Source organism: Budorcas taxicolor, chromosome X (genome assembly GCF_023091745.1).
Source record: "Budorcas taxicolor isolate Tak-1 chromosome X, Takin1.1, whole genome shotgun sequence".
NCBI classification, from domain to species: Eukaryota; Metazoa; Chordata; class Mammalia; order Artiodactyla; family Bovidae; genus Budorcas; species Budorcas taxicolor.
This window is the reverse complement of record NC_068935.1, coordinates 96,746,875-97,323,590: the sequence shown is the minus strand read 5'-3', so window position 1 is coordinate 97,323,590 and position 576,716 is coordinate 96,746,875. Positions and strand designations below refer to the sequence as shown.

The following is a 576,716-nucleotide window of genomic DNA, read 5'->3' as shown; positions in this document are numbered from 1 at the left end:
CAACCCCACCCAGAGCAAGGAAACTCCACAATAAATAGAACTCCACAAAATGCCAGAATACAGAAAGGACACCCAAACTCAGCAATATAAACAAGATGAAGAGACAGAGGAATACCCAGCAGGTAAAGGAACAGGATAAATGCCCACCAAACCAAACAAAAGAGGAAGAGATAGGGAATTTACCTGATAAAGAATTCTGAAAAATGATAGTGAAAATGATCCAAAATCTTGAAATCAAAATGGAATCACAGATAAATACCCTGGAGACAAGGATTGAGAAGATGCAAGAAAGGTTTAACACAGACTTAGAAGAAATAAAAAAGAGTGAATATATAATAAATAATGCAATAAATAAGATCAAAAACACTCTGGAGGCAACAAATAGAATAACAGAGGCAGAAGATAGGATTAGTGAAGTAGAAGATAGAATGGTAGAAATAAATGAATCAGAGAGGAAAAAAGAAAAACGAATTAAAAGAAATGAGGACAATCTCAGAGACCTCCAGGATAATATTAAATGTCCCAACATTCGAATCATAGGAGTCCCAGAAGATGAAGACAAAAAGAAAGACCATGAGAAAATACTTGAGGAGATAATAGTTGAAAACTTCCCTACAATGGGTAAGGAAATAATCACCCAAGTCCAAGAAACCCAGAGAGTCCCAAACAGGATAAACCCAAGGCAAAACATGCCAAGACACATATTAATCAAATTAACAAAGATCAAACGCAAAGATCAAATATGAAAAATGGCAAGGGGAAAATAACAAATAACACACAAGGGGATTCCCATAAGGATAACAACTGATCCTTCAATAGAAACTCTTCAGGCCAGGAGGGAATGGCAAGACATATTTAAAGTGATGAAAGAAAATAGCCTAGAGCCCAGATTACTGTACCCAGCAAAGATCTCATTCAAATATGAAGGAAAATCAAAAGCTTTAGAGACAAGCAAAAGCTGAGAGAATTCAGCACCAACAAACCAGCTCTCCAACAAATGCTAAAGGATATTCTCTAGAAAGGAAAAATAAAAAGGGTGTATAAAATCAAACCCAAAACAATAAATTAAATGGCAATGGGATAATACTTGTCAATAATTACCTTAAACATAAATGGATTGAATGCCCCAACCAAAAGACAAAGACTGGCTGAATGGATACAAAAATAAGACCTCTATATATGTTGTCCACAAGAGACCCACCTCAAAACAGGGGACACATACAGACTGAAAGTGAAGGGCTGGAAAAAGATATTCCATGCAAATGGAGACCAAAAGAAAGCAGGAGTAGCAATACTCATATCAGATAAAATAGACTTTAAAACAAAGGCTGTGAAAAGAGACAAAGAAGGATACTACATAATGATCAAAGGATCAATCCAAGAAGAAGATATAACAATTATAAATATAAATGCACCCAACACGGGAGCACAGCAATATGTAAGACAAATGCTAACAAGTATGAAAGGGGAAATTAACAATAACACAATAATAATGGGAGACTTTAATACTCCACTCACACCTATGGATAAATCAACTAAACAGAAAATTAACAAGGAAACACAAGCTTTAAATGACACAATAGACGAGTTAGACCTAACTGCTATCTATAGGACATTTCACCCCAAAACAATGAATTTCACCTTTTTCTCAAGTGCACACAGAACTTTCTCCAAGATAGATCACATCCCGGGCCATAAATCTAGCCTTGGTAAATTCAAACAAATTGAAATCATTTCAAGCATCTTTTCTGACCATAATGCAGTAAGATTACATCTCAATTACAGGAGAAAACTATTAAAAATTCCAACATATGGAGGCTGAACAACACGCTGCTGAATAACCAACAAATCACATAAGAAATTAAAAAGAAATCAAAATCTGCATAGAAACAAATGAAAATGAAAACACAACAACTCAAAATCTGTGGGACACTGTAAAAGCAGTGCTAAGGGGAAAGCTCATAGCAATACAGGCATACTTCAAGAAACAAGAAAAAGTCTAATAAATAACCTAACTCTACACCTACAGCAAAAAAGGAAGAAATGAAAAACCCCAGGGTTAGTGGAAGGAAAGAAATCTTAAAAATTAGGGCAGAAATAAATGCAAAAGAAACAAGAGAGACCATAGCAAAAATCAACAAAGCCAAAAGCTGGTTCTTTGAAAGGATAAATAAAATTGACAAACCATTAGCCAGACTCATCAAGAAACAAAGGGAGAAAAATCAAATCAATAAAATTAAAAATGAAAATGGAGAGATCACAACAGACAACACAGAAATATCATAAGAGACTACTATCAGCAATTATATGCCAATAAAATGGACAATGTGGAAGAAATGGACAAATTCTTAGAAAAGTATGACTTTCCAAAACTGAACCAGGAAGAAATAGAAAATCTAAACAGACCGATCACAAGCACAGAAATTGAAACTGTAATCAGAACTCTCCCAGTAAACAAAAGCCCAGGTCCAGATGGCTTCACAGCTGAATTCTATCAAAAGTTTAGAGACAGGCTAGCACCTATCCTACTCAAACTCTTCCAAAAAATTGCAGAGGAAGGTAAACTTCCAAACTCATTCTATGAGGCCACCATCACCCTAATACCAAAACCTGACAAAGATGCCACAAAAAAAAAGAAAACTACAGGCCAATATCACTGAGGAACATAGATGCAAAAATCCTTAACAAAATTATCACCATCAGAATCCAACAACACATTAAAAAGATCACACACCATGACCAAGTGGGCTTTATCCCAGGGATGCAAGGATTCTTCAATATCGACAAATCAATCAATGTAATATACCACATTAACAAATTGAAAAATAAAAGCCATATGATTATCTCAGTAGATGCAGAGAAAGCCTTTGACAAAGTTCAACATCCATTTATGATAAAAACTCTCCAGAAAGCAGGAATAGAAGGAACATACCTCAACATAATAAAAGCTATATATGACAAACCCACAGCAAACATTATCCTCAATGGTGAAAAATTGAAAGCATTTCCCCTAAAGTCAGGAACAAGACAAGGGTGCCCACTTTCACCGCTACTATTCAACATAGTTCTGGAAGTTTTAGCCACAACAATCGGAGCAGAAAAAGAAATAAAAGGAATCCAAATTGGAAAAGAAGTAAAACTCTCACTGTTTGCGGATGACTTGATCCTCTACATAGAAAACCCTAAAGACTCCACCAGAAAATTACTAGAGGTAATCAATGAATAAAGTTGCAAGATATAAAAACAACACACAGAAATCCCTTGCATTCCTATAAACTAATACTGAGAAAATAGAAAGAGAAATTAAGGAAACAATTCCATTCACCATCGCAATGAAAAGAATAAAATACTTAGGAATATATCTACCTAAAGAAACTAAAGACCTATATATAGAACACTGGTGAAAGAAATCAAAAAAGACACTAATAGATGGAGAAATATACCATGTTCATGGATCAGAAGAATCAATATAGTGAAAATGAGTATACTAGCCAAAGCAATCTACAGATTCAATGTAATCCCTATCAAGCTACCAAGGGTATTTTTCACAGAGCTAGAACAAATAATTTCACAATTTGTATGGAAATACAAAAAACCTTGAATAGCCAAAATCATCTTGAGAAAGAAGAATGGAAATGAAGGAATCAACCTTCCTGACTTCAGACTCTACTACAAAGCCACAGTCATCAAGACAGTCTGGTACTGGCACAAAGACAGAAACATAGATCAATGGAACAAAATAGAAAGCCCAGAGATAAATCCATGCACCTATGGATACCTTACCTTTAACAAAGGAGGCAAGAATATACAATGGAGAAAAGACCATCTCTTTAACATTGATGCTTGGAAAAATGCTCAACCACTTGTAAAAGAATGAAACTAGAACACTTTCTAACACCATACACAAAAATAAACTCAAAATGGATTAAAGATCTAAATGTAAGACCAGAAACTATAAAACTCCTAGAGGAGAACATAGAACAAAACACTCTCCAACATAAACCACAGCAGGGTCCTCTATGACCCACCTCCCAGAATATTGGAAATAAAAGCAAAAATAAACAAATGGGACCTAATTAAACTTAAAAGCTTCTGCACAACAAAGGAAACTATAAGTAAGGTGAAGAGACAGCCTTCAGAATGGGAGAAAATAATAGCAAATGAAGCAACTGACAAACAACTAATCTCAAAAATATACAAGCAACTCCTGCAGCTGAATTCCAGAAAAATAAATGACCCAATCAAAAAATGGGCCAAAGAACTAAATAGACATTTATCCAAAGAGGACATACCAATAGCTAACAAACACAAAAGATACTCAACATCACTCATTATCAGAGAAATGCAAATCAAAACCACAATAAGGTACCATTTCACCCCAGTCAGAAGGGCAATCCAAAAGTCTACAAGCAATAAATGCTGGAGAGGGTGTGGAGAAAAGGGAAGCCTCGTACACTGTCAGTGGGAATGCAAACTAGTACAGCCACTATGGAGAACTCTGTGGAGATTAAAAAAAAAAAAAAACTGGAAATAAAACTGCCTTATGACCCAACAATCCCACTGCTGGTCATACACACTGAGGAAATCAGAATTGAAAGAGACACAGGTACCCTAATATTCATCATAGCACTGTTTATAATAGCCAGGACATGGAAGCAACCTACATGTCCATCAGTAGATGAATGGATAAGAAAGCTGTGGTACATATACACAATGGAGTATTACTCAGCCATTAAAAAGAATACATTCGAATCAGTTCTAATGAGGTGGATGAAATTGGAGCCCGTTATACAGAGTGAAGTAAGCCAGAAAGAAAAACACCAATACAGTATACTAACACATATATATGAAATTTAGAAAGATGGTTACGATAACCCTGTATGCGAGACTGCGAAAGAGACACAGATGTATAGAACAGTTTTTTGGACTCTGTGGGAGAGGACGAGGGTCGGATGATTTGGGAAAAGGGCATTGAAACATGGATAATATCATATGTGAAATGAATCACTTGTCCAGGTTCGATGCATGATACAGGATGCTCCAGGTTGGTGCACTGGGATGACACAGAGGGTTGGTATGGGGAGGGAGGTGGGAGGGGGTTCTGGTTGGGAACACATGTATACCCATGGTGGATTCATGTTGATGTATGGCAAAACCAATATAATGTTTTAATTAGCCTCCAATTAAGATAAATAAATTTATATTAAAAAATAAAAAGAATACGGTACCTGTCAAGACTCTGGTTCAGATTTGATGGAGAAATCAAAAGCTTTCCAGACAAGCAAGAGTTAACAGACTTCAGCACCACTAATCTATCTTTAGAAAAATGCTAAAGGAACTTCTCTAGGCAGGAAACACAAGAGAAGGAAAAGAGTTACAGAAAATAAACCCAAAACAATTAAGAAAATGGTAATAGGATCATACATATTGATGATTAACTTAAATGTAAATGGATTAAATGCACCAGTCAAAAAACATAGGTTGGCTGGAAGGATGAAAACATGTGCATGTATGCACTTCCACTTACTGCATTACTCTGCTTGATTCCCCAAATTATAGGTAATTATTTTATTTTGTTAGGTTAATCATGTTTGCATTATGGCTTGCTGTTGTAATTATCTCTTTTTTCTGAATATTGATTGAGAAAACTGGTAAACATCTTTTACTATTGTGAAAAATAAATAAACTTATTGCAATAAGAAAAAGAAAAAGGAGAAAAAAAAAAACAGGGAAATTCTGAAAACTCTCAAGAGAAATTCTGAAAACTCTCAAGAGTAACTTTGTATTGTGTTATCCTAGATGGGATCTTAGAAGAGAAGATATTAGGGAAAAAGTGAAAAATCTGAAGAAAGTGTAGATTTTAGTTAATAATAACATACCAGTATTGGTTCATTAAGTGGGGCAAATGTATCATATGAATGTAAGATATTAATAACAGGGAAAACTGGGTGAAGGGCATATAGGAACTCTTTATGCTGTCTTTGTAATAATTCTATAAACATAAAACTGTTTTAAAATTTCAAGTTTATATAAAATTATAAAAAATGAATTATTGATAAAAACAAATGAAATAACAAATAATCAAACCATTCCAAGTTAAACACTGCTATCATTTTCCTTTAATTTTCTTCTTATAGGTTTTCTACCTAGAGATATACACGTTGTTGTTCAGTCACTAAGTCTTGTCTGAGTCTTTGCAGCCCCATGGAGGATATAAACATAAGGTTTTATAAAAACGGAATCAAACTGTATGCATGGTTCTGTGTAAACTTAGAAGACCTTATACACACACACACACACACACACACACACACACACACACACACACATATATATACACACATACATATACACAGGTCTTATCTTGCTGTTGTTGTTCAGATGCCCAGTTGTGTCTGACTTTTTGTGACCCCATGGACTGCAGCATGCCGGGCTGCCCTGTTTATCACCAACTCCCGGAGTTTACTCAGACTCATGTCCATTGAGTCAGTGATGCAATCCAACCATCTCATCCTATGTCATCCCATTCTCCTCCCGCCTTCAATCGTTCCCACCAGCAGGGTCTTTTCAAATGAGTCAGTTCTTCGCATTGGGTAGCAAAGTATTGGAGTTTCAGCTTCAGCATCAGTCCTTCCAATGAACATTCAGGACTGATTTCCTTTAGGAGGAAAATTGGATCTCCTTTTGGTTGGATCTTCTTGCAGTTCAAGAGTCTTCTCCAACACTACAGTTCAGAAGCATCAATTCTTTGGTGCTCAGCTTTCTTTAGAGCCCAACTGTCACATCTACATGACTACTGGAAAAAACCATAGCTTTGACTAGATGGACCTTTGTTGGCAAAGTAATGTCTCTGCTTTTTAATATGCTGTCTAGGTTGGTCATGGCTTTTCTTCCAAGGAGCAAGCATCTTTTAATTTCATGGCTGCAGTCACCATCTGCAGTGATTTTGGAACCCAAAAAAGTAAAATCTCTCACTATTTCCACTGTTTCTCCCTTCTATTTACCGTGAAAAGATGGGACCAGATGTCACTATCTTAGTTTTCTGAATGTTGAGTTTTAAGCCAACTTTTGCACCCTCTTCTTTCATTTTCATCAAGAAGCTCTTTAGTTCTTCTTCAGTTTCTGCCATAAGGGTGGTGTCATCTGCATATCTGAGGTTATTGATATTTCTCCCGGCAATCTTGATTCCAGCTTGTGCTTCATCCAGTCCAGCATTTCTCTTGATGTACTCTGCATATAAATCAAATAACCAGGGTGACAGTATATAGCTTTTAGGTACTCCTTTCCCAGTTTTGAACCAGTCTGTTGTTCCATGTCCAGTTCTTACTGTTGCTTCTTGACTTGCATAGATTTCTCAGGAGGCAGGTAAGGTGATCTGGTATTCCCTTCTGTTTAAGAATTCTCCACAGTATTTTGTGATCCACACAGTCAAAGGTTTTGACATAGTCAATAAAGCAGAAATAGATGTTTTTCTGGAACTCTCTTCCTTTTGCTATATAGATCCAACGGATGTTAGTAATTTGATCTCTGGTTCCTCTGACTTTCTTAAATCCAGCTTGAACATCTGGAAGTTCATGGTTCACATACTGTTGAAGCCTGGCTTGGATAATTTTGAGCATTACTTTACTAGCGTGTGAGATGAGTGCAGTTGTGCAGTAGTTTGAACGTTTCTTTGGGATTGGAATGAAAACTGACCTTTTTCAGTCCTGTGGCCACTGCTGGGTTTTCCAAGTTTGCTGGCATATTGAGCACAGCACTTTCACAGCATCATCTTTTAGGATTTGAAATAGCTCAACTGGAATTCCATCACCTCCACTAGCTTTGTTCATAGTGATGCTTCCTAAGGCCCACTTGACTTTCCATTCCAGGATATCTGGCTCTAGGTGAGTGATCACACTGTCATTATTATCTGGGTCGTGAAGATATTTTTTGTATAGTTGTTTGTATTTTTGCCACTTCTTAATATCTTCTGCTTTTGTTAGGTCCGTGTATAATCACTTACCTGATTATCCAGGCAGTGTTCTCATCATGGAAGCTTGGGGTCATGTTAGGCCACAGAAATGACTTTCTAAGTTGGCGTGGAAATCATCACCATTTTTAGATCCTCCAGCAATGCATCATTCCAGCTATAGGATATTCTTCATTTGTAGGCAGAGTTTTTACTGAGGGGAAAAAACAGTCTAAAATTTAATCCTTTCATGCCTAATCATGCTTTTGACTGCCTCTTCCTTTCTCTCCTTCAATAAGAGTATCTTCCCAAGATCACATACTCTAGCACTCTTATCATGGCTTGTCTTCTATCATCCCTCATTTCCCTAGACCACTTCCTCCTCAAAAGGCCACAGTGTTCATGTTGAGGTTTGACATAAAACAGCAAAGTTCTGAAAAGCAATTAGCCTTCAATTAAAAATATAAATAGTCTTTTTAAAAACAGACCACAATTTTCAAGTGAAATTAGAAATATTTGTTGAGCACAAAAATGCATCCTGTATACTGAGATGACAGTGTGATGAGGAAAAAACTCAGTGCTAGCTTCTATTGCTTTATCAGACCAGTTCATGGACTGGAAGTTAATTCATGATCATTACTCACTCAGCATTATTTTTATTCTATGGCAATAATGATAGTATTAAAAATGCTAACTCATCATTGTTTTAATTTACTTGCAAGTGAACAGCTGGTTCCATGACACTCCCACTTAAGAGTCACTCACACAAGAAGGTCTGAGAAGCAAAGTGGGGTGGGGATTAAATCACAACAAAACATGGGCAATAGCTTAACATTGAACATTTACAACCTAAACATTATCCAGTGATTCCACAAGCAACAATTTTTCACTTATCCACTTCTTCTGTAAGCTCCATTCTTGCACCTTCTTTCATGGCCCCATTTATCGCTTCTAGATGTTTTGCTTCTCCTTTTTCTAGGTACATTTGCCTCAAGCCACCCACCACACATACAACACACACTCTCACCACTACAGCTCCACATCCATTTTAAGTTAGGCTCTGCACCTTCTTCTACACAGTCTGATTAATGGGATCTGCTAAACAGTGGACAATCTATTTCAGTTCCACACTGTAGAAGCACAAAAGAAGCAGCAGAGGCCTTAAATATTTAATACCATGCTTCTCCTTTTCCCCAGTATTCTTGGAGAGAGGAAGAGATCAATAAAGATACTTATTTCCACACTGATGTGAATTATGGCACTCACTATAGAAGATAAAGCAATCATAGTATATTATTTTAACATGTTTTTCTCTCTGTATCACACAATCACATATATACTCATTAGCTACAATGAAGATATATACTTTCATATCTTAAGAAAATAACTAAATCATGTTATTGTAAAAAATAATTTTTAAAAAGATAATTCTGCACAAGCTGAACTTATGAACAGCACCAAATTAACTGATATGAAACACACACACATATATATATGCAATTGTAATCATGACACAAGGATGATCATGGTATCCTGTTGCAGAGCAATATGTTATTACCCAATCTTGTTTTTGCGTAAAAAAAAAAAAAAACAGAAACAAAAAACGTACATGTAGGTATATCCATAAAATTTATATCCAAAATTCTCATGGTTGGATCTTTTGTAACATAAGATTCCTTCCAAAATACTGTATTGTACGATCTCCTGTCTGGAATGATTTTAATTATTAATAAATATTCAGATAAATTAACACATTCTTAGAAGCTTGAGTATGTTGCCAAATTATTATTTGGCAAATACCATAAGGGCAAAGAGATCAAACCAGTCAATACTAAAGGAAATCAACCCTAAATATTCATTGGAAGGACTGATGCTAAAGCTGAAACTCCAGTACTTTGGCCACCTGATGTGAAGAGTCAACTCACTGGTAAATATCTTGATGCTGGGAAAGATTGAGGGCATGAGAAGAAAGGGGAAACAAAGGATGAGATGGTTGGATGGTATCACTGACTCAATGGTCATGAGTTTGAGAAAACTGCAGAAGATAGTGAAGGACAGGGAAGTCTGGCTGCAGTCCATGGGGTCTCAATGAGTCAAACACGAATGAGTGACTGAATAACAGCAAATGTGCCACATATTGCATTAGTGTTCCATATTATTTTCTACCCCTCCCTGTGTAAGGATTATACTTTCCTACTCTATTGATATCAAGTTTGATATTTACATATTCCATGACTATGGTTTAAGAGACATCTTTTCACAGTTCTATCATTCCTTTTCATTGTACAATAAGAACAGCTGGTATCAGATAAGGGCTTCTCCTCCAACCTAGATTTTAGAATGAAAATAATGGAGAGAGTAATCCCACAACCAACAAGTAACATGAACAATAAACAGTTCTTTGTTGTTATTGTTTTTTTTTTATTTTTAAAATCTTTAATTCTTACATGTGTTCCCAAACATGAACCCCCATCCCACCTCCCTCCCCATAACATCTCTGTGGGTCATCCCCATGCACCAGCCCCAAGCATGCTGTATCCTGCGTCAGACATAGACTAGCGATTCAATTCTTACATGATAGTATACATGATAGAATGCCATTCTCCCATATCATCCCACCCTCTCCCTCTCCCTCTGAGTCCAAAAGTCCGTTATAGACAGCTGCGTCTTTTTTCCTGTCTTGCATACAGGGTCGTCATTGCCATCTTTCTAAATTCCATATATATGTGTTAGTATACTGTATCAGTGTTTTTCTTTCTGGCTTACTTCACTCTGTATAATTGGCTCCAGTTTCGTCCATCTTATCAGAACTGATTCAAATGAATTCCTTTTAATGGCTGAGTAATACTCCATTGTGTATATGTACCACAGCTTTCTTATCCATTCATCTGCTGATGGACATCTAGGTTGTTTCCATGTCCTGGCTATTATAAACAGTGCTTCGATGAACATTGGGGTACATGTGTCTCTTTCAATTCTGGTTTCCTCGGTGTGTATGCCCAGCAGTGGGATTGCTGGGTCATAAGGGAGTTCTATTTGCAATTTTTTAAGGAATCTCCACACTGTTCTCCATAGTGGCTGTACTAGTTTGCATTCCCACCAACAGTGTAGGAGGGTTCCCTTTTCTCCACACCCTCTCCAGCATTTATTGCTTGCAGATTTTTGGATCGCAGCCATTCTGACTGGTGTGAAGTGGTACCTCATTGTAGTTTTGATTTGCATTTCTCTGATAATGAGTGATGTTGAGCATCTTTTCATGTGTTTGTTAGCCATCCGTATGTCTTCTTTGGAGAAATGTCTATTTAGTTCTTTGGCCCATTTTTTGATTGGGTCGTTTATTTTTCTGGAATTGAGCTGCATAAGTTGCTTGTATATTTTTGAGATTAGTTGTTTGTCAGTTGCTTCATTTGCTATTATTTTCTCCCATTCAGAAGGCTATCTTTTCACCTTGCTGATATTTTCCTTTGTTGTGCAGAAGCTTTTAATTTTAATTAGATCCCATTTGTTTATTTTTGCTTTTATTTCCAGAATTCTGGGAGGTGGATCATAGAGGATCCTGCTGTGATTTATGTCTGAGAGTGTTTTGCCTATGTTCTCCTCTAGGAGTTTTATAGTTTCTGGTCTTACATTTAGATCTTTAATCCATTTTGAGTTTATTTTTGTGTGCGGTGTTAGAAACTGATCTAGTTTCATTCTTTTACAAGTGGTTGACCAGTTTTCCCAGCACCACTTGTTAAAGAGATTGTCTTTACTTCATTGTATATTCTTGCCTCCTTTGTCAGAGATAAGGTATCCATATGTGTGTGGATTTATCTCTGGGCTTTCTATTTTGTTCCATTGATCTATATGTCTGTCTTTGTGCCAGTACCATACTGTTTTGATGACTGTGGCTTTGTAGTAGAGCCTGAAGTCAGGCAAGTTGATTCTTCCAGTTCCATTCTTCTTTCTCAAGATTGCTTTGGCAATTCGAGGTTTTTTGTATTTCCATACAAATCTTGAAATTATTTGTTCTAGTTCTGTGAAAAATATGGCTGGTAGCTTGATAGGGATTGTATTGAATTTGTAAATTGCTTTGAGTAGTATTCTCATTTTCACTATATTGATTCTTCCGATCCATGAACATGGTATATTTCTCCATCTATTAGTGTCCTCTTTGATTTCTTTCATCAGTGTTTTATAGTTTTCTATATATAGGTCTTTAGTTTCTTTGGGTAGAAATATTCCTAAGTATTTTATTCTTTTCGTTGCAATGGTGAATGGAATTGTTTCCTTAATTTCTTTTTCTACTTTCTCATTATTGGTGTATAGGAATGCAAGGGATTTCTGTGTGTTGATTTTATATCCTGCAACTTTACTATATTCATTGATTAGCTCTAGTAATTTTCTGGTGGAGTCTTTAGGGTTTTCTATGTAGAGGATCATGTCATCTGCAAACAGTGAGAGTTTTACTTCTTCTTTTCCAATTTGGATTCCTTTTATTTCTTTTTCTGCTCTGATTGCTGTGGCCAAAACTTCCAGAACTATGTTGAATAGTAGCGGTGAAAGTGGACACCCTTGTATTAACGCAAACTTTAAATGATACATTAGATCAATTAGACCTAATTGATATCTATAGGACATTTCACCCCAAAACAATGAATTTCACCTTTTTTTCAAGTGCTCATGGAACCTTCTCCAGGATAGATCACATCCTGGGCCATAAATCTAAACTTGATAAATTCAAAAAAATCGAAATCATTCCAAGCATCCTTTCTGACCATAATGCATTAAGATTAGATCTCAATTACAGGAGAAAAACTATTAAAAATTCCAAAATATGGAGGTTGAACAACACACTTCTGAATAACCAACAAATCACAGAAGAAATCAAAATATGCATAGAAACTAATGAAAATGAAAACACAACAACCCAAAACCTGTGGGACACTATAAAAGCAGTGCTAAGAGGAAAGTTCATAGCAATACAGGCATACCTCAAGAAACAAGAAAAAAGTCAAATAAATAACCTAACTCTACAACTAAAGCAACTAGAAAAGGAAGAATTGGAGAACCCCAGAGTTAGTAGAAGGAAAGAAATCTTAAAAATTAGGGCAGAAATAAATGCAAAAGAAACAAAAGAGACCATAGCAAAAATCAACAAAGCCAAAAGCTGGTTCTTTGAAAGGATAAATAAAATTGACAAACCACTAGCCAGACTCATCAAGAAGCAAAGAGAGAAAAATCAAATCAATAAAATTAGAAATGAAAATGGAGAGATCACAACAGACAACACAGAAATACAAAGGATCATAAGAGACTACTATCAGCAGTTGTATGCCAATAAAATGGACAACGTGGAAGAAATGGACAAATTCTTAGAAAAGTACAATTATCCAAAACTGAACCAGGAAGAAATAGAAAATCTTAACAGACCCATCACAAGCACAGAAATTGAAACTGTAATCAGAAATCTTCCAGCGAACAAAAGCCCAGGTCCAGACGGCTTCACAGCTGAATTCTACCAAAAATTTCGAGAAGAGCTAACACCTATCCTACTCAAACTCTTCCAGAAAATTGCAGACAAAGGTAAACTTCCAAACTCATTCTATGAGGCCACCATCACCCTAATACCAAAACCTGACAAAGATGCCACAAAAAAAGAAAACTACAGGCCAATATCACTGATGAACATAGATGCAAAAATCCTCAACAAAATTCTAGCAATCAGAATCCAACAACACATTAAAAAGATCATACACCATGACCAAGTGGGCTTCATCCCAGGGATGCAAGGATTCTTCAATATCCGCAAATCAATCAATGTAATTCACCACATTAACAAATTGAAAAATAAAAACCATATGATTATCTCAATAGATGCAGAGAAGGCCTTTGACAAAATTCAACATCCATTTATGATAAAAACTCTCCAGAAAGCAGGAATAGAAGGAACATACCTCAACATAATAAAAGCTATATATGACAAACCCACAGCAAACATTATCCTCAATGGTGAAAAATTGAAAGCATTTCCCCTAAAGTCAGGAACAAGACAAGGGTGTCCACTTTGTTGTTATTATAAGCTATTGAATTCTTATGGCTGCTTTCTTCTCAAAGCATAAACTAGCAGAAACTGATAGATCATAGTAACTTATTTTAGAATATATTTTGGAATTACATCTTACACTCAAATTAACTCCTGAAAGAAATTCCAAACTGTTTAAGTTGAAGTTTTAAATAATTACAAATTCTATTGATGTTGGGGGGGGGGGGGAAGAGAGTGAACTTGCAGCCAAATTACAGCTTCAGACCACTAGGAAAAGACCTTCTACCAACCTAAATTCATGAAGTGCATGCCTGTGAGGTATATTGGAGTCACTAACCTAAAGGAGTTAGAATATAGAAGCTCAAATTTCACTGTGAACTCTTTAACAAAATATTCTGTGGGTCATACTTAACTTGTAAAGCATCATGATACCCTCTAACTGGAGTGAAATTGTTCTGTATTCCAATTTAATGAGAGAAACATTAAAGATAACGTTTATTAACATCTTGTAAAAAGTCTTGCTTGAGGAAATAAGTAATTAACGGTATTAGGCTATAATAATAGTAATGTGTTGCTACAATCATAGTATACTTACATAACAGTAAGCCTTTATAAACAGGCTTAACATCTGTGAAGACTGACGATAATGTGTTGGCTATAAGAACTTCACAATTTGTAAAGGGTAGCTTTTGCAAAAATAGAGTGTTTACTCATTTCATTCTTAAGTTTCATATTACAAGCCTATGACAAGATGTTAAAAGAACAAGTCTTATTCAGAAGGAAAACTTAGTGAATAGATTTGCCTACTCTGAAAAAAATCTCAAGCTTGACTTTTTCAAAATTATATTTTAATTACAAAAGTAATACATAGTGTAAAAAGCAATACTAAGTACATACATAAAAAGCAAAAGTCTCATTTCACCTCCCCCTAGTCAGAATTCCACCCTCAGAGGCAATCACTTTTAAAAGTTTGGAATATACTACATGCTGCTGCTGCTGCTGCTGCTGCTATGTCGTTTCAGTCGTATCCGACTCTGTGTGACCCCATAGACAGCAGCCCACCAGGCTCCCGCATCCCTGGGATTCTCCAGGCAAGAACACTGGAGTGAGTTGCCGTTTCCTTCTCCAACTCATGAAAGTGAAAAGGGAAAGTGAAGTCACTCAGTCATGTCTGACTCTTTGAGACCCCATGAACTGTAGCTTACCAGGCTCCTCTGTCCATGGGATTTTCCAGGCAAGAGTACTGGAGTGGGGTGGCATCACCTTCTCCAAATATACTACACACACACACACAAATACACACACATCTATAAATAGCAAGCTTTTTCCTTCTTAAACTATGCATTTTATTCAATTATTTGCTTTCTTTACTAATCTTTTTTAACAGAGCTATCTTTCCCTATCAGTATATCCAGATCCTCCTTCATTGCTTCTCAAAATTGCATAGTATTACACTGTGAATACCTCCATAATGTATTTGACTATAACCTGTTGGTAAGCACTTAGGCTTTACAATGTTTTTCTTTTATTAATACCAACCGTGCTGCACTGAGTATTCTTATACATTATCAATTTAGAATATTACAAACAAAATTTCCAGAAGTAATGGCTATTAAATCCCAAACAAGATCAAATAATTTGGTCTCCTTGCTCAAATGGGAGAAAAATGCATGAAGACACCTACATGAGTACTTTTTGGTAGCACCATTAGCTTGGTGATGGTGATGAGGTGATAATGATAACTCATATTTAGTGAGTATCCATATGCCACACATTTTACACTTTTTAACTTATTTACTTATCACAAAACCCTGAAGTTAGCCACCATGATATCTTCTTTATTCTAAGGTTCATATCTTTTAGTGTTCTATCACCTCTGAAATCAAAACTTGCATCACTTTATTTGGAAGTGATTTTTCTGCCATTGTGGCACAAATTGTAATAGCATACCCTACTGTCGATTGGATTTGATAATATACAATATTGTCCTTATTTCATAGATGAGAAAACTGAAGCTCTGAGGACTGAAGTACCTTATTCAACATCAGACAGGTAGTAAATGGCAGAGATGGAATTCTTACCCAGGTAATCTGACTTGAATCTGTGCTTTTAAATGCTCTTCTTGGAGTGCAAGACAGTGGAACAAATGTTGAGCAACAGTCCACCACACACACACACCCCACAACTTAATACTGTTTGCAACTGTCTAGTGGATTTAGAGATGACTTTTATTTACTAATACTCTTCCATAATTTTCCAATTTTCTACCTTGAGCTAGTTTTCTTTAAATTTATGGAAAATCCTGTACAGTCATACAAAAGTAGAGAGAATAATAATAATGAACTCCTCCATGTTCCCATCATCCAGCTTCAATAATTTTCAATCCATCTTTTCCCTAATCCATTCAGTTCAGTTCAGTCGCTCAGTCGCGTCCAACTCTTTGCGACCCCATGAATCGCAGCACGCCAGGGCTCCCTGTCCATCACCAACTCACGGAGTTCACTCAGACTCACATCCATCGAGTCAGTGATGCCATCCAGCCATCTCATCCTCTGTCGTCCCCTTCTCCTCCTGCCCCTAATCCCTCCCAGTATCAGCGTCTTTTCCAATGAGTCAACTCTTCACATGAGGTGGCCAAAATACTGGGGTTTCAGCTTTAGCATCATTCCTTCCAAAGAAATCCCAGGGCTGATCTCTTTCAGAATGGACTGGTTGGATCTCCTTGCAGTCCAAGGGACTCTCAAGCGTCTTCTCCAACACCGCAGTTCAAAAGCATCAATTCTTTGGCACTCAGCCTTCTTCACAGTCCAACTCTCACATCCATACATGACTACTGGAAAAACCATTGCCTTGACTAGATGGACCTTAGTCGGCTAAGTAATGTCTCTGCTTTTGAATATACTATCTAGGTTGGTCATAACTTTTCTTCCAAGGAGCAAGAGTCTTTTAACTTCATGGCTGCAGTCACCATCTCCAGTGATTTTGGAGCCCCAAAAATAAAGTCTGACACTGTTTCCACTGTTTCCCCATCTATTTCCCATGAAGTGATGGGACCAGATGCCATGATCCTAGTTTTCTGAATGTTGAGCTTCAAGCCAACTTTTTCACTCTCCTCTTTCACTTTCATCAAGAGGCTCTTTAGTTCTTCTTCACTTTCTGCCTTAACGGTGGTGTCATCTGCATATCTGAGGTTATTGATATTTCTCCCGGCAATCCTGATTCCAGCTTGTGTTTCTTCCAGTCCAGCGTTTCTCATGACGTACTCTGCATAGAAGTTAAGTAAGCAGGGTGACAATATACAGCCTTGAAGTACTCCTTTTCCTATTTGGAACCAATCTGTTGTTCCATGTCCATTTCTAACTGTTGCTTCCTGACCTGCATACAGATTTCTCAAGAGGCAGGTCAGGTGGTCTGGTATTCCCATCTCTTGAAGAATTTTCCACAGTTTATTGCAATCCACACAGTCAAAGGTTTTGGCATAGTCAATAAAGCAGAAATAGATGTTTTTCTGGAACTCTCTTGCTTCTTCGATGATACAGCAGATGTTGACAATTTGATCTCTGGTTGGTCCCTTTTCTAAAACCAGCTTGAACATCAGGCAGTTCACGGTTCACGTATTGCTGAAGCCTGGCTTGGAGAATTTTGAGCATTACTTTACTGGCATGTGAGATGAGTGCAATTGTGTGGTAGTTTGAGCATTCTTTGGCATTGCCTTTCTTTGGGATTGGAATGAAAACTGACCTTTTCCAATCCTGTGGCCACTGCTGAGTTTTCCAAATTTGCTGGCATAGTGAGTGTAGCACTTTGACAGCATCATCTTTCAGGATTTGAAATCCATTTGTCAATACCAATTATTTTCCGGAAAATCCCAAATACCATATTATTCCATATGTAAGTATATCTGAATTAATCCTTAAGAACAAAGATTCTTCTAAAACATAGCCATGATCCTATTATTACACAGAAAAATAACAATTTCTTAAGATCATAAAGTATTCAGTGTCCAGATATCCTTAATTGCTACTACAAATAACACGGCAATGAACACATTGTATGTATGTATGTGAGTATGTTTATATTTCTATTAGTAATTATGTTACATAAATTCCTCAACTAGTATTTCTAGGCCATCAAGTAACAGTTTTCAAATTTATTACTTACACCAAATTGTGTAATGCAAAATTGTTTTACTAATTTTTACTCAACAATACTGTTGTTGAACGTGTTTTCACAAACCTGCACAATGCTAGGGAAAAACTACCTTTTTCTGTCCTTGTCAATCTTAACATGCTATCTTGCCTTATCATGTGTATTTATTACTGAAGTTAATTGACTTTTCAAATGATTACTGGCTATATGTGAATAGTTTCTTCTGATTCTTTGCCCATTTTTCCATAATTTTAATAGCTCTTTGTACCTAACAGAAAGGTTAACATTGAATTGGCTCAGGCGTCCAACGACTTACATTAGAAAGCAGGTTCTAGAGCAACGAAAATGTGTAAAAAAGAAAAAAAAAAATAGGAGGAAATAGGGAGTGGAGAGGACCAGCAAAACAGGACCCACCTGTTTCAGGGTCCTCCCACCTCACTGGCCCTGATCCTTGCTTCCATGTCTCATTTCCCCACCCTTACTACCCCTTGAGGCATTTTGGTCAAGTCAACATCCCTCTGTACGAAAGAAGATAAGGAACTGTGTCCAACCTCTTCTTCCTTTACTGACTCACACCAGGTATTCAAATACAATTTACTGCACAGTCGCTGTTATCTGGCTGTCCGCCACGCTCCACTTAGCCAAAGTCTTCAACCTTGGCCACAGAATCTAAACTTTTTTGTAGGTTCTAGCCTGCTCAGGTGGCCTGGCCAGTGTCCTTAGCAGTGCAGAGTCATCTGCTAGCCTGTCACTGGCACTTGCTCCAACAACACCCACTGGAAATGCAGACTCCAGGTCAGATCAGATTATGTGCTTGTGTCCCAGGCAATGGCTCCACACTCCCAGATGTAATCCACCCCAAGTTATGTGCAGAGTGCTTCCCAGAACTACAGCTCAAACAGCCACCGCCAGCAAAATGTAGCAGTAACCTGCTGGAAGTCTTGTCTATTTCTATGATATTAAACTGGGGATTATAAAGAAAGGAATTGGACATTTCACCAAGAGCTATGGATAGCTCTGTGTTCTTAGGATTCTTAGAATGAGTGTTATTTTGTAATTAAATCAACAAAAGGAAAATAAATCATAATGAATAAGTTAAAATGAATTATGTATATAGGAAAACCCTATGATTACTCTACCCAATGTAGCTTTAGAAATATGCAATTTTTTAAAGAGAAGTTATGACAATATACAAACTTCGGTTCAGACTTCAAACAAGAAGAATCTTCACAAGAGGGAGTTTGAAAAGTCTTCTATTACTGTCAAACGTCCTATCTGAGCACTCCTATCACAAAGACAAAGCTGCTGTGTGTTGCATGTATGTCAGAGTTAACCAAAACCAAGAACCCCTGTGATCAGTAACTATTTCAAGTCCCTAAAAAAGAAATAATGAAAGCCATGCAGATTAAAAAAAGAGAGAGAGAGAGACTCAGGTTTTTCAGGAAGATTTTGCACAGGGACTCTGAAGTCAAGCTACTTTGGTTAGAATTCGGATATACTTTTACAGTTCAGTTCAGTTCAGTTGAGTCACTCAGTGCTGTCCAGCTCTTTGTGACCCCATAAACTGCAGCACACCAGGCCTCCCTGTCCATCATCAACTCCCGGAGTTCACTCAAACTCATGTCCATCGAGTCGGTGATGCCATCCAGCCATCTCATCCTCTGTCATCCCCTTCTCCTGCCCTCAATCTTTCCCAGCATCAGGGTCTTTTCCAATGAGTCAACTCTTCACATGAGGTGGCCAAAGTATTGGAGTTTCAGCTTCAACATCAGCCCTTCCAATGAACACCCAGGACTGATCTCCTTTAGAATGGACTGGTTGGATCTCCTTGCAATCCAAGGGACTCTTAAGAGTCTTTTCTAACACCACAGTTCAAAAGCATCAATTCTTCAGCACTCAGTTTTCTTTATAGTCCAACTCTCACATCCATACCTGACCACTGGAAAAACCATAGCCTTGACTAGATGGACCTTTGTTGACAAAGTAACTTCTCTGCTTTTGAATATGCTATCTAGGTTGGTCATAACTTTCCTTTCAAGGAGTAAGCATCTGTTAATTTCATGGCTGCAATCACCATCTGCAGTGATTTGGGAGCCCAGAAAAAGAAAGTCAGACACTGTTTCCCCATCTATTTGCCATGAAGTGATGGGACCAGATGCCATGATCTTAGTTTTCTGAATGTTGAGCTTTAAGCCAACTTTTTGAGTCTCCTCTTTCACTTTCATCAGGAGGCTCTTTAGTTCTTCTTCACACTCTACCATATGGGTGGTGTCATCTGCATATCTGAAGTTATTGATATTTCTCCTGGCAATCTTGATTCCAGCTTGTGGTTCCTCCAGCCCAGCATTGCTCTTACATGACCTTTTACAAGTTACTTGATCTGTGCCTCAGTTTCTTTAACTGTTAATTGCTTGTTATAAAAATTAAACAAATTAATATTTATGAGACATTTAAAACAATGTCAGGCAAGTGAGAAGCCCTATGTTTGTTAAAATAAATAGGTAAAATGTGGAACAGAGAAAGTCAAAATGTGCCAGAATAGACCTATTAGCCATACTTAGTAAAAGGAACCACATGAGTAAACTGTTCACTGAGATCATTGTTATGGATTCAACAAATCATTTTGGCATTCACACGAAGATTAGAGATGACCAACTGTGCTAGTACCAGATGGGACCCACCTGTGTATTGAAATCAAAGTTAGGTACTGACTATGGGTTAAACCAAGTAACCAGCCTCACTTATACAGCTAAGCTGTGTGATATGTTGATATAGTTCATATTTCTCATCTCAGAAGCTTATGCTGCTCTATAAAAAAGTAACAGATATGCCATGAACATTCCTTCTTAGATGGCTGAATGGTTTTTTTCCAGCTTGCTACTCACCCTTCTTTGGGATACAGTGACAATCATTTAGCTAAAGTAAATCAGGGTAATTAATAAGAAAATGTTCTCCTAATAGAAAAAGGCTCCATCATTGGCTCAAAGGAAGTAGGGTCTCAGTTTGGTAATCACATGCTAGGAAAGAGGGTAGCCCATGAGGTCTACACTGTACAATATAGTAACCACTGGCCAGAAGTCACTATTTATTTATTTATTTTTGTTATAATTCTATTTTTTAATATTAGTTCAGTTCAGTTCAGTCACTCAGTCATGTCTGACTCTTTGCGACCCCATGAATCGCAGCACGCCACCCTCTCTGTCCTTCACCGTCTCCCGGAGTTCACTCATACTCATGTCCATCAAGTCCATGATGCCATCCAGCCATCTCATCCTTGGTCGTCCCCTTCTCCTCCTGCCCCCAATCCCTCCCAGCATCAGGGTCTTTTCCAATGAGTCAACTCTTCGCATGAGGTGGCCAAAGTACTGGAGCTTCAGCTTTAGCATCATTCCTTCCAAAGAAATCCCAGGGCTGATCTCCTTCAGAATGGACTGGTTGGATCTCCTTGCAGTCGAAGGGACTCTCAAGAGTCTTCTCCAACACCACAGTTCAAAAGCATCAATTCTTTGGCACTCAGCCTTCTTCATAGTCCAACTCTCACATCCATATATGACCACAGGAAAAACCATACCCTTAATTAGACGGACCTTAGTCGGCAAAGTAATGTCTCTGCTTTTGAATATACTATCTAGTTTGGTCATAACTTTTCTTCCAAGGAGTAAGCGTCTTTTAACTTCATGGCTGCAGTCACCATCTCCAGTGATTTTGGAGCCCCCCAAAATAAAGTCTGACACTGTTTCTACTATTTCCCCATCTATTTCCCATGAAGTGATGGGACTGGATGCCATGATCTTCGTTTTCTGAATGTTGAGCTTTAAGCCAACTTTTTCGCTCTCCTCTTTCACTTTCATCAAGAGGCCTTGTAGCTCCTCTTCATTTTCTGCCATAAGGGTGGTGTCATCTGCATATCTGAGGTTATTGATATTTCTCCCGGCAATCCTGATTCCAGCTTGTGTTTCTTCCAGTCCGGTGTTTCTCATGATGTACTCTGCATATAAGTTAAATAAGCAGGGTGACAATATACAGCCTTGACGTACTCCTGTTTCTATTTGGAACCAGTCTGTTGTTCCATGTCCAGTTCTAACTGTTGCTTCCTGACCTGCATACAGATTTCTCTAGAGGCAGGTTAGGTGGTCTGGTATTCCCATCTCTTTCAGAATTTTCCACAGTTTATTGTGATCCACACAGTCAAAGGCTTTGGCATAGTCAATAAAGGAGAAATAGATGTTTTTCTGGAACTCTCTTGCTTTTTTGATGATCCAGTGGATGCTGGCAATTTGATCTCTGGTTCCTCTGCCTTTTCTAAAACCAGCTTGACCATCAGGGAGTTCACAGTTCATGTATTTATTTTAATTGGAGGCTAATTACTTTACAATGTTGTAGTGGTTTTGCCATACATTGACATGAATCCACCACGGGTGTACATGTGTTCCTCTTCTTGAACACCCATCCCACCTCCCTCCCCATCCCATCCCTCTGGGTCATCCCAGTGCACCAGCCCTGAGCATCCTGTCTCATGCATTGAACCTGGACTGGCAATTCGTTTCACATATGATAATACACATATTTCAATGTGATTCTCCCAAATCGTCCCACCCTCGTCCTCTCCCACAGAGTCCAAAAGGCTGTTCTATACATTTGTGTCTCTTTTGCTGTCTTACATATAGGGTTATTATTCCATCTTTCTAAATTCCATGTATATGCATTAGTATACTATATTGGTGTTTTTCTTTCTGGCTTACTTCACTCTGTATAATAGGCTCCAGTTTCATCCACTGCATTAGAACTGATTCACAGGTATTCTTTTTAATGGCTGAGTAATACTACATTGTGTATATGTACCATGGCTTTCTCATACATTCATCTGTTCATAGACATCTAGGTTTCTTCCATGTCCTGGTTATTATAAACAGTGCTGTGATGAATATTGGGGTACACGTGTCTCTTTCAATTCTGGTTTCCTCAGTGTGTATGCCCAGCAGTGGGATTGCTGGGTCGTATGGCAGTTCTATTTCCAGTTTTTTAAGGAATCTCCACACTGTTCTCTACAGTGGCTGTACTAGTTTGCATTCCCACCAACAATGTAGGAGGGTTTCCTTTTCTCCACACCCTCTCCAGCATTTATTGCTTGCAGATTTTTGGATCGCAGACAGTCTGACTGGTGTGAAGTGGTACCTCATTGTTGTTTTGATTTCTCCAAAGAAGGCATACAGATGGCTAACAAACACATGAAAAGATGGTCAACATCACTCATTATCAGAAGTGACTGTTTAGCATTTGAAATATAACTAGTTCAAATTGAGATGGGATTTAAGTATGAAATATACACCAGATTTTTTAGGCTAGTTACAGAAACATTAACTATTTAATTCATAACTTGCTTTTTTATACTGATTATATGTTAGAATGATAATAATTTAGGTATAGTAGATTAAATAAAAATATCACTAAATTAAATTTATTTATTGCACTTTTAATATATGACTGTTGGAAAATTTTAAGTTGCAAATGTGGTTCATTTTATATTTTTGCTGGACAATACAGCTTTACCAACTAAGTTTATTTAAATCTGGATATTATAAACTAAACCTATACAGTCAACAAAAAAGTGATCAGGAGCTGAATTTGGCTCAGATCATGAACTCCTTATTGAAAAATGCACACTTAAATTGAAGAATGTAATGAAAATCAGTAAGCCATTCAGGTGTAACCTAAATCAAATCCCTTATGATTATACAGTGGAAGTGAAAAATAGATTCAAGGGATTAGATCTGATAGAGTTCCTGCAGAACTAAGAAGGGAGATTCATAACATTGTACAGGAGGTGGTGATTCAAACCATTTCCAAGAAAAAGAAATGCAAAAAGGCAAAATAGTTGTCTGAGGAGGACTTACAAATAGCTGAGAAAAGAAGAGAACCAAAAGGCAAAGGAGAAAAGGAAAGATATATCCATCCAAATGCAAAGTTTCAAAGAATAGCAAAGAGAGATAAGAAAGCCTTGCTAAGTAATCAATGCAAAGAAATGGAGGAAAATATCGAATGGGGAAGTCTAGTGATCTCAAGAAAATTAGAGATACTCAGGGAATATTTCATGCAAAGATGGGCACAACAAAGAACAGAAACATTACTGACCTAATGTTCGGACCTAACCTAAGCAGAAAATATTAAGAGGTGGCAAGAATACACAAAAGAACTATACAAAAGAGATCGTAATGACCCAAATAACCATGATGGTGTGATCACTCACCTAGAGCCAGATAATTTGGAATGTGAAGTTAAGTGGACCTTAGGATGTGTTACTATGGACAAAGCAAGTGGAGGTGATGGAATTCCAGCTGAGCTATTTCAAATCTTAAAATGATACTGTTAAAGTGTTGTACTCAATATGCCAGCGAATTTGGAAAACTCAGCAGTGGCCACAGGACTGGAAAAGGTCAGTTCTCATTCCAATCCCAAAGAAAGGCAATGCCAAGGAATGTTCAAACCACCACACAATTGCACTCATTTCACATGCTAGCAAAGTAATGCCCCAAATTCCCCAAGCTTGGCTTCAATAGTACATGGACCAAGAACTTTGAGATGTTCAAGCTGGATTTAGAAAAGGCAGAGGAAACAGAAATCAAATTGCCAATATCTGTTGTATCATAGAAAGCTCAAGGGAATTCCAGAAAAACATACACTTCTGCTTTATTGACTACACCAAAGCTTTTTACTGTGTGGATCACAACAAACTGTGGGAAATTCTTAACAAGATAGGAACACCAGACCACCTTACCTGACTCTCTAGAAACTTCAATTTAGGTCAAGAAGCAGCAGTTAGAACAGGACATGGAACAACGGACTGATTCCAAATTGAGAAAGGAGTGCATCAAGGCTGTATAATGTCACCCTGTTTATTTAACTTATATGCAGAGTGCATCATGTGAAATGCTGGGTTGGATGAAGCACAAGCTGGAATCAAGATTGCTGGGACAAATATCAATAACCTCAGATATGCAGATGACATCACTCTTAAGGCAGAAACTGAAGAAGAACTAAAGAGCCTTTTGATGAAAGTGAAAGAGAAGAGTGAAAAAGCTGGCTTAAATCTCATGTTCAAAAAACTAAGATCATAGCACCTGGTCCCATCACTTCATGACAAATAGATGGGGAAAAAATGAAAAGAGTAATAGACTTTATTTCCTTAGGCTCCAAAATCACTGCAGATGGGCACTGCAGCCATGAAAATAAAAGACACTTGCTCCTTGGAAGAAAAGCTATAACCAAACTAAACAGCATTTTTTCCCTTTTATTTATTTATTTTAGCAATAAAGTATTTGTATTTTTATTTAAGATAAGCACAATATTTAAGACATAGTTCTATTGTACATTTAATAGACCACAGTAGAGTGTCAGCTTAACTTTTTTAAAATAAATTTATTCATTTTAATTGTAGGCTAATTACTTTACAATATTGTACTGGTTTTGCCATACACTTCTATGAATCAACCATGAGTGTACATGTGTTCCCCATCCTGAACCCCCCTCCCACCTCCCTCCCTATATCATCCCTCTGGGTCATCACAGTGAACCAGCCCCTAGCACCCTGTCCTGTGCATCAAACCTGCACTGGTGATCCATTTCGCATATGATAATACACATGTTTCAGTGCCATTCTCACAAATCATCCCATCCTTGCCCTCTCCCACAGAGTCCAAAAGACTGTTGTATACATCTGTTTCTCTTTTGCTATCTTGCACATAGGGTCATCGTTGCTATCTTTATAATTCCACATATATGTGTTAGTATACTGTATTGATGTTTTTCTTTCTGGCCTACTTCACTCTGTTTAATAGGCTTCAGTTTCATCCACCTCATTAGAACTGATTCAAATCTATTCATTTTAATGGCTGAGTAATATTTCAGTGTGTGTATTTACCACAGATTTTTTATCCATTCATTTGCTGATGGACATCTAGGTTCCTTACATGTCCTGGCTATTATAAACAGTGCAGCAATGAACATTAGGGTACCTGAGTCTCTTTCAATTCTGGTTTCCTCGGTGTGTGTGCCCAGCAGTGGGATTGTTGGGTCATAAGGCAGTTCTATTTTCAGTTTTTTAAGGAATCTCCACACTGTTCTCCATAGGGCTGTATTAGTTTGCATTCCCACCAACAGTGTAAGAGGGTTCCGTTTTCTCCACACCCTCTCCAGCATTTATTGCTTGTAGACTTTTGGATAGTAGCCATTCTGAGCGGCATGAAATGGTACCTCATTATGGTTTTGATTTGCATTTCTCTGATAATGAGTGATGTTGAGCATCTTTTCATGTTCTTGTTAGCCGTCTGTATGTCTTCTTTGGAGAAATGTCTGTTTAGTTCTTTGGCCCATTTTTTGATTGGGTCGTTAATTTTTCTGGAATTGAGCTGCAAGAGTTGCTTGTATATTTTCTGAGATTAATTCTTTGTCAAATGCTTCATTTGCTATTATTTTCTCCCATTCTGAAGGCTGTCTTTTCACCTTGCTTATAGTTTCCTTCATTGTGCAAAAGCTTTTAAGGTTAATTAGGTCCCATTTGGGTTTTTTAAATATAAATTTATTTATTTTAATTGGAGGTTAATTACTTTACAATATTGTATTGGTTTTGCCATACATCAACATGAATATGCCCCAGGTATACACGTGTTCCCCATTCTGAACCCCCCTCCCTCCTTCCACCCCATACCATCCCTCTGGGTAGTCCCAGTGCACCAGCCCCAAGGATCCAGTATCATGCATCAGACCTGGACTGGTGATTCGTTTCATATATGATATTACACATTTTTCAATTTCATTCTCCCAAATCATCTGACCCTGTCCCTCTCCCACAGAGTCCAAAAGACTGTTCTATACATGTGTGTCTCTTTTGCTGTCTGGAATACAGGGTTATCATTACCATCTTTCTGAATTCCATATATATGCATAGTATACTGTATTGGTATTTATCTTTCTGGCTTACTTCACTCTGCATAATAGGTTCCAGTTTCATCCACCTCATTAGAACTGATTCAAATGTATTCTTTCTAATGGCTGAGTAATACTCCATTGTGTATATGTACCAGAGCTTTCTCATACATTCATCTGCTCATGGACATCTAGGTTGCTTCCATGTCGTGGCTATTATAAACAGTGCTGCGATGAACATTAGGGTACCTGTGTCTCTTTCAATTCTGATTTCCTCAGTGTGTATACCCAGCAGTGGGATTGTTGAGTCATAAGGTAGTTCTATTTCCAGCTTTTTAAGGAATCTCCACACTGTTCTCCATAGTGGCTGTACTAGTTTGCATTCCCACCAACAGTGTAAGAGGGTTCCCTTTTCTCCACACCCTCTCCAGCATTTATTGCTTATAGACTTTTGGATAGTAGCCATTCTGACTGGGGTGAAATAGTACCTTATTGTGGTTTTGATTTGCATTTCTCTGATAATGAGAGATGTTGAGTATCTTTTGTGTTTGTTAGCTATTGGCATGTCCTCTTTGGATAAATGTCTATTTAGTTCTTTGGCCCATTTTTTGATTGGGTCGTTTATTTTTCTGGAATTCAGCTGCAGGAGTTGCTTGTATATTTTTGAGATTAGTTGTTTGTCAGTTGCTTCATTTGCTATTATTTTCTCCCATTCTGAAGGCTGTCTCTTCACCTTACTTATAGTTTCCTTTGTTGTGCAGAAGCTTTTAAGTTTAATTAGGTCCCATTTGTTTATTTTTGCTTTTATTTCCAATATTCTGGGAGGTGGGTCATAGAGGATTCTGCTGTGATTTATGTCGTTGAGTGTTTTGCCTATGTTCTCCTCTAGGAGTTTTATAGTTTCTGGTCTTACATTTAGATATTTAAACCATTTTGAGTTTATTTTTGTGTATGGTGTTAGAAAGTGTTCTAGTTTCATTCTTTTACAAGTGGTTCATCAGTTTCCCCAGCACCACTTGTTAAAGAGATTGTCTTTAATCCATTGTATATTCTTGCCTCCTTTGTTAAAGATAAGGTGTCCATAGGTGCATGGATTTATCTCTGGGCTTTCTATTTTGTTCCATTGATCTATATTTCTGTCTTTGTGCCAGTACCAGACTGTCTTGATGACTGTGGCTTTGTAGTAGAGCCTGAAGTCAGGCAGGTGGATTCCTCCAGTTCCATTCTTCTTTCTCAAGATGGTTTTGGCTTTCCGAGGTTTTTTGTATTTCCATACAAATTGTGAAATTATTTGTTCTAGCTCTGTGAAAAATACCGTTGGTAGCTTGATAGGGACTGCATTGAATCTGTAGATTGCTTTGGGTAGTATACTCATTTTCACTATATTGATTCTTCCGATCCATGAACATGGTATATTTCTCCATCTATTAGTGTCTTTTTTGATTTCTTTTACCAGTGTTCTGTATATAGGTCTTTAGCTTCTTTAGGAAGATATATTACTAAGTATTTTATTCTTTTTGTTGCAATGGTGAATGGAATTGTTTCTTTAATTTCTCTTTCTATTTTCTCATTACTAGTTTATAGGAATGCAAGGGATTTCTGTGTGTTGATTTTATATCCTGCAACTTTACTATATTCATTGATTAGCTCTAGTAATTTTCTGGTGGAGTCTTTAGGGTGTTCTATGTAGAAGATCATGTCATCTGCAAACAGTGAGAGTTTTACTTCTTCTTTTCCAATTTGGATTCCTTTTATTTCTTTTTCTGCTCTGATTGCTGTGGCCAAAACTTCCAGAACTATGTTGAATAGTAGCGGTGAAAGTGGGCACCCTTGTCTTGTTCCTGACTTTAGGGGAAATGCTTTCAATTTTTCACCATTGAGGATGATGTTTGCTGTGGGTTTGTCATATATAGCTTTTATTATGTTGAGGTATGTTCCTTCTATTCTTGCTTTCTGGAGAGGTTTTTTTTTTTATCATAAATGGATGTTGAACTTTGTCAAAAGCTTTCTCTGCATCTACTGAGATAATAATATGGCTTTTATTTTTCAATTTGTTAATGTGATGTATTGCATTGATTCATTTGTGGATATTGAAGAATCCTTGCATCCCTGGGATGAAGCCCACTTGGTCATGGTGTATGATCTTTTTAATGTGTTGTTGAATTCTGATTGCTAGAATTTTGTTAAGGATTTTTACATCTATGTTCATCAGTGATATTGGCCTGTAGTTTTCTTTTTTTGTGGCATCTTTGTCAGGTTTTGGTATTAGGGTGATGGTGGCCTCATAGAACGAGTTTGGAAGTTTACCTTCCTCTGCAATTTTCTGGAAGAGTTTCAGTAGGATAGGTGTTAGCTCTTCTCGAAATTTTTGGTAGAACTCAGCTGTGAAGCCGTCTGGACCTGGGCTTTTGTTTGCTGGAAGAGTTCTGATTACAGTTCAATTTCTGTACTTGTGATGAGTCTGTTAAGATTTTCTATTTCTTCCTGGTTCAGTTTTGGAAAGTTGTACTTTTCTAAGAATTTGTCCATTTCTTCCACGTTGTCCACTTTACTGGCATATAATTGCTGATAGTAGTCTCTTATGATCCTTTGTATTTCCTTGTTGTCTGTTGTGATCTCTTCATTTTCATTTCTAATTTTATTGATTTGATTTTTCTCCCTTTGTTTCTTGATCAGTCTGGCTAATGGTTTGTCAATTTTATTTATCCTCTCAAAGAACCAGCTTTTGGCTTTGTTGATTTTTGCTATGGTCTCTTTTGTTTCTTTTGCATTTATTTCTGCCCTAATTTTTAAGATTTCTTTCCTTCCACTAACCCTGGGGTTCTTCATTTCTTCCTTTTCTAGTTGCTTTAGGTGTAGAGTTAGGTTATTTATTAGACTTTTTCTTGTTTCTTGATGTATGCCTGTATCACTATGAACTTTCTCCTTAGCACTTCTTTTACAGTGCCCCACAGATTTTGAGTTGTTGTGTTTTCATTTTCATTCGTTTCTATGCATATTTTTATTTCTTTTTTGATTTCTTCTGTAATTTGTTGGTCATTCAGCAGTGTGTTGCTCATCCTCCATATGTTGGAATTTTTAATAGTTTTCCTTCTGTAATTGAGTTCTAATCTTAATGCATTATGGTCAGAAAAGATTCTTGAAATGATTTCAATTTGTTTGAATTTACCAAGGCTAGTTTTAAGCCCAGGATGTGTTCTATCCTGGAGAAGGTTCCGTGTGTGCTTGAGAAAAAGGTGAAATTCATTGTTTTGGGGTGAAATGTCCTATAGATGTCAATTAGGTCTAACTGGTCTATTGTATCATTTAAAGTTTGTGTTTCCTTGTTAATTTTCTGTGTAGTTGATCTATCCATAGGTGTGAGTGGAGTATTAAAGTCTACCACTATTATTCTGTTATTGTTAATTTCCCCTTTCATACTTGTTAGCATTTGTCTTACATATTGCGGTGCTCCTATGTTGAGTGCATATATATTTATAATTGTTATATCTTCTTCTTGGATTGATCCTTTGATCATTATGTAGTGTCCTTCTTTGTCTCTTTTCACAGCCTTTGTTTTAAAGTCTATTTTATCTGATATGAGTTTGGCTACTCCTGCTTTCTTTTGGTCTCTATTTTCTTTCTTTTTTTTTTTTTTAAGGTGATTAAAGCTGATTTTATTTTTTTTTATTTTTATTTTTTTTAATTTTATTTTACTTTACAATACTATATTGGTTTCAACATACATTGACCTGAATCCACCACGGGTGTATATGCGATCCCAATCCCATTGCCATTTACTTTATTATTTTGGGTTTGAGTTTATACACCCTTTTTGTGTTTCCTGTCTAGAGAATATCCTTTAGGATTTGTTGGAGAGCTGTTTTCGTGGTGCTGAATACTCTCAGCTTTTGCTTGTTTGTAAAGCTTTTGATTTCTCTTTCATATTTGAATGAGATCCTTGCTGGGTACAGTAATCTGGGCTGTAGGTTGTTTTCTTTCATCACTTTAAGTATGTCTTCCCATTCCCTCCTGGCCTGAAGAGTTTCTACTGTAAGATCAGCTGCTATCCTTTTGGGAATCCCCTTGTGTGTTATTTGTTTTTTTTTTTGTTTTTTTCCCTTGCTGCTTTTACTGTTTTTTCTTTGTCTTTGATCTTTGTTAATTTGGTTAATATGTGTCTTGGGGTGTTTCGCCTTGGGTTTATCCTGTTTGGGACTCTCTGGTTTTCTTGGACTTGGGTGATTATTTCCTTCCCATTTTAGGGAAGTTTTCAACTATTATCTCCTCAAGTATTTTCTCATGGTCTTTATTTTTGTCTTCATCTTCTGGGACTCCTATTATTCGAATGTTGGAGTGTTTATAATTTCCTGGATGTCTGTGAGATTGTCCTCATTTCTTTTAATTCGTTTTTCTTTTTCTTTTTTTCTCTCTGATTCATTTATTTCTACCATTCTATTTTCTACTTCACTAATCCTATCTTCTGCCTCTGTTATTCTACTATTTGTTGCCTCTGGAGTGTTTTTGATCTCATTTATTGCATTATTCATTATATATTGACTCTTTTTTTTATTTCTTCTAGGTCCTTGTTAAACCTTTTTTGCATCTTCTCAATCCTTGTCTCCAGGGTATTTATCTATGATTCCATTTTGATTTCAAGATTTTGGATCATTTTTACTATCATTATTTGGAATTCTTTATCAGATGGATTCCCTATCTATTCCTCTTTGTTTGGTTTGGTGGGCATTTATCCTGTTCCTTTACCTGCTGGTTATTCCTCTGTCTCATCTTCTTGTTTATATTTCTGAGTTTGGGGTGTCCTTTCTGTATTCTGGCAGTTTGTGGAATTCTGTTTATTGTGGAGTTTCCTAGCTGTGGGTGGAGTTGTACAGTTGGCTTGTCAAGGTTTCTTGGTTAGGGAAGCTTGTGTCAGTGTTTTGGTGGGTGGAACTGTATTTCTTCTCTCTGGAGTGCAATGAAGTGTCCAGTAATGAGTTATGAGATGTCAGTGATTTTGGACTAACTTTGGGAAGCCTGTATATTGAAGCTCAGGGCTGTGTTCCTGTGTTGCTGGAGAATTTGTGTAGTATGTCTTGCTCTGGAACTTGTTGGCTTTTGGGTGTTGCTTGGTTTTAGTGTAGGTATGGAAGCATTGGATGAGCTCCTGTCAATAATGGTCCCTGGAGTCAGGAGTTCTCTGGTGCTCTCAAGATTTGGACTTAAGCCTCCTGCTTCTGGTTTTCAGTCTTATTTTTACAGTCGTCTCAAGACTTTTCCTTCTATACAGCACCATTGATAAAACATCTAGGTTAAAGATGAAAAGTTTCTCCACAGTGAGGGACATCCAGAGAGGTTCACAGAGTTACAAGGAGAAGAGAAGAGGGAGGAAGGAGTTGGTGGTGACCCGAATGAGATGAGATGGAGTCAAAAGAGGAGAGAGCAAGCTAGCCAGTAATCACTTCCTTATGTGCACTCCACAACTGGACCACTCAGAGATGTTCACGGAGTTATACAGAGAAGAGAAGAGGGAGGAAGGAGACAGAGGTGGCCAGGAGGATAAAAGGGGGGAATCAAAAGGAGCGAGACAGATCTAGCCAGTAATCAGTTCCCTAAGTGTTCTCCACCGTCTGGAACTCACAGAGATTCACAGAGTTGGATAGAGAAGAGAAGGGTGAGGGAGGAGACAAAGGTGACCTGGTGGAGCAAAAGGAGTGTCCAAAGGGGGAGAGAGCAGACAAGCCAGTAATCTCGCTCCCAAGTAGAAATGGGTACTGAAAAATGGGTTCTTAAAGGTACAAAATTGATAAGAAATACCAAAAAGCAAAGATTAAAAATCTAGAGTTTGGATATTCACAGTATTAAAGAAAAGAAGAAAAAAAGAAAGAAAAAAAAGTCACAAAAATTATGAAATATATATATATATATATATATATATATATATATATATATATATATATATGAAGTTTGCTTTAAAAAATAGGGTCTTTTTTTGCAAAGTAATAGTAGGTTATAAAAGTGAACATTAAAGGAGTTATAGAGGACTTAAGAATTTAAAAAAAAGAATGATCGTAGAAATAGTAAAAATATATCTAGGACTTTCTCTGGTGTTGTTGTGGGTATTGTGGGGTCAGATCATTTTTGGATAGTTCCTTGGTCTGGCTTATATTTCTCAAGATCTATAAGCCCCTTCCTATGTAATCCATACTAATGAAAGGGTTTTAATCTACTGCACCTGTCACTTCCACGGCAGTTCCCTCTGTATTATCTTCCTCTGTTTGCTGGTCTCTTCAGTGTCTGATTTCTGCCCTGACACAAAGGGGGCGGTGGTGAACACTTTTTTAAGGCTCACTTGTTCAGTCGCGCTGTGGGGAGGGAGGGACACTGCAAAAAACACTGGCACGTGCTCGCAGTGCCTCAGCCACACTGGGCCTGCCCCTGCTCATGGCGCATGTGCCCTCCCTGCCCACACTGCTCAGGCTCTAGTTTGCTCTGCCAGGGACCGTCCAAGGCTGGCCCTGGGCTGCATGCACCTCCCAGGTCTAAGTCGCTCAGCTTCAGGCACTTGGGTAGTCCCCAGAGGCGCAGACTCGGTTGGGCCTGCATTTTGTGCCTTTCCCAGGTCTGAGCAGCTCAGGTGATGAGGTGTTTGGTGAGCATGGTCACTGCGACTTATCGCCTCCCCCATCCCTGCCACTTGGTTTTCTGGGTATACAACCAGCGTTCCTTTTCTGGCAGATGTTGACTGTCCAGAACCCCAAGAAGTGTTAGCTAGCAAATAAACCTGCTTGCAGTTTTGTAGAAAATGTCTCTCTGGGGCTGCGATTGCCCCCTTCTGGCTCTGGCTGCCTGTCACCAGAGGGGGGTGGTCTGCAGCCGGCTAGTTTTGTTCAGTACTTTGTTCTGTGTGCAGGCCTGGTGGTGTCTTAGGGCTTTTCGCATGGTAGCTATCCCACAGTCTGGTTTGCTAGCCCAAGTTAGTTCACTCAGATTGCCATCAGGGCATTCAGGCCAGATCCTTACTCTAAGCAATGCAGCCCCGTGCCTCCCTGCCCAGCCCCCACTTGCTAGTGGTGGGTGCAGGCACCTGTGCTGCTTCTCTACTGGGGGATTTACTGTTGGGCACATAATCTGTGGGTTTTAAATATTTATTTATTTTTCCTCCTTCTTATGTTGCCTTCTGTGCTTCCAAGGCTCGCCACAGACTCGGCAGTGAGAGTGTTTCCTGGTGTTTGGAAACCTCTCTTTTTAAGACTCCCTTCCCGGGATGGAGCTCTGTCCCTACCTCTTTTGTCTCTTTTTCTGTCTTGTATTTTTTCCAACCTCCTTTCGAAGACAATAGGCTGCTTTTCTGGGTGCCTGATGTCCTCTGCCGGCATTCAGAAGTTGTTTTGTGGAATTTACTCAGCATTTAAATGTTCTTTTGATGAATTTGTAGGGGAGAAAGTGGCCTCCCCGTCCTATTCCTCCGCCATCTTAGGACCCCCATTTGTTTATTTTTGCTTTTATTTCCATTACTCTGGCAGGGGGCTCATAGAGGATCCTGCTGTGATTTATGTCAGAGAGTTAAACAGTATATTTAAAAGCAGAGAGATTACTTTGCTGACATAGGTCCATCTAGTCAAAGCTATGGTTTTTCCAGTAGTCATGTATGAATGTGAGAGTTGGACCGTAAAAAGCTGAGCACCAAAGAATTGATGCTTTTGAACTGTGGTGTTGGAGAAGCCTCTTGAGAGTCCCTTGGACTGCAAGGATATCAAATCAGTCAATCCTAAAGGAAATCAGTCCTGAATATTCATTGGAGGGACTGATGCTAAAGCTGAAGCTCCAATATTTCGGCCCCCTGATGTGAAGAACTGACTCATTGTAAAAGAACCTGATGCTGGGAAAGATTAAAGGCAGGAGAAGGGGACGAGAGGGGATGAAATGGTTGGATGGCATCACCGACTCAATGGACATGAATTTGAGGAAGCACCAGGCGTTGATGATAGACAGGGAGGCCTGGTGTCCATGGGGTCACAGAGAGTTGGACAGGATTGAGCGACTGAACTGTCATTTTGGTATGCTGACACTAGCCACTAGGTGGCAGTGGTGTCACAATCATCATTGTGCCTTAGCGCTGGTTAGTGGTTTATTAGTGCTGAAGCACTTGCCATTTTTGATAGCATTATTTTTAAATGTGTGTGCTGCTGAAATAGATCCCACTAATTCTCAATTTTAGTTTGATTGTGGCTGGGATGGTTTCAGTAGCTGTACTGGAAGAATCTCTAATGGTAAAATGTGGGCTGGTTGCCTGAAAATCTGAGAGGAGGGAGTTCTCAGCACATGTCCACAGATAACAAACTCAAATATGCCAAAAAGTCATGCACTTTAACCATAACTGCATTCTTCTAAATGGGACATTGACATCCTCTGGGTGCATATCTTCTAGGTGCCATGATACTCACCTGGATCTAATAGACATGGAATAGTGGCAACAGGAACTCTGACTTAAGAATTAGCACCCAATGAATGCTATTTGTCGGGCCAAGCAGGTAACTTATCTTCAACCCGCCTATGTAGCAGAATCAGGGAGCAGTATACTAATTCCACTGTCATAATGATTTAGATAGGTTGAGCAGGGAGGTAATATTCCATTCTCAATCCAGAGAAAGCAGACAAGGGCCTAATTCCCTGGCCTGAATGGCAGTATAGTGAGGTTCAGCAGTGATTTGAGTTCCTACCCCTGTTCAACAGAAGGAAGACTTAAGATGGTATGGAACTGTCTATGTGGTACTATATTCCTCCCCTTCCCTGAATAAGTAGATGCAGCAGAGAACAGAGCTTCCCACACAACCTGCAGCAATGAGAGGAGAAAAATGGTTTGAGTTAATAAGCACATCATTTCCACTACCACATCTTACCCTAGAGAAGGGCCCTGTGGGAGCTGGAACATGTATCACCAGCAGCAGCAAGACTGAACAAGATGGCATGTATCAGGTCTAATCATCAATCCGCTCCCCATTCCTGGGTGAGAGCAAGGCTTAGTAAGGAGTATAACTGCCACCCTCATCCAGGAACAGAGACTAAATCAGGTGACACAAATTAGGGCTAGTTGGCAATCCAGTTATCCTTCACACTTAGGTGTGATTAGAGTTCAACAGGGAGTTGAATCTCCACCCTCATTTAGCATCAAAGAGGTAACAGAAAGTGGTGAGAGGTAAGGCTAATGAGTCCTATGTTTCTCTCCCACCTCCTGAGATCCTTGATGCCCAATGAGGAGCTGAGCTAATGACCCCACCCTATAGCAATATGTTGATAGTAGTTTGTCTTCTGCTTCCCAATTCCCTGATGTCAATGGGCCTCCCCACTTGAAGGCAATAAGGCAATTCAAGTCACTGCTCTGTTTTCATTGGCAGGTATAAACAGGGCAGAAGGATTGACAATCTCTAAACCCATCTATCACCAATGCAATGGCATGAGTTTGAGTAAGCTTCAGGGAGTTGGTGATGGACAGGGAAGCCTGGCGTACTGCAGTCCTTGGGGTCGCAAAGAGTCGGACGTGACTGAACGACTGAACTGAACTGAAACCCATTCATCTTTAGCAAGGCAGCGTGAGTCAGCAGTTTCCATTTGCTGAGATATTGTCAGGAGAACCCATTAAGGAGCTGAACATACAAATCCACATGGAACTGTGCAACAGGAAAAATGACTGCTTAAAAAATATATTAAGTAAGATATGGATTCTCATAATATCCAAAATACCTAGAATAGAGAAAAAGTTACTGAACACACCAAGATTCAGTTTTCTCACAACTGAATGAAAAAATACATTCAGTAGACACCAATACTGAGATAATGGAGATGTTGGATATGTGGAAGAGATTTTAAAGTAGCAGTCATAAAAACAGTTCAGCAAGCAATTGCAATCTTGAAACAAAACTAGAGAAAATATATCTCCCTTGTTGTGCTGAAGCTTTTAATTTTAATTAGATCCCTTTTGCTTATTTTTGCTTTTATTTCCAGTATTCTGGGAGGTGGATCATAGAGGACCCTGCTGTGATTTATGTCGGAGAGTGTTTTGCCTATGTTCTCCTCTAGGAGTTTTATAGTTTCTGGTCTTACATTTAGATATTTAATCCATTTTGAGTTTACTTTTGTGTGTGGTGTTAGAAAGTGATCTAGTTTCATTCTTTTACAAGTGATTGACCAGTTTTCCCAGCACCACTTGTTAAAGAGATTGTCTTTACTCCGTTGTATATTCTTGCCTCCTTTGTCAAAGATAAGGTGTCCATAGGTGTGTGGATTTATCTCTGGGCTTTCTATTTTGTTCCATTGATCTACATTTTTGTCTTTGTGCCAGTACCATACTGTCTTGATGACTGTGGCTTTGTAGTAGAGCCTGAAGTCAGGCAAGTTGATTCCTCCAGTTCCATTCTTCTTTCTCAAGATTGCTTTGGCTATCCGAGGTTTTTTGTATTTCCATACAAATGGTGAAATTATTTGTTCTAGCTCTGTGAAAAATACCACTGGTAGCTTGATAGGGATTGCATTGAATCTATAGATTGCTTTGGGTAGTATACTCATTTTCACTATATTGATTCTTCCAATCCATGAACATGGTATATTTCTCCATCTATTAGTGTCCTCTTTGATTTCTTTCTTCAGTGTTTTATAGTTTTCTATAGATAGGTCTTTAGTTTCTTTAGGTAGATATATTCCTAAGTATTTTATTCTTTTCGTTGCAGTGGTGAATGGAATTGTTTCCTTAATTTCTTTTTCTACTTTCTCATTATTAGTGTATAGGAATGCAAGGGATTTTTGTGTGTTGAGCAAGGTGAAAAGACAGCCTTCGGAATGGGAGAAAATAATAGCAAGTGAAGCAACTGACAAACAACTAATCTCAAAAATATACAAGCAACTTATGCAGCTCAATTCCAGAAAAATAAACGACCCAATCAAAAAATGGGCCAAAGAACTAAATAGACATTTCTCCAAAGAAGACATATGGATGGCTAACAAACACATGAAAAGATGCTTAACAGCACTCATTATAAGAGAAATGCAAATCAAGACCACAATGAGGTACCATTTCACACCAGTCAGAATGGCTGCGATCCAAAAGTCTGCAAGCAATAAATGCTGGAGAGGGTGTGGAGAAAAGGGAAGCCTCTTTACACTGTTGGTGGGAATGCAAACTAGTACAGCCACTATGAAGAACAGTGTGGTGATTCCTTAAAATATTGCAAATAGAACTGCCATATGACCCAACAATCCCACTGCTGGGCATACACACCGAGGAAACCAGAATTGAAAGAGACACATGTACCCCAATATTCATTGCAGCACTGTTTATAATAGCCAGGACATGGAAACAACCTAGATGTCCATCAGCAGATGAATGGATAAGAAAGCTGTGGTACATATACACAATGGAGTGTTACTCAGCCATTAAAAAGAATACATTTGAATCAGTTCTAATGAGGTGGATGAAACTGGAGCCGATTATACAGAGTGAAGTAAGCCAGAAAGAAAAACACCAATACAGTATACTAACACATATATATGGAATTTAGAAAGATGGTAATGATAACCCTGTATGTGAGACAGCACAAGAGACACAGATGTATAGAACACACTTTTGGACTCTGAGGGAGAGGATGGGATGATTTGTGAGAATGGCACTGAAACATGTATACTATCATGTAAGAAACGAATCGCCAGTCTATGTTCAATACAGGATACAGGATGCTTGGGGCTGGTGCATGGGGATGTTCCAGAGAGGTGATATGGGGTGGGAGGTGGGAGAGGCATTCAGGATTGAGAACTCATGTACACCCCTGGCGGATTCATGTCAATGTATGGCAAAACAAATACAGTATTGTAAAGTAAAATAAAGTAAAAATAAAAATTAAAAAAAAAATGAAAGAAAATATCTCTCCCAAATGGAAGACTTAAAAAAAAACATAAAGAGCTATAGACCTGAAAATTTTAATAAGCAAAAATAACAACTTAATGGGTAGGCTCTAACATTTATGACATCAGAGTACCAGAAGAATAGAAGAAAGGCTGGGGCCAAAAAGCTTATAAAATAATAATGGCTGATATTTTTCTAAGTTTGAAAGATGTAATACTACAGATGAAAGAACTGAATGGACCCCTAATAAGATAAAGCTCTCCACACTAAGATACATCATAATCACACGTTAGAAAACTAAAGACCAGAGTACCATCAGCAAGATGGCAGAATAGGAGGCCCTGGACTATTCTTCCCCACCACAGACAGACAAATTCCCTTTGTGACACCCTTTACGATAAATCCAGACACTGGATGAAAGGCCCTTGTATCCAACATGATTATCAAATCAGCTGCATCAAAAATCTGTGGCACTTTTTCACCATAATCCTTCCTTGTGACATAGTGCCACACCGTTGGAAGGAAAATTCAAGCTCTCAACTTCTCCCTGGGGCTAGAAGAAGACTGGACCATATGTCTAATATTCTCATTTTCCAGGAGGCTCCCCGAGGGACTGTTTTCTGTCTTTCCTGCACCTGAGCACTGAAAGAGAGGACCTAGGTTGGAAGCCAGTGAAAACAAAAGTGAAAGTTTAAACTAGTATACCCTCATGGGTCATAGCCAGTCCCTCTTCTTAGTACAGATCAAGTAAGCAAAACCTTGAAATCCAAACTTTTCCTTTGAGAAAAAAAGAGTTAAAGTGTCTGTTCAATGTTCTGATTTTTTTGGCAGGGATGCCTAAAGGACTGGCTTGGGTATCAACTGTCTCATAGTGCTGTTGAGACCTGGCATACTTTAAATTCCTGGGGACCACTGAACACAGAGAAAATGGGTTGAACTAGTACACACTGCAAGAACCTAAAACCTGACTCAATGCAACATAACTGAGAAAATTCATAGCTTCTAGCTTCTCCCTGAGCAGAGAAAGAAAAGACTAAAACATGTCCAATGTTCAGACTTTTTGAAGAACTGCTGAAGTGCCTGTTTTACCTGTCTCAGAGAGTCTGTGAAATCATACTCGCATTCCAGGTAAAATCCCACTTGGTTATGGTTTATAATCCTTTACCATGTGCTGTTGAATTTGGTTTGTCTAGTATTTCATGATGATTTTTGCTTCTATGATAAGAAATACTGGCCTGTGGTTTTCTCTTCTTGTAGAGCCTGTGGATTTGGTAATGAAATAATGCTATTGTTATCAAATTAGTTTGAAAGTATTCCTTCCTCTTCAATTTTTGAAAGATTAAAGAAGTGTTAGAGTTAATTCTTCCTTAAATGGTAGAATTAATCAGTGAAACCATGTGTATGTGTGCTTAGTCACTCAATCATGTCTGACTCTTTGTGACCCCATGCACTGTTGCCCATCAGGCTCCTCCATCCATGGGATTATCTAGGTAAGAATACTGGAGTGGGTTGTCATTTTCTTTTCCAGGAAATCTTCCTAACCCGGAGATTGAACCTGTGTTTCCTGTGTCTCCTGCATTGGCAAGTGGATTCTTTACCACTGAGCCACCTTGGAAACCATGTAGATCAGGACTTTTCTTTGTTGGGAGGTTATTAATCACTAATTTAATCTCCTCGCTCTTTAAAAGCCAATTCAACTTTTCTGTTAATTTATGATTCAGTCTTGGTAAACTGTATGTTGGTTCAACATATGAAAATCAATTCATGTGATACATTCCAATAAAATACTAAGGATAAAATTACATAATAATCTCAGTTCAGTTCAGTTCTGCTCTTTTCTGCTAAGTAGCTTCAGTCATGTCTGACTCTTTGTGACTCTATGAACTATAGCCTGCCAGACTCCTCTGTCCATGGGATTCTCCAGGCAAGAATACTGGAGTCGGTTGACATGCCCTCCTCCTTACTCAGGGATCTAACCTGTGTCTCTTAAGTCTCTTGCATTGGCAAGCAGGGTCTTTACCACTAACTTCACAAAAAGAATTTGACAAAATTAAAACTATTTCATGATAAAAGCATTCAACAAACTAGGAATAAAAGTAAATGAACTCAATATGATAAAGGACAGATATAAAAAGTGCACAACTGACATCAGATGCAACAAAGAAAAAGTGAAAGCTTTTCCTCTAAGATCAAAAGCTACTCAAGGTACCTACTGTCACCACTTCTATTCAATATCTACACTGAATCATGATGTCATGATTGTATACATCAGTTCAGTTCAGTAGCTCAGTCAGCCATGTCCGACTCTCTGCAACCTCATGGACCGCAGCACGCCAGGCTTCCCTGTCCATCACCAACTCCCAGAGCTTACTCACACTCATGTCCATAGAGTCGGTGATGCCATCCAACCATCTAATTCTCTGTCATCCCCTTCTCCTCCTGCCTTCAGTCTTTCCCAGCATCAGGGTCTTTTCCAATGAGTCAGTTCTTTGCATCAGGTGGCCAAAGTATTGGAGTAGAAAACCCTGAAGACTACACGTGTGTGCATGCACATACACACAGACAAAACCCAAAACTATTAGAACTAATACAGGAACTCAGTAAAGATGCAGGTTATAAAAGAATAGATAATAATTAGTTATGTTTGTATACAGTAATAACAACAAAAAATCCTAAAAGGAAATTAATTTAAAAATTTTTTAAAAATGACACTCACAAAAACATAAAAACATTTAAACTAAGAATAAACTTAACCGAAGAGGCAAAAGAGTTGTATACTGAAAACTATAAAGCATTGATAAAAGAAATTAAAGACATAGCAGACTGAGTTGCCACATGTAGCAGTGCCCAGGTGAAATACTGGAACATCTACAGAGCCAAGATGGTAGTGCAGTCTAACCAGGGAACTCAGCAGGCCACAGGCCTTGGATACCAAACAAAGAGCTTTGCTGGTATTTGAGCCTGACACTCTTCACAGGCAAGTGAGCTAATTTATAATACTCACCACTACTTAGTGTGGCTCCTGATCTGATAGCCTGGTCAAAGCACCTGGGCTGCTGCTTAACCCAGCAGCACTTGAGCAGAGAGCCAATCCAGAGGGGTTGCCTGTCTCCCAAGCAAAGCCAATGCCATCTTCAAGCCAAACAAAGCACCTTCTCATTATTAGAACTGGTTCTCTTTCTCTCCTCAGGCAGAAGAGCTAATTTATAACCCTGTCTATTACTGAGTGTAGCTCTTGGCACTTCCCAACCAGGAAACCTGGCCTAAACATTCAGGAAGCTGCTTAACCCAGCAGCGCTTGAGCAGCGAGCCTTGCTAGTAGTCATGTACATCTGCAGAGCCAGGATACAGTTGTTGTTTGGCTAGAAAACTTGACATACAATTCTATTTGATTCAGGACTCCAGTTTTGCTAGCCTTGTAACTGATTTTGCTGCTTTGCTTAGGCAGGGAACCTAATTATAGCTATGCTCAGTGTAACTCCTGGCCTCTACCAACAAGGAAGCTTAGCCTAAGCACCTGAGAAGCTGCTTGGCTTAGCAATACTTGAGTGGAGAGCTTTGCACGTGGCTCTTCCCATAATCACAATATTAAATGAAAAAAGTCAATGAAGAGTACAATTCCCTCCAAAGATGCTTTCAGAAATGAAGGAAAAACTAATATTTTAACAAACAAAAACTGAGGGAATTCCTCACCACTGGACCTGTTGTACAAGAAATGCTGAAGAAATTCTTCAAGTGGAAGTAAAAAGATGTTAATTAACATAGTAAAAACATATGAAGGTAATGTAAAACTCACAGTTAGTGGGATATATATATATATATATGTATATAACACATATATATTCAAAGTCAGACTCCCTAATATGATAATGGTACATTATTCATTCCCTACTCTATTTTAAAATGTAAAAAGGATTAAAATTTGCAAAAACTATAATAAATTGGTTAAATGACAAACCTTATAAAAAATCTATGTAAATTGTAACGTTCGTGATCAAAAAACTACTTGGGAGGAGACGAAAAGGTACAAAGTCTAGGAATGCTATCAAAGTATAGTTGTTTAAAACAGTGTGCTTTGCTTATCATGTGATGCTGCAGCTGCTGATTTTCAGCACCCATGGAAGGAGTTCAGAGTGGACAGAAGAAATGAGGCACTTTGTGCTTATGGGAAAAACTGACAAGACAGGTCTTGATAGTTGGATATTTTCAGGAGCAGATTTTATGAGCCCAATTCTTGTATCTCCTCATATCTAGAAAAGCACTAAAATCCTTCATGATGATGACAGTTCCTCATGGCTAGCAGAAAACTTCATAAGACTAACAAAATCCTTGGGGGAAAAAAAATATGTGCTTGGTTGCATGTACTCTCCCTTCACCAAAATCACATATATACTGTCCTTTCCTCCTACCTCTTTGGAGCAGTTTCTCAGAGCAATCTGAGGTACTGTCTCCCAGGCTGCAGTCCTCATTTTGCCCCAAATAAAATTTACCTCATAACTCTCACACTGTACTTTTTTTTTTAAGTCAACAGTATGAAGCTAGAGATCAATAACAGAGGAAAACAAAAACTCATGTGTATGTGGAAATTGAACAACACACCTTCTGAACAAGCAGTGGGTTAAGGAAGAAAGTAAAGGGAAGATTTAAAAAGTGTCTTGAGACAAATTAAAATGGAAACAAAACAATCCAAAATTTATAGGATAAAATAAAGGCAGTTCTAATAGGAAAATGTATAGCTATAAACATATACACCAAGAAAACAGATCTAAAAACAGCCTAACTCTACACAGTAATGAACTAAAATAAAAACAAAGCCCAAATTTAGCAGAAGAAAGAAAATAATAAAGATTAGATAAAAATATTAAGAAATGTAATAGAGAACAGGAAAACAAAAAATTAACAAGAGTTTGCCTTTGAAGAAATAAAAAGGAAAAAACAAACCCACAAACCTTGAACTAATAACGGAAAAAAAGAGAGCCCAAAATAACAATAAATAAAAGATGAGCTATCAAAACTGATACCTCAAAGAAGCTACTGTGAATAACTTTACACCAAGGAACTAGACAACCCAGAAGAAATGGAAAATTCTTGAAAACATACACACTATCCAGATTTTATCAGGAAGAAACAGAAAAACCAAAATGATCATTAATAGTAAGGAGATTGAATCAGTAATCAGAAACCTCTTAACAAAGAAATTCTACTACCAGGTGGTTTCTGTAGTTAACTCTACCAAAAATTGAAAGAATTATCACTATCCCTCTCACTACTAGGTTCCAAATCTGCATTTCACAGCCTATTGTCCCAGAGTATCCTTGTCCATTCCACTCCCCGCTCCCAATCTGGCTCCCACTATGTACCAAGAGCACTTGGTCACTTTTCACATGGAGCCAATGCCTCAGGCCACTTCACTCGGGGTGGTGCTGAAATTGTGGCCCGTCTCTGTACCCCACTACCACCTGGGCACTTCAGGAAGTCCCACAGCAGCACCAGTGCATGGAGCTTTCAGGTGGGTCCCCGCCTACCATTCCTTCCACTTCTCACAGCACCAGCGACCCCTTCTGGTCCCCTCCTTTCTCCCCCTCACTGGGACTGACAATCAGCTGTGGCTGCAGGCGCCGTCAGTACACTACCTGCTGGTAATCACGGCTTAGCGGAGGGCCAGGTCACCTGGGGCAGCCAAGGTTGGCCCCTCCGTGATCCACTCATACTCCTGTGCAAGGGTTGGCCTTTTCAAGGCGGGACCCAGTTCATCCCCTGTGGTTGTCTAACTTGGCCCTAGCCTTGGAGTAAAGGCATCCTTGTAGAGCTGTGATTGAAAGTCTGCTTCAACCTGTCATTTGTGACCTCTTTAGAGATTTGTACACCCTCCTTCCTAAGCAATGTGATCTCAGATAGAAAAGTATCTGTGTATATTGTATATTCTCCTGCCTACCTCTTCTCCAACCACATACTCACTCACCTTTTTGGCTTTCTCTCTGTTCCTACAACACACAGGGTTGATTCACTTCAGAACATCGCACTTGCTGTTCCCTCTGGCTGGAACACTTTCTGTAGATTTCTTTTAACTCCTAGGTGTTCTACCTGTATTTCAGTTCCCTTCCCATATGTCGACATCAGAGGCTTCCCAGACTGTTCTAGCCAAAGTAGCACACTTGCACTGCAAACGTAATGTTTTTTCCTGCTTAAATTTCTTCATGACAGTTATCACTTCCAGACCTTATCTGTCTGTTCTCTGCCACCAAGAATGTTGGATCCTTAAAGGCAGAGACTTTATAAGTTTTGCTCTTGCTGAATCCAGAGAACCTGCATCTGGTACAAAGCAGTGTTTGGTAGTATATTAAATTGTATCAAAGAACAATCATTGGCATGCAGGAAAATAAAGGCCCAACACCAAATGATAGAGATAAACTACTTACTTTGGGTTGATAGTTTCATTGACAACCTTACTGTTTATGAGTTGTGAAAAAACTGAGCTAAATCTCCTTTCCTCTCTATAATTGAAGATTATATTCAAAAAATATCAATTGCAATAGTAGAAGCTATTTTAATTGGTGCTCTTCTGCAGTCTTCCAGTACTGCTTTATTGTTTTTGTTTACCTTGTCTTTGAGATTTTCTTTTTCAGGCAAGTAAATATGTGTTTCCTTTTATTTTGCTAAGAAAGTATGTTAAATCTTTTCTTTTAAATCAATTAATCTCTGACAGGGGAAGGCAATGGCACCCCACTCCAGTACTCTTGCCTGGGAGATCCCATGGATGGAGGAGCCTGGTAGGCTGCAGTCCATGGGGTCGCGAAGAGTCGGACACGACTGAGTGACTTCACTTTCACTTTTCACTTTCATGCACTGGGGAAGGAAATGGCAACCCACTCCAGTGTTCTTGCCTGGAGAATCCCAGGGACAGGGGAGCCTGGTGGGCTGCTGTCTATGGGGTCGCACAGAGTCGGATACGACTGAAGTGACTTAGCAGCAACTTAGCAATATCTGACAAAGGAGGCAAGGCTACACAATGTTGGAAAGACAGTTTCTTCAACAAATGGTGCTGGGAAAACTGGTCAGTGACATGTAAATTAGTAAAATTGGATCATTCTTTGATTCCCTACACAAAAACAAGCTCAGTTCAGTTGAGTTCAGTCATTCAGTCATGTCCAACTCTTTGCAACCCCATGAACCGCAGCACACCAGGCCTCCTGTACATAACCAACTCCCAGAGGTTACCCAAACTCATGTCCATTGAGTCAGTGATGCCATCTAACTATCTCATACTCTGTGGTCCCCTTCTCCTCCTGCCTTCAATCTTTCCCAGCATCAGGGTCTTTTCCAATGAGTCAGCTCTTCATATCAGCTGGCCAAAGTACTGGAGTTTCAGCTTCAACATCAGTCCTGCCAATTAACACTCAGGGCTGATTTCCTTTAGGATGGATTGGTTGGATCTCCTTGCAGTCCAAGGGACTCTCAAGTCTTCTCCAACACCACAGTTCAAAAGCATCAATTCTTCGGTACTCAGCTTTCTTTATAGTCCAACTGTCACATCCATACACAACTACTGGAAAAGTCACAGCCTTGACTAGTCTGACCTTTGTTGGCAAAGTAATGTCTGCTTTTGAATATGCTATCTAGGTTGGTCATAACTTTCCTACCAAGGAGTAAACATCTTTTAATTTCATGGTTGCAATCACCATCTGCAGTGATTTTGGAGCCCAAAAAAATAAAGTCTGACACTGTTTCCACATCTATTTCCCATGAAGTGATGGGACTAGATGCCATGATCTTAGTTTTCTGAATGTTAAGCTTTAATTCAACTTTTTCACTCTACACTTTAACTTTCATCAAGAGGCTTTTTAGTTCCTCTTCACTTTCTGCCATAAGGGTGGTGTCATTTGCATATCTGAGGTTATTGATATGCCGTCTAGGTTGGTCATAACTTTCCTTCCAAGGAGTAAGCGTCTTTTAATTTCATGGCTGCAATCACCATCTGTAGTGATTTTGGAGCCCCAAAAATAAAGTCAGTCACTGTTTCCACTGCTGTCCCATCTATTTGCCATGAAGTGATGGGACCAGATGTCATGATCTTAGTTTTCTGAATGTTGAGCTTTAAGCCAACATTTTCACTCTCCTCTTTCACTTTCATCAAGAGGCTTTTTGGTTCTTCTTCACTTCCTGCCATAAGGGTGGTGTCATCTGCATATCTGAGGTTATTGATATTTCTTCCGGGAAACTTGATTCAGCTTGTCCTTCATCCAGCCCAGCATTTCTCATGATGTAATCTGCATATAAGTTGAATAAGCAGGGTGACAATACACAGCCTTGATGTACTCCTTTTCCTATTTGGAACCAGTCTGTTGTTCCATGTCCAGTTCTAACTGTTGCTTCCTGACCTGTATACAAATTTCTCAAGAGGCAGGTCAGGTGGTCTGATATTCCCATCTCTTTCAGAATTTTCAACAGGTTTTGGTGATCCACACAGTCAAAGGTTTTGGCATAGTCAATAAAGCAGAAATAGATGTCTTTCTGGAACTGTCTTGCTTTTTCAATAATCCAGCAGGTGTTGGCAATTTGATCTCTGGTTCCTCTTCCTTTTCTAAAACTAGCTTGAACATCTGGAAGTTCACAGTTCACGTATTGCTGAAGCCTGGCTTGGAGAATTTTGAGCATTACTTTACTAGCATGTGAAATGAGTGCAATTGTGTGGTAGTTTGAGCATTCTTTGGCATTGCCTTTCCTTGGGATTGGAATGAAAATTGACATTTTCCAATCCTGTGGCCACTGCTGAGTTTTCCAAATTTGTTGACATACTGAGTGCAGAACTTTCACAGCATCATCTTCCAGGATTTGAAATAGCTCAACTGGAATCCCATCACCTCCACTAGCTTTATTCATAGTGATGTTTCCTAAGGCCCACTTGACTTCACATTCCAGGATGTCTTGCTCTAGGAGAATGATCACACCATCATGATTATCTGGGTTTGGGTCATGAAGATCTTTTTGTACAGTTCTTCCATGTATTCTTGCCACCTTTTCTTAATATCTTCTGCTTCTGTTAGGTCCAGACCATTTCTGTCCTTTATCGAGGTCATTTTTGCATGAAATGTTCTTTTGGTATCTCTAATTTTTTTGAAGAGATCTCTAGTCTTTCCCCTTCTGTTGTTTGCTTCTATTTCTTTGCATTGATCGCTGAGGAAGTCTTTCTTATCCCTCCTTGCTATTCTTTGGAATTCTGAATTCAGATGCTTATATCTTTCCTTTTCTCCTTTGTTTTTCACTTCTCTTCTTTTCACAGCTATTCATAAGGCCTCCTCAGACAGCCATTTTGCTTTTTTGCATTTCTTTTTCTTGAGGATTGTCTTGATTCCTGTCTCCTGTACAGTGTCACGAACCTCTGTTGATAGTTCATCAGGCACTCTATCAGATCTAGCCCCATAAATCTGTTTCTTACTTCCACTGTATAATCATAAAGGATTTGACTTAGATCATATCTGAATGGTCTAGTGGTTTTCCCCACTTTCTTCAATTTAAGTCTGAATTTGGCAATAAGGAGTTCATGATCTGAGCCACAGTCAGCTCCCGGTCTTGTTTTTGTTAACTCTATAGGGCTTCCCCATCTTTGGCTGCAAAGAATATAATCAATCTGATTTCGCTGTTGACCATCTGGTGATGTCCATGTGTAGAGTCTTCTCTTGTGTTGTTGGAAGAGGGTGTTTGCTCTGACCAGTGCATTCTCTTGGCAAAACTCTATTAGCCTTTGCCCTAATTCATTCTGTATTCCAAGGCAAAATTTGCCTGTTACTCGAGGTGTTTCTTGACTTCCTACTTTGCATTCCAGTCCCCTATAATGAAAAGGACATCTTTTTTGGGTATTAGTTCTAAAAGTTCTTGTAGGTATTCTTAAATCTGTTCTATTTCAGCTCCTTCAGCATTACTGGTTGGGGCATAGACTTGGATTACCACGATATTGAATGGTTTGTCTTGGAAACGAACAGAGATCATTCTGTCATTTTTGAGATTGCATTCAAGTACTGCATTTGAACTGTTTTGTTGGCTATGATGGCTATTCCATTCTTCTAAAGGATTCCTGCCCACAGGAGTAGATATAATGGTCATCTGAGTTAAATTCACCTAAAAAAATTAGCTCAATAAAATAAACTCAAAATGGATTAAATAAATATGAGACTAGACACTATAAAACTCCTAGAGTAAAACATAGAACACTTTCTGACATAAATCGCAGTAACATCTTTTTCCATCCATCTCCCAGAATAGTGGAAATAAAAACAAAAATAAACAAATGGGACCTCAGTTCACTTCAGGTCAGTTCATTCACTCAGTTGCATCCGACTCTTTGCGACCCCATTAATCACAGCATGCCAGGCCTCCCTGTTCATCACCAACTCCAGGAGTTCACTCCAACTTATGTCCATCGAATCAATGATGCCATCCAGCCATCTCATCCTCTGTCGTCCCCTTCTCCTCCTGCCCCCAATCCCTCCCAGCATCAGGGTCTTTTCCAATGAGTCAACTCTTCGCATGAGGTGGCCAGAGTACTGGAGTTTCAGCTTCAGCATCAGTCCTTCCAATGAACAACCAGAACTGATCTCCTTTAGGATGGACCTACATAAACTCAAAACCTTTTGTATAGAAAAAGAAAAAATAAACAAAACAGAAAGACAACCATAGATTGGGAGAAACTATTTGTAAGTGGTATGACTGATAAGGAATCTTCTATAAAAGTTACTAACAGTACATGTTACTTAACAACATTAAAACAAACTGCCCACTCCAAAAATGAGCAGAAGACCTGAATAGACATTTATCCAAAGAGGACATATAGATAGCCAATTTGCACACATACTAAGTTGCTTCAGTCATGTCCAACTCTTTGCAAATCTATGAACTGAAGCCTGCCCAGCTTTCCTGTCCATGGGATTCACCAGGAAAGAATACTGGAGTGGATTGGCATGCCCTCCTCCAGGGGATCTTCCCTACCCAGGAATCAAACACATGTTTCTTACGTCTTCTGTACTAGCAGGCTTGTTCTTTACCACTAGTGCTACTTGGGAAGCCCAGATGGCCAACAGGCACAAGAAAAGATGTTCAACATTGCTAATTATTAGAGAAATGCTAATGATTTCTCTACAATGAGATATCACCTCACACCAGTCAGAATGGCTATCATCAAAAGATCCATAAAGAAATGCTGGAGAGGATGTGGAGAGAAGGGTATTCTCCTACACTGTCAGTTGGAATGTAAATTAGTACAGCCACTATGGAGAACAGTATGGAAAAAACTAAAAACTATAACTGCCATATGATCCTGCAATCCCACTCCTGGGCATATATCCAGAGAAAAACATGATCCAAAAGGATACATGCACCTCAATGTTCATTGCAGTATTGTTTACAACAGTCAAGACATGGAAGCAACCTAAATGTCCATCAACAGAGCATTGGATGAAGAAGCTGTGGTATATACATACAATGGAATACTACTCGGCCATAAAAAGGAATGCATTTGAGTCAGTTCTAAGGAGGTGGACGGACCTATAGCCTATTGTACAGACTGAAGTAAGTCAGAAAGAGAAATATAAATATCGTATACTGAGGCATATATATGGAACCTAGAAAGGTGGTACTGATAAATTAATTTTCAGGACAGCAATGGAGAAACAGAAATGGAAAACAGACCAATGGACATGGGGGGAGGGGAGGAGGGAGAGGGTGAGATGTATGGAGAGAGTAACATGGAAATTTACAGTACCAAATGTAAAATACACAGCCAATGGGAATTTGCTATATGACTCAGGGAATTCAAACAGAGGCTCTGTGATAATCTTTTTTTTTTTTTTTTTTAGCTTTGACTATAAGCACCATTTTTTAAATTTATATATATATATATTTATTTGACTTTACTTTACAATATTGTATTGGTTTTGCCATATAATGACATGAATCAGCCATGGGTGTGCATGTGTTCTCCATCCTGAACCCCCCTCCCACCTCCCTCCCCATACCATCCCTCTGGGTCATCCCAGTGCACGAGCCCCGAGCATCCTGTATCATGCATCAAACCTGGACTGGAGATTCGTTTTACATATGATAATTTACATGTTTCAATGCCATTCTCCCAAATCACCCCACCATCGCCCTCTCCCACAGAGTCCAAAAGATGGTTCTATACATCTGTGTCTCTTTTGCTGTCTTGCATACAGGGTTCTTGTTACCATCTTTCTAAATTTAACATATATGCATTAGTATACTGTATTAGTGTTTTTCTTTCTGGCTTATTTCACTCTGTATAATAGGCTCCAGTTTCATGCACCTCATTAGAACTGATTTGAATGTATTCTTTTTAATGGCTGAGTAATACTCCATTGTGTATATGTACCAGAGCTTTCTCATACATTCGTCTGCTCATGGAAATCTAGGTTGCTTCCATGTCCTGGCTGTTATAAACAGTGCTGCAATGAACATTGGGGTACATGTGTCTCTTTCAGTTCTGGTTTCCTTGGTGTGTATGCCCAGCAGTGGGATTGCTGGGTCATAAGGCAGTTCAATTTCCAGTTTTTAAGGAATCTCCACACTGTTCTCTATAGTGGCTGTACTAGTTTGCATTCCCACCAACAGTGTAAGAGGGTTCCCTTTTCTCCACACCCTCTCCAGCATTTATTGCTTGTAGACTTTTGGATTGCAGCCATTCTGACTGGTGTAAAGTGGTACATTTTGGTCTTGTGGTCTTGATTTACATTTCTCTGATAATGAGTGATGTTGAGCATCTTTTCATATGTTTGTTAGCCATCTGTATGTCTTCTTTAGAGAAATGTCTATTTAGTTCTTTGGCCCATTTTTTGATTGGGTCGTTTATTTTTCTGGAATTGACCTGCAGGAGTTGCTTGTATATTTTTGAGATTAGTTGTTTGACAGTTGCTTCATTTGCTATTATTTTCTCCCATTCTGAAGGTTGTCTTTTCACCTTGCTTATAGTTTCCTTTGTTGTGCAGAAGCTTTTAAGTTTAATTAAGTCCCATTTGTTTATTTTTGTTTTTATTTCCAGTATTCTGGGAGGTGGGTCATAGAGGATCCTTCTGTGGTTTATGTCGGAGAGTGTTTTGCCTATGTTCTCCTCTAGGAGTTTTATAGTTTCTGGTCTTACATTTAGACCTTTAATCCATTTTGAGTTTATTTTTTTTTGTTTGTTTGTTTGGTTTTTTTTTTTTTCGATTTCTGTGCTTCTGATGGCTCTGTTAAGATTTTTGTTTCTTCCTGGTTCAGTATTGGAAGGTTATACTTTTCTAAGAATTTTTTCATTCCTTCCAAGTTGTCAATTTTATTGGCATATAATTGCTGATGTTTGTCTCTTATGATCCTTTGTATTTCTGTCTTATCTGTTGTGATTTCTCTATTTTGATTTTTAATGTTATTGATTTGATTCTTCTCCCTTTTTTTCTTGATGAGTCTGCCTAGTCTGCCTTTTATTTATGTTCTCAAAGAACCAGCTTTCAGTTTTGTTGATTTTTGCTATATTCTACTTCATTTCTTTTTCACTTATTTCTGTTCTGATTTTTATGATTTCTTTCATTCTACTAACTTTGGGTTCTTCTGTTCTTTTTCTAATTGCTTTAGGTGTAAAGTTAGGTTGTTTATTTGATATTTCTCTAGTTTCTTTAGATAGGCTTATATTGCTATGAGCTTCCCTCTTAGCACTGCTTTTACTGAATCCCATTGGTTTTGGGCTGTAGTGTTTTCATTTTCATTTGTTTCTGTGCATATTTTGATTTCCTTTTTGATTTCTTCCATGATCTGTTGGTTATTCAGGAGTGAGTTACCTTCCATATGTGTGTATTTTTAATAGTTTTTCTTCCTGTAGTTGACTTTTAATCTTACCACATTGTGATCAGAAAGATGCTAGGAATGATTTCAGCTTTTTAAAATTTACCAAGGCTAGACTTATGACTCAGGATGTGATCTATCCTGGGAAATGTTCTGTGTGCACTTGAGAAAAAGGTGAAATCCATTGTTTTGGGGTAAAATGCCCTAAGGATATCAATTAGGTCTAACTGGTTTATTGCATCATTTAAAGCTTGTGTTTTCTTGCTACTTTTCTGTTTAGTTGATCTATCCATAGGTGTGAGAGGGGTATTATAGTCCCCCACTATTATTGTGTTACTGCTAATTTCCCGTTCCATATTTGTTAGCATTTACCTTATGTATTGAGATGCTCCTATTTTGGGTGCATACATATTTATAATTGTTATATCTTCTTCTTGGATTGATCGTTTGATCATTATGTAGTGTCCTTCTTTGTCTCTTATCACGGTCTTTATTTCAAAGTCTATTTTATCTGATATGAGTATTGCTACTCCTGCTTTCTTATGGTCATTTGCATGCAATATCTTTTTCCAGCCCCCCACTTTCAGTCTTTATGTGTCCCTAGGTTTTAGGTGGGTCTCTTGTAGACAGCATATACATGGGTCTTGTTTTTGTATCTATTTGACCAGTTTTTGTCCTTTGGTTGGAACATTTGACCCATTTACATTTGAGGCAATTATTGATAAGTATAATCTTGTTACCATTTACTTTGTTGTTTTGGCTTTATTTTTATAAACCTTTTCTGTTTCCTGTCTAGAGAAGCTCCTTTAGTATTTGTTGAAGAGCTGGTTTATTGGTGTTGAATTCTCTCAGCTTTTGTTTGTCTGTAAAGCTTTTGACTTCTCCTTCATATCTGAATGAGATCCTTGCTGGCTAGAGTAATCTTAGTTGTAGGTTTTTCTCTTTCATTGCTTTAAGTATGTCCTGCCCTTCCCTTATAGCCTGAAGAGTTTCTATTGAAAGATCAGCTGTTATCCCATTTTGAGTTTATTTTTGTGTGTGGTGTTAGAAAGTGTTCTAGTTTCATTCTTTTACAAGTGGTTGACCAGTTTTCCCAGCACCACTTCTTAAAGAGATTTTCTTTAATTCATTGTGTACTCTTGCCTCCTTTGTTGAAGATAAGGTGTCCATAGGTGTGTGGATTTATCTCTGGGCTTTCTATTTTGTTCCATTGATCTATATTTCTGTCTTTGTGCCAGTACCATACTGTCTTGATGACTGTGGCTTTGTAGTAGAGCCTGAAGTCAGGCAGGTTGATTCCTCCAGTTCCATTCTTCTTTCACAAGATTACTTTGGCTATTTGAGGTTTTTGTATTTCCATACATATTGTGAAATTATTTGTTCTAGCTCTGTGAAAAATACCACTGGTAGCTTGATAAGGATTGCATTGAATCTGTAGATTGCTGTGGGTAGTATACTCATTTTCACTATATTGATTCTTTCGATCCATGAACATGGTATATTTCTCCATCTATTAGTGTCCTCTTTGATTTCTTTCATCAGTGTTTTATAGTTTTCTATAGATAAGTCTTTAGTTTCTTTAGGTAGATATATTCCTAAGTATTCTATTCTTTTTGTTGCAATGGTGAATGGAATTGTTTCCTTAATTTCTTTTTCTACTTTCTAATTATTAGTATATAGGAATGCAAGGGATTTCTGTGTGTTGATTTTATATCCTGCAACTTTACTGTATTCATTGATTAGCTCTCTAGCAATTTTCTGGTGGAGTCTTTAGGGTTTTCTATGTAGAGGATCATGTCATCTGCAAACAGTGAGAGTTTTACTTCTTCTTTTCCAATCTGGATTTCTTTTATTTCTTTTTCTGCTCTGATTGCTGTGGCCAAAACTTCCAGAACTATGTTGAATAGTAGCAGTGAAAGTGGGCACGCTTGTCTTGTTCCTGACTTTAGGGGAAATGCTTTCATTTTTTCACCATTGAGGATGATGTTTCCTGTGGTTTTGTCATATATGGCTTTCATTGTGTTGAGGTATATTCCTTTTATTCCTGCTTTCTGGAGAGTTTTTTTTTTTTTTATCATAAATGGATGTTCAATTTTGTCAAAGGCTTCTCTGTATCATTTAAAGTTTGTGTTTCCTTGTTAATTTTCTGTTTAGTTGACCTATCCCTAGGTGTGAGTGGGGTATTAAAGTCTCCCACTATTATTGTGTTATTGTTAATTTCCCCTTTCATACTTGTTAGCATTTGCCTTACATATTGTGGTGCTCCTATGTTGGGTGCATATATATTTATAATTGTTATATCTTCTTGGGTTGATCCACTGATCATTATGTAGTGTCCTTCTTTGTCTCTTTTCATGGCCTTTGTTTCAAAGTCTATTTTATCTTATATGAGTATTGGTACTCCTGCTTTCTTTTGGTCTCCATTTGTGTGAAATATCTTTTTCCAGCCCTTCGCTTTCAGTCTGTATGTGTCCTTTGTTTTGAGGTGCGTCTCTTGTAGCAACGTATATAAGGGTTTTGTTTTTGTATCCATTCAATCAGTCTTTGTCTTTTGGTTGGGGTATTCAACCCATTTACATTTAAGGTAATAAATATGATCCCATTGCCATTTACTTTATTGTTTTGGTTTCGAGTTTATATACCCTTTCTGTGTTTCCTGTCTAGAGAAAATCCTTTAGCATTTGTTGGAGAGCTGGTTTGGTGGTGCTGAATTCTCTCAGCTTTTGCTTGTCTTTAAAGCTTTTGATTTTTCCTTTATATTTGAATGAGAACCTTTCTGGGTATAGTAATCTGGGTTGTAGGTTATTATCTTTCATCAATTTATTTCCTGCCATTCCCTTCTGGCCTGAAGAGTTTCTATTGAAAGATCTGCTGTTATATATGTTTCAATGCCATTCTCCCAAATCATCCCAATACTGGATGCTTGGGGCTGGTGCACTGAGATGACCCAGAGGGATGGTACGGGGAGAGAGGAGGGAGGGGGATTCAGAATGGGGAACACGTGTATAGCTGTGGCAGATTCATGTTGATGTATGGCAAAACCAATACAATATTGTAAAGTAATTAGCCTCCAATTAAAATAAATAAATTTATATTTAAAAAGAAATAAAAAGAAAGATCAGCTGTTATCCTTATGAGAATCCCCTTGTGTGTTATTTGTTGTTTTTCCCTTACTGCTTTTAATATTTGTTCTTTGTGTTTGATCTTTGTTAATTTGATTAATATGTGTCTTGGGGTGTTTTGCCTTGGGTTTATCCACTTTTGGACTTTCTGGGCTTCTTGCACTTGGATCATTATTTCCTTCTCCATTTTAGGGAAGTTCTCAACTATTATCTCCTCTAGTATTTTCTCATGGTCTTTCTTTTTGTCTTCTTCTTCTGGGACTCCTATGATTCAAATGTTGGGGCATTTAACATTGTCCCAGAGGTCTCTGAGTTTATCCTCATTTCTTGTAATTCTTTTTTTCTTTTTTTCCTCTCTGTTTCATTTATTTCTACCATTCTATCTTCTACCTCACTTATCCTATCTTCTGCCTCCATTATTCTACTGTTGGTTCCCTCCAGAGTGTTTTGATCTCATTTATTTCATTATTCATTATATATTGACTCTTTTTTATTTCTTCTAGGTCCTTGTTAAACCTTTCTTGCATCTTCTCAATCTTTGTCTCCAGGCTATTTGTCTGTAACTCCAATTTGTTTTCAAGATTTTGGATCATTTTCACTATCATTATTCGGAATTCTTTATCAGGTAGATTCCCTATCTCTTCCTCTTTTGTTTGGTTTGGTGGGCATTTATCCTGTTCCTTTACCTGCTGGGTACTTCTCTGCCTTTTCGTCTTGTTCATATTGCTGTGTTTGGGTTGGCCTTTCTGTATTCTGGCAGTTTGTGGTTCCTCTTTCTTGTGGAGTTTCCTCACTGTGGGTGGGGTTGGGCCAGTGGCTTGTCAAGGTTTCCTGGTTAGGGAAGCTTGTGTCAGTGTTCTGGTAGGTGGAGCTGGATTTCTTCTCTCTGGAGTGCACTGAAGTGTCCATTAATAACTTTTGAGATGTCAGTGGGTTTGGTGTGACTTTGAGCAGTCTGTATATTGAAGCTCAGGGCTATGTTCCTGTGTTGCTGGAGAATTTGTGTGGTATATCTTGTTCTGGAACTTGTTAGCCCTTGGGTGGTGCTTGGTTTCAGTGTAGGTATGGAGGCGTTTGATGACCTCCTATCAATTAATGTTCCCTGGATTCAGGAGTTCTCTGGTGTTCTCAGGATTTGGACTTAAGCCTTCTGCCTCTGGTTTTCAGTCGTACTCTTACAGTAGCCTCAAGACTTCTACATCTATACAGCACTGATGATAAAACCTCTAGGCTAATGATGAAAAGTTTCTCCACAGTGAGGGACACCTGGAGAGGTACACAGAGATACACAGAGAAGAGAAGAAGGAGGAAGGAGACAGAGATGGCCAGGAGGAGAAAAGGGGAAATCAGAAGGAGAGAGACAGATCCAGCCAGTAATGAGTTCCCTAAGTGTTCTCCATAGCCCGGAACACACAGAGAGATTCACAGATTTTCGTAGAGAAGAAGAGGGGGAGGGGGAAGATAGAGGTGACCTGGTGGAGAAAAAGGAGAGTCAAAAGGGGGAGAGATCAGTCAGGCCAGTAGTCTCACTCCCAAGTAAAAATGAGTACTGAAGATTTGGTTCTTAATGGTACAAAGTTGATAAGAAGTACCAAAAAGCAAAGATTAAAAATCTAGAGTAGAGTTTAGAGTCTCAAAAATACAATATTAAAAAAAAACAAAGTCACAAAATTATATATATATATAAACTTCATATATATATATATGAAGTTTGCTTTAAAAATAGGGTCTTTTTTGCAAGGTCATAGTAGGTTATAAAAATGAAAATTAAAGGAGTAATAGGGGACTTAAAAATTTAAAAAAACATTAAATAATAATAGTAAAATATATCTAGGACTTTCTCTGGGGCTGTTCCGGACAGTGTGGGGTCAGTTCATTTTCAGATAGTTCCTTGGTCTGGCTTATACTTCTCAAGGTCTATAGGCCCCTTCCTATGTAATCCGTGCTAACTACAGGGTTTTAATCTATTGCACCTGTCACTTTCAAAGTGGCTCCCTCTGTTTATCTTAGCTTCTTCTGTTTGCTGGTCTCTTTAGTGTCTAATTTCTGCCCTCACACAAGGGGGGCTGTGGTGGTTACTTTTTTTAGGCTCACTTGTTCAGTCCTGCTGTGGGGAGGGAGGAACACTGCAAACAAATATCCCTGGCATGTGTGGGGAGTGCTCAAGGCCACGATTGCCCCCTTCCAGCTCTGGCTGCCCTTGCCTGCCTGTCTCCAGTGGGGTATGGGCCAGTCCGCAGCCAGCTAACTCTGCTCAGTCCTTTGTTCTATGAGCAGGCCTGGCGGTGTGTTAGGTTAGGGCTTTTCGCGGGATAGCTATCCCACAGTCTGGGTTGCTATCTCAAGCTAGTTCCCTCAGATTGTCCTTGGGTCATTCAGGCTGTCCTTACCCTAAGCAATACAGCCCGTGTGCCTTCCTGTCCAGCCACCCTTGCTAGTGGGGGATGAGAGCGTCTGGGTTGCTGCTCCACTGGGAGTTGCTGTTAGGCACATAATCTATTGGTTTTATTTATTTTCCTCCTGGTTATTTTTCCCTCTGAGATTCCAAAGCTCACCACAGACCCGCCGAAGAGAGTGCTTCCTGGTGTTTGGTAACTTCTCTCTTTTTTAAGACTCCCTTCCTGGGATGGATCTCTGTCCCTACCTCTTTTGTCTCTCTTTTTATCTTTCATATTTTTTCCTACCTCCTTTCGAAGACAATGAGCTGCCTTTCTGGGTCCCTGATGCCTCTGCCAACATTCAGAAGTTATTTTGTGGAATTTGCTCGGCGTTCAAATGTTCTTTAGATGAATTTGTGGGGAGAAAGTGGTCTCCCTGTCCTATTCCTCCACAATCTTAGGACCGCCCTGACTCTGTGACAATCTAAAAGGGTGAGATGGGAGGGAGATTAGGGAGGGAGGGGACATGGGTGTACCTGTGGCTGATTCTTGTTGATGTATGACAGAAAACCACAAAATTCTGTAAAACAATTATCTTTCAATTAAAAAATAAATTAAAAAAGGAATATGTGGTACATATATGCAATAAATACTGCTCAGCCATTAAAAAGAATGAAATAACGCCATTTGCAACAACATGAATGTCATACTGAGTGAAGTAAGTCAAACAAAGAAGGAGAAATATCCTATGACATCCCTTATATGTAGAATATAAAAAGAAATGATACAAATGAATTTACTTATGAAACTGAAAGAGACTCACAGACTTAAAAAATGAACTTATGGTTGCAAGGGGGAAGGGATAGTTAGGGAGTTTGGGAAGGTCATATGCACACTGCTATATTTAAAATGGATAACCAAGAAGGACCTATTGAATAGAACATGGAACTCTACTCAATATTATGTGCCAGCCTGGATGGGAGGGGTGTTTGGGGGAGAATGGGAGTATGGCTGAGTCCTTTCACTGTTCACCTGAGACTACCACAGCATTGTTAATTGGCTATACCCCAATAGAATATAAAAAGTTTAAAGTTTGAAAAAAAAATCTTGAAGGATGCACCAAAAATGTTAGATCTAATCAATAACTTCAGCAAAATTGAAAGATCAACACACACAAATCAGTAGCATTTTTATAAACTAATAACAAAGGATCTAGGGAAGAAACAAAGAAAATGATACCATTTGTAATACTATCAAAACAATAAATACTCAGGGGTCTATTTAGCCAAGATCTCTACACTTAAAATTAGAAGAGATTGATGGAAGAAACTGAAGAGGTCAGAAATAAATGGAAAGACATCTTATGTTCATAGATTGGATGAACCGATATTGTTAAAATGCCCAAACTAATTAAGGGTAATCCTTATTAAGCTTCCAGTGACATTTTTATAGAAGTAGAAAAATATTCTATAATTTTGACAGAACTACAAAACATCACATATAGCCAAAGCAATGCTTATAAATAAGAACAAAGCTGGAGTCATTACACTTCTTGATTTTAAACAGTAGTATAAAGTTATAGTAATGAAAACTGTGTGGTACATGTGTGAAAACACAGGAACCAATGAAAAAGATTTGAGAGCATGCAAAATAAACCCTTGCATATATGGTCAACTAGTATTTGACAAGGGAATCATGAATACTCTATGGAGAAAAGACAGTATCTTCAACAAATGGAGCTGAATAAAATGTATATTCACATGTAAAATAATAAGCAATCCCCTATCTTATACTACTCAAAAAATTATTCAAAGTGGTTCAAAAACTTAGATGTCAGGCCTGGAACTATAAAACTCCTAGAAGAAAATACAGGAAAAGTTATCTTTCACATGGTTCTTGGCAATGGTACTTTGATCATTAAGCATAAATCATAAAGCACTAGCAATAATATAAAAACAAATGAGACTACATCAAGCTTAAAATGCTTGCACAGCAAAAGAAACAATCAACAAAATGAAAAGGCAACCAAAAGTATGTGAGAAAATAAGTGTAAATCACGTATTCAAAGTATATAAAGAAATGATACAAGTCGATATCAAATAACACCAATAACATCATTAAAAATGGGCAAAAGGCTTGAATAGACATTTTCCAGAGAAGATATTTAACAGGCCACCAGGCAAGTGAAAAAGTACTCAGCATCACTAATCATCAGGAAAGGGAAAAAAATGATATACCATCACATGCACATTAGAATGGCTAAAGAGACTAGAGATAATGACTGTTGGTGAGGATATGGAGAAAAGAGAACCTATGTGCACTAGCTTGGGGAATGTGAATTGGTATAGACACTACTGAAAACATTATGAATATTTCTCAAAAGATTAAAAATGGAAGTGCCATTGTTGTTGTTCAGTCACTGAGTCATGTCTGCCTCTGTGATCCCATGAACTGCAGCACACCAGGCTTCCCTGTCCTTCACTATCTCCCAGAGTTTGCTCAAACTCACAGCCATTGAGTCAGTGATGCCATGCAACCATCTCATCCTCTGTTGCCTCCTTCTCCTCTTACCCTCAATCTTTCTCAGCATCAGGTCTTGTTCAATGGGTTGGCTCTCTGCATCAGTTGGCCAAAGTATTGGAAGTGACATCAGTTCTGTTCAGTTCAGTTGCTCAGTCCTGTCTGACTACAACATGGCTGAGCAACTGAAAAATAACAACAAAAACGACAACAACAACAAAAAGAGCATATGTAGCATCATGTCATCTGCAAACAGTGACAGTTCTACTTCTTTTCCAAATAGCATTCTTTCCACTTCTTTTTCTTCTCTTATTGCCATGACCAGAACTGGTAAAACTATGTGAATAAAAGTGGTGACAATGGATATCATTTTCTTGTTTCTAATATTAGAGGGAAGACTTTCAGTTTTCACCATTGAGAATGATGATTGTTCTGAATTTCTCAGATATGATCTTTATTATGCTGAGATGAGTTTCCCCTATTCCCACTTTGTGGAGAACTTTTATCATAAATGGGTTTTGAATTCTCTTAAATGCTTTTTCTGCATCTATTGAAATGACCATACTTTTTTCTTATTCTTCAGGTTTTTAATGTAGTATATCAACATTGATTTGCAGATATTGAAGAATCCTTGCATAGGTGGGTAAATCCCACTTTGTTATGGTATATGATCTTGTTATTATATTATTGGATTTGATTTCTTAGTATTTTGTGGAGGATTTTTGAATCTCTGTTCACCAGTGATATTGGTCTTTAATTTTCCTCTTTGTGGTATGTTTGTCTGGTTTTGGTATATGAGTGGCAGGCCACATAGAAAGAGTTTGGGAATGTTCCTATCTGCAGATTTTTGGAAGAGTTTCAGGAGGATAGGTTCTTCTTTAAATTTTTTACAGAACTTTCTTATGAAGCCATCTGGTCCTGGACTTCTGTTTGTTGGAAGCCTTTTTTAAAATTTATTTATTTATTTAAATTGACGGCTAATTACTTTGCAATATTTTGGTGGTTTTGCCATACATTGACATAAATCAGCCATGGGTGTATATATGTCTGCCATCCTGAACACCCTTCCCACCTCCCTCCCCATCCTATCCCTTAGGGTCGTCCCAATGGACTGGCCCTGAGAGCCCTGTCTCATGCATCAAACCTAGACTTGTGACCTATTTTCCATGTGGTAATATATGTTTCAATGCTATTCTTTCCAATCATCCCATCCTCACCTTCTCCCACAGAGTCCAAAAGTCTGTCCTTTACCTGTTTCCCTTTTGATGTCTCGCATATAGGGTCATCATTACCATTTCACAAATTCCATATATATGCTTTAGTATACCATATTGGTGTTTTTCTTTCTTACTTACTTCACTCTGTATAATAGGCTCCAGTTTCATCCACCTCATTAGAACTGATTCAAATGTATTCTTTTTAATGGCTGAGTAATATTCCATTGTGTATAGGTACCACAGGTTTCTTATCCATTCATCTGCCGATGGACATCTAGGTTGCTTCCATGTTCTGGCTACTGTAAAGACTGCTGTGATGAACATTGGGGTACACGTGCCTCATTCAATTCTGGTGTCCTCGGTGTGTATGCCCAGCAGTGGGATTGCTGGGTCATACAGCAGTTCTATTTCCAATTTTTTTAAGGAATCTCCACACAGTTCTCCATAGTGGCTGTACTAGTTTGCATTCCCACCAACACTGTAAGAGTGTACCCTTTTCTCCACACCCTCACCAGCATTTACTGTTTGCAGGCTTTTTGATAGCAGCTGTTCTGACTGGGGTGACATGGTACCTCATTGTGGTTTTGATTTACATTTCTCTGATAATAAGTGATGTTGAGCATCATTTCTTGTGTTTGTTAGCCATCTGTATGTCTTCTTTGGAGTAAAATCTGTTTAGTTCTTTGACCCATTTTTTGATTGGGTCATTTATTTTTCTGGTATTGAGCTGCATGAGTGATTGTGCATTTTTGAGATTAAGTCTTTGTCACTTGCTTCATTTGCTATTATTTTCTCCCATTCTGAAGGCTCTTTTCACCTTGCTTATAGTTTCCTTCGTTGTGCAAAAGCTTTTAAGTTTAATTAGGTCCTATTTGTTTATTTTTGCTTTTATTTCCATTACTCTGGGAGGTAGGTCATCAGGATCCTGTTGTGATTTATATCAAAGTCTTTTGCCTATATTTTCCTCTAGCAGTTTATAGTTTCTGGTCATACATTGAGATCTTTATCCCATTTGAGTTTACTGTTGTGTATGGTGTTGGAAATTGTTCTAGCTTCATTCTTTTACAAGTGGTTGACCAGTTTTCCCAGCACCGCTTGTTAAAGAGATTGTCTTTACTCCATTGTATATTCTTGCCTCCTTTGTTAAAGATAGGGTGTCCATAGGTGAGTGGATTTATCTCTGGGCTTTCTATTTTGTTCCATTGGTCTACATTTCTGTCTTTTTGCCAGTACCATACTGTCTTGATGATGGTAGCTTTGTAGTATAGTATGAAGTCAGGCAGGTAGATTCCTCCAGTTCCATTCTATTTTCTCAAGATTGCTTTGGCTATTGGAGGTTTTTTGTATTTCCATACACATTGTGAAATTATTTGTTCTAGTTCTGTGAAAAATACCGTTGGTAACCTGATAGGGATTGCATTAAATCTATAGATCGCTTTGGGTAGTATACTCATTTTCACTATATTGATTCTTCTAATACATGAACGTGGTACATTTCTCCATCTATTTGTGTCATTTTGATTTCTTTCATCAGTGTTTTATAGTTTTCTATATATAGGTTATTTTTTTCTATAGGTATATTTATTCTTAAGTATTTTATTCTTTTCGTTGCAATGGTGAATGGAATTGTTTCCTGAATTTCTCTTTCTGTTTCCTCATTGTTAGTGTATAGGAATGCAAGGGATTTCTGTGTGTTAACTTTATATCTTGCAACTTTACTATATTCATTGATTAGCTCTAGTAATTTTCTGGTGGTGTCTTTAAGGTTTTCTTTGTAAAGGATCCTGTCATCTCCCAACAGTGAGAGTTTTACTTCTTCTTTTCCAATCTGGATTCCTATTATTTATTTTTCTTCTCTGATTTCTGTGGCTAAAACTTGCAAAACTATGTTGAATAGTAGTGGGTAAAGTGGGCATCCTTGTCTTGTTCCTGACTTTATGGAAAATGCTTTCAATTTTACAATATTGAGGATAATGTTTGCTGTGGGTTTATAATATATAGCTTTTATTATGTTGAGGTATGTTCCTTCTATGCCTGCTTTCTGGAGAGTTTTTATTATAAATGGATTTTGAATTTTGTCAAAGGCTTTCTCTGTATCTATTGAGATGATCATATGGTTTTATCTTTCAATTTGTTAATGTGAGGTATTACATTGATTGATTTGTGAATATTGAAGAATCTTTGCATCCCTGGGATAAAGCCCACTTGGTCATGATGTGTGATCTTTTTAATATGTTATTGGATTCTGTTTGCTAGAATTTTGTTGAGGATTTTTGCATCTATGTTCATCAGTGATATTGATCTGTAGTTTTATTTTTTGTGGTATCTTTGTCTAGTTTTTGTATTATTGTGATAGTGGCCTCATAGAACTAGTTTGGAAGTTTACTTCCTCTGCAATTTTTTGGAAGAGTTTGAGTAGGATAGGTGTTAGCTCTTCTCTAAATTTCCGGTAGAATTCACCTGTGAATCCATCTGGTCCTGGGCTTCTGTTTATTAGAAGAATTTTTATTACACTTACAATTTCTGTGCTTGTGATGGCTCTATTAAGATTTTCTACTTCTTCCTGGTTCAGTTTAGAAGGTTATACTTTTCTAAGAATTTGTCCATTTCTTCCAAGTTGTCCATTTTATTGTCATGCAGTTGATGATAGTAGTCTCTTGTGATCCTTTGTATTTCTGAATCATTTGCTGTGATTTCTCCATTTTCAGTTATAACTTTGTTTATTTAATTCTTCTCCCTTCTTTTCTTGATGAGTCTGGGTAGTGGTTTGTCTATTTTATTTATCTTCTCAAAGACCCAGATTTTAGTTTTGTTGATTTTTGCTATAGTCTCTCCTTTGTTTCTTTTTCATTTACTTCTGCCCTAATTGTTATGATTTCTTTCCTTAAACTAACCTGGGATTCTTAATTTCTTATTTTTCTAGTTGCTTTAGGTGTAAAGTTAGGTGATTTATTTGATTTTTCTGTTGTTTCTTGATATTAACTTGTAATGCTAAGAACCTTCCCCTTAGCACTGTTTTTACCAAATCCCATAGGTTTTGGATTGTTGTGTTTTCATTTTCATTTGTTTCTATGCATGTTTTGATTTATTTTTGTATTTATTCTGTGATTTGCTGGTTATTCAGAAGTGTGTTATTTAGCCTCCATATGTTTGTATTTTTACTAGATTTTTTGCTTTAGTTTACATCTAATCTTATAGCATTGTGATCAGAAAATACACTTGAGAAGATTTCTTTTTTTTTTTTTTAATTTACCAAGGCTAGATTTATGGCCTAGGATGTGACATATCCTGAAAAAGATTTCACAGGCACATGAGAAAAAGGTGAAACTAATTGTTTTGGGGTGAAATGTCCTATAGATATCAATTAGGTCTAACTGGCCCATTGCACCATTTAAAGTTTGTGTTTCCTTGCTAATTTTCTGTTTGGTTGATCTATCCATAGGCGTGAGTTGGATATTAAAGTCTCCCACTATTATTATGTTATTGTTAATTTCCCCTTTCATACTTGTTAGCGTTGCATTACATATTGTGGTGCTCCTATGTTGGATGCATATATATTTATAATTGTTATATCTTCTTCTTGGGTTTATCCTTTGATCATTATTTAGTGTTTTTGTCTCTTCTCACGACCTTTATTTCAGTCTTTTTTATCTGATATGAGTATTGCTACTCCTGCTTTCTTTTGGTCTCCATTTGCATGAAATAACTTTTTCTAGCCTTTCACTTTCAGTCTGTATGTGTCCCTTGGTTTGACGTGAGTCTATTGTAGACAGCATATATAGGGATCTTGTTTTTGTATCCATTCAGCCAGTCTTGTCTTTTGGTAGAGGCATTCAACCCATCTTCATTTAAGGTAATTATTGATAAGTATGATCCTGTTGCCATTTACTTTGTTGTTTTGGGCTCGAGTTTATAAACCTTTTCTTTGTTTCATGTCTAGAGAAGATCCTTTAGCATTTGTTGAAGATATGGTTCGGTGGTGCTGAATTCTCTCAGCTTTTGCTTATCTGTAAAGCTTTTGATTTCTCCTTCATATTTGAATGAGAACCTTTCTGGGTATAGTAATCTGGGTTGTAGGTTTTTCTCTTTTTTCACTTTAATTGTGTCCTGCCATTCCCTTCTGGCCTGAAGAGTTTCTATTGAAAGATCAGCTGTTATCAGGCTACTGTATGGTCCAACTCTCACATTTGTACATAACTACTGGAAAAATCCACTAATGTTGAAGGAGCTGAAGTTGAATGGTTCTATGATGACTTATAAGATTTTATAGAATTAACACCCCAAAAAGATATCCTTTTCATCATAGGTGAATGGAATGTAAAAACAGAAAGTAAAGAGATGCCTGAAGTAACAGGCAAATTTGGCCTTGAAGTAAAAATTGAGGCAGGGCAAAAGCTAACAGAGTTTTGTCAAGAGAACACACTGGTCACAGCAAACATCCTCTTCCCAAAACACAAGAGATGACACTACACATGGACATCACTAAATGGTCAATATCAAAATCAGATTGATTATATTCTTTGCAGCTAAACATGGAGAGGCTCTTTACAGCCAGCAAAAACGAAACCAAGAACCTATCATGGCTCAGAACATGAACTATGTATTGCAAAATTCAGACATAAGTTGCAGAAAGTAGCGAAAACCACTAGGCCATTCAGGTATGACCTAAATCAAATCCCTTACTATTATAGAGTGGAAGTGACAAACAGATTCAAGAGATTACATTTGATAGAGTGCCTGAAGAACTATGGATGAAGATTCGTGACATTGTACATGAGACAGTGATCAAGACCATCTCCAAGAAAAAGAAATGCCAAAGGCAAAATGGTTGTTAAGGAGGTCTTACAAATAGCTGAGAAAACAAGAGAATCCACAGACAGAGGAAAAAAGGAAAAATATATCCATCTGGATGCAGAGTTCCAAAGAATAGCAAGGAGAGGTAAGAAAGCCTTCCTCAGTGATCAATGCAAAGAAATAGAGGACATCAATAGAAAAGGAAAGACTAGAGATCTCTTCAAGAAAATTAGAGATACCCAGGAAACATTTCATGCAAAGATCGGCACAGTAAAGGACAGAAATGGGATTGACTTAATAGAAGCAGAAGATATTAAGAAGAGGTGGCAACAATACACAGAAGAACTATACGAAAATATCTTCCTGACCCATATAACCACGATGGTGTGATCACTCACCTAGAGCCAGACATCCTGGAGTGCAAAGTCAAGTGGTCCTTAGGAAAGTGAAAGTGAAAGTGAGGTCGCTCAGTCGTGTCCGACTCTTTGCGACCCCATGGACTGTAGCCTACCAGGCTCCTCTGTCCATGGAATTTTCGAGGCAAGAGTACTGGAGTGTGTTGCCATTTCTTTCTCCAGGGGATATTCCCCATGCAGGGAGCGAACCCGGGTCTCCTGCATTGCAGGCAGACGCTTTACCATCTGAGCCATCCTTAGGAAGCATCCTACAAACAAAGCTATTGGAGGTGATGGAATTACAGCTGAGCTATTTCAAAACTTAAAAGATGATGCTATGAAGATGCATAAGACAGCGAATTTGGAAAACTCAGCAGGGGCCACAGGAGTGGAAAAGTTCATTATTCATTCTAATCTCAAAGAAAGGCAATGCCAAATAAAGTTCAAACCACTGCACAATTGCACTCATTTCACATGTTAGCAATTGGAGAAGGAAATGGCAACCCACTCCAGTGTTCTTGCCTGGAGAATCTAGGGACGGAGAAGCCTGGTGGGCTGCTGTCTATGGGGTCACACAGAGTCGAACACGGCTGAAGCAACTTACCACCGCCAGCAGCAGCAGCAGCAGCACATGCTAGCAAAGTAATGCTCAAAATTCTCCAAGTGAGGCTTTAACAGTACATGAACCAAGAACCTCCAGGTGTTCAATCTAGAGTTAGAAAAGACAGAGGAATCAGAGATCAGATTGCGAACATCTGTGGGAACATAGAAAAAGCAAGAGAATTCCAGAAAAACATCTACTTCTGATTTATTGACTATGCCAAAGCCTTTGACTGTGTGGATCACAACAAACTGTGCAAACTTCTTCAAGAGATGAGAATACCAGATCACATTACCTTCCTCCTGAGAAATCTGTATGCAGGTCAAGAAGCAATAGTTAGAACCAGACATGGAAAAATGGACTGGTTCCAAATTGGGAAAGGAGTATCTCAAGGCTGTATATTGTCACCATGCTTATTGAACCTATATGCAGTATGGTGTTGGTGGTCGAGTCCTACTATTGAGACCCCATGGACTGTAGCATGGCAGGCTCCTCTGTCCATGGGATTTTCCAGTCAAGATTACTGAAGTGGATTACCATTTCCTTCTCCAGGGGATCTTCCCTACCCAGGAATCGAACCTGGGTCTCCTGCATTGCAGGCAGATTCTTTACCAACTGAGGTATGAGGCAAGACATCATGGAAAATGCTGGGCTGCATGAAGCATAAGCTGGAATCAAGATTGCTGGGAGAAATATCAGTAACCTCAGATATGCAGATGATAGCACCCTTAGGGCAGAAAGTGAAGAGGAACTAAAAAATCACTTGAAGAAAGTGAAAGAGGAGAGGGAAAAACTATCTTAAAATTCAACACTCAGAAAACTAAGATCATGGAATCTGGTCCCATCACGTCATGGCAAATAGATGGGGAAACAATGGTAACAGTGAGAGACTTTATTTTCTTGGGCTCTAAAATCACTGCAGATGGTGACTGCAGCCATGAAATTAAAAGATGCTTGCTCCTTGGAAGAAAAGCTATGACCAACCTAGGCAGCATACTAAAAAGCAGAGACATTACTTTGCCAACAAAGGTCCATCTAGTCAAAGCTATGGTTTTTCCAGTAGTCATGTATGGATGTGACAGTTGGACCATAAAGCTGAGTGCTGAAGAATCGATGCTTTTGAACTGTGGTGCTGGAGAAAACTCTTGAGAGTCCCTTGGATTGCAAGGAAATGCAACTAGTCCATCCTAAAGGAAATCAGTGCTGAATATTCATTGGAATAACTGATGGTGAAGTTGAAGTTCCAATACTTTGTCCACCTGTTGTGAAGAACTGACTCCTTAGAAAAGACCCTGATGCTGGGAGATTGAAGGCAGGAGAAGGAGATGACAGAGGATGAGATAGTTGGATAGCATCACTGACTCAATGGACATGAATTTGAGCAAGCTCTGGGAGTTGGTGATGGACAGGGAAGCCTGGAGTGTGGCAGTCAATGGGGTTGCATATAGATGCGACTGAAATGAAATGAACTGAACTGAACTTGAAGAATCATGGCTCTGACTATACTGACTTTTGTCAGCAAAGTGATGTCACTGCTTCTTAATATGCTGCTTACATTTGTCCTAGAGTTCCTTCCAAGGAATAAAGGTGTTCGTTTAGATTGTTTATTCAAGATTTTTCTCGTTTCCTTAGCTAAGATTTTATTGCTATAAACTTCCCTGTTAGAACTGCTTGTTGCATCCCAAGTTTTTTGATCATCTTGTTTTCATGGTCATTTGTCTCTAGGTATTTTCATTTCCTCTTTGATTTATTCAGTGATCAATTGGCTTTTTATTACATATTGTTTAGCATCCACGTATTAGTGTTTATCAATTTTTTTTCCTATAATTGATATCTATTCCCATAGCATTGTGTTTGGAAAAGAAGTTTCATATGATTTCAAATTTCCTAACTTTATCGAGGCTTTTTTTGTGGCTAAACATGTGGCCTCTCCTGGAAAATATTCTGTGTGCATTTTAGAAGGAATTGTTTTCTGCTGCTTTCTAGTTGTTTCATAAATATCAGTAAAGTCCATCTGGTCTCATATGTCTTTTAATCCCTGTTTTTCTTTATTGAGTTTTGGTCTGGATGATCTGTCCATGGATGTAAGTGAAGTGTTAAAGCCCTCCACTATTATTGTGTTACTGTCAATTTCCCTTTTTTTATGGCTAGTACCATTTGACATATATTCTGAGGTGCTCTTATATTGTGGTCATACACATAGTTAACTGTTACATCTTCAGTGTAAGAATTGATCCCTTGATCATTAGGTAGGGTTCTTTGTCTCTGTTAATAGTTTTTATTTTGTATGTTCATATTGCCAAGTTGTTAATTGTTTTGGATTTGATTTGTAGGTTTTTTTCTTTGATTCTTCTTTGATTCACTTCTCTTTTCATTTGATGACTACCTTTAGAGTTATTTTTTTATTGCTTTGTGTGTGTATCTAGTGTAGATTTTTGGTTTGCAATTTCCATGAGGTTTTGTATAGTGGTCTCTATATATGAGATTGTTTCAATTTTGGCCTCAGTTTCCAATGCATTTCCAATATGCTCCATTTCTACTCTCCTCACAATTGCTGGATTTGATAGCATACTTTTGTGTGCATGATTTCCTACCTTTAGTTTTGGTTTGCCTTTCCTGGTGAGATTTCCCATTTAATACTTTTTCTCATGGTTTCCTTTCCTTTCTGCTGCTGCTACTGCTGGTAAGTCGCTTCAGTCGTGTCTGACTCTGTGTGACCCCACAGACAGCAGCCCAGGGATTCTCCAGGCAAGAACACTGGAGTGGGTTACCATTTCCTTCTCCAATGCAGGAAAGTGAAAAGTGAAAGTGAAGTCGCTCTGTTGTGTCTGACTCTGTGCGACCCCATGGACTGCAGCCTACCAGGCTCCTCCATCCATGGGATTTTCCAGGCAAGAGGACTGGAGTGGGGTGCCATTCCTTTCCTTTTCAACCTAGAAAATTTCCTTTATTATTTGCTGTAAAGCTGGTTTGATAGTCTTTAGCTTTTGCTTGTCTGTAAAACCTTTGATTTCTTCTTCAAATTTTGAAGAGTACAGTATTCTTGTACTGAATACTTGCTGAGTGCAATATTCTTGGTTGTAGCTGTTTCCCTTCACCTATGTAAATATATTGTGCCACTCCTTTTTGACCTGAAGAATTTCTGAGAAATCAGAAATTTCTGATATCTTATTAAGGGATTCCCAATAAATGAATAATCTCATGGGGATTCTCTTGTATGCTATTTGTTGCTTTTCCCTTGTTGCTTTTAATATTTTCTTTGTTTTTAATTTTTTTTGAGTTTGATCAAGGTGAATCTTGGCATGTTCTTCCTTGGATTTATCTTGTATGGGACTCTCTGAGCTTCCTGGACTTCAGTGAGTGTTTCATTTTCTATGTAAGGAACGTTTTTTAACTCTAATCTCTGGAAATATTTTCTCAGGCCATTTCCTTCTCTCTTCCGCTTCTGGGACTCCTGTAATGTGAATGTTGGTTCCCTTCTCTCTTCTGCTTCTGGGACTCCTGTAATGTAAATGTTGGTTCATTTAATGTTGTCCCAGAAGTCTCTGAGACTGTCTTTATTTCTTTTTTTTTTACCCTGTTCCATGATTGCCACTACTCTGTCTTCCAGTACACTTACTCATTATTCCACATTTTTTATTCTGCTACTGATTTTTTTTTCTAGTGTATTTTGGATTTCAGTTATTGTATTGTTAATCTCTGTTTGTCTCTTTTTTAAATCTTTTAGCTCCTTATTAAATATTTCTTGCATATTCTTGGTCTGTGTCTCCATTTTTATTCCCAAATCCTAGATCATCTTTACCCTCATATTTTAAATTCTCTTTCAGTAAGATTGCCTGTCCTGTTTTCATTTAGTTGTTCTTGTGGGTTTTTATCTTGTTCCTTCATCTGGAACATATTTCTCTGCCTTCTCATTTTGCCTAAATTTCTCTATTTGTGGCCTTCTTTTCATAGGTTGCAGGATCTTAGATCTCTGCCTTCTCATTTTGCCTAACTTTCTCTATTTGTGGCCTGCTTTTCATAGGATGCAGGATCTTAGATCTTCTTGCTTCTGGTTTCTTCCTCCTGGTGGGTGGGATTTGTCTTGGGGCTAGTGCAGGCTTCTGGGTGAGAGGGACTAGTGTCTGCCTGCTGTCAGGTGGAGGTGGGCTACATCCCTCAAGTGGGCAGGGCCATAATAAGTCTTGAGTTTAGAGGTGGCTATGAGCTTAGCATGGCTTAAGGGACCCAGTCTTCTCATGGATTGGACTGTGTTCCTTTCCTGATGGGTGCTTGGACTGTTGCACTCTGGCACTGGAGCCTGTAGGCCATTTGGTAGGTCCAGGCCTTGGAGCCAAAATGGTGGCCTGTGGTAGAACTCACTCTGCTCAATAATCTCTGGCCCTCTGCCACCATTCTTCTTGCACCCCAGTGAGCAACAACTGACCCCACCTGCCCAGGAGACTCTCCAAGACTCTCAGGTAGGTCCAGCACAGGTTCCTCTGGAGTTACTGCTGTCTCAGTATACACCAAACCTTGTGTGTATACAGAAACAGTTCAGTGTCTGTTTTCCCCTGTCCTGTGAAGCTCCTGCCCTCAAGCCCCTCTGGCCATCAAAGCCAAATGCTCTGGGCAGAGGGGTGTATTTCTTCGCCTGATGCCAGGCCTTCAGGCTGAAAAGTCTACTTTGGGACTCAGAACTCTCACTTTTGTTGGATAACTTCTGTAATATAATCATTTTCCAGTTTGTTGGTTGCATAGCTGGAAGATATGAGACTTGATTATGTTGTGAAAACACCCCTTATACATCTCACTGTGGCTTCTTTGTCTTTGAATAAAATAAATTTTGGAAGGTGCCAGTCATTTTTGTTGATGATTGTTAGCTTTGATTTTTCTGTTTTCATAAAAGGGGGTATTCTACTCAAGTCCTTCTCCTCCATCATGTTTTCCAGCATCAACGGGTTGCTTTAATTTGAATGTCTGCTGCCTATTTTCTAAGCATATGCTCACCATTATCAACTTGATATTGGGTATGCAGGTGCAGTGATGCCTTCATGCTTCCACAATGGTGATGGCAGTACTTGGTACCTGCTATCAAGTCTCCTACTGGTGGCTGCAGCCCACCCATTCCCAAGTCAGTGGAAGCAGGACTTTGCACCTGCTCAATAGTTTTGTAGGTGTGGCTGCACCCTGTGCACTCCTGGGACAGGGGTAGCAAGGCTTGGATTCTGGTACTCCTAGAGGTATCTGATGCTTGTGCACTCCTAGAACAGTGAGGGCAGTGTTTGGCATCAACTCTTGGCTTTTGTAGCAGCAACCCCAGCCTGTGCTCGCATCTCGAGCCCAGGATGGCAGTGATAACTTGTACCTGCCACTGCAGCTCCTATAGGCAGTGTCCTGTGGTCTTGGAACACTCACAGGGAAACCATCTCTCTCAAGGTGGTTCTGCCCTCTTCTCATGTTCCCTCTAATAATGCTGCCTTGCTCCTCTGGTGGGTCCATGATTCTTCTGAGTACATGCTTACTTAACAAAGCCCAGCCTCTACACAGCCAACCTCAATGATTTCCTTAGGTCTGACCTTTGAGGCCTGAACTTTAGCACCCAGCCTTCATCCAGTCATGGATGAGTGTCTCAGGATAGGGAAGGTAAGGTGGCTGTGCAGAACTTGTGTACAAATCACCTTCTGTTTTGCCTTCTGCAAACTGAATGCTTCTCTCTCATCCTAGGCTCTGAAGATCCCTTTCTGTCCTGGCTGATCTCCCCGCTGGTGAGACTTCCCAGAGTGTAGGAACACTTCCTCCTTAATAGCTTCTTCCCTGGGTTGCAGAACCCGTCCTGATTCCATGTTTTTGTTTTTGTTTTTTGTTTTTGTTTTTGTTTTTTTTTTTGGTTTGTTTGTTTTTCTTTATGTCTTACCCAGATACATGGAGGTTTCATTGCCCATTCAGAAGTCTGTCTGAGTTCTACCAGTCTTCACTAGCTATTCTGTGTGAATTGTTCCACTTGTAGACACATTTTTAATATTTTTGTGCTTGACATTGTACTCCTCTGTTATCTTGATTGTGCCCCCTACATTGAGATGTTTTAACAAGAAAGTAAAAATATAAAAGAGGACCAAACTCAAAGGTCTCACCAAAAGCCTACCAGAACTGGTAAATGAATTCAGCAAAGTTGTAGGATAAAATATTAATGCATAGACATCTGTCTGTTTTCTATATATCAATAATGAACAATCAATAAGAGAAGTTTAAAAATCTCTTTTAAAATCACAACAGAAAGAATAAAATATATACAAATAATCCTAACCAAAGAGTTACATACACTATAGCCCCAAAAGTATAAAACAGTGGTGAAAGAAATTGAAGATAATACAAAGAAATTGAAAGATAACCTGAGTATTAGAATTGGATAATTAATATTTCTAAAATGTTGATATTACCCAAATAAATTTACAGATTTAATGCAATCCTTAACAAAATACCAATGGTATTATCCTCAGAACAGAACAAATAATTAAAATTCATATTGAACTAAAAAGAGCACTGAATTGCAAAAGCAATCTTGAGATAAAAGAAAAAAAAATTACACTCCTAGACTTCAGACTATAGTATAAAGCTATGGAAATGAAAAGAATGTGGTACTGCCACAGCAACATACAAGTAAATAAATGAAACAGTAGAGAAAGCCCAGAAATAAACCCACACACCTACGGTCAGTGAATATATGACAAAGGAGACAAGACTACACAATGAAGAAAACAGTCTCTTCAATTAGTGGTGTTGGTAAAACTGGACAGCTGTATGTAAAATAATGAGATTAGAACACTTTTCCACACCATATACAAAAAATAAACTCAAAATGGCTTAAAATCTTAAAAGTACAAATAGAAATCATAAAAGTCCTAGAAGAGAACACAGGCAGAACACTGTTTAACACAAATCATACCAATATTTTTTGGCATTCTCTCAATGCAAAAGGAATAAAAGCATAAATGAATATAACCTGATTAAAATTAAAAGTCTTTGCACAGCAAAAAATAAACCGTTGACAAAACAAAAAGACCTATAAAATGGAAGAAAACATTTGCAAATGATATGACAGACAAGGGTTTATTTATCCAAATATAGAAATAGCACATACAATCCAATATCAAAGAAACAAACAAAAATTGGACAGAAGACCTGAATAGATATTCTTTGTAAAGAAGACACACACATGGTTAATAGACACATGAAAACATGCTGAACATCACTAATTATTAGAAAAATGCAAATCAGAAAACAATGTGATATTATATCAGACCTTTCAGAATGGCTATCATCAAACAGTTGACAAATAATAAATGTTGGAGAAAACATGTACCTAATGGAACAGTTTTACACTATTGGTGGGAATGAAGCTGTTGCAATCACTATAGAAAACAGTAAAGAAGTTCTTCCAAAACTGAAAAATAGAACTATCACATGATCCAGTAATTCCACTCCTGAGTATATAACAGGAAAAAAAAATGAAAATACTAATTTGAAAATATACAGGCACCTCAATGTTGATAGCAACACTAATTACAATAACCAAGATATGGAAGCTATCCAGTGTTTTTCAAAATATTAATGGGTAAAGAAGATGTGATAAAAGTCATAAAAAAAGAATGAAAATTCTGTGGTTTGCAACAATATAGATGCCCCTAGAGGGTATTATGGTTAGTGAAATATGTCAAAGATAAATGCTCATTTTTTCACATGTATGTGGAATCCACAAAATAAAACAAATGAATATACCCAAAAGTATTTAATGGACAGAAACAGACTCACAGATATGGTAAACAAACTAGTGGTTACCAATAGGAAAAGTGAAGTGGGATGAGGCAAGATACAAGCACAGAATTAAGAGACACATAAAATCTGTGTAAATTAAACAACAAAGATACACTGTAAGTAGAAGGAATTATAACCAAGATTTTGTAATAAGTTTAAATAGTGTATACCTATAAAAATATTGAATCACTATGTTGCACATGTGAAACTAATATAATATTGTAATTTTAAATAAACTTCAAATAAAGTATCAAAGAATGTCCAGGAACTCCCCAAACATGCAGATAGGTACAGCAATCAAGGTACATGAAGATTAAAAACTACCAAATAGCTTCATTCAAATGAGATTTTCAATGAGACACATTACAGTCAAGCTTTAAATGATTCTCTTTTCCAAGGGAAAAATCTTGAAACTAGGAAGGGATAAAAAGATCATCTGATACAAAGGGATCCTGATACAGCTATCAGCAGATTTCTCAGTAGAAATATGCAACCTGAGAGAGAGTACAATAACTTATTCAATGTACACCCCCCCAAAAAAAAAAAAATAACTACTCTTCACACAACAACGAAGTTCTCATTGACAGGTTCAAACAAGATAAAGGAATGTATTACCATTGGATATGTTCCAGCAGAAATGCTAGAGTCCTTTAAGTTGAAACAAAAGGGCACTAATGAGTACCACAAAAGCATATGCAAGTATAAATTGCACTGGGGAAAAGGTACTGCATAGTCAAATTCAAATTTAAAATGCTATAATACTGCAATAGTGGTAAATCAACTAATTTCAAATCTCACATAAAGGTTAAGTTCAGTTCAGGCACTCAGTCATGTCCCACTCTTTGAGATCCCATGAACTGCAGCACACCAGGAATCCCTGTTCATCACCAACCTCTGGAGCTTGCTCAAACTCATGGCCATCAAGTCGGTAATGCCACCCAACCATCTTATCCTCTGTCATCCCTTTCTCCTCCTGCCTTCAATCTTTCCCAGCATCAGGGTCTTTTTTAAGGAGTCAGTTCTTTACATCAGTATTGGAGTTTCGGCTTCAGTATCAGTCCTTCCAATGAATACTCCGGATTGATTTCCTTTAGGATTGACTGGTTTGATCTCCTTGCAGTCCAGGGGATTCTCAAGAGTCTTCTCCAACACCACCGTAAAAAACCATCAATTCTTTGGCACTTAGCTTTCTTTATGGTCAAACTCTCACATCCATACATAACTACTGGAAAAGCCATAGCTTTGACAGACCTTTGTTGGCAAGGTAATGTCTCTGGGTTTAAATATGCTGTGTAGGTTGGTCGTAGCTTTTCTTATAAGAAGCAAGTGGTTTTTAATTTCATGGCTGCAGTCAGCATCTGCAGTGGTTTTGGAGCCCCCCAAAATAAAGTTTGCCACTGTTTCCATTGAAAAATTGATGATCAACATGGAACTTATGGCACTTCCAATACTTTGGCCAACTGATGCAGAGAGTCAACTCATTGAACAAGACCTGATGCTGAGAAAGATTGAGGGTAAGAGGAGAATGGGGCAACAGAGAATGAGATGGTTGCATGGCATCACTAACTCAATGGCTGTGAGTCTGAGCAAACTCTGGGAGATAGTGAAGGACAGGGAAGCCTGGTGTTCATGGGATCACAGAGTCCGACATGACTTAGTGACTGAACAACAACAATGGCACTTCCATTTTTAATCTTTTGAGAAATATTCATAATGTTTTCAATAGTGTCTATACCAATTCACATTCCCCAAGCTAGTGCAGGGAGAAGGAAATGGCAACCCACTCCAGTGTTCTTGCCTGGAGAATCCCAGGGAAGGGGGAGCCTTGTAGGCTGCCATATACGGGGTCGCACAGAGTTGGACACGATTGAACCAACTTAGCAGCAGCAGCAAGCTAGTGCACATAGGTTCTCTTTTCTCTGTATCCTCACCAACAGTCATTATCTCTAGTCTCTTTAGCCATTCTAATGTGCATGTGATGGTATATCATTTTTTCCCTTTCTTGATGATTAGTGATGCTGAGTACTTTTTCACTTGCCTGGTGGCCTGTTAAATATCTTCTCTGGAAAATGTCTATTCAAGCCTTTTGCCCATTTTTAATGATGTTATTGGTGTTATTTGATATCGAGTTGTATCATTTCTTTATATATTTTGAATACGTGATTTACACTTATTTTGTCACATACTTTTGGTTGCCTTTTCATTTTGTTGATTGTTTCTTTCACTGTGCAAACATTTTAAGCTTGATGTAGTCTCATTTGTTTTTATATTATTGCTAGTGCTTTATGATTTATGCTTAATGATCAAAGTACCATTGCCAAGAACCATGTGAAAGATAACTTTTCCTGTATTTTCTTCTAGGAGTTTTATAGTTCCAGGTTTGACATCTAAGTTTTTGAACCACTTTGAATAATTTTTTGAGTGGTATAAGATAGGGGATTACTTATTATTTACATGTGAATATACATTTTATTCAGCTCCATTTGTTGAAGATACTGTCTTTTCTCCATTGAGTATTCATGACTCCCTTGTCAAATACTAGTTGACCATATATGCAAGGGTTTATTTTCCATGCTCTCAAATCTTTTTCATTGGTTCCTGTGTTTTCACACATGTACCACACAGTTTTCATTACTATAACTTTATACTATTGTTTAAAATCAAGAAGTGTAATGACTCCAGCTTTGTTCTTATTTATAAGCATTGCTTTGGCTATATGTGATGTTTTGTAGTTCTGTCAAAATTATAGAATATTTTTCTACTTCTATAAAAATGTCACTGGAATCTTAATAAGGATTACCCTTAATTAGTTTGGGCATTTTAACAATATCGGTTCATCCAATCTATGAACATAAGATGTCTTTCCATTTATTTCTGACCTCTTCAGTTTCTTCCATCAATCTCTTCTAATTTTAAGTGTAGAGATCTTGGTTAAATATATCCCTAAGTATTTATTGTTTTGATGGTATTACAAATAGGATCATTTTCTTTGTTTCTTCCCTAGATCCTTTGTTATTAGTTTATAAAAATGCTACTGATTTGTGTGTGTTGATCTTTCAATTTTGCCACAGCCTTGACTAGATGGACCTTTGTTGGCAAAGTAATGTCTCTGCTTTTGAATATGCTATCTAGGTTGGTCATAACTTTCCTTCCAAGGAATAAGTGTCTTTTAATTTCATGGCTGCAGTCACCATCTGCAGTGATTTTGGAACTCCAAAAAATAAAGTCTGACACTGTTTCCACTGTTTCCCCGTCTATTTCCCATGAAGTGATGGGACCAGATGTCATGATCTTCGTTTTCTGAATGTTGAGCTTTAAGCCAACGTTTTCACTCTCCTCTTTCACTTTCATCAAGAGGCTCTTTAGTTATTCTTCACTTTCTGTCATAAGGGTGGTGTCATCGGCATATCTGAGGTTATTTATATTTTTCCCAGCAATCTTGATTCCAACTTTGCTTCATCCAGCATGGCATTTCACATATAAATTAAATAAGCAGGGTGACAATACACAGCCTTGAGGTACTCCTTTCCCGATTTGGAGCCAGCTTGTTGTTCCATGTTCAGTTCTAATTGTTGCTTCTTAATCTACACACATATTTCTTAGGACGCAGGTAAGGTGGTCTAGTATTCCAATCTCTAAGAATTTTTCAAACTTTGTTGTGATTCACACAGTCAAAGGCTGTGGTATAGTCGATAATGTATAAGTAGATGTTTTTCTAGAATTCTCTTGCTTTTTTGATGATCCAACGGATATGTGCAATTTGTTGTTTGGTTCTTCTGCTTTTTCTAAATCCAGCTTTAATATCTGGAAGTTCACAGTTCACGTACTATTGAAGCCTGGCTTGGAGAATTTTGAGCATTACTTTGGTAGCATGTGAGATGAGTGCAATTGTGTGCTAGTTTGAATATTGTTTGAAATTGCCTTTCTTTGGGATTGGAATGAAAACTGACCTTTTCCAGTCCTGTGGCCACTGCTGAGTTTTCCAAATTTGCTGGCATATTGAGTCCAGCACTTTAATAGCATCACGTTTTAAGATTTGAAATAGCTCAATTGGAATTTCATCACCTCCACTAGATTTGTTCGTAGTGTTGCTTCCTAAGGCCCACTTGACTTCACATTTCAGGATGTCTGACTCTGGGTGAGTGATCACACCACCATGGTTATGTGGGTCATGAAGATCTTTTTGTGTAGTTCTTCTCTGTATTGTTGCCACCTCTTCTTAATATCTTCTGTTTCTTTTAGGTCCATACCATTTGTCCTTTATTGTGCTTATCTTTGCATGAAATGTTCCCTTGGTATCTCTAATTTTCCTGAAGAGATCTCTAGACTTTCCCATTCTATTTTTCTCCTGTTTCTTTACATTGATCACTGAAGAAGGCTTTCTTATCTCTCCTTTCTATTCTTTGGAACTCTGCCTTCAAATGGGTATATCTTTCCTTTTTTTCTTTTTCTTAAGCTTCTCTTCTTTTCTCAGCCATTTGTAAGCCTTCTTCAGACAACCATTTTGCCTTTTTGCATTTCTTTTTCTTGGAGATGGTCTTGATCATTGCCTCCTGTACAATGTCACAAACCTCCATCCACAGTTTTTCAGGCACTCTCTTTTTGAGCTCTAATTCCTTGAGTCTACTTTTCATTTCCACTGTATTATAGTAAAGGATTTGATTTAAGTCATATCTGAATGATCTAGTGGTTTTCCCTACTTTCTTCAATTCAGCAATTCTGTCTCATGGTATATCTGAAGGGAATGAAATAAATGGTCAAAGAATTATCTGTACCCTCATTTGACTGCAGCATTATTTACAATAACTGACACAAGGAAACAAGCTAAATGTCCATCAACAGATAAATGGTTAAAGAAAATGTAATATATATAGAAACAGAATGCTATTAAACTATTTTCTTGATGCAGGATACAGGATGCTTGGGGCTGGTGCACGGGGATGATTCAGAGAGATGATATGGGGTGGGAGGTGGGAGGGGGGTTCATGTTTGGGAATCCATGTACACCCATGGTGGATTCATGTCAATGTATGGCAAAACCAATACAGTTTTGTAAAGTAAAATAAAGTAAAAATAAAAATTAAAAAATATAAATCTCATCATTTGTAACAAAATGAATATAATGGATAGAACTTGAGGGTGTTTTTTAAGTGAAATAATGCAGACAGAAAAATAATAACCTCATATGTGGAATCTTAGAAAAAAAACTTCATGGAAAAAGAGATCAGATTGGTAGAGGTGGAGCTGGTGGGTGTGGAGGTTGGATGAAGGTGGTTAAAAAGTACAAACTTTCATTTATAAGATAAACAAGTACTGAAGATGGTATGTGCAACATAATACCTATAGTTGCAAAAAAAAAAAAAACCCGATATATCTGGAAATTGCTGAGAGTAGATCATTAAAGTTCTAAATACAAGGAAAAAAATACAACCATTAAAGATTATGGATGTTATCTCTAATTATTATGGTAAATATTTCATAATATATGTATGGAAATTATTATCTGGTACATCTTCAACTTATACAGATTTGTATGTCAGTTATATATCAATAAAACTGAACAAGTAAATAAATACTTAACTTTTTCTTCAAAATTAAATAACACAGCTTAAGTTCTCATATTTCATGGTTTCAAAACATATTACAAAGATAGCTTAGTCAAAAGGTATAATACTGGCATGAAGACCAGTACATATATATATATATATATATATATATATATATATATATATATATATATATCAATGAAACAGAAAACAGCCTACTTGAATCCAAGTGTATACTACCATCTGATCTCTGATAAGGGTACCAAGAATACACAATGAGGAAATGATACTCTCTTCAAATAATGGTTTTGGTAAAGCAGGATATCCACAAAAGACAGAGTGAAATTGGACTTTTATCTTGCATCATATGTAAATAGCAAAAATGGATTAAAGAGATAAATATGCCAACTAAAGCTCTAAAACTCCTAGGAAACAACATAGAGGGAAAGCCTCATGATTTTGCTGCTGTTAGTAATTTCTTGTATATGAGAGAAAAAATAAAGGTTACAAAAGCAAAAATAGAGATTAGGATTATATCTAACTATAAAGTTTCTGCATAGTAAAGGGAAAAAATAGAGTAAAAAGAGTCTACGGCATGGGAGAAATATTTGTGAATTACATAACTGGCAATGTATGAATACTAAAAATATATGAAGAATTCATTCAGTTTAGTGACCAACAAGCCCCAAATCACCCAATTAGGTAGTGGACAAAGGACTTGAACAGACATTTGTCTAAAGATGTGAAAATGGACAACAGGTATATGAAAAGATGCACAATATTGTTAATCATAAGAGAAACGGAAAACAAAACCACAAACTACCCCACACCTGTTAGAATAGCCAATATCCAAGCAAAACAAGCAAACAAAAAAACAGACAAAACCAGAAGAAATTGATGTATTTATTCCATTTTGGGAAATGAAATATGGTACGATCACTACATAAAACAGAAGTTCCTCAAATAATTTAAAATGTATGATTGAGTATATGATCAAGTAATCTCACTTCTTAGTATTTTTCCAAATATTTAAAATTTGAAACTTGAAGAGTTACATTACTTTCACCTTCCTTGAAACATTTGTCACAATAACCAAGAGGAGGCAAGCAATCTAAATGCCTTTTGATAGATGAATCAGTAAACCAAATATTACATGCATAGAATGGAATCACAATATTGTAAAATAATAATCCTCCAATTAAAATAAATTAATAAAATTTAAAAAGAAGGAAATAGTATCAAATGTGACAATATGGATAAACCTTGAGGACACTATGTTAAGTGAATAAGCCAATTACATAAAGACAAATAGTTCAATATTCACTTATGTGAGGTATCTAAGGTATCTAAGACAAATTCATGAAACAGAAAGAGTGTCATTTTCCAGCGTGTGGGGAAAGGAGGAAATAGGCAGTTGCTCTTAAATGGGAGGTCAGCCCTGGGACTTCTTTGCAAGGAATAATGCTAAAGCTGAAACTCCAGTACTTTGGCCACCTCATTTGAGGAGTTGACTCATTGGAAAAGATTCTGATGCTGGGAGGGATTGGGGGCAGGAGGAGAAGGGGACGACAGAGGATGAGATGGCTGGATGACATCACTGACTCGATGGACGTGAGTCTGAGTGAATTCTGGGAGTTGGTGATGGACAGGGAAGCCTGGCGTGCTGAGATTCATGGGGTCTCAAAGAGTCAGACACGACTGAGCAACTGAACTGAACTGAACTGAAGGTTTCAGTTATGCAAGATTCTATAACAAAAATACTCTAGACTGGGCATATTAAGCAAAATACATTTATTTCTTATAGTTCTGGAGGCTGGGAAATCCAAGATCAAGATACCAGCAGATGTCTGGTGAGCTTACTTTCTGATTCATAGATGGCCATCTTTCTCTGTGTCCTCACATGGTGGTAAAGGGGTGAGACATCTCTGAAGTATCATATAAGAGCATTAATCCCATTCTTGAGTACTCCAATCTCATGACCTCCACTATCAAAGCCCAAGATTTTAACATATAAATTATGGGGAGACAAAAACATTCATTCCATAATATTCGGTCACTATTCTGACATCAAAATAATGTCCTTCCCACCTGCAGAACACATCCATTGCATACCAACAGTTCCAAAAGTCTTTCCTCATTCCAACACTAACTCTAAAATAGAAGTTCAAAATCTCATCTAAATATCATCTAAATCAGGTATGGGTGAGACTCAAAGTATGATTTATCCTGAAGCAAATTCTCTCTAGCTGTGAACCTGCAAAACCAAACAACTTATGTGTTTGCAAAATTCAATGGTGGGATTTGAAAGGGAAAATTAGTGGAAGAAAAAAGGTACCAAGTAAGTCTAAAACCTAACAGGAACCTTAAACATTCAGGTTCAATAATAATTATCTTTGAACTCTACTGCAATAAGTAAAAAAGAAGAGCTAAATAAGAAGTAAAAGAAAGAAAGAAAATAATAGAGCAGAAATCAATAAAATTGGAAATAGGAAAACCATAGAGTAAAAGCAATTAAACCAAAAACTGTTTTTAAAAATGTTCTATTGAAGCATACTTGATTCACAGTATTACATTAGTTTCAGGTATACAATATAGTGATTCAATATTTTTTCTAGATTATGCCAAATTAAAGTTATAAAATATTGACTATATTTGCCGTGCTATACAATGCTGCTGCTGCTGCTAAGTCGCGTCAGTTGTGTCCGACTCTGTGCGACCCCATAGACGGCAGCCCACCAGGCTCCCCCATCCACGAGATTCTCCAGGCAAAAACACTGGAGTGGGTTGCCATTTCCTTCTCCAATGCTATACAATATATCCTTCTAATTTATTTGTTTTACACATAGCAGCTTCTACCTCTTAATCTCTTATCCCTATTTTGTCCTCCCACCTTCCCTTGTCCCAGTGTTAATCACTAGTTTATTCTCTATATCTGTAAGTCTGATTCTGTTTTCTTATATTCTTTTAAGTTTTATATTTTAGATTCCACTTAGAAGTGATAACATGAAGTATATGTCTTTCTCTTTCTTATTTATTCCATTAAGCATAATAAACTTCAGGTCCATCTATATTGTTGCAACTGGCACAGTTCTATTATTCTATATGAGTAACGTATACACACACACATATATAACTACAAGCACACATATGTACATGCAGAAAAGTGCATGTAAAACTTGTGAAATCTGAATAAGGTCTGAATTGTACCCCTATTTATTTCCTGACTTTGATTCTCTCCTCTAGTTCCACAAAATATTAACATTGGGGAATGCTGAGTGAAAGATGCATGGGATTTTCCTGTATATTTAGCACCTTCTTGTTAATCAATAATTATTTCAAAATAAAATGCTGAAACACACAGATATGTGTGTTATAGTGATATATGTATATATACATATAATTCAGTATTTATTTATGATTAAAACTTTTAATAATTAACAATAGAAAGGAGCATACTCAACCTGATAAAAGACATTTACAAATGATCAAGCTACGGGTAGCATATACTTAAAGATAAGAGACTGAATTGATTTCCCCCATTGATGGGTAACAGAGTAAGGGCACTTTCTTTCACCATATCTATGCAACATTTTGCTAAAGCACAAACAGTCAAGAAAAAGAGAAAAATATTTTCCAGTATTGGAAAGAAGAAGAAAAATTGTTTTTATTTATAAACAATAAGACCATCAACTTAGAAAATTCCAAATAACCTACCAAAATAATGGGAATTAATATTGCAGCAAGCACATATAATACAAAATAAATATTCACAACTGTATTTCTATAACTAGCAATAAAAACTGGAAGTTGAAAATTTACTTATTTAACATTTTTATTTTATTGGAGTATAGCTGATTTACAATGTTATGTTAGTTTTAGATGTACAGAAAAATGATTCAGTTATATATGTGCATATATTCATTTTTAGATTCTTTTCTCATATAGGTTATCACCGAATATTGAATAGATTTCCTTTTTCCTAAACAGTAGGGTCTTGTTGGTTATATATCCTATATATAGCAATATATGTGTGTTCATCCCAGACTTTTGGTTTATCTTACCTTCCACATTCCCATTTTTGTAACAATAAGTTTGTTTTCAATAACTATATGTCAATTTTTCTTTTAAAATAAGTTCATTTGGGTTTCCAGTTTAAGATGGCAAAGTAGAAGGACATGTGCTCATCAACTCCTGCAAAAGCACCAAAATTGCAACTAGCTATTGAAATACCATCGACAGGAGGACACTGGAACCCACCAAAAAAAGATATTCTACACTCTAAGGACAAAGAAGAAGCCACAGTGAGACAGTAGGAGGGGTGCACATGATAAAATCAAATCCCATATCCACCAGGTGGGTGACCCACAAACTGGAGAATAATAATAGCAAAGTTCTCCCACTGTTGTGAAAGTTCTGGACACCACATCATGCTTCCTAGCCTTGGGATATGACAAAGGGACTGAGAATCCCTAGGGCATCTGACCTTGAAGGCCAGCAGGATTTGATTATAGGACTTCAACTGGACTCGGGGAAACAGTCTGGGAGACTCCAGTCTTGGAGGGCACAAACAAAAGCTTGCACACAACAAGAAAGAGGAAAAAAGCAGTGACCCCACAGAAGACTGAACCAAATCTACCTGCTAGTGTTGGAGGGTCTCCTGTGGAGGCATGGGTCAGCAGAGGCTCACCATAGAGACAGGAGTCATGGCAGGAGCAATCCAGGAAGGTCCTCATTGGTGTAAGCCCTCTTGGAGGTCACCAATAACCCTACCTAGAGCCCATAGAGCCCAGGACTGGGTCACCTCAGGCCAAACAAATACCAGGGAGGTAGCACAACCCCAACCACAAGAAGATAATTGGATTAAAATTTTACTGAGCAAGGCTCTACCCACCAGGGCAAGACCCAGTTATTCCCACAGCCAGTCCCTCCCATCAGGAAGCATACACAAGCCTCTTAGGCTCCTCCATCAGAGGGCAGACAGAGAAGCAAGAAGAACCACAGTTCCACAGGGGCTAAAACAAAAACCACATTACAGAAAGTTAATCAGGATGAAAAAGCAGAAAATTATATCCCAGATGAAGGGACAAGGTAAATCCCCAGAGAAACAACTAAACAAAGTGGAGATAGGCAATCTTCCAGAAATAGAATTCAGAAAAATGATAGTGAACATGATCCAGGATACTGGGAAAACAATGGAGAAGATGCAAGAAATCTTTACCAAAGACCTAGAAGAACTAAAGAACAAACAGAGATGAATAATACACTAGAAAGAATCAACAGTAGAATAACTGAGGCAGAAGAATGGATAAATGACCTGGAGAACAGAATGGTGGAAATCACTGCTGCAGAAAAGAATACAGAAAAGAAATGAAATGAAGACAACATAGGAGACATCTGATACAACACTAAACACACCAACATTGGCATTATAGGGGTCTCAGAAGGAGACGGAGAAGGCAATGGCACCCCACTCCAGTACTCTTGCCTGGAAAATCCCATGGATAGAGGAGCCTGGAAGGCTGCAGTCCATGGGGTCGCTGAGGGTCAGACACGACTGAGCGACTTCACTTTCACTTTTCACTTTCCTGCATTGGAGAAGGAAATGGCAACCCACTCCAGTGTTCTTGCCTGGAGAATCCCAGGGATGGAGGAGCCTGGTGGGCTGCCATCTATGGGGTTGTGCGGAGTCGGACACGACTGAAGTGACTTAGCAGCAGAAGGAGAAGAGAAAGAGAAAGGCCCTGAGAAAATACTTGGAGATATAATAGCTGAAAAATTCTCTAACATTGGAAAGGAAATAGTCAACCAAGTCCAGGAAGCACAGAGAGTCTCAGGCAGGATAAACCAAAGGAGGGACACACTGGCACACATGGTAATCAAACTGACAAAAATTAAAGAAAAAGATAAAATATTAAAAGCAACAAGGGAAACATGACAAATAATATACAAGGGAACCCCCATCAGGCTATCAGCTGATTTATCAACAGAAACTCTACGAGCCAGAAGGGAATGGCATGAAATACTTAAAGTGATGAAATGGAAGAAGCTGCAAGCAAGAATACTTTACCCAGCAGGACTGTCATTGAGATTTAATGGAGAAATCAAAAGCTTTCCAGAGAAACAAAAGTTAAGAGAATTCAGCATCACCAAACCAGCTTTACAACTAAATGCTAAAGAAACTTCTCTAGGCAGAAAACACAAGAGAAAGAAAAGACCTATAGCAAATAAGCCCAAAACAATTAAGAAAACAGTAATAGAATCATGCATTCATGCATGCGCTCACTTGCTTTAGTCATGTCCAACTCTTTGCGACCCTATGGATTTTAGCCTGCCAGGCTCCTCTGTCCATGGGATATCCTAGGCAAGAATACTGGAGTAGGTTGCCATATCCTCTTCCAGGGTAATCTTTCCAACTCAGGGATCAAACCCACATCGCCTGCATTGCAGGCAGATTCTTTACTGCTCAGCTACTGGAGAAGCCCATAATAGGATCATACATATTTATAATTACTTTAAATGTAAATTAATTAAAGGCACTAATCAAAAGACATTGACTGGGCAGATGAGAACATGTGCATGTATGCACTTCCACTTACCACATCACTCTGCTTGAGCCCCCAAATTGTATGTGATTATTTTTATTGTTAGGTTAATCATATTCCCATTATGGCTCACAATTGTAATCATCTTTTGTTTTATTTGTCTGCTGTTGATTTTGAAAACTGATAAATATCTTTTACCTTGTGATTATGTAATTATTACTCATTTAATGCCATTGTATCATAATTGGTCAACACAAAAATAATAAAACTCTGTATTACCAAACATATCATTTAATAGAAAAATTTGTAATCACTTAAAAAAAATCAGATATATATCAGAATTACCTTGGAATTTTTTGAAAAAAAGAAATGCCCAGGTAGTGCTTTTTTTTTCTCCAGAGCTTCAGATATATTTTTAATGAGCAGCCATGTTTAAAAACAACTGGACTATATGAGGATCATTTACTTTTATCATTTGTTTCACTTTTTCTATATCATATTCAGTGCTCCCATTTCATTTAGCTTATGTTTTCCAATTTGTCCATCTCTTTTTTCCCTTGATGTTCTTTTCATCTTTATCAAACATAGTAGAACAGCTTTTGTATACATATAAATAACATGTATATAATACATATATTTCAGAAAAGATGAATTTTTTCCAAACTAAAATATTTTATTCTATTTGATGGACTTAGTATGAATAGTGTTGAGACCAGCTAGACAAGTAGGGTTTCTGAAAGTGCAATATGGTGAGAGAATGAGAAAAGAGACACAAGAATTCAGAGAGAAGCGAGAATCAGGGGACCAATATCACTCCAAGGTGAAGGTGCCAAAACTGAATTCAAGCCAGCTTTATTATACTTTCAGCCGTGAATGAAAGAATACGGGGGGGGGGGGGGGGGAGTTAAACTATAACTCATGTGGCCTTCAGGGCCAAAAAACAAAATGATCATTAACCATTGAGTAATTAGGAAACAGTAATCAATATCAAATCAGTAACTAATATTCTTATTTATAGATTTTCTACCAGATAGGTAAAACATGTGACTCTGAGACGCCAGTTGAAAAACAGTCTAGGGTTGGTTTTCTGACGCCAGGATCATATCTTGTTTTCAAGATTATGAACTGTACCTTCTGGACTTGTTCCAAGAGTCTCATGCCTTATAGCATCCAGTTTATCAATAATTATAAATTTCTTTTGCACCCCTTGCTAGGGCCTGCTTTTCTTTTATTCTTCCTGTCTCCTACAAATAGAATGCTAGATTTTTAATTTAAAAAATAGATATGTAACAAGCAACAAAGGTTTACTCTATAGCACTGGGAAATATAGTCAATATCTTATAATAAACAATAATGTAAAATAATTTCAAAAGTAATACGTGTATATCTATAACAATCATCTTGCTGTGCACCTGAAACATAGTAAGTCAACTATATTTCAATAATATACATAAAAATAAAAAAATAAGTTTGTTTATTTTATTTTTCCTTTTTAAACTAGATTCCACAGGAGTGATATCATATAATATTTAGCTTTTCCTGTATGACTGACTTAACTTACTATGATAATCTCCAAGTCCATCCATGTTGCTGCAAATGGTATTATTTAATTCCTTTTAAAGGTCAAAAGATATTTCAATGTATATATATATATATCTACAATATCTTTATCCATTCCTCTGCTGATGCACAATTAGATTGCTACTGTGACTTGGCTGCTATAAATAGTGCTGCAGCAAACATTGAGGTTCATGTATATTTGGCTGATTCATGTCAATGTATGGCTAAAAACACTACAATATTGTAAAATAATTAGCCTCCAATTAAAATAAATAAATTATTTTTTTTAAATTGTGGTTTTCTTTAAACATATATGCCCAGAGGTGGGATAGTTGGGTCACATGGTAGTTCTATTTTTAGTTGTTTTTTTAACGAAATGAACCTCCATACAAGTTGTACAAAACTTAGACTTCCACCAATGGTGTAGGAGGGCTCCCTTTCCTCCAACTTTCTCCAGCATTTGTTGTTTATAGAGATTTTGATGTTGGTCATTCTGACAGATGTGAAGTGATATCTCATTGGAGTTTTGATTTGCATTTCTCTAATAATTAATGATGTTGAGCATCTTTCCATGTGTCTCTTGGCCATCTGTATATCTTCTGTGGAAAAATGTCTATTTAGATTTTTTGCCTATTTTTTATTGTATTGTTTGTTTTTTGATACTGAGCTACATGAGCTCTTTGTATATGTATATTTTGAAGATTAATCCCATGTTGGTCTCTCAATTGCAAATGTTGTCTTCCATTCTGTGTATTGCCTTTTTGTTTTGTTTATGATTTCTTTTGCTGTGTAGAAGTTTTTATTAGGTCCTATTTGTTTATTTTTGTTTTTATTTTCATTATTCTGAAATGTGTATGAAAAAAGATCTTGTTGTGATTTATGCCAGAGAGTGTTTTGCACAAGATTTCTTCTAACCGTTTTGTAATGTCTGGCCTTACATTTAGATCTTTGATCCATTTCTAGTTTGTTTTTATGGTGTTGGAGGGTGTTCTAAATCCATTACTTTACATGTAGCTGTCCAATTTTCTCAGCACCACTTATTGCAGAGATTGTCTTTTCTCCATTGTATATCCATGCATTCTTTGAAGTAGATTAATTGAAGTTAGATGTGAGTGTTAATTTCTTGGCAGTCTATCCTGTCCCATTGATCTATATTTCAGGTTAGGTGCCAGGACTATACTATTTTGATGAGTGTGGTTTTGTAGTAGAGTCTGAAGTCTGGGAGTCTGATTCCCCCAGCTTCATTTTTCTCTCTCAGAACTGCTTTGTTATTCAAGATCTTTTTTGTTTACATAAAGATTCTGTGGATGATGACTAAAGAGATGAAATGAAAAGATGCTTTCTCCTTGGAAAGAAAGTGGTAGCAACTTAGTTGTGTCTGACTCTTTGCGACCCTGTGGACTGTAGACTACTACACTCCTTTGTCCATGGAATTCTCCAGGCAAGCATACTGGAGTGGGTTGTCACGCCCTTCTCCAGGGGATATTCCCAACCCAGGGATCAAACCTGGGCCTCCTGCATTGCTGGCAGACTCTTTACAATCTGAGCTACAAGGAAAGGTTTGACAAACTTAGACAGTGTATTAAAAAGCAGAGACATCATTTTGTTGACAAAGGTCCAAATAGTCAAAGTTATGGTTTTTTCCAGTAGTCATGTATGAATATGAGAGTTGGAACATAAAGAACGCTGAGCACTGAACAATTGATGCCTTCAAAATGTGTTGCTGGAGAAGACTCTTTAGAGTCCCTTGTACAGAAAGGAGATCAAATAAGTCAATCCTAATAGAAATCAACCCTTAATATACATTGGAAGGGCTGAGGCTAAAGCTGAAGCTCCCATACTTTCGCCACCTGATAGGAAGAGCTGAATCACTGGAAAAGACATTGGTACTGGTAAAGATTGAAGGCAAAAGAAAAAGAAGGAAACAGAGGATGAGATGGTTATATAGCACCAACTTAATGGACATGAATTTGAGTAAACTCTGTGAGATATTGAAGGACAGCAGTGCCTGGCATGCTGCAGTCCATGGGGCTGCAGAGTCAGACACGATTTAGTGACTGACCAGCAAAATTTTTTGTTGTTGTTGTTCTAGTTCAGTGAAAAATGTCGGTGGTTACCTGATAGGAATTGCATTGAATCTGTAGATTGCCTTGAGAAATATAGTCATTCTGATGATATTGATTCTTCCAAATCAAGAACATGGTATATCTTTCTATCTGTTTGTGTCACCTCTGATTTCTTTCATCAGCATGTTATAGTTTTCATAGTAGAGGTCTTTTGTACGATTGGGTATGTTTATTTCTAGGTATTTTATTAATTTGAGGTGATGGTAAATTAGTTTCCTTAAATTACCTCTTTGTTTTTCATTGTTAGAGCTTAGTGATCTCTATAAATTTTGTATGCTACAATTTACTGAATCCATTGATAAACTCTAGTAGGTTCCTGCGAGCACCTTTTGGATTTTCTGTGTAGCATACTGTTTATGGGGTTCTCAAGGCAAGAATTTGTATTCCCTTCTCCAGTGGAACAAGTTTTGTCAGAACTGTCCACCATGATCCGTCTGTCCTGGGTGACTCTACATGGCATGACTCATAGTTTCTTTGAGTTATACAAGGCTGTGATCCATGTGATCATTTTGGTTATGTTTCTGTGATTGTGGTTTTCATTTTGTCTGCCCTCTGGTGGATGAGGGTAAGAAGCCTGTGTAAGCTTCCTATGGAGAAGGTGATGGCACCCCACTCCAGTACTCTTTCCTGGAAAATCCCATGGATGGAGGAGCCTGGTGGGCTGCAGTCCATGGAGTCGCAAAGAGTTGGACATGACTGAGCGACTTCACTTTCACTTTTCACTTTCATGAATTGGAGAAAGAAATGGCCACCCACTCCAATAATGGGAGGGACTGGCTGTGGGGAACACTGGGTCTTGCTCTGGTGGGCAAGACCATGCTTAGTAAGTCTTTAATCCAATTTTCTACTAATGGGTAGGGCTGTGGGAGAGAAACTAAAGTCTCTCACTGTTTCCATTGTTTCCCCATCCAGTTGCCATTAATATGAAGGTTAAGAGACAAAAATTTTAAAAATAACTATAGCTTTCATATTATATTAATGGATACACAATAAAATATGTAAATTGGAACATAAGTAAATAAGGAGAATAATTCAGATTGGTAGAATTTTCTCATGCAAATGAAAATTAAATTATCAGGCAAAGGAGAAAAGGAAAGATATACCCATATTATGCAGTGGCTCAATGGTAAACAATCTGTCAGCAATGCAGAAGATGCAGGAGACTCAGATTTGAATCCTGAGTAGGGAAGATCCCCTGAAAGAGGGCATGGCAACCCACTCAAGTATTCTTGTCTGGAGAATCCCATGGACAGTGGAGCTTGTGGCAACCCACTCCAGTGTTCTTGCCTGGAGAATCTCAGGGGCAGGGGAGCCTGGTGGGCTGCCATCTATGGGGTCACACAGAGTCAGACACGACTGAAGTGACTTAGCAGCAGCAGCAGCAGCAGCAGCAGGGTCACAAAGAGTCAGACATGACTGAAGCTATTTAGCATGCACACACAAGATGTATTATAAAAGCACTATAATAACCACCCATCAAAAAATATGATAAACATACAAACAATAAAGAAACAGAATCAAACCATACAACAAAAAAAAAATCAAAAACTCACAATAAAAATAGTAGAGACAAAGAAATGAACAAAGGAACTACAAAACAATCAGAAAATGGTTAAAATTCCAATAGCAATTCTTTACCTATTATTAATTAATCTGAATAAAAATTGTTAAATCCTCCAATTAAAAGACATAGATTTGCTAAAGGGATGAAAAACCAAAACTCAAATATGCTCCTACAAGAGAATTGCTTAAGCTTTAAGGACACCACAAGACTGAAAGTGAAGAAATAGACAAACGTGTTTCATGCAAATGAAAACCTAAAGAGAGCATGCATAGCTATACTTACATCAGAAAAAAAATAAGCATTAGGAAAAAACTGTAGTGAGACAAAGAAGGATACTATACAATAATTAAGCAATTGATTCATCCAGAGGATATAAACAATTATAAACACTTATGTACCAAATATTGGAGTACCTAAAAATTGTAACAACTGTTAAGAAATCTTAAGGGAGAAATAGTCAGCAATGCAATAGTTGTTGGGGTTTCCAAGTCTCACTTTCAACAATGTATAGATTATCCAGACAGAGAATCAATAAGGCAAATTTGGACTTGAACTATACTTTAGAACAAATAAATATGATAGATATATGCAGGACATTGCATTCAACAGCAGCAGAGTAAACATTCAAGTGCACAAAATACATTCTCCAAAATAGATCGAATGACACATCACAAAAAATTGTCTTAGAAAATTTGAGAAGATCGAAATCACACCAATTATCTATTCAGACCACAATGAAATTAAACTAGAAATCAATAACAAGAGAAAGTTCGAAATTTTACAAACTGTGAAGATTTAACAAAAACACTTCTTAGCAAAAAATGGGTCAAAAATCAAAAGGAAAATAAGAAACCATCTTGAGACCAATGAAATCAGAAGTTCAACATATCAAAGCTTATCTATCTAATGCTACAAAAGTAGTTCTAAGAGGGAAGTTCATAGTGATAAATGCCTACATTAAAAAACATGACATATCTCAAATAAACAACTTCAATTTACATCTCAAAGAACTAGAAAAAGAAGGAACTAAGCCAGAAGATAGCAGAGGGGAGAAAATAACAAATGCAGGAATCTGGGGTGAAAATGAATTAGAAACTAGAACAATTTTTTAAAAATCAATGTATCTAAGTATTGGCTTTTTCAAAAGATAAAAATAGTTGTCAAAATGTTATCTATATTAAGAAAAAATAGGCAGGACTTACATAAATAAAATTAGAAATGAAAGAGAAGGCATTACAATCAATACCACAGCACAGAAATGCAAAGGATTATGAGAGATACTATTAACTACACATACCAACAAATTGGATAACCTTGAAGAAATAGGTAAATTCCTAGAAATATACAATCTTCCAAGATCAAATCAGGGAGAAGTAAAAAAAAAGGAGCAGATTAATAATAAGAATACAAAAATTGAATTATGAATCAAAAACTTCCCAACACAGAAAACACCAGGATCAAATGGTTTCACTGGCAAATTACAATGAGAACTTAGCAGAATCAATGTCAATTTTTCTCAAAGTCTTTTAAATATTGAAGAAGAGGAAAATTTTTCAAACTAATTTTATGATGCCAGCATTACAATGACAGCAAAGTTAGATAAAACACTATAGAAAAAAATAATTACAGATCAATATCCCTGGTGAGTATACATGCAAAAATTGCCAATACAATAACAGAAAATGGAATTCAGCGGCACATTATAAAGAACATTTACCATGATCAAGTGATATTTATCCCTGGGATATGAGGATAGTTCAACATATATGAATCAATAAATGTGATCAGTTCAGTTCAGTTACTCAGTGGTGACTGACTCTACAACCCCAGGGACTGCAGCATGCCAGGCTTCCTTGTCCATCACCAACTACCATAGCTTGCTGAAACTCATGTCCATCAAGTCGGTGATGCCACCCAGCAATCTCATCCTCTGTCATTCTCTTCTCGTCCTGCCTTTGATCTTTCCCAACATCAGGGTCTTTTCAAATGAGTCAGCTCTTCGCATCAGGTGGCCAAAGTATTGGAGATTCAGCATCAGTCCTTCCAATGAATACTCAGGACTGATTTCCTTTATGATTGACTGGTTTGATCTCTTTACAGTCCAAGGGACTCTCAAGAGTCGTCTCCAGTACTACAGTTCAAAAGCATCGATTCTTTGGCACTCAGCTTTCTTTATGGTTCAACTCTCACATCCATACATGACTACTGGAAAAACCATAGCTTTGACTAGATGGCTTTGTCAGCAAAGTAATGTCTCTGCTTTTCAATATGCTGTCTAGGTTGGTCATAGCTTTTCTTTCAAGGAGCAAGCGTCTTTTAATTTCATAGCTGCAGTCACCATCTGCAGTGATTTTGGAGCCCAAATAAATAGTCTTCCACTGTTTCCATTGTTTTCCCATCTATTTGCCATGAAAGACCAGATGCCATGATCTCTGTTTTTTGAATGTTGAGTTTTAAGCGAGCTTTTTCACTCTCCTCTTTTGATTTCATCAAGAGAGATGATATGGGGTGGGAGGTGGGAGGGGGGGTTCATGTTTGGGAACTCATGTACACTCATGGTGGATTCATGTCAATGTATGGCAAAACCAATACAGTACTGTAAAGTAAAATAAAATAAAAAGAGAGAGAGAGAGAGAGAGAGAGAGAGAGACGCTTCAATTCCTCTTCACTTTCTGCCATAAGGGTGGTGTCATCTGCATACCTCAGGTTATTGATATTTCTCCTGGCAATCTTGCTTCTAGCTTGTGCTTTATGCAGCCTGGCATTTCACATGATGTACTCTGCATACAAGATAAATAAGCAGGGTGACAATATACAGCCTTGACTTTCTCCTTTCCCAAGTTTGAACTAGTCCATTGTTCCATGTCCAGTTCTAACTGTTGCTTCTTGACCTGCATACAGATATCTCAGGAGGCAGGTAAATAAATGTGATACAACACATTTAAAATCATATATTAATAGATACACAAAAAGCACTTGACAAAATACCACTTTTTTGATAATGATATTCAACAAATTGGGTATAGAAAAATGTTCCTAACCTTAATTAAGATCATGTACAACAAGGTCACTTTTAACACCATATTCAATGCTGAAAAGTTAAAAATGTTCCTTCTAAGAATGGGGGAAAAAATGATCCCCATCCTTTCCATTCACACTTATCACAGTTCTGGAGGTCCTACCCATAGCCATGAGGTGTGAAAAATAAACAAAAGGCATTAATATACAGAAGGAAAAGGTAAAATTACATTTGCAGATAGCATGAGTTTATATTTAGCAAACTAGAAAGATGCAAAAAAAGTGTTTAAACTAAAAATCAATTCAATTAGTGAAAGAACACAAAATCAACAAAGAGAAAAATATTAAAAATTTTTAAAAATCTGAAAAAATAAGATGGTAATCTCTTTCACAATAGTGTCAAAATCAATGAAACACTTAGAAATTAATTTAACCGAAAAGATGATGAACCTGAACACTGAAAACTACATACCTTTGATGAAAGAAATTAAAGAAAACAAAAATAAATGACAATATATCCTGTTTTCTTGGATTGGTAGAATTAATATTTTTTCTAATGTCTAAAGCAATTTCCAGATTTAATGTAATCACAATCAAAATTTCAATACCATTTTTCATAAAATAAAAATTGCCATATAAAATTTATATGAAACCAAAAAACACCCACTATAGCAAAAGCAATTGTGAGATAAAACAGAAAAACATGAAAGCTTCACACTACCTGTTTTCATGTTGTATTACAAAGTTATAGTAATCAAAACATTATGGTACTGGCATGGGCACAAAGAACATAGGAGTAGAACAGAAAGTCAGACTTTGATGCAGGATACTGGATGCTTGGGGCTGGTGCACTGGGATGACCCAGAGGGATGGTACAGGGAGGGAGGTGGGAGGGGGATTCTGGGTGGGGAACACGTGTACACCTGTGCAGGTTCATGCTGATGTATGGCAAAACCAATACAATATTGTAAAGTAATTAGCCTCCAATTAAAACAAATACATTTAAATTAATAAAATAAATAAATAAACAGACATAAAGGTACACTTATGCATCAACTAATTCTTTCTTTATTAATTTTTAATTTGCCTTACAAAATTATATTAGTATCTGCTGTCTGTACAGAAGAAATATGTTGGTTTTGTTCAATAGCGTCCAACTCTGGGAATTCATGGTCTGCAGCACATCAGATTGATCTTTCCTTCATCATCTCCCAGAGCGTGCTCAAACTCATGTCCTTTGAGTTGGTGATGCCATCCAACCGTCTTATCTTCTGTTGTCACCTTCTCCTCCTGCCTTCACTCTTTTCCAGCATCAGGGTCTTTTCCAGTGCTCTTTGCATAAGATGGCCAAAGTATTGCAGCTTCTGCTTCAACATTGGTCCTTCCAATGAATATTCTGGGTTGATTCCCTTTAGGGTTGAATGGTTTGATCTCTCTGCAGTCTGATGGAATATTAAGAGTCTTTTCCAACACCACAGTTTGAAAGCATTATTTCTTTGGTGCTCAGCCTTCTCTATGGTTTAAGTCTAACATGACTACTGGAAAACACATAGTTTTGATTAGACAGACCTTTGTCAGCAAAGTAATGTCTTTGCTTTTTAATATACTATGTAGGTTTGACATAGCTTTTCTTCCAGGGAGCAAATGTCTTTTAAGTTCCTGGCTGCCATCACCTTCCACAGTGATTTTGGAGCCCAAGAAAAGATCTGTCATTGTTTCCATTGTCTCCCCATCTATTTAGCATGAGGCAATGGGACGGGATGCCATGATCTTAGTTTTTTGAATGTTGAGTTTTAAGCCAGCCTTTTCACTCTCCTTTATCTCCTTCATCAAGAGGCTTTTTAGGTCCTCTTTGCTTTCTGCCATTAGGGTGCTGTTATCTGCATATCTGAGGTTATTGATATTTGTCCTGACAATCTTGATTATAGCTTTGCTTCATCTAGCCCAGCATTTCACAAGATGCACACTGCACATAAGTTAAATAAGCAGAGTGACAGTATACAGCCTTTTTGTACTCCTTTTCCAATTTTGAACCAATCTGTTGTTCCATGTCTAGTTCTAACTTTTGCTTCTTGACCTGCATACAGGTTTGTCAGGAGGCGGGTAAAGTGGTCTGGTATTCACATCTCTTTTAAAATAGATAACTAATAAGAGCATACTGTGGAGCACAGGGGACTCTACTCAGTACTCTGTGTTGACCTTAATCTGACGAAAATCCAAGAAAAGAGGGAATATATGCATTAATATATATACTTATTGGAGACGGCAATGGCACCATACTCCACTACTCTTGCCTGGGAAATCCCATGGACAGAGGAGCCTGGTAGGCTGCAGTCCATCGGGTCGCAAAGAGTCGGACACAACTGACCAACTTCCCTTTCACTTTTCACTTTCATGCATTGGAGAAAGAAATGGCAATCCACTCCAGTGTTCTTGCCTGGGACAGGGGAGCCTGGTGGGCTGCCATTTCGGATACGACTGAAGCGAATTAGCAGTGTATATATATATATACTGCTAATTCACTTAATACAATATCCTATACAGTATGTTTTATTAGTTATCTATTTTATACATAGTCTCAATAGGGTATATAATACATACTCACATATATTCCCGCTCTTCATGGATTTCCTTCACATTTAGGTCACCACAAGGTATTGAGTAGAGTCCCCCGTGCTATACAGCATGTTCTTGTTACTTATCTATTTGATATGTAGTATCGTCAATCCCAATCTCCCAATTCATCTCAAAACCCCCTTCCTGCTTTGTATCTTTACATTTGTTCTCTACCTCTGTCTCTAATACTGCTTTGCAAATAAGATTATCTATGTCATTTGACTAGATTCCACACATATAAGATAATATATGATATTTGTTTTTCTCTTTCTGACCTACTTCACTCTGTATGACAGACCAGGTTCATAGCCATCACTAAAAGTGAAACAATTTTACTCCTTTTTATGGCTGAGTAATATTACATTGTACCTATACACCCTTTATTCATTTATCTGTTGATGGACATTTAGGTTGCTTCCAATAGTCTTGGCTATTGTAAATAGTGCTTCACTGGACATTGGAGTGCATGTGCTTTTCTGAACTATGGCTTTCTCTGGGTGTATGCTGAGTAGTGGGAGTGCTGGGTTTCATCATAGACATATTTTTAATTTTCTAACAAACTTCAAGATTGTTGTCTATAGTGGTTGTATCAATTTACATTCCAACCAGCAGAGTAAGAGGATTCTGTTTTCTTCACACCCTCTCCAGAATTTTTTATTTGTAGTTATTTTGATGATGACTGTTCCAACTGGTGTGAGGTGAAAACTCATTGTAGTTTTTACTTGAATTTCTTTAATAATTTAGGATTTGGGGTGTTTTTCACGGTTTTGTTGGCCATCTGTATGTCTTCTTTGAAAAACTTTCTATTTACCTCTTCTGCTCATTTTTGTTTGGTTGTTTGTTACTTATATTGAGCTCCATGAGCTGTTTGTACATTTGCCTGTCAGTTGCTTGCTTTGCAAATATATTTTCCCATTTTGAAGGTTGTCTTTTCATCTTGCTTATGGTTTCCTTTCTGTATAAAAGCTCTTAATTTAAATTGAGTCCATTTGTTCATTTTTGTTTTTATTTTCACTACTTTACAAGATGGATCAAAAAGATCTTGCTACAATTTATGTCAAAAAGGGTTCTGTTTATGTTTTCCTTTAAGAGTTTTATAGTTTCTGACTTTATATTTAGGTCCTCAATTCATTATAGGGGCTTCCCTGGTGACTCAGATGTAAGAGAATCCAGTTGCAATATAGGAGACATGGGCTTGATCCCTGGGTTGGGAAGATCCCCTGGAGAAGTGAATGGCTACCCACTCCAGTATTCTTGCCTGGAGAATTATATAGACAGAGGAGCCTGGTGAGCTACAGTCCATGGGCTCAGTGACAGACTTTATTTCTTGGGCTCCAAAATCACTGCAGATGGTGATTGCAGTCATTAAATTAAAAGATGTTCTCTCCTTGGAAGAAAAGCTATGACAAACCTAGACAGTGTATTAAAAAGCAGAAACATCATTTTGCCAACAAAGGTCCATATAGTCAAAGCTATGTTTTTTTCCAGTAGTTATGTAGACCATAAAGAAGGCTGAGCACCAAAGACTTAATGTTTTTGAACTGTGATTTTGGATAAGACTTTTGAGAGTCCCTTGGACTGCAAGGAGTTCAAACTAGTCAATTCTAAAGGAAATCAAGCCAGAATATCCATTGGAATGGCTGATGCTGAAGCACAAATACTTTGGACACCTGATACAAAGAGCCAGCTCATTGGAAAAAACCCTGATGCCAGGAAAGATTGAAGACACGAGGAGAAAGGGATGACAAAGGGAAAAATGATTGAATGGCATCACCATATCAATGGACATGAGTTTGAGCAAACTCTGGGAGATGGTGAAAGACAGGGCAGCCTGGCATGTCCATAGGGTTGCAAAGAGTTGGAAATGACTGAACAACAGCAATCCATTATGAGTTTATTTTTGTGTATGGTGTTAGGGAGTGTTGTAGTTTTATTCTTTTATATATGACTGTCCACCTTTCTCAGCACAACTTATTGAAAATGTTGTCTTTGTCCATTGTATATTTCAGCCTCCTTTGTCACAGATTAGGTTACCATAGATGCATAGCTTATCTCTGGGCTTTCTATCCTGTTCTATTGATGCATATGTCTGTTTTTGTGTCATTACAATACTGTCTTTATTACTGTAACTTTACACTATAGTCTGAAATCAGGGAGCTTGATTTCTCCAGCTCCATTTTTCTTTCTCAAGATTGCTTTGGCTGTTCAAGTTCTTTAGAGTTTGCACACAACTCTATTTTTTTGTTTTAATTCTGTGAAAAATGCCATTAGTAATTTGATAGGGATAGTATTACATTTCAACATAGCTTTGTGTAATATAGTATAATAATTTTCACAATACTGATTCTTACAATACAAGAACACAACATATCTTTCTATCTGCTTGTGTCATCTCTGATTTCTTTCATCAACTTCTTATACTTTTCAGAGTAGAGATCTCTTTTCTCCTTAGGTAGGTCTATTTCTACGTTTATATTTTCTTTTGTTGCATAGTAAATGGGATTGTTCCCTTAATTTCTCTTTAGTATTTTTCATTGTTAGAGTGTATTAATTTAATATTCCAATCTTTACAAAATATATTGATTAGCTCTAGTAGTTTTCTGGTGGCATCTTTAGGAATTTTTATGTATAGTTTCATGTTGTCTGCAAACAGTGACAGTTTTACTTTTTCTCTTCTAATTTGGATTCTATTTTTCTTTCTTTCTTTCTTTTCTTTTTCTATGATGATCATGGCTAGGACTTCAAAAACTATATCGAATAACACTGGGAAGAAAGGACACAATTGTGATGTTCCTGATCTTTGAGGAGACTCTTTCCTTTTTTTCACCATCGAAATAATGTTTGCTGTGGGTTTGCATTGGTTCAGTTCAGTGCAGTTGCTCAGTCATGTTCGCCTGTTTGTGACCCTATGGACTGAAGCACCCCAGGCTTCCCTGTCCTTCGCCAACACCCAGAGCTTGCTCAAACTCATGTCCATCGAGTCAATGACGCCATCCAACCATCTCATCTTCTGTCCTCCCCTTCTCTTCTCGCCTTCAATCTTTCCCAGCATCAGGGTCTTTTCAAATGACACAGCTCTTCGCATCAGGTGGACAAAGTATTGGCGCTTTCAGCTTCAACATCAGTCCTTCCAATCAACATTCAGGACTGATTTTCCTTTAGGATGGACTGGTTGGATCTCCTTGCAGTCCAAGGGACTCTCAACAGTCTTCTCCGACACCACAGTTCAAAAGTATCAATTCTTTGGTGCTCAGTTTTCTTTATAGTCCAACTCTCACATCTATACCTGACCACTGGAAAAACCATAGCCTTGACTAGGTGGACCTTTGTTGGCAAAGTAATGTCTCTGCTTTTTAATATGCTGTCTAGGTTGGTCATAGCCTTTCTTCCAAGGGGTAAGCATCTTTTTTTTTTTTTTTTTATGGCTGCAGTCACCATCTGCAGTGATTTTGGAGCCCCCCATAATAAAGTCAGCCACTGTTTCTACTGTTTCTCCATCTATTTGCCATGAAGTGATGGGACCAGATGCCATGATCTTTGTTTTCTGAATGTTGAGCTTTAAGCCAACTTGTTCACGCTCCTCTTTCACTTTTGTCAAGAGGCTCCTTAGTTCTTCATGTTCTGTCATAAGGGTGGTGTGATCTGCATATCTGAGATTATTGATATTTCTCCTGGTAATCTTTCTCCCAGCAAGTGATATTTCTCCTGGAAAATTGCATTTGCACATATGACCTTTATTATGTTGAGGTAGATTCCCTCTATGCCCACTTTCTGGACATTTTATTTTTTAAATCATAAATAGGTGTTGAATTTTGTCAAGTTTCTTCCACATCTATTGAGATTATCATATGGTCTTTATCTTTCAAGTTGCTCATATGATGTGTCACATTGATTGTTTTCTGCTTATTGAAGAATTCTCACATCCCTGGGATAAACTACATTTAATCATGCTGTATGATCCTTCAATGTATTGTTGGATTCTGTTTGATATTATTTTGTGGAGGATTTTTGCATCTATGTTCATTTGTGATTTTAGCCTGTAATTTTATTTTTGTGATAGCTTTGTCTGGTTTTGGTATCAGGGTAATGGTGGCTTTGTAGAAGGATTTGAGAATGTTCCTCCCTTTGCAATTTTTTTTTTTTTTTTTTGGAAGAGCTTGAGTAGGATGTTTTTTAACTCTTCTCTAAACACTTGACAGAATTTGACTGTGAAGACATTAAGTACTGGACTTTTGTTTGTTAGATTTTTTTAAATTTATATTTTATTGAAGGAAAATTGCTTTACAGAATTTTGTTGTTTTCTGTTAAACCTCAACATGAATCAGCCATCAGTTCAGTTCATTCGCTCAGTCGTGTCCGACTCTTTGCGACCCCATGAATCACAGCACACCAGGCCTCCCTGTCCATCACCAACTCCCTGAGTTCACTCAGACTCACATCCATCGAGTCAGTGATGCCATCCAGCCATCTCATCCTCTGTCGTCCCCTTCTCCTTCTGCCCCCAATCCCTCCCAGCATCAGAGTCTTTTCCAATGAGTCAACTCTGCACATGAGGTGGCCAAAGTACTGGAGCTTCAGCTTTAGCATCATTCCTTCCAAAGAAATCCCAGGGCTGATCTCCTTCAGAATGGACTGGTTGGATGTCCTTGCAGTCCAAGGGACTCTCAAGTGTCTTCTCCAACACCACACTTCAAAACATAAATTCTTTGGCGCTCAGCCTTCTTCACAGTCCAACTCTCACATCCATACATGACCACAGGAGAAAAACATAGCCTTGACTAGATGGACCTTAGTCGGGAAAGTAATGTCTCTGCTTTTCAATATGCTATCTCGATTGGTCATAACTTTTCTTCCAAGGAGTAAGCGTCTTTTAATTTCATGCCATAGGTATATGTATATATATCCTTCCCTTTTGAAACTCCCTCCATCTCCCTCCCCACCCCACCCCTCTAGGTTGATACAGAGCTTCTGTTTGAGTTTCCTGAGCCATATAGAAAATTCCCATTGGCTATGTATTTTACATATGGTAATAGAAGTTTCCATGTTACTCTTTCCATACATCTCACTTTCTCCTCCCCTCTCCCCATGTCCATAAGTCTATTCTCTATGTCTGTTTCTCCATTGTTGCCCTGTAAATAGATTCTTCAGAAACATTTTTCTAGATTCAGTATATTTGCATTAGAATATGATACTTATTTTTCTCTTTCTGACTCACTTCACTCTGTATAATAGGTTCTAGGTTCATCCACCTCATCAGAACTGACTCAAATGTGTTCCTTTTTATGGCTGAATAATATTCCACTGTGTATATGTACCACAACTTCTTTATCCATTCATCTGTCGATAGGCAATGTTCTAGCTATTGTAAATAGTGTTGCAATGAACAATGTTATACATGTGTCTTTTTCAACCCTGGTTTCCTCAGGGTATATGCTTAGGAGTGGGATTGCTGGGTCATATGGTGGTTTTATTCCTAGTTTTCAAGGCATCTCCATACCATCTTCCATAGTGGCTGTATCAATTTACATTCCCACCAACAGTTCAAGAGCATTCCCTTTTCTCCACACCCTCTCCAGCATTTATTGTTTGTAGATTTTTTAATGATGGAGATTCTGACTGGTGTGAGGTGATATCTCATTGTGGTTTTGATTTGTATTTCTCTAATAATGAGTAACATTGAACATCTTTACATATGTTTGTCAGCGATCTGCATGTCTTCTTTGGAGAAATGTCTGTTTAGGTCTTTTTCCCCCTTTTTGATTGGGTTGTTTTCCTGGTATTGAGCTATATGAGCTGCTGTATATTTTGGAAATTAATCTTTGTCAATTGTTTCATTTACTATTATTTTCTCCCATTCTTTTCATCTTGTTTATTGTTTCTTTTGTTGTGCAAAAGCTTTTAAGTTTAATATTGTCCCACTTGGTTACTTCTGTTTTTATTTCTGTTACTCTAGGAGGTGGGTCATAGAGGATTTTGCTTTGATTTATGTCATCGAGTGTTCTGCCTATGTTTTCCTCTAAGAGTTTTATAGTTTCTGGCCTTATATTTAGGTCTTTAATCCATTTTGAGTTTATCTTTGTGTACGGTGTTAGGAAGTGTTCTAATTTCATTCTTTTACAGGTAGCTGTCCAGTTTTCACAGCATCATTTATTGAAGAGGCTGTCTTTACCCCATTGTATATTCTTGCCTTCTTTGTCAAAAATAAGATAACCATAGGTTAATGGGTTTATTTCTGGGCTTTCTATCTTGTTCCATTGGTCTATATTCCTGTTTTTGTGCCGGTACCATACTGTCTTGATAACTGTAGCTTTGTAGTACAATCTGAAGTCATAAAGTTTGATTCCTCCAGCTCCATTCTTCTTTCTCAAGACTGCTTTGGCTATTTGGGGTCTTTTGTGTTTCCATATGAATTGTGAAATTTTTTGTTCTAGTTCTGTGAAAAGTGCCATTGGTAATTTGATAGGGATTGCACTAAATCTGTAGATTGTGTTTGGTAGTATAGTCATTTTCACAATATTGATTCTTCCTACCCAGGAACATGGACTATCTCTCCATTTGTTTATGTCATATTTGATTTCTTTCATCAGTGTCTTAGAATTTTCTCTGTACAGTTCTTTTGTCTCCTAAGGTAAGTTTATTCCTAAATATTTAATTCTTTTTGTTTCAATGGTGAATGGAATTGATTCCTTAATTTCTCTTTCTGAATTTTCATTGTTAGTATATAGAAATTCAACTGATTTCTGTGTATTGATTTTGTATCCTGCAACTTTGATAAATTCACTGATTAGCACTAATAATTTTCTGATACTATCTTTAGGGTTTTCTATGTACAGTATCATGTCATCTGCAAATAGTGATAGCTTTACTTCTTTTCTGATCTGGATTCCTTTTATCTCTTTTTCTTCACTGATTGCTGTAGCTAGGACTTCCAGACCTATGTTGAATAATAGTGGTGAAAGTGGACACCCTCCTCTTGTTCTTGATCCTAGGGGGCATGCTTCCAGTTTCTCACCATTGAGAATAATGTTTGCTGTAGGCTTATCATATATGGCCTTTACTATGTTGAGGTAGGTTCCTTCTATGCCCATTTTTTGAAGAGTTTTAATCATAAATGGGTGCTGAATTTTGTCAAAGGGTCTTTCTGCATCTATTGAGATGATTATATATACTTTTTATCTTTCAATTTGTCAATATTCAAGCAATCACATTGATTGCTTTGTAGATATTGATGGATTCTTGCATACCTGGAATAAACCCAACTTGATCATGGTGTATGAGCTTTTTGATGTGTGGCTGAATTCTGTTTGCTAAAATTTTGTTGAAGATTTTTGCATCTATGTTCATCAGTGATATCGGTCTATAGTTTTCTTTTTTAGTGTTGTCTTTGTCTGGTTTTGGTATCAGGGTGATGGTGGCCTCATAGAATGAATTTGGAAGTGTTCCTTCCTCTGTAATTTTTTGAAAGAATTTTAGGAGGATAGACATGAGCTCTTCTCTAAATGTTTGATAGAATTCTCCTGGGAAGCCTGGTCCTTGGCTGTTGCTTTTGGGGAGATTTTTTTTATCACACCTTCAATTTCAGTGCTTGTAATTGGGTTGTTCATAATTTCTATTTCTTCTTGACTCATTTTTGGAAGATTGAACTTTTCTAAGAATCTGTCCATTTCTTCCAGTTTATCCATTTTATTGGCATATAGTTGTTCATAATGATCTCTTACAATCCTTTGTATTTCTGCATTGTTTGTTGTAACCTCTCCTTTTTCATTTCTAATTTTGTTGACTTGATTATTCTCTCTTTTTTTCTTGATGAGTCTGGCTACGGGTTTGTCAATTTTTGTTATCTTCTCAAAGAACCAGCTTTTAGTTTTATTAATCTTTATTATTGTTTCTTTCATTTCTTTTTCATTTATTTCTGCTTGGATTTTTATGATTTCTTTCCTTCTACTAATTTTGTGTGTTTTTTCTTTGTTGTTGTTGTTGTTGCTCTTCTTCTTCTTCTTCTTTTTCCAGTTGTTTTAACTGTAAAGTTGGGTTGTCTATTCAATGTTTTTCTTGTTTCTTGAGATAGGAATGTATTGCTATAAACTTTCCTCTTACAACTGCCTTTGATGCATAGCGTAGGTTTTGAGTTGTGTGTTCATTATCATGTGTTTCTAGAAATAATTTTATTTCCTTTTTGCTTCTTTAGTAACCTGTTGGTTATTTAGAAACCATGTTGTTTACTCTACATGTGTTTGTGTTTCTTATTTTTTCCCTTCTAATTGATACTTAGTCTCATAGATTTGTGTTTGGAGAAGATGCTTGATATGATTTCAATTTTCTTAAATTTACTGAGGTTTGATTTGTGACCCAAGATGTGGTCTATCCTGGAGAATGTTCCATGTGCACTTGAGAAGAAGGTGTATTCTTCTGCATTTGGATTGAATGTCCTGAAGATATCTATGAGATCTATCTCATCCAATGTATCATTTAAGACTTGTGCCTCCTTATTAATTTTGTTTTGATAATCTGTCCATTGGTGTGAGTGGAGTGTTAAAGTCTCCTCCTATTATTGTGTTACTGTCAATTTCTCCTTTTATGTCTGTTAGTGTTTGTCATATGTGTTGAGATGCTCCTATGTTGGGTGCATAGATACTTACAATTGTTATGTCTTCCTCTTGGACTGATCCCTTAACCACTGTGTAGTAGCCTTCCTTATCTCTTGTAATCTCCTTTATTTAAAGATCTATTTTGTCTGATATGAGGATTGCTACTCCAGTTTTCTTTTGCTTCCTATTTGCATGGGATATATTTTTCCATCCTCCCACTTTCAGTCTATATGTGTCTTGAGGTCTGAAGTGGGTTTCTTGTAGACAACATAAATATGGATCTTGTTTTTGTATCCACTCAGCCAGTCTTTGTCTTTTGGTTGGAGCATTTAATCCATTTACTTTAAAAGTAATTATTGATATATATGTTCCTATTGCCACTTTCTTAATTATCTGGAGTTGATTTTGTAGATCTTTTTTCTTCTGTTGTATTTCTTGACTATATAAGTCCCTTTAACATTTGTTGTAAAGCTGGTTTGGTGGTACTGAATTCTCTTAACTTTTGCTAGTCTGAAAAGCTTTTGATTTCTCCATCAATTTTGAATGAGATCCTTGCTGAGTACAGTAATCTTGGTCGTAGATTTTTCCCTTTCAGTCCTTTAAATATATCCTGCCATTCCCTTCTGGCTTGCAGAGTTTCTGCTGAAAGATCAGCTGTTAAGCATATGGGGTTTCCCTTGTATGTTACTTGTTGCTTCTCCCTTGCTGCTTTTAACATTCTCTCTTTGTGTTTAGTCTTTGTTCTTTGATTAGTATGTGTCTTGGTGTGTTTCTCCTTGAGTTTATCCTGTATGGGACTCTTTGTGCCTCTTGGACTTGATTGGCTATTCCCTTTTCCATGTTGGGGGAATTTTCAACTATAATCTCTTCAGAAATTTTCTCATACCCTTTCTTTTTCTCTTTTTTTTCTGGGACCCCTATAATTTAAATGTTGGTTTATTTGATATGGTCCCATATGTATCTGAGACTCTCCTCAGGTCTTTTCATTCTTTTTACTTTATTCTGCTCTTCAGAAGTTATTTTCATCATTTTATCTTCCAGCTCACTGATTCGTTCTTCTGAAGCATGTATTCTGCTGTTGATTCCTTCTAGAGTATTTTTAATTTCAGTAATTCTGTTGTTTCCGTCTGTATGCTTATTCTTTAATTTCTCTAGGTCTTTGTTAATTGATTCTTGCATTTTCTCCATTTTGTTTTCAAGGTTTTTGATCATCCTTACTATCATTATTCTGAATTCTTTTTCATGTTGCTAGTCTATTTCCTCTTCATTTATTTGGACTTTTGTATTTCTAATTTGTTCCTTCATTTGCATAGTATTTATCTGCCTTTTTTTTTTAACTTATTGTGTTTGAGGGCTCCTTTTCCCAGGCTTCAAGGTTAAATTCTTTTCTTCCTTTTGATTTGTGCCCTCCTAAGTTTGGTCTAATGGTTTGTGTAAGCTTCATATAGGGTGAGATTTGTGCTGAGTTCCTGTTTGGTTTTCCTCTGATAGGCAAAGCTGAGGTAATCCTGACAGCAGATGCTGTCAGCAGGGCAAGGCTGAGGTAATCCTGACAACAGACAGGTAATCCTGTTTGCTGATGACTGGGTTTGTATTTTTGTTTTGTTTGTCGTTTAGATGAGGCTTCTTGCACATGTTGCTACTGGTGGTTGGATGAGGCTGGGTGTTGTATTCAAGCGGTTTCCTTTGTGGGAGTTCTATCTGATATTCCCTAGGGTTAGTTCTCTGGTAGTCTAGGGTCTTGGAATCAGTGATCCCACTCCAAATATTCAGGGCTTGATCTTGCTTCTTCCCTTCCAAGGGGCATGTTGGGCAAAGCCATGCTTGGCTAATATGGTTGGGGTTCAGAAGCCCTCAGGACCTTATATGTTCCTCTGGACTCCTCTCTACTTCTTAGAAATGGAGGCCCCTCCACCTGTTTACCTTACCCTCAAGGCAGGCCCAGCTTTTAAAGCTAAGACATTTCCTTTCTCTTCCACAGTTAAAAATTTCCAGAAAAGCCAGCTACCAGAGGCTAGTGTGTCTTGATAAACCAGCCCTGAAGTTGCTCAAGCCAAGGGCAGCTGAGCCATCCCAGGGTGTCTGGGTGACCAGCACCTCCAAGGGCACCAAGGCACATGGTCTGTTTCTTTCTTTCTTCTCTTTTTGGTATTCCCATTAGACAAATGATACTTTTTTTTTAAGTTTTTCCATAGTCCTTAAATGTTCTGTTCTCTTTTCTTTTCATTATTTCTTCTCTTTTTCAGTTTTTGAGGATTCTATTGAATCATCTGTCTCAGAGATACTTTCTTCAGTTGTATCCAATCTACTAATGAGCCCATCAAAGCCATTCTTTATTTTTGTTGCAGTGTTTGTTTATTTTTAATCTCTAGCTTGTATTTTCTGGTTCTGTCTTAAGATTTTTATCTCTCTGCTTATATTTCCTATCCTTTTAAAAAATTTTATTTGGCTATGCTGGGTCTTAGCTGCAGCTTTCAGGATATTTGATCTTTATTGCATCATGTGAATTGTTTATTTGCAGCCTGTGGAATGTTTAGTTGCAACACATGAGATCTAGTTCCCTGACCAGAGATGGAATCTGAGTCCCCTGCATTGGGAACATGGAGTCATAGCCACTAGACAACCAGGGAAGTTCCTATGTATTCTTGCATGCAGTATACTTTACCACTAGAACACTGAGTATATTTATCACTATTGTTCTATATTCCCAGACTGAAAATCCCAACATTCTTGGTGTGTCCTGATGCTTGCTCTCTTCAAATTGTGTGTGTGTGTGTTCAGAGGTGAGGGTCTTTGCCTTGATACATATTATAATTTTTTTGACTCTTTTCCAATGAGTCAACTCTTCGCATGACGTGGCCAAAGTACTGGAGCTTCAGCTTCAGCATCATTCCCTCCAAAGAAATCGCAGGGCTGATCTCCTTCAGAATGGACTGGTTGGATCTCCTTGCAGTCCAAGGGACTCTCAAGAGTCTTCTCCAACACCACAGTTCAAAAGCATCAATTCTTGGGTGCTCAGCCTTCTTCACAGTCCAACTCTCACATCCATACATGACCACAGGAGAAACCATAGGCATTGCAAAAGACTCTGATGCTGTGAGGGATTGGGGGAATGAGGAGAAGGGGACGACAGAGGATGAGATGGCTGGATGGCATCAATGACTCGATGGACGTGAGTCTGAGTGAACTCTGGGAGTTGGTGTTGGACAGGGAGGCCTGGCATGCTGTGATTCATGGGGTTGCAAAGAGTCAGAAACGACTGAGTGACTGAACTGACTGAACTGACTAGACGGACTTTTGTTGGCAAAGTAATGTCTCTGATTTTTAATATGTTATCTAGGTTGGTCATAACTTTCCTTCCAAGGAGTAAATGTCTTTTAATTTCATGGCTGCAATCACCATCTGTAGTGATTTTGGAACCCAGAAAAATAAAGTCTGACACTGTTTCCACTGTTTCCCCATCTATTTCCCCATGAAGTGATGGGACCAGATGCCATGATCTTCATTTTCTGAATGTTGAGCTTTAAGCCAACTTTTTCACTCTCCTCTTTCACTTTCATCAAGAGGCTTTTTAGTTCCTCTTCACTTTCTGCCATAAGGGTGGTGTCACCTGCATATCTGAGGTTATTGATATTTCTCCCAGAAATCTTGATTCCAGCCTTTGCTTTTTCCAGCCCATCATTTCTCATGATGTACTCTGCATATAAGTTAAATAAGCAGGGTGACAGTATACAGCCTTGACGTACTCCTTTTCCTATTTGGAACCAGTCTGTTGTTCCATGTCCAGTTCTAACTGTTGCTTCCTGACCTGCATATAGGTTTCTCAAGAGGCAGGTCAGGTGGTCTGGCATTCCCATCTCTTTCAGAATTTTCCACAGTTTATTGTGATCCACACAGTCAAAGGCTTTGGCATAGTCAATAAAGCAGAAATAGATTTTTTTTTTTTCTGGAACTCTCTTGATTTTTTGATGATCCAGCGGATGTTGGCAATTTGATTTTTGGTTCCTCTGCCTTTTCAAAAACCAACTTGAACATCTGGAAGTTCACAGTTCATGTATTGCTGAAGCCTGGCTTGGAGAATTTTAAGCATTACTTTACTAGCATGTTAAATGAGTGCAATTGCATGGTAGTTTGAACATTCTTTGGCATTGCCCTTCTTTTGGATTGGTATGAAAAATGACCTTTCCCAGTCTTGTATGCACTGCTGGATTTTCCAAATTTGCTGAAATATTGAGTGCAACACTTTAGCAGGATTGGAAATATCTCAGCTGGAATTCCATCACCTCCAGTACCTTTGCTTTTGCACTCCAGGATGGCTGGCACTAGGTGAGTGATCACACCATCATGATTATCCAGGTCACTAAGATCTCTTTTGTATAGGTCTGTGTAATCTTGCACCTCTTCTTAATATCTTCTGCTTCTGCTAGTTCCATACTATTTCTGTCCTTCATTGTGCCTATCTTTGCATTAAATGTTCCCTTGGTATCTCTAATTTTCTTGAAGTGATCTCTAGTCTTTTCATTCTATTGCTGTCTTCTATTTATTTGCATTGATCATTTATGAAGGCTTTCTTATTTCTTCTTTGAAACTCTGCATTCAGATGGGTATATCTTTCCTTTTCTCTTCTGCCTTTTTCTTCTCTTCTTTCCTCAGCTATTTGTGAGGCCTCCTCAGACAACCATGTTGCCATTTTGCATTTATTTTGTGGGGATGGTTTTGAACACTGTCTTGTGTACAGTGTTACAAACCTCCATTCATAGTTCTTCAGGCACTCCGCCTATCAGATCTAATTCCTTGAATCTATTTGTCAATTCCACTGTATAATCATAAGGAATTTGGTTTACCTGAATACCTAAAAGGCCTAGTGGTTTTCCCTACTTTTTGAATTTAAGTCTGAAATTTTCAATAAGGAGTTCCTGATCTGAGCCAGAGTCAGGTCCCATCTTGGTTTTGCTGACTGTATAGAGCTTCTCCATCTTTGGCTGCAAAGAATATAATCAATCTGATTTTGGTGTTGACCATCTGGTGAAGTTCATGTGTAGAATCATCTCTTGTGTTGTTGGAAAACAGTGTCTGCTGTGCCCAGTATGTTCTCTTGACAAAAATCTAATAGGCTTCTCCCTGTTTCATTTTGTATTCCAAGGCCAAACTTTCCTGATACTCCAAGTATCTCTTGACTTCCTACTTTTGCATTCCTGTCCCCTATGATGAAAGGATATCTTCTGTGGTGTTAGTTCTAGAAGGCCTGAAGTTCTGTTCAGTTCAGTCGCTCAGCCGTATCCAACTCTAAACCCCATAATGGCCTGGAGTCCATCATCAACTCCTGGAGCTTACTCAAACTCATGTCGATCAAATCAGTAATGCCATTCAACCATCTCATCCTCTGTCGTCCCCTTCTCCTCCTGTCTTCAGTCTTTCCCAGCATCAGGATTTTTTTCAGTGAGTCAGTTCTTTGCATCAGGTGGCCAAAGTATTGGAGTTTCAGCTTCAGCATCAACCATTCCAATGAATATTCGAGACTGATTTCCTTTAGGATGGACTGATTGGATCTCCTTCCAATCCAAGGGACTGTCAAGAGTCTTCTCCAACACCAGAGTTCAAAAGCATCCATTCTTCGGCACTCAGCTTTCTTCATATGCCAACTCTCACATTCATACATGACTACTGGAAGACACATTGCTTTGACTAGTTGGACCTTTGTTGACAAAGTAATGTCTCTGCTTTTTAACATGCTGTCTAGTTGATCATAGCTATTCTTCCAAGGAGCAAACGTCTTTTAATTTCATGGCTGAAGTCACCATCTGCACTGATTTTGGAGCCCCCCCCCCCCAAAATAAAGTTTGTCACTGTTTCCATTGTTTCCCCATCTATTTGCCATTTAAGTGATGGGACTGTATGCCATGATCTTGGATTCTTGAATGTTGAGTTTTAAACCAGTTTTTTCACTCTCCTCTTTCACTTTCATCAAGAGGCTCTTTAGTTGTTTCCTTTCTGCCATAAGGGTGGTGTCATCTGCATATCTGAGGTTACTGACATTTCTGCTGGCAATCTTGATTCTAGCTTGTGCTTCATCCAGTCTGGCATTTCTCATGATGTTATCTGCATATAAGTTAAATAAGCCAGGTGATGATATACAGCCTTTACGTACTCCTTTACAAATTTTGAACCAGTATGTTTTTCCGTGTCTGGTTCTAACTCTTCCTTCTTGACCTGCATACAGATTTCAAAGGAGACAGCTAAGGTGTGGTATTCCAATTTTGTTAAGAATTTTCCAGTTTGTTGTGACCCACATATTCAAAGCCTTTGGTGTAGTCAATAAAGCAGAAGTATATGTTTTTCTGGAATTCTCTTGCTTTTTCAATGATCCAATGAATGTTGACAGCTGATCTCTGATTCCTCTGTCTTTTCTAAATCCAGCTTGAACATCTGGAAATTCAAGGTTCATGTACTGTTGAAGCCTGACTTGGAGAATGTTGAGGATTACTTTGAAAGCGTGAGAGATGAGTGTGATTGTGCAGTAGTTTGAACATTTTGGGGCATTGCCTTTCTTTGGGATTGGAATGAAAACTGACCTTTTCCAGTTCTGTGGCACTGTTGAGTTTTTCAAATTTGCTGGCATATAACATTCCTTGTTCCTTTGCAGCATTGTTCCTACAGCATCAGACTATACTTTCACCATCAGACACATCCACAACTGGGTGTTGTTTCTACTTTGCTTTAGCCTTTTCATTCCTTCTGGAATTATTTCTTTGCTCTTCTCCAGTAGCATACTGGGCACCTACTGACCTGGGGAATTCATCTTTCAATGTCATATCTTTTTGCTTTTTCATACTGTCCATGGGGTTCTCAAAGTAGGAATGCTGAAGTGGTTTCCCATTTCCTTCTCCAGCGAACCACGTTTTGTCAGACCTCTCCACCATGACCCGTCCAAATTGAGTGGCATAACTCATAGTTTCATTGAGTTAGACAAAGCTATTATCCGTGTGATCATGTTCATTAGTTTCTTATTTCGGTGGTTTTCATTCTGTCTCCCATCTGATGGACGAAGATAGGAGGCTTGTGGAAGCTTCCTGGTGGGAAGGTGCATGCATCCTTTTGGATCATATTTTTCTCCAGATGCATGCCCAGGAGTGGGATTGGAGAATTATTTGGTAGTTCTATTTTTAGGTTTTTAAGGAACCTCCATACTCTTCTCCATAGTGCCTGTACAAATTTACATTCCCACATATGGTATAGAAGGGTTCCCTTCTCTTCACACTCGCTCCAGCATTTATTGCTTGTGGATTTTTTAATGACAGCCATTCTGGCTGGTGTGAGGAGATATGTCATTGCAGTTTTGATTTGCATTTCTCTAATAATTCACGATGTTGGACATTTTTTCGAGTCTCTTGGACATCTGTATGTTTACTTTGGAGAAATGTCTGTTTTGGTCTTCTGCCCATGTTTTTGATTGGACTGTTTGTTTTGATGTCCAAGCATCATTAGCTATTTATAAATGCAGGAGAACAATCCCTTGTCTGTCACATTACTTGCAAATATTTTCTCCCAATCTGTGTGTTGTCATTTTGTTTTGCTTATTGTTTCCTTTTCTGTGCAAAAGCTTTTGAGTTTGAGTAGGCTCCCATCTGTTTATTATTTCTTTTTTCCATTGTTCTAGGAGATAGATCAAAAAATTTTTCTGTGATTTATTAGAGAGTGTTCTGCCTATGATTTCCTCTAGGCGTTTTAAAATGTCCAGTCTCACGTTTAGGTCTTCAATCCATTTTGAGCTTATTTTTGTGTATGTTGTTAAAGATTTATCTAATTTCATTTTTTGTTACATTTAGCTGTCTGGTATTCCCAGCATCATTTGTTGAGAGACTATCAATTTGATATTGTGTAGCTTTGCCTCCTTCATCATAGATTAATGGACAGTAGGTACATGGGGTTGGAGAAGGCAATGGCATCCCACTCCAGTACTCTTGCCTGGAAAATCCCATGGATGGAGGAACCTGGTGGGCTGCAGTCCGTGGGATCGCAAAGAGTCGGACATGACTGAGCGACTTCCCTTTCACTTTTCAGTTTCATGCATTGGAGAAGGAAATGGGAACCCACTCCAGTGTTCTTGCCTGGAGAATCCCAGGGACAGGGGAGCCTGGTGGGCTGCTGTCTATGGGGTCGCACAGAGTCAGAAACGACTGAAGTGACTTAGCAGCAGCAGCAGGTGCATGGGGTAATTTCCAGGTTTTTTTAAATAATGTTCCATTCATCTATATTTCTATTTTTGTACCAGTACCACACTGCTTTGATGACTGTAGCTTTGTAGCATAGTTTGAAGTTAGGAAACCTGATTCCTCCAGCTTACTTTTTCTTTCTGATTATTGCTTTGACTATTCCAGATCTTTTTTGTCTCCATAGAAAGTTTAAGATTTTTTGTTCTAGGTCTGTGAAAAATGCCATTGGTAATTGATAGGGATTGTGTTGAATCTGAAGATTGCCTTAGGTAGTGTAGTAATTTTGACAATATTAATTCTTCCAATACATGAACATCTGTTTGGGTCTTATTTATTTGTTTGTTTGTTTTTTTTTTTTTTTACTTTATTTTACTTTACAATACTGTATTGGTTTTGCCATACATTGACATGAATCCACCACGGGTGTACATGCGATCCCAAACATGAACCCCTCTCCCACCTCCCTCCCCACAACATCCCTCTGGGTCATCCCCATGCACCAGCCCCAAGCATGCTGTATCCTGCATCGGACATAGACTGGTGATTCGATTCTTACATGACAGTATACATGTTTCAATGCCATTCTCCCAAATCATCCCACCCTCTCCCTCTCCCTCTGAGTCCAAAATCCGCTATACACATCTATGTCTTTTTTGTTGTCTTGCATACAGGGTCATCATTGCCATTTTTCTAAATTCCATATATATGTGTTAGTATACTGTATTGATGTTTTTCTTTCTGGCTTACTTCACTCTGTATAATCGGCTCCAGTTTCATCCATCTCAAAAGAACTGATTCAAATGTATTCTTTTTGACAGCTGAGTAATACTCCATTGTGTATATGTACCACAGCTTTCTTATCCATTCATCTGCTGATGGACATCTAGGTTGTTTCCATGTCCTGGCTATTATAAACAGTGCTGTGATGAACATTGGGGTACATGTGTCTCTTTCAATTCTGGTTTCCTTGGTGTGTATGCCCAGCAGTGGGATTGCTGGGTCATATGGCAGTTCTATTTGCAATTTTTTAAGGAATCTCCACACTGTTTTCCATAGTGGTTGCACTAGTTTGCATTCCCACCAACAGTGTAGGAGGGTTCCCTTTTCTCCACACCCTCTCCAGCATTTATTGCTTGCAGATTTTTGGATCGCAGACATTCTGACTGGTGTGAAGTGGTACCTCATTGTGGTTTTGATTTGCATTTCTCTAATAATGAGTGATGTTGAGCATCTTTTCATGTGTTTGTTAGCCATCCGTATGTCTTCTTTGGAGAAATGTCTATTTAGTTCTTTGGCCTATTTTTTGATTGGGTCGTTTATTTTTCTGGAATTGAGTTGCATAAGTTGCTTGTATATTTTTGAGATTAGTTGTTTGTCAGTTGTTTCATTTGCTATTATTTTCTCCCATTCAGAAGGCTGTCTTTTATTTTTTAATTGAAGGATGATTGCTTCACAGAATTGTGTTGGTATTTGCCAAACATCAACATGAATATTTGATTTCTTTCATCAGTTTCTCATAGTTTTGAGGAATACAGGCATTTTGTCTCCTTAGGTATGTTTCAGGTCAGTCGCTCAGCCATGTCTGAATCCTTGTGACCCCATGGACTGCAGCATGCCAGGCCTCCTTGTCCATCACCAACTCCAGGAGTTTACTCAAACTCATGTCCATTAGTCGATGATGCCATCCACATGTCTCATCCTCTGTTGCCCATTCTCCTCCCGCCCTCAGTCTTTCCTAGTTGAGTCCTAGGTATTTTATTTTTTTTTGAGGTGATGGTAAAAGGAAGTGTCTCTTGAATTTCTCTTTGATTTTTTCATTTGTAGTTCAGTCACTCAGTCATGTGCATCTCTTTTGGACCCCATGGACTGCAGTATGCCAGGGTTCCATCCTTTACTATCTCCCAGAGTTTGCTCAAACTCATGTCCATTAGTCAATGATGCCATCAAACTGTCTCATCCACTGCTGTCCCATTCTCCTCCTGCCCTCAGTCTTTCCCAGCATCAGGGTCTCTTCCAATGAGTTGGCTCTTAGCATCAGGTGGCCAAACTATTGGAGGTTAAGTGTTAGTCCTTCCAACGAATATTCAGGGTTTATTTCCTTTTCCTTTAGGATTGACTTGTTTGATCTCTTTGCTGTCCAAGGGACTCTCAAGAGTCTTCTCCAGCACCACAGTTCAAAAACATCAAGTTTTCAGTGATCAGCCTTTTGTATTATCCAGCTCTCACATCCCTACATAACTACTGGAAAAACCAAAGCTTTGACTATACAGACCTTTGTTGGCAAAATAATGTCTCTGCTTTTTAATACACTGTCTAGATTTGTAATAGATTTTCTTCCAAGGAGCAAGTGTCTTTTAATTTAATTGTTGCAGCCACCATCCACAGTGATTTTGGAGGCCAAGAAAATAAAATTGTCACTGTTTCCATTGTTTCCCTATCTATTTGTCATGAAGTGATGGGACCCGATATCATCATCTTAGCTTTTTGAATGTTGAGTTTATTGCCAGCTTATTCTCTCTCCTCTTTCACCTTCTTCAAGAGGCTTTTTAGTTCTTCATTTTTTTGCCATTAGGGTGGTGTCATCTGCATATCTGAGGTTATTGTTATCTCTCCCAGCAATCTTGATTCCAGCTTGAATTTCATCCAGATTGGCATTTTGCATGACATACTGTGCATGTAGGCTAAAGTAGCAGGTGACAATATACAGCCTTGACTTACTCCTTTCCCAATTTGGAACCATTTTGCTGTTCCATGTCTGGTTCTAACTGTTGCTTCTTGATCTGCATACAGGTTTGTCAGGAGGCAGATAAGTTGGTCTGGTATTTCCATTTAAGAATTTTCCACAGTTTGTTGTGATCCACACAGTTAAAGTCTTTAGCGAAGTCAATGAAGCAGAAGTATGTTTTTCTGGAATTCCCTTGTTGGTGTATAGAAATGCAATAGATTTCTGTTGCATACATGTATTAATTTTGAAACCTGCAACTTTATCTGATTCACTGATGTGTTCTAGAAATTTTCTGGTAGCATCTTCAGGATCTTCTATGTATAATACCATGTCATCTGTAAATAGTGACAATTTAATTTCTTTTTTTCCAATTTGGGTTCCCTTGACTTCTTTTTCTTCTCTGAGAGTTGACATCCTGGTCTTTTTCCTGATCTTAGAGGGAATGCTTTCAGCTTTCACCATTGAGTATGATGTTAGTTGTAAGTTTGTCATATATGGCCTTTATTATATTGAGGTATATTCCCTCTATGCCCATTTTCTGGAGGGTTTTTTTTTTTATCATAAATGTGTTCTGAATTTTGTCAAAAGCCTTTAATGTATCTATTGAGATGTATACTTTTTATTCTTCAGTTTGTTGATGTTGTGTATCACATTGGTTGATTTGCAAATATTGAAAAATCCTTGCATACCTGGGATGAATCCTGTGATCATGGTGTATGGTCTTTTTAAATGTACTGTTGGATTCAAATTGCTTGTATTTTGTTGAGGATTTTTTCACCTATGTGGATCAGTGATATTGGCCTGTAATTTTCTTTTTTAGCGGTATCTCTGTCTGGTGTTGGTATCAGGGTTATAGTGGCCCCATAGAATGAGTTTGGAAGTGTTCCTTTCTCTGCAATCTTTTGCAACAGTTTCAGAAAATAGATGTTAACCCTTCTCTAAATGTATGATAGAACTCACCTGTGAAACCATCAGGTCATGGACTTTTGTTTGCTGGGAGTTTTTAAATCACAGTTTCAATTTCAGTGTTTGTGATTGGTCTATTCATAATTTCTATTTCTTCCTGGTTCTCTTTTGGGATTTGCACTTTTCTATGAATATGTCCATTTTTCCAAGTTGTCCATTTTGTTGGCATAGAGTTGCTCATAGTAGTCTCTAATGATCCTTTATGTTTCTGCAGAGAAAATTTTAACTTCTTTTTTCATTTTTGATTTTATTGATTTCTCTCCCTTTTTTCCTTGATGAGTGTGGCTAAAGTTTTATTGGTTTTGTTTATCTTTTTGAAGAACCGGTTTTAAATTTCATTAATCTTTACAATTGTTTTCTTTGTTCCTATTTCATTTATTTCTTCTCTGATGTTATTTCTTTCTTTCTGCTAACTTTAGTTTTGTTTATTCTTACTCTAGATATTTTGCATGTAAGGTCAGGACTTTTATCTGAGTTTTTTTGTATTTCTTGAGGAAGATTGTATGCTATAAATGTCCCTCTTAGAACTGCTTTTGCTGTCTCCCATAGGTTTTGGACTGTTGTGCTTTTGGTTTTATTTGTCTCTAGGTATTTTTTTTATTTCCTCTTTGATTTCTTCAGTGATCCTTTAGATGTTTAATATCATATTGTATTTTTTTGTAATTTTTATTGTAGTTTCTTTCTAATCTTATAGCATTGTGACAAGAAAAGATGCTTGATGTGGTTTTAATTTTCTTAAATTTACTGAGACTCACCTTATGGCTCTGCATGTGGTCAATACTGGAGAATGTTCTGTGTGTGCACTTGAAAAGAATGCATAGTCTGTTGCTTTTGGATGAAATGTTCTATAAATATCAATTAAATCCATGTGATCTAAAGTTTTATTTAAGCCCTGTGTTTCCTTACTAATTTTCTGTCTGGATGGCAATGTGATTTAGGATGGGGTTTTTGTCCACACCAACAATGTGATTTATGGTGGGGGCTCTGATTTACCTGGTATCAGTTCATCTTCTGAGGGGATTGTAGACAGGGATCAGCCACAAGTGCAGTGATAAAGCAAGAACCAAATCTTAAGAAACTTGAGTGTGCTTTCCTGGCTGGCAATACTCCATGCATACTGTCACATATTTATTCTGGAAAGTAACATTGTCCTCCCTCCACAGGAATAGGAAAATTGAAGCTCTCTGTTAGGTACTTTCTTATACTCTGCCCTATGCTTCTTCCCTTGGCTGATTTTCATCTATATCCTTTAGGCTTCATAAGGCATAACCATGAGTATATCAATGAATTCTGTGAGTCTTGTAGTTAATTATCAAACCTAAGGGTGTTATTTGGGATCCCTAGACTCTCAATTGGTATCAGAAGGAAGGGTTGTCTTGTGTGAACTCTTTCCCCTAACTTCTCAATTGCTCTAACATTCACAATATGGTAGAATTTTCCATGTCTTCTGAGACTTAGTTCAAACATTTCCTTCTTTGGTAGTGATATCTAATGTTCATTCATATCTAGTTCTCTTGCCCTTCTGAGTTTGTAGGACTTTTACAGTTTTCTGTTTCCTTAAAGTTGGATGAGGCCATATGATCAGTTATGGCTAGAGAATTTAACTGTAAGTGAGAAACAATCTAGGGCTCTCTCTTCAGCTGTGGTGATTATAGAACTACATCTTGAGATGGAGGTGTAGCAAGGCAGCAGAAGCCCAGATCGTGTACTATCACATGGGTGATAGCTGCTCTGGAAAGTCACCTGGATTCAGAGTAGGATTTGTATGAGCAAGAAATAAACTCTTATATGTTAAGCCATTAAGATTCATATTGATGTATGAATACAACACAATATTATAAAGCAATTATCATTCAATTTAAAATAAATAAATTAAAAAATAAAATGGATAAACAACAAGAAAAAAAAGATTTGAGGGAATATCTCTTATTGCAGTACACTAAACTTATCCTGATGGATTACAAAGATCTTCCTCAATTAGAATTAACCACTCCATTTTCTGAGTGCCTTGAGGACTTCATCCATCCTTGTTATGGCCCATGTTTATATGTTCTCACTGAACTCTGAGACTGTAGGCAGAGATTTTATTTTAGTCATCTTGGTATCTCTTGTGTACCAACCACAAGGCCTAGCCCAGATTATATATTTAGGACATGCAAGTTGAATCTAATTCAGTTGGTTGGCAGCATGGCTGTTGAGGAGATGGACAAAGCCTCACCTAAAAAGCTGCATTGAAGGACCTATTGGTGAGTTAAATAGAAGTAATACAGGCTTCTGAAGGACAAAGGACCATACACCATTCCTTTCACTTTTCCCCAATCATATGAGGAAACACTCATGGCCTACTGGAGAAAAAAGAAAGAAATGGGAGACATGGAATCAGAATAGTGTGCTTCTAGTGAACATGAATTAACCTCCAAAAATTCCTCTCCAACCATATTGGCAAACCCAGATGGTCTAATATACCTATGACCAGGCTAAACTGTTGCACTGCAGGCAGTTGTACTTGGGGGAATGCTGAGATCTCATTTTGTTATCTTGGACCTGATAGGTAAAAGCCTGGGTGAGCAAGGTCTATCTAACCAGCATTCTATTCTATTTAGGACAGAAGCCTCTGGGAGGCAGGGGTAAGCAGGTCAATATAAATAGGGAAATTCCAAAGGGTCCAAAGGTTAAGCAGGCTAAGTAGCAGAGTGGTGGCCTCAGTGACTAAGACACTGAAGTAAGCCAAAACCCACAGCAGAGACCTTGGGCCTCCTTCTATTTTCTCTTGATGTGTGTGTTAGTCGCTCAGTCGTGCCCGACTCTTTGCGACCCCACAGACTGCAATCCACCAGGTTCCTCTGTCCATAAGATTTTCCAGGCAAGGATACTGGAGTGGGTTGCCATTTCCTTCTCTAGGGGATCTTCCCAACCCAGGGATTGAACCCGGGTCTCCTGCACTGCAGGCAAAAGGACCGGTGGTCATAGTCATCTGTTGGAAGCCTATACTAGAAAACTTAAAGAGACAGGGCTCTTGAGGAGAATATAGAGAGTGATATTCATTCATATGCTAGTATCAGCTCATTCCATATTCTTGCTTCCAACTCCCCTCAATCCATGTGGCACCCAGGAACACTCTAAGAGTAAGCAACACTGAGACCAGTTTGAAGCAGATTGGGAGATGAGTGATGAATAAGCATTTTATTAGGGTCAGTGTTTATTTCTTCTGGAAAAAGGCAGGTGAAGTAGTACCAGAGCATACAAACTATTATTGTGTCTCTGCTGGGTAACATAAGATACCACACAGGAGCCTTGTGGACAGCAAGGAGCATGTATGTGTAGGAGACACCATGAAATAAACACTTTGGGGGATGGATAAATATGTCTATTTCAGAGGAAACAGGACTGGAAGCATTAGGAAGTAGCTGGAGGTGAGGGATTCCTAAGGGATATGGATTCTGGTTAGGTTCAAAAAGCAGCTTTTAAGATCATGTGAGAGTGCACAGGGCAAGTACTGGACTTGGCAGGTGCAAGGAAAAGGAGCAAAGTCAGGAATGGGTCTTTAAGACTTGTCAAAGGGTGAAGTGACATGAATGACAGTCCTACCCATAAAGACATTTGAAGTGCCTCTGTTACAGAATCAAACATGGTTCTTGTGGCCCACTCTTTAAGAAATGACATGGAAGGCCAGATAGCCCATGGTATGCCTGGCTATAGAACAACAGGACTGGTAGGTGAGGCTGGGATAAGCTGCCCCCACCAGGCAAATTCCCTTTATTTAGCAATTGGTAAAACACACACACACAAAATAGCTTGAGAGCTATGCCTAGAGGTGCCTTTTACTTCTTTTATTGAACTCCATAAATATTTTCATAAGGCTTTGTGTCATTACAACATCATATTTTTGTTAAACATTTTTTAAACACACAACTTTGACACTTGTTTGACAGGGTCAAACAATCAGATAGAAGAAATGAAATAATAAACTGGCAAGTGCAGAGCAGCAGGGGTAATCAAAATCACTGTTGCCCATCCTTCCACCCCAGCCCACCCCATCCCCAAAGCACTAAAAGATCACTATTTGGTTTCACACTAGAATTGTTAGAACTCTCTTGTTGCTGTCCTTACACATCCTTTAGAGACATACATGTAGAATGGATGAGAGAGAGAGAGAGGGAGAAAGAGGAGTTGAGCTTCTGGATTAGGCCATTCTATGGCAGGTTCCAAGGCTTTTGGAGAGCAAATCCAGGCCTCACTGAGGTGAGGAAAGGGGATCTCTGGGCCATGCAGAAACAGAGATTTACAGATTCCTTGGGGAGAGCACTGCTGTGGGGACACAGAATATGCTTGGATTCTGAACTCAGGTAATGGGAGCTCCCCTTGAGGCTGTCCATCACTGGTCTGCTTGCTGTCATTGGTTAGGAGAATTTTCTGACCAATGGTAAACTGATTTCTTATTGAGTTATCGGCATCTGATGAGACCAGTGAATTGGGTGGGTGAGAGGTAGGTGGAAAAGAGGTGAAAATCCCTGATCCTGGAGCTCTATGCCCTGCTTCCCTGGACACAGTCCCAGGGGAGCAGGAAGGGGGTGTGGGAGGGAGCTTGGCCAAGAGAAGTTGTAGGTCTAGGGACCTGTCCAAGCATCCCCTTTTGGTGTGCCCCCAAGCTCTGGAGAAACATGTCAAGGCCAGGCCTAATGGGAAAGAATGGAAAGTGGGAAAATAATGTACACTCAAGGAAGGCCTACACAGCCAGATATTCTGTTTGACAGGGAGGTCAATTTAGCTGAGGCACTCCGTACCAGGTTCCTTGCCAACGGGGCTTAAGTAGTTGGGTCTTGTGCTGAGCAGTGGTGGCCAGTCCCGAGCTCTAGCCCTCTGCTCAATTCAGGCTTATCCTTGGCTTACTCCTCAAGTCTCATTTGGGTGTGGTGGAATGTGAGCTTAAACAGCTTGTAATTTGATTCCAAAGAGGAAAAATTCCCAGGCTGGACAGGGCCTGGTCTGAATCAGGAAGCATAAAAGCAGCAATCAAGCTAGCTATGTTAAGTGTCCCATGCAGCCACAGCTGCTGCTCATTAAGCTGAGGTCCTTTCATGATGAAGTCTTCTCCCACAGGGTCCAGGACAGACTCAATCTCCTCACTAGAATGGCTCTCCATAGTAGGCCCCATCTTTACTCCTTTGTACTACATTCTTCTTACTATTCAAGGTCTATCTACTCAAGAGGCCATGTAGAGAGGAGGAATAGGGAGTACACATAGGGAGCCTGTCTCTTTGCATGGGAAGTGAAAAGCCTGACAAAAATGAATCTGAGGGCAGCAACTCTGCCTCAGATCCTTTCTCCACAGGGAAATGTCCCCTGGGTTTCTCACTTGCTTACTTCAAATGTGATGGGATGAGAGAATGTTGGAAATAGGGCATTCTTTGAGTTCCAAAAGTGCTTTAATTATGCTCATACTAGCAATCCTCCTGTGTAGGGGAGAGCAGGAGAAAGAAGGTAAACAGGGAGGAGGATGGAAGGAGCCATGGAAGATTATCCATGCAATCTGCTAACAATGGGGGAAGTTACACCTAAGTTAGGAACTTTAAGTACATATCTTGGACTGAGGATGTCTCTTTCCATGCCCACCTTTATTCTTTTCTATAAGAGATTACTCTCAGCCCTGGATTCTGTCTAGGTCAATAATTTGAATACAGCTGATGATCTTGGTCAGGTGAACTCTGTTTTGACCTCTCACAGACTCTGAACAATGCTGCCTAAACAATCTGCAAATGTGAAGCAGGTATAACCAGGCTGCTGAACTGACTGCAGTGGGGAACCATATCCTAAACCTACCTGTTATTGGAGACAGTTGAATCCCTCCTTCAAGGGGCAGAGTCTCAGCCTCTTTGCTTCTAGTTCAGACTTTTTAAGTTAGGGGAGGAAGAAGCCTAGAAGAAACCCCATAACCAAAGTGGCATGAAGAAGAGAATAACTGACCCAAACTAAACCCCAGATACAAAACTGTCATGACCCAGCAGTGCTACAACATGGGAACCCCCAGTGCTAGAAGAAGAAACAGCCCAAATGCAGAACATTTTCTGAACAAAAGTCCCTTCTAGTATCATTATTCTGATGTTCTCTTACTTCTGTTTAGTTTCAATCCCTCCACAACACCTAAAACACAGTGAAAGCAATAGAAATATTGAGCAGTTATGTCACAGGGCACAACAGAGCATGTCCAGACTGGTATGACTAGGACAGAAGATGCAGGAAAAAGGCTATTTGGGGTAACTGCAGGGCTGCAGAAACATTCGCAGATGATCAGTCGAGGGAGAGGAGAAAGGGGATCCTTCCTTTACCCAATGAGAAGTAAAAGGAAAAAAAGAAATTCAAAACTCCCAAACGCCACCATATTAAACTAAATTCAAAAGTCATCAGCATCAGTATCATCAGGAAAGTAAAAATCAATACAACACATCTATGTTAATAATGACAAGTCAATGAATCATTCACAGGAGAGCAAAAAGATTATTTCAACAGAAGAGGAACAAATAGAAATGTAAGTTTCTGAAAGTAAAGGGGAGGGGGGCAGGATAAGAACAGAAAACTTTTTAAGGGATCACATGTTTGGAAGTCATTGGTACTTCTTCCTACCAACTACAGATTTTACTTGCCCAAAACAACAGAAAACATTTTTGGTCCTTCTGCGTGTGTGAGTGTGTGTGAGTGTGAGAGTGTGTGTGTGTGTGTGTGTGTGTGTGTGTGTGTGTGTGTGTGTGTGTAGTTGGGTGGGTGGGTGTGTGGGCGTGTACACTCAAGACTTTGTGTGTTTTTGTGTATGTGTGTGTATGCATGTGTGTGTATATGTATATATATATATAAATTTCAACAGTGCTTCTCCAAAAAAAGGTCCATCTATAAATATAATTTTATTTATTTTAAAATTATCTGCCTCCCTGTTGGTATTATTTTTTGAAGGGGGTTAACCTGCTGAAGTTTTGCCAGAATGGTGACTGGCTGCGCTTGGGTTCGGTGAACTCAAAGACCTGCGACTGAGCGATGCCATCGGGGACCAGGTATTGGCCCTGGTTTAACGGGTCCTGTGGTGGTGGGTAGGAAGGAGGAACGGAGCGGGCAGAGTTGACACCTAGAGTAGATGGGAGATCAAAGGGAAATGGTATAAATTAAGTAGCAAGGGGCTTCTCAAATCACCTAGTGCCCCACTTTTAATCCTTATCTATATTCAAAACAGAATAGGCTGAAGCACAAAGCATATGAATCAGAATGCAAGGATGATTTCTCTGTTGCTCCCAAATACCTTTTTCATTTGGTGGTCAGTGTCTGAAATTTCAACATTACAGCTTCTCTGTTTGTCTTTGTTTGATGACTTGATCCCATTACCCTGGAAGCAATGTCACATTAAGCCATCATATATCATATTAAGCCATTGGCAGGTCAGTGAGAAGGAAACACTTTTCTAAAAGTGAGTGTTTTGCTGTTTTTTATCCTTATTATCGTTTTCCAGCTTTATTGAGATATAACTGACATAATATTGTGTAAGCATAAGATGTTAAATGTGATGATACATTACATGTATATACTGTGAAATAATTATCATAATAAGGTTAGTTAACACACCCATCACCTCACACAATTACTTTTGTTTGTGGTAGGAACATTTAAGAATCTCCTAAGTATGTAATACTCTTAGCACCTCCTAAGTATACAATAGAGTACTGTTAACTATATTAACCATACTGTATATTATATCCCTAGAACTTCATCATATAACTAGAAGTTTGTGCCCTTTGACCAACAAATCCCCACTTTCCCCAATGCCAACCCCAAAATCTGGCAACCAGCAATCTATTTTCTGTTTCTACAACTTTGCATTTTTCAGCTTGCACTTAAAAGAGACATCAGATATTTGTATTTTATGACTTATTTCTCACAGCATAACTCCCTAAAGATCATTCATATTTCAATAAATGATAGGATTTCTTTCTTTTTATGGCTGAACAGTATACCATGGTATGTATGTTTATGTCTTTATTGGGTATATGGTTTATAAATAATTTCTCCCATTTCATAGGAAGCCTTTTCATTTTGTTAATAGTTTGTCTTTTGCTGAGCAGAACTCAAGTCCCACTTGCTTATTTTTGTTTCTCTGGCTTGTGCTTTAGGTGTCATATTTAAAAACTCATTGGCAAGACCAATGTCAAGGAGTATTTTCTCTATGTTTTCTTCTAGAATTTCTGCCTATGTGAGTCTTACACATAAGTCATTAATCTGCTTTGAGTTAATTTTTGTGACTGGTGTAGTATGGGGGGGTTGATACAGTCCTCTGCATGTAAATATCTAATTTCTCCAATGCCATTAATAAAAGAGTAGTTTTCCCTTGTATTTCCACCCTGGCTCAGTGGTAAAGAATCTACCTTCAATGCAGGAGATGCAGGTTCAATCCCTGGGTTGGGAAGATACCCTGGAGAAGGAAATGGCAACCCACTCCAGTGTTCTTGCCTGGGTAAGCCCATGGACAGAGGAGCCTGGTGGGCTACAGTCCATGGGGTCGCAAAGAGCTGGACATGATGAGCCACTAAAACAAAAACAACAAATTTTCCCTTTCTGAATATTCTTGGCCCCCTTACAAATAGTAGTTGAACATAAGTATGGTTTTATAATTGGGCCCTCAGTTCTGTTCCATTAATCTATATGTTGATTTTTAATGTAAGCACCATACTTTTTGGATTACTATAGTTTTGTAATATAGTTTGAAATTGGGATGTATGTTTGCCCCCAATTTTGTTCTTCTTTCTCAGAATTTCTATGGTAAATTGGGGTCTTTTCTGGTTCCATATGAATTTTAGGACTTTTTTTTTTTCTCCTTCTATGAAAAATGCCATGGAATTTGAGGTAGGGATTACATCAAATATACAGATGGCTTTGTGTAGTAAGGTCATTTCCACAATATCATCTTATAATCCATGAATATGTGATATCTTTCCATTTATTTGTTTCTTAATTTTTTTCATAAATGTCTAATAGATTTAAATGTACAGATCTTTAACTTTCTTTTTTAAACCTATTCCTAAGTATTTTATTATTTTGTTCTATTTCAAATGGGGTTATGTTGTTAATTTCTCTGTGGATGTTTGTTGTTATTGAAACAAAACTGATTTTTGTACAACTGATTTTGTATACTGAAATATTTCTGAATTCCTTTATTTGAATATTTTTATGTCTTAAGAGTCTCTACAGTTTTATACATATGAAATCATGTCATCTGCAAACAGAGATACTTGACTTCTGACTTTAATTGCTTTTTCTTTCCTGACCACTCTGGCTAGGACTTTCAGAGTTATGCCGAATAGGAGTGGTGAGAGTTGGTTTTGTTCTCTTTTCCCTGATCTTAGAGGAAATGCTTTCAAACTCTTACCATTGAATATGATGCTATTAGCAGTGAACTTGTCATAAAAAATTGAGGTGATTATGTGATTTTTACCTTTCTCTGTAAATGTGGTACATATTTATTGATTTACATATGTAGACAATGTCTGCTTCCTAGACATGAACCACACTTGATGATGGTGCATAATCTATTTACATGTTGTTGAACTTGGTTTGCTAGTATTTTGTTGAGAATTTTTGCATCTATACTCATCAAAGTTATTGACCTGTATTACCTAGTAGTATCTTTATCCAGCTTTGGTTTTGGGGTAATGCTGGCCTCATAAAATGAGTTTGAGAATGTTCCTTTCACTTCAAGTTTTTGGACTAGTTTGAGAAGGACTGGTGTTAATTCTTATTGAAAGGTTTCATGAAAATCACCAGTGAAATAACCTGTCATTGGGCATTTCTTTGTTGGGAGGTTTGACTGATTAAATCATCTCACTTGTTATTTGCCTGTTCACATTTTGTATTTTTCTCCAATTGAGACATAATAGACATATTACATTGTATAAGATTAAGGTATGCAACATAATGATTTTATATATATATATATATATATATATATATATATATATATATACACACACACACACACACACTGGAAAAAGATAAGCACATAAAGCTTACTTAACATTCATCACATCACATAGTTATAAAAGTTTTTATATTCTGATGAGAAGTTTTAAGATCTATTCTCCTAGATAATTTTAAATATATAATATAGCTTTGCTAACTATAGTATTCATGCTTTATATCACTTCCCTTGTTGTTGTTCAATCTCTCAGCTATGTCTGACTCTTTTTGACCCCATGGGCTACAGCACACCAGGCTTCCCTGTCCTTCACCATCTCACAGAATTTCCTCAAATTCATGTCCATTGAGTTGGTGATACCACCCAGTCATCTTGTCCTCTGTCTTCCCCTTCTCCTCTTGTCTTCATTCTTTCCCAGCAAGGGAGTCTTTTCCAATGAGTTGGCTCTTTGCATCAGGTGCCCAAAGTGTTGGAGTTTCAGCTTCAGCATCAGTCCTTCGAATGAGTATTCAGGATTGATTTCCTTTAGGATTGACTAATATGATGTCCTTGCAGTCCAAAGGGCTCTCAAGAGTTTTCTCCAAAACCTCAGTTAGAAAACAAATTCTTCGGTGCTCAGCCTTCTTTATGGATCAACTCTCACATCCGTACATGACTACTGGAAAAACCATAGCTTTAGGCCTCTGCTTTTTGATACACTCTCTAGGTTTGTCATAGCTTTTCTTCAAAAGAGCAAGTGTCTTTTAAGTTCATGGCTGCAGTCACCATCTGCAGTGATTTTGGAGCCCCCAAAAATAAACTCTGTCACTGTTTCCATTGTTTCCAAATCTATTTACCATGAAGTCATGTGACCAGATGCCATGATCTTCACTTTTGAATGTTTAGCTTTAAGTCAGCTTTTTCACTCTCCTCTTTCAACTTCATCAAGAGGCTCTTTAGTTCCTCTTAACTTTCTGCCATAAGGGCAGTTTCATCTGCGTATTTGAAGTTATTGATATTTCTCCTGGCAATCTTGATTCCAGGTTGTACTTCATCCAGCCTAGCATTTTGCATGATGTACTCTGCATATAAGTTAAATAAGCAAGGTGACGATATACAACCTTGATGTTCTCCTTTCCTATTTTGAACCAGTCTGCCATTTCATGTCCAGTTCTAACTGTTGCTTCTTGACCTGCATACAGGTTTCTCAGAAGGCAGATAAGGTGGTTTGGTATTCTCATCTCTTTAAGAATTTTCCATAGGTTGTTGTGATCCACACAATCAAAGACTTTAGCAGAAGTAGATTTTTTTTTCTTGAATTCTCTTGCTTTTCCTATGGTCCAACTGATGCTGGCACTTTGATCTCTGGTTCCTCTGACTTTTCTAAATTCAACTTTTAAATCTGGAATTCTCAAATCATATACTGTTGAAGCCTAGCTTGAAGTATTTTTAGCATTAACTTGCTAGTGTGTGAAATGACAGCAATTGTATGGTAGCTTGAACATACTTTGGCATTGCCCTTCTTTGGGATTGGAATAAAAACTGACCTTTTCCAGTCTTTTGGCCACTCCTAGTTTTCCAAATTTGCTGGCATATTGAGTGCAGCATTATAACAGCATCACGTTTTAGGATATGAAATAGCTCAGCTGGAATTCCATCACCTCCACTAGCTTTGTTCGTAGTGATGCTTCTCAAGGCACACTTGACTTAGCACTCCAGGATGTCTGGCTCTAGGTGAATGATCACACCATCATGGTTATCTGGGTCATTAAGTTTTTTTTTTTTTTGTATAGTTCTCCTGTGTATTCTTGCCACATCTTCTTAATATCTTCTGCTTCTGTTAGGTCCATACTGTTCCTGTCCTTTATTGTGCCCATGAAGCATGAAATGTTCGCTTGGAAGCTTCAATTTTCTTGAAGAGATCTCTACTCTTTCCCATCCTATTGTTTCCCTCTATTTCTTTCATTGTTCACTTCAGAAGGCTTTCTTATCTCTCTCCTTGTTCTTCTCTGGAATGCTGCATTCAGATGGGTATATCATTCCGTTTCTCCTTTGCCTTTAGCTTCTCTTCTTTTCTCAGCTATTTGTAAGGCCTCCTCAGACAATCATTTTGACTTTTTGTATTTCTTCTTCTTTGGGGTGGTTTTGATCACCACATCCTCTACTATGTTTAAACATATGTCCATAGTTCTTCAGGTACTCTGTCTATCATATCTCTTGAATCTATTTGTTACTTCCACTGTATAATCATAAGGGATTTGATCTAGGTCATACCTGAATGGCCTAGTGGTTTTCTAAACTTTCTTGAATTTATGTCTGAATTTTGCAATAAGCAGTTCATGATCTGAGCCACAGTCAGCTCCTGGTCTTGTTTTTGCTGACTGTATACAGCTTCTCCATCTTTGGCTGCAAAGAGTATAATCAATCTGATTTCGGTATTTGACCATCTGGTGATGTCCATGTGTAAAGTCATTTCTTGACTTCCTACTTTTGCATTCCAGTCCCATATGATGAAAAGGACATCTTTTTTTTTTTTTTCCCCATATTAGCTCTTGAATGTCTCTATATTTTGAGCACATTTACCTATTTTCCCTAACCAACACTCCTTAAATGTGACAAACACCAATCTCTTCTCTGTTTCTATGAATTCAGTTTTATTAGATTTCCCACATAAGTGAGATCATGAAATATTTGTCTTTCTTTCTCTGCAATATTTCTTTTTGCAGAATACCTTCCAGGTTAGTCCGTGATGTGGAAAACACAAAATTTCCTTCTTTATGACTGAATAATGTTTCTTTGTGTGTGTGTGTTTATCCATTCATCTGTCAAAGACACTTAGGTGGTTTCTGTGTCTTGTTTTTCAGTCACTCAGTCGTGTCTGACTTTTTGCAACCCCATGGACTGTATCCTGCCATGCTTCCCTGTCTTTCACCATCTCCTGGAGCTTGCTCAAACTCATGTCCATTGAGTTTGGACACTGAGTGATGCCATCCAATCATCTCATCTTCTGTGTTTTGGTTACTATGAATAATGCTGTAACAAACATGGGGTACAGAGATCTCTTCAAGATAGCTATTTATTGAATTATATAGTAGTTCTATTTTTAAATTTTGAGGAACCTCCATATTATTTTTCATAGCAGCTGTATCAATTTACATTCTCACCAGCAGAATACAAGGGTTCTTTTTTTTTCTACATCTTTCCCAGCACTTGTCAGCACTTTTCATTTGATAATAGCCATTCTGGAAGGTGTGAGGTAATATTTCACTGTGGTTTTTATTTGCATTTCCTGATGATTAATGATGCAGAAAAATTTTCATGTATATGGTAGCTATTGGAAAATTTTTTTGGAAAATGGGTATTTATGAATTCTACACATTTTTAAAATTAATTTTTATTGGAATATAGTTTATTTACAATGTTGCATTAGTTTCTGCTGTATAACAAAGTCAATCAGTTATACATATACATATATCCACTCTTTTTTAGATTCTTTTCTTATAAAGGTCATTCAGTTCAGTTCAGTTCAGTTACTCAGTCATGTCCGACTCTTTGCAACCCCATGAATTGCAGCACGCCAGGCCTCCCTGTCCATCATCAACTCCCGGAGTTCACTCAGATTCACGTCCATCGAGTCAGTGATGCCATCCAGCCATCTCATCCTCTGTCATCCCCTTCTCCTCCTGCTCCCAATCCCTCCCAGCATCAGAGTCTTTTCCAGTGAGTCAACTCTTCGCATAAGGTGGCCAAAGTACTGGAGTTTCAGCTTTAGCATCATTCCTTCCAAAGAAATCCCAGGGCTGATCTCCTTCAGAATGGACTGGTTGGATCTCCTTGCAGTCCAAGGGACTCTCAAGAGTCTTCTCCAACACCACAGTTCAAAAGCATCACTTCTTCAGTGCTCAGCTTTTTTCATAGGCCAACTCTCACATCCATACATGACCACAGGAAAAACCATAGCCTTGACTAGACAGACCTTTGTTGGCAAAGTAATGTCTCTGCTTTTGATATGCTATCTAGGTTGGTCATAACTTTTCTTCCAAGGAAAAAGCGTCTTTTAATTTCATGGCTGCAGTCACCATCTTACAGAGTATTAAATAGAGTTCCCTGTGCTATACAGTATGTTCTTACTAGTTGCATGTCAATCCCAATCTCCCAGTTTATCCCTCTCCCGCTTTCTGTCTTTGCAACTATAAGTTTGCTTTCTATATCTGTGACTCTATTTCTGTTTTGTAAATAAGTTCATTTGTACCTTTTTTCCATTCCACATGTAAGTGATATCATATGATATATACCTTTCTCTGCCTCACTTACTTCACTAAGCATGGCAATCTCAAATAGCATCCATGTCATCGATCCATCCATGTCACCACAAATAGCATTATTTCATTTTATGTACCACATCTTCTTTATCCACTTATCTGTCAATGGACATTTACATTGGTTCTATGTCCTAGCTATTGGAAACAGCGCTGCAATGAATATTGTAATGCAAGAGTCTTTTTGAATTATGTCTTTCTCTGGATATATGCCCAGGAGTGGGATTTCTGGATCATATGATAGCTCTATTCTTAGTTCTAAGGAGCCTCCATACTGTTCTCCACAGTGGTTGTATCAGTTTACATTCCCACCAACAGTATAAAAGCTTTCTCCACAATCTCTCTGGCATTTATTACTTGTAGATTTTTTTGATGATGGCTATTCTGAAAAGTGTAAGTTTTGTCATTGTAGTTTTGATTTGCATTTCTCTAATAATAAGCGATGTTGAACATCTTTTCATGTGATTTTTGGCCATCTGTATATCTTCTTTAGAGAAGTATCTACTAGATCTTCTGCCCATTTTTTGATTGGGTTGTTTGGTATTTTCGGTATTGAGCAGCATGAGATGTTTATATATTTGGAGATTAATCCCTTATCAGTCGCTTTGCAAATATTTTCTTCCATTCTGTAGGTTGCCTTTTCATTGTTCATGGTTCCTCTTGCTGTGCAAAAGCTTTTAAGTTTAATTAGGTCCCATTTGTTTATTTTTGTTTATATTTTCTCTAGGAGGTGGATGCAAAAATATTGCTGCAAATTTATGTCAAAGAATGTTCTGCCTATGTTTTCCTCTAAGAGTTTTACAGTATGCAATCTTACATTTAGGTCATTTATCCATTTTGAGTTTATTTTTGTGTGTGTGTGGTATTAGAGAACATTCTAGTTTCATTCTTTTACATGTAGCTGTCCAATTTTCCCAGCACCATTTATTGAAGAGACTGTCTTTTCTCCATGATATATTCTTGCTTTCTTTATTGTAGATAAACTGACCGTAGGTGTGTGGGTTTCTTTCTTGGCTTCCAATTCTATTCCACTGATCTATATTTCTGGGTTTGTCTGTGTGTGTGTGTGAGTGTGTGTGTGTGTGTGTGTGTGTGTGTGTGTGTGTGTGTGTGTGTGCCAGGTCCACTCTCTTTTTTAGTAATAACTTAAACATTTTTATTTTATATTGGAATATAGTTAACTAACAATGTTGTGTTAGTTTCAGGTGTACAGGAGAGTGATTCCATTATACATGTATCTATTCTATTTCTGATTCTTTTCCTATTAGCATATTACAGAGTATTGAGCAAATTTGCCCATGCTATACAATAGGTCCTTGTAGTAGCATACTTTTTTTTTTTTTAGCTTACTGTACCTTTGTAGTATAGTCTGAAGTCAGGGAGACTGAATCTTCTAGCTCCGTTTTTCTTTCTCAGGATGATTTTAACACCATAGAGTCATTTGTGTTTCCATGTAAATTTGATTTTTTTGTTCTAGTTCTTTGAAAAATGTCATTGGTAATTTAATAAGAATTGCATTGAATCTGTAGTTTGCCTTGGGTAGTATAGTCATTTTGACAATATTGATTCTTCCAATCCAAGAACATAGTATATAGTTTGACCTGTGTCACCTTCAATTATTTCATTGGTATCTTACAGTTTTCATAGTAAAAGTTTTTGCCTCCTTAGGTAGGTTTATTCCTAGGTACTTTATTATTTTTGATGCAGTGATAAGTGGGATTGTTCTCTTAAATCCTCTTTCTGATTTTTGTGGTTAATGTATAGAAATGTGAGTGGTTTCTGAGTATTAATTTTGTATCCTGCAACTGTACCAAATTCATGGATAAGCTCTAGTGTGTGTGTGTGTGTGTGTTGGGGGGGGGGGGGGGGCGGATAGCACCTTTGGCATTCTCTATGTACAATATCATGTCATCTGTAAACTGTGACAATTTTTCTTATTTTCCAAATTGGATTCCACTATTTGTTCTTATTTGTCTGTTGGTTTAGGTTAGATTGTATTTTTTTTCCCCCTGAAGTAAGATTGTATTGCTACAGACTTCATTCTTAGAACTGCTTTTGTAACATCCTATAGATTTTGGATCATCATGTTTTCATTTTCATCTGTCTCTGGGTATTTTTTTTTTTAATTTCCTTTTTGTCTTCTTCAGTGACCCATTGGTTGTTTAGTGACATATTGTTTAGCCTCCATGTGACTGTGTTTTTTCCACTTTTTTCTTATAGCTAATTTCTAATCTCTTAGCATTTTTGTTGGAATGCAGGCTTGATATAATTGAATTTTATTAAATATACTGAGGCTTCTTTTATGGCATAGCAATTGAGATAATGCTATCCTGGAGAATCTCTCATGTGCACTTGAGAAGAATGTGTATTCTTCTGCTTTTGAGTGAAATGTTCTATAAATATCCATTAAGTCCATCTTGTCTAATATGGCATTTAAAGGCTTGTGTTTCCTTACTGATTTTCTGTGTACATGACCACTCCATTGAAGAAGATAGGTCATTACAGTGCCCCCAATATTATTGTGTTACTATCAATTTCTCATTTTATGGCTGCTAGAATTTGCCTTATATATTGAGGTGCTCCTATGTTGGGTGCATTCATATTTACAACTGCTATATCTTCTTCTTGGATTGATCCCTTGTTCATTAGGTAGTGTCCTTCTTTGTCTCTTGTAACAGTCTTTTATTTTAAAGTCTATTTTGTCTAATATGAGTATCACTACTCCAGCTTTCATTTCCATTTGCAAGGAATACCTTTTTCCATCCTCTCATTTTCAGTCTGTAAGTGTCTCTAGATTTTAAGTATGTCTCTTGTAGACAGCATATATATGGGTCTTGTTTTTTTTATCCATTCATCCAGTCTATATCTTTTTGTTGAGTGTTTAAACAATTTCCATTTAAGGTAATCACTAATGTGTATTTTTTATTGTCATTTTGTTAATTATTTTGGATTAATTTCTGTAGTTCTTTTTCTTTCCCTTCCTCTTTTGTTCTCTACTGTTCTGATTTGATGTCTATCTTTAGTGTTTGGATTGCTTTTTCTTTCTTTTTTCTTTGTTCATATCTATTACATATTTTTGGTTTCTCTTTATCATGAGGTTTTGATATGGCAGTCTTTGTATATACAATATTGTTTAAAGTTGCTGGTTTCTTAATTTCAAATGCATTTTCAATATCCTACATTTATACTCTTCTGTTTTCAATGTTTCTGGTTTTGTTATTATATTTCGTATGGATGCTTGCCTACCTTTATTGTATGTTGCCTTCATCATTGAGCTTTCCCATTCATAATTTTCTTGTTTCCAGTTATGGCCTTTTCTTTCCCATATAGAGAAGTTCCCTTGGCATTTTTGTATAACTGATTTGGTGGTGCTGAATTATCTTAGCATTTCTTTGCCTGTAAAGCATTTGTTTTCTCTGTGGAATCTGAATGAGAACCTTGCTGGGTAGAGTATTCTTGGTTGTAGATTTTCCTTTTCAGCATTTTAAATATATCATGCCACTCTCTTCTGGCCTGCAGATCTACTGCTGAACAATCAGGAGATAAGCTTCTGGAAATTCTTTTGTATGTTATTTGTTGCTTTTCCCTTGTTGCTTTTTAATATTTTCTCTTTGTCTTTAGTTTTCATTACTTTGATTAATGTGTATCTCAGCATGTTCCTCCTTTGATTTATCCTGCATGGGACTCTCTGTGCTTCCTAGTTTTGAGTAAGTGTGTCCTTTCCCATTTTAGTGAAGAGTTTGGCTATTATCTCCTCAAACATTTTCTCAGGCCTTTTCTCTCTTCATCTTCTTCTATCACCCTTATAATACAAATGTTGGTATATTTAATATCACAGAAGTCTCTAAGGCTGTTCTCATTATTTTTCATTCTTTTTTCTTTACTCTCTTTTGCAGTAGTGATTTCCAGTAATCCATCTTCCAGCTCACTTAGCTATTCTTCTGCCTCATTTATTCTATTTATTCCTTCTAGTATATTTTTCATTGCAGTTATTGCATTGTTCATCTTTGTTCTTTTAAGCTCCTAGAAGAAAGTGAAAGTGAAGTTGCTTAGTCATGTCCGACTCTTTGCAACCCCATGGACTATAACCTATCAGGCTCCTCTGACCATGGGATTTTCCAGGCAAGAATGCTGGAGTAGGTTGCCATTTCTGTCTCCAGGTCTATAATAAACATTTATTGTATTCTCTTGATCTGTGCTTCATTATTTTTCTGACTTCTTGAATCATCTTTACTGTCATTACTCTTGAGTCTTTCTCAGGTAGATTGCCTATCTCCACTTAGTTTCTCTGTGGTTTCTATTTGGTTCCTTCTTCTTTAACATATTTCTCTGTCATCTCATTTTATCTTAATTTTTGTGTTTGTGGTCCCTTTTCCTCAGGCTGCAGGATTGTTTCTCTTGTTTCTTGTGCCAGCATCTTGTTGACTGAGGTGGATCCAGGGTCCCTGTACAGGTTTTCTGGTGGGAGGGACTGGTGCCTGCCCTCTGGTGGGCAGAGCTAGGTGTTGTCCCACTTGTGGGCAAGGCCATGTCAGGCCATGTCAAGCCATGTGTTTATAGGTGGTTGTTGGCTTAGGATGAATTCAGGTAGCCTGTCTGCAGATGGATGTGGCTGTGTTCCCACTATTTTGGTTGTTTGACGTGAGGCATCCCAGCACTGGATCCTACAGGCTGTTGAGTGGGTCGAGATCTTGATGCCAGTATGATGACTTCTGGGAGAGCTTATGTGGATAATATTCCTTGGAACTCCCACCACCAGTGTCCTTGTCCCCTCTGCTTCCCTAGGAGACTAAGATTCACAGGTAGGTCTGGCCTAGGCTCCTATGGAGTCACTGCTTTGCTCTGGGTCCCAGTGCACGTAAAATATGTGATTCCTCCAAGGGTGGAATCACTGATTTCCCCAGTCCTGTGAAACTCTTGGACACAAGCTTCATTGGCCTTCAAAGCCAAATGTTTGTGAGCTTCCCTTTCTGTGGCCAGACCCCAGGCTTTGGAGCCTAATGTTGGGCTCAGAACTCTTACTCCTGTGAGAGAACCTCTGCAACATAATAATTTTCAAGATTGTGGGCTGCCCACCTGGCAGGTATAGGATTTGATTATATTGAAAAAGCACCCCCTGCCATTGTCTTTTTTCTTCTTTGTCTTTGGTTGTAGAATACATTTTTTCATATGTTCAAGACTTTTTTGTTAATGATTGTTCAGCAGTTAGTTTTGATTTTGTTGCTTTCATGAGAGGAGGTGAGCTCAAGTCCTTCTACTCTGCTATATTGTCTGCTGCCCCTATTGTACATTCATCTTCAGGTTTTCCTGTTACTAATTAGCATTCTTTCATTTCAGCTTGAAGAACTTTCAGCATTTACTGTAAGTCAAGTCTAGTGGTGATTAACTCTTTCTGCTTTTTAAATTTTTTCTGGTCTGAAAAAGTCTTTTTCTTTCCTTTATTTTCTGGGTGCAGCATTCTTGGTTAGATGATACTTTCTTTTAGTACTTTGAACATATCTTTCCACTCTCTGTTGAGAAAGCTGCTGATAGCCTTATGCAGGTTTCCATGTATATGCGATTTTTTTTCTCTTGCTACTTTTAATCTTCTCTTTTTGTCTTTGATTTTAGATAGCTTAATTAGAATGTGTCTTAGAGAAGACCATTTTGGGTTAAATTGTTTGGACATCAGTGAGCCACATGAACTTGGATACCCAAATATCTACCCAGAATTGGGAAGTTCTAGTCATTGTTTGTTTAAACAGTCTTTGTTATCCTTTCTTCTTCTCTTATCCTTCTCAGACTCTAATATTTTGTAGATTGTTAATCTTAATTTTACCCCATAAGTCACATAGGCATACTTCATTCTTTTTCATTTTTTTCCCTAGTCTGACTAAACAATTTCAAATGACCTTTCTCTGACTTCACAGATACTTTTCTTCTGGGGGATGAAGTCTGCTATTGATGCTCTGTATTGTATTTTTTTTTTTTCATTTCATACATTGTATTTTCAGCTGTATAATTTGTTTGGTTCTTTTTATAATTTCCTCTGTTAAATTTCTTATTTTGTTCACAATGTTTCCCTGATTTTGTTGAACTGTCCCTCTTGTAGCTCTCTGGACTTCCTTAAAATAACTATAATATATTTTGACTTGTTTATCAGGCAAATCACAGATCTCCTTGTCTTTGGGTATCAGTTTCTGGAAATTATTGCATTCCATCAATGATGTCTTGTTTCCTTGACTTTTCATATTCCTTCTAGTTTTGTGTTGCTGTCTTTGTATTAAAAGGGCCAGTCACATCCTCCAGTTTTTATTGACTGGCCTCTTCTTTGCATCCACATAGATTATTCTGTTTGGAACTTCTCCACTGAGCTCTCAGACTCTCAGAATGACACTCCCAGCTGGTAGTAATTGTCAAAATCTGTGTTCTTTGGAGAGACTAAGGTAAAAAACTATTATGCCATTTTGATGATGTTGTCTAACAGTTTTCAAATGTGGTATCAAAAATATGACAGTACCAGAGGCCAACAAATGATATATAGATATTAGGGAGGGAGTTTGGGGAGTGTTCATTTTAATTTTTTAATTAAGCTTTTTATTTTGAGATCATTGTAAATTCACACACAGGAATCAAAAATATGGAAATATGCCTTGGACCCTTTATTTAATTTCTCCAATAATAGCATTTTGCAAAACTATATTGTAATGTTACAGCTAGGATATTAACATTGTTATAGGACACAGTCAAGAGACAACATTTCTACCATCAAAAGGATTATTCTTATTACTCTTTTATAATCACACTTATTTCCTTCCCTTTCCCATCTCTCCTTAACTCCTAGCAACCATTAGTATGTTCCTCATTTCCAAATTATATTATTTGAAGAACATTATATGAATGGAATCATATCATCTGTAACCTTTATGTATCAGTTTTTCTCAATCATCAAGATTCCTTAGAACTTCACGCAAGTTGTTGCATGTACCAGTAGTTGGATCCTTTTTATTGATGCATAATATTCTAAGATATAGAGTACCAATATTTGCTTAATTACTCACCCACTGAAAGAAATCTAAGTTATTTCCAGTTTGGTCTATTTTGAATGAAGCTGCTATGAACATTTGTTTAGAAGTTTTTAAGTGAAAATAAAATTCTGCTTCTCTGGGATAAATGCCCAGATGTGTAATTGCTGGATCATCTTGTAGTTGTATATTTTATGTTTTAAGAAACTGCCAAACAATTATGTAAAACAGTGGCTATACTGTTTTACACTCTCACCAGCAAAGTATGAATGATTCTGTTTCTATACACCCTTGTCAACATTAGGTGTTTTCACTATTTATTTTTCTATTGCCTTTGTAAAAGATATGTAGTGATAGCTCATTGTGATTTGCATATTTTCAATGATTAATGATGCTGAACATCTTTTCATATGTTCAGCTGATACCCAAATATCATCTTCAGTGAATTAGCTGTCTTTTGCCCATTTTCCAATTGGAATGTGTAATTTGTTTTTGTTTGTTTTCATTTATTTTTTACTATCGAGTTTTGAGAGTTCTTTATATATTCTAAATACCAATGTTTTGTCAGGTACATGGTTTGCAAATATTTTCCCTAGCATGTAGCTTGTCTTTTCATCTTCTTCACATGGTCTTACACAAAGCAAAATTTTCTACTTTGATGAGGTCCATTTTACCAATACTTGATTTTATAATTCAAGCTTTTGGTGTCAGTTCTAAGGAATTATTTTCCTAAACCTAATCCTGACGATTTTCTCCTACTGTTTTTTAAAAGTTTGTAACTTTAAATTCATTATCTATTTTGAGTTACTTTTTATAGGTTGTGAATTTAGGTTGAGATTCTTCTTTGTTTTTGCTGTTCAGTTGCTAAGTCATGTCTGACTCTCTGTGACCCAGTGGACTGCAGGATGCCAGGCTTTCCTGTCCTTCACTGTCTCCCAGAGTTTGTTCAAACTCCTGCCCATTGAGTTGGTGATGCTATCTAACCATCTCATTCTCTGCTGCCCCTTTCTCCTTTTGCCTTCAATCTTTCCAAGCATCAGGGTTTTATTCCAATGAGTTAGCTCTTCCTATCAGGTAGTCAAAGCACTGGAGCTTCAGGATCAGTAATTCCAATGAATATTCAGGCTTGATTTCCTTTAGGATTGACTGGTTTGATCCCCTGCTGTCCAAGAGATTCTCAACAGTCTTCTCCAGCACCACAATTTGAATGCATCTGTTCTTCAGCACTCAGCATTCTTTATGGTAAAACTCTCTCATCCGTACATAGCTACTGGAAGAACCATAGCTTTGACTATAAAGATCTTTGTTGGCAAAGTGATGTCTCTGTTTTTTACTATGCTGTCTAGGTTTGTCATAGCTTTTCTTCCAAGGAGCAAGCACCTTTAATTTCATGGCTGCAGTCACTGTCCACAGTGATTCTGGAGCCCAAGAAAGTAAACTCTGTCACTGTTTCCCCTTTCCCTCTTCTATTTGCCATGGAGTGATGGGACTACCCTGGGATGGGATGCTATGATCTTAGTTTTTTAATGTTGAGTTTTAAGCCAGATTCTTCACTCTCCTCTTTTATCCTCATCAATAGGTGCCTTAGCTCACTTTCTGCTGTTAGAGTGGTATCATATGCATATCTGAAGTTGTTCAGTGCCATTTGTTTAAAAAGTTATTCTTCCTTCACCGAATTGCTTTTGTACCTTTGTCAAAAAATTGGTTGGGCATATTTGTGTAGGTCTATTTTTTGGTTCTCTATTCTCTAACATAATCTACCATGTCTATTCTACCAACACCACACTGTCTTGGTTACTGTAGCTATCAGTGTTGAAATCAGGGTAGACTTATTTTTCAAACTTTATTCTATTTCACATTTATTTTAGTTATTCTCACATATTCATTTGATTTTGACCTGTCCTAAAGCCTCTGTAGATGAGGACTGTACTTGTGGCCCTAGAGAGCTCCATAATGGCTAACTGAAATGAGTTTAAGTACCAGGAATTAATCGCCAACTCTCAAGACAGTATAAAAGGCAATTTGAGCTAGGATCTGTCCTCTGTTTTTCTTCAGCCAGGCTTCCCTCCCCCAGAACAGTAGACTAAGTGGATAAGGCCCTATGACATTATGGGCTTCCATGGTGGCTCATGTGACTTGGAGAAGGAAATGGCAACCCACTCCAGTATTCTTGCCTGGAGAATTCCACGGACAGAGGAGCCTGGTGGGCTATAGTCCACAGGGTCACAAAGAGTTGGACATGACTGACTAACAGATTCATGGTGGCTCAGACAGTAAAGAATCTGCCTGCAATGCAGGAAACCTTGGTCAGGAAGATTCCCTAGAGAAGAGAATGGCTATCCACTCTAGTATTCTTACCTGAAGAATTCCATGGACAGAGGGCCATGACAAGCTACAGTCCATGGAGCTGCAAAGAGTCAGACATGATTGAGTGACTAACACTTCACTTCACATGGCATTATAGATTGTGTTGCAATCTACATTAAATCTGAATTAGAGAAATGATAACAAAAATGCTCCTTATCACTTCCAGAAAGGTGTCATTGGAAGGATTAAGAAAGCTGGCTTTCTTAGGTATCTCAGAAAACTCGCTTGATCTTCCCGTGTGTGTGTGTGTGTGTGTGTGTGTTAGTCACTCAGTTGTGTCTTAGTTTTTGCGACCCCACGGATTGTAGTGAAAATCACTTCTACTTATGTAGTGCCCATGAGTCTCAAATATATCAGTCACCACAGTCCTGGACTAAGAGGGCCTTGAAAATGGAAACAGAAATATTGGAGGAAATTTTTAGGAATTCAGTGGTTTGAAACTAGATCAAGTTTATTTGAAGACTGGATCGAAAGCTGTTCAGGTGAACAATTGTTTAGATACTGGGAGACAAGACAGGACTTGCAAGGGATAGTCTTGAGACAAGGCAGAGAAGGAACATGACACAAATGCTTGGTATGAGCGAGTAGGACTGTTTTCTAATTGGTTGCTTTGTGCATGTTCTTCTGCTTTAAGGGTTCTCAGTGGAAAAATAAGCCAGTCTCAGATAGACTTGGGAGAACTTGGGCTGAGGTAAAGGAATATCATCCCATTACGAAGGTCAATGTGGTAGGGGCAGTGGAAGGATTCAGAATGAAAGAAGTTCAGGAGGAAAGAGCCTCCAGGAGACAGAGGTGGGCCACGAGGACAGTAGCCCCTTTGTAGCCTGAAGACTGTCCAGGTAGTTGGGGCTCATATCTCTAATGAATAAGCACATTCTCTCAAAGGATTCTCCTATCCATATAGATCATAGACTTAGTGTAATTAACTCCAGATTACTTTTAAACACAGTTCTGTTTTCACCACCAAGGAGTTAGGAGTGGTTGCCTTTAATTTCCTACCTAAAATGAACCACATTTCCACGACGAGTGGAAGTGTCAGTGAGCATCTTCAAAGACTAAGAAGCAATAAGTTAAAAGGAAGGCCATGACTAGCTGGATGCCCAAGCTAGGTGCACTGGTCCACTGGAAATCAGATATCCACAGGCACTAAACCTCTTCAATAAAAAGGAACTTCATTGGAAATAATTAAGGGTGCATTATGTGACTGCTAGAATTTCAGGCAACTTGAATCTGATCACTTAAATGGTCACTCATTCTGAATCAGAGAGCCCTTTAAGAGAGCACAAGGAAGGGCCTAAGGAAAATGAAGTCTCACTAAGATTGCCTACCCTGGGGAGAATAATAATGGCTGTCAGTAATAGAAAGAGCTGTCAGTGGTTGAGGTGAGACAAAAAAAAAAAAAAAAATTGAGCTGTTCTTAACTAGCTTGAAGGATCAACAGAACCCTGAAGTGGAGAGGAGGGAGCAGTAGACTTGGAAACAAGCTGACTTAAGTTCAGAGTCAATTTATGCCAAATATCCTCAGTTTCTTCATCTGGAAAATGAGACTAATAATGTCTACCTTTTCAGGGGTATCATAAAAGTGAAATGAAGGAACTTATATAAAAGGACTGGTACTGAATAGCTTCTTGAATAAACAGAGGGTAGTTCCTTCCCTTTGTTCAATTAAGCATTTTAATGTTTTCTAGTTCATGAAAATAAGAAAATAAAGCTTCATTTCATATTCAAGTTGATTTCCAAGGTATTTTTCTTTTTAAAATACTTTAGTTTATGACTCAAAAAGAGAACAAATATCTGAATCTTCTGTCTAGGTTCAGTTTGAAGTCCTCCATTCTGATTTGGGGTTCATGATCTGGCAAATGTCCCCAATCCAAAGAAGGTTATATGCATATCCCTAATATATATATGTGTGTGTTAATAAATTCCATATATTTACTATTGTCCAACTGTTTCTTAATTGTTAATAAAGTTTAGTTTCTCACTTTAAGTGAAAATAAAAGAAATAAAGTTTCTATTTTTTTCCTGTACCAAATGAGCTATCTGTGGACATGGCTACCTTAAATTATTCACTCTTAAGCCTTAAGCCTTTTAAAGATCATTTACTACTTATCATCAGAGACACCTGGGAATCTGGACATTTCCCACGACCCTAAGTGAACTTTAGCATGGAAATAAGCATATGAATATGCAAATACATAGCTTATGGCTTTTCAGTTTCACAATGAGAGTGAGTGAGATCAGGGAGGTTGTTGTTAAAGGCAGTTTTACCTTTTTGTTTAGAGACTTTTCTCACAGTCATTGCAGCCTGCCTCTTCTGGTTTTCAGAAATCTCAAACCCTATAACATAAAAATAAATCATTTTGTTATGAGTAACATAGACCTTTTTTAAAATGTATAAATTAGCACAAGTTTTCTGGAAGAGCAATATTAACACTTACCTAAAACAATGCATTTCAATGTATAGAGGGGCAAAAAGGTGAGAACATGAGTTAAGAGGCTGTTAAATGGAGAGTGGTTGAATAAAATATGGTGAAAAGTGGAAAGACATTTCACAATCAAAAGCAAAACTACAAAGAAAAATGAGTTAAAAATGAGATTACAGCAGAAAATATACATAGACTTAAGGAAAGTTTTAAAAGAAGGAAAAAAATTGAATGGCAAAAAGTAATTAAAGAAATAATCAAAATATCTGTGGAGGTTCTTTGCCAATTTTTATCTGAGTTTTGGGTTTTAACTAATTGAGTTGTAGGAGTTCCTTATATATTTTAGAAATTATCACATGTATGGTTTGAAAATATTTTCCCCCATTTAACAGGTTGCTTATTTGTGCTGTTGTTTTTTTCTTTTGCTGTGCAAAGTCTTTTTGGTTTGATGTTTCCTATTTTTGCTTTCCTGTCCATGTTTTTGGTGTCATATCCAAAAAAATCATTGTCAAGACCAACATCAAGAAATATTTCCCAAATGTTTTTGTCTAGGATTTTTACAGTTTTGAGTCATATATTCAAGTCTTCAGGCCACTTTGAACTGATTTTCATGTATGGCATAAAGTAGGAGTTCAATTTTATTCTTTTTCATGTGGATATCCAGCTTTCACATCATTCATTGAAGACATTATCTTTCCCAATTGTGTATTTTTGGAATCCTTGTTGAAGATATGTTGAATATATACATGTAGGTGTTTTTCTGAGCTCGCTATCCTATTGCATTCATCTATGTTTGTCTTTATGCCAGCACTAAACTGTTTTAATTATTATAGCTTTGTAATATATTTTGAATCAGGAATTGTGATGTCTCCAGCTTTGTTCTTCTCTCTCATGGGTATACTATGGATCCCCATGAATTTTAGGATTTTTTTTCCTGTTTCCATAAAAAATGCTACTGGAGTTTTAAAATAGGAGCACATTGAATCTATAGATGGACTTTAGTAAAATGAACATGCTATTAACATTGCCTTCCATTCCAAGAATACAGAATGTCTATTTATTTATGTCTTCTTTTAATTTCTTTCAGTAATGTTTTGTAGTTTTCAGTGTACCAGTATTTTACCTCCTTGGTTAAGTTTATATCTAACTATTATATTCTTTTTGAAGCAATTGTAAATGAGATTGCTTGATTTCTTTTTCATATAGTTTGTTGTTAGTACATAGAAACACAATTTACTTTTGTGTGTTGATTTTGTATCCTACAAATGAATTAATTTATTAGATGTAAAAGCTGTTTGTGGAGTCTTTAGGGATTTTACATATACGATGATCTTATCTGCAACAAGAATAATTTTACTTTCTCTTTCCTGATTTGGAGGAATTAATTAGTTAAGCCTAATTGCTCTAGCTAGGACTTCCACTACTGCACTAACTAGAAGTGGTGAATGTAAATATCTCTTGTTCCTGATCTTAGAGAAAAAGCTTTCAGCTTTCCCCACTTAAGTATAATATTAGCTAAAAGCCTTTGACTGTGTGGATCACAAGACACTAGAAAATTCTGAAAGAGCCACCTGACCTGCCTCTTGAGAAATCTGTATGCAGGTCAGGAAGCAACAGTTAGAACTGGGCATGGAACAACAGACTGGTTCCAAATAGGAAAAGGAGTACGTCAAGGCTGTATATTGTCACCCTGCTTATTTAACTTATATGCAGAGTACATCATGAGAAGAGCTGGACTGGAAGAAACACAAGCTGGAATCAAGATTGCCAGGAGAAATATCAATAACCTCAATTATGCAGATGACACCACCCTTATGGCAGAAAATGAAGAGGAACTAAAAAGCCTCTTGATGAAAGTAAAAGAGGAGAGTCAAAAAGTTGGCTTAAAGCTCAACATTCAGAAAACAAAGATCATGGCATCCGGTCCCATCACTTCATGGCAAATAGATGGGGAAACAGTGGAAACAGTGTTAGACTTTATTTTGGGGGGCTCCAAAATCACTGCAGATGGTGACTGCAGCCATGAAATTAGAAGACGCTTACTCTTTGGAAGAAAAGTTATGACCAACCTAGATAGCATATTCAAAAGCAGAGACATTACTTTGCCAAAAAAGGTCTGTCTAGTCAAGACTATGGTTTTTCCTGTGGTCATGTATGGATGTGAGAGTTGGACTGTGAAGAAGGCTGAGTGCCAAAGAATTGATGCTTTTGAACTGTGGTGTTGGAGAAGACTCCTGAGAGTCCCTTGGACTGCAAGGAGATCCAACCAGTCCATTCTGAAGGAGATCAGCCCTGGGATTTCTTTGGAAGGAATGATGCTAAAGCTGAAATTCAGGTACTTGGCTACCTCATGCGAAGAGTTGACTCATTGGAAAAGACTCTGATGCTGGGAGGGATTGGGGGCAGGAGGAGAAGGGGACGACAGAGGATGAGATGGCTGGATGGCATCACTGATTCAATGGATGTGAGTCTGAGTGAATTCTGGGAGTTGGTGATGGCCAAGGAGACCTGGCGTGCTGCAATTCATGGGGCTGCAAAGAGTCGGACACGACTGAGCGACTGAACTGAACTGAACTGATTAGCCTTGTGTGCCTTCAAGATATGGTATATATGTTGAGGTAAATTCCTTCTATACCTTGTCGATAGTTTTTATCATAAGAGTATGTTAAATTTTTTCACATGACTTTCCTGTATCTATAAAGATGATCATGTGACTTTTCCCCTTCATTTTGTTAGTGTGATGTATCCAATTAATAAATTTACATATGTTAAAACATTCTTGTATCCCTGAGAAATCCCACTTGGTCATGGTGTCTGATCCTCTTACTGTACTGTTGAATTTTTTTCCCAGTGATTTACAGAGGACTTTCCCATGGATTTTGTTACAGATATTGATTTGTAGTTTACCTTTCTTGTGGTGGAAGGCTTAATATTGTTAAATATCCATTCTGACTTGAAGCTATCTATAGAGTCAATGCAATTCTTCAAAACCGCAATGGTATATTTTTTTTTTTTACAGAAACAGAAATAGCAAGCCTAAAATATATGTGGAATCATAAAAGACTCATAATAGCTAAAGCAATCTTGAGAAAGAAGGGCAAAGTTGGAGACTTCACAATTCCTGATTAAAAATATATTATGAAGTTACAGTAATTAAAACAGTATTGTATGGAATAAAGAGAGACATATAGATCAATAGAATAGGATAGAGGGCCAGAAATAAACACACACATATACAGTCAGCATATCTTTGACAAGGCTGCCAAGAATACACAATGGGGAAAGGATAGTTTGTTCAACAAATGGTTTTGTGAAAATTGGATATCCACATGCAAAAGAATGAAACTGAACTTCTATCTTATGCCATACATGAAAATCAATGCAAAGTGGACAGAAGACTTGAATGTATGACTTGGAATTGTAAAACTCCTAGAAGAAAAAAGGGGGAAAATCTTCCTGACAATGATTTCTTAAATACCAAAAGCACTGGCAACAAAGCAAAAGCAGACAAATGGGACTACATCAAACTGAAATGATTCTGCCAGCAAAGAAAAGAAACAACATATAAAAAGGCAATCTATGCCACTCCAGTATTCTTGCCTGGAAAATTCCATGGACAGAGGAGCCTGGTGGTCTATAGTCCCTGGGGTCCCAAAGAGTCAGCCATGACTGAGCATGCACACACACAAACTGAAGTTCAGTGAGCTCAGTCAAGAATTTTCTAAAAAAAAAAAAAGGCAATCTATGGAATGGGAGAAAATATTTGGAAACCATATATCTAAGGGCTTAATTTCCAAAATATATAAGAAAGTTCTCTGCTCAGTAGTAAACAAACAAACATATAGTGATTAAAAAGAATGGTCAAAGGACTTGCATAGACATGTTCTCAGAGAAGTCATACAAATGGCCAAGAGGTATATAAAAGTATTCTCCACATTACTAATTATCAGGGAAATCCAAACCTTAACCATAATAAGATATCACTTCACTCCTGTTTAGAGAGCTATTCTCGAAGAAACAAAAGATGATTAGCATTGGTAAGAATTTAGAGAAACTGGACCCACAGTAAACTGTTAGGAGTTAAAATGATTTAGTCACTATGGAAAACTACCATATGATCCAGCAATCCCACTTCTGGCTATATGTGCAAGATAATTGAAATCAGGATCTTGAAGAGATATCAGTACTCTCATATTCATTATAGCATTATTCCCAAAGGCCATGATAATTGAAACAATCTAAATGTCTGAGGATGGATAAAGGGATAAAGAAAATGTGGTATGTATCTTTTTGTATATACAAACACACACTAGAATAGTATTCAGCCCTAAAAAGAATGGGAATTCTGCCATATGTGACAACATGGATAAATCTGGAGGACACTTGCTAATTAAAATAATGTAGTCACAGAAGGACAAATTCTATATTTGCATGAATATGCAGTATCTTAACTAGTCAAACTCATAGACAGAGAGCAGAATGGTGATTCCAGAGAGAATCACCAGAGAAAACGGGCAGCTGCTTTTCTATAGCTATAAAGTTTCATTTACATAAGATATGAATAAGTCCTAGAAACTTATACAACAATAAGCCTATAGCTAAGATTAGTATATTGTGCCTTTAAATTAGCCTCCAATTAAAATAAATACATTAAAAAACAAATAAATAAAAGGAAAAAAATTAAGTACAGAGGTCATGGTGTTTTTGCCAGTTAAAAAACCAAGGTTGAGGCCTCGCCTAAAAGAAGAAATTTTGCCTTAAGAGCTTCAGACCTACAAGCCCTATCCAAAGACAGCTTAGCTTTATGCCCACGAGTTCAAGTCTACCCATGATGTTTGAACTTGAATGCCTGGAGTTGCTTAGCCAGCCTTCACAATCACATAATGCAATTCTTATAATAAATTTCTTAACAATAATTTATCTCTTACTGGTTATGCTTCTTTTATTGAACCCTGACTGATACAAGGAGTTATAGTTAGATTCTGTATTCTTCAACTGGAATGGTTCTGATGATAAATTATGTTTAAGAAAGCAAGTTGCAGAGTAATATGTATGGTATAATTGTATATTTTAGTATAATATTTATATTTTTTATAAATAAAGTCTTATGTGTATACATTTATATGAACTTGAGATAAGTATGAAAAGAAACACATCAAATTAATACTGATTATCTCACACAGCATAGGAGCAACAGAAAAGGGAACAGAATGCTAAACTTTATTATATTTCTATATGTGCTTAAATGGTTATTAAGACTATGCATTTTATAATTAAAAAGTAAAACTAAAAAACAAAAACTATAGTAAATCCACATGACAGCCATAAAAATAATGATTAAAATAGTAAATGATTTAGAGACATGTTAATGATATAATTTTAAGTGACAAAGATATAAATTTATATCTGTCATGAAGTGGCAGAGGTTGGGGGAGACAGAAATAAAGATTCAGGCACTCTATTTTTTTTTTTTTAGACACATAGGAAAAAAGATGGGAAGGAAATATACCAAAATATTTATAAAATTTATCTCTGGGTAGTATGTTCATGTGTGATTTTTAGATGTTTTTTTCCTTGTATTTTTGTGTTTTTTCCCCAAAATTGCTTTCAAAGAAAATGACTTACTGTTATAATCAGACCAAATTCTTAATATTTTTAAAAAGATGACCTGTTGGGAAGCAGTTTCTGGAAGCTTTTCTACAGTGTGGGAGATATATTGAAACCAGAGTGAATGGTATGAATCTTCTAGTTGATCTAGTATCTGCAAAAAGCACACTAAAACAATTCCTCTAATAGCACTAACAGTTTAGGTAGTGTCAGAGATTGTTGGTGTCTTTCATTAGGACAAGCAGCCAGTAGAATTTCTGTAATGATTCCACATCATGTCGTAAAGCAGTGTCCAAATGCTAAAAGCAAACTGAATTCAATGGGACTTAAAGTGAATTATCAATAAGTACTCTACCCAAAACCTGAGAATACTTAGATAAAACTAAGCAGAGTCTTTCTAATGATCCTTCCTTGCCTCTGGACCATTTCAATCCCCAATACTTCAGACAGGAGAATATATTTGTACCAGGACTCAAACGGTAGGCCCAGTTTTTTAGAGGCAGTTTTTTCCAACTTGAATACAGATGTTTTAAGGTATAATTCTCCTCCCTTAGGAGTGAGGCAACACCAGAAATTCTGGTGTCTTCTCAAGGAATTTCAAAGCCTGGCTGTATTGTATTTTTTATGCCAGAAAGGCAGGACCATGAGCAGGAGACCAGATAGTACTTTGTAAACCACAAGGTTAAATGCTAAATCCCACAGTTGGAAAGCAGTATAAAAAGTATCTCTACCAGCTATATTCCCTTTGGAAAGGAGAATAACGTATTTCAAATAAAAGAGTATGGTTTAGTGTGATTCTACATCATGCAAATGGTCCTGGTTTTAAATCATGCAAGTGGCCCTATTATATTTTCTATAATTTACTTTAAAATACTTTTATACAGAGAACATGATATATACCAGTACATTAATAGGGGCACTTAGTTAACACGTAAAGTGATCCAATCAGGAATACACACTCAAGAAGTGATTTGTTAACATATTGAAATTCAGAAGTCTTTGCTCAAGAGGCAACAACTACCAGCAGTTCAGTCGCCTTAATTCAGGAGGCCTAATTAGTCACTGATTAAAAAGAATGCTGTACAAGATATGCCTTCTCCACAAATGTCATATAGGCACTTTAGCCTTCACAAGAACTGGGTATAAGAATCCAGGGAACCCTGCTGCTGCTGCTGCTGCTGCTGCTGCTGCTGCTGCTGCTACTACTGCTGCTGCTGCTGCTGCTAAATCGCTTCAGTCGAGTCCGACTCTGTGCAACCCCATAGATGGCAGCCCATCAGGCTCCACCGTCCCTGGGATTCTCCATCCCTGGGATTCTCCAGGCAAGAACATTGGAGTGGGTTGCCATTTCCTTCTCCAATGCATGAAAGTGAAAAGGAAAGTGAAGTCGCTCAGTCGTGTCCTACTCTTTCTGACCCCATGGACTGCAGCCTACAATGCTCCTCTGTCCATGGGATTTTCCAGGCAAGAGTACTGGAGTGGGTTGCCATTGCCTTCTCCACCAGTGAACTCTATAGCCTATATATATATACTTCAGAAGGAAGTCTGAATTTTAAGATTGAAAATGGGTACTATATTTTGGCCTAATCAGAGGATTTTGTCACCAGACTTTGACTAGGAAGTTAGCTGAAAGTGAAAGTGAAAGTCTGTCAACCGCGTCCAACTCTTTGCAACCTCATGGACTCTATATAGTTCATGGAATTCTCCAGGCCAGAATACTAGAGTAGGTGCCCATTCCCTTCTCCAAAATTACCAAATCTGCCTCAACTAAACTAAACTTTTCACAGAAGATGCTGTCATGTATCTAAGGACAGAGCTGTGACTTCATTGAAATTACAGAACAGGCGGTATGACTGCTTTTGTGTTTGTTTGCTAATACACTTTTGTATGTTTGGGAGAATTGAGCTGAGGTTTAAGTGTAATAATCTCATCTAGTTGGGCTTCCCTGGTGGCTCAGAGGTTAAAGTGTCTGCCTGGAAGGTGGGAGACCTGGGTTTGATCCCTGGGCCAGGAAGATCCCCTGGAGAAGGAAAGAATCCCATGGAGGGAGGAGCCTGGTAGCCTACAGTCCATGGGGTCGCAAAGAGTTGGACACAAAGTAGTGATAATGTAGGGGAAATCAACCTCTAAGTATCACTTAACCCTGACTAGTTGAAACTATTTTTATCTGCCAAAAATAACCTAATAATAGGAAACCACCAAAGTGGATTATGTCAGTTTGCAACACAAATCTCTCTGCCTCTAGAAAAATGAAAATTAATTTAACTCTATGTTCTTCATATCCATATTCTTCTTTCTCCTCTCAGGTCACTTACCAATTTTTTCATCTTCCTGTACCATTTTCCTCTCTTCTCTGAAAGCTCTGAGCCAGCGTATCTTCTCCTCCAATTTCTTGGCAAAGAATAGATGTATCTCCTCAGTCTCCTTGTTGTGAAGCTTGAAGGCATTTTTCATGCTTACATTAAAGTCATCATCTCTGCCATCTTCAATGTCCACTACCTCATATTTATCCATATCAATGCGGCCTTTGTAGTACAGAATGTCTCTCCGGATCAGGTCCTAGACAGAAAGAAAGAGAAGGCTTTTTGTTGGAGGTATGTGGAGAGTGGGTACAAGGACAGTTGGCACATATGTACAGCAGAATGCTAACACTGCCATTGTTCTGGTGTATCAGTGAGAGGTGGTTTGGTTTAAATCTGGGCAGGTTACCTTAGCTTATGACACTACAGTTGGCTAACTAGATGCTATTAGAGAAATCCTCTGGCCTACATCCATGGATTTTGTCTCAGACCTCAGCCTCAATGCACGTATGTGTTTACAACAAGACTGCTGATGTGAAGTAGGAACCAGTAAGCCACACATGCATGACTACAAAGGGCTTTTCCTCTTCCAAAATATTTGCAAGCCTTCCAGAAGTATGAGATGAACTGACTAGTTGCCTGAAGTATACTCAGGAATCTAAGTAGGCCATCGAGACTGGCATATCAGAGAGGGGATGAGTGATAAGAGTAGCTAGGTAGTCACAGGCTGCTGGCCAGGAAGGATTATCTAGAGAAGGTTGAACACTTAGAATCCTGGGGATTTTGGAAAAGGACACATCTAGCAGGAGAAATGTAGGGAAAGTGAATAAAAAGCTTCATATGTTGACATGGATGAATCTTACAAATTTTATTGCATGAGAAAAATAAAAGTAGTAGTTGGATACAAATATATTGCCTATCCATTATGATTGTTATTTTCATTTTTGGGTATACAAAATTGAATTAAACCCAGTCCATTAGACACTCATAATTTTTCAATGTATAGTGCCCTTATATTTCTATTCATTTACTTGCTTACTTGCTTTTAATGATGTATTAAGTTTTGGTGAACCCAATCCCCATTCCAAAACCTATAACACCAAGGCAGCCCACATATTAAATCACATGCTCATAATTTCCCTGCTTTCTATTCTATAAAATTTTATCTCATCTACATGTATTCTGTTTACATAAAGTTAAAAAAACACAAAACAATGCCACATAATATTTAGGGATATATACAAAAATTATGAGAAAAATACAATGATACATGCCAAATTCAAGGGAATACAAAGAGGAGAATGGGGACAAGAGAGAAAAAGGGAAATGGATACAAGAGGGAGAGGAGGAAGACAGTAGTTATGATTTATTTCTTAACTTGAATGGTTTGCCTTGGAAACAAGCAGAGATGATTTTGTCATTTTTGAGTTTGCATCCAAATACTGCATTTCTGAATCTTTTGTTGACTATGAGGGCTTATTCCATTTCTTCTAAGGGATTCAAAATAAAGCAGGGCAAAGAGTTTTTCCAAGAGAATGTACTGGTTATAGAAAACATCCTCTTCCAACAACACAAGAGATGACTCTACACATGACTCTACACTCTACACATCACCAGATGGTCAATACTGAAATCAGATTGATTATATTCTTTGCAGTCAAAGATGGAGAAGCTATACATAGTCAGCAAAAACAAGACTAGGAGCTGATTGTGGCTCAGATGAGTCCAGTTCAGTTCAGTTGCTCAGTTGTGTCTAACTCTTTGTGACCCCATGAACTGCAGCAGGCTAGGCCTCCCTGTCCATCACCAACTCCTGGAGTTCACCCAAACCCATGTCCATCAAGTCGATGATGCCATCCAAATATCTCATCCTCTGTCATCCCCTTCTCCTCCTGCCCTCAATCTTTCCCAGCATCAGGGTCTTTTCAAATGAGTCAGCTCTTCGCATCAGGTGGCTGAAGTACTGGAGTTTCAGCTTCAACATCAGTCCTTCCAATGAACATATAGGACTTATCTCCTTTAGGATGGACTGGTTGGATCTCCTTGCAGTCCAGGGGGTTCTCAAAAGTCTTCTCCAACACCACAGTTCAAAAGCATCAATTCTTCGGTGCTCAGCTTTCTTTATAGTCCAAGTCTCATATTCATATATGACCACTGGAAAAACCATAGCCTTGACTAGACAGACCTTTGTTGGCAAAGTAATGTCTCTGCTTTTGAATATGCTATTTAGGTTGGTCATAACTTTCCTTCCAAGGAATAAGCGTCTTTTAATTTCATGGCTACAATCACCATCTGCAGTGATTTTGGAGCCCCCAAAAATAAAGTCTGACACTGTCTCCCCATCTATTTGCCATGAAATGATGGGATTGGATCCCATGGTGTTAGTTTTCTAAATGTTGAGCTTTAAGCCAACTTTTTGACTCTCCTCTTTCACTTTCATCAAGAGGCTCTTTAGTTCTTATTCACTTTCTGCCATAAGGGCAGTGTCACCTGCATATCTGAAATTATCAATATTTCTCCTGGCAATCTTGTTTCCAGTTTCTGCTTCTTCCAGCCCAGCATTTCTCATGATGTACTCTGCATAGGAGTTAAATAAGCAGGGTGACAATATACAGCCCTGACGTACTCCTTTTCCTATTTGGAACCAGTCTGTTGGTCCATGTCCAGTTTTAACTGTTGCTTCCTGACCTGCATACAGGTTTCTCAAGAAGCAGGTCGGGTGACCTGGCATTCCCATCTCTTTCAGAATTTTCCACAGTTTATTGTGATCCACACAGTCAAAGGCTTTGGCATAGTCAATAAAGCAGAAATAGATGTTTTTCTGGAACTCTCTTGCTTTTTTGATGATCCTGCAGATGTTGGCAATTTGATCTCTGGTTCCTCTGCCTTTTCTAAAACCGGCTTGAACATCTGGAAGTTCATAGTTCACATATGGCTGAAGCTTGGCTTCGAGATTTTTGAGCATTACTTTACTAGCATGTGAGATGAGTGCAATTGTGCAGTAGTTTGAGCATTCTTTGGCATTGCCTTTATTTGGGATTGGAATGAAAACTGACCTTTTCCAGTCCTGTGGCCACTGCTGAGTTTTCCAAATTTGCTGGCATATTGAGTGAAGCACTTTCACAGCATCATCTTCCAGGATTTGAAATAGCTCAACTGGGATTCCATCACTTCCACTAGCTTTGTTCGTAGTGATGCTTCCTAAGGCCCACTTAACTTCACCTTCCAGGATGTCTGACTCGAGGTGAGTGATCACACCATTGTGATGATCTGGGTCGTGAAGGTCTTTTTTGTACAGTTCTTCTGTGTATTCTTGCCACCTCTTCTTAATATCTTCTGCTTCTGTTAGGTCCCTACCATTTCTGTCCAATATTGAGCCCATTTTTGCATGAAATGTTCCCTTGGTATCTCTAATTTTCTTGAAGAGATCTCTAATCTTTCCCATTCTATTGTTTTCCTCTATTTCTTTGCATTGATCGCTGAGGGAGGCTTTCTTATGGCTCAGACCATGAATTCCTTATTGCCAAATTCAGACTTAAATTGAAGAAAGTAGGGAAAACCACTAGACCATTCAGGTATGACCTAAACCAAATGCCTTATGATTACACAGTGGAAGTGACACAGATTCAAGGGATTAGATCTGATAGTGCCTGAAGATCTATGGATGGAGGTTCATGACATTGTATAGGAGGCAGTGATCAAGACCATCCTCAAGAAAAAGAAATGCAAAAAGGCAAAATGGTTGTCTGAGGAGGCCTTAGAAATAGCTGAGAAATGGAGAGAAGCTAAAGGCCAAGGAGAAACAGAAAGATATTCCCGTTTGAATGCAGAGTTCCAAACAGCAAGGAGAATAAGAAAGACTTCCTCAGTGATCAATGCAAAGAAATACAGGGAAACAATAGGATGGGTAATACTAGAGATCTCTTTGAGAAAATTAGAGATACCAAGGGAACATTTCATGCAAAGATAGGCACAATAAAGGACAAAAATGGTATGGACCTAACAGAAACAGAAGATATTAAGAAAGGTGGTAAGAATACACAGAAGAACTATACAAATAAGATCTTAATGACCCAGATAACCGTGATAGTGTGATCATTCACCCAGAGCCAGACATCCTGGAATGCGAAGTCAAGTGGGCCTTAGGAAGCATCACTACCAACAAAGCTAGTGGAGGTGAGGGAATCCCAGTTGAGCTATTTCAAATCCTAAAAGATGATGCTGTGAAAGTGCTGTACTCAATATTCCAGCAAATCTGGAAAACTCAGCAGTGGCCACAGGACTGGAAAAGGTCAGTTTTCATTCTAGTCCCAAAGAAAGGCAAAGCCAAAAATGTTCAAACTACTGCACAATTGCCCTCATTTCACACACTAGCAAAGTAATGCTCAAAATTCTCCAAGCCAGGCTTCAACAGTACATGAACCCTGAACTTCCAGATGTTCAAGCTGGATTTAGAAAAGGCAGAGGAACCAGAGATCAAATTGCCAACATCTATTGGGTAATGGAAAAAGCATGAGCGTTCCAGAAAAAATCTACTTCTGTATTATTGACTACCCCAAAGTCTTTGTGTGGATCACAACAAACTGTGGAAAATTCTTCAAGAGATGGGAATACCAGAATACCTTACCTGCCTCCTGAGAAATCTGTATGCAGGTCAAGAAGCAACAGTTAGAGCTGGACATGGAACAACAGACTGGTTCCAAATTGGGAAAGGAGTACGTCAAGGCTGTATATTGTCAGCAATTCCTGCTTATTTAACTTACATGCAGAATCCATCAGGTTAACTGCCAGACTGGATGAAGCAAAATCTGGAATCAGGATTGCCAAGAGAAATATCAATAACCTCAGATATGCAGATGACACCACTCTTATGGCAGAAAGTGAAGAAGAACTAAAGAGCCTCTTGATGAAAGGGAAAGAGGAGAGTGAAAAAGCTTTCTTAAACTCAATATTCAAAAAAACTAAGATCATGGCATCCAGTCCCATCACATAATGGCAAATAGATGGGGAAACAATGGAAACAGAGACAGACTTTATTTTCTTGGGCTCCAAAATCACTGCAGATGGTGACTGCAGCCGTGAAATTAAGACACTTGTTCCTTGGAAGAAAAGCTATGACCAGCCTAGACAGAATATTAAAAAGCAGAGACATTACTTTGCCTACAAAGGTCCCTTTAGTCAAAGCTATGATTTTTCCAGTAGTCATATATGGATGTGAGAGTTGGACTATAAAGAAAGCTGAGTACCAAAGAATTGATGCTTTTGAACTGTGGTGTTGGAAAATACTCTTGAGAGTCCCTTGGACTGCAAAGAGATTAAACCAGTCCATCCAAAAGGAAATCAGTCCTGAAATTTCACTGGAAGTACTGATGCTGAAGCTGAAACTCCAATACTTTGGCCACCTGATGCAAAGAACTGACTCATTGGAAAAGACCCTGATGCTTGGAATCATTGAAGGCGGGAGGAGAAAGGGATGACAGAGGATGAGATGGTTGGATGGTGTCACCAACTCAATGGACATGAGTTTGAGCAAGCTCTGGGAGTTGGTGATGGACAGGGAAGCCCGGTGTGCTTCAGTCCATAGGGTCGCAAAGAGAAGGACAGGACTGAGCGACTGAACTGAACTGATCTCATATTCCCCAGTCTTCCTAGGTGGCGCTGTTGTAAAGAACCTGCCTGGCAATGTAGGAGACCTAAGAGACATGGGTTTGATCCCTGGGTCAGAAATATCCCCTCGAGGAGGGCATGGCAACCCACTCCAGTATACTTGCCTGGAGAATCCCATGAATAGAGGAGCCTGATGGGCTATAGTTCATAGGGTCTCAGAGAGTTGGACACGACAGAAGGGACTTAGCACACATATACTCAGATTCCCAATCCTAAGTCTTCACACTGCATGGTAAACAGAGCTTTTCTGTAGGGCTGGGGAAGACTATCTTTAAGGATTCTCAGCATAGCTCTGTCAATCTCAAAACCCTAGGTTGCCAAATACATCATGGTGTTCTTTTCTTTCCATAATGATTATGCATATAAATAAGCTTTTGCATAGAGATTGGTTCTAATCCATTGGGTAACCCTGATATCAAGTTTACAAGAAATATAGGTCTGCTATACAGAGTGGGACAATGTAGTTACAAGCCTGTTTCAGAGTTTGGATTCCTTTTACCATGCTCAAATTGGGCAAGTTCAGTCCTGCCAAAATAATGGGGTGGCTCCTTGATGTTTCAGCAGGTTATGAATCTATCTGTCTGCAACACAGGAGATGTGGGTTCAATCCCTGGGTCAGGAAGATTCCCTGAGTAGGAAATGGCAATCCACTCCAGTATTCTTGCCTAGAAAATTCCATGGGGAGAGGAGCCTGGTGGGCTAGAGTCCAAAGGGTCATAAAGAGTTAGACATGACTGAGCGACTAAGCATGCATGCATACTCATAAACTAACTTCTATAATCCCTAGGAACACTTTGTGAAACATATGCATAAAAAGTAGGCCCTGTCAAACTAACTACAAAAGCAAGACAAGCTGAGGAGAATGTATCAATGTAATCTACTTTGATCCTGTAAAGGCTTGAAACCTGCCTTACAATACATAATACACATGCACATAGACCTGGACCACACAGCTAATAGGTGGGTACCCACCTGGCTAGAATATAGGCAGATTCAACCCTCCCTCTATTCCTAACTTCAGCATGCTGCTTCCTTTCCCTCTGAACTGGTGTGTCATAAACATTGTTAGCCTTCAAAATCTTTAATAGTTTTCAAAAATGGAAAGGATGCACATGATCTTAGAGCTAAATTAAAAGCATCAACTGAACCTCCTATTGTTTCTTCAGGTATCTGAGGATAATAATGAATGACAGAGAATTCTGTCTTTGTGGCAGGGGAATAGGACTAGAGGGATGTGTCATTAAAATTCTCCCTTTTCCTGTTCTTTCTGGCTCCCCAGAGGGTTGAAAGTGTGCTTTCAGACATCAGATTAGTCATAAAGCTAAGTGAAGGGATGTGCTATGAATGATTAAGAATGACCCACTGTTCAGAAAACCGACCAGAAAGGGTAGCTAAGGCCACTAAGCAGAACAGAATGGTGAAAAGAACATCAGTTAGAGTCTAAAGTTCTGAGTTTGAATTTTAGCTGCTTAACCTCCTAGCTGTGTGGTAATGGGCAAATGAATTAACCTTGCTGAGCCTCAATTCCCTCAACTATAAAGCTAGGAGAGTCATATTTACCTTGTAAAATTGTTGTAAAGCTCAAATCTAAACATGCAGTATCCAGGTCATGAGGCTAGCCTTACCTGATAAACATGGTGCTCAGCTTTCTTGCTTTCAGACCAGTGTTTCATAGATCTTAAAAACTCCTTTTGATAAATGTAAAAAACCCATTGCCTCATTTAGTTCATTTGAACTTTCAAAGTAAGTTAATTAGTGTGACTGAAAAGAAATCAAAGTTAAAGCAACTCTGAATGTTTTAAAATTTACATAGCTACCCCACTGTCCCTAGAAATTCCATAAACCCTTTCAGGGTAGGGGTGGTATTAGTGGTGGGTGGCAAATACTGTTTGCTACTCACTCACCAAAATCACAGATCTATACCTGGGCTCACACTACTAATCCCCTCCCTGACCCAAAGAAGCCTTCTATTCCAGTCCTTTCAGACTTTAAGATCAAATTCACACATTCTTCTTCCTCAAAGCAGCCTTCCATGACTACACCCTCTAGATCACATCATTACAGTTTTCTTTTTCTGAATGCTAGCACTGACTATGAAGACACTTATGAAGACAACTGTAAAGACTATGAAGACAACTGGCATTCAATTACCACCCTAGTGAATTTGCATTAGTTCTGTTTTATATGTTTTATTGCTAATTTTGTCTGTCCATTCAGGTTGTGCCTCGTACTGAGCTTTCTTTGGTTTTGCCTCACTTAGGAGTTATTCAGGGAAGGAGAGCTGATAAAGGCTCAAACATTTTTTTCTGCTCAGCTTCTACACATAGCAAGGAGACAAACCTCTCCTGGGTCCTAGTTGCCTGTGGGACTATTGGGACTGGGATGCCCACATGCCAATTGTTAATGGTGATCTGAGTGCTTTCAAAGGCACATGGTTAATAGGTGCTCACTACAGATGCTATTTAGACTTCTCTGGTGGCTCAGACGGTAAAGCGTCTGTCTACAATGTGGGAGACTCGGGTTCGATCCCTGGGTGGGGAAGATCTCCTGGAGAAGGAAATGGCAACCCACACCAGTATTCTTGCCCAGAAAATCCAATGGATGGAGGAGCCTGGTAGGTTACAGTCCATGCATGACTGAGCTTTCACTTTCACTTTCACAGATGCTATTTGGGTCTTCACAATTTCTCTGTCTAAATGGGGTTGTTTCTAATAGGATGGTCACCGTCCTTTTCCTTACTACTCATCCAAGTTGGAGGAGATTAAGGGAGCTAGTGCCTCTCTAGGATAGTCCTGGCATCTGCAGCCAAGCACTCTGGCCCTGACTCTAGCCATTTCTCCAGAAAGGAGCTTATCCCCATCCCCGACATTATGTGATTGAAACAGCCTGGAGCTGTTTGAACTTGGCCTCACTGGGTATTCATGGGGTTTAATGAAACACTACAGTACATTTTGTACAAATGGCAGATGCTTCAGTCTGGTGAATGCAACTGTTCAGGATTGCAGTTTGCCTCACTTACTTGTCAGCAAGGTTCTCCCTACCTCTTTTGAGGGGGCCCTGGCTACTCACCTCTAGCCTAACAACCCTGGTTTTCTCTTCAGATCCTGGGGAAGGCACATGGTGCTAGGACTGGATTTGTCTTTATCATTATAGCATTGCAGCATCTAGAGTACATTCTTTTTTTAAATTAATTTATTTTAATTGGAGGCTAATTACTTTATAATGTTGTAGTGGTTTTTGCCAAACATTGACATAAATCAGCCATAACGACAACAGTGAACACTTAAACAACAGACATTATACAGCAGACACTACTCTAAATACTTTCCCCCCAGCTTTATGGAGGTATAAATAACAAAACTTATATATATTTAAGGTATTCAATCTGATGTTTTTATATAGTATGTATTATGTAATGATCATCACAATTAAGTTAATTAACATATCCATCATTTCACATAGTTGTCTTTTTTTGAGATGAGAAAATACTTCAGATCTATTTTCTTAGCAAATTTCAATTATACAATACAGTGTTGCTAACTATAGTCACCATATATATAATACATTAGCTATCCAGAACTCATTTATCCTACATAACTGAAAGTTTTTACCCTTTGACCAACATCTCCCCATTTTCTCCACCCAAATGAGCCACAGCAACCACCATTCTACTCTCTACCTTTATGAGTTGGACTGTTTTAAATTCCATATATAAATGAGATAGTACAGTATTTGTCTTTCTCTGCCTTATTTTACAAAGCATAATGTCTTCCAGGTTCAACCACGTTGTTGGGCACAGCAGGGTTTCTTTCTTTTTCAAATACTGAATAATATCTCATTGTGTATATGTGTGTGTGTATGATGTTACCTTTATGTGTTCATCCCTTGGCAACTACACTTTGCATTTATTGACTTAAATCATCCTCACTATCTTAGAAGTTAGGTACTGTTATAATCCCATTTTATGAGAAACTGTGGACATAGAGCAGTTAAGAAACTTGCTCAGGAATAAAAGCTATGCTATTTATGGCATAGCTGGGATTTGAGTCTAAGATATCTGGCTCTAAAAATCTGTTCTTGTTTTAACCACTGTGTATACAGCCATGAAATTAAAAGATGCTTACTCCTTGGCAGGAAAGTTATGATCAACCTAGAGAGCATATTAAAAAGCAGAGACATTACTTTCCAACAAAGGTCCATCTAGTCAAGGTTATGGTTTTTCCAGTAGTCATGTATGGATGTGAGAGTTGGACTATAAAGAAAGCTGAGCGCCGAAGAATTGATGCTTTTGAACTGTGGTGTTGGAGAAGACTCTTGAGAGTCACTGGGACTGCAAAGACCAGTCCATTCTAAAGGAAATCAGTCCTGAGTGCTCATTGGAAGGACTGATGTTGAAGCTGAAACTCCAATACTTTGGCCACCAGATGTTAAGAACTGACTCATTTGAAAAGACCCTGATGCTGGAAAGTTTGAAGGCAGGAGGAGAAGGGAATGACAGAGGATGAGATGGTTAGATGACATCACCGACTTAATGGACATGAGTTTGAGTAAACTCTGGGAGTTGGTGATGGACAAGGAGGCCTGGCATGCTGCAGTTCATGGGGTCTCAAAGAGTTGGACACGACTGAGTGACTGAACTGAACTGAACTGATACTGCCTCTGAATAAAAACTTCCTGAATGAATGATTACTAAATATTTACTGTGTGCCAGGCCCTATAACTGTATTACCTCATTTAACACTGAGGTACAACACACTTGTACATGTACATGAACTTGCATGAGGTACAACAACATGCAACACTTTCTTGCATGTAGATACTATTCAGTTCAGCTTGATGATTCCCATTTTGCAAATGAGGGGATAATGAAAGGCACCCAGGAGGTGTCCAAGATTAAATAGCTGATGGGAAAAAGGCAATTGGTGGTCTCTTGTCTGGCTCTAGAACCCATGATCTTAACATTATAGTTCACTGCATCCCATTACTTCAAGCGATTCGCCTCAAAGCCTCCTCAGGTGAATTCTATCATCAGGTTGACTTGACACTGATAAGAATAAAGACTTAAAGAACTGGTGCAAGGTTAAGCAAATTAGTAAGAGACAGTAGAGTCTTGGACTCAGGTGTTCTTGTTTTAAATCCACTGGTTTTAAAGTAGAAATCTTTTTTTTCTATTTTATTCTATCTCTGAGGCATTTTTGAGTTGTTCCAAATGCTTCAACCTCCAAGTCTGGCCCTTTAGTTCATGAAAAAAATGGTCCAAAGGCAGAAAGTTCCATGAACAGAAGAAATTCTCTCTCCAGCATCCCTACATTCAATTTAGTTCCAATTCTCCCAGAATATGATGAAAGCAACAAAAAACTAAGCAGTTATGATGCAGGGGACAACAGAGCATGTCCAGACTGGCACAATTGATGAAAGATAGGGAAAAGGCTGTTTGCAGCAACAGCAGAGTTGTAAGAATATTGGTGGATGATTGACTGAGGAGAGGGAAAAGGGGTTCTCTCTTACTCAGTAAAATATGAAAGGGAAGAAACGAAAAAAGGGTAAAATTTCCAGAAGCAACTAAATCATTTCCAATATAATTATCTCAGGAGGAAAAGAACACAAAAATATTAAACAAAATTAAATTCAGATAACAATTATATGTACTACTGTGGGCAAAAATTCCTGAGAAGAAATGGATTAGCCCTCACAGTCAACAAAAGAGTTCAAAATGCAGTACTTGAGTGAAATGAAAATGAAAGGTGCTCAGTCATGTCTGACTTTTTGCAACCCCATGGACCATACAGTCCATGGAATTCTTTAGGCCAGAATACTGGAGTGGGTAATTTTTCCCTTCTCCAGGGGATCTTCCCAATCCAGGAATCAAACTGGGGCCTCCTGCATTGCAGGCAGATTCTTTAGCAACTGAGCTATCAGGAAATCCTAGTACTTGGATACAATCTCAAAAATAACAGAATGATCTCGGTTTGTCTCCAAGGCAAACCATTCAATATCACAGTAATCCAAGTCTATGTTCCAACCACTAATGCCAAAGAAGCTGAAGTTGAACAGTTCTGTGAGGACCTACAAGACCTTCTAGAATCAACATCCAAAAAAAGATGCCCTTTTCATCATAGAGGACTAGAATGCAAAAGTAGGAAGTCAAGAGATACCTGGAGTAACAGGCAAGTTTGGCCTTGGAGGACAAAATGAAGCAGGGAAAAATTTAACAGAGTTTTGTCAAGGGAACACACCAGTCATAGCAAACACCCTCTTCCAACAACACAAGAGACAACTCTACACATGGACATCACCAGATGGTCAACATTGAAAAAGCAGATTGATTACATACTTTGAAGCCAATAATGGAGAAGCTGTATACAGTCAGCAAAAAACAAGACCTGGAGCTGAAAGTGGCTCAGATTATGAGCTCCTTATTGAAACATTCAGGCTTAAATAAAAGAAAGTAGGGAAAACCACAGGACATCAAATCCCTTATGATTATGTCACCCATGTAGGTGACAAACAGATTCAAGGGATTAGATCTGGTAGACAGAGTCCCTGAAGAACTATGGACAGAGGTTTGTAACAAGGTACAGGAGGCAGTGACCAAAACCATTCCAAAGGAAAAAAAAAAAATTCAAGAAACCAAGGTGGTTGTCTGAGGAGGCTTTACAAATAGCTGAGAAAAGGAGAAAAGCAAAAGGCAAAGGAGAAAGGTAAAGATATACCAAACTGAATGAAGAGATCCAAAGAATAACAAGAAGAGAGAAGAAAGACTTCTTAAGCAAACAATGCAAAGAAATAGAAGAAAGCAATAGAATGGGAAAGACTAGAAATCTCTTCAAAAAATTGGATATATCAGGGGAGCATTTCATGCAAGGATGGGCATGGTAAAGGGCAGAATTGGTAAGGACCTGACAAAAGCAGAAGAGATTAAGAAGAGATGGCAAGAACAGAAGAAGAACTATACAAAAAAGGTCTTAATGACTCGGATAAACACAAATATGTAGTCACTGTTCTAGAGCCAGACATCCTGGAGTGTGAAGTCAATTGGGCCTTAGGAAGTATTACTGCAAACAAAGCCAGTGGAGGTAATAGAATTCCAGCTGAACTATTTCAAATCCTAAAAGATGATGCTGTTAACAAGCTACACTCAATATGTCAGCAAATTTGGAAAACTCAACAGTGGCCAAAGGACTGGAAAAGGTCAGCTTTCATTCCAATCTCAAAGAGCAATGCCAAAGAATGTTCAAACTACTTTACAGTAGTGCTCATTTCAAAAGCTAGCAACTCAAAATCCTTCGAGCTAGGCTTCAGCAGTATATGAACTGAGAAATTCCAGATGTACAAGCAAGGTCTAGAAAAGGCAGAGGAACCAGAGGCCAAATTACCAACATTCATTGGATCATAAAGAAAGCAAAGGAATTTCATAAAAATATCTATTTCTGCTTCATTAACTATGTTAAAGTCTTTGTGTGGATGAAAACAAACTGTGGACAATTCGTAAAGAGATGGGAATGCCAGACCACCTTACCTGTCTCCTGAGAAGGCTGTACGCAGGTCAAGAAGCAACTTTTAGAACAGGACATGGAACAATGGACTGGTTCAAAATTAGCAAAGGAGTATGTCAAGGTTGTATTTGTCACCCTTTTATCTAACTTAGATGCAGAGTATATCATGAGAAATGCCAAGCTGGATGAATCACAAGCTGGAATCAAGATTGGCAGGAGACATATGAACAGCCTCAGATATGCAGATAATACCACTCTAATGGCAGAAAGTGCAGAGGAACTAAATAGCCTCTTAATGAGGGTGAAGGAGGAGAGTGAAAAAGCTGGCTTAAAACTCAACACTCAAAAAAGTAATATCATGGCATTCAGTACCATCACTTCATGACAAATAGATGGAGAAAAATTGGGAGCAGTGACACAGTTTATTTTCTTGGGCTCCAAAATCATTGCAGACAGTGACTGCAACCAGGAAATTAGAAGACACTTGCTCCTTGGAAGAAAACTATGACAAACCTAGACAGCATTTTACAAAGCAGAGATATCACTTTGCCAGCAAAGTATAGTCAAAGCTATGGTTTTCCAGTAGTCATACATGGATGTGAGATTTGGACCATAAAGAAGACTGAGCACTGAAGAATTGATTCTTTCAATCTGTGGTGCTGGAGAAGACTTTTGAGAGTCCCTTGGACTGCAAGGAGATCAAATCAGTCAATCCTAAAGGAAATCAACCCTAAATATTCATTGGAAGGACTGATGCTGTTGATGCTGAAGCTGAGGCTCCAATACTTTGGCCACCTGATGAGAAGAGCTGATTCATTGAAAAGGACCCTGATACTGGGAAAGATTGATAGCACGAGGAAAACAGGGCAATAGAGGAAGAGATAACTAGATAGCATCACCTATTTAATGGATGTTAGTTTCAGCAAACTCAGGGAGATACTGAGAGATAGAGAAGCCTGGTGTGCTGCAGTCCATGAGGTCACATAAAGTCAGATACGATTTAGTGACTGAACAACAAGATGCAGAGGAGCAGAAACATAAGTGATATCATAATGGACAAGAAAAAAAAAAGGCTTATCTAGATTTTTCAAAACAAAAGTGACAAAGAGGGAAGCAAAAAAGTTAAGGAAAGGATTACATAGTTAGAAGCCACTCGTGTCGTTTTCCACCGAGTATAATGACCCTTAGAAAGCATCTTCATATATATATTCACACACATATATGCACACCCTGAAACAAGCTACACGTTTTTCAAGCTGTTCTAAGTGGTGTACACAATCCCAACTTCCAGTTGGGGAAGTTTTAGCTTAACTTTTTGGGAATGAACAGAATCTTGAGAGCTAGATGAGAACTTGTTAATAATAACTGGGCCAAATTATCTCAGGAATCAGGTCTTTCAATCTCTCTTATACTATCCCTGGCAGGAAAACATCTAGCTCACTTGGCGGTACATCTAGTGATGGAGGGGCTTCCCTGATGGCTCAGCAGGTAAAGAATTCACTTGCAATGTAGGAGATGCAGGTTTGATCCCTGGGTTTGGAAGATCCCTTGGAGGAGGAAATGGCAACCCACACCAGTATTCTTAACTGGAGAATCTCATCAACAGAGGACTGAGCATGCATGCTAGTGATGGAGACCTTACTATCTTACAAGGCTGATTATTTCTTTATTGGGTTGGGAGAAAACTAACAAGTACCTACTAGGTGTAATGCCCTCTATCAGACATTTTATATGCACTGATTTCATTTAATCTTCACAATCCTGTAGAGTAGCTGTTATCTCCATTTTACAGACAATAAAGTAAAGATGGAGGAAGTGAAAAGTCATTTGTTTGAAATTATGTAGCTGGGAGTGCTGGAACTAAGGAGCCCAAATTCTGACCATAAATTTTATGCTTTTTCTACCATTCCACATTCCTTCTATTTCCAAGGAAACCTTAGAAAATCTGAAGCACTAGGCTAAAATCATGATATTTTCTATCTAGTGCAACCTGCCCATCAACTACTCTAGTTAATGGCAAGATAGAAACTGGATTTTATGTGACATGATCTGCTATTAGGAAACCAATGGTGAGTCCCTGTCACTGAACCTCCATTTAAATGTTCACCTCTGTTTGATAATCTATTATAGAATTCTGACAAGCTTAATGGGAATAATTACATAGAGGTTACTAATGAAAAGTCTGGAGCTAGCTTTCCTAGATTCAATTCCTGGCTCAATCACTCAATAGCTATGATATCACCTTGGGCAAATTATATTGGGTTGGTTAACAAGTTTCTTTGTTTTTTTAAGCAAAAATAAAAGATACATTTTTCATTTTCACCAAGAACTTTATTGAACAATATATTCAGGGTTTTGTTCCATTACCTTCTGTCAATTTTTAGGCAACTTCATAACCATATAACTTCTCTGTACCTCCCTTTATATATATTTAAAATGCGAAAATAATAGTACTTACTTCATATGTTTGTTGTGATGATTAAATTGAGTTAATGAAAGTAAAGGTCTTAGAACAGAATCAGAGAGGTACACAGTGAATGTTAGTCCATCATTGTCAATCTGTATTTTCGGGAATCTTTTAAATTTTGAAAACTGGTACAACGTGAACAGTGTACTTCCAGATGTTCAAGCTGGTTTTAGAAAGGCCAAGGAATCAGAGATCAAATTGCCAACATCTGCTGGATCACCAAAAAAGGAAGAGAGTTCCAGAAAAAACATCTATTTCTGCTTTATTGACTATGCCAAAGCCTTTGACTGTGTGGATCACAATCAACTGTGGAAAATTCTGAAAGAGATGGGAATACCAGACCACCTGACCTACCTTTTGAGAAACCTATATACAGGTCAGGAAGCAACAGTTAGAACTGGACATGGAACAACAGACTGGTTCCAAATAGGAAAAGGAGTACGTCAAGGCTGTATATTGTCACCCTGCTTATTTAACTTCTATGCAGAGTACATCATGAGAAACTCTGGGCTAGAAGAAGCACAAGCTGGAATCAAGATTGCTGGGAGAAATATCAGTAACCTCAGACATGCAGATGACACCACCCTTATGGCAGAAAGTGAAGAGGAACTAAAAAGCCTCTTGATGAAAGTGAAAGAGGAGAGTGAAAAGTTGACTTAAAGCTCAACATTCAGAAAACGAAGATCATGGCATCTGGTCCCACCACTTCATGGGAAATACACGGGGAAACAGTGGAAAGTGTCAGACTTTATTTTTGGGGGCTCCAAAATCACTGCAGATGGTGACTGCAGACATGAAATTAAAAGACGCTTACTCCTTTGAAGGAAAGTTATGACCAACCTAGATAGCATATTCAAAAGCAGAAACATTACTTTGCCAACAAAGGTCTGTCTAGTCAAGGCTATGGTTTTTCCAGGGGTCATGTGTGGATGTGAGAGTTGGACTGTGAAGAAGGCTGAGTGCTGAAGAATTGATGCTTTTGAACTGTGGTGTTGGAGAAGACTCTTGAGAGTCCCTTGGACTGCAAGGAGATCCAACTAGTCCATTCTGAAGGAGATCAGTCCTGGGTGTTCATTGGAGGGACTGATGCTAAAGCTGAAACTCCAATACTTTGGCCACCTCATGCGAAGAGTTGACTCATTGGAAAAGACTCTGATGCAGGGAGGGATGGGGGCAGGAGGAGAAGGGGACGACAGAGGATGAGATGGCTGGATAGCATCACCGACTTGATGGACATGAGTTTGGGTGAACTCCGGGAGTTGGTGATGGACAGGGAGGCCTGGCGTGCTGCAATTCATGGGGTCGCAAAGAGTCGGACACGACTGAGTGACTGAACTGAACTGATAGTGTTTTGATAGATCTCCTGGAACACATGATTCTGTTGCATTTATCTACAGCAATTCTGCTGGGGACATCTGAGAATTATCTTAGTGCCCAATGATGTATGTATTTTTAAATTATTTTAGATCACAAGCCTGAAGAAGGCAGAGCTGTCTGGCACAGAGCAGGGGATCAATAATTACAGTACAAAATTCAGAACGCTGAAGTGTTTTTTTACAACTACAGATACTTTGGTTTAAATTTCCCCTCAACAGGTTTATGCTCTTTTTCCATTGACAGAGAAGTTTTATGTTCCTCTGTTAATAGTAAATTATTTGTCCTTTAGCAGGGAGCTGACAGAATATCACTTTTTCTTCTTTCTTTGAACAGATCTTTTTTTTTTTTTTTACTTTATTTTACTTTACAATACTGTATTGGTTTTGCCATACATCAACATGAATCCGCCATGGGTGTACACGTATTCCCAATCCTGAACCCCCCTCCCACCTCCCTCCCCATACCATCACTCTGGGTATTACTCAGCCATTAAAAAGAATACATTTGAATCAGTTCTAATGAGGTGGATGAAACTGGAGCCGATTATACAGAATGAAGTAAGCCAGAAAGAAAAACACCAATACAGTATACTAACACATATATATGGAATTTAGAAAGATGGTAATGATAACCCTGTATGGAAGACAGCAAAAGAGACACAAATGTATAGAACAGTCTTTTGGACTCTGTGGGAGAGGGAGAGGGAGAGGGTGGGATGATTTGGGAGAATGACATTGAACAGATCTTTTAAAATCACTGATATTATCTTAAAATCTTTAAAAACTAACTTTTACTCATTCTAGGATTCATGAAACTAATCTTTGTCACTCCTATTAAACATCCTACCACATATAAAATGTTACATATTATTTATCCACTTGCTAGGGCCCCATGTTTCCTCTTCCTTTTAAAATATGAACTCTTCACAAAGCTTAGTGTAGTGACATTTATTACTTAGCTTTCTTGTCCCCTTTCTTCCTTATAAAAAGATTACTGTGTTCTGGGAGATCATTTTTAAATCTGTGCCTAAGGTGAGTGCCTTACTCACCCAGTTCTAGTCCTGACCCTTCTCCTTCTTTTCCTTTGCAGATTTCCTTTGCCAAAGGAATCTTCACCTTCAAAAGGTTCTGTCCATTTCTTCCGGCTCTACCTCATAAGGAAAGTGTTTTATAGCAATGACAAGAGGTCTCTCAACCACTCAGCAGACAAAGGACCTTGTCTCTTTCTATACCTTATTTTGGCTTCATGGTCATTTCTCAAAAGTTTATTCCCTATTTGCTGAATAGAAAGGCCTATTTTAGGTATCAAATAGAAATCCTCAACCATAGCCTCAACACAAGCATCATATATATAGCTTTAATAGCCTTTGAAAAATCAAGCTGTAGTTGCTCATGCTCTGAGAAATCAGAGTCAAGAAGGCCCAGGTATGTAGTTAGTGCCCTTTATACTCAAGAGTCTGAGTTAGCTTTGTTCTGGAAGGTGAGTCCACAGTTCTTGCTAGAAAAAGAAGCCTCTCATTGGAAGAAAGCTATGCTAGCTTCAAGGTTTCTCTTGTTTTTGTGATCCTTGTTGTCTGCTACCCCCATCCTGCCAGGTTGGCTTGCTTGAACCCCCAACCCTGCCTTGACTTCTGGTTTCTCCTTAATCACTGGCTCATACTAGCTGGCCTGGAGCTGACTCTCATTCCATTTTATTCTTCTGCTGCCCCTTGCTCATAAACTAATCCCACTGTCCATCTTGTTTCTTCCCTTTATTCCTAGCCTGTGCCTCACTATTTTGTGTCCTCGCTCCTGGCTCTATCTCTTAGTTTCTTACATCTACCTCTTTACAGAGCTGAGTTTCACATTTTACTTAAAGTAATCTCAGCCTTGGCAGACAGGCACCCAGATTAACAGGGTCTGAGCTGTGCACAACTTTAAAGTAAACCAGCTTCCTAATTGTTTTATTTGTTCTCTATGACTGGTTGTTCTGAGTGTAAAAGTGCCTTAGTGGGAAGAATGGGCAGATGCCTATGGGTAACATGGTTGATATGCTGAGAATTTCCTTGGCTACCTAAATTAACCCTCAAAAATCTGCCTCTTGATTTGATGTAAGTCTAAGGAAGAGTTGCAGGTAAATAATAAGAGGGCTGGGTGCTTAGTCAAGTTCCAGATTCCTAAAACTTATCTCTTCCAGGGTCAGGTCAAGACCGAGGCAGTAACTATCTCCATTAACTAGCCAGCTATCAATTCCAGAGCTGGTACTTAAAAGCTTATCCCCAAACACTGAGGAGGTTTCACTTGAAACTCTATTTGTTCCCTCAATGTACCATCAAAGGAAAATGCTTGGGGCTGGTGCATGGGGATGACCCACAGAGATGTTATGGGGAGGGAGGCGGGAGGGGGGTTCATGTTTGGGAACACATTGTAAGAATTAAAGATTTTAAAATTAAAAAAATTTAAAAAAAAAGGAAAATGAACAAAGATTTTATACAAGATGTGGCATACACAAAGAACAGCAGCTTAAAAACAAATGTGTGATTCTTGTTCCAGGTTGAAAAAAAAGAAAGTCACTCAGTCATATCCAACTCTTTGTGACTCCATGGACTGTAGCCCACCAGGCTCCTCTGTCCATAGAATTCTCCAGGCAAGAATATTGGAGTGGGTTGCCATTTCCTTCTCCAGGTTGGAAAACATCACAGTGTTTAACCTAATGTTTCATGATTTAGTATTCCCTTGCAAAGGTATTTGCTATGGGTGAGGAAGAGAAAAAAGGGAGTGAATTATGGAGAAAGAGCCAAGGGTAGGATGGTGAATTTAAAGCCACTCTAAGGATTTCTTTGGAAGGAATGATGCTAAAGCTGAAACTCCAGTACTTTGGCCACCTCATGCAAAGAGCTGACTCATTGGAAAAGACTCTGATGCTGGGAGGGATTGGGGGCAGGAGGAGAAGGGGACAACAGAGGATGAGATGGCTGGATGGCATCACTGACTCGATGGACGTGAGTCTGAGTGAACTCCGGGAGTTGGTAATGGACAAGGAGGCCTGGCGTGCTGCGATTCATGGGGTTACAAAGAGTCGGACATGACTGAGCGACTGAACTGAACTGAAACATTCTTTGGTTTTGCCCTCCTCTTTTACTTTCCCTGGTCCCAGATTCTTTCCACCAGTCCTTGGAGCCAAAAGTTATCTGAACTCCCTATCCAAGGGAGGAGGTAGAGGAAACAGTATCCAATCTGGAGGAATCAGGCTGAAAACATATGCCACCCGCCTACCCACCAAGGAGAAGATACTAAGAAACAAACACTCATACTGAGTTAATCATAAGAGTAAGACATTTTCTCAAATGAATTAAAGAGAAGGGAATGTAAAGGAGAGCACAGTTGAGAGTTATAGGGATGTGACTCACCTTATAGAGGAAATGGGTAGGGGAACAGGGAAACTTCCTATTACAAAGGTACCTACTTGTAAGAGTAAATTAGGATGTCCTGTATTGGTTCCTAGGGCAGTAAGAGCCAGATGGGCAAAGCTGTTAGAGAATAAACGGGAGGAGGTGCTCAGGGAAGCCACTGTTCACAAACTAGGATAGAGATATTACAATATTTTTAGGAACTGGTACAGATCAGCCGTGTAGTCTATCAGCTCTGGGTGGAAGAGAGTGAGAAAGATCACCATGAAGAGAAGGAGGGAAAAGTGTAAAAAATATGCCAACACAAAATTTACGAATTTCAGAGTTTCACAGCCAATGAGACAGCACTGCCTGTGATGTCAAGGCATACCAGTGATCATGATATGGAATTGCTGCCGATTTCCTGTCTTGTTCTTGCCTAGCAGGGTTGCCCACCTCATTTGGAGCAAGGGATGACAGTGAGAAAGGGTCTGGTGCTCCCTGAGGTGACCATCTCCCTCAGGGAAGAAAGGGGTAGGGTTACCTTCTTACAGAGGACCATCTGGTGGTCAAACAGGAAGAAGACTCGCTGCTGGTTGCGGCCATAGGGCTGGTAGATCCAGGCCATCTCCCCAGTGTAGATCAGCTCCGAGCTCCTGTCTAGGATGTCCTCGCCCTGGAAAGGACATATGATAATGAGAGGCAGCCAGGCAGGAAGCATGACATCTTCATCTGCCTGGAGACACCTAGAGTTGACTATAAGCTGGGAAATAAGCAGGACAGAAAGGGACTAGTGAGGAAGAAGGAATGGAGGGAGGGACCCCTGGGAGTCCCTGAAAGGCTCCATGAGTTACAAAGACCCATAGTCTTGTTTACCCTGAAGTCAAATGAGCCCCGCTACCCAGGACTGCTACAATCCTTCTTTACCAGTTGCTCTCTGGCCGCAGAGGCACCAGCTGCCTTGAGATGTCTGTCTGTCTGTCTCTCTCTCTCTCTCTCTCTCTCTCTCTCTCATATTCTCCCTCTCTTTTTTTTTCTATGAATCTCTCTTTCCATCCCAATCTTTCATCCCAGTTCTAGATTTTAAGTTTCTTTCTTGCACCTGAAGAGTAAAGCCTGAACAGGTGCGAGAAGTCACTTTGGTTCCCAGACAAGTAAAACAAGACTAGGAGGGATAAAGAGGAGATGATTTTTAAGGGAGAGAAAGAGAATCCATTCACCCTCTTAAAATTGTGTTTCCTTCTTTTCTCAGTTCATTAAAATATACTGATTAAGTAGGAAATTTTATCACCACATGCTACCTTGGTCTGATATCCAGAAAGTCTGAATATCTTGCTTATCTTTCTTGCTATGTAGAATCAGACACACACTAAAAGCCCCGTCAAGACACTTAACTCTTAGCTAATTCTATTTCAGTTTCCAAGGGCCTTTTATTTGTGGGAACTTGATATGTAGGGGTGTATGTCAGATGCCAAGCCATATCTGGCCCTGTTCTTAAGGAGTTTATACCTCAGCAGAGGAGTCTAATAGAGATATGCTCAGAACTTGTGGAATGCAAGGCAAACCATGGGGACAAAGAGCAGTGGCTCCATGATTCAGGAGAGTTAATACTTACTGAGCACCTACAGGGGTCAGACATTATGCTACATACTTTCACTCTGTCTCTTGAGCATCACAACAGCCCTGGGAGGTAGATAGTCTTGCTATCATCTGTATAGTCTGAGGGACAAAGGGGTCAAGTGATCAGCCATGGTCACCCAGCTAATTAGCCAAAGATCCATAATCCAAACCGAAGTCTGCAACTCCAGAAAGTGTGCTCATTTTTGTCAATACATTATATTGTCTCTAGGCCAAAAAGGCACTGAAAGGTCAGTCCCTTCCTCTCTCTGGTTCTCAGTTTTTCTAGCTGTTAAATGAGGTATGTGAGGATGATCTCTAAGGTCCTAGCCCTGATACTCTAATGCTAAGATCTCAGCCTTGCACCAAAAATGTTCAAGTCAGAGTTAGACATGGGGGCTCCTGCATTTTCCTGGAAACAATCAGAGGCAAACAACCTAGGAAAGGCAGTGGCACAACGAGAGGGGTAGCTAGAAATGGTATTCTTGAGCATACCACTTTTTTTTTTCAGTCTAAGAGATAGGAAGAAAAACAGGAGCTTGGTGGAAATATTTTCTAATAATACAATCTCAAAAAGAAAGCTCAGTGATACTAGTGTGACTCCAGACCACAGCCTAGGGGCTCCTTGGAATTTTGGTAAACACTCCTCCTTGGTGGGCCCACATACTAACCCAGAACCTCTGGAGGCCCAGGACTAGGAAAAGAATCCTTGAGAGTGTGGGGGCCATGCAAGGTTTTAGTGTTGGAGGGATGGGAAGCTGAAAGTGGTACCACTCATCCATGCCCCAACTTGAGGCAGGCCAGGAACATGTATTAAAATCCATTTTAAACATGTATGAAGTAAAATAAAGGTATAAAGGGGGCCAATGCTATACAAAGATGCCCAGGATGACTTTTAAAGGCACAATTTGCTAAGCTGAGGATGATCAGACCAAGGGTACTGTTCATTGCCATCTGGTCCACCCACTCTACCAGTGAGGAGTACCCCAATTTTATCAATTCTGTTCTAAGTACTAGCCATGAGTGCCACTTGGTGTCATTCTAACAAGAAGGAAACTTGAATAAATACACCTCTGTGCTCACCAAGCTGACTGTTGTCAGGTAACTCTCTTATGTTCTCTGTTCCTCAGTTTCCTCATTTAAAATGATGATAATAATATGACCAATCTCACCTGGCTGTTGTAAGAATTATATAACTTACAAAGTGCTTAGAAAAGTACATTCCACATAATGATAGCTATTATCTTGAATATTACTGTGTGCCCCGAATCTTGTGCCACATGCTCCTATTAATACTCATAACCCAATAAGGAATGTACTGTTCAGTTCAGTTCAGTTCAGTCACGTCTGACTCTTTGCAACCCCATGGACTGCAGCATGCCAGGCTTTCCTGTCCATCACCAAATACCGGAGCTTACTCAGACTCAAGTCCATCAAGTCGGTGATGCCATTCAACAATCCCATCTACTGCCATCCCCTTCTTCTCCTGCCTTCAATCATCAGGGTCTTTACCAATAAGACAGTTCTTCGCATCAAGTGGCCAAAGTATTGGAACTTCAGCTTCAGCATCAGTCCTTCCAATGAATATTCAGGGCTGATTTCCTTTAGGATTGACTGGTTTAATTTCCTTGCAGTCCAAGGGACTCTCAAGAGCTTTCAACGCAATACAAAAGCATCAGTATTTTGGCACTCAGCTTTCTCCATGGTCCTATTCTCACATCCATACATGACTAGTGGAAAAACCATAGCTTTGACTAGGTGGACCTCTGTTGGCAAGGTAATGTCTCTGCTTTGTAATATGCTGTCCAGGTTGGTCATAGCTTTTCTTTCCAAAGAGTCAGACATGACTGAGTGACTAAATTGAGCTGACATGGGGTTCTCAAGGCAAGAATACTGTAATGGCTTGCCACTCCCTTCTCCAGGAGACCACATTTTGTCAGAACTCCCCACCATATCCTGTCCATCTTGGGTGGCCCTACACAGCATGGCTCATAATTTCATTGAATCAGACGAGGTTGTGATCCATGTGCTGTTTGGTTAGTTTTCTGTGATTGTGGTTTTCATTCTGTCTGCCCTCTGATGAATAAGGGAGGTACTCTTATTTACTCCTAAACCAATGTCAGAGAAATTAAAAGTAATATGGCCAAAGTGGAAGAATATAGGACAGAGTCCCTCTAATTGTCATGCTTTAAACCATCAAACCACAGCAAAATAATGATCCCATAATGGAACAACCAGCTGCCTTGGAAGATTTCTAAGGTGGGAATGTCAAGTACTTAGGTTCTGGGGCCAGTGCTGCCACCAACTCACTTCCTTGGGAAGCAGCTTAATTACCATCAATCTGCTTCCTCATTTAAACATTGTGGCTAATACAAGGGTTTCTGTTTGACCCACTTTACATGGCTGTTTGAGAGCATCAAATCAGTTCATGTAAGGGAGAGAGACCTTAGAGTTTAGAGCTCTCTGCTTTGCCCTTCTGCCCCACTTGCACCACATAGTTCTTTGCCCTTCTGCCCCACTTGCACCACATAGTTCTTTGCCTTGACCCCTCAAGTGCAATCACTTCTTACCTCCTCTTCCCCTACATGCCTTCTGTTTTCTCCTATTCTTCCATGATTTTGCTCTTCCTAGGATATATTTGCCCTCACTGGATAGCCAAGGCCACATCTCATTCATCTTGATATTTCAGTATCTAGCATCTCATTCTAATTACAGGCTAATTATCTCCTGTGGGGCTGTGCCCTGAGAACATCAAGGGAGAGAAGGACAAGGGAAGTGCTATTCTTCTCATAGTTTATTTTTGATTCTTCCTGCTGGCAGGAGGGCAGGGAAGTAACAAATACATTCAGCTCCACATTTTATCTAATGGTCCAAGGAACATGCTTCATCCAGTCACTTTAGCTTGTAAGTAGATGTTTCTGCTGCCTCCATCACATTTGGCTTTTGTATTTCCTCTAAATTCTTTGGATTCAGAAATCCAATGGTAAACTAGAACATGCTCTTGAGTATTATACAACCAGGCTGTTGAGGGGAGGGGTGTTATGAACAAGTAATCACACACAATCAAGTTCCTAAACACGAGCTTCAAATTTGGGATCCTGGTAAAAATTTCCAGAAAAAAATTAAAAAGATAAAAAGAAGCTGTCACAGATATGCTCCTTCTTCCTTCCTTTCAAGTGGATCTAATGCATGTGAAGGGTACCAAAGTGACAGCTTAAACAAATATCAACATCAGAGAAATTAGAAATTTCCAAGAAATTGTAATTCTTGGGTACAGGTTCTTCTTCCTGTTGCTCCCCTAAGCTGTCCAAGGTACTTATTATTTAGAAGTATAGGTGATACTGATACTGACTTTTAGGAGCCCTAGAGGGTGAGGCAGAGCAGAGGGTACTCAAAGAATTCTAAGCCCCATAGGTTGACAGGGAACAGGGATGGTAACGGGAGGTGGGCAAAAAGACCCAAAATGTTTACAAAATAAGTTAAGGGAGGGCTAGGTGTGGATATAATACAAGATCTCCTGCTCTCTAGCCAAATGCTCTGATTTATTGAGAAGGCAACAATTTCTATTGCCTGTATACTACCAACTGTCCACCCTCTTTCCTAATTTCTCTTCAAGGGATATTAAGCTCTGAAGGTTCCTTCTATGACTGTTCTTTCTCATTTGACCAATTAAACTTGAATTATTCTGTAGATGTTTTTAACAGCTACCTTGTTTTTTTCAAACATCTGGAGGAGGTAATGGAGTAGCAAAAAGAGAAAAGCACTGCTTCATTTACTTGATGTGCAAGGCTTGTCCACAGCAGCCCCCACCAAGCTGGCAAGCTGGCAGAGCTTCTCTCTGCCTGTTCAACTGCTTGGGTAGGTGGAATATACAATGAAAGGATCCGGTGAGCTTGGGCCACCTAAGCCAAGAGCCAACCAGCCATGGAACAGACATATCCTGTTTCTTTCTGGAGGAGGCCCTGGCACTCATCCACCTTTAGCCTTACTGGGATTTGGATTCCACCCCCGCCAAGACAGTTTTACTCTTTCTTAGATATGGATACTTTACTGCAGAAACAAGTCCCTGTAAATATCATAAAGGACAGCAACTGGGCTGCAGGAAGCAGAAGGCTACAAGAGTATGTGGTGCAGCAGTGAAAAGAATACCCTCTTAATTGAATTATTCAAAATGGAAGTATTTAAACACTTTTGAATTTATATCTATCTTTTGTGTTTACTTTTTAAAACAAAGTGCTTGTATTTGTATCTCAAAAAAAAAAAAAAAGAATTTGGAGACTAGTTTCAAGTTTTAGTTTTGTCATTGATTTGCTATTTGGCCTTGCTGAGGAATAGGCTTCTCAGACTTTCACCATCATTACAAGGTGTGCATGTGTATGTATATGCACACACATGTGCATAAGCATGACCAGGATTGCTGCTCAGGGAATTCACTAAAACCCCTAGTGACACTGACATTCTAGAAGTATTTAAGACTAGATATGGTACACTTGATCAAAACTTTGGGCCTGGCTTCTGAAATGTACCCAACAGGCCTTGCTAAAGAAAAGCCTTCCTAGAGGGCAACCTCTCTGTATCTGGTAAGTTCCACAGTGACTACAGAGTCTGAAAAGTTAACCACAAAGAATTTTTCTTCTAACCAACTTAAATAAATAAGGGCTTTGTCAAGTAGGGTTGTGTGGGCTTAGAAGAGATTAGAGGACAAATCAATCATGCTTACAAAAGAGGGAGAGAGTAACTGCCTCCTATCAATCCTACCTCAGATTTGCCTTTTTGTTTCTCTCTCCCCCTCGACCTATAGACATAAACATATAAAATTCTTTCTGAGATGCTGAATCTTTAAATTATAGTTCATTGCTTTCAAGTTGGGTGTGACTGAAGCTTCCTGAGCAGGGCAAAGAATTTCAAGCTATTCTTGGTACTGTATGACCCCAGATGCAGGGGCTGGCGGCTCAGAGCACATGGAGGAATTAGAAAGTCTTCCAAGTATTGGAAAGGGAAAAAATGTTCCACGGGAGAGAAAGTCAATCGCTGCTGGGAAACTTGTATTACAGAGAATCCCATCAAGGGTAGATAAAAAGAGACCTGCTAGCCAGCCAAAGTTTCAGAGTACCTGAGACTTTATGGGCTTGCTAGAGGTCATTTGATCAGGCAACTAGTCAAAAGCAAACCAGACAAAGGGAAAGAGAATCTGTGATTTTCTAATAAATATGTGCCAGTGCTGGCTTCTTATGAGCAAGAAGGTCTCTTTAGATGTTTCCTTCCTTTCCCTGAATCTCAAAGAATCACTTCTGTTTTCTATTCTATATGGGGACACTATCCTTCAAATAAGACTCAAAAATATGCCCACTGCTCAGAACTGGACATTTCCATCCATTTACATTAAAGAGGAACAGAGGTCGCAGGACAAAGGAAAGATGATTTTTTTTCTGGATCTTGGTTAAGTAACTCTAAGGCTGATATTTAATCCCTTCAGAATGTGCTAAACTATATGAGAAGTTAGAGGAATACTACCTCTCAAATTACAGGAAATTATACCTGTGTGGAGGCCAGTGGAATGGGGAACTGACTCAATTTTACACTATGACCACGAGGCTTAAGATCGCCTCTTCCTTGCCACTCCAGTACTCTTGCCTGGAAAATCCCATGGACGAAAGAGCCTGGTAGGCTGCAGTCCATGGGGTCACTAAGAGTCGGGCATGACTTACACACCTCTCATTAGCAGTGAGTTTTGCCTTGGCTCTAATCTAAATCCTTGCTCCTGCTTTTCAAATATTATTACTCTTTTTTTATTTTTGGTTAAAATGTGAGGTTCTGGCTAAGGTATTTGAACTATCCAGTGTCCCTGCTGGTGAAAGTGTCCTACCTCCCAGTCTAGAACAGAGGCCTGCCACTGTGCAATCTTGTCAATATTCTCCAAGCGACGCTTGCGTTCATTGATCTGCTGAGTCACATTTCTCATGACAGCCAGAGCAGCTGCCACATACCTGTAGTCACTGTGAAGACACAAAATTACAAGTTGGATGAATTAATGTGCCATAGAACCAATGCGCTAGGTGTTAACCCTAACATCCATTCTCCTGTTCCTACTTAGCAACAGAGCCCTCATTTTCAGATGGAATCCATGCCATGTGGAGTAAAGCAATACATTTCCAAGAGGTGATTTATGTGATCTAGTTCAGTTAAGTGATATATAAATAGAAATGTTAGGCAGAACTTTTGAGAAATCTCCTTTAAGAAAGACAGAGGCCTTTCTTTGGTCCTTACTTCATCCTGATGCTTAGAATTTAGATGTGAAGGCTGAAGTCCTTTCAGCCATCTTGGATCATAAGGACAAGCTCCATACTCACCAAGGATCAAGAAGGGAGCTTTACACATGGCATAGTCCAGACAACTTTATCATCTGTTCTAGCACCTATTTCTAGGGAACTCTGCCCAAAGTAACTATAAAATAACATCCAAACCTTTCCCCCACAGAGATAGACTCCTTGGACACAAATCAGACTTTAGTCACTGACAAGTGGTGTGGTCTTTCACAAATCACATTTATCTTCTCAGTGACTCATATATTTTATCTGTAAAATGGGGGAGAATTACAGTAGAATTTGTTGAACTTTTATTAATCCATGACAACGGTTTTACTCTTGGCTTATAACAAATGTTAGTAGTATTATTAATACAAAGGAAACATATCTCTAGTATAGATGTTATACGGGTAGCCTCTCAAAACCTCTAACTCAGAAGTATAATCCTAATCCCATTTTCCTGGGACTTTGGATGGCCCACTTGTTAAAGGTTATATCACCCTGCCAAGTTTTCTCTGCTTGTCTGCTCTAATTCCCAATCAAATAGCTCCTGTGAAAAGCATGTTGAAAGTGAAACCCCAGATATTTGGTGTAATTACTATAAACTGAGAAGGCAGGAGGATGAGTTATGGTTCAGTCTTAACTAACTTTTCCTTAGAGAAGCTGATCATGCTTTGTGGTCACTAACCTGCTCACTGTCCCAGCACCAACTGGAAAGAAGAGAAGAGAAAGAGAAGAGCACAGCAACTGTCTTTATCTTTCCTAATATATTGAGCTGTGGAGTGGTAGATCAAACATAAGCACAGGAGAAAGGGAGTTGTAACTGCCAGGGCAGATGCCTCCTCTTATCTGGCTTCCCTGGCTCCAGTCTTTTCTCTGCATACCTTCCAGACTATAATCGTCATATGTTACTACATCTTATCACCCCCAGTAACAAGATACTCACTACATATCCTAAGCAGTCCATTCTGTCTCAAGACAACTCTGTTAACATGCGCGTGCACTCACACACACACACATGCACCAAAAACAATTTTTTATTCTGAGCCTAATGAATGTTGGCTATTACCAGTTTTTCTTATGGATCTCACTTCTGACTCATACTGAACTCACAATTAACCAACACTTCTTAAATTTCTTTATAATATGCTTTCTAGAAGCTGTTTTTCTCCCAGTTGGTCCTTGAATTGTTGACTTCTCAGACCCAACCACAAAATATTATATTTGTTCCTATTGCATTACAACATTTTACAGTTACTTGCTCCAATCTATAGTGTAACTACTGTGCTCTGTAAAACTGTCAAAGTTTTGCTCTGGCAAGACTATCTTAGCCTGTAATTTAGAAGCAGGGTAGGGTAATGACAGAAGGGGTAGTTGCAGGGCAGAAGCTCCTGACATACATAAGCACCCCATTGTTTAGGCTCATGTTATTCCACTGTCTGATTTGAGAGCATCAGGAAAATGCCTTAAGCCAACTTCTGGGAAATAAAGCGTAGAGTTACACTGTATATATGGTAGCCACTAGCCACATTTAATTAAAATTAAACAAAATTTTAAATTTTATTTAGTTGCACCAGCTATATTTCTCAGTTCTCAATATCCATATGCCAACAGTGTCTACTATATTAAACCTCACAGATATAGAATGTTTCCATCACTGTACAAAGTCTCATTGGACAGTACTGGTATGAAAATGCTCTACCTGACCCCATGTACTACTCAGCCATGAATTTATCACTGCCACTGTGCCATACTGTCAATCAATAAATAGCTGCAGTCGAGCCTGAACCCTGCTCAGAGCCCTCAGGCTTCCAGAGGGGGTCTGAGTCCAGCATCCTAGTGAGGAGACTGATTGAACCAAGATTGTCTTGTTCTAGACAGGTCAGCTAACCTCCCTCTTGCACAGAGCCTTCCTTCTTGTCAGCTTAAGCAACGTTGGGTAGGGGGCAGTGAAGACATGTCTCCCTTCTGTAAACAAAGGTAGCATTATTCTTCACTTATCATTCTCTATCCATCTAATCTTCTCCCTCATAAACTACTCTGACTGCCTACATTTCAGACTTACCTAACTGAATACCTATATTCCTAAGCCTTCAAGCTGGCAGTAGCCTCAAATTGCCTTCAAATCCAAGCTACTCTGACATGCAGTGCAGGAGCTATCACCTTGATACAGCTTCCTGAGGCTGGAAAGAAGGAACTGTCCATGGTCTAGGGATAGTGCTAGGTTCAGTGGGTCACCCCAAATGAGGACAGGGATTGATGTAGCCTGCCACTGGCTGAAACATTCTCTCAGCACGCTAGTGCCTGGGGCTGGAAGAGGAGGAGACCAGAGACAAAGAGGGAAAAAAGGCCTTGAGGCAGGGGTTCCACTCACAAGGTGAAGGATATAGGAATGGCAAATCCCAGGGAGATATTCTATCTTATTGACTCCCACTAAACCCAAAAAGGCCTTAGGATTGCTTTGGCCTAAAAGACTAACATAGTTTTTGGCTGTGCTTTAAAAATGAATCACCAGGATTCATGTTAATGTGTCGCAAAACCAACACAATTTTGTAAAGTAAAAATAATAATAATGATGCTAATAATAAAAAGAAAAAGAAAAAAAAATGAATCGCCAGTCCAGGTTTGATGCATGATACTGGATGCTTGGGGCTGGTGCACTGAGACGACCCAGAGGGATGGTATGGGGAGGGAGGAGGGAGGGGGATTCAGGATGGGGAACACATGTATACCTGTGGCGGATTCATGTTGATGTATGGCAAAACCAATACAATATTGTAAGGTAATTAACCAATTAAAATAAATAAATTTATATTAAAAAATACATTTGGAGGACTTTTAAAAGCACCTATGCAAATACATAATTTACATAATTAATATCATCAGTCCATAAGTTTGATTTTTAGAGCCTCCTGCTAGGTAGGTTCCATGGAACAGATACTTAGGAGTAGGCAGGAGATGAGCTGTGATATGAAAACATTTGAGAATCACTTTGAATATACTGATTTTAGAACCATTGGTCTGAAAGCTGCTCCACTGAGATTTGGGTACAATAGTGGCTGTTTCTGGTCACTTAGCACCTTGAAATATACCTGTGGGGGTCATTTAAATTCATCACATCATGAGCGGGCAGAACTAGAAAAGGCCTTCCAGACTGTGTAATATAATGGCTCACAAATCTTCCTGGGCACTTGGAGGACTCTGTAAAAAGCTAGGCTCCCAGACCACTGTCCATACTTTGTGTCCCTGCTATGCCACAGACTTCTTCTTTGTCATTTTCTTTCTTTGGGACTCAGTCTCTCCAGCCATAGATAGAGGAAGTCTGACTAGAAAAACTTCCTTTAAGGCCCTTCCCATTTTAGGGCCATTAATGTTTTTTCATTTTTATTTTTAATTTAGTGGGGGTTTTTCAGTATCCTATTAGCTCTCACAAGTCTTCTCCTTTGAAAAGTTGGGACTCAGTTTTGGTAATGGGCTATATTAAATCTTCTAAGTGAGATTTATTCACCTCCAAGTTTCATGTCTGAGTACTCCCATCCCCCAGCCAGTAAACAGAATCAAGGAGAGGAGAACACAGAGTCTTCTTTTGCAAAATCTTTCTATACCTACTTCCCTCATAGCCAATGGATCAAGGAAGGCAGAGTTATCACTGGTGGTGTTACTTACACAAAGGGAGAGCCCACTGTTGCCACATTTGGTTTCAAATCTAAATCTGTCCAGGGCTTCAGAAACACTGGAGCACGTGACCCATGATTTGCTAAAGAAACAATATCAACTTAAAAATGAACCTAGAGATTGACTTAGAAGCTTGACATAAAGCCAGCTGACCCCCACACATGGCCTTATGCAACTAAGTCTGGAAGTCAGCTCCAAGGAAACTAGGCAGCAGAGTTAAATGAAAGTAAGATATGAGCCTGATCAGGATGAGACAAAAACTAAAGGAAATTGGGCAAAGGCCTTCTTTATTCTTGGAGTGCTTAATCAGGAGGAGAGTTGAGAGCTGGGCCAACAAACCTAAGGTCAGATATTTACTATCAATCAAAAGCATGCTATAAATAGCCTGGGGGTTCTAGGTCATGAAGTAAATGATATGCAAAACTAGGGGATGGCTTACTGTAGGCCACTCCTATTGCTGGAGATAGCTCCCAGTACAGTGGTTTAGTCCCTCAGTCATGTCTGACTCTGTGACCACCAAGCTTCTCTGATCATGGGATTTCCTAGGCAAGAATACTAGAGTGGGTTGCCATTTCCTTCTCCAGGAAATCTTCCTGACCCAGGGATGGAACCTGCATCTCCTGCTTAGCAGGCAGATCCTTTATCATTGATCCACCTGGAAAGCCCAACTTCCAGTACATACCTTACTAATAGGGGATCAGAAGTACTATTTCAATTCAGAGAGATAAATAAAGCTCTTTCATCCTTTTGGAGTTTTCTTGAAAATACTGAAAAAATTTTTAAAAACTTCAGGGGAATTCTCAAGTCTATTTCCCCCTAATTATGCTCTGGATCTAAGGGGAGGGTACAGTTAGGATGAGGCAGAAGAGGGAGGGAAAGACTAAAGAAGTCCAGGAATGTAGCCTTTCAGAAGAATTCTAAGGTCAGTACAAGCTGAGTAGTCTGTTACCGGGATATTTGACTCTATCAAGCAGAGAATAAAAAGTTGGTTCCCTTGGCTAATTTCCCAAGGTGAGGGTGTGATAAAGAATCTATCTGCCAATGTAGGAGACACAGGGGATGCAGTTTTGCTCCCTGGGTTGGGAACATCCCCTGGAAAAGGAAATGACAACCCACTCCAGTATTCCTGCCTGGAAAATCCCATGGACAGAGGTGCTGGTGGGCTACAGTCTATGGGATTGCAAAGAGTTGGACATGACTGAACAGCCAAACACCTTCACTTGGCTGAATTCAGGACTAAGGACCAGGCTATAAGCTTCCTGAAGACAGTGTCTTAAGTGGTACAATAATGATGCACACTGATTTTGTGTATATATTTATTTACAAATTTATAAACAACTCTTATAAACACTACCTCACTTTACACACACACGAGTCTTGAGAAGTAAGCAAGAATATATCATCATCCCATTGTACATATAAGCTAACAGCTCAGAAAAGGCAAAAGAACATATACTGTCAATAAGGTCTAACATGTAGAGGAGGTTCTCTCCTTCACTACTGCCTCCCTCAATCCCTTACCTATGGTCCTGGGCGGTATACTTGAGGAGCTCGGCCAACTGTAAGGGATACTTGCAGATCTTCTGTACTGGCGTCAAAAGGAAACCATCAATAGCAATGTCGATCATTTGCTGCAAGAGGCGACAGGCCTCAAAAAAGTGTTGGTAGCGGCTGTCCTTCATCAGTTTGGAGAGCTCCATACAGGCGTCCAGGTGATTGTTACAGTACTCAGAGTATATCCAGAATCCATCTTGCTGTGAGCAGAGGAAAGACAGAGAGAAAAGGAAATGCTACTGAGGACTCCAAGAGAAATTCCGGAGATATGGAATGACAAACCGTCTTCTTATGTAGAAATATAAAAATGAAAACATCAGTCTTTTCTAAACTGATTCATAATTTAATAACAAATTATTTGGGAATTAGACAAACTGATTGCAAAAATTCATATACAAAAATAAATAAGTAGGAATAGCATGGAAATTCTATAAAAGAAGGTTAATGAGAGGAGACTGACCCTGCAAATAGTAAAACATAATATCGTAATAAAATTCGGGCATTGGATCATAGAGGTAGGTCAGAGGTCTATTTCATGTAGTGGCAGACTAAATAGTTTTAGATGAAACTTAATCACTGAGAAAAGCTAGAAAATCTGGAAAAACATAATAAATTTCTGTTTGAATGAATCACATCATCCAGAGTTTCTAATTGTCTCCAAAGAATATTCTGTAGGAAATACACCATGGAATTTTCAGGAGTAAAGAGGAGTGATGGATGCAAGTTAAACACAAATGGCTGAGGAAAACAGTGTGTGTGTGTGTGTGTGTGTACATGTAAAGAAGGGGGGAGGAGAAGGTAAGGGGAGTATATTCAAATGATATACCAAAATCTGGGTAAATGGCATTTTTCATTTCATTGCACTTCACTTTATTGCACTTCACTGATATGTTTTTCACAAATTGAAGGTTTGGGAGAAAGACTTGGTTGAGCAAGTCTATCGGCATCATTTTTCCAATAGCATTTGTTCACTTTATGCCTCTGTGCCACATTTTGGTATTTCTTACAATGTTTCAAACTTCTCCACTGTTATTATATTTGTTATGGTGACCTATGATCAGTGATCTTTGATGTTAATATTGTAATTTTTGGTGAATGCTACAAACCTATATAACAACGTGAATGCAATACATAAGTGTTGTGTGTTCTGCCTACTCCACTGTTCCCCTATCTCTCTCTTCTCTGGCCTCACTATTCCCTAAGACACAACAATACTGAAGTCAAGTCAATTTATAATTCTGCAATGATCTCTAGAGTTCAAGTGAGAGGAAGCATTATATATCTTTAACTTTAAATCAAAAGCTAGAAATAATTAAACTTAGGAAGGAAGGCATATCAAAAGCTGAGACAGGCTAAAAGCTATAACTCTTGCACCAAATAGTTATTAGCCAAGTTGTGAACGGAAGGAAAACATTCTTGAAGGAAACTAAAAGTGCTACTCCAGTGAACACACAAATGATAGAAAGTGAAAACAACCTTATTGCTGATATGGAGAAAGGTTAAATGGTCTGGATAGATCAAACTAGCCTAACTCAGAGCAAGATTCTAACTCCCTTCAATTCTGCAAAGGCTGAAAGAGATGTGAAAGCTGCAGAGAAAAGAGTGAAGCTGAGATAACAAGATGGTGGTAGAGTAGGTGGACATGGAGTACATCTCTCTCCACAGATACATCAGGAATACACCTTCAGACACAGAAGTGCATGCAGAACACCAGCTGAGAGTGGACAGGAGTACCTGACCAGTGGAAAGGAATATATAGAATCACGCAAAACTTGGTAAAATGAAGAAACTAGGGGGAAAAACAGGAGTATTAGTAGGACTGGATCTACCCTCAGCAGGTGGGGGAACTGAAGCAGGGGTCTGATCCTCACAATGGGGCAACTGTCTGAGTCACAGGAGAAACATTTAAGGCTGAGAGTAAAACAGCTGATCTGTGGCAGCCTAAATGGAATGACAATCAGACAGTCCTTGACACAGCCATACATACCCTGGACAGGGATGCCGGTCCCCTGGAAGGTGTAGCAGCTGGGAGCTGGAGTTTAGGGATTCTGGAGTAATCCCATTGCAAGGGCTGCTATTGACTGTGGAAAGACACATCGAGGGGATGTGAGGGAGGAGATCATGGGGGGAAATGTCTATGGAGGGAAGTTGGAAAGCCAGGCAGCCATGGAAGCAAGGTGATACTCCTGAGTCACGCATAGGGGGTGGAGCCTTGACCATAGCCTGTCTCTCCCCACATGCCAGCATCTGCAGCTGAACAAGAGAGAGGGTAGCCCATCAAATGCCTCATACACTGAACTACAGAGTAGGACCCCACCCAGGGTGCCCTTTTAAGTGCCTAATGCGCCAATCTACAGAGTAGACTCCAGTCAGGGGGGCCTCTCTATGTGCCTGACGTGACAAACAACAGAGAAGGACCCCAGGCAAGGGATCCCTCTAAGTGCCTGAACAGGTGGAGCTATGGAGAAAGACTGGCCAAAGAAGCCTTCTGATCACCAGCTACAAGAGGCTTGAAAAAAGACTGATAGGGCCATAACTCCTGCCATGGAGGCAGTTTGTGTACCTGAACACTTGGCGCTGCCAGGGTCCCTGCAAGCCAAGCAGCTGCACCGCCTTAATGCTCAACTCTCACTGGGGCAGAGCTGCTACAGATAAAAAAAAAAAAAAAAAAGTCTTGTGTTTACACACACAAGTTTGCTTTGGTCCTGTCTGACTCTTTGCGACCCCATAGACTGTGGCATGCCAGGCTTCTCTGTCAGAGATGGGGTTCTCCAGGCAAGAATACTGGAACTTAGTGGTCAATACTGGTTGCCATACCCATTTAGAACACTATATTACCTGCTGCCCTAGCTGCCAATCCCCGTGAGTACCTGGTGCTGCCAGAACCCCTGCAACCCAAGCAGATGCACCACTTCCACACCTGGCCCTCACAGGGGCAAACCCAAGCCCTCCAGGGCAACCTCAGGAGCTAAACCCCAGTGGATGACACATGCGTAGAGGTAGAAATAAAGCCACAATTGAAACTCAATGGCAGTGTGGCTAAGGAAGAAGACCCAAAACCTTCCCAATAGATGTACAAGCTGCAGATTAAATCCACATGATAAAATAAGTAGACTCTGTGTCTATGGAATATATAAAAGACCATTGAGAGCTCCCACAAAAGAAACTGCACTAGCTCTGATAGCTGTGGACATTGGAGGAAAGAACACACAAGAGTAGGACCAGATTAGAATCTGAGCAGCCCCCACAGCAGGTCCAGAGATCAGTACAGTGTTGGATGGCAACCTAGGGAGGTAAGGTGAACTGTGATTCCCAGAGCGGGAAAGGACTCTGACAGCAGACTCAAGAAAATCATGTGTTACTCTTATTTTTTGACTTGTTCTATAGATTCTTTTGGATTTTATTTTTTTTTCTTTTTTCTCCCCTCTGTTATAGTTGTCAATTTTATTGGCACTAAGAAACCCAATTAAGCTTTGGAGTTTTTTTTTTTTTTTTCTTTTTCCTCAGTCACATTTTTTATTATTGTCATAAAACTCTGCCTCTACGCTGGGCGTTTGCAGTTCTGTGGAGTTTTCCTTTTTTTTTTTTTCCTCTCTCTTTTTTTAATTTTAATTTTTTAAACCCATTATTATTTTTCTACATTTATTCCTTTGTTTGCTTTTCCTACTGTTCTTTTCCCCTTGCAGTTAATCTTTATTGTATAGAAATCTTCTTCATCTACCTTTATTTAACTTTGCATATCTCATTTCTTTCTCTCCTTTCCTCTCAACATATTTGTTAGTTTTACTTTCATTGCTTTATTTCCCAATTGGCACCTTGCTTTAGTTTCGTTTTCCAGTTTGTGCTTTAATTAGTTTTGTTCTTGTAGATACAATTTTTGGTTTCCTTTGTTCACCAGGTCAATACATTGCAGTTAATTTTTGTTGGATTGTTTTGATTTTTCTTATGTGTCTATCTGTATATGTGTATATTTAGCCACACTTTCTATTGTTGTTATAAACCTCTGCCTCTATATTAGGCTTTTGCAGTTGTGTGGAGTTTTCTTCTTTTTTCCCCTTTTTTCTTTCTTCTTGCATTTTTTTCTCATTTCTCTTTTTTATAAGTGTAATTTTTAAACCTATTACATTATTTCTAAATTTATTCTTTTTTTGCTTTCCCTACTGTTCTTTTCCCCTTGCAGATAATATGTAATGTATATAAATCTTCTTCATCTAACTCTATTTAACTTTGCATATCTATTCTTTCTTTGTTAAAAAAATTAATTTATTTATTTTAATGGAGGCTAATTACATTACAATGTTGTAGTGGTTTTTGCCACACATTGACATGAATCAGCCATGGGTGTAAATGTGTTCCCCATCCTGAACCCCCTCCACCTCCCTCCCCATCCCATCCCTCAGGGTCATGCTAGTGCATCGGCCCTGAGCACCCTGTCTTGGGCATCAAATCTGGACTAGCAATCTGTTTCACATATGATAATATACCTGTATCAACACTATTCTCTCAAATCACCCCATCCTTGTCTTCTCCCACAGAATCCAAAAGACTGTTCTATACTTCTGTATCTTTTTTGCTGTCTCGCATATAGGGTCATCATTACCATCTTTCTAAATTCCATATATATGTGTTAATATACTACATTGGGGTTTTTCTTTCTGACTTCTTCACTCTGTAAAATAGGCTCCAGTTTCATCCACCTCATTAGAACTGATTCAAATGAATTCTTTTTAATGGCTGAGGAATAATTAACTATGTATATGTACCACAGCTTTCTCATCCATTCGTCTGCCCATGGACATCTAGGTTGCTTCCATGTCTTGGATATTGTAAACAGTGTAGTGATGAACACTGGGGTACACGTGTCTCTTTCAATTCTGGTTTCCTTGGTGTGTATGCCCAGCAGTGGGATTGTTGGGTCATATGGCAGTTCTATTTTCCAGGTTTTTACAGAACCTCCACAGGGTTCTCCATAATGGCTGTACTAATTTGCATTTCCACCCTATCTCTTCCTCTTTGGTTTGGTGGGCATTTATCATGTTCCTTTACCTGCTGAATATATCTCTGCCTTTTCATCTTGTTTAGACTCCTGTGTTTGGGGTGGCCTTTGTGTATGCTGAAAGTTTGTGGTTCCTCTTTATTGTTGAGGTTCCTCCCTGTGGGTGGTTGGACAAGTGGCTTGTCAAGGTTTCCTGGTTAGGGACGCTTGAGTCAGTGTTCTGGTGTGTGAAGCTGGATCTCTTCTCTCTGGAGTGCAATGAAGTGTCCAGTAGTGAATTTTGAGGTCTATGTCTTTGGTGTGACTTTGGGCAGCTTATATATTAATCCTTAGGGCTATCTTCCTGTGTTGCTGGAAAATTAGTGTGGTATGTCTTGTTCTGGAATTTGTTGGTGCCTGGGTGGACCTTGGTTTCAGAGCAAGTATGGAGGCTTTTAGATGAGCTCTTTTCGCTTAATGTTCCCTGGAACCAGGAGTTTTCTGGTGTTCTCAGGTTTTGGATTTAAGCCTCCTGCCTCTGGTTTTCAGTCTTATTCTTACATTAGCTTCAAGACTTCTCCATCTATATTGCACCAATGATAAAACATCTAGGTTAATGGAGAAAAGATTCTCCACACTGAGGGACACCCAGAAAGGTTCACAGAGTTACATGGAGAACAGAAGAGGGAGGAAGGTGATAAAGGTGACCAGGAGGAGAAGAGGGGAAGTCAAAAGAAGAGAGACAGATCTAGCCAGTAATCAGTTCCCTAACTGTTCTCCACAGCCTGGAATACTGAAAAAGATTCACAGAATTGGGTAGAGAAGAGAAGGGGAAGGGAGGAGATAGAGGTGACCTGGGGGAGAAAAAGGAGAGTCAAAAGGGGGAGAGGACAATCAAGCCAGTAATCACACTCCTAAGTAAAAATGGGTACTGAAGATTGGATTCTTAAAGGTACAAAATTGATAACAAATACAAAAGCCGAAGATTAAAAATATAGAGTAGACATTAGACTCTCAAAAATACAATATTAAAAAAAAATCTCAAAAATTATTAAAAATATATATGAAATTTGCTTTAAAAATAAGGTCTTTTTTGCAAGATAATAGTAGATTATCACATGAAAAGTAAAGGAGTAATAAAGGACTTAATATGAAAAAATTTAAAAATGATAATAGTAAAATATATCTAGGAATTTTTCTGGAGCTGTTGTAGGCAGTGTGGGATCAGTTCAGTTTCAGATAGTTCCTTGCTCCAGCTTACACTTCTTCTCAAGGGCCCTTATACTTCTTCTCAATAGGCCCTTTCCAATGTAGGCGTGCTAACTACAGGGTTTTAATTTGTTGCAATTGTTACTTCCAAAGCGGTTCCCTCTGTTTATTTTGGCTTCTTCTGTTTGCAAGTCTCTTCAGTGTCTAATTTCTGCCCTGACACAAGGGGGCAAACAGGGTCACTTATTTAGGCTTACTTGTTCAGTTGTGCTGTAGGGAGGGAGGAACAATGCAAACAAATATCACTGGAGTGTATGGGGAGTGCTCGCAGTATCTGGGCCACAGTGGGTTTGAGCCCACTCACGGCGTGTGTGCTTTCCTGGTCTACACTGCTCAGGCTCCAGGTTGCTCTGCAGGGGAACTGTCAAAAGCGGGCCCTGGGTTGCATGCACTTCCGAGGTCTAAGCCACTCAGGTTCAGGTTCTGTGGTACTCCACAAAGGTACAGACTCGGTTGGGCCTGTGTTTTGTGCCCTTCCCAGGTCAGAGCAACTCATGCGACCAGTTGCTTGGTGAGTGCACTCTCCCCAGGAATGTGGTGCAGCTTATCACCTCCCCAGTCCCAGCCCCTCAGTTTCCTGGGTGCGCAGTGGGAGCACCATCTCAGGTGTGCTGTGTGTCTCTTCTGGGGAGCTGATCTCTGACTGCAACCCTCCTGGCAAATGGCAACCATCCAGGATCCCAGGAAGACTTTGTTAGCAACTGGTAGCCTGCTTGCAGATTGGTAGAGGATGCCATCTCTGGGGCCGAGATTGCCCCTTTCCAGCTCTGGCTGTCACTGGCCTGCCTCTCTGCTTCCGGAAGGGGATGGGCCGGTCTACAGGCAGCTAGCTCTCCTCTGGTATTCGCTCAGTCCTTTATTCTGTGAGCAGGCCAGGCAGTGCCTTAGGTTAAAGCTTTTCATGGGAAAGTTCTCTGTCTCTCTCTCTCTCTTTTTTTCCTCTCTCTCTCTGGCTATCTCACAGTTTGGGTTGCTATCTCACCTTAGCTCCCTCAGATTATCCTCAGGGCATTCAGGCCTGGTCCTTACCCTAAGCAATGCAGCCCGCACCTCCCTGTTCAGTCCCCACTTGCTGGTGGTGAATGCGCTGGTGTGGGCTACTTCTCCACTGGAAGTTGCAGTTAGGTGCATAATCTGTGGGTTTTATTTATTTATTTTTTCCTCCCGGTTATGTTGCCCTCTGAGATTCCAAAACTCCCCACAGACCCACTAGTGAGAGGGTTTCCTGGTGTTTGGAAACTTCTACTCTTTCACAACTCCCTCCTCAGGATGGGTCTCCATCCCTAACTCTTTTGTCTCTCTTTTTATCTTTTATATTTTGTCCTGCCTCCTTTTGAAGAGAATGGGGTGCATTTCTGGATGCCTGGTGTCCTCTGCCAGCGTTCAGAAGTTATCTTGTGGAATTTGTTCAGCATTCAAATGATCTTTCGATGAATTTGTGGGGGAGAAATTTGTCTCCCCATCCTACTCCTCCACCATCTTAGGACTGCCCCCCTCTTTCTTTCTTTCCTTTCCTCTCAACATAATTGTTAGTTTTATTTTCATTGCTTTATTCCCCGCCTGGCACCTTGCATTAGTTTTGTTTACCAGTTTGTGCTTAATTTAGTTTTGTTCTTAACTGGTAAATATAATTTTTTATTTCCTTTGTTCTCTGGATCAGTCTACTGTACCTTATTTTTGTTGGACTATTTTCATTTTGCTCATCGGTGTATATGTATATGTATATATTCCATTATTTTAATTACTATGTACCTGATTTTGTAACTGCCATTTGTCTGGGGTTCACCTTTGGTTTCTTGCTTTTGGATATTTGTTTTACTCTCCTTTAATGGCATAACAAACCACTTATGGAATCTTCATTCCTGACCAGAGATCAAACCCCGAGACTTTGGAGTGGGAGCACTGACTCCAAGACCCTAGAGTACCAGAGAACTAACCCTGCTGCTGCTGCTGCTAAGTTGCTTCAATCGTGTTCAACTCTGTGCGATCCCATAGACGGAATCTCACCAGTCTCCCCTGTCCCTGGGATTTTCCAGGCAAGAACACTAACCTTAGGAATATCAAATAGTGAGAACTCCCACAAAGGAAACCACTTGACTATATCACCTGGCATCACCCAACTACCAGTAGCACCTGTGCAGGATGCCTGGTCTAAACAACAAACAAAACAAAAATACAAACCAAATCATCAGCATACAGGAGTACCACCTCACTCAGCCTTGCCCACAAGAAGAAAAACAAACAATCAAACAAAAACTGAGCACAAATCTCACCCTATACAAAGTTCACACAAAGCACTGGACCAACCTTAGGAGGGCAGAAACCAAAAGGAAGAAAGAATTCAACCTTCTTCAAGGAAAGAATTCAACTTTCTTTGAAGCCTGGGAAAAGGAGACCCCAAACACAATAACTTTAAAAAAAAAAGAAAAAAGAAAAGAAAAGACAGAGAAATACTGCATAAATGAAATAACAAATTAGAAACACAGAAGTCCAAATAAATGAAGAGGAAATAGGAAAAATACCTGAAAAAGGATTCAAAATAATGATAGTAAAGATGATCAAAAACCTTGAAAACAAAATGGAGAAAATGCAAGAATCAATTAACAAAGACCTAGAGGAATTAAAGAATAAACACACAGAGACAAACAACACAATTACTGAAATTAGAAATACTCTAGAAGGAACCAATAGAAGAATACCTGATTCAGAATAATGAATCAGTGTGCTGGAAGATAAAATGGTGAAAATAACTTCTGAAGAGCAGAACAAAGTAAAAAGAATGAAAAGAGCTGAGGACAGTCTCAGAAAGCTATGGAACCATATCAAGTGAACCAACATTTGAATTACAGGGGTCCCAGAAGAAGAAGAAGAGAAAAAGAAAGGGTATGAGAAAACTTCTGAAGAGATTATAGTTGAAAATTTCCCCAACATGGAAAAGGAAATAGCCAATCAAGTCTAACAGGCACAAAGAGTCCCATACAGGATAAACCCAAGGAGAAACATGGTAGAACACATACTAATCAAACTAACAAAGATGAAACACAAAGAAAGAATATTAAAAGCAGCAAGGGAGAAACAACAAGTAACATACAAGGGAAACCCCATATGCTGAACAGCTGATCTTTCAGCAGAAACTCTGCAGGCCAGAAGGGAATGGCGGGATATATTTAAAGGACTGAAAGGGAAAAATCTACAACCGAGATTACTGTACTCAACAAGGATCTCATTCAAAATTGATGGAGAAATCAAAAGCTTTTCAGACTAGCAAAAGTTAAGAGAATTCAGTACCAGCAAACAGCTTTACAACAAATGTTAAAGGGACTTACATAGTGAAGAAATACAACAGAAGAAAAAAGATCTACAAAATCAACCACAGATAATTAGAAAATGGCAATAGGGATAAATATATCTATAATTACTTTAAATGTAAATGGATTAAATGCTCCAATCAAAAGACAAAAACTGGCTGAATGGATACAAAACCAAGACCCATATATATGCTGTCTACAAGAAATCCACCTCAGACCTCAAGACACATATAGACTGAAAGTAAGAGGATGGGAAAATATATTCCATGCAAATGGGAAGCAAAAGAAAGATGGAGTAGCAATCCTCATATCAGACAAAGCAGACCTTAAAATAAAGGAGATTAAAAGAGATAAGGAAGGCTACTACACAATGACCAAGGGATCAGTCCAAGAGGAAGACATAACAATTGTAAATATCTCTGCACCCAACATAGGAGCACCTCAATACATAAGACAAACACTAACAAACATAAAAGGAGAAATTGACAGTAACACAATAATAGGAGGAGACTTTAACACCCTACTCACACCAATGGACAGATCATCAAAAAAGAAAATTAATAGGGAAACACAAACTCCTAAATGATACATTAGATGAGATGGATCTCACTGGTATCTTCAGGACATTCCATCCAAATGAAGAAGAATATACCTTCTTCTCAAGTGCACATGGAACATTCTCCAGGATAGACCATATCTTGGTTCACAAATCAAACCTCAGTAAATTTAAGAAAATTGAAATCGTATATAGCATCTTCTCTGACCACAATGCTGAGACTAGTTATCAATTACAAGAAAAAAATTGTAAGAAAAACAAACACATGGAGATTAAACAACATGTTTCTAAGTTACCATCAGGTTACTGAAGAAATCAAAAGGGAAATAAAAAAATTTCAGAAACATATGACAATGAAAACACAACTCAAACCCTATGAGATGCAACAGAAGCAGTTCTAAGAGAGAAGTTTATAGCAGTACAATGCTACCTCAAAAGACAAGAAAAAATATTGAATAGATAACCTAACTTTACACCTAAAGCAACTGGGAAAAGAAGCAAAAAAACAATCCCAAAATTAGTAGAAGGAAATAAATCATAAAGATCCTAGCAGAAATAAAGGAAAAAGAACTGAAAGAAACAATAGTAAAGATTAATAAAACTAAAAGCTGGGTCTTTGTGAAGATAGAATTGACAAACCCATAGCCAGATTCATCAAGAAAAAAAGAGAGAAGAATCAAATCAACAAAATTAGAAATGAAAAAGTAGAGGTTACAACAGACAATGCAGAAATACAAAGGATTATAAGGGACTATTATGGACAACTATTTGGCAATAAAATAGAAAACCTAGAAGAAATGGACAGATTTTTAGAAAATTTCAATCTTCCAAGACTGAATCAGGAAGAAATAGAATTATGAACAACCCAATTACAAGCACTGAAATTGAAGCTGTGATCAAAAATCTCTCAAAAGAACAAAAGCCCAGGACAAGATGGCTTCACCAGAAAATAATATCAAACATTTTGAAAAGAGATAATGCCTATCATTCTAAAACTCTTTCAAAAATTGCAGACGGAGGAACACTTCCAAAATCATTCTATGAGACCAGCATCACCCTGATACCAAAACCAGACAAAGACACTAAAAAGAAAACTAAAGACCGATATCACTGATGAACATAGATGCAAAAATCTTCAACAAAATTTTAGCAAACAGAATTTAGCAACACATCAAAAAGCTCATACACCATGATCAAGTTGGCTTTATTCCAGGGATGCAAGGATTCTTCAATATATGGAAATCAATAAATGTGATAGATCATATTAACAAACTGAAAGATAAAAACCATATGGTAATCTCAATCGATGCCAAAAAAGCCTTTGATAAAATTCAGCACCTATTTATGATCAAACTCTTCAAAAAATGGGCATAGAAGGAACCTACCTCAACATAGTGAAGGCCATATATGATAAGCCTACAGCAAACATTATTCTCAACAGTGAAAAACTGAAAGCATCCCCCCTAAGATCAGGAACAAGACAAGATTGTCCACTTTTGCCACTATTATTCAACATAGTTATGTAAGTCCTTGCTACAGCATTCAGAGAAGAAAAAGAAATAAAAGGAAGCTACATTGGAAAAGAAGAACCAAAGCTCTCACTGTTTGCAGATGACATGATTTTGTATATAAAAAAAACCCAAAAGATCATATCAGAAAATTACTAGAGCTAATCAGTGAATTTAGCAAAGTTGCAGGACACAAAATCAATACACAAAAATCACTTGCATTTCTATATACTAACAATGAAAAATCAGAAAGAAAAACTAAGGAATCAATCCCATTCATCATTGCAACAAAAAGAATTAAATACGAATAAACTTACTTAAGGAGACAAAAGTACTGTACATAGATAATTATAGGATACTAATGAAAGAAATCAAAGATGACATGAACAGATGAGAGATATTCCATATTCCTAGGTAAGAAAAATCAATATTGTGAAAATGAGTATACTTCCAAATGCAATCTACAGATTTAATGCTATCCCTATCAAATTACCAATGGCATTTTTCACATAACTAGAACAAAAAATTTCACAATTCATAGGGAAACACAAAAGACTCCAAATAGCCAAAACAGTCTTGAGAAAGAAGAATCAAGCTAGAGGAATCAAGCTTCCTGACTTCAGGTTATACTACAAAGCTACAGTTATCAAGACAGTATGGTACTGTCACAAAAACAGAAAGATAGAACATTGGAACAAGATAGAAAGCCCAGAAGTAAACTCATGATGCAAGAATATACAATGGGGCAAAGACAGCCTCTTCAATAAATGGTGCTGGGAAAACTGGACAGCTATATGTAAAAGAATGAAATGAGAATATTTCCTAACACCATACACAAAGATAAACTCAAAATGGATTAAAGACATAAATGTAAGACCAGAAACTATAAAAGTCTTAGAGGAAAACATAGGCAGAACAGTGAATGACATAAAACAAAGCAAGATTCTCTATGACCCACCTCCTAGAGTAACAGAAATAAAAACAAAAGTAAACAAGAGGGACCTGATTAAACTTAAAAGCTTTTGTACACAAAGGAAACTATAAGCAAGGTGAAAAGACAACCTTCAGAATGGGAGAAAATAACAGCAAATGAACTGACAACAGTGACAATGGCCCTCCTCAAAAAGTCTACAAACAATAAATGATGGAAAGGATGCAGAGGAAAGGGAACACTCTTGCACTGTTGGTGGGAATGTAAATTGATACAGCCACTTCCATACTATGGGAGACGGTATGGAGATTCCTTAAAAACCTAGGAATTAAACCACCACATGATCCAGCAATCCCATTCCTAGGCATATACACTGTTCAGTTCAGTTCAGTTGCTCAGTCGTGTCCGACTCTTTGTGACCCCATGAATCGCAGCATAACAAGCCTCCCTGTCCATCACCAACTCCCGGAGTTCACTCAGATTCACGTCCATCGAGTCAATGATGCCATCCAGCCATCTCATCCTCTGTCGTCCCCTTCTCCTCCTGCCCCCAATCCCTCCCAGCACTAGAGTCTTTTCCAATGAGTCAACTCTTCACACGAGGTGGCCAAAGTACTAGAGTTTCAGCTTTAGCATCATTCCTTCCAAAGAAATCCCAGGGCTGATCTCCTTCAGAATGGACTGGTTGGATCTCCTTGCAGTCCAAGGGACTCTCAAGAGTCTTCTCCAACACCACAGCTCAAAAGCATCAATTCTTCAGCACTCAGCCTTCTTCACAGTCCAACTCTCACATCCATACATGACCACAGGAAAAACCATAGCCTTGACTAGACGGACCTTAGTTGGAAAAGTAATGTCTCTGCTTTTGAATATACTATCTAGGTTGGTCATAACTTTTCTTCCAAGGAGTAAGCGTCTTTTAATTTCATGGCTGCAGTCATCATCTGCAGTGATTTTGGAGCCCCCCAAAAATAAATCTGACACTGTTTCCACTGTTTCCCCATCTATTTCCTATGAAGTGATGGGACCGGATGCCATGATCTTCATTTTCTGAATGTTGAGCTTAAGCCAACTTTTTTGCTCTCCATTTTCACTTTTATCAAGAGGCTTTTTAGTTCCTCTTCACATTCTTCCAAAAGGGTGGTGTCATCTGCATATCTGAGGTTATTGATATTTCTCCCAGCAATCTTGATTACAGTCCAACGTTGTGCTTCTTCCAGTCCAGTGTTTCTCATGATGTACTCTGCATATAAGTTAAATAAACAGGGTGACAATATACATCCTTGACGTACTCCTTTTCCTATTTGGAACCAGTCTGTTGGTCCATGTCCAGTTCTAACTGCTGCTTCCTGACCTGCATACAGATTTCTCAAGAGGCAGGTCAGGTGGTCTGATATTCCCATCTCTCTCAAAATTTTCCGCAGTTTCTTGTGACCAACACAGTCAAAGGCTTTGGCATAGTCAATGAAGCAGAAATAGATGTTTTTCTGGAACTCTCTTGCTTTTTCCATGATCCAGCAGATGCTGGCAATTTGATCTCTGATTCCTCTGCCTTTTCTAAAACCAGCTTGAACATCAGGAAGTTCACGGTTCATGTATTGCTGAAGCCTGGCTTGGAGAATTTTGAGCATTACTTTACTAGCATGTGAGATGAGTGTAATTGTGTGGTAGTTTGAGCATTCTTTGGCATTGCCTTTCTTTGGGATTGGGATGAAAACTGACCTTGAGGAAACCAAAATTGAAAGAGACATGTGTATCCCATTTTTCATTGCAGCACTATTTACAATAGCTAGAACATGGAAGCAACTGGCAGCAACCTAGATGACCATAGACAGATGAATGGATAAAGAAATTGTGGTATATATACACAATGGAATATTACTCAGCTATAAAAAAGGAATGCCTTTTGAGACAGTTTTGATGAGGTGGATGAACCTAGAACCTATTATACAGAGTGAAGTGAGTCAGAAAGAGAAAGATAATACCACATTCTTACACATATACACAGAATCTAGAAAAATGAAGAATTTACTTACAGGGCAACAGTGGAGAAACAGACAAAGAGGAATAGAGTTATGGACATGGGGAGAGGAGGAGTGGTTAGATATATGGAAAGAGTAACATGGAAACTTTCAGAAAGCCAACGGAGATTTGCTGTATGGCTAAGAAACTCAAACAGGGGCTCTGTATCAACCTAGAGGGGTGGGATGGGGAGGGAGATGGGAGAGAGCTTCAAAAGGGGATATATGTATACCTATGGCTGATTCATGTTGAGGTTTGACAGAAAACAGCAAAATTCTGTAAAGCAATTATCCTTCAATAAAAAATTAATTAATTAAAAAAAAAAGAGTGAAGCTATCAGAGTTCAGCTCATGAGATCTAAGGAAAGATGCCATCTCCATAACATAAAACATAAGGTAAAGCAGTAAGTACTAATGTAGAAGCTGCAGCAAGTAATATAGAAGATGTAGCTAAGATAGTAAAGTGGCTACACTAAACAACACATTTTCAATGTAGACAAAGCAGTCTTCTGTAGAAAAATTATGTTGCTAGGACTTTTAAAGCTACAAAGGAAGTTAACACCTGGCTGCAAAATTGCAAAGGACAATTGATTCTTTTGTTATGAGTTAATATAGCTCCAGTGACTTTAAGTCCAAGTCAGTGCTCTTTTATCATTATGAAATCCTGACGTCTTTAAGTATTATGTTAGATCTACTTTGCCAGTGCTCAATAAATGGAACAACAAAACCTAACTTACTGAATATTTTAGGCCAGATGTTGAGACTTCCTCAGAAAAAAATTTTATCAACATTGACAATTCCCAAGAGCTATGAGAGTGATGTACAATGCGATTAATGGTGTTTTCATGCCTGAAGTTGAATGGTTCTATGAAGACCTAAAGACCTTCTAGAACTAACACCAAACAAAGATGTATTTTTCATCGCAGGGGATTGGAATGTAAAAATAGGAAGTCAACAGATACCTGGAGTAACAGGCAAGTATGACCTAGGAGTAAAGATTCCATGGTAGCTTAGCTGGTAAAGAAACTGCCTGCAATGTAAGAGATCCCTGTTTGATTCCTGGATCAGGAAGATCCACTGGAAAAGGGATAGGCTACCTACTCCATTATTCTTGGGCTTTCCTAGTGGCTCAGGCTCATAAAGAATATGCCCACAATGTGCGAGACCTGGGCTTGATCCCTGGGTTGGGAAGATATCCTGGAGAAGGGAATGGTTGCCCACTTCAGTATTCTGGCCTGGAGAATTCCATGGACTGTATAGCCCATGGGGTTGCAAAGAGTTGGATACAACTGAGTGACTTTCACTTTCACTTTCTTGGAATACAAAATGAAGCAGGCCAAAGTTTAACAAAGTTTCAACAAGAGAACACACTGGTCATAGCAAACATCCTCTTCCAACACAAGAGACAACTCTACACATGGACGTCACCAAATTATCAATACCAAAATCAGACTGATTACATTCTTTGCAGCTGAAGATGGAAAAGCTCTCTACAGTCACCAAAAACAAGATGTGGAGCTAACAGTGGCTCATATCATGAACTTCTTACTGTAAAATTCAGACTTAAATTGAATAAAATAGGGAAAACCACTAGGCAATTGAGGTATGATCTAAATCAAATTCCTTATGATTATACAGTGGAGGCGATGAATAGATTCAAGGGATTAGATATGATAGACAGAGTGCCTGAAGAACTATGGATAGAGGTTTAAACATAGTAGAGGAGGTGGTGATCAAAACCATCCCCAAGAAAAAGAAATGCAAAAAAGGCAAAATGGTTGTCTGAAGAGGCCTTACAAAGAGCTGAGGAAAGAAGAGAAGTGAAAGAAAAGGGAGAAAGGGAAAGATATAACCAATTGAATCAAGAGATCAAAAGAATAGCAAGGTAAGATAAGAAAGACTTCTTAATTGAACAATGCAAAGAAATAGAGGAAAACAGAAAGGGAAAGATCTCTTCAAGAAAACTGGAGGTATCAAGGGAATATTTCATGCAAGGATGGGCACGATAAAGGACAGAAACGGTAAGGAACTAACAAGTTGAAGAGATTAAGAAGAGGCGGCAAGAATACACAGAACTATACAAAGAAAATCTTAATGATTTGGATAACCACTGTGGCATGGTCACTCACCTACATTCAGACATCCTGGAGTGTGAAGTCAAGTGGACCTAAGGAAGCATCACTACAAACAAAGCTAGTGGAGGTGAGGGAATTCCAGCTGAGCTATTTCAAATCCTATATATTAGCAAATTTGGAAAACTCAGCAGTGGCCACAGGACTGAAAAAGATCAATTTTCATTCCAATCCCAAAGAAGGGCAATGCCAGAGAATGCTCAGACTACTGAACAATAGTGCTCATTTCACATGCTAGAAAGGTAATGCTCAAAATCCTAGCCAAACTTCAGTGATATATAAATTAGAATTTCCAGACATACAAGTTGGATTTGCAAAAGGCAGAAGAACCAGAGATCAAATTGCCAACATTCACTGGATCACAGAGAAAGCAAGAGAATGTAGAAAAACATCGACTTCTGCTTCGTTGACTATGCTAAAGTTTTTGAATGTGTGGATCACAACAAACTGTCGAAAATTCTGAAAGAGATGGGAATATCAGACCACCTTATCTGTCTCCTGAGAAGGCTGCACACAGGTCAAGAAGCAACAGTCAGAACCGGACATGGAACCATGTACTGGTTCAAAATTGACAAAGGAGTACATCAAGGCTGTATATTGTCACCCTACTCATTTAACTTAGATGCAGAGTATACCATGTGAAGCACCAGGCTGGATGAAACACAAGGTGGAATCAAGATTGCTGGGAGAAATATCAATAACCCCAGATATGCAGATGACACTACCCTAATGGCAGAATGTTCAGAAGAACTTAAGAGCCTCTTGATAAAGGTGAAAGAGGAATGTGAAAAAGCTGTCTTAAAGCTCAACACTCAAGACACTAAGATCATGGCATGTGGTCCCATCACTTCATGGCAAATAGAAGGGGAAAGACTGGAAGCAGTCACAGATTTTATTTTCTTGGGGTCCAAAACAACTGTGGATGATGACTGCAGCCATGAAATTAAAAGACGCTTGCTCCTTGGAAGGAAAGCTGTGACAAACCTAGACAGCATATTAAAAGGCAGAGAAATCACTTTGCTGAAAAAGGTCTGTATAGTCAGAGCTATGGTTTTTCCAGTAGCCATGTACGGTTGTGAGATTTGGACCATAAAAAAGGTGCAGAACCAAAGAATTAATGCTTTCAAATTGTGTTGATGGAGAAGACTCTTGAGAGTCCTTTGGACAGCAAGGAGTTCAAACTAGTCAATCCTAAAGGAAATAAACTCTGAATATTCAATAGGCGGACTGATGGTGAAGCTGAAGCTCCAATACATTGGCCACCTGGTGTAAAAATCTGATTCATCAGAAAGACCCTGATGCTGGGAAAGATTGAAATCAGGAAGAGAAGATAGCAACAGAGGATGAGATGGTTGGATGGCATCACTGATTCATGCACATAAACTTGGCAAACTCCAGGAGGCAGTAAGGGACACAGAAGCCTGGTGTACTGCAGTCCCTGGGGTCACAAAAAGTTAACAAGACTTAGTGACTGAACAACAAAAACAACAACAATACAGGCCCTAGATCAACGAATAATTTTGATGTTTAAGTCGTAGGATTAAGAAATAAAATCTGTAAGGCTATAGCTGACATAGATTCCTCTGATGGATCTAGACAAAGAAAATTGAAAACCTGGAAAAGATTCACATTCTACATGACTTTAAGAACATTTGTGGTTTATGGGAAGAGGTCAAAATAATCAGTGTTAAAGGATCTTGGAAGAACTCGATTCCAACATTCATGGATAACTGAAAATTTCAAGACATCAGTGGAGGAAGTAATTTCAGATGCACTAGAAATAGCAAGACAACTAGAATTAGGAGTGGAGGCTGAGGATGTGACTGAATTGATTCAACCTCATGATAAAACTTTAATGGATGAAGTGTTGCTTCTTATTGATGAGCAAATAAAATTGTTTCTGAAGATGGAATCTACTCCTTATGAAGAAGGTGTGAAGACAGTTGAAATAACAACAAAGGATTTAGAATACTATATAAGCTCAGTTGTTAACACAGTGGCAGGGTTTGACAGAGTTTCCATTTTCAAAGAAATTCTACCATGAGTAAAGTGCTGTCAATCACCATTGCATGCTACAGAGAAATTATTCATGAAAGGAAGAGTCAATTGATGCAGCAAACCTCACTGTTTTAATGTAGGAAATTGCCACAGCTACCCCAACCTTCAGCAATCAACACCCTGATCAGCCAGCAGCTATCAACATATTGAGGAAAGACTCTCGATCAGCAAAAGATTATGACTTGCTGAACGCTCAGACAATAGTTCAGTTCAGTTCAGTTCAGTCACTCAGTCGTGTCCGACTCTTTGCAACCCCATGAATTGCAGCACACCAGGCCGCCCTGTCCATCAACTCCTAGAGTTCACTCAAACTCATGTCTATCGAGTCGGTGATGCCATCCAGCCATCTCATCCTCTGTCGTCCCCTTCTCCTCCTGCCCCCAATCCCTCTGAGCATCAGTCTTTTCCAATGAGTCAACTCTTCGCATGAGGTGGCCAAAGTACTGAAGTTTCAGCTTTAGCATCAGTCCTTCCAATGAACACCCAGGACTGATCTCCTTCAGAATGGACTGCTTGGATCTCCTTGCAGTCCAAGGGACTCTCAAGAGTCTTCTCCAACACCACAGTTCAAAAGCATCAATTCTTCAGCACTCAGCCTTCTTCACAGTCCAACTCTCACATCCATACATGACCACAGGAAAAACCATAGCCTTAACTGGATGGACCTTCGTCGGCAAAGTAATGTTTCTGCTTTTCAATATGCTATCTAGGTTGGTCATAACTTTCCTTTCAAGGTGTAAGCATCTTTTAATGTCATGGCTGCAATCACCATCTACAGTGATTTTGGAGCCACAAAAAATAAAGTCTGATACTGTTTCCACTGTTTCCTCATTTATTTCCCATGAAATGATGGGACCAGATGTCATGATCTTAGTTTTCTGAATGTTGAGCTTTAAGACAACTTCTTCACTCTCCTCTTTCACTTTCATCAAGAGGTTTTATAGTTCAAGAAAATTAGAGATACCAAAGGAATATTTCATGCAAAGATGGGCTCAATAAAGGACAGAAATGGTCTGGACCTAACTGAAGCAGAAGATAATCATAAAAGGTGGCAAGAATACACAGAAGAACTGTACAAAAAAGATCTCCATGATCAAGATAATCACGATGGTGTGATCACTCACCTAGAGCTAGACATCCTGGAATGTGAAGTCAAATGGGCCTTAGGAAGCATCACTACGAACAAAGCTAGTGGATGTGATGGAATTCCAGTTGAGCTATTTCAAATCTTGGAAGATGATGCTGTGAGAGTGCTGCACTCAGTATGCCAGCAAATTTGGAAAACTCAGCAGTGGCCACAGGACTGGAAAAGATCCGTTTTCATTCCAATCCCAAAGAAAGGCAATGTCAAAGAATGCTCAAACTACCACACAATTGCACTCATCTCGCATGCTAATAAAGTAATGCTCAAAATTCTCCAAGCCAGGCTTCAGCAATATGTGAACCGTGAATTTCCAGATGTTTAAGCTGGTTTTAGAAAAGGCAGAGGAACCAGAGATCAAGTTGTCAACATCTGCTGGATCATCAAAAAAAGGAAGAGAGTTCCAGAAAAACATCTACTGCTTTATTGACTATGCCAAAGCCTTTGACTGTGTGGATCACAGTAAACTGTGGAATATTCTGAAAGAGATGGGAATACCAGACTACCTGACCTGCCTCTTGAGAAACCTATATGCAGGTCAGGAAGCAATAGTTAGAACTGGACATGGAACAACAGACTGGTTCCAAACAGGAAAAGGCTGTCAAGGCTGTATATTGTCACCCTGCTTATTTAACATAAATGCAGAGTACATCATGAGAAACGCTGGGCTGGAAGAAGCACAAGCTGGAATCAAGATTGCTGGAAGAAATATCAATAACCTCAGATAATAGGATGTTTTATCAATAAAGTGTTTTTAAGTAAGGCATATATTGTTTTTTAGACATAATGCTCTTATACACTTAATAGACAACAGTATAACGTAAACATGACTTTTGTATGCACTGGGAAACCAAAAAAATTGTGTGGCTCATTTTACTGTGGTAGTATGAAAACAAATTGACATATCTGAGATATGCCTGTATGGGTACCCTTTGTATTTTTCTTATTTTTTTAAATATGATTTTATTTATTTATTTATTTTTCACTGTTCTGGGTCTTCATTACTGTGTGTGGGCTGTTTTTATTTTTTAAACTTTTCCGTAAGCTTGACATTATTTCTAAGTGTTACAAAAACCTCTACAATTTTTTGTATGCATTGTTTAGTACTCCTTCAAAAAATAACCTGGTGCACAAGAACATAATAAATGAGTAAAACCTAAGAGAAATAAAAAATAGAACCTGATAGACAAAGAGTTTTTATACATGGGCTTAAAATTATTATTAAAAAACTAAATAGGCAAGCCAGACAGATCAAAGAAGTCAGAAAAATGTATATCTGATAAAGAACTTGCATCCACTGTATAAAGACTACTAGAGCTTAATACTAAAAAGTCAAACAACCTATTTTTAAAAATCAGGGAAAATAGCACACTAAAAGGATAATACACCAAGATTAGGAGGGACTTAACACATACAAGCTGGAATCAAGATTGACGGGAGAAATATAAATAACCTCAGGTATGCAGATGACATGGGCTAAGATCAAGTGGATCTTCCCAACCCAGGGATTGAACCCAGGTCTCTCACATTGCAGGCAGATTCTTTACCAGCTGAGCCACAAGGGAAGCCCAATACAATGTAAATACTATATAAATGGCTGTAAATACAATGCAGATGCTATTTAAATAGCTACTGGCATGCAGAAAATTCAAGTTTTGCCTTTTGGAACTTTCTGGAAATATTTTCTGAATATTTTCCATTTGCAGTTGGTTGAATCCACAGATTCAGAACCTGCCACTATGGAAGACCAACTGTATCGATGAATCCTGATGTGCTACTGAATTCATTAATTGGGTTGGGGGTTTGTTTGTTTGTTGTTGTTGTTGTTGTTGTTTTGTAGATTCTTTAGAATTTTATACATACACAATCACATGATTTCTAAATAAAGGCAGCAATTTTATTTCTTCTTCTTATTTTCTTTTCTGCCCCCTATTTTCTTTTCTTGTCTTATTGGACTAGCTAGGATCTGTAGTATAGTGTTAGTGATAAGAGCAGACATCTTTTTTCTTATGCCTAATTTTTAGGGGCAAAGATTCAGTATTTTACCATTGAGAATGATATTAGCTTTAAAGTTTCTCGTGGTCACCCTTTATTACATGGGAAGGTTTTTTTCTAATCCTGGTTTGCTGATGACTTCTAGTGTAAATGTGTTTCATCTGCATACCTGAGGTTATTGATATTTCTTCCGGCAATCTTGATTCCAGCTTGTATTTGTTAAGTCCCTCCTAATCTTGGTGTATTATCCTTTTAGTGTGCTATTTTCCCTGATTTTTAAAAATAGGTTGTTTGGCTTTTTAGTATTAAGCTCTAGTAGTCTTTATACAGTGGATGCAACTTACATACACCACCCATATGGCAGAAAGTGAAGAGGAACTAAAAAGCCTTTGGATGAAAGTGAAAGTGGAGAGTGATAAAGTTGGCTTAAAGTTCAACATTCAGAAAACGAAGATCTTGGCATCCGGTCCCATCACTTCATGGGAAATAGATGGGGAAACAGTGGAAACAGTGTCAGCCTTTATTTTTGGGGGCTCCAAAATCACTGCAGATGGTGACTGCAGCCATGACATTAAAAGATGCTTACTCCTTGGAAGAAAAGTTATGACCAACCTAGATAGCATATTGAAAAGCAGAAACATTACTTTGCCGACGAAGGTCCGTCTAGTCAAGGCTGTGGTTTTTCCTGTGGTCATGTATGGACGTGAGAGTTGGACTGTGAGGAAGGCTGAGTGCCGAAGAATTGATGCTTTTGAACTGTGGTGTTGGAGAAGACTCTTGAGAGTCCCTTGGACTGCAAGGAGATCTACCAGTCCATTCTAAAGGAGATCAGTCCTGGGATTTCTTTGGAAGGAATGATGCTAAAGCTGAAACTCTAGTACTTTGGCCACCTCATGCGAAGAGTTGACACATGGGAAAAGACTCTGGTGCTGGGAGGGGTTGGGGGCAGGAGGAGAAGGGGACGACAAAGGATGAGATGGCTGAATGGCATCACCGACTCGATGGATGTGAGTCTGAGTGAACTCCGGGAGTTGGTGATGGACAGGGAGGCCTGGCGTGCTGCAATTCATGGGGTCACAAAGAGTCGGACACAACTGAGTGACTGAACTGAACTGAACTGATCTCAGTTCAATTCATCATGATAAAAACTTAAAGGAGAAAATCCATATTATTTAAATAAGCATTTTATAAAACACATTTACACTAGAAGTCATCAGCAAACCAGGATTAGAAAAAAACCTTCCCATGTGATAAAGGGTGACCATGAGAAACTTTAAAGCTAATATCATTCTCAATGGTAAAATATTGAATCTTTGCCCCTAAAAATTAGGCATAAGAAAAAAGACGTCTGCTCTTATCACTAACACTATACTACAGATCCTAGCTAGTCCAATAAGACAAGAAAAGAAAATAAGGGGCAGAAAAGAAAATAAGAAGAAGAAATAAAATTGCTGCCTTTATTTAGAAATCATGTGATTGTGTATGTATAAAATTCTTAAGAATCTACAAAAAACAACAACAACAAACAAACCCCCAACCCAATTAATGAATTCAGTAGCACATCAGGATTCATCAATACAGTTGGTCTTCCATATAATGGCAGGTTCTGAATCTGTGGATTCAACCAACTGCAAATGGAAAAATTCAGAAAATATTTCCAGAAAGTTCCAAAAGGCAAAACTTGAATTTTCTGCATGCCAGTAGTTATTTAAATAGCATCTGCATGGTATTTACAGCCATTTATATAGTATTTACATTGTATTGGGCTTCCCTTGTGGCTCAGCTGGTAAAGAATCTGCCTGCAATGTGAGAGACCTGGGTTCAATCCCTGGGTTGGGAAGATCCCCTGGAGAAGGGAAAGGCTATCCACTCCAGTAGTCTGACCTAGAGAATTCCATGGACTGTATAGTCCATGGAGTTGTAAAGCATCAGACACGACTGAGCGACTTTCGCTACAATGTATTAAGTATCATAAATAAACTAAAGATGATTTAAAGTATATGGGAGTATTTGCATAATATTATACCTTTTATATATGGGACTTGGACATCTGTGGATTTTGTTATCTGCAGGGTGTCCTGGAACCAAATCCCTGTAATACTGGGGGACAGCTGTATAAAAACACCAATTGTATTTCTATGTCATCACAACAAACTACAGGAAATTGAAATAAAACTGCATTTTATAAAGTAGCAAAAAATTACTTTTAAATAAATTTTTATAAATAAGATCAAGACCTATAGAAATAAAAAATATAAACAACACTGGGAGATTTAATGTAATCCTAATCAAATTGCTAGAAGAGTTCTTTTTGGTTGGTGTGTTTTTGGTAGAACTAAGCAAGCTGATTATTTTCCCCCTAGTTTTATCCAGAAATAACTGACATACATCACTGTAAAAGTTTAAGGTGTACAGCAAGATGGCTTGCTTTACATATATTGTGAAATGATAATCACAATGTTTATTTAACTTCCATCATCTCATATAGATATAATAAAGAGAACAAAATTCTTATTGTGATAAGATAAATATATATAGAAATACTTAGAGGGGTGTGATGGGGAGGGAGATGGGAGGGAGGTTCAAAAGGGAGGGGATATATGGATTTTCCCTGGTGGCTCAGACGGTAAAGTGTCTGCGTACAATGTGGGAGACCTGGATTCAATCCCTGGGTTGGGAAGATCTCCTGGAGAAGGAAATGGCAACCCACTCCAATATTCTTGCCTGGAAAATCCCATGGATGGAGGAACCTGGTTAGGCTATAGTCCATGGGGTCACAAAGAGTCAGACACGACTGAGCAACTTCACTCACTCAAATGGCTGATTCATGTTGAAGTTTGACAGAAAACAGCAAAATTCCGTAGCAATTATCCTTCAATAAAAAATAAATTTAAAATGATCTAAAATAAAATTATTTTGAAAAAAATGAGTATGAAGGAGTTTACCTGCTTTCAAGACTTTCTATGAAGCTAGATTATTCAAGATGATGTGAGAAAAAAGTTGTAGCTATGTATGGTGATGGATGTTAACTAGATTTATTTTGGCAATCATTTCATAACATATAGAAATATTAAATTATTATTCTGTACACCTGAAACTGATATAATGCTATATGAGAATTATATCTCAATTAAAACAACAAGAAAACATAGTGTGGCATTACTATATAAATAGTCACATAGATCACTGGAACAGAATAGTCTTCTTAAAGATAGAACTACACATATATGATCAACTGATTTCTGACAAAGATGCCCAGGTAATTCAATGGGGAAATTAACAAGCTTTCTCAACAAAAGTGCTGGAATGGCTGAATACCCATATGGAAACAAATTAACAAATTTACCTTGATCCTTTTGTCACACTGTATATTAAAAGTTACCTCAAAAATTATCATAGACCTAAATATAAACATTAAAGCTACATAGTATCTATAAGAAAACAGGATAAAAACTTCGTGACTTTGTATTAGGCAAAGATCTCTTAAATATGAAGCAGAAAACATGAACCATGAAAAAATGATTAACTGAATTGACAAAATTAAAGTTTTATGCATTTTCAAAGAAAATGCTAAGAAAATGAAAAACTAAGCCACAGACTGAGAAAACCTTTGAAAATCACATATATGGGACCAAGGACTTGCAAACAGAATAAGAAATAACTCTTCAAACTAAATAATATGAAAACAGACAACTCACTTAGTAAACAAGGCCAAAAGACAACGACGCTTCATCAGAGATTTTATACAGATGGCAAATAAGCAGATTTAAAAATGCTCAATATCATTAGCAAATGCAAAAATAAACTCCAATAAAATGCCACTACATACATATTAGAATGGCTAAAATTAAAAATACTGATAATATCAAGTGCTGACAACCACGTTGAACAACTAAAACTCTTATAGATTAGAGTGAGAATGCAAAATGATATAGCAACTTTGGAAAACAGTTTGGTAGTATCTTATAAAATTAAATAAGCATCGACAATGAAACCCAGTAATTACAAACATGGAAGTAACCTAGTAAACAACCCAGATGTCCTGGAATGAACTAGTGAATGAGTGGTATTTCCACACAAGAGAATACCACTAAACAATGAAAAAAAATAAACTACTAATACATGCAAGAATATGGGTGGATATCAAAGAAATTAAGTTAAAGAAACACAATGTAAAATATCATTATGGTATTATTCCATTTATACGAGATTCTAGAAAAGGCAAAATTATAGTAACAGAAAGCATATCAGTGTTTGCCAAGAGCCAGAGTGGGAGCAAAGTTTGATAACAAAGGAAAAACATTACAACTTGATGAAATGATAGAAATCTTCCATAATCTTGATTACGGTGGTTGATGGTGACTGCAGCCATGAAATTAAAAGACGCTTACTCCTTGAAAGGAAAGTTATGACCACCTTGGATAGCATATTCAAAAGCAGAGACATTACTTTGCCAACTAAGGTCCGTCTAGTCAAGGCTATGGTTTTTCCAGTAGTCGTGTATGGATGTAAGAGTTGGACTGTGAAGAAAGCTGAGCGCTGAAGAATTGATGCTTTTGAACTGTAGTGTTGGAGAAGACTCTTGAGAATCCCTTGGACTGCAAGGGATGCAACCAGTCCATCCTAAAGGAGATCAGTCCTGGGTGTTCCTTGGAAGGACTGATGCTAAAGCTGCAACTCCAGTACTCTGGCCACCTCATGCAAAGAGTTGACTCATTGGAAAAGACTCTGATGCTGGGAGGGATTGAGGGCAGGAGGAGAAGGGGACGACAGAGGTTGAGATGGCTGGATGGCATCACTGACTCGATGGACATGAGTTTGAGTGAACTCCGGGAGTTGGTGATGGATAGGGAGGCCTGGCGTGCTGCAATTCATGGGGTCGCAAAGAGTTGGAAACACTTGAACGACTGAACTGAAAACTGAACTGACACAACTACGTGCGTTTTTAAAACCCATTGAATTAACATTTGGTGAATATTATTGCTTGTAAATTAAACCTAAACAAACATGATAAAAAATGAAATCCTAAAAAGAAACTTTAGAACTGTAAAGGGTAAACAATCTAATACTTCTAAAAATGTGAATTAATACATAAAGAAGGATCAGTTAAGTTCAGTTCAGTCTCTCAGTCATGTCTGACTCTTTGCGACCCCATGGACTGCAGCATTAAATGGACTGCAGCATTATTATGGATTGCAATCCCATGAACTGCAGCATTATTAAAGAAGGATAGAGGTGGTCCTAAGATGGCAGAGGAATAGGACAGGGAGACCACTTTCTCCTCCACAAATTCATCAAAAGAACATGTCAATGCTGAGTAAATGCCACAAAACAACTTCTGAATGCCAGCAGAGGACATCAGGCACCCAGAAAAGCACCCCATTTTCTTCAAAAAGAGGTAGGAAATAATATAAAAGACAAAAAAAGAGACAAAAGAGGTAGGGACAGAGCTCCGTCCTGGGAAGGGAGTCTTAAAAAGAGAGAAGTTTCCAAACACCAGGAAACACTCTCACTGCCGAGTCTGTGGTGAGCCTTGGAAGCACAGAGGGCAACATAACAGGGAGGAAACATAAATAAATAATTAAACCCCACAGATTACAAGCCCAACAGTAACTCCCCCAGCGGGGAAGCAGCACAGATGCCTGCATTCACCACTAGCAAGTGGGGGCTGGGCAGGGAGGCACAGGCTGCATTGCTTAGAGTAAGGATCAGGCCCAAATGCCCTGAGTGTAATCAGAGCGAACTAACTTGGCCTAGCAAACCAGACTGTGGTATAGCTACCACGCGAAAAGCTCTAAGATAAGACACCACCAAGACCGTGCACAGAAGAAAAGACGGAACAGAATTAGCCGGCGACAGACCATCCCGCTCGGGTGACAGCAAGCCAGAGCTGGAAGGGCAGGAAGGGGGCAATCGCAGTCCCAGAAAGACAATATCTACCAAACGGCAAGCAGGCTCCTTTGCTAACTAAGACTTCTTGGGGTTCTGGACAGTCATCATCCGCCTGAGAAGGTGCGCCAGTTATACACCCAGAAAACCAAGCAGCAGGGACGGGAGAGGTGATAAGTTGCAGTGACCACGCTCATCAAACACCTGAGCTACTCAGGCCTGGGAAGGGCACAAAACGCAGGTCCAACCGAGTCTGCGCCTCTGAGGACTATCTGAGTGCCTGAACCCAAGCAGCTTAGACCAGGGAGGTGCATGCAGCTCAGGGCTGGTCTTGGACAGGTCCAGGAGGAGCAACCTAGAACCTGAGCTGTGTGCACCACAAGCTGGGGCAGGCCCAGTGTGGCTGAGACACTGTGAGCACACGCCAGTGTCATTTGTTTGCAACGTCTCTCCCTCCCCACAGTGCAACTGAACAAGTGAGCCTAAAAAAAGTGTCCACCACCGCCCCCCTTGTGTCAGGGCGGAAATCAGACACTGAAGAGACCAGCAAACAGAAGAAGCTAAAACAGAGGGAACCACCTTGGAAGTGACAGGTGCAATAGATTAAAACCCTTTCGTTAGTACTGACTACATAGGAAGGGGCCTATAGATCTTGAGAAATATAAGCCGGACCAAGAAACTATCCGAAAATGTACTGATCCCACCCTGCCCACCAGAGAAAGTCCTAGATATATCTTTACTATTTTTACAATCATGCTTTTTTCTTTCTTATTTTTAACTTTTTTTTAATTTTTAAGGCCTCTATTACTCCCTTAATTTTCATTTTTATACCCAACTATTACTTTTCAAAAAAAGACCCTATTTTTAAAGCAAACTTCATATATATATTTAATAATTTTTCTGACTTTGTTTTTTCTTCTTCTTCTTCTTTTCTTTAATATTGTATTTTTCAAAATCCAACCTCTACTCTAGATTTTTAATCTTTGCTTTTTGGTAGTTGTTATCAATTTTGTACCTTTAAAAACCCAATCTTTACTTGGGAACGAGATTACTGGCTTGACTGTTCTCTCCTGCTTTGGACTCTCCTTTTTCTCCACCAGGTCACCTCTATCTCCTCTCTCCCCCTTCTCTTCTCTACCCAACTCTGTGAATCTCTGTGTGTTCCAGACGGTGGGGAACACTTAGGGAACTGATTACTGGCTGGATCTGTCTCTCTCCTTTTCATTTCCCCCTTTTATCCTCCTGGCCACCTCTATCCCCTTCCTCCCTCATCTCCTCTCTGTATAACTCCATGAACATCTCTGAGCAGTCCAGACTATGGAGCACACATAAGGAAATGATTACTGGCTAGCTTGCTCTCTCCTCTTTTGATTCCACCTCATCTCATTCAGGTCACATCTAACTCCCTCCTCCCTCTTCTCTTCTCCATGTAACTCTGTGAACCTCTCTGGTGACCCTCACTGTGGAGAAACTTTTCATCTTTAAACTTGATGTTTTATCAATGGTGCTGTATAGAAGGAAAAGTCTTGAGACTACCGTAAAAATAAGACTGAAAACCAGAAGCAGGAGGCTTAAGTCCAAATCCTGAGAACATCAGAGAACTCCTGACTCCAGGGAACATTAATCGATAGGAGCTCTTCAAACACCTCCATACCTACACTAAAACCAAGCACCACCCAAGGGCCAACAAGTTCCAGAGAAAGACATACCGTGGAAATTCTCCAGCAACACAGGAACACAGGCCTGAGCTTCAATATACAGGCTGCCCAAAGTTACCCCCAAACCATTGACATCTCATGACTCATTACTGGACACCTCATTGCACTCCAGAGAGAAGAAATGCAGCTCCACCCACCAGAACACTGACACAAGCTTCCCTAACTAAGAAACCTTGACAAGCCACCTGTACAACCCCACCCACAGAGAGGAAACTCCGCAATAAAGAGAATTCCACAAACTGCCAGAATACAGAAAGGCCACCCCAAACACAGCAATATAAATGAGATGAAGAAATAGAGAAATACCCAACAGGTAAAGGAACAGGATAGATGCCCACCAGACCAAACAAAAGAGGAAGAGATAGGAAATCTACCTGAGAAAGAATTCCAAACAATGATAGTGAAAATGATCCAAAATCTTGAAATCAAAATGGAATCACAGATAAATAGCCTGGAGACAAGGATTGAGAAGATGCAAGAAAGGTTTAACAAGGACCTAGAAGAATTTAAAAAGAGTCAATATATAATGAATAATGCAATAAATGAGATCAAAAACACTCTGGAGGAAACAAATAGTAGAATAAAAGAGGCAGAAGATAGGATTAGTGAAGTAGAAGCTAGAATGGTAGGAATAAATGAATCAGAGAGGAAAAAAAAAAGAATTCAAAGAAATGAGGACACTCTCAGAGACCTCCAGGACAATAGTAAATGCTCCAATATTCGAATCATAGGAGTCCCAGAAGAAGAAGACAAAAAGAAAGACTATGAGAAAATACTTCAGGAGGTAATAGTTGAAAACTTCCCTAAAATGGGGAAGAAAATAATCATCTGAGTCTAAAAAAACCCAGAGAGTCCCAAACAGGATAAATCCAAGGCAAAACACCCCAAGACACATATTAATCAAATTAACAAAGATCAAACACAAAGAACAAATATTAAAAGCAGCAAGGGAAAAACAACAAATAACATACAAGGGGATTCTCATAAGGATAACAGCTGATCTTTCAATAGAAACTCTTCAGGCCAGGAGGGAATGGCAAGACATATTTAAAGTGATGAAAGAAAATAAACTACAGCCCAGATTACTGCACCCAGCAAGGATCTCATTCAAATATGAAGGAGAAATCAAAAGCTTTACAGACAAGCAAAAGCTGAGAGAATTCAGCACCAACAAACCAGCTCTCCAACAAATGCTAAAGGATACTCTCTAGACAGGAAACACAAATAGGGTGTATAAACCTGAACTGAAAACAATAAAGTAAATGGCAATGGGATCATACTTATTAATAATTACCTTAAATATAAATGGGTTGAATGCCCCACCCAAAAGACAAAGACTGGCTGAATGGATACAAAAACAAGACCCCTATATATGTTGTTTACAAGAGACCCACCTCAAAACAAGGGACACATACAGACTGAAAGTGAAGGGCTGGAAAAAGATATTCCATGAAAATAGAGACCAAAAGAAAGCTGGAGTAGCAATACTCATATCAGGCAAAATAGACTTTAAAACAAAGGCTGTGAAAAGAGACAAAGAAGGACACAACATAGTGATCAAAGGATCAATTCAAGAAGAAGATATAACAATTATAAGTATATATGCACCCAACATAGGAGCACCGCAATATGTAAGACAAATGCTAACAAGTATGAAAGGGGAAATTAACAATAACACAATAAAAGTGGGAGACTTTAATACCCCACTCACACCTATGGATAGATCAACTAAACAAAAAACTAACAAAGAAACACAAACTTTAAATGATACAATAGACCAGTTAGACCTAATTGATACTACATGACATTTCACCCCAAAACAATGAATTTCACCTTTTTCTCAAGTGCAAACGGAACCTTCTCCAGGATACATCACATCCTGGGCCATAAATCTAGCCTTGGTAAATTCAAAAATATTCAAATCATTCCAAGCATCTTTTCTGACCATAACGCAGTAAGATTAGATCTCAATTACAGAAGAAAAACTGTTAAAAATTCCAAAATATGGAGGCTGAACAACATGCTTCTGAGTAACCAACAAATCACAGAAGAAATAAAAAAGAAATCAAAACATGCATAGAAACGAATGAAAATGAAAACACAACAACCCAAAACCTGTGGGACACTGTAAAAGCACTGCTAAAGGGAAAGTTCATAGCAATACAGGCATGCCCCAAGAAATAAGAAAAAAGTCAAATAAATAATCTAATGCTACACCTAAAGCAACTAGAAATGGAAGAAATGGAGAACCCCAGGGTTAGTAGAACGAAATAAATCTTAAAAATTAGGGCAGAAATGAATGCAAAAGAAACAAAAGAGACCATAGCAAAAATAAACAAAGCCAGAAGCTGGTTCTTTGAAAAGATAAATAAAATTGACAAACCATTAGCCAGACTCATCAAGAAACAAAGAGAGAAAAATCAAATCAATAAAATTAGAAATGAAAATGGACAGATCACAACAGACAACACAGAAATACAAAGGATCATAAGAGACTACTATCAGCAATTATATGCCTATAAAATGGATAACATGGAAGAAATGGACAAATTCTTAGAAAAGTACAACTTTCCAAAACTGAAACAGGAAGAAATAGAAAATCTTAATAGACCCATCACAAGCACGGAAATTGAAACTGTAATCAGAAATCTTCCAGCAAATCAAAAAGCCCAGGTCCAGACGGCCTCACAGCTGAGTTCTACCAAAAATTTAGAGAAGAGCTAACACGTATCCTACTGAAAGTCTTCCAGATAATTGCAGAGGAAGGTAAACTTCCAAACTCATTCTATGAGGCCACCATCACCCTAATACCAAAACCTGACAAAGATGCCACAAAAAAAGAAAACTACAGGCCAATATCACTGAGGAACATAGATGCAAAAATCCTTAACAAAATTCTAGCAATCAGAATCCAACAACACATTAAAAAGATCATACACCATGACCAAGTGGGCTTTATCCCAGGGATGCAAGGATTCTTCAATATCTGCAAATCATCACTGTAATACATCACATTAACAAACTGAAAAATAAAAGCCATATGATTATCTCAACAGATGCAGAGAAAGACTTTGACAAAATTCAACATTCATTTATGATAAAACTCTCCAGAAAGCAGGAATAGAAGGAACATGCTGCTGCTGCTAAGTCACTTCAGTCGTGTCTGACTCCATGAAACCCCACAGACGGCAGCCCACCAGCCTCCCCTGTCCCTGGGATTCTCCAGGCAAGAACACTGGAGTGGGCTGCCATTTCCTTCTCCAATGCATGAAAGTGAAAAGTGAAAGTGAAGTCGCTCAGTTGCAACCCCGTGGACTACAGCCCACCAGACTCCTCCATCCGTGAGATTTTCCAGGCAGGAGTACTGGAGTGGGGTCCCATTGCCTTCTCCTAGAAGGAACATAGCTCAACATAATAAAAGCCATATATGACAAACACACAGCAAACATTATCCTCAATGGTGAAAAATTGAAAGCATTTCCCTTAAAGTCAGGAACAAGACAAGGGCGCCCACTCTCACCACTAGTATCCAACATAGTTTTGGAAGTTTTGGCCACAGCAATCAGAGCAGAAAAAGAAATAAAAGGAATCCAAATTGGAAAAGAAGGAGTAAAACTCTCACTGTTTGCAGATGACATGATCCTCTACATAGAAAACCCTAAACACTCCACCAGAAAATTACTAGAGCTAATCAATGAATATAGTAAAGTTCCAGGATATAAAATCAACACACAGAAATCCCTTGCATTCCTGTACACTAATAATGAGAAAGTAGAACAAGAAATAAAGGAAACAATTCCATTCATCATTGCAACGAAAAGAATAAAATACTTAGGAATATATCTACCTAAAGAAACTAAAGAGCCATATATAGAAAACTATAAAACACTGGTGAAAGAAATCAAAGAGGACACTAATAGATGGAGAAATATACCATGTTCATGGATCGGAAGAATCAATACAGTGAAAATGACTATACTACCCTAAGCAATCTATAGATTCAATGAAATCCCTATCAAGCTACCAGTGGTATTTTTCACAGAGCTAGAACAAATAACTTCACAAGGTGTATGGAAATACAAAAAACCTCGAATAGCCAAAGCAATCTTGAGAAAGAAGAATGGAACTGGAGGAATAAATCTGCCTGACTTCAGGCTCTACTACAAAGCCACAGTCATCAAGACAGTATGGTACTGGCACAAAGACAGAAATATAGATCAATGGAACAAAATAGAAAGCCCAGAGATAAATCCACACATCTACGGACACCTTATCTTTGACAAAGGAGGCAAGAATATACAATGGAGTAAAGACAATCTCTTTAACAAGTGGTGCTGGGAAAACTGGTCAACCACTAGTAAAAGAATGAAACTAGATCACTTTCTAACACCATACACAAAAATAAACTCAAAATGGATTAAAGATCTAAACGTAAAACCAGAAACTATAAAACTCCTAGAGGAGAACATAGGCAAAACACTCTCTGACATAAATCACAGCAGGATCCTCTATGACCCACCTCCCAGAATACTGGAAATAAAAGCAAAAATAAACAAATGGGACCTAATTAAAATTAAAAGCTTCCGCACAACAAAGGAAACTGTAAGCAAGGTGAAAAGACAGCCTTTGGAATGGGAGAAAATAATAGCAAATGAAGCAACTGACAAACAACTAATCTCAAAAATATACAAGAATCTCCTGCAGCTCAAGTCCAGAAAAATAAACGACCCAATCAAAAAGTGGGCCAAAGAACTAAATATACATTTCTCCAAAGAAGACATGCAGATGGCTAACAAACACATGAAAAGATGCTCAACAGCACTCATTATCAAATAAATACAAATCAAAACTACATTGAGGTACCATTTCACGCCAGTCAGAATGACTGCTATCCAAAAGTCTACAAGCAATAAATGCTGGAGAGGGTGTGGAGAAAAGGGAAGCCTCTTACACTGTTGGTGGGAATGCAAACTAGTACAGCCACTATGGAGAACAGTGTGGAGATTCCTTAAAAAACTGGAAATAGAACTGCCTTATGACCCAGCAATCCCACTGCTGGGCATACACACCAAGGAAACCTGAATTGAAAGACATATGTATACCCCAATGTTCATCGCAGCACTGTTTATAATAGCCAGGACATGGAAACAACCTAGATGTCCATCAGCAGATGAATGGATAAGAGAGCTATGGTACATATGCACAATGGAGTATTACTCAGCCATTAAAAAGAATACATTTGAATCAGTTCTAATGAGGTGGATGAAACTGGAGCCGATTATACAGAGTGAAGTAAGCCAGAAAGAAAAACACAAATACAGTATACTAACGCATATATATGGAATTTAGAAAAATGGTAATGATAACCCTGTATGCGAGACAGCAAAAGAGACACAGATGTATAGAACAGTCTTTTGGATTCTGTGGGAGAAGGAGAGGGTGGGATGATTTGGGAGAATGGCATTGAAATATGTATAATATCATATAAGAACTGAATCACCAGTCTAGGTTTGATGCAGGGTGCAGGATGCTTGGGGCTGGTGCACTGGGATGACCCGGAGGGATGGTGTTGGGGGGGGGGGGGAAGTGGGAGGGGGATTTGGGATTGGGAACACGTGTACACCCATTGTGGATTCATGTTGATGTGTGGCAAAACCAGTATAATATTGTAAAGTAAAAAATAATAATAATAAAATAAAATAAAAACAAAAAAAGAAGGATAATACACTATGATTAGCTAGCCTTTATCCCAGCAATGCAATGCTCATTTAAGATATGAAAATTATTTAATCTAAATCACCATGTTAACAGATTACAGGGTAAAAGCATAAGATCATTTCAATAGATTAGTGGTTCATTTGACAACATCTGGAGACATTTTCAGTTGTCACAACTGGAAGCATTGCTACTGACCTCCAGGAGATAGAAAATGCTTAATAGGCATTCTGTTAAGCACTCTACAAGGCACAGGATAGACTCTAATTGAGAGTCAGTATTCCACATTCTACTTTCCCAACTCAATATATTTATGATATTCACACACATTGCTATAGGGTACACACATCTAGTCCTGTTATCTCTTACTAGATATTAACCCAGAGTAAGTATTCCCCATATGTTTCACATCCATGCCCTGGTGATAAATACATAAGCTGCATCTAACTGCACTCGATGACATAACACTGCCATGTTATCAACAGCCTTGTAAATGTTCCCTTTCTCATGGACCTCTGAGAATTTCTCTGGGATATATTCTCACAAATGAAAAAAGTAAGTCGTAAACATGCTTAACTTTGGTAAATACTACCCAGGTGTTTTATGGAATGACTGAATTAGTTTAAAGATGTTAAAAAAGGGGGGGGGGGGAATTAACATATCAGGCCTGAGACTGCTATCCTTAAAAAGGCCTACTTGAAAGGTTGGCCCTTGGCTGGCAACTTGGAATTTGGATCTCAAGAGGGTTTTCACCATTCCCTGACAAGAATGGCTCACTGTGCCTAAACCATTTGTATGAACATTGTGGTTTATGCTGAAGACCTGCTTTCCTTCTGTGGGTCTGGAATTTTGGTACACACTAGGCAAAGAATGCCCCAGCCTCCCATAGACATCTTGGTCACTGAGTCCTTAATAATTTTCCCTGGTAGACAACATTTCACATGTGCTGTCATAACTCATTGTAAAGGGAATTAATTACACCCTGTGTAACTCAACTGGGAGAGGACTCTGAAAATTTATACCTGGTTTCCTTCAGACTTCGTCCCATATACCTTTTACTTTCGGTGATTTCGCTTTGTATCCTTTAGTTATATTAAATCATAACCATGAGTATGACTATATGCTGAGTCCTGGGATTTCCAGAAAAATCACTGAACATAGGGGTTGCCTTAAGTATATAGCCTCAACATAAATTCCCACAGTCAAAGTAGGAAAATTTGTAAGAAGACTTACTTTCACCTGCATACTTCCATGTGTCATTTGAATTTTATACCACATGAATGTGTTACCTTTTAAAAAATAAATACTGTATAAAAAGGGAGAGAAAAGTTGTCAAAACTAGGTTACCTATGAATAAGATCCAAAAGGATATTACGGAACCATAGAAGTATACAGTGAAACCTTCTTAAATCCCTGTGAAGAAGCCAAAAGAAGGTAAGGAATTTATCCAGTTACCGAGACAGTCATTATATTTATGGCTTGCATCCTCACTTCCCTGTTTCTAGTGCTCCTTTCTCTTAAGTCGTGTGGCCCCTTTTCCTACACAAGTCATTTCCCCTACCATAGTGTTCTCCCCTAAATGCCTTGCAGGGGTCTACTTTCATGGTGACCATAGTCTTTCCTATATCTCAGACTCCTGGAATATGTGAATATGTTCAGAGTCCCTCCCAAAATGTTGGGTCCCATGGAAACTGAGCCCAATGGGAACAGGAAAGAGAAGTTGAAAAATCCTACTGGTAACTATCTGGAAGAGGAGAAAAAGAGAGGAGAATAGTAAAGAAAGAGAGTCCTTGGTCAAGTCATCATATCTTTCCAAGTTCTCATACTGTAGCAAGGGGGTGAACATCAAGGTCAGAGAGGAATCCATCCACTACTGTGGGACAAAGCAGCTGAGCAGAACCAGATAGCTTAGAGACTCCTTGCATGGATTCCAAACGTCTCTCAAAACCCTCCCCAAAGGGGAAGATGCTTACGTGCTCCAGGAAGCAGGGTCCTATCTCGCTGAGATGGGGGTCATCATTGTTGTACTGTTTCTCCAGGTCTCTTACAAAGCCCATCTGAAACCTGTAGATGTCTTCAATGTTCCCAAAGATCACCTTCAGTTGCTCATCACTGAACATGTCCCTTCTCTTCCGGCATTGCTTCAGGTAGCCCTGCAGACAAAGTAAAAGTCCAGGATGAGGATGCCCTTCATTCCTTGAGGATTTTACCACTTCTTAAGCATTTGGGAGCCTTATTTCAGTTCCATGATGTAAAGAAGAAATAACCATTTCTATTTTTCATACAAGAAAATTGGGTTTAAAGAAGGAAGTCACTCAATCAGTGAATAATTAGGAAAGCTGGATCTTAAGGAAAAGTCTCCAGAGCGCAAAGATTCCAGAGCATAGAGCTTTGCCCACCATTCTCTATGACAAGGACCCCCAAAAGTGATAGGATTCTTTCTCAGAATCTGGTTAAGCACAAATAATTTCACTTACTTTAGTAGCTATTGGGTTAGCTGAATTGATTCATAACTCTAATGTTCTATTTCTTGTAGGACCAGTCCAAAAGCTCTGGTAGGAAAACTTCCCAAAAAGGAAGAGACAAAACCAAACCATTCTTAAAGTGAATATTGTAGTCATCTGGTCAGTAGCTGGTCAGGAGAGATTGTTTGGATCAGCTTAGTGAGCAAGCCCACAGGTGCCCAGGCATGGTGTTTTCAACAGGTTAAGTGTTTAGGGCACATTTGTGAATAAATGGATGAATTAATACAGCTAGCCACTGATGAAAAATGAATCAATGAAAGAAATTCTTAGTCTGATAAGAGAACTGAGATAACACAACCAGACTCAGAACACATTGTAAGTCAGGGCAAAGGAAACAAACAAACAAACAGAGTTTTCCATTCTGAACATCCCAGTGTACATTTTTAACTAATAGTAATGGTCTTCATTAGAAATCATTAGCATGTAAAAATTCTGGTGAGAATGAATTATGCCCACTTGCTTTTATCTAAATGCTAAATGTGATTTTTATAACATCTGTTGAGCCCCTAATGAGGAGCAATATGGTGAATGACTTATCACTTCTGGCCCTGTCTAACTCCATTTTGTCTCCTCTAACACAGTTTGCAATGAAGGCATCTAGGCTACTCAAGGAAGATTCTCATTCCTGGTTTCAATGCCCTTTACCAACTCCTACCAAAAACTCACTTCTCTTTTATCTTCTTACCCTCCAATTCAGCCATTAATGAGTAAGTGTCTTTTAACCATTTGCAAATTAATAGTTTGTGCCTGTGTTGACATTTATTTAATTAATGGCTTATGCCCTCCCTGACTACTATGCCCAAGATGTCCTACATTCATTTATATCCAATTCTTGACCAAGAGGAAGACACTCTTTACTCCCAGAATATCTTTTTAGCTTTACTCTCTTTACTAAAGTGGATTCCCAAATTCTGCTTCCCTCAAAAACTTTCTTTCACTAATAAGAAGAGAGGTAATAAATTCCTGAAGGTTCCTCTCTGCCTAATAGGTAACTCCTAGTTTCCTTATCTCTATTTTCCTCCCTTCTCTCCCCACTCTCTTTCACTCTTAACACCTTTGGAAGTGTGTTAGCTACAGTAGAGCAAGAAAATCAGTGAGCATATCGTCTGGCAGGAACTTTTCCAACTTGACATTAGGCAAGGGGCAGAGACCGATTCACCTCTGCTCCCACTTTTTCACCCTAAAGTAGGCTTGTGAGTATAACTGGAAAAAATGGTAACAATGTTACATTAGCATGTCACTTCTGGGTTAGTAGTAAGTAGGGAAAACCGCTAGACCATTCAGGGATGACCTAAATCAAATAACTTATGATTATACAGTAGAAGTGAGAAATAGATTCAAGGGCCTAGATCTGATAGATAGAGTGCCTGATGAACTATGGAATGAGGTTCATGACATTGTACAGGAGAGACAGGGATTAAGACCAGCCCCATGGAAAAGAAATGCAAAAAAGCAAAATGGCTGTCTGGGGAGGCCTTACAAATAGCTGTGAAAAGAAGAGAAGTGAAAAGCAAAGGAGAAAAGGAAAGATATAAGCATCTGAATGCAGAATTCCAAAGAATAGCAAGAAGAGATAAGAAAGCCTTCTTCAGTGATCAATGCAAAGAAATAGAGGAAAACAACAGAATGGGAAAGACTAGAGATCTCTTCAAGAAAATTAGAGATACCAAGGGAACATTTCATGCAAAGACGGGCTCGATAAAGGACAGAATGGTATGGACCTAATAGAAGCAGAAGATATTAAAAAGATGTGGCAAGAATACACAGAAGAACTATAAAAAGAAGATCTTCATGACCCGGATAATCACGATGGTGTGATCACTCATTTAGAGCCAGACATCCTGGAATGTGAAGTCAAGTGAGCCTTAGAAAGCATCACTATGAACAAAGCTAGTGGAGGTGATGGCATTCCAGTTGAGCTATTTCAAATCCTGAAAGATGATGCTGTCAAAGTGCTGCACTCCATATGCCAGCAAATTTGGAAAACTCAGCAGTGGCCACAGGACTGGAAAAGGTCAGTTTTCATTCCAATCCTAAAGAAAGGCAATGCCAAAGAATGCTCAAACTACTGCACAATTGCACTCATCTCACATGCTAGTAAAGTAATGCTCAAAATTCTCCAAGCCAAGCTTCAGCAATACGTGAACCGTGAACTTCCAGATGTTCAAGCTGGTTTTAGAAAAGGCAGAGGAACCAGAGATCAAATTGCCAACATCCGGTGGATGATGGAAAAAGCAAGAGAGTTCCAAAAAAACATCTATTTGTGTTTTATTGACTATGCCAAAGGCTTTGACTGTGTGGATCACAATAAACTGTGGAAAATTCTGAGAGAGATGGGAATACCAGACCACCTGACCTGCCTCCTGAGAAATCTGTATGCAGGTCAGAAAGCAACAGTTAGAAATGGACATGGAACAACAGATTGGTTCCAAATAGGAAAAGGAGTGCGTCAAGGCTGTATATTGTCACCCTGCTTATTTAACTTACATGCAGACTACATCATGAGAAACGCTGGACTGGAAGAAACACAAGCTGGAATCAAGATTGCTGGGAGAAATATCAATAATCTCAGATATGCAGATGACACCACCCTTATGGCAGAAAGTGAAGAGGAACTAAAAAGCCTCTTGATGAAAGTGAATATGGAGAGCAAAAAAGTTGGCTTAAAGCTCAACATTCAGAAAACGAAGATCATGGCATCCGGTCCCATCACTTCATGGGAAATAAATGGGGAAACAGTGGAAACAGTGTCAGATTTTATCTTTTTGGGCTCCAAAATCACTGCAGATGTTGACCGCAGCCATGAAATTAAAAGACGCTTACTCCTCGGAAGAAAAGTTATGACCAACCTAGATAGTGTATTCAAAAGCAGAGACATTACTTTTCCAACTAAGGTCCGTCTAGTCAAGGCTATGGTTTTTCCAGTAGTCATGTATGGATGTGAGAGTTGGACTGTGAAGAAGGCTGAGCGCCAAAGAATTGATGCTTTTGAACTGTGGTGTTGGAGAAGCCTCTTGAGAGTCCCTTGGACTGCAAGGAGATCCAACCAGTCCATTCTGAAGGAGATCAGCCCTGGGATTTCTTTAGAAGGAATGATGCTAAAGCTGAAACTCCAGCACTTTGGCCACCTCATGCAAAGAGTTGACTCACTGGAAAAGACTCTGATGCTGGGAGGGTTTGGGGGCAGGAGGAGAAGGGGACGACAGAGGATGAGATGGCTGGATGGCATCATTGACTTGATGGACGTGAATCTGAGTGAACTCCGGGAGTTGGTGATGGACAGGGAGGCCTGGTGTGCTGCAATTCATGGGGTCACAAAGAGTCGGACACGACTGAGCAACTGAACTGAACTGAACTAGTGAGTGACAAGGAAACAAGAAGTCAGCCTGGACAGCTCATTCATCCCCTGATAAACCAGCTCATGAAATACTTAATAGTTTTGTTTACTGCTCCCATTTGAAACATCTCAGGGAACTGACAAATTACCATCAAATTCTTAAAAGTGCAGCAAGGATGTTATATCTTAACATGAGTATGGAATACAACAGAAATGGGGAAAAAAAGGAAAAAGTGGGGTTTGAAAAAGAAAGAGACAGAGGTCTCAGAATGGCTTCCTAATTCCCCCAATATGCTATCCATTACCTTTGCGAAGGATACCATTTTCTTTATATTACATTATATAGGAAGGTAATGTGCTGTAACAAGGGAATATAAATTTATATATTAGAAGAAATGCAACTACCCATAGGATGGTAGGGTCCTAGAGTGTATTGTTAACTGTTTTTCTTTAAAGCTAATTCTAGATTATAAATAAATATATTATGGTGCAGTTGGCTTAATGGAATATCACACAGCCATTAAAGTCAGAAAGGCTATCTTGTAACATGGAGATGTGTTTATGGTATAATGTTAAGAAGTAGAATACAAAATGGTGTCACTGTGCCTTTATGATTAAAAGTAAGAAAAAAGTATTTGCCAGAGAATATAAAGAAAATACAGCCTTGAGAAGATTGTCTTGAACACAATATTATCAAGGAAAGGAGGAGAATCTAATGTCTTCTTAAATTTTCCATCCCTAGTGTTTAAGACACATGACTTGCTGAAGGGATTACAAATAATAGATAGAAACTGCTCTTATTGGGCTTCCCAGGTGACTCTAGAGGTAAAGAATCTGTCTATCAATGCAGGAGACATAAGAGACATGGATTCGATCCCTGAGTTGAGAAGATCCCCTGGAGGAGGGCACGGCAACCCACTCCAGTATTCTTGCCTGGAGAATCGCATGGACAGAGGAGCTTGATGGGCTATGGTCCATAGGGTCACAAAGAGTTGGACATGACTGAAGCGACTTAGCACACACATGTCCTTACGAAGGAAATGTTAAAAAGGGACATAAGGATATGGGAGTAGCCAGAGAACCCTTAAATGTCATACCTAGCCCCTATTTCACCCAACTGCCTAGACTTCTTAGGGGAGAAAGGCCAGGAGAGTTGACTAGTTCTCTGAGTCCTGATTTTATTTTTCACTTCCTTCTTTGGCGGACTTAGTGACTTTATCAAATTTTCCACAAAAACAATGAACAGCACTTTGATTAGGGGTCAGTCAATCTTTGTTTCTTCTCATCCACTTATTTTTAAGGACGTATAATTTTAAGATGAGTTGGTAGTGGAATATGACTTTCAAAAAAAAAAAAAAACCTAATGCCATTTTAAGTTAGGGATAAAGGAGAAACAGACTGAGAAGGTGGAATGAGAGAAGTAATAGAAAGGCAATCACACTACTGCAGGGGAGCATCATTCAATTCTGAGCCCTGTTTTTAGAGAAACATGAAGAAAAGGATACAAAGCCAGAAGGAAATAGACAGGGCAGAGAGGGGCCTGAAAAGCAACACCATGAAGAATGATGCAATACCAGGGTTGTTTGTCCTGGAGAAGAGAAGTTGCAGAGGACCTCTGAAGGCTTGTCACAGGGCAAAGGGAGCAGAAGGGGTTTATGGATCTTACTGTCAAGCATGCTTCGAACACCTTTTAGCTCCATCTGAATGGTAAGAGAGAATAAGGTGATATGGCAGTAGGTGTGAACTAACTGAACAAAAGTAGTTTCTGAGAGCCTCACCTCTCCTAGAAGTAAAGTGAGCATGAATGTGAAGGCAGTCCTGTGGGAGTTATCAAATCAATCACAATCAGCGTGAATTAGGCCTGCTATATTGCCATGGTAATAGGCAAAGAAGGTTGACTATTAATTTTACTGTTTCTAAACCCTCAGGGTTGATCTGAAAGTCTAAATCTAATATAATGAGCTAGAATAAGTGCCTTATATGAGATACAAATCAAAATCATGACCTGCAGAGAAGATTCCAAAGACTTGTGGGAAATAATATTAATCAAAGAACCTCTGGATCAACTATGGTTTTAAAAAACCTTTAGGGAGAGACCTGTGCAAACCTGGACCTTGGTGACTCTATCTATAAAATGTATATATCAGAAAAGATTTACAGGGCCTCATTCAGCTCTGACTCTACAGATATCATATACTGTTTTGATTGGAAGCCTGACAAGAGACTTGATATATATCTTGAAAACAATTTCAATATAATTAGGGAATGATAACCATGTTTGCCCTGTTCACAGCCTGTATCTCTAGAGCTTTTCTCCTTTCACTTTTTTGTCCATGAAGTCTTTTTTTCAGATTAAATGAAACCATTAAAAAATAAGAGGATGACAGGAAGAAGATTTGCAACTTGGAAAACTGCCAAGGGATTAATACCTGGAATATACCAGGAACTCCTATAAATCAGCAAAAAAAAAAAAAGAGAGAGAGAGAGAGAGAGAGAGAGAAACTCCAGGAAAATGGGCAAAGGATAGGAACAGGGCCTCGAGTGCCCAGGTGGTATGGATAGGTAGAGACTAGAGCAGCCAGAAAACCCTGGGCTGGTCACTGAAGTCCAATGAGCTGCTTCATCCTTTTAGTTTAGTATGCTATACAAATATTATTGCTTATTACAATGTGTTATTTTCTACATATACACCAAGATATAAAGACAATTGGGAGTAAATCAGGATAGGCAATTAACAGAAAGAAAAAGTCAGTAAGTTTGAAAACTCCAGGCTTAAACATATCGAATGTAAATGTCTTGAAGCTATAGTATGAGAAACTCTATCAGGTCTAGGAAGAATTCCTTGATGGTGTATGAGACACTAATACAAATGACCAAGGAAAACTAGTCCAGCTTTTCTCGAGGCATTTGAGGACAGAATTTATTTCACAGGTATCAGATGACTGAGATTGTCTTACTCAGAGAGTATTTAACTTTGTTTGACCTGTGTTTCAGTTTCCCTGATCATAATATGGTTTCTAAAACAAGAGTAAATACCATAAACCATTGGTCAAGATGGCCTAGAACTAAGCCAATTCTCTTTTATATCACTGGATTTAGAAAGAAGAATGTCATCTTTTCAGAGAATTCATTAAAAAATATACTTTCTTTTACTGGCCTCAGTGAATAACTTTGATAAAAATAACTCTATTTCCTACTTCCACATTTGTAAAATGAGCGTAGTGTAACTTAAATGGTGAGGCACTTTCTGCTTCCAGGAGTAATTAATAAATGAATAAATAAATACAAAAAATGAATATTTTCTGATACTGACTTTTTTCCATACTGAATACAATATTTATAGATCTCCCTTAACCTACAGAAAGAGTAGATACCATGCTAACACATTTGTGCATGAGTAAGACATGCCTCCATTGGTATCAGTGAGAAAATGGTGGAAAAGGCAGAAGTAACATGGATTAGTATCACAGCGTTCCTTGGTGAGAGCATACCTAGATTTCACAGAATCAGAGAAAGTAATATCCAGACAGCACTTAAAGAGCAACTCTTCCAATCTGCTAATTTTAGAATTAGGAAACAAGGTCCAGGATGGAAAAGATTCACCTGAGGTTCCTCAGTCAGTTAGTGACTAAGGTGGGATGTGAACTTAGGAATCCCAATTCTGGTTTTGGTATTCTTTCTTATAAATCATATTGTTCCTCATAGCTTTTGATTTAGAGGTGACAACCCTGAGCTAAAATATTGTTTTCTGACTTACACACGGAGCTATACATAGGTTTCTCTACCCTTCTTTTGTTCTAGCTAAATGTTCCTTTGACATCTGTGGTTGCAGGGTGGGACAAAGAGATATTTCCCTTTTAAACCATTAGCTTCAGTATCAAGAATAATTAAGAGATATGGAACTCACAAATCACCAACAAAAACTTCGTTAGGTTAGTTGGACTGGGAAATTTCTCAAAGCAGGGAATGACACTCCATCTTTCAGTAAGATAAATTCTTGCATTGCTGTCCTGAGCCCATGCCCAAGAAATTTGGGAAAAGAGGCCAAGATATTTGAGAGTTGAGAATAAAATCCACCTAAGATTAACATATTCCTACTGGGCCAGTATTTGAGAACTCTAGGAAAGTAATTTCGTCTCTTAGAGATTCAGTCTGCTTATCTCAAAAATAGTTATGACAATAATAACCTATTTCCTGTGTGAAAATGAAATGTCAAGATGTGAATGTACTTTGCCAAAGCAGTACATACACATGTGCACTTGTAATTAAATCTGACTTTCAAAAATACTTATTGAGCATCTACCATCAGCCAACCACTGTGCCAGATGCTGAGTATGTATCAGTAAATACATGAAGAAAACTGTCCCTCATTGGAATTTACTTTATAGTAGGGGAGAATGAGAAATACATGGAGAAATAACTTTATTTTCTTGGGCTCCAAAATCACTGCAGATGCTGACTGCAGCCATGAAATTACAAGACACTTGCTCCTTCGAAGAAAAGCTGTGACAAACCTAGAGAGCATATTAAAAAGCAGACATTACTTTGCCGACAAAGTTCCATCTAGTCAAAGCTATGGTTTTTCCAGTAGTCATGTATGATGCGGGAGTTGGACCATAAAGAAAGCTGAGTGCCAAAGAATTGATGCCTTTGAACTGTGGTGTTGGAGAAGACTCTTGAGAGTCCCTTGGACTTCAAGGAGATCCAACCAGTCAATCCTAAAGGAAATCTGTCCTGAATACTCATTGGAAGGACTGATGCTGAAGCTGAAGTTCCAATACTATGGCCACCTGATGTGAAGAACTGACTCATTGGAAAAGACCCTGATACTGGGAAACATTGAAGGCAGGAGGAGAATGGGACGACAGAGGATGAGACAGTTGGATGGTATCACCAACTCAATGGACGAGTTTGAGCAAGCTCCAGGAGTTGTGATGGACAGGGAAGCCTGGAGTGCTGCAGTCTATGGGGTTGCAAAGAGTCGGACATGACTGAGCGACTGAACTGAACTGAACTGAGGTAGGACTACTTTAGGCAGAAGGGAAAGCCAGTGGAAAGGCTATGAGTGGGGAGCATATCAGGCCTTTTTAAGGAACAACAGTAGGCCATTGTGGCTAAAGAAGTGAGAGTACGTGGGAAAGGAGCAAGAGATGAAGTCACAGAAGTAAGGAAATGCTGATCACACAGGTTTGTAAGTAAAAATGAGAACTCTGTCTTTGTCTTCTACTCAGGAGGGAAAGGTGTGCCACTGGAAATTTTTGAGCAGAGGAGTGATATAAACTGACTTAGATATTGATATTATCCTTTGGCTGCTTGGTAAAGAACTGAATGTACTAACTTGTATTAGATATTATAAGAAAGCTATCTTAAAAATTTGTATTGGGGTATACTTGATTTACAATGTTGTGCTATTTTCAGGTGTACAGCAAGGTGACTATTATACATAAACATATACTGACTCTTTTTTTGTATTCTTTTCCTACGTAGGCCGAACATTTCCCTGGTGGCTCAGATGGTAAAGCATCTGCCTACGATGCAGGAGACCTGGGTTCAATCCCTGGGTAGGGAAGATCCCCTGGAGAAGGAAATGGCAACACGCTGCAGCATTCTTGCCTCGAAAATCCCACAGACAATGGAGCCTAGCAGGATACAGTCCACGGGGTCAGAAAGAGTCAGACACGACTGAGCGACTTCACTTCACTTCACTTTTACTTTCACCTATATAGGCCATTACAGAATATTGAGTAGAGTTCCCTACGCTATACAGTAGGTCCTTATTAGTTATCTATTTTATATATAGTAGTGTGCAGACGTCAATCTCAGTCTTCCAATTTATCCCTCCCCTCCTTACCCCTCAATAACCATAAGTTTCTTTTCTATGTCTGTAACCGTCTGTTCTATAGATATGTTCATCTATGGTCTTTTTTAGAATTCCACATATAAGCAATATCATATATTTGTCATTCTCTTTAACTTACATCACTCAGTATGACAATCTCTAGATCCATTCATGTTGGTACAAATAGCATTATATTGTTATTTTTTATGGCTTATTAATATTCCATTGTATATATGTACCACAAAATTATTAATCCATTCCTCTTGATGATGGATATTTAGGTGGCTTCCATATCCAGGCTATTGTAAACAGTTTAAGATAATTATCATTTTATAGCAGTGCTCCACACACTTTAATATGTATTGTAAGTCAAATGTTAACCTAGTTAAAATGCAGATTTGAACTCAGGTTTGGAATAGAGTTAAAGATTCTGAATTTCTTAAAAACTCAAGGTGATTCATATGCTGTTGGTCAAGGGCAGAACAATTTGAGGGTAGGAGATATGTCCAAGGCCTGGCAAAGAGCAGAGCTCCACTAAATTTTTGCTGAATGAATAATATATCAGTGGTTTGATGCCAATGTTACCTAACACATTCAAGAGGGTAATTAAAAAAAAAATAATAACCATTTATAAGACAGGAGGAAGAGAAAAAGATAATAGAGAGACATGGATGGATAGGTAAACAGAAGAAAAGGGAAAGAAGGAAAGAAAAATCACATTTCCCCAAATACTTACAATATTAGATTTACTTAATTTCCTCAATGAACTTAAGAGTTTGGTAAAATGAAGCCAGCTTTTTCACTCTCCTCTTTCACTTTCATCAAGAGGCTCTTTAGATCCTCTTCACTTTCTGCCATAAGGGTGGTGTCATCTGCATATCTGAGGTTACTGATATATCCCTTGGCAATCTGGATTTCAGCTTGTACTTCTTCCAGCCTAGCAGTTCGCATGATGTACTCTGCATATAAGTTAAATAAGCAGGGTGACTAGATACAGCCTTGACATACTTTTTTCCTATTTGGAACCAGTCAATTGTTCCATGTCCTGTTCTAACTGTTGCTTCTTGACCTGCATACAGATTTCTCAGGAGGCAGGTAAGGTGGTTTGGTATTTTCATTTCTTTAAGAATTTTCCACAGATTGTTGTGATCCACACAGTCAAAGGCTTTGGTGTAGTCAATAAAACAGAAGTAGATGTTTTTCTGGAACTCTCTTGCTTTTTTGATGATCCAACAGATATTGACAATTTGATCTCTGGTTCCTCTGTCTTTCCTAACCCAGCTTGAACATCTGAAAGTTCTCATTTCACCTATTGTTGAAGCATAGCTTGGGGAATTTTGAGCATTACTTTGCTAGCATGTGAGATGAGTGCAATTGTACGGTAGTTTGAACATTCTTTGGCATTTCCTTTCTTTGGGATTGGAATGAAAACTGATCTCTTCCAGTCCTGTGGCCACTGCTGAGTTTTCCAAATTTGTTGGCATATTGAATGCAGCACTTTAACGGTATCATCTTTCAGAATTTGAAATAGCTCAGCTGGAATTCCATCACCTCCACTAGCTTTGTTTGTAGTGATGCTTGCTAAGGCCCACTTGACTTCACACTCCAGGATGTCTGGCTCTAGGTGAGTAATCACACCATTGTGGTTATCTGGTTAATTAAACCTTTTTTCTATAGTTCCTCTGTCTATTCTTGCCACCTCTTCTTAGTATCTTCTGCTTCTGTTAGGTCCATATTGTTTCTGCCCTTTATTGTGCCCATCTTTGCATGAAATGTTCCCTTGGTGTCTCTTTCTTGAAGAGAATTCTAGTCTTTCTATTCTAGTCTTTTCCTCTGTTTCTTTGCATTGATCACTTAAGAAGGCTTTCTTATCTCTCCTTGCTATTCTTTGGAACTCTGCATTCAGATGGATATATCTTTCCTTTTCTCCCTTGCATTTTGCTTCTATTCTTTTCTCAGCCATTTGTAAGGCCCCATCAGACAACAATTTTGACTTTGTGCATTTCTTTGTCTTAGGGATGGTTTTGATCACTGCCTTCTGTACGATGTCATGAACTTCCATCCATAGTTCTTCAGGCACTCTGTCTGTCAGATCTAATCCCTTGAATCTACTCATTACTTCTACTGTATAATCATAAGGGATTTGATTTAGGTCATACCTAGTGGTTTTCCCTACTTTCTCCATGTAAATCTGAATTTTGCAATGAGGAGTTCATGATCTGAGCTACAGTCACCTCCTGGTCTTTTTGCTGACTGTATAGAGTTTCTCCAACCTCAGCTAAAAAGGATGTAATCAATCTGATTTCAGTAATGACCATTTGGTGATGCCTATATGTAGAGTGTTCTCTTGTGTTGTTGGAAGAGGGTGTTTGCTATGATCAGTGCATTCTCTTGGCAAAATTCTGTTAGCCTTTGCCCTGTTTCATTTTGTTCTCCAAGGCCTGTTACTCTGGGTATCTCTTGATTTCCTACTTTTGCATTCCAGTCCCTTATGATGAAAAGGACACCCTCTTTTGTGGTATTAGTTCTAGAAGGTCTTGTAGGTCATCACAGAACTATTCAACTTCAACTTCTTCAGCATTAGTGGTTGGGCATAGACTTGGATTACTGTGATATTGAATGGTCTGCCTTGGAAGGGGACAGTGTTCATTCTGTCTTTTTTCAGATCACACCCAAGTACTGCATTTTGGACTCTTTTGTTGACTTTGAGGGCTACTCCATTTCTTCTCAGGGATTCTTGCCCAGGATAGTAGATATAATGGTCATCTAAATTAAATTTTCCCATTCCTGTCCATTTTTGTTCACTGATTCCTAAAATGTCTATGTTCACTCTTGCTGTCTCCTGTTTGACCACTTCCAATTTACCTTGATTCATGGACCTAACATTCCTGGTTCCTATGCATTTTTGTTCTTTACAGCATTGGACTTTACTTCCATTACCAGTCACATGCACAACTGTGCATTGTTTCAACTATGGTTCCATCTCTTCATTCTTTCTAGAGCTATTTCTCCACTCTTCTCCAGTAGCATATTGGGCATCTATCGACCTGGGGAGTTTATCTTTCAGGATCATACTTTTTACCTTTTCATACTGTTCATGGGTTGTCAAGACAAGAGTACTGATGTGGTTTGTCATTCCCTTCTCCAGGGGAACATGTTTTATCAGAAATATCCACCATGACCCGTCCACCTTGGGTGGCCCTATACAGCATGGCTCATATTTTCACTGAATTAGACAAGGCTGTGATCCATGTGATCAGTTTGTTTAGTTTTCTGTGATTGTCATTTTCATCCTGTCTGACCTCTGACAGATAGGACTAAGAGGTTGTGGAAGCTCTTTGATGTGAGAGACTGGCTCTGGGGAATCTGGGTTTTGTCTGATGGGTGGGGTTGTGCTCAGTAAATCTTTAATCCAATTTTTCTTTATGCATGGGGGCCACATTCCCTGAAGCAAACCTATGTTAGGTGTAATGGCAACCTCCTTCAAAAGGGCTTATGCCAGTATTGTATTCAGTGTCCCTGACCCTGTGTCAGGCCACTGTTGATCCATGCCTCCACCATATCATGATGTCATATGATAGCTGTCCTTCTCTGTCTGACTTCATTCTGTATGACAGTAAATAGATCCATCCATGTTGCTGAAAATGGCATTATTTCATTCTCTTTCATGCCTGCTGAAGCTCCAATACTTTGGCCACTTGATGTGAAGAACTGACTCATTGGAAAAGACCCTGATGCTGGGCAATATTGAAGGCAGGAAGAGAAGGGGACAACAGAGGATGAGATGGTTGGATGGCATCACTGACTCGATGAATACGAGTTTGAGCAAGCTCCAGGAGTTGGTGATTGACAAGAAACCCTGGCGTCCATGGGGTTGCAAATAGTTGGGCACGACTGAGTGACTGAACTGAACTGAAAATGAAACCCACTGGAGAAATCATAAAATCAAAGGAGTTAAGGACTCCTTCAAGGCCACAGGTTAATTAGTGACTAAGTTAAGATGTGAAAGCCAGCACTCCATGTCTACAGAGCCCTTGTTCTTTCTATCCTACCTTACTGCTTTGAGGAACTGGAAGAAGATAAACTTCAACCTTCCTGGATGGGGTGAGAAAATGAGTTTAGGTGAAGAAAGTTAAGGTCCAAAGTCCTTGGCCTTAATATTTTCACATGCAGTTGTTGGTATTAGTTACACGTGGATATTTAAATTAAAATGAAATAAAATTTACAATTTCATTTCTCAGTCATGCTAGCCACATCTCAAATGCTCAGCAGCAGCAAATGGTTGACCAGGGGCTACTGTAATAGAGACTACAGATATACAACATGTTCATCACTGCAAAAAGTTCTACTAGGCAGCACTACAGAAACAATAACTTTACATTCCCACCAACAATGCAAGAGGGTTCTCTTTTCTCTATATTCTCTCCAGCATTTATTGTTTGTAGGTTTTTTCATGATGTCCATTCTACCAGTGTAAGGTAATACACCATTGTGGTTTTGATTTGCATCTCTAATAATTAGTAATATTGAGCATCTTTTCATGTACTTCTTGGCTATCTGCATATCTTCTTTGGAGAAATGCCTATTTAGGTCTTCTACCCATTTTTTGATTGTGTTGGTTTTCTGTTATTGAGCTGCATGAGCTGTTTGAATACTTTGGAGGTTACTCCCTTGACAGTTGCTTTATTTGCAAATATTTTCTCCCACACTGAGGGTTGTCTTTTCATCTTGTTTATGGTTTTCTTTGTTGTGCAAAAGATTTTACAGTCACTAAGAGGAACAGTATGGAGGTTTCTTAAAAAACTAAAAACAGAACTACAATGCTGTGCTGTGATTAGTCACCCAGTCATGTCTGACTATTTGTGACCCCATAGACTGTAGCCTGCTAGGCTCCTCTGTCCATGGGGATACTCCAGGCAAGAATACTAGAATGGGTTGCCATGTCCTCCTCCAGGGGATCTTCCCAACCCAGGGATCAAACCCAGGTCTTCCACATTGCATCTGAGCCTCCAAGGAAGCCCAAGAATACTGGAGTGGGTAGCCCTATCCCTTCTCCAGGAGAACTACTCAACCCAGGAATCAAACCGGGGTCTCCTGCATTGCAGGCAGATTCTTTACCAGCTGAGCTACCAGGGAAGCCCCAGAATCACCATATGACCCAGCAATTCCATACTTGGATAACCACAGTTCAGAAAGACATTCACCCCATTCTTCATTGCAGCACTGTTTACAATAGCCAGGACATGGAAGCAACCTAGATGTCCAAAGACAGATGAATGGAAAAGAAGATGTGGTGTATATACACAATGGACTATTAGTCAGTCAAAAAGAAATGAAGTTGGATCTCTTGTAGAGACATGGATGAACCTAGAGTCTGTCATACAGAGTGAAGTAAGTCAGAAAGAATAAAACAAATATGGTATATCAATGCATATATGTGGAATCTAGAAAAATGGTACAGATGAACCTCTTCTCAGGGCAGGAATAGAGACACAGATGTAGAGAAAGGACATGTGGACATGCAGCGGGGCAGGGAGAGGGGTGGGACAAAATGGAAGATTGGGATTGGCATATATATTAGACTGGCCAGAGTACATTCAGGTTTTCCCCTTATACCTTACAGAAAAACTCAAATGAACTTTTTGCCCAACATAATACACTATCATGTGTAAAAGAGATAGCTAGTGAGAAACTGCTATACATTACGGGGAGCTCAGCTCAGTGCTCTGAGGTGATCTAGATGGGAAGGATGGGGGGAGGTTGGGAGAGCGTTCCAAGAGGGAAGAGATATACGTATACATGTGGATATATGTATACATGTGGCTGGTTCCCTTTGTTATACAGCAGAAACTAACATAACACTGTGAGGCAACTACAGCCCAATTTAAAAAACAAGAAATAAGAACTCTGACATGTTTAACAAGCTCGCACAGGGACTTTGGTGTACTTCAAGTTTGTAAACTACTGGCATACAGGGATGTGTGTGTGCTATAATGAAGTCAGACCCTTACATGGGGTGGCAACAACTGGATCGGAAGCCAAGAGGATAGAGATAGAGATTCCAGCAAGCGGACAGAAGAAGGGAGGGAGAGAGAGAAAGAGAGGGAATATGAATATGCATATGAAAGTTAGACAAACAGATAGACAGCAAAAAGGGGAGAAATAAACAGAGGGAAAGTAATCCCAAGGGAGCAGTTTCATCCACTGAACAGAGTCTAGATCAGTCCAGCTACTTTTTCTAACACCTTGGGACTGTCACAGGTATAGCCCAGGAAGGTTGTCATTTCTTCATGGAAGTGTCCTCTATCTTATCCTAAGGGCCCTCACATGGACCATCAGAGTTGGGCCTACCTCACAAATGTCCTTTAGGTGCTTGATGTAATGACGCTCGGTGCTCATGATCTCATTGATGACGTTGGCCCGCATCTGGTCCCGGTTTTGGAGTGGCCGGCCCAGACAGAGGCAGTCTGAGTTGGGGTCCAGGTGCCCATTCTGAACGTCACTGGGCCCTTCCTCTACCCCATCCTCCTGGTTCACCCATAGCTGTAGAGGCAGGCAGAAGAAGAAGAATGGGTTAGCTTCCTTCTTTGAGAAGTTTTCAGCCAAGTAGAAAAAGGATAAACTAAAATCTTCAGGTATTCATAGAGCCAGAACCTTCAACCAGAGCCCTCTTAAACTGAATGCCAGGACCGACTCTAGGGTGACTTGTTGGACTTATCTATGAGTCTATTCCTCTCTAGGCCTATAGTGACCTATCCATAAAATGGAGGATGGAAAAGAGTAGGACTAAACCATCTCTAAGAGACTTCTTGGCTAGGAAGGTTTCAGAGGAGAAAAGAGTTATGGCAAGCAGAACTCATTTGTGCTGGAGCATATTGAGCCATCACAGCTGGATCAAAAAATACAGATTAAATTATAATCTTGGAAGCTGAAGGGTCCAAGATGATGACATAAGAAGACCCTGATCTCACCTCCTCCCATGGACACACCAAATCTACACCTATATAGAGAGCAATTTTAAAACTGGACTTCATTTTATTTTTATAGAGCTATTTTTGAGGGGTGATTAGATAGTTACTGCACATAAAAGGACGAGATAGAAATTGGTAGTAAAGATGGAAACATGATATCCATGAACCATACCTCTGAAGTAGCAATTTGCAGTAGTGAGGGATATTGTTGAGGGGCATAAGCAAAGACTCACCTAAACCCATCAGTTTAAAGAGAACACACTTAGAGAACAAATTAATAGTTTCCAGAGGAGAAGGGTTGGGGAGGGATAGATTGGGACTTTGGTACTGACATGTACACACTGCTGTATTTAAAATAAACAACAAATACCCACTGTGCAGCACAGGGAACTGTTATATATCTGCTCAATATTCTGTGGTAACTTAAAATAATTTGAAAAAGAATAGATATATGCATACATATAACTGAATCACTTTGCTCTACATCTGAAACACAACATTGTTAATCAATGAAGGCTAAAAGACAAAAGCAGAATAAACAACTATAACTATACTAATTTGTTAAGGGATATATAAAATAAAAAGAGGCAAAATGTGACATCAAAAATATAAAATATGAGGTGAGGGAATAAAAGTGTAGTGCTTTGAGAATGTCTTCAAACTGTCAGTGTAATAGACAGCTATATGTTGTTTTTGCTGTTCAGTCTCTAAGCTGTGGCCGATACTTTGCGACCACATGGACTACCTTCACTGTCTCCCGGAGTTTGCTCAAATTCATGTCTATTGATTCACGGATGCTATCTAACCATATCATTCTCTGTCGCCCTCTCCTCCCTTTGCCTTCAGTCTTTCCCGGTATCAGGGTCTTTTCCAGTGAGTCAACTCTTCACATAAGGTGGCCAAAGTATTGGAGCTTCAGCATCAGGGTTGATTTCATTTAGGATTTACTTGTTTAACCTCATAGTCCAGGGTATTCTCAAGAGTCTTCTCCAGCACCACAGTTCAAAAGCATCAATTCTTTGGCCACCTTATGTGAAGGTCGCCTTCTTTATGGTCCAACTCTCACATCTGTATATGATTGCTTGAAAAACCATAGTTTTGACTATACAGACCATTGTAGGCAAAGTGATGTCTCTGTTTCTTAATACACTATCTAGGTTTGTCATAGCTTTCCTTCCAAGGAGCAAGTGTCTTTTAATTTCATGGCTGCAGTCACCATCTGCAGTGATTTTGGAGCCCAAGAAAATTAAATCTGTCACTGCTTCCACTTTTTCCCATTCTATTTGCCATGAAGTAATGGGCCCATACGCCATGATCTTAGTTTTCTGAATGTTGAGTTTTAAGCAAGTTTTTTCACTCTCTTCTTTCACCCTCATGAAAAAGCTCTTTAGTGCCTTTTCACTTTCTGCCATTAGGGTGGTATCATCTGTATATCTGAGGCTGTTGCTATTTCTCACAGCAACCTTGATACCAGCTTGTGATCATCGATCATGATATTTCACATGATGTATTCTGCATACAAATTATATAAACAGGGAATCAATATACAGCCTTGATATATTCCATTCCCAATTTGGAGCCAGTCAGTTTTTCCATGTAAGGTTCTAATTGTTGTTTCCTGACACATATAGGCTTTTCAGGAGACAAGTAAGGTGGTCCTGTATTCCCATCTCTTTAAGAATTTCTACGGTTTGTTGAGAACCACACAGTCCAAAGGCTTTAGCATAGTCAATGAAGCAGATGTTTTTATGGAATTCCCTTGCTTTCTCTATGATTCAAGGAATGGTGAAAAATTGGCCTCTGGTTCTTCTGCTGTTTCTAGACCCAGCTGGTATCTCTGGAAGTTCTCAGTTCAGGTACTAGTGGAACCTAGCTTGAAGCACTTTAAGCATAACCTTGAGCTCAGTTCAGTCGCTCAGTTGTGTCCGACTCTTGGCAACCCCATGAATTGCAGCACGCCGGGTCTCCCTGTCCATCACCAACTCGCAGATTTCAGACTTATGTCCATCGAGTCAGTGATGCCATCCAGCCATCTCATCCTCTGTCATCCCCTTCTCCTCCTGCCCCCAATCCCTCCAAGCATCAGAGTCTTTTCCAATGAGTCAACTCTTCGCATGAGGTGGCCAAAGTGCTGGAGTTTCAGCTTTAGCATCAGTCCTTCCAAAGAAATCCCAGGGCTGATCTCCATCAAAATGGACTGGTTGGATCTCTTTGCAGTCCAAGGGACTCTCAAGAGTCTTCTCCAACACCACAGCTCAAAAGCATCAATTCTTTGGCACTCAGCCTTCTTCATAGTCCAACTCTCACACCCATACATGACTACTGGAAAAACCATAGCCTTGACTAGACGGACCTTAGTTGGCAAAGTAATGTCTCTGCTTTTGAATATACTATCTAGGTTGGTCATAACTTTTCTTCCAAGGAGTAAGCGTCTCTTAATTTCATGGCTGCAGTCACCATCTGCAGTGATTTGGGAGCCCCCAAAAATAAAGTCTGACACTGTTTCCACTGTTTCCCCGTCTATTTCCTATGAAGTGATGGGACCGGATGCCATGATCTTCGTTTTCTGAATGTTGAGCTTTAAGCCAACTTTTTCACTCTCCTCTTTCACTTTCATCCAAAGGCTTTTTAGTTCCTCTTCACTTTCTGCCATAAGGGTGGTGTCATCTGCATATCTGAGGTTATTGATATTTCTTCCTGCAATGTTGATTCCAGCTTGTGTTTCTTCCAGTCCAGCATTTCCCATGACGTACTCTGCATAGAAGTTAAATAAGCAGGGTGACAATATACAGCCTTGACATACTCCTTTTCCTATTTGGACCCAGGCTGTTGTTCCATGTCCAGTTCTAACTGTTGCTTCCTGACCTGCATACAGATTTCTCAAGAGGCAGGTCAGGTGGTCTGGCATTTCCATCTCTTGAAGAATTTTCCACAGTTTATTGTGATCCATACAGTCAAAGGCGTTGGCATAGTCAATAAAGCAGAAATAGATGTTTTTCTGGAACTCTCTTGCTTTTTCCACGATCCAGCAGATGTTGGCAATTTGATCTCTGGTTACTCTGCCTTTTCTAAAACCAGCTTGAACATCAGGAAGTTCACGGCTCACATATTGCTGAAGCCTGGCTTGGATAATTTTGAGCATTATTTACTAGCATGTGAGATGAGTGCAATTGTGCAGTAGTTTGAGCATTCTTTGGCATTGCCTTTCTTTGGGATTGGAATGAAAACTGACCTTTTCCAGCCCTGTGGCCACTGCTGAGTTTTCCAAATTTGCTGCCATATTGAGTGCAGCATTTCACAGCATCGTCTTTCAGGATTTGAAATAGCTCAATAGGAATTCCATCACCTCCACTAGCTTTGTTCGTAGTGATGCTTTCTAGAGCATAACCTTACTAGTATGTTAAATGAGCAATACTGTATAATAGTGTGAAAATTCTTTGAAATTACCTTTCTTTGGGATTGGAATGAAAACTGACCTTTTCCAGTCCTGTGGCCACCTCTGAATTTTCCAAATTTGCTGGCATATTGAGTGCACCATTTTCACAGCATCATCTTTTAGGATTTGATTTTTTCAAATCAAATAGTTCAGCTGGAATTCTATCACTTTCACTAGCTTTGTTTGTATTAATGCTTCCTAAGGTCCACTTGACTTCACACCACATCATGTCTGGCTCTAGATGAATGACCACAATATTGTGGTTATTTGAGTCATAAAGACATTTTATATAGATTCTCTGTGTATTCTTGCCACCTCTTCTTAATCTCTCCTACTTCTGTTAGGTCCTTACTGTTTCTCTCCTTTATCATGCCCATTCTTGCATGATATATTCCCTTGATCTCCTCAATTTTCTTGAAGAGGTCTCTAGTATTTCCCATTATATTCTTTTCCTCTACTCATTTGCATTGTTCATTTACGAGCGTCTTCTTATCTCCCCCTGCTAGTCTCTGGAACTCTTCATTCAGTTGGGTATATCTTTCCTTTTCTCCCTTGCCTTTCACTTCTCTTCTTTCCTCAGCTATTTGTAAAGCCTCCCCAGACAATGACTTTGCCTCTTGCATTTCCTTGGCCTTGTGGTAATTTTAGTCACTGCTTCATGTACAATGTTATGAAACTCTCTCCATAGTTCTTTAGGCAATCTATCTATCAGATCTAATTTCTTGAATCTATTTATCACCTCCACTGTATAATCATAAGGGATTTGATTTAGGTTATACCTCAATGATCAAGAGGTTTTCCCTACTTTCTTCAATTTAAGCTTGAATTTTGCAATAAGGAGTTGATGATCTGATCCATAGTCAGCTCCAGGTCTTGCTTTTATTGACCGTATACTGTTTCTTAATCTTAAGCTTCAAAGAATATAGTCAAACTGAATTTGGTATTGACAATCTGGTGATGTCTATGTGTAGAGTAAACTCTTGTGTTGTTGGAAAAGGGTGTTTGCTATGAGCAGTATGTTTTCTTGGCAAAACTCTGTTAGCCTTTGCCCTGCTTTATTTTGTACTCCAAGGCCAAACTGGCCTGTTACTCCAGGTATTTCTTGACTTCCTACTTCTGCATTCTAGTCCCCTATGATGAAAATAACATCCTTTTTGGTGTTAGTTTTAGAAGGTCTTGTATGTTGTCATAGAACTGATCAACTTCAGTTTCTTTGGCCTCAGTAGCTCGAGCAAGACTTGGATTACTGTGATGTTGAATGGTTGCCTTGGAAATGAACTGAGATCATTTTGTCATTTTTGAGATTGCACCAAATTACTGCATTTCAGACTCTTTTGTTGAATATGAGGGTTATTCCATTTCTTTTAAGGGATTCTTGCACACAATAGTAGGTATAATGGTCATCTGAATTAAAGTTGCCTATTACTGTGCATTTTAGTTCACTGATTTCTAAGATGTTGATGTTTACTCTTGCCATCTCTTACTTGACCATGTCCAACTTACCTTTATTTGTGGACCTAATATTCCAGGTCCTATGCAATATTGTTCTTTATAGCATCAGACTTTACTTTCACCACCAGACACATTCATAAGTGAGCATCGTTTCTGCTTTGGCCCCATTCATGGATCAGAGCCTTGTGGCAAAGGGAATTGTATAACTCAATGAAGCTATGAACTATACAAAGCAGGGTCACCCAAAACAGATGGGTCATAGTTAAGAGTTCTGACCAAAAAAATGGTCCACTCGAGGAGGAAATGCAAATCACTCCAGTACTCTTGCTGCTAGAACCCCATGAACAGTATGAAAAAGCAAAGAGACATGACACTGGAAGATGAGCCCCCCAGGTCAGAAGGTTTCCAATATGTTACTGGGGAAGAGTGGAAGGCAATTACTAATAGCTCCAGAAAGACAGCTATATACAGGTTGATATATATAAACCTCATATCAACTATAACCCAAAAACCTACAATGGGTACACAAAAAATAATGAGACAGAAATTCTAACAAAACACTAAAGAAATCCATCAGACTCCAAAGGGAGAATCCAAGAGAAGAACACAGGAATAGAGAACACCAAACAAACCCAGAAAATAATTAACCAAATGGCAATAAGTGCATATCTATCAATAACTATTTTAATATAAATGTATTAAACATTCTATATCAAAAGATATAGGAGAGCTGAATGAATAAAAAACACAACCCATCTACATACTGCATACAGGAGACTGACTGAAGGTCTAAAGGCACATGTAGACTAAAAGTAAAGGGGTGGAAAAAAATATGCTATGCAAATTAAAAAAAAAGAACCTGGGGTGGCAATATTTATATCAGACAAAGCAAACTTTAGAACAAAGACTGTAACAAAAGACAAAGAAGGGTAACATGTAATGATAAAGAGATCAACACAACAAAAGGATTTAACATTTGTAAACTTTTATGCATCCAACATTAGAGCACCTAAATGTATATAAAATACTAGATAAAATAAGATAAATCAACAGTAACACAGTAATAGTAGGGGACTTTAATATCCCACTTACATCATCTAGATAGAAAATCAATAAGAAAACAATAGCCTTAGGCAACGCAGTAAATCACAAATGGACTTAATAGATATATATAGAATACTCTATCCAGAAACAATAGATTGCACATTATTTTCAAGTGTACAGGAACATTCTTCAGGATAGATCATAGGATGCCACAAAATAAACTTCAATAATTTAAGAAAACTGAAATCATATCAAGTATCTTTTCCATACACAAGGATATGAAACTAGAAATATAATGCAAGAAGAAAACTGTAAAAAGCACAAACACAAAATGCTACTAAAGAACAAACTGATCAATGAAAAAAATTGAAGAGGAAATTTACAAAAAATTCCTTGAGACAACTGAAAATGGAAACACAACTGTACAAAATCTACGAGATGTGGCAAAAGGAGTTCTAAAAGGGTAGTTCATACTGATACAAGCAAGAAAATCTCAAATAAACAACCTAACATACCATTTAAAGGAAGTGGAATAATAAGAACAAACAAAGCCCAAAGTTAGCAGAAGGAAGAAAGTAATAAAGATCAGAGTGGAAATAAATGAAATATAGATTTCAGTATAGAAAAAAATAATGAAACTAAGAGTTGGTTTCTTGAAAAGATAAAGTAAATAGACAAACCCTTAGCACAAGTCTAAGGTTTCATAGGATTCACAATTCTACCAAATATTTAAAGAAGAGTTAATACCTATCCTTCTAAAATTATCCCTGAAAATTAAAGAGCAAGGAACACATCCCAACTTATTTTATGAGCCCAGCATTACCCTGATAGCAAAGCCAGATAATCACACACACACAAACACACACACACACACACACACACACACACACACACACACACACACTACAGTCCAGAATATCTGATGAAAACAGATATCAAAATCTTCTATAAAATATTGCAAAATGCATTCAACATTACATTAGAGGGATCATATCCCATGATTAACTGGGATTCATTTTAGGGATGCAAGAACGTTTTGAATTTCATAAATCAGTGTGATACACCATAGTGATAAAAATAAAGGTAAAAATCATATGATCATTTCAATAGATGCAGAAATAACAGTTTGGGCACACCTGAAACTAATACAGAATTGTTACTCAACTATGCTCCAATACAAAATAAAAGTTTTTAGGAAAAATTTTGGTTTTGATGTTGACAAAATTCACTATCAATTTAACACAAAAATTTTCAACAAAGTGAGTACAGAGGGAACATACTTCATAATAAAGGCCATATATGACAAACCTACAGCTCACATAATATCAAATGGTTAAAATCTGAAAAATTTTCCTCTAAGACCGGGAACAGGAGAAAAATAACAACTTTTGCCACTTTATTCAAAATAGTATTGGAAGTCCTAACCACAGCAATTAAGCAAGAAAAAGAAATGAAAAACATCCAACCTGAAAGAAGTAAAAACATCATTATTTGCAGATCACATGATACTATATATAGAAAACTCAAAGGACTTCACTAAGAAACTCTTATAACTAATAAATGTATTCAGTAAAGTTGCAGGATACAAAATGAATACACAGAGACATGTTGCATTTCTATAAACTAATAACAAATTATCAGAAAGAGAAATGAAGAAAATCCCACTCACAATTTCATCTAAGAAAGTAAAAGTCCTAGGAATAAATTTATCAAAGGAGGTGGAAGAGTTCCTATAATCTGAAAACTATAAGACATGGAGGAAACTGGAGACAACTGCAAACAAATGGAAAAATATACTATGTTCATGCACTGGAAGAATCACTATCATTAAAATGCCATACTACACTAAGCAGTCTATAGAATCAATGTAATCCTTATTAAGTAGCAATAACATTTTTCAAAAAACTAAAACAACTAATCCTAAATATCGTGTGTAACCACAAAAGATGCCAATTAGCCAAAGCAGTCTTGAGAAAGAACGAAGCTCAAAGTATCGAGCTTCCTGAATTGAAATTATAATACAAAGCTACAATAAACAAAACAGTACGGTACAGGAATGAAAACAGATACAAAGATCAATAGAAAAAAAGACAGAGTCCAGAAATACACCCATGCTCATATACCAAACCAATCTATGACAGAGAAATCAAGAATATACATTTGGGAAAGAAAACAGTCTTTTCAATAAATGGTGTTTGGAAAATTGGATGGCTTCATGCAAAATAATGAACTTGGACCATCTTCTTATACCATATTCAAAAACAAACTCAAACTTGATTAAAGATTTAGATGTAAGATTTAAAACCATTAAACTTCTAGAATAAAACAGGCAGTACATCTTTGCATTGGTCTTAGAAATCTTTTTGAATATGTCTCTGCAGGCAAGGGAAACAAAAAGATAAATAAATCAGACTCCATCAAACTATAAGGCTTTTGCACAGCAAAGGAAACCACTAACAAAAGGAAAAGGCAACCTACTCAATGGGAGAAGACATTGCAAACAATATATCTGATAAGGGGTTTATTTCTGTTTTGTAAGTAAGTTCGTTAGCATCATTTCATTTTAGATTCCACATATAATGGATGTCATACAATATTTCTCCTTCTCTGTCTGACTTATTTCACTCAGTATGATATTCTGTAGGTTCATCCATGTTGCTTTGGGGGTTTTGTTTGTTTGCTTGTATTTTTGCTTGTTTGTTTTATTTGCTTTTACTTGTCATGATCTTTGTCTGTTTGTATATATTATTTACCTTTTTTAAATAGAAAAACATATAAATAAGGAGAATTCAATTGTCTCCAATATCTCCTACCTCTGTGATATACATGCCCTGAATAATCCTTCCAAGCTTGCATAGGTTGGTTTTATCCCTATGATTAGGATATATTATATGGTTGGCTGTACAAAAGTAAGATTATCCAATTGGCCTGACCTAATCACATGAGCCTTTAATAGAAGACAGTTTTCCAATATGAAGTTTCCTCAAAAACTTTGAACTATCATATAATTGAGCAACCCACTCCAATATTCTTGCCTGAAATTCCATGGACAGAGGAGCCTGGCTGGCTACAGTCCATGGAGTTGCAAAGAATTGGACATGACACATTACACATGCACACACACGATTCAGCAATTGTGCTTCTGGGTATTTACTGGAAGAAAACAAAAACACTAATCAAAAAAGATATATGCACCTCTATATAAATTGCAGTAGCCAGGACATGGAAGCAACCCAAGTTTCCATCAAATGATGAATGGATATAGATGAAGGGGCACACACACACAACAGAATATGACTCAGCTATAGAAAAGAATGAAGAAGGAGGGTCGAGAGAGTGGAATACGAGGACCTAGGGTTTACCTCTCTCCACAAGTACATCAAAAATACATCTACAAGTGAAACCGTTCATGCAGAGCTTCTGCTGAACATTAGCAGAGTACTTTCAACATCAAAAAGGACAAGAAAAGATTTATGTGCAACCAGGCAGGACAAAGGAGAGAAGGGAAGAAAAGAGGAAATGGGATGGGACCTGCACTCCTGGTTGGGGGAGCTGGTTACCACTCCAGGGGAGGCTCCCTCACCAACAGTGAGATATGTTGAAATGGCAAGGGGGGAACTTTGGGAGCTACTGGAAGAAAGAGCAGTGGCTGGCCTGTGGCAGATAGGACAGAGCAAGAACAGCTGAGCCACAGTCTGATGTGCCCTAGACTGAGATGGGTGTCCACAAAAGCAAGAGGAGGGCTGGGTGCTGGAGTGTGCAGTTAGGCAGGCAAACTTAGAGAGAGGCCTGCTGTTGGCTGTGTGGAGATAGCTTGAAGTGATGGGAGTGAGGAGGTTAGCTGCAAGGAGAAAGCCTGAGGGGATGAGAGTGAGGAATTCTGCAGCTGGGAATGCTCCAGAAGGAAGCACTGACTGCCTTGGAAGCAAGATACCATTGTTGCATGGCATGCAAGGGGTGTGGCTACTATTTGTTGTTGTTCAGTCACTCAGTCATGTTTGACTCCTTGCAATCCCATGGACTGGAGCACACCAGGCTTCCCTGTCCTTCACCATCTCCTGGAACTTGCTCAAAGTCATGTCCACTGAGTTGGTGATGCCATCCAAACATCTCATTTCCCATCCAACTGTAGCAGCCTCACTTCCCACATGCCGGCACCTGCCTCCATGTGCACTGGGAGGAACTTCCACAGGAGTGACTGTATAGCAGTCTGTCACAGCCTCCTGCCAGCCCCTGCCTCCACAGGCACCAGAGAGGAGATCTCATCAGATAGAGCACAGCACTCCAGTTATGGCCGCCTCTTGCCCCTCCCACCTAAGCCAGCAAGTGTGCCTCAGTTAGTCGCTGCCTTTGCCCCTTCTTGCCTGAGAGAGGAGCAGAAGCCTAAGGGTGGCTCACATGTAGAGTTGGGGCCAAAAACAAAGCTGAGCCTGATTGTCTGTACTACTAAGGGAAAACAAACAAACACTGAAGTCCCTCCATGCAACTGCACAAGCTGCACATTAAATCTCTGTGATAGTCTAGGTAAACCCAGCCTCTGAGGCACATTTGAATGGAAAACAAACGTTTTCACAACTAAGCGCAGTCTAGTTTTAGTGGCTGTGGACTTTATGGGCACAGATATGTGGGAGTTAGGCCAGGTCAGATTCTCAGCTGCCCACATGCTGTTCATAGCAGGTCCATAGACCAAATTAGAGGTACTGGAGGTCTTCCTGGGGAGGCAAAGGTTGGCTGTGGCTCACAGTGGAGGAAAGGATAGATAGCATAAGCCTCAGTAATTTTTGTTTACTTTTTTCTGCTGATTTATTTTTAATATATCTTGATTTTTCTAATTTTAATTTTTTTCTTGTTTTGTTTTTCTCTTTTCTGTTGTTTTTTTAATGAGTTTATTTTTTGTTTTCTTTGCTTTATAGTGTGTTTTTTCAGTTATGATTTTAATATTTTGGTTTGCTTTTTTTTTACAAATTTTAAACTTTTTTTTGTATTGGGGTAAGGAAATGGCAGCCCACTTCAGTATTCTTGCCTGGTAAATCTCATGGAGAGAGGAACCTGTCAGGCAACAGTCTGTGGAGTTACAAAGAGCTGGACACAACTTAGCAACTAAACAATAACTAATTAACAATGTTGTTAGTTGCTAGTTTCAGCTGAACAGCGAAGGGACTCCACCTTACATATACATGTATCCGTTCTCCCCTAAATTCCCCCTCCTATCCAGGCTGGCACATAACATTGAATAGAGTTTCATGTGCTATTTCCTTGTTGGTTATTCATTTTAAATATAGCAGTATGTACATGACCTTTCCAAAATCCCTAACTATGCCATCCCCCTAGGAACCATAAGTTCATTTTCTAAGACTGTGTATCTCTTTCTGTTTTGTAAGTAAATTCATTAGCATCATTTCATTTTAGATTCCACAAATAATGGATGTCATACAATATTTCTCCTTCTCTGTCTGACTTATTTCATTCAATATGACATTCTATAGGTTTATACTTGTTGCTTTGGGGTTTTTGTTTGTTTTCTTGTATCTTTGCTTGTTTGTTGATTTGCTTTTATTTGTCATGATTTTTGTTTGTTTGTATATATTATTTACTTTTTTTTTTTTTTTTTTTGTCACGACATGCAGCTTGCAGAGTCTTGGTTCCCTGATGGGGGTCAAGCCTGGACTCCTGTGATGGGAGCTTAGAGTCTGGCCACCAAACTGCCAGAGAATTCCCAGGCCCAGGGAATATCAATTGGTGTGAGCTCTCTCAGAGGTCTGCACCTTGACACCAAGACTCAGATCCACTAAACTGCCTGCAAGCTCCAGTGTTGGATGACCCAGCCCAAACAACCAGCAAGACAAGAACACAAACCCCACCCATTAGAGACAGTGTGCCTAAAGTCATACTAAACAGCCTGAAAATACACCTTTTGACATGGCCCTGGCCACCAGAGGAACATGACTAAGCTCCACCCACCAGAATGCAAGAAATAGTCTATCCCAACAGGAAGCCTACATAAACCTTGGACCAATCTCATCCAACAGGGGGCAGATACCAAAAGCAAGAGGAACTACGACTATGCAATCTGTGGAAAGGAGACCACAGAGTAGGTAAGACAAAATGAGATGACAGAGAAACATACTGCATATGAAAAAAGCAACATAAAAAAGGTAAAAGACAAAACAAATGAAGAGGAAATAAGCAATCTGCCTGAAAAAGAATTCAGAGTAATGACAGTAAAGATGATCTAAGATCTTAGAAATAGAAAGGAGGCAATAGATTAAGAAGATCAAAGAAATGTTTAACAAGGACCTAGTATAACTAAAGAACAAACAGTAATGAACAACATAGTAACAGAAATGAATAAATCAACTAGGAGGAATCAATAGCAGAATAAATGAGGCAGACGAATAGATAAGTGAGGTGGAAGGCAGAATGGTGGAAATCACTGGTGTGGAAGAGAATGAAGAAATAAAGAGTGAAAAGAAATGTGGAAACACTCAGAAACATCTGGGACATTAAGAATGAAATGGAACAATATATTTAAAGTGATGAAAAGGAAGAACCTACAACCAAGAATACTCTACCCAGTAAAACTCTTCTTCAGATTTGATGGAGAAATCAAAAGCTTTCCAGACAAACAAAAGCTAACAGAATTCAGCACAACCAAACAAGCTTTACAACAAATACAAAAGGAACTTCTCTAGGCAGGAAACAAGAGAAGGAAAAGACCTACCTACAGAAAATAAACCCAAAACAATTAAGAAAAAGGTAATAGGATCATTAGGTAATAAGGGCTTCCCTAGTGGCTCAGATAGTAAAGAATCCACCTGCAATGTGGGAGACCTGGGTTCGATCCCTGGGTTGGGAAGATCCCCTGGAGCAGGGCATGGCAACCCACTCCAGTATTCCTGCCTGGCAAATTGCCATGGATAGAGGAACCTGGCAGGCAACAGTACATGGAGTCAGAGAGTCAGACATGACTGAGTGACTAAGGCACAATAGGATCATACATATTAATAATTACCTTAAATGTAAATGAATTAAATGCATCAGCCATAAGACACTGGCTGAGCATATGAAAACCTGTGCATGTTTGCACTTCCACTTACCACATCACTCTGCTTGATCCCTCAAATTTTATGCATTTTTAAAAATATTCTTAGGTTAATCATGTCCCCATTATGGCTTACAATTGTAATGGTCTTTTATTTTTTGTCAGGCTATTGATTGTGAAAACTGATAAACATCATTCACGATTGTGATTATGTAGCTATTACTCACTTAATAACATTCTATCATGATTGGTCAACAGAAAAATAGTATAATTCTATATCACCAAAACCACCATGTAATAGAAAAACCTGTAACTACTTTTTAAATCCAGATGCATACCAGAATTATCTTGATTTTTTGAAAAAATGCAACTGCTCAGGGATTGCTTCTTTTCTGCCACCACTCCAGATATGTTTCTAATGAGCAGCCATGTTTAAAAACAACTGGACTATATGAAGATCTTCTACTTTTATCTAGTTTGTTTCATTTTTGTTATTTCATATTCAGTGTTCCCATTTCATTTAGTTTATGCTTTCCAATTTCTCTATCTCTTCTATTTTTTATGTTATTCCTTAAGCCTTTATCAAGTGTAGTAGAAAAGCTCTTGTATACATATATATAAATAAAATCTATCATATAAATATTTTAGTAAACTAATGAATTTTTGCCTCACTGAAAAATTTATGACATTTTGATTTTACTTGTTTGACTTAGTATAAATAGAATTCTAGATTTATAATTTATTTTATCATTTTTATATTATAAAGTGAATTTATTAAAATCTGACATAGACTTAGAGATTTTCTTCCCAATTTAATCTGAATAACGAAGAGTTTTCCATTGAGATACTGAAAACACTAATCTTTTGAATCAACATCATGAAAATCAAACAAAATTGAATTCAAATAAATCCAAGCATACAATCAGCACAATTTTTTGAAAAGTATATTTCTATATATTAATGGATTAATATAATATTTTTTGTTAATGAGAATTAGAAATGGATTATACTTAGGATTCTTTTCATAATAACCTTATAGTTCAGGTTTAAGAAAAAGAAATAAAAAACTACCACAATCAAGCAAAAAGCACACTTGCTGATGTCTAAAGAGGAACAAGCATTAGATGTTGACTATAGCACTAGACCTCTTTGTTTCTTCTAATTCTGACATTCTGTGATTTTTTAAAATATTTTATTTTTTTAATTTATTTATTTTAATTGGAGGCTAATTACTTTACAATATTGTAGTGGTTTTGCTATACATTGACATGAATCAGCCATTTTATTTTTTAAAAATTATTTTAATTGGAGAATAATTACTTTACAATATTGTGACAGTTTTTGTCATACATCAACATGAATCAGCCACAGGAATACATGTGTCCCCTCCATCCAGGACTCTCCTCCCACCTCCCACCCCATCCTATCCCTCCAGGTTTTCCCAGAATATGGGCTTTAGGTGCCCTGCTCCATGCATCATACTTGCCCTGGTCATCTATTTTACATGTGATAATGTACATGTTTCAATGGTATGCTCTCAAACCATCCCACCCTTGCCTTCTCCAACTGAATCCAAAATCATTTCTTTACATCTGTGTCTCCTTTGCTGCTCTGCATGTGGGATTGTCAGTACCATCTCTCTAAATTCCACATATATGCATTAACATACAATATTTATATTCCTCTTTCTGAATTACTTCACTCTGTATATAGCCTCCAAGTTCATCCACTTCATTAGAACTGACTCAACTGCATTCCTTTTTATAGCCAAGAAACATTCCATTGTGTATATGCACCACAACTTTCTTACCTATTCATCTGCTAATGTACATCTAGGATGCTTCCATGTCCTACTTATTGCAAATAGTGCTGTGATGAACATTGGGCTACACATGATTTCTAATTTAAAAAAATATATATATGCAATAAGCAACAAAGTTTTACTGCATAGCACAGGGAACTATAGTCAATATCTTGCAATAATCTATAAAAGAAAATAATTTCAAAAATAATGTATGTGTATATGTATAACTGAATCACACAAAAAGAATTCTACTTTTTGAAATTTAATAATTTGTCTTTTTTCCACTTTTTCTAAATGTCCTATGGACATCTGATAATGTATAAGATATAAAATTTTAAATATATTTGTGTAGATATAAGATTAATATAAATATAAACAGAAATATATTCTGCTTAAATTATTAATTACACTTTTTTCTTATTTATTTTTTTATTTTAAATTAACTTATTTAACTGGAGGCTAATTACTTTACAATATTGTAGTGGTTTTGCCATACATTGACATGAATCAGCCACGGGTATACATGTGTTCCCCATCCTGAAACAACCCACCTCCCTCCCCATCCCATCCCTCAGAGCTGTCCCAGTGCACCGGCCCTGAGCACCCTGTCTCATGCATCGAACCTGGACTAGCGATCTATTTCACATATGATAATATACATCTTTCAATGCTATTATCTCAAATCAACCCACCCTCGCCTTCTCCCACAAAGTCCAAAAGTCTGTTCTTTACATCTGTGTCTCTTTTGCTGTCTCGCATATAGGGTCATCATTACCATCTTTCTAAATTTGATATATATGCATTAAAATACTGTATTGGTGTTTTTCTTTCTGACTTACTTCAGTGCATATAATAAGCTCCAGTTTCACCACCTCATTAGAACTGATTCAAATGCATTCATTTTAATAGCTGAGTAATATTCCATTGTGTGTATGTACCACAACATTCTTTTCCATTCATCTGCCAACGGACATCTAGGTTGCTTCCATGTCCTGGCTATTGTAAACAGTGCTGTGATGAACATTGGGGTACACATGTATCTTTCAGTTCTGGTTTCCTTGGTGTGTATGCCCAGCAGTGGGATTGTTGGGTCATAAGGCAGTTCTATTTCCAGTTTTTTAAGAAATCTTCACACTGTTCTCCAAAGTGGCTGTACTAGTTTGCATTCCTAACAACACTGTAAGAGGGTTCCCTTTTCTCCACAACCTCGCCAGCATTTACTGTCTGTAGACATTTTGATAACAGCCATTCTGACTTAGGTGAGATGATACCTCATTGGGTTTTGATTTGCATTTCTCTGATAATGAGAGATGTTGAGCATCTCTTCATGTGTTTGTTACCATCTGTATGTCTTCCGTGGAGAAATGTCTGTTTATTTCTGTGGCCCATTTTTTGATTGGGTTGTTTATTTCTCCAGAATTGAGCTGCAGGAGCTGCATGTATATTTTTGAGATTAATTCTTTGTCAGTTGTTTTGTTTGCTATTATTTTCTCCCATTCAGAAGGCTGTCTTTTCACCTTGCTTAGAGTTTCCTTTGTTGTGCAAAAGCCTTTAATTTTAATTAGGTCCCATTTATTTATTTTTGCTTTTATTCCTATTACTCTGGGAGGTGGGTCATAGAGGATCCTGCTGTGATTTATGTCCGAGAGGGTTTTGCCTATGTTTTCCTCTGGGAGTTTTATAGTTTCTGGTCTTACATTGAGGTCTTTAATCCATTTTGAGTTTATTTTTGTGTATGGTGTCAGAAAGTATTCTAGTTTCATTATTTTACATGTGCTTCACCAGTTTTCCCAGCACCACTTGTTAAAGAGATTGTCTTTTCTCCATTGTATATTCTTGCCCCCTTTGTCAAAGATAAGGTATTCATAGGTGCGTGGATTTATCTCTGGGCTTTCTATTTTGTACCACTGATCTATATTTCTGTCTTTGTGCCAGTACCATACTGTCTTGATGACAGTAGCTTTGTGTATAGTCTGAGGTCAGGCAGGTTTATTCCTCCAGTTCCATTCTTCTTTCTCAAGATTGCTTTGGCTATTCGAGGTTTTTTTGTATTTCTATAAAAATTGTGAAATTATTTGTTCTAGTCTTGGAAGAATACCATAGGTAACTTGATAGGGATTGCATTGAATCTATAGATTGCTTTGGGTAGTATAGTCATTTTCACTATATTGATTCTTCTGATCCATGAATATGGTATATTTCTCCATCTTTTATGTCATCTTTGATTTCTTTCATCATTTTTTTATAGTTTTCTATATATAGGTCTTTTGTTTATTTAGGTAGGTTTATTCCTAGGTATTTTATTCTTTTCATTGCAATGGTGAATGGAATTGTTTCCTTAATTTCTCTGTTTTTTCATTGTTAGTGTATATGAATGCAAGGGATTTCTGTGTATTAATTTTATATCCTGCAAGTTTACTATATTCATTGATTAGCTCTCGTAATTTTCTGGTGGAGTCTTTAGGGTTTTCTATGTAGAGGATCATGTCATCTGCAAACAGTGAGAGTTTTACTTCTTCTTTTCCAATCTGGATTCCTTTTATTTCTTTTCCTGCTCTGATTGCTGTGGCCAAAACTTCCAAAACTATATTGAATAGTAGTGGTGAGAGTGGGCACCCTTGTCTTGCTCCTGACTTTAGGGGAAATGCTTTCAATTTTTCACCATTGAGGATAATATTTGCTGTGGGTTTATCATATATGGCTTTTATTATGTTAAGGTTTGTTCCTTCCATGCTTGCTTTCTAGAGGGCTTTTATTATAAATGGATGTTGAATTTTTTCAAAGGCTTTCTCTGCATCTATTGAGATAATCATATGGTTTTATCTTTCAATTTGTTAATGTGGTGTATTACATTGATTGATTTGCAGATATTAAAGTATCCTTGCATCCCTGGGATAAAGCCCACTGGTCATAATGTATGATGTTTTAAATATGTTGTTGGATTCTGTTTGCTAGAATTTTGCTAAGAACTTTTCATCTTTGTTCATCAATGATATTGGCCTGTAGTTTTCTTTTTTTTGTGGCATTTTTGTCTGGTTTTGGTATTAGGGTGATTGTGGCCTCATAGAATGAGTTTGGAAGTTTACCTTCCTCTGCAATTTTCTGGAAGACTTTCAGTAGGATACGTATTAGTTTGTCTCTAAATTTTTGGTATAATTCAGCTGTGAAGCTGTCTAGTCCTGGGCTTTTGTTTGCTGGAAGATTTTGGATTACAGTTTCAATTTCCATGCTTGTGATGGGTCTGTTAAGATTTTCTATTTCTTCCTGGTTCAGTTTTGCAAAGTTATACTTTTCTAAAAATTTTTCCATTTCTTCCAAGTTGTCCATTTTACTGGCATATAGTTGCTGATAGTAGTCTCTTATGATCCTTTGTATTTCTGTGTTGTCTGTTGTGATTTCTCCATTTTCATTTCTAATTTTGTTGATTTGATTCTTCTCTCTTTTTTCTTGATGAGTCTGGCTAATGGCTTATCTATTTTATTTATCTTCTCAAAGAACCAGCTTTTAGCTTTGTTGATTTTTGCTATGGTCTCCTTTGTTTCTTTTTCATTTCTTTCTGCCCTAATTTTTATGATTTCTTACCTTCTACTAACCTTGAGGTTCTTCGTTTCTTCCTTTTCTAGTTGCTTTAGGTGTACAGTTAGGTTATTTATTTGATTTTTTTTCTTGTTTCTTGAGGTAAGCTTGTATTGCTCTGAACCTTCCCCTTAGCACTGCTTTTACTGAGTCCCATAGGTTTTGGGTTGCTATGTTTTCATTTACATTCATTTCTATGCATATTTTGATTTCTTATTTCTTCTGTGATTTGTTGGTTATTCAGAAGTGTGTTGTTTAGCCTCCATGTGTGTATTTTTAATAGTTTTTTTTTTTTTTCTGGAGTTGACATCTAATCTTACTGCATTGTGATCAGAAAAGATGCTTGGAATGATTTCAATTTTTTTTTAATTTACCAAGGCTAGATTTATGGCCCAGGATGTGATCATTCCTGGAGAAGGTTCCGTGTGTGTACACTTGAGAAAAAGGTGAAATTCATTGTTTTGGGGTGAAATGTCCTATCGACATCAATTAGGTCTAACTGCAAATGCTCTATTGAAAATCTGTTTCCAGCTTCCAAAGTCAGCTTTATATCTTTGATATGTTAATAGCCACCATTTAACACAATCAGTAGGCAATAAAGTGGGAGGATTACTCAAGGAAAAAGTCTGTTCAAAAAAGTGACTCTTTTTTGGCATTGAAGCAAACACATCATATACATAATACTATTTATAACAATAAAACTCCATCCTATAATAATCCATTAGCTTTCCCTAGCTTCTCACAAAGCAAGCTAAGTCCTGCTATAAAAAGCACCATAGGCAAGCCTTTAAGATATATGAATATTTCTTTGATTCTCGGAAGTTTAAGACAAATCAGGTCAAAATGCTGGTTTTAGATGGCTTGAATGAGATGACTCTATGGAACAATTCAAGTAGGAAGGAACACAGGATATTAGAAGGGGAGGGCATACAGGGAAGTCAGGGCAAGACAAAAATCATAATTAGGTTTAAGCTATTCTCCAGTTGAAAATGAGAGGGCAGAAAGGCAACTGCAACCTGGGAGTTGCAGATCCCTTACACAGAATTTAGTGGAAGAATCTCTTCTGGCTAGACCATTCATAAGGAGACTCAGAAGACAAAGTCTTTCTTTTCTATACTGTAACAACCCCAGAAGCCCACTACATGGGTTAAGATACTGCCTTAATCCTAAAGAACAATTGGCAGATTCATTCACTCATTAAATCTGTTAAGTGCTTACTGTATACCAGATACCAGAGATAAAGCAGCAACAGGAAAAAAGAAAAATCTGCCTTTTGTGGAGCTGATATTCGAGGGATGATGTTTCTCAGCCTTGAAAACAGTGTCACATAAGATCCAATTATTGTGCCTCCCACCAGGCCCAGAACCTCATAAAAGATACCTTGAGCAGGAGGCTATGACTTTCTGATCTAACCTCTAAGTTTCCTGCTCTTGAGAATGTCCCTGTTCTATGGAGATGAGTGCCATTTTCTGCTTGCACATTAAAGTGAATTGACCCAGTTCAGCCCATGAGCTTTTTCCCTGGGTGTGCTAAGTACCCAGAGTATCATATCAATCTGTTTCCCAACAATTTGTTCAGGCTGCTCACAAGTGTGAACACACTATTCATTGACACTGCAATGAGCATACAGAGGCTCCTGGGTGACAAGTAAGAAGACTATCAGTAATAAGCTCAGCAGATTCTCAGGAAGAATCTTCCTGCAATGCAGGAAGCACAGGAGACACGGGTTCAATACCTGGGTTGGAAAGATCCCCTGGAGGAGGGCACAGCACTCACTCCGGTATTCATGCCTGGAGAATCCCATGGACAGAGGAACCTAGAGGTCTACAGTCTATAGGGTTGCAAAGAGTCAGACAGGATTGAAGCAATTTAGCAAACATGCACACAAATAAGAAGATAGACAATGCCCTAAACCTGGTAAATTGGAAGGCTTTCTTGGAAGCACTTTCAGAATACTTGAAGATAATTTCCTTCAGCTTTTACTGAACTCTAAACAAGCCTGCGTGAATGTAATTCAATTTAACAAATATCTACTTTGGATCTATTCTGTGCCTAATCATTGTGAACAACATGGGGTAAGCAAGACAACTGACTCTTTCTTCTTCCCTCAATTCTAGAGAGTACTTTCAAAATCAGAAAAAAAAAAATCTGTTTTTCATCTCTTCCTTTTCCATTTCCATTGATGCGGCCCCCACTTCCTGGGTGATTTCCCTGGGTGATCTCCCAGTTCTAATCCTTGCCCACACACCACTATCAGGCCGGTTTCCATGATGAACACTTTGATTGGCTACTCTCACACCCCCAAATTCTCAAATAGCTCCCCATTGCCAAGTCCAAATCTTTCATGTTATAGAGACATTACAATAATATGGGATTCTCCAGGCATGAATACTGGAGTGAGTGCTGTGCCCTCATTACCTTCTATTATGCCCCTTCAGAAATACTGGACATTTCCCAAACTGTTTAACTTTCTGTCCAGAAACATTCTCAATTATAATCTTTAATTTCATATTTGAACATGGAAATTTGTTTAATTCCACATTTGAACATGGAAATAATACAGTCTAAAAACTTTCAACTACTTCAGCAACTATAAACCAACATCTCAACTTCCTAATAAAGAAACTGGGGCCCATAGAGAAGAAATGACTACTAAGGTGTTAGCAACATACGCAGATCACCATTTTGATATGTCTTTTTCTTTTGTATGCATCTTCCGTTTCTCTTGTTTTTTTTTTTTTTTTTTAAGTTACATAGTTCGTACAGGAATACATTGCTTTGTAAAAAGTTAAAATAGAAAAAAGGGAGAATGATCCAATTATTAAAATCAGGAATAAAAGAGGGAATATTAATACCAATCTAGCAGAAATAAAAAGGATTAAAGGAAATGCTCTGTACATAAAAACAAATTAGACAACCTGGAAAGATGGACAAATCCCTAGAAAGAAACAAACTACAAAAAAACTACAGACATTGACTCAAGAAAAAAATAGAAAATCTGAATAGACCTATGACAAAAAAAAAAAAGACTGTATTAGTAATCAAAAACTTCCCACTTGGGAAAGGCCAAGGACCAGATGGCATCACTAGTGCATTCTATCAAACATTTACAGAGAACTAACATCAAGTTTTCATAAGCCCTTCTGAAAAATATTAATAGAAATGCAGAAATTTTCAACAAAATACCTTGCAAATAAAATCCATTAATAGTTAAAAAAATCCTTCACCTTACCAGATGGGATTGATCCTAGAAATGCAAGGTTGTTTCAACATAAAAATCAGTCAACAAAATATGCTATATTAATGAAATAAAGGTTTTAAAACCAGACATGATCATATCAGTAGACACAGAAAAAGCATTTAACAAAATTCAACACCCTTTCTGATAAAGGGCTTCCCTGGTGACTCAGAGGTTAAAGCGTCTGCCTGTAATGCAGGAGACCCAGGTTCAATCCCTGGGTCAGGAAGATCCCCTGGAGAAGGAAATGGCAACCCACTCCAGTGTTCTTGCCTGGAGAATCCCATGGAAGGAGGAGCCTGGTGGGCTACAGTCCTTGGGGTCACAAAGAGTCAGACATGACTGAGTGACATCAATTTCACTTCTCTTGATTAAAAAAAAAAAAAAAAAAGCTCAACAAATTAGGATTAAAAAGGAACTTTCTCAAACTGATGACGGAAATTTATTTTTAAAAACACAGCTAATATCATACTTAAGAGTGAAAGATTGAATGTTTTCATCCTACAATCAAAATGAACATCACTTCCATGCAACATCTGTACTGAACATTCTGACTAGAGCAACTGGGGAGAAAAGAAACAAAAAGGCATTCAGATCAGAAAGAAAAAGCACAATTATTCATGTATGACATGTTCATATGTAAAAAATCTTAAGAAATCCACACACAAAACAAACTCCTTTTATAACTAATTATAAATGAGTTCAGCAATATTGCAGGATATAAGATCAATATACAAAAATCAATTGTTTTTCTAGACACTAGTAATAAACAATCTGAAAAATGAAATTAAGAAAACAATTATATTTATGTACATTAGAAGGAACAAATATTTAGGAATATATCTAATAAAAGAAGTACAATATTTGTACACTGAAAAATGCAAAACATTGTTGAAAGAAAGTAAAGAGGACCTATGTAAAGAGAAAGATGCCTCATGTTCATGGAGTGGGAGATTTAACATTGTTAAGGTGGTACTCTGCAAAATGATTTAGATTCCACTTGCTCCTTGGAAGAAAAGTTATGACCAACCTAGACAGCATATTAAAAAGCAGAGAGACATTACTTTGCCAACAAAGGTCCGTCTAGTCATAGCTATGGTTTTTCCAGTAGTCATGTATGGATATGAGAGTTGGACTATAAAGAAAGCTGAGTGCTGAAGAATTGATGCTTTTGAACTGTGGTGTTGGATAAGACTCTTGAGAGTCCCTTGGACTGCAAGGAGATCCATCCAGTCCATCCTAGAGGAAATCAGTCCTGAATATTCTTTGGAAGGACTGATGCTGAAGCTGGAACTCCAAAACTTTGGCCACCTGATGTGAAGAACTAACTCATTTGAAAATACCCTGATGCTGGGAAAGATTGAAGGCAGGAGGAGAAGGGGATGACAGAAGATGAGACAGTTGGATGACATCACCAACTCAATGGACATGAGTTTGAGTAAACTCTGGGAATTGGTGATCGACATGGAGGACTGGCATGCTGCAGTCCATGGGGTCTCAAAGAGTTGGACACGACTGAGTGACTGAACTGAACTGAACTGATACTGCCTCTGAATAAAAACTTCCTGAATGAATGATTACTAAACATTTACTGGGTTTGGGTGGACTCCAGGAGTTGGTGATGGACAGGGAGGACTGGCGTGCTGCAGTCCATGGGGTTGCAGATTCAGACATGACTGAGTGACTGAACTGAACTGCAAAATGATTTAGATTCAATACAATCCATATCAAAAGTTTCAGACTGAGTCTTTGCAGAAATTGACAAGTTGATTCCAAATTTCATATAGAAATTCAGGAGACAGAGTAATCAAAACATTTTGAAAAAGAACAAAGTTGGAAGACATACACTTTCTGATTTCAAAATTTACCACAAACCTTTAATAACCAATGTGTGGTATACTCTCACAGGAATAGACATAAAGATTAATGTGATAGATGGAAATTTGGAAATATATCCTACATTTATAATGAATTAAGATTTTTCAAAGTTGTCAAGACAATTCAAGGGGGAGAGTATAATCTTTCCAACAAATTGTGCTGAGACAATGGGATATCCAAATGCAAAAGAATAAATTTGTTCTCATATATCATTCTGTATATAAAATTAATGCAAAATGTATCAAAGGCCTAAGTGTAAGAGGTCAAATTATAAAATAATTCAGAGAAAACACAGAAGCAAACTTTTGTGACCTTGGATTAGACTAAGTTCTTATACATGACATTTAAATCACAAGTAACCAAAGGGAAACAATATAAATTAGGCTTCATTGAAATTAAAAAATTTTGTACTCTAAGTGATAGCATCAAGAAAGTGAAACAACCCCCAGAATGGAAGAAAATATTTGCACATCTTATATCTGATAAGCATCTAGTATCCAGAATATATAGAATTCAACAGTAAAAAGGCAAATATCCACTTAAAATGGGCAAAGCATCTGAATAGAAATTTCTCCAAAAAAGATAATGGCAATAAACACATAAAAAGATGCTCAATACCATTAGCCATCAGGGAAATAAAAATCAAAGTCATTATGAGATATCAATTTATACCCACCAGGATGGCTATAATAAAAATGAAAGGATAATATCATGTATTGATGAAAAAGTGGAGAGATCAGAACCCTCATATACTGCTGATAGGAATATACAATGGTGCAGCCCCTGTGGCAGTTCTTCAAAAAGTTAAACACGTAATTACCATATAATCCAGCAATTCTATTTCTAGGCATATACTCAAGAGAACTGCAGATATATATTCAGACAGAAACTTATATGCAAATGTTCATAGCAGCATTATTCTTAATAGCCAAACAGTGAAAACAACCAAAACATTCATTAATTAATGGATAAACCAAAATGTGATGGTGTGGTGTACATACATACATACATATATATTATATATACACATACACACAAGTATGTATGTATATTAAATTGTACACTTTAAAATATTAAATTTCTATATGTGGATTACAACTTTATAAAAAATAAAGAAAAAGTTAAAATAATCTAGATAAAGTGAAATTTCTGCTTTGACTACTCTTCATCCTAGTTACTTTCCACCTTTCCTGAGGAAACCATGGTTATAGATTTAATCAGTGGAGGAAGCTAGAACCTATTATAGAGAGCAAAGTAAGTCAAGAAGAGAAAAACAAATATGATTAACGCATATATATGGAATCTAGAAAGATGGTACTGATGAAACTCTTTGCAAGGCAGCAATGGAAGCACGGGGAACAGACTTGTGGACACAGTGGGGGAAGGAGAGAGTGGGATAAATTGAGAGAGTAACTCTCTTCTTTCTTGGTTCCTCTTTGTATTCTTTCCTTTATTTTTTCTTTATGTGAGTGTGAGTGTGTGGGTTTCTTTATGTGTTCCTGTCTAATTAATGTTGCGTTTCCCATTTATCTTGGAGTCTTGTGTGTCCATTTTTTTTTTTTTTTAGTTTGTATGTTTGACTTTTTTCTCTATTTCTTCCTTTCATTTTTTTATGTTGCATGACTTGTGGAGTTTTGGTGCTCCAGCAAGGGGTCAGGCCTGAAAGTAAGATGTGGGAAATCCAAATCCAGGACACTGGATCACCAGAGAACTGCTGACTCCATGGAATATTAATTGGTGAGAGCTCTCCCAAAGGCTTCCACCTCAACCCTAAGACCTGGCCCCACCAAAAGGCCAGCAGGCTCCTATGCTGGATGCCTCACGCCAAACAACTAGGAAAACAGGAACACAAACCTAGCAATTAGCAGACAGACTGTCCAAAGTTATACTAAGCACACAGATACCCCAAAACATACCACTGAGCATGAAACTTTCCTTTAGAGAGTCAAGAAACAGTTCCACCCACCAGAAAACAGGCATCAGTCCCTCTCGCCAAGAAATCTTCACAAGGCCCTAGTCCAACCCCACCAACTGGGAGCAGACTCCACAAGCAAGAGGAACTATGACCTTCGAGCCTGCATGCAGAATGGAAAGTCCAAACACAGTAAATTAAACAGAATGAAAAAATAGATAAACACACAGCAGATGAAGGAGTATAGTTAAAAAAAAAAAACAGTAATTACAAATGAAGAGGAAATAGGCAGTCTATCTGAAAAATTATTTGGAATAATGATACTAAAGATGATCCAAAACCTTGGAAATAAAATGGAGGCACAGATAGAATGAAGGAATGCATTAAGAAGGTACAAGAGATGTTTAACAAGGACCTAGAAGAAACAAAGAACAGACTGACAATCAGCAATGAACAACATAATAACTGGAAAAAAAAATACACTAGAGGGAACCAATAGCAGAATCACTGAGGCATAAGAATGGATAAGTGAGCTAGATGATAGAATGGTGGAAATAACTAAAGCAGAGCAAATTAAGGAAAAAAAGAATAAAAAGAAATGAGAACAGTCTCAGAGACTTCTGGGACAACATTAAGTGCAACAACATTAAAATTATAGGGGTTCCAGAAGAAGAGAGAAAGGGGATTAAAAAAAAAATATTTGAGGATATTATAGTTGAAAATGTCCCTAGTATGGGAACAGAAATACCCAACTATGTCTAGAAAGTCTAGAGAGCACCATACAGGATAAACCCAAAGTGAAATACGCCAAGATACATATTATTCAAACTAATAAAAATCAAACACAAAGAAAAAATATTAAAAGCAGCAAAATATTAAGCATATAAAGTACTCTCACCATAAGATTAACAACTGACTTTTCAGTAGAAACTCTGCAGTCCAGAATGGAGTAGCAGGATATATTTAAAGTGATGAATGGAAAAAAAATATCAAGATTACGTACCCAACATACAAAGTGATGAATGAAAAAAAAAATCAAGATTATGTACCCAATATACAAACATATGTCTCAATACATAAGACAAATGCTAACAACCATAAAAGAAGATATCAACAGTAACACAGTAATACTGGGGGACTTTTAAACTCTACCCACACCAAAGGACAGATCATCCCAACAGAAAATTAATAAGGAAACACAAGCCTTAAATGACACAATAATCAAGACAGATATAATTGATATCTATAAGAGATTTCATCCAAAAACAGAAGGATATACTTTTTTCTCAAGTGCACACAGAATACCCTTGAGGATAGATCACCTCTTGGGTCACAAATCAAACATTGGTAAATATAAGAAAATCAAAAACTGTATAAAGCATCTTTTATGATCACAACACTCTAAGATTAGATATCAATTACAGGGAAAAAATCTGTAAAAAAAAAATGGAGGCTCAACAATACACTTCTACATAACTAAGAGGTGAATGAAGAAATCAAGGAGGAAATAAAAAATACATAGAAACGAACAACAAAAACATGACAAATCAAAACCTATGGGATGCAGTAAAACAGTGCTAATAGTGAAGTTTATAGCAATCCAATCCTCCCTGGGGAATAAAAAATGAGAAAAAGAAATAAAAAACCTGCTGCTGCTGCTGCTAAGTCACTTCAGTCATGTCCGACTCTGTGCGATCCCATAGACAGCAGCCCACCAGGCTCCCCCATCCCTGGGATTCTCCAGGCAAGAACACTGGAGTGGGTTGCCATTTCCTTCTCCAGTGCATGAAAGTGAAAAGTCAAAGTGAAGTCGCTCAGTCGTGTCCGACTCTTAGCGATTCCATGGACTGCAGCCTACCAGGCTCCTCTGTCCATGGGACTTTCCAGGCAAGAGTACTGGAGTGGTTTGCCATTGCCTTCCCCGATAAACAACCTAAGCTTACACATAAAACAACTATAAAAAGAAGAAAAAGAAAACCCAAAGTTACTAGAAGTAAAGAATTCATAAATATCAGGGTGGAAATAAATGGGGATAAATGAAGGAAACAATAGCAAAGATCAATAGAACTAAAAGCAAATTATTTGAGAAGATCAACAAAATTGACAAGCCATTAGCCAGACTCATCAAGAGAAAAAGGGAGAAGATTCAAATCAAAAAATTAAAGGTGAAAAGGGAGAAGTTACAACAGAGAACGCAGAAATACAAAGGATCATAAGACTACTTACTACGAGCAACCCTATGCCAAGAAAATGAAAAACCTGAAGAAAATGGATAATTTTGTAGAAAAGAACACTCATCGAAGATTGAATCAGAAGGAAACAGAAAATATAAACAGACCAATCACAAGCACTGAAATTGAAACTGTGAAAAAAGATCTTCTAAAAAACAAAAGCCAAGGACCAGATGACTTCCTAGGCAAATTCTATCAAATGGTTAGACAAGAGCTAACACCTATCCTGCTTAATTTCAATCTTTTCCAAAAAAATTGCAGAGGGAGTAAAACTCCCAAACTCATTCTACAAGGCCATCATCACCCTGATACCAAAACCTGAAAAAGATACCAGAAAAAAAAGAAAGAAAGAAAGAAAGAAATACAGGCTGATATCAATGATATAAAAATCCTCAAAGAAGTTCCAGCAAACAAAATCCTACCACACGTTAAAAGGTCATACACCATGATTATATGGTGTTTATCCCATGGATACAAGGATTCTTTAATATATGCAAATCAATTCATATGATATACCATATCAACAAATTGAAATATCAAAACCATATGATCATCTCAATAGATATAGAGAAATCTTTCAAAAAAAACTCCATACCCTTTAGGATAAAAACTCTCCAGAAAGTAGGCATAGAAGGAACATTCCTCAACATAATAAAGGCCATATATGACAAACCCACAGCAAAGATTTTTCTCAATGGGGAAAAACTGAAACCATTTCTTCTAAGATCAGGAACAAGACCAGGGTACCAACTTTCACCACTATTATTCAATATAGTTTTGGCAGTCCTAGCTATGGCAGTCAGAGAAAAGAAGGAATTCATATTGGAAAGAAAAAAACTCTCACTGTTTGCAGATGACATGATACTATACACAGAAAACCCTGCAAATGCCACCAAAAAATTACCAGAGCTAATCAAGGAATTTAGTAAAGTTGCAGGATATAAAATTAATACACAAAAATCCATGGCATTCCTATACACTAACAATGAAAACTCAGAAACAGAAATTAAAGAAACAATCCCATTAACCATTGCAACAAAAATAATAAAATACCTAGGAATAAACCTACCTAAAGAGACAAAAGATCTGTATGCAGAAATATAGACCAATGGAACAAGATAGAAAGCTCAGAAATAAACCCACACAAATACGGGCACCTTATCTTTGACAAAGGAAGCAAGAATACCCAATGAAGAAAAGACAGCTTTTGCTTTCTGCCCTTAGGGTGGTGTCAACTGCGTATCTGAGGTTATTGGTATTTCTCCCGGCAATCTTCATTCCAGCTTGTGCTTCATCCAGCCTGACATTGTGCATGATGTACTCTGCATAGATGTTAAATAAGCAGTCTGACAATATACAGCCTTGACATACTCCTTTCCCAATTTGGAACCTGTCCATTGTTCCATGTCCGGTTCTAAATGTTGCTTCTTAATCTCCATACAGGTTTCTCAGGAGGCAGGTAAGGTGGTACTCCCATCTCTTTAAAAATCTTCCAGTTTGTTGTGATCCACACAACTGAAGGCTTTAGCATAGTCAATGAAGCAGCAGTAGTAGTAGAATTCTCTGGAATTCTCTAGCTTTTTCTATCATCCAACAGATGTTGCAATTTGATCCCTAAGGCCATCGACTGCTTAGACCTTGATTGAATTTAGCTTTCTATTAGTCAAATAATCACAAAAGGAATAGTTCAATTAAATAAAATAAAATCATGTAGAATTTACTTCTAAAATATTGTGTGCAGAGTTTTGTGCCCTAGGGGTGGAGAGGGGGGCAGATGGATAACAAAAAAGTAACATGTGTACATGTATACATATTTATGGACTTTGCCAAAACTTTCAGAAGTTCACTTTTCTCTGAAATCTATTCATCTAGAAAGGTCACAATACTTGACAGACATCAGAAAAACTACTTCAGTATGGTGACCTGGCAAAATGGAGTCACTTTAGAGTCAGACTTGCTATGTTGTTTAGGCTATACCACTTGCTACTCTACAGGTAGGGTCTCACTAACTAATCCTATAGAACTGTGCCAGTGCCCCACACTTGGCATGTTCCTTGTTTAGGGTTCTCCTGCAACATCTGACTTGTATTTCTAACTGCTTCTCAATCCTATCCAGGCTGAAAGTCTCCTGTAGCTATGCATTTCGGAGAAGGCAATGGCACCCCACTCCAGTACTCCTGCCTGGAAAATCCCATGGATGGAGGAGCCTGGTGGGCTGCAATCCATGGGGTCACTAAGAGTCAGACACAACTTCACTTTCACTTTTCACTTTCATGCATTGGAGAAGGAAATGGCAACCCATTCCAATGTTCTTGCTTGGAGAATCCCAGGGACAGGGGAGCCTGGTGGGCTGCCGTCTATGGGGTCACACAGAGTCAGACACGACTGAAGCAGCTTAGCAGCAGCAGCTACTCATTTGCCTCTTTCTTCCTACTGCTGAACTACTGAACCACATCCCTTCCCTCAAAATCCTCTGCCTTTCACCTGCTGACCTGTATACAAATGTTATGGAGTCCAGAGGCTGTGGTGAGGGAGGGAAGAGGAATTATTACTAATGGGTAGGTGTTTATTTTAGGAGTAATGAAAAAGTTCTAGAACTAAATAGTGGTGATGGTTTCACAGCATCATAAGTGCACTGAGCTGTACACTTTAAAATGATTGAAATGGTAAAAAAAAATTATGTTAAGTGTATTTTACGTCAATGTTAAAAATTATAGAGTATGGATTAGAAGGATTCTTGGAGTTTATCTGGTCCAATCCCTCCATCTTCTAGGTGAGAAAACTGTGATCTAGAAAACAGAAAGGATTTGAGTAAGGTCACAGAATTTAGGCAAGTCATTTAATTCCTATATAAGTTTTCATATCTACTATCATATTCTTGTAGGATTGGCTTCAGGTCTAAAGTACTTTTGTTGCTGTGGTTCAGTTGCTCATCATGTCTGACTCTTTGTGACCCCATGAACTGTGGCATCCCAGGCTTCCCTGTCCTTCACTATCTCCTGGAATTTGCTCAAAGTCATATCCATTGAGTTTATGATGCCATCCAACCATCTCATCCTCTGTGGCCCCCTTCTCCTGCCCTCAATATTTTCCAGCATCAGGATCTTTTCCAAGAGTCAACTCTTCACATCAGATGGCCAAAGTATTGGAGCTTTGGCATCAATCCTTCTGATGAATTTTCAGGGTTGATTTCCTTTAGGATGACTGTTTGATCTCCTTGCTGTCCAAGGGACTCTCAAGAGTCTTCTCCAGCACCACAGTTTGAAAGCATCAGTTTTTAGGTGCTCAGCCTTCTTTATGGTCCAACTCTCACATCTGTACTTGACTACTGGAAAAACTATAGCTTTGACTATATGGGCCTTTGTCAGCAAAGTACTTCTGTATCTCCTCAGTAACTACTTGATGATAATCTGTTGGAGGAATTTATAAGGACTTCATTTTACAGATGAGAAAACCATTATTGGTTCATTGCACACTGCCTGCCTTTGAATTCCCGGTCATCTACTTATTGGAGAACAGCCAACAACTCAATGTTGGACCCACTAACATCAACCACTTGTCATGGCAACATAGTCACCCTTTGTCTACAGCCTGACACTGCACTCTCCCTACTGAGCTGTACTTCCCCCAGTGTATACAGTTGGAAGGGTCCTCATGCATCTCACAGCCTCAGCCAGTCCCAACCAACATGGGAAGGTGTTAGCTTTTGTACCCCTTCATTTTGTACTCCAAGGTCAAACTTGCTTGTTCCTCCAGGTATCTCTTGACTTCCTACATTTGCATTCCAGTCCCCTATGATGAAAAGGATATCTTTTTTTTGTTGTTAGTTTTAGAAGCTCTATTATGTCTTCATAGAACCATTCAACTTCAACTTCTTTGGCATTAGTGGTTAGGACATAGTCTTCAAGTACTGTGACGTTGAATAGTTTGCCTTGGAAAAGAACCAAGACCATTCTGTCATTTTTGAGATTCCAGTCAAGTACTGCATTTCAGACACTTTTGTTGACTATGAGGGCTACTCCACTTTTTCCTAAGGGATTCTTGCCCACAGTAGTAGATATAATGGTCATTTGGATTAAATTCACCTACTCCTTTCCATTTTAGTTCACTGATTCCTAAAATGTCAATATTCATTCTTGCCATTTCCTATTTGACCACTTTCAATTTACTTTGATTCATGGACCTAACATTCCAGGTTCCTATGCAATACTGTTCTTACAGCATCGGACTTTACTTTCACCACCAGTCACATGCACAACTGGGCGTTTTTTCCACTTTGGCTCCACCTCTTCATTCCTTCTGGAGCTATTTCTCCACTTTTCTCCAGTAGCATATTGAACACCTACTGCCCTGGGGGCTTCATCTTTCAGTGTCATATATTTTTGCTTTTTCATAATATTCATGGGATTCTCAAGGCAAGAATGCTGAAATTGTCTGCCATTCCCTTCTCCAGTGGACCCTGTTTTTGTCAAAAGTCTGCTTCATCTATTTTTTACCAAAGAACTCCAATCCACCACCACCTCAAGTGGATTTTTCCTTGTATAAATACATGTTTTCCCAGCAAACAGAGGGGAAAGCAAGCAAAGTGAAACAAGAAAACTGGCCATTTATGGAACTGGCCATAAAGGAAAATGCTTTCCTTTCAGCTTTGAAGAAGTAACCTGAAATTGTGGTTTGCTCTGGTCTTGCCTTCTCCAGGATCATCCCTATAGAAGGATCAAGGATAAAACACCTTAGATGTGCCACTTTAGATATGCTGTTATACAAAAATATCCTGTCTTCAACTTTCCACTCATTGCCTTAATACGTCATCCAAAGACAGCCATATCAGTCTTATATGAGGAAAGAAAATAAGTGAATTTTTCTGTCAGCTCTAAATGTCCTATTCCAAAGCTAGAGGGTTGTATTTGTATCTGGGGTGGGAGGAAGAGCCAGGGAATAGTCTCCAATCTGCCCCAATCAAGAAAAAGAAATTAAAGCCAGAAATAAAGCTCTTGGGAAAGTAATAAAATCTGAAGGGAAGAGAATGGTTTGGTCAGTTGTCCTCATGTTATATAACTCCTTTGGATTGCACCTCAAGACTACTGACTATTCTGAGTTCAGCCAGTTAATACAAGAACCTAAGGAAGACAGTCTCATCTTAAACAAGTAATTGTTACCCAGGGGTTAGAACTCTAGTTCTTTTGAGACTGGCAGAGATTCAGTGCTCACCCTATTTCTGGCATATTGTGGTACCAATCCAACCTGAACCTGAGTTTGATGCTTATTTGGGACAGTAGCTCACCTGAGCAGATGTACTGCTCTGGGAAGCAACTTGTTTCAAAGACTTACTTGGTGAGATCAAGTAAGAGAAGAGAAGATAAACAGAGAATGAGGTACATTCTAAAGCCAAACTTTATATACTTGGGGATTTCATAGCTACTGTAAGATGTTTCCAGATCCCTCTGAGGGGCATCAAGTAAAGGAGAGGCTGGCCCTTGCAGAATCATAAAGAGGCTTGGAGACTAGCAGTCTAATAGCCAGGGATACTTTGGCTATAGGCCAGTCCAGAAACTTGTCATTAGTAAGTGGGACCTAAGAATCCTGCCATATTGGAACTGGAACTAGAAGACAAATAAGAGCCAAAAGAGAACTGTAAGGGCCAAGTTATCATGAGCAGGTAGCTCTGACAGTATCAGGGGCATTCATTTGTTAGGCAGCTTCCTTCTGCACTGATCTGATCCTCTGTTTTACCTGTGGTCTCTCCCTTTCAAAAAAGCCAACTCAATCTTCAGACGTCCTTCAGGATAAAAGCAAGTCTAATCTCTCATGCAGGCATAGACTTCAGAGCTGTTAACCTCCTTTCACATGAATTAACTCTTTCAAACTCCACAATGGTAATGGAGAATGCAGAAGGTACTGCATTGTGATCCCCAAGAAGCTGAGGCTTTAGGTATTACTCTAAGGTCTCTGGAGAAGATAGTCTCTCTCTCTGCTCTGGTTTTCAGCTGTAACCTCTCTGCCCTGCTCTAGGAGCCTTTGAACTCTCTATATGAGAGAGGGCAAATTATGCCATATCAAACTATAGCATGCTATTCAAATATCAGGGTCTGACATTTAAGGAAAATTGGGCTCACTGTCCTCATTTTACAGGTGCGATAAAAAAGGTCCAAAGACATGAAGAAATTATTTTAAAGATCACACTGATCACAAGTACTTGGGTATAAGATGTGAAGTCAGTTCTGTCTGATTCTCAGGCCAGTCGCCTAGAATTTGAAATACTTCTTAAGGGGCATGAAGTTCCTGTGGAGGACCAGCTGGCACCAAACAAATGGAGGTGCTAAAAGTAAGTGTGCTTGCATCTCTCCCTTTCCTTAGTGTTTTGTGTTTCTTTCCACTTTTCTTCCCCCATCTACCTTTTCTTTTTTGGTTTTGCTGACTTTGCTTCCTTGCTTCCTTCATGGTCCCTTCTCTCCTCCAAATCATCCTCAAGCAAAAGTCTGATATCAGTCATTCACACTTCAGTATGAAGTGGCTAAAGCCTTCTCCTTTCTTCTCTGAAGTCCACATCTTAAAGCCAAGTGGTAATTATAAAATGAAAGGAGAGTAATTATTTGCTTATTGGATTAATCTCATGCAGCTCAATATCAAAAAGCAAATATCCCAATTAAAAAAAAATGGGCAGAAGATCTAAATAGATATTCCTCCAAAGAAGATATACAGATGACCAGAAAGGACATGAAAAGATATTCAGCAACACTAATTATTAGAGAAATACAAATTAAAGCTCCAAAGAAGATATACAGATGACCAGAAAGGACATGAAAAGATATTCAGCAACACTAATTATTAGAGAAATACAAATTAAAGCTACAATGAGGTATTACCTCACACCAATCAGAATGGCCATCATCAAAACTCTACAAACAATAAATGCTAGAGAGGGTGTGGATAAAAGGGAACTCTCCTATACCGTTGGTGGGAATACAAATCAGTATACCCATTATGGAGAACAGTATGGAGACTCCTTTAAAAATTAAAAATAAGAACTACCATATGACCCAGCAATCCAACTCCTAGATATATACGCAGAGAAAACCATAATTCCCAAAGATCCATACACCCCAATTTTCATTGCAGCCCTGTTTACAATAGCCAGGACACGAAAGCAACATAAATGTCCATCAACAGAGGAATGGATAAACATGTGGTACATATACACAATGTAATATTACTCAGCCATAAAAAAAGACCAATGACAAATAATGTCATTTGCATCAACATGGAGGGACCTAGAAATTGTTATACTGAGTGAAGTAAGCCAGAGAAGCACAAATACCATATGATATTGCTTATACACGGAATTTTAAAAAAAAAGAGTATAAAAGAACTTATTTACAAAACAGAGGTAGAGACATGGATGTATAAAAACCAACTGATGGTTACCAGAGGATAAGGCAGGGATGGATAAATTGAGATTGACATATATACTACTATATATAAAAGAGATAACTAATAACCTGCTCTATAGCACAGGAAACTCCACATAATACTCTGTAATGGCCTATATGGGGAAAAAAATCTTAAAAATAAAAGAGTATATGTATAACTGACTCACTTTCTGTACTAATACAACATCATAAATCAACTATATTCCAATAAAAAATTAAAAAACATTTTAAAACATGAAATGAGAGGCTCTGATTTCTAATAGAGAGCAGCCTGGCTTCAATTTAAGAAGATGAGCCTCAGGCCCAGATATTTCCACCTCAGAAAGCTCCCTACTCAACTGATACAGGTAGAGATCAAAAGCAAATGGTCTCTTAATTTAGAATCTGGCTGTATAAAGGACAGAAGGGCACAGCTTCTTTGCTGAATGGCTTCTTCACACAACCTTGCATCATCTTCCTGTTGGTACTCACCGGCTGGTGCCTCACAGAAACAGCCTTACCACATCCTGGGGAAGGAGTGTTACCTATTAATGTGTCAGTGGTTCCTCCACTCTCCATTCAACAACTGTAGTGTGAAGCCAAATCCTTCCTTCTCCACCAGAAAGCTCCATCAAACCAATTTGATATACCATTCTGACTGAATGCAGACAGGTAAACACAGGTGATCTTGGTTATAGAATCATGGAATAAGCTCAAACTGTTGCAGAAATGGCCATCAGAAACCACCAAGTACAACTTCCTGCATTTTTAGTTAAGACACTGAGGCCAAGAAGAGGTCCTTCCCTGACATCCCCAGAGAATCAGCATCAGAGCTGACCCTTAAATTCAGATCTCTGACTTTACAGCCCAATGCTCCTGCTACCTTCACTGTGTTCTTCTTGCATGGTAATCTGTCAAGTGTTTCATCTCTGTATCTCCAAGGAGCCCTATCATTCCCTATTCCTCCAAAGAAAATGCCCCCTGTTCAATACACACAAACTGATCTTTGATATACCTACACAGCATATTTCCAATAGAGAAGGACCACCCAACCTCAAAAGGCTAGAGAAATTTCTGCCCAAAGCTCCCTATTCATACGCCTCTCCTACCCTCTTAGCATCATTCACCTACTCCTTGACTCCTTTAAGGCAAAAAACTCAACAAAAGATACATTGCAACTCAGATCTCACTGGATCTGAGTTCTAATCTTAGTCAAGCAAAGGGGAAGTTAGTCCAGTCTACCATACTCAGGGAGTACTGTTCTTGGTGGGGGAGTCTAGTTTCTTGCTTAAGGCTCGGGCCTACTTTTGCTTTCTTCCTGTCCTATTTAGGAGATAAAATGTCTCTAAAAAGGCAATGGTACCTATTTGTATTTAGGCCGTGAAACATCAGACTCCCTTGCTGGTTGGATCTCTAACAGGAATGATATAGACAAGGCCTGAGCCCTCAGGCCCTTTATTCTGTGGCTCACATCCTAGAGATTGGCAACCAGACTTTATGTCCTCCCTGAGTTAACCTGAGGGACCAAACCCATTCTGGGAACAGAATTAAAGCAAAAAAAAAAAAAAAAAAGTCAATTCTCTCATTCAACACTAAGGCATTCCCAAATCAAGTTTCTCCAAAGAAGACTCACTTCTGAAAACCAAAGAAGAGACCCATGGGCATCTAAGTATGATTTTTCTGGTGACCCTCTAATAAGCAGGACAAAGTTCCTGGGAGGAGGCCTCTCAAGATGTCAGATAACTTCTGCCCTTGTCTACCTGGCTCAAGGAGGCAGCTTTGCTAAGTGCTAGATGGTCACTTTTGTTCAAGGATTAGTAAATACTGGTGAGCAGATGGTAACAGCAGTAATAATAATAATTAGAAAAAGGTAAGAGGCTTACCTTAATTCATAATGACATCTATAATGACAAAAAAAGAAACATATATAAACGGAAATATATGTACAATTATCATGATTTTACAAAATTGTGTACTTCCCAAAGAGCCTCAGAAACAGATTTCATCTTCAAGCATTCAATCAATCATGATCTTCCTCTCCTCAAATCATCAAGACCACCAAAACAATGTAGACATGGTATTAGGGAGGCCCAGTCTGATCCCTAAATGAACCTAGGGGTTAGCTACACAGAGAAAGACAGGCCCTAGGCTTCAGATCATAGTCTTAAAACTAAGGCAGCTAATCACATTAGCTGAAACAACAGAGCCTTGGAAAGAAAGCCCCACCATGAAGGGAATAAGTCACAATGTCTTCTACTGTTGCAAGCTCTTAAATATCATCTGCTTCATCCAAATAGCAATGTTTCAAGAAACTGGCTTAGATTACAACGTAAGGGCTAACAGCTTTAATCAAAGAAGTAGCTTAGGCTTATCTGACAGATGCTAGCCAGGTTCTTAAAAGTCCAAGATGAGTTAGTTATAATCGTGCCTGGAGACTGGGACACAGACTATATGTCCTTCATGGTTATTTTCAATTTGAGGATTCTAAGTGAGACCTTAGAATGAGACCAAAGTAATGTCTCTAAAAAGCAGAGACATTACTTTGCCAACAAAGGTCTGTCTAGTTAAAGCTATGGCTTTTCCAGTAGTCATGTATGGATGTGAGAGTTGGACTATAAAGAAAGCTGAGCAATGAAGAATTGATGCTTTTGAACTGTGGTGTTGGAGAAGACTCTTGACAGTCCCTTGGACTGCAAGGAAATCAAACCAGTCCATCCTAAAGAAAATCAGTCTTGAATATTCATTGGAAGGACTTAAGCTGAAGCTGAAAGTCCAATATTTTAGCCACCTGATGCAAAGAACTGACTCATTGCAAAAGACCCTAATGCTGAGAAAGATTGAAGGCAGGAGGAGAAGGTGACAGCAGAGCATGAGATGGTTGGATGGAATCACTGACTCAATGGACAAGAGTTTGAACAAGCTCCAGGAGTTGGTGGTGGACAGGGAAGCCTGATGTGCTAGCAGTCCATGGCGTCACAAACAGTTGGACACGACTGAGCAACTGAACTGAAGTGAGACCTACAGAGTGACCTACTTTAATATGGAGGAAATCATCTTATCTCTGAGTTGGATGACTTCATATTTTTTAAAATCCCCTCCAATTAGCCAAAAGATGAAGTGGATAATGTTATCCAAAATGTGTATATAATGAGAAGCAATTAAGGTGGTCATGTGAATGCAAATGACTGCTAATAACACCATTTCAAACTTTAGTATGAAGAAGAGAAATTTCTGTAATCCAGGAAGAAAGGCCCTCCCTCCTTATGTCATCCTTAATTCACAGATCTTATAATAAATCACCTCTAGCATCACAAACAAGAGTTTCTACTTATTAGGTCTTTGTCCACCTGAAACTTGAATGGGTAAACAAGAGCATGTTTGAACTCATCTCAAGAAATCAAAACACTGTTGCTATTAGCCTAAAATGGGAAGTAGGTCCTCAAGTGTTAACAGTCATGTTAGCAGCCCATGTATACATTTTCCTGACTGTTCTGTAGCCCAGAACGCACAGGATTAAGATTCAGGAGGGGGGAACATCACTAAAAGTGGTAGATTGGGATGCACAAATAATAAGTCCCTCTACTGAATCACCCTTTAGCTGACTAAGAACAACAGAACAAACTTTTTCAGAATTTTGGAATCTAATCCAAAACTTACAGCAAGCAGGGAACTCTTTTAAAAAAAATTTATCGAGGTATAGTTGATTTACAATGTTGTGTTAGTTTCAGGTGTACATCAATGTGAATCAGTTATACATATACATGTATTCACTCTTCTTTTTAGATTCTTTTCCCATACAGGCCATTACAGAGTATTGAGTATAATTCCCTGTGCTATACAGTAGGCCCTTATTAGTTGTCTGTTTTATATATAATAGTGTATATATGTCAGTCCCAATCTTTCAATTTATCCCTCTTGACGCAGAAAAGGGTGGCTAAAATTTGATAAGAAAATTTTGAAGCATTTTGCTAATTTGTCTACCATTTCTGATTCCCCAGCAGCTGAGAGAAAGGTGGCCCGTATTCCTCCTGCAGCTTGCTGGTGCCAAGGGGCTAATGACCTTGTTCTTAAAATACTGTGGCTGTGTGTTTTGACCTTTTTGATCCTGAGGGTCAGGCATAGAGACTGACCTTTGTCTTAAACCCCTACACAAGGCTAAATTGGCTTTAGAGGTCATGACTACCTTTGTTGAAAGACTTAAAGACTTACACTGCCCATGTCCATCTGGGGCAAAGGATGGCAGAAGGGGCAAGCAGCAAATGGATGCAATACCACAGAAAGAAAGAGACTGAGGAAAAAATTTCTTGGGCAAATAAAGCCTCAGAAGGGCCACTGTGCACACCGAGGAAGTCAGAGTGCAACACACATGCCCTGAACCAGATGTATGCTCAGTAAAAGCCTGAGTAGGTGGTAGGCTTGCACTTCTGGAGGATCTGTAGGTTCCATGCAATCAGGAATGTAAGAAAAGAAAAGTAAGGCAGAGTTGTGGGCAGCCTGGATTAGTGTTGAAGGAATGCCCCAAATCTTAGCCAAGTTGCAAAGACCAGGTCAGTAATTTGTTTATTTTGGCTTCAGGTATTTAAAAGCAATCTCTGTCAGTTCATTGGCTGACTAATGAAATAATGTAATGGAGACTTCCATGATTACACATGGCAAGGAATGCAGTCTTTGCAGAAAAAAAAAAGTTTGAAAAAGTCAGTAAATAAGTAGGCAATTGTATCCCTCAACAAACAACAGCAACAAACTCTGAGGAAGGAAGAGAATCTGATTTCCAGAGTTATCAAACTGTAATAGTCAAACTGTCCAATTTTCAACAAAAAAAAAATTACAAGGCATACAAAGAAACAGGAAATTATGGCCCATCCACAGGAAAACAACAGACAGAAACCATACCTGAGGAATTCCATACATTGTGCTTACTAGACAAAGACTTAATATCATCTGTCTTAAGTAAGTGTCAGCAGGCCTGAGTTCAAGTCCTGGCTTTGTCACTAATTCCCTACATGAGTAAGAAAGTCACTTCCATTCTCTGAGTCTATGTTTCCTCGGGATTTATAAAATGAGGAAACTAGGATGACCAGTGGTCACAAGCTGGGAACTGACATTTCAATTTAGCCTACTGATAAGTTCAGTTTATTCTTCACAGTGTTTCTTTTAAAATGTGAATTATTGGTCAACATTTTTAAAATATTAAGATTTTTACATGAAATCCAATTCTTGGCTTTTCTTGAAAAATCTGGAAGATCTGAGCTCACTGGACTTTCATACTTGCTATACTCTATTCCACCAATGAGAACTATCCAAGTCACTTTTGCTCCCTTTAGATAGGCCATAGATTTCCCAACTTGACACAGGCTCCCACTTACCCTAGTACCAGGCTGCTTTACTCATGTAAGTTACCTGTCTGGCCCTGTAAACATCTAAGTCAGCTACTCCTGGCTAAGATGGGTCTTTACAGCTCTAAATCTACTGTGAGTCTAGGGTTTTATATAGGTGAAAAGTTTTCCCAAGTGAAATGAAAAAAAAAGACACTATATATAGTCCAAAGCCAAGTAATATTCTGGGGGCAGTGGGCTTTCGTATAAATAGGAGAGGTTTAGTTTCTGTGACATCTGATCTGCACAACCCTAAGGAATGATGGTAATGATCCGATTAGCTCATCCTTTCATCTTCTGCCAGAAGGCCAGAAACCAGGGAGATCTAGAATTTTAAGAAACAAGGAAAATATATGCTGATGGCTTCTGAGTAGGCTCTTTACACTCTGAACAAACCCATGCCTTATCTCTCAGGCCTCAGCTACCACTAATAGCAGGTTGCTACATATTCTGTACAGAGCCTGCCCTCAAGTGGGCAGTAAGCTGACCCCAGATCATGGCCCAAAGTCAGAACAAAGGCCAATTTTTACATGGTAATAAAAGAAATAGGCCTGAATGATTTGGAATTAGGGCCCCAAATGGGATAAGAGGGCCACCACAGGAATGGGATTTTCTACTTAAGAGACACATCATATCCTGGCAGTCGGCTCTCAGCTCCCAAATGGGACACCAGCCCAGAAAAGCAGCTGAAGATGTCAGTACTTAAATGTGAGGATTGATGTTCAGCAAACTCTAATTCACTTAACCTGATCAATTGCTGTGGAGGAGGAAATGGTAACCCACCTGGGTATCCTTGCTGGGAAAACCCATGGACAGAGGATCCTGGCAGGATACAGTCCATGGCGTTGCAAAGAGTTGGACACAACTGAGTGACTGAGCATGCATGACCAACTGCTGAGAAAGTAAATCAACTCCTGCATTGCTCTCGTGAAGTCATATCCCCAGAGATATGAGAGAGACTGAGAACACACACACACATACATGTATGTACATACAGACTAAAATTCTGAATAATAGAAGAGGCAGATATCTGACTGGATAGAAGGCATATAAACTCAGAAGTTTCTTGTATAGCACCCAAAATGGTATCACACTTCCTATTTACAGATATCCAGCATACCTAAGTTTACAAATGATTTTCACAAGACTTAATTATCCCCATTTTACAAGGAGGAAAATTGGGCTTCAAAAATATACAGAAAACTGTTCAAGGTGCATACTCAGAACTGAGGCAAGAATCCGGTTTCTCAGATTTCACATTGGTTTTAAACCTAATTAACAGCAGGTAAGTCTACCTTGGATAGAACAGTACTAAACATCCTAGGGCTGATGTTCACATAGCAATGAGACTTCCAGGTAGGAAATGGAAATGCTCCACTATGTCAGTAACCTATTTGGTCCAATGAACTATAAAGGTGTCCAGTTGGTATAGAGTTAGGAGGAAAGTCTTTTCTTTGCCATTATACTTTTATGTTATATGCCAAATACCCTAAGGACAGTATTCTCAAGGAGTTACTGAATCTCAGCTCAGGATGAGACTAGATAAACAAGGCAACAATTCTACAACATAGAGGTACCTCATCTCAGGAAATCAACATCTACCTATATCAGTAATAATGAAGATTCAATAGTTGAGTGTTATTCATCTATATGTCCTACCTAGACATGTCAGAGCTTGAATAGATTCTAAAGAATGCTTCAGAGATGAAGGAGAAACTAAAAACCCATGCTGCTGCTGCTGCTGCTGCTAAGTCGCTTCAGTCGTGTCTGACTCTGTGCAACCCCACAGATGGCAGCCCACCATGCTCCGCCGTCCCTGGGATTCTCCAGGCAAGAATACTGGAGTGGGTTGTCATTTCCTTCTCCAATGCATGAGAGTGAAAAGTGAAAGTGAAGTCGCTCAGTCGTGTCTGACTCTTAGTGGCCCCATGGACTGCAGCCCACCAGGCTCCCCCGTCCATGGGATTTTCTAGGCAAGAGTACTGGAGTGGGGTGCCATTGCCTTCTTTGGAAAACCCATGATAATATGTCAAATGTCTGCAAAAGCAACGATTATAACTCAGGTCTCTCATTTTTTAATATAGCTAGCACTGCCTCCACAGTACAATTCTAACCTCAACAAAAATCAATGCAGAAGAATGTTGTTAGCAATTCTACATTTAAATACCTACTAGAAAAGAGCCTGGGTTTCCCTGATGGCTCAGTAGTAAGGAATCCACTTGCCAATTCAGGAGATGTGGGTTAGATCTCTGGGTTGGGAAGATCCCCTGGAGAGGGAAATGGCAACCCACTCCAGTATTCTTGCCTGGGGAATACTATGGACAGAGGAGCCTGCCAGGCTACAGTCCATGGGGTTGCAAATGAGACGGACACAATTTAGTGAGTGAACAAACAACAACAACAAGAAAAGAGCCTATATAACCTCTACCATTTAATTCCTTGAGTAACACAATCTTACCAGAATGTAAACCTATACATAAATGCTCATTTATGAGAACTGAAAGGTCTAACTTGGTGTCAATTTTCACATCATTCATGCAACAATTTAACCTGATTTCCTTTTACTGGTAACACCACCACTGCTAGCTGCTAAAGTTCCATTGTATTCCCCTTTAGAGATCAGAAGTCCATTTACTTATCACTTAAAAAGGTTTGCAGTGATCAAAAACTCATTACAAATACAATCTGAGGCAACATCTTAGTTTCTCAAAGAATAAACACTGGTATAATAGAATATTGGAGTTCTAACTTATGATTTAGGCTTTTTCATTAATGCTCCTGGTCTGCTGTCATGGTTCTCAGTCTAGATTTGTGCTATCTGATACAGTAGCAATTGTAACATTGCTAATAGGCTATTAGCCTATTACAGTAGCAATTGTAGCCTGTACAGTAGCAATGTACAGTAGCCTATACAATAGCAATTGTAACATTGCTAATAGTAACATATGGCTAATAGGCACTTGAAATGTGACCAGTGTGAATTGAGATGTGTATAGAATACACATCAGATTTCAAAAACTTAGTAAAATATTTAAAAATTTATAGTGATAATATAATATTATACCATAATATTTTAGATATATTGGGTTAACTTAAATTAATTTAAAATACATTAAATTACTTTCACCAATATCTTCTTAACTTGTTTTATTGTGGCTAATAGAAAATTTTACAGTTGTGGCTTGCATTTGTGGCTCACATTATATTTCTACTGGACTATACTGGCCTAAGCCAAATCGTTCTCAATATCAAAGATTCTGATTTAACCAGCCTAGAGCTGGGGTTTTAGTGTTTGTGTCTTTTAAAGCTACCGAAGGGAATTATTTCACTGTGCAGCCAAGACTGAGGACCGCTAGGCTAGACTCTATACCATGCATGTCTGGCCCAGCCAGGGGTCTCCTCAAAGGTCAGCTTCAGCCCACCCATGTGGCTACTGAAGCTATGTGCTTGGAGAAACACTCCTCTTGGCCTTGGATGTATGAGCATCAATGTCAGTTCACTGATATTCTAAAACTTGGTTCTGTTATTTGTCTCCTAGAGTCTTTCTGCTTTTCCCAGTATTTTATCCCACCCCTTGAATTACAGTTTATTATAAAAATGACATTTCATTGAAGATGAAATACATGCATATTTGGGTGATTTTCACTGAGTGCAATTTAATCCTTTTTTTAGAGGGGGCTGTCAGCCCAAGGCACACAAGCTGTCTGTATACAGGGTCTCAGGCTAGTTACAAAGGCCCATGGTTATCGTTGTGCTCTTTCTAACTACCCCTGGGACCAATTCATTAACCAACAAAGCTGAGTTGGGACACATGGTCTGTGGAGACTCTGATGGAAGACACCATATATGTTAGAGGGAAAAGGACTGGATATTTCATTAAGAAATTCTCAGTATAGAGAGGATGAGAGGCCATTTTGTCTACCTCTTTGCTTCTGAGCAGTGCCCTCAGCTAAATTATTGTAACCAGATAACAGTGCTTCCTACATTTGCAACTCCCCTAGGAAGGAGGCTTCTTTCAATCACTATGGTCAGCCTTGATACACAGACCTTCTTGGAGCTATTAATAACAAGGTGGCAGTGGTGAGGATGATAAAGCAAGTTACCATGTGCTAAGTACCCACTATGTGCCAGACACTTTACTCACACAGTAATCTCATTTAATCATCATAAAATTTCTGCTATTCCTATTTTTCAGATGAGGAAATAAGGAAAGATAAAAGTTTTGTCAAAAGCCATAGAGGCAGGAGGTAGTAAAAATGAGACTGCATCTTCATATTGGATTATCTGATTCCAAATGCCCTGCTCCTTCCCTCATGTTACACTTCTATCCTTCATATCCTGAGGCCCTTCATTTTCCAAGGACCCAAGCCACTCTGATCTTTTGTTTGAGGCCAGGACTTCACCCTCATCTTACAAAAGAAACTAACAAAAGGTGATAGTAAGGATGGCTATAAGACACCCTGATGTGGCTTTGGTACTTGTATTGCCACTAATCTGTTTTAATATATATTATTTTGTTCACTGTGATATCCCCTAGCATGAAATAATTGTCAATACCATTTGCATATGGGGAAAATCACAGCTGATGACTGCCAAACAGCTAATTCTAGCTCATAACACCAAGGAAAGCCATGAGCTGGAACACCAGGCCAGTGTTCTTCCCACATTAGCATCCTGCTAATGGGTAATACAGAGGAAGCAGAAACTGCTGAGGATCACCTTCTCAAGGACCCCTTCTTTTAAAGGCCAGGTTCTTCGTGGCATAATGTCAAAAGGGCCAAGGCCTTGGCAGCCTTATCAAGCTGCCTGCTTCCCACCCTTGGCACATCTTAGTTCCCAACCACCTTGCAAAAAGCAATATTTGCGGTCAGTAACTCTAGCCCTTGAGAGGGTAAGGAGCCCAGATTCTTACATTAATAGCTGCAGACAATCATGAGACAACACGCAGGGGTGTTCACACTTCCCTAAATGAGAGAAAAGAGGCAAAGGAAGCAGAGAGGAGTGGGGAGGGCAGAAAGAGGGTGGGAAGAGAGCTATAAAAAGAAAGGATAAAAAAAGAAGAGGCAAGTAAAAGAAAGAAAGCAGAAAAGAGAGGTAAGAAAGGTAAAATTTCACAGCAATATAGAGTTGAAAAGGTCTTCAAAACTATCAAGGCCGAAAGGGAAGTGATTTGTGCAAAGTCACAATGGGTAGAAGATGGGAGGCAGGAGATGGGGATTGTTATAAAAACAAGAAAAAAACCTCAAAATTAGAAGGGCAAAGATTAAAGAAAGCCCAAGTGCCGGGTAGGAGACCAAAAACATGGAGGAAAAATGTGAGGAGCCATAAGAAGGGGAATGAGAAGGAGAAAAGGGGTTGGTGAGGGGGAAGCCACGGGCAAGTAGCCAAGGAGAAAGGAGAGGAGAGTGAAAGCTGACACTCACCCTCACAAAGCTGGCAGGAAACCATCCCTCCTCATCGTCGATCTGGCCCCACCACCAATCCTTGTTGGAAGCATCCAAGACTTTGATGACGTCGCCAGCCTTAAATGCCAACTCCCGGTTGGCCATGGTGACGTGATCCCATACTGCCTCAGCACTAACGATGGAATCTCCAGTGATCAGCTTAGGAGACAAAATAAGAATGTGTTCAGTCCACACATCTAGCTACCTTACTTCCCCCGCTCCCCGAAGCTCCACTACTTATGGAGAAACTCACATATTAGTGGTGAAGGGTGGGGTTGATGGAAATGACACTGGGAGAGCAAGCTCTACTGGACCATAAGACAATACTATCAACTCTCCATTAGCCAGTGGGTTGAATGACCCAGAATGTGTATATGGACTATGCAGGCCTCAAACTTTTATCCCTACTCATGAGCTCCTCCCCTAGAAAAGAAAAAGATCCAGTCCATCTGTCTTTGATGCTTTAAGGCAGCTCTGGATCTGGAATGAGTGGAGAGTCTGAAACCAATGGCTAAAATGAGGCTCGAGCATATTTGCTCTAAACTCTCTGTTCTCCCCGTTTCCTCTTCTTTCTTTCAACTGTCCAATTGAGAGTTGGTGATACATTATTTAACTCTACTGTACCTCACCCACATGAGTTACAGACCATGGCATTCCTCACATATAATGGACCCCAGTCCTGCAGCCTCCTGTTCTCACCCACACATGATGCTATCCAGAGAATTCATGTGTTCATAGGTATGAAAGAATCTGGCATTCTGTGATGCCTTGCTCCCAGGAAACTTGACCTTGTCACAGATTCACTCAGTGATTTATACAATGACCCTGTGAGATACATAGGGAATCTAGGTTGACTTCTGCATTTGCGAGATGTCAAAACTGAGCCACAAGGAGATTAAAGGGTTAGCTCAGATCACTCAGCAAGGTAGGGGCTATGTACCTTTGTCCTTAGACTTTATGGCCAGCAGGACTTGGCTCCACATAGAAGCAGGCAGACATCTATGCCACTTCCACATAAACACACACACACATGTTCATGACACTTGTCTAGGCACAGTAATGTGGATGGGTATGGGGGAATAGGCTGTTTCTCTCTGGCTACCATCTTGACCACTGTATTATTTGTTCTCATTTCCTCCACAACTGGTTCTAGCCTGTATGGGTCATCAATCTTCTTGGCATTTGGAGAAACAATTTCCAGAATGAGAACATATGGCTCATCAGGCAAAGGACTTAAACAATCCCTTCCCAGAACTGAATTGCTGAACATGTCCTCTAGAAGTCATCTTTTCCATCAGTCTACTCTGATGAAGGACACCAGGGTAATTACTGGCTCCACAAGACCAAAGTCAAAATAATTCAGACAACAGAGACAGAATATGGATCATGCATCCTCTCATACAGGTCTGCCTTCCAACATACCAGCCAGAGGATAACCCTATGGTCATGATATTAATGCATAACACATGACACACATAGGAAAAAAACATACACACTGATCTTTTGACTTAATTAAGACATTCTGATGGTTAGCTCCTTCCTAAGGAATCCTTCATTGGGTTATAGCCATTGTTCTTTTGATAGAAGGCATAGAGGGAGCCCCTCAGTTTGGATGCAAAAGAGATTTCAAATAGGACTTTTATAATACCACGTTTCGAGGACCTCATGAATTACTGTTTATAAAGTGTTTCATATCTACTGTATCACTTGATCCTTATGAATGAGCTGGGTCTCACTATTACCCATATTTTAAAGATGAGGAAACTGAGTCTCAGAGTGGTGAACTGGTCCTTTGGCCAATCAAACATGTAATAAACTATAGAGCTCAGTCTTTTGACTGCATATGCACTAATATCTATCATGCCATACTACCAATGTCTAATAATTCAGTTCAGTTCAGTTCATTTCAGTCACTCAGTCATGTCCAACTCTTTGCAATCCCATGAATTGCAACACACCAGGCCTCCCTGTCCATCACCAACTCCTGGAGTTCATTCAAACTCACGTCCATTGAGTCAGTGATGCCATCCAGCCATCTCATCCTCTGTTGTCCCCTTTTCCTCCTGCCCCCAATCCCTCCCAGCATCAGAGTCTTTTCCAATGAGTCAATTCCTCGCATGAGGTGGCCAAAGTACTGGAGTTTCAGCTTTAGCATCATTCCGTCCGAAGAACACCCAGGATTGATCTCCTTGCAGTCCAAGGGACTCTCAAGTGTCTTCTCCAACACCACAGTTCAAAAGCATCAATTCCTCAGCTTTCTTCACAGTCCAACTCTCACAGCCATTCATTACTACTGGAAAAACCATAGACTTGACTAGATGGACCTTTGTTGGCAAAGTAATGTCTCTTCTTTTGAATATGCTATCTAGGTTGATCATAACTTTCCCTCCAAGGAGTAAGCGTTTTTTAATTTCATGACTGCAATCACCATCTGCAGTGATTTTGGAGCCCAGAAAAATAAAGTCTGACACTGTTTCCACTGTTTCCCCATCTATTTATCATGAAGTGATGGGACCAGCGGAGAAGGCAATGGCACCCCACTCCAGTACTCTCGCCTGGAAAATCCCATAGATGGAGGAGCCTGGTGGGATGCAGTCCATGGGGTCGCGAAGAGTCAGACACGACTGAGTGACTTCACTTTCACTTTTCACTTTCATGCATTGGAGAAGGAAATGGCAACCCACTCCAGTGTTCTTGCCTGGAGAATCCCAGGGACAGAAGAGCCTGGTGGGCTGCCATCTATGGGGTCGCACAGAGTCGGACACGACTGAAGCAACTTGGCAGCAGCAGCAGGCCCAGGTCTACTTGATTCTGCTACCTGTATGTTTTTCACAGTGCAGTCTTCTTTTTAGGGAGTCCATTCTTGGCTTTCCCCAGGAGCAGTTGGCTCATTCTTGTCCCCATTTAGTCTAGTTGACCTGCCTAGGCCCTCAGGTCATAAACTCCAGCTACACCCTGGACAAAACCAATCCCTAGATAGGACCCTGTGGCCATAAACCAACTGGAAAGCCTGTTGTCAGGGCCTACTTGGAGTCAATGACAAAGCTGAATAACACTTCAAAGATCATCACCCTTAATACCTCATTTTATAGATTAGGTATAATTTAGCAGTAGTGACTTGCCTAAGGTCAACAGATGGCCAACCTTCTTCCCGTTTTCTCATCATAACACCATTGATAGAGAAGGTGGAAAAAGGATACCTGGATTTAAGACCTTGCTAAAGAAGGAATGGCAAAGATGATATTAGCTAATACAGAGCACTAACTATATGTCAGACACTATTATAAGCACTTTATACACATCAACTCATTTAATCCTCACAGCAGCCCTATTATTATTCCTATCCTACAGATGAGGAAACTGAAGCTCAGAGAAATTAAAATATTTGCTCCAATCCATACAGCCAATAAGTATTGAAGCCATAATTCAAATGCAGGCACAGTCTGATTTTTATAGCATCTTTGCTCTTACAAACTATACTGCCTCTGAGTCTCATTTTCTTCATCTGGTAAGTAAAGATAATTCTACACTCTCACATAGTTCATGAGCTGTAAGACACTGAACCAAGAATTGACAAATGTGTGTGCAGACAATGAGAAGAGGGCATTTTAGAAGGGGATGTAGTTATATAGGGCTCCTGTGTTCTCTAGTCACAAATGCAAGAAGGAATAAGGGGATGCTCTTCTCTTATCCTCTGAGATGTTTTAAAAGTAAGTTAAATTTGGGCTGAAAATTAGTTTCAAATCTCCCTTTTGTATATAGAATTGACTTTTAACTTGCTACAATTTTTCATAAATACGACTTTTCTCTGCTCATCCGTTTTTCACTCAACACTGTACCAACAGTGAATGCCCTTCAAGCAGTATGCCAAAGTGGTTAAAGGCAAGCAAACCTAGCTTCAGTTCTGAGCTCTGCTACTTTAGAAAGTAGAAGTGGCAATGGGAGGTGAGGAATACAAGAGAAGCCACATAAGTAATCCAAAATGGAACTGTCAGCATGTAATTAAGGATACCAAGAGTACAATATCACAAAAGCCATAGAAAAAACTTTCAAGCTATACAACCTTCAGTTTAGTTTCTTCATATGCAAAATGGGGTTATTAATACCTGCCTCACAGGCAGAATTGTAGAGAAAGTGAACTGAGTGCTAGATGTATAATGTCTAGTACTGTGTCTGATATACTCTGGCCTAGTGCATGACTTCAGAGGAAGGAAGGGATCATGTGTGGGCTCTAAAACAGTTTTGTGGTACACTGAAGAAGGCCTTAAAGAATAGGTACAATTGTAATGAATAGAGAAGGAAACAGAAAAGGCATGTGAGGTAGGCTAAAGTCTCAAAGGTAAAGAGTATAGGAAATTTGATGGTAAACATGTAGTGAAGTTTGGAAAGGTCTGGGAAGATTGGGATGGAAAGACAGCTAGAAAGGTTGATTGGAGTCTTGTTTGAAGGCTTTAAATTTCATTTGAGAAAAAGGAGGTCAAAGTTGACTTGGTAGAGGGATTTCAATCCTAAGTATGATCATTAAAGCATAAGGATAAGTAATGAGGAAATGTTGGTTTGGGGGTGGCATAAAAGATAATGTTTTCTCTAATGTGCTGAACGCTGGTGGCCAGCAGGACATGCAAGTAGATTTGAAGTTTGAGAGGAGGGAGATAGTTATACAGGTTTGAGAGCCAATGATCCAGAAGAAATTATAGAAACCAAAGAAGTTTGCCCTGGAAGAAAGTGCTAAGAAAGAAGACCAGAAACCTAGGAAAACAGCAATAATGTGAGGTGAAGAAGAGAAGAGGAGCCAGAGAAACAAATGAAAATGGAGTTGTCAGCACATAGTTAGGATACCCAGGGGTGCAATCTCACAAAAACCAAGGACAAGTGTTTTCAGTAGCAGGAACTGATCAAATTATCAAATAAAACAGAGCTATCTATAAGAGGGAAAAAAATCAAGAAAAGTCTATTTGGGAGTGGCTGTTCAGTTCAGTTCAGTCACTCAGTCATATCTGACTCTTTGCGACCCCAAGAATCGCAGCATGCCAGGCCTCCCTGTCCATCACCAACTCCCGGAGTTCATTCAACTCATGTCCATCGAGTCAGTGATGCCATCCAGCCATCTCATCCTCTGTCGTCCCCTTTTCCTCCTACCCCCAATCCCTCCCAGCATCAGAGTCTTTTCCAATGAGTCAACTCTTCGCATGAGGTGGCCAAAGTACTGGAGTTTCAGCTTTAGCATCATTCCTTCCAAAGAACACCCAGGGCTTATCTCCTTTAGAATGGACTGGCTGGATCTCATTGCAGTCCAAGGGACTCTCAGGAGTCTTCTCCAACACCACAGTTCAAAAGCAGCAATTCTTCGGTGCTCAGCTTTGAGTGGCTGTATCAAGGTTTAAATCCTTCATTTCTTGTTTATAACTGGTTTATGCCCCCCACTAAAATCCCTAATTTCCCAATGGTCACAATTTCTTCATCTTGTGATCCCATCATCCCCAAAAGCCAGGAGATGGTACTGGGTTACTCCAGCAAGGTGCCCAAATTACACCTAGCCTTGGGACACTGTTGATGTGACTTCTAATAAAATACTTCCCAATCCTCAGGGCATTTCAAGTACAGGACCAAATATAGGTTGGTTCTTTCTGAGACTTACCATTGAGTGGGACACATGGTGTTCTGCATTCCCAAACCAAAGACACTTTTGGACATGAATAAAAAGATGAAGAGGGAGAAGAGTCATAATTCTTAAAGGAATAATATCCAATTCCTTTTAAATCTAGATTTCCCAGCAATTCTAATTTCAAATATTCTATTCCATTGTCCTACAAATAATCTGTTATCAGACCCATGTGTCCTGACATTTTACCTGAAAATATGATCACTATTCACTGTAGGCATTGGGAGTTTGATCTCTCAGGCTGGTTTCTTATTAACAATGAGGCATGTGTGCTATAGCTAACTTGGAGTGGCTAGTGGGCCCTTTTAGGAGGAGGGAAAGAAGGCAAGGAAGAGGGAGGAAGAAAAACAGAGAGGAAGAGAAGCGCTTGTTGAAAATATGTGCCAGGCATTGGGTAAGGGGATTTCTTTTGTGATCTTAGTCTCTATAGCTCTCCAAGGTAAGCATTAATATAGTCATTTTTACTGAATATAACCTGTGAGGTTACCAAGTAGCCCACAGTCACCCAGTTAGTAGGTGGTCGAGCAGATATGAATGGCTAGCTGACCTTATTGTATAGCTTTGCTTTTGTGAATCCCCAACACTACCTATCAAGAAGGCAAGGTGAGAGGGCTCCCAGCTGGTTTCTCTCTTCAGGGAAACCAGTCCACCCTGTGAATGATCTAAATCAGTAGTTCTCAATCCCCTGGAAGGCTTGTTAAAATAGAGATTGCTAGGTCCCAGGAGTCTCTTATTCAGTACTCTGAAGTGAGGCTTGAGAACTTGTATTTCAAACAAGTTCCCAGGGGATGCCTGCTGGTTCAGGGATCACACTTAGTGAACCACAGACCTAGAGGGTCTTTCTAGTCTAGGCTTTACCCCTGCCTTTCCTGATGCCTCATTCTCCTAAAGATCCCCATGGCACCCCACTCCTTGCTTGGTTACAAGGTACTGCTCAGTGGTTGGTATGTCTGAGAATGAGTATTTTGGGTCACGTAGGGAGCATTCTCAATGCCAGGCCTTGCAAACACAGAAATAAAACCCTCACCCAGTTTCCTTCTTTCTTTCTTGCACCTTTTGTCTTCCTCTTCACATTCTTGACCTCTAGCTGAACAGTACCACCCTCAAAATAGTTATTTAATTAGCCTGGGTGGCTGCCAGAAATACTAGAGTTTTAATGGCAAGGAGCAGCAGAGGGAAGGATTAAAAAACTGTTGTTCAAAATAGTATATGTCCTATTGCCATGAAAAGTAGCTGAGCCTGGCTTTCCTTCTGAGAAGCTTCATAAGGGGATAAGAAGCAGCCTGAAGGATTTTGCCTTTCTTTAAGGTTTTTTTCAGTTGATACTTGCCCTCATTCTCTCAAAAGTTCCCCTCCCTCAACAGCTGCTGCTGCTGCTGCTGCTAAGTTGCTTCAGTCGGGTACAACTCTGTGCAACCCCATAGATGGCAGCCCACCAGGCTCCCCTGTCCCTGGGATTCTCCAGGCAAGAGTACTGGAGTGCCCTCAACAGCTAGGCATGGACAAAAGAAAATCCTTTCCTTTGTTCCATTTGGCTGGTTGATGTTAGTTGCTCAGTCATGTCCAACTCTTCATGACCCTGTGGACTATAACCCTCCAGGCTCCTCTATCCATGGGATTCTCTAGGCAAGAACACTGGAGTGGGTAGCCATTCCCTTCTCCAGGGGATCTTCCTGACCCAGAGATTGAACCTGGGTCTCCTGCATTGCTGGCAGATTATTATCTGAACCACTAGGGAAGCCCTTGTTTCCTTTACACACATCTAAAATAGGCTGGGATTTTATTCTCTCCTGAATAAACCAGAGATCTTTTTCATATGGCCTTGTAAACAGACTGTTATCTTGCCCAAATTGTTCAAGGACAAGACTCTTACCCATTTCTGGGTTACAAAGGTGTAACCCAGATTGTTTCAACAATAGTGGGGAGGTATCAAAAGATTGGCTTAGAAGAAGTTCTACCAGTAAGTCACTGAATCATCTTAGATGGGTCCCTTTACCTGTCTCAGTTTATCTGTCAAGTTACAGACTTGAACCAAACAGCCCTTTCCAGTTATGGCTTTCTACTAAGGGTAACATTTGAGCTTTGAAAAGGTCAGGAATTTCATTATTGTAGATTATTTCTTCTCACTGATCTTTGCACTTGATAGTAAGTAAGTAAGTGTTAGTCACTCAGTCGTGCCCAGCTCTTTGTGACCCAATGGACTGCAGCCCACCAGGCTCCTCTGTCCATGAGATTTTCTAGGCAAGGATACTAGAGTGGGTTGCCATTTCCTTTTCCAGGGGATCCTCCCAACCCAGGGATTGAACCTGGGTCTCCTGTGCTGCAAGCAGATTCTTTACTGACTGAGCTACAAGGGAAGTTTTGCACTTGATAGGATTTTTTTATTGCTCTCTACTCAAGAAAATGAGAACTTGGCACTGGCTAGTCCCTTCCTAAATATAACTCACTCAGGCATTGTTACTGATACATTAAAGCACAGGCCAGTCAGACTGACTGGGAAAACTGAGGAATGGGTTTTCCACTTTAGCCCTTGACTGCTCTATTCAAAAGTCAGTGGGGGGCTGTGGGGCAGTGTGGGTGGGGAGCGGATTTTCTTAGTGGTCCAGTGGTTAAGACTCTGCCTTCCAGTGCAGGGAATTTGGGTTCAGTCCTTGGTGGGGGAATATGCCATGGGGCAACTAAGCCCCATGGCAACAAGAGAAGCCCACACACCACAAATAGAGAAGCCCTTGCACCACACCTAGAGAAAGCTCATGCACCACAGTGAAGACCCAGTGCAGCCAAAAATAACTTTTAAAAAATATCCGTGGCAGGGAAAGCTTCCTTGGTGGCTCAATGGTAAAGAATTTGCATGCCAGTGCAGCAGCATGGGTTTGATCCCTGATCTGGGAAGATTCCACATGCTGTGGGACAACTAACACAACACACAATACTGAGCCTGCACTCTAGAGCCCTTGAATCACAACTACTGAGCCCACATGCCACAGCTACTGAAGCCCATGTGCCTAGAGCTCGTGCTCTGCAACAAGAAAAGCCACTGCAATGAGAAGTCTGCACACTGCAACTAGAGAGTAGCTCTAGCTTGCCACAACTAAAGGCCCAAGCGCAGCAACAAAGGCCTAGCAGAGCCAAAAATAAATAAAAGTCAGTAAGGACCTTTGCTCTTTGTTCTAGCCACATAGCTCCTCAGATAAATCATCTTTCTCATGACATCAGCTCTTACTACCTCCAGTCCCATATTTCCAACTACCTGTTTCACTTTTTCCTGGGGGCCTGCTACTGCCTCCAATAAAACATATGTAAAACTCATAATATTAAGGCCCCATTCCCCTGCATCCTTATTTTTCTCATTTCTGATAAACTTTCTGGGCCTGCTGATTTTTCTTCTACATATAGATATGACCCTTTATCTTCTTTTTCAATGCCTTTTCTTAGGCCTCGGCCTTATAACCTCAAGTTGCCTCCTAACTGGCCTTCCTACGGCTCACAGGTCTCTCTCCTCCTTAATAATGCACTTCTTAAAACTTCTTTGTTGGTGCCACTATTCATGCTCAAGAAGCCTCAAAAACTCCCTACTGTCAATCTCTCAAAGCTCTCCTTAATGTAGCCCCATCTATGGATCCAATCCTTGTCTTGAACCAACAGGGACCTTCCACTCTGGTAACACAGAGTCTCTTTCAAGCAGGTGACTCCTACCTCTGTTCCTGATTCAGCCATTCCCTTGTCCATGGTTAAGTGTAGGGATATGAGATATGCTTCCTCTTCCTTGCCATATGATCTTGGCCCACCTGCTCCTTAATCTCGTCCCTGACGACTCCACCCTGTATCTTCTCTCCCTTGCCTCTTTCACTAATTTTTACATAGGATAAGAAGAATATATTAAATAACATAGAGTTATTCAAGTTGTTAACCAGGGTGTTATTCTCCAAACAGACTGTATACTTGTGAACAGCAAATCTAAAACATCTGCTTAATCTATAATGAACAACATTGTTTTTAGCCTCTAAAGTTCTGTGCCCAGAGCCCTAAAACCAGGTAAGCTCTGAGGAAGATCACAGTAAAAGAGTTAGCATCTTTGTCAGGTTGCAGAATATTCTATGGGGCCAAAGAAATTGTTTGCATAATATATACCAGATGACCTATGGGCCAATCCATTGCTGATAGGATTTATGACCAGGTGGCTTCTGGGGTGGGCTGGCTTTTGCTGGAGATCTTCACAGATGCTCAATGGTCATCAGAGAAAGAAGAAATGTCAGGTAAGAAAAAAAAAACTGATTTTTTTTTTTTTTAATCATAAGGATTGCTATTTGTTTTCCATATGACTTAATACTTCGCACCTAGCTAGTTTCAGCTTTAATCTGGATGCTGCAATCACCCATAACCAGATAATTTCATTTCTGAGCAGAATACTTAATACATTCAAGTGATGTGGCTCTAAATGTATTGAAAGGAAGTATGCAAATATTGCCACTTTTCATGATGTGATTATCTTTTTCCTAGTTTGGGCATGTGATTTGTGAGTCATTAGGCATTGGCTTCCTTCAATATCCCACTGTTAACATAATTTTTCACTTTAACAAAATGAAGGTTGGCTTTAGCCACACCTGGCAGACACAAATCCCAGCCCAGCTGGCTTGATTTGAAAGAAGAGGCTACATGCAGGTCAGCTCAGCAAGAATCAGACAGACCACCTGATCCAGAGGCCAATACGTCAAAAGCCAATTCACACCTGTCAGCTCCTAAAAGCTGGGTAAATCTATCAGATTAGCATCTTAAGATCTGAAGCCATCCAGAACTAACAACAATTATTACAGACTAATAACAAAGGATAACACCTCTTTCTAGACCTCTTCTAAAAGAAGTTATGAAGTGATCTCAGCTATAACAGTGACCAAATATATGAGGTAGGGAAGTTGCTTGTTTGGTTTACACCTTAGCAATGGACTCTTCTAGTATGACACTTCAGCTATTAGCTCAACCTAACGGGCCTAGGAGTTTCTGAAGTGACACCCAGCTGCTGCCCCAAAGCTTATGATGTCAAGATTTCGGTCTTGTTGAAGGAATAGGTCCTTTAGAGAAAATGCAGCCAACAGGGCCAAGGATTGCAAAGATCAGAGAGAAGTGTTTCCAGACCACCAATCATGATACCATTGGCTGCAGAGATCTCCCTCAACAGAGTAGCTCCCATCCTGATAAGCATCAGCTTGCACCTTCAAAGCATCTTGGAAATAAAAGTTACTGTCAAGTTGTTTGGGAATTTATTGGTATCATCCAGGTGCCTCTGATTCTTTATACCAGTTTCTCAATTGTCATTCCCAGACTCTTTGCTCAGAATCACCCCAGCATTTTTAACAAGCAGCCCGAGTGATTCTAAATCATATATCATACTGAGACCAAGTGTCTTTTAAACTTTCTAGAGCCTGAGTTTGAAGTACAAGAATTTCCTCTAACTGCAATGGTTTCCAAAGAAACCAGAATCTCTGAAATTCTCACTCTTGGTTTCTCTTTCTTGTGTCAGTTTTCAAGCAGGATAAAGAATTACAGTAGTTTGTCTAAGTGGATTTTCCCAGGCTGCCTCAAGAGACTATCTGTACCCACACCCCGTCTTCCACTCCCTCCTAGACCTTCAACATTGACACCCCTAATGGAAAATTTTTGCAGTATCTCTCTACACTACAATCTAGAAACAATTTCCTAGAGCTACGTTCAATCTACCCAAGTCAGCTCCCAATACTCTAAGAGAAAAATTATCAGTAAAAAAAAAAAAAAAAAGACCCAGCAATGCTCTTTCCACGAGTTGAGTCAGAAGCATGTCATCCCAAGCTGGAGGTCACTCTGACCCCTATCTATCTCTTTAGTCAGACTGGGACCTATCTCCAAAATATTCCTGCCCTGATTATCTCGCCCTTCTTGGACTTGCTGTGGCTACTAAGTTCCAGCTATCCATGCGGGTCGCTTGTTTCCTACATACCTTGAAAGATGGCCAGGGCAAGCCCGGGGGATAGGCAGGAGATTCAAAAAGCCCCAAATGCTTGAAGTGACCTAGACTCATCACCCTACACCTGGGTTCTTGAATTTCTTTACATAGTTCCACTGAGACAAGACTTGGAAGCTTTAACTTTTTCTGGACTGTGACTTGAAGGCCAGCCTTGGAATTCCTCCAAGGGATGGGGTTGGAGCTCCTCTAGGTTTACAGAAGGGTTAGGAGGAGGGGACTAGAACTACATGAAGAATTTGTCCTCTGTGGCTCCCACATGTATAGTTCTATACTCATCAACACTGCAGCCAGAGGGTGGGTGGGCAAGGCAGCAAGAAGGAAAAGTCATTTTTTATCCATTTGACAGATGTCGTGTTAAAATCTTGTAGGGGAAAGATGACTGTAGGTGGGGGGAAGGAGCAGAGGAGGAGATAGGTTGGAACTAATAGTTCTAATATATTCTTAAATGTGGCCATCTGGTCTAAGGTAGTGATAACAGTAACAGCATTTAGTAAGGTATACTATAACCTGCTTCTATACCTGGAGAAGAGACAGAAAAAATAAATATATTTCAACCAACTTAAACCACCTTGAAGTCTACTGAGCATGCCCACCCAGGACACCAGCTTGCAAAGTCTCTAGCCTTGGCAGGCATTTCCAAAGAGAATGTAATTATCTCCTGGGGAGTTCTTATAGCCCAAAAGGGAAATATGTATTTAAACAGCCCATCAGAAAGTGAAAGATGGTTTCCAGTGCTTATTGATTTCCCTCTTCTCTTTTACTCCCTGCAACAGCAAAGACATTGGCCAAGGCATTTAGCAGTGTTTCTGGCCCTTGTCAGTAGTTTCCTGTTCAGGGATGGGTCATTTTTCTCCTGACGAAGTCTAGCACTGTCCTGGGTTCCCAGAAGACATGATAAATGATTGATGAGCAGGAATGGTCAGTGAGCATTCACTAGATCAGGCCCCCGGGGACTCAAACTGGCTGAGCTGTCTCCCCCTTCAGACTGTGTCCTTTAGGACTACAGACAGAGGCATGTAACATCTAAACCTAGGCTAACAATGAAGACACAAGAAAAGCACAATCAGACCCACCCGCAGGGCCCAGGAAGGATAGAATGCAGATTGGATGCAAACACCCCATCTGTGTTTGCAGGAAAAGTGATTGTGCTTGTAACAAAAGATCTTCAAGTAGGTCAGTTAGGCTTATGTAAGAGATCCTCAGCCTGTCTGGGCTAGGTAGAGGAGGTAGGAGTGGAGAAGGGAAGGGACCCAGGAAAGCTGACTGAGGGACAAAGAAACCAGCAAGACGCTAGGGCTTGAACCTACCCTTATTGACTCTGTCTCAGGCTCAAAAGCCTGAAAGAGTGAATTATTATACTCAGAGAAGGCCAGGATTGGAGATTCCCATGAGCTAGCACATCTAGTTCAGTCTAACATTTTACAGATAAGAAAACTAAGGTTCTAGTAAACAGAAGTTGGCTAACATGTCAAGTTAGTCTGCAGCAGAGCCAAGATTAGAAACCAAGCCTACAATAGTTTAAAAGGACAGTTGTCAATTGTTTTGGTTAAAAATTGCTCCCCTGAAATTATCAAAACATTGTTAATCAGCTATACCCCAATACAAAATAAAAAGTTCAAGATTTTGTTTAAAAAATAATCAATTGGTTAAAAAATAAACGTCTATCCCAGTATCTACCTACTACTAATGTAGTATGTTTTTATAAAAATCTACACAAAAAAGTAGAAATGAAATGATGAGATTAACAATTTAATATATAAAGAACTTGCAATATTTTCTTCCTAAGTTTCATTTTGGAGATCAGTTTAAGACATTTTCTGATGGTCCTTCCTTCCTCTGCCCTACAGATGTCACCCCTTGAATACTACAACCATCACCTACCTCACCCTCCTCTCAGGGCCCCAAACAAATCTGACCCTCCCCGGAAATGAAGGCTAAGTAGAGTTACTTCCAGTATCTCATTCAGCACTAAATGTTTTTGCTAAGGAATCTGAAATTCAAATTTACACTAAAATAAAAATGCTAGTGAAAAAACAGTGGGAAGGGAAGAATGGGTTCCAGGCTTGACTTGGTTACTGAGTATTGAACTTAAGCAAATTGAACTTAAGTGAATATAACTCCCTGAGCTAGTTGGACCAGCTTATCTCAAATGGAAAGTTAGGTTGTCTTTGACAGAGGCTGCTGTCAAGAGACAGAGGGGAATTGAAAAAGACATGGAAACAAGGACATCAGAAGTGGGATGGAGTGGGATAAGAAAGGTCAGAAGCCAAAACTTGACTATTTCAGATTTTTGCCATGGGTTACCTTTACCCAGAATAGAACTTTAGTACAAGGATGGCCTTTAGGTTCCGCTGCCAGAAGAATGAGTACTGCTTTCTCCACCCAGTTCAAGCCACCTAAAGTAGTTTCAAGAAAAGAGAAAGCGGCTCACCTACCATGAGCTTAACACATTATAGTTTCTAAATTCCTTTCATATTCATTACACATTCATGAGGTCACTAGATCCTGCCAGCAATTCTGGGGAGTAAGAAGAGCAGGGATGAGACCTCATTTTTAAAATGAGGAAACAGGCTTAGACAAAGGAAGTCCCTCAGGTATCCCAGGAGCACGGGCAAAAAGAGAACCCAAATCTTCTGACTCACAGTCCAGAATTTTTCTAATAATAAAAAATGGTTAACATTTACTGAGTACGTAGTATTTGTCAGGGCTTCCCTGGTAGCTCAGACAGTAAAGCATCTGCCTACAATGCGGGAGATCCAGGTTGGATCCCTGGGTTGGAAAGATCCCCTGCAGAAGGAAATAGCAAACCAATCCAGTATTCACAACTGGAAAGTCCCATGGACCGAGGAGCTTGGGGGGGCTACAGTCCATGGGGCCGCAAAGAGTCGGAAATGACTGAGCGACTGAGCGACTTCACTTTCACTTTAGTATGTGTCAGGGACAAATCTAAGTTTTTACATACACTAACTTGCTCCCCATTTTAAAAACGAGAAAAACATGGCTCAGAAAGATGAAGTGATTGCTGAAGGTCACACAAGGTCAGAACCAAAACTCAGGTTGTCTTACTCTAGAACAAGTGCTCTTAACCTCTGCTCTCCACAGCATATCCTCATGCTCCTACAGGATCACAGAACCTCCAAAGCATAGCAAGATATAGAATAGGGTGTATATTATCATAAACAGAGAAAAATATATTCATATATGTTTTATATATCCATGTAACATTTCTCTGGAAGGATTCACTGATGACCTCTGCAGAGGAAGCCAAGTGGCTGGAAGGCAGGGCTAGAGTGAGACTTTTCACTGTGTACCTTTTGGACCATGTGACTGTATTTCCTTTTCAAAAATAATTTTAAATGAGTCTTCTATAGTCAAGAGGGTCTTCCCTGGTGGCTCAGAGGTTAAAGTGTCTGCCTCCAATGCGGGAGACCTGGGTTCGATCCCTGGGTTGGGAAGATCCCCTGGAGAAGGAAATGGCAACCCATTCCAGTACTCTTGCCTAGGGAATCCCACGGACAGAGGAGGCTGGTAGGCTACAGTCCACGGGGTCGCAAAGAGTTGGACACGAGTGAGCGACTTCACTTATAGTCAAGAGAACTGAAGAAACTATGTGGCTGCTTCTTGGCAGAGCTCTGGCGACTGACCCTTCCCTATCCACCTCTCTGGGTGCTCAAAATTTAAGAACAGAAGGTGTCTCTCTCCTTTTTTCTTCCAGTTTCCTAACCCCTGACATTGCTTGTCCAATCCCCTAGAAAGGTCAGTATTATAGTCATTCCATAGGTTTCAGTAGCACAAGTGAAAACAGCAACAGTTTGAGTTAGGCTTTCATAGCCAATCTGTGAATTATAGGAAAATAACCTATTAGTGGCAGGACAGATGACAAAAGACACAAAAGGTCTTCTTCCCCAGAGCCTAGCACCCAAGGCCTGAGCTCCACAGATTCTTCCATTTCCTTCCTTTCACTACTCTTGTCTCAGTGTGCCTACCCACCCATCTCCTGGGCTGAGAAAGGAAAAATACACAAGCTAGAAAGGCTCTAGGAAATTTGGCCTAGCTTGTGAGTCTGCGGTGTACAAAGAAAAATACACAATGGGAATAAATGTCAGCCAAGCTATATTTTAATGTTTACATCAAGGCCGGTAAGAGTCAGCCCAAATAGTCTCAGGGAACTCTCTCAGCTGTGGTTTCTGGATCTCTACTATTTTAACTCTCAAGAGTTGGCAAAATACCCCAAAGATTAAGGTCCTAAAATATTATTTCTTCAGAAATAATTATTAAATAATAAATTATTTCTTCAGATACCTTTAGGTCCAACCCCTTAGGCAGGTCAGTCATACAAGGCTTCTATACTCAGGAAGCTGTGAGGAGGTGGGAGTAGCTGAGGTAGACCAAGTGCCTTCAGGGATCATCCTGAAGTGAATTAAATGGGCAGCACAATTCCCTCTCACAACAGCTTAGCATCTTCTCCAACGCTTCACTGCTTCTAATATGCAGGAGACGAGTAGGACGTGAGCTACTGTGGAAGGGATGACAAGTCAGTGCCTCTCACGGGTAAGCAGGGCACTTCTGGGTTAGGCTGTGCCCCAGAGAGCCCCTGTCCCTTGCTATGTGTCAGAGACAAACCTAAATTTTTAAAATTAAGTTGCCACCAGCAGCTTCCTTTTAGTACTAGACTTCATGGGGTGATAGCTTGGGGCCATAGAAAGAACACTGAATAGAGTCTGAAGGCATGGCTTCCAGACCAGAATCCACCATTACCTAACCCTGTACCCTCAGACTCAGTATTCTCATCTGCAAAATGGAGACAATACTAGTTTATAACAGGGTAGGGGGAAGAAATTGAGAAATAAAGTGAAGACAAGCTCCTAGATTACCTCCAAAGTACCTGTAATCACAACTTGGATAGACTCGTAACAGTTAACAATAGAAAAACATGGTCAACATTTTAAAAGGTACTTTCACATATTTTGTCACCATGAATTCTTGCACCTCACAATCCTGAAACTTAACAGTTAAGCTTATTTTACAGACCAGAAAAGAGACTCAGAAGGAATTTGCCCATAATTTAGGGGATGAGGAGAAATTTGAACTTGTGCTAATAGTCTAGTTCCTGACCCACCCCCTTCAACAAGGCAGGTGGAAATGGCCCTGAGCACAAAACTTAGAATAAGGCACATTCTCAGGGTCAATACTGGAAATAAAGGCTACATCCTCTGGCACGTGGCAGGTATAGGCTATCTGAGCTTGCTTTTTCTAGTTTAAGAAGAAAACTGTTTCTGCTGCTCCCCACTTTACCTACCTAGAGTTCCTAAGGAGCCAAAGCTATATGACCATATAAATGTTGCAATACATGTTGTAAACCTGTATTCTGGGAAAGGACTGACCTGGTACTGAAAAGCACCTTTATGAGTGAGGGTGATCCCAGCATGACTGACCAACCTGACCCCATGAGGTTGCCTCTCTTTGGTCTTTCTTTCTACTGCTACTCTGTAAGTTAGGCTCAGTAGTTGGCAGGTATTGAGATCAACTTAGGAATAGGGGAGATACAGCTTTATGGGTGAAGAACAAGTACGTCCGCAAAGCATTTTCTCAGCTGAGTCTATCTGAGCTTTGCCAAAGTCTGAGAGGCAATATTGGCGATTTTACATATAGACCAAATAAGACTCAGAGAGAGGAAGGGAACCTGACTGAGACACACACCCCAAGTGGCAGAATAACAACTGAAATGTGTGTGCATGTGTGTTTGAAATTTTATTGCATTCTTTCTTCAGGTAAGGAACAATATAAAAGAATATTAGAATTTTTTTTGATCTTCAAAATCTTCTACCCTAAATGTAAAATCCTAGTAAGAAATTTGTTTCTTGATTTCAAGTCCAAAGCTCAGAAACAGACATGAGGCTGTCACATTCAACAGTAATTCCCTGGGTCTCTGAGGCTGCTGCTAAAGGGCAGACCTGGCACTGGCCACCTGTCTCATTGCTCCCCACCCTTTACCCAGATACAGTCTAGAGTCCCTCCTTCTAGCTCCAGCCTTTGGTACTAAGGGCCAGAAAGGCCTCTCCAGGACACCCCGACCTGGTTTCCAGCTTGAGAAACTCTAAAAATAGCAGGTCTTCATTAGTGGGGCCAGATGGTCCAAGCTGCTGTGCCTAGGGGCAGGGCTGTGGTCATTAAGAATGTGGCTGTTTTCTCCATCCACCACTGACCCAGGAGAGGCTAAACCTCTGCCCCCTTTATGCATCCTATGTACTTCCCCTCACAGTCTCCCGCTCACAATTTAGATATACTTACTCTGCTCCAAGTTGTTATGTCATTCCCTAGAAAAACAAACTTTAATATCAGTTACTTTAGGTTTTCTAGGATATTACTTCACAATTATACCATTACCTAATGGTCTGTAAGTAGATTAGCGAATAGAGGAGCAGGCTCAAACTTTCTGCATTGATCAATGTCAACTTATCTTCTCCATCTGCCTGTTAACAACTCAGGGCTCAGTTCTAAGTTTTGTTTGAATGATAGAGCCTGCTATAACACATGCCACCTTGAGTATCCATTTTATTCCTGAGCTCACTGCTCTCTGAAGCCTGATTTCAGGCATAAAGGGGCAGAGCAAACTGATAGAGGCCCCAACAGATGGGGCCAGTGCCCTGTTGTGCCTGCTTGAAAGACTGGGACAGCTGACTGGTCTTAGGGATACACTGTGTTCTTCATCAGAATGTGTCCCATAAGGATGTGTGGGGCCTGTGTATGTGTCCCATAGATGGGTTCAAATGTGTCTCAAGGTTGGGGGGGGTTGTTTGTTCAAGTCCTTAGGAGTGTGTGCCCAGGGGTAGGAGTATATCTGAGTATGCATCTCAGTATACTCTATGTATGTGAATGTGCAGTTATGTTTTATATGCATCCATGTATGCCCACACAAATTTGCATAAGCATGCCTCATGTGTGTATGTGTGTACTCTGCCTGTGCCAAGCATGTGCAAGTGTGAGTGTGCCCCATGGCAAACTGAATGTGTGTGCTCCAAGTGTATCAATGAGAAGGTATATCCCACGTGTGTCCTATATGTATCCTAAATATACTCCACATATGTTTGAGTATGTGCATCACATGTGACCTATAATGTGTGAATATGGGCAGAAGCCATTGATAGACAGACAGCAAGACTGAACTAATTTTCCTCCTGTACAATTTGTTTCTATCAGCTTTTCCCTAAGACACCTGGGTTAACCTGCTCCCAAGAAGGTCAGAGGACACTGACTCAAATTTCATCTGTCACTTTCTGAATATATTGTTCATAGGTGCTTTTCCCAAGAGGCTTAGCCACCACTCCATTTATCCAAGGGGGCTCAAAAAGAAAGACAAGGATCAAGGACCAACTCTAAGACTTTGGGCAAGTCCTTACCTCTCCCCAGACAGCAGTTTCCTTTAGCAGTATCGTGAGGGAGTGGGCTTATGGGTTGTTCCTCATTCTTATACAGTGATTTTCTCAGTTTAAGCATCATGGACTAACTCTGATCTCTCCTACCACCACTACCACAACAAAAAGAAAGTTGCACATATATGTGCATATGGATTAGCACCTACAGATGCCTCATTCTATCTAGGCTCCCTTAAGCCCTGGACAGGCTATTGGTTGCTTCCCTACGTTTGTCATTCCATACTCATTTTGCCAGTGTCTTCAGCCACTTGAAGTAAAAAGGATAAAGTCCTAAATGCATACAATGTTCACTAAAGCTCAGGCAAAACGAGATGGGGTTTATCCAAAGCATTCCTTTCCCATCTTTTGGGATGACTGTGGGAACTAGTGATGGTACTAAGCCATCTTTTAGGCTCAAGGTACAACCAGATAAATCTACAAAGAGAAAACCTCCAAACAGGGTGTGAAGGGTCACAGGATGTAGGGCCACCCTTCTGAATTTGGCCAGGCCTCTCATGCATCCATGGATGATATATGGGTGGACTTATAGGTCAAATAACTGTATCTGAGCTGCCAATTAGTAGTTCAATGCCAACCTAGTCAGAGTTACATGGTGACATCTGCCTAGTTTTCTCTGCTATCTTGACTAACTTTTACAACAAGACATGGATAAAAGCAAAGTGTAGAAGGCACCTTTACAATGAACTTCTTGCTCAAGGCCATTTGGTATGGGTGGGTTGATAACATCTAACTATATATGCAATGCTCTTAAGAGCACACCACTGCTGTAAGAGGAAACACTAAGAGTATCAATTTACTTAACCTTAAAATGGGAAGAATAATCCAAGTCATGCTCACCTCACAGGGTTGTGAGAAAAGAAAAACATGGCAGGAACATATGACTATAGAGGACTATACAATAGTCCTTATCCTCTTGCCCTGTTCCAGAGGTAATGAGAATTTTCCAAAGTAGTACAGATAAAGGTAAAAAGTACAGACTTGACCTAATTAGGTCATTTGTCCAGAGCTTGTGAACTCTAAATACAGCTCTTAATCATATCATGAAACCCAGTAATGCCCATCACAAATTCTGGTTAAGGACCTGGGAGCAAAGAATTGGGTTTTAAAAGCTAAGTACCTAGGTTATTCTGGCCTGATGGATTTAAGAAGGCACTAAATAAAAATACAATTAACTTTGGCTTTCTTCCAAGCTCCTCTTTTATCTTTGCAGTAGATAGGGAGACAGAAAGCTAGTCTGGTATTCATAGTACCATGTATGGCCAGGTGGCAGGGTGGGTGGAAATGGGGGGTAAATAAAAGAAAGCTTCTTATAAGAAAAAAAAAAATCCAGCTTCCAACCAATGACCCAAGATATGGGCCAGGACATAGGGATTCTATCCTTCCAGGGGAGGAAAATAAAAGAGGCCTCCATGTTGTAACAGAGAGAAATGAGGCACAAGGACAGTGGAATTTGTTAAAGGTCACCCAGCAACTAAGTTCATATTTATAGCCCCTCTTTATATTCATGTGTAAGTCTTTAACAAATCCTTTACAGAGAGGATCTGTTAAAGGTAGAGGCCTACCAAGTGTCAGGCCCTTCCACTACAGCAGTCACTCAGGGATTTTAGCCTCAGAAAGTTCTCAGGGATTATCAGAGAAAACCAACTCAGAGAGGCTAAGTGACTCACCCAAGGTCACAGAGCTAAAAAATGACAAACAATCAGTTCAGTGATCTTTTGCTTTCTATCACACCATACAGATTTCCTTTACCATTCCTGAAAGACAAGAGCAGCTTGCAAGTCCCATAGATCCGGGAATTCACATTCTTGCAAGCTATAGCTCCAGTACTGCTTCAAACATACTGTGTGTTTCCTTGTGTGAGTCCTTTCTTACTTTGAGCCTAGTTCCCCAGCTTCCAAAATGAGGAAATTGGACTCAAGACAGCTGTAACACTCCCTTTCTGGAAGATAGAGCTGTTCGGAATGATTTAAATGGCACTATAACTTCCAAAGCTTGAGCCCAAATCTGGCACTATATGACAATACATCCTTGAGTCTCATTTTTCTCATCTGCAAAATGCAGGTAGTCCCTGTTTTACTTACTTCATAGGGCCACGATCAAGTGAGACAATGTGCAAAACCCACTGAAAAGTTTAAGACAATGTTCAAGAGAGTCAAGAATCAAGCAAGCATCCACTAGCCCCAGTGGCTTTTCTCTAAATCTGAGTAGAGAAAGTGTCAATACACTTTCTATCCAATAAATTTTTCTAAGCCCTCCTATGCAGTTCAATCTAGATTTTCAAAACAAGTGCCTCAGCTGGCTGCAAGGTCCAAAGGAAATCAGTAAATCTCTCCACTGCCTATTAGGCCCTAAACACAAAGCAGTCTCATCATTATGCCTGTTCTGAGTATTCCCCACCATATCAAAGCTTCTCCTAGGGATTCCTGGCTCTACCATGCCTCTTTCCAAATGTCAAAGCACCCACTGCCCAGCCCCACTGCCAAGCAGGGTTCACAGAGAGAGGAGGATGGAAGAGAGTGGGCAGAGGAGAGGCTGTGGGAAGTACAGCTAAAAGTAGATGCTGCCTTTAGGCACCACACTCTGAGGGGGTGTGGGTGGGCTCTTAGCACATCCTTCCTGCAGCCTGCTGGGCAGGGAGGTGCATCCTTCCCCTCCTCTAATGAAGGCAGGCAAACAGAGGTCAGAGCTGCCAGAACCATTCCCAGATCTGGCTATGGATGCACAATGCTAGATGCCTCTGGACCCTCAGGGTGGATGGCTGAGCAGCACATTGTTGTATCCAGGGAGCCCTTCCTCAGAAGAACTGATGTAGTCTGCAGAAGATTCTCTGCTCCCCTACCCGCATCTGACTGCCTGGCACCCTGAGGGCTCTGACAGGCCTTTTCCCCTTTAGGAGGTTACATAATACTTTTGTTCTCCCAGCCTCTCTCTAAGAGCTCTCTCCAACCAAACCTGAGAGAGCATCCAAGTCTCTGATACAGCCAAGGGAGCACAGAGCCAGAACTCTATAGCAGAGGTAGACGGTTATAGGGGGCAAGGGGCTGATTTGATGACTCAGGATACCAGACCCATCACTGCAACCTTGAATAAATCCCTTTCTCCCTCAGTGCCTTAATTCTTTCACTTGTAAAACAGGATGGGGAAAGGCATGCAGATTTCCAAAATACTTTAATTGCTGGCCCACCCTGGCCTCCTCCATTGAGTTACCTTATCTCCCAAGCAATTTGGTTGTGCTGGGCAACCATCCCTGCTCTTCTAACTCCAATTCCCCTAATGAATAAGGTCTGCACTAGCAAGTCTGGAACTCTAGGCTCTCTCCTCCACTCAACCAGACAAGTTCTGCTTTCTCATGCCATGTTTTATAGAGAAGTTTGTGGATAAAATTTCATTTGAGAACACGATTCTCCTGCTAAATCTACTTCTCATTTTAGTCACATGGAAACAAGAGGCCTAGTGGAGAAGGGCTTTGATCAAGTTCTGGCAGCAAGGTAGGTACAGAGCCACAGCTTGATTTTAGTAGGCCCAAGGCCATTTATAGAGTTTTTTCTCCTACTAAAGATCTGCCTTCCATATGCTGTCTCTCCATCATGCATTCACAATTTCCCTCTTCTCTACTACCAACTCACAATCTTGATGCCCAAAGCGCAAATACCCAATTCTTGTCAGGGGCTTGAAACTAGCACAGACGAGTGATAAAAGCAAGAAAGAACTGACTTTGGACATATCCCTCCCTTAACCTTTCCATTTCCTCTAGGTTATCCCTTTGTTCCTTTCTTCAAAGTTTTCTCTTGAATTCTGCTGTATGTCAGTAACAAATTTCAAATTCTCAGAATCATGACCACATTCTGACCACAGAGTTCAGTATGCAGGCTACACTGGAAGAACTGAAACGATCTGCTATCAAGAGACCTGGGTTCTAGGCCAGGAATGATCACTTTCTGAATATGTGACCTAGAGTAACACGCTTAATCTCCCAGTGCCTCAGTTTCCTCAACTACTTCCAGATTTAAGCAAAGAGCCAATGAAATAAGTACAAAATTTTATTCATTTAAATTCATATTAGCACTAGTAGTAGTATTAACTAAATGAATGGCTACTTAAAATACTGTAGGAAAGGGGTTCTGAGGTGTCAAAAGAGCCAGCTGCTTGCCTCCTAGGCTTTCCCAGACCTATAACGCTGGCATTTTATCTATAAGAGGCAATTTTCAATTATCCATGCAACATGTCTCTTGAACAAATACTAAATCTCAAACTAACATCCCCCCTGCCACTCAGTTCACAGTAGATTTCACTTCCCTGTGGACAACCAGTGTGTGCTCAATGAATATAACCCCATAGTTCAGATATTCTAGAAGAGACCTAAGCTAAATATAATTAGGAAGGCAAGTCTACTACCTCCAAAGTAACCCTGTGCATCCCAAACCTGCTAAAAGAGATCTTTGGATCACCTACTAGTTTTGAATAATAATATTCTTAATCATTTTGATCATTAGTATTAATCACAAAGTAAGCACAGATCATTAAACCTGGAAGAAATCTTTGAAGCTATCTAATCCAGCTGATCTTACTTTGCAGATGAGGAAACCAAATTTCAGAGGGGAGAGGTAATTTGACCAAGGTCACCCAGCAAATGAACAGAATCTTCTTCACCATTATAGAAAATGCATAGGAACTTTTTTTCCTGAAAGGTTCAAACTATCTCACAGCTGATAATTTAAAATCCAAATAGACCCTCAGACTACTCACTCTCTAGGGTTGAATCCTCCATTTTGGTGTGGGCACAAGCCCCTGGGATTCATCAAGGCCCCCACAATCCTAGAATAAAATTTCACCATCTGTGAAGCCTGCCTATTCATGTGTGCAACAAGCCAGATTCAGGCTGAGCTGACATTTCCTTTGAACATAGCAGTCATTCTCATCCCTGGCTGAACATTCTTGTCACCTCAGGGAGCTTTTAAAAAAATATTGATGCCAGGCTTCACCATGACCAACTCAATAAGATGTCCCCCAGAGATCTTCGGAATTGTTGTTAGTCCTGTTAACTCCCCAGGTGATTCCAATGTGCAGCTAGGGCTGAGAACCACTATGTTAATGAAAACAATGCAGTCAACCAAAAGAAATACACATACAGAGTTACGTGAACTGCTCGAAAACCAAATATATTATTTTAAAGCTAAATCTATGATGCCCTGCTTTTCCAAAGAGGGGAAAAGAAAGTGGTACCCAAAATCTACAGTTGTGGCACTGACCCTCAGGCAAATTCTGGACTCAATTAGGAAACATATGGTTTGTGGGTATTCAAAGAAAACAGGGAACCCCAAAGCCTGCAACAGGATTTACTAGGGGTAAGATACCAAATGACTCATACTTTTTCTCATGGTGTCATTGGCTTGGTAGATGATTGTTATGAAACTTGCATACAAATTGATGTCCACAAAGCATACAACAAATTCATCATGCTACATTATCCTCATCAACAGACTGATAGGAGAGATGATGGAAGGGCCCAGTGGATTCTGCACTATCTGACCAGATGTACACAAAAGTTAACTGGCTGCAATTCCAAGAGGCAGCTTTGATGAGCTGCCAGAGGAGCTAGCATTAATCACATTATATTCAACACTTCTTTGAATCAACAGCTTGGATGGTACTTATTCAGTTTTTAAATGATGCAATGCTAGAAGAGACTGCTAATCTGTTCCATTGCAAGGAAAAAAAAAGAAAAACCCCAAAAGCTAGAATAGACCAACCAAAGAAAATGAAAGTTCAACTGATGCAATGCTAGAAGGAACTGCTAAGTTTTGGCACATGAAGCAAAATTTTAAAAAGCCATAAAAAGCTAGAGTAATCGATCAACCAAACAAAATGTAGTGCTTGGTTCAAAAACACCTGAAGTTAGGTTCAAAAGGCCAATTTCACAAAAGCATAGACGACTGGAAGAGGCAGCAAAGCCATTAAGAAGGCTTTTAACCCTCTCTGCATGTTTGAATCACCTTGGAATACTTATTTTTTATTTAAAAATAAAAAGCTGCCTGGAACCTATCATGTGACAATTCAATCAGAATCTCTTAGAGTGGAAACTCGGCACAGGTATTTAAAAACTCTCCAAGTGATTTGTATGTTCACTGAGGACTGAGGACCAGAAGAAGATTGCAAAATTAGGTATTTCATAGACAAAGTCCTTTTTTTACTTAATTCTGATCAGATGGCACATGGTATAGTATGATCAGTTCTGGGCAGCACGTTTATATATATATATATATATATATATACACACACATATATACACACACACACATATATATTTATATATATATATATATATATATATATGTATATATATATAGTGTTTTAGGCTTCACCAATTCACACTGCCTTTCTCCTTGAAGATCCCAAATAGTGAGTTTTCATGAGACTAAAGGGAACTCTTTGATGTATATGCAAGATTAAAAAGCAACATTTTATTGAATAAAGAATTCTGTCCAAAATTGCTATATAAATGAAAGGTATGAAAAAGCACTAAAAATGAAAGCAAGTAACTGAAGAAGCTAGTATGATTTCAGGGATGACTTATGCTCCTTCCCCTCCACCTGACTCCATTCAGCTGCACACTAACTGGGAATGATCAAATCTGACTCTTTTGCCCCTGTCCATTTGAAAGGCAGACCCAGTACCATCCCATAAATCTGACTTTTACCTTTTGCATTGGTAAAACCAGGAATAACAATCCTTCCTATCTACTTCACAAGGTTGATGTGATGCTCTAAATTGGGAAAGATACAGAATTGCTTTGTATAGGCCCATGCACTGACAAGGGATTATTAGTATTGTCATTACTGGACTATTTCCCCAGTTTTCTCTCCCTATTAGGCCCTTCCCCCCTCTAGTTTTTCCACTCAGTACTTTGGTGCCAAGGCAAAGCACCATACCAAATACTCCTGAGAGCTGTACCTACTTAATGACAGGAGACACTCTGGGTAGACATCAGAAGAGCTAAGCTTTGATCAAGGATTCTAGAGATTCAGTTGGCCTAAACAAGTTGCAGAGCTAGAAATAAGGGCTAGAGGGTCTAAGATTCCTTACTTCCATCCCACTTTTTGGGGCAAAGCCAATGGGACTGAATCCAGATGCTTTTGGGGAGGTCTTCTGAGGAGGCAGTTATTTTTGGAGAATAGCTCAGTTTCCAATCATGTCTCTCTATACAGAGCAAGTACTCCACAGGCCAAGGAGAGCAGAGGCCAAGATGGCAAAGAGAGGCTAGAAGGAGGACATGCTTTGGCAGCATCTCTGCAACTGCTAAAGTGTACCCTCTTATTATAGCCAAGCACTCCCAGTCTAAACCTCACCAGAGTGCAGAAAAGCACCTCACCCACAGGTTCATTGGGATCCTTCAGGTTCCTAGCAACTTAATTTCTCTCTCTCTCTCACACACACACACACGGATGAGAAAGTCTGAATCAGGGCCCAAACCCTGTTCACCAAACTAACAATCAAACTGGCCTCTCCAATTTGCCCAGCTATCTCAGTTGGAATCTATTCAGAGACCAACAACATAGAAACAAACAAACCAATTTCACACTGCAGCTAGGTTGGGAAAGTTTCCCTGCTGCTGCTGCTGTCACTTCAGTCGTGTCCGACTCTGTGCGACCCCAGAGACAGCAGCCCACCAGGCTCCCCCATCCCTGAGATTCTCCGGGCAAGAACACTGGAGTGGGTTGCCATTTCCTTTTCCAATGCATGAAAGTGAAAAGTCAAAGTGAAGTCGCTCAGTCGTGTCTGACTCCTAGCGACCCCATGGACTGCAGCCTACCAGGCTCCTCTGTCCATGGGATTTGCCAGGTTAAGAGTACTGGAGTGGGTCACCACTACCTTCTCCAAAAGTTTCCCTGCTGCTGCTGCTGCTGCTGCTGCTAAGTCGCTTCAGTTGTGTCTGACTCTTCGAGACCCCATGGACTGCAGCCTACCAGGTTCCTCTGTCCATGGGATTTTCCAGGCAAGAGTACTGGAGTGAGATGCCATTGCCTTCTCCAAAAGTTTCCCTAGCCACGGCCAAAAGTGGAGTACACTGCACAGGCAGATGTTACAGGTTCTGACAGATAGAAGCTGTCTCAATGGGGAGGGGGGAAGCACTGCTCAGTTTGTTCCCACATGCTATCCCTTTGGGCTTCCCAGGCGGCTCAGGTAGCAAAGAATCCGCCTGCAATGCAGGAGATTTGAGTTTGATCCCTGGGTCTGAAAGATTCCCTGGAGGAGGGCACAGCAACCCACTCCAGTATTCTTGCCTTGAGGAATCTCATGGATGAGGGAACCTGGAGGGCTACAGTCCATAGGGTCATAAAGAGTCGGACAACCACTGAAGCAACTAGCATGCACGCACACTATCCTTTTACCTCCTCCCTGCATCAGTCAAAAATCATGGTGGACAAAAACATTTTTCAGAGCCTTCAGATCTCCTTGCACTAAAGCTAGACTGAAATGGCTCATTTAATCTTAAGGAGAAGGCAGGGACTAGAGAGGGATTTGAACCCAAGAGCCTTCAAATAAATAGTCCCATGACTGGGATGCAGCTAGGCTCTGTATGCCTTCCCTGGATGTTTTCTAGGCATTTGTGGGCAATGAGGATTTTGCTCTTTCTTTATCCTCTCCCCCAAACCATCTTTCCAAGTCCTGCCTTGCCAGCTCCTGCCTTTCTCCAAAAGCGCTTGTGCCTGGACCTTTAAAGTGCCCTAGACCTCAGGGGGAGCTATGTGATGCAGGAGTTGCTTGGATACTGGTCAAGGACATTTTCTTGAATCCTCTAGTGGGGAGCTTGTAGCAAAAAGTATCCTCTACAAAGGAGTTAGACAGAAGGAAAGGGAACAAGGAGCTCTGTCAGAAAAAGTTGGGACAAATCAGAGAGGTAAAGCCTTCTTCTTCTTACCCCTTACAGCAGGGATGGTGGGGGAGAGAGAGGAGGCTGTATCAGGGAAGAAAGGAAAAGCTTAGAAGGGGGAAGATGAAGAGAAGAGACTGGAAAGGGGGAAAAAGTCAAAATGCAGAAGGTTCCACTCCTCTCGGCTGCATTTTTCATTTTCTCCCACTCTTTTCTCTTTTTGCTTACTCGCACAATCTTGAAGAAGAAATGCCAAACCTTCAGGATCCACACAAGTAAAAAGTCACCCTGTTCACTACTCCCTAAACTCCCTTTTAGCTGCTCTAGGGTAGCCTGCCATCTGGCTAGCAACATTCCCTTATGTGCCTAAAGATAAGTTAATTTGAAAAATGTTTACCCATTTCACAAACTAAATTACTGATGAAAGAGCTCTTTCAAGCTACCCCTTTAGTCTGAGGCTGTGTAGGGTAGGGGAAAATCGATAGAGGGGGACACTCATCCACCTTCAGTTCAGTTCAGTTCAGTCGCTCAGTCGTGTCCGACTCTTTGCGACCCCATGAATCGCAGCACGCCAGGCCTCCCTGTCCATCACCAACTCCCGGAGTTCACTCAGACTCGCGTCCATCAAGTCAATGATGCCATTCAGCCATCTCATCCTCTGTCATCCCCTTAGCACCAGTCAAATCCTTATAGGCCTTAGCACAAGGAGGCCTTTCAGAACTGGGGAACTCAATTCATGTCCTGCTGTTTTTCTTCATTCCTAGCACATTCAACCCCATCCAGATTCAGGAGTCTGTACCCGATACAAACACAGAGTAGATGTGCATACACACCCACATACATACTGTCACACATCCTACACACATACATTTACAAAGGCTTTCTGCCAAGGGTCTGTCAGGCATTCAAAGGTGACACATACTTTGTCATAAACCTGGTTCAAAGACTAGCCTTAGAGAATCCTTATCCCCTTGAAGGAAAAATAAAAAAGCATTCTATTCCTGTAGTCCAGTTTTCTTCCCACATAACTAGGTAGAAGAATCTCTTAGGTAAAACAAGTTTCTCCAGATACCAGCAACCAGATATTTCTTCCTTCCCCCTCCCATCACCCCTTGATGTACATTTATTAACATTTCATTTGCCTTTTCAGTTATCTTCCCAGTTCATTAGCCTCTGATTTCAAGTGCCTATGGACACCCAAAATCACAGAATTCAAAAACATAGTCCAACCATCCCCAAATGCCATGTTATAGAGAATCCCAAAATTGCTCAATGTCAAGCAGTCGCTGAACAGAGAAGACCCAGGTCTGTAGCTGCCTGGCCTACAGCCTTTCTTTCATCATTCTCCAACATTGTCTCAAAACAAAGTGTCCAACTAAAATATTAGGTTACTTTACACAATACTGTTGGAGCAAACGCAGGAATGGAGGGCAAATGGGGCTCACTAGATTCTCTTTGCCAAAAAATCAAGTTCTTAGTTCAACCCAGGGGCTCCCACAAAAGGACTAAAGAGTAAATAATAAGAATCAATGCCAGCAAACTTCCCAGATCATGCTTACAACATGGTGCCAACCAAATTAAAAAATCAGTTTATCACCCACACAGAGCCATCAAGAGCACACCTTGTAACTCAAAACCTCTTCTAATGCCATAAAATTATACTCTTTGGGCCCCAAGGTCTGGACAATTTCAAGAGCCCCCTTCACAGCCCCTCTCCCTTAAAAATCTTTTCCAAACAGTCTGAACAAAAGTACATGGTACTTGAAAGCACATTGCCAGCAGATTTCCACATCACTCATGAACAGTCGCCCACATCGGTGCAGGGGGAACATGTGTGTGGATGTTTTATGTGTCCTGATTCATTGCTATATGAGACAGAAATGGTACTCTTTCAAGTCAGGTAAGCAACAGAATGAAGACCTGCCAACATCTGCAGGTTGCGGGGTTGGGGGGGTGGGCGCATTATATTATGCACACTGGCATCAGAGACAAATTTTTTACTGGATTTGACAAAAGCTTTCTTAGCGGAAACGGAAATATAGAAATAATAACAATAGCAAAAATAACAGCAATCACCACCACTACCACCTGATACAGACATGCAAATAAATATCAAATTGGGATGTTGCTTCTAGCTCACGTTTTCCAGAGCTTTCATCCCTTTCCATCCAGTCATTTTTTTTGGGGGGGAGGGTGCTCAAAACTCTCAATTTAGCATGATACATAATTTCATTTTGAAATGGAAACTTTCCAAGTAGAGAGACCTCTGATTTTAAAGAATAAGGAAGCAAACAAAACCACCATTTTCTCATTAACACTAGCAAGTTCTATTTAAAATGTAGTTCAATAACATCACTGCAAATGAACCCCAAAGAGGCATATCTAAATATATTATCCCCAAGGTTGGTAGAAAGCTAGCTTTAGTTGTTTTTGGAGGCCAAAGAGACAAAATACCCAAACTCAAATTCACAGGTACAATTTTTGGGAAAAAGAACCCCAACAGTTACTGTCAACGTCTTCTCTTGCTAATTCATAAAAATCAAAGAACATTTTTATGCCACATACCATGATTCCAAAGAAATTGACATTTAATGATTTTTAAGAAATGTTTTAAATGTGGCTTCTGTCCAAATTGGAAACTGTAAACGCTGGACAGCAAATTAAGATTCAGAGAACACAGTCACCAAATGCCAGCACAACGCACCCCACCACATCACTTCCCATATTCTCGCTTCTCATTAAGAGACTGAAGAATAATTTCCCTAAATTCATTCCTGTATCAATTTCTTCCCTCTAAACATCTAGTGCAACACTGTTTTTCCTAAGCTGCCAGCAATTCATCATGCTCTTCCCACAACCTCCCTTGCCCCAGACAAACCCAAATGCCATCTTCTGATGTCAAGAAAGAAATTCTGACTAAAATTCTCTGATGGAATTTAAAGGTCGGTTTCCAGAAAATGAATTGACAAAACACCACAATCAGCAAAGCCATTGTGTAAAAATGCAGAGCTTGCTTCATGAACATCACATCAATGAAGAATGCACACACACATACACACACACACACACACACACATGCACACTTAAATAGAAAGCATTTCTTTATCAACAGTTTTACTCAAGCAATAAGCAACTACACTCACAGGCATACTTAAAAGACAAGACATAACAAAAGATTTAGGGAGAGATAATATACCAACGTCATACATATCACAGCGAGGCCATGTTGAAGCTCAAAACGTTTTCCCCCCTGAGTAAGAAAGCGTGCTCTTTCTCTCCCTCTCTTTCCCTATCTCTTTCTCTCTCTCTCTCTCTCTCTCTCTTTTTTTTTCTTGGAGGTTCTCGGGATGAAATCAAAGCAAGAATTCCAGACAGCTCAGGCGGCTGTACTCCATTCAGCGCGTTCCCAGAAAAAACATGAGTATGACATTTACAAGCAGAAGGACTACAATCACGGCAAAAACGACTACAGTTTGCACATCCAGGGTCATGGTGCAATGCAGAACACTGTAGTGTTCCAAATGAGGGGCTGGCAGATTGGGAGATGTCAGTCTCTGTTCTGTCAGACTGTCCATACAGCCACCATGCTAGAAAGGAGAGGAGGAAGTCGGGTGGTTGGGGAAGGGCTGGGTTTGGCGCCCGAGTTTGGTATGGGAGGGGGGAAGGGGGGATGGGGGCAGGGGTGCTTGCTTCCCCCTTCTCAGAACTGAACTGATCTTTCTTCCCTAGCTGAGAAATCTTAGCTTGCGCTGAAGTCTGCAGAGTCCAGCATTCTCTCTCGGGCGCCACGGAAAAAGGCAAAATCCTGGCTTTCAAAGAGAAAGGCAGGAGAAACCAGCGCGAGGTTCTCCGGCGCCTGCTCAGTCTGTCTGTCCGGGGGTGCGTCCGTCCACCTGCCTGGCTGGCTACCGGTCAGTCTCGGTCTCCTCTATTCCCTCTAATTCGCTCGCTTTTCTACGCTTGCTCTGTTCGCCAGGCTCTGGGCTGCCAGCTACTCTTTCGGTCCCTGCCTCGCTGGCTCTCTTCCTCGCCTCTCCCCACCCCCCAGCCCATATTCTGCGTTTTTATTCACGGAACGACTACCGGCGCCTGCGTGAGGTGCAGCCAAAATGCTGACAGGCCCGCCGACCAATAACAGGTGCTGCAGAGGAGCATTTACTCGCCGCGGGGGGGTTGGGGGGCGGTACTTGAGCTGGCGTGCTACCAGCGGCAGCCAATCGGTGAACACATGGTCCCCAGCAGGCCTGCTCCATCCAGCCCAGCCGGAGCTCCAGGCTGCCAGTTCTGGTGTGGGGGTGGCGAGCTTGTTGTGGGTGGGTTGATGGAGCTGAGGAGAGAGAGGAGGGAAAGGCCTGGGAGAGAGGAAGGGAATGGACAGAATGGGCCAGAGGGGAGAGAGCATGGCAGAGAGAGAAGAGGGAATGATGAGAAGACGGTGAGAAGCAGAAGGGAAAGAAAAGGAAAGATGGGAAAGAGAAAGAAGAAATGGGGGGGGGGGTATGATGAAGAAAAAGAAGCTTGGGGAAAAGGATGGGGAGGAGAGAAAAGGAATTGGGGGCGGGGCGGGGCGCGGCGAGAAGGGACCCTTTGGAGCAACTTTGGAGCCTGGGCCAAGGAGGAAGCAAAGATGCTTTTGGTCAGGAAGATCCCCTGGAGAAGGAAATGGCAACCCACTCCAGTACTCTTGCCTAGAAAATCCCATGGCCAGAGGAGCCTGGTAGGCTACAGTTCATGGGATTGCGTAGAGTGGGACACAACTGAGCAACTTCACTTCGAGTATTTATAGGCCACTCACAATTAGCTATACAAATCCAACAAATCAGTGCTGTGTACAGATCCACAAGGACACTCTACAAATTATACATAATTCAATTATATTTATCTTTCTCTGATATCTCTGCATTTGCAGATCAGATTTCTTTCCTATTTCTGGTTTCTTTGAACTATGACAGCTTGCACTATTCCAGCATACTGGGTACTAGGAAGAGAGGACAGTTTTGCATTGGAAAAGCCTCTACAAAACCTATAAAACTTGCAATCTGCTTGAAATCACTGCCCTGTTCTGTCTTTGTAGTCTGGTGTCTGAAATGAAGAAGCCCTGGAGTAGAGATAGGTTTCAGATTTACTCCTAGGCCTACTTCAAGCTTCCTATAAGACTTTTGGGCAGCTCTTTTCCCCTCTATGGGACTCCATCTCCCTTCTGCCACAGGAGACCTTAGACCTGTCAGAATTCAGTGAAATCTCTGAACCCTTACCTCAGAAAAATACATAGAGCAGGCTTCTGGGCCTTCAAAACCAAGGACTAACTTACATTGAATATCTCTAAGGGCCTTTCTTACTCTTACATAGTACTGTACACATGAACAGATAGATATTGGTGGAAAGGGGCAAGAAAGTAGATTATTCAGGGATAGAACTAATTAATTTCTGGTATTTCTACCATACTATAAACTCTAAGCAGAATGAGAATTGCTCTCTATTCTCTAAAAATCTTTGAGTCTAGGACAGTCACCTATTCAAACTTGGTGAGTGGAAATTCTGAGTCAATGGAGGTCATAAATAAAATGGCCCCTAGCCTTACAAGATAGAAAAAAACACAAAGAAATGCCCACTTTAAAAGTTGACTTATCACATCACCTATGAATGATTTGTGCCAAAACAAACAGCAAAATATCTTGAATCAGATCAAGCTTCTAGATCTAGCTATTGATTTATATGATACACAGAGGACAAAAAAAACATTTTAAACTGCAATATGATGATACAGACTGTAAAAAACTACAGGACCAAAAATCTGGTTCTCTAGAAAGTAAACGAGAAAAAGAGTGATCGATTCAGGTGGAACTTGTATATGTGTGCATCACCACCCATATGTGACATTTATGAGACAGATGGCAACTTGAACAGGCTAAATATTCAATAATATTAAGGAATCACTATTAATTGTTTAGCTGTGGTAATGATATTGTGGCTAAGTTTAACAAAATGAGGAGAATTGGGGTACATCTTTGTGATCTTGGATTTGGTTTCTTAGGTATGATATGAAAAGCACGAGCAACAAAAAATAGATAAATTGGATTTGGTCAATGTTAAAAAACTTATGTGCTTCAAAGGACACTATCACGAAAACATATACACTGGCTAAACATATACAATGGAAAACATATTCCCACTGGCTACTTAATATATGGTAAAAAATTTGCTATGTAATATATGGATAGCCAGTGGAAATTTGCTGTATGACTCAGGGAAATCAAACTGGTGCTCTGTGACAACATAAGGAGTGGGATGTGGGGGAGGTGGGTGGGAGGTTCAAAAGGAAGGGTATACCTATGTCTGATTCATGTTGATGTATGGCAGAAACCAACACAATATATAAAGCAATTATCCTTCAATTAAAAATAATATTTTTTAAATGACAGAAATATGAAAAAATATGAAAAGAGAACACACAGAATGAAATATTTCCAATTATATATCTGGTAAGGGATTGTATCTAGAATACATAAAGAGCTCTTATAACTCAATTATTTTTAAAACCCAATTTAAAAATTGGCACAGGATCTGAGTAACATTTCTCCAAAAAATGGTCAATAAGACATAAAAAGATAGTCAATATATTAATCATCAGTTCAGTTCAGTCACATTTCTGTGTCCAACTCTTTGCAACACCATGGACTGCAGCACATGAGGCCTCCCTGTCCATCACCAACTCCAGGAGTTTACTCAAACTCATGTCTATTGAGCTGGTAATGCCATCCAACCATCTCATCCTCTGTCGTCCCCTTCTCCTCCTGCCCTCAATCTTTCCCAGCGTCAGGGTCTTTTCCAATGAGTCAGTTCTTCACAGCAGGTGGCCAAAGTATTGGAGCTTCAGCTTTAGCATCAGTCCTTCCAATGAATATTCAGGACTGATTTCCTTTAGGATGGACTGGTTGGATCTCCTTGCAGTCCAAGGGACTCAAGAGTCTTCTCCAAAACCACAGTTCAAAAGTATCAATTCTTAGGCACTCAGCTTTCTTTATAGTCCAAATCTCACATCCATATGTGACCACTGGAAAAACCATAGCTTTGACTAGATGGACCTTTGTTGGCAAAGTGATGTCTCTGCTTTTTAATGTGATGTGTAGGTTGGTCATAACTTTTCTTCCAAGGAGTAAGCATCTTTTAATTTCATGGCTGCAGTCACCATCTGCAGTGATTTTGGAGCCAAAAAATAAACAATAATAATAAAGTCTGCATGGTTTCCACTGTTTCCCCATCTATTTGCCACGAAGTAATGGGCCCAGATACCATGATCTTAGTTTTCTGAATGTTGAATTTGAAGCCAATTTTTTCACTCTCCTCTTTCACTTTCATCAAGAGGCTCTTTAGTTCTTCTTCACTTTCTGCCATAAGGATGGTGTCATCTGTATATCTGAGGTTATTGATATTTCTCCTGGCAATCTTGATTGCAGCTTGTGCTTCATCCAGCCCAGCATTTTGCATGATATACACTGGATATATGTTAAATAAGCAGGGTGACAATATACAGCCTTGATGTACTCCTTTCCTGATTTGGAACCAGTCTGTTGTTCCATGTCCAGTTCTAACTGTTGCTTCCTGACCTGCATACAGATATCTCAGAAGGAAAGTCAGGTGGTGTGGTATTCCCATCTCTTTCAGAATTTTCCACAGTTTATTGTGATCCACACAGTCAAAGGCTTTGGCATGTTCAAAAAAGCAAATGTTTCTCTAGAAATCTCTTGCTTTTTCGATGATCCAATGGATATTGGCAATTTGATCTCTGTTTTCTCTGCCTTTTCTAAATCCACCTTGAACATCTGGAAGTTCACGGTTCATGTACTGTTGAAGCCTGGGTTGGAGAATTTTGAACATTACTTTGCTAGCACGTGAGATAAGGGCAACTGTTTGGCCTTGAAGTACAGAATGAAGCAGGCCAAAGGCTAATAGAGTTTTGCCAAGAGAACACACTGGTCATAGCAAACACCCTCTTCCAACAACACAAGAGAAGACTCTACACATGGACATCACCAGATGGTCAACGCTGAAATCAGATTGATGATATTCTTTGCAGTCAAAGATGGAGAAGCTCTATACAGTCAGCAAAATCAAGACTAGGAGCTGACTGTGGCTCAGATCATGAACTCCTTATTGCCAAGTTCAGACTTAAATTGAAGAAAGTAGGGAAAACCACTAGACCATTCAGTTCTGTTCAGGTATGACCTAAATCAAATCCCTTATGATATTAATCATCAGGAAAATGCAAATGAAAGATATTTGCTATAGCAGATTTGTAATGAGATACCACATTACACATGCTAGGATGGTTATAATCAAAAAGCTATATAATAAGTGTTGGGGAGGATGTGGGAAATTGGAACCTTCTTAACACTGCCAGTAGGAATGTAAAATGATGAAACCACTTTGGCAAATAGTCTGCAGTTCCTCAAAAACTTAAACACGGAGTTACCATTTGACCCAACAATTGCACTCTTAGATATACACCTAAGAAAAATTAAAACATGCCCACACAAAAAACTTGTACATGTGTATTAATAACAGCATTAGTCACCATAGCCAAAAGATGGAAAGAATTCAAATTCCCATCACCTTCTGAATGGTCTGGTCTCCACTGATGCCTTACTCCTTCCTTACTCCTTCTGCCTTGGGGACACATTCACATGACCTGTCTGATTGTATTATCTTTGCTTCCTGCTTGGGTTCTTCATTTAGTCATTAAGGCCGTGAATTCTCAAAGTTCCTCTAATCTCAGTCCCCTTTTCTTCTTATTCCACACTTGCACTGAGTGATGGACCTATCCATTCCCAAGCCTTTAACTACCCACCACCTATATTACACACTGAAGTACCGCCTTTCAACAAGGTTACAGGACACCAGTGGGGGAACAAAACAGGCATAGGTGTTTGCCTGCAGGGAGCTTACAACCTCCCTGGGGGTTAGCTGATAGCCCCAGGTAACTCTCTTGAACTCTATTGAATCTCCACCTGCCTTCTGGATGTCTCCTGAATATCTCACAAGAACCTCAAATTTGGTAAGTCCAAAATGAAAGCAGTTTTCTCCCGCCCCTGCCAGCTTCCTCTTTTCCCTGAGTTCCCTGTCCCTTGGCAATGTCACACACAGAATTAGCCAAGGAGATACGAAGGAAATATCCATAAGTCTTCTTTTTCCCTCACCTTGCTGCTAGCCAACCAGTCTCTAAGTCTTGGTGATTCTCTTCCTCCTTGAGGAATGTGTTCTTCCTGTCTCTACCTACTGCCAGCTACTGTGGTCTTTTGTGCTGCTCTCTTTCTCCAATTCAGCCTCTACTCTCCTGAACAAATTATCTCTTTCAAAAGCAGTCCTGCTCTTCTTAATTCTATGGTGGATACTATATACTGGATGCTGAGGATCCATGCCACCCTCCTTCTAGCTTGCCTTCCTGTATTGCTGAAAAGCTATTAATAAAAACCAAAACAACAATAAAAACAACAACCTTTGATTTCTCAAACTTCTTTGCATCCATTGTTTTGGATGTGGTTTATTTCTGCCAACCATAGGCATATGCACAATATTTGAAGGAAAGTGATAATACAGAAAACATACTTCTGCTGCTTCTAGTGACAAGTAGAATGGTGGGGTTTTAGAGTTTTCTGCAGCTGTGTTACCTTTCCATAGGTCCCAGTGTCTAGACCCTGCTTTGTGTCTTTGAACAAGCAGGAAATGAGACTTTTAAATATTTTTACTAATTTGTTTTTGCTATGGAAGATCTAGCAGGCATAATGATACTCTAGTCAATAGTTAAGGCAGTGGCAGATTCCTAATTCCTAGATTGCAAATCAGGTACAGTGTTCCCACAGCTGCTGATGCTTTACCTCCTTTCTTCTGGCAGAGAAAACAGCTGGATTCATTCTGAGATTCATTCCTGGAGGCCTAATCTAAAGCTTGCCCCTTAAGCTCTTCTACCAATTTTGGAAACACTAAATTTTCTATATTAAAACTCTGCTGAAAATAACTAGAGCAATATAATTTCCACAGCTGAACCCTGAGTTATATAGATCCTGTGTTCAAAGGCCTTCCATGGCTCCCCACTGCCTTTAAGGCAAATTCTGTAGCATGGCATACAATGCCTTGCCAATCTGGCATCCTTTGCTTGACACTTAGCAGGTGCTTCATAAATATCTGCTGAATGCATGAATAGCTCGTTCACCTAGTTGTTTCTACTCTGAGAATTATATCTTCCAACCACAGAAGGTAACCTTATGAGAGCTCAAAGAAAATCTACTCTAACCCCTCATATTCTAAGTTAGGAAACTGAGGCCCAGAGAAAGTAAGCTATACACGATTGCATAGTTCATTGCTGACAGAGCAGAAAACAAAACTCATTTCTTGAGTCTTGAAAGTACTTTTGGGGGATTTCAGACTTTGAAACATGGCATTTGATCCCAGCCGCATTTATTTGCAGTTAGCTTCCTGTGTAAGGTGACTCACAATTTCAATTTCAAAAATTAGAAGAGGCCCTGATGTTTCAAGAAGCACCTCAAAGGCAGCCCTTCTGCTGACAAGAATCAAGCAATCAGAGAATCTCTTGGCATAGCAAAGTCCCAATTTCATCCTTCAATCCCTTCTGTAACATCTCATCCAGTTTTCCACTCCAACACCCACGACAATAGGGAGGTTCCTCTCTCCTAAGATAACCTGGTAGTCCTTTGGACAATTTCAGTTGGCGAAAAGTTCTTTCATCTTTTTGAGCCAGATATTATCACTACTTCTATTACAGCCACTGCTGAGGAGCATGACATCAATTAAAATATAATATAGAATTATATTATTCAGAATATAAATGTTTGTTTATAAATATATATAATATATATTTATAAATATTGTCTAGAATATAAATGTTTCCAAACTCACACTGAAATTACTGTAAGTACCCAGCATATTTCTCAGAATCCAAAGGGAACTCATTAGATAATAATAATAATATATGCTTATAGAGTGCTTACTCAGAGCATTGTTCTAAGCCTTTTACATATATTAATTATTTTAATCCTCACAATAACACTATGAGGAAGATACTATTATTGTCATTATTTTACAGATGAGAGGATTGTGGCATAGACCTTAAATAACTTGTCCAATGTCACATGGCTAGTCAGTGGTGGAACCGAGGTGCAAACCAACCCTGTCTGGCCCTAGAGCCTATGCTTTTCAAAACTATGTTGTATAAATGCCACTAGGTGACACATGTTCCACCTTCCAATAGCATTTGACATGATATCTCCTCAGTCACAAGAATAAACTGTTTCAATGTTCTGACTTGAATCCTACCACCCAGGTATGATATCTAGGTCTTAAATATTTGCCTTCTCTCAGGGAAAAGCCAATGATTGGTTTTCTCGTGGTTCAAATAGCTCCCAAAGCCCCACTTCTATCAGAAAGCATACCCAAGGAAAGTTCCACATTTTGTCCTGACCCCTATTGCTCCTCATTCATTGGCCATCCAACTCCCACCTCAGCCACCTCATAGTCCCTGATGCTTGCCATGGACACTCTGAAGATATTAAACCTTGTCTGTTAATTGTCTTGGCAACCTATATGACTAGATGCTCTTGCACATTCATTATGTCAGTTCTACTTAGGAGAGGCAATTCCTTGAGGACAGGAACTCTTGGTTAGTTCAGTTATTCAGCAGTTAAATTCAGTAAGCAGTTATTTTGCCAGCTAAGGGGTAAAGAGAGCCTCTTGGGAAGCTTACAGTCTAGTGGGGAAGAGAGTCACAAATGCATGTAATTTCAAAGTCATAGTATTCAAAGCATAATCAGATAATGAATAAAGTTATTGATGATTATAGAGCAAATCAAAGAATTTCATACTTGAAATGGGAAAAAAGTTATTTCCTCCCAACCTCCCTTTATAGGACTCCTAACTATAGTATATGTGATGGGGTAGAGGAAGTAGAGTGGGAGGAAGAAATATCTACTTTAGACTAGGTTTTTCAACATATTTTATTTAATCCTTCCCAGAAGCCCCCAAAGAAGTAACTGTTATTGTTATTTTAAAGAGTAGAAAACTAAGGTTAAGAATGTTTACATCATTTGTTCATAGCCATATAGGTATTCAAATCCAATAGCGGGATTTAAATTGAGATCTATTTCCAAAGCCCACTTTTTCTTCCTCCAATATCCCTGATGAGTTTTGTTCAGCAGCCACTAGAATATCTTCAGTAACAAAAAGAAAAAAAAAAAAATCTCATCCTGAAGCTTCCAAAGTCATTATTCATTTTGAGCTAAAATTCACTCTTCTCTGGTTTCTGTCCATTTGTTAGCCTCTGGGCTATGCAAGAAGGATCTACCCATCTAAGCAACAGTGTTCTTAAGTGTTTGAAGATATCTATCATGAGTTCAAACTCTGATCCCCCCTGAACACCCATCTTACACACACACACACACACACACACACACACACACACACACACACGTTTTCCAAGTAAACATGACATTTCTTTAAGGCCTTCCCCTTGTGGCATGATTTACAGTCCCCTCCCCAGGCTGGTTGCTTGGGGAGTTTGCCCACACATCCCTCAGAACACATATGCAGGTGGAAGTGACAATGGGGAGTATGGTTAAACTGTCACCTCCCTTATTCTAAACACTAGTTCTTAGGAAGAGCTACCTGTGAACTCATGTTCACCTAAAATGACTGATGCTTTCATGTGCTGCTGTGCCCCCACAATGCCTTGAGAACCTCATGGCAAAGTGAAAAAAGGGCAGTGGATGAAAAGCTAAAGCTGTATGACCTCAAACAAGTCCTTAAACTTACTTAAAACTTAAAAGACCATGACTTGTTTTAAAGTTGTAACTTAAAGCATCGGTTGTTTTAAAATTTCAACAGCCTTGCCAAAAATGTGGAAGACATGGAGTTTGTCTCAAGTAGGGTACCCTGAGGAAAGGGGAGTGATTGGGTTAAGTTAAAGAATAAGTTGCATATAATTGTATGGTTGTGTGGGTGGCATTTTACAGGGAAAATCAGACAGGATTAAGAATTTGACTCTGCCTGAAGATTTTTCTCCTAGCTATCTACAAGTTTAGGTGTAATTACATTGCTTCAAAAGGAGTCCATCCCTGAACCATCCAATCACTGTCTATTCCATCATCCTGCTTTTCTTTCTAGCCTTGAAATGTTATAATTATTTATTGGTTTGTTTTCTCCCTTTATAAAGTGTAAGCTCCATGAAGGTAGAGACTGTTTTGTTCATTGCTGTATCTCTAGCACCTAGATGCTTGGAATTCAATAAATATTTTTAAATGAGTGAATAACTAAATGGTAAATGAATGAATGAGTGAATGAAGACCAAGGCATAGTCCTCCTGATTCACAATTTAGGATGTAGAGGAAAAGTGTCATGGAATTATTCTCTGCTGTGGCCTGTGAATACCAAACTTTGCACTGCCTCCCTTCCCCCATGGCTTCCGTTAGTTAGAACTTCTCCAAAGGGACTAAAATTTCCAGATTACAGCCTGAGAATTTCAGGACCTCTTTGGTTTTCTGTTCCCTGTTGGCAGAAGCCATCCTAAACCACCACTCTGAAGGAAGCCCTTCCCTCAAGAAACATTGCCTATACCGCCCTCCTGTGGCCAAAGACTGAATACATTGCTGAATAAATACCCAGAACCAGTATTTCCTCTTGTTTCTTAACATGATTTATTTTGGGACTATTTCTCTCTCTCTCTCTCTCTCTCTCTCTCTCTCTCTCTCTCTCTCTCTCTCTCTCTCTCTCTCTCTCTCTCTTTTTTTGCGGGGCATGTGGGTGAGGGTGGAGACTTATTGCAGTTCCATTTCAAGCAAGCTGGCAGGTCAGCCAACTTGCCTCTACTCAGAGTAGAAAGGACTGGTTAGAAGAAAGTAGCAAGGGTTCTAAAAGACCCTTCAGAGGAAGTACAATGCTTTCATATCAGGCTCGGGATCTTTCTGGGAAGGCCAAGCCCAATAATGCATTAATTCGGGGTTTATGTGGGCAGTGAACACTTCCCTGAGGCCCAGTGTTTAGTTTAGGAGCCTAGTCTGAATAGTTCCTTCCTTGGGCCTCATGACTCACTCAACCAGCTACTTCTCTGACTCCTATGTCCAAGTTTATTTATTTACAGGCTCCATTTAAACTGAAAACTGCTGAACAGCAAGGACACTAAGCATTCATCATCAAATTAAGCATGGTGCTTTGCTCAGAATAGACGCCCAACAAGCATTACATAGATAAGCAGGTAGATTGGCTGGTAGGTAGGTAGATGATAGGAGTAAGTTGAAACTGCAATAGGAGGAGAAGGGGTTAGTTCAGCTAGGGAGTCTGTAAGATACTGGATTATGTGTCAAAAGAAGACTAAGGAAATAGTTTAGGAACTATATTTTCTATAGAAGTCCAAGATAGTCTAGCAATGAGGCTCTGAGCGAAGATGTAAACAGAGTTGGACACTACCAAAGATTAGTAAAAAATAAAAAGATGTGTGTAGGACACACAGCTGGATAGAGGTTTGTAGAGATTTGTGAGGGTCAAGATGAGACTTCTGAAAGTCTTTGTGGATTGATGTGGAGACATATGAAAGATATATTGTATGAAAAAAGAAATATGCAGAATTAATTTTGTTAATATTCTCCAAGGCAATCTACAGATTCAATTCAATCCCTATCAAGATACCAATAATGGCATTTTTCACAGAACTAGAGCAAATGATTCTAACACTGGTATGGAAACATAAAAGACCCTAAATAGCCAAAACAATCTTAAGATAAAAAGAACAAAGCTGGATGTATCATGCTGTGTATGTGTGTGTGCTTAGTCACTCAGTCATGTCTGACTCTTTGGGACCCCATGTAGCTGCCAGGCTCCTCTGTCCACGGGGATTCTCCAGGCAAGAATACTGGAGTATGCTGGCATTCCCTTCTCCAGGGGATCTTCCCAACCCAGGGGTGGAACCCAGGTCTCCCATATTGCAGGCAGATTCTTTACCATCTGAGCCACCAAGAAGCCCAAGACTACTGGAGTGAGTAGCCTATCCTTTCTCCAGGGGATTTTCCTGACCCAGAAATCAAACTAGGGTTTCCTGCATTGCAGCCTGAGTTATCAGCTGAGTTACCAGGGAAGCCCAGGTATCATGTTCCCTGATTTCAGACTGGACTACAAAGCTACAATAATCAAAACAGTATACTGCTGGCACAAAAATAGACACATCTATCAATGGAACAAATTAGAGAGTCCAGAAAAAAAGCTCACTTTTCTATAGTTAATTAATCTACAACAAAGAAAGCAAGAACGTACAATGGGGATAAAACAGCTTCTTCAATAAATGTTGCTGGGAAAAATAGACATACATATGTAAGAGAATTAAACTGGACTATTTTCTCATACTATATATCAAAATTAAACTCAAAATGGATTAACGGTTTGAATGTTAAAACCTGAAACCATAAAAATTCTGGAAGAAAACAGATGGTATGCTCTTTGGCATCAATCTCAGCAATATTTTCTTTTAGGTGTCTCCTCAGGCAAGGGAAACACGTGCAAAAACAAACAAATGAGGCTACATAAAGCTAAAAAGATTTTATGTGGTGAAGGAAGCTATCAACAAAATGAAAAGGCAGCCAAATGAATGGGAGAAGATATTTGTAAATGATCTAGCTGATCAGAGGTTAATATAAAGATACACAAGGTACTCATATAACTCAATATTGGAAAAAAAGATCTGACTGAAAAATGGGCAGAGGACCTGAATGGACATTTTTCCAAAGAACACATAGAGATGGCTAACAGATATGTGAAAAGATGCTCAACATCACTAATCATCAGGGAAATGCAAATCAAAACCACAGTGAAATATCACCTGTTAGATTGGCTATCATTAAAAAGACAAGTGACAGTACTGGAAAAGGTGTGGAGAAAAGGGAATCCTTGTGCACCGTTGGTGGGGATGTACATTGGTGAAACCACTATGGAAAACAGTTCCTCAAAAAATTAAAAACAGAACTTCTATATGATACAATCGGAGAAGGCAATGGCAACCCACTCCAGTACTCTTGCCTGGAGAATCCCAGGGACGGTGGAGCCTGGTGGGCTGCCGTCTATGGGGTCGCACACTTAGCAGCAGCAGCAGCAGTATATGATACAACAATTACACTTCTGGGCACCCAAAGAAAGCAAAAGCACAATTTGAAGAGATATATATACCCCTATGTTCATTGCAGCATTATTTAGAATAGCCAAGATATGGAAGCAGCCTAAAGTGTCCATTAATGGATGGATGGATAAGAAGATGTGGAATATGACCCAGCCTTAAAGAGAACGGAGTCTTGCCATTTGAGACAACATGGGTGGACCTAGAGGGTATTATGCTAAGTGAAATAAGTCAGAGAAAGAAAAAATACTATATGATTTCACTTATACGTGGATTCTAAAAAAAACAAACAAATGAGCAAACATAACAAAACAGAAACAGACTCAGATACAGAGAAAAAAACTGGTGCTGTCAGAGGGGAGAGGGGGAAAGGATGAGTACAATAGATGAAAGAGATTAACAGACAAAAACTTCCAGTTATAAAATAAATAACTCATGATGATGTAATGTACAGCATAGCGAATATAGTCAATAATATTATAATAACATTGTATGGTGGCAGATTATAAGTAGAGTTACTGTCATGATCATTTGGTAGAGTATAAGAATATTGAAACTATGTTGTACACCAGAAACTAATATAATATTATAAGTTAATTATACTTCAGTAAAGAAGTACATATGCTGAATGGTACATAAAATGTATGGTTTGGGGGATGAAAAATAAATAAAATAAAATAATTTTGCCCATATCTGCATAAAGAAACTCTAGTAACCTCTAATGGGGGGACCTGGATGAATAAGCTTCATTCATTTATACATTTTAAAAGTTTGCTTGATTTTTAAAGATGTGACTGTTATAGTCATTAAAAATTAATTTTTAAAATGTTAAATATGCTGTGTGATGTTAATATGCACCCCCTTTTTCTTTCTCTCTGCTTCAATTAGTCTGGTTAAAGAGCCCTACACTAGAAGCAGTACAGTTTGAGAGTCTGACCATAGGCATTAGAGTCAGCTTGCCGAATTTCAACCTCAGTTATTCCAATTGTTGGTTGCTTAACCTTGAGCAAGTTTCTTAATGTTTTTGAGCCTCGTTTTTTTCACCTTTAAAATGGGGAGAATTCTATAATGTCCTGGTACTCACTCTGCCCTTCACTTTAAGCAAGCTTCAGAATCTTAGTATTGTCGTTTCCTCACCTGAAAAATAGAGAGATTCTTACAGTTGTTGGTGAGGGTTTATGAGTGAATTCATGTAAAGCACTTAGAATAATGCCTGGCATATAGGAAGCTCAGTAAATGCTAGCAATTACTATTATCTGAAGGATTGAATATTATCATTTCCCCTTCAGTTCAGTTCAGTTCAGTCACTCAGTCATGTCCGACACTTTGTGACCCCATGAATCGCAGCACGCCAGGCCTCCCTGTCCATCACCAACTCATGGATTTCACTCAGACTCACGTCCATCGAGTCCGTGATACCATCCAGCCATCTCATCCTCGGTCGTCCCCTTCTCCTCCTGCCCCCAATCCCTCCCAGCATCAGAGTCTTTTCCAATGAATCAACTCTTCGCATTAGGTGGCCAAAGTACTGGAGCTTCAGCTTTAGCATCATTCCTTCCAAAGAAATCCCAGGGCTGATCTCCTTCAGAATGGACTGGTTGGATCTCCTTGCAGTCCAAGGGACTCTCAAGAGGCTTCTCCAACACCACAGTTCAAAAGCATCAATTCTTCGGCGCTCAGCCTTCTTCACAGTCCAACTCTCACATCCATACATGACTACTGGAAAAACCATAGCCTTGACTAGACGGACCTTAGTCGGCAAAGTAATGTCTCTGCTTTTGAATACACTATCTAGGTTGGTCATAACTTTTCTTCCAAGGAGTAAGCGTCTTTTAATTTCATGGCTGCAATCACCATCTGCAGTGATTTTGGAGCCCACAAAAATAAAGTCTGACACTGTTTCCACTGTATCCCCATCTATTTCCCATGAAGTGATGGGACCAGATGCCATGATCTTCGTTTTCTGAATGTTGAGCTTTAAGCCAACTTTTTCGCTCTCCACTATCAGTGTCATCAAGAGGCTTTTTAGTTCCTCTTCACTTTCTGCCATAAGGATGGTGTCATCTGCATGTCTGAGGTCATTGATATTTCTCCCGGCAATCTTGATTCCAGCTTGTGTTTCTTCCAGTCCAGCGTTTCTCATGATGTAGTCTGCATAGAAGTTAAATAAGCAGGGTGACAATATACAGCTCTGGCGTACTCCTTTTCCTATTTGGAACCAGTCTCTTGTTCCCTGACCTGCATACAGATTTCTCAAGAGGCAATTCCAAAGAAAGGCAATGCCAAAGAATGCTCAAACTACCACACGATTGCACTCATTTCACATGCTAGTAAAGTAATGCTCAAAATTCTTCAAGCCAGGCTTCAGCAATACATGAACCGTGAACTTCCTGATGTTCAAGCTGGTTTTAGAAAAGGCAGAGGAACCAGAGATCAAATTGCCAACATCTGCTGGATCACGGAAAAAGCAAGAGAGTTCCAGAAAAACATCTATTTCTGCTTTATTGACTATGCCAACGCCTTTGACTGTGTGGATCACAATAAACTGTGGAAAATTCTGAAAGAGATGGGAATCATTTCCCCTTACTTTAGGCTAATCGTATACTCTCTGAGCCTCATTTTCCTCATCTATAATAGAAGAAACAAATAATAACTACTAAAAAGATGATGATATAATGAATTCGAAAGTTCTATATGGAGTAAAACATTTGGTTAAGAAGAGATTAACTGGTATAGTAGAAAAATGAAGATTCTACTTATTCAAATTCTCCCCATCCCACCCCTAGTATTCTGAATGAGATCATATCTAAGTAGCAAGTGGAAGTCTCTAAAGGTAATGAGTCATTTATGTATTAGATGTCAAAAAGTTAGTCCTGGTTCCCACTTCTCTAAAGCAGAGTGGGGAAAAGGGGCTGAACACCACTGGTTGCCACTTCATCATGAGATGCTAAATGTTTCTGTATAGCTGTTCTTATTTCTGGAGGTGCTAAGACTCATTGATTCCTCCACTATCCCCAGCAACTTCTGCAAAAGGGCCAGGCCTTCTGCAAAAGGGCCAGGCCTAGAACCCAAATTTCTTGTCCTCCAGATCAGAACTCTTACTACACTGATAGAAAAGAGAACAGCAAATAAGGATTAAGAAAAATTATCCCCCCCCAAGCCTAACTGCAGCTTACATTGAAATGGAAATTCACAGCTTCTTAAATAAGCCTTTTATCACATTTCAACCTCATGGCAAACTTGTGAGAGAAGTACAGCCAGAAATAGGAAATTAAAATCTTAACTGCCCCTATGTATACTTCTTCTCCCTCTTCCCTGCTGTATTTTTTCTCTTCAGCACTTAGAACATACTATATGCTTTATGTAATATTTTGCTTAGCATGTATCTGCCGTACTAGAAAATTTGTTCCACAAGAATAGGATTTTGTCTGATTTGTTCATAATTCGGTGCCTAAGACAGTGTCTGGTACATAACAGATGCTCAATATGTATTATTGAATAAGTGAATGAAGGAATGGGGAGGGCAGTGTGCATGTGTGTGTGGGAGAGAGAGAGAGAAAGAGAGGGATAAAATGGCCCCATTTTGCATATTAGTAAACTGGTATCCAAAGGAGTTAAGCAATTTTCTCAGGAAGGACTTCTGGAGCTTCCCATTTCAGCCTGTACCCCTCACCTAACAGCCTGGCTGGTTCAGGGGCATTTCACCTGGGCCAAAGAAAATATTTATCACAAATTCCTCTGCCTTTTCTAGGGCCAGCTCCAGGCATGGTTGACTATAAGCAGTCTAAGAATCTTTTCCTTCATGAGTTCACTCATCCATTCCACAAATATTCATAGGAGTGCCTGCTCTGTACACAAAAGGCATTCTGCCAGGCCTCATTGACCTTTACACAGCCAAGTACATATGTCTCAAAAACATTCAAATGACTTCCCTCAGTTTTCACAATCTCTAGAATTTATAACAGTGAGGGAGGAATTAGCAAAAGTTATTTGAGTTCTCAGCATGTGGCCTAAGAGCTCTGTTCTCTTCCAGAACCTACCTGGTGATTTCACATCTACCTTATAGAACTGTTGGGAAGAGTAAACTAGATACACATGTGAAACAGAGCAGTGCAGTGCCTGTCACAAGATGAACACTGGCTTTGTAAAGGTTAGCCCTTATTCTCAGCCCAGAGGAAATGGCAACCCACTCCAGTATTCTTGCCTGGAGAATCCCAGGGACAGAGGAACCTGCTGGGCTGCTGTCTGGGGCCGCACAGAGTTGGACACAACTGAAGCAACTTAGCAGCAGCAGCATTCTCAAGCCCTACTGCATTCATGATCTTATTACTGGTACCCCTTACCACTGGAATGAAGGAAGCCAGGTAAACATCCACTCCTGGCAAGTGGGGTGAGTAACGCTCAAGGTCTAATCCTGGCTTTGTTTAAAGATCAGTTCAGTTTGGTTCAGTCGCTCAGTCATGTCCGACTCTTTGTGACCCCATAAGCCGCAGCATGCCAGGCCTCCCTGTCCATCACCAACTTCCAGACTCCATCCAAACCCATGTCCCTTGAGTCAGTGATGCCATCCAACGATCGCATCCTCTGTCATCCTCTTCTCCTCCTGCCCTCAATCTTTCCCCGCATCAGGGTCTTTTCAAGTGAGTCACCTCTTCGCATTAGGTGGCCAAAGTATTGGAGTTTCAGCTTCAACGTCAGTCCTTCCAATGAACATCCAAGACTGATCTCCTTTAGGATGGACTGGTTGTATCTCCTCGCAGTCCAAGGGACTCTCAAGAGTCTTCTCCAATGCCACAGTTCAAAAGCATCAATTTTTCAGCACTCAGCTTTCTTTATAGTCCAACTCTCACATCAATACATGACCACTGAAAAAAACATAGCCTTGACTAGACGGACCTTTGTTGGCAAAGTAATGTCTCTGCTTTTTAATATGCTGTCTAGGTTGGTCATAACTTTCCTTCCAAGAAGTAAGCATCTTTTAATTTCATGGCTGCAATCACCATCTGCAGTGATTTTGGAGCCCAGAAAAATAAAGTCCGCCACTGTTTCCACTGTTTCCCCATCTATTTGCCATGAAATGATGGGACCGGATGCCATGATCTTCGTTTTCTGAATGTTGAGCTTTAAGCCAACTTTTTCACTCTCCTCTTTCATCAAGAGGAAAAGAAGATATGTCATCTCTCCCAGTCTCAGTTTCCCCAGCTTTAAAGTATGAAGACTGTTGTGATGCCTACATAAATGAATGTATGTGAAGGGGCTTTGGAAATGCAAATTACCCCCAAAATGTGAGATTATTATTGCATTAAAATAATAAAGATGATCATTATTTGAACTCTTGCTATGTGAAATACACTGTTTCAAGTGCTTTACATAATTTCATCTTCACAATAGTACCAATGACCAATGACGACTATCATTCTAGTTTCATAGATAATATGTGATGGTTAATTGTATGCATCAATTTGTCTGAGCTATGATGCTCAGATATTTGGTCAAACATTATTCTGGATATTTCTGTGAAGGTATTCTTTTAGGTGACATCAACATTTAAATCTGTGGGCTGTGGGTGAAGCAGATCATACTTCACAATGTGGGTGGGCCTCAGTTGAAGGTCTTAATAAAACAGAGACTGACCTCCCTCTAACAAGAAGGAATTCTGCTAGCAGACTGCCTTCGGACTCAGACTGCAACTTTTCTCAGCTTGCCGGCCTACCCTACAGATTTTGGATTTGTATCTCCACAATCACAGGAGCCAATTATTTACACCTGTGGCAGATTCATTTTGATGTATGGCAAAACCAATACAGTACTGTAAAGTAAAATAAAGTAAAATTTAAAAATTAAATAAATCTCTCTCTCTCTCTCGCTCACCTTCTGTGTATGTGTGTTTATTTATTTATAAAGTTGACCTTTAAACAATGGAACGGTTAAGGGTGCTGAGCAATAACACAGTTGAAAATCCATGTATAACTTACAGATAGCCCCCCATATCCATAGTTTCACATCATGTAGTACTGCAGTCTATATTTTGGTGAAAAAATGCACATGTAAGTGGACCCACTCAGTTCAAACCTGTGTTGTTCAAGAGTCAACTGTGTGTGTGTGTGTGTGTGTGCACGTGTGCATATATATCCTGTTGGTACTGTTTCTCTGGAGAACCTTGATTAATACATAAGGAAACTGGAGCTTAGGATGGTTAAATCCTTTGCCCCAAATCACATAACTAGTCAGTGACAGAGCCAGAAACCTAGAGGTTTTCTTTCACATTTCCTCCCTATCCTATACTTCTCACTCAATCCAGCATCAATTTTCATTGATTCTATCTTCAAAATTATGTTCAATCTGCCCTATTCTCAGCTTCAATGACTTTATTCTGCAGCAGTTTCTTAACTGGGCTTGACTTATCCACTTTCACTCTCCTCAATCTAGTCTCCATAGCCTGAAAAAGTCAATTTCTCATATCACAAAGCAAATCCCATTATTCCACAGCTTCAAATGCTTCCTACTGTACTTATAATAAATAGCACTTGTTAGTGCCCAGCACTATTACACACAATGTTAGCATAACTCAATCTTTACAATAACAGTATGGATAGACCATTATTATCCTCATTTTTCAGAGGCCATAATTGAGGCACTGAAAGGTTAGGTAACATGTTCAAGGTCACTAAACTAATAACTGGCAGAGTAAGAATTTGAACCTAGGCAGTCTGGTTGAACATGCTATTAAACACAGAACCATACTATCTTTGAGTATAGTGATATATACCTTCCCTGGGCTTGCAAGCTCCCTGGGCCTACAAGATCCTGTGTAATCTGGTACCTGCCTGACTTTCTAACTTTTATCATGCCACTTGTCTCCCTTTCTGACTGTGCTCCAGCCAAACTTGCCTTCTTTCTATCCTTTGAGCATACGAAACTATCTCAACCTTAAAGGACTTTACACACACAATTCCTGCTGCCTCTCCCAGACTCCCCACAAACTTCACTATCTCATTCTTTATTTTTTATTATAATGCAAGTCTGTTAAGATTTTTCTCCAAATCTCTACATAGCTTACTCAACTTGAATGCCATTTCCCTTGTATGCCACACAGGCACTTTGACAGAATATTTCTTCATGGCAACAGTACTTCTTAGAGCTAGCTGAATGCATTCATTTTCTGCCACTGCTTGGTTTTCATTATTGAATAGCTTAATCACTTGCAGAACTAGTCACATTATCTCTCTCTCTCTCTCTCTCACACACACACACACACTTACACACACAACTACCCCCCTACACAGCTACCCCCCACACACACACACACCAAAAACAGCCTGATGAGCAAACTTCTCAAAACAGTAGGTTCCTAAGAAGTTCCTCTCATCATGTCATGGGACTGTTTGGGGGCCTTTTTGTCTCTCCTCAAGCAGAGAATTCAGGAAGCCTTGGGCTGGGGTGGGAGGGATAGTTATTTGTGAATGAAATTCCTGTTGGATCTCTTGGCACTCAGAGAAGAGTAAAGTTGTGTCTCATCTTCTGAGAGCTGAATTCAGGGTAGTAGGAAAGATCATATTCTTCCTACCCACATGTGTATCCCTTCTGTCTTGTCAAGAATAATAATCTTCCCCTATGGGTAGAGAGCAACAAAATTTACACAGCTCCTTCTTATCTACTCATACATATGATTCTCACAGAAAACTGGAAAGATAAGTTAGGCTATGTGTTGATTAATTTTATGTATTAACTTGACTGGGCCATAGCAATGCTAGACATCTGGTCAAAGATTATTCTGGGTGTTTCTTTATTATTTTTAATAGGAATATAACTAGATATGTGGATTCTTTTCCAAGTTATATGATATATGATAGCAGAGAATTTCTTTTTATGCACTGCTACCTCCAGCACCTAGATCAGTGTCAATTCATAGTAGCCTCTATATTTTTGTTGAATTAATTAAGAAACTCAATAGCATCTATGAGATAAGGTACTTTGCCCCATTTGATGGATGAGAATACTGAGAAGAAAAGAGGTTTGACAACTGTCAAGTGTTTCAGAGTTGAGAAGTATGAAAGCCAGGCCCTTCAATGTCAGACTTGTGATTCTGAGATCAGTACCTCGATCCCTCCACTCGAGGTACTGTCTAACCTAGCACAAACTGACATTGCAGATACAAGCTATGAATAAATATACTGAACAATTTACCATCAAAAGTGAGCTGGTATTTTTTTCTTTTTTAACATTGTCTACTGAGACAGATTTTATTCTGTAAATGACAACTGATGTTTTATGTTCAAGGACCTTTGTATAACATGTGACACTTTCAATCAGTTCAATAGTCGAGTGTTCAGCAAAGAAATCTGACTGTAATGAAAAGCTCAATATGAATTTCCAGGGCTTTGAAAATGAAAGAACAAGGAGCAATGACCTTTCAACCAGCCACATTATAGAATGGTGGCTAAATATGCACTCTTATTTTTTCATAATGGACCACTAGTTAAATTTTACCCAACATTTACTGCTAGGAATCTGAGAATCTCAGATCTGGAAGGATTTTGGTAATCATTAATAGCCCCATTTAATTGGTGAGAAAACTGAGGTTCAAAGCACTCCTATTAAACAGCAGAGCCAAGATTAGAAGTTTCTTGCTTTCCAGGCTATAACAGAATTTACTACTCTTATCTCTTGAATTCTGGGTGTATCTTTTCTTTTTTTCTTTTTAATTGAAATATAGCTGAATATGTGGATTCTTTTCCAAGTTACACTCAGTTTGTGGTCTTGGATAAAGTATCCTCTCTATCTGAGGCTCAGTTTTCACAATCTACAAAATGAGTGGCATGAAAAAAATTTTTGTGTGGGAAGTAGGGAGAACACAGGGGAAGTAAAACCTTTTTCCAAAGCTGTAAGCAACAACCTCAGAGAAGGCAATGGCACCCCACACTTGCCTGGAAAATCCAATGGATGGAGGACCCTGGTAGGCTGCAGTCCATGGGGTCGCTAAGAGTCAGACACGACTGAGCGACTTCACTTTCATTTTTCACTTTCATGCATTGGAGAAGGAAATAGCAACCCACTCCAGTGTTCTTGCCTGGAGTGTCCCAGGGACGGGGTAGCCTGGTGGGCTGCCATCTATGGGGTAGCACAGAGTCGGACATGACTGAAGCGACTTAGCAGCAGCAGCAGCAAGCAACAATCTAACACATAGAGCAAAAACCTAGGTGCTCTGGATAAATCAAAAGTAGGAGATCCAAACTTTCTCTTGCCCCTGTCTATCCCCTTTCTGTGAGGAACTGCCATGGCAACCCTAGGGCTCTGAGGCAGGGAGTCTACAATCCTTTTGTATAAACAGCCAAATAATAAATATTTCAGGCTTTTCAGGCCATATCGTTTCTGTCAATGCTACTCAAATCTGTGTTTGTACCGTGAAGGCATAGTGAGCTTGACTGTGCTCCAATAAAACTTTCAGTTCAGTTCAGTTGCTCAGTCGTGTCTGACTCTTTGAGACCCCATGAATTGCAGCACGCCAGGCCTCCCTTTCCATCACCAATAAAACTTTAGGGACACTGAAATTAGAATTTCATATAAATTTCCATGTAATTTCATGTATGTGTGTCACAAAATATTCTTCTTTCAATTTTTCCCAACTATTTAGAAATGTAAAAGCCATTCTTAGTCTGAGGGCTGGATTTGACCGTTAGGCTGTAACTTGCTGACCCTTGATCTAAAAAGTTGAGCTAAATTATACCCAATATCAACCAGATTGGACATTATAGCTGAGACAGTCCAGAAGCAACTTAAGCAGTATAGAAAGTAAAGCCCAAAATTATATTGTTGCCATGGAAATTCCAGAAAGTAGATAACACAGTACATTGGGTCTGCTCAAGAGTAGGGGACCACAAAAAGGAGAAGGCTCAAATTCTGATCCTACTCCTCACTTTCCCAGGCTGATCTGCATTTCAAACTACTTGGCAATTCATCTACTATCAGAACTTCAACTGTAACCAATGCCTCGCAATCCTTCTGTGAGCTCAATGTGTAGATCACAAACTGCCTGTTAGCTATCTTCCATTTGAGGCTGTTTGAACATCTTAGACTTAACGTAGCTCAGACTGTATTAGTCATCTCCCCTCTCTACCCTCTCTAAATACTGCTCCTCATTTTGTATTCCCGATCTCTGTGAAGGACATTACCATCCACTTGGTCTCACAAAAAGACTGTCACTGAAGGGACGTAATGGAGTGCTAGAATACATCAAGTCTTGATTGATCCTTCACCCAATTGATGGCAGCATTTTTACTATTGGCCACATTTTAGCTGTTGGTCACGTCTATTAGGTTGTAGCTTATAGTCCAAAGCTGAGTTCAAGCCCTAAATCTCTGCATTTCTACACTGATAGGCATACATGTGGGTTAACTGTGACAATAACTGTAGGTTGTCTCCCAGTGGCCCCTTATTCCTTTGTATCAGAAATCTTTTCCCTGATTGTTAGCTGTGCACATAACAAGCCAGTTTATATGACTACATTTCCAAGTTTCCCTTGCAGCTGGAAGTGTCCATGTGACTTAGTTCTGACCAATTAGATTTAAAGTGAAAGTGAGGTCGCTCAGTCGTGTCAGACATTTTGCGACCTGTGGACTATAGCCCACCAAGCTCCTCTGTCCATGGGATTCTCCAGGCAAGAATACTGGAGTGGGTTGCCATTTCCTTCTCCAGGGGATCTTCCTGACCCAGGGATCGAACCCAGGTCTCCCACATTGCAGGCAGACGCTTTAACCTCTGCACCATCAGGGAAGCCCTAGTTAGATTTAAGGAGAAGTGTTAAATAGAATTTCATGGAAAGTTTCTTTTAAAAAGGAGGGTCAAGTCCTTTTCCTCCTCTTTTATGCTTCCTCATACCTAAAATGTGGATATTAATAAATGTTCTGGAGCTTCAACACCTATCTTGGATCATGGAGCAACCTCCGGAATAAAAGCAAAATGCTAAGGATGGTGGAGCAGAGAAGTCCCCAAAGACTTCCTAAAGCTACCATATTGGCCCTGATATGCCTATATTCTGACCTATTTTATGTGAAGGAATGAAATCTGCATGTTTAAAGCCACTGTGAATAGATTCCTATTATTCATAGCAGAAATAAATCAACCATTAAACTTACCGGTTGCCACTCTATCTTGCTTATGCAGAGATTTCCACCAACTCAAATGCTGTGGCTTTTATATTGGCAACATGAAATTTGTCATGGAATTAGTTCAAGATTCCATAGTCTCCAAAGCAGTGGCATACCAAGAGTGGAACAATAGGAGTAGACAATCCTTAGTGCAGGTAATGAAAGAGTACACTACCTATAGATTATTTTAAGACTAAAAGTAAAAGTGTACTTTTATTATCACTATGCAGCAGCAATTTTAAATAATCTCAGTAACAGAATATTCCTCCTTGAAAAAAATCTTTCATTGGTCAAAATGCTAAACAACTATTGTTATTACTGAGTTTTAGTAATATATACATACAGTTTCAAAGCAACTTTTATTACTTATCCTTTAATAATATTGTATTGTACATGGAAGTTGATTCAGAGTTGATTCAGCTGATTCCAGTTGTACACGTGCCACCCCCAACATGCACACAGATTTTACACGTGTTCCTTTAGTTCATTTTACTTTGAAAAGGTTTGTGTGCATGGGTGCTAAGTCATTTCTGTCATATCCAGCTCTTTGTGACCCTATGGACTCCTAGAGGACCCCTCCAGGCTCCTCTGTCCATGGGATTCTCCAGGCAAGAATACGGGAATGGGTTGCCATGCCCTGCTCCAGGGGATTTTCCCCACTCGGGGATCAAACCCATGTCTCTCACATCTACTGCATTGACAGGTGAGTTCTTTATCACTAGTGCCACCTGGGAAGCCTAGATTAAGGAACATTCAAAGTAGCTTTGGGTGCATTTCATGTCTGCAGATCCCTGTGGGACTAAATGTTCCAGAATTTAAATAGCAGGTTTGAAGTAAACAAAGATAGCACAATAATTGTAGTCAAAGATACAATGTAAGTTATTTCAATTCTGTCATTTGTGACCAATTAGAGTTTTTACTTGTGTTTAAAATATAGAACAGAGAAAACAATACAAACTATAGAGTGTAGTACTTTTGTTCAATAAGTACAGATTTTAAATCAAATATGAGATGTTACTGAATTTGAATATCTTTAAAATTGAATTATTCTTTTTCATTGTTAATTATTTGAAAATTTAAAAAACAAATCAATAAAATAATTATTAGAACTGATTATTACATGATTACTGAAAATAATTTTGTCACATAGAGAAGAGAGTATTAAAAATGATCCATTCCAGATGTTCCATATGTTGTGTATCATATCTCCAAAATACTAATAATATACTTAATATTTTCCAGAATCCCAGAAACCAAAAGACTGATTCATTGATAATCCATACAGAATCAACCCTTAGTTAGCCCACTAGAGGCCAGGAGCCCAAAGAAGATCATTTGATCATTGACTTAGACACAAAATTCCCTTGCATGCATCTACCCACTCTGTGTTCATTCTAGCTCCACATTCAGCCATCTGAGATTTGGATGACTGGCCAGAAAGGAGAAAGATACAGATCATCTATAATGCTCAGTACAGTCCTTTCATACAGATTATCAGCACACTGGCCCAAGCCACCATCACCTCTAACCTGAACTATTACAAGAGCCACCTCACAGCTCTTTGCTCCGCTACAATGTATTATCCTCTTAAAACTTAAGTCAGATTAAGTCCCTCATCTGTTTGAAACCTTCCAAAAATTACCCATCTCACTCAGATTAAATGTCCCCAGGACAGTGGCCTCCTTGTGTTCCTTAAACAAACCAAATGTGCTCTCTCTCTCTTTCTCTGGCTGTTTTTTCATCCATTTCACCTAAATATCCCCACAGACCTTGTTCCTTCATTTCCTTCACATATCCACTCAAATGTGTCTTAGTTAGAGAGGTTCGACTGACATCTAATACATTATTCCAACTCTATCTCTATTCTCATACTAGGTTTCCTTTTTCTTCTTAGAGCTAAGCCCCTTCTGACATATTGCATAGTTATTTGTGCAGTTGTTTAGTGAGCCCCTTCAACCCCTTGAATGTATGATATATGATAGCAGAGAATTTCTTTTTGTTCACTGCTACCTCCAATACCTAGATCAGCATCAGTTCATAGTAACCTCTATATTTTTGTTGAATTAATTAAGAAACTCAATAGCATCTATGAGATAAGGTACTTTGCCCCATTTGATGGATGAGAATACTGAGAATGAAAGAGGTTTGACAACTGTCAAGTGTTTCAGAGTTGAGAAGTATGAAAGCCAGGCCCTTCAATGTTAGACTTGTGATTCTGAGATCAGTGTTCCCTCCACTCGAAGTACTGTCTAACCTAGCACAAACTGACATTGCAGATACAAGCTATGAATAAATATACTGAACAATTTATCATCAAAAGTGAGCTCATATTTTTTTCTTTTTTAACATTGTCTACTGAGACAGATTTTATTCTGTAAATGACAACTGATGTTTTATGTTCAAGGACCTTTGTATAACATGTGACACTTTCAATCAGTTCAATAGTCGAGTGTTCAGCAAAGAAATCTGACTGTAATGAAAAGCTCAATATGAATTTCCAGGGCTTTGAAAATGAAAGAACAAGGAGCAATGACCTTTCAACCAGCCACATTATAGAATGGTAGCTAAATATGCACTCTTATTTTTTCATAATGGACCACTAGTTAAATTTTACCCAACATTTACTGCTAGGAATCTGAGAATCTCAGATCTGGAAGGATTTTGGTAATCATTAATAGCCCCATTTAATTGGTGAGAAAACTGAGGTTCAAAGCACTCCTATTAAACAGCAGAGCCAAGATTAGAAGTTTCTTGCTTTCCAGGCTATAATGGAATTTACTACTCCTATCACTTGAATTCTGGCAAAGAGTTAAATAAATGCTTTCATCATACAATATTCACTACTTCAGTCCCCTAAAAATATTATGTGATTTCTCCATCAATCTTCAATTACATAGTTTCCACAAGGTTTCTGTTACCCTCTCTTCTTTCTCATACACAATTAGCAAAACTTCAGATTTCTCTATTAACTTAATCTGTTATCAATGGGTGGCTCTGGATCCCTAGGCTATAATATACTTAGAGGAGGAGGGAAGTATCTCCTCGACTCAGCTTCCAGAAATACTAGGACTTTCTTTTCTTTTCTTTTTTTTTTTTGGCAAATTTCATGGCATTCGTTCATTATGAAAGAAGTCCTTTACCAAGATCATGATTCTCTGTTCCTTTCTGCCTTCCTCAGCACCATTTGATGATTCTGTGGAGCAGTGGAGAGGGACACTGACAGAGTCAGGAGACTCCTGTGCTGGACTGAGCTCTACCTTCATGGAGCTGTGTGGCCCTGGGCAAGTCTCTCCCACTCTCTGGATCACAACTTTCCTGGATGGACAACATGGGTCTGAAGGTCTTTTCCTGTTCTATTGCTTTCTGGTTCTACAAACATTTGAAATAGCCTTATGGGACCCCACAGAAAGAGGAAGACCTGAGAAGAGTCTCTTGAAGCCCTGGCAAATACAGACTGAATGACTTCAAGAACCACTGAAACAGAGGTCTGAGGAAACTCCTCTGAACACAGTCTTAGCCCACACCAGATTTACGCCTCCCTTCCAGAATGGAAACAAAAACGGAGTTAAATATCCGTTTTTTTCCCAAAAGCTTCAGGCTACCTTCCTTCAGCTGCAAGTTATGGGTAGCAGTGGGGAACTGTAGGCTGGCATTGCCATCAGTGCCTGCTGACCCAACCTGACTGCCCTCCAAGACTCTCTTGATGCCTCCCAGCTGAAGACAAAGGCATGGTGGTCTCCCATGACTTGAGCTACCCCTTGCTGAGTCAGAGAGTCATCAGGATGAAGCCACCACTTCCTCTCTGCAAAGGAAGTCATTCCAAGGTCTCCAGGTAGAGAAGGGAACATAATAGCATACAGTGAACTGTTGGGAGGATGATAGTAAACACACACACAAGCACACACTCCTTGGATGGGGGTGGCAGAGAGAATTCTAACCGAATGGGGCCAGACCCATTTCCAGAATGGCAGGTTCTGTAGCCTCTCCTTGGCAAAGCCTCAAGTGTGGACAGGGTGACCCCAGCCTAGGCAAGGAAAGGCTTCAGGACTCCCCCAGGCAGCTTCTCTGAGAGGGGCTCTCTGGCTCTCCCAGTAAGGGGATACACACAGCCTATTTGGGGGACCATGCAGTTCTCCCATACTGCCCCCTCCACAATCTCAGGCTTTGTAACTTCCCCCTCTTTCCCAACCCTGTGCCACCCTCCACCCTCGCCACCCGCCCCCGGCCAATCCTCTCTCCTGAAAGACTCACTGCTCCCAGAGAGTCCCTCTACCCACCCCCTTGCCTCTCTGGTTTGCCAGGTGACCCCGCGCCCGCCCCGCCACACACACACACACACACACTCCTATCCCACTCCCACTCCGGGGTGGTAAGAAAGGGGACGGAGAAGGGAGGGGGCTTTCCTCACAGGCAGGCGAGCAAAGACTCCTAAAATGGCCACAGCAAGCTTGCTGGTATCTCAAGGACAGCGGAGAGGGCTGTGTGCCGAAGCTAGGGGGCTCACTGCATGGCGGCTGGTGAAGGAACTGGGGGTGGGGCTAGGGGACTGAAGCTGGGGAAGCTGCGGTTATGTTCACTCACCATTCCCGATCCGCCCCTTATCCACTGCATGGTGCTAATGAAGTCCGGCTTCTCCTCAAGGCCCTGGAGGCTGTTGCGGGTTGTTTCAGGCAGGCTGGGCTGGCAGGGCTGGAGCAAGCGAAAGCCCCAGCGCCCCCTCCCCCTCGTTTCCTTCACAGCCCTACAGCCCAATCCCCTCCTCTCTGGAACTCGCCTTCATTCAGCTTTTTCCATCCCTGCAGCAGGCTCTGCCTCTCTACCCTACAGCTCCCGAGGTGCTTGGCCTGGGGAGATGTGGGAGGGGGGGTTCCCACCGACCGCCTTTGTCCTTTGCCAAGGCTTGAGATCTGGGAGGCAGGGATGCAGGGAGATGATGTGGGTGAATAACCTCCGCCCAGGAGAAGGCAGCTGCCACCTCTGCCTGCCTCCGGCTGTGCTGGAGTTAGATGCTGTTTATTGTGGGGCTCCCCAATTGTGTCGAGTCAGCGAAAAGTCCTTTCCAAAGTTGCCAGAGGTGTTGGGCCAGGCTTTGAAATAATAGGATTCTGCCCCCGTGAAGCCATGCCAACACTCTCTTGCTTTATCACTTTCACTTCTCAGAACAACCTTGTGGAGGCAGGCATTGGTATCTCCATATTACAGATAAATAAGTGGAGGTTTAGATGATGGAAGAGACCTACCTAAGGTCACATAAAAAAGATAGTCTCAACTTTACCCTCTGCAGCTTTCCATGCTTCTTTTGCTATAATTCATACAAACACACACACACACACACACCCTCATGAATCTTCCTGACACCCTCAGGAATATAAAAGGTAGCTTGTTGATGGATGAATTTTCCATTTGCTTATTTTGCTGAGAATAAGTCAAATGAACATCAGCAAAACAGGCAAACGGAGAAACCACCCACCTCTTTGTGATGTCTCTAACTCTACGCAATTCAACCCAGACTGGCCCCTCTGCATCTGCTGGGAGTTGATGCTGTTGGTCACATTCATACCCATTATTATTGCATATAGTCTTACAATAACTTTGTGAGGAAGACATGACAGTGAGTGTTAATTAATTAGTCCCTCATTATAGATGTGAACATTGAAGACTAGAGAGTGAAAGATATTTGCCCATGGTAGCACAACCAAAGAAGGCAAGAATTCAAGGCTCCTGACCCACAGGGAGGTTCAAGCAAGAAAGGGATTACAAAAAGCAGAGATTGGGGTTACAGCAAGAAGGAATTAAAATATGACATCAGAAAGAAGTGCCTGAAGGTGATTGATATGAAGACATCACTGGCATACTTCACACACTACCTTACTGTCCTCTCCTTTCTAGCAAATTTTCCCCTCTTCATCCAAGGCATTGTTTTGGCTAAACAGCTGCCCTAATATCAAAATAACTGCCTTAATGAGTATTCAGTCCTGGGAGGGGTATAAGCAGAAGCTGAATTGTCCTTTGGCAAGGGATTCCTGAATCAAATGGGAACTTAACCTGGGTGACCTTTCAACTTTCTTTCAAGTCTGATGGTTCAGTATTCAGAGATTCTACAATGTCTCCTCACTGTCTCATCTAGTGACCTTCATTCACAGTGAGGCTCTTGAATGCACCTCCCTGGCCAACCAGCCCATTCAAGCTCTCACGACTCTATAAAAATCTCTTTAAGTCCTGACACTAGGCACACAGCCTCTAGAAAGCTTTTCTGAAACACTCTTAAGACCTGATTTTATCACCTTTCATCTAACTTTTATAGTGCCACCTTTAGTTTTCTCAATTGAAAATAATCTTTTACTCACTGATTGTTATAAGCTGAATTGTGCAGTCCTCCCCTAAATTCGTATGTTGAAGTGCAAACCCCAGTGCCTCAGAATGTGACTGTATTTGAAGACAGGGTCTTTAACGAGGTAGTTAAGTAAAAATAAGATCATTGTATAGGCCCTACGCCAATATGTCTGGTGTCCTTACATGAAGAGGAAATTTGGACACGGGTGAAGACCATATGAAGACAAAGGAGAAGACAGCCATCTATAAGACAAGGAAAGAGGCCTTGGAAAAGAATACCTTGATCTTGGACTTTCTAGCCTTTGGATTTGTAAGAAAGTAAATTTATGTTATTTAAGCCACCCAGACTGCAGTACTTCATTATGGTAGTCCTGGAAAATTAATCCACTAGTTATGTGTACATTTTTCTATTTAATGTCACTTAAGTGGAAATATAAGTTTTGTTTGTTTGTTTGTTTGTTTTTTAAGTAGAGGCAATGAATTACTAACCTTGCTATCTCCTCCAGTAGTGACTGGCACATAGGAGATATCCAATAAAATATGGATTTTTTTTAATGGATACATTCAGTCGACAATATTATTGAGGGGATATTTGTATACATATAGCTGATTTATTCATTGTATGGCATAACTAACACAACATTGTAAAGCAACTGTACTCCAATAAAAAATAAATAAATAAAAAGACAAAACATAAAAAATATTATTGAGCTTCCTTGTTCCAGGCATTGGGATAGCTATTCAAGATACAAGACAAACTTCCTTATGGACTTTGTAATCTACTTGAAGTGGAGAAAAAATAAACAACATAAAAATAAACAAACAAGGTAATGAAAGGTTGTGACACATGCTTTGAAGAAAATACACCAATTTGTGTGATAGTGAGAAGCCTTGGGATTATAGAAGTTGTCTATATCAATAAAGATCCAGTCAAGAAAATAAAAACCACTCTAGATATTTCTTCTGTATGGTTTAATACAGAGAACAAATCACACTGTCAAAACGAAGAAACCAAATAGGGGATGGTGGGGCAAGCCAAAATGTAGCAACCATAGAAAACTGTTACCAGTTTTCTACCCATCTAGAGCTAGATGGGTAATGGGAAAAGATAATGTTTGTCAGATGGAGAAGGCACTGGTGACCCACTCCAGTACCCTTGCCTGGAAACTTCCATGGATGGAGGAGACTGGTAGGCTGCAGTCCATGGTGTCACGAAGAGTCAGACACGACTGAGTGACTCCACTTTCACTTTTCACTTTCATGCATTGGAGAAGGGAATGGCAACCCACTCCAGTGTTCTTGCCTGGAGAATCCCAGGGACGGGGGAGCCTGGTGGGCTGCCGTCTATGGGGTCGCACAGAGTTGGACACGACTGACCTGACTTAGCAGCAGCAGCAACGTTGTCAGAACCCAGAAACTGGTATTAAATTGAAGCTAAAAGCATGGGGTGGTTGGCCTAATGGTGCAGGTGCCATGAATAGAGGAATGATCCCCAGAAGCTAGAGTCACTGAGGAGATAGAGCCACTTCCAGAATACACCTCTCTGAAGCAGGAGGTAAAGGAATACTCTTCCTCCTGTCCACCAGTCTCCCACAGGTGTCTTCCTTTGGACAAAACAAGTGAGACAGCAAGGGAATCTAAGAAATTTAGTTTGTAGGAGAAGAGGGAAGAATTGATTTGAGGGCAAATATTTCAGTGTTAATATATGACATGTGTGGAAGAACAGATGTTGATCCCATAGGCATAGACACTACCAAATCCAGTATGTCTGGAGTGCTATTTGCTTAAAACATATGAGCAGCTATAGGTGATAAAATGAGGTGGCACTAGTGGTAAAGAACCTGCCTGCCAATGCAGGAGACATTTAAGAGACACAGGTTAAATCCCTAGGTCAGGAAGATCCCTTGGAAAAGGGAATGGAAACCCACTCCAGTATTCCTGCCTAGAGAATCCTATGGACAGAGAAGCCTGGGGTCACAAAGAGTTGGACGCAACTGAAGCAACTTAGCAAGTACCCAATGTAGAAGGTTAGAGTATAAGCTCTGAGGCCAGAACTGCTTGAATTTAATTATTGACTTTGGTAATTACTCAGCCAGGTATTTAATGTTCTGCATCTCTATAGTTTTCTTATCTGTGAAATAAGGGTAATAATATTGTCTACTTCACTAGATTGTTTTGAACATTTGATAAATTTGTCCATAGAAGGAAAGTACTTAGCACAAACCCTGGCAGCCAGTAAGTGTTCAGAAAAGGTCTGTGCCCCAGACCTCACCTTTGAAGTCCTGTGATCTCCCAGAAGCCTATTTGGTACTTAACCTTGCATCAGCTCTCAGTGGACAAGTGCCAAATGCTGTCCTCTTTTCAGCCATGAGCAGCATGAGGAGAGAGACAATCATAGGTATGTCCCCAGCTACATTCTCTTTATTTGAGTCCATCGTGATTCAAGGAACTCAGAGGCAGGCTTCTGAGGGCAGAGCTACCAGGGCAAATTAGCCACTGTCTGCTGTGGCTGTGGCTTTGTGCAGAATAAAGAACTCAATTCACTACAGTTGGGTAACCTGGTTCAAGCGCCCAGCTTCTCTGCATCACATTTCTCAATTATCCAATGAATAAACTAATTGTCATTTATGTAATAGTCTTCAGTTCAGTTCAGTCACTCAGTCGTGTCTGACTCTTTGTGATCCCATGGACTGCAGCACGCCAAGCCTCCTTGTCCATCACCAACTCCCAGAGTTTACTCAAACTCATGTCCATTGAGTCAGTGATGCCATCCAACCATCTCATGCTCTGTTGTCCCCTTCTCCCGCCTTCAGTCTTTCTTGTTGGATTTCCTTGCAGTCCAAGGGACTCTCAAGAGTCTTCTCCAACACCACAGTTCAAAAGCATCAATTATTCAGTGCTCAGGTTTCATTATGGTCCAACTCTCACATCCATACTTGACTACTGGAAAAACCATAGCCTTGACGAGGTGGACCTTTGTTGGCAAAGTAATGTCTCTGCTTTTTAATATGCTGTCTAGGTTGGTCATAACTTTTCTTGAAAGGAGTAAGCATCTTGTAATTTCATGGCTGCAGTCACCATCTGCAGTGATCTTAGAGCCCCCAAAACTAAAGTCTGTCATTGTTTCCACTGTTTCCCTATCTATTTGCCATGTAGTGATGGGACCAGATGCCATGATCTTTGTTTTCTGAATGTTGAGCTTTAAGCCAATTTTTTCATTCTCCTTTTTCACTTTCATCAAGAGGCTCTTTAGTTCTTCTTTGCTTTCTGCCATAAGGGTAGTGTCATCTGCATATCTGAGGTTATTGATATTTTTCCTGGAAATCTTGATTCCAGCTTGTGCTTCATCCAAATTGTAATAATCTTAAACAATCACTTATGCATATATATCAAAGTTGGCAATGATCTCCAAGATTATCTTCTTCAACATTCTCATTTTAGAGATGATAACATGTTCAGTTCAGTTGCTCAGTAGTGTCCATCTCTTTGCGACCCCATGGACTGCAGCAGGGCAAGAATCCCTATCGATTACCAGCTCCTGGATCTTGCTCACATTCCATTCATGTCCATCGAGTCAGTGATGTCATCAAACCATTGCATCCTATATCTTCCCTTTCTCCTCTGCCTTCAATCTTTCCCAGCATCAGGGTGTTTGCCAATGAGTCAGATCTTCACATCAGGTGGCTAAAGAATTGGAGTTTCAGCTTCAGCATCAGTCCTTCCAATGAATATTCAGGACTGATTTCCTTTAGAATGGACTGGTTGGATCTCCTTGCAGTCCAAGGGACTCTCAAGAGTCTTCTCCAACACCACAGTTCAAAAGCATTAATTCTTCAGTGCTCAGGTTTTGTTATGGTCCAACTGACATCCATACATGTCTTTGGAAAAACAATAGCTTTGACTAAATGTAACTTGTGGGTAAAGTAATGAATTGTCTAGGCTGGTCATACCTTTTCTTCCAAGGAACAAGCATCTTTTAATTTCATGGCTGCAATCACCATCTGCAGTGATTTTGGAGCCCAAGAAAAGTGTCTCACTGTTTTGATTGTTTCCCCATCTATTTGCCATGAAGGGATGGGACCAGATGCCATGCCATGATCTTCATTTTTTTGATTGTTGAGTCTTAAGCCAGATTTTTCACTCTCCTCTTTCACTTTCATCAAGAGGCTCTTTAGTTCCTCTTCACTTTTTACCATAAGGGTGGTGTCATCTGCATATCTGAAGTTATTGATATTACTCCCAGAAATCTTAATTCCAGCTTGTGCTTCAACCAGCCCAGCATTTTGCATGATGTACACTGCATATAAATTAAATAAGCAGGGTGACAATATACAGCCTTGTCATACTCCTTTGACAATTTCGAATCAGTCCATTGTTTCATGTCTGGTTCTAACTCTTGCTTCTTGACCTGCATACAGATTTCTCAGGAGGCAGGTAAGGTCATCTGGTATTCCCATCTTATTAAGAATTTCCCAGTTTGTTGTGATCCACACAGACAAAGTCTCTGGCATTGTAAATAAGGCAGAAATATATGTTCTTCTGGAAATCTCTTGCTTTTTCTCTGATCCAATGCATGTTGGCAATTTAATCTCTTGTTCATCTGCCTCTCCTAAATCCAGCTTGAACATCTGGAAGTTCTCTGCTGATGTACTGTTGAAGCCTCATTTGGAGAATTTTGAGCCTTACTTTGCTAGCATATGAGATGAGTGCAACTGTGTGGTAGTTTGAACATTCTTTGGCATTGCCTTTCTTTGGGATTGGAATGAAAACTTATTTTTCCAGTCCTGTGGCCACTTCTGAGTTTTCCAAATTTACTGGCATATTGGCAGCACTTTCACAGCATCATCTTTCAGGATTTGAAATAGCTCAGCTGGAATTCCATCACCTCCACTAGCTTTGTTCATAGTGATGCTTCCTAAGGCCCACTTGACTTCAGACTCCAGGATGGCTGGCTCTAGATAAGTGATCATACCATCATAGTTATCTGAGTCATTAAGATCTTTTTTATACAGTTCTTCTGTATATTCTTACCACCTCTTCTTAATATCTTCTGCTTCTGTTAGGTCCATACCATTTCTGTCCTTTATTGAGCCCATCTTTGCATGAAATGTTCCCTTGGTATCTCTAATTTTCTTGAAGAGATCTTTAGTCTGTCCCATTCTATTATTTTCCTCTGTTTCTTTGCATTGATCACTGAGGAAGACTTTCTTAACTCTCCTTGCTATTCTTTGGAACTTTGCCTTCAAATGGGTTTATCTTTCCTTTTCTCCTTTGCCTTTCACTTCTCTTCTTTTCTCAGCTATTTGTAAGGCCTCCTCAGACAATCATTTTGCCTTTTTGTATTTCTTTTTCTTAGCGATGGTTTGATCATCACCTCCTGTACAATGTCATGAACTTCTGTCCATAGTTTCTCAGGCACTCTGTCTTTCAGATCTAATCCCTTGACTCTATTTGTCACTTCCACTTCATAATCATAAGGGATTTCATTTAGGTCATAACTGAATGGTCTAGTGATTTTTTCCAACTTCATTCAATTAAAGTCTGAATTTTGCAATAAGGTGTTCATGATATGAGCCACAGTCAGCTCCAAGTCTTGTTTTTGCTGACTGTATAGAGCTTCTCCATCTTCTGCTGCAAAGAATATAATCAGTCTGATTTTGATATTGCCCATCTGGTGATGTCCATGTCATCCCTTGTGTTGTTAGAAGAGGGTGTTTACTATGACCAGTGTGTTCTCTCCACAAAATTATGTTAGCCTTTGCCCTGTTTCAATTTGTACTCCAAGGCCAAACTTGCCTGTTATTGCAGGTATCTCTTGACTTCCTACTTCTGTATTCCAGTCCCCTATGATAAAAAGGAAATCTTTTTCTGGTGTTATTTCTAGAAAGACTTCACAGAACTGTTTAACCTCAGCTTCTTTGGCATTAGTGGTTGAGGCATAGACTCGGATTGCTGTGATATGGAATGGTTTGCCTTGGAAACAGAGATCATTCTGTCATTTTTGAGATTGCACCCAAGTACTGCATTTTGGACCCTTCTGTTGACTATCAGGGCTACTCCATTTCTTCTAAGAGATGGTCATCTGAATTAAATTTGCCCATTCTGGTCCATTTTAGTTGACTGATTCCTAAGATGCCAATGCTCACTCTTGCCATCAGCTGTTTGAGCATTTCCAATTTACCTTGATTCATGGACCTAACATTCCAGGTTCCTATGTACTATTGTTCTTTACAGCATTGGACTTTAGTTCCATCCCCAGTCACATCACAACTGGGCATTGTTTTCACTTTGGTTCCATCTCTTCACTCTTCTCCAGGAGCCTACTGGGCACCTACCAACCTGGGGAGCTCATCTTTCAGTGTCATATCTTTTTACCTTTTCATACTATTCGTGGGATTCTCAAAGCAAGAATACAAAAGTGGTTTACCATTCCCATTCCCAGTGTACCACCTTTTGTCAGAACTCTCCATCATGACCCGTCTGTCTTGGGTGGCTCTGCTGCTGCTGCTGCTGCTAAGTCACTTCAGTCGTGTCTGACTCTGTGCGACCCCATAGACGGCAGTCCACCAGGCTCCACCGTCCCTGGGATTCTCCAGGCAAGAACACTGAACTGGGTTGCCATTCCCTTCTCCAATGCATGAAAGTGGAAAGTGAAAAGTGAAAGTGAAGTCGCTCAGTCGTGTCTGACCCTCAACGACCCCATGGACTGCAGCCTTCCAGGCTCCTCCATCCATGGGATTTTCCAGGCAAGAGTACTGGAGTGGGGTGCCATTGCTTTCTCCGTGGGTGGCTCTAGATGGCTCATATTGCTCACAGTTTCATTGAGTTAGACAATGCTGTGGTCTATGTGATCTGTTTGGTTATTTTTCTGTGACTGACAATCAAATGTAGCCTCCAAGAATAAATGTGATTCCCAGAGTCACAGAGTAAGTTAATGGTTGAACTAAGACCTTTGATTCTTGACAGAGAGTGGAATGTGGCAGTGAAAAAGGATAAAAGTTAAATGTACACAACTACTATGATGCTAGTATTGGGAGTCCAATGCTCAAATCCACCTTATAACCTGTGACGTCTTGACAAAATATTATTTACATATATCACTTATCTATTCTTGTTTACTCATTTGTAAATTCAATAAATATGGGTGCCTATGTGGCAGGCATAGTGTGTTAACCACTGATTATATAACAATGAACAAAACAGACACCATTCGTGCTTTCATTTCTATCCAATAAACAGGTAAATGAGGTAAATAAATATGTTAATACAGACGGTGACAAATGCTATGAGAGAAAGAAAGTGAAAGAATCAAGAGTAACTGTGAGGGAAGGCAGAATTTAGATTAAAAAGGTTTCTCCAAGGAAATGACATTTAAGATGAGGACTATAGCCTGAATATGAGTCAACCATGTAAACAGGTAGTGGGAAAGTATTCCAGGCATAGAAAACAGAAAGTGCAAATGATTCGACTTCCCAGGTGGCATTAGGGGTAAAGAACCCACCTGCCATTGCAGGAAACACAAGGACATGCGGGTTCAATTCCTGAGTTGGGAAGATCCCCTGGAAGAGGGCATGCCAACCCACTCCAGAATTCTTACCTGGAAAATCCCATGGACAGAGAAACATGGCAGGCTACACAGTCCATAGTGTTGCAAAGAGCCAAATATGACTGAAGCGACTTAGCATGCATGTGCACAGAGAGCCCTAGGAATTAGAAGCCCAGTGAGGCTGAAACATAGAAAGAAAGTAGAAGAGTGTAGGAGACATATTTGACAAAAACATGTCATATAAAACCTTTATTTTGAGAACAACAGGGAGAGAGGGGAGGGAATTGAGGGGTTTTAAGCAAGAGAATGAGTTGATCTGATTTACATTTGTATTGTAAAAGAACACTTAGGTTGTTAAATGATAAACAAATTGATAGAGAGACAATAGGTTGAAGCTGTTGTAGTCATCCAGGAGAAAGATGATGTATCTTGTGATGGAAAGGCAGTGAAGATGATGAACAGAGGTAAAAATATTTGAGATATATTTTAGAAGTAGAAACAACAGAACTTGGTGATGGATTGTATGTAGAGTATGAAGCAACGAAAGGAGAAATTAAGGCTGCCTTTAGGTTTCTGACTTGAAGAACTGGGTAGATGGTAGCACCATTTGCTGATATGAATAGACTAGAATAAACAGATCTGAAGAGGGGAGGAAATCAAGACTTCCATTTTTGATATATTGAGTGTGAGCTATACTCTAGTCATATTGTCAGAAGAGATGTCAGAAAGACAATGGGGTAAACAAGCCTAGAGCTCAGGAGCAAATATCTGCTGGGAAATATACATTTCAGAGTCATCTTCATGTAGACAGGATGAGATATCTAGAGAGAGAAGGTAGGTAGGAAAGGGTCCTGGACCCCCAAGAATTAGACTAACATTGAGTAGGGAGGGAGGGGTCAAAAATGGAGACTGAGAAGTAGTGGTCAGTAAAGTAGAAAGAAAACCAGAAGAAATCTTATTCAGATAAAAAAAGTTCTGAGAAATGACACTGAGAAGTTGAATGGATGATGATATTAATAGAGATATGACCATTGTATTGGTAAGACAGTAATAGCCATCGGTCTTAAGAAGAGTAGCTTCATTAGCACAAAGGTAACAGAAGTCATCCTGTAATGAACTGAGGAGTGAATGAGGGGGAAAAGAGTTAATGAAGGTAAAGAAGTTGGAAGAGCATAGATATCTCTTTGAAAAGTTTTGCTCTGAAGGGAATAGGAAATAGGGTAATATTTGGAATGGTATGTGTGATCAAGGAAGTTGTTCCTTTTTAAAATTTAAATAAGAGTTTAAGAGCATGCTTATATGATGATGAGGGTGAGAAGGAAAGGTTGATGACATAGGACCTTGCTACTTGAAGCATGGTCCACAGACCAACAGCCTTATCATCACCTGGACACTTGTTATAAACATAGAACCTCAGGCCCCATCCCAGATCTACTGGATCACTATTTGCATTTAACTAGAAATCCAGGTGATTTGCACGTACTTAATTCTCAGAGGCACTGGTGCAGCAGAAGTGATACTTGCAGGAGCAAAGGCCTCAAGAAGGTGATAGGGAAAGGTCCAGAGCATAAGAGATGTTACTTGCTCTTGGCAGGAACAGAGCTACTTCTTATACTCTAGCAAGAAGGAAGAAAAAAAAAATGTGCAAGGGTGCAAGTGCTTCTGAGCAAGTATGTAATAGTCCTCTAAGAGCAATGGTTCTCAGTCTCGGTTACACACTGGAATCATGAGAGGAGAGTTAAACAGGAAGTGTTGAGTGTCCAGCTGAGACTTATGGTAAAGCAAAATTAGTCAGCTCAACTGTGGGACTATTTTATTCAGTTTACCTTGCTGTTCAAGCACAAGTATAGAAAAGATAGGTGGTTGGTGAAATCTGGGGTAGATTTGCCAGGAAAACACAATAGGGAAAGAAATGGGAAATAGAGCTGAAAATGTTTGCAAGGAATTGAAAATAATAACAGACCAGGTAACCTAAGTTGGACAGAAAAGAAAAGACATGGGAAGGGATGACGAGTATGGGCTAAGGTCAATGGCATTATATATCTTGATGATGCGGAAAAATTGCTAGAGTAGACATACCAGTGTAAGTGGGCTGGAAGAATAGGAAAGTGATCAGAGGGGAAATGCCTGATATTGAGATTCTGGAGGCAATTAATTTAGATATTTGCTATAACAAGACCAAAGATTACCACAGGGGTTTTCTGACTGAGGTGGAATGAAAGTGAGGCCAGGGTTGAAAAAGCCAACTACAGGAATATTGAGGTTAGACAGACCAGAGAAAGATGAAGACAAGTGATGATACAGGAGCTAAAGTCTTTAATGAATGAGGATGAATATCCAGAAAGATACTCTACCAGCTGACAATTATGCTTAAAGCACCTACTATGTGCCAAGTTTTGTTCTAGGTACTAAGGATACAGAAGTGAACAACACAGATTAGATCTCTATTCTCAGGAGCTTATATTATAATGAAGAGATTTACATATTAAACTCCCAAAACAATAAGTTAATATTGTACTGAATAGTTATTATGAAAATAATAAACAGTTCAGGTCAGTTCAGTCACTCAGGCGTGTCTGACTCTTTCTGACCCCATGAACCACAGCACGCCAGGCCTCCCTGTCCATCACTAACTCCTGGACTCCACCCAAACCCATGTCCATTGAGTCAGTGATGCCATCCAAACATCTCATCCTCTGTCGTCCCCTTCTCCTCCTGCCCTCAATCTTTCCCAGCATCAGGGTCTTTTCAAATGTGTCAGCTCTTCGTATCAGGTGGCCAAAGTATTGGAGTTTCAGCTTCAACATCAGGCCTTCCAATGAACACCCAGGACTGAGCTCCTCTAGGATGCACTGGTTGTATCTCCTCGCAGTCCAAGGGACACTCAAGAGTCTTCTCCAAAGCTTCAAAAGCATCAATTCTTCGGCACTCCCTTTCTTTATAGTCCAACTTTCACATCCATATATGACCACTGGAAAAACCGTAGCCTTGACTAGATGGACCTTTGTTGGCAAAGTAATGTCTCTGCTTCTGAATATGTTGTCTAGGTCGGTCATAACTTTTATTTCAAGGAGTAAGCGTCTTTTAATTTCATGGCTGCAATCACCATCTGCAGTGATTTTGGAGCCCAGAAAAATAAAGTCAGACACTGTGTCCACTGTTTCCCCATCTATTTGCCATGAAGTGATGGGACCAGATGCCATGATCTTTGTTTTCTGAATGTTGAGTTTTAAGCCAACTTTTCCACTCTCTTCTTTCATTTTCATCAAGAGGCTCTTTAGTTCTTTTTCACTTTCTGCCATAAGTGTGGTGTCATCTGCATATCTGAGGTTATTGATATTTCTCCCAACAATCTTGATTCCAGCTTGTGCTTCCTCCGGGCCAGAATTTCTCATGATGTACTCTGCCTAAAAGTTAAATAAGCAGGGTGACTAGATACAGCCTTGATGTACTCCTTTTCCTATTTGGAACCAGTCTATTGTTCCATGTACAGTTCTAACTGTTGCTTCCTGGCCTGCATACCGGTTTCTCAAGAGGCAGGTCAGGTGGTCTGGTATGCCCATCTCTTTCAGAATTTTCCACACTTTATTGTGATCCACACAGTCAACGGCTTTGGCATAGTCAATAAAGCAGAAATAGATGTTTTTCTGGAACTCTCTTGCTTTTTCCATGATCCATCGGATGTTGGCAGTTTGCTCTCTGGTTTCTCTGCCTTTTCTAAAACCAGGTTGAACATCTGGAAGTTCACGGTTCACATATTGCTGAAGCCTGGCTTGGAGAATTTTAAGCATTACTAGCATGTGAGATGAGTGCAATTATGCAGTAGTTTGAGCATTCTTTGGCATTGCCTTTCTTTGGGATTGGAATGAAAACTGACATTTTCCAGTCCTGTGGCCACTGCTGAGTTTTCCAAATTTGCTGGCATATTGAGTGTGGCACTTTCACAGCATCATCTTTCAGGATTTGAAATAGGTCCACTGGAATTCCATCACCTCCACTAGCTTTATTTGTAGTGATGCTTTCTAAGGCCCACTTGACTTCACATTCCAGGATGTCTGGCTCTAGATGAGTGATCACACCATTGTGATTATCTGGGTTGTGAAGATCCTTTTTGTACAATTCTTCTCTGTATTCTTGCCACCTCTTCGTAATATCTTCTGCTTCTGTTAGGCCCATACCATTTCTGTCCTTTATTGAGCCCATGTTTGCATGAAATGTTCCCTTGGTATCTGTAATTTTCTTGAAGAGATCTCTAATCTTTCCCATTCTTTTGTCTTCCTTTATTTCTTTGCATTGATCTCTGAGGAAGGCTTTCTTATCTCTCCTTGCTATTCTTTGGAACTCTGCATTCAAATGCTTATATCTTCCCTTTTCTGCTTTGCTTTTCACTTCTCTTCTTTTCACAGCTATTTATAAGCCCTTATCAGATAGCCATTTTGTTTTTCTGCATTTCTTTTTCTTGGAGATGGTCTTGATTCCTGTCTCCTGTACAATGTCACAAACCTCCATCCATAGTTCATCAGGCACTCTGTCTATAAGATATAGTCCCTTAAATCCAGTTCTCACTTCCACTATATAGTCATAAGGGGTTTGATTTAGGTCATACCTGAATAAACAGGGTGGTATAATAAAAGGAAACTGAGAAAGGAAAACATTATTTTAGCTAGGTGGCCAAGGAAGGCCTCTCTGAGGAGATGACATCTGAGTTGATACCAGAATGATAAGAAGAAACCAGCTGGGACTTCCCTAGTGGCCCAGTGGTTAAAAATCTGCCTTGCAATGCAAGGGACATGGATTTGATCCCTGGTCAGGGAACTAATATTCCACATGCCACGGAGCAACTTAGCCTGCATGCTGCAATTACTGAGCCCATGTATTCCAGTGCCACACCCCACAGCTAGAGAGCCCACATGCTGCAACTACTGAAGTCTTCACACTCTGGAATTTTCATATCACAACTACTGAGACTGGGTGCCACAACTAGAGAGAGAGTCTGTGCACCACAAGGAAAGATCACATGACACAATGAAGATCCTGTGTGCTGCAACTAAGATCAGACACAGCAAAATAAATAAACTAGTTAATTTTAAAAATGAGTTGGGGGAAGAACATTCCAAACAACAGGAACAACAAAAGCAAAGGCTCAGAACTGGAAATTAGACTGATATGTGTGAGGGGCAGAAAAAGGTCAACATTGCAGAATGTAGTAAAACATAGACAGTGGTGGGAGATGATTTCAGAGAAGCAGGCAGGGCCAGAATATCAAGAGAGGAAAGTAAAAAAGAAAGGAGAGTTGGTACCAGAGGCAGATGACTTGTGCTTCCAAGGAGTTGAGAGTTTTGAAGGCAGGAGAGGAAGAAATGCTAAACACGATAGATGTCATCCCAAATAAGCAAAAACAAGGAAGAATTTAAAGCAAGATGTTAGTGCAATAGGAAACGTGTGTATAGGTACATATCTAAATATATAGACTTAATATACACTGGCTTAGACTTTGAGAAGAAAAATCCAACTAGATGAATTTTTAAGGTCATCCATCCCTTTGCTGCTACTCAAAGTCTGGAGCTCAGACCAGTGACATCAGCATCACCTGGGAGTTTATTAGAAATGCAGACTCCCAGGTCCACCCCAGACCTACTGACTTAACACCAGTATTTTTACTAAATTCCTAGTGATCCACATGCACATTAAAGTATGGAAAGCCCATCTCTAGACCAAACTTGTGCCACTAGGTTGGAGTCATTGAGGTAATTTTCCTTGCTAAAAAAAGGACAGGAAACATCTTCATGTATATATGGATGCATAATTAATAGTCAGAGATGTTGAGATCAGCTAGGGTTCCTGATTTGGGGAAGAAGGTTTGCTGAACATGTGCACTCCCATTTCTTCTGAGGGAACATCAGCTAAGATAGTCACTTGTGCTATGCTATGCTATGCTAAGTCACTTCAGTCGTGTCTGACTCTGTGCGACCCCATAAACGGCAGCCCACAGGCTCCTCTGTCCCTGGGATTCTCCAGACAAGAACACTGTAGTGGGTTGTCATTTCCTTCTCCAATGCATGAAAGTGAAAAGTGAAAGTGAAGTCGCTCAGTCGTGTCCGACCCTCAGCGACCCCATGGACTGCAGCCTACCAGGGTCCTCTGTCCATGGGATTTTCCAGGCAAGAGTACTGGAGTGGGGTGCCATTGCCTTCTCCGAGATAGTCACTTGTCTAGGAACACAATTCCTCATCCTTAAGCTCCCCAAGCAGCTCAATGATCTTGCAGATCCAAGCCAGAGTAGAGAACCAATGGATTCTGAGACACTTGAAATAAGCTCTTAATGTAGCTTCAAGCAGCCCAGGGAAGAGCAAGAAGGACGTAGTCACACTTGTTTTTCTTCAGGCCTCAACAGGCAGAGCTGAGGCTGGAGCTGCTACACAAATCACTTCCCTGAAATGTAAGGGTCCTTGGACCAACTGCCTTCCCCCAAGGCAACTTTAGCTTGATCACAGGCACCAGTCAGATGAAAAGCCTATTCCTTCCTCTGTGGTAGAGATCCATTAGTTACTCTTCTCCTGTAAGCTCTCCATGGGGTCTTTACTCTCAAATTTAGATAAATGAAATAATTTCACATTCATCTCAGTCAAACCCTTTTCCTAGCACTCACCTCTTTCCTCCTTCTCTTCCTCTTCTTTCTCCCATATGCCATGCCTTTCAGCCTCAAAAAACTTCTTGTTTATCTAACAGATTTTTTTTTAGTTATAAAGATAGGAGCTGAAATAACTGCATGAGCTACTAGCTTCAGTTGAGTGAACAGAAAAAAAATCCCCATCTGGGCAGAGGTATTGCTTGTGTATCTGCTCAAAGATTCTCTGGCAAAACAAACTCACATGTTGATGTTCAACCTTATGAAGTGATGAGCTTCCCATTATTGAAGGCAACAAAGTAGAGTCTGGAAGAACACCTGCCAGAGATGCTGTAGAATGAATCTTCCATTGATGGAAGGGTGCGTTAGAGAACCATGTAAAGAAGCCAGTGAGCCAAGATGAAAAAAACACTGGACTGGGAGTCAGATGACTGCTGAGTTGCTGTGTGACCTTGGACAAGCCACTCAGTCTTTCTACCTGTCAAATGTTGTTGTTAGAGTCTCTTAATGCTTTTTGATCTGTGGTTTTACAGAGTGTAGAGAATGTCCTTCAGAGGCCACTTCTTTTTCTGAGGGACATGAGGGAGGCTGAGTAGGAGGAGCTCTGGGCCCCACTTCAACCAGAGTAGTTCTTTCATCTGCTTAATGCATTAAATTTCTAGCTAAGATTCTGGTTAAACAAAGCATCCCTGCTGCTAAAAAACAACCAAGACTACATCAAATGCTGAAAATGGAAAGTCTTTCTAACAGCCCACCAATGCTTTAAGTTTGGGGATGCTCAACAAATATATATATGGATATATATTTTTAATTGAGATATTTCATATAAAAATCTGAAGTTACAGCTTCTCTAGAAATATCAGAAGGTCTGCCAGCCTAGGGCTGGTATTCACACCATACAGCCATCAGCTGGCGCTAAGTGGCAGCTTCCTTCTTTAGAGCCAGTGTGCCTGACTCCTGGCCACTATCTAGCCTCTGCAGACATCTGAGTGGTGATTCCTGCCTTCTAGGGCTCTCTGACCTTCTGCTTCTTTACCCCTTCATAGTTCCAGGGGGGCTTCCTAGGTGGGGCTAGTGGTAAAGAACACATCTGCTAATGCAGGAGATGTGGGTTTGATCCCTCTGTCAGGAAAATCCCCTGGAGGAGGGCATGCCAATCCCCTCTAGAATTCTTGCCTGGAGAATCCCATGGACAGAGGAGCCTAGTGGGCTATAGTGCATAGAGTTGCAAACAGTCAGACATGACTGAAGTGACTTAGCATGCAAACACAGTTTCAGGCAAACTCAGAATGGGATGATGTAAGAATGACTTTGTCTGTATATGGATGTAGTCCATGAAGAGCAATGCCTTTAAAATTTTAATATTCACAGATGTTCTGAATGAATATTCTGATTCAGTTCAGTCTGGTGTGGAACCTAAGGTTCTACATTTCTAATAGATTATCAGGTGATACAGACACTACTGACCCATGGCCCACACTTACAGAAGTGAGAGGCCAATAGAAAAAGCAAAGAAGAAGCAAGAGCCATGGGCTCCAGTCCCAGTTCTCATTGAGAGCTTCTCTGAGGAAACTACTAAATCTTCTGTTAACCATTCCCCAGGCCTGGGGATGGTAAGAGTGGGATGGTAAGAGGACAAGAAGAGACTCTTCCAGCCAGAGGCATGCTTGGCCAGGAAAAGCACTGCAAAGAAAACCAGCAAGGTGTCCATTTAACAGAAGGTAAGTTTCCTTCAAGAGCACCAGCCCCCCACCCCCTGGCTCCCATCAACCTGGATGACTTGAGTTACCTCTCAGTTACCAAATTCTGACTCCTGAACTTCAAGGACATTTTGTTTGCTGGTGAAGGTGTTGAGGAGAGTCAGGGAAGAAGGGAGAAGAAAAGGAGGGAGAAATGGGAGAAAAAGAAGAGGAAATGAAGAGAATAAGTAGAAAAATAAGAGAATAAGGAGGAGAGGTAAAGGAGGAAGTGATGGAGGGAGAAAAGGGAGGGTAAAGAAGTTAGAGGAGGAAGCAGTGGTAGATGAGGAGGAAGGGGAAAAGGGAAAGAAGAGGGAGGAGGAGGTGGGACGAAAGGAAAGGAGGAAGAATCGGAAAGAGGAGAGCTTAAGAGGTCAAGGCTAAGACTTTTCCTAAAGGCTCCTTCCTTGCTACATTCCATCCTCATCTGACCACTCCTCACAGCAGGATATCTTCACAGCAGGATCCTAAGGTCCCTTTCAATGATCTTCTGAAATGCTATGGCAACAGGACAACATGACTCCATTCAGCCAAGCCTCCTAACTTACCTATGATGCAATGTCTCTTCTTCCTCACCAGTTGCATAGCAGGAGACACCCATCCACACCCATGTTTTCTCTTCCTAGCATAGGTGGATTAACAGAATTCATCAGGCTTCTGTGGAAGCCCAGAGGTGAGAGGTAAACCAGGAAGGAAGAGAGAAGGCATGACCTCTACATACATATTTACAACTAGTTGCCAAGTCCTGTTGCCTCTGCCCCTATGGCATTTTTTTCTTTATCCCCTCCTTCTCATACTTGTAACAGTTGCTTCAGGCCAAGCCTTTATTTCTCTCCTGACCATCACATCAACTGCTTAAGTGCCAATATACCTCCATTTTTGCTGCTGTCCAATCCATTCTCACTGTACTTCCAGAGTTAGAGCCCTAAAACATTATTTAATCCTCCTCTCATGAGACATTTTTAATGAATCCCCATGGCTTACAAAACGAAGCTCAAACTATTTAAAAAGATATTAACAAGGCTCTATAACCTGATCCTAGATCTTCTAAATACTCTTTAGTCTCTCTGAGTATCTACAGTTTCCAGCTCACATGCTTTTAAAATAATATCATTTGATATACAAGCAGCTCATGTGGTTCAATTCCAGAAAAATAAACGACCCAATCAAAAAATGGGCCAAAGAAATGAACAGACATTTCTCCAAAGAAGACATAGAGCTGACTAACAAATACATGAAAAGAGGCTCAACATTACTCATGATCAGTTCAGTTCAGTCTCTCAGTCATGTCCGACTGTTTGCGACCCCGTAAATCACAGCATGCCAGGCCTCCCTGTCCATCACCATCTCCTGGAGTTTACAGAAACTCACGTTCATCGAGTCAGTGATGCCATCCAGCCATCTCATTCTCTGTCGTCCCCTTCTCCTCCTGCCCCCAATCCCTCCCAGCATCAGAGTCTTTTCCAATGAGTCAACTCTTCCCATGAGGTGGCCAAGGTACTGGAGTTTCAGCTTTAGCATCAGTCCTTCCAGAGAAATCCCAGGGCTGATCTCCTTCAGAATGGACTGGTTGGATCTCCTTGCAGTCCAAGGGACTCTCAAGAGGCTTCTCCAACACCACAGTTCAAAGCATCAATTCTTCAGTGCTCAGCCTTCTTCACAGTCCAACTCTCACATCCATACATGACTACTGGAAAAACCATAGCCTTGACTAGATGGACCTTTGTCGGCAAAGTAATGTTTCTGCTTTTGAATATGCTATATAGGTTGGTCATTACTTTTCTTCCAAGGAGTAAGAGTCTTTTAATTTCATGGCTGCAATCAACATCTGCAGTGATTTTGGAGGCCAAAAAGATAAAGTCTGACACTGTTTCCACTGTTTCCCCATCTATTTCCCATGAAGTGATGGGATCAGATGCCATGATCTTCGTTTTCTGAATGTTGAGCTTTAAGCCAACTTTTTCGCTCTCCTCTTTCACTTTCATCAAGAGGCTTTTTAGTTTCTCTTCACTTTCTGCCATAAGGGTGGTGTGATCTGCATATCTGAGGTTATTGATATTTCTCCCGGCAATCTTGACTCCAGCTTGTGTTTCTTCCAGTCCAGCGTTTCTCATGATGTACTCTGCATAAAAGTTAAATAAGCAGGGTGACAGTATACAGCCTTGACATACTCCTTTTCCTATTTGGAACCAGTCTGTTGTTCCATGTCCAGTTCTAACCGTTGCTTCCTGGCCTGCATACAGATTTCTCAAGAGGCAGGTCAGGTGGTCTGCTATTCCCATCTCTTTCAGAATTTTCCACACTTTATTGTGATCCACACAGTCAAAGGCTTTGGCATAGTCAATAAAGCAGAAATAGATGTTTTTCTGGAACTCTCTTGCTTTTTCCATGATCCATCAGATGTTGGCAATTTGGTCTCTGGTTCCTCTGCCTTTTCTAAAACCAGGTTGAACATCTGGAAGTTCACAGTTCACTTATTTCTGAAACCTGGCTTGGAGAATTTTAAGCATTACTTTACTAGCGTATGAGATGAGTGCAATTGTGTGGTAGTTTGAGCATTCTTTGGCATAGCCTTTCTTTGGGATTGGAATGAAAACTGACCTTTTCAAGTCCTGTGGCCACTGCTGAGTTTTCCAAATTTGCTGGCATATTTAGTGTGGCACTTTCACAGCATCATCTTTCAAGATTTGAAATAGCTCTACTGGAATTCGATCACCTCCACTAGCTTTGTTTGTAGTGATGCTTTCTAAGGCCCACTTGACTTCACATTCCAAGATATCTGGCTCTAGATGAGTGATCAAACCATCATGATTATCTGGGTTGTGAAGAGTCTTTTTGTACAATTCTTCTGTGTATTCTTGTCATCTCTTCTTAATATCTTCTGCTTCTGTGAAGTCCATACCATTTCTGTCCTTTATTGAGCCCATCTTCACAGGAAATGTTCCCTTGGTATTTCTAATTTTCTTGAAGAGATCTCTAGTCTTTCCCATTCTGTTGTTTTCCTCTATTTCTTTGCATTGATCACTGAAGAAGGCTTTCTTATCTCTTCTTGCTATTCTTTAGAACTCTGCATTCAGATGCTTATATCTTTCCTTTCCTCCTTGTCTTTTCACTTCTCTTCTTTTCACAGCTATTTGTAAGGCTTCCCCAGACAGCCATTTTGCTTTTTTGCATTTCTTTTCCATGGGGATGGTCTTGATCCCTGTCTCCTGTACAATGTCACAAACTGCCACATGACCCAGCAATCCCACTGCTGGACATACACACTGAGGAAACCAGAAGGGAAAGAGACATGTGTACCCCAATATTCATTGCAGTACTATTTATAATAGCCAAGACATGGAAGCAGCCTAGATGTCCATCAGCAGATGAATGGATAAGAAAGTTGTGGTACATATACACAATGGAGTATTACTCAGCCATTAAAAAGAATACATTTGAATCAGTTCTAATGAGGTGGATAAAACTGTAGCCTATTATATACAGTGAAGTAACCCAGAAAGAAAAACACCAATACAGTATACTAACACATATATATGGAATTTAGAAAGATGGTAATGACAACCCTGTATGGGAGACAGCAAAAGAGACACAGATGTATAGAACAGTCTTTTGGACTCTGTGGAAGAGGGCGAGCATGGGATGATTTGGAAAAATGGCATTGAAACATGTATAATATCATATGTGGAACGAATCACCAGTCCAGGTTCAATGCATGATACAGGATGCTCAGGGCTGGTGCACTGGGATGACCTAGAGAGATGGTATGGGGAGGGAAGTGGGAGGGAGGTTCAGGATGGGGAACACGTGTACACCCGTGGTGGATTCATGTCAATGTATGGCAAAACCAATACAGTATTGTAAAGTAAAATAAAGTAAAAATAAAAATTAAAAGAAAAATAAATAAAATAAATAAATTCATATTTTTAAAAAAGAAAGAGACACATGTTCCCCAATATTCATCACAGCATTGTTTACAATAGCTTGGACATGGAGGCAACCTAGATGCCCATCAGCAGACAAATGGATAAGAAAGCTGTGGTGCATATACACAATGGAATATTACTCAGCTATTAAAAAGAATGTGTTTGAATCCATTCTAATGAGGTGGATGAAACTGTTATACAGAGTGAAGTAAGTCAGAAAGAAAAACACCAGTACAGTATATTAATGCATATATTTGGAAATTAGAAAAATGGTACTTACCTATAGGCAAGACAACAAAAGAGACATCATTTAAAGAACAGACTTTTGGACTCTATGGGAGAAGGCAAGGATGGGATGATTTGAGAGAATAGCACTGAAACATGTATATTACCATATGTGAAACAGATCACCAGTCCATGTTCGATGCATGAGACAGGGTGCTCAGGACTGGTGCACAGGGATGACCCTGAGGGATGGGATGGGGAGGGAGGCGGGATGGGGGTTCAGGATAGGGAACACATGTGCACCCGTGGCTGATTCACGTCGATGTATGGCAAAAACCACTACAATATTGTAAAGTAATTGGCCTCCAATTCAAATAAATTAATTAATTTTTAAAATATCATTTGAAAAATGTTTCCCCTACTTCTGCTTGTCTAAGTCCTAGCCATCCTTCCAGGCATGGTTCAAAAGTCGTCTCTTCTAGGAAGCTTCAACCCAAATTGAAATCCATCTCTTTTTTCTTTGTATGCTCACGATATTTTACTGGGAACCTTTTTATGCCACTTGTTACTGCTTGCTATATGTAGTGAAATGTTTATGAGCTTGTCTCCCCCATATAATTTTGCTTCCCCACAGCCTCTGACAGAGCACTTAGTGTTCAGAGGCTTAGAAAATGTTTGTTTAATGTATTTATGTTCAGAGAAGGCATTTTAAAAAGGGTTCCACAGGGGTTCAGAGAAGGGTAATTCTGAGAAGGGCACAGTGACTCATGTAGGGTTCACCTATTACTGGAGGCTTTAAGGCATTCTAGGGGTGTCTCCATCTCTGCCCTCCCCCCACTAATGCGCCTCTTGATTCTTCACATTCCAATATTAGAATGACCCCCTTTTGGAACAGGAAACATTTTGGAGGTCTCTGAGAAATGAAAGTAACCTTGAAAGTGGGCACCCAGCCTAAAGCACTGATTTTCAAAGGGTAGACTGCAAGCCTTCAATGAACTAATGTGGACCCATTTGGGTAATAAAACCAATTAGGTGTGTCCTGATTAGCTTTTTTTTCTTTTAACTGAAGAGAAAGTTTTAGGCTACATGGCAAATAGTAAGGCAATGCCTTACTACTTAGCAAATAATAAATAATGCCTAACTACATGGCTATGGTTTTTCCTGTGGTCATGTATGGATGTGAGAGTTGGACTGTGAAGAAGGCTGAGTGCTGAAGAATTGATGCGTTTGAACTGTGGTGTTGGAGAAGACTCTTGAGAGTCCCTTGGACTGCAAGGAGATCCAACAAGTCCTTTCTGAAGGAGATCAGCCCTGGGATTTCCCTGGAAGGAATGATGCTAAAGCTGAAACTCCAGTACTTTGGCCACCTCATGCGAAGAGTTGACTCACTGGAAAAGACTCTGATGCTGGGAGGGACTGGGGGCAGGAGGAGAAGGGGACGACAGAGGATGAGATGGCTGGATGGCATCACTGACTAGAAGGACGTGAGTCTTAGTGAACTCCGGGAGGTGGTGATGGACAGGGAGGCCTGGCATGCTGTGATTCATGGGGTTGCAAAAAGTTGGACATGACTGAGTGACTGAACTGAGCTGAACTACATGGCAAATAAATAAATTGTTTGAAAAGTCTGTTTCTATTTTGTATGTTAGTTGTGATGTTGAATATATAGTTTTTAATGTGGGTTCCAGTCAAAAGGGTTTGAAATATGCTTTCCTAAGCCAACATTGGCTGAGAGCAAGATAAAGTAACATAATGTATTTACTTTATCTCTCTGGATCCCAGTTTCCTCATCAGAAGAACAAGAATACTAATAGTATCTATATCAAAAAGTTGCTGTGAAGAGTAAACAAGTGAATACACATAAAGTCTTTAGCACAGTTTCTGGCACATGTTAACCCTGATGATAGTGATTAACTGTGGGATGGAGGTAGGGGGTAGGGTTGAAAAGATTGCAGTAAAGATCTCTAAGGATGGTAAAAGACCTTGACAGATTTGTTGTTGACCACATGAAGTGACACTCATACATAGTGGGTGCAAATATGATACAAACTATATGTAGTTACACACACACACACACACACACACACACACACACATACTTGTATATCCAATAGCCCCACACAAACTATAATCCCTACCAGTAGTGAATCATGCCTGTCACTTTGCTCCTGTGAGGAACCTGAGCCTGTCACAAAATAAAGTGTTTGGGGTCTAATATTCAGGATGGCCAGGAAGAAAAGGGGGCTTAGGATAGGGGGACAGTTGTGTTAAGAGCAATGAAAATATCCTAGTCTCCAAAGCACAGAGCATGCATTGAAAGAACCTCAGGAAACCCCAAGAGTCAGACAAATGAAATACAGGCAGGCATAAGACCACTTGTTTATTTTCCATCAATCTTTCTTTCCTTTTAGGGTGTGATTCTTTTGTGAGCCTGTTGCTTTGTCTTCTCAGGATGGGTGCTGCTGCTAAGTCACTTCAGCCATATCTGACTCTGTGTGACCCCATAGAGAGCAGCCCACCAGGCTCCCCCATCCCTGGGATTCTCCATGCAAGAACACTGGAGTGGGTTGCCATTGCCTTCTCCATCTCAGGATGATTAGGTCTATCTTATATTCTTGGGGAGATGTAAAGAGATATAAGTAGGCAATGGCAGGGAAGAATTCTTGTCATTTATTTTTATTCAAAGAATATTTATTGAGTACTTTCTATGTGCTAGGCACTTCCTGTTCCTTGTACTGGGGATATTTTGGTGAATGAAGCAGTCAAAAACTCTTTGATTTCATAGAACTTATGTTCTAGCAGAAAGAGGCAGATAACAAGGAAAAATAAATAAATAAAATTTATGGTATGTCAGATAGTTAAAACTGCCGTTAGGTGAAAAGGCAGAGAAGAAGATGGGGGTAGCAAGCATGCAATTTTTAAAAGGATAGTCAGTGACAATATCACTAAGAAGACATGTGAACTAGACCTGATTGAAGTGAGAAAGCAATGTAGGCATCTGAGGTCAGAGCATTCCAGGTGAAAGGAATAGCAAGCAAGGCCTAAGACTGGAGTATGCCTGGTGATTTGGAATAAGAGAGGGAAGGGCAGTGTAACTGGAATGGAGTAAGCAATAAGAGACAATGGTGGGAAATGAGGTCATGGAGGTAATAGGGGCATGAGCATGAAGGGTCTAATAGATTATCGTGAGGATTAGGCTTTTACTCTAAGTGAGGTGGGAGAAAAATGAAGAATGATGAGCCAATAAGTAATATGTGACATGATTTGACTTAAGTTTTAACAAGCTCACTCTGGCTGCTGTGTAAAGAATTGACTCTTGGGGGTTAAAGGACGAAACAGAGAGAACAGAAAGAATAATGCAGTAATAGTGAGAGACGATGGTGGTTTAGACTAGAGTGGTAGCATGAGAGAAATAATCAATTCCACATGAATTTTGAAGGTAGAACCAACTGGGTTTCCTGATGAATTGGATGTGGGATGTGAGAGAAAATTAGTTATCGAGGATTTTGATCTGAGCATCTAGAAGAAAGTAGTTGGGAGTTACTATTTACTGAAGCAGAGAATATTGCAAGAGAAGCAGATATGGGGTTTTATATCAAGAAATCTGTTTGAGACATATGAAGTTTGAAATGCCTATTAGATATTCAAGTGAAAATATTGAATAGGCAGCTAGATGTGTCCAGGCAGGCCGGGCCGGAGATATAAATTTGGAGTCATTAATGTATAAATATTATTTAAAGTTATGAGGCTAGATGAGGAATTCACCAAAGAAGCGATAATAAATGGAGAAGAGAAAAGGTCCAAAGATTGAGCCCTGGGGCCTTCCAACATTTAGAGACTGGGAAAATGAGAAGAAAGAAGCAGAGGAGTCTGAGAAAGGAGCAGTCAGTGAGGAAGGAGTGAGACCAGAAGAGTGTCCTGGAAACCAAGGAAGACAGAATTTCAATGATGAAGGAATAGTCAGCTTTGTCAAGTACAGTTGAGAGGGGTTCTTTTAGGGGTTAGTAAGAGGGTTAGCCCCATGGCAAGCTGATATAAGAGTGATATGTGTTTTTAGGGAAGGGGAACGGTTTGCTCCCTAGATAACAGCTTCTTGAGTCGTCTATATAGAGGCAGTGTGACATAGAGGCAGTGTGACATAAAGATTCTGGTTCAAGAGGCACATGGACCTGGGCTGGACTGGCCAGCAATTCTGTGTGCTTGGTGTGTCATGTGAGACACTTAATACAGAGAGCAGAGCAGCTGTAGCTGTGAACCACATTGGAAACACTGGACTACCAGTAATAGATGTATACAGAGCAGCTACCCATAGGGTACAATTAGAAGCACACTAGAGAGTAGTCTGGAGAAGGCAATGGCACCCCACTCCAGTATTCTTGCCTGGAAAATCCCATGGACGGAGGAGCCTGGTAGGCTGCAGTCCATGGGGTCGCTAAGTGTCAGACATGACTGAGCGACTTCCCTTTCACTTTTCACTTTCATGCACTGGAGAAGGAAATGGCAAACCACTCCAGTGTTCTTGCCTGGAGAATCCCAGAGATGGGGGAGCCTGGTGGGCTGCTGTCTATGGGATCACACAGAGTCAGACCCGACTGAAGCGACTTAGCAGCAGCAGCAGCAGAGAGTAGTCAGAAGCACACTCTCTAAACATCCTCCCATTCCAAGATCAGATTCTAGCCTTTCTTGTTTATCCAGTCAACACTATGTGTGAGACACTGCTCTAAAGTGTGAAAGTGAAAGTCGCTCAGTTGTGTCCGACTCTTTGCAACCTCATGGATTATGTATTCCATGGAATTCTCCAGGCCAGAATACTGGAGTGGGTAGACTTTCCCTTCTCCAGAGACACTGTTCTAAGCACTTACAGATAATAACTCAGTGAATCTCCACAACAGCCCTGTGAGGTAAGTTGTATAATTATCCCATTTTTACAGATGAAAAAACTGAGGCAAGGGAGAGCCTATGTGACTAGTTCAGTTGCACACAGTTACTAAGAGACAGATCCAGAATTTTAACTCTGCTGTCTGCAGTGTAAATGTTCTTAACCTTTTCAACAGGCACTAGCAGAAGTGGGCCAAATCCTGCACAAATGCTATACTGCTTTTGTGTATTCTTGCACATTTTGAAAGAATTGTTCAAAAAAAGGAAAATCATGCAACAGAGACCTAATGTGGGCCACAAAGTTTAAAATATTTACTATAAGGCCCTTTACAGAAAAATGTTACCATCCCCTGCTCCATACTATAGAATACCTCTAATTGGCTTGTGGGTATATCAAATGACATAATATATAGAAAGCAGATGTAGGTGTTCAAAAATAGCAGTTTTTCATGATTAATTTTATATCCTTCTGCTATTAGCTCTCTGCTTCTTTCACTCTTCCCCAGAATAATTCTTGTTAGATTTGATTCATCCCAGTACTCCCCATCTTCCCCACAAACCTTTGCTGAAATGTTACCAGAAATAATTGAGCTAGATGGAAATATCAACCATTTATTAGTTGATGTCACCATTGACAGAACACATTAGAAAATTTAAGTTCAGTAGGACTTTCAGTGGCATTAAATTCCTAAATGAGTTGGATGAAGCAAGTAGGTTCTATCTAAGAAAGTTTTGACAACAAATGGTAAATAAGTGACTAATATTTCCAGAGATAGAAAATCAATATATGATGGGTTATGTCTCCTAAAAAACAAAATTTTGAATAAATATATAGAAAACTTTAAAGAAAGTGATCTTTCATTTGGCTATTACATATAAGGAAAAATTATAAAACATCAGAGCTCAAAGACTCCACAGAAATTCTCTAGTCAAACACTTTCAGAATAAAGATAGGGACGCTGAAGCCCATAGGAAGATACTTACACATAGTCACACAGCACATCTGGAACTAGCATCCTGTTCTTCAAATGTAGCACTTTTTTCATTAAACTGGTGGTTAAAAACTAGTATCTTGGGGCTAGAATCTGTTTAGTTTGTATCACAAAATTTTAAGAAAATTTGATCCAACATTTAAAAAAAAATATTGCACGAAAATCTGGATTTCCAAATTCCACTGAACTAAATTATAAGATCTGGCAAAATAGGTCCACTTCTCCAAATGACCAGGGTTCCAATGGAGCTAAATAGTGGCTGCCTCCTTTAGAAAGGGTTTTGCCATGTTCCTCACCACTTTCAAATGAATTCACTCTGTAATACCGCTCATGTAACTTATCAACTAAACTCCTAGAGGCCCTTATGATTTACCTCTCCCTCCTTAAATTTCACAGCATTCTTCCAAACAAGGGATAGACAGTCCCATCCTAGGGTTTCCTGGAGAAAGATGTGCTGAGGAGGCAGAGTCATGGACTCTCAGAGGCTTGTTTCTCATTCTTAAGAGTTGTGTTAGGGAAACTAGTTGCTTAACAAAAACCCATTCCCTTCTTCTTGAGTATGAATGTATCAGGAGTCCTTTGCTACTAAGATTGCCAAATAGGAGGTCAGTGGAAGTTCTTGGGGGGAGCTTTCAGGAAAGCTCCTTAAAACATTGGCAGGTAGCATATGCCATTTTTGTCCTTTCCACTGTTTGTAATACAGATGTGACAGCTTGAGTTCCAGTAGCCAACTTGTGACCTTAAGGATGAAAACCATGTGCTAAGGATGATAGAGTCACCATACCAGCCCTGAACAGCCTACCTCTAGATCATTTTTACATGATAGAAAAATAAATGTCTATTTTATTTTAGCTACTGTTATATTTCATTTCTGTTAACAGCAGCTGAATGTAATTCCTAACACATAAGACAAGCATTGGATTGGCTTTGAGGTAGTAAAGATGAATTCTGGAGGGAACAATATAATTAGGTCTAATCCAAATAACTACCTTATAATTCTAAAATACCTTTAAAAAATCTTTCTCTTGGTCCCTTCCTTGTCCCAGGCATTTTATTTCTTTATCATAAATGATACTGTATCTTTCTGCCTCTAGTCAATTATTCATATTTGCTCTCCATTAAATAAATGCCTACTTACTTGATTCAGTTCAACAGTCATGTGAGCCTGGGAGTGTGCTAGGCACTGGGGTATATACAATTGAATGAGACTCCATGCCAATCTGGTTGGGACATCTGCACCATTGTTGGTAAGGTAAATAGGTAAGAATATTAAACTCTGGAGTTAGACCCCATGGGTTCAAATTCTAACTCTATCACTTCTTAGTTGTGGGATGTTGGGCAATCTAATTAACCTCTGCATGCTTCAGTCTCCTTGTCTGTAAACTGGAAATAGTAATACTCTCTACTTTAAGAGGGTCATTGTGAGGATTAAGTGAGGCTAATAGGAATCAGTGAACTAAAATGGACTGGAATGGGTGAATTTAACTCAGATGACCACTATATCTACTACTGTGGGCAGGAATCTCTTAGAAGAAATGGAATAGCCATCATAATCAACAAAACTATCCAAAATGCAGTACTTGGATGCATTCTCAAAAACTACAGAATGATCTCTGTTTGTTTCCAAGGCAAATCATTCAGTATCACAGTAATCCAAATCTATGCTTCAACCAGTAATGCTAATGGAGCTGAATTTGAACAGTTCTATGAAGACCTACAAGACCTTTTAGAACTAACACCCAAAAAAGATATCCTTTTCATTATAGGGAACTGGAATGTAAAAGTAGGAAGTCAAGAAACACCTGGAGTAACAGGCAAATTTGGCCTTGGAATGCAGAATGAAGCAGGGCAAAGACTAATAGAGTTTTGCCAAGAGAACACACTGGTCATAGCAAACACCCTCTTCCAGAGAAGACTCTACACACGGACATCACCAGATGGTCAACACTGAAATCAGATTGATTATATTCTTTGTAGCCAAAGATGGAGAAGCTCTATACAGTCAGCAAAAACAAGAGTGAGAGCTGACTGTGGCTCAGATCATGAACACCTTATTACCAAACTCAGACTTAAATTGAAGAAAGTAGGGAAAACCACAAGACCAATCAGGTATGATCTAAATCAAATCCCTTAGGACTATATAGTGGAAGTGAGAAATAGATTTAAGGGACTAGATCTGATAGATAGAGTGCCTGATGAACTATGGACAGAGGTTTGTGACATTGTACAGGAGACAGGGATCAAGAACATACCCATGGAAAAGATATGCAAAAAAGAAAAATGGTTGCCTGGGGAGGCCTTACAAATAGCTGTGAAAAGAAGAGAAGTGAAAAGCAAAGGAGAAAAGGAAAGATATAAGTGTTTGAATGCAGAGTTCCAAAGACTAGGAAGGAGAGATAAGAGCCTTCTTCAGCGATCAATGCAAAGAAATAGAGGAAAACAACAGAATGGGAAAGACTAGAGATCTCTTCAAGAAAATTAGAGATACCAAGGGGACATTTCATGCAAAGATGGGCTTGATAAAAGACAGAAATGGTCTGGACCTAACAGAAGCAGAAGATATTAAGAAGAGGTGGCAAGAATACACAGAAGAACTGTACAAAAAAGATCTTCATGACCCAGATAATCACGATGGTATGATCACTCACCTAGAGCCAGACATCCTGGAATGTGAAGTCAAGTGGGCCTTAGGAAGCATCACTATGAACAAAGCTAGTGGAAGTGATGAATTACAGTAGAACTATTTCAAATCCTGAAAGATGGTGCTGTGAAAGGGTTGCCCTCAATATGCCAGCAAATTTGGAAAACTCAGCAGTGGCCACAGGACTAGAAAAGGTCAGTTTTCATTCCAATCCCAAAGACAGGCAATGCCAAAGAATGCTCAAACTACCACACAATTGCACTCATCTCATACGCTAGTAAAGTAATGCTCCAAATTCTCCAAGCCAGGCTTCAGCAATACATGAATCGTGAACTTCCAGATGTTCAAGCTGGTTTTAGAAAAGGCAGAGGAACCAGAGATCAAATTGCCAACATCTGCTGGATCATCAAAAAAGGAACAGAGTTCCAGAAAAACATCTGTTTCTGCTTTATTGACTATGCCAAAGCCTTTGACTGTGTGGATCACAAGAAACTGTGGAAAATTCTGAATGAGATGGGCATGGCAGACCACCTGACCTGCCTCTTGAGAAACCTGTGTGCGGGTCAGGAAGCAACAGTTAGAACTGGACACAGAACAACAGATTGGTTCTAAATAGGAAAAAGAGTACGTCAAGGCTGTATCTAGTCACCTTGCTTATTTAACTTATATGCAGAGTACATCATGAGAAACTCTGGGCTGGAAGAAGCACAAGCTGGAATCAAGATTGTCGAGAGAAATATCAATAACCTCAGATATGCAGATGACACCACCCTTATGGCAGAAAGTGAAGAGGAACTAAAAAGCCTCTTGATGAAAGTGAAAGAGGAGAGTGAAAAAGTTGGCTTAAAGCTCAACATTCAGAAAGCGAAGATCATGGCATCTGGTCCCATCACTTCATGGGAAATAAATGGGGAAACAGTGGAAACAGTGTCAGACTTTATTTCTGAGTGCTCCAAAATCACTGCAGATGTTGATTGCAGCCATGAAATTAAAAGACTCTTACTCCTTGAAAGGAAACTTATGACCAACTTAGATAGCATATTCAAAAGCAGAGACATTACTTTGCCAACAAAGGTCCATCTAGTCAAGGCTATGGTTTTTCCAGTGGTCATGTATGAGATGTGAGAGTTGGACTGTGAAGAAAGCTGAGCACTGAAGAATTGATGCTTTTGAACTGTGGTGTTGGAGAAGCCTCTTGAGAGTCCCTTGGACTGCAAGGAGATCCAACCAGTCCACTCTGAAGGAGATCAGTCCTGGGTGTTCTTTGGAAGGAATGATGCTAAAGCTGAAACTCCAGTACTTTGGCCTTTGGCCACCTCATGCGAAGAGTTGACTCATTGGAAAAGACTCTGATGCTGGGAGGGACTGGGGGCAGGAGGAGAAGGGGACGACAGAGGATGAGATGGCTGGATGGAATCACCGACTAGATGGACATGAGTTTGAGTGAAATCCGGGAGTTGGTGATGGACAGGGAGGCCTGGCATGCTGCAACTCATGGAGTTGCAAAGAGTTGGACATGGCTGAGTGACTGAACTGAATTGAACTAAATACATGTAAAGCACTTAGAATAGTGACTGACTCATTAGAAGGAAATGGCAACCCAGTCCAGTACTATTGCCTGGAAAATCCTGTGGATGGAGAAGCTTGATAGACTACAGTCCATGGGGTCGCAAAGAGTCAGACACAACTGAGCAGCTTCACTCACTCACTCACTCATGTGGTAAGCAGACTAATTGTGTCCCAAAGATATCTAGTTGGACACGACTGAGAGACTTCACTCACTCACAGTCCTAGATTACAGAACAAAGGAGAAGACAAGGGTTACAGGACAATGGAGAATTAAGATAGAAGATGGAATTAAAGTTGCTAAAGACAACTAAAAATGTTGCTCACCATCTAGTTCTACAATAATTATGTCACTAGCCACTACAATCACTGACTTTTAACATAACCTGGAAACAGTTCAGGTTGGAGATCAGGAATTAGGCACTGTGTATTCTGGGAAACTGGAAGAATAGACCTTTTTATTGGTAGATATTTTCAGAACATTTTTTTTTTCCATGAACCCAAGCTCTTGCATCTTCCCATGCTTATAAAAGCACACTAAAACCATTAACTAAGACATCTATTCTTCATGACTAACAGCAAACTTCTACCAAATTGTGTGCTTGGTTGCAGATACTCCTGTCACCAAAATCACATATATGTTGATCTCCCCTCTTACCTCTTTGGAGCAGTTTCTCAAAGCTGTCTCCTCTGCTATAGTCCCCAATAAGTTCTTAAATAAAACTGAAACTCACAGCTCTCATGTTGTGTCTTTTTTTTTTTTTTCAGTCAACACTTATCAGACACTTTAAAATAGGGAGATTATCCTGGATTATTCTTAAGTGTGGAAGCAGGAGGCAGAAGAGTAGGTGTCAGAATGATGTGATGTGATGTGAAAAAGACTTGACCAGCCAGCGCTGGCTTTGAAGATGGACTGTAGCCTTAAGCTAAAGAATGTCAGCAGTGTCTGGAAGCTGGAAAAAGCAAGAAATGCATTAAAGTCTCCAAAAAAGAATACATTATCAATTTTAACTAGTGAGACCCATTTCAGACTTTTGCTTTCCATAACATTAAGGAAATTAATGTTGTTTGTGTTAAGCCATCAAGTGTGTGGTAATTTGTGCAGTAGCAACAGGAAATGAATACACATGATAAGTGCCCTATAAATGATAAACACAGAATGAAATAACTCTTAATCCAATTTCATATTTGTCAAAAAAGCAAAGACATCTCATTTGATCCCTGCAATCTATCCCTATTGTAGCATTGGGGAAACTGAGTGAAAAATATGTGAGCAGTGAATTAGTGGCAAGGTACTTTCCCCTTACTTGCTACCAGCTGCTGCTGCATGACTAGTTTATGACTTGTCTTTTCAGCTCCAACAGTGGCAATTTTGCAGACAGACTCCCACATCTGCTGTAACTAAAGTGTGGAAATTCGTTGCTAAGCCATATAATTTGTTGCTAGGCTTCCTTCCCCCTCTCAGGCCCCAACACATTTCAGCAACTGGAAGTTAATAATCTGCCAGCAAATTAAATTTGGTGAAAAGATCAGACAGCATGTTAATTGGGAACCAGGTGATCCAAGTTCATCTTGGAGGACTGTGTGACCCTCTACTGAGTACATCCCCAGTGTCAGTTGCTGCTTCCCCACCAGATGCATGAACTCCTTGACCTCTGTGAATCTAAAGGAGGCCACATTCATTTATTTGAACTGCTAATGAACATCTTCATCTTTTGCCTGCTTTTCTCTGCCTCAAATGCCCTAAGCTCATGTTTTCCAGAGTGTTGTAGTTAAGGGGTGATTATGCATGGTGGAAGTCTTACTGCATAGGGCAGATGTTCTCACTCCTGGCTGTATATGAGAATTGTCCTGGAGCTTTCTAAAGACATAATGCTGAAGTCCTTCCCCAGAGATTCTGATTTAATTGGTCTGGGTAGGGTGAGTATTTAAAAAAAAAAAAAACAATGAATATTAAATGTGAGTGTTAAAAAAAAAAAAAAAAACCCTACATAGGTGATTTTCATAGCCAACCAAGAGTGAGAGCCAGTAGTGATTCAGACCTGGAGCTCAAAGTCCAGCTCTGCTACTCACTATTTGTGCAGCTGTGGGCATGTTGCCTGACCCTTTTGGGCTATGGCTTCCCCATCTGTGAAACATGGAAGACAATCCCTATAGCATAACACTGTCACAAAGTATTAAATGAATTAGCACATGTAAAGCACTTAGAACAGAATTTATAAGCAATTAGTGTCAGAGTGAAAGAATTATTGATTTGCAGCAGTTAGAACTGTTTCTACCATGCAGTAAGTATTCAACAAATGCCAGCTGTTATTACATCAACAAGATCTTTAATAGATGCTTATTTTAAATGTGTATTTCAGAACAGATAACTAAAATCAATTTATAATACCAGTATAAAGCTCTTTTTTAGTATCAAACTTTAAAAAAATTGGTTACTTTAAAGTAAAATAATAAGTAAAGTTATCACTGAAAAAGGCAAAACTTCTGCAGTTTAAGAAACACTGCTCTATCCTCTTCCCATGGCCTCTCCTTCTACTAACTTGTTATACCCAATCCTACCTCTTCTTCCAAGTGCAGTATAACATACACGCCACCTTTGTCAGAAAATCTCCCCTCATCTCCACATCTGGAAATATTTGCCTCCTGCTCTGAATTCCCACAGGTTCTTTCTCTTATATGTGTTTCAAACATATCCAACAAAAAACTCTGAATTTTCACTGATTGCCTTCCCTGCCCCCATTTTCCCCATTTCATCAACCAGCAATGCCACCAATCACAAAATTGATGGGGCCAAAAAACTAGTGGCAATATTTTGATTTTTCACTTTCCCTCACACTCCTATCCAGTCTGTCAGCAAACCTCATCAGTTTTACCTTCTAAATATTAATATTTCCAGACTCTGACCACTTCATCAAAACCAACACTCTCTCCCACCTGGATGTTGCAGCAGTCTTGCTCACTGGGCTTCCAGCTCCCTTAGGCCCTCAAGACCATTCTTCTCCTAGAAACCAGAGAGCCATTTAAATCATTTTACTGCCCATCTCAAACATCTCCAGTGGCTTCTGACATAAAATCCAAACAAGGCCTCCAAGGCCCTACAGGAGTTAGTACCAATCTCTCAGAAGCCATTCACCTATGGCTCTTCCCTCCCTCCCAGATGTAGCCACTGGGCCTCCTAGAGAGGATTTATCCAAAAGCCAAAGGGGAAAAATTAAAGGAATTTGCTTGGATTTACATTTCAGAAAAAAATTACTCTGGCTGAAGTGTGGAGAGTAGATCTAGAAGGATGGTGAAGGTGAATACATTGAGGAGGTATTGTTGCCATAGGCTTGGGTAGAGGAAAGACTGAAGTTCAAATGCCACCTTCAACACTTAGCTAGCTTTATGACTTTGGGCCCCCACTCTTGACACTCCCGGCACAGATCTGTTTTGTTTGTAGTTCAGTTCAGTTCAGTTCAGTTCAGTCGCTCAGTCGTGTCCAACTGTTTTTGACCACATGAATCGCAGCACGCCAGGCCTCCCTGTCCATCACCATCTCCTGGAGTTCACTCAAACTCATGTCCATTGAGTCAGTGATGCCATCCAGCCATCTCATCCTCTGTCGTCCCCTTCTCCTCCTGCCCCCAATCCCTCCCAGCATCAGAGTCTTTTCCAATGAGTCAACTCTTCACATGAGGTGGCCAAAGTACTGGAGTTTCAGCTTTAGCATCATTCCTTCCAAAGAACACCCAGGACTGATCTCCTTTAGAGTGGACTGTTTGGATCTCCTTGCAGTCCAAGGGACTCTCAAGACTCTTCTCCAACACCACAGTTCAAAAGCATCAATTCTTCGGCACTCAGCTTTCTTCACAGTCCAACTCTCGCATCCATACATGACCACTGGAAAAACCATAGCCTTGACTAGACGGACCTTAGTTGGCAAAGTAATGTCTCTGCTTTTCAATATGTTATCTAGGTTGGTCATAACTTTTCTTCCAAGAAGTAAGCATTTTTAAATTTCATGGCTACATTCATCATCTACAGTGATTTTGGAGCCCCAAAAGATAAAGTCTGACACTGTTTTCACTGTTTCCCCATCTATTTCCCATGCAGTGATGGGACCGGATGCCATGATCTTTGTTTTCTGAATGTTGAGCTTCAAGCCAACTTTTTTTGTAGTAGTAACTCATATAATCCTTTCTAATTGTTTCCTTTTCTCAAATTGGGGATTAAAAAATAGTCCCTGATTTTCAGGATTATTTTGAAGATTAAATAAATTTGTTTGTAATTGGTCTTGTTGTTAGAGAAAACACTGACTGAAACCACCTGCCCTAGGAAGGCAAGATAATAGCCACTTGCATAGATGATTTTACAAAAGGAGGTCTTGGCAAGGAATGTGGAACTAGCAAACTACCACCAGCCAGAAGAATTCAGGAAAAGTCAAAAGCAGAGAGAAGACTCCAGTCTATATGTCCTACCAATCCCTCAGAATCCCTGCTGGAATCCATCTTGGCTGAGTGATGTGCACACCACCAGGAAGGACCTTAAGTCAGAGTATTGGCTACAGACAATCCAGAAACTAACCCAATTACCATAAAACCAGAGACTGTGAGCCCAATGGCAGAGAAGTTCTTCTAGTTTCCCTTACCCTGCTGCTCCCTGCCAGGGCATCCCTTCCCAATAGTCTCTTGCTTTGTCAGCACATGTGTCTCCTTGGACATTTAATTTCCAAGTGTTAGATAAGAATACTAAAAGTTCCACTCTTGGGCCCTGGAAGGGATCTATCTCCCTTTCTGCAAAGCTGTCACAGTGCTTGACACACAGTCAGCATTCAATAAATGTTAATGACTATATTTAACAACCCAGGATTTATCCTCAGGAAAGAATATAAGTGAATGTATTTGGGGAGTAATGTATGATAGATGAGTACAAAGGACTCTGCAGCCAGACTGCTTGGGTTGTAAATCCTTTCTCTACCATTTGTTATTCTTAGAACATTGGATATAATATATAACCTCTTTGTGCCTCAATTTATCTCATGTGTAAAACGGGGATGACAATAATTGCATCTGTTTTGAGGATTAGATGAACTGATATGTGTAAATTATTTAGAACAGTCCTTGGTCCACAGTCTTGCCTGGAAAATCCCATGGACAGAGGAGCCTGATAGGCTACAGTCCATGGAGTCGCAAAGAGTTGGACACAACTGAGTGACTTCACTTTGGTCCACAGTAAGTAATCTAATAAAGTCAATAAGCATTAAGCTTAATAAATGTTAGCTGTTGTCACTATTGTTGCTGCCTGAAGCATTTCTGCCCAATTCTACCGAGTCAGTGTTTTATTTGCTCTTTTTTAGCATGCTTATAGATTCAAGAATCTTATGGACTCAACTAATTCATTTAGCCATGATGTTTTGGTTTTGTGGAGAAAGAAATGAGTATATGTTTTTGGATTTTTAAAAATTTGTCACTATTTGGACAGTGGGAGAGCTTTTCAGGGTAGATTAACTGTCATTAAACAACACTACCCAACACAACTCTGAAAGACTCTAAAGGCATGTAGTATAGTGATTATATGTATACATTCCACAATCAAACTATCTGGGATCAAATCCCAGAATTGCCACATATTAGCTATGTAGCCTAGAAAAAGTGATTTCACCGTTTTGTACATCAGTGTCATCCTTGTACCACAGGGATGATGATGATGCCAGTACTTACTCGCTAAGGTTGTTGTGGGAATTAATTCATGTAAATGTTATAAATAGCATCGGGCATGGAGTGTTGTTTTTCATTATTAAAAGCACTTAGCCCAAAGTAGATACTCAATATATGATCATTATTGTCAGTATTACTGTTATTATAATTCACAGGTATATATTACTTTATAATTTTTACTCATTTTGACATTTATGATTACATTTGAGTTTTACCATTGTCCTGTCAGGGAAAGGATAATCAATCCCAGGTGACAGATGAGGAAATTGACCTGACTGGACTATGTTCACATTCCTGATATTTTACATGGCCATTTTTGATTTTGCATGGAAATTCCAAACTCTAACATAAGATTAAAAGTTACTTATCATAATATTAGTTTTTTTAATTTTTTAATAAATTTTTAAATTAGTAAAATATCTATAACTCATTTAAGAGGATTGACTGAATAAAATTACCTTTGACATTATTAAATATTGGCTATAACCTAATTACATGTAAGTGTTAAGTTATAACAGTCAAAAGTAACAAGTGGCTGTGAAATATTTCACTGTCTGGAAAATTAAAGGTGTGTGTAAGAGAGAGACCACCTAATGTCTATCAGAATACAGGTTGGTGCAACCCTCCACAATTAATCTCAGCTATCTAAGTCATTATATGAAGGTCACCAATCATATCTTCACCTTAATTTCCACAATTTGCATTAATTACAGTTAAAGCCAAAACTCTGCTGAAACATGCCCTAGACATTATACCACTCCCTGCAAATACACTGCATTCTTTATTACTTTTGTTTTTCAAATGCTATCTCATTCATTTGGTTCCTGACTGCAGGATCTCTACAAGGTAAGCATTATTGTATTGCACATAAGAGGAAAGAGAGCCCCCTCCCCCAAAGGGGAATTGACTAGAACAAGATATTATCTTATAACTTAGATAGCACTTCCTATGATTTAGGCAAAGTTCTAGTGGCTTTACCTGAAGAAAGTTACCGAATCCTCACACATAACAATCCCGTGAGGTAAGTATTATCCTCCACAATTTATACACGGGGATACTGAGGTCCAGAGAAATTAACCATATTGCCCAAGATCACACTGCTTGGAAGTAACAGAAATAGGTTTCAAACAAAAGCAGTTTGATTTCAGAGCCAACACACTCTTTACTCCCATGTTTCACTGCAAGGTGAAAGCCAGAAATCTTGACATGGGAATAAAAAAAGTCAGTCTTATATGGAGGCTATATCAATAGTATAGCAACAGACAATAAGCCCAGGCTGAGGGTAGCAAATATACTATCCTTTAACGACCCTCCACAGAGGGGTGAAAGATCTGGAAAATCATGCCTGATTCTGTTCCACTGAAATAAGAGCTGGGGAACTTGGTGTGATCAGGGCTCTTGTTGGCTTTCATAGTGGGAAAAGGTGTTACAGGTTCAGAGGGAAGGGAGTCAGGGGATAATGGACCTGAATTCAAGCTACAGAATCGCCTTGGCCAGTATTTGTTGCCCTTCCATTTACCTAGATTTTCCTAGCCTCTATATTTTGTTGGCTTGACTGCAGCCTCAATTGGCTTCTATAAACTCCACCTCAGAACAATAAGATCTTTCATGTAATTTGCCAAGATTAATGCTGGATTTCTCCCCTCAGAGCGACTTGCTGAAATTTCAGTTAATTTATACATACACACACACAGAGACACACCCCATAGCACTGAAGCTCTGTCACCCATTTCCAATCTCAAAGAATAGAGACCTCTTACCCTTCACCCAGTCAAAGCTACCCTAGTCTGTGACAGTTTTACTCCTAAACTGTCAGTGTCCCCACACATAACAAAGCCCAAAGACCTTGGCCTGGCCTGTAATGGCCTTTCCATCTCTTTATTCTCCCACTTATTTTAAAGGTCAAATTCAAATGCCACTTCCTCTACCTTCTTCTGATCTTTGATGTCCATCAGTACAGTATCTATTCCATTCTGAATAGGGCTGGAACTAAATGGAAGAGCGGAAAGACAGGATAGGAAGGTAGGCACCATTTTCACTACTCTAAAACATCTAATTTCTCCCTTTTGCCAAGTCAAGTTTAACCTGGAATATTCATTAGGTACAAGCTCTGTGCCTAGCACCTTTTAAGAATTCTTTCGTTTACCCCTCCCTACAGCCCTAAGAAGTGAGGACTATCATTTGTAACTATCCCCCTAAGTAGAATGCCAGCTCCACAAGGTCAAGATTTGTGTCTGTTATGTTCACTGCTGTATCCCAAGTACCTAAAACAGTGCCTGGATTGCATGTGTTCAATATATATTTGTGAATAACAGGCACCATCTTCTGAATGAGGAAACTAAAAAAACTAAGGCTTAAGTTTTCTGGTTTGGAGAATTTAAGTGATTTGCCCACTGTCACAAGGGTAATATGTAGTAGGACCAAGTGGTAGAATCAAGACGAATGAAAACAGACTAGCCTGGGGACCACACTCTTACCCATTACCTAAGAAGTGAAGAGCTATTGCAGTCCTTATAATCACACCATTCATTTTTTCAATAAACTACTTTTCTCTCTGTAGCCAGTAGCAACACACATTTTATCATTTGTTTATGTCATTCACACCCTGGGGCCCATGCTTTTAAGCTGTGGGCAATTCCTTTCCCTTGGCATTTGCTACAGTGGTGCTCTTAGGTATTCTAGGCCTCAGATTCTACTTATTTGCATCTCATTATCTGCCCCCTCTTGTCCTTTGGAGAGCTCATTTCCAGTGATGCATTGTTCCATCCTTGAACTCTTGCAAGGAGAAAAGATGGCAAAGATACCTTCTAATTTTAAACTTGAGCCCCTCCTTGGTACCTGTGACCTTGTGTAAGACAGTTCACCTTTCTGATGTCTTCATGTTCATCTCCACTGCTGAGAAGTGGGCAGAAGAAAAGTCTTTGTGTCCAAGTTTAGCAGCAGAAGATGTAAAAATGATTATTTTGTATACCCAGTAACAGCTTGGTGTGTGTGTGTGTGTGTGTGTGTGTGTATATTTCATTTCAAAAAGAAGTCAAAAGAAGATTCAAATGAAGTTTAGAATAGAGGTAGGATAGAAAGTTATCCCTCAATGAATGCTTCTGGGATGTCTGACACAGTGAGTTTTAGATGATAAGCCTCCTTGCCATTAAGGTCACCACATGGGTTTTTCTTTTTTTTTTTGCCTGTATAAATCGGGTTTTGACCTGTATATTTGGCCTTGCTGTGCTCTGAGCCTCCCCTATCCTACAGCTGAGCAGCTGCTGCTAGGTGGGGGGAGCTCATCCAATCCCTCTTTGTCCCGGGCTTCCCTATCAGCTCACTGGAAGGTGCTTGCTGAAGAGGTTGGTTGGTGAGCTCTAAACAGCTGATATTCCTAGTCAATAAACTGACCCAATTTAGAAGATTTTTTTTTTAAACCTGAGAGGGCTGGGTTTTATGCTGCAGTATACAGCAGTGCACAAAGAGACCAGGGCAACAAGCTTCAAGGTTTTTTAAATCATTCAACCAATTGGGCACCTACTGTGAGCCAGCCATGTAGAATATCATGATGTGGAAGCCTCAGATCTTGCCTTAACACAATTACATTGTATTAGTGTGTGTGGGGAGGGTAATAATGGAGATAATACATTATACAGCTCTGAGACAGGGTAGAATATGTTAAGTGCATTTGGAGAATTCTAAATAGAGCCTGGAAACTGTATGGACATACAGCTAAAATCTAAATAGGTGAATGTAAGGGGTGGGCATTAAATGGAGCAGGTTCAACACAGGAAAGGCTCAGAAATGGGAAAGCAGCTGGAAGAACTGTGCTTAAAGACAGTGACTCATGTGCCAAGGAGGATGGACCCGAGGGGAGGTGAGATGAGAGGTAGGAAGAACAGCTAGGAGGTTGTGGGGTGAAAAGCAATACCAGCCTTCAATTAGGACAAAGGAGAAGCAAGACAAGACATAAGATATCATAAAACTAGAATCTTCAATACCTGACAAATGATTATAATGGGAAAGGAAGAAAGAGGGAGGAGTCAGAGAAGACTGAGCTTTAACAGCTACATGACTAGGAGAATGGTAGAGCTAATACCAGCAATCACTCAGAAGGAGAGCCAAGTTTAAATGAGATCCTAGTGGTGGTAGCAGGGAAAGCATCTGGATTGAGCTGGAAATGCCTGAGGGACATGTAGATGGACTAGTCCATCAGGCAGTTGACATACAGATCTGAATATCAGTAGGCTTAGTAGTACTGATGGTCTTTGGGGGAATTCATCAGATGATGGGTGTCATGGGTTGAACTGTACCTCCCCCCAAATTGATAATTGAAGTCCTAAACCACAATCCCTAAGAATATGCACTTATTTGGAAACAGGGTCACTGTCAATCAGTCAGTTCAGTCGCTCAGTCATGTCCAACTCTTTGTGACCCATGGATGTAGCACGCCAGGCTTACCTGTCCATCACCAACTCCCAGAACCTATCCAAATTCATGTCCATTGCATCGGTGATGCCATCCATCCATCTCAACCTCTGTCATCCCCTTCTCCTCCCACCTTCAATCTTTCCCAGCATCAGGGTCTTTTCCAATGAGTCAGTTCTTCACATCAGGTGGCCAAAGCATTGGAGTTACAGCTTCAGCATCAGTCCTTCCAGTGACTATTCAGGGCTGATTTCCTTTAAGATGGACTGGTTGGATCTCCTTGCAGTCCAAGGACTCTCAAGAGTCTTCTCCAACACCACAGTTCAAAAGCATCAGTTCTTCAGTGCTCAGCTTTCTCTATAGTCCCACTCTCACATCCATACATGACTACTGGTAAAACCATAGCCTTGACTAGATGGACTTTGTTGGTAATGTCTCTGCTTTTTAATATGCTGTCTAGTTTTGTCATAACTTTTCTTCCAAGGAGCAAGTGTCTTTTAATTTCATAGGCCACTGTACATTTAATTAATTGATATTAGGTCATACTGTAACAGGGTTGGCCTATACACCAGTATAACTGGTGCCCATATATAAAACGGAAATTTAGATTTACACACACACAGGTAGAATGCCATGTAAAGACAAGAGCGAAGATTAGAATAATACAGCAAAAACCAAGGAATGCCAAATATTTCCAGCAAACAAGCAAAAGATAGGAATAAGGCATGAAATAGATTTTCCCTCATAGCCCTCAGAAGGAACCAACCTTGTTAACACTTTGATTTAGAACTTCTAGGTTCCAGAATTGTGAGACAAATTTCTGTTGTTTAAGCCACCAAGTTGTGATGCTTTTTTATGGCAGCCTTAGAAAACTAGGCAACTAGGAGTTAAATTCCTAGGAGTGGCTGTGCATGTGTGCTCACTCACTTCATTTGTGTCTGACTCTTTGTGACTCTATGGACTGTAGCCCCCCAGGCTCCTCTGTTCATAGGGTTCTCCAGGCAAGAGTCCTGCAGTTGGTTGCCATTCCCTTCTCCAGAGGATATTCCTGACCCAAGGATCAAACTCATGTCTCCTGTGGCTCCTGCATTGCAAGCAGATTCTTTACCACTGAGCCACCAGAAAAGGTAGGAGGCTAGCAAGCACGGCTCTCCATGAAGTACTGTTTTGTTCTAATTAAATATCTTGAAGCATTTATTAGTTTCCCAGGAAACAAAATCAATAAAAGATTGCAGAGCAGAAGGATGTGCACTCATCTTCTGGGAGAACACCAAAATCACACCTAGCTGCTGAACAATGATCAAAAGGAGAATGTTGGAACCCACCAAAAAAGGATACCCTGCATCTAAGGGCAAAGGAGAAGCTGCAACAGGACAGTAGGAGGAGTGGTGCAATCACGTTTAAAATCAAACCTCATGCCTGCCAGAGACACTTGGAGGGTACGAACAAAACCTTGTGCACACCAGGACCCACAGAAAGGAGCAGTGACCCCCACAAGAGACTGAGTCAGACCTGCCTGTGACTATTTGAGGGTTTCCTATGGAGGCAGGAGCCAGCAGCAGCCTGCCACGGGAACAGGGGCTCTGGCAGCAGAAGGCCTGGGAGGTGTGGCATGTTGCATAAGTCCTCTTGGAAGAGGTTGCCATTATCCCAACTATAGAGCCGCCAGATGGGTAATACACAAACTGGAAAACAATTATATCAAAAAACTTCTTGCATTGTTGTGAAAGTTCAGGCTCCACAACAGACTTCCTAACCTGGGTATCCAACAAAGGGATGGGAATCCCCAGGGAATGTAACTTTGAAGGTCATTGGGATTTGATTACAGAATTTCCACAGGACTGGGAAAACAGAGACTCTTGGAGGGCACCCTTGTGTACACCAGGACCCAGGAAAAGGAGCATTGACCCCGCAGAACACTGAGCCCAGATTTACCTGTAAATGAGAATCTCTGGCAGAGGTGAAGGTCAAAAGTGGCCTGCTGCAGGGTCAGGGACAATGACAGCCACAGTCCTGGAAGGCCCAGCATGCTCACATAAGTCCTTTTGGAGGAGGTCACCATTACCCTTACCATAGGGAAGGAACATAGCCCCACCCATCAACAGAAAATTGGGTTAAAGATTTCCTGAGCATGGCCTTACCAACCAGAGCAAGACTAAATTTTCCCCACATCTAGTCCCTATGATCAGGAAAATTCCATAAGCCTCTTATCCTCATCCTTCAGAAGACAGACAGAATGAAAACCATAATCACAGAAAACTAACCAAAATGATTACATGGACTACAGTCTTGTGTAACTCAGCAAAACTATGAGTCATGCCATATAAGGCCACCCAAGATAGATGGGTGTCATGGTGGAGAGTTATGACAAAACTTGGTCCACTGGAGAAACGGATGGCAAACTCTGGGAGATAATGAAGGACAGGGAAGCCTGACTGCTGTAATTCATGGAGTCAAAAAGAGTTGGACACGTCTGAATGACTAAACAACAACAAGGAAATTCTGAGGAAAGAACAGATTGGGCATAAAGAATGCAAATGCCCAGGGTCAAGGGAAACAAGGTCTGACTAAAAAAATGCTCAGCTCAGTAAGGTTTTTCTTTGATACCGTTTATCTCTTTTGTGTTGCATTTGTTCCACTAGCTGCTGATAAGTTCTCAAGTGCCCCTAGCCCATTTTAAAAAGAATTCCGAAAGGCAGACATATTAATTATAAGATTCTGGAACTCAGTGATAACATGTATTGGATATCCACTATGTGTCAAGTGTTTTACACTTTGAATTTTCATGACAGTCCTATTTTCCTTATTTCACAGATAAGGAAACTGAGGCTATGAGAAATGACCTGCCAAAGGCTACAGAGCTTGTAAGTGGCAAAAGTGAAAGGAGACTCTAGGCCTTTACTACCCTAAAACCCTGACTTTTCCCTCACTTTGAGGAAAGAAAATGGATTTCTTGACTGATACAGACTGTGATCAGTTGTGTAATAGCTGCCTGTAGCACTTAATGAGGAAGGGTGCATTAAGGCTCATTGGGAGAGAGGGGCCATAACTGATTATTGCTGTCTGGTTTGGACATAGACTGAGCATGGGTGACATATTTACCATCCTATACTACACCATACAATCATCATTGGGTAATGGAAATAGGAAAAGTGATTCTTATTCCTTGTATTATTTATAAATGTACTTTGTCATTCCTAGTATGGTCACTTTGCTATTGAGAAAATTAAATATAGGAAATTAGTATATAACATTACATATTTTCAGAATTTCCTGAGTGAACCCAATACACACTTATGGCATGATGCAACTTGAAATTGCTTTTCCAATAGAAAGCCCTCACCTCCCATCTCCCCTCACCACATGGAGGCCTGATAGATCTTAATAACCATCCAGTAAGCAGGGCAATGGTTGAGAAATTTACATATAAAGGATGAAAGATGGCAATGCATGTGTGCATGTTTCTGTGTGTGTGTGTGTGTGACTCAGATGTTAAAAAAAAAAAAAATCAGGCCTTGGGAACTAAAAGGATCTGTTGAGTTCTGTCCCAAGCCACAGGTGTGAGGCCTTGTACCAAGGTCACAGAAGTGGAGCTTAGAACCAAGAAGAAAGGTAATTGGGCCCCTTTGTAACCATTGCCAAAAGCCCCTAATCATCACTAACAAGCTTCCTGACTCCAAATTAGGCAAAGACGCCCACTCCAGTAAACACCCTATAGCACCCCAACCAATCACCTAATGCCAACCTTCCAGCAAGGATTTTCTTTATCTTGAGACTATAAAAATTGGCTATTAACTTTTGGAAACTGTTGATTCTCCCTGGTCTGCCAAGAGGTTGGCCCACTGTGCTCTCAGTGCCCAAGTTATCTCTGCTCTTTGTTCTTAATAATCTTCCTTTCTTCTGAAATGCTCTGTGTCTGGAAATATTTTTCCAACCCATGCTTGGACTGCCTCAACATTTGGTGGTCCATTTGGGGGCTCTCGGGGGCTCTACCCCATTCTCCTTTCTTCTTTCTTTTCCTTTTCCTTGAACCCTCTGCCAACAGGCAAGTGGCTGTGCAATCAACTGAGGAACTCTGGTCAGAGTTGCTCTCTGGTGTGTTGCAAAAAGGTCCCACTGCCCATTGTGCCCCAGTAGTTGCCACCCAAACAGGTGAGCGTTCTCCTTTCTTCTTTTTCCTGCTTTTCCCTTAAGGTGAGGACCAGGCACCTTAAGGATCGGGCAGTTAAAAGTCATTAGGGCACCTGCCACTTTAAGATTCCTGCGACAAGATAGGTGGAGGTCACAGAACAGACAGGCTATCAGTATCTTCCCCCAGCAAGACAATGTCCACATGACTTTAGGCACATACTAGTTCAGGCAAAACACTAAGCCCATTCCCCAGACCTTCCCAGCAGTATTATAAGGTGGATTCCACAGCCTGTCTTTTCTGTCTCTTTCACTTTTCCTCCCTTGGTTTGGATGAATTCACAGGAGCCTTAGGACCAGCCTTGGAATCATCCCAAAGAATGCCTTCCCTGTTTCAGGGAGTCATAAAAAACTGGGTCACAATTGGTTCCAGGAATCTCTTTTCTATTATTTTTGGTCCTAGGCTACTGACCAGTTCATTTTCACACAGTTTGTGCCTAGGCTTGGGCCTAGCTGCACAGTTTTGTACCACTCTCTGTCACATGCTCAGGGGTCCCCTCTCACTGTTGGACACAATCATGGGGATCATTGACCATTTGTGCCATTAGCTATAAAATACCTTGTCACACGTGGAAAGTTCACTGGGATAGCTGGGACACCTTCTGTGGCTGGTGAACTCTCTTTACCCCCTTTGTAAGAATGGGCTTGAGTACGTGTTGAGAACCTCCCTCAAACTCACCTCTAGGCTATGTTTTCAGGAACTGGAAAAAATCTGACCCTGAAAATCTTAAAGAGACTCAGATTTTTTTGCAACAAAACTTGGAGTCAGTACAAATTGGGGAACAAAGAAAAATGGCTTCTTAACGGCACACTAAATTATAGCATAATCTTCCAAATTGATCTCTTTTATCATTCCTTACACTCAAATCTTTATGGCACTCAGTCAGAATCCAGACCTAAGGGACTCATGCTGCATATCTATTTCTGTTGATGCCCTATCCTCTCATTCCCTTCCATCTCTCTCTTCATCAGATCTGCCAGCCCAGGACTTTCTCCCATAAGAATCCCCTTCTAATTCCTCATATCTCCCAGAGCTGGGGTGGAAGGCGGTTGGGGAGGCAAGGCGGGGATGAGAAAAAACCAAGCTTTCCCTGCTCCTGCAAGTTCCCATAATCCTTCAGATTCTTCTGATCAAATGAAGACCCCATCTCTCCAAAGGAACAAGCCCTACTACGACAACATCTTCAGTCAGTCTGCCCCTGTCAGCAGAGCCAATTTGAGCACTGTTTGCTCTATACTTTACCTATGATACTATGGCTACAAAAAAGGAGAGATGAAATTTTTGACAAAGGATGGCCATGATACTCTTTAAACCCTGGAGAAAGCTGGTTAAAATGATATCTTTTTGAAACTGCAAAAACGGTTCTTTATTCATGTGCAATTAGAAAAAGTGGGCTTATTAAAATGTTTTTTTTTTGGAGTTCCAAGGATAGATAAGAAAGCCTTCCTCAGTGATCAATGCAAAGAAATAGAGGAAAACAACAGAATGGGAAAGACTAGAGATCTCTTCAAGAAAATTAGAGATACCAAGGGAACATTTCATGCAAAGATGGGCTTGATAAAGGACAGAAATGGTATGCACCTAACAGAAGCAGAAGATATTAAGGAGAGGTGGCAAAAATACACAGAAGAACTGTGCAAAAATCTTCATGACCCAGATAATCATGATGGTGTGATCACTCACCTAGAGCCAGACATCCTGAATGTGAAGTCAAGTGGGCCTTAGAAAGCATCACTACGAACAAAGCTAGTGGAAGTGATGGAATTCCAGTTGAGCTATTTCAAATCCTGAAAGATGATGCTGTGAAAGGGCTGCCCTCAATATGCCAGCAAATTTGGAAAACTCAGCAGTGGCCACAGAACTGGAAATGTTCAGTTTTCATTCCAATCCCAAAGAAAGGCAATGCCAAAGAATGCTCCAACTACCACTCATCTCACATGCTAGTAAAGTAATGCTCCAAATTCTCCAAGCCAGGCTTCAGTAATACGTGAACTGTGAACTTCCAGATGTTCAAGCTGGTTTTAGAAAAGGCAGAGGAACCAGAGATCAAACTGCCGACATCTACTGGATCATCGAAAAAGGAAGAGAGTTCCAGAAAAACATCTATTTCTGCTTTATTGACTATGCCAAAGCCTTTGACTGTGTGGATCACAATCAACTCTGGAAAATTCTGAAAGAGATGGGCATACCAGACCACCTGACCTGCCTCTTGAGAAACCTATATGCAGGTCAGGAAGCAACAGTTAGAACTGGACATGGAACAACAGACCGGTTCCAAATAGGAAGAGGAGTACGTCAAGACTGTATCTAGTCACCCTGCTTATTTAACTTATATGCAGGATACATCATGAGAAACGCTAGGCTGGAAGAAGCACAAGCTGGAATCAAGATTGCCGGGAGAAATATCAATAACCTCAGATATGCAAATGACACCACCCTTATGGTAGAAAGTGAAGAGGAACTAAAAAGCCTCTTGATGAAAGTGAAAGAGGGGAGCGAAAAAGTTGGCTTAAAGCTCAACATTCAGAAAACTAGAATCATGGCATCTGGTCCCATCACTTCATGGGAAATAGATGGGGAAACAGTGGAAACAGTGTCAGACTTTATTCTGGGGGGCTCCAAAATCAATGCAGATGGTGATTGCAGCCATGAAATTAAAAGACACTTATTCCTTTGAAGGAAAGTTATGACCAACTTAGACAGCATACTCAAAAGCAGAGGCAGAGACATTACTTTGCCCACAAAGGTCTGTCTACTCAAGACTATGGTTTTTCCAGTGATCATGTATGGATGTGAGAGTTGGACTGTGAAGAAAGCTGAGAGCTGAAGAATTTATGCTTTTGAACTGTGGTGTTGGAGAAGACTCTTGAGAGTCCCTTAGACTGCAAGGAGATCCAGCCAGTCCTTTCTAAAGGAGATCAGTCCTGGGTGTTCATTGGAAGGACTGATGCTGAAGCTGAAACTCCAGTACTTCGGCCACCTGATGCAAAGAGCTGACTCAATGGAAAAGACTCTGATGCTAGGAGGGATTGGGGGCAGGAGGAGAAGGGGACAACAGAGGATGAGATGGATGGATGGCATCATTGACTCAATGGACATGAGTTTGGGTGAATTCCGGGAGTTGGTGATGGACAGGAAGGCCTGGTGTGCTGCAATTCATGGGGTCGCAAAGAGTCGGACACGACTGAGAGACTGAACTGAACTGAACTGAACCCTGGTCTAACAGAAATCTGCCTAGGCAAAAGCCTGTAGTTAACTCTTATCATGTTATTGAAATAAACAACCTATTTTACCTGAGATGTTAGCCTTGGGCAAATTAGTAGAACTTCAAGCCAAGGAAAAGAAAAGGGCAAAGAGACCTTTAAATCTTAAAGCAGAAAAATGTGACATCTCTGTCTGTCTGGATATATGTATGTCTCAGTGTATGTCTTTGTCTCTGGATAATATTGCTGAGGTTAATTTGTAAATGAGCTCTAATTTAATTGGCCTAAAGAAAAGTAAGTGATTGCAAGTCAAACAACTCCAAATTCAAGAAAAAATTAAACTAAATGAATTTCAGGTTCACATGAACTGGGAAATAATCACTATTAATGTTTGTTTGTGAATCTAATTAATATAGACATATCTTAAGAATTCATTGTGAAGAAACTTTTAAGGAAAGAAAGTGCAAATTAGACAAAAACTTTGTTTACCAATCTACAGCATATTAATATAAATGACAGTTCATGGTTTCTGAAGGAAAGTAGAATGTATGTTTTCAGTAAAAAAGGTATAAGGGATGAAATTACATTTTATTAAGGGAAACAGAAGTAAATGTGGCTTACAGATGGCTGTTCTATGAATGGGCAAATAAAGTGATGAGTAGAGAAAGTGCAAAAAAGGTTTGTGGGAGGTGAAACCCAAAAAGAGATTTCTGTGCATGGTACAAGTTTCTTAGGATATTAAACTGCCTTTGAAACCTTTTATTATTACTTTGACTGCGTGAATAACTATTGTTTCACAGTGACTATAAGCTGGTACTAGACTGGAATTTGGTTTTCTCTCCCTGTTAAAAGAATAACGTTTTCTTGGAATGCAGCTTCTGATAACAGACTATGTAAATGTTTTTGCCTTTTAGTGATTTATATTTGTTTTTAAAACTTACTGTTCCTGTGATAAAATAAATATTATTTCACAATGATCTATGAAGACTATGGCATGCATAGACAAAGCTCATTCTGCTTCTACAAATATTAACCCCTCACTGTCAGACTTTTACTATCCTGATGTCCTTGAAACATGGCAACAGCCTACTCCTAGGTCAGGCGGAGCAGACAATGGCAACCCACTCCAGTGTTCTTGCCTGGAGAGTCCTGTGGACAGAGTAGCCTGGTGGGCTGCTCTCCATGGGGTCGCATAGAGTCGGGCATAACTGAAGTGACTTAGCATGCATGCATGCATTGGAGAAGGAAATGGCGACCCACTCCAGTATTCTTGCCTGGAGAATCCCAGGGATCAAGGATCCTGGTGGGCTGCTGTCTATGGGGTCACACACAGTCAGACACAACTGAAGAAACTTAGCAGCAGCAGCAGAAGCAAGTCAGAGGATTTAAAATGGGTAAAAAATGGCTATAAATCAAACAGCCCGGGCTATGGGAAATCCAAGAAAGTTGCTTGGCTTTTCCTGGCTCCCTGGCAAAACTCTTTTTTTTTTTTTTTGCTGGGATAAAGCCTTTCCTGGCTGTAGAGTTAGTTGATACTCTCACCTTAGAGAAAAAATGGTTAAAAATGTGTCTTCCACTTGGGTATACATTCTAAAATCTCTAGCAATTAAGGCACCTACTTCACTGAACAAATCATACAAGCCTTAACAAAAACTTCACAAACTTCTAAAAGCTATCACTGTCACTATCATCCTCAATCATCAGGCAAGGACAATAGGACAAAAATTAATAATGAGGGATGAAACCAACTGTTACATATGATTATAATTTTCATGACTTTTTGTCTGACATATTTACTGGCTTCTAATCTTTGTTTTCAGATATAAAGAAGGTCTTCTTAAGCTACTTACGGTTCAAAACAATTTGGTGATTTATACCTGTGGGTAAAATTAAAGCATTTTTCTTTTCTCTCTGCCTTGTCCCTCCAGAAATTTGAGACACCTTGGTTCTGAAAAGCCTTATCAGATAAATAAAAAGACTGTCTTCTGACATATAGAGAAATATCAAATTATTTTGGGGACCTCTAGAGGAAAAAATCCTCACCTAAGCAAACTTTGACGGCAGGCCTATGCATCTATAGTCAATGGACCAAACATATTTTAAACAACAAATTTGTCTTGACTGTGTTTAATAAAAATGGGTGTAACTTCAAAAAAATTATGCTTCACTGTATGTTTAATTCTAGTTTTGTTAATTAAGGTCTATCTTTGCCAAGACTCACTCCCTAGTTGTTCCTTGCGGTTATATTATACTGTTATAAGATTTAGTTGAGTTAATAAGAGGATATTCTAAGTTTGTTTCTGAAGCCTAACTTCATAATCAATCTTTGGATAAGAATCAGATGCTCTATGATCTACAACCAGGAGATTAACAACAGGCTATAGTTATTTAACAGACTAAGTCAGACGATCTGGAATATACTAGGCTGCACCTAATAAAAGTTCTTAAATTCTTATTTGTGACCTTACTATTATTGCTAGTTATATTGCTTTCTATATTGCCTGTTTTACAAAATTGTTGTCTCTTACGTTACCAAATGTGTGACTGAGACTCTAATAAAATGATGATATATAGTTCCATATGAAATCAATGACTGTAATAATGGAAACTCTAGACATGGGAAGAAGCAACAAGAGGGAATATTTTCCTAGGCTGTAAGCGACTTCTAGTAAAATAGATATGGTCCAGAATTTTGCTACTTTCATGGCCTAGTCCAATAAAGGCATATTAAGTGACCCATCAGAGAAATCACTAAAGTGGAGAATGAGCAATCCTAGCACCATGGCACAAAATGATTATAAAATGCCACCAAATCAATGATCAAATTTATGGCCATGAATGGATCCTGCCAACTGGAAACTGACACTTGCTACATCTACAAAGATTAAATCAGGACTCACTGTAACTGCTGACCTTCAACACTTCTTGAAAGCAGTTCAAGGTGGGAATAAAAAAATGAGGCACTATGTTCTCTGGGAAAAACTGACAGGATAGGCCTTCAGGTAGATATTTTCAAGTAAAGATTTTCATGAGCCCCAATTCTTGCACATTCTCATATCTAGTGAAACACCAGTACCATGGGCCAATGTCTGGTCCTGTTTCTCCTGGCTAGCCTCCCTTCCAGGCTCCTTAGCAGCCTTTCTATTTCCTTTGGGCCATGTGCCTTTTTGTTAAGTTTGTGTCTTCTAGAACACAACAAATCTCCAGATGCTGTTACAACAAAGATACCAGCCAGTTAACACACAGACTATACTGGAACCAGCCACCTTGTCATCCTTTAGACTCTCATCTTCCTCTGTAAATGCACTCTGACAGAGAGTGAGCATTGGGACCCAAGACCCACAATGCCCCTGTCTAGCCTGAAGAAGCCAGAATTATATTTGCCCCTTACTCCAGTGACCTAGGTCCCCATGTCCCAAGACGGAGATGGGCAGGTAGTTAGACATGAGTAGGGTGTTAAGGGGCCAAAGATTTGGTCCATTGATAAGAAGAGAGGAGAGCCTTGTCCAAGACCACAGGTGTAAGACCTTGTACCAAGGCCACAGAAGCAGAGCCCAGAACCAAGGTAACTTCCAAAGTTAACTGAGCCCCTTTGTAACCATTGCCAAAAGCCCCTGATCATCACTAACAAGATTCTTGACTTCACATTAGGCAAAGATGCCCACTCCAGTAAACATCCTATAGCACCCCAATCAATCACTAATGCCAATCTTTCAGCAAGAATTGTCTTTGTTTTGAGGGTATAAAAATTGGTTATTAACTTACAAAAACTGTCGACTCTCCCTGGTCTGTCAGTTGTCGATGGCCTTCTGTGCCCGTGGTGCTCACTTTATCTCTGCTCTTTGTTCTTAATAAACTCCTTCCCTTATGAAATGCTCTGTGTCTGGAATTTTTTTTTTTTTTTTTTTCCAATCCACACTCAGACTGCCTCAACAAGAACTAGGCTAGGCTCAAAAACAGTCAAACTGATAATCACCACCTTGTATTTAATTGAAGCTGACAGTGTACAGGACTGGAGCACACAGCATCCTACAAGGGGTGATTTATAAGACCAATTCTCCTGAATTTCACCCACATCACCACCGCCAACAACTTGTTAGAATTGTTATTAGAATCTATCCACTATTAGAATATTAGAATCTGTCCACTATTAGAATATTAGAATCTATCCACTATTAGAATCTATCCAAAGGATAATCACTGTCTCAAAATGATCCCAGGGAATGAAAGTATATGCCTGAGTAGAAAAGCCCGATGCTGGAGATATGACTCCTTAGAAAAAAATGTGCAAAGTGTTTGTCTCTGACATTGTCTCCACTCAGCTGATACATGTAAGGGGTGATCCCTCTGAAGGAGCATTTACATTTTCTAAGGGTAGTAAAGACCTAAAAAGTGCCCTCAAGGCACCCCAAAGAAACTATGTGGCAGTTGATTCTAAGACCAAGTGAAATGTAGGGGGTTGAAGGGCTCTTTGACTCTATTATTTTAGCAAAAGAGGAACATGATTGAGAAGCAGAAAATGGGAGTTCTAGTCCTGGCTGAGCAACAAACTCACTTTGTAACTTCAGAGAAGTCACTTAACTCCACAGGGTCTGTAAAGTGGCTCTGAATATTTACTCTTCCCATCTCACTGAGGCATCTTGGTGAACTTAGAAGAAATAAAATTAGATGGTGTTAAAGGTTATCTTCATCAATCTTTGGTACAGTTAAGTTTCTATTCATACTGTGAGAAGCATTCCAGGATTGTATCAACCCCCTTCCCAGAACTCATTTTGTCTTTTGCCCCTCCCTCACCCTCTCTCCACATTCCCTCTTCTCCTCTCCTCTCTTTTCTTCTTCCTCCTCCTCTTCTCCTTTCTCTCTCTCTTATATGCACTCTCCCTAGGATGATACCACACATATTCTTAGCTGTTTACAGACAGCTGTTCTTCCTATGTCCTGACTTCCACTTTCTCCCCAGGTTCAACATCCCTTGACCCTTTTCCTCTTTTCCCTTTTCATTCCTCATCTACAGTTTCAGTCTTATGGGAATTTAGGCAAGTGATTTTAACTTGCAATGACTTTCTAGCTTATACTCACAGTTCTTCCAGATACTGGAGGACCCACAGCCCCTCCAGTCTAGATACCCTTCAATGAAGACTCGGCAGAAATAAGGTCTGGAAGACCTGCTGACAGCAATCTCCAATATGAGGGACATTGTCAAATGTCCTTGTTTTCCTTATCAATGTGCTATGGTCCTGTTACTTAAGCATTTAGTTCAATCTTCCTTTCTTCCTTTCTTTCTTTCCCTCTCTCTCTTTCTTTCTTTTCCTCTTAGGAAGAGCACTGGGTTGGGAGTCAGAAGACTGCTTGCTAATGCCTGGCTCTCTGCCTTTCATTAAAATGTCTGCCCCAGAAACTCTCACATTTGATAACGTTCCCTACTTCCTCCTTTCTTTCTTGTCAAATGAGTGATTGGTGCATTTCATTCTTCACCTTTCCTTACATTGGGTAATGATCCATACTACATGCTCAGAGTACTCAGGAAAATAAAACACAAACTCTGACCTTGAGGATATATTTATGTACTTGAACAAACATTTTTGACCTTAAAGACAAAGTTCCTGAGCTTAAGGAGCAACCAATGTTATAGGAGAGGCTAAGGATCTGTGTTCTAAGGACATCACACCAAACTTGAAGTTAAAAACTTTGTCTGCATTTCTCCACTCTGTCATTTACAGTCTGTGTGTTGTTTGATTATTCATTTTAACCTCTTTGAGCCTCAGTTTATTCATTTAGAAAACAGTATTAACAGTATTAACAGTCTACAGTATAACCCACCAATGTTGTTGTGAGGCTTACATAAATTCAGTCATGTTGCTAAACATTTTAAACCAGGGATTCTCAGTACAGGCTGTACATCTTTGAATCACCTGGGAGGATTTAAAAAATGCCCAGGCCCAACCCCAGACCAGTGATATCAAAACCTCTAGGTGTGGAAACCAGACATAAGTAGTTTATAAAGATCCTTAGTTGATTTCAGGTGCAGCCGAGATTGAACCACTTGGTTAAACATCAAGCATCTATGAATAATACCATCCCCACTGACTGAGCAGTAGATGAAGTGGCAGGTGTGTATCTGGCAATCTCTCTTAAGGATATATCATTAAGATATCACATGTAAGCAATGACAACATGTGGAGATGTCATAAGACCTATACAAATAAAAATTATCTAGAACATAAAGAAAGAAATTGTTGATTCCAACTGAGGAGTCAAGAAAATCTTCAGGGAAGAGGTAGCATTTCAGTTGGACGTAGAAGCATAGTAGAATTCAAGAAACAGAAACAGGAGACAATAGGGAATGGTTAGTTCAGGCAGAAGAAATGTCAAAATCAAAGCCTAAACTATGTGCCAGATATTGTTTTAAGTGCCTAACATATGCCTAACTCTTACAGCAATATAATATATCCTTTTACACTTGAGTAAACAGACCTGAGAAGGTAATTTAGGGTCACAGACCCAGGAAGTAGCCAAACTGAATAGTTGATTAAGCAGGCAGTCCATACTCTGATCATAATGTTCTACAGTTGCTCTAACATGAGCAGTGCTCTGTCTTGTGAAGATTAAGGACTAGATGATGATGATGAGAGGGATGAGAGATGAGGCAGAGAAATAACTAAGTAGAATCATCAGCCTAGGATATAATGGAGGTCTGAACCATAATACTAAGTATTTGATTTATTTTTTATGGCTTGGAGGTGTTTGTCCTTTCTGCAAAGGAAAGCAAAAGAAAATGAGTTTGTGCTTCATTAGGAAGGGTTTGAGTTAACTCTAAGAAAAGAATGCCCAGTAGTGAAGGTTGTTAAATAAAAGGAAATAGAACTGGAGGGAAGGAAATTGGAGGAATCTCTTAGGAAAGGTAGGGGATGAAGATGACCTCCTAAGGTCTGTCAAAGAATTTTCAGATCACCTAAGCTCAATTAATAGCCCACTTTGGCCTTTGAAACATGATAGAAATCTAAGATTGACAGAAATCAATAGATAAACCAATCTTTGCAATCAGAATCTGAACTTACCAATCAATCACTAGGTAATCTCCAGGCAGAAAGGATGTTTTTAGGAAGGCTGAGAATGCTCTTCTTCCCTTCTATCAATACAAAGATCAAGAGCACCAAAGGCCAACCTCTTCCTTCAGGGTGATTTCCCAGAATTCTCCTCCATACTTTCTCTTACCTCCTATCTTCTCTTTCTTCTAGACTCCATTGGCAGTGAGCCCAGGATGCTCCTCCTAGGAGACAAGGCACTCTCTCACCCTTTCAGTTCCACCAATTCATACACATACCCCTCCTGTTTTAAGCCAAATGATTCCTTTCCTTTCCCATCTTGTAGGAGCTACCTTGCCCCACCCTATTTGAAATTTTCCAAAACAAGTGAGGACACTCATCCCTGCCTTTTATTCCAAATGAGGCTTTTCTAAACTTTGGTATAGGAATATTGGGCTAGAGTTGGAGCCAGAGACCCCTAGGACTCTAAGGAGAAATTCTTCTTGAAACAGAAAAAGTAGCCAGTTCTTCCCACTGGTCTTCCTGACTTGTTCATTAAATACTTCCTCCAGGGGCCTAGTAGGATGTTGTATAGGGCAAAGAGTACTGGCTAGGGAGTCAGAAGATCTGGCCTTGATAGATTTCCCAGCCCTTGTTAGCATTGCCCTTGTCTGAATCTGCATCTCCCATCTGTAAAGAAATAAGACAATAATATAAAAATAGAGAGCCACTGACCATTAAGTGCTTCTGAATGCGATGACATTTAACTGCTTGTGAAACAATCTTGCCAAAAAATGAATCTGAATCTGATCAAGGCCTCTAGATGTCTCTTTTTTGCAGGAAATAGAATAGTGGGGAACATTGAAGTCTACCACAAAGATGTGGTCAGTGAAACACAGACCAGGTAGGGGAGAGCACTATAGGACAAATCAAGCAGTTCAGGTTTGTTCAATGAGAGAAAGAGAAGGAGGGATGGAGAGAAAGAGAAAGAGAATCTAAATTCAACAGAGACTTATCAGATATGTCAGTCATTTTTAATATATGGATCTTATTAGGATCTGTATGGGAATACAACTGTTTAAAAATAACATTTGTGAGACATCAAGGAAATCTGGACATTGATTGAATACTAGATGCTATTAAGGAATTATTCTTAGTATATTTCTAGGTTTGATAATGGTATTAGTTATAATGTTTAGAATCCTTGTAATTTAGAGAGATATGATGTTCAAGATTTGCTTCAAAATAATAAAGAGAATTTTGGTGAAGGATGAGATGAAGGAACAGATAAATTACTAATTGCAGAAGCCATATAATGGGTATAGGGGGGTCATTATACTGTTTTCTCTACTTTTATAGATGTTTCAAAGTTCTCATAATAAATGAAAATGTTTAAAAAAGGGAAGTATAGGTTAGTGCAATCATTTTAAGGAGACTTGGTACTGCAGTAGTAAAGAATCTACTTGTCAATGCAGAAGACATAGGCGACATGGGTTGAATCCCTGGGTCAGGAAGATCTTCTGGAGAAGGAAATGGCAACCTGCTCCAGTATTCTTACCTGGAGAATCTCATGGACAGAGCAGCCTAGTGGGCTACAATTCATGGGGTCGCAAAGAGTCAGATATGACTGAGTGACTGAACACAGCAGAGAGAGTTCTGAGGGCACACCTTGGAGACTACTGTTAGGTGAAATAATGCATATATCAAGGTGGGGGCATTTAAAACCCTTCCATGCTTTAACCTCAGCAATGCTATTTTGGTATATTTTTTGTATACCTTAACATTCTATGGCAACCCAGGCCTACTTGAGTTTGGCTTAAGGATAGACCAAGCCACTTACATTTTAGACTGATGGAGATCTACTTTTGAACACATATAAAAGCAGAGAAATAGTACAAAGAGTGGATTTCCCAGCCCCTAGCCCTAGACTGTTTCATGGCTTGGGAGCCCCTGACACTGTTGTGACTTGAATAATTTGTCTCCAGGACTTTTACCCTAGTACTAGCAACAGACTGTAGTGTAAGATATATCATTTTTTTTTAGTTTGCCTCAGAGAGCTGTTCCTCCTTGCCAGGCCTTCCTTTATACCTCACTAAATAAGGTACACCACACCTCCAACCCAAATAACTTATACCACAGAGGCCTATATCCTCCACCTCCCACCCCTGGTAGTTGCCCAGGTCCAATCATCACAGTGGTATTTACAATGTTTTTCACACGTAGTAAAATAAAAAGCCTTAATTTCTAAGAATAAGAGAGCTGGAAAAACTTTGGGGAAGTTCAGGAGTCATAGTTTTATACAAGGCCTTCCCTGACTGGGTAACAAAGGACTGGGAGACTTGGAGTGCACTCTTCTGTGAACTCCACCAAATAAATTCACCACAAGAAATCATATTGTTAAATATGGGTCTCTTGGCCACAAGGGTACAGCTGTGGATCCTAAACTGGGAGAACTTTTAGGAGACTGGGTAGGGCAGAAAGCCTCTCAGAGAGCGGGACTCTGTTAGAATATCTCTCTCATTTGTCAACTTCACAGTCTTCTCCTATCCTATTACAGCCATAAATCAGAAATGGAAACAGCTCTGAGAATTCTATAATTCCTAAAGGAGCAGCTTCACTAATTTTCTGGTTCCTGAGAGTCAGGAAATCATAAAGGAGACAGGATGCTGGGTGATTCCTGTCCACAAACTGTCTCTGAACTATACCCCAACTTTCTGAGAAACAAATCCTTGCCTATGGTGAATTATGTGGCTTTTATCCCTGCTTCCAACCCTAGATCTGGGCTTCATGCATCAGTCTTCTATAAAATCCAACAAGCATGGTGCCATCTTTAGAACAAAAAGTTTTCACCTTTTCTCCAAATTTAGTTTTGCTGAATGTCTAGTTAGTAGGTATATCTCCCTACTCATTCCTATCCCAGTCCCTTCTTATTCCCAGGACTAGATGCTTTCCAAACAGATTGGGTTGGGAGAGCCTGACAGGGCAACACCCCAGTGTGTCAGGATATAATAAGATGAGAGGTTCTGTTTTTCAGTCCTTGGGACTCTTTTTCAAGCCCTCTCCTATCTCATCTGGTAGAGGCAAAGGAGTACTAAATCCAGCCCACCTCCAAGTGTCAGATACTCAGGCTCCTGTGCAGAAGGAATGTCTTTTGCCAGCTTCCCTCCTTCCTGGGACCCATGCAGCTGCTGGGACTTTCTGGATACAGAGTCCACTTTCTGGGTAAATAAAATCCACAAATAATCTAAAACCTTCAGCTACTACCGTATTATTGGAACCCTCTCTCCAACTAAAATTTTTGGTTATGGAAATTTTCAAACTCATACATGCACATAAATAGAGTCATATAATGAATCCCTATGTATCTATCACTCAGCTTCAATAGTTAGCAAACCAGTCACTCCTATTTCATCCAAATCCTTCCGACACACAAACATTCTTTCCAGAATATTGTAAAGCAAAACCCAAATATACCATCATATCATTTTATTCATAAATAATTCAGACTATATTTTTAATATATTTTTTGTATAATCAGAGATGAATGAAAGATACAGAAGGCCCCTTTACAGGTTCAACAGTTTTGCTTTCACCTCTGCCTCTGATACACACTCTAATTTTGGAAAAGTTTCTTTCTGTAGACCTAAATTTTCTCATCTGTATAATGCTGTAGGAGAGGTAGAGTGGTGTGTATGTGTTAGGAATAGTGGTGCACCAAATTAGTGTTTCTCAAGCTTTAAAGTACATATGACCTCCCTGTTAAAATGGAAATTTTGACTTAATAGGTCTGAAGTGGAGTCTGGGGTTCTATATTTCTAATAAATTCCCAGGTCCATTGAGTAACAAGGTTGACTTATCTCAGAGACCTCCCAGTTCTGCAATCGCACAAGTCCAAAATTCCTGATAATTTTATCTATTTCTCTATCCCCAGATGGGAGGCATGCTTTAATATGCCCCAGACAAAGTGCTCCAATTTTAAAATCTTCAAGGGAAGGTTTGTGTAGACCTCTGATCATTACTTTCAAGCATTGATATCCTGAAATCAGCTAGTACTAGCTTTCAAGAACTGATTGTCAATTTCTCAGGATCTTTGCAAGTTGTTAAACATAGCCATCATTTAAAATTGAATTAATATCCATGTTCATAGCAGCATTATGCACAATAGCTAAGAGGTGGAAGCAACTCAAACATTTATGAATGAATGAATAGATAAACAAACTTTGTCATATTCATACAATGGAATATTATTAAGCCTTTAAAAAGGGAAATACATTCTACATATGCTATAACATGTCTGTAAGGACATTGTGCCAAGTAAAATGTGCTTCCCAGGTGGTGCAGTGGTAAAGACTCCGCCTGCAGGAGATGTAAGAGATGCGAGTTTGATCCCTGGGTAAAGACGATCAGCTGGAGCAGGAAATGGCAACCTGCTCCGGTAATCTTGCCTGGAAAAATTCCACGGACAGAGGAGCCTGGTGGGGCTACAGTCAATGGGAATGCAGAGTCAGACACAACTGAGCACATGCACATGCCAAATAAAATAAGCCAGTCACAAAAAGATAAACACTGCATGTAAGATTTTACCTACATTGGTATCCAAAGTAATCAAATTTGAAACAAAAAGTTAAATGGTGGTTGCTAGTGGCTGGCAGAAGAGGAACTAGAAAGTTGGATAATCAGACTAAAGTTTCAGTTCAAGATGAAAAAGTCCCGAAGATCTGTTTCACAACAATGTGAATATACTTAATCCTGTGTTTTTTTTAATCATGATTCAAAATGAAAAATAAAATGTAATTAAATTATTTAAACCTGGAGTTAAATAAATGATATTATAAACAAGGTAATAAGTACTCAAAAGTCATCACTTCTAAGAATTTTTTTACCATATTTCACTATTTATGTATAATATTATTGCTACATTATACACATATATAATATATAATTAATATCTCTAGTATATGCATCATGGAAATACTACATAGTATACGCTTCTGCACATCTCTTCCTAAATTTGCATTTAATGACATGGAGTTGGTAGTCTGAAATCAGTGAATGCTACAAATTCGGTCTCACTCGTCCTACCCTCTATCCCAATGGAGGGCCGGTTGTTAAACGTCTACCAACAGACCACTGGTTCTAGGGCCTAGCAAACCTTCATTATCAGTAATTCCTTCCACTAGAACTACCCCCAAATACCTACTTTTGTATTTTAGTATTTCTTTTCCAGTATTGAGGAAGACATCAAGTATCAGGTAAAGAATCGCACTAAATGAGCCTCCCAGCTACTGTACAGACCGGAAGTATGGAAGAAGTTTCAGTTCAGTTCAGTTCAGTCCCTCAGTCCTGTCCAACTCTTTGTGACCCCATGGACTGCAGCACGCCAGGTCTCCTTGTCCATTGCAAACTCTTGGAGTTTACTCAAACTCATGTCCATTGAGTTGGTAATGCCATCCAACCATCTCATCCTCTGTTGTCCCCTTCTCCCCGAGCCTTCAATCTTTCCCAGCATCAAGGTCTTTAAAAATGAGTCAGTTCTTCACAGCAGGTGGCCAAAGTATTGGAGCTTCATCTTTAGCATCAGTCTTTCCAATGAATATTCAGGACTGATTTCCTTTAGGAAGGACTGGTTGGATCTCTTTGCAGTCCAAGGGACTCTCAAGAGTCTTCTCCAAAGACAAAGTTCCAAAAGCATCAATTCTTTGGCACTCAGGTTTCTTCACAGTTCAACTCTCACATCCATATGTGACTACTGGAAAAACCATAGCTTTGACTAGATGCACCTTTGTTGGCAAAGTAATGTCTCTACTTTTTAATATGCTGTCTAGGTTGGTCATAACTTTTCTTCTAAGGAGTGTCTTTTAATTTCATGGCTACAGTCACCATCTGCAGTGATTTTGGAGCCAAAAATACATAAATAAATAAATAAAGTCTGTCACTGTTTCCATTGTTCCCAATCTATTTGCCATGAAGTGATGAGACCAGATGCCATGATCTTAGTTTTCTGAATGTTGAGTTTTAAGCCAACTTTTTCACTCTCCTCTTTCACTTTCATCAAGAGGCTCTTTAGTTCTTCCTTGCTTTCTGCCATAAGGGTGGTGTCATCTGCATACCTGAGGTTATTGATATTTCTCCTGGCAATCTTGATTTCAGTTTATGCTTCATCCAGCCCAGTGATTCTCATGATTCACTCTGCATATAAGTTAAATAAGCAGAGTGACAGTATACAGCCTTGACGTACTCCTTTTCCTATTTGGAATCAGTCTGTTGTTCCATGTCCAGTTCTAACTGTTGCTTCCTGATCTGCATACAGATTTCTCAAGAGGCAGGTCAGGTGGTCTGGTATTCCCATCTCTTTCAGAATTTTCCACAGTTTCTTGTGGTCCACACAGTCAAAGGCTTTGGCATAATCAATAAAGCAGAAGCAGATGATTTTCTAGAACTCTCTTGCTTTTTCGATGATCCAACTGATGTTGGCAATTTGATCTCTGGTTTCTCTTATTTTTCTAAATTGAGCTTTAACATCTGGAATATTACAGATCATGTCCTGTTGAAGCCTGGCTTGGAGAATTTTGAGCATTTTACTAAGGTAACTAGCGTGTGAGATGAGTGAAATTGTGCAGTACTTTGAGCATTATTTGGCATTGCCTTTCTTTAGGATTGAAGTGAAAATTGACATTTTCCAGTCCTGTGGCCACTGCTGAGTTTTCCAAATTTGCTGGCATATCGAGTATGGCACTTTCACAGCATCATCTTTTAGGATTTGAAATAGCTCAACTGGAATCCCATCACTTCCACTAGCTTTGTTCATAGTGATGCTTCCTAAGGCCCACTTGACTTTGCATTCAAGGATGTCTGGCTCTAGGTTGGTGATCACACCATCATGATTATCTGGATTGGGAAGATCTTTTTTGTATAGTTCTTCTGTGTATTCTTGCCACCTCTTCTTAATATCTTCCACTTCTGTTAGGTGCATAACATTTCTGTCCTTTATTGTGCCCATCTTTGTATGAAATATTCCCTTGGTATCTCTAATTTTCTTGATCTTTAGTCTTTGCAATTCTATTGTTTTCCTCTATTTCCTTGCAATTCTATTGTTTTCCTCTATTTCCTTGCATTGATCACCAAGGAAGGCTTTCTTATCTCTCCTTGCTATTCTTTGGAACTCTGCATTTAAATGGGTATATCTTTCCTTTTCTTCTTTGCCTTTCACTTATCTTCTATTCACAACTATTTTGAAGGCCTCCTCAGACAACCATTTTGCCTTTTTGCACTTATGTTCCTTGGGGATGGTCCTGATCCCTGCCTGCTGTACAATGTCACAAAACTCTGTCCATAGTTCTTCAGGCACTTTATCAGGTGTAATCCCTTGAATCTGTCACTTCTACTGTATAATTGTAAGGGATGTGATTTAGGTCACACCTGAATGGTCTATTGGTTTTCCCTACTTTCTTCAATTTAAGTCTGAATTTGGCAATAAGGAGTTCATGGTCTGTGCCACAGTCAGCTCCCAGTCTTGTTTCTGCTGACTGTTTACAACTTCTTCATCACTGGCTACAAAGAATATAATCAGTCTGATTTCAGTATTGGTCATCTGCTGATATCCATGTGTAGAGTCTTCTCTTGGGTTATTGGTTCAGAACTACTCATTATGCAATAAATATTAATTATAGAGTATCTTTATGAGCTAGACTCTGAAATACTTGTTAAGAATTTAGATAATCCAGGCATGATATAATTTACCTCTGACCAATAATATGGAATTGGCCAAAATTTTTTTTGAGACTTCTATGAAACCATTTTCTGCAAAGGTGGTTTCATCTTTGCTTGCAAAAAAGGGCACTGGATCAAGAGACTAGGGATAATTAGGGGGTTTAATGGAACAGTGGGATATTAAGCAAATGATTTCACCTCTCTGTGCCTCAGTTTCCTCATGTGTAACATGGAGGTAGCAGTATAATTATCACTGTGATAGCTGATGCTACACAAGCTCATGTATGTGCCAGGGACTGTTCTAAGTTCTTTACATATATTCCCTCATTTAATCTTCACAACAATGCTAGGAAGTAATTTCTATTCATTTTACTGATGAGGAAACTGAGGCACAGACAGAGGAAATAGTGTGCCCAAGGCTGGATGAATCACAAACTGGAATCAAGATTGCTGGGAGAAATATCAATAACCTCACATATGCAGATGACACCACACTTATGGCAGAAAGTGAAGAACTAAAGAGTCTCTTGATGAAGGTGAAAGAGGAGAGTGAAAAAGCTGGATTAAAACTCAACATTCAAAAAACGAAGTTCATGGCATCTGGTCCCATCACTTCATGGCAAATAGATGGGGAAACAATGGAAACAGTGACAGACCTTATTTATTTATTTGTTTGTTTTTGGCTCCAAAATCACTGCAGATGGTGACTGCAGCCATGAAATTAAAAGATGCTTGTTCCTTGGAAGAAAAGCTATGACAAACTTAAACAGTATATTAAAAAGCAGACAACACTTTGCTGACAAAGGTCTGTCCAGTCAAAGCTATGGTTTTTCCAGTAGTCATGTACAGATGTGAGAGAGTTGGACAATAAAAAAGGCTGAGCACTGAATAATTGATACCTTTGAACTTTGATGCTGGAGAAGACTCTTGAGAGCCACTTGGACAGCAAGGATATCAAGCCAATCAATACTAAAGGAAATCAGTCCTTAAAATTCATTGGGAGGACTGATGCTGAAGCTAAAGTTCCAATACTTTGGCCACCTGATGGGAAGAACTGACATTGGAAAAGACCTTGATGCTAGGAAAGGTTGAAGGCAGGAGGAGAAGAGGACAATAGAGGACGAAATGGTTGGATGGCATTACAGACTCAATAGACATGAGTTTGAGCAAATTCCAGGAAATGGAGAAGGACAGGGAAGCCTGGCATACTGCAGTGTATGGGGTCACAGTCGGACACAACTGAGCAACTGAACAGCAATTAAAACAACAACAAGGTTACAACAGTCAGTTAGTAAGTGAATGGCGTTTAGTAGATGACCTCCTAGTTCAGAGCCATTCAATTCTATTCTGTAAAGCCATTTCCAGTTTGAATCTGGGAGCCCTGCTTAGGCCTCAAGGCCATACCTGAGAGAGTCAGTTGTTAGGTATGTTGATAAGAAGTCCGGGGTGCACAAGGAGGAGAAAGGGACCTGGGGCTTTCAAGGAGGGGATAGGGGTCTGAGGTTCTCAAAGAGGAGGAAAAAACAAACATTTTTTCTACATTCCTTAGTCTCAGTCACATAAATTGTTTTTTTTTTCCCTTAAAGCCCAGAACTAATCATTACACAACAAAAAACCCATCTTAAACTCTGTACTAAGGATTATATAACAACAAAGTATCCTGCTTGAGGACATGTTTCTCCTATTTAAGAACCTGCTGACTAATTCTTTTATATTAAAATATATATTGACGGAATGGGTCTGGTTTGGTTAAGTTCATTTCTATCGCTTAGTCATGTCTGACTCTTTGTGACCCCATGGACTGCAGCACACCATGCTTCCCTGTCCATCACCAACTCCCAGGGCTTGCTCAAACTCATGTCCATTGACACAGAAATGCCATCCAATGATCTCATCCTTTGTTGTCACCTTCTCCTCCTGCTTTCAGTTTTTCCTAACATCAGGGTCTTTTCCAATGACTCAGTTCTTCGCATCAGGTGGCCAAAAATTGGAGTTTCAGCTTTAGCATCAATCCTTGCAATGAATAGTCATGACTGATTTCCTTTAGGATTGACTGGTTTGATCTCCTTGCAGTCTAAGGGACTCTCAAGAGTCTTCTCCAACACCACAGTTCAAAAGCATCAATTCTTCATTTTTCAGGTTTCCTTATGGCTCAACTCTCATATCCATACATGAATACTGGAAAAGCCATAGCTTTGATTAGATGGACATTTGTTGGCAAAGTAATGTCTGTGCTTTTTAATATGCTGTCTGGGTTTGTCTTAGCTTTTCTTCCAAGGAGCAAGTATCTTTTAATTTCATGGCTGCAGTCACCATCTGCAGTGATTTTGGAGCCCAAGAAAATAAAGTCTGCTACTGTTTCCACTGTTTCCCCATCTATTTGCCATGAAGTGATGGGACTAGATGCCATTATCTTAGTTTTTTGAATTTTGAGTTTAAGCCAGCTTTTTCACTCTCCTCTTTCACTTTCATCAAAAGGCTCTTTAGTTCTTCTTCACTTTCTGCCATAAGTGTGGTGCGATCTGCATGTCTGTGGTTATTGATATTTCTCCCAGCAATCTTGATTCCTGCTTGTACTTCATTGAGCCCGGCATTTCACATGATGTACTCTGCATATAAGTTAAATAAGCAGGGTGACGATATACAGCCTTGACATACTCCTTCCCCAATTTGGAATCAGTCCATTTTTCCATGCCTGGTTCTAACTGTTGCTTCTTGACCTGCACACAGGTTTCTAAGGAGGCAGGTAAGGTGGTATGTTATTCCCATCTCTTTAAGAATTTTCCAGTTTGTTGTGATCCACATAGTCAAAGGGTTTTACATAGTCAATAAAGCAGAAGTAGATATTTTTCAGGAAATCTCTTGCTTTTTCTATGATCCAACGGATGTTGACAATTTGATCTCTGGTTTCTCTTTCTTTTCTAAATCCAGCTTGAACATCTGGAAGCTCTTGGTTCATATACTGTTGAAGTTTCATTTGGAGAATTTTGAGCATTACTTTCCCAGTGTATGAGATGAGTGCAATTGTGTGGTAGTTTGAACATTTTTGGCATTGCCTTTCTTTGAGATTGGAATGAAAACTGACCTTTTCCAGTCCTGTGGTCACTGGTGAGTTTTCCAAATTTGCTGGCATATTAAGTGCAGCACTTTCACAGCATCATCTTTTAGGATTTGAAATAGCTCAACTGGAATTCCATCACCTACATTAGCTTTGTTCAAACTGATGCTTCTTAAGGGCCATCTGACTTTGGACTCCAGGATGTCTGAGTCTAGGTGAGTGATCCCACCATCATGGTTATCTGAGTCATGAAGATCTTTTTTGTATAGTTTTGTGTGTTCTTGCCATCTCTTCTTCACATATTCTGCTTCTGTTAGGTGCATACCATTTCTGTACTTTACTGTGCCCATATTTGCATGAAATATTCCCTTGATATCTCTAATTTTCTTGAAGTGATCTCTAGTCTTTCCCATTATATTATTTTCCTCTATTTCTTTGGATTTATCACTGAGGAAGGCTTTCGTATCTCTCTTTGCTATTCTTTGGAACTCTGCATTCAGATGGGTATATCTTTCCTTTTCTCCTTTGCCTTTAATTTATCTCTCTCTCTCTCTCTCTCTCTCGTTTTTTTTTCCAGCTATTTGTAAGGCCTCCTCAGACAACCATTTTGCTTTTTTGCATTTCTTTTTCATGGGGATGGTCTTGATCACTGGTACAACTTTTCTATTTTTAGTTTTAATCCCATTATCTTAAAATGTAAAATGTGGAAGTGGATCTGGTAAGACCTTTACAACCTTGAGACATTCTTTTGATTTACTGTAATAATCAACTGAAGAAGTATATAGATCCCTTGCTAAGACTAGTGAGGGGGCACTCCCCATCCCCATTCTGATGTCTATGTCAGAAACTTTCTCTGTCCCTTTTTATAGTTTAATAAACTCTTCTACACAAAAGCTCTTGAGTATCAACCCTGGTCCTGAAGTGAAATCTTCCAAAATCATGAATCTGACATTGTTCATGTAAGCTATCATACCCTTCTGTTTAAACCTGAGTCAGAAGGCAGGACCTCAGAGATCTGAGAAGCAGTAAGGGTAGATTTGAATCTACTGGAACCTGGAAAATGCAACCAGGGCCCCTCTGTTCAATTTACAGCAAGGAATCCAGGGGGCATAACATTTGGTGGTAAGTCTCCCTCCATATAGTTATAGTTCAAGAACAAAAAAATAAAGGCAACCCAGGTTCTAGTATGCTCTATCAAATGTTTTATTTGAGATGCTTTAGTGCTGATGTTTGAAGTTGAGTGGGTTTAGAGGACTTGTTCTATATTTTATCTTGATAGAAGTTATTTGTTCTCTGGGTTTAAGATATTTTTGTGCATTTCCTTTGGCCCTTGGAGGCCTCAAGGGACAAAGTGACAGGTGTGTCTAATCCAAATCTAAAGTGGATCCTCTTTTTTACTGAAGGAAAAAAAAATGATACAAAATTGCTCACCAGGACTCTTGGTGTTAGTTGGCTAATTGAGCTCCATCCTATCCTTCTCTATTGAGAACATCTTCTTCTTTTGATCTCTTGCTTTTTTGCCTCTGATCTGAAAGTTATTTCCAAGCATGCCCCAGTAACCTAGAGAGCCACCCTAATGTTCATTTAAAAGCCATTTTTCATTAGTTCTTCTGCCAAAATGACCCATGGATAGTTTTAGATCCACATGTAATAATAACAAAAATATCAAAATTCAAAAGTTTAAAAATAAGCTTCTTCCTACAGTCACCATTGCCATTTCACCCAAGGCAAAACTCTGTTAGAAGCCAAAATATTAACCACCAATAGTGACTCAAGTATCTTCCATTCCAGAAAATAGGAAACTAACAAGGACCTTGAAGGGTCATCTGGTTAAACCTCCTGATTCCAGATTAGTGAGTATACAATACATTAGCAGTCAAATCAGTTAAGGAGTGGCTTCTGGGGGTATTGATGACCAATACGTTTTGACTTACAAATAGACTTATCTACTATCTTCTTAAAGCATGCCATGGGTTATGCTCATTCTCCTGGGGTGACTCTTTCATGTTTCAGTTCTCCTTTGGTTCCCTGGTATATTGTGAGTATCATTTTATCTCCCAAGTTGATAACATCATTTGGAAAATGACTACTCCGTGGAGAGCATCAAGCAGAGGCTGGTCCATATGGTGTTGAATAGCATGGAGATCTATTATTCTTCTGTATTTTAATTTTTAACTGACACCAAAGACAATGCTGGAAACCTGATACCTATCCTTGGGCGCTTATAATTCTTCTTTTTATTATTTCTAATTTGAAGCTAAGGATCCCCACAAGGCATGTTGAAACATGTGACTGCAAAAAGTGGGAGACCATGTGAAGGCTTTGGAATTGTACTTCTGGATCCTTAATTTCCTCACTGAAAGTAGTGTGCACAAAGTCTGGAAGGGAACAGGCATTTAATAAATGTATAAATTCTTCTCAGCAAATGATGATCCAGTACTGTAGCAGTATTAATTTCCCTTTTTCCTTTAACAGGGGTCCTCAATTCAATACCACTTCAAAGGCTAAGAATTCTACCCTGGTCAATCCTGCTTTTTACCTTTATTTTATTCTTTTCATTCCCAATCCTTCCCTTCTTCCGCTTTCATTTCCCACAATATCTTTCTTAATTCTCTTCCTTTCCTCTCTAACTAGCACATTGAGTTCTGTTTGTGCACAGCCAGTGAGAAAACACAAATCAGCTGGATGACGTATATCTTGCCAAGTGGATCTGATGGATTGGAAGCCTCATTCCTACTGTGGTGTGTGATATTATTTTGATTAAGCCTCTGGAGAAAACAGTGACAACTAAGAGAGGGCCACCAACATATGCCCACCTCATAAGTCTTTGCTGTAGGCCCAGTAGTTGGCTTGACCTTCTCTAACACTCAGGCCATTCCCCAGCCCCTAGTTCAGAGTCAGAAAACTTGGCTCCTCATCTTATAGCATTCTATATTTGGGCAGAAGAAAAGGGAGGAGGGAAGAATTGAGCCTACAGCTAAAAGGTGTATGAAAACTGACTAGCTAGTAGATCATCTCTGGCCAGAAAACAATGATAAAAATAGTCACTTGTAGCTGAAATGAAGCTACACTCTGGTGGCTTCAAGCCATTTCATTCTTTATTTTTCTAACACAAACAAGTTTCTGCTATAGTTAGCACTACACAGGCAGTTGGACAAAGATTGGGAGGTGCCAAGCCAGATCCTGATAGTGAGTGTGCATCAGGACTGCCAGCAGCAGCTGCTTTATTTCTGGGACTGATGGCAGAAACAGAGGAAGCAGCTGAATTCCTGGGACACAGGAAGAATAACTGGGCTCAGGTGGAGTTTGTTAGACTGTGTATTAGTTTGCTAGAGCTACCATACAAAGTAGCACAAACCGAGTGGCTTAAACAACAGAAATTTATCTTCTCAGTTCTGGAGACTACGAGTCTGAAAACAAGGTGACAGCAGAGTTGGTTCCTTCTGAGGACTGTGAGGGAGAATCTGGTCCATGCCTCGCTCTTAATTTCTAGTAAACTATTTCTGGCAATATTTGACATTTCTTGGCTTGTAGATCATGTCTTAATCTTTATATGGCATTGTCCCTGTGTACATATATGTGTGCAAATTCCCCCTTCTTATAATGATATCAGTCATATTGGATTAGGGGTCCACCCTACTACAGTATGGGCTTCCCTGGTGTCTCAGATAGTAAAGAATCTCCCTGCAATGCAGGAAACGCAGGTTTGATCCCTGAGTTGGGAAGATCTCCTGGAGAAGGAAATGGCAACCCACTATAGTATAGTTGCTTGGAGAATTACATGGACAGAGAAGCCTGGCAAGGTATAGTCCATAGGATTGCAAAGAGTTGGACATGACTGAGCGACCAACACTACTACAGTATGACTTCATCTTAACTAAGTACTTCTGCAATGATCTTATTTCCAAGAAAGGTTACATTCTAAGGTACTGGTGATAGGAACTCCAACATATGAATTTGAAGGGGACATAGTTAAACTCATACCAGTTCCACGGACAGGAGTGGTAAAGCCTGGCATAGGCATAAAAAACACTCTTTATTGTTTTTGTTAATGATAAGAACAGGCAACATCATCTATTGAATTTGTGCTGGGCTTGATTCTGAGACGCATTGTTTCATTATTTGCATCACAAATCTATACACTAGGTACTTAACTATTATGCCCATGTTTCAGCATACAAAACTGAGGTCCTAGAAAGAGAAATGACTTGCTCCATAAAGGGAATTTGACTTGGCCCAAGTCATGGGTCCAGTAAATGGCAGAGTGACATTTGAACTCAGATCCATATGACACCAAGGTATCTTTGAAATACTCTTTGCACTGTATTGTTGTTGTTCAGTCGCTCAGTTGTTTCCAACTCTTTGCGACCTCATGGACTACCTCATGGACAGTGAGATAACGTCACTATCTCTCAGAGTTTGTTCAAACTCATGTTCATTGAGTCAGTGATGTTATCCAACCATCTCATCCTCTGTCACCCCCTTCTCCTCCTGCCTTCAATCTTTCCCAGCATTAAGATCTTTCCCAATGTGTTGGCTCTTCTCATCAGATGGCCAAAATATTGGAGCTTCAGCTTCACCATCATCCCTTCCAGTGAATATTGAGAGTTTATTTCCTACAGGATTTACTTGTTTTATATCCTTACTATCCAAGGGACTCTCAAGAGTCTTCTCCAGAACCACAGTTCAAACGCATCATTTCTTTGGCTCTCAACCTTCTTTATGATCCAACTCTCACATCCCTACAAGACTACTGAAAAAAGCATAGCTTTGACTATACTTTGATGGCAAAGTGATATTCTGCTTTTTAATAGCCCATCTAGGTTTGTTACAGCTTTTCTTCCAAGGAGCAAGTATCTTTTAAATTCATGGCTGCAGTCACCATCCACAGTGATCCTGAAGCCTAAGAAAATAAAATCTGTCACTGTTTCCATTTTCCCCCCATCTATTTGCCACGAAGTGATGGGACCGGATGCCATGATCTTAGTTTTTTGAATGTTGAATTTTAAGCCAGCTTCTTCACCCTCCTCTTTTCACCCTCATCAAGAAGCGCCTTAGTTTCTCTTCACTTTCTGCCATTAAAGCGGTATCATCTGCATATCTGAGCTTGTTGATATTGATTCCAGCTCATGAGTCATCCAGCCCAGCATTTTGCATGATGTACTCTGCATATAACTTATACTTTGCACGATACTCTTTTGCTAATTAGGATGCCCTCACTTGCCCCATTTCAGGACATGAAACACTAGAACCTGAAGAGAAATTCTGATTTTAGAACTGGTGGGATCTGTTTAGGGATCTTGGGTGGCTGAAGCATCTTCCTTGGAGAGCTTTAAGAGTAAGAGACCTCTCTGCCAGAGTCTGTTGGTATGATAAGAGGCTATCTAAAGGTAAAGATGTGGGTAAGATGATCTCCAGTAAATGGCAGGGGTATAAGTGGCAGGAGGAGATGTTAGAAGGAAAGGATGTAAAGATGGTAGAGTTCTAAGGAACCAGTACAATCAGTGAGACATAATAGTGCATACTCACATAGCATTTATTATATACTAAGCACTGTTTAGTGCTTTAAGGACTTCCCTGGTGGCTCAGACGGTAAAGCATTTGTCTAAAATGCGAGAGACCTGGGTTCGATCCCTGGGTCGGGAAGATCCCCTGGAGAAAGAAATGGCCATCCACTCTAGTACTATTGCCTGGAAAATCCCATGGACAGAGGAGCCTGGTAGGCTACAGCCCATGGGGTCGCAAAGAGTCTGACATGACTGAGCGACTTCACTTCAAGCACTGTTTAAGCACTTTATATATATTTACTCATTCAACCATCAAAATTACCCTATATGGTGGGGTCCATCTTGGTCCTTGGTTTATAAAAAGGAAACTAAGGCACACAATTTTGAATAACTTGTCTAAAATTTGACAAAAAAACTACATATTGAGACTGAGATTTGAATCTAAGTAGTTTGATTCCAGTCAACCCCAAGAAATTTGCTTTTCTCTGATTAAACAATTCACTCAGATCCACTACCCATACTGTGAACTGAATTTTATCCAGTGCAACTTACATTAAGAAGCATTAAACTGACTCCTTTAATCTTCACAAAAGCCACATGAAGTATGACATGTTATTACATCAGTGCCATGGGATAGCAGAAGAAACCAAGGTTCAATTCACAAACAGAGCTGAGATTCAAGCCTAGGTCTGGCTTACCTCAACACTACACAGTTCTGTGTCTCACTGCCTCATGGTTTGCTGGGCTGATTCCTTCCAAGATAAAAAATCTGATAAAAGGTGTGATTGCTCTTAAGATGTATATGTATTTTAACAGAGATTCTTGGAAACACAAACCCTTCGCCAGAGTAAAGTTCCTCTTAGTTAGATATTCATCTCTTGCAGCAAGTTAGACTGCTTAATGGCACACATCTTTTACATGCAAGCACCAAGAACACTTGAGATTCTGTGTGTACCAGTGTATGAGATGGAGGAGATTTCTATATATATTGATATTAGTTCAAGAGATATTATAAATAAATTAAATGATTATGCAAATTATATGCAAACACATTTAATAGCATTCTTTCAGGAAAAGGATGCCAGCAAGCCAATAAAGTGGGCAGTGTTTTCTGTTCCACTAATGACTAAACTGGGAAACTGTGTAGGACAAAGCTGGCCAAAATACCCTCTATAAGCAAATAGAGATGAGTTTGTTACCTTTGTTCCCAAGAATTTGTATAAATCACTATATAATTCCAAAGCCTAATGTTTTCCCTGTATGGTCACCTCTATGGTCATTGATTCTGTCCTAAAACTCAAGAACACCATGTGTTAGTGAAAAGAACCTTCTGTATGAGAAGAGCCAGGTTCTAGTTGAATTTCTGCTTTGGACTATGTATGTATCCTTGGACAAGTTATTCGATTTCTCTGAGTATCACTTACCCTTGATTATAAAGGAATGGATAAGATGTAATTATCTCTGAATTTCTTTCCATTTAAATATTCTGTGTTTAATTATTAAAATATCTTCAAATTCTTAGCGTTTGAGTCATTAATGGATTGAGTGAGAAAAGCATCATTTCTTAAAGGTCTATTAAAATGTACTTGTAGGAAAAAAAACTACTGGAAACCATTTGCAAGTAGATCTATTTAGACCTCACCTGCTTACAGGTACAATAAATACCAATACCTGCTTTGTAGATTCATATCTCACTTACTCAGCCAGGCCCATATGTCTCCCTCTCTGAGTAACTTAGGTTCAGGACCTAAGATAGACCCTAGGTGAATTTCTATAAAGAAGGCTTTGTGGAGTGCATTTTGACAGGTGGTTGGAGGCACCAAATTCTTTCATATTATTATTAATTTTGTTGGAGTATAGTGGCTTTACAATGTTGTATTACTTTCTGCTCTACAGTGAAGTGAATCAGTTATACATATACATATATCTCCTCTTTTTAAGATTTCCTTCCCATTTAGGTCACCACAGAATACTAAGTAGAGTTCCCTGGGCTGTACCTCATTATTTATCTGTTTTATGCATAGTAGTGTATGTATGTCAATCCCAATCTCCCATTTAATCTCACCCCTCTTCTTCCCTTGGCATCCATAAGTTTGCTTTCTACATCTGTATCTCTATTTCTGCTTTGCAAATAAGTTCATCTGTACCATTTTTCTAGATTCTACATATAAGTGATGTTATACAATATTTGTTTTTCTCTTTCTGACATACTTCACTCTTTATTTTCCATCTCTAAGTCTATCCACATCTTTGCAAATGGTGCTATTTTGTTCATTTTTATGGCTGAGTAATATTCCATTGTATATATTTACCGTATGTACTTTATCCATTCTTCTGTTGATAGACATTTAGATTTCTTCTGTATTCTGGCTATTGGAAATAGTGCTGCAATGAACATTGAGGTGCATGCATCTTTTTGAATTGTGATTTGCTTTAGGTATATAACCAAGAGTGGGATTTCTAGGTCATAAGGTAGTTCTATATTTTTATGGTAGTTCTAGTTTTTTGAGGAATCTCTATACCATTCTCCATAATGGCTGTACAATTTACATTCCAATCAACAGGGTAGCAGGGTTTCTATGTCTGCACACCCTCTCCAGCATTTATTGTTTGTAGATTTTCTGAGGATGACCATTCTGACCAGTCTGAGGTGATGCATCTTTGAGGTTTCAACTTGAACTTCTCTAATAATTAGTGCTATTGAGCATCTTTACATGTGTTTTTTGGCCATCCGAATGTCTCCTTTGGAGAAATGTCTATTTAGATTTTCATCCTGTTTTTGATTGGGCTATTAGTGTTTTGGATATTGAGCTGCATGAGCTATTCACATATTTTGGAGATTAATTCCTTGTCAATTGTGTCATTTGCAAATATTTTATTCCATTCTGAGAGTTGTCTTATTGTTTTGTTTACAGGTTCCTTTGTTGTGCAAAAGCTTTTAAATTTAATTAGATCCCATTTGTTTATGTTCTTTTAATTTTATTACTCTAGGAGGTGGGTCAAAGAGGATCTTGCTGCAATTTATGTCAAAGACTGTTTTGTCTATGTTTTCCTCTAAGAGTTTAATAGTTTCTGACTTCACATTTGAGAGGATAACAGGCAGGAAGGCCAAGGGTCTCCAAACGAAAGAAATAGCCTGCAAATGTCAGACATTTTTATCTCTCTTAAGCAGCAGGAAGAAACAAACTAGCGATAATTTTTCCTTCTCTATACAAATTTAAAAGGTGGTTTCTCTTAAAATACCATGTTGCCTTGATCTATATTTCTATCTTTGTGCCAGTACCATGCTGTCTTGTTGACTGTGGCTTTGTAGTAGAGCCTGAAGTCAGGCAGGTTGATTCCTCCAGTTCCATTCTTCTTTCTCAAGATTGCTTTCACTATTCGAGGTTTTTTGTATTTCCATACAAATCTTATCTTGAAATTATTTGCTCTAGTTCTGTGAAAAATATCGCTGGTAGCTTGATAGGGATTGCATTGAATTTGTAAATTGCTTTGGGTAGTATACTCATTTTCACTATATTGATTCTTCTGATCCATGAACATGGTATATTTCTCCATCTATTAGTGTCCTCTTTGATTTCTTTCATCAGTGTTTTATAGTTTTCTATATATAGGTCTTTAGTTTCTTAAGGTAGATATATTCCTAGGTCTTTAGTTTCTTTAGGTAGATATATTCCTAAGTATTTTATTCTTTTCGTTGCAATGGTGAATGGAATTGTTTCCTTAATTTCTTTTTCTACTTTCTCATTATTAGTGTATAGGAATGCAAGGGATTTCTGTGTGTTGAAAGCCCAGAGATAAATCCACACACATATGGACACCTTATCTTTGACAAAGGAGGCAAGAATATACAATGGAGTAAAGACAATCTCTTTAACAAGTGGTGCTGGGAAAACTGGTCAACCACTTGTAAAAGAATGAAACTAGATCACTTTCTAACACCGTACACGAAAATAAACTCAAAATGGATTAAAGATCTAAATGTAAGACCAGAAACTATAAAACTCCTAGAGGAGAACATAGGCAAGACACACTCCAACATAAATCACAGCAGGATCCTCTATGATCCACCTCCCAGAATTCTGGAAATAAAAGCAAAAATAAACAAATGGGATCTAATTAAAATTAAAAAGCTTCTGCACAACAAAGGAAAATATAAGCAAGGTGAAAAAACAGCCTTCTGAATGGGAGAAAATAATAGCAAATGAAGCAACTAACAAACAACTAATCTCAAAAATATACAAGCAACTTATGCAACTCAATTCCAGAAAAATAAATGACCCAATCAAAAAATGGGCCAAAGAACTAAATAGACATTTCTCCAAAGAAGATATACGGATGGCTAACAAACACATGAAAAGATGCTCAACATCACTCATTATTAGAGAAATGCAAATCAAAACCACAATGAGGTACCACTTCACACCAGTCAGAATGTCTGCGATCCAAAAATCTGCAAGCAATAAATGCTGGAGAGGGTGTGGAGAAAAGGGAACCCTCTTACACTGTTGGTGGGAATGCAAACTAGTACAGCCACTATGGAAAACAGTGTGGAGATTCCTTAAAAAATTGCAAATAGAACTGCCATATGACCCAGCAATCCCACTGCTGGGCATACACACCAAGGAAACCAGAATTGAAAGAGACACATGTACCCCAATGTTCATCGTAGCACTGTTTATAATAGCCAGGACATGGAAACAACCTAGATGTCCATCAGCAGATGAATGGATAAGAAAGCTGTGGTACATATACACAATGGAGTATCACTCAGCTGTTAAAAAGAATACATTTGAATCAGTTCTGATGAGATGGATGAAACTGGAGCCGATTATACAGAGTGAAGTAAGCCAGAAAGAAAAACACCAATACAGTATACTAACACATATATATGGAATTTAGAAAGATGGCAATGATGACCCTGTATGCAAGACAGCAAAAAAGACACAGATGTGTATAGCGGACTTTTGGACTCAGAGGGGGAGGGAGAGGGTGGGATGATTTGGGAGAATGGCATTGAAACATGTAGACTATCATGTAAGAATTGAATCACCAGTCTATGTCCGATGCAGGATACAGCATGCTTGGGGCTGGTGCACGGGGATGACCCAGAGGGATGTTGTGGGGAGGGAGGTGGGAGGGGGGTTCATGTTTGGGATCGCATGTCCACCCGTTGTGGATTCATGTCAATGTATGGCAAAACCAATACAGTATTGTAAAGTAAAATAAAGTAAAAATAAAAATTTAATTAAAAAAAAATACCATGTTGCCATAATGACACTTGGTTTCATCTGAAGTTAACTATTCTCAAACCTAGAGATAATCAATGCCTTTTTCTTATGGAAATGTTTATCTTAAGCTATGCTAATGTACTATGCATTTACCCCAAACTCTGTCTTCAAGTCGGTTCCGCCTTTTGGCTCAGAACCTACTTGACAAACCAGTATGTTACACTCATATATTGTTCCTCTAATCTACGTAAATGAAACTATTTGTATGGTGATCTGCCCTTCTTCAAGATTCAAGTTAATCATTTTATGGCCCAGGATGAACCATTTGGTGCCAAGATTATCCCAAAATGCATCTTATGGGTGAGGGGCCTGGTGCCATTCTGAGTTTTAAGACATTCCTTTCTTTCATTATCACAAAAGCTCTGAGGGATCAAGCCACGTCTCTGGCCCTGGATTGAATTCTTCTCCTCCAGGGGCCAAGAATCCTGGTGTCTTTGTGTGAATAAAACAACAACCTTTCACATTTAGGTGTTTAATCCATGTTGAATTGATTTTCGTGTGTGGTGTTCAGAACTGTTCTATTTTTATCCTTATCATGTAGCTGTCCATTTCTCCCAACATCACTTATTGAAGATATTATCTTCTCTATTGTATATATATTCTTGCCTCCTTTGTCATAGATTAGGTGAGCATAGGTGTGTGAGTTCATTTCTGGGCTTTCTATGCTATTCTGTTGGCCTATATTTCTGTTTTTGTACCAGTACCATCCTATTTGATTACTGTAGCTTTCTAGTATAGTCTAAAGTCAGGTAGCCTGATTCCTCCAGGCACATTTTTCTTTCTCAAAAAGACTGCTTTGGCTTTTCAGAGTTTTCTGTGTTTTCATAAAAATTGCATTTCAGAGTTTTTTGTGTTTTCATAAAAATTGCAAAATATTTTGTTCTAATTCTGTGAGAAATTCCATAGGTAATTTGATAGGGAATTTCGCTGAATCTGTAGATTTCTTTGGGTAGTATAGTCATTTTCAAAATATTGATTCTTCCAATCCAAGAACATGGTACATTTCTCCTTGTGTTTGTGTTGTCCTTAATTTCTGTCACCAATACATTACAGCTTTCTGAGTACAGGTCTTTTAGTTCCTTTATTCCTAAATATTTTATTTTTTCATGTGATATTAAATGAGATTGTTTCCTTAATTTCTCTTTCTTAACTTTCCTTGTTAGTGTATATGAATGCAAGAGATTTATCTGTATTAATTTTGCATCCTGCAACTTTATCAAATTCATTGATGAGCTCTACTAGTTTTCTAGGAGCATTTTTATGATTTTCTATATATAATATCATGTCATATGCAGACAGTGACAGTTTGACTTCTTCTTCCCCAATATGGATTCCTTTTATTTCTTTTTCTTCTCTGGTATCTGTATCTAGGACTTCCAAAAGCGGGTTGAACAAAAGTGGTATGAGTAACATCCTTATCTTATTGCTGACCTTAGAGGAAATGCTTTCAGTTTTTCAACACTGACTATGTTATTAGCTGTAGGTTTGTCATATATGGCTTTTATTATGTTGTGGTAGGTTCTGTCTAAGACCACTTTTGGAGAGTTTTTAACATAAATGAGTGTTGAATTTTATTAAAAGCTTTTTCTGTATTTATTGACATGTTTATATGGTTTTTATTCTTTAATTTGTTAATATAATGTATCACATTGATTGATTTTCATGTCTTGAAGAATCCTTGCACCCATGGGATAAATCCAAATTGATCAGGGTATATAATACCTTCAATATATTGTTGGATTTGGTTCACTATTTTGTTGTAGATTTTTGCATCTATATTTAGCAGTGATATTAGCATGTAACTTTTTTGTGTGTGGTATCTTTGCCTGGCTTTGGTATCAGGGTGATGATACCCTTATAAAATCAGTTTGGGAATGATCCTTTGTCTACTAATTTTTGGAAGAGTTTGAGAAGGATATGTATTAGCTCTTCTTTAAATGTTTGATAGAATTTGCCTGTGAAGCCATCTGGTGTTGGACTTATGTTTGTTGGAAAATTATTAATCAGTTTCATTTTCATTAATTGTGATTGGTCTGTTCACATTTTCTTTCTTCTGGTTCAGTATTGGAAGATAGTACTTTTTTAAGAATTTGTTCATTTTTTTCCCAGTTGGCCATTTTATTGGCATATAGTTGCTTGTAGTATTCTCTTATGATCCTTTTTATTTGTGCTGTGTCAGTTGTAACATACCCTTCTTCATTTCTAATTTTACTGATTTGATCCTCTCCTTTTTTCTCTTGATGAGTCTGGCTAAAGTTTATTTAGCTTTGTTTTTCTCAAAGAACTATTAGTTTCATTGATCTTTGCTATTGTTTTCTTCATCTCTTTTTCATTTACTTCTGGTCTGATCTTTATGATTTCTTTTCTTCAACTAGTTTGGGTTTTGTTCGTTCTTTTCTCTCTAGTTGATTTAGGTGTCAAGTTAGGTTGTTTATTTGAGATTTTTCTCCTTTCTTGAGGCGAGATTGTATTGCTATAAATTTCCCTCTTAGAGTTTCTTTTGCTGCATTCCATAGGTTTGAGGTCACCATGTTTTCATTGTCATTTATTTCTAGATATTTTTAAATTTCATCTTTGATATCTTCAATGATCTATTGGTTATTTAGTAGCATACTGTTTAGCCTCCATGTGTTTGGTTTTTTTTATAGCCTTTTCCTATAATTTATTTTAAAAATTGTGGTTGGAAAAATGCTTAATATGATTTCAATTTTCTTAAATTTACAAAGGCTTGATTTCTGATCTGAGATAAGATCTACCGTGAATGTTCCAAGTGCACTTGAGCAGAAAGTATATTTTGCTGCTTTCAGTTGGGATGTCTTCTAAATATAAATTAATTCTATCTGGTATAATGTGTCATTTAAGGCTTTTGTTTTTTAAATTTTCTGTCTGGATGGTCTGTGCATTGGGGTAAGTGGGGTGTTAAAGTGAAAGTGAAGTCGCTCAGTCATGTCCAACTCTTTGTGACCCCATGGACTGTAGCCTACCAGGCTCCTCTGTCCATCGGATTTTCCAGACAAGAATACTGGAGTGGGTTGCCATTTCCTTCTTCAGGGGATCTTCCCAGCCAAGGGATCGAACCTGGGTCTCCTGCATTGTAGGCAGACACTTTTACCACTTGAGCCACCAGGGAAGTCAGGGTGTTAAAGTCCCCCACTATTACGGTGTTACTGTTGATTTCCCCTCTTATGCCACTTAGCATTTGTCTTAAGTATCAAGATGCTTCTGTGTTGGGTACATGCTGCTGCTGCTGCTGCTGCTAAGTTGCTTCAGTTGTGTCCGACTCTGTGCGACCCCATAGACAGCAGCCCACTAAGCTCCTCTGTCCCTGAGATTCTCCAGGCAAGAGTACTGGAGTGGGTTGCCATTGCCTTCTCTGGTGTTGGGTACATAAATATTCACAATTGTTTTATCTTCTCAGATTTATCCCTTGATCATTATCTAGTGTCCTTCCTTATCTCTTGCAACAGTCTTTATTATAAAGTCTATTTTTTCTGATGTGACTATTTCTACTCCAGCTTTCTTTTGATTTCCATTGCATGGGCTATCTTTTTTCATGCCCCCACTTTCAGTCTATATATGTCCCTAGGTCTGAAGTGGGTTTCTTGTAGAGAGCATATATATTTGTCTTATTTTGGTATGCACCCAGCCACTCTATGTCTTTTGGTGGGAATATTTAATCCATTCACATTTAAGGTCCAGAAGCAGAAGGTATTAAAAAGAGGTGGGAAGAATATATGGAAGGGTTATACAAAAAAGGTCTTAATGACCTAGATAGCCACAATGGTGTGGTCACTCACATAGAGCCAGACATCCTGCAGTCTGAAGTCAAGTGGGCACTAGGAAGCATTATTACCAAAAAAGCTAGTGGAGGTGGTGGAATTCCAGCTGAGCTATTTCAAATCCTAAAAGATGATGCTGTGAAAGTGCCACACTCAATATGCCAGAAAATTTGGAAAAATCAGCAGTGGCCACAGGACTGGAAAATGACAGTTTTCATTCCAAAGCCAAAGAAGGACAATGGCAAAAAATGTTCAAACTACTACACAATTGTGCTTATTTCACATGCTAGCAAGGTAATGCTCAACATCCTTCAAGCTAGACTTCAACAGTATCTGATCTGAGAAATTTCAGATGTAGAAGCTGGATTTAGAAAAGACAGAAGAACCAGAGATCAATTTACCAACATCTATTTGATCACAGAAAAAGCAAGGGAATTCCAGAAAAGCATCTGCTACATTACTACACTAAAGTCTTTGACTTTAGTTTATGACTTTGTTGTGAATCACAACAAACTGGAAAATTCTTAAAGAGATGGAAATACCAGACCACCTTACCTGCATCCTGAGAAATCTGTATGTAGGGCAAGAAACAACAGTTAGAACTGGACATGGAACAATGAACTGGTTCCAAATTGGGAAAGGAGTATGTGAAAGCTTTATATCATCACTTTGCTTATTTAACTTATAGGCAGAGTACATGATGTGAAATACCAGGCTGGATGAATCACAAGCTGGAATCAAGATTGCCAGGAAAAATATCAATAATTTCAGATAAGCAGATGATACCACCTAATGCATAAAGTGAAGAGGAACTAACTAAAGAGCCCCACTAATGAAGATGAAAGAGGAGAGTGAAAAATCTGGCATAAAATTCAACATTCAAAAAATGAAAATCATGGCACCCTGTCCCATTACTTTATGGCAAATAGATGGGGAAAAAATAGAAACGACAGATTTTATTTTCATGGTCTCCAAATTCACTGTGGATAGTGACTGTATACATGAAATTAAAAGACACTTGTTCCTTGGGATAAAAGCTATGACAAACTTAGACAGTATTTTGAAAAACAGAGACATAACTTTGCCAACAATTGTCCGTATAGTCTAGCTATGGTTTTTCCAGTAGTCATGTATGGATGTGAGAGTTCGACCATAAACAAGGCTGAGAGCCATAAAAATGATGCTTTCAAACTACAGTGCTGGAAAAGACTCTTGAGAGTTCCTTGGAAAGCAAGGAGATCAAAGCAATCAATATTAAAGTAAATCAGCCATGAATATTCATTGGAAGGATTCACAGTGAAGCTGAAGTTCCAATACTTTGGCCACCTGATGCAAATATCTAACTCACTGGAAAAGAATGATACTGGGAAAAATTGAAGGCAGGAGGAGAAGGGGGTGAGATGTTTGGATGGCATCAGTGACTCAGTGGAAATGAGTTGAAACAAACTCTGGGAGATGGTGAAGAACAGGAAAGCCTGGTGTGCTGCACGTTAGACAGTTCCCCTGCAGAGCAACCTGGAGCTTGAGCAGTAGACCAGGAAAGCATACATGCCATGAGTGGGGGCAAACTCAGTGTAGCCCAGACACTGCGAGCATTCCCCACACATGCCAGTGATATTTGTTTACAGTGTTCCTTCCTCCCCATAGCACAACTGAAAAAGTGAGCCTAAATAAGTGACCACCTCCACCCCCTTGTGTCAGGGTGGAAATTAGACACTGAAGAGACTTGCAAACAGAAGAGGTCAAAATGAACAGAGGGAACCGCTTGGGAAGTGACATGTGCAACAGATTAAAACACTGTAGTTGGCACCAACTACATTGGAAGGGGCCTAGAGACCTCAAGAAAAGTATAAGCTGGAACAAGGAATGATCTGAAACTGAACTGACCCCCACAGTGCCTGCAACAGCTCCAGAGAAATTCCTAGATATATTTTACTATTATCATTTTTTTTAATTTTTAAGTCCTTTACTACTCTTTTAATTTTCATTTTTATAACCTACTATTACCTTGCAAAAAAAGTCCCTATGTTTAAAGCAAATTTCATATATACTGTTATAATTTTTGTGATTTTTTTTTAATATTGTATTTTTGAAGGTCTGACCTCAACACTAGATTTTTAATCTTTGCCTTTTGGTCTTTGTTATCAATTTTGTACCTTTACAAATCTAATTTTAAGTACCCATTTTTACTTAGGAGTGTAATTACCAGCTTGATTGCTCTCTCCCCTTTTTGACTCTCTTTTTTCTCCTCTAGGTCACCTCTATCGCCTCCTTCCCCCTTCTTTTCTCTACCCAGCTCTGTGAATCTCTATGGATATTCCAGGCTGTGGAGAACACTTAGGGAACTGATCACTGACTAGATCTGCATCTCTCCTTTTGACTCTCCCTCTTCTCCTGCTGGTCACCTCTATCTCCCTCCTCCCTCTTCTCTTCTCTATGTAACTCCATGAACCTTTTTGGGTGTTCCAAGCTGTGGAGAGCACATAGGGAATTCATTACTAGCTAGATTGCTCTCTCCCCTTTTGATTCCCCCCCTTCTCTTCCAGGTCACCTCTATCTCCCTCATCCCTCTTTTCTCCATGTAACTCTGTGAACCTCTCTGGGTGTCCCTCACTGTGCAGAAACTTTTAGTCTTTAACCTAGATGTTTTATCATCGATGCTGTATAGATGGAGAGGTCTTGAGGCTATTGTAAGAATAAGACTGAAAACCAGAGGCAGGAGGCTTACATCCAAATCCTGAGAATACCAGAGAACTCCTGACTCCATGGAACATTAATTGACAACAGCTCATCCAAAAGCCTCTGTACCTACACTGAAACCAAGCTCCACCCAAGGGCCAACAAGCTCCTGAGCAAGATATACCATGCAAATTCTCCAGCAACACAGGAACATAGCCCTGAGCTTCAATATACAGGCTGCCCAAAGTCACTACAAACCCACTGACATCTCATAACTCATTACTGGACACTTAATTGCACTCCGGAGAGAAGAAATCCAGCTCCAACCACCAGAACACCGACACAAGCTTCCCTAACCATGAAACCTTGACAAGCCACCTGTACAACCCCACCCATAGCAAGTAAACTCCACAATAAAGAGAACTCCACAAACTACCAGAATATGGAACGTGAAAGTGAAGTCACTCAGTCTTGTCTGACTCTTTGTGACCCAATGGACTGTAGCCTACCAGGCTCCTCCCTCCATGGGATTCTCCAGGCAAGAGTACTGGAGTGGAATGTCATTTCCTTCCCCAGGGGATCTTCCTGACCCAGGGATCGAACCCAGGTCTCCTGCATTCCAGGCAGACACTTTAACTTCTGAGACACCAGTGAAGCCCAGAATATGGAAAGGCCACCCCAAACACTGCAATATAAACAAGATGAAGAGGCAGAGAAATATACAGCAAGTAAAGGAACAGGATAAATGCCCACCATACCAAACAAAAGAGGAAGAGATAGGGAATCTACCTGATAAAGAATTCCAAACAATGATAGTGAAAATGATCCAAAATCTTGAAAACAAATGGAGTTACAGATAAATAGCCTGGAGACAAGGATTGAGAAGATGCAAGAAAGGTTTAACCAGAACATAGAAGAAATAAAAAGAGTCACTATATAATGAATAATGCAATAAATGAGATTTAAAAAACACTCTAGAGGGAACCAACAGTGGAATAACAGAGGCAGAAGATAGGATAAGTGTGGTAGAAGATAGAATGGTAGAAATAAATGAAACAGAGGGGAAAAAAGAAAAACGAATTAAAAGAAATGAGGACAATCTCAGAGACCTCTGGAACAATGTTAAAAGCCCCAACATTCGAATCATAGAAGTCCCAGAAGAAGAAGACAAAAAGAAAGACCATGAGAAAATACTTGAGGAGATAATAGTTGAAAACTCCCCTAAAATGGGGAAATAAATAATCACCCACGTTTAAGAAACCCAGAGAGTCCCAAACAGGATAAACCCAAGGTGAAACACCCCAAGACACATTTTAATCAAATTAACGAAGATCAAACACAAAGAACAAATATTAAAAACTGCAAGGGGAAAACAACAAATAACACACAAGGGGATTCCCATAAGGATAACAGCTGATCTTTCAATAGAAACTCTTCAGACCAGAGGGAATGGCTGGACATACTTAAAGTGATGAAAGAGAAAAACCTGTAACTCAGATTACTGTACCCAGAAAGGATTTCTTTCAAATTTGAGGTAGAAATCAAGAACTTTACAGACAAGCAAAAGCTGAGAGAAGTCAGCACCACCAAACCAGCTCTCCAACAAATCCTAAAGGATCTTCTCTAGACAAGAAACACAGGAAAGGTGTATAAACTCAAACTCAAAACAACAAAGTAATTGGCAATGGGATCATACTTATCAATAATTGGGGAAAGCGTCTGTCTACAATGCAGGAGACCGGGGTTCGATCCCTGGGTCAGGAAGATCCCCTGGAGAAGGAAATGGCAATCGACTCCAGTATTCTTGCCTGGAAAATCCCATGGACAGAGGAGCCTGGTTGGCTACAGTCCATGGGGACACAAAGAGCCAGACACGACTGAGCGACTTCACTTCACTTCACTTCACCTTAAATGTAAATGGGTTGAATGCTCCAACCAAAAGACAAAGACTGGCTGAATGGATACAAAAACAAGGCCTGTATATATGCTGTCTACAAGAGACCCACCTCTAAACAAGGGACAAATACAGACTGAAAATGAAGGGCTGTACAAAGATATTTCATGCAAATGGAGACCAAAAGAAAGCAGAAGTAGCAATACTCATATCAGATAAAATAGACTTTGAAGGAAGGACGTGAAAAATGACAAAGAAGAATACTACATAATGATAAAAGGGTCAATCCAAAAAGAATATATAGCAATTATAAATACATATGTACCCGTCATAGGAGCACCACAATATGTAATGCTAACAAGTATGAAACGGGAAATTAACAATAACACAATAATAGTGGGAAACTTTAATACCCCACTCACACCTATGGATAGATCAACTAAACAGAAAATTAACAAGGAAACACAAGCTCTAAATGATACAATGGACCAGTTAGACCTAATTGATATCTACAGGACATTTCACCTCAAAAGAATGAATTTCAACTTTTTCTCAAGTGTGCATGGAATATTTCTAGGATAGACCACATCCTAGGCCTTAAATCTAGTCTTGGTAAAATCAAATAAATGAAATCATTCCAAGCATCTTTTCTGATCACAATGTGGTAAGACTAAATGTCAACTACAGGAAAAAAAAAATATTAAAAATACAAACATATGGATGCTAAACACTTCGGAGTAACCAACAAATCACAGAAGAAATCAAAAAAGAAATCAAAATATGCATAGAAACGGATGAAAATGAAAACACAACAACCCAAAACCTATGGGACTCAGTAAAAGCAGTGCTAAGGGGAAGGTTAATAGCAATACAAGCTTACCTCAGGAAACAGGAGAAAAATCAAATAAATAACCTAACTCTAAAACTTAAAACAATTAGAAAAAGAAGAAATCTAGAACCCTAGGATTAGTGGAAAGAAAGAAATCACAAAAATTAGGGCAGAAATAAATGAAAAAGAAACAAAGGAGACCTTAGCAAAAAAATCAACAACACTAAAAGCTGGTTCTTTGAGAAGGTAAATAAATAGACAAACCATTAGCCAGATTCATCAAGAAAAAAAGGGAGAAGAATCAAATCAACAAAATTAGAAATGAAAATGGAGAAATCATAACAGAATAAAACAGAAATACAAAGGATCATAAGAAATTATTATCAGCAACTATATGCCAATAAAATGGAAAATTGGGAAGAAATGAACAAATTTTTAGAAAAGTTAGAAAGTTAGAAAAGTGTAACTTTCCAAAACTGAACCAGGAAGAAATAGAAAATCTTAACAAACCCATCACAAGCATGGAAATCGAAACTGTAATCCAAAATCTTCCAGCAAATTAAAAGCTTTTGCACAACAAAGGAAACTGTAAGCAAGGTGAAAAGACATCCTTCAGGATGGGAGAAAATAATAGCAAACGAAGCAACTGACAAAGAATTAACCTCAAAAATATACAAGCAGCTACTGCAGCTCAACTCCAGAAAAGAAACTACCCAGTCAAAAAATGGGCCAAAGAACTAAATAGACATTTCTCCAAAGAAGACATACAGATGAGTAACAAACACATGAAAAGATGTTCAACATCATTCATTATTAGAGAAATGCAAATCAAAGCCACAATGAGGTACCATTTCACACCAGTCAGAATGGCTGCAATCCAAAAGTCTACAAGCAATAAATGCTGGAGAGGGTGTGGAGAAAAGGGAACCCTCTTACACTGTGGGTGGGAATGCAAACCAGTACAGCCACTCTGGAGAACAGTGTGGAGATTCCTTAAAAAACTGGAAATAGAACTGCCATACGACCAAGCAATCCCACTTCTGGGCATACACAGCAAGGAAACCAGAAGGGAAAGAGACACATGTACCCCAATGTTCATCGCAGCACTGTTTATAATAGCCAGGACATGGAAGCAACCTAGATGTCTATCAGCAGACAAATCGGTAAGAAAGCTGTGGTACATATACACAATGGAGCATTACTCATCCATTGAAAAGAATACATTTGAATAAGTTCTAATGAGGTAGATGAAACTGGAGCCTATTATATAGAGTGAAATAAGCCAGAAAGAAAAACACCAATACAGTATACTAAGTCATATATATGGAATTTAGAAAGATGGTAATGATAACCCTGTATGTGAGACAGCAAAAGAGACACAGATGTATAAAACAGTATTTTGGACTCTGTGGAAGAGGGTGAGGGTGGAATGGTTTGGGAGAATGGCTTTGAAATATGTATATTATCATATATGAAACAAATTGTTAGTCCAGGTTTAATGCATGAGACAGGGTGCTTGGGACTAGTGCACTGGGCTGACCCAGAGGGATAGGATGGGGAAGGACGTGAGAGGGAGATTCAGGATGGGGAACACATGTACACCTGTGGCGGATTAATGTCAATGTATGGCAAACCAATGCAATATTGTAAAGGAATTAGCCTCCAATTAAATTAAATAAATTTATACTAAATAAATAAATAATTTAAAAAACACAAAAATGTGAAAAAAGAAAAAACAAAAACACAAGCCCAGGACCAGACGGCTTCACAGCTGAATTTTACCAAAAGTTTAGAGAAGAGCTAACACCTATCCTGCTCAAACTCTTCCAGAAAACTGCAGAGGAATATAAACTTCCAAACTCATTTTATGAGGCCACAATCACCCTAATACCAAATCCAGACAAAGATGCCACAAAAAAAGAAAAATACAGGCCAATATAACTGATGAACATAGATGCAAAAATCCTTAACAAAATTCTAGCAATCAGAATCCAACAACACATTAAAAAGATCATACACCATGACCAAGTGGGCTTTATCCCAAGGATGCAAGGATTCTTCAATATCTTCAAATCAATCAGTGTAATACACCACATTAACAAATGGAAAAATAAAAGCCATATGATTATCTCAACAGATGCAGAGAAAGTCTTTGACAAATTTCAACATCCATTTATGATTACAATGCTCCAGAAAGCAGGAACAGAAGGAACATACCTCAACATAATAAAAGCTATATATGTCAAACACACAGCAAACATTATCCTCAATGGTGAAAAACTGAAAGCATTTCCCCTAAAGTCAGGAACAAGACAAGGGTGCCCACTTGAACCACTACTATTCAACATAGTTCTGGAAGTTTTGGCCACAGTAATCAGAGCAGAAAAAGAAATAAAAGGAATCCAAATTGGAAGTAAAACTCTCACTGTTTGCAGATGACATGATCCTCTACATGGAAAACCCTAAAGACTCCACCAGAAAATTACTAGAGTTAATCAATGAATATAGTAAAGTTTCAGGATATAAAATCAACACGCAGAAAGTCGTTGCAATCCTATACACTAATAATGAGAAAGTAGAAAGAGAAATGAAGGAAACAATTCAATTCACCACTGCAACAAAAAGAATAAAATACTTAGGAATATATCTACCTAAAGAAACTAAAAACCTATATATAGAAAACTATAAAACACTGGTGAAAGAAATCAAAGAGGACACTAATAGATGGAGAAAGATACCATGTTCATGGATCAGAAGAATCAATATAGCGAAAATGAGTATACTACCCAAAGCAATCTACAGATTCAATGAAATCCCTATCAAGCTACCAGCGATATTTTTCACAGAACTAGAACAAATGATTTCACAATGTGTATGGAAATACAAAAAAAAAAAAAAAAAAAAAAAACCTCAAATAGTGAAAGCAATCTTGAGAAAGAAGAATGGAACTGGAGGAATCAACCTGCCTGACTTCAGGCTCTACTACAAAGCCACAGTCATCAAGACAGTATGGTACTGGCACAAAGACAGAAATATAGATCAATGGAACAAAACAGAAAGCCCAGAGACAAAATGATGCACCTATGGACACCTTATTTTTGACAAAGGAGGCAAGAATATACAGTGAATTAAAGACAATCTCTTTAACAAGTGGTGCTGGGAAAACTGGTCAGCCACTTGTAAAAGAATGAAACTAGAATACTTTCTAACACCATACAAAAACAAACTCAAAATGGATTAAAGATTTAAACATAAGACCGGAAATTATAAAACTCCTAGAGGAGAACATAGGCAAAACACTCTCCGACATAAATCACAGCAGGATCCTCTATGACCCACCTCCCAGAATATTGGAAATAAAAGTAAAAATAAACAAATGGGATCTAATTAAAATTAAATGCTTCTGCACAAAAAAGGAAACTATAAGCAAGGTGAAAAGACAGCCTTCAGAATGGGAGAAAATAATAGCAAATAAAGCAACTGACAAACAACTAATCTCAAAAATATACAAGCAACTTATGCAACTCAATTCCAGAAAAACAAATGACTCAATCAAAAAATGGGCAAAAGAACTAAATAGACATTTCTCCAAAGAAGACATACAGATGGCTAACAAACACATGAAAAGATGCTCAACATCACTCATTATAAGAGAAATGCAAATCAAAACCACAGTGAGGTATCATTTCACACCAGTCAGAATGGCTGCAATCCAAAAGTCTACAAGCAATAAATGCTGGAGAGGGTGTGGAGAAAAGGGAACCCTCTTACACTGTGGGTGGGAATGCAAACCAGTACAGCCACTCTGGAGAACAGTGTGGAGATTCCTTAAAAAACTGGAAATAGAACTGCCTTATGACCCAGCAATCCCACTTCTGGGCATACACACCAAGGAAACCGGAAGGGAAAGAGACACATGTACCCCAATGTTCATCGCAGCACTGTTTATAATAGCCAGGACATGGAAGCAACCTAGATGTCCATCAGCACACGAATGGATAAGAAAGCTGTGGTACATATACACAATGGAGCATTACTCAACCATTAAAAATAATATGTTTGAATCAGTTTTAATGAGGTGGATGAAACTGGAGCCTATTATATAAAGTGAAGTAAGCCAGAAAGAAAAACACCAATACAGTATACTGATGCATATATATGGAATTTAGAAAGATAGTAATGATAACCTTGAATGCAAGACAGCAAAAGAGACACAGATGTATAGAACAGTCTTTCGGACTCTGTGGGATGATTTTGGAGAATGGCATTGAAACATGTATAATATCATATATGAAATGAATTGCCAGTCCAGGTTCGATGCATGATACAGCTTGGGGCTGGTGTACTGGGACAACCCAGAGGGATGGTACGGGGAGGGAGGAGGGAGGGGTGTTCAGGATGGGGAACACATGTGTACCTGTGGCAGATTCATGTTGATGTATGGCAAAACCAATGCAATATTGTAAAGTAATTAACCTCCAATTAAAATATATAAATTCATATATATATAAAGAAAGCTGTATATTTCATATACACAATGCAATATTGCTCTGCGCTTAAAAAGAATGCATTTGAATCAATTCTAATGAGGTGGATGAAACTGGAGCCTGTTATACACAGTGAAGTAAGCCAGAAAGAAAAACACCAATACAGTGTATTAATGCATATATATGAAATTTAGAAAGATGGTAATGATGACCCTATATGCGAGACAGCAAAGGAAATACAGATGTAAACAACAATCCTTTGGACTCTGTGGGAGAAGGCAAGGGGGGGATGATATGACAGGGTAGCGTTGAAAGTATATATTATCATATGTGAACTGGATCGCTGGCCCAGGTTCTATGCATGAGACAGGGTGCTCAGGGCTGGTGCACTGGGATGACCCTGAGGGATGGGATGGGGAGGGAGGTGGGAGGGGGCTTCTGGATGTGGAACACATGTGCGCCCATGGCTGATTCATGTCAATGTAGGGCCAAAACCACTACAATACTGTAGGGTAATTCACTCACTTCAGTAACACAGTCGTGTCCAACTCTTTGCAACCCCATGAACCCCAGCTTGCCAGGCCTCCTTGTCCATCACCAACTCTCAGAACCCACCCAAATCCACATCCGTTGAGTCAGTGATGCCATCCAACCATCTCATTCTCTGTCATTCCCTTCTCCTCCTGCCCTCAATCATTCCCAGTATCAGCATCTTTTCAAATGAGTCAGCTCTTCACATCAGGTGACTAAATTAATGGAGTTTCAGCTTCAACATCAGTCCTTCCAATGAACACCCAGGACTGATCTCTTTTAGGATGGACTGGTTGGATCTCCTTGCAATCTAAGGGACGTCTTCTCCAACACCACAGTTCAAAAGCATCAATGCTTCAGTGCTCAGGTTTTTTTGTAGTTCAACTCTCACATCCATATGTGACCACTGTAAAAACCATAGCATTGACTAGACGGACCTTTGTTGGCAAAGTAATGTCTCTGCTTTTTAATATACAGTCAAGGTTGGTCATAACTTTTCTTCCAAGGAGTAAGTGTCTTTTAATTTCATGGCTACAATTAACATCTGCAGTGATTTTGGAGACCAAAAAAAAAAAAAAGTCAGCCACTGTTTCCACTGTTTCCCCATCTATCTGCCACGAAGTGGTGGGACCAGATGCCATGGTCTTAGTTTTCTGAATGGTGAGCTTTAAGCCAACTTCTTCACTCTCCTCTTTCACTTTCATCAAGAGGCTTTTTAGTTCTTCATTTTCTGCCATAAGGGTGGTGTGATCTGCATCTCTGAGGTTATTGATATTTCTCCTGGCAATCTTGATTCCAGCTTGTGCTTCCTCCAGTGCAGCGTTTCTCATGATGTAGTCTGCATAGAAGTTAAATAAGCAGGGTGACTAGATACACCCTTGACATACCTCTTTTCCTATTCAGAACCAGTCTGTTGTTCCATGTCCAGTTCTAACTGTTGTTTCCTGACTTGCATACAGGTTTCTCAAGAATTCAGACGGTATGGTTTTCTCATCTCTTTCAGAATTTTCCTCAGTTTTTTGTGATCCACACAGTCAAAAGCCTTGGCTAGTCAATAAAGCAAAAATAGATGTTTTTCTGGAATTCTCTTGCTTTTTTGATGATCTAGCGTATGTTGGCAATTTGATCTCTGGTCCTCTGCCTTTTCTAAAACCAACTTGAACATCAGGAATTTCACAGTTCACGTATTGCTGAAGTCTGGCTTGGAGAATTTTAAGCATTACTTTACCAGTGTGTGAGAGTGCAATTGTGTGGTAGTATGAGAATTCTTTGGCATTGCTTTTCTTTGGGGTTGGGATGAAAACTGACCTTTTCCAATCCTGTGGCCACTGCTGAGTTTTCCAAATTTGCTGGCGTATTGAGTGCAGCACTTTGACAGCATCATCTTTCAGGATTTGAAATAGCTCAACTGGAATTCCATTACCTCCACTAGCTTTGTTCATAGTGATGCTTTCTAATGCCCACTTGACTTCACACCCAGGATATCTGGCTCTAGGTGAGTGTTAGTGATCACAGCATTATGATTATCTGGGTTGTGAAGCTCTTTTTTGTATAGTTCTTCTGTGTATTCTTGCCACCTTTTCTTAATATCTTCTGCTTCTGTTAGGTCCATACCATTTCTGTGCTTTTTGGAGCCTGCCTTTGCATGAAATATTCCCTTGGTATGCTAATTAAAATAAATAAATTAATTAAAAAATTAAAATTAAGAAATAAAGAGAACACTGTGAGAGGTGGAGAGAGGACAGAGTGTAGAACACTGGCTTAAGGGAAGAAAATAACTTGAGTTCCACCTTCTCTGATTTCCCAGTTTAACTAAGCATGTGTTTTACATGCTTTGGCTAGGCCAGAGCACATAGCGGTTTCTCATTCAAAGGCCTTGTATCCTCCCTTTGAGGATATACTTGGTTTAAGTCAGCACTGAATTTCTAGAGGGTCCTTCAAAGCCCAGCTCAAAAGTGAGCAGTCCATGAAATTTCACATGATCCTCTTCTGTCCCCTCTCCCACTAGTCAGATGTAACTCATCATCTGGGATTTCATAGCACACATATAAGACTTCTAATTAGGTCCTCAAAGTTTTGTCTCTAAATCAATTGGCAAATAAGGGATTTACTGTACTGGTTGGGGTGATCATGCCTGACTATCAAGGAGGAATTGGACTGTTACTTCATAATGGAAGTAAGGAAGAGCATGTCTGGAGTACATGAGATCCCTTATGGCATCTCTTACTATTACCATGCCTGTGATTAAAGTCAGTGGAAAACTATGACAACCCAAGCCACATAGGACTGCTAATGGTCTGGACTTTTCAGAAATGAAGGTTTGGGTCACTCTGTCAGGTAAAGAACTACAGGCAGCTGAGGCGCTTGTTGAGAGTAAAGGGAATACTGAATGGATAGTGGAAGAATGTGATTATGAATACTATCTATGACTATGTGACCAGTTATAGAAATGAGGACTATAATTATCATGACTATTTACTTCTCATTTTGTTTTAAATAGGTTTGTGTGAGTGTTTCTTCCTGAATGTTTTCACTAGATTAACTTTTCAATCAGTAAAGCAGATTTCCCTCTATAATATGTGTGGGCCTCTTCTAATCAGTTAAAGATTTAGATAGAAGCCCCCAAGAAAAAGAATATTTCCCATTGCAGTGCCTTTAGATTTTAACTGGAACTTCAGTTCTTCCTCCTTCTAAATGGAATATTGACTCCCCTTGAGTTTTCAGCCCACTTGGTGCAGTCTGTAGATTGGATTTTCCAGCCTCCACGATTATATGAACCAATTCCTCATAATAAATATGTTTATATATGTGATTAAATACAAATATGTATTGGTTCTGTTCTTTGGAGAGCCTTAACTAACACAGACAGAGAAAGGGGAGACTGGTTTTAAGTTAGAAGAAACTGTGTCTTTCTTCACCACTGGAGTGGGAGTCTCTTGAGGAAAGGAACTGGGTTTGACTCTTCCCTACATCCTGAGGGCTCAGCACAGGACCTGGGAAAAAGTAGGCACTCATGTAATCCCTATTAAGCTGATGAGAATTAAATTAACTGATTAGTCAGTCCTACGCTTAGTCAGTGGAGCATGGCTAAGCATCCCAAAGAAGTTCTAATAGCTAGGCTGCCTAGAGTGGCCATGTAGCCACAGTGTAAGAAACAAGTTCATCAAAAATAGTTCAACACTTTCTGGATAGTTTAAATAGATCAAAACAATAGTAAAAATATATCTAGGACTTTCTCTGGTGTTGTTGTGGCCAGTGAGGGGTTAGTTCAGTTTCAGATAGTTCCTTGATCGGGCTTATATTTCTCAAGATCTATAGGCCCTGTCCTATGTAGTCGGTACTAACTACAGGGTTTTAATCTATTGCACCTGTCACTTCCAAGGAGGGTCCCTCTGTTTTAGCTTCTTCTGTTTGCTGGTCTCTTCAGAATTGGTCTGTATCAGGAGGGGAAAAAAAACTCTCAGGTCCTTGTCCAAGCCAGGATGGAGATGGAAATCCCTACCTGCCAGGAGCCAGCACGGGAGATCCCACCCATGACAAGGTCAGGCGAAGGAGACCTGACAAGCAAGGCATCAGGACTCGAGGGACTCCCTGGGCTGACCCCACCCATGACAAGGTCATGTGAAGAGACCTGACGAGCAAGGTGGATCAGTACTTGAGGGATCCCCTGGACCTGCTCGAGCATCTACACCAAAACCAGAATCTGTCTGTCTTACTATTTTATGCCTTTCATCAACTCTTTTGACATTAACAGGGGGCTATCCCCAACCACCTTTTTCTGGAAAAAATTAACTTAGGGCTCTAGTTCATAAATCTTCTGGGCATGAAAGGAGTATTTCAATTCAACCCCCCTGTTAGCATTCTAGCTTACTTGGCAGGTTTATCCAGACTCTTGCAACATTGTTGAGCCAATGCTTGCTGCCAAATTCCCACATCCCTTATCCATTGTGTTCCTGGGAGTGCATATAGTTAAGATGTAGAAAAAACAAGTAGTAGCCTTAACATTAGCAACATTAGACTTTGAGTTAATAAGTTCTTTCTTTGCTGTAACCCACTGAATCTTTGCTCCAGAAAAATGTAACTCTGTACTTTAAGGGTGACACAGGCTAAAGAATTTAAGAAAAAAACACTTCAAGGGAAAGTAAGTATTTTAGCTGACCAACCTTTATCAAAAAGGGATCATAAAATGTCAACAGGCCTCCGAGCCAGAAGATAATGTACAAAAAATAAGACCCTTGTTTATGAAATGGTATGCAGGAAGAAACCTAGTATCGATAAAAGTTAATACTGATAGAATGTTGAGCTGACTCTGCATTTTTCACTTTGCTTAATGTACAACTCAGGGTATAAAAGCTCCCTCTGAAAATAAAGTGATGGGCCTTGCTCACTGAAGCTTGGTCTCCCCGTGTTGTTCTTTCTTTCTCTTTTTCCTTTTCAGGTTGATTCCCTGGAATGCAGGGGCCCTCTGAGTTCACTTCTCTGCCCAGGCTTCTAAGACCCACTCGAGAAGGTGCCCAAGGTGGGGCATCTTCCGCTATTCAAGAGGGCGCCTGTGGCCTATGTGAACAGTGCAAGTCCCATGCTGGGGCTTTATTGGCTTTCTGAGTAAACTAAAGAATATCAGCCTCTTTCTCTCCTTTATTTTCTTAACTGCAAAATTCTTTTCTTATCTCTCTCTACATCTCTTAATTCTCAGTCACCGACACCATTCATGCTTCAGATACTCTGGATCCAACCGGGGCTGGACCCTGGTACCTACCTGTCTGAATCCACAGCCCAATTTCTGAGGAAAGCTTTTCCTTCAAGAAATGTTTTGGCTTCTGGGAGAGTGAGATTCACCTATTTCTAAAGTTCATAGTCAGTTACAGCAATGCTGGCAGCATAACAATTTCATGACATACACATCACTCCCAGCTCTGAGTTTCCTACAAACTGAAGCTCCCATAATATTGAGTATGTAGCCAAGTGTGGGCTGAGAAGAATATAGCCTCTACTGATCTTGTGCTCTTGGTAAAATGCAAATGACATCTTGCAAGATCTTCCAGGTCCTGAGATAATATATCTTTGCATTCTGAGCAAGGAAATCTGTTCTAAACACTGAACTTTTGTCCAACTCGTCTTGAAAGCCCCAATACCCCAAGGTTTCAAAAGATAATTATCACTCTGGCACTCCCTAAAAGTTGCCAACTTGATGTCATGGTTATAATCAAGCCCACTAGTACTCCTCCCTTTTAGGACTCTTTCGAAATTTTCCAGGATGTTCACTTCCTCACCCATCCATCTTGCAGTTTCCCATGCATGATGTGCTGATTGTTGTCTTCACAACAATCCTATACCTCTCACCACCCACTCTAAACACACACACCATTTTCAGAACTTCTGATCATTTTTCAAAGAACACCTCCTCTGGGATTCAAGACCTAATCTGTTTCCTTGACTTTTTCAAACAGTGAAGCACTTCTTTTACAAACTTGGGCTCGATCTTTTTTTTTTTTCCTTAGGATGTACCCCACTGATCTGATTCATCACTGGTTTATTGTTCTCTCCTAATTAGACCATGGATTCCTTGAGAGCATACTTGCCTTTTAAAATTCTTGTATCTAAGCACCCAGCTCAGTTCCTGGCACATAGTCTGTCTTCTGAATGAAGAAATTAATGAATAAACAGATACAATGAGTGACTTAGAAAAAATCATTTCAGTTCCCAGAAAGATTCAGAATAAGGATCATTACTGTCCTCACAACTTTTTGAGGACAAATTAATTATCACAGGTTCAAAAATTCTGGCAAAATTATAGAAATCAAAAGTATATCAGTAACTGCCAGGGGAGTGGGAGGACAGAATGGAATATAAAGGGACATGAGGGAACTTTTGGGGGTAATAAAATGTTCTATATCATGATTATGTTGGTAGTTATGTGACTATACATATTTTTCAAACTGTCTCAAATTTCAGTTAAACTTGGTGAGTTTTAATTTGAGTAAATTATATATTAATAAAACTGAAACAAATTACTCTAGATTCTCTCTTATTAATCAGTTGATGAGGAGAAAGTAGTTTAGAAGAGTTGAGGAGGATGACCTTTGAGTTTCAGGATCCAATGTGTTTCTCCTGACTCTAGGTTATAGGCAATCTCTGGATCTGGTGAATTTTTTCTATACAGAGTAGAGATTCTGATCACAATAATATGTGTTAAAGTTTTTAAAATGCAGCCACATCCATTATCTCTTTGGAGCTTCATATCCTGAGAGGGCAAGGCATCGTACTATTGCCCCCATTTAACAGAGTCAGAGAATAAGTCTCAAGTTGATCTTAAACAATCTTAAGATTAGCTAACATAGCAAAACCAATATTGGACTTGGGTGTCTTGATTATCAAGTCTGTGTTAATTATACTACATCTAACTGTATTATTTTTCTAGCCTTCGATTTTAAAACTCCTTTCTTTCTGAGAATCCAGACCATTTGATGTAAGCCATTTTTATTACTATTATTACTCTCATGAAAATACTAAGGATGGACCAGGACTACAAAAACAATTGCTTAAGTATTTCAAGTATTGTGAATACCATAGAGTTCCCCAAGGATTTCTTGGTGACTTCCATCATTCCCTTTAATCACTGAGTCTGGACAATTTTTCCTGCTGGAACCACCTCCCTGGATTTCATTTCCTGAGGCCTTACAAAGTCTGGCTTCCCCAAAGCAAGGGCCTTATCACACATGACTAGTTGTTGCCTTTGAGCATACAAAAACTATTGATTAGAAGTATGCTGATCATTTGTTCTCTGAGTAAAAAGAGGACCAGCATGGAGATCTGGCTGAAATGAAAACAGGTGTTCAGATTTGTCTGTTGATGCTGTTTGTATTAGGAGTAATGAATCAGTTTGAATCTGGACCAAGGAACTCAAGTGAGGGAAGACTGGCAAGAAAGGAAGTGAGCAGAGGCAGCAAACAGAAGGCAAGCCAAGTGCCATAAAACTTTTCCTCTGGGCCACACTTTGCAACTGCCAAACTAACAAAACAAAACAAAACTCTCAACTTCATGACACCTCTCCCTGACCAAGAGTTTTGGTCATGAAACAGGCTTGAACTGCTGTGACTAGATGTCTATTTCTGAGCAACAATATTCAAGTTGGAGGGTAATGATTAGTGAAAGCTAAGTCACTAGGCCAGATATCTCTGGGGATTGCATTCTTAGCTGTAATTTCTCACCAGGGTTTAACCACAGAGCTGTAGATACTTGTCCCTGCATAAACTGACTCATGCAGACGTAGAGACATAATAGAAAACAGATATCGGCACACACCTCAAGCAAAAAGATGCCAATTAAGAGGCCCATAGATACAAATGCATACCAAAAAGTATCAAATGTCAAAATACCCAAAGATAAACTCAGATAAAAAGATATTGATATAGAGATATGTAGATATATAGAAAGGGAGAGAAAGAAAGGGGGGCACACACAAACAAAAACTTCAGTTAGAAAAACACATTGTAGTCATGCTCAAGGACAACCATACATGCATAAAGGAAGTACTCTAATTCAGATATGTAGATGGACAAAGATGCATACATTTTAATAAGTATATGTGAACAAGCATGCACATGCACAGAGATATAACAAGAAAAAACTACACTTACTACACTCACATAAGTACTCAACAGACACGGATATGAACACATGGAGGTAGAGAAGCCTCTGAACTCCTAAGCATCAGGTGTTATATCTGCATTTATAAAACATCTTCTCCAAGGAAATGCATATAAACATGCCACCCATGTTTATGAACCCAAAGAATATAATAAAAGTAAATCAAATTACATATGCCTTAAAAATCTCACAGTCCACCATCCAGTCTGCTACAGAAAAGGCAGCTAAATACATTGGCAGCAGCAGGGTGTGTGGAAGTCATAAAAAGTCTTCAATTTATCTCACAGGAAAATTAACCTCAGGGAGAAAAGGTTAATGCTCCTTTTTTTTTATAGTCATAAAATAAACCCATTTTAAAACCATTTTAAAAATTGTCTCCATTTCACATACTGGAAGCTCTAATATTTGCAATTTGTCAAATAAAAAGAAATCTTAGAGAAAATAAATGGTCTTGGATGCCCAGTAAGTTCCAAAGGAACTAAGAAAAGAGATCTTACCTCATTAATATGCTCAGTTCCTGGTCCCTGAGGTTTCAAGTATCCACCAATGTTCTTGCAGGTTTCTAGTGTCTTGGAGCCCTGGTCCAAGTTATCTGTGGTAAAAGAATACCCTTTAGATTGAATACCGACTGCAGCTTCTTTTAGAGAGTTTCTGGCTGCTGGTCAACCTAGTATACCACTCAGAACCACCAGAACTGAGGTGAGTGAGGCATGGGAGGTAAGGTTATGCTCAAGTGATTACACTAATGGGGAGAAATATCAGAAAGAGAAAATTTTAAAAAAATACCATTTAAAAATCACATAAAGCTATGCAGAAGTAAACTTAACCAAGGAGTTGAAAGACCTACACTCTGAAAACCATAAAATATTAATGAATGAAATTGGAGACGATAAAAGGGATGGAAAGATATCCAGTGCTCTTGAACTGGAAGAAGTAATATTGTTTAACTGGCTATACTCCCCAAAGCAATCTACAGATTTAAAGTAATCCCTACCAAAATACTCATGACATTATTCACAGAACTATAACAAATTATCCCAAAATGTATGTGAAGTGAAAGTTGCTCAGTCATGTCTTACTCTTTGTGACCCCATGGACTATACAGTCCATGGAATTCTTCATGCCAGAATATTGGAGTGGGTACCCTTTCCATTCTCCTGGGGATCTTCCCAACCAAGGATTGAATCCAGGTTTCCCACATTGCAGGTGAATTCTTTCCCTGCTGAGCCACAAGGGAAGCCCAAGAATACTGGACTGGATAGCCTATACCTTCTCCAGTGGATCTTCCCGACCCAGGAATTGAACTAGAATCTGCATTGCAGGCAGATTCTTTACCAACTGAGCTATGAGGGAAGCCCTCCCAAAATGTATATGGAACCACAAAAGATCCTGAAACCATAAAAATAATGAAATATTGCCATTTGAAGCAATGTGGGTGGACCTAGAGAATAATATGCTTAGTCTAATAAGTCAGAGAAAGAATGTACTATATGCTGCTGCTGCTGCTGCTGCTGCTGCTAAGTTGCTTCAGTTGTGTCCGACTCTGCAACCCCATAGACGGCAGCCCACCAGGCTCCCCTGTCCCTGGGATTCTCCAGGGAAGAAAACTGGAGTGGGTTGCCATTTCCTTCTCCAATGCATGAAAGTGAAGAGTGAAAGTGAAGTTGCTCAGTCGTGTTCGACTCCTAGCGGCCCCATGGACTGCAGCCCACGAGGCTCCTACGTCCATGGGATTTTCCAGACAAGAGTACTGGAGTGGGTTGCCATTGCCTTCTCCCTATATGCTACTACTTACAGGTAAAATCTAAAAAAGAAAAAAAAGTAAATCAGCATGCAAAACAGAAACAGACTCACAGATATAGAAAATAAGCTTGTGATTGCGAAAGAAAAGAGTTAGGGGAGAGGGATAAATTAGGAGTATGAGATTAACAGACATACATGGTCTGACAGACATGGTCTGAGGTTCAGTCTGGCCCTAACAAATTTTTCCTGTTTTTTTGCTGTGAGATTAAAAAGCAGTATAAAATCTTGTTCTTACCATAAATGTAGGTTTATGTTCTACATAAAGAAATTTAGTGGGAGAGTAGCAATGCCTGAAGAGCCTGGTGCTGTGCTCTTGATGTGGTGAACAAGTCTGTGATGGATGGTGAATGTGTTTTCCTGAATTGTTATCACTCCAATGTTGTACTCTTCTTTCCTCCTTTATTTAGAGTATTATGTTAGTAATAATTTTAGAATAATTTTTTTTTGCCTACAATTTTCCTAATAATTTTTGATGATATAACTCTTCATTCCCCCCGTCTACCCAAGGACCTCATTCTTTACTAAAGCTTCTTATTTTGGTATATTTTAGTAGGGTTCAAAACAAATATGTACCAGTATAGTTGTCATTTTAACTTTTATATATACCATTGACTTGGCTTACAATAGTTTTATGATTTTAATCACTTGTATAGGCCATTTGGTTATCATTTATAAAAGAATAATGTGAAGCTAACGTAATTGCTAAGCTCGGAATGGAAATAAAATCTTCAAGAAAAGTAATTGCCTCTGCTTTATTATGTGCTCAAAATAAATACTGGAAATACTCAGGCACTGAACATGGGGTTAAGGGCACTGTTGTTTTAATCTAGTGTATTTGCTTAGAGGAGACAAAATGCAAAAATGGACTGCTAAGTAGATGTTAAAATGTTGTGAAATAGTCTATGTTGCTACTGTTTGGGAATTTGCCCATTTATTGGCTTCAAAAATGAAATTTTTAATAACATAAACTATTATACATAGAATAGATAAGCAACAAGGATATACTATGTAGTATAGGTAGTTATACCGATTATCTTACCCATAACCCATAATGTAATATAATCTACAAAAATACTGAATCGCTATGACATGCCCGTGAAACTAACATAATACTCTAAATCGACTACACTTCAGTTTTAAAAAAAAGAAAACCTGTTAGAGAATTCAGGTCAAGGATACCTTCACCACAGATATACTAAACTAATAGATAAAGATACATCAGCTTGTTTTTACCTTGCTGCAGCCAGTGTCTTGGTTAGCATTGCTTACAACTGCCCCAGAGCCATTTAACTGAGTGGCATTAGGTTCTTCTTGCTATACCTTCCAACACTCTAGATCAATATGAACCATCCTCAGTGGGAAATTATTTGATTGTCATTGCCAAAAGAGCTTCTGAGTCAGTCAAGCTTCAAGAGGTTTGAGCACAGCTCAGCAAATATGTGGGGTGATATGCATAAGGGTAATGCTTTCATAGGGTCTGCTCTGGAATTCTGGGCCTTTCAAGTAGGAAGTGCCCCCCCCACCCCACACACACACACACTTCATTTGGGCTTCCCTCGTGGTTCAGATGGTAAAGAATCTGCCTCCAATGCAGGAGACCCGGGTTCAATCCCTGGGTCAGGAAGATCCCTTGGAGAAAGGAATGGCAAACCACTCCAGTATTCTTGCCTGGAGAATTCCATGGGTAGAGGAGCCTAGCAGGCTACAGGTGATAGGGTTACAGAGTCTGACATGTCTAAGTGACTAACACTTCCACTTTTTCAATACTTCATTTAGAAAGTAAATCTCATTTCCAATATTGCCATATATATATATATATATATATATATATATACACACACACACAATATTATCATAATATAATTGATTTTACATATATATATATATATATATATAATCAACTGTGTAAGGGCACTGGATAGGTATAAGACATAACTCTTATTTCTTAACTTGTTTATTGTTATTACTATTACTATCATTCCCATCTAGTTGTATAGCACCTCAGAGCTTATAAAGCACTTTTATGTTTGCCATCTGCTTTGAGCTTGTAAAGTTCAAATTATTACCCTAACATTACATTTAAGAAAACTAAGTCTCAAAGTAGTAAAGTTATTTATTCCAAATCACATCGCTAATAAGTGACAGAGCCAAGAGTCAAATCCAGGTATGTCTGATTTCAAAATTTTTGCTCCTTCCAGCACACTAGGCTATTGGAGAGCAAACTCCATTGACTTTCTAATTTTGTTCAATAAATATGTGTTGAGTGAATGAGAAAATGAATGAACAATCAGAGGAAGTAGCAAATTCAGGTTGGGCCCCATAGTAATGTCTGTTTGTGTGTATGTGGGGTAAGTCCTTGGGTATTCAGAACTGATAGAGAGCAGTGGGGAGAAGAAGACTGCCATCACTGAGCACCCTGCAAGCCAGAAACTGTGGCAGGGACATTAATGGATTCTGTTTCACTCAATCAATCTTCACAATGATCCCATGAGTCAGATATTATCCAGCATCTCATTCCTCAGATGGTGAAACTGAGGTGCAAAGAGGTTATGCAATTTGCACAAGGTGGTGGAACAGAAATTTGAACCAGGGTCTGTTCAACTTCAAAGCTGATTCTTTTCACTATAATAGTCTGCCTTTGGAAACTCCTGATTAGAAGCCAAGAGAAAGGAACTGGTAGAGTGTTTATAGAGAAACATCTAAGGACAGAGACTGAGCACTAAAAAACAAACTGAAGTCCTTCAGGCCTTGAGCAATATGCAGGTCAGGAAACAACAGTTAGAACTGGACATGGAACAACAGACTGGTTCCAAATAGGAAAAGGAGTATGTCAAGGCTGTATATTGTCACCCTGCTTATTTAACTTCTATGCAGACTACATCATGAGGAACGCTGGGCTGGAAGAAACACAAGCTGGAATCAAGATTGCTGGGAGAAATATCAATAACCTCAGACATGCAGATGACACCACCCTTATGGCAGAAAGTGAAGAGGAGCTAAAAAGCCTCTTGATGAAAGTGAAAGAGGAGAGTGAAAAAGTAGGCTTAAAGCTCAACATTCAGAAAACTAAAATCATGGCATCTGGTCCCATCACTTCATGGGAACTAGATGGGGAAACAGTGTCAGACTTTAATTTTTTGAGCTCCAAAATCACTGCAGATGGTGACTGCAGCCATGAAATTAAAAGACGCTTACTCCTTGGAAGAAAAGTGATGACCAACCTAGATAGTATATTCAAAAGCAGAGACATTACTTTGCCGACTAAGGTCTGTCTAGTCAAGGCTATGGTTTTTCCAGTAGTCATTTATGGATGTGAGAGTTGGACTGTAAAGAAGGCTGAGCACCGAAGAATTGATGCTTTTGAACTGTGGTGTTGGAGAAGCCTCTTGAGAGTCCCTTGGACTGCCAATCCAACCAGTTCATTCTGAGGAGATCAGCCCTGGGATTTCTATGGAGGGAATGATGCTAAAGCTGAAACTCCAGTACTTTGGCCACCTCATGCAAAGAGTTGACTCATTGGAAAAGACTCTGATGCTGGGAGGGACTGGGGGCAGGAGAAGGGGACGACCGAGGATGAGATGGCTGGATGGCATCACGGACTCAATGGACATGAGTCTGAGTGAACTCCAGGTGATGGTGATGGACAGAGAGGCCTGGCGTGCTGCGATTCATGGGGTCACAAAGAGTCGGACACGACTGACCTACTGAACTGAAATGAACTGAACTGAAACAAAACTTAATGACAATGGGATCCTTGGATCTCATTGCTATCACAGTCAAGGTTGTAAGAAGAGCTGAAACAGTCTTCCCAAATGGGATCCTGATATCATCCTCCTTCCTAGGGATATTTTTAACTCAAGTGTCTGTTTGGGACCTTGAAAACATGGGAGCCACTTATATCCCTGAGGTGAAAGTGCCAAACTCAGGGGTACATTTTCCCACCCATAGCTTATAAATAAGCCCATAACAGTCCTCAAGGTAGCTATTAATCCTGAATTTGCCAGACTCTCCCTGAGGGAGAGTTATTTGCTTGTTATTTGCTGTTAACAGTCAGGAGCATGGTGGGAGTGGGTCACTGTGATGAAATTGGCAGTGGAGTGGAGCAGCTGCTAAAAAGCTTTTGAATTGCTAAGGGATTGGGCTCATTTTCTAAGAGGAAGACAGGAAGGAAACAGCTCTGACCATATCCCGTGCTTTATACCCCTGGCCTGCGGCAGGGAGGAGCGATCCCAGGTCCAAGGAGCAGTGGCTGTGCGGGCTCAGGAGGGCCTAGAGGAGCCATCCCACGTTGAAGGTCAGAAAGGGTGGTGGTGAGGAGATACCCCTCATCCAAGGTAAGGAGCAGCAGCTGCGCCTTGCTGGAGCAGCCATGAAGAGATACCCCACACCCAAGGTAAGAGAAACCCAAGTAAGATGGTAGGTGTTGCAAGAGGGCATCAGAGGGCAGACACACTGAAACCATACTCACAGAAAACTAGTCAATCTAATCACACTAGGACCACAGCCTTGTCTAACTCAATGAAACTAAGCCATGCCTGTGGGGCAACCCAAGATGGGCGGGTCATGGTGGAGATGTCTGACAGAATGTGGTCCACTGGAGAAGGGAATGGCAAACCACTTTAGTATTCTTGCCTTGAGAACCCCATGAACAGTATGAAAAGGCAAAATGATAGGATACTGAAAGAGGAACTCCCCAGGTCAGTAGGTGCCCAATATGCTACTGGAGATCAGTGGAGAAATAACCCCAGAAAGAATGAAGGGATGGAGCCAAAGCAAAAACAATAGCCAGCTGTGGATGTGACTGGTGATAGAAGCAAGGTCCGATGCTGTAAAGACCAATATTGCATAGGAACCTGGAATGTCAGGTCCATGAATCAAGGCAAATTGGAAGTGGTCTAACAGGGACAGGGGAGCCTGGTGGGCTGCCGTCTCTGTGGTCACACAGAGTCGGGCACGACTGAAGCGACTTAGCAACAGCAGCAGCAAATAAGAGATGGCAAGAGTGAACGTCGACATTCTAGGAATCAGCGAACTAAAATGGACTGGAATGGATGAATTTAACTCAGATGACCATTATATCTACTACTGCGGGCAGGAATCCCCCAGAAGAAATGGAGTAGCCATGGTGGTCAACAAAAGAGTCTGAAATGCAGTACTTGGATGCAATCTCAAAAACTACAGAATGATCTCTGCTCATCTCCAAGCAAACAATTCAATATCATGGTAATCCAACTCTATGCCCCAACCAGTAATGCTGAAGAAGCTGAAATTGAATGGTTTTATGAAGACCTACAAGACCTTTCAGAACTAACACCCCAAAAAGATGTTCTTTTCATTATAGAGGAATGGAATGAAAAAGTAGGAAGTCAAGAAACACCTGGAGTAACAGGCAAATTTGGGCTTGGAATGCAGAATGAAGCAGGGCAAAGACTAATAGAGTTTTGCCAAGAAAATGCACTGGTCATAGCAAACACCCTATTCCAAACACAAGAGAAGACTCTACACATGGACATCACTAGATAGTCAACACCGAAATCAGACTGATTATATTCTTTGCAGCCAAAGATGGAGAAGCTCTATACAGTCAACAAAAACAAGACCGGGAGCTGACTGTGGCTCAGATCATGAACTCCTTATTGCCAAATTCAGACTTAAGTTGAGGAAAGTAGGGAAAACCGCTAGACCATTCAGGCATGACCTAAATCAAATCCCTTATGATTATACAGTGGAAGTGAGAAATAGATTTAAGGGCCTAGATTTGATAGATAGAGTGCCAGATGAACTATGGAATGAGGTTCGTGACATTGTACAGGAGAGAGGGATCAAGACCATGCCCATGGAAAAGAAATGCAAAAAAGCAAAATGGCTGTCTGGGGAGGCCTTAATAATAGCTGAGAAAATAAGAGAAGTGAAAAACAAAGGAGAAAAGGAAAGATATAAGCATCTGAATGCAGAGTTCCAAAGAAGAGCAAGAAGAGATAAGAAAGGCTTCTTCAGCGATCAATGCAAAGAAATAGAGTAAAACAACAGAATGGGAAAGACTAGAGATCTCTTCAAGAAAATTAGAGATACCAAGGGAACATTTCATGCAAAGATGGGCTCGATAAAGGACAGAAATGGTCTGGACCTAACAGAAGCAGAAGATATTAAGAAGAGGTGGCAAGAATACACAGAAGAACTGTACAGAAAAGATCTTCATGACCCAGATAATCACGATGGTGTGATCACTCATCTAGAGCCAGACATCCTGGAATGTGAAGTCAAGTGGGCCTTAGGAAGCATCACTACGAACAAAGATAGTGGAGGTGATGGAATTCCAGTTGAGCTATTTCAAATCCTGAAAGATGATGCTGTCAAAGTGCTACACTCCATATGCCAGCAAATTTGGAAAACTCAGCAGTGGCCACAGGATTGGAAAAGGTCAGTTTTCATTCCAATCCCAAAGAAAGGCAATGCCAAAGAATGCTCAAACTACCGCACAATTGCACTCATCTCACATGCTAGTAAAGTAATACTCAAAATTCTCCAAGCCAGGCTTCAGCAATAAGTGAACCGTGAACTTCCTGATGTTCAAGCTTGTTTTAGAAAAGGCAGAGGAGCCAGAGACCAAATTGCCAACATCCGCTGGATCATTGAAAAAGCAAGAGAGTTCCAGAGAAATATTTATTTCTGCTTTATCGACTATGCCAAAGCCGTTGACTGTGTGGATCACAAAAAACTGTGGAAGATTCTGAGAGAGATGGGAATACCAGACCACCTGACCTGCCTCTTGAGAAATCTGTATGCAGGTCAGGATGCAAGTTAGAACTGGACATGGAACAATAGACTGGTTCCAAATAGTAAAAGGAGTACGTCAAGGCTGTATATTGTCACCCTGCTTACTTAACTTCTATGCAGAGTACATCATGAGAAACGCTGGACTGGAAGAAACACAAACTGGAATCAAGATTGCTGGGGGAAATATCAATAACCTCAGATATGCAGATAACACCACTCTTATGGCAGAAAGTGAGAGGAACTAAAAAGCCTTTTGATGAAAGTGAAAGAGGAGAGTGAAAAAGTTGGCTTAAAGCTCAACATTCAGAAAACGAAGGTCATGGCATCCGGTCCCATCACTCCATGGGAAACAGATGGGTATACAGGGGAAACAGTGGAAACAGTGTCAGACTTTATTTTAGGGGGCTCCAAAATCACTGCAGATGGTGATTGCAGCCATGAAATTAAAAGACGCTTACTCCTTGGAAGAAAAGTTATGATCAACCTAGATAGCATATTCAAAAGCAGAGACATTACTTTGCCGACTAAGGTCCGTCTAGTCAAGGCTATGGTTTTTCCAGTGGTCATATATGGATGTGAGGGTTGGTCTGTGAAGAAGGCTGAGCGCTGAAGAATTGATGCTTTTGAACTGTGGTGTTGGAGAAGACTCTTGAGAGTCCCTTGGACTGCAAGGAGATCCAACCAGTCCATTCTGAAAGAGATCAGCCCTGGGATTTCTTTGGAAGGAATGATGCTAAAGCTGAAACTCCAGTACTTTGGTCACCTCATGTGCAGAGTTGACTCATTGGAAAAGACTCTGATGCTGGGAGGGACTGGAGGCAGGAGGAGAAGGGGACGACCGAGGATGAGATGGCTGGATGGCATCACTGACTCGATGGACGTGAGTCTGAGTGAACTCTGGGAGTTGGTGATGGACAGGGAGGCCTGGCGCACTGCGATTCATGGGGTTGCAAAGAATCTGACATGTTGAGCGACTGAAGTGAACTGATCTCCCTGGGGATTATGAGAGCATGCCCTTATTCTCAGGCATAGGACTTAGAAATTTTGGTAGGTATGTGCTGCCACTTTGATGCCTTGATTTGTGTCCACTACTTGCAGTCTTCTTTAAGGGGAAGGAGGTGACTGGTTATTTCAGTACAGGTGAGCTTGAAAGTAATCAAAGCTTGTAATTCTAATGTTTAAGACTGTTCTAGAACTGTAGTAAAATTACATTCTGACATGGTTGAAAGTTAGGAGCTTGAAGTCCTGTCTTAACTCTGTTATGAACTCACTTATGACCTTGAACAGGTCCCTTTCTCTGTATCAGCCTATTTCCCCATTCATAAATCAAGTGGACTGAGCAACCTCTAAGGACCCTCCTAGTTTTGACAGTGAAGGATTATCTCCCTTCAGAATTCTTCACTCTTTCCTTTCACCACCTTGCTAGCTTCTGGGGATTTCTGAGGGAGATGATGCTACAAAAGACCCAAGCTTGCAATTTCTTTGGCTTCTACCTTAACGGAACTCTGGCAAGGAATCACAGGGTTGGATATAAGCTCCAAGTCAAAGCATCCCACATGTCCTCCATACATGAAGTGAAGATAATAAAAATAAGTGGCCAGTTCAGAGCAGCTACAGATCTTTTGGGATTGAGGGAATCTTTGGCTCATAGAGAAGTAGGATTAAGGTTCCCAGAGCTTGTAACACTATAAAAAACTTTGGAAAGGAATGTTATGAAATCTTGTGTATCCTTAGTATTCATGCAAATTATGTTGCTGTAAAATGACTCGTGGTAGGGTCTGTTAGGAGACTGTTAGGGTGTGGTCTAAGGCCCATGGGTAAGAGAGCATGGATTCTCCCAGTTGTACCAAAAGGTGGAGCTTTACTTGCAAGTGACAACAGTCTAGCAGGCAGGGTCAGAGGCCTGAGTTAGAAAAGGTATACCCTGAAGCTCTAGGAGGTAACTGGTTTTGGTTGGGGGAAATCTCTGTGTTTTGAGTGAGGTAAATGAAGTTGCCTTGAGCCTTGAGGGGCTTTCCATGGTCAGTGGTCAGCAAAACAGGGGAGGACCTGGGACCCACAGAGAGTAAGTCTAAGTAAGATGCAAAAGAGACAGAGCTAGAATGACACCTTGGGAGATGGGAACAATGGGACTGGTCCATTTGAGGCCAGGAGGAAGGTGTATATAGGCGTACTATGAAAATGGTGAAAAGGGGGAACTAGAGTATATGAGACCTAGGAGGTACGGGTACAGAGGGCCTGGGGGGGGGGGGGGGAGATAAGGCTTTAGCAAGATATTTGAGTGTTTTGAGATTAAAGGCCCCAAATAAGAAAACAAGAGCATGGAGAGGGAAAAATCTATACCTTGTCATTACTAATGTGAATTTTCAAGTGCCGATGAGGAAGAGTACTAGGGAAATGAGGGGAAGGGTTGTCAGGGAAGTAGGATAATGTCAACACAATCTGTCTGTGCATGAGGCCTGCCAAGCATGTCCCACCTCAAGAAAAAAAAGGGCATAAAAGGCATACCTGTGCAAAGCTTCTTGGATCTCCTCCAACCCACTTTATCCAGCTCCATGGGGATGTTCTGTGAGATAGACAGAGAATGGCATTTTTCCAGAAGGATTTTGAGTGGTGCAGTCCTTGGTGATGGTTCAGCTGGGGGAAAGAAAGTCTGCAAAGAAAACTGTTCAGGATCAGTTACTCATGGGGTTGGGGTGTGGGCCAACACTTTGCTTAAACAGAAGAACTTCCAATCTGAAATATCATCTGATCCAGGCTCCAAATTCTGGCAGGGTTACTATGTATTATCAATAAATGTGATCATAGATCCAACTACAAAGAGCTTAAAAGACATCAAGGAGTGTAGAAAAGGAAAATAAACTAACTTATTTAAAGAAAATAGCATCTGTTTACTCTTTCTTAGGTATTTTTTTGTGTGTTTAGTTAGTGTTAAGGTGGAGGAAGTGAGGATTCTGCATCCACTATAAACATTAACCTTTACTCAGTGTGAGGTCTGGAGCAAGTTAATTTATCTAAGTCTCAGTTTCTTCACCTACATAAAAGGGACTGTGATAACACCTAACTTGTAGAATTATTAGGATTCAAAAATGAGATAATGCATATAAAGCACAAAAATGAGAATGAGAGAGAGTAAGAGACAATGATTGAAAGAGAGACAAACTTTCTCTTGCCAGAAGCACATTTTAGCTAAGACCAAGTCCTCTCCTTTGATATCAACATAACAATCTGTTTTCAATCCCAATCCTTCTTTCTTTTCCAAAGTCCTGACATCCAAGTGGAAAAAGAGGGAAGTAACTAACATCTGTGAAATAACTGTATAGCACAGTATTATGTATTAGATACCCTACTGAGTATATTTATGCATATTGTCTCATTCAGTCTTCATAACTACTCCATAAGGTAGCTAGTAACCCATTTTACAATAAGGAAACGAAGGGTCAGAAAAAATAAATGAGTTGCCCACAGTCTCACAACTAATAAATTGTAGGTCTATCTAACTACAGACCAGAAAAGATAAATAGTTCCTTGAGCTGACATTCTTAAAGTTCCTCCTCAATATTCCTAAGTCACATGAACATAGTACAGGTTTCTTCCACCTGTACTAAGAGGATTGGATGTGGAGAGAAGTTAACAATTTGGATGGAACAAGAGGAAAAATCTAATAAAAACTTCAATTAAATAAACTCTGTATATGCATTAATATACAGTATTTGCCTTTCTCTTTCTGACTTACTTCACTGTGTATAATAGGCTCTAGGTTCATCCACCTCATTAGACATCCTGTATGGGAAAGGAGTTTAGGGGAGAATGGCTACATGTATATGTATGGCTGAGTCTCTTGGCTATTTACCAGAAATTATTGCAACATTGACTATACTCCAATACAAAATGAAAAGTTAAAAAGAAAAAAATTAAAATAAATAAAGCTCAGAGATCAGAACGGGGAGCTCTTAGGACCTGTAATGATAGCAGAGTCCAACAAGAAGAAGAGTCCTTTCCTTGCAAGTGAAGTGAAACTGTTAGTCGCTCAGTCATATCTAACTCTTTGCAACCCTATGGAATATATCCCACCAGGCTCCTCTATCCAGGAGATTCTCCAGGCAAGAATATTGGAGTGGGTTGTCATTCTTTTCTCTAGGGGATCTTCCCCACCCAGGGATCAAATCCCAGGGATCCCAGCCAGGGATCTCCTGCATTGCAGGCAGATTATTTACCATCTGAGTTATCAGGGAAGCCCTTCTTAGCAAGGACTAAGTCAATGAAAAGCCATGGGCTTTTTGTTTACTATAGCCCTCCCAACTTACTTTTCATCTCTAAGAATGTGTTCTTGGGGATTCCCTGGTGGCACAGTGGTAAAGAATCTGCCAGCCAATTCAGGAGACACAAGTTCAGTCCCTGGTCTTGGAAGATCCCACGTGCCATGGAGCAACTAAGCCTGTGAACTATAACTATTGAGCCTATGTTCTAGAGCCTAGGAACCACAACTACTGAGCCCATGGGCCACAACTACTGAAGCCCAGGCACCCTAGAGTCCACGTTCTGCAGCAGGAGAAGCCACCACAATGAGAAGCCCGGGTACTGCAACAGTATATTAACACATATATATGGAATTTAGAAAGATGGTAATGATGACCCTATATGCGATACAGCAAATGAGACAAAGATCTAAAGAACAGACTTTTGGACTCTGTGGGAGAAGGCAAGGGTGGGATGACTTGAGAGAATAGCATTGAGACATGTATATTACCATATGTGAAATAGATCACCAGTCCAGGTCTGATGCATGAGACAGGGTCCCCAAGGCTGGCACACTGGGATGACCCGAGGGATGGGATGGAAAGGGAGGTGGGAGGGGGGTTCAAGATGGGAAACACATGTACTCCCATGGCTGATTCATGTCAATGTATGGCAAAAACCACTATAATTTTGTAAAATAATTAGCCTCCAATTAAATAAACTTAAATAAATAAAAATGAACTCTAGGTATAAACTATTATCTACACTGTCCCTGGAGACCTCAGTCCTCAGGAAAAGTAGACAGAGCCAACCAATTTTTAAAAATAGCAATAAGAAAGAATCCAAGAGACCTCTTTGGGGTGGAGAAATGCCCTACCTTTAGCTCTCCTTAGCACTTGCATTGCACCTAGAGAACAAGTCAGTCTCAGCCCCTGTGAGACATTATATGGGAGACCTTTTGTCTATGTAAATGACCTCTTCCTAAACCCCAAACCCCAAGTCCTTTGTTCCTATGCTATGACTATTGGGCAATTTCAGTGAGAGATGTGCTTATGGGCAAATAATCAGGACTCAAAGGAGCTCAAATAGTCACCTTTGTATGCTCTTGGGACCCAGGTGCTAATCAAAGTTCAGAAAGATAAATCTCCAGGGTCTCAACTTCAGCCTACATGGAAGATCCCATACCCTACTTTTTTACTCCTACAGCAGTCAAAGTACCAGGACACAACTCCTAGATTCACCACTCTCAAATCAAGCTGTGGAAGGAAAAAGAGGATCCTCAGTACACCTCTGAACCCCTGGGAGACCTCTGATATCTATTCAAGACTACAAATTAGTGCCATTCAGATGAATATTCAGGAAACTGAATTTCTCAGGTTAAGCCTACTGCTCTGCTTATACTTTACTACAATTACCCTCTTGATTTGCTTTTCCCAGGGAAACTCTTTCCATATTTATTATACTCAGATCTCATAAGCCTCACGCCCTGCACTCCATGATGTGGCACCTCTTTCTTGTCTGTCTGGCTGGCTTACGCTATTCATAGATACATCCTTTAAGACTGGCCATCACCAAGGTCACCAAGAGCCTGAACAAGTGTAACTGTTGGTGTGCCTTGATCTGGGCATAAAAAACAAAATTGTGCCGATGGTAACTTGCTTGAGTGCTCCCTATTGGGCATTACTGTACCCTTTGCCAACCTAACACAAGTCAATGGAAGTTGGTAAGGTTCCACTATCAATTCTGCAAAACCTAAATGAGTTAACTCAGAAGGAAAAAATATCTTAAAGGTCAGGGAAGTTGAAATAATGTCTGGTATCATGCCCATATGCTTTGTGAGTTACCCTTGGTGAGATGGAAAACCACTCATTAAGATGCCTAGTGATCTCTTCACTGGGGCACTTAACTCATCCTCCCACTGTAACTAGACTATGGAGCTACTGAACTCCTCTCAGCTCTGGGTTGCTAGATTCAAATATGCTAAAGCTAAAAGCTTCCCAGGACACACTTCAGAAGGAATTACCTGATGTGAAAGTCTAACCACCAATCCTTGGGGCTGGAAATGGAACCTTCTTCCCAAAATTAGAAAACAAGTGGCACAGTGTATGGCTATTAGACCTACAATAATACCAATAACTTCCCTAACAATAATAATGGAGTCTGGTTTGTAGATGCCCACATACAATTATATACATCTATTTGAGTTGAGATTGGAGAGGATCTGGGGAATGTATGGGGAACAAATCTCTGAAACCCTGACTAAGATTGTGGAAATGGATGAGGAATAAGACCATGCTACACTAACCAGTCCATGCACACCCTCATAATATTATTTCACTCACCTTCTGAAACACCATTTATCAACTAATGAGAATACATCCCTCATGCCAAACATCACCCTCAATAGTGACACAGTATACAAAATGGGGGTGTCACCACCAAGAACAGGCCTCCATCCAATGTACAGGGAACAGATTCACCCAACTAGGGCTAAATCTAACAACCTAGGTCAGCCCCCATTAGGTGGGAATGTCCCTTGTAGGAATGGGATATCATTTCTTATGTCAAAGTTCTCTATACTTTATTCTCCTGACCAAATGGTATAGGATCTGCACAATAGCCCTGCTGGTTCCAAGAGTCTGGTTTCTCACCACTGGAAAACTTAGGACAACCTCAGGGGCTATCTCCAACTTGAGTTCATTCCTGGAACAGGCAATAGAAGAAGTCACATACCAACACTAATGCGACCTCCCCTCTTACCAAATACCATCCAATTGGAGAGGCACATACGTGAGTGATAATCCCATCTTGGGAAGACTGTGGATAGGACATTCTATAGCTACAAGGCTCTTTTGGTTTGTGGGGATCACCCTCCTCACAAGGGCAGTGCTTAATATTTCAATAATAGTGCAACAGGGATGGGAAGCCACAGTATCAGCTCTAGAGGCTCAACAAAAGTCTATATACAGCTTGCCAGGGGTGGTACTCCAAAATAGGCAAGCTATAGATCTTTTGAATGCAGAACAAGGAGAAACCTGTGTCATTCTGAATGAGACTTGCTGTTTTGGAGGTAACGTCTCAATCAAAATTGAAGAAAGCTTTCAGTTCTCAAAAAGATTATATAAATAATCTAAGATCTTAATGATTGAGCAGGGGCACCTCCAGATTGGTTCCAGTCCCTCTTTGGGATCTTTTCTCAGAGTGGAGGGATTTGGAGTTGGCTACTGCCCCTGCTGATCCCTGTCGTCACCATACTAATTCTGCTCATGGTTGCTCCATGCATTATCAGTTGTTTAACCCATTTTATTTCTGCCCAGGTAACCGAATTACAAAATGCCATAATGCTCCAGAGGGAACACACAGAACTACAGATAAATACTGATGGTATCTACCACTTGCCCTTAGATAGACACTGTCACCCAGACCCTGAGGACCCCAAGGCCTAAGAATAGCAAAAGGGGGAGGCTCAACACCCCTTGCCACCCTAGCTCAGCAGGAAGTAGTCAGAGGGATCTTGGTGTCCCTACTCCCAAAGAATTGGGCCTTCCATCTCTTGAGGGGGGCATGTTAGGCAGTTAGAGTAGGAAGAAAAATGTCCAAAATTGCAGTCAGAGAACGTGATGACTAGGAGATCACATGCACACAGAGGGTGAACAAGAAAAAAACAAAAAAGGAGAACTGTGGAACTGATTGAAGACTTCTGCTGGGAAAATATGCCTGGCACATCTGCTTCCCTGTTTGGTCTCAGGCTCATGCCTCATTTTCATAGGGCACAAGCGATTAAGCCCCAAGTAACATCCAGGGGAGGGAACAAATGATATAAAAATGAAAGCCCCAGGGGAGGGAACAAAGGATATAAAAATGAAAGCCAAGATTGAACGGGACCACTCCTGCAGGGTTGGGCCTGTTCTCATGTCTCAAGAGGGTACTGCTTACTGCTTGCTCAATAAACCTTGCCTCCCCAAGCTCTCCTGGTCTGCCATTTCAATTCTTTGCTATGACAAGATAAGAACCAGGGAGAGAAAATTGACCTACCACTTTACTTCCCCACAACTTAGTGTCAGTAGATTGGCTTTGCTGCCCATCAGGTGAGTGGGCCAAGTTTGGTTTAGAAACAATAGCAAAACTAAAAAAGAAGAGGAAAGATTCATATTCTTTCCTGGCAAGGACTCAGCCAATGAAAAGCCATGGACTCTTTGTTTACCATAGCCTTCCCAACTTTCTTTTCTCCTGTATAAAAGTGTTCTCCTTCCTTTTCTGTGAAAGGACATGTACATGGCCTGCCAAAGTTGCAGACCATGAATTGTATTTCTTTGCAGCTTTCCAAGAAACCCATCTTTGCTGGAGAAATATCTGGCAGTCTATTTGTTTTAGGTCAACACGGGTAAGGTTCTCTGCCAAATTGGTAACCAAGTTTCCAAGGGCTGAGACAAATTCTTAGGCACAACAAAAGCCACTGGGTAGTACTGAAAATAAAGCAGTAGAAGGTACAAGTTACTGTACTAAATTGGTATGAATCCTTAGACATGGTCTCAAGGTTGCTTTTTATAATTCTCCTTAATCCTAACTAAGTCTGCCTCCTAGATCCATAAATTGTTAGAGCTGGAAAGCCTCTTATAAATACAGTCTAACTCCCTCATTAAACAGATGGAAAAAAAAAAAAAACTGAGCCCCAGAAATGGAAGGGACTAGATCATTTAATTCCTTTGATTTTGGATAAAGGGAAGGGGAGATACCTACAGAGCATGAAGTCAAATTCTACAGTAAGATTTTAGAGATACTTGCCCCTAAATCCTCTTTATATGATCTGAACATTTTCACTTATCTGGTCACAATTACTGACAGTCCACTAATTTCAACATCATTTGCAGCAGGGGTTCACCATTCTCTGTGGGGATGAAAACAGACCTCCATATTAATTAGCCTAATTCAATCACTTTCCAGGCTGTAACTGGGACCAGAGCTCTAGTTGGAGGAGCATACATTTTATTAGGGCTCCCATGACAAATCAGCACAAACTGAGTGGCTTAAACAACCAGAATTTCTTCTCACAGCTCTGGTGGCTGGAAGTTTGAAATCAAGGTATCAGCAGCGACATGCTCGCTATGAAGACTCCAGGGATTAATATTTCCTTGCCTCCTAGCTCATGGTAGCTCTCAGTAATCCTTGGAATTCCTTGGCTTGCAGGTACATTACTCCAACCCTTGTATCAGTCATTCCATGGTCTTCTTCCCTGTGTCTTTGTGTTATTGTACAAATTTCTCAATTCTCATAAACACATCAGTCATTGGATTAGGGCCCACACTAATCCAGTATGATGCCATTTTAACTTGACTACATCTACAAACACCGTATTCCTAAATAGGAATATACAGTTGACAATATACAGTTCACATTCACAAGTACTGAGGATTAGGACTTGAAGATTTTGTGAAACACTATTCTATGAAATTCAGGAGGACATAGCCTTTTGGAAACTGAGCTTGGAAGGATACCAGAACTAAGCAGCTTTAAGCTTAGAGGACAAGGGTAGAGGCTTCCAGATCAGTCAGAGGCTAAGAAAAACAAGGTAAAAGGCAGCCAATTGTACTTTTACTAAGGTACACTATGAATTAAGGTTACACTATCCATAGGCTATAATGTCTTTAAGGAAAATATACTGCTGCTGCTGGTGGTGCTGGTGCTGCTGCTGCTGCTAAGTCGCATCAGTTGTGTCTGACTCTGTGTGACTCCATAGACGGCAGCCCACCAGGCTTCTCCATCCATGGGTTTTCCCAGGCAAGAGTACTGGAGTTGGGTGCCATTGTCTTCTATGGAAAATATACTACTGGCTGCCAAATTGGGGCTGCCACAGCATCAACTTCACAATTTGGTGCATTCAGAAACACCTTGATGTGGTACTCATTTTGGACTTTTTTCTTCCTTTTTAAGTGTCCTTGAAGGACTGGATAGCAAAACCCACAAGTGGTGGGGGGGCAGTCTTACTCAGGGAGTGCCCTGCCCACCCCTCCATATATAAAGAGAGAGAGAGAGAGAGAGAGAGAGAGAGAGAGAGAGAGAGAGAGAGAGAGAGATCTCAGTCAGTTCAGTCGCTCATATCAATCAGTCAGTTCAGTCACTCAGTCATGTCCAACTCTTTGTGACCCCATGGACTGCAGCACACCAGGCATCCCTGTCCATTACCAACTGCCAGAGTTGACTCAAAGTCATGTCCCTTGAGTTGGTGATGCCACCTAATCATCTCCTCCTCTGTTGTCCTCTTCTTCTCCTGTCTTCAATCTTTCCCAACATCAACGTCTTTTCCAATGAGTCAGTTCTTCTCATCAGGTGGCCAAAGTATTGGAGTTTCAGCTTCAGCATCAGTCTTTTCAATGGATATTTATGACTGAGTTCCTTTAGGATGGACAGGTTGGATCTCCTTGCAGTCCAAGGGACTCTCAAGAGTTTTCTCCAACACCACAGTTCAAAAGCATCAATTCTTGATTTCTCAGCTTTCCTTATAGTTCAACTCTCACATCCATACATGACTACTGGAAAAACCATAGCTTTGACTAGATGGACATTTGTCAGCAAAGTAATGTCTCTTCTTTTTAATACACAGTCTAGGTTGGTCATAGCTCTTCTTCCAAGGAGCAAGCATCTTTTAATTTCATGGGTAGAGTCACTATCTGCAGTGATTTTGGAGCCCAAGAAAATAAAATCTGTCACTGTTTCCATTGTTTCTCCACTTATTTGCCATGAAGTGATGGGACCGGATGTCATGTTTTTTGAACGTTGAGTTTTAAGCCAGCTTTTTCACTCTCCTCTTTCACTTTCATCAAGAGGCTCTTCAGTTCCTCTTCACGTTCTGCCATAAGGGTGGTATCATCTGTGTATCTGAGGTTATTGATATTTCTCCTGGCAATCTTGATTCCAGCTTGTGCTTCATCCAGCTCAGCATTTTTCATGATGTACTCTGCATAAAAGTTAAATAAGCAGGGTGACAATATACAGCCTTGACTTATTCCTTCCCCAATTTGGAACCAGTCTGTTGTTCCATATCTGGTTTTAACAGTTGAGTCATGACCTGCATACAGATTTCTCATGAGGCAGGTAAGGTGCAGGGGTTAATAATTGGCCACCTGTTGCTCTGGCTAAGCCATGGGAGAAGAATAAAAGCAAAATATAGCAATACAGTATAATCTAAAGTACCGAGAGAAGGGAACCATGAGCAATGTTTCTCAATGATTCGTAAAAGTTCCAATAGCCGGCCCTCACTTATTTTCTTTTTTTGCCCCCTCACCCCCATTTTTAAAACCTGCCTTAAGAAGCATATATATGGCTGCTACCATTCTGAGCTTTCTGAATTTCCCATGTTTAACCCCAGTTTCAATGCCAGAAAGAGTATTACTTAATGCAATGGGGGATTTTCAAGACCTCATCCCACTGTAATTCAGGACCCTGCACCGATATTTCAACTTTAGCTTTGCTCTCAGCGATCCTTCACTTTGGAGCCCCATGTTGGGCACCACTTGCTGTGGTCAGTGCAGCAAGTAGGGATCAAAGTGGTCAGTGCACAGTTTGGGAAAAAGAAGCTAGATACAGAATTAAACCTTTAAAGATGGGACCGGGGGACTCAAGACCTCTTGGATCAAGAGCCCCGTTCCTTGGAGTCACATCACTTTTATTTAGTGTCTTGGCAAGCAGAAAGTATCTGCTGTGCTATGATGAAGTCAGCCTCCTATATCCCCAGTCACATTTCTTATTTTATTGATTACTTTGAACTATGCTTGTTATTTTCTTGTAGAACTGGTATCACCCAGCTGGAGGTCATAGACCCACATATGCCTTGGGAAAACATCTTCGTGTGTGCACAAGCAGTATTCTGAACATGGGCTGACCCAGCATTCCTAGGTCCACACTATATTTTTCCTTAGCTTTGCAGGGCTTGACGACCTCAACTAATCAACCTGACGTACTTCAGTTTAGATTATACTGTATTGCTATATTTTGCTTTTCTTCTTTCCCCATGGTGTTTTCCTCATGGCTCAGCCAGAGCAACAGGTGGCTGAATATTAACCCCTGCAATTCCAGTGCTAACTGTTGCTTCTTGACCTGCATACAGATTTCTCAGGAGGCAGGTGAAGGAAGTCTGGTATTTCAATCTCTTGAAAAATTTTTCACACTTTGTTGAGAAAAAGGAAGATATAAGCATCTGAATGCAAAGTTCCAAAGAATAGCCAGAAGAGATAAGAAAGCCTTCTTCAGCAATCAATGCAAAGAAATAAAGGAAAAGAACAGAATGGAAAAGACTAGAGATCTCTTCAAGAAAATTAGAGATACCAAGGGAACATTTCATGCAAAGATGGGCTCGATAAAGGATAGAAATGGTATGGACTTAACAGAAGCAGAAGATATTAAGAAGAGGTGGCAAGAATACACAGGAGAACTGTACAAAAAGATCTTCACAACCCAGATAATCACAATGATGTGATCACTCATCTAGAGCCAGACATCATGGAATGTGAAGTCAAGTGGGCCTTAGAAACATCACTGTGAACAAAGCTAGTGGAGGTGATGGAATTCCAGTTGAGCTATTTCAAATCCTGAAAGATGGTGCTGTGAAAGTGCCACACTCAATATGCCAGCAAATTTGGAAAACTCAGCAGTGGCCACAGGACTGGAAAAGGTCAGTTTTCATTCTAATCCCAAAGAAAGGCAATGCCAAAGAATGCTCAAACTACCACACAATTGGACTCATCTCACATGCTAGTAAAGTAATGCTCAAAATCCTCCAAGCCAGGCTTCAGCAATACGGGAACCGTGAACTTCCTGATGTTCAACTTGGTTTTAGAAGAGGCAGAGGAAACCAGAGATCAAATTGCCAACACCCGCTGGATCATCAAAAAAGCAAGAGTTCCAGAAAAACATCTATTTCTGCTTTATTGACTATGCCAAATCCTTTGACTGTGTAGATCACAATAAACTGTGGAAAATTCTGAAAGAGATGGGAATACCAGACCACCTGACCTGCCTCTTGAGAAATCTGTATGCAGATCAGGAAGCAACAGTTAGAACTGGACATGGAACAACAGATTGGGTCCAAATAGGAAAAAGAGTACATCAAGTCACCTTGCTTATTTAACTTATATGCAGAGTACATCATGAGAAATGCTGGACTGGAAGAAGCACAAGCTGGAATCAAGATTGCTGGGAGAAATATCAGTAACCTCAGATATGCAGATGACATCACCCTTATGGCAGAAAGTGAAGAGGAACTAAAAAGCCTCTTGATGAAAGTGAAAGAAGAGAGTGAAAACGTTGGCTTAAAGCTCAGCATTCAGAAAACTAAGATCATGAAATCTGGTCCCATCACTTCATGGGAAATAGACGGGAAACAGTGGAAACAGTGTCAGACTTTATTCTGGGGGGCTCCAAAATCACTGCAGATGGTGATTGCAGCCATGAATTTAAAAGAGGCTTACTCCTTGGAAGAAAAGTTATGACCAACCTAGACAACATATTGAGAAGCAGAGACATTACTTTGCTGACTAAGGTCCATCTAGTCAAGGCTATGGTTTTTCCAGTAGTCATGTATGGATGTGAGAGTTGGACTGTGAAGAAGGCTGAGTGCCGAAGAATTGATGCTTTTGAACTGTGGTGTTGGAGAAGACTCTTGAGAGTCCCTTGGACTGCAAGGAGATCCAACCAGTCCATTCTGAAGGAGATCAGCCCTGGGATTTCTTTGGAAGGAATGATGCTAAAGCTGAAACTCCAGGACACTGGCCACCTCATGTGAAGAGTTGACTCATTGGAAAAGACTTTGATGCTGGGAGGGATTGGGGGCAGGAGGAGAAGGGGTCGACAGAGGATGAGATGGCTGGATGGCATCACGGACTCGGTGGACGTGATTCTGAGTGAACTCCGGGAGTTGGTGATGGACAGGGAGGCCTGGCGTGCTGCAATTCATGGGGTTGCAAAGAGTTGGACACAACTGAGCGACTGAACTGAACTGACACAGTCAAAGGCTTTGGCATAATCAATGAAGCAGAAGTAGATGTTTTTCTGGAATTCTCTTGCTTTTTCTATGCTCCAACAGATGTCGGCAATTTGGTCTCTGGTTCCTCTACCTTTTCTAAACATAGCTCAAACATCTGTAAATTCATGGTTCATGTACTGTTCAAGTCTGGCTTGGAGAATTTTGAGCATTACTTTGCTAGTATGTGAGATATGTGTGTGTGTGTGTGTGTGTGTGTGTGTGTATAAATATATAAATATATATAAATATATAAATGGCTAACCTAATAACTTCCTTAGTTTAAAACAAAAAAATAAACCAGCTATACCATAATGGGTGTTACAGATGCAAATAAAACATTAGGATAGTTAAGGTTAATTAGGTTGATTAACAAGGAAATTAGATAAAACTGAGGAGAAACTCTAGAGACTTCTTCCCAACAAGGTGGAAATGTTAAAAAGACTCACTTCCCCACCTCCCAGAGTATTGCAAATAAAAGCAAAAATAAACAAATGTGGCCTAATTAAACTTAAACAGTTTTGTACAACAAAGAAAACTATAAGCAAGGTGAAAAGACAGCCTTCTGAATGGGAGAAAATAATAGCAAACAAAGCAACTGAAAAAGAATTAATCTCAAAAATATACAAGCAACACCTGCAGCTCAATTCCAGGAAAATAAAGGACCCAATCAAAAAATTGGCCAAAGAAAAAAACAGACATTTCTCCAAAGAAGACATACAGATGGCTAACAAACACATGAAAAGATGTTCAACATCACTCATTATAAGAGAAATGCAAATCAAAACCACAATGAGGTACCATTTCACGCCAGTCAGATTGGCTGCGATCCAAAAGTCTACAAGCAATAAATGCTGGAGAGGGTGTGGAGAAAAGGGAACCCTCTTACACTGTTGGTGGGAATGCAAGCTAGTACAGCCACTATGGAGAACAGTGTGGAGATTCCTTAAAAAACTGGAAATAGAACTACCATATGACCCAGGAATCCCACTGCTGGGCATACACACTGAGGAAACCAGAGTTGAAAGAGACACATGTACCCCAATGTTCATCACAGCACTGTTCATAATAGCCAGGAAATAGTAGCAGCCTAGATGTCCATCAGCAGATGAATGGATAAGAAAGCTTTGGTACATATACACAATGGAATATTACTCAGCCATTAAAAAGAATACATTTGAATCAGTTCTAATGAGGTGAATGAAACTGGAGCCTACTATACAGAGTGATGTAAACCAGAAAGAAAAACACCAATATAGTATATTAATGCATATTGATAGAATTTAGAAAGATGGTAACAATAGCCCTATATGTAAGACAGCAAAAGAGACACAGATGTATAGAACAGTCCTTTGGACTCTGTGGGAGAGGGAGAGAGTGTGATGATTTGGGAGAATGTCATTGAAACATGTATATTATCATATGTGAAATGAATCACCAGTCCAGGTTCAATGCATGATACAGGGTGCTCGGGGCTGGTGCACTGGGATGACCCAGAGGGATGTGTTGGGGAGGGAGGTGGGAGAGGGGGTTCAGGATGGGGAACACAAGTACACCCATGGTGGATTCATGTCAATGTATGGCAAAACCACTACAGTATTTTAAAGCAATTAGCCTCCAATTAAAATAAATTTTTTAAAAAAGAGCAAATATTAAAAGCAGCATAGATCAGTATGAAACAATAATTATTTTTTCAGCAGAAGTGACAATAAAATATTTTAATGCAGATACAGATCATTTAGAAGGCAAGGAAACTCACAATCTGTTATCAAAAGTATTTCAACATTCCAAGAAAATTTTGTTCTCTTAACAAAGAGAGAAAACCAAACTCTAGGCCTACACCTGCCTACCTTTAGTAACAAAATTCACTTTATTAATTAAACATAATCTAATCCCAGCCTGACTTTGTACAAAACTCTTTTCTCAGGGTTCCCTTTTTACAAACCTCTCATAAGTTTTTGTATCTATACTTATTTGTTCCATACTTTCGTTCCCATAGAAAAATAACCAGTGTTAGCGGAAAAATCACTTTCTTTCTCTAAACAAAGTGTATTTCCATTCCTCATACCATCTTTTACTGATAATACAAATCCTACTCTCCTTGAATACTGAAATAGTTTTCTTACTATCCCTGTAGCTTTAATTGCATATATTACAATTCTAAACTTTAAAAGTCTTAATCTTTAATGAAAACTGACAAGCAAGTGTTTGTATGTTCTGTCACATCGGTTGACAAGCCACAAATTTGATAATAGGCATTTTGCCTCCAGCTTCAATATTTTGTTTCTCATAAACCATGGCTCAAATTCCTTATCTAACATATGAAAATAATAGTAATGATAATTAGTTTTGCAGTCAATTTATATATGGAAAAGCACTCTGCAAAGTATAAAGTCCTTTTCAAATCTAAAGAATGTTTATCTTTCTTCCCCTTTTTCCTTTAATTTGTACTCTACTAATCCTCACTAAAGTGTTAGCTAATGCCAAACTTGAGGTACAGTCTCTTCTTGTTATATTTTGAAGAATGGAATATTTCCTGCCGTATCAGTAAACAAGGATGCCACAGTCATCAGCCATTGCAGCCCTCCAATGTGAGCTGGTGAGTACTAGGGTAACTCAGGAAGAAGAAGAATATCTGTCATCTAGTAGCCATTAGACTACAATCACTCCCCTTGGTGAGTCATGAGAAACTCAGAATGTGGAAACAGGATACTGGCCCAGATAACTCAGGTGCATATCAAGGAATGATTTCAGTGAACCCAGACTCTTACATCTTCCCATACACAGAAAAGTGCTAAATTGCTAAATTCCTTAACTTGGGTTATCTGGTTTTCCTTAACTAACAGTAACCTTTTGATGTTCAGACTACCTGCCTCTTTTTGAAAAACTTCTATATAGCCTGGCTCCTCCCCTCACCTCGTCTGATTAGTTCTCCCAGAGATACTTGAGAAGTTGTCTCCCAGGCTTGAAGTCCTAAAAATTCCCACATATAACATAACATTTATAACATAACATAACATTTCCCAAATAAAACATAACTCTCAACTTCTTAGGTTGTGAATACTTTTTAAAGTAACAATCTTGTTTTTAATAACTTATACAAATAGCTAACATTTATTGCACCATGACTCTTAGCCGGATACTATTATAAACAAGCACTTATGTGTATTTACTCATTTTATCTTCCCAAAACCCCTATGAAATAAGTATTATTATCATCTTTATTTTAAAGACATTCCCTGACTCAGACGGTAGTTGTGTGATGAAATGAGTCCATATGTGTAAGTGCCTGAGTGCATAATAAGCACTTTGTAAATGTTAGCTATAATTAATATCAATTCCCAGGTTTTCCTAATACAAAGGGTGAAGCCCAGAGAAGTTTCAATTCCCTTGATAAACTCCAAATTAAGGACTCTGAAGAAAGCCCATCCCTACATTCTGATATTATTCCCTTGAAGGTAAACCCCATCATTGTGGGGTACAATGATGTGGGGTATAGCACCAGGCTTGACCACAGCCAAATCTGAACCAAAGCAGCTGCAGCTGCCAGAGTCACTTAGCTCTGTAAGGTAGAGAGAATAGATCTCAAAAAATAAAACACCCTGGAGGAAGCAAGCTGAGCAGTTTCCCTAGGAAACACAAAAGACCTAAGCTATTCTGCAAGCAGGGTTTTTCACCTTTATTAGCATGCAATGATCCACTGTAATCACATGGTCTTTGCTACTTAACAATGCACTGCTTTCATATTCATTATGTCAATTTAGCCTCACAGTGGACCTGCAAGGTGTCTTTGGGAAGGATGAAGATTTAGTAGATGCTAAAACCCAAAGGGAGAGGGGGGTTTTGTCAGGAGAAATTTGTGGCTGATCCTAGACTAGAACTCTCATATCCCACTTGCCTCACCGTTTCTGTGTATCAGGGGAAATCCTGTCCCTGTTGCACTCAGTGTCCCCATCATCTGTAAAATAGAGTGATTGGATCAGACGGTCAACAGGACCCCTGTCCTACACCAATGTTCCCTGGCATTCAGCTTTTCCATTACACTTTGCTTATTCGCTGGACCTCAATGTCTGTCTAGGCTGCTGTTTACTACTCCAAGGAAAGATAGGCAGCATCTCTGAGCAACCAGAAGAGGGCACAGGAAGCCTGCCAAAGAGATCTAATTCAAAACAATCCACTGCATAGGAAGAAGTCTCCCACTGGACTCAGAGAAATAGCTGAGAGGAAAAAACTAAAGAATGGCAAAGAGGAAAGATACTCAGGAATTATCTGGTACAAATTCTCTGGATCATATGGAGAAATTGAGGCCCATAGAGGAGAAATATCTGTCTTAAGGTCACAAATTCAAGGATATAAATAGCACTAGAAGCCAGTTTCCTGACTTCAGACACTTCGTTCAGCAGCCTTAACCAGCTGCAGTACTGTTTTGAATTGTTTTCCTGGCTGGATATTGTTCACAATTATTAATAATTTACCAAAATTTAATAATTGCAACAGTTACCACTTTGTGAAACCTGCAATGTGTCACAAAAGGTGATAGACCGGGTACTCTAGCTTATTTGATTCTCCATAACAAGTCCCCTTATATAGGATGTGTTTTGTCCTGTTTCATAGATGAGAAGGAAAATCCCACTCAAGCCTTTGTGACTCCAAAGCCCGTGCTTTTAAAGAACCTACAAAGCATCTCTGTGTCTAGTCCACACAGCCACTTAGTGAGGTGCTGTGCTCATCTATGACCCTTTTCCTAGTGACTGATAACATCAGACATGCAGTCTCCAACTGCAATTATCAGCTAATGGAATCATTAAGTATGTTTGTTTGCTTGTTTGATTGTTGGTCTTAAAACCACTGCAATAAAATTTACTCCTAATAATATTATACCAATCTTTATATTCTTAAAGCTTACCAAATATGATAAAAATAGAAATAAAATATTTATAAACATATTAATTCCCTTCCAGAAAAAGCAGGCTTATTGCTTTGTCCTGCTGGGACCCAATTTCTCTCAAAGTATGATTTGAAAGATGACAGGACTGGTTGAGAACTATCAGGCTAGGCTACTCCCATCACTGCCACCAAGAAGAGTTTTAATTAGCTACCCTTAAAAAACACTTTGCCCTAAAATCATCTGGATAAATTATAGCATATTTGCTTATAAAGACATTCTTAAGTCCCAAAGCCAGATAGTCCCTTCTCGTACTTATCTAACATTCCTCCTACTACTTTTAGCACATTTCTTTTTGTCCATGCATGAGGGCATGGTGAGCACCTGCTTGTCATCACTCAAGTAAAATCCCTGGAACATTACAGACAACTAGACAAAAGCACCAGACTTGGAGTCAAAAGTGAAAATTTGAATCCAAATTCTGCCAATCTATGACTCTGGATAAATCATTAAACCCCTCTCAGCTTGCCTCTTCACTGGTAAAATGAGGATAATCACTCCATCCTCACAAGGTTACTTTAAATGAAAACAATGTAATGTGACTGCACCCTGACAGATGTTGGATATAGTGAATGCTGGAAGAAGGTTATTGGGCTATTTTCTGCCTACATTCTTCAGGCTGAACAACAGAGTGTTGTTGTCAGAAGACACCTAGAGATTTTCCAGACACCAAGAAAGCCCCTTCCCCTCCACAGGGAAACTGAGGTCCAACAAGATGAAAGGACTCATCTCAAAGTCATATAGACAATTGGGAACAGAACTGAGACACAAATCCAGGTCTCCTGACACTCAGTCCCAGAGGATTTGCTGGACACTAGTCTCTGAATTCAGCTCCTGTCGGTGGGGAAGGATAGGGTGGCAAAGCCATGGAAATGCCCCACAACTAAGGAAAACAGGAGACTATGGCTCTCTTGAGCATCATTAAATGACCCTGGTCATTCTGCTGGCATTCCCAGAGCTTCAATTTTTGTTCAAGTTTGAACTGAGATGTAACTGCAGGCATTCAGCCCAATTAAGGGACAAAAATTGCCTAGTATTTTTAGGATGAGTCAATTCCCAGGCAACTGACTGGTGGGAACATTCCTTCTGGGACATTCTTGATGGAAGGTAGGGTTATGGGAAAGGCATGAGAGTTTAACTGGCTTCTGGGGTTCTGAATGTTTCAAATGGTGATTTGGAAAGTCAGCTCCCACCTTACCTGAGTACCCAGGACTCCAGTACTGGACTTGCTGGCTTTCCTCTCTGCACTTGCTGTTCTCATATCCAAGTCAGAATCCTGGGGCTGTTCTGCCTGGATAGATGCCCCGGGCCCCTTGCAGGCCTCTGGTTTCTCCATCTCATTGGGTTTCTCTTCTAGTTTCTCCATGACAGCTTTTGTGTTTAACTTGGCACAGGTGCCCAGCTCAGGGGACTGTCCAGCACTGTCATCTTCCTTAAGGACATTGATCACAGTCTCAATGTCTTCATCAAGTTCCTCTGAGGAGTTCTCCTTGGTGAAGGCATGGCCATAATGGCAACTGCATCCAGTCTGTGGAGTTGGGTCATCCTGGAGCTCAAAGACAGGTGAGTTGGAGGTTGAGACTAAGGCAGCAGCAGTGCAGGGGTCTTCAAGGGCCTGGCCCAAAGTCTTCTTGCCCTCAATGCTCATTTCAAATGTGCATGAGGCTTGTGAGGCCTTTTGGTGACAGTGCTGGCACCTCTCAATGACACTGCCCCACACCATAACCTCAGGGGTCTGGCTGAGTGGGAAGGAGGCCTGGGAGGCAGCACCCTCTATGATGAGGGCTTCACTGCCACCACTGATGAAGTAGGTCTTGCCACGCTGGTGGCTCATCTGCAGCTCTTCCCGGGATAATGCACGCCACTTGCGGGCCACCTCAGCCACATTGCTGAAGAACTTGACAACACTACCAAAAGGCACAGCCTTGTCTCTACGCAGGTGCCTAAGGCTCTCCTCGTAGCCCCTTTCCACATTCCCTTCTAAGGTGGAGGCCTTAATGGCAGACTCAGGATCCTGGATTCTGGAGTCTCCAGCTGATCTATGTGGGGTTTCACAGTCTCCAAGGAATGTGTGTTTCAGGTAGCTCCTGGCCCACCTGCCCCTAGCAGGCTGCTCAGAGGACTCTTTTTCCCAGTGATCCTCCTCCACATGGATGCCAAAATCATCAAAGGCCAACACTTTCTGGTTCTTGGGCATCAGTCTTTGCACATCTGCAAGGAAGGGCTCCAGGCCCTCAGTGTGTCCTGAGTAGGAATAACGAAAAGGCTTTGAGGCCTCCTGGGCCTTTCTCATCTGGTAAATATGTGACACCTCCTGGGGTTCCTGGACCTTGCTGCTCCTAGGAGTAGTATTCTTGGAGGCCCCAGTCGAAGGCTTCAGCCTCTTGAATGACTTCATTCGATCCTTTAATGTGACTTTGGGCTTCAACTCTGATGGTCTGGAAGTGTCTCCCAGTAAAATCATGGACTGGGGTCTCTTCCCTTGACTGGAGGCCCCTTTTCTACGACTCATAAAATTCCAGATCTTGTTGACTTTTATTTTCTTCTTGTTCTGACCATTCTCTTCCCTGGAGCTCAAATCACCTTGGTCACACTGCTCAGACTTCTCCAGACCTACCTCCCTGGCCAGGCCTTCTACCTCAGGGTGGCCTGGGAAGACCTGAACCAGGTAACCACTGGGCACCAGATCAGAGAGGAAGGTAGTCCGACAGCTGCTGAGAGTCTCCATGGTCACAGCAGGGGATGGGGCCACAAAGGCATAGAGGGAGGGTTGGTGAGTTATTTCCAGCTGACAGGGAGAGAAAGATAAAGAGAGGGGAAGAGAGAGAGAGCTAGATTATGCACAGCCACAAACAAGGTTCTTTGCAGATTTGTCACCAACAAATAAATGATTCATACTTTGTCACCACTGGACCACTAAATTTTTAGGATCTTTGCAAAGCAAAAGTGCATTCATTTGGACCCCACTAATTTAGGATTGCGGAAGATCACAGCTTATCCTGTGTGCCAAAACATCCTTCAATTCTTATTTAAATGCAAATATACTTGAGAAGGACAAAACTTAACAGCTGTTATTATCAGATCTTGATAATTGAGTAAATACATTAAAAATCCAAAAAATAAATTAAAAAAAAACCAAGGTATCTCAAAAGTCTATCACTTTGATCCTCTCATTTTACAGAGAGGTTCTAGAGATCCAGAGAAGATACTTATCTTGTCTAAACTACAAAACCAAGGGAGCAGCAGGTAAGGATTCAGTCCATGCTTCCTTCTCTCTCATTTGCTCCTCCATGCTCCTGCTTTCATGCAGGAAAACAGAAGGAAGTGAGTTCACCAGTCAAACACTCACTCAGCACTGACCCCTTAGCTAAGAGCTGGATACCACTAAGATTATAAACACATACAGCTACTCATCTGAGATCATATGCTACTGGGAGAGACTTGTAGACATAAACAATTACAATACAGCCTGATAAGTGCTCTAACAGAGGTATCCACAAGGGCAGCAGAAGCTTAGAGGGAAGGAGATAAGGAACAGTAGAGGAGGTGCCTCTTCAAGGAAGCAAAAAGGAGATTAGAGGCCCCAAGAATGTTTCCCAGAACAGCTGGGACTAGAACTAGAAGCTCACCCATGATGAAGTCTTTCTACATTCAGTGTTTTTTGCCCCTCTGCCCTGAACATGCTGGAACAGAATTTGCTAAGAGGGAGAGAGGCAAGAAGGCAGGTTAATATTCAGAGGCTGAAAGGAAAGAAAGGGAAAAGAGGAGAAAGTGGGTGGAGCCCAGTGCTTAAAGACAATTTCTGCCTTTTTGATGATGGTTGTCCTGGGTGTCAGGTTACTATCTCAGGGTCTGTTTGTTCCTCTTCTTCTGGTCTGGTCTGCAGAGTTAACTTCACTTGACCTGAAGTATGTCTTTAATCTGTGTGTTTCCTATACTTGTGAGCACAGCCTGTGCAGAACCTGTTTGACTCACAAAATGTTCATTTGATCAGTGAGATTATCTATTTTGGGAAAATGAGACCAAAAAGAGGAAGGGACTTGAAACAACTGACAAAGGATTAATTTCCAAAACTTGCAAGCAGCTCATACAAGTCAATACTAGAAAAACAAACAACCCAATCAAAAAGTGGGAAAAAGGACCTAAACATACATTTCTCCAAAGAAGGCATACAGATGGCTAACAAACACATGAGAAGATGCTCAACATGGCTCACTATTAAAGAAATGCAAATCAAAACTACAATGGGATATCACCTCACACCAGTCAGAATGGCCATCATCAAAAAAGTCTACAAATAATAAATGCTGGATAGGGTTTGGAGAAAAGGGAACCCTGTTGAACTGTTAGTGGGAATGGAAATTGATACAGACACCATGGAAGACAGTATAAATATTCCTTTAAAAACTAGGAGTAAAACCACCATATGACCCAGCAATCCCACTGCTAGGCATATACCCTGAGGAAACCAAAATTGAAGACACATGCACTCCAATGTTCATTGCAGCACTATTTACAATAGCTAGAACATGGAAGCAACCTAGATGTCCATCGACAGATGAATGGATAAAGAAGCTGTGGTACATATATAAAGTGGAATATTACTCAGTCATAAAAAGGGACCCATTTGAGTCAGTTCTAATGAAGTGGCTGAACTTAGAGACTATTATACAGAGTGAAGTAAGTCAAAAAGAGGAAAACAAATATCATATACTAACACATGTATATGGAATCTAGAAAGATGGTACTGATGAAAGTATTTGCAGGGCAGCAATGGAGACACAGACATAGAGAACAGATTAATGAACATGGAAGTGGGGAGGAAGGAAAGGGTGGATGTATGGAGACAGTAACATGGAAACTTACATTACCATATGTAAAATAGATAGCGAATGAGAATTTGCGGTATGACTCAGGGAACTCAAACTGGGGCTCTGTAACAACCTAGAGGGATGGGATGGGCAGAAAGATGGGAGGGAGCTTCAAGAGGGAGGGGACATAGGTATAATTATGGCTGATTCATGTAGTTGTTTGGCAGAAACCAACACAATTCTGTAAAACAATTATCCTTCAATGAATAAAATAAATAAATTTAATTTTTTTTTTTTTTTAAAAGAGGAAGAGACTTGACCTAGGTCATATGCCAAGCCAGTGGCAGGCCAAGAATAGAAGCCTAGTCTTCCTGCCTTCCAGGCCTGGAAGTTTCCTTACCTCAGTCCTACATTTCAACCCTCATCCATGAATTCTGTTTCTCCAAGTAGGCTTTCTGTACAACTCAAGATGATAATAACAATAGCTAACATTTATAAGTATGAGGCACTACATTAAAATGTCTCTTCATTTACTTAGATCTCACAACTCTATGAGGTGGTTACAATTGTCTTCTGAATTTTAAAGATAGTTCAACCAAGGTGCAGAAAGTTTAAATGATTTACCTAGGTTCTCCATGTGTACTCCTTATAGACTGTAGCCCACCAGGTTCCTCTGTCTGTAGGATTCTCCAGGCAAGAATACTGGAGTGGGTTGCCATGCACTCCTCCAGGGGATCCTCCTGACCCAGGGATCAAACTTGTCTCTTATGTCTTCTGGCAGGCAGGTTCTTTACCACTAGAACCACCTGGGAAACCCCAAGTTCTCCATAACCACTAATAATGTATTTGTGATTTGAATCCAGGCAACATGAACCCAGAGGCCATACACATAACCATTACACTATGTTCCCTTTCTAGAACAGGGATTTACACAGAGAGAATGATGGTTAATCACAAGTCTCCTTGCCTCCCTGCCTGTCTCCTGACTTCCTTTGGTAATATCAGAACAGAATAAGCTTCCTAAAAGGCATCTGGATGCATGGCCCAGAGTGGAGCATGGTTGGGAAGGAGGGCAGTAGATGAGGGGAGATGATGACTATTTCTGATAACCCTCCTACAAAAAGCCTTCCCAAACTAGGCAGGTAAACTCAGGACTCTCACTTTCCCTAATTTTCCATCTTGTCATAACCCTTCCCCTTGAGATTTGCTTCAAGTGCATCACCTCTCCAAAAAAAAAAAAAAAGAATATTCCCAGAAAAGATTCAGTCTTAGCCTTTAAGTATACTAAAATTGAAGAGAACTTTGAGATTCCCTAGTCCAGCAATTCACTATTTCAAGGATGAAACTAAGGCACAGAAAGTTCAAGTCAAAATGTTCACTGCAGCACTATCTACAATAGTCAGGAGATGGAAGCAACCTAAATGTCCATCAACAGAGAAATGGATAAAGAAGATGTGGTACATATAAACAATGGTAGAAGTGAAAAAGTTAAGTGTTATTTGCTAAGTTGTGTTTGACTCTTTGCAATCCCATGGACTGTAGCCCAACAGGCTCCTCTGTCCATGGAATTCTCCAGGCAAGAATATTAAAGTGGGTAGCTTCCCTGGTGGCTTAGAGTGTAAGCATCCGCCTGCAATGTGGGAGACCTGGGTTCAATCCCTGAGTCAGGAAGATCCCCTGGAGAAGGAAATGGCAACCCACTCCAGTACTCTTGCCTGGAAAATCCCATAGATGGAGGAGCCTGGGAGACTGCAGTCCATGGGGTCACAATGACATGACTGAGCGACTTCACTTTCACTTTCATTACCTTTTCCAGGGGATCTTCTGACCCAGGGATTGAACCTGGGTCTCCTGCATTGCAGGCAGACTCTTTACCATCTGATCCACCAGGAAAGTCCATAATGGTATATTACTCAGACATAAAGCCATTTGCAGAGACATGGATGGACCTAGAGATTGTCATACTGAGTGGATTCTGACAGAGAAAGACAAATATGTGATATCACTTACATGTACAATTTTAAAAAGTGGTACAAATGAGCTTATTTACAAATCAAAAATAGTGTCATAGATGTAGAAAACAAACACATGGTTACAAAACAGGAAAGGGGGGAAGGGATAAATTGAGAAATTGGTATTGACATATTGGGCTTTCCAGGTGGTGCTAGTGGTAAACAATCCTCATCACTATATATAAAACAGATAACTAATAAGAACCTAGGTGATTGCAGCCATGAAATTAAAAGACGCTTACTTATTGGAAAGAAAGTTATGACCAACCTAGATAGCATACTGAAAAGCACAGATCTTACTTTGCCAACAAAGGTCCGTCTAGTCAAGGTTATGGTTTTTCCAGTGGTCATGTATGGATGTGAGAGTTGGACTGTGAAGAAGGCTGAGCACCAAAGAACTGATGCTTTTGATCTGTGGTGTTGGAGAAGACTCTTGAGAGTCCCTTGGACTGCAAGGAGATCCAACCAGTTCATCCTAAAGGAGATCAGTCCTGGGTGTTCATTGGGAGAACTGATGCTGAAGCTGAAACTCCAATACTTTGGCCACCTCATGCGAAGAGTTAACTCATTGGAAAAGACCCTGATTCTGGGAGGGATTGGGGACAGGAGGAGAAGGGGACGACAGAGGATGAGATGGCTGGATGGCATCACCGACTCGATGGACATGAGTTTGAGTGAACTCTGGGAGTTGGTGATGGACAGGGAGGCCTGGCGTGCTGTGATTCATGGGGTCACAAAGACTCGGACACTACTGAAAAACTAAACTGAACTGAACTGAACTGATACAGCCCAGAGATCTCTACTCTACTCTATAATGACCTATGTGGGAAAATAATCTAAAAAAGAGTGGATAACTGATTCATGTTGCTGTACAGCAGAAGTTAACACACATTGTAAAGTAACTATACTCCAATGAAAATCAATTTCAATTTCAAAAACTAAAAGAAAAATACCAAAGGCACAGTATATATTTATGTACCAACCACAGCTGTAGAGCTGGAAAGAATACTGGAAACTCTTTATCTGGGCCCCTCATGTTGTAGTAGAGTAACTGAAAATGACAAAGATCAAGGACCTACTCCCAGAACGTAAGTAGTAAATGAAAGAATAGAGTCAGTCTTCCCAGTATGGTGGCCAGGCCACTGTGCCCCTCTGGTTCTTTCACTGCTTTAGTATTTGGAGGAAATCCATTGACAAAAGCAAAGACTACAAAGCTGTATTTCCCTATAAGGGCAGATTTAAGAATGGATACAATAAAAATATATTTTAAAACAACCCAGTTTGTTTTAGGCACTGTTTTGTGAGTCTCAGGATATATAATTATGATTAACAAAAGAGATATATGAAGTGAACCCTTATTAATAAACCTGATAAGATTCATTGGACCAAAATGATATTAAGGCACAAGTAGAGCCATCATCATAGCACACAACAGGGACCTCCTTTGTCACAAAGCAAACATGCTCCATTCATGCTATACTGCTGCACAATTGCACTCATCTCACACGCTAGTAAAGTAATGCTTAAAATTCTCCAAGCTAGGCTTCAGCAGTACATGAACCATGAACTTCCAGATGTTCAAACTGGTTTTAGAAAAGGCAGAGGAACCAGAGATCAAATTGCCAACATCTGCTGGATCATGGAAAAAAGCAAGAGAGTTCCAGAAAAACATCTATTTCTGCTTTATTGGCTATGCCAAAGACTTTGACTTTGTGGATCACAGTAAACTGTGGAAAATTCTGAAAGAGATGGGAATACCAGACCACCTGACTTGCCTGTTAAGAAATCTGTATGCAGATCAAGAAGTAACAGTTAGAACTGGACATGGAACAACAGACTGGGTCCAAATAGGAAAAGGAGTGGGTCAAGGCTGTATATTGTCACCCTGCTTATTTGACTTATATGCAGAGTACATCATAAGAAACTCTGAACTGGAAGAAACACAAACTGGAATCAAGATTGCCGGGAGAAATATCAGTAACCTCAGATATGCAGATGACATTACCCTTAGGGCAGAAAGTGAAGAGGAACTAAAAAGCCTTTTGATGAAAGTGAAAGAGGAGAGTGAAAAAGTTGGCTTAAAGCTCAACATTCAGAAAACTAAGATCGTGGCATCTGGTCCCATCACTCCATGGGAAATAGATGGGGAAACGGTGGAAACAGTGTCAGACTTTATTTTTTGGGGGGCTCCAAAATCACTGCAGATGGTGATTGCAGCCATGAAATTAAAAGATGCTTACTCCTTGAAAGGAAAGTTACGACCAACCTAGATAGCATATTCAAAAGCAGAGACATCACTTTGCCAACAAAGTTCATCTAGTCAAAGCTATGGTTTTTCCAGTAGTCGTATATGGATGTGAGAGTTGGACTGTGAAGAAAGCTGAGCACCGAAGAATTGATGCTTTTGAACTGTGGTGTTGGAGAAGACTCTTGAGAGTCCCTTGGACTGCAAGGAGATCCAACCAGTCCATTCTAAAGGAGGTCAGTCCTGGGTGTTCTTCGTAAGGACTGATGCTAAAGCTGAAACTCCAGTACTTTGGCCACCTTATGTGAAGAGTTGACTCATCGGAAAAGACTCTGATGCTCGGAGGGGTTGGGGCAGGAGGAAAAGGGGATGACAGAGGATGAGATGGCTGGATGGCATCACTGACTCGATGGATGTGAGTTTGAGTGAACTCCGGGAGTTGGTGTTGGACAGGGAGGCCTAGCGTGCTGCAATTCATGGGGTCACAAAGAGTCAGAGACGACTGAGCAGCTGAACTGATCTGACTGAATATTCTATTACGTATATGTGTGTCTGTGTGTTCTATTTTTTATTCACTCATCTTTAGGGGAATTTTGATACAGATTGCTTTGGATAGCACAGACATTTTCACAATATTATTTCTTTGAACCCACAAGTATGAAATATCTGTCCATTTATTTGTATCTTCTTCATTTTTTCCATTAATGTCATAGCTGTCAATGTACAAATTTCTCACTTCCTTGGTTATATTTTTCACTAGTTATTTTAATCTTTTGATGCAATTGCAAATGGAATTGTTTTCTTAATTTCTTTTTTTAATAGTTCATTATTAGTGTATGGAAACACACCAGAATTTTTGCATATTGCTATTGTATTCTACAATTTAACTGCATTCATTTTCTAATGGCTTTTTAATGACATCTTTCAGATTTTCTATGTGTAATATGTTTCTACAAATAGTGACAATTTTACTCCTTCCTTTCCATTCTGGATTGTTTTTATTTTTCATGTCTTACTGCCTTACATTGGACTTTCAATACTTTCAATATATATTGAATAAAAGTGGTGAGAGTAGGCATACTGTTCATTATCACATAGAAAATATTTCAGCTTTTCCATGTTGAGTGTGATATTAGCTCTGGACTTATCAATATTGCTAAATTATGTTACTGTCAAAGTTATGTTGAGATACAGTCCTTGTATATCTACTTGGTTCAGAGATTTTTCTATCATAAATAGATGTTGAATTCATAAATAGATGTTGGATTCTTTCAGATTTTTTTTTGCATTTATTGAGATAATCACATGATTTTTATCATTAATTTTGTTAATGTGGTGTATCACATTGTCTTATTTGTGGATTTTGAAACAACATTGATCTAAAGATCAGAGAAGATGTTGTTGTTGTTGTTGTTGTTCATTGGTTCAGTTGTGTCCAATTCTGTGACCGCATGGACTTTAGCACACCAGGCTTCCCTGTCCATTACTGTCTCCTGGAGCTGGTTAAAACTAATGTCCATTGATCAGTGATGCCATTCAACCATCTCATCCTCTGCCATCCCCTTCTCCTCCTGCCTTCAATCTTTCCCAGTATTAGGGTCATTTCCAATGATTCAGCTCTTTGCATCAGAGCTGAATCATTGGACCAAAGTATTGGAGACCAAAGTATTGGAGCTTCAGCTACAGCATCAGACCTTCCAGAATGAATCCAGAATGAATTATCAGATTGATTATCAGAATCAACCCAGATTGATTATCAGAAATCAATCCAGAAAGAATATTCTGGATTGATTTCCTTTAGGATTGACTGGTTTGATTTCCTTGCATTGCAAGGGACTCTCAAGAGTCTTTTCCAATATCACAGTTCAAAAGCATCAATTCTTTGGCAGTCAGCTTTCTTTATAGTCCAACTCTCACATCCATACATGACTACTAGAAAAACCATTGCTTTGACTAGACAAACCTTTGTTGGCAAAGCAATGTCTGTGCTTTTTAATATGTTGTCTAGATTGGTCATAGCTTTTCTTCCAAGGGGCAAGCATATTTTAATTTTGTGGCTGAAGTTACCATCTGCAGTGATTTTGGAGTGCAAGAAAATAAGGTCTGTCATTTTTTCCATTGTTTCCCCATCTATTTGCCGTGAAAGGATGGGACCAGATGCCATAATCTTAGTTTTTTTAATGTTGAGTTTTAAGCTTGCTTTTTCACTGTCAGACAAGGTGGCAGAGTAAAAGACTGTGAGCTCAATTTCCCTCAAGAGCATGAGAAAATCACAACAATCTGAAGAACAACCATTGGTTTAAAAGATCAGAATCTTCCAGAAAAAAATATCTTCTAGAAGAAAAGACATACAAAAGGAATCATTTTGAGATAAGACAGTCAGACTCACGATATAATCAAGCCCAACACCCCAAGGTAGGTCACCCACAAACTGGAGGATGTTGCAGAGGTTCTTGTCAATGAGTGAGAGTTCTAATTCCCACACCTTGCTACCCAGTTTGCAATCCTGAATTACCTTAAATGTTAATGTACTAAATGCTTCCATCAAAAGGCACAGAATGGCTTAATGAATATAAAAATAATACATACACACACACATTCTCTCTCTCTCACACACATACACACATACACACACACACACACACACACACACATATGTATATGCTGCCTGCAAGAGATTGCCTCAACTCTAAAGACAGACTGAAAATGAGGTGATAGGAAAAGGTCTTCCATGCAAATGGGAATCAAAAGAAAGCTGCTATAGCAGACAAAATAGACTTTAAGATAAACAGTCTCACAAGACAAAGAAGGATGCTGCACAATGATTAAGGATAAATCCAGGAAGATATAACCATTGGAAAGATATATGCATAAAACATAGAAGCACCTAAACACATAAAGCACATATCAGCAGACACAAAGGGAGAAATCAAAAGTAAAACAATAAAGGGAATTTTAACACTCCACTTGTATCAATGGACAGATCACCCATACAGAAAATCAAAGGGGAAACACTGGCCTTAAATGACACATTATACCAGAGAAACATAATTGATATTAATAGAGCATTCTATCCAAAAACATCAGAATAGTTTCTGGTCTTACATTTGATCTTTAATACATTTTGAGTTTATTTTTGTGTATGGTGTTAGAAAGTGATCTAGTTTCATTCTGTTACAAGTGGCTGGCCAGTTTTCCCAGCACCACTTGTTAAAGAGATTGTCTTTACTCCATTGTATATTCTTGCCTCCTTTGTCAAAGATAAGGTGTCCATATGTGTGTGGATTTACCTCTGGGCTTTCTATTTTGTTCAATTGATCTATATTTCTGCAAGCAATAAATGCCGGAGAGGGTGTGGAGAAAAGGGAACCCTCCTACACTGTTGGTGGGAATGCAAACTAGTATAGCCACTATGGAAAACAGTGTGGATATTCCTTAAAAAATTGCAAATAGAACTACCTTATGAGCCAGCAATCCCACTGCTGGTCATACACACCAAGGAAACCAGAATTGAAAGAGACACATGTACCCCAATGTTCATTGCAGCACTGTTTATAATAGCCAGGACATGGAAACAACCTAGATGTCCATCAGCAGATGAATGGATAAGAAAGCTGTGGTACATATACACAATGGAGTATCACTCAGCCATTAAAAAGAATGCATTTGAATCAGTTCTAATGAGATGGATGAAACTGGAGCCAATTATACAGAGTGAAGCAAGCCAGAAAGAAAAACACCAATACAGTATACTAACACATATATATGGAATTTAGAAAGATGACAATGATGACCCTGTATGTGAGACAGCAAAAGAGACATAGATGTGTAGAGCAGACTTTTGGACTCAGAGGGAGAGGGAGAGGGAGAGTGTTGGATGATTTGGGAGAATGGCATTGAAACATGTATACTATCATGTAAGAAACTAATTGCCAGTCTATATCCGATGCAGGATACAGCATGCTTGGGGCTGGTGCACAGGGATGACCCAGAGAGATGTTATGGGGAGGGAGGTGGGAGGGGGTTCATGTTTGGGAACGCATGTACACCCGTGGTGGATTCATGTCAATGTATGGGAAAACGAATACAGTATTGTAAAGTAAAATAAAGTAAAAATAAAAATTTTTTAAAAAATAGAAAAAAAAAAAAAAACATCATAATACACATTTTTCAAGTTCAGATAGAAATTGGTTCACATGCTGGGCCAGAAAGCAAGCCTCAGTAAATTTTAAGAAAACTTAAACCACATCAAACATCTTTTGCTACCACAATGAAATAATACTAGAAATCAACTACAAAAAGAAATTATAAAAATCCCCAAACAAGTGGAGGCTAAACAACACTCTACTAAGCAACCAATGGTTTCACTGAAGAAATCAAAGAGGAAACTGAAAAATACATAGAGACAAATGAAAAAGAAAACACCATGATATAAAAACTTAAGGGGCACATCAAAAGTAGTGAAATTTATAGTAATACAATCTCACTTGATGAAACAAGAAAAATCTCAAGTAAACAAAATCTAATCTGCATCTAAAGGAATTATAGAAAGAAGAAATGAAACCCAAAGTTACTAGAAGGAAAGAAATCATAAAAGTCAGAGCAGAATCAAATAATACAGAGACTAAAATAACAATAGAAAAGGTTAATGAAACTAAAAACAAGCTCGTTGAAAAGACAAACAACATTGATAAGCCAGACTCATCAAGAAAAAAGGGAGAGGGTCAAAATAAATAAAATCAGAAATGAAAAATGAGAAGTTGCAACCAATGCCTCAGAAATACAAATAAAAGGATCATAGAAAACTAATATGAACAACTATATGCCAAAAAATGGGCTTCCTAGAAGAAATGGACAACTTCAAAGAAATATACAATTTCCCAAGACTGAACCATGGAGAAACAGACAATGTGGACGAAAAGACCTTGCCACTGGGAAAGACTGAAGGCAGGAGGAGAAGGAGACTACATAGGATGAGATGGTTGGATGGCATCAACAACTAGATGGAAATAAGTTTGAGCAAGCACCGGGAGTTGGTGATGGATAGGGAAGCCTGACGTGCTACAGTCCGTCGGGTTGCAAAGAGTCAGACATGACTGAGCAACTGAACTGAACTGAGATGGCTTCACAGTTGAATCCTACCAAGAATTTAAACATCTATGTTTCTCAAAAAAATGAACACTTCCAAAACCATTCTTCAAGGCCAGAATCACCCTAGTACCAAAGCCAGACAAAACTATACCAAAGAAAGAAAACTAGAGTTCACTATAGTCAACTGTGTTAGTAATCACTGATAAAAACATAAATGCAAAATTTCTAAAAAATTATTAGGACTCCAAATCCAACAATACATCAAAAGGATCACCCACCAAAATCAAGTGGGATTTATCCTAGAGATGCAAGGACTTTTTGATATCCACAAATTGGTCAATGTGATCCACAACATTAACAAACTAAAAAATAATAAAAAAAAAAACTGTATGATCATCTTAATAGACATAAAAAGGCTCCTGATAAAATTCAACATCCATTTATGATTTAAAAACCTATACAGAAAGTGGAATTATACTTATTGCCCTGAGTTATGTTCCCTGTAATTCCAGGGAATTTTTAAATCATAAATGGATGTTGAATTTTATCAGGAGCCTTTTTATGTCTATTAAGATGATCATACATTTTTTTTTTATTTTTCAGTTTGTTAATGTTGTGGATCACATTGACCAATTTGGGATATCAAAAAGTCCTTGCATCTCTATGATAAATCCCACTTGATTTTGGTGAGTGATCCTTTTGATGTATTGTTGGATTTGGTGTCCTAATAATTTTTGAGAAATTTTGCATTTATGTTTTTATCAGTGATTACTAACACAGTCGACTATAGTGAACTCATGTACACCAGTGGTGGATTCATGTCAATGTATGGCAAAACCAATACAGTATTGTAAAGTAAAATAAAGTAAAAATTAAAATTAAAAAAAATAAAGGGCATATATGACAAACCCACAGGTAGCATCATAGTCAATGGTGAAAAGCTAAAAGCATTTCCTCTAAGATCAGGAATAAGATAAGGATGCTCACACTTGCAAATTTTACTCAGCATAGTACTGAAAGTCTTAGTCATAGTAATCAGACAAGAGAAAGAAATGAAAGAAATCTAGAATGGAAAGGCAGTAAAACTGTCACTGCATTTGACATGTTGCTATAAACAAAAATTACTATAAACGAAAAATACATTGTCACCCTGCTTATTTAATTTATATGCAGAGTACATCATGAGAAATGCTGGACTGGAAGAAACACAAGCTGGAATCAAGATTGCTGGGAGAAATATCAATAACCTCAGATATGCAGATGACACCACTCTTATGGCAGAAAGTGAAGAGGAACTAAAAAGCCTCTTGATGAAAGTGAAAGAGGAGAGCGAAAAAGTTGGCTTAAAGCTCTACATTCAGAAAACGAAGATCATGGCATCCGGTCCCATCACTTCATGGGAAATAGATGGGGAAACAGTGGAAACAGTGTCAGACTTTATTTTGGGGGGCTCCAAAATCACTGCAGATGGTGATTGCAGCCATGAAATTAAAAGACACTTACTCCTTGGAAGAAAAGTTATGACCAACCTAGATAGCATATTCAAAAGCAGAGACATTACTTTGCCGACTAAGGTCCGTCTAGTCAAGGCTATGGTTTCTACAGTAGTCATGTATGGATGTGAGAGTTGGACTGTGAAGAAGGCTGATCACCGAAGAATTGATGCTTTTGAATAGTGTTGTTGGAGAAGACTCTTGAGAGTCCCTTGGACTGCAAGGAGATCTAACCAGTCCATTCTGAAGGAGATCAGCCCTGGGATTTCTTTGGAAGGAATGATGCTAAAGCTGAAACTCCAGTACTTTGGCCACCTCATGCGAAGAGTTGACTCTTTGGAAAAGACTCTGATGCTGGGAGGGATTGGGGGCAGGAGGAGAAGGGGACGACAGAGAATGAACTGGCTGGATAGCATCACTGACTCGATGGACGTGAGTCTGAGTGAACTCTGGGAGTTGGTAATGGACAGGGAGGCCTGGCGTGCTGCCATTCATAGGGTCGCAAAGAGTCGGACACAACTGAGCGACTGAAGTGAACTGAACTAAAAACAAAAAACCTTAAAGATACCACCAGAAAACTACTAGAGTTAATGAATGAATGTGGTAAAGCTGCAGGATACAAAATTAAAACACTACTGTATTTGTAACCACTAAAATAAATCATCAGAAAGACAAATTAAGGAAACAATCTCATTGACTGTTGCATGAAAAACAATAAAATGTCTAAGAATAAACCATAAGGAGGTAAAAGAGCTGTTGTTCAGTTGCTCAGTTGTGTCCAACTCTTTGCAACCCCATGGATTGCAGCACGGCAGGCTTCCCTGTCCTTTATCAGCTCCCAGAGTTTGCTCAAACTTATGTCCATTGAGTAGGTGATGCATTCCAACCATCTCATCCTCTGTTGCTCCCTTCTCCTCCTACTCTCAATCTTTGCCAACATCAGGGTCTTTTCCAATGAGTCAGATCTTCCCATCAGGTGGCCAAAATATTGGAGCTTCAGCTTCAGCATCAGTCCTTCCAATGAATAATCAGGATTGATTCCCTTTACAATTGACTGGTTGGATTTCCTTGCAGTCCAGGGGACTCTCAAGAGTCGTTTCCAACACCACAGTTCAAAAGCATCAATACTTCAGTGCTAAGCCTTCTTTATGGTCCAGCTCTCACATCTGTACATGACTACTGGGCAAAGCATAGCTTTGACTATTTGGACCTTTGTCAGCAAAGTAATATCTCTGCTTTTTAACACACTGTCTAGGTTTCTTACAGCTTTTCTTTCGAGGAGTAAGCATCTTTTAATTCCATGCCTGCAATTACTGTCTGCAGTGATTTTTGAGTCTAAGAAAATAAATTCTGTCATTGTTTCTATTATTTCCCCATCTATTTACCATGAAGTAATGTGACCAGATACCATGTTTTGTGAATGTTGAGTTTTAAGACAGTTTTTTCACTCTCTTCTTTCACCTTCACCTGAAAGCTCTTTAGTTCCTCTTCACTTTCTGCCAAAAGGATGGTGTCATCTGCATATCTGAGGTTATTGACATTTCTCCCAACAATCATGATTCCAGTTTGCCATTTATTCAGCCTGGCATTTTGCATTATGTACTCTGCATAAAATTTAAATAAGCAGGGTGACAGTATATGCAACCTTGATGTACTCCTTTCCCAATTTTGAACCAGTCCATTGTTCCATGTCTGGTTCTAACTGCTGCTTCTTGGACTGCACACAGGTTTTTCAGGAGGCAGGTAAGATGGTCTGGTATTCCATCTTTTAAAGAATTTTCCATAGTTCATTGTGATCCACACAGTCGAAGTCGTTAGTGTAGACAATGAAGCAGAAGTAGATGTTTTCCCGGAATTGTCTTGCTTTTTTCTATGACCCAATAGATGTTGGAAGTTTGATCTCTACTTTAGCCTTTTCTAAAAATCCAGCTTGTACATCTTGAAGTTCTCAATTCACACATTGTTGAAGCCTAGCTTGAAAGATTTTGAGCATTACCTTGCTAGTACGTGAAATAAGTGCAATTGTGTAGTAGTCTGAACATTCTTTGGTAGTTCCCTTCTTTGGGATTGGAATGAAAACAGACCTTTTCCAGTCCTGTGGCCAGTGTTGTGTTTTCCAAATTTGCTGGCATACTGAGCATAGCACTTTAACAGTATCATCTTTTAGGATTTGAAATAGCTCACTTAGAATTAAAGCCATAAGTCACCAAGATGATGCAAATGGATGGAAAGATAGATCATGGTCTTGGATTCAAAAAAAATAATATTGTTAAAATAATAATATTCCCGAAGGAAGTCTATAGATTCAGTGCAATTCCTATCAAAATACCAAGAGCATTTTTCTCAGAATTAGAAAAAATAATTTAAAGCAATCTTGAGAAATAAAGGAGATTAACAGACCTGGAAAAACCACATGCCCTGGTTTCAGACTATATTACAAAGATACAGAAATCAAAATAGTACGGTACTGGCACAAAACAGACATAGAGATCAGTGCAACAGAATAGAGTGCCCAGAAATGAACCAACATACTTACAGTAAATTAATCTACAACAAAAGAGGCAAGAATATATATGGAGAAAATATAGTCACATCAATACATGGTTATGGGAAAACAAGACAGCTACATGTTAAAAAAATGAAATTAGAACATTCTCTAACTTCGTATACAAAATAAACTCACAATAGATTGAAGATCTAAATATAAGACTGGAAACCATGAAACTACTATAAGAAACAGACTCTGACATGAGTCATAGCAATATATATATATATATATATATATATATATATATATATATATATACATATATATTTTGCTCTATCTCCTAAAGTAAAGGAAATAAAACCTAATTTGCACATCAAAGGAAGCCATCAACAAACAAAACGACATTCCACAGAAAAAATATTTGCAAATGGTATGACTGAAAAGAGGTTAATATCCAACATATATAAACAGTCCATAAATTCAACATAAAAAATAGCCCAATCAGAAAAATGGGCTGAAGACCTGAATAGACATTTTTCCAAAAAGGACATGCAGATGGCCAAGAGGCACATGAAAAGATGCTCAACATCGGTAATCATCAGTGTCCACATGTTCAGTCATTCAGTCGTTTTCAACTCTTCATGACCCCATGGATTGCAGCCTGCCAGGCTCCTCCATCCATGGAAATTTCCAGGCAAGAATACTGAATTGCTTTGCCATTTTCTCCTTGAGGGGACCTTCCTGACCCAGGGATCAAACCTGTATTTCTTTCATCTCCTGCACTGACTGGTGATTCATTACCACTTAGATACCTGAGAAATCATCAAGGAAATGCAAATCAAAACTAGAATGTGATATCACCACACACCTATTAGAAAAGCTATCATCAAAAATAACACAAAGTAACAAATGTTCATGAAGATGTGGAGAAAAGGAAAACCTTGTACACTGTACACTGTTAATGGGAAATATAATCTATTGCAGCAATTGTGGAAAACAGTAATGAGTTTCCTCATAAAACTATAACTAGAACTACCATATGACCCAGCAATTGCACTCTTGGGTATGAAAAAAAAAACACTAATTCAAAAATATACATCACTATAATATTCATAGCAGCATTATTTATAATTGCCAAGATGTAAATTGCAGGCTAAGTGTCCATTGAGATATAAATGAATGAAGAAAATGTGGTATAGATATAGATAGATAGATAAATGGAATACTACTTAGCCACAAAAATGAATTAATTTTGCCATTTGCAGCAACATGGATGGATTTGGTAGGTATTATGCTAAATGAAATAAGACACAGAAAGACACTGTATGCTATCACTTCTTATGGATTGCTCTCTTCTCTTGTGATTCCTTTTTATTTTTTTCTCTCTTCTTTTCCATTTGTAAGTGTGTGAGTTTGAGTGTTCTTGTTTGCTGAGTATTGCTTTCACCATTTGTTTTCAGATTTGTCTTCTGTGCTGTGTGGCTTGTGGATTTTTTTCTGCTACCTTAAGGGGTTGGGCCTGAAGCTCTGAGGCAGGAGACCTGAATCCAGGATTTTGAATCACCAGAGAACTCCCAACCCAAAAGAACATTAATTGGTGAGAGCTCTTCCAAAACACCTCCATCTCAACACAAAGATCAGGCCCCACCCAAAGGCCAGCAAACTTCAGTGCTGAATGCCTCATGGCCAGCCTTCAGCAAAGCAAGAACATAATACTGCCCATTAGCAGAAAAACTGCCCAAATCCATACCAAGCCCATGGACACCCCAAAACACACAACTGGATGCAGCACTGCCCTATAGAGAGAAAAGATCTAGCTTCATCCACCAGAACACAGGCACAAGTTTACCCAACCAGGAAACCGCCACATGGCACCAGTCTAACCCCACCAACAAAGGATAGACTCCACAAGTAAAAAGGACTATGAATTTGCATCCAGCAGAAAGGAGACCCCTAAATGCAGTAAATTAAACAAAATGAAAAGACAGAGAAACATTCAGTAGATAAAGGAACATGGCAAGGTCCCACAAGAACAAACGAAGAGGAAATAGGCAATTTACCTGAAAAAGAATTCAGAGTAATTATAGTAAAGATGATACAAAATCCTGGAAATAAAATGGAGGCACAGATAAATGGAGAATGGAGGCATGAATGGAGAAGATACAAGAAATGTTTAACATAGACCTAGAAAAAATAGAGAATAGACAATCTGCAATGAACAGTGAAATAACTGAGATAAAAGTTTATGGCTGCAATCACCATCTGCAGTGATTTTGGAACCCCAAAAAATAAAGTCTGACACTGTTTCCACAGTTTCCCCGTTTATCAGCCATGAAGTGATGGGACCGGATGCCATGATCTTAGTTTCCTGAATGTTGAGCTTTAAGCCAACTTTTTCACTCTCCTCTTTCACTTTCATCAAGATGCTCTATAGTTCTTCTTCACTTTCTACCATAAGAGTGGTATCTTCAGCATATCTGAGGTTATTGATATTTCTCCCGGCAATCTTGATTCCAGCTTGTGCTTCTTTCAGCCCAGCGTTTCTCATGATGTACTCTCCATATAAGTCAAATAAGCAGGGTGACAATATACAGCCTTGACGTAGTCCTTTTCCTATTTGGAACCACTCTGTTGTTCCATGTCCAGTTCTAACTGTTGCTTCCTGACCTGCATACAGGTTTTTCAAGGAAAGCAGCAAGAGAAAAGCAAAAAATAACATATAAGGGGATCCCCATAATGCTGACAGCTTATCTTTCAGCAAAAACTGCAGGCCAGAAAGGAGTGTCAGGATATACTTAAAGTGATGAAAGGAAAAAAAAAAAACCAAGAATATTCTACCCAGTAAGGATTTCATTATGATTCAAAGGAAAAGTCAAAAGCTTTATAGATGAGTGAAAGTTAAGAGAATTCAGCACTGCCAAAACAGCTTTACAAAAACTGCTAAAGGAACTTTTCTAGATGGGAAAGACAAGACAATGAAAGCACCTACAAAAATGAAACCAAAACAGTAAAATAAATGGTAATAGGATCATACATATCAATAATTACCTTAAATGTAAATGGATTAAATGCTCCAAAAGACAAATGCAACAAAAAGACACAGACTGACTGAATGAATACCCACTGCAGACCTAGGGACACATACAGACTGAAAGTGAGGGGATGGTTAAAAAGGTATTCCATGCAATTGGAAATGTTGTAGTGCTATTTCTCTTTTGTTATGTCAATATTTTTTATATATTTAGTTGCTTCTATGTTAAGTGCATAAATATTTACAAATGTTCTATCTCCTTGTTGGATTGACACCTTTATCATCACATAATGTACTTCTTTGTTTCTTTTTATAGTCTTTGTTTTAAAGTCTATTTTATGACACAAGTAGTGTTACTCCAGCTTTATTTTGGTTTCTATTTGCATGCAATATAATTTTCCATCACTTTATTTTCAGTCTATGTGTGTTGTGTCCTTACATCCAAAGTTTCTCTTGTAGACTGCATATAGATTGATGGGTCTTTTTTATTTAATCCATTCAACTACTCTATGTGTTTTGATTTTAAAAATCAGTTAATTTACACTTAAAGTGATTGTTGATAGGCATGGGCTTATTGCCAATTTATTCATTTCTTTCTGGCCATTTTTATACTTCCTATTTCTTTCTACTCTTGCACTCTTTGTTTTCAAAAACTAAGATCATGGCATCCAGTCCCATCACTTCATGGTAAATAGATGGGGAAACAATGGAAAAAGTGACAGACTTTATTTTCTTGGACTCCAAAAATCACTGCAGATGGTGACTGCAGCCATGAAATTAAAAGATGCTTTCTCCTTGGAAGAAAAGCTATGACAAACCGAAACAGCATACTAAAAAGCAGAGACATTACTTTACTGACCAAGGTCTGCATAGCCAAAGCTATGGTTTTTCCAGTAGTCAAGTTTGGATGTGAGAGTTGGACCATAAAGAAGGCTGAGCGCTGAAGAACTGATGCTTTTGAACTGTGGTGTTGGAGAAGACTCTTGAGAGTCCCTTGGACAGCAAAAAGATCAAACCAGTCAATTGTAAAGGAAATCAACCCTGAATATTCATTGGAAGGACTGATACTGAAGCTGAAGCTCCAATACTTTGGCCACCGGATGTGAAGAGCTGACTCATTAGAAAAGACCCTGATGTTGGGAAAGATTGAAGGCAGGAGGAGAAGGGGATGACAGAGGATGAGATGGTTGGATGGCAACACCAACTCAATGGACATGAGTTTGAACAAATTCCCAGAGATGGTGAAGGACAGGGAAGCCTGGCATACTGCAATCCATGGGGTCATAAAGAGTCAGATACAACTGAGTGATTGAGCAACAAAAACAAACAAACAAAAAAAACTTCTGCATTTGCTTTGATGACATATTTCTTTCTCTTCATCTTTCACGTATTTACTATAGGTTTTTGCTGTGTGGTTACCATGAGGATTATGTACAAAAACTTATATCTATAGCAGTGTATGTTAATTGATAACAATATGAATTTGATCTCATTGTAAAGCTCAACATTACTCTTCCCATGTTTTATGTCTTTGATGTCACATTTTATTTTTATTTTCTGTATTTATTAATGATTGTTGCAATCACAGTTATTTTTACTGCTTTTGTGTTTTAACTTTTATGCTTGCTTTATAAATGATTAAGCCACTACCTTTACTATATATTTGCCTTTCCTGTGAGATTGATTCTTTCATTAGTGCTCTTGCTTTTCAGCTTAATAACGTCTTTTTACATTTCTTACAAAGCCTAGTGGTGATGAACTCCTTTAGCTTTTGTTTGTCTGGAAAACTCTATCTCCCCTTCACTTCTGAATGATAACTTTTCTGGGTAGAGTTATTTTGGGTGGAAATTCAGGACTCTGAATATAGTGTTCCAATCCCGTCTGTCCTGCAAAGCTTCTGTTGTAAAATATGTTTCTACTCTTATGGGGATCCCCTTGTATGAAGCAAGTTGTTTTTCTCTTGCTGCTTTTAATATTCTGTCCCTTTTAACATTTTTGAACAATTTAGTTACAATGTGCATTGGTATCTCCCTCTTTGGGTTCCTCTTATTTGGAACTCTCTGGGATTCCTGAATCTGGATATCTGTTTCCTTACTCAGTTTAGGGAAATTTTCAGCTATTATTTCTTTAAATAATTTTTTTATGAACCCTTCACTCTCTATTCTATTTCTGAGAGTCCTATGGTGTGAATGATAATCTGATGTTTACCCATAAGTCCCGTTAGATAACTCCACTTTTTTTCATTCATTTCTTTTTGTTGCTCTGATTGAATTTCACTGCCTTATTTTCGAATTGACTGATCCTTTCTCCTGTCTCATCTAGTCAATCACTATTGCGTTTTTCAGTTCAGTTATTGTATATTTCAGCTTTGAGACTTTTATTTGGTACCTTCTAATACTTCTCATCTGTTTGTTAAAATCACCACTATGTTATTTCATTCTTCTCCCCTGTTCTGTGAGCATCTTTATTACCATTACTTTTGAATTTTTTATCAGGTAAATTACTTCATGCAATTAAGGTTTTTTTTCAGTCTTTTATATAACTTATTCTAAGAATTCTATAGTTTCACCTCTTTAATTTAGGTCTTCAATTGATTTTTAGTTTATTTTTGTAAATGATGTGAAGCAAGGTTTCAATATCTTTTTTCTTTTTTGGTAATTGTCAGTCCAAGAACCATTTGTTGAAACGATTACCATTGCCTCATTGGATGGTTTGATACACTTGTTGAAAATCAGTTGAATGTAGATGTGTGATTTTATTTCTGGACTCTCAATTCTGTTCTGTTGACCTTTAACCATGTCCCAGTGTCACACCATCTTTATTACTATTCAATTCAGTACAGTTTGGTCGCTCAGTTGTGTCTGACTCTTTGCAACCCCATGAAATGCAGCACGCCAGGCCTCTCTATCCACCACCAACTCCCAGAGTCCACAAAAACCCATGTCCATAGAGTCGATGATGCCATCCAAACATCTTATCCTCTGTTGTCCCTGTATCCTCCTGCCCACAATCTTTCGTAGCATCAGGGTCTTTTCAAATGAGTCAGCTCTTCGCATCAGGTGGCCGAAGTATTGGAGTTTCAGCTTCAACATCAGTCCTTCCAATGAACACCCAGGACTGATCTCCTTTAGAATGGACTGGTTGGGTCTCCTCGCAGTCCAAGGGACTCTCAAGAGTCTTCTCCAACACCACAGTTCAAAAGCATCAATGCTTCAGTGCTCAGCTTTCTTTATAGTCCAAATTTCACATCCATACATGACCACTGGAAAAACCATAGCCTTGACTAGACGGACCTTTGTTGGCAAAGTAATGTCTCTGCTTTTTAATATGCTGTTTAGGTTGGTCATAACTTTCCTTCCAAGGAGTAAGCGTCTTTTAATTTCATGGCTGCAATCACCATCTGCAGTGATTTTGGAGCCCCCCAAAATAAAATCTGACACTGTTTCCACTGTTTCCCCATCTATTTTCCATGAAGTGATGGGACTGGATACCATGATCTTAGTTTTCTGACTATTGAGCTTTAAGCCAACTTTTTCACTCTCTTCTTTCACTTTCATCAAGAGACTTTTTAGTTCCTCTTCACTTTCTGCCATAAGGGTGGTGTGATGTGCATATCTGAGGTTATTGATATTTCTCCTGGCAATCTTGATTCCAGCTTGTGTTTCTTTCAGTCCAGCGTTTCTCATGATGTACTCTGCATATAAGTTAAATAAGCAGGGTGACAATATACAGCCTTGACGTACTCCTTTTCCTATTTGGAACCAGTCTGTTGCTCCATGTCCAGTTTTAACTGTTGCTTCCTGACATGCATACAGATTACTCAAGTTTATTGTGATCCACACAGTCAAAGGCTTTGGCATAGTCAATAAAGCAGAAGTAGATGTTTTTCTGGAACTCTCTTGCTTTTTCCATGATCCAGAGGATGTTGGCAATTTGATCTCTGGTTCCTCTGCCTTTTCTAAAACCAGGTTGAACATCAGGAAGTTCACGGTTCACGTATTGCTGAAGCCTGGCTTGGACAATTTTGAGCATTAGCACTGCTTTTTACTGAATCCGGTAGGTTTCAGGTTGTTGTGTTTTCGTTATCATTTGTTTCTATGCATATTTTGACTTTTTTATTTCTTTGGTGATTTATTGGTTATTCAGAAGCATTTTGTCTAGCCTCCATATTTTTTGTTTTTTTTAATAGTTTTTTTCCCTGTGGTTGATATCTAATCTTATGTTATTGTGATCAGAAAAGATGCTTAAAAGGATTTCCGTTTTTTAAAATTTACCCAGGCTAGATTTGTGGCCCAGGATGTAATCTATTCTGGAGAATGTTCCATGTATACTTGAGGTAAAATTGAAATACATTGCTTTTGGTTGAAATGCCCAGTAGATATCAATTATCTCTGTTTCAATGTATCATTTAAACCTTGTGTTTCCTTTTTAATTTTGTCTGGATGAGCTGTCCATTGGTGTGAGTGGAGTATTAAAGTCCCCCACTATTTTTGTCTTTCTGTAAATTTCCACTTTCACATTTGTTACCATTTGCCTTATGTAGCGGAGAAGGCAATGGCAGCCCACTCTAGTACTCTTGCCTGGAAAATCCCATGGATGGAGGAGCCTGGTAGGCTGCAGTCCATGGGGTCGCTAGGAGTCAGACACGACTGAGCGACTTCACTTTCATTTTTCACTTTCATGCATTGGAGAAGGAAATGGCAACCCACTCCAGTGTTCTTGCCTGGAGAATCCCACGGACGGAGGAGCCTGGTGGGCTGCCGTCTATGGGATTGCACAGAGTCGGAGATGACTGACGTGACTTACCAGTAGCAGCCTTATGTATTGAGCTGCTCCTATGTTGAGTATATATATTTATAATTCTTATATCTATTTTAGGGAGTACATCACTTGATCACTATGTAGTGTCTTTCTAATTTGTCTCTTATAACGTGTCTCTTATAATTTGTCTCTAAAGTGTCTCTTATAATGGTCTTTATTTTAAAGTCTATTTTATCTGATATGGGTAATACTATTCCCACTTTCTTTTGGTCTCCATTTGCAAGCAATTTCTTTTTCCAGCTCCTCATTTTCAGTTTGTATGTGTCCCAAGGTTTGAGATTGGTCTCTTGTAAACAGCATATATAGAGGTCTTATTTTTGTATCCATTCAGCCAGTCTTTGTCTTTTGGTTGGAGCATTTAACCCATTTATGTTTAAGCTAATTGTTGATAAGTATGACCCCATTACCATTTACTATATTGTTTTGGGTTCATTCTTACAAAACTTTTGTTTCCTGTCTAGAGACGATCTTTTAGCATTTGTTGGGGAGCTGGTTTGGTGGTGCTGAATTCTCTTAGCTTTTACTTGTTTGGAAAGCATTTAGTTTCTCCTTTAAATCTGAATGAGATCCTTGTTGGGTAGAATAATCTTGGTTGTAGGTTTTTCCCTTTCATCAGTTTAAGTACATCCTTCTATTCCGTTCTTGCCTGTAGAGTTTCTGTTTCTGATAAACTGTTATTCTCATGGGGATCCCCTTGAATGTTATTTGTTGCTTTTCCCTTGCTGCTTTTAATATTTTTTATTTTTGTTTGATCTTTGTTAGTTTCATTAATATGTGTCTCAGCATATTTCACCTTGAGTTTATCCTGTATGGACTCTCTGGGCTTCTTGGACTTGGGTGGCTATTTCCTTTCCCATTTTAGGAAAGTTTTCAACTCTTTTCTCTTCAAATATTTTCTCATGCCCTTTCCTTTTGTCTTCTTTTTCTGGGACAACTGTGATTAGAATGTTGGGGCATTTAACATTGTTTCAAGTCTCTGAGGCTGACCTCATTTCTTCATATTCTTTTTTCTTTTTTCCACTCTGCCTCATTTATTTCCACCATTTTATCTTCCAGCACACTTATCCTTTCTTCTGTCTCAGTTAGTATACTGTTGGTTTCCTCCAGAGTGTTTTTAATCTCAGTTATTGCATTGTTAATTACTGATCGACTGTTCTTTATTTCTTTTATGTCCTTGCTGAACATCTCTTGCATATTCTCAATCCATATCTCTAGTCTATTTATCTGTAAATTCATTTTGTTTTCAATATTTTGAATCATTTTTACTATCATTATTCTGAATTCTTTTTCAGGTAGATTATCTTCTCCTTGTTTGTTTGGTTTGGTGGGTTTTTTTCATGTTCCTTCACCTGCTGGATATTTCTTTGCCTGTTCATTTTGTTTAGATTGCTGTGTTTGGGGTCTCCTTTCTGCAGTCTGGAGGGTTTTAGTTCCTTTTAATTGTGGAGTCTGCTCCCTGTGGGTGTGTTTGGATCAGTGGCTTGTGAAGGTTTCCTCCTTGGGGGGGTTTGTTTCTGTGTTCTGGTGGGTGGAGCTGGGTCTTGTCACTCTGAGGGTGGATCTTGGTCTCAGTGTAGGTATTGAGGCTTTTGGGCGGGCTCCCATCCATTAATGTTCCCTGAGGTCAGGAGTTCTGTGTTGGTCAAAGATCTGGAGTTGAGCCTCCAACCTCTGGGTTTTGGTCCCCCTCTTACAGTAGCACCAAGACTTTTCTGTCCACACAGAACAGAAGACAAAATCCCTAGGCTAAGGGTGAAACAACTCTCCACAGACAGGAATACCCAAAGAGGTTCATAGAGTTATATAGAGAAGAAAAGAGGAAGGAGGGAGATAGAGGTGACCAGGAAGAGAAAAGAGAGAGTCAAAAGATAAGAGAGCAATCAAGCCAGTAATAAAATCTCTCATCTTGAAGAGATTTTTTGTCTTTCTGGGTATCTGGGGTCCTCAGCCAGCGTTCAGAACTTTTTTTGTGGAAGTTGTTCCACTTGAAGAGTATCTTTTGATGTACTTATGGGGGAGTAAGTAGCTTCCCCTTCTTATTCCTCCACCATCTTGGGACCACCCTTCTTTGATTTCCATAACTACCATATTATAATAATCAAATGCCCAATTTTCAACAAAAAAAAAAATCACAAGTCACACAAAAAAACAGGAAAACATGGTTAATTCAGAAAAACAAAATAACTTGACAGAAATCATGTCAAAGGAGGTCCAGACATCAGATTTACTGGAAAAGTACTTTAAAACAAGTGTCTTAAATATACTCAAATAGCTAAAGGAAAACATAGACAAAGAACTGAAGGAAATCAGGAAAATGATACATGAACCAAATAATAATATCAAAAAAGATAAAAAGAAATTAAATTAATACTAGAACTGAAAGGTACAATAACTGAAATGAAAAATTCACCAAAAGTGACTCAGATAAAGTTTGTGCAGGAAGAAGAATCAGCAAACATAAAGATATGATAATAGAAATAACCAAATTTGAAAAGCAGAAAGAAAAACAAAAGTAAACACAGACTAATGGACTTGTGGGGCAAGATCAATCAAGCCCAACATATGCATTATGGAAATCCTAGAAGAGAGAGGAGATGGAGGAGAAAGAATATTTGAAATAATACATGCACAAAAAATCCAAAATTTGTTAAAACTCATGAATTTACAAGAAACTCAAAAACTCCACATGGGAATAAATTCAGGGACCCACAAAGAGCAACAAAGAGACTGCTGTAAGTCAAGACAAGGAAAATCAACTTATGAAAAAGAAATCCTCAATACAAATATAAATCAATTTCTCACCAGAAATATTGCAAGTGAAAGGCAATGGTTGATAAGAGGTGCTGAGAGAAAAAAAAAATTACTTGTCACCCTAAAATTTTATTTCCAGGAAAAACAGTCCACTACGAATGAAGAAATTAAGACATTCTCAGATAAACAAAGTCTAAGGGAAACCATTACCTCTAGACCTGCCTTCCAAGGCATGCTGAAGAGAATCTTTTAAGTTGAAATGAAAGGACACCAAACAATATTAACTCAAAGCCCTGTAAAGATATAACAATCTCTGACATAGGCAAAAGTAAAAACCAATATCATAGTAATTTTGTTTTGTACCTCTATTATATATATATATATTTTTTTTATTTATATATATATAATTAAAACATAGCATAAAATAATTTTAGATTTATGTTTTGGGCACATACTTATAAAGGTACAATTTATCACACTGATAGCATAGAAGGTGTAGAGTTGTACAGGAGCAGAGTTTTTGCATGTGATTGAAAATTAGTTGGTGGCAATCCATATTAGATTGTTATAATTTAAAGATATTATATATAATCTCCATGATAACCACAAAGAAAATACACAAAAGGAAATAAGAAGTCATCAAAGCATGTCATTACAAAAATGAATTAAACACAAAATCAGACAGTAATGGAGAAAACAAGGGTCAAAAAAGCTACAAGAAAATTAGAAAACAAAGAGCAAGTTGCAGAAGTAAGTCTTTCCTTTTCAGTGAATGTGAAAGTGAAAGTCGCTCATTCATGTCCAACTCTTTGCGACCCATGGACTGTACAATCAATAGAATTCTCTAGATGAGAATACTGGAGTGGGTAGTTGTTCCCTTCCCCAGGGGATCTTCCCAATCCAGGGATTGAACCCAGGTCTCCCACATTGTAGACAGATTCTTTACCAGCTGAGCCACCAGGGAAGCCCTTCAGTAGTTACATCAAATATAAATGGATTAAACTCTCCAATCAAAGGCAGAGATTGGCAGAATAGTTTTTTTTTTTAATGGCACAAATATATGCCATCTAAAAGAAACTCTAGAATTTAAATACACAAATAGATGGAAACTAAAAGAATGGAAAAAACACTCCATTCAAGTAATAACCAAGGCAGAGAGGGACTGACTACACTAGTATGACAAAATATTCTTATAGATGAATTGTGCCCCCCTCCAAAGCAAATTCGTGTTGAAAGTCTCAACCCCAATGTTTGAAGATAAAGCTTGTAAGAATATTTTAAAAAGTTAAGTGAAGTCATAGGGTGGAACCTTAATCTAATGGGACTAGGGTCCTTATAAAAAAGGAAGAAACATCAGGGACCACACTCTCTCTTAATGTACAGAGTAAAGGCCATGGAGGATGCAGCAAGAGGGCAGTCATCTACAAGCCAGGAAGAGTTCTCACAGAAACCAGCCCTAGTGGCATCTTGGTCTTGGACTTCTAGCTTCGTGAGAAAATTATTTTTTCCTCCTTAAGACACCAATCTATGGTATTTTGTTATAGTAACCTGAGCTAATAGGTACCTTAAAAAACTGCTACAAAAGACAAAGGACATTACATATTGATTTAAATGATCAATTTCCCTCAAATATATATCTATAAATACCTATAAATGCATATGTGTCAAACATCACAAGTCCCATAATATATGAAGTGAATAGCAAATTGAAATGAAGGGAGAAAAAACAGTCTTACATTAATAGAGACTTCAGTATTTTGGTTTTATTAATGGATAAAACAACTAGATATAAGATCAATAAAGAATAGATGATTGAGCAATGAGTCAATTGGACACTACAGACATATAGAGAATACTCTACCCAATGACAGTGCAATAAATACTTTATTCAAGTGGACATTCTCCAGGACAGCCAATGATAGTAGGCCACAAAACAAACCTTACAGGGACTAAAACATTTTGAAAGATTGAAACTATATAAATTATCTCTTCTGATCACAATAGAAGGAAACTAGAAAATAATAACAGAAAAAAATTCATAAATATGTGGAAATTAAGCAATACACTCTTTAAAAAACCTTGAAACAGGAAATTAGAAAACACTCTGAGAAAAATGAAAAAGAAAACACAATTTATGTGACACAATTGAAAAATACTATGCAAACTAGTACAGCCACTATGGAGAACAGTGTGGAGATTCCTTAAAAAATTGCAAATAGAACTCCCTTATGACCCAGCAATCCCACTGCTGGGCACACCAAGGAAACCAGAATTGAAAGAGACACATGTACCCCAATGTTCATCGCAGCACTGTTTATAATAGCCAGGGCATGGAAACAACCTAGATGTCCATCAGCAGATGAATGGATAAGAAAGCTGTGGTACATATACACAATGGAGTATTACTCAGCCATTAAAAAGAATTCATTTGAATCAGTTCTGATGAGATGGATGAAACTGGAGCCGATTATACAGAGTGAAGTAAGCCAGAAAGAAAAACACCAATACAGTATACTAACACATATATATGGAATTTAGAAAGATGGCAACAACGACCCTGTATGCAAGACAGCAAAAAAGACACAGATGTGGATAACGGACTTTTGGACTCAGAGGGAGAGGGAGAGGGTGGGATGATTTGGGAGAATGGCATTGTAACAGGTATACTATCATGTAAGAATCGAATCGCCAGTCTATGTCCGACACAGGATACAGCATGCTTGGGGCTGGTGCACAATGATGACCCAGAGAGATGTTATGGGGAGGGAGGTGGGAGGGGGGTTCATGTTTGGGAACACATGTACACCCGTGGTGGATTTATGTCAATGTATGGCAAAACCAATACAGTATTGTAAAGTAAAATAAAGTAAAAATAAAAATTTAAGAAAAAAAAGAAAAATACTGAGAGAAATTTATAGCTGTAAATTCATATACTAAAAAAGAAAGTCTCAAATCAATAATTAAACTATACGTATAAAAGGAACTTGAAAAACAAAAAGCAGAATTAAATAAATTCTAGTGGAGAAAAAAATGAATAAATACTGGAGCAGAGGTGAACAAAGGACAAAATCGAAAATAAGAAAATTTTTAAAGTTTTTTTTTTTCAGATTTTATTTTATTTATTTATTTACGTTTTTACTTTACAATATTGTATTGGTTTTGCCATACATCAACATGAATCCGCCATGGGTGTACATGTGTTCCCAATCCTGAATCCCCCTCCCACCTCCCTCCCCATACCATCCCTCTGGGTCATCCCAGTGCACCAGCCCCAAGCATCCTGTATCCTGCATCGAACCTAGACTGGCGCTTCGTTTCTTATATGATATTATATATGTTTCAATGCCATTCTCCCAAATCATCCCACCCTCTCCCTCTCCCACAGAGTCCAAAAGACTGTTCTATACATCTGTGTCTCTTTTGTTCTCTCGCATACAGGATTATCGTTACCATCTTTCTAAATTCCATATATATGTGTTAGTATACTGTATTGGTGTTTTTCTTTCTGGCTTACTTCACTCTGTATAATCGGCTCCAGTTTCATCCACCTCATTAGAAATATCAAAGAAAATTGACAAATCTTTAGATATATTGGCCAAGAAAAATAAGACAAGAGGAGATCAAGATGACAGTGTAGGAGAAAGCAGAGTTCACCTTTCTCTATGAACACATGAAAAATGCATCAATATGTGGATCAGCTCTCACTGAAATTAAGCTGGAGACTGGCAGAAAGACACACAACCAAGGCTGTAAGAAAGATCCACAGAAAGTCAAATAGGACAAAAACAGAAATGATCATGTCAGTACCTGCAGCCCTAAGATGAGCACAGAAGAGAAGGTGGATTATATGAGCTTGGAGATCCTCCCTGTGGAATGAACCATTTGAATTACATATCGGGCTCCCTAGATCTATGGTCCACACAGGGAAGATGAATCCACTTGGCCGTTTTGAAAACCAATGGTACCACGGGCAGCTCTGTAAGAAACCTGGACTCTGTTCATAAAGAATACTCACACACTTGCTTACTCCAGAGTAAGTAGATTAAAACTACCTAGGACTCCAGCTTGATTCTCTCAACTGCCCTTAGCATGTACCTCAACTAGAGGCCAGTGCCTTCTGCCACCCTAAGTACTCTATGGCACAATTAAACACTAGGGAAAAATAGCCACAGCCAGGAAGAGTGCATAGTTTTAGGGGTCAAAGCCAGCTCAGACCTGCCATCACAGCTGGGCAAGGCAAAGGCAGCCATTACTCATGGAAGCAGCAGATTTAGAGTGGTCTGGAACTCTGGTGCCAGGACTGCCTTAGCAATACCATAACAGATACCATGTGCTGGCTCCAGCCCCACTTTCTCTGGCCCTGATCCCTTCTAGGGCATGGGTTCCAATGCTGGGAGGAAAGAGAATACATATTTAGAAGGAACAGAACTAGTTTAGACCCAACTCTCAAGACTTCTACTCTAGCAACTTGGGCCTCAATCCCACTCTCAATAAGGTGGTGTTGACCACTGAGCAAAGGAGAAGACCCAGCTCACACCTGATTCTGGCTCTAGACACTTCATCTCCAGCCTCACCTCCTACCAATGTGCCAACTCCCACAACGTGGGGGAAAATACAACTCATGCTCACATAAAATCCAGGTCTCCCACCAAAATCACTGGGCACACACAGACTGTATAGGATACTGCCACACAAAGCCAATCCTTCAAGACTGGGATAGGTAACTGTTTCACCTAATTTCATAGAAAGTTAAGCAAAAGAACAAGACAGAGAAATGTGTTTCAAATGAAAGAACATGAAGAAAAACAAAAAATTAGTGAAACAAATAATTTACCATATGAAGATTTCAAAGCATTAGTAATAAAATGATAACTGAATTAGGGAACAGATGAAGAGGTGAACACAGTGAGAATTCTAACAAGGAAATAAAAAACATGAAAAAGAAGTCAGAACAGAATAATTCATTAACTGAAGTAAAACATACACTAGTAGGAATTAACAGCAGATTATGTGATACAGAAGATCACATAAGCGATTTGAAAGACAGTATAATACAAATCACCCAAACAGAACAGTAAATGATAATAATTTAAAAAGTAAGAACAATTTGAGGGGTCTTTAGAACAGCATCAAGCCTACCAACATTCTCATTATATGTGTCCCAGAAGGAAAGAGAAATGGGTTGAAAATACATTTGATAAAATTATGGCTAAAAACTTACTGAACTTAAATTAAAATAAACAGATATTCATGTGGAGGAAGAACAGGATCTCAAACAATGTGAACTCAAAGAGACATTGTTTGGAATCCTCGGTTCTGCTTTTGCTGCAAACGCTGTTCTAAGAGCAGTTTACATCTGGGAAGCAAGAAAAAAACTTGAAATAAATTACCTTACCGGCAGTTTTAAAAAAAAATGGAAAAAAAAGAAGTAAGATCCAAAGTAAACAGAAGGAAAGGGTAGTAATGATCAGAAAGGAAATAAATAAAATAGAGCTCAAAAAGACAATGGAAAAAAAAAAAAAAAGATGAGTTCTTATCCAGGATCACAAAGAAGAAAAGAGAAAGGACTCAAATTAAAAAGTAAGAAATGAAAGAAGAAAAATAACAGATATCACAGTTATACAAAAATAAAGAGAATGCTATTAACAGTTTTGTGTCCAGAAAACTGGACACCTTAGAAGAAATGGAAAAATTTCTAGAAACATAAGAACTGCCAAGACTGAATCAAGAAGACTGAACACTTGATTAGATCAGTCACTTGTAGGGAAATTGAATTTGTAATAAAAAGTTCCCAGCTCACAAAAGTATGGGACTATATGGGCTTCCCTGGCAGCTCAGCTGGTAAAGAATCCTCTTGTAATGCAGGGGATCCTGATTCAATTCCTAGGTCAGGAAGATCCACTGGAGAAGGGATAGGGTACCCAGTCCAGTATTTTTGGGCTTCCCTGGTGGCTCAGCTGGTAAAGAATCTGCCTGAATGCAGGAGATCTGGGTTCAATATCTGGGTTAGGAAGATCCCCTGGAGAAGGGAACAGCTACCCACTCCAGTATTATAGTCTGGAGAATTCCATGGATTATATAGTCCATGAGGTCACAAAGAGTCGGACACAACTGAGCAACTTTCACTTTCATATGGCTTCACAGGGAATTCTACCAAACATTTCAAGAAGTAATACTACATAACCTTCACAAACTATTCAAAAATTTGAAGGGAATGGAAAGTCCCACATTTACTCTACAAGGCCATCATTATCCTAACAACAAAAGTATAGAAAGTTTTAGGCAAATATCTTTGATGAATACAGATGTAAAAATCCTCAGCAAAATATCAGCAAACCAAACCCAAGGATACATAAAAAGGAGCATACAACACAATCAAGTTAGAAATATTCAAGGTCACAAGGATGGCTCAACATCTGCAAATCAATCAGTGTGATACACCACCAAATGATTATATAAAGAAATGCAGAAAGAGATTTAACAAAATTCAACATTCATTCATGATAAAATTTCTCATCAAAGTGGGTATAGAGGGAACATATCACAACATAATGAAAGCAACACAACTAACATTATGCACAACAGTGAAAAGCTGAAAATGCTTCCTAGATTCAGACACAAGACCAGGATTCCCAGTCCCACCACTTATATTTAACATAGTATTGGAGGTCCTAGCCACAGTAATTAGAAAAGAAAAAGAAGTAAATAGCACCCCAATATGAAAAGAAGTGAAATAGTATCTATTTACAGGTGACATGATACATTATATAGAAAACTCTGAAGTCTCCACACAAAATCTACTCGAACTAAGAAATTAACTCAGTAAAGTTGCAGGATACAAGATTAATATACTGAAATCTATTATTTTTCTATATACAAATAATGAAATATCAGAAAGAGAAAATTTCTTTAAAAATCTTGTTTAATGTCACACAAAAAGAACAAGATATCTGGGAATTAACCAAGTAGGTCAAAGACCTATATGCTAAAAATTATAAAATATTCATAAAGGAAAATAAAGATAATACAAAGAAGTGAGAAGGTGGCCTATGCTCTTGTATCAGAAGAATACCGTGAAAATGGCATAACTACCTAAAGAACCTACAGATGTAATGCAATCCCTATTAAAATATGCATGATATTTTTTCCACAAGACTAGAACAAATTATTCTAAAATTCATTTGGAACCAAAAAGGAATAAAAATAGGCAATTCAATCTTGATTTAAAAAAAAAAAAAGAAGAAGAACAAAGCTGGAGGTATCAACTTTCCCATCTTCAGACTACACTGCAAAGCTAACACTATTTTTTTTAAAGAAAAGCATAGTACTAGCATAAAAACAAATACATAGATCAGTGTAACAGAATAGAGACCCCAGAATGAACACATGCACCTTTAGACAATTAATGTATGACAAACGAGGCAAGGATAAACAACAGAGAAAAGACAGTCCCATCAATAACGACTCCTGTGAAAACTAGACAATTATATTTTAAATAATTAGAGATTAGAACATTCTCTCATGCCATATTTAAGAAAAAAAATCTCAAAATGTATTAAAAACATAAAGGTAGACTTGAAACTGTAAAACTTTTAGAATAGAACATAGGTAGAACACTGTTTGACATAAACTGTAGTAATATTTTTGGTACCTGTCTCCTAAACAAAAGAAATAAAAGCAAAATTAAATAAATTTTGTTGTTTTTCATTTGCTAAGTCACATCTGACTCTGTGACCTCATGGACTACAACACTCCAGACTCCTCTGTCCTTCACTCCCTCCAGGACTTTGCTCAAATTTATGTCTATTGAGTCAGTGATGCTATCTAACCATCTCATCCTCTGTCTTCCCCTTCTTCTTTTACCTTCAATCTTTCCCAGCATCAGAGTATTTTCCAATGTGTCATCTCTTTGCATCAAGTGCCCAAAGCATTGGGGCTTCAACTTCTGCATCAGTCTTTGCTGATTTCCTTTAGGATTGACTGGTTTGACTCCTTGCAGTGCAAAGGATTCTCAAGAGTCTTCTCCAGCACTACAACTTCTAACCTTAGTTGGATCATAGAAAAAGCAAGAGAATTCCAGAAAATATCTACTTCTGCTTCATTGACTATGCTGAAGCCCTTGACTGTGTGGATCACGACAGACTAGAAAATTCTTAAAGAGATGGGAATATCAGATCACCATCAATCTGGAAACCATCAATTCTTTCCACTCAGCCTTCTTCATGGTCCAACTCTCACATCTGTACATGACTACTGGAAAATCCATAGGTTTGACTACATGGACCTTTGTTGGAAAAGTGATGTCTCTGCTTTTTAATGCACTATGTTTGTCATAGCTTTTCTTCCAAGGAGTAGGCGTCTTTTAATTTTGTGTTTGCAGTCACAAACCGCACAGATTCTGGAGCTCAAGAAAATAAAATCTGTCACTGTTTCCACCTTCCCTCCATCTATTTGCCATGAAGTGATGGGACCGGATGCCATGAGCTTCGTTTTTTGAATATTGAGCTTTAAGTCAGCATAGTTTTCCTTCGTTTTCTGTCACTAGAATGGTAACATCTGCATATATGAGGTTGTTGATACTTCTCCCAGCAAACTTGATTCCAGCTTGTGAGTCAACTAGCCACACATCTCGCATGATGTACTCTGCTTATAAGTAAGCAGGGTGACAATATACAGCCTTGGTGTACCCCTTTCCAAATTTTGAACCACTCTGTTGTTTCATGTCCAGTTCTCACTGTTGCTTCTTGACCTGCATACAGGTTTCTCAGGAGGAAGGTAAGGTGATCTGATATTCCCATCTCTTTAAGAATTTTCTAGTCTGTCGTGATCCACACAGTCAAGGGCTTCAGCATAGTCAGTGAAGCAGAAGTAGATATTTTCTGGAATTCTCTTGCTTTTTCTATGATCCAACTAAGGTTAGAAATTTGATCTCTGGTTTCTCTGTCTTTTCTAAACCCAGATTGTACCTCTGGAAGTTCAGTTCAGTTATTGTCAAAGCCTAGTTTGAAGGATCTTGAGCATTACCTTGCTAGTGTATGAAATTGGCACAGTTGTATGGTACTTTGAACATATTTTGGCATTGCCTTTCTTTGATATTGGAATGAAAACTGACCTTCTCCAGTCTTGTGAGTATTGCTGAGTTTTCCAAATTTGCTCACATATTGAGTGCAGCACTTTAACAACATCATCTTTTAGGATTTGAAATAGCTCAGCTGGAACTCCATAACCACCACAAGCTTTGCTCCAGGTAATGCTTCCTAAAGCCCACTTAACTTCATACTCTTGGATGTCTGCCTCTAGAAGAGAGACCACAACATTATGATTATCTGGGTCATTGAGATTTTTTCTGTATGGGCCTTCTGTGTATTCATGCCACCTCTTCTTCATCTCTTCTACTTCTGTTAGGTTCTTGTGGTTCTTGCCTTTGACCTCTCTTCTTTTCTCAGCTATTTGTAAGGCCTCTTCAGACAACCATTTTGCATTTTTTTCCTTTGAAAATTTTGGTCACCACCTCCTGTACAATGTTGTGAACCTCTGTCCATAGTTCTTCAGGCACTCTGTGTGTGTGTGCATGCTATGTTGCTTCAGTCATAAAAGACTCTGTGAAACCCCATGGACTCTAGTCTGCCAGGCTCTATTGTCCATGGGATTCTCCAGGTAAGAATATTGGAGTGGGTTGCCATGCCCTCCTTCAGGGGATCTTCCTGACCCAGGGATCAAACCTGTGTCTCTTATGCCTCCTGCATTGGCAGGTGAGTTCTTTACCACTAGCCCCACCTGGGAAGCCCTCAGACACTTTGTCTACCATATCTAATCCTTTGAATCTATTTATCACCTCCACTAGGTAATTATAAAGGATTTGCTTTAGGTTATATCTGAATGGCCTAGTGGTTTTCCTGGCTTTCTTCAATTTAAGCCTGAATTTTGCAATAAGGAGCTCATGATCTGAGCCACAGTCAGCTCCAGGTCTTGTTTTTGCTCACTCTATAGATCTTCTCCATTTTCTGCTGCCAAGAATATTTTATAATCAATCTGATTTCGATATTGACCATCTGGTGATGTCCATGAATAGAAAGGCCTCTCTTGTTGTTGGAAGAGATTGTTTGCTATGACGAGTGTTTTCTCTTGACAAAACCCTATTAGCTTTTGCCCTGCTTAATTTTGTACTCCAAGGCCAAACTTGCCTGTTACTCCAGGTATGTCTTGATTTCCTACTTCTGCATTCCAATCCCCTAAGATGAAAAGATATCTTTTTTTTTTTTTTGGTGTTAGTTCTAGAAGGTCTTGTAAGTCTTCATAAAACCATTCAGCTTCAGCTTCTTCAGCATTAGTGGTTGGGGCATAGACTTGGATTACTGTGATGTTGATTGATTTTCATTGGAAACGAACTGAGATCCTTCTGTCGTTTTTGAGATTGCACCCAAGTACTGCATTTTGAACTCTTTTGTTGACTGTGAAGGCTACTCCATTTTCTTCTGAGGGATTCTTACCCACAGTAGTAGATGTACTGATCATCTGAATTAAATTCACCCATCCCTGCCCCTTTTAGTTCACTGATTCCTAAAATGTCAATGTTCACTCTTGCCATCTCCTGTTTGACCACTTCCAATTTACCTTGATTCATGGATTTAACATTCCAGGTTCCTATGCAATATTGTTTTTTACAGCATTACACTTTACTTTCACCAGTCATATCCACAACTTGGAGTCATTTCTGCTTTGGCTCAGCCTCTTCATTCCTTCTGGAGCTCTTTGCTCTTCCCCAGCAGCATATTGGACACCTACTGATCTGGGTGGGCCCATCTTCTGATGTCATATCTTTTTGCCTTTTTGTACTGTTAATGGGGTTCTCAATGCAAGAATACTGAAGTGGTTTGCCATTCCCATCTCCAGTGTACCATGTTTTCTCAGAATTCTCCACCATGTCCATTCTTCTAGGGTGGCCCTCCATGGCATGGCTCATAGCTTCATGGAGTTACACAAGGCTGTGATCCATATGTTCATTTTGGTTAGCTTTCTGTGATTGTGGTTTTTGTTCTGGAGGCTGCAAGATTGTAGTTCTTGCTTCTTCTCTCTGTCCTCTGATGGATGAGATGAGGATAAGAGGCTTTTGCCATCTTCAAAACTTCTCTATTGCATGTTCCAGGACAGTGGAATATAATGACAAGAGACACATGGACCAGTTCACAAAGCTGTAGTTTTGCCTGACTCCCAGAGAGGCATCTCCAAGTGTTGACTGCATTTTTGTTAAGTTGAAGAACATGAGGAAGGGAGGGTGAGAGATGTGGGGAGAGAAATGAAGTAATTGTCCTAGATGGTGAAACAGATGAAGAGGATCAACATTTATTAACAGTTCAGCCATAATGCCTTACACTCTGCTTGGAATATTATCCTTGCTTCTCCTTACACACCCTACAAAGGTTCACACTGGCCCACATCAGTGGGAAGTTATTTCTACTTCCTCTGATTTTCTGAATATTAAGATCACACAGGTTATAACTTAACTATCATTTGCTGCTCCAAAAGTGCAGTGAGGAAGTCTTAGATATGAAGAATTCTGGGCTAGGGTCCTTGCCCCTCTGACCTTCCCTACAATCTCTTTTCATCAATCCCTAGTCTCTCCTCCCCTCTACAACATTGCCTGGCCCAAGGCTAAGCACATAGCTGACCCTCAATAAATGCTGACTGTCTAAAAGTTAGTCTTACTATTTCCCATTCTGCTCTCCTTTTTACCCAAACACTCTCCCAAACCAACTCCAACCTTCAACCTTCCATAGGTTCATCTCTGCATAAGGGAAAGAGGTTGAGTAGCTCATTTTTACCTTTGCAAAGTAATTTACATTTGCAGGCTTCTGTCACAGGACTAGCATGGGCTCAGACAGAGCAGCTGCTTCTCCACCACAGAGTCTTAAGACTGGCCAACCGGCCTGTATTACTTTGATGCATAACATCGGGGGGGAAAATAAAAGACAGTAGGAAAAACTTTTTCCTATGATTCTAAGCTGAGATACATCATGACCCCAGGGTATAACATTCATTCTTGACTCAGCCAAAAGGAAGTTGATAGACCAAATGCTAGTTATAGGCAAGAGAAGATTAGTGCAGAAAACTCTGTACCGTTCATTACCAAGGGTCAAGCCAAAGGTTCAGCAAAATGCTCCACTTCCTCTTAGACTCTTTATTAGATTAGCAATCTCTCTCACATCCCAAGCCTAGGAAGGTAAAGAACCTCAGAGTTCTGGGGAGGGAGATATACTGAGAGGTGAGAAGAAGATCTCAACCCAGGGAAAATCAGTCTATGTTTCACATATGTAATCCAGTGTTTCTCTCTGGGGAACAGTGAATGGCCCAGCCAACTCTGTCGCAGTGAAGCTTGAAGTGAGAATGACATGCAGAGAGTAAGTTTATATTCTGGACGATAGCTCATATACACCCCTAAGGTAATAAGAGTCTTGTGAATTTGCCTATATATAAGGATTTTTAAGCCTTTATATAACTAAATACAGAGGACTTCTGAAACTACTGCAGCTTCTCAGTCTACAGCTAAAACTCTCTGGCTCATATGTCAACTTATAACAGCCTAAAGGTAGCTCTAATGCCAGTACCAAGCAAAAACCTTTACTCTGTGGAAGGCTTACTACCCAGGCAATTTATATATCTTGCTCTTACCTCACCCTCTTGACCAAGTATCTGCTGTCCTTAGGAGATTAGAATTCTATAACTAGGAGTGACAGACCTATGAGGACCCTTAGAAATAAATTGGTTCCATTCCTCATGGCTCAGTAGTGAAACTAAACCCAGGGATCAGGGACTTGTCCATGGAGACATAGCAAGAGAGTGAAATAGCCAGTACTAGAACTCTTGACTCTTAATCCAGTGCTTTCTTCATACTACCGCACTGCTTCTTTCATGACAGAATTAATAACAGCTAACATTTATTGTGGGATTACTCTGTGTAAGGCCCTGTTCCAAGTGTTTACTGCATAAATTCATTTAATTCTAGTAATAAGGTAATGAGGTAGTTACTATTATCCTGGTTTACAGAATAATAACCTGATGACAGAGAAAAATCTGCTCTATTTATTCCCTATCTGTGAAGTCAGATTTGAACTGTCGTGTTGGAGAAGAGAGAGTCCTTTGGACAGCAGGGATCAATCCTGTCAATTATAAAGGAAATCAGTCCTGAATATTCATGGAAGGATTGATGTTCAAGCTGAAGCTCTAGTACATTGGCCACCTGATGTGAAGAATTGACTCATTGGAAAAGACCCTGATGCTGGAAAAGGTTGAAGTCAGGAAGAGAAGGGAACAACAGAGGATGATATGGTTGGATGGCATCACAGACTTGATGGACATGAGTTTGAGCAAAGTCTGGGAGTTGGTGATGGACAGGGAGGCCTGGCATGCTGCAGTCCATGGAGTCACAAAAAGTCGGACACGGCTGAGTGACTGAACAGAACTGAACTATGAAATGCGAATGGGGGCCAGAAGCCAGGAAGGTCCACCAATGATAGCCAAACACTGTTATCAGAGAGGAAGAACTATTCTGTGAGAGAATGGGGTGGGAAAAGATGGCTGTAAATCAATCAAGTACACCTTAGTATGAATTTAATCACAGGACATTTGCTAAAATCTAGCTGAGATCAAATGGCATGGAAGAAATTGTGTTTTAACTGAGGGGAGGAACAGAAGGGAAGAGAAGAGAGAAAAGACAGGGAACTGTGGAGCTACGGCACTTGGGAGCTAAGGGCAAAGGGATGAAACAAATGAAGTGGGCAATAAGAATACCCTGAAGCTGGACACTATGCCCCACACTCACCCATCTTCACCCCGTATTTCCTGGAATCAGACTTTCAGGACTCACGAGGTCTACTGTTTTCCATGCCAGAAAAAAATACAATAAAATAAACACACACACACACACACACACAAGAAAATGAGGCCCGGTAATCAAAGTTGGGGATGGGAAGAGCAGAGACCCCAGACACAGGGCCTAGTGCTTTCCCATCAGCCCTTTGTCTACTTTTGCAGATTAGAAGGCCACAAGGCACCTGTCCTCCAACCTTGGAGAACAATATGAGTACAGTCCATTTCCTGCTCAGTATTCTGTCAGAATTCAAGACAGATAAGCAGGGAAACTCTGCCCACCAGCCCTTGTTTTGCTCCAGAAACCCATTCCCACTGTCCTGATTATCAGCTCTTCTCTGAAACCCTAGCTGATTCATTTCACCTGACCCTCCTCCCAAGTCTTATCCCCCTGGCACTTTCTCATTTTGCTCCATAGGAATAAAAATGGTATGACTAAGAAAAAGAAAAGCAAATGTGCCTTCATCACTGGTTTGGGGCTAGGAAAAAAGTGATGGAAGCTGTTGACTAAAATCAGGCTTCAAGATTATCTGACTTCAACAATGTTCATGACCCAGTTTCTTTAGCCTACATTCTCTTGTCCTCTAACCCTACACCCAACTCCCAACAGCCCCCCATCACCAGGGACAGGAAGAACAGAATACTAACTATATAAACTCTCCCACTTCTAGCTTCAAGGTCCTCAGCCCGAGGGTCCAAACTTCCCTACCCATCTTCATCTTCCAACATCCCAATTCTCTTGACCTCCTGTACCCCAGCTTGCAGAATGGTAGTTATGAAAGCATCAAGATATCAACAAGCAGGTTGGGGGGATGGGTAAGCAAGGAAAAAATGAACAAACGGCTTAAGGGGGCCTACTTCTGGGAGACCAGAGATAGTCTGGTGTAATGGTACTCTGATCACTGCTTCTGATGAGCTATTATGAATAATTTCCCTCTCATTCAGATTGAAGCTGTGAAGGCACAGGGATAAAAGCACTTCAAAACTTCATAATTTTACCTTTGTGGGTGCCTGCGTCACTCACTGATTTTCATCCCACCTTCCCTCCCCCATCTCTCTTTTTCTCCTTTTCTTCCCCTTTTGTTTCTCTCCTCAGTCTTTAACTGGTCAATACTTGGATTGTAATATACTTGGGAGGAATTTCAAACTGTTGACTACAGTTTTTCCCTTCTTGTTCTTTTTTAAATCAGGAAAAAGCCATTCTGAAACAACAACAACAAAAAAAAACTGGTGTTTTGTTTGCAAATGGTCATTAATGAGGTTTTCTGGAGCTCAATTACATTTTATTTGAGGATGGTCCTCAATTAGGTTTATTGGGATTCAGTTACCTAATAAAAGGATGGAAAAAATAGGATAAATAGGCTAGTTTAGAAGGATGCCTTGGGAGTTAGACTGAGAGCTTGGCTTTAGGTATTAGGCAAGGGCCAGTACTATCTGCTTGTGTGTCCAAAAGCCAGGAGTGACTTCAGATAGCAACTGTAAGCTAATCGAAGCTAGCTGTAAGCTTTGAAAATCAAACTAGGGGAATGGATAGTGAACCTTCATAGGCTACTTGTTTCACTGATGCTGCTCTTCCTACTCATAACCCAAAGGTCATGGTCGAGGGGGCTTCCACAAAGCACTTGGGAACTCAGGCTGTGCCTTCCTTCCTTCTTCCATTGGCCATTGCCCCCACAGCCCTCAACTGCGGCATTAATAATGGTGTTGGTATCTGAGAAGAAGCTCCAAAAATAGCCAATCCTAGGGGATAGGCCACAGATCCTGGCAGAAAACTGGAGACAGTAAAGACCCTGGGAAAGAAGTGTGAGAGAGGTTCAGATAGGAATATCTGGAATATATCTATCTGAATAGATTCATTACCACCACGTTTTGCAGTGATGGTAGAGCCACTAGAGAGGCAGAATCAAGAACATCAGAACTCAAAGAATTTTGGAGATTATTTAGCTTAGTCTAGACGATCTCATGGGTACCAACCCAGAAGATAATCTAAGAGCCCAGGGAGTTCCACTGGGAGCATACTGGGCTTCCATGGAATACATCTTTGCTGAAAATCACAAATCTAGTTTAATCAAGTTGTATACATGGCAAACCAAAGCCAAGAAAGAGTAAGGTACTTGTTGAAAGTAATGCCTCGAACTCAGGTCTCCTGACTCATCACCACAGGAATCAGAAATACTTCAAACTTATGTAGCATTTTAGTTCTTTTTAAACTGCATATTTCCGCAGATCATGTAATTTGCTCCTTCCAGTGGCAAAATAGGTATTATTCTCCCATCGTTTGACCAATGAGAACCTGAAGCTCTGAGTGTGTTAGCAGTCTGTCCAAGATGATATAACAAAGTAGCTTTAGCCACATTACATTCAGATTGACTTTGGCAAATCAGCAGTGCCCAAAGTGTTAACAGCTTAGAAATAGCTCTGTGATTCCCACCCATAACCTGCATCACTAAGCTGTACTTCTTACATCATCCATCTCAGAGAAAGAACGTCAATCAGCACTAAAAACATTCTAAGTTGTTCTATCCTTCCATATGCCTCTATTGCACTCCACCCCAAAATCTTCAGATACACCAAGAATGCCAAGGCAGATATGGAAATTCCTTTCTTTAGGTATATGGGTCTGCACTTATTTTCAGGTTAAATTCATCCATTTCTTAATTTTTTGAGCATCTAATGTTTAAGGCCCTTAAAGAAAAAGAAAACAGAAAAATGTAATACTTTTTTATGCATGTAACTAATTAGATAGTATAATAGCTAGTTCAGGTGTGGAGCATGGTGAAGAGGAGGGAGAGAGTGAGAGAGGCTGAAACTTCAGAGAAGAGTGTACATTTCCTCTGAAGCACATGCATTTTGAAGGAATGGACTTTGGGATGACCATGTGGAAGAAGCCTTAAAGGATAAACAAAATTTAGTCACGTGGAGATGGGAGGATGTTGGGAGCCAGCGTGAGGAACTCCGCCCATGGCAAAGGTCATGAGGAAGGAAGCTTGGCATACACAAAGGCATGATCAAGCCTCAGGAAACCCCCTGTTCCTGAGCACCTACCCCCAAAACCAGAGTACTTTACGGGGAGCTCTCCCCCATAACCATTTCTCACAGAGAAGGAGTTAACTTGCAGCTCCAGTTAATAAAAACTCCTGGGCGTGACAAGAGTGTTTCAACTTATGAACTCTGAAGGTTCTCTGGCCTGCCTGATTAGGTTCGTCAGGCCACATGTGATTGTTCACAGCCTCCCAACTGTGAGAGGCACGGGATGTTTTAAAACTTTCTAAATACAGACTCTTGAGAAGTTAGAAGATCATTAGTATAGTATTAGTAGGTTGATTAGGAATTATATTGGTGAAGGGTTTTTTCATTTGTCCTGCCAATAATTACTGCTAATTCCCTCCCCTGGGTGTGACAAGGATGTCTCAGATCAAACCTCTCTGCTGACAGACTAGCTCGTGTGTGTGACAACCTCTCAACCATAAACAGCACAGAGAGTTTGGAGTATTAGCATAGGGCTTTTTTCATTGATGAGTCAATGATTGCCATCAGGCCTCCATATCCTTAGGCACCTGGGAATATATTAATCAATGTATTTGGAATATAGAAAAGGAAATATAGTAGTTTTTGATGTTAGCAATACTAGACTTTTTGAGTTAATGAAACTTCTCTTTTGTTATAGATCACTGTACTTTGTTATAAATCACTGTGTCCTTGCTATGCAAAACTGCAACTTTATCACTATCTTAAGACTAAATAGATCTTAAGGGAAATATTGGTGAAGGGTTTTCATTTGTTGGGCTGATGTTTGCTGCTAAATCTCCATATTCCCTGCCCTTATAATGAATATAACTAGCATATAGGAGAAATAAGTATTAACCTTTAAGATTAATCATGTTAAACCTTAGGTTAAGTAAATTCCTTTCTTGATTGTAACTCACTACACCCTCACCCTATAGGAATGCAACTTTATTTGGAGGGTGGCGCCTGATTTAAGAAAAAATCACCCCTGGAAAAATAAGTTTTCTGGTTAACTGACCGGTATCAGAAAGGGCCATAAAATGTCAGCAGACCTCATGGCCAGAAGATGATGAAACTCATAAGACCTTTGTATAATTTTATATGAAGCACCTGATTGTGACAAGGGTCAGGTCTGCTGACCCCCACGTGACTCTGTATTCATCCCTATGTATAACAAAAAGGTATGTAAACAAATCTGAAAAATAAAGAAATTGGATCAGTTTCTGGAAAGACTGATTCCCCCATGTCATTTCTTTCTCGCTCCCCGTTTTCCTGGCTGAATTCCCGTCTGGTACGAGGGTACGCACCAAGCCTACTGACTTTGCTGGGGCTTCTAAGATCGGACCGGGGAGGCCTCAGTGCCTCCTCTCCCTCGGGAGAATGGAAAGATGCCTGTGGCCTACGTAGGTGGTGATTAGTATTCCTTGTAAACCAGTTATTCAGCCTCTTTTTCTACTACACTATCTGTTTCTAATCACCCTCTATATCTGTAATTAAATAAGTTTTTTCCAGGACTCCAATTCTGTCCCCACCTTCGAATTACCCTGGAGCCACCAGGGCTGGACCCCGGCAGGAGGAGTAAAGAATATTTCAGATGGAAGGCCTGAGAAAAAAAAAGAGGATATAATTTTTGGTGTGCATATGAAGAAAAGCAAGTTGCTAAATTTGGCTGAATTCAGGATTTTTAAACTAGAGTAGCAGGGATAGCAATAGAGAGGCAGTTTGTTGTCAGACAGAGTTAGACTTAAGGCTAAAGAGCTTGGACTATATTCTGCATTGTGGGACTGTTGACATCAGATTTGTTTTAAGCAGGAGAGTGATACCATCAGATTTGTTTTAAACAGGAGAGTGATACCATCAGATTTGTTTTTAAACAAATTGTCCAGAAGAGAAATTATGACAGCTTGAGGACGAAAATAGTGAGTTGGGTTGAAAGGAAGGAATTTTCAATCAGCCAAATAATGTTTTTGGATAAAACTCTGAGTTCTGCAAGATCATCACTGCGTAAGATATATTACAAAATAAAGAGCTTTCACAGATCCACTAGCAAAATACAAACAAGCTACCACAGACAAATGAGCACTAATAAGAAAATAAAATTTATAGAAAAGAAATATAAATGGCAAATAAGTGTATTTTTATGTGCTTAACCTCTGCAGTAGTAAGGAATATGTAAATGGCTCAAAAAACCATATTTCATTTGTACAACGTACAGAATTTGAAAGATGACTTAATGAATGTACAGAAAGAGGGATATGTGATATAGCAAATATAGTTAAATGTTAATGGTAGAATCTAGGTAGTGGATATATGGGTGTTCACTGTATAATTCTTTCAACTTATCTGTATGTTTGAAAATATCCATAATGAAATATTGGAGGGGAGGGGCAGAATTTTAAAGCATAACTCTTTTGGCACAATAATTCCATTTCTAGGAATCTACCTTACAGAAATAGATGTTCACATGTACATAATAAATAACCAAAGAGGTATCCTGAAGCCGTATGTGTCATAGGAAAGAAATTGGAAATCATTTAGCTGTACATCAGAAGAAATATTTAAATACACTATGGTATACCCATACTATGAAATGTGTAGCTGTTTTTTAAAATAGAGTAGATCCATATACTGAAATGAGATGTCCAAAATATATTGTGAAGTCAAAAATGCAAATTACAGACTCAGCTATAAAGTGTGATCCATTTAAATTTAAAAGCAAAACTATTAGGTTGATATGGATGTATATAGTTTTGGATACATATAGAAAAAAGGATTAGAAGAATACACAGAAAATTGCGAACTATATTTACCTCTGGGAGGAAAATATGGATGTAAGGAGCTTTTCCTTTTTATTCTGTGTACTTTTATGTAGTTTGAATTGTCTGCAATATGATTGTTGATTAGGGCTTCCCAGGTGGCGTGCGCGCCTAAGTCGCTTCAGTTGTATTCAACTCTGTGAGTCCCTGTGGATGGCAGTCTGCCAGGTTTCTCTGTCCATGGAATTCTCTAGGCACAAATACTGGAGTGAATTTCCATGCCCTGCTTCAGGTGCTCATCCCAACCCAGGGATCGAGGGATCGAACCTGCATCTCTTATATCTTCTGCATTGGCAGAAGGATTCTTTACCACTAGCGCAACCAATAAGAAAATGACACGTGGTAAAAGAATTTGCTTATCAATGCAGGAGATGCAAGAGAGGCAGGTTCTACCCCTGGGCTGGGAAGATCTCCTGGAAAAAGAAATGGTACCCCACTCCATTATCCTTGCCTGGGAAAATTCAGTTGGCAGAAGAGCCTGGGGAGGTAGGGCAGACTACAGTCCATGGGGCCACAAATAGTTGGGCACAATTGAGCGATTGAGCACATAGCACTTTTAACTGTACATTACTTATTTCCCCCCATATTTTATTTATCTGTTTGCCATTCATTCATTTATCTAAAAATCAATAGATTTATTTATTTATATTATAAATATAAATATAATATATTAATATAAATATGTAAATATAATATATTTAATTTAATATATTTATTAATTATTCATTTATCTACTTATTAATCCATCTATCCATTTTTTGATTGAAGTCTTTTTGTAAAGTTTTGTTTTTTTTTTAATTTTTACAATGTTGTGTTGGTTTTTGCCATACAACAACGCAAATCAGCCATAATTATACATACACCCCCTCCCTCCCTGGCCTCCCTCCTCTCCCCTCATCCCATCCATTGCTGTGTAGCATAGAGCCCAGTCTGGCACTGTATTTTCTTATCTTTTGATGCATTTCAAAGTAAGTTGCAGAATTACTCTTATGTTTTAAAATTCAATAAAAGACAAAAGATATTATCAACATTGAATATAAAGACTTAGCAGTTAAGCCAACTGGGACAAGGTTGTGTATGTTGGATTCTAGGAAAGAGAAGATGACGATGGCTCTGAGGTTCACTGTGTAAACACAAGGCAAAAATAGAAAAAAAAAAAAGGCCCAATGTGCCAGATGCTAAGGGCAGAGCAATGGTCACTGGAAATCTGAAAAAGAATTGTTGGTAAAGGATGGAAAAGGAAGGGGATTTGAGAAAGGAAATATCCTAAGAATTCAGCTCAATGACACTCCTTCTGACCTTCCTCTAACAAGGACAAGGAGTCCCAGTCTGCAATACAAAGATTTTTTTCTGTAAGCCTTCAGTTCACAATGAATCCCAGGTTTATAACTTCAAATCTGGACAGTCTCTCTGGATTCATCCATGGGGGATAAAAATTATATATCTTTCCTAGCTCTTTAGAGCTAGAAAGGACCTAAAGAATCACTGAGGCTGACCTCCCCCACTTCCACAACTAACAGTGGAAAACGTGAGGCTCAGAGAGGGAAAGAAACTTGATTAAAGTTTCCTGACTCCCAGGCAAAAGTTCTTTCCATCTCTGTAGCAGGATTGGCTAGGCTTCTTCAATATCACCAGACCACATCAGAAACCTGGATCTACTCTTGATTCCACCAGTGGTTTCCAAAATCTTTTTTTCTAGACAGGATACACCATTAAGTCAAGTCACATGATCTGGAAGACTCTGTTTTCCCTTGCCTTTTTCCAAGTCTCCACTGTGCCCTATGTCCTTCAGCCTCAGTCAGACAGTGAGGATTACACTCAGTCCATCAGTGTCGTCCTCCATCCCTCAGCAACCAACAAGGCTGACCACCCTCACTCCTAGCAAAGGACCAGACCATGTGCAGTTCATTGGCAGCCATCTCAAGGATGGGTCACTCCAGCCCTATGGTGTTTCTTCTCCATTGTCATTTGGAGGTACTGTCTACCATTAGTGGAGAAGGCAATGACACCCCACTCCAGTACTCTTGCCTGGAAAATCCCATGGACAGAGGCGCCTGGTGGGTGGTAGTCCATGGGGTTGCTAAGAGTCGGACACAACTGAGCAACTTCACTTTCGCTTTTCACTTTCATGCATTGGAGAAGGAAATGGCAACCCACTCCAGTGTTCTTGCTTGGAGAATCCCAGGGACAGGGGAGCCTGGTGGGCTGGCGTCTATGGGTCACACAGAGTCGGACACGACTGAAGCGACTTTGCAGCAGCAGCAGCAGCAGTCTACCATTAGACAGGGAAGCACTGCCATTCCTTGAACTTCTGAGGAGAATGAAGATTGGGCAAGGCGTAGTTTTTTATGGGAGACTACACAATGTCACAGATATTTGTTTACTGGCACTGCCCAGCTCAAAAACCAAGCATGGCTGCAAGCTGCTAAATTTGCCTTTTCAGGATCAGGTCCAAATTGTCTGAGTCTAGTGCTCAAGGGCTCCATTTGCAACCCCAATTTCTATTTCCCTTTTTTGGATCAGCAGTCACACTAGCCATTAGCTGTCAGTTCCTTCAAGCTAGGCTTCAATAGTATGTGAATTGAGAACATTCATATGTACAAGCTGGATTTAGAAAAGGCAGAGGAACCAGAGATCAATGCCAACATCTGCTGGATCATAGAAAAAGCTAGAGAGTTCTAGAAAAACATCTACTTCTGTTTCATTGACTATGTTAGAGCCTTTGACTTTGTATATCACAACAAACTGTGGAAAATGCTTAAAGACATGGGGATACCAGACTACCTTACCTGCCTCCTGCCAAACCTGTATGCAGGTCAAGAACAAGCAGTAACAGTTAGAACTAAACATAGAACAACAGACTGGTTCCAAATTGGGAAAGGAGAATGTCAAGGCTGTATCTTGTCACCCTGCTTGTTTAATTTATATGCAGAGAACATCATGTGAAATGCTGGGCTGGATAAATCACAAGATGGAATTGAGATTGCTGGGAGAAATATCAATAATCTCAGACATGCAGATGATACCACTCTTATGGCAGAAAGTGAAGAGGAACTAAAGAGCCTCTTGATGAAAGTGAAAGAGGAAAGTGAAAAAGTGACTTAAGATTCAACATTCAAAAAACTAAGATCATGGCATTTGGGTCCCATCATGTCATGGCAAATAGATAGGGAAACAATGGAAACAGTGACAGACTTTATTTTCCTGGGCTCCAAAATCATTGCATATGATGACTGCAGCCATGGAAGTAAAGCAATGACAAACTTAGACAGTATATTAAAAAGTAGAGACATTACTTTGCCAACAAAGGACCATATAGTCAAAGCTATGGTTTTTCCAGTAGCCATGTACAGATGTGAGAGCTGGACAATAAAAAAGGCTGAGCACCAAAGAACTGATGCCTTCAAACTCTGGTGCTGGAGATGACTCTTGAGACTCCCTTGGACAGCAAGGAAATCAAACCAGTCAATCCTAAAGGAAATCAACTGTGAATATTCAGTGGAAGGTCTGATGCTGAAGTTGAAGCTCCAATAGTTTGGCCACCTGATCTGAAGAGCTGACTTGTTGGAAAAGACTCTGATGCTGGGAAATATTGAAGGCAGGCGGAGAAGGGGATGACAGAGGATAAGATGGTTGAATGGCATCACTGACTCGATGGACATGAGTTTGAGCAAGCTCCGGGAGATTGTGAAGGACAGGGAAGCCCGGTGTGCTGCAGTCCATGGGGGTGCAAAGAGCCAGACACAACTGAGCAACTGAAAAACAACAACATATCCATGAAGGCACACATGTTTTTCATGTGTCCAGGAATTTTGTCCTAGTCTCTGCTGTCTTCCTCTGGTAGTGTAAACCGTACCCAGAGCACTTCAAGGCCCACCACAAATGCCTCTTGAGGACCCACCCAAACCAGAAATTCTCATGTAGTATCAGAAAGTCTGAAAGTTTCAGGCCTCAGAAGGTGGGCTGACCTGCCTTATGTGACCAGCCAAGATTAGAATCTAAGGCTCCCAAATTTCTAACCTAGTGTATTTTTATTGCTCCACATGATTTCTGTCTTTTCTGTACACCCCCCCTCAAAGCACCTGCCTTTCCCACAAATGACTTGAAGCTAAGGGCAAGAGCCTATTTCATTCATTACTCTCTTCCCTCATCTCCAGTTGCTCAGTACAAGGCACCACACCAGCAGATGCTCTGCGTTTTTGCATAACAAGACAGAGCAATTGCCTTTGCAGTGACTAAAAAGCAATGCGGTTGTCATAGGACAATTCAAGCAACATCAAAGGAGGCCCTGAGTCTACTCTTCAGAGACCTTGGCTGTTGGGAAACACTACAGCCATTGAAAGTGTATCTGTTGGATGGACATTAGAGTCACACCTCAGCCAGTAAAGAAGGGAGAGGCATTTTAGTTCCTTTAGGGGTCCATCTTCAAGATGTTATGGAGATCCATTTCTACAACTCCTGTAAATTCAAGAGTGCAAAAAACTAAAGCCCTTTTTTTTTTTTACAATTTTATTTTTACTGGTCAAAGGGATTTTTTCAGGTAACCCAGTGAAGTCTAATTCTCTGACTTTACAGAAAAGGGATTTGTAGTCCAGAGAGATGATGGGATTTCTCTAAAGTCACGACATGAATGAATGATAGACTCTCCCAATTTCTTGTACAAGCCTTTTTCAGCCACAGAAAATGAATAGATGGTTGTCACAAACCTCGTCTTAAGAACAGAAAGAGCTGCAGCCTAGATGAACAGAGACTCCACTACTTTCTGGCATTCCATTTTATCATTGGACATATCCAAACCTTGCTAAGTGTCAAATGGGATAATTTATGTAAAGAAGTGAAATTGAAGTCGCTCACTTGTGTCCGACTCTTTGTGACCCCATGGACTGTAGCCTACCAGGTTCCCCCATCCATGGGATTCTCCAGGCAAGAATAGTGGAGTGGGTTGCCATTTCCTTCTCCAGGAGATCTTCCCGACCCAGGGATTGAACCTGGGTGTCCCGCCTTGCAGGCAGACCTCTGAGCTGCAAATTGCCTGATACACAATAAAAATACTCCTCCCTCCCTGTTAGGGTGAGGTTCGTTTATAGTAAGCTTAATTCTGCCTCCTGGTGGTTTCCACTCTGTTGAAATCTGACCCATCCTAGGTTCTCCTTTTTAGAGACACTTAAGACAAATAATCCTTTTCCACATGACAGCTTTGAAGGCATTTGAAGAGAGCACCCCTGCTCTACTTCCCTTCCTTCAAAATGGTTCACTGCAAGACTATCCTTCACCCACTCAGATTTCATCTTCCTGCAAATAGAGGGACTAAGCTTGGCCTCATTTTCCACAAAATCATTACATTTATAATGAGAGGTTGTCATTCGGTCTCTGCCTGGAGAATTGGGCCAACAGAAGTACACTTACCTTGTGGCCTCAAGCCCCTTACAACACAAGCAAAGGCTGAACTGAGCACAACACCCAAAGTGGCCAAGTGTTGAAGTGTTCGGTCCTCAGGTGAGCCAGTAGCTTCACACTGCCACTGGTAGCTTCCCCAACACTGTCCTTGGCTCCTTACATCCCCCATCTCTCTTCCTCATTTCCCCATCCTATTCCCACGGTAGAACTCAGCTACCCTACATCCCTAAATCTGTAAGCTCAATTGTTGAACCATGCAAACTGTTAAGCCTTGAGTCGCGCCAGGCAGGTGCTCCTGCTCAACTACCTATCCTGGCATGCCCCAGTGGTCCCTGCAGGCTCCCCAGGTAGCCCTTGTCTCGAGCATTTTCCCCAAGCTGGTGGCAAAGTGAGCCTTTGCCCTGGCCGGCACAAGGCGCTAGTTCTGCAGTGAGCCTACATTGGGAGTTACCTTGCAAGCATTGAGTAGTAGAAGCACTCCGTTGGACGACTGGACCTAGGGGTGGGTGGGTCCTCACCTAGGTTGCGCTTCTTTCGCCACAGTCAGGCCTGGAGTAGAGTGGCAGGCTGGATGGAGGGTCCCCGTCCCTCGTAGCCAGGAGTTGGACTGACCCACTGATGAGCGGCAGGGCTAGGGTGCCGGCGGAGAATACCACAGAGGCAGCTTCGGAAGGGGCGCCGCTGCGGAGGGAGCGCTGCTGGTCGCCGCCTAGGCAGCCCAAAAGAGAGAATCAGCCACCGGTTGCTGTGACAGCCCCGAGCCCCCAGCTGCGCCTTGCTTGTAGGCCGCAGTCGCTCTCAGCAGGTTACCGGCACGTCCGAGGGCTCTGGCGGAGGTGCCTGCGGCGTCAGCTAGGGGTCAAGGAGGTTTGAATTCAACTGAGCCTCTCCTGGCGCTGCTGCTCGCCAGCTACTGGGCGTCAGGGCGGCGGGTTCCTCGGGTCACAATTGGCGGAAGATGGAGCCTTAGAGGCGAGCAAAGTGAGTGGGAGTGGTAGGGAGGGGCCCCAGCCCTGAAGTTCAGATCGGAACTCTGCTGCCTGCACTGAGAAGGCTGGCTGAAGGCCAACGCACACTCCCTCCCAGGGGCGGACTTGGGTGGCCTAGATTCTCCAGGGGGTGGAGGCGGAGGTACCAGAGCTAGGGTGAGAGGCAAGAGCGTCAAACTCGCTGCTCTCTAATGCCACCCACCTCCCCGCCTTACCGTGTGCTTGGGTCACGAAGACTGACTTGGTCCACCAATACCTGACGTAACACAAACATTTCATTAGCCAAATGACTGACCTCTCTAGAGCCAAAGGCTGGGAGGGCAGAGTAAGGAGGGATCCTTCCCTTTCCAGGCCCCTCTGAGAGGCCGCCGGAGAGCCCTACGGAGCACCACACCCTGGCCTGGAGTCCCCATCTCACGCCTCCAGAAGGCCCGGCGATTTGTGAGGGAAGGGGAGGGTGGGGTGGGATGGCGCGACGGACTGTCGACAACCTTTTCCTGGATCCATTCAATCCGCTACTCTAAGTTTCCTGGCAATTACAACATCCCCAGGAGGGCAGATTCCCCGGCTGTTAATCACAGTGTGCATTTTTAAACCACCCCCACCCCCCGTCTTTTTTGAAAATTTAGCTGGCGTGCTTCCAGCCTACAAGCTTGGGATGGTTGGGAAAAGACACAGCTCCACAGTTCAAGTGTGGTGGGCAGGAGGATTTGAATGTTGCTTTCCTTCAGCTCTCACCAGATGTGTACTAGAACACGAAGGAACATTGCCTCTTAGATATCCCACCTCCTGGCTGAGGAAACCTACATTTGAGCCCTTGCTTGCTAGGTGGAAGGAACTGACTTCAGAATTTTTCCGGAGGGCTTAGTGAACACACCTCTGGTTTTAAATAAAGAAGTTAAGCTAATCAACCTAGAAATTATACTAATGAATCTATAACATGCTGCAGGCGGGGTGGGGGAGGGGCGGGGTGGACTCACGTGAATGACTTCAGCACTCTAAAAACATCAGTGTTCAATGGAGGGAATTGTGTGAGGCAGCACTCCTCTGGAAAAGATTTTCTTGAAATTCTACCAGTAGGTTGAAAAGCAACCATCCTTGACAAATGCATGTAGCGAACAAGTTTATCCTGTAACATTGCCACGGAGATGTGAAACGGGACCTGACTTTCAGGATAGATGGTCAACTCCATACAAAAGCCAGATCTGGGGCTTCTCTTACATTGCTGCTGCTGCTGCTAAGTCGCTTCAGTCATGTCCGACTCTGTGCGACCCCATAGACCGCAGCCCACCAGGCTCCACTGTCCCTGGGATTCTCCAGGCAAGAACATTGGAGTGGGTTGCCATTTCCTTCTCCAATGCATGAAAGTGAAAAGTGAAAGTGAAGCCACTCAATCGTGTCCAACTCTTAGCGACCCCATGGACTGCAGCCTACCAGGCTGCTCCGTCCATGGGATTTGCCAGGCCTTTCCTACCTCTCACTTTCTCCTTTTGCTTCTAGTCTTCCTTCCAGGGTGTGTAGTATCTGATAGGAGTCTGAGAAGACTTCACCACCTCCAAACTGAGAGGAAACCCATGAGCTAAGCATGCACGTCTTTAGGCCTTTAATGGTGGTGGTTTAGTTGCTAAGTGGTGTCTGACTCTTGCGACCCCATGGACTGTAGCCTGCCAGGCTCAGAGGAGTCCATGGGGATTCTCCAGGCAAGAATACTGGAGTGGATTGCCATTTCCTTCTCCAGGGGATCTTCCCAACCCAGGAATCAAACCCAGGTCTCCTGCATTGCAGGCAGATTCTTTACCGACTGAGCTATGAGTGAAGCCCTTAGACCTTCAATATTCTTCATCTATTAAATGACCCTAATAAAAGGACCTTCTTCCCAGTATTTCAGAAAGGATTCAGTGGGTTGGTCTATGCCTAGCCAGTAATCAGAGCTCTGTGTTTCTCTTCCTCTTCCAAGATGAAAGAAAGATAGTGATTCCAAGGCTGCCTTTTATTCTCATTGTACATGGCCCATTGCCCTTGATGAAGGCAGAACCAGATCACAAATGGATGACCATACTCTGAGGGGAAGGGCCTAGCTTCCTGCTTTAAAAACAAGCCCCTTCATGCTTTCCACAGGGCCTGGCTTTTTTTTTTTTTTTGCTTTTTAGTTTTCCCTGTGCCTTGTAGGATCTTAGTTCCTTGACCAGGGATTGAACTTATGCCCCTTACAGTGGAAGCATGGAGTCTTAAACACTGGGCCACCAGAAGAGTCCCTACAGGCCTGTCTTAATGAGCTCAGATCAGAGACTTCAAAACAAAGGCCACCTCTTTCTACATACTATATGTAGATCCCTGAGAATATCCCCTGGAGAAGGAAATGGCAACCCACTTCAGTATTCTTGCCTGGAAAATTGCATGGACAGAGGAGCCTGGGGGCTCTAGTCCATGGGGTCACGAAGAGTCAGACACAACTGAGCAACACAAGTTGCAGGCACACTTTTAAAAATAGGTAAGAATGCGTATTTTGATTGCCATAATTATTCTTCTTCATACTTACTCTGATAATAACAACAATAATGTCTGTGCTGGGTAACAGCCTCTGCAATTGGTGATAACAAGAGAAAAACCCTCTCCCCAGCCCTTATATTTCATCCTGCCATCTTCCTCTTAGATCCATACTTCTGTTTTATGCCTTCCATCAACTTTAAACCCCTGGAGAGGGAATGGCAATCCACTCCAGGACTATTGCCTGGAAAATCCCATGGACAGAGGAGCCTGGTAGGCTACAGGCCATGGGGTCGCAAAGAGTCGGACACGACTGAGCGACTTTACATACTTACTTTCTATCAACTTTAAAATGTATACCTTTTGTGTTAGACTGAATAATTACTTCACACAAATATCTATATCTTAACCCCTGAGACTTGTAAAATGTTACCTTACATAACAAAAGGGACTTTGCAGTTGTAATTAAAGCTCTTGAGATGGGGAGACTATCCTGGATTATCCAGCTAGGCCCTAAGTGCAAACGCCTGTATCCTTATAAGAAGGAGACAGAGGGAGATTTATACACACAGAGAATAAAGGGATGTGAAGATGGAGCAGAGTGAGTTTTAAAGCTGCTGACCTTGAGGATTGTACTGATGAAGCCAAAAGCAAAGAAATCCCAACTGCTGCTAGAAACTGGAAGAGACAAGGAAATTATTCTCCTCTAGAGCCTTTAGAAGAAACAGCCCTGTCAACACCTTGCTTTTTGCCCCATAAAACTAATTTTAGGCTTTTGATCTCCACAACAGTATGAGAATAAATTTAAGTCACTAACTTTGTGGTAATTTGTTGCAGTAGCCAAAGAAAATGAATACACTTTTATAATCATATTTATTTCTATCTCATCTAGTTTGTTGTCTGTGTCCTTGCTACAACTCCCTACCAGATTTTAAGCTACAATGCACAGCAAAGGGCATTCAACAAATTTCTGCTTACTGGACAAGTAACTAACCTAATGAATGAATGAATTGATGTCACTCATCAGCAAAGTGGTCAGAGCAGGGAAAAAGTGCCTAGCTCATTGTAACCCATATCTATTGCTTCTATATCTTAATGGTGTGCTGGGTTCAGTTGGTATATTTCTTCTTAAACAAAGAACAATACATTGTGTAATTTCTAAATATCCTACAGGATGTTAATTAGGCAGTATGGTATGCTGAAGTAGTTACATAAGGGCTTGAGTTTTAAATCCCAGCTCTGCTATCAGTTCACTTGTGACCTTGGGTAGGTAATACTCCAACTTAGAGCCTCTGTTTCCCCATCTGTAACATAAGGAAGTTTCTAGACTATCTGGAAGATCCCTTCCAACATTGTTCAGTAGTTCTTAGAATTACACCAATATTCTGTGACTGTCTGCATCCCCTTTATTTTTACACTTTGGTGGGGGGTGGGGCACTAAATTAGTGATGGTGAGGTTGTAAGCAGTAAGAAAAGAAAGAAAAATCAAGAAATGATGGTACTGGAAGGAAAGCACCAAAGTTTTTTAATCTTCTTAAAAGGAGATGACATATTCCCATGCACTTGCAGACATAATGTATTTCTGTACCTCCTCTTTGGCCTTTTACAGTCACTTTACTCAGAGTACCTCACAGTATATATTCTCATAACACTAACATTCTCTGGTTTCATTTTCTAGTCAATGTCACAGTAATCCTAAGAAAAGAAAAACAGTGCACCAGTACTGGATTTCCTCAAACACCCACCCCAAAATGTCACTTGTATCAGCAAAAATATACAGTGGCTTTTCATTGATTTAGAAATATAGTCTCAAATCCTTTGCATGACATTTGGAAGCTTTCTACGATCTAGCCCTGCCTTCCTTTACTAATCAATTCATCGTTATCTGAAGTCTGTGTTTCAGCTGACACTGTCACATCCTTTCCAAAACTACTGTTTTGCTATGCTGCTCCCGCTACTTGGAAAACCCTGTCCTCTCTATTCCACTCCCTTTCACCTGCCTAAGGAAATCTTATTCATCTTTCAAAGCTTAACCAAATGACACTTTCTCTATGAAGCCCTCCCTGATCCAGCAAAAATGAAGCACCTCTTCCCTTCCCTTACTTGAACCCTATTTATTTGATATATTGGGTTGGCCAAAAAGTTCATTCAGGTTTTTCCATACAATGGTATGATGGAAACCTGAATAAACTTTTTGGCCAACCTAATATTTTCATCTTCTTACACACAGAGTAGAGTCCTGGTAGATACTCACCAAATCAGTCCACAAAATAAACCTAAAACGCCCCATACTTAAAAATGCCCCTCATACATTGTGAGGTAGCTCCTCACAATGTAAATTATAGAGTCACCGTATGACCTGCAATTCCTCTCCTAGGTTCATAGGAGCATCATTTATAATAGCTGAAACAAACCAAATGTTATCAACTGATGAACAGACAAACAAGATGTGGTCTATCCATACAGTTGAGTACTATATATTACTCAACTTTTAGAAAGGATGAACTAAAATGTGAATGAAACTTAAACATATTATGCTAAGTGACGGAAGCCAGACACAAAAGGCCATATATTATGATTATATTTATATGAAATATCCAGAAAGAGCAAATTCATAAGGATAGAAATTTGGTTAATGGTTGCCAGGGACTGGGGGAGAGAAGGAAATGGGAAACAACTGGAAATGGGTATGGAGTTTCCTTTAGGGGTGCTAAAAAGATAACAGTAATGGTTGCTGAATTCTGAATATATTTAATTTCACTGAGTGGTATACTTTAAAAGAGTGGATTTTTATCGTATGCGAATTATACTCAAAAATATATTTTTTTAAAACACATGCAATATCCCATGTAAACAAAAACATAGGAAAAGACCAAAATTCCAGTATGGGTTTGCATTTTACTAATAATTCCTCCTTATAGTCTGATTTCTTTTTAGCCTCACCTAATTTCTTCCTGACCTCGGCTTAAACTGCTTCTGACCACCTGTATGGCAGAATGTTTGTAAGTCAGTCAAATGTTTTTCCACAAGCTTTTAACTACCAGTTTCCTTGGAAGCAGACTGCAGGGTGTTAATTGTATAAAACGAATACAGGGCTTCTTCTAACTTTCCCTCTCCAAAAGGACAGTAGGCCTATGACTCAGGCCTATTCTAGATGGTCCTAGTAAATAGCCAGACTTTTATCCAGTAACCTGTGGGTTATTCCAAACAACTGTCTGCTCTGCCTGGCAGAGGCCCAAGATGTTTCTCTTCATGCGCTCATTACTTACTTGCAAGGGAGTCCTTGCCTGAAAAACATGCTGCTCCCTGCCAACACAATGCAGAGAAGGACTTTACTGTACTTTATCTGAAGGAGGGGGTTGGGGATAGAGGACCGACTAGAGAGAGAGCTCCACAGGAGAAGTAGAGAGAAATCCTTGTCAGTTTGGGACCACTAGGCTGAGAAGGAGGGAGAGAGTATATATGCCATACATCTCTTTACTGGTGGAAGAGAAGCCATGGTATTTACAGTTCTTTGGGATGGGCCCAATACCTCAGCCAAATGTACTAACCAAATAGAAATACCCATCAAATGCTTTGATAATAGAACAATTCAAGGAGAAATTGCAATCACCTTAGGCCTGAGAAGACGATGTAACTCAGTCAGTTCAGTCATTCAGTCATGTCCAACTCTTTGTGACCCCATGAACTGCAGCATGCCAGGCCTCCCTGTCCATCACCAATTCCCGGAGTCCACCCAAACCCATGTCTGTTGAGTCAGTGATGCCATTCAACCATCTCATTCTCTGTCATCCACTTCCTCTCCTACCCTTAATCTTTCCCAGCATCAGGGTCTTTTCAAATGAGTCAGCTCTTCACATGATGTGGCCAAAGTATTCAAGTTTCAGCTTCAACATCAGTCCTTCCAATGAATACCCAGGATTGATATCTTTTAGGATTGACTGCATGGATCTCCTTGCAATCTGAGGGACTCTCAAGAGTCTTTTCCAACACCACAGTTCAAAAACATCAATTCTTTGGCGCTCAACTTTCTTTATAGTCCAACTCTCACATCCATTCGTGACCACTATGTAATTGACAATTGGGAAATGAGTAACTTATTAGTTACTTAAAGGATAAAATTCTATGTATATCTTTCCTTATCAGTTCAGTTCATTCAGTTCAGTCACTCAGTCGTGTCCAAATTTTTGCAACCCCATGGACTGAAGCATGCCAGGCTTCCCTGTCCATCACCAACACCCAGAGTTTGCTCAAACTCAGGGCTATCAAGTCAGTGATGTCATACAACCATCTCATCCTCTGTTGTCCCCTTCTCCTGCCTTCAATCTTTCCCAACATCAGTGTCTTTTACAATGAGTCAGTTCTTCCCATCAGATGGGCAAAGTATTGGAGCTTTGGCTTCAGCATAAGTCCTTCCAATGAATATTCAAGACTGGTTTCCTTTTGGAGTGACTGATTGGATCTTTTTGCAATTCAAGGGACTCTCAGGGGTCTTCTCCAACACCACAGTTCAAAAGCATCAATTTTTAAGTGCTCAGCTTTCTTTATGGTCCAACTCTCACATCCATACATGACTACTGGAAAATCCATAGCTTTGACTACCTGGACCTTTGGTGGCAAAGTAATATCTCTCTGCTTTTCAGCATGCTGTCTAGATTGGTCATAGCTTTTCTTCCAAGGAGCAAGTGTCTTTTAATTCCATGGCTACAATCACAATCTGCAGCGATTTTGAAATCCAAGAAAATAAAGTCTGTCACTGTTTCCATTGTTTCCCCAACTATTTGTCATGAAATGATGGGACCGCATGCCATGATCTTAGTTTTTTGAATGTTGAGTTTTAAGCCAGCTTTGTCACACCTCTTTTACTTTCATCAAGAGGCTCTTCAGTTCCTCTTCACTTTCTGCCATGAGTGGTGCCATCTGCATATCTGAAGTTATTGATATTTCTCCTGGCAATCTCGATTCCAGCTTGTGCTTCATCCAGCCCAGTATTTCACATGATATACTCTGCATATAAGTTAAATAAGCAAGGTGAAAAGATACAGCCTTGACGTACTCCTTTTCCTATTTGGAACCAGTCTGTTGTTCCATGTCCAGTTTTAACTGTTGCTTCCTGACCTACATGCAGATTTCTCAGGAGGCAGCTAAGGTGGTCTGGTATTCCCATGCCTTTAAGAATTTTCCACAGTTCATTGTGATCCACACAGTCAAAGTCTTTGGCATAGTCAATGAAGCTGAAATAGATGTTTTTCTGGAACTCTCTTGCTTAAACAGATGTTGGCAATTTGATCTCTGATTCCTCTGCCTCTTCTAATCCAGCTTGAACATCTGTAAGTTCTCAATTTATTTACTGTTGAAGCCTAGCTTGGAGAATTTTGAGCATTACTTTGCTAGCATGTGATTGAGTGCAATTGTGCAGCAGTTTGAACATTTTTTGGCATTGCCTTTCTTTGGATTGGAATGAAAACACCTTTTCCAGTCCTGTGGCCACTGCTGAGTTTTCCAAATTTGCTGGTATATTAAGTGCAGCACTTTCACAGCATCATCTTTTAAGATTTGAAATAGCTCAATTGAAATTCCATCACCTCCACTAGCTTTTTTGTAGTGATGCTTCCTAAGGCCCACTTGACTGCACTCCAGAATATCTGGCTCTAGATGAGTGATCACACCATCGTGGCTATCTGAGTCATTAAGATCTTTTCTGAAGGGTTCTTCTGTATATTCTTGCCACCTCTTAATAACTTTGGCTTCCGTTAGGTCCATACCTCTTCTGCCCTTTACTGTGCCCATCTTTGCATAAAATGTTCCCTTGGTATCTCTCATTTTCTTGAAGAGAGCTGTAGTCTCCCCCATTCTATTGTTTTCCTCTATTTATTTGCATTGATCACTTAGGAAGGCTTTCTTATCTCTTCTTGCTATTCTTTGGAACTCTGTATTCAGATATCTTTCCTTTTCTCCTTTGCCTTTAGCCTATCTTCTTTTCTCAGCTATTTGTAAGGTCTCCTCAGTCAAACATTTTGCAGTGATCAAGACCATCCCCAAGAAAAAGAAATGCAAAAAGGCAGCTGTGGATGCCTCTCATGGTGAGAGTAAATTCCAGTGCTGTAAAAGAACAATATTGCATAGGAACCTGGAATCTTAGGGTCCATGAATCAAGGTAAACTAGACATAGCAAATATGCTCTTCCAAAAATATAAGCGATGGCTCTACACATGGACATCACCAGATGGTCAATACTGAAATCAGATTGATTCTATTCTTTGCAGCTGAAGATGGAGAAACTCTATAAAGTCAGCAAAAACAAGACTGGAAGCTGATTGTGGCACAGATCATGAACTCTTTACAGCAAAATTCAGATTTAAATTGAAGAAAGTAGGGAAAACCACTAGACCATTCAGGTTTGACCTAAATAAAATCCCTTACGATTATACAGTGGAAGTGAGAAACAAATTCAAGGGATTAGATCTGATAGACAGAGTACCTGAAGAACTATGGATGGAGGTTCATGACATTCACCATGAGAGGCATCCACAGCTGGGCATTGTTTCTACTTTGGTTCAGTCTCCTCTTTCCTTCTGGAGCTATTTTTCCACTCTTCCAGTAGCATATTGGGCACCTACTGACCTAAGGATTTCATCTTTCAGTGGCATATCTTTTTGCCTTCTCATACTGTTCATGGGGTTCTCCAGTCAAGATTTCTGAAGTGGTTTGCATTTCCTTCTCCATGGACCTCGTTTCTCAGAACTCTCCACCATGACCAGTCCTTCCTGGGTAGCCCTATATGGGATTTCTCATAGTTTCACTGAGTTAGACAGACTGTTATCTATGTGATCTGTTCGGTTAATTTTCTGTGATTGTGGTTTCCATTCTGTCTTCCCTTGATGGATGAGGATAAGAGGCTTTTGCAAGCTTCCTGATGGGAGGGACTGGATGTGGGGAAAACTGGTTCTTACTCAGGTGGGAAAGGCCATTCTCAATAAATCTTTAATTCAATTTTCTGCTGATGGGTAGGGCTGTGTTCCCTCCCTGTAATTTGTCCTGAGGTCAAACTATGGTAGGGGAAATGGTGACCTCCTCCAAAAGGATATATGCCAGCATGCCCTGCCTCCCAGAACTGTTGTAGTCAGTCCCTCTAACCTTGCAGCAGGCCACTGTTGACCAACACCTCCACCAGAGACTCAGGAATACTCACAGGCAAATCTGGCTCAGTCTTTTGTGGGATCACTGCTCCTTTCTCCTGGGTCCTGGTGTGCACAAGGTTGTTTCTGCCCTCCAAGAGTCTCTGTTTCCTCAGTTCTGTGGAAGCTCTGTATTCAAATCCCACTGACGTTCAAAGTCAAATTCCCTGTATTATATATATAGATTTCCCTGGTAGCTCTGCTATTGAAAAATCTGCCTACAATGCAGGAAACTCTTGTTAAATTCCTGGGTTAGAAAGGTCCCCTGGAGAAGGGATAGGCTACCCACTCCAATATTCATGGGCTTCCCTGGTGGCTCAGATGGTAAAGAATTCAACTGCAATGGGGGAGACCTGGATTTAATCCCTTGGTTGGGAAGATCCCCTGGAGGAGGGCATGGCAAACTCACTCCAGTGTTCTTGCCTGGAAAAGCCCCCTGGACAGAGAAGGCCTGGTGGTCTACAGTCCATGGGGTCACAAAGAGTTATACTGGGCTGGGCGACTAAGAACAGCACAGCACACAGCAAACACACACACACACACACACACACACACACACACACACACACACGCACATATGTATGCATATACATATCTTTAATCATTCATCTATTGATGGACATTTAGGCTGTTTTCACGTTTGGCTATTTAAACAGTACTGCTCTGAACACTGGGGTGCATGCATCTTTTTGAATTAGAGCTTTCTTGAGCTATATGCTCTGGAATAAGATTACAGGATCATATGGTAACTCTACTTCTAGATTTTTAAGGAGCTTCCATACTATGCTCCAAGCGTCTGCCTGCAGTGCGGGAGACCCGGGTTCAATCCCTGGGTTGGGAAGATCCTCTGGAGAAGGAAATGGCAACCCACTTCAGTACTCTTGCCTGGAAAATTCCATGGACTGAGGAACCTGGTAGGCTACAGTCCATGGTGTCACAAAGAGTCGGACACGACTGAGCAACTTCACTTTGCTTCACTTCATACTATGCTCCATAGAGTATGAACCAATTTACATTCTTACCAATAGTGTAAGTGGGTTCCTTTTTCTCCACACTCTCTCCAATATTTATTGTTGTCGACATTTCAATGATAGCCATTTTGGACCAGTGTATGGTGCTACCCCATTTTAGTTTTCATTTGCATTTCCCTAATAATTAGTGAGGCTGAGCATCTTCTCATATGCCTGTTGGCCATTTTATGTTTTCTTAGGAGAAATGTCTATTTTGGTCATTTGCCCTTTTTTTTTTTTTTTTGGATATTAACTTTTGTGAGCTGTTTATTAACTTTGGAAATCAATCCCTTGTCTGTAGCATAATTTGCAAATATTTTCTTTGCTTTATGTTTTGTTTATGGTCTCCTTTGCCATGCAAAAACATTTATGTTTAATTAGGTCCCATTTGTTTATTTTTGTTTTTATTTTCATTACTCTAGGTGATGGATCCAAAAAAGTTATTGCTGTAATTTATTTCAAAGAGGATTCTGCCTGTGTTTTCCTCTAGGAATTTTATAGTACCTGGCTTTACATTTAGGTCTTTAATCCAGTTTGAGTTTATTTTTGTATTGGTGTTACAGAATGTTCTAATTTCATCTTTTACATGTAGCTGTTCAGTTTTCCCAACAACACTTATTGAAGAGACAGTCTTTTCTCTATTGAATATTCTTGACTCTTTTGTTGTAGATTAATTTAACAATAGGTATGTAAGTTTATTTCTGTGCTTTCTATCCTGTTTCACTGATCTATATTTCTCTTTTTCTGCCAGTGCCATACTGTTTTAATTACTGTAGCTTATTAGTGTAATTTGAAGTCAGGCAGGGTCATTCCTCGAGCAGTATTCTTCCTTTTCAGGATTGCTTTTGCTATTCAGAGTCTTTTGTATTTACACACAAATTTTAAAAAATGTTCTATTTCTATGGAAAATGCCATTGGTAATTTGATAGGGATTATACTATTCTTCTAAAATGATTCCAAAAACTAGCAGATGAAGGAACACTTCCAAACTCATTCTATGAGACCACCATCACCCTGATACCAAAACCAGACAAAGGTTCCACACACACAAAGGAAAATCACAGGCCAATATCACTGGTGAACATAGATGCAAAAATCCTCAACAAAATACCAATAAATCAACTCAAATAATATATTAATAGTATCATACACCATGATCAAGTAAGATTTATCCCAGAGATATAAGAATTTTTCAATATGCACCAATCAATTAATGTGATACAGCACACTAACAAATTGAAGAATAAAAACCACATGGTCATTTAAATAGATGCAGAAAAGGTTTTTGATAAAATTCAACATCCACTTATGATAAAAATCTTTTCAGAAAATTGACATAGAGGCAACCTACCTCAAAATAATAAAGGCCATACATGACAAACTCACAGCTAATATCATTCTCAACAGTGAAAAGCTGAAATTATTTCCTCTATATTTAGGAACAAGACAAGGATGCCCAATCTCACCAGTTTTATTCAACATAGTTTTGGAAGTCTTATCCATGGCAATCAGAGAAGAAAAAAATGATAAATGAAAAAAATCCAAATTAAAAAAGAAGTAAAATTGTCACTCTTTGCAAATGACATGATGCCCTATATAGAAAATCCTAAAGACACTACAAGAAATCTACTAGACCTCATCAGTGAATTTGCTGGATACAATGTTAATATACAGAAATCTGTTGCATTACTATACACTAAAAATGAAAGATCAGAAAGAGAAATTAAGGAAACAAATACATTTACCATTGCATCAAAAGTATAAAACACCTAGGAATAAACCTACCTAAGGAGGCAAAAGACTCATACTCTGAAAACTATGATGCTGATGAAAGAAACTGAAGACAACACAAACAGATGGAAAGATAAACTGTGTTCTTTGATTGGAAGAATTAATATTTTTAAATGACCATATTACTGAGGCAATCTACAGATTCAGTGTAATCCCTATTTGTAGACTTTTAAATTACAGCCATTGTTGGAGATGTAAGCTGACACCTCTTGTGTTTTTGATTTTTATTTATGTGACAAGTAGTGATGTTGAGAACCTTTTCACATTCCTGTTAGCCACCTGTGAATCTTCTTTGTAAACATGATTACTCAGATCTCCTATTTTTTTAACCAGGTTGTTTGTTTGTTTGTTTGATATTGAATTGTATGAGCTGCTTATATATTTTAAATATTTTTGTCAAAGGTTTCCTTTGTTGTGCAAAAGTTTTTAAGATCAATTAGGTCCTATGGGTTATTTTTACTTTGATTCCCTTTGCCTTAGAAGACAGATGCCAAAAACATTCTACAATTTATGTTAAAAACTGTTCTGCCTATGTTGTCTTCTAGGACTTTTATGGTTTCCAGTCTTACATTTTTCATTGTTTTATATCTAGCTGTCCACTTTTTTCCAGCAACACTTATTGAAGAATTTGTCTTTTCTTCATTGTATGTCTTTACCTACTTTGTTGTAGATTAATTGGCCATGAATGTGTGAGTTTATTTCTGGGCTTCCTACTCTGCTCCATTAATCTATGTCTGTGTTTCTGTGCCAATACCATTCTATTTTGATAACTGTAATGTAGTCTGAAATCAGGGAGTGTATTACCTCCAGCTTTGTTGTTTTTAAGATTACTTTTGCTATTATGGTCTTTTGTGGTTCCATATAAATTTTAGGATTATTTGTTTTAGTTCAGTGAAAAATGTCACTGGTATTTTGATACAGATTATGTTAAATCTGTAGATTGCTTAGAATAGTATGACTGCAATAACAATATTAATTTCTGCATTTTTCATGTCATCTTTAATTTCCTTCATCATTTTTTATAGTTTCAGAATATAGGTTTTTCAATTCCATTTTTAAGTTTATTCCTAAGTACTTTATTCTTTTTGATGCAATTTTAAATGTTTCTTTTTTGGCTTTCTCATTATGAGAGTATATAAAAGCAGCAGAATTCTGTATATATCAGTTGCCGCTGCTGCTGCTAAGTCACTTCAGTGATGTCCGACTCTGTGCAACCCCATAGATGGCAGTGCACCAGGCTTCCCCATCCCTGGGATTCTCCAGGCAAGAACACTGGAGTGGGTTGCCATTTCCTTCTCCAATGCATGAAAGTGAAAAGTGAAAGTGAAGTTGCTCAGTCGTGTCTGACTCGTAGCGACCCCATGGACTGCAGCCTACCAGGCTCCTCCGTCCATGGGATTTTCCAGGCAAGAGCGGGTTGCCATTGCCTTCTCCCATATATCAGTTGTAATCTCTGTAAAATCAGTTGTAATTTCTCCCCTTTCATTTCTTACTTTGTTTATTTGAGTCCTCTTTCTTTTTTTCTTATTGGGTCTAAATAAAGGCTTAACAATTTTGTTCATCTTTTGAAAAAAAACAACTCTATTTCACTGATATTTTCTATCACTTTCTAGTTACTATTTTATTCATTTTATTTTATTTATTTATTTATGCTCTGATCTTTATTATTTTCCATATTCTGCTGGTTTTGGATATTATTCATTCTTCTCTTTCTAAGTCCTTTAGATGGGAGTTTAAGTTTGTCATTTGAAATTTTTCTTTTCTCTTGGGAAAAGCCTGTATTGTTATTAACTTTCTTCTTAGAAGAGTCTTTACTGCATCCCATAGTGTGCACATTCTTTTTCTTTTGTTTTAAACTTTGACATGATTTTATTTTTTTTTTAATTTTTATTTTTACTTTATTTTACTTTACAATACTGTATTGGTTTTGCCATACATTGACATGATCAGTCTCAGATTCTTACAGCCCTCCAGTAAGTTACACTGGTTTTTGAATCAGTTAAGTGGACTTATCTTTACAGTGTTGGACCCCAGTGCCTAGGTGCACAATATGTGACTCAAGCTCCCCAGGAAGGATTCCTGAGCCCATGCTATTCTTCTCCTCTTCTGTGTTTCCTGCTAGGAATATGGATCCAGAACTGATTGCTTCTCTCTTCCTACACAATTTCATGTGAATCTTTCTTTATAGCTTTGTTCATAGGAAAACCTTACTGCCAGCCTCCAGTTTGTTTTCAGTGAGACTTTTTCCACATGTAGATGTATTTATTATGTATTCCATGTGGAGGAAGCATCTTCCTAATCTGCCATCTTGACCTCCCCTCCTCTCAAGTTTTGCTCTTTTGATCTTCTTTTAGTCCACCATTTCTTCAGTTTCCATCTCCAAACAGCTTTTCTCTTCTTTGTGCCTGATGTCACCACCTGAAAATTACAGTAGCATATTGGAAGTTCATAATATACTTAAACACCTTTCATTCAAGCAAAGTCAGGGGCAAGACTAAATCCAGGTCTTACTGAGTGTCAGTCATTCATGCTAAATACTTCACATACATTATGTTACTTATCTGATCACAAAACACATGATATAAACTGGAAAGGGAAGAGAGGTTATTTCTTCACACCCATTCAAGGCCCAAAGATCATAGTGTTCAGCTAGTGCTTGTAACAGGGGAAAGGGCACCCTAGAAATGATGTTGCTTCAAACTTGGGATTTGGTTCATTACCTTTTAAAGAAGAGGTGATCTGGAGTCTGGTCATTAATTATTAACTAAAACGACAGGTTCAGCTGCTTTCTCAGCCTTACCTATGGAATCACACATCAGTCTTCAAGCATAAGCACATACAAGCTTCTGAATTTTCTTATTGCCAACTGCATAAAAGCTGAGCCCTTATCTAAATAATCTTCTTCACAAGGTCTATTATCCAGCCACTGTTTTGTGAAACAGTTCCGATAAGCATAACAATCATAGTACTGATACTAAAATAAGAGCTTGAGGAATTGCTCAAGAAGAATCTTGTGGCTTTTACAATCCAGCGAAAAAAATGGAAGCCTCAGCTTTCCCATTTTCATGCCTAACCGTGTGCTTCTGGAGCCCCTCAGGGAAGACTAAAGATAGGGCATAAAGATCTTTCTGCATTGACAAGCTATTTAGTTTCATCTCTATATGTTAATGTGTACTTTTTGAAAGTGAACTTTTCATAAAAACTCCATCTCTGATTCTTTCCTATCTTAGTTTCCCAAAACACTATAATGAGACTTCTTAAGATCCCCCAGGTTCAGAAAGATACTTATCAGGGCTTTTTTTGTGATAGGTAGATGGTTGGAGATGATTCTGAGACCCAGTAAATGTCCTTCTCAGTGACTTCTACACCTTTAAAGTGTTTGGAGATTGTACATTGCACTTGGGAATTTTGGACAGACTTCTAAAGTAGAGAAAGGAGGGAAAAGTGAAGTCATTCCAAAACACACAGATATTTCACTGAAGGGAAATCATACTACTGATCTTTATATAGATAGAAAATTGACATTTGAAAAGATGGTCCTTATTAGTCATAGGGAAATTCAAATTAAAGCCACCATGAAATATCACTATATACCTATAAGAATGTATATCAAAAACCAAATATAGAAATTAAAAATAAAATAGTATAACACCAAATGCTGGAGAGGATGTAAAGAGACTGAATCATTTGTCCATTGCTGTTAGGAATGTAAAATGGTCATACATTTTGGAAAACAGTTTGACAGTTTCTTAGACAAGAAGCCATGCAATTACCACAATCTAGCTTGAACTCTTGGGCATTTATTCTAGAGAAAAAAAGAAACTATTGTTCACACAAACACTTATATGTGAATATTCATAGAAGCTTTACTTGTAATAATTAAAACCCAGAAATAGCCCAGATGTCCTTTAGAAGCTGCGTGGTTAAATTAATAATGGTACATTCATGTCATCAGATACAAATCAGCAATAAGAAGAAGCAAACTCTTGATACACACAACAATTTGTATGAACCTTAGGGGAAATTATACTGAGTGAAAAAAAGGCAATCCCCAAAGTTGCATAGTGTATAATCCCAATTTTATAATGTTCCTGAAATGACATAATTATAGATATTAATGGCTTCCAGTTGGTTAGGAAGGATAGTAGGATGACTGTATCTATAAAAACATTACATAAAGGATACTTTCCACAGTACAGTTCTTTATCTTAGTTCTGGTGATGATTACACATATTATAAAATTCAATAGAACTTAATTACCCCACACACACACTTACACTTGACTGCATATCAAACTGGTGAGATCTGAAAACTAGATTGTATCAATAACAGTATTCTGATTGTGATATTGTACTACAGTTATGCAAAATGTTACTAATGGGTAACATTAGAAAATGGATAAAGAATATACAGGATCTATCTACATTATTTCTTACAACTGCATGTGAATCTACAATTAGCACAAAATAAAGTCCACTTTTTAATAAAAAGGATAAATCATGCCAAATGTACTATATATCTTTTGTTAAAATCTTAATTAGAAGGAATGAAATCAGTTATCAAAGAATTAAAAATTTAATGAATAACTTTTAAAAGAGCATTTACCCTGTAATACCACTGGTTTAAAAAAGGAGGATAAGTTTGATTAAAATGGTCAACCAACATATAGATTTGTACAAAGTCTTAAAGAGGTAAATATATTAGAGATTTCTTTTAAAAATATGAAGCTATGGTTTTATTCTGTTTTGACCACAGAGAATGCAGATGTGGTCACTGTTGACTGCCCAAAGTCTTTTACCCTTTATTATAAGTGCCCATTTGAAAGCATCTTTTGTTCTGAGGGCTATAGGTGCCACCCCTCCACTCAAAATTGATTAGAAGCCAATCAATTTGAATCAATCCCCAGGCTAATCTGTAGAAAAGAACTAACCATCTCTGATTGTACATACCCAGTCAAACCAGCAAGATACTGAATGATGACTTAGTGTTTTGCCATTCCCTATCTAAGCCATGTTCCTCATATCTAGGATCCTGTGCTGAATTGCACTGACATGCACTTCAGGTGTTTGCATGTTGGGGGTGAGGGAGAGACTGGGAATGGCTACTATATTTTGCTGCATCCTGGTTTTCTTGCCTAAAGAACTCTTGACTGCATGTTGACAAGTTCATCTATTGCAATTGAACCCAGGACTAAAAAAGAACAGACTGTCCTGCCCGGTACTCTTGCTAGAGTAACTACTAAATATAAAATAGAGGAAAAGATAAAGAAAATATTGCTTTCAGAATCACCCAATAGGTAGATAGAGGAGGGTAAAAGGAGTAGGTGGAGTAGTTTACTGGCTCCTGGGCAGAGAAGAATAATCTCATAGGTCTTACTGGTTTTGGATTCTTCTGATGCACCTAATAGTACCTGATCACGTCTTGGCATGAGACTTTGTGCCTCTTTGTGCCCACACCATTGCTGTGGCAGTCCCTTTTCTCACAACTCTTAGAGTGAGTCACAGAAGAAAACAAACAAGCATTTCCTCATATGGCATAAGCCTGTAGTCTGGTGCTGAGACCCCAGTAAGTAGACTCTTGCTTGGTCCCTTCTGAAGCAATCACACATGTTAACTTCAAATAAATATGACAGTAGTTAATCAAGTGGTTACATATTTGATTACCCATCCTGGGCGAGTTATCCATGGCTTTCTTTTCCCCTCCATTCAAAAATCCTGATAGTCTAGTTTCTAGTTGCATTTCACAATCATATCCTTCAATTCTGGAAGAATTATATTCCAAATCAGCAGAATTGTCCATTTCTGGAGCAAGCCTCTTAGAGGTGTGCAAATTAAGGACTGTTATTAAGCATGATATGCTAAAAGGTAGACTTTGAAGTAATTAAAACATTAGTGGGTAGATCTAGGTTGTAACATTATTAAACATTTCTGTTTTATGCACAACCAAAAAGTCAGCCAAGAAAATGTTGTCTCTATTGTTTCTGGGAAAGCCATGTCTTCTTCAGGGAAATTCTAAGGATACTTGTTAGGGATATTATCTTGATTAAGAAATGAAAATTTATAAGCTTAACAGAGCCAAAGAAGAAGATAAAAGAAGTATTCCCTCTCTTGAGTACTCTTTAGTCTTGTGTTGGGACTGCTAGTGAAGGCTGAGGCTGCAAGAGGAAAGGGAAGTTGAGGTAGAGCCATTACAACTGTTGTTCCTAGACAAAGAGGATGTGGAGGTTGTCTCACTTCCTCCCCATCTGCTTTCAGCAGTGGAAGTGCATTATAAAAATACAGAGGCTTTACTTGCTATAGAAACCAGTTGGGCCTATCTGATTCGCAGAGCTCTCAGAGAACCAGTAAGTTGCTCAGTTCCAAAGAGTACAATTCACATTGAAGTCTAGGTAAATCTTACTCCCTGTAGTCGTACAGAAAACAGATTGTTCAACTCTATATACAGCAACTCCAACTCTCTTAAGGGACCATTAACAATAATGGGGTGAAAGTGGGGAGGTAATGGTGATCATTGGCTGTTGATTACTGGTTTCCCAACAGCCAAGCAGGACAAAAATGATGCAAAGAGCAACAGTTCAACTTCTAGGTAGGCATTGTTGAACACCTCCTGACTATGAGACACGAGGAGATGTGATCCAGAAATGTTGCAGAACAGTTTCTTTTGGAGAGCTAAGGAGAGAATCCATTGCAGGAAACAAGACAAAACAAAAAGGCAGCAGTTCATACATTACTGTCTGAAAACTACTGTCACAGTTGTGGACAAAAATGTCTTTTGCCTTATGGATAAACAAAGGATGTTGCACTCATCAGCCACAGCAGCTGTCCCTGACTGTGTACCCTGAGGGGATTCAAGATGGAGAAAAACAAGATACTCACCCTAGATAGTTAAAGTGCATATAAAAGAAATTATTTAAATGAGCCCAGACTCTTGCATCTTTCCATACATAAAAAGTGCTAAATCTATTAACATGAGATTTCTAGTTTTTCTTAAATTAATCATAATCTTTTAATGTTCCTAATACTTGATTTTTGTTTCAAAAACCTCTGTATAGCCTGGCTCCTCCCTTACCTCTTTGAAGTAGTCCCTCAGAGTTCTCTAAGAGGCTGCCTCCTAGGCTTAAGTTTTCAGCAACTCTGCTGAATAAAACATAGTTCTTAACTTTTAGGTTGCGCATTTTTTTTAATTGGCTGCTTTGGCAACCAACAAAGGAACCCAGGGTAGGTTTTTTAGCCTGGTATCAGCAGAAGCCTCTTCAGCCTGTCTGACTTCTTGCAGAGTCCAGATGATTTTGTGTGAGTCTCACCTGGTTCTTGGATCTCCCATTATTGGCTGGTGATCATAAGTTTTATTTGGTGGTGTTGAATTCCTCTCTGGAAGAGAAAGTTATCCTTGAAACTTGGTTTCAAGAAAAGGTATCTGGGTTATATTCAGTTGAAAGATACTGCAAAGATTTTTGCTCAGTTTAGTCACTGAGTAGGTTATCCTCACTTCAAAGACTGAGAAGAATTTGCACAGTTGAAAGATACTGAATGAAGTTGGACTGGATAATTAGGTACAAGATTGGCTTTTTGTTTTTCCTTGAATTTGCTATTTAAAGATAGTGTTAAAATAAAAGTGAAATTATCTCACAAGAACCTTCAGCTCCAAAGAAGGTATATCTCCTCCCAGCCAGTAATGATGTTCTCAGACAACTGAGAAACTTATGGAGCAGTGGAGGCAAGTCCTCATATCATGCAGCTAACCCTATAGGGGAACACATTCATTTTAATTATCTTGACAAAGTAACCTCAGAATGGAGAACAAAACTTTCAAAACAAGAGAAAAAGGAATGAAAGATTGCCAGGCTCCAACTAATACACCACTGAGGTTTCAGTTCAGTTCAGTTCAGTCACTCAGTTGTGTCCTACTTTTTGCAACCCCATGGACTGCAGCACCCCAGATTTCCCTGTCCTTCACCAACTCCCAGAGCTTGCTCAAACTCATGTCCATTGAGTTGGTGATGCCATCCAACCATCTCATCCTCTTTCTTTCCCTTCTCCTCCTGCCTTCAATCTTTCCCAGCATCAGGGTCTTTTCCAATAACTCAGTTCTTTGCATCAGGTGGCTGAAGTATTGGACTTTCAGCTTCAGCATCAGGCCTTCTAATGAATACTCAGGACTGATTTCCTTTAAAATGGACTGGTTGGATCTCCTTGAAGTCCAAGGGAATTTCAAGTCTTCTCCAATACCACAGCTCAAAACCATCAATTCTTTGGCGCTCAGCTTTCTTTATAGTCCAACTCTCACATACATACATGGCTACTGAAAAAAACCATATCTTTGACTAGATGGACGTTTGTCAGCAAATTAATGTCTCTGCTTTTTAATATGCTCTCTAGATTGGTCATAGCTTTTCTTCCAAGGAGCAAGCATCTTTTAATTTCATGGCTACAGTCACCATCTTCAGCGATTTTGGAGCCCCCCCAAATAATGTCTGTCACTGTTTCCACTGTTTCCCCATCTATTTGCCATGAAGTGGTGGGACAGGATGCCATGATCTTAGTTTACTGAATATTGAGTTTTAAGCCAACTTTTTGACTATCCTCTTTCACTTTCAACAAGATGCTTGCTCTTTAGTTTTTCTTTGCTTTCTGCCATAAGGGTGGTGTCATTTGCATATCTGAGGTTTATGTATCTGCAAAACTTACACTTAAAATACTTATTTAATTATAAATTAAAGCAACTTCACCCTGAAAAATAACTAAGATGGGGCTCTTTTATTGCATACACAGTTAAGTCAGAGAAAGCCAACTTGATAATACATCCTTTAAGAATTCTGACGTTAAAGAAACTAAAGTCTTTTGAGGAAGAACTTATATTTCTCTTTCTGTGTCTTTCAAAAGTAACAGTAAATGTAAAAAGTAACAGTAAACAATAAATTTAGCAAATTTACTAAAATAGTAAATATTAATAGTAGTAACTGTTCTACATGATCTTGTGTGTGTGTGTGTGTGTGTGTGTGTGTGTGTGTGTCTGTGTATTGAGAACATGGTCTCTGCCATCTGCAAGATACACATAGGGTGTACATTTGGCAAACAATCAAATAGATTGGGATGCTACACAGTCTTTTCTCTGTGCCAATTCTCAGTGTATTTTTGCCATCTTAACCTGTGTTGTATCAGCCTGTACAATGAAGGTCTTTATTTTCTAATATTTTTGGGAGTAAACTTCCTGGGTCTTACTTAGGCAGCATCCTTTGTACTCTATTGTGGGAATGCCTCTTGCATCTTATTGATTTGAGATATTATTAAGATATGTCTCCGTAACAGGCAAATGATAATTCTTTTAAATTGGAAAAACTTCTAAACTGATAAATGTTTAGGAGCATTCATTATAAAGTTGTTTTAGTGGTACCTGTATAAACAAAAATAAATTAGAGGGTGGGAAATACATATGTATGTATGTATATGTATGTATGTATGGTAGCTCAGCTGGTACAGAATCCACCTGCAATGCAGGAGAACCCAGTTCAATTCCTGGATCAGGAAGATCCCCTGGAGAAGGGATAAGCTACCCACTCCAGTATTTTTGGGCTTCCCTGGTGGCTCAGATGATAAATAATCTGCCTGCAATGTGGTGGGAGAACTGGGTTCATCCCTGGGTCAGGAAGATTTATTGGAGGAGGGTATGGCAACCCACTCCAGTATTCTTGCCTGGAGAATACCCATGGATAGAGGAGCCTGGCAAGCTGCAGTCCATGGTGTTGCAAAAAGTTGGACATGACTGACCGAATAAGCACACATGCATTGTTCAACTTAGTGTACTATGGTCCCTTTTATTTGTGCAAACTCCTAATGGACAGAGAAGCCTGGTGGGCTACAGTCCATGGGGTCACAAAGAGTCAGACATAACTGAGTGATTAAGGACAGCACAGTATAATAGTCAACCTAAGAACTCCTTTAATTTAAAGCAAACAAAAACAGTTTGGGAAGCCTTATTTCTCATGTCTGCTTCCACTCAATGAGTCCTAGAGATGCCAGTAAAAATATGAGAATAATTAGTGTTAATTAGGTTGATTAACACGGAAATAAGAAACAACTAAGACAACCTGGCAGAGGAGTAGGAGGACATGGAGTTCATATCTCCCCACAAATGCATCAAGAATACATCTACAAATTGAACAATTCTCACAGAGCAGAGGACCTTGGACACTTAAAAGGACATGAAATATCACTACATAACTGGCTAGGAGGAAAGAATGAGGGGAAAAAAGAGGAAAAGAAGCAGGACAGGACCCTCACCCATCAATGGAAGAGCTGAAGGAGAGGAGAGTGTGCTTCTTGCACCTGAGGAAGGCCCCTCACCAGTGAGGAGATCAGTTGGGACAGAAGAGGAACTTTGAGGGTTATTGAAGGAGAGTACAGCAACAGATCTGTGGCATACAAGACAAAGTGAGACCTACACAGATGGTCTGTATCATAGCCCTGCACACCCCAACCTAAGACATTTGTATGTTGGGGCAGATGAGGACTGGAACTTGAGATTTAGAGAACAAACTGGGAGAGGACTGACTGCTGTTGGCTGGGAAGAGAAAGCCTGAGGGAATGAGTGAGGAGGTCTGTAATTGGGAAGGGTGCTGGAGGAAACCAGGACTGCCATAGAAGCAGAGTGCCATTATTAAATGACATGCAAGGAACAGAGTCACCATTGCAACCTCTTTCCACATGCACCAGCTCCTGTTCCCCAAGGCACTGGGAGGGGCCACCACCAGGGCCAGCTCTCTCATGCCTGCAATTGTTGACCTTTCCACTTACTTCATTACCTCTGGGCTGGCTTTCACATGTCCTTGGCCAGACAGCAGAAAGGGCCCTGCCAGGACTGACTCTCCTGTGCCTGCTGGCTCCCAAATGAATATTCAGGACTGATTCCCTTTAAGATTGACTGGTTGGATCTCCTTGAATTCCAAGGGATTCTCAAGAGTCTTCTCCAATACCACAGTTTCAAAGCATCAATTCTTCAGTGCTCAGCTTTCTTTATGGTCCAACTCTCACATCCATACATGACTACTGGAAAAACCATAGCTTTGACTAGATGGACCTCTGGTGGCAAAGTAATGTCTCTGCTTATTAATATGCTGTCTAGGTTTGTCACAACTTTTTTTCCAAAGAGTAAGTAAGTGTCTTATTTTGTTCTTTTTCTTTCTTTCTTTTTTTTTTAATGGCAGATTCACGTTGATGTATGGCAAAACCAAAGAGTAAGCATCTTTTAATTTCATGGCTGCAGTCACCATCTACAGTGATTTTGGAGCCCAAGAGAATAAAGTCTGTCACTGTTTCCATTGTTTCCACATCTATTTGCCATGAAGTGATGGGACAGGATGCCATGATCTTAGTTTTTTGAATGTTGAGTTTTAAGCCAGCTTTTTCACTCTCCTCTTTTACTTTGATCAAGAGGTTCTTCAGTTCCTCTTTGCTTTCTGCCATAAGAGTGGTGCCATCTGCATATTTGAAATTATTGATATTTCCCCTGTCAATCTTGATTCCAGCCTGGCATTTCACATGATGCACTCTGCATATAAGTTAAATAATCAAGGCAACAGTATATAGCCTTGATGTACTCCTGTCCAAATTTGGAACCAGTCCAGTGTTCCATGTCTGGTTCTAACTGTTGCTTCTTGACCTACATACAGGTTTCTCAGAAGGCAGGTTAGGTGGTCTGGTATTCCCATCTCTTGAAGAATTTTCCACAGTCTGTTTTGATCCACACAGTCAAAGACTTTGGCATAGTCAATAAAGCTGAAGTAGATATTTCCCTGGGATTCTCTTGCTTTTTCTATGATCCAATGGGTGGCAACTTGGTCTCTGGTTCCTCTGCCTTTTCTAAATCCAGCTTGAACATCTGGAAGTTCATGGTTCATGAACTACTGAAGCCTCACTTGGAGAATTTTGAGCATTACTTTGCTAGCATGTGAGATGAGTACAATTGTGTGGTAGTATGAATATTCTTGGGCATTGCTTTTCTTTGGGATTGGAATGAAAACTGATCTTTTCCAGTCCTGTGGCCACTGCTGAGTTTTCCAAATTTGCTGGCATATTGAATGCAGCACTTTCACAGCATCATCTCTTAGAATTTGAAATAGTTCCACTGGAATTCCATCACCTCCACTAGCTTTGTTCGTAGTGATGCTTCCTAAGGCCCTCTTGACTTCACATTCCAGGCTGTCTGGCTCTAGGTGAGTGATCACACCATCGTGGTTATCTGGGTCATGAAGATCTTTTTTGTATTATTCTTCTGTGTATTCTTGCCACCTGTTCTTAATATCTTCAGCTTCTGCTAGGTCCATACAGTTTCTTTTTTTTTTTTTTTTTTTTTTTTTTAATTTTAAAATCTTTAATTCTTACATGTGTTCCCAAACATGAACCCCCCTCCCACTTCCCTCCCCATAAAATCTCTGTGGGTCATCCCCATGCACCAGCCCCAAGCATGCTGTATCCTGCGTCAGACATAGACTAGCGATTCAATTCTTACATGATAGTATACATGATAGAATGCCATTCTCCCATATCATCCCACCCTCTCCCTCTCCCTCTGAGTCCAAAAGTCCGTTATAGACAGCTGCGTCTTTTTCCTGTCTTGCATACAGGGTCGTCATTGCCATCTTTCTAAATTCCGTATATATGTGTTAGTATACTGTATTGGTGTTTTTCTTTCTGGCTTACTTCACTCTGTATAATCGGCTCCAGTTTCGTCCATCTCATCAGAACTGATTCAAATGAATTCTTTTTAACGGCTGAGTAATACTCCATTGTGTATATGTACCACAGCTTTCTTATCCATTCATCTGCTGATGGACATCTAGGTTGTTTCCATGTCCTGGCTATTATAAACAGTGCTGCGATGAACATTGGGGTACATGTGTCTCTTTCAATTCTGGTTTCCTCGGTGTGTATGCCCAGCAGTGGGATTGCTGGGTCATAAGGGAGTTCTATTTGCAATTTTTTAAGGAATCTCCACACTGTTCTCCATAGTGGCTGTACTAGTTTGCATTCCCACCAACAGTGTAGGAGGGTTCCCTTTTCTCCACACCCTCTCCAGCATTTATTGCTTGCAGATTTTTGGATCGCAGCCATTCTGACTGGTGTGAAGTGGTACCTCATTGTGGTTTTGCCATACAGTTTCTTTCCTTTGTTGTGCCCATCTTTGCATGAAATGTTCCCTCAGTGTCTCTGATTTTCTTGAAAAAATATAAATGCACATTTTTATGACATTGAGTTTGGAAGTGGATTTTTAGATTTGATGCAAAAACATAAACAATAAAAGAAAACTAGAAAAAATTCCTCAAATTTAAAAACTTTGCACTTTAAAAGATACTAAAGATACAGTGCCCTCATAACAGAAAACAAAGAAGAACTAAAGAGCCTCTTGATGAAAGTGAAAGAGAAGAGTGAAAAAGTTGGCTTAAAACTCAACATTCAGAAAACTAAGATCATGGCATCCTGTCCTGAGTGCCAAAGAATTGATGATTTTGAACTGTGGTGTTGGAGAAGACTATTGAGAGTCTCTTGGACTGCAAGGAGATTCAGCCAGTCCATTCTGAAGGAAATCAGTCCTGAATATTCATTGGAAGGAATGATGCTGAACCTGAAAGTCCAATACTTTGGCTATCTGATGTGAAGAACTGACTCATTGGAAAAGACCTTGATGCTGGGAAAGATGCAGGAGGAAAAGGGAATGAAAGATGATGATATGGTTGGATGACCTCACCAGTGCGATGGACATAAGTTTGAGTAGGCTCTGGGAGTTGGTGATGGACAGGGAAGCCTGGCATGCTGCAGTCCGTGGGGTCGCAAATATTTGGACACGACTGAGCTGACTGAACTGAAGTGAGCTGAAAAATAAATAGAAATAGACAATCAACACAATGAGAGAATTTTTTACAAATCATATACCTGTTATACCTAGTATCTAAAATGTGCAAATAAGTAAATATATTACAACTCAAAGTAAAAGAGAAATAATATAACTTTTAAATATGCAAGGATGCCAATAGACAATTACCAAAGAAGATATGCAATTGTCTGTTAGTTGATGAAAATATGCTCAACATCATTAGTGAATTTGGGTTAGTAAAATGCAAATTAAAACCACAGTGAAATGCCACTTCACATCTTTTATAGTGGCTATAATAAACAGCAGCAACTGTTGGTGAGGATGTGGAGATATTGGAATCCATATATATCACTAAATGTGATGTAAAATGGTGCGCCCACTATGAAGAATATCCTGGAGGTTTCTCAAAAAGTTAAAAATAGAGTTACAATATGACTTTACAGTTCCACTCTTAGGTATATATACTCCAGAGAAATGAAAATTTATGTCCATACCAAAACTTGTACACAAATGTTCATAGCAACATTATTCATAGGTAGACAAAAATGTCAAGATAGCACAAATGTCCATCAATTCATGAACAGATTAACAAAATGTATTTTATCCATACAACAAAATATAATTCATTCATAGAAAGCTGTGAAGTGAATCTGAGAAGGAAGATGGCAGAGTAGGAAACAGTAGGAATCTGAGTCTATGCACGAGACAAAAATCATAGTTTACAAGCTGCTGGAGTATCTATTTTGGAACTGTAGATTCTATCAAACAACTGAAGTTTCTAGGGCAAAACAGACTGGTAAATTATGATTAATTTCAGTCAGTTTTACCCATTAGTGAGACTCCTTACCAGATTTTGTTTTCAGCAGCAGCAACAGCAAAAATCCACAAGGCATATAAAGAAACATGAAAGTATAACCTATTTAAATGAAGAAAATAAATTAATGGAAAGCTCCTCTAATGGAGTCCAGAGGATGGGATTTTTAAACAGAGACATTAAAACAGTTGTGTTAAAGATGCTCAGAGAGATAAAGGAAGACATGGACAAAAACAGGAAAACAGAGTGTTAACAAAGTGAGAATATCAATGCAGAGATAAAATACAGAGAACAACTGAAAAGAAATGCTGGACTTGAATAATACGATGACTAAGATGAAAAATCACCTACAGGCTTCAAAGCAGATTTAATCAGGGAAAAGAAAAAATTAAACTTGAAGACAGGACAATTGAAATTATCAAATTTTTTAAAATATATATATTTTATTGAAGCATAGTTGACTTACAATGTTTCAAGTGCACAGCAAGGTGATTCAGTTATACAAAAACACATATATTATTTTTGAAATTATTTTCCATCATAGGTTATTACAAGATATTGACTATAGTTCCCTATGCTATACAATAAACTTTTTTTGCTTGGTGCACATTTATTTTTTTAATTTGAAATCTAACATTCTATTCATACTAAGTCAAACAAGTGGGATCAAAATGTCATTATTTTTTCCAGTTCAGTTCAGTTCAGTCACTCAGTCATGAGTTAGGAAAAATTCATAAGTTTTCTAAATACATATATATACATAATGCATATTTATAAATATGTGTTAAAAAAAAACTAAGATTATGGCATCTGGCCCTATTACTTCATGGCAAAAAGAGGGGGAAAATGTGGAAGTAGTGACAGATTTCCTCTTCTTGGGCTCTAAAATCACTGCAGACAGTAACTGCAGCCATGAAGTCAGAAGACATTTGTTTCTTGGCAGGAAATCTATAACAAACCAAGACCGTGTGTTGAAAAGCACAGACATTACTCTGTCAACAAAGATTTGTATAGTCAAAGCTATGGTCTTCCCAGTGGTCACATACCATTGTGAGAGCTAGACCATGAAGAAGGCAGAGTGCCAAAGAATTGATGCCTTCAAACTGTGGTACTGCAGAAGATTCCTGAGAATCTCTTGGACAGCAAGGATATCAAACCAGTCAATCTCAAGGGAAATCAACCTTGAATATTCGGAAAGACTGAAGTTGAAGCTGAAACTCGAGTATTTGAGTCATCTGATGAAAACAGCTGACTCATTGGAAAAGTCCCGGATGCTTTTGAACTGTGGTGATGGAAAAGACTTTTGAGAGTCCCTTGGACAGCAAGGAGATCAAACCAGTCAAACCTAAAGGAAATCAACTCTGGATATTCATTGGGAGGACGGATGCTGAGGTTGAAACTCCAGTACTTTGGCCACCTGATGCAAAGAACTGACTCATTGGAAAAGACCCTGATGCTGGGAAGAACTGAAGACAGGAGGAGAAGGGGTTAACAGAGGATGAAATGATTGGATGGCATCACTGACTCAATGGACATGAGTTTGAGCATGCTCCAGGAGATGGTAAAAGACAGGGAAGCCTGGTGTCTACAGTCCATGGGGTTTCAAAGACTCAGACACGACTGAGCAACTGATCAAAAACAATCACAAGCCTATCAGGCTTCCTTGGTAGCTCAGACAGTAAGGAATCTGCCTGCAATGTGGGAGACCCGGGTTCAGTCCCAGGTTAGGAAGATGCACTGAAGAAGGAAATGGCAAACCACTCCAGGATTCTTGCCTGGAAAACCCCATGAACAGAGGAGTCCAGTGGACTATAGTCCATGGGGTTGCAAAGAGTCAGACATGACTTAACGTCAAACACTTTCTTTTTAGTGTATTATTCATCGTTGTTTGTTCTTTCATGCTTCTAAATCTTTGGTAAACATTTCCTGCATCTTCTCAGTTGTAGCCTCCACTCTTTTCCTGAGATCGTGGATCATCTTCACTATCGTTATTCTGAATTGTTTTTCTGAAAAGTTGTCTATCTCCACTTCATTTAGTGTTTTTCTGGGGTTTTATCTTGCCCCTTCATCTGGGACATGACTTTACGCTTTTTCATTGTGATTAATTTTCTGTAATATGGTTTTGTTTTAGCCTCCGTGAGGCTGTGCTTCTTCCTGCTTCTTCTGTATGCCCTATGATGGCTAAGGATAGGAGGCTTGTGTAAGTTTCTTGATGGAGGGCAAAGACTGGGTCTTGCTCTAGTGGGCAAGGCCTTATTCAGTAAAGCTTTAATCCAATTATCTGCTGATGGGTGGGGTGGCACTTCTTTCCTGGTATTCTTTTGGCCTAAGATATTCATGAATATCATCAAGCAGACCAACACACACATTGTGGCATCCAGAAAGAGAAGAAAAAGGGAAGGGCTGGAAAAGAATATTTAAAGAAGAAATGACTGAAAACTTCTCAAATTTGATGAAATACACGAATCTACAAATTCAAGTGTCTCAACAAACTCCAAGTAGAATGAAAAGAAAGACACCCACCACCCACACTTAGACACGTTATAATCAACAGTCAAAAGTCAAGACAAAAACAGAATCTAGGAAGCAGAATGGGAGAAGCAACTATCACATATAATGGATCCTAAGTAACTTTATCAACTGATTTCTTATCAAGAATCTTGGAGACAAGAAATCAGTGAGCTGATATATTCAAAGTGATGAAGGAAAGTAATAAACTGTCAACTGAGAGTGCTATGTCCAAGATAACTACCCTTCAAAAATTACTGAGAAATTATACATTCTCAAATAAACAAAAGCTAAGTAGGTTCATTGGAGAAGGCAATGGCACCCCACTCCAGTACTCTTGCCTGGAAAATCCCATGGACAGAGGAGCCTGGTAGGCTGCAGTCCATGGGGTCGCTAAGAGTCAGACACGACTAAGTGACTTAATTTCACTTTTCACTTTCATGCATTGGAGAAGGAAATGGCAACCTGCTCCAATATTCTTGCCTGGAGATTCCCAAGGACGGGGGAGCCTGGTGGGCTGCCGTCTATGGGGTCGCAGAGTCGGATCCGACTGAAGCGACTTAGCACCACAAGATGACCTTGCAAGAGATGCAAAAGGAGGGAATTCATAATATTGAAAATGAAAAAAATACTAGACAGTGGATTGAAGCTGTATGAATAAATAAAGATCCTCAGAAAAGGTAAGCTCATGGACAATTATAAAATCTACTGCTATTGTAATTTTGGTGTATAATTCCACTTTTTAATTTACTACAGTATTTGAAAAGAAATGGAAAGAAATGCGAAAAAGCAAAATGGCTGTCTGGGGAGGCCTTAAAAATAGCTGTGAAAAGAAGAGAGGCGAAAAATGAAGGAGAAAAGGAAAGATATAAGCATCTGAATGCAGAGTTCCAAAGAATAGCAATAAGAGATAAGAAAGTCTTCTTTAGCAATAAATGCAAAGAAATAGAGTAAAAGAACAGAACGGGAAAGACTAGAGATCTCTTCAAGAAAATTAGAGATACCAAAGGAACATTTCATGCAAAGATGGGCTCGATAAAAGACAGAAATGGTATGGACCTAACAGAAGCAGAAGATATTAAGAAGAGGTGGCAAGAATACACAGAAGAACTGTACAAAAAAGACCTTCACGACCCAGATAATCATGATGGTGTGATCACCCATCTAGAGCCAGACATCCTGGAATGTGAAGTCAAGTGGGCCTTAGAAAGCATCACTACGAACAAAGCTAGTGGAGGTGATGGAATTCCAGTTGAGCTATTTCAAATCCTGAAAGATGATGCCATGAAAGTGCTGCATTCAATATGCCAGCAAATTTGGAAAACTCAGTAGTGGCCACAGGACTAGAAAAGGTCAGTTTTCATTCCAATCCCAAAGAAAGGCAATGCCAAAGAATGCTCAAACTACCACACAATTGCACTTTCATGCTAGTAAAGTAACGCTCAAAATTCTCCAAGCCAGGCTTCAGCAATATATGAACCGTGAAATTCCTGATGTTCAAGCTGGTTTTAGAAAAGGCAGAGGAACCAGAGATCAAATTGTCAACAACCGCTGGATCATGGAAAAGGCAAGAGAGTTCCAGAAAAAAGTTCTGCTTTATTGACTATGCCAAAGCCTTTGTGTGGATCACAATAAACTGTGGAGAATTCTGAAAGAGATGGGAATACCAGACCACCTGACCCGCCTCTTGAGAAACCTATCTGCAGGTGAGGAAGCAACAGTTAGAACTGGACATGGAACAACAGACTGGGTCCAAATAGGAAAAGGAGTATATCAAGGCTGTATATTGTCACCCTGCTTCTTTAACTTCTATGCAGAGTACATCATGAGAAACGCTGGACTGGAAGAAACACAAGCTGGAATCAAGATTGCTGGGAGAAATATCAATAACCTCACATATGCAGATGACACCACCCTTATGGCAGGAAGTGAAGAGGAACTAAAAAGCCTCTTGATGAAAGTGAAAGAGGAGAGTGAAAACGTTGCCTTAAAGCTCAACATTCAGAAAACCAAGATCATGGAATCCAGTCCCATCACTTCATGGGAAATAGATGGGGAAACAGTGTCAGACTTTATTTTTCTGGGCTCCAAAATCACTGCAGAAGGGGATTGCAGTCATGAAATTAAAAGATGCTTACTCCTTGGAAGAAAATTTATGACCAACCTAGATAGCATATTCAAAAGCAGAGACATTGCTTTGTCAACAAAGGCCCATCTAATCAAGGCTATGGTTTTTCCAGTGGTCATGTATGGATGTGAGAGTTGGACTATGAAGAAAGCTGAGCGCTGAAGAATTGATGCTTTTGAACTGTGGTGTTGGAGAAGACTCTTGAGAGTCCTTTGGACTGCAAGGAGATCCAACCAGTCCATTCTGAAGGAGATCAGCCCTGGGATTTCTTTGGAAGGAATGATGCTAAAGCTGAAGCTCCAGTACTTTGGCCACCTCATGTGAAGAGTTGACTCATTGTAAAAGACTCTGATTCTGGGAGGGATTGGGGGCAGAAGGAGAAGGGGAAGACAGAGGATGAGCTGGCTGGATGACATCACTGACTCGATGGACGTGAGTCTGAGTGAACTCTGGGAGTTGGTGATGGACAGAGAGGCTTGGTGTACTGTGATTCATGGGGTCACAAAGAGTCAGACACGACTGAGTGACTGAACTGAACTGAACAGTATTTGAAAGACATATATATAAAGCAATTATTTATCTATGTCATTGGACATTCAATGTATTCAGATATAATTTTGAGAGCAATCTACAGTTCATTATCAATTTAGCAATAACATTTTCCACCCAATTACAATAAAAATTTTTACAATTTGCATGTAAACACAAAAGATTCCAAATAAGTAAAGCAATCCTGAGAATGAAAAATGGAGCTTGAGAAATCAGACTCCCTGACTTCAGGCTATACTCCAGTGCTGCAGTAATCAAGACAGTATGGTACTGGCACAAAAACGTAAACATAGATCAATGTGACAGGATAGAAAGTCCAGAAGTAAACCGATGCACCTATGGTCACCTGATCTTTGACAAAGGAGACAAGAATATACAATGAAGAAAAGACAGTCCCTTTAATAAGTGATTCTGGGAAAACTGGACAGCTATATGCAAAAGAAGGAAATTAGAACATTCTCTGATGCCATATACTAAAATAAACTCAAAATGGGTTAAAGATTTAAACTTAAGGTCAGATAATATAAAACTCTTAGAGGAAAATATAGGCAGAACACTCTTTGACATAAATCATGGCAAAATCTTTTTTGACTCACTTCCTAGAGTGATGAAAACAAAAACAGAAAGTAAAAATGGGACCTAATTGAACTTAAAAGCTTTTGCATAGCAAAGGAAACCATAGAAAAGAGGAAAAGACAATCCTCAAAATGGAAAAAAAATATTTGCAAATGAAGCAACTGACAAGGGATTAATCTCCAAAATATTCAAACAGCTCATGCAACTCAATATCAAAACAATCAAACACCCCAATCAAAAAACCTGTAGAAGACCTAAATAGACATTTTTCCAAAGATAACATACAGATGGCCAAGAAGAACATGAAAAGATGCTCAACACCACTAATTATTAGAGAAATGCAAGTCAAAATTACAATGAGTTATCACCTCACATTGGTCAGAGTAGCCACCCTCAGAACATCTCACTGTTTATGAGAATGTAAATTGATTCAGCCACTATGGAGAACAGTAAGGAGGTTCCTTAAAATATGGAACTACCATATCACCAAACAATCCCACTTCTGAGCATGTATTCGGGAGGAAACCAGAATTCCAAAAGATACATGTACTGTGATGTTTATCGCAGCACCATTTACAATAGCCAGGACATGGAAGAAACCTAAATGTCCACCAACAGAGGAATGGATTAAAAAAAGATGTAGCACATCATATACAGTGGCATCTTTCTGAACCATAAAAAGGAAAAAAAATGTTCAATTTGTGGCATCACCCATGGACCTAAAACTGTCATACAGAGTGAAGTAAGCCAGAAAACCAAATATCATATCAGTCAGTCAGTCAGTTCAGTTGCTCAGCTGTGTCCGACTCTTTGCAACCCCATGAATCGCAGCACGCCAGGCCTCCCTGTCCATCACCATATCCCGGAGTTCACTCAGACTCACGTCCATCGAGTCCGTGATACCATCCAGCCATCTCATCCTCGGTCGTCCCCTTCTCCTCCTGCCCCCAATCCCTCCCAGCATCAGAGTCTTTTCCAATGAGTCAACTCTTCACATGAGGTGGCCAAAGTACTGGAGCTTCAGCTTTAGCATCATTCCTTCCAAAGAAATCCCAGGGCTGATCTCCTTCAGAATGGACTGGTTGGATCTCCTTGCAGTCCAAGGGACTCTCAAGAGTCTTCTCCAACACCACAGTTCAAAAGCATCAATACTTCGGCGCTCAGCCTTCTTCACAGTCCAACTCTCACATCCATACATGACCACTGGAAAAACCATAGCCTTGACTAGACAGACCTTAGTCGGCAAAGTAATGTCTCTGCTTTTGAATATACTATCTAGGTTGGTCATAACTTTTCTTCCAAGGAGTAAGCGTCTTTTAATGTCATGGCTGCAGTCACCATCTGCAGTGATTTTGGAGCCCAGAAAAATAAAGTCTGATGCTGTTTCCACTAAATCCCCATCTATTTCCCATGAAGTGATGGGACTGGATGCCATGATCTTCGTTTTCTGAATGTTGAGCTTTAAGCCAACTTTTTCACTCTCCTCTTTCACTTTCATCAAGAGGCTTTCTAGTTCCTCTTCACTTTCTGCCATAAGGGTGGTGTCATCTGTATATGTGAGGTTATTGATATTTCTCCCAGCAATCTTGATTCCAGCTTGTGTTTCTTCCAGTCCAGCGTTTCTCATGATGTACTCTGCATAGAAGTTAAAGAAGCAGGGTGACAATATACAGCCTTGATATACTCCTTTTCCTATTTGGACCCAGTCTGTTGTTCCATGTCCAGTTCTAACTGTTGCTTCCTGACCTGCATACAGATTTCTCAAGAGGCAGGTTAGGTGATCTGGTAGTCCCTTCTCTTTCAGAATTTTCCACAGTTTATTGTGATCCACACAGTCAAAGGCTTTGGCATAGTCAATAAAGCAGAAATAGATGTTTTTCTGGAACTCTCTATGCATATGTATGGAATCTAGAAAAATGGTACAAAAGAACCTATTTGCAATGCATAGAGTCACAGTCACAGAGAACAAATGTATGAACACCAAGAGGGCAAATCACGGCAGGATAAATTAGGAGATTGGGATTGACATATATAGACTACTATCTATAAAATAGCTAATGAGAACCTACTGTATAGCTAAGGGAACTCTACTCAATGCTCTGCGGTGACCTAACTGGGAGGGACATAAAAAATGAGGGGATATACATGTATATGGGCGATACACTTTGTTGTGCTGCAGAAAATAACACAGAATTGTAAAGCAACTATACGCCAATAAAAATTTTGAAAAATGAAAGCATCAAAAAAGGTATTCCATACAAACAATAACAACAGAGAGCTGGAGGGATTATCCTAACCTGAGAGAAAATAGAGTGTAAATGAAAAAATATTATGAGACAAAGAAGGACACTATTTTAACAAACAGCTTAGCACAGTAAAAGATAAAATTATAAGCATTAACAGACCTAACAAATGGCCTTTAAATATAGGAAGCAAACCTTGATTGAATTGAAGGGAGAGATATTACTTTAATAATAGCTGGAAACTTCAATAACCAACTTTCAATAACAGATGGGATAGAAGAAATAGACAGAAGCTCAGTAAGGGAATGGTGGACTTGAGCAATACAACAAATCAACTAGACTTAATAGATATATGCAGGACACTCTACCCAATAACAGAATACACAATCTTCTCAAACGTATACAGGACATTCTCCTGGATAGATCACAGATTAGACCACAAAAGAAGTCTTGATAGGTTTAAAAGATGGAATTCAGTCAAAGTATCTTCTATGATGAAATTGAGTTAGAAGTAAATAACAAAAGGAAAACTGAAATTTCACCAAAAAATTTATACATTAAACAACACACTTAAGAACAACAAATAGGACAAAGGAGAAATCACAATAAAAATTAAAAATGCTTAAGGACAAATGAAAACAAAAACACAGCATAAAGACACAGTATGCAGTAATATCAGTGCTCAAAAGGAAATTGATAGCTGTAAATGTACACATTAAAAAAGAAGAAATCAGTACTATAACATTCTATTTGAAGGAACTAGAGAAAGAAGTGGAGGAGGCAATGGCACCCCACTCCAGTACTCTTGCCTGAAAAATCCCATGGACAAAGGAGCCTGGTGGACTGCAGTCCATGGGGTCGCGGAGAGTCGGACATGACTGAGTGACTTCACTTTCACTTTTCACTTTCATGCATTGGAGAAGAAAATGGTAACCCATTCCAGTGTTCTTGCCTGGAGAATCCCAGGGATGGGGGAGCCTGGTGGGCTGCCGTCTATGGGATCGCACAGAGTCAGACATGGCTGAAGTGACTTAGCAGCAGCAGCAGCAGAGAAAGAAGAGTGAACCAAACCAAAGCTGGCAGAATAAAGGAAATAATAAAGATTAGAGCAGAACTAAACAGAAGAGAAATTACAAAACAATAAAATCAATGAAATAAAAAGCTGGTTCTTTGAAAAGATGAACAAATATTGCAAACTTTTATCTAGACTGAAATTAAAAAGAGAAAACATCACATAATTAAAATCAGAAGTGAAATTCTGGACATTACTATAAATCTTCAGAGATAAAAAAGAATTATAAAAGAATGCTATAAACAGTTTTGTGCTAACACATTGGATAAACTAAAAGAAATGAGCAAATTCCTTGATTCACACATATTACCTAAACTGATTAAAGAAGAAATAGAAAATTTAAACAGACTTGTAACCATTAGAGATTGAAACAGTAATCAAAATTTCCCAACAAATAAAAACCCTGAACCGGATGGCTTCACTGGTGAATTCAACTAAGGATTTAAAGAATAGTACCAGTCACTTTACTGGCCTCCTGAGAAATCTATATGCAGGTCAAGAAGTAACAGTTAGAATGGTACATAGAACAACAGACTTGTTTCAAATTGGGAAAGGGGCAAGTCAAGGCTATATATTGTCACCCTGCTTATTTAACTTACATGCAGAGAACATCATGAAAATGCCAGGCTGGATGAAGCACAGGCTAGAATCAAGATTGCCAGGGGAAATATCAGTGGCCTCAGATATGGAGATGACACCACCCTTATGGCACAAAGTGAGGAAGAACTAAAGAGCCTCTTGATGAAATTGAAAGAGCAGAGTGAAAAACCTGGCATAAGTCTCCACATTCGAAAAACTAAGATCATGGCATCTGGTTTCATCACTTCATGGCAAATAGATGGGGTAACAATGGAAACAGTGACAGACTTTATTTGGGGGGGGGGGGTGGGCTCCAAAATCACTTCAGATAGTTACTGCAGCCATGAAAATAAAAGATGATTGCTCCTTGGAAGAAAAGCTATGGCAACCAAGACAGCATATTAAAAAACAGAGACATTACTTTGCCGACAGAGTTCTGTCTAGTCAAAGCTATGGTTTTTCCAGTAGTAATGTATGGATGTGAGAGTCGGACCATAAAGAAAGCTGAGCGCCAAAGAATTGACGGTTTTGAACTGTGATGTTGGAGAAGACTATTGAGATTCCCTTGGACTGCAAGGAATCCAACCAGTTAATCCTAAAGGAAATCAGTCCTGAATATTCATTGCAAGGACTGATGGTAAAGCTGAAACTTTGGCCACCTGACGCGAAGAACTGACTCATTGGAAAGACCCTGATTCTGGGAAAGTTGAAGGCAGGAAGAGAAGGGGACAACAGAGGATGTGATGGTTGGATAGCATCACTGTCTCGATGTACATGAGTTTGAGCAAGCTCCAGGAGTTGGTGATCAACAACAAAGCCTGGCTTGTTGCAGTCCATGGGGTCACAAAGAGTAGGACACGACTGAGTGACTGAACTGACTGATATTTTCTTGTAAGAGTTCTATTGCTTAATCTCTTACATTTAGGACTTTGATCTATTTTGAGTTAATTTATGTATATGACCTGAGATAGGAGTCCAAATTCATTATTTTGCACGTGGCTATCTAATTGTTCCAGTGAAATTTGTTGAAGAGACTGTGATTACCCCCATGGAGTTGTCTTGACATCATTGTCAAAAGTCGGTTAACCACAAATGTATATCCTATTCATTTATAGAAACTATAATATTTCACCTGGTTATTCATCTATATCCTTTATAAGAAATAGTAAACATTAAAAATTGTATTTAATTCTATGGGTCTTTATGCTATTAATGTTAATATATATATATATAATGTTTATATATAGAGAGATATATAATCTTAATAATATAGCAGCAGTAGCCACAATGATATCAGTAATAGTAGCAGTTACCATATATTGGGTATAATCATTTAGCCAATTAAAAGTTCACCAAACTGCCCTGTCAGTCAATCTTTATTTATCTATGTAGACCAAGAGACAAAAAAAGTGTTTGTTAGCATCCTGCCATTGGCCAGATAATCATTAATCTCCTTTCTCCCAATGCATAAGACCAGTTTCATTGCATAAAAGTAGCACAGTTGATCCACCAGAAATGTTTGTGTTCCAGGTGTTCCTTTGATGGTTGTCCTGATTATCACTTCCTTTCCTAAATTTTCATACACCAGTTTTTGGATAGTCTGTCCCAGAATCTTGCTTCAAGTCAAAATTAAGATGTTTTATCCCTCATTTTCAATATGTGCTCATTTCTCGTTTTGGAAAAATTAGGCATTCTCCTATTATCTACCCTTCATAATTTCTCCAACTTTTCAGGATCATTAGTTAGTGGTTGTATTTGAAATTCATCATGGCAAAAAGAATTTTGAAAGCATCAGTGAAATATTTGTGACATGCTCAATAAAGTTTGCTTGGGGACAGAAAAATCCTCTTATTTTATGATGTCTTTTTCTGTGGGTTACCCTGAGTAAAATTTCTAGATCATGACAAATTTACAGGCCCTAGAGAATGGAACTGCTACTCACATGAGCTCTGTGATTCTCTAAGGAAAGTCTAAAGACACAAAAGAGATAACTCACTAGGTGACCTTGAGTAAATTATTTCCACCTCTGTAGACTTTGCTTTCCCTAACTTAAAAATGAGGGGATAAGTTAAGGAAATTGTGAAGGTCTTTTCAGTTCTGAGACTGGATTTGTCTATATAGTTAGCTACAGGACTCCAGAAGAGCTTGAGGATGGAAAGATACTTATAAAAGAGGTAAAGAAAAGTTACCAATTCCTTTCCCCAGGAAAAAAAAAAAAAAGAATCTTGCCTTTTCCCTCACACTCTCTCCACTACCAAGGTATTTCTGAGGGGGCTTGCTGGGTCTTTGTTGCTACTCATGGACTTCCTCTAGTTGCAGAAAGTCGGGGCTACTCTCTAGTTGCAGTGCAAGGGATTCTTATTTTGATGCCTTCTCTTGTTGTGGAGTATAGGCTTTAGGGCATGCAGGCTTCAGTAGTTGTGGCACATGGGCTTAGTTGTTTTGCAGCATGTGGGATTCTCCCAGACCAGGGATGGAAAGGATGTCCCCTGCATTGGCAGGTGGATTCTTAACCACCGGACCACCATGTAAGTCCACCAATGTATTCTTGACCCCAAAATAAACATACACTAACAAGGCTTAGAGGAAGGCAGGCTGGCAGGAACATGGAAGTCTCCAACCTCTGGGTTATTTCTGTTACTTGGGTCCCAGGGTCCTAGAACAGAAAATCTCTCAGGAGAAAAGGCATACAGGGCTGTACAGTGCAGTGCCTCTTTCTTCTCCCCTTCAAGGAGAGATGATAATCCCCACTAGCAGGATGGAGATTGGGTACAGGGGTGCATTAGAGCACAAATCCTATATGGAATATTTAAAACAAATCCATGAAAAGCAATTATAAAGCAATAGCTAATGGTTCTGAAGGGCTTCCCTGGTAGCTCAGCTGGTAAGGAATCTGCCTGCAATGCAGGAGACTCCAGTTCAATTCCTGCATTGGAAAGATCCCCTGGATAAGGGATAGGCCACACACTCCAATATTCTTGGGCTTCCCTAGTGGCTCAGATGATGAAGAATCGGCCTACAATGAGGGAGGCCTGGGTTGGATACCTAGGTTGGCAAGATCCCCTGGAGGAGGGCATGACAACCCACTTCAGTATCCTTGCCTGGAGAATATCCACGGACAAAGGAGCCTGGTGGACTACAGTCCATGGGGTCGCAAAGAGTCAGACATGACTGAGCGACTAAGCACATAACAGCACAGCATTGGTTCCAGAGTAGTCAAGCACTAACAAGAAAACAGCCTGGAGTCAGCTTGATGGCCCAAAATAACAACATTTCTGCAAGGGATGGAACAGCAACATCAATTCAGAAGTCTGTCCTGTTGAGAAGATTCAGTCTCCCAGCAGCTAGGAGCTTGGGGACTAAGAAATCCTGGAAATTAGCAGAGGGTAGGATAAAGAGGGAGTTGGCGGAAGTGTGTAAAGAACAAAGTATTTGGGAACAATACAGGATGATGAGTAGACAATAGTGGGAAGGGAAAGAAAACTCATTATGATTATATTCCATGCATATGATTCTATACTAGGTATTTTGTGGGTATTGTTTCCCCTATCACTCATAACATATTCAGAAGTAATTATTAGACCCCTGTTACTAACATAGAAGCTGAAGAACAAGCTGTGAAATGACTTGACCAAGGTCAGACAAATATGTGTGGAGTTAAGATTCAAAGTCAAATATACCTGCCTCCAAAAAGTCCCTTTCACTACATCAACTTGCTCTTTATTTTTTTAAACCATAGTCACTTGCTTCCACACTGACTCTCCATCTCACTTTTGCTGATTGATTCATTTTTTGTTTCAGTCATCTATGTAGCAAGCATGCCTTGAGATCCTATTACTTAGTGGGTATATTCCAGGCACTGTGAACAGAAATAGGGCTTTCATCTAGTCCTAGCCCATGAGGAGCTCCCAGATAGTGGAGGATTCCAGAGGTAAGTAAAAGAACTTTAATATAACATAGTCTGTGCTACAGTAAGAGGATTTAAGAGAAAACATGTTGGTATGGGCTCCTCCAGAGAAGTTGATGCGTGTACAGAATCTTCTGGGATTGAAGTAAGTTCACCAGTTGAGAAAGGGGCAAGAGCACATAAAACATTACTGTAGTGTGAAAGAATGTAGTGCATTCATGGGCAACAAACTGTTTGATAGGCTTAGAGTTTAGAGTACAAGAAGATGGGGAAGTAGGGGATGAGGCTGCAGAAGTGAACCTTGGTCCAGATTATGGGAGGTTTAAGTACAATTCTTTTATTTAGTCAATAAATATTCATTAAATACTTACTACACATTAGGTTGAAACAGAGCAAGACACTGTGGGGCCTTTCCAGATGTAAGTTTCTCTGAGTTCCCTGCTTAACTTTACTCTCACAGGCCTTCTCTCAGTTGCAATTAGAAATTTTAATTAGTTAACAATTACAGAAGTGAGAAAATGCAGAAACTAAGGAAAACATTTAAGCGAGACAAAATAATAACAGTTTAGTCATAAAAAAAAAGAAGGGCCCTTAGTTCCTCCTCAAGGACTATAGATAATATCCTGTACATATCTTTGAATAATTACATAGAAACTATGCCCCCCCACACACACACACACTGGGTGGATTAAATTGACTGCATACTGATTATAAACACATAAATCACAGGCTGGTGAAAGCAATAAAATTGATAATTGAGATTCTCACATTACCCTGTTACCTCACCACCAATCAATCAGAAAGATGTCCGCAAACTTATCATTAACCAGTGACTCTCATCCCGATGTTGCCTTTAAAAACCTCTGCATGTAAGCCAAGGGGGAGTTCAAGCTTTTTGAACATTAGCTGCTCATTCTCCTTGCTTGCTGCTGCTACTGCTGCTAAGTTGCTTCAGTCGTGTCTGACTCTGTGTGACCCCATAGACGGCAGCCCACCAGGCTCCTCTGTCCATGAGATTCTCTAGGCAAGAATACAAGAGTGGGTTGCCATTTCCTTCTCCATCTCCTTGCTTGGTACCCTGTAAATAAACTCTAGACTGTCCTTCACCTCAACCCAGTGTCAGTACATTGGCTTTGCTACATGTGAGATAAGAGAACTCAAGTTCAGTTTGTTAAAATGTGGGTGACAATAAAAGGATCAGTGTCCTGAGTGAGAATCTTGCCATAACACATCAGTCTCTGGTTGGTGGAGGCTCTCTGATTCTGTACAGCAGCTGCCTGAGCACCTTTGCCTCAAGGACAGCCTTGAGCACCTGCCTCACACTGGGCATCACTGGCTTACAAACCTTTAGAGTGTGTGTTAAAGGAGACAAGGGGAAAACAAGATAACAGAGGAGTAGATGGATATGGAGTACATCTCTCTCCACTGATACATCAAGAATACAACTTCAGACACAGAAGTACTTGCAGAACACCAGCTGAGAGAAGGCAGGAGTACCTGAACACCGGAAAAGAATATATAGAATCACACAAAACTCGGTAGGACGAAGGAAGTAAGGAGAAAAAGAAGAGAGTTAGTAGGACTGGACCTGTCCTTGGCAGGTGGGGGAACTGAAGCAGGGGTCTGATACCCACATTGGGACAATTGTTTGGACAGAAGAGAAACATTTGAGGCAGACAGTGAGGCAGCTGATCTATGACAATCTAAATGGGATGAGAATCACGCAGACAATACTTGCTGCAGCCATACATACCCCAGACAGAGATGGGGGTCCCCAAGAAGGCACTGCGATTGGGAGCTGGCGTGTAGGGATTGTAGAGCAATCCCAGGGCGAGGTCTGCTGTTAACTGCAAGGAAACACCCAAGGTGCCAAGAGGGAGGAGTTTGTGGTGGGAACTGTCTGTGGAGGAAAACAAGGCAGCCATGGAGGCAAGACAATACCACTGAGTCATGCATATGGGGTGGAACCATCACCATAGCCTCTCTCTCCCCACACACCAGCGCTAGCAGCTGAGCAATAGAGAGGCTGGCCTTTAAAGCTCCTGAGACACCAAACAACAGAGAAGAAACCCAGCCAGGTGAGCCCTTTCAGTGCCTTATGCACCCAAACACCAGAGTAGAACCCCAGCCAGGAGGGCACCTTTATGTATCTGATGCACTGCACAACAGAGAAGGACCCCATCCAGGGGAGCCCTCTGTATCTAAATGGGCAGAGCAACAGAGAAGGACTAGCCAGAGGCTAGAAAAAGACTCCTATAGGGCCATAGCTCCTGTAGCTGAGGCAGTCCGTGTGTCTGCACACTTGGCATTGCCAGGGTCCCCAAGAACCAAACAGTTATGCCACCTTCATGCTCAAGGCGTGAGCATGAGAATGTGGCAGGGCTGCCTCAGGCTACAAAAAGTCCTAATACCACCACATCTCCTGTGACAATAGTGCCATATCTCCTGTGATGTAGCTGGCATGGCCAGAGTCCCCATGATCCAAACAACTGCACCACCTCCATGCATGATCCCCACTGGGACAGAGATGTCAGAAGCTAGAAAAAGCCCTGCATCTGTGCACATGGGGTCACTTTGGTCGTCTTCAACTCTTTGTGAACCTGTGGACTGTGGCCTGCCAGGCTTCTCTGTCTGGGTGATTCTCCAGGCAAGACTACCAAAGGGGGATGCCTTACCCTTCTGAGTGAAGTGAGTGAAGTCACTCAGTCGTGTCTGACTCTCTGTGACCCCATGGACTGTAGCCTACCAGGTTCTTCCATCCATGGGATTTTCCAGGCAAGAATACTGGAGTGGGTTGCCATTTCCTTCTCCAGGAGATCTTCCCGACCCAGGGATTGAACCCAGGTCTCCCACATTGTAGGCAGACTCTTTATCATCTGAGCCACTGTGGAAGCTCAGGAGGGGGATGCTTTACCCTTCTATAGCACCATATATCCTGCAACCCTAGTTGCCAGCTCCCCTGAGTACATGCTGTTCCCAGGGCTCCTGCAACCCAAGCAGCTTTGCCACCCCCACACGTGGACTTCACTAGGGCAGACACAAGTCCTGCAGGGCATCCTCAGGAGCAAACACCTGTGGACGGTCCATATGCAGAGGTAGAGATAAAACCACAATTGAAACTCAGGGGCAGAGTGGCTAAGGAAGAGGACCCAAAACCTTTCCAGAAGCTGCAGATCAAATCCATCTGATCAACTAGGCAGACTCCATGTCCATGGAACATATAAAAGGACAGTGAGAGCTTCTACAAAAGAAAATGCACTGGTTCTGAGAGCAGGACCAGATTAGAGTCAAAGCTGCCCCCACAGCAGTTCCAGAGACCATCCCAGTGATAGAGGGCATCCTAGGGAGGCAAGGTAGCCTGTGACTCCCAGAGAGGAAAAGGACACTGACAGCAGAGACTCAAAACAAAACAAAACAAAACAAAAAACATTTATTATTCTTATATTTTGACTTCATTTGCAGTTGCTTCTGGGTTTTTTTTTCTTTCTTTGTTTGTCCTTCCCCCCTCCCCCGCTGTTGTAGTTGATTTTTTTAGTACTGTTAAATCTATTTAAACTTTTGAGAATTTTTAAAATAACACTTTATTTCTGTTATATACTTCTGCATTTACATTGGCCTTTTGCAGTTCTGTGGGGTTGCCCTTTTTCCCCTCTTTTTAAATTTTAATAGCCAAAGCAATCTTGAGAAAGAAGAATGGAACTGGAAGAATCAACCTGCCTGACTTCAGGCTCTACTACAAAGCCACAGTCATCAAGACAGTATGGTACTGGCACAAAGACAGAAATATAGATCCATGGATCAAAATAGAAAGCCCAGAGATAAATCCATGCACCTATGGACACCTTATCTTTGACAAAGGAGGCAAGAATATACAATGGAGAAAAGACAATCTCTTTAACAAGTGGTGCTGGGAAAACTGGTTAACCACTAGTCAAAACCATTACAGTATTGTAAACTAAAATTTAAAAAAATAAAAATAAAAAAATAAAGAATAAATAAAAAAATAATATTAAAAAAAAGAATGAAACTAAAACACTTTCTAACACCATACACAAAAATAAACTCAAAATAAATTAAAGATCTAAACATAAGACCAGAAACTATAAAACTCCTAGAGGAGAACATAGGCAAAACACTCTCTGACACACAACACAGTAGGAACTTCTATGACTCACCTCCCAGAATATTGGAAATAAAAGCAAAAATAAACAAATGGGACCTAATTAAAATTAAAAGCTTCTGCACAACAAAGGAAACTCTAAGCAAGGTGAAAAAACAGCCTTTAGAATGGGAGAAAATAATAGCAAATGAAGCAACTGACAAACAACTAATCTCAAAAATATACAAGCAACTCCTGCAGCTCAATTCCAGAAAAATAAATGACCCAATCAAAAAGTGGGCCAAAGAACTAAATAGACATTTATCCAAAGAAGACATATAGATGGCTAACAAACACATGAAAAGATGCTCAACATCACTCATTATCAGAGAAATGCAAATCAAAACCACAATGAGGTACCATTTCATGCCAGTCAGAATGGCTGTGATCCAAAAGTCTACAAGCAATAAACGCTGGAGAGGGTGTGGAGAAAAGAGAACCCTCTTACACTGTTGGTGGGAATGCAAACTAGTACAGCTACTATGGAGAACAGTGTGAAGATTCCTTAAAAAACTGGAAATAGAACTGCCTTATGACCCAGCAATCCCACCGCTGGGCATACACACTGAGGAAACCAGAATTGAAAGAGACACATGTATGCCAATGTTCATCGCAGCACTGTTTATAATAGCCAGAACATGGAAGCAACCTAGACGTCCATCAGCAGATGAATGGATAAGAAAGCTGTGGTACATATACACAATGGAGTATTACTCAGCCATTAAAAAGAATATGTTTGAATCAGTTCTAATGAGGTGGATGAAACTGGAGCCTATTATACAGAGTGAAGAAAGCCAGAAAGAAACACACCAATACAGTATACTAATGCATATGGTGAAAGTGGAGAGTGAAAAAGTTGGCTTAAAGCTCAACATTCAGAAAACGAAGATCATGGCATCCAGTCCCATCACTTCATGGGAAATAGATGGGGAAACAGTGGAAACAGTGTCAGACTTCATTTTGGGGGGCTCCAAAATCACTGCAGATGGTGACTGCAGCCATGAAATTAAAAGACGCTTACTCCTTGGAAGAAAAGTTATGACCAACCTAGATAGCATATTCAAAAGCAGAGACATTGCTTTGTCAACAAAGGCCCATCTAATCAAGGCTATGGTTTTTCCAGTGGTCATGTATGGATGTGAGAGTTGGACTATAAAGAAAGCTGAGCCTAGAAGAATTGATGCTTTTGAACTGTGATGTTGGAGAAGACTCCTTTGGACTGCAAGGAGATCCAACCAGTCCATTCTGAAGGAGATCAACCCTGGGATTTCTTTGGAAGGAATGATGCTAAAGCTGAAACTCCAGTACTTTGGCCACCTCATGTGAATAGTTGACTCATTGTAAAAGACTCTGATGCTGGGAGGGATTGGGGGCAGGAGGAAAAGGGGACGACAGAGGATGAGCTGGCTGGATGGCATCACTGACTCGATGGACATGAGTCTGAGTGAACTCCAGGAGTTAGTGATGGACAGGGAGGCCTGGCGTGCTGCGATTCATGGGGTTGCAAAGAGTTGGACACGACTGAGTGACTGAACTGAACTGAGTGCGTATATATGGAATTTAGAAAGATGGTGATGATAACCCTGTATGCGAAACAGCAAAAGAGACACAGATGTATAGAACAGTCTTTTGGACTCTGTGGGAGACGGAGAGGGTGTGATGATTTGGGAGAATGGTATTGAAACATGTATAATATCATATAAGTAACGAATCGCCAGTCCAGGTTTGATGCAGGATACAGGATGCTTGGGGCTGGTGCACTGGGATGACCCAGAAGGATGGTACGGGAAGGGAGGTGGGAGGGGGTTTCAGGATGGGGAACACTTGTACACCTGTGGCAGATTCATGTTGGTGTACGGCAAAACCAATACAATATTGTAAAGTAATTAGCCTCCAATTAAATAAATTTAAATTAAAAAATAAAAAAATTTTAATTTGTTATAATTTTTTCTACATTTATTCCTTTGTTTTTCCTACCGTTCTTTTCCCATTGTAGTTAATCTCATATATATATACACATATAAATCTTCTTTATCTATCTCTATTCAGCTTTGTGTTTCCATTCTTCCTTTTCTTTCTTTTTATCACCATATTTGTTCATTTGTTTGTTTTTATTGCTTTATTCCCCAGTTGGCACCTTCCTTTAGTTTTGTTTCCCAGTTTGTGCTTTAGTTAGTTCTGTTTTTAACTGATGGATATAATTTTTTTTCCTTTGTTTGCTTGGTCAGTATATTGTACTTCATTTTTTGGTGGGCTGTTTTGGTCTTGTTTATGGGTGTATATATATGTGTGTATACTCCATTATTTCAGTTATTATTTGCCTGATTTTGTAATTGCTATTTGTCTTGGGTGCATCTTTGGTTTTTAGTTTTTGTGTATTTGCTTTAATCCAATTTAATGCCATAACAAACCACCGTTGGAATCTCCGTTCCCCAGCCAGAGGTCAAGCCCTGAGCCTTTGGAGTGGGAGCACTGATTCCAAGACCCTAGGCTACCAAAGAACTCCTAACACTAAGGAGAATCAAATAGTGAGAACTCCCACAAAGCCAACCACTTGTATACAGGCCCAGTATCATCCAACTGCCAGTAGAACCCTGTGCAGAACGTCTCATCCAAACAATAAACAAGACAAAAATAGAAACTTAATCATCAGCATATAGGATTACCACCTAATTCAGCCCTGCTCATCAGAGGAAACAATAAAATCTCACCTCCCCCCAGCAGAATGCAAGCACAAGTCATGCTCTACATGAAGCTTACACAAACCACTGGACCAAACATACAATGGCAGAAACCAAAAAGGAGAAAGAATTCAACCTCAAAGCCAGGGAAAAGGAGACCTCAAACACCTAAGTTTAAAAAAAAAAAGTCAGAGAAATACTGTGCAAATGAAGGAACAACGTAGAAACACACAAGTCCAAATAAACAAAGAGGAAATATGAAATCTACCTGAAAAATAATTTAGAATAATGATAGCATAAAGATGATCCAAGAGCAGAAGAAGATAGTAGAGGAATAAGACAGGCAGATCACCAGTCTCTGCACAAGTAAATCAAAAACTCATCAAGATATGGAACAACTCTTACAAAGCAACTTCTAGGCAACAACAGAAGACCCCAGGCCACCAGGGAGGCAGGCTAAGCTTGCTGGAATGAGGTAGGAGAGGGAATGGAGACATAAATAAGGGAAAAGATGGAGAACTTCTGGAAGGGAGCTTGTGCACCAATGGAGAGAAGCAGTCCTGAAGCAGGAAGAGTTCCCATGCCTGGGAAGCTCCCTCACTGGTGGCCCCAAGGGGGAGCTGAAGAATCTCAGGAAACAGGGCAAA

The 576,716-nt window shown here is 39.4% G+C and overlaps 1 protein-coding gene and 1 non-coding gene across 3 annotated transcripts; one reads left to right on the top strand and one right to left on the bottom strand.

Annotated features, from left to right (window-relative positions):
• Positions 1-125,957: 125,957 nt before the first annotated feature.
• On the bottom strand, positions 125,958-457,129 carry ARHGEF9 (Cdc42 guanine nucleotide exchange factor 9). 2 transcript variants are annotated; one of them, XM_052663173.1, is made up of 11 exons: positions 457,011-457,129; positions 446,420-446,514; positions 286,207-286,386; positions 239,767-239,958; positions 223,688-223,867; positions 186,466-186,698; positions 180,831-180,960; positions 173,892-174,023; positions 152,989-153,232; positions 144,912-144,980; positions 125,958-126,139 (listed from the first exon to the last, which is right to left on the bottom strand). In XM_052663173.1, exons 1-11 carry the CDS (start codon positions 457,057-457,059, stop codon positions 125,958-125,960), a joined length of 1,686 nt encoding a protein of 561 aa, XP_052519133.1. In that variant the 5' UTR covers positions 457,060-457,129. The 2 variants fall into 2 exon arrangements, with proteins under 2 accessions (XP_052519133.1, XP_052519134.1); XM_052663174.1 differs by lacking the exon at positions 286,207-286,386.
• TRNAR-ACG (transfer RNA arginine (anticodon ACG)) lies at positions 233,074-233,145 on the top strand. The gene has a single exon. It is a non-coding gene; the product is annotated as a tRNA-Arg (tRNA).
• Positions 457,130-576,716: the final 119,587 nt, after the last annotated feature.

Coding starts and splice junctions, on each gene's coding strand:
- ARHGEF9 (XM_052663173.1), bottom strand. CDS start 457,059: ATGGAGCTGGATAAAGTGGGTTGGAGGAGATCCAAGAAGCTTTGCACA. Junction 223,868..239,766: donor ACCTAAAGGACATTTGTGAG/GTAGGCCCAACT, acceptor CTTTGTCTGCAG/GGCTACCTGAAGCAATGCCG. Junction 186,699..223,687: donor GACCCTGCTTCCTGGAGCAC/GTAAGCATCTTC, acceptor CTCTGCTCACAG/CAAGATGGATTCTGGATATA.